Genomic DNA, 560,142 nt, shown 5'->3' with positions numbered 1-560,142 from the left:
TGGCCTGACAGGTGCTGAGCAGAGTGGAATAATGACTTCTTTATCTCTGCTGGTGATGCCCCTGTTGATGCAACCCAGCATCCTGTTGGCTTTCTTTGCCACAGCTGCACACACTTTTGCAGAGGCTCACTGCCTCCCTTCCATGTTCACCCTACTGTAACGGGAACTGCTCCAGCCTTATTACTGCTACTGCCACCAGCTGCTCTAGCTGGGTGGCCCTAACTTCCAGGAACCTGGTGTCTGTAGCTAGGGAAAGCACAGATCTCCTAGCTACAATACTGAAGGCTTTTAGTTGTAGTATAGCTGGCAGGAGTACTTCCTGGTCTGGCTGCTGCAAGATGGGCTGAACATCCTTCTGCCCCTTACAAGACATGGAGACAACTGCAGTGCGCTAGTGCACTGAGCAGCTCACCAGTCAAGGAGTTTTAAAGCTGGGATCTGAGCAGGAGCTGATAGAAGTGGAAGGAAGGAGAGGCTTGCATGATTATTAGAGCCTACCCCTTCTGAATCTACACACATGCCTATGAAAACTTGCCATCTGTACTTTAAGCTCACAGGAGATAAGCAGAGGAAGGAGGGGTTTGTATCACATGTGCTGCAAAGCTTTCATAAGGAATGAAAACAAACTGTGGTGCTGACTTTGTCTATGAAAAACAGTAAGGCCTCAACCATGCTGATGTTTTGTCAAAAAATATTGACTCAATTAGCGACCATAACATTTTCAAATAGCTTTCAAACAGCAAAACAGATTTTGGCATAAATAAAAATTTGCACTCTTTATTGAATCCTTATATAGCACGCTTCAGTGCAGAAGGAATTCTTAGCAGCACGAGTCACCAGGCTGGACCTTTGCATCAGAGGGAAACTTTGATAGCAGATGAGGCACAGAATACAAAATTGTCCCTCCACAGTTCAGGCCTCACTTTAAGGCCAACTGGAGCTGCTAAATGGATGTCAGTGAGACTTCATTTATGCAAAGAGGATGGATGCTTCCACTTAGCACAGTAGCTGTTTAGATCAGGATTTTGTCTCCTGGCCCTCCCAGGTAAGTTTGCAGCAGTCACTTTAATTTGGCTTCAGTCTTCCTTTGTCAGTCAAAACCCATGAAGTGATTCACATGGTGATATAATCCTCTGAGCTGACTTCCAGTCAACTTTCTTCTTAGGAATAGCACTCAATGGTCTCTGCAGTGTTGATTTTCTCTCCAAAAGCATTTTCGGTTTATCAGTGTTGAAGATATCAGTCAAAGCAATAAATATGTAATAGTCAGTCTTCTTTCTTCCATCCTAACACCTATACAGAAGCCAACTTCCTTACTGGTTGTGTTACTCAAGTTGTACAGCTGTGTCCTCTCAAGAAAACAGCCATTGATCTTAAAGTCCAGCTCAGGAACTCTTCAGTCACTCTAAACTTTGCTCTTACTCTGATTAGTGGGTTTCTTATCTCCAACTGTTGCAAGGCTTGCAATCCCAGCTGAGGAAACAGCTCATCTCTAAATTAGCATTAGTTTGACAGTTAAATTCTACAGTGAGTATATTTGAAATGAGGGATTCAGGGGCTCATCAGGGTTTTCCTCAAAATTGCTGTTTTGGTCTGCCGGCTAAAACATCAAATCTGAGATTAAAGGAAATGTTCCTCTTTTATCCACAGGGCTTAATTGTGTCCAGGTGTCACAGGACATAGAATCATAGAAACACAGAATTACAGAATCATTTAGCTTGGAAAAGACCTTTAAGATCAGCAGGTCCAATCATAAACCAAACACTGCCAAGTCCACCATTAAACCACATACCTAAAGTGCCACATCTACATGTGAAAGTAGACTGACTCAAATGTAAAGAAAAGAGAAAAGCACGACTGCATGGAACTAGAAACACCTAGTAGATAAGGGCATATGGGCAAGGTGATCAGGAGCAGAAAGGAGAAAAGGAATGATGATGATGATGATAATAATGATGATGATGATGATGCAGAGATGGGAAGGCAAGAGTTGGAAAATCAGTCAGACAAAATCTCACTCCTGGAGTGATAAACAAGAAAGAAGTACCTGTAACCAAAGATTTCCACAACTCACTATTCCTTTGATGTCAGCAAGAATTCTCAGTCTGCACTGGCTATTGGATGTGATGGAGCTTTGGGGCCTACTGATTTGTTTCCTTCAGGTTTTGTCCTTCTTACTGTTTAAAAAAAAAGCCAAAGACATTCAGAACCTAGGAGCTGCACAGCCAACTGTCAGGGAAGAACACTGAGGTCTGGCTTAGACCACTACTTGCCTGTCTCTGTGTTACTTTCTGTGTGCTCCTAAATCTGCTTTCATGAAGGATATCAGCATTTCCCTGAAGGAACTGGAACAGTGAGCACAACAATGAAAGTTCCAGTAAACAACATTCAGCTGGCTTCCACTGTGCTGGCAACTAAATTTTATATTAAATTGAGGGCAGTTAAAAGATTCTGCTATTTCCTCTACTTTGCATTAGGGGTTCTACACACATATGAGGCCCACAGAATCCAAGATATGCAAACAGATTGTTTCTAATTGTTTTACTGATGTCTAAATCAGTTGCACACTTTGGTTTTACAAAAGTAGTTGTACCCTTCCAAGGGTTTTTACAGAGCAGGCCATATCTATGCTGCCCTAGGAAACTTAATAATGCAATGCCCAATCAATCAAAATGAAAGATGTAGAAACATGAATGGGCTGAGCCACTTCCTTCAGACTTCTCTGTTCCATACTGGTACCATCCAACAATGACAATTGGGATGCTGCTAATTTTGCAACAGAAATAACACATTAAAAAATTAAGAATGCACAGAGTAACCAATTTTAAAATTCCTTAACTTCTCCCTGCCCTAATCTTCACCTGCCTGACACTAACCTTCACCTACACAAAACTCTCTGGTCATTTCTCAAACTAAACTTTGAGCTTCTTGGGTGTTTTCAATATTATGAAGTTCTATAGAGACGACAGCGGCTGAAAAGATCTCATCAAAATCTCAGTTGAATTCCATTGAACCTACTGAATGTATATATAAAAGCTAGACAAGGGTTTAATAACTCCACAGGATAATCAGGACATCAGGATGAAGAAAATACTTCAAAACTATCTGCATGAGCTAGATACTGCACTAGAGTCAAAACTGTTTGTTTGTCTTTACCCCTATTTACTTTGTGATTTGTACACTTTTCAATTTCTTAGAAGTGTTTGTGCGTGCCTCTAACAAAAGAACGTCTTTTCAGTTACATGGAAGCACTGATTTTAATATAGTAAAAAATTTGATTAAAAAATTGTGACAATCAGTATTAGATCAATATGTGACTGCTATTGCCTGCATTGCAGACAAAGTCCCTTCATAATTTTTCTTTAAGCTATGTTTATCCTTCTGTTTTTTGTTCCACAAAGCTCTGGTCTTTCTGATCTGTTCATTTTATGACATCTTTACAGTCAAATCTTGACTTAACCACTTGCTGTGGCAGTCTCCTAGCATACATACTGCCCTGTGCTCACATATGGTAGGCTCAAAACCTTAGATACGTAGATACCTGATCTGTTTTCTAGAAACTTGTTACTTGGACATGATTCTGACAAACTGGAATGTCAGCCCAGGTTTTTTGGCAGTATGCCTCCATTTTCTATTTCCATAAGAGGCATTTACTTTCCCAAGCTCCTTGTCCCACTGGTAGTTTTATAAAAAAGCTCAGCGGGTCCCTGGAAGTTCACAAAGCCTTCTTCATTCATAAACAAGCTGCTTGCAAGCCCCTGAACAGAATGGCTCTATCCGTGACGTCTGATTGACCTTCAAGAACTGCACACATGACAGAAAAAATAATAATAATAAAAAAGAGGGCAGAAAGTTTAAGGAAATAGACAAATGAAGAACAAGGGGCCCATCAGCGTGTTAGTAATGTGGTGAATGCAAGAATTAAAGATATAAATATCATGATGGGCTGTATTTGTATTGCTACAGTCTGGTTAAAAGAAAGAACCCCAGAGCTAGGAACCAACGCCTCTTGCATCCCTAATGGCTTCTATATAAAAATTGTCATTTTCTTTGTATGATTAAAATAAAGAGCATCAGCAAAATAAACTCTCCCTTCCTACATGTTGCATTTAGTGAATCTACTGCTGATAGAAGATGCCAGTTTAACAAGTCTGCAGACAGAGGCCTTCTGTCTGCAGAATAGGTACAAGACAAGCAGTGGCAGGGAGAGGGTCTCTGCCACACACACAGCTCACTCAGACCAGAAAGACCACCCCAAGAGAGAAAGAAGTGTTTGGTCCTTGGCCTCATTACTGACAGCAGCAGCCTGGGTTCCAATCAGTGCTCTTTGCCAGAGCAAGTTTCAGGCAGTCTGGAGTCTGAGCACTTGTCACTGGCTTGAAGTTAACAGTTCATTTAGCTTCATTTTCTACCGAGTGCTTCTGACAACCACTCTTGAGAGAGTAAGGCATGTCATTACTGGTCTTTACCGTATGGGTCATTCAAGCAATTGCCACTTCTAGTTATTCTGTTAGTCACCGTTTCCCGTCCTCTTTCTTCATCTGCCTCCACCAATCACCCCTCCATCCTACTTGGAATCAGGGGGTCTTTCAAAACAATCCCAATGCTGTCTTATCCTCCCCAGCAAGCTCACTTACTCTCTCTCCTTCATACAGGAATCTTTATCCCTTCTTTTCCTTCCTAGTTGGCACTTTGATTATCTTCCAGTGTTGCCATTCCAGTGGAATCCCAACAAGGTAGCAAGTACTTTATTGGCTTTGAGCTGTTAGCAGTTGACCAATATCTCTCTCTTCTTCAGTGAAACGCATGCCCACACATTTCTAACTGTACATTTTGAAACTAGAAAGTTCTGATTCCTTTCCCCACTACACGCTGCCTCCTGACTCTCTGTGGCAACAGCTGTTAACATCACTGTGACCTCCACAGTGCCGAGCCTCTGACAGGAGGCAGAGAGTAAGTGAATAACCTCCCAAGTACCTGCTTTGTGATACTGAGTATAGGAGAAGATACTGTGTTATCCCTTTTCTCCCACTCGAACTAATGATTTGTTACAGTGCCAGAAAGGATGCCATGGACCTTCATTTTATGTCAATTCCAATACTCTGAGGCAACATGATAACTATAAGACTGGCAGTGGAACACAGTTCAGTCCTGATTAAGGGTGATCAGAAGCCAGGATGAGGCTTTGGATGGAGGTGGCCTTCTCTTAGATGAACTTCTGCATCAGATGCCGAGTTTCCAACCGTGAAAAAACATCATCATTTTAGGTAGTATAGTTGATAGTCCTCTATCAAGTGCTTGCCAGTGAATTAGTCATGGAAACTAAATTGGGCTTTATTACTCTAGAAGCTGTCATTCCAGTTCAAGACTAAGTCACACTGGCAAGAGTCTGTAGAGAAAATGCTGGCATTTCCTCCTATACTGGAAGTGCTCTGTGGGTAAACAAGAACTTCCATCTTTAGAAATGTGAATTCAGAATATCTCAGCAGTGTTCTCATCACAAGAAAATTATCTTATAGGCCCTGAAGGACATAGGCAAGGTCAGGTAGCAAGCCAGTGAAAGCTGTTGGTGGGGACCTCACAATGACTCAGACCATGGTCCTCTTTGCTCTTTCAAAAGTGCTTTGCCAGCCTGATCTCTAGAACTGTAAACACAGTTAATTTCCCCAGAAGCATTCAGGTAAACAAGCTATTATTTACTGATATTGAGATTTATTTAAGCCAGTGTGTGCCTTGTCTGAAAGAGCCAATATGTACCTGAGCGTGTTCTCTGGTACTAATGTCAACTAGCATGGAACAGTCCTCTTCCATGCTGTTACTTGCACTTAACTTGTAGCAGGGTGGCCACATAGTAACTCTATCATAAACTGCTAACTCCTGAACCATGCCCGTGGATTGTGTAGGAGATTTCCAGGTAATGGAAGTGAAACTCTGCCAGGAACTTTTCCAACAACCTAATAGCACAGAGAATTGAGTTCCAGTGCTAAGGAATGCTTCCTGGCACTGTTTACTTTACTAGTAGATTAAACCTACAGGGACCATTTTTATTGTTAGCTTTGCTAGGCTCAGGCACCATTAGCAAAAATGGCAATGTGTGAAAGTTTCCCAAATGTAGACATGGCTCCTGAGCACTTGAACATGTTCCCTTTACTGTTAAAAGAGATTTCTAGAAGGCATCATTTCTTCTTCTGATTCTCAAGAATATAATGATTTTCAGGCTAGAGTCAAAAGGAAAAAAAAAAAAAAAAGTCTTTATCCCAATGCTTGTGCCTTTGGTTCAGTACTTAACAGCTTTATGCAGATGCTCATAGGTAACTCCTCTCTGTTTACAGATCCTGATCCTTTATCATTAAAAATTAATTAAGCTCCTCTCAACTGATAATTACAGTACTTAATTTTTCAGCAGACACATTCTTCCCTGAATCTACATGAACATTGACGATGGGATTTCTGAATGCAAGTTGAAGGCAGTAGTCTAGAACAGGAAGCATGAAAATTGGCCTTTAATGAGGCAACAAAAATCCCCTTTCCAGATCAGTTCTGACATTTCACAAATGTTTTTGTATTCTGCACTGGAACAAAATTTAAAATATTCAAAGGTGTACAGCAAATGGAAGAACTAAGCCAGCTGCATAAACAAATAACATTGTCAGAAGTCAGGAAATGGGCAAAGAAAAAACTTGCAAAGGAAACAATAATGGATCATCAGTATCTGTAGATATCAAGCAAGGCTCTCACAGAATAAGACAGCTCCTCCTACAATTGTTTTAATCTTGACCCTTCTCTGAGTATCTAAAATGACACTATACTGCAAGTGCTGGTTCACTCCCCTCTGTTTGCAGATCACATTCTGATCTTCACAGCTAACTACTGTTTTGGGGAGTGCTTCATAATTTTTTTTTTTCTGCAAGCTCAGATGCAGCATTACTTTCTTTGATGAATGAATAAGGAGCTTGAAGACATCCACCAGCTAGGCTGCTGGCTTCTCTGATGTCAACAGAAAAAAAACACCTGGACATCATCTGCTTGGTTTACAAAAGGTGTCTTGACACTAGCTCTCCCCAGAAAGCTCACCACCATGCAATAACTCAGACAGAATCATGAACGCTTACCAAAAATAAAACTACTTTTTCCACCTTATTTCCATTCAATAGAACAATTTTTTCCTGTTTTCAGCATCCAATTACAGCAAACTTCAATTAGTCCTGGTAACTACTCATTGCAGGTACATTTGGTGATATTCTCATGTCTTCCAATCATCCAGTAGAGACAGTAATGCCTTATTATTGCTATACATGAAACTGATTTTCACTAGTATGCCTCCAATGTCACATAGGAGAAAGGCAAATGAGGCTTGGTCAAATCGCCTGACTCCCCAGAGATGGTGATAGCATCTCATCCGCACATAACCTGTAATCCCCAAGAAATCAGCTGCTTCTTTTTATCAGTAGATGACTATTGTGAGCTCCCTGACACACAGAAGAGTCATCGTCTTGGGTATTACAAGATACAAAGTCTTGGAAACAGACCTCTAAAATCTTTTTTGTGTGTGAAAGATCAGAGGATATCACACGCACAGTCTGAAAAGCCATTTAAATTCTGGAGTATCTTGACTGCACATAGAATAAGCTGGTAGGTGAACAGCTACTCATAGTCAGAATACCAATATTTACTCTTTTTCTGCTAATTGTGGTCAGAAAAATTAAATCACTATAATTTCCAGAGTTGGCTTTATACTTGGCTGAAGACTACTTTGTAGCTTCTTATCGTTTTTTACTGAAACAGGAAGTGTGGCTCAGAGTATAATGCAGGTGACAATGCAATAGGCAGTGTTACACGGAGGTGGAGAAGACCACCTACACACCCAGTGTACCAACTTTTATTAACTGGTGCACCACACAAAAAGACTCATCATTTCTTCCAACCTCATTGAAAGCCATCAGAGGTTTTATAGAGTATTCATTCTACCAAGCATCTTTCAGTTGCAGTGATCCATCACCCACTGCCTCAAAGTCACTGAGTTTTATAGTCTTGTCTGCCTTTCCATATGTAATGAAATAAGGCAAAAACTGTGCTTGTATTTTGTAACAGATTTTTACCCTCTCAGTCTGCGGTGATGCACTAAAACTGTTCCCCAAGGCACTGGAAAGAAAGATTCTATCTGATTCAGGAATGTGCCTAAATTGAAATGTTTAAGACTTCAGCAAGCCTGGACAAAATTAACGGGTACTCTGACCTGGTCACAGTTTTCCATTTGTGTATTTGTGGAGCAGGACATGCACATTACTATATTCAAGTCAGAACACAAAGAGAACCAATGAAGAATGCAACTATCTTAATGAGAATTTGAAGACTCACTAAGCCTAGTTCCTGCCAGTTTTTATGAACATCTTAAATAACTGTATTTTGTAAGAACTTCAGTTTTGCCAATTATGAACGGTATTGTTTGGCTTTAAAAATATTTTTTAATGTTTGGGGGTTTTGTTGTTTTTTTAATAACCAAACATGTTTCAAGTCTTTTCTATGGTTCAGTTCTCCTTTTGAAACCCAGACTGATCTTTACCTGGTGGAACTACCTCAGCTGCCTGGGAACAAAGACCAGACACACCTCTGATTTTCCCAGATGTTCAGTGCTAAGAACCCTACAACTTTTAGCTGTTTCAATGAAACATTCACAACTCTCTGATGTTTTCTAGCAGGGGTTATGCACACATCTGCTCTAATGTTAACTTCCTATCTCTCCTTCTCTGCTCCCCCTTCCTCCCTCTCCTGGATAATTAGAAAAAAATACAAAGGTCATGAACCTAACTGCAAGCATCTCTTCCTGCTTCTTGTGTGGTTTTCACCCTGACCTTGATACTCTTTTCTGTTTCCCTAGTGGTACCTCATGCTCACGCCAACCCCTCATGCTTCCTTAAGAACAGGAACAGCAGAAAGAGGCAAAGAAAGTCTGGCAATTAGAAACATACCCCAAGATTTCCTGCTTCTAATGCCTATTGCAAAGGGGCTGTTGTTTCTCAGTTAGCAGAGAGTAAAACAAGAGAAAATTAATGAGCTTAGCAAATTGAGGACAAATTGAATAAAATGGGGCCAAATTCATCCCTGATGTCTTTTCTTTGAGGGCAACAGAGGGATAAATTTATCTTGATATTTTTAACTGGTTTTTAAGGACACAGTGAAGATTGGTGGTTTTGGTTTGGTTTTGGTTTGGGGTTTTTTTAACCATGCAGTTATTTGGTTCTTGCTACCTAAACTACTTCATTAATCTTCTGTAACTAAATATTGTTATTATATTCATGTAACTGATATAATAAAAGAGTGGAAACAACATGATTAAATGGCTGTGGTACTTTCACTAAGGAGTGAACCAGCCACTGAATAGCAGCATGACCTGAGACAAGTGACTTTTTCTCTCTGTACCTTTGGATATCCCTGGCCTAGATCATACCCTTAACACGAGCTCTTCAATACAGATACCATCTCTTCACTATGTTTAAGTAGTTACTGGAGTTTACTGCTTACTGACTTAGTCTAGGTGAATTGTTTATTACAATGACAATTGTTATGGCTGGTTTAACCACAGAACTATCATGAGGACACTTCCACAGTATTCAGGTGCAAAAAATTGCTATGCACTACATTCAGCACTAAGAGGTGTTGACAATACTGTCACCTAGCAGATGTACTTGGCCTTAGGAGAGAAACATTTTTGGCTTGGAATTGTTACAGAGCTTAAATATGCAAATAATTGGAAAGTCCAACAAGAGTTTCCAATGAATAAAATACTAATTTTCATTAATCACACTTGAAACTGTAGATTTATTATTACGTAAGTCACATGTAAATGAAAAGCCTTTAATCAGGTGTGGAACATACTTCTCTAGGCAAACAGTTCTTAGCAGTAAATTCAAATGAAGCAGCAATTGCCCTGTTGTGGCCTAGGTGGAGCATTTGCAATTGCTGCACAAAGAACTGGCTATTCACATGGTTCTGGCACTCCTTCCTGGTTTCCTGCTGCTAAATTACATTAAGAGTCTCTAAACATACTTTCTTAATATCCCTGCCCCCTGCAGGGAATTACTGTGGTTGCCACAAGAAGGTTACTTGATCATTATGGGGCAGGAAAAGGGCTTGGTACAATCCTGAACAAGCGACCTATGTAACCATCTCTGGGGTCCTAGTTCAGCTTGCTGTATCTACTCAGCAAAATACGTGGCCCCTCTGTTTAACTTACATAAGGGTTTAGGTAAGACGGACTGCAGTGAGAGCTAGCACGTTTTTAATTTTCCCAGTGATGTCAGTGGGGTATTGAAGGTTACCACAGGCTGTACAACTGGGGTTATAGACAGTAAGCTCTGCAGAGTATGGACTGTTCCTATAATTTTCTTTTTCTAAAATACTTCTTATCATTAGGGTCTGAGTTTTAACTGTGGCTCCTAGAGTGCTACTGTAATACAGCATTACATCTGCACAGAAATATAGACATATTAACAGATGAAAACAGAAAGCCACAGTATCCCAAAAGTTTGATCACTGCACTGTTCTGATGCCAGCCAGTGAACTGCCACGTAGTTCAAATTAAGTCATTTCCCTGTTCCTGGGTTGCAGCTTACCCTCATCCAGTCTTCAGATTCACCATTCTTAAAATTTGGTGGTTTTTAATTCATGGCAACACATGCGTCAGAATTGACTCAAAGTGCTAGTCAGTGAATTAAAACAGGCTACATCCCTGTTTATGAATTTGTTGACTGTATATATGCACCTGTGAAACGCACACGGCTGAAAGAAAATTCATTGATAATTCTGAGTCAAAAATACTCACATCTCTGTTTGGGTTACGTTTTCTAACTTAAATGCACTTCACAAATTGTGATATTTTACTAAACATAACTCAGCCACTTTAAATCCATAGACTCTTATCACAAGCCAGGCATTTCACTTACTGATGTCTGTGGTAATCCCCAAATTTACAATTCAGCTACACTAGACTGTTAGAAATGGCCTATCTTGATCAGGTGGATCAGGTTTTTCTTTGGATCAATCTTAATCAGAGCCTTACTTGCTGTAAATAAGTCAATAGAAATAGCTCAATTTATGTTTAATGAGGACTTTATCCAGCGAAATGTCATCTTCAGGGACTGCAGGAGTGTCCATGTACGTGTTGGTATAAACATACACATTCCTGAAACAAAATGACAGGAAAGCCTGACATAGGGTAATGACGTTTCTAAAGATTGTCTTCTGGAAACGTTGAGCACCCTCAATCTGTACTACTGCTGCCCATGAGCTTGTAATTGTAGCAATTACAGGTTCTGTCAGTAACAACAGTGCAAGATTACAAATGGCAAAAATGCGAGTTCTTAACCTTTGACCTGTTTGTACTCTCTTGACTTATCTTTGCCCTGGTTTCTTATATTGATCTCAGCTGGTAGAAGCTCCTGAGTGGTTTTGTACATCTCAAAATGGAATTGTGCACAGATAATCCTTCCCACTGAATCTCAAGTCAAATGCAAACAAGGCAAAGCAACTCCATTTGTTTTGCCTATTATCGGAACTGCTCCTTGGAACTTTCCCTACCATGGCTCTTCTGGTTACTAGTTTATAACTATATATATAACTTACAACTATATATATAACTATAAACAGACTGTGCTTTGCACAAATTTCCCTGTATTCTGGGATTGACACTGTCAGATTTGAGCGTGCTTTTCTTGTTCATAGTGTCTTATTTCTTCCATGTCTTTTACCAAGTACTACCTTGACTGACAGAGATGAGGAATAGGATACTCTAACCCTACCCTCCTGACACTGTTATTTTTATCTGATGGAGAGAACAGGCACTTTCCTTTCACAGATGTAGCTAGAGAAAAAAAGGAATTACTCAGAGGCTGGCTCAGAGATTGAGGGAACACCTCTCATATTGCTGGTGTTGGATTCTGGCAAGGCTGTAAAATAGCCAATACCTGCAGCACACTATCACAAATCCCAAGGTCCCTTCTCAGCTCTGATGGTCCTGGTTCTAGGTTTCCAAAGTATTTTCAGGGAACTCAGATCTGCCCATTTGTAAAATATATCTATTAATATTTACTTACACCACAGGAAAGTATGGCATATGCTTAACTTATTAACATTTGGAGAATGTTTGGAGGTCCTTGATTTATAAGTAAATATGATGCTTCTAACTGGGTGCAGCTGGGATCTACCAACCTGTGTTTGGACCAAACTCAAGAGAAACCTGCCTACTAGCTGGTATGACATGCATTTTCTGGTCTCCAGCAAACTCCCTTTGTGTTGGTCAGACTCCTCTATGCTGGGTCTGAGCCTCCTCACTGTTGCTACATTCTCTGCAGTGGGGACCATAGAAATGAGGTGCAGGAGGGTTTGCACTGAGCCCATGCATGATGAGGACTTCCCCACACTGGCTGAAAACAGTAATAAGGACTGTTTTCCTGCTCTATTGCATAAGCAGAACAGAGAAGGAGATGGATGTTAATCCATTTTGAAATTAATTTAAGGCCATTTTTCTTCTGTAATCCTTTATTCAAGCTCTGGTGTTTTCATATGATATCAGAAGAATAAAAACACTTAAAAGCCTTTGCGAATAGACAATGAAATGTAAATTATGCTCAGTTGAAGCTTTTTTTAAAAAAGGCTTCTTTTGGACTTAATTAAAAAGCAAGGTACTCCCATATGAGATTTAGCAACATGTAACTATTGACTTCGCTACTAGCAACACGTTGTCATGTGCCTATGGAACTGAAAGCCAGACGTGCTGTACTGCTGCAGCACACAATTTCTCAATTCTGCTTCATCAAGGTACAGTGTCCTAGAATGTAGGGAACCTGATATACTAAAGGTCACTATTACTGGGACAGAACTAGTAGCTTTATTGAAGGCACCTACTCTGGCTGCACATCTAAGTTCTAATTTACACACACATTGTGGTAAATCATAAGGGCTGGGTACTAAAGATCTAATCTGGTCTTGGTTAGGATGATATATGTTTTACTCAGTTTTACTGTGCAGTGCAAAATTCTCAGGTTTTGAAAATGTGTGTGAGACCAAAAGACACTTACCTCTGACTTGATCTGGTACTCTGATACAGATATATATGTGATTATGCACATAGAAAGCTATGAATGTGTGCATACAAATAGAAATCTTACATGATTATGTATTTATTATTTATCTTCAGTTTAAGCAAGAGTATTCTTACTCCCAATGAAGTTAACAAATGGGAGAAAACACTTTTTGATAGTATTTGTATGTGACTAAAGATTGTTAATTAATGAAAAGAGCCTTTTCATGAAAAAGTCATTCCTGACAAATGAGATATTGCTCTTCTATATGAGAAATTGCACAATTACTTTTGTGTGTCATACCTTGTGGGAGAGATATGTCAGACAAGCTAAAAAAAAACTACTTATCCTTTTGTCTCTAAGCATACATGGTATGTTGCTTCTTGCCATATGAATGAAAAGAAGCTGTATCAGTGTGCAGCCCACTCGCTTCATCATGAATACAGCTGCATCTGGACAGAGACTGCACAACACTTTGTAAGAGAGTGAAAAGTCTAGCTGAAATTCTATGGTTGCTTTATGCATGAAGTTTGGTGAGATAAATGTAATGATCCCTTCTAACTTAAAAAAAATAAATCATGCTGGGAATCAGCACTTCTTCATTTCCAAATTAAGAGATGGCTGCCCAAAGCAGGGAAGTTACTGCTTAGAATCATGCAACAGGCCTGCAGGAAATGGCTAAGTAAAATCTCATTGTCATGATTCCTGTCTGATAAATCTTGTACCTTGTTTCCTTCAAAGAAAAACATGACAGAATTAACACTTTCTCATACAAGAAACAACTGCCTTTACAACAACTGATGCTAAGTCATATCCTTAGCAAGTTTCAGAGACGGCCACCATCATTGCTGATTCAGCATACTTCTATACAACTCCAGTTCAACTTTCTGCGTTAGTTATGACAAGAAAGACTGTATCTTCCTAGGAGTTAACTGCAATTGGAAAGGTGCAATGCCTTTGACTACACCCTTTGCCTTTGGTCTCATCGTGACAATTCCTGCACCATTATACAGTCAAGAGGACAACTAATTATGCTGTACTTCAGCAGGAACTTCTGTGCAAAGATCCAAATCCATTTCAGAGAAACTGATATTCTGATTAGGAATACTGTTCCAGAACAGAGTGATGCTCAGTTTAGTGGCAGAATCATGATCTAAGCCCAGTTGCTTCATAAACTACACAGAGCACAGATTTGATGTAAAGCTCACTGAACTTAATTCCTGTGTTTGAGATAAGGTAGAGGGTCAGCATAAGTGCTGTGCAGCATTTGAGTCCTGCAGGCTCTCTGCTAATCAATGTTTAACCTTTGTAGTGTTGCTCTGCAAATGGTTGAATTTCACTCTGAATCTCACATTAAAGCTAATACAATCAATTATCTTTTGCAAGTGGGATATGAGGGGGGGAGAGGGCGAGGCCCCTGGTAGACGCTGACTCATGGTTAAGCACTGTCAAAATGAAAGAATTGCCTTAATGATTACAAGTGCCTGTTGTTGAACCAAACATCTTGTTCCCATAAGATGCTTTGTATCTATCTATAGACAATAACTATTTGATCACAGCTGAAGTGCAGGTTATTTCCTAATGTGTAAGTACCTTTATCCAGCCAGAGATAATATCATTTTGCTCACCATATATGCTTCTAGAGCTGAAAAACAATCTGAGTCTCCACAGTACATTCCAGAATTGCTGCTTTTTCAGAAGGAATTTTCTTCTTCCACTCCAGCTTCAGCTTGGTACCTATATAACATAGGCATTATGCCCTGCAAATAGAGAACAAAACAAACTTTGAGGTTCCTTTAAACTAACACAACCATTTCATCCTTCCAGCACATGCCTGTGCATAGATTCCCATTCTGCAACTGATATTTATTGATCTAGATTCATATGATCCAAGAAAAGCTTGACCGCATTGCCTTGTGGTAAAATTATAAGGGGGAAAATTGGAATGTGGGGGAGAAGGGAGGAGGAAAGCCAAGCTTTTATAACTCTTTGTAAACGTGGTTTATGTGAGCCTAGCCAACCCAGGGTCTAAATGATCTGTTACGCTTAAGAAGTGGATGTGAAAGGCAGCACTGTTGCTGAGCTGGTGGTGCCCCACAGAATCAAAATATTTCTTCTGAGCTACAATTTAAACAGTCATACTCCAATTATGGGAAGCAGCCCCTGTGAGGAAGTATGCTTTCCTTCTCAAAGCACTTTACCTTCAGCAAGTAAACATTCCTAAGTGTAATATTAAAAGCACTAAAGTTTATGTGCATTTTTATTTTGTGCTAATAGAGCAATTAAAAATGCACACTGTCTCAACTTTGCATTTTTATTCTAAAGAGGTTTCAATGTTTTCCTGTGGATTCATGTCTGATCTGCACTCACTATCTGTCAGGAGAATACAGACTTCTCCTACCTTTGTGTTTTCATTAACATAATAATTAACTATTATGGGTTCTCTTTCATGACTACTTTCTGCCTAAATTATCTGACTGCAATTCCCTGACACTGTGCCTTGCTCTGGTACTACGCTCCAAGGAACCATCTACCAGCTGTGCTCCTCCTGCCTGCCACTTGTTCCTCTGCCTGCTTCTAATGTATATGCTGCACTTGTACTTACCCTTACAGACTGCAGAATCAATCTGAGCAAAATAAGATCTCCTAAAACATGAAACCACATTTAGACCCAGACTCTCCATCTTCTCCCTCCTTCACTCCCGTACAATGAAATGTCTGTACATTTGGCAGATAATAAAACCATCCTGTTAGAAACTATCGCCTTTCTGACAGTGCTGAACGGGAGTGTAAGGAAGCTTGTGCTGGCAATCTGGTAAAGTGTCCAATGAAATGTACATGATGATTGTAAGAAACCTGTATGGTGGTGGGCAGAAAGGGAAAATATTTACTCCTCTCCAGTGAGTCTGTACAAAGAATTGGCAAGCATCACACGAATCAGAGTAGAGCTGTATTTTCCAAAAGACGCACCCACACAAAGCAAGATGTTTCAAGGTCTTCAGGTCCTATTTACCAACCTTTACACACACTCAGTTTCTTGGAAAAACTCAACACAATATTGATTTTGTGTATATACCTACAGAGGTGCCTGGCCCTTGAAAATCTGGCCTCTTTTCTTTATCTGTAAGCCTTACAGTTCTGAGGAGTTCTTTCAGTAATGTGCTCAAAGGCTGAAAATGAATTTGAAATAGCATATGGCTCTCACACAGCTTCTCTGCAAAGAATGTATCCATCATGGGAAAGAAAACAGAAAGAACATCTGGAGGTCTGTTGAAAAAAGGTTAGCAAGAATTAATTCAAGCTTTTTTTTTTGTTTTTTTTTGTTTTTCCTCCCCTCCGAACTTCACATAGATTACAGTCTGAAAAGATCTGGGATGAGGCTCAAAACTAAGGTGATGCTCTCCTCACCAACCTTCTGCTGTGTTTGAAGTAGTAATGTAGAATACAGTAGAGGAAGAAGACAAGACACACTGTGAGGATGGTTAACAACTGGAGCAAACTTATGAGGCCACTAATTGATTTTTCATGTCTTAAGATCTTCACCTTAAGATTTACAGACATGCAGACCGGAAGATATACTTGAACCAAGCAAAAAGCTTCTTGGACTGATTGCTTAAGTAACCAGATGGGATTCTCTAGCCTGTCACACCAGCAGTCAGGCTAGATGATCTAATGGTCCCTCCTGGCCTTAAAATTTGTATAAAACTTATGTAAGGGAGGGGAGAATAGAGGCCAAAGAATTACAAAGAGTATTTATAAGCCTGCTACAGTCATCACTAATGTACGTATAATTGGCAAAGCATTTACATCAGAGGCCAGTTGTAACACATATGTTTATTGAAGGCTTGCACATTTCATTATAACTGAATTACTGAACATATCTAAGCCATTTATAGTGAACTGTGGCAAACTAAAATAAAGTAAACACATGTGCAGGGGTTATTGATGTGGTATGGCTGTTCTGATATTTAAAGGCATTATAAATTATTTGCAAGGCATTTAATAAAAGTGACCCAGATTTATATAGCACCTTTTATCCTGAGGTATCCTAAAAATTCTGTGCAAACTGTTTAGCCCGCCACTGCATTACTCCAGGCTGACACCAGTCTGACTCTTCTGAAGTCAGTTGGGTTGCAGCACCATCATGCTGGAGTTAGAATGTGGCTAGTCCAATCTTGCATATATATATGGTAAAACAAAGGGCAAGTAGCAGTTGTTTCACAGGACCTGAGTCCTTAAGAAGCCATTGGGTCATCTAATCTGACATTTCATATTACCTAGGACATCTCTGGAAAACAGGCAGAGGATCTGGCAACTTTTCTTACATGTCTGAGCACTGTAACTTTCAAACCTCACATACAAGCTTGCCTCCCAATAATCTTTCTTACACATTCTCCTTGGAAATGGGGACACCAGAACTGATCTCATCAATTGCATGTACAAAAGCAAAATGACTTCTCTATCACTCTTCGATATTTCCATTTCATGGCCTTTCTACCCCTTTACAAGATCATATTGTCGCTCTTACTTTCAGTACTGCACTAAAAGCTCTTGCTGGGATGGTTATTTATAACAGCATCTCACTCCTCTGAATTTCCAAGACAGAGTCTCACAGCATGTGGGAATACCTTGCCTTCTTAGTCAGCAGTCTTAAAACTCAGCTTGTTGGAAGAGCATATACCCAGATGATTCCAATCACTCCATGACAGAAACTTTTTCCTTGTTTACTATTTCATTAATCTTTATTACAAAATCATCATTTTAAATGATTTTATTATTTGGTTTATTGAAGAAAATATGAATTTATATTGGAGCAAAAAGCAGTCTGTGGGGATCCCCCCTAGCATCTATTAACAAATAATGAGATTTGTTGATGATACACATTTTAATACCTACTTTTGATTCCAAACAATACCAATCTGTGCAAAAAGACCCTTCAGCTCTGGTCTCCATCTGCATCTTGTGGAAAGAAAGATACATGAGCAAGAAGGGAACCTCCATGCATTTCACTAGGTGCTCTGATCTGATTATCAGAGGATTAGAAGTGGACAGGGCCAGGTGATAGGACATCACAAGAACACCTACTCTGGAATGCAGCCAAAGCCAACCAGTACTAGGTCAAAAGCCTTGGAGAAAGCCATGTATGCTGTATCAGAACACTCATATGAAATAGATCAACAATCCCATCAGAGAGAGGTAATAGCTTGAATTTTAGACATACACTTTTGGAGAAGCAAAAAAGAAATAATTCTTTTGACCAAAGCTACAATGTGGTAAGCCACAGGGGAACTGAAGCAAAAACACAGAACTAACATTCCTGAAACTGGAATTGTGGAATTGTGGCATCTTTAATTGACTCTAAATGGTTGGGATATAATTTTTGGGCTTCTCAAAAAATGTTACCTGTAGCAGTCCAAAGCCCATAAAGCTCTTGACACATCAATATTTTTTCCTAGCACAGGAAGGACCTTTCTAACAAGATCTCAAATCAAGCACTAACACACTTTACACTTACTTTGAGAGACTGTTGTGCAATAACGTAGCTTGACTGCTGGTGTAGAGACCTGATAATGAAATTTTTTCAGTTCTCTGATAGAAATATTACTTATCCCTGCAAACTATGCCTGTTGTATCATTATGTCTTCATCACTATGATCACATTACTAATGTAGTCTGCACTCTGTTGTAGTACTCTGACGGCATACAGATGAACTTTATTGATAATTAATGCATATGCTTACTATATTTTGCAGTTCAAAAAAGTCAAGTGTTGTGGGCAAAATGATGTGCTTGAGCTATAATATATTCACATTCATCTAAAGGTAGCTGTACTCTTAAACTCACTAATATTCTAAAATACTCTGAACTGGCTTAGGTAAGTGATCAAGGTAGGTGACAGTAAAGAACCCTCTACTTGCATATTGTGAAGATCCTTTATTAAGTAGCATTCATAAAGTATTTTCCCCTCTTGTTCTCACCAGGGAAAAATCTAGCACAGCCAACATACCTGGAGTGATATGAGGTTCTTTTATCCCATTTTAGGGAGGAAAGAGCACAGATTTTTCTTTTATTGTTGTGCTTTTATTAAACAGGTAATTTCTTAAACCTCTTTAGATCACAGTTAGAAAAACAATTTCACTGGTATGACCAAAGGGCTGTGATGTCTAGCAGGTGGCAAGAACAAGCAGCTGACGGATGTAGGCAGGCTTGGCAGGGACAGGAACAGGAACCCCTTACACTCAGCTATGAAAGGATTTGTAAAATGGGACTGCAACCTCAGGAACTTGAACTTGCTAAACGCTAATGACAAATCAATGAGAGACTCAGGATGTTCTTAGATAAACACTTTCTCTGGTGCCAAAGCTGACTTAAGAAGTTCCTGCCCTCCCCTGCACCTGCTAACTCTTTTTCTCTCCCTCCAGCATTGCCAATTGCATCACTGAAATGTGTTGGATTAAGATGAAAACTTTAACCCTATTTTAGTTCTGGTTTATATAGTGGCTCCACAAACTGTTGTAAGTGAAGGGTTGGAACACAACAGCATAGAAAGAGACAGAATGAAGGGGGGGCATGGCACCTGAACAACATAATTAAAACAATGGCAAATACACATCTCCTGAGTTTTGGTATACTCAATTGATATTGTTTCCTGGGATACAGGAAATTGGATCCCTGCAATTGATCCAGTGTTTCCTGGGAGTTCATGGATAAATTCTCACTGAGTTCAATGGCCTTTGAATGGGGCCTCAAAAGCAGGTACTGTGCGATAACAATTTTATCCCTTTCTGGCTAAAAGATTTTGTTAAAGAAACAAGACACTATTCAGAAAACATTCAAACTCTCCAGAACGTAGCCCTATCTAACTACTGCTATTTTCATTGTCCCATATTGTGCTATTGCTACCTTTAAAATTCAATTTTTACCTTTACCTCTCAATTTTATACTTTTATCCATAGATTTATTTTATAGATTCATGTAGTTTTACAGCTGCCTCACACAGTCTATGAAATCTCAAACACACTTGTTTAGACTTTGAGCTTGTTTATTCTGGATTATGATGACCCAATACACTCTGAAGCTAATGTGATTAGCTTGGCCAAGCTGATTAGGAAAGAAAAATGTCAGGAATTCCTCTTCCAGATGTAGCCTGCATTGCTCAGAATTTCTCCAGTGTGAGCATGGTTCCCAAACTCCATCTAACTTCACATAGATGGAGAAAATCCCAAGATATAAAATTAAGGAGGCAGGAGGAGTGGGAGGAGGCGGTGATTGCCTTAGACTTGTTCACACTTAACAGAATTAATGTTTACTGATACAATGGAACCTAAAGAGGCAAGCACATCATTTAATGTGTTAGACTTGCAGACCTTTGACTCTTTTATGGTTAATTAGCCTTTAGCTTAAGAAAGCCCCCAGGTCATAGAACTTCCATCAGCTCTGAATTCAAAGCTTTGCCCTCTCTCACCCTGGCAGTTTACAATGTAATGACGATTGATAGCCAGATGAAAGCATTAGCTGGGGCCTGTCTTTTTGCATTGTGCTGAGTGAGAAGTGTAATGATCTATAGCTGCAATGGTTTCAGAAACCATTTTGGTTGATTGTGACCTTAATTACCCACTTAAGTAGGCTTTGGCCAAATTGATTTTATACTGCTTTATTCTACAGCAGGTTAAAAATTAACCCTGCAATCTTAGATGCATTTTACAAGGCTTCTATTCCCTTGTAACCTAAAAAGCCCCTAGTGAATATGATCTCAAGCTGATATTCATGAGGAATGATAACCATTTAACAGTGACAGATCTATATTCTGAGAAGATACTGGGCCAAATACTTAACTGATACCAAAGTTATACTCAAATGACCAAAGACCTTATATTTGGTTAGTGAGCACTATGTGAGCTAGATTCCCACCCCAAAAGCTTGTTTGCTTAGTCCCAGGAATCATAGCCAGTTTTAAAACGCTCCAGACAAGCAGCAACAGATGCTGTTGGGATGAGAAACCTGCACATATACAGGAGCAAAGTGGCTGACTTTATTGGCCTAAGTAGCATAGAAAACAGACCAGCAGAGTATTTGGAGCAGGAAGCACCATAGTTCCACTCAAGAAGTCCAGCCTTCCCTACATCACATAAGGAACATGAAATCTCTCTAGAGAGAAAAAAAGGGAGAAAGGATCATACAGTCACATTATTATTGCAACATTAAAAGAACTCTCCAAAACAAGCCAAGGCACAGGGGAGAGAAAGATGTAACTTTGTCACTCCACATTTTGCATACAGGGTAACACTCAGAACATTGCTAAGATTGCTACAGCAGGACTGAAAATATAGTCAAGCCCAAACTTGTCCTACATCCTCTGTGAGAATAAATATTTTCTGACAGACAGAACTTGGGTCTACACTGTGTCACTGTGCAAGCTCCCACGTGCAGTTGGGAGGAAGCATGGTAACTCCATTCCAGATTTGTTCTTACTGTTCAGCCAGTGTGAGCAGATAATGTGTCACCATATCCTTCCTAAAGGAGTCTTAAAACTTTTTCACAAAAGATCAGTATTTGCGCACAGCCTGTGCTCCATGGGAACACTAGCAAATCCACAGAGCTACAGGCACTCCGTACCTAGATGGTGTGGACTTGGAAGGCTGTTGAGCTCTGGCCTGCACCCTAGCCTAGCTGACTGCAATGTACTGCAGACATAACTTGGCTCCTGGGCAGGAGACAACCAAAACCTTATGTATCACATAAATGCACAGTATTTCTCATTTCTTCACTTTAATGTGATTCATGATTCTTAAGTTTTGGCTATAAACCACACCAAAACCTTCTCTTTTACATTGACGGCATTTTCTAACCAGGATAGTTGGCTCCCCCCGGTTATAGGCTGGGGACCAGACAGCTTGTTCACTCTCAATTGTAACCTGTTCACAGAAAACTATATGAAGGCCTCAAGGAGTGTCATGGTTTAACCCCAGCTAGCAACTAAGCACCACACAGCCACTTGCTCACTACCCTCACATTGGGATGAGGGAGAAAATCAGAAGAGCAAAAGTAAGAAAACTTGTGGGTTGAGATAGAGACGGTTTAAAAGGCAAAGCAAAAGCCACACACACAAGCAAAGCAAAACAAGGAATTCACTCACCACTTCCCACGGGCAGACAGGTGTTCAGCCATCTCCAGGAAAAGAAGGCTCCATCACACATAATGGCTACTTGGGAAGTCAAATGCTATCCCTCTGGGCATCCTCCCCTTCCTTCTTCTTCCCCAGCTTATATACTCAGCATGGCATTCTATGGTATGGAATTTGGCTACTTCAGGTTAGCTGTCCTGGCTGTGTCCCCTTCTGATTTTTTGTGCTCCTCCAGCCTTCTTGCTACAGGGCCTGAAAAACTGACTAGTCCTTGACTTAGAAGAAACATTACTTTACAACAACTAGAACTATCAGTATATTATCAACATCATTCTCACACCAAATCCAAAACACAGCACTGCACCAGCCACAAAGAAAATTAAGTCCATCTCAGTCAAAACCAGGACAAGGAGAAATAATCACATAGATGTTCAGCTTACTGACACACCAAGAACTGCAGGACATTCTCAGAAAATTTGCTAGGACAACTGAGTGTGGAAACAAGGAAGTAAGAATGGAAAGAAGAAACAATTTTGTAGGTATGGCTTTGCAAAAGAGCTGCTGCTCACTGCCAGAGACACGACAGAGATGCCAACCAACCAAACTATTCTATAGCATACTCCAGTCGGTGCAAGTGTCTGTACATGCATTTTCAATAAAGCCTTGATAAGCTGAAATATCTGTTCCACAAAACAAAGTAGGCTTTTGGCTTGTGCTCAGCAAGCTCTGAAAACAGCTTTTGCCACCTGTGTTTTAAGGAAAGCACTTTCTGTTCTGTTTTATTCCACCTGACACTGATCTCCACATGGCCCTGTTCTCTGTGAGACAGAACAGATGTTTGATGTCAGGAAGAGGCCTTCCTCAACTATTATTTGGGTACAGCTGCATGCCAGGCCTTGCAGCTGATACTACTTTTAACTCCCATCTTAGTTTTCCAACTATTCATTTTATTCCCACTGTCTTCTACTGTAGTTTTTGTTTTCTTCTAACTCTGCTTTAGAGACCTCCTTGTTTAAGGACTTGGAGCAGAATTAGTGATTTTGCCTCTCAAATGAAAATTATTCTAGCTATATCTTTCGCAATACTGGTGATGAGGTATGAACCAATAGACACCCATGAGATTACAAATTGACAGTGCTGTTATCTGGGGATTCTTTATTCTACAGTGTGTAGTGCCTTTGAAGTCTAATGTCTTTGTTGATCTATCTTGCAATATTCAAATTGGCTAGAATTTTGCTCAGTTGTGTGTGTAGTTCCTTTTGGTCAAGTATTTATATACATACATATATGTATGTATATATATACCACAAAAATCAACAGCACTTCCCTCTAACTCTTAGTCTGAGGTGTTTATACCTTAAAGAGACAACTTTGTGTCATGGCTGTCTTAAATGAAAGATACTTGCAAAGCTGATCTAAACAATCCACCCAGACCAAGCAAGCTTTCGTTACAATTGCTGAGATAGACACAGAAAGTATTTTGCTGTGGTTCCCTTAGGCTGTCTTAGCCTCCTCAATACAGCAGTCCATCTGGCCTCCAGTGGGAAATGACCCAATTCAATTAAAAGTCCCTTTGCATCTTGTCCATTAGTACAATGCAAGTCTCTCACCCTCTCTGGTGATCAGTCCACATGGAACAGCTCTTGAATACCATTTCCTCAAAGGAAAAAAAGTAGCCCTCACCTAAAGGAATTGATTGTACACATTCTTGTATACTCAGGTCCTCATTTAATTTCCTTGAAATAACTAAGAGTTTCATTTTGGATCTGTCAGAATATACTGACATCATCTTGTTCCTCTGTTTCTAAGTTAGAAGTGACCCACTTAGCACATTTATTTCCTGGAGTCAGTAAGGGACCCCGCAGCAGACACACACAGATTAAACTGCCTTTATATTAGAATTGTTTCTATTTAAAATGCAGTTTTTGGTTAGAGTGTTCTCACATGTGCCATTGCTTCCTCCACATAAAAGAGGGAGCTTTGATACTCCCGTTTGTGAAACACATCACCATGCATTTTAATAATCCCAGCACAAAACTGCTAAAGTTAAACCAGCCCCCTGGCCTCTATATTGTTTGATTATTGACACATGCAGTGATTCCGAAATCTGCTTGTGACTTTATCTGGATGGGATGAAGAACAGATTTGTTTAAATTCTTGGTGACAGAAGTATAAGAAGGATAAAGGAGAAGTTATTTTCCATCACAACTATTACTCGCTAAAAAAAAAAAATCTTTCCCAAAGCAAAGTTATAATGTGATATCTTGGAAGAACACTACTCCATTCTTTTTTCAAACACCCTTTTAACTCCACACCAGCAAGATAGAGTCATATTAGATAGCTAAGGACTCTAAAGATATTGATCAGATCGTTTTATATGTCATAGTGGCTAGAGCTGGGAAAGGTCAAGATGCACTTCTCTGCAAGAAACGCAGAAAAAGTTTGCTGCCAGGGCAGCCAAAAAGCTACCCATAATGTTGATAACGCCTTATTGATTCAAACAGCTACTTTGATGAAGCCACTTCTTTCTTCCCTGCAATCCTTCTGCTGTGGGCTGGAAAGGTTATGCCAAAGGAACACATTTAGCAGTTGGAAAAATATTCCATGAACATAGGAACATTCAGGAGAGAGACAGAGAGAGAGGGAGGGAGAGGGAGAGAGGGAGAGAGAGAAGCGGGTGATTGAAACCAGATGAAGCCAGCTCATGATCACAGCTTCCACTGCTGAATAACTAAGTCCATGTAAAACTGCCAGGCATTCCGTCAGCCATGTCAGAAGCCCCAGGGAAGACCAAGCCTTTGTCATCTTCTGACACATGAAGCAGTGCAGATATTATCAACTAAGAGAAAGTATACAATATCCATCACTCCCTTTGGTTCTGATGAGTATTAGTATGTCTTGCCACTTGCAGACGTGGGCCAATTATCAGGATATCATTAAGCTTAGAAGCCTGTTGATTGCACATCAGTAACTCCCCTGATGCTAATGGTGTCTGCCTACTAGGATTTTCTACTCTTTGGATGTCACAGAGGGGAAATACCCGTGTCAAAAGCTGTAGTATAAATCAAATGCAGTTGGTCTTATGTGTTTATCACTGAAGCATCTGACCCTAGTAGAATTACCAGACAGTATATATGCAGCCTGGTAGGCAGGGCATTCATTATAGAGAAACTCAGCAGTTTGGGTTTTTTTCCCAGACTTGGGAAATAATCTTGGAGATGTCACTTCCCCTCCCGCTGCTACAACTACTGCATTAAGAACTACAAAGATAACAAACTATGTAGCTGAAAGCTAACTCACCTGTGTTCACACAAGCTGCAGCCACAGTTTTGACTACAGACAGGCATACTTATAGGGCATACTCAATGGTTTCAAGCTCTTGGAGTTGAAATCTTTTTGCTCTGTAGAGTTGAAATCTCTTTGTTCTGCACACTGGTTCATGATGGATAGCTTTAAATGCTACTGCAGTAGAAATTGTAATGGTAACAGTGGTCATCTGTCAGCAGTTATTTAGAGAAAACCAAGCAGCTAGTACCCCTCATTGAGACACCTGTGGCCAATAATATGGTCTTGAGGGTCAGATTCAGTGATACTTTCAAACTTCTTCCTACAACTGGACAGCCTAGTGGAAGCTAGAAAATCAGGCATCCAGCTGATTCAGAAAAATACAGGCTGATATCCACAAAAATCACTACTTTAAACATTATTCACTAATGGCATGATTATCTGGGACAGAAGAAGGAGGTTCTCTCAATACTGGCCCCTTAAAATGGCATTAGAAAGAACATGAAAAGGAGACAAAATGTGATCCTTGTCATAGATGTCCAGAAGAGCAATACTTAAGACATTTCCATCAGTGAACAGCACTCCACAAAGATTCAGTACTTCTAGCACTTTGAAAAAGAAAAGCAATAATGGCTGGAATGTTCCTCTGTGTATTCCCCTGCAGGAAAGTCAGCCAAGAACACTCCCAAATCTTGATGACTTACTTCCCACTGCAGCTTTAAAGGTGCAGAGAAGGCATCCTCACAGTTGTCATGCTGATAATTTGGTAATTGACACGTAAGTACAGAAATTCAGAGTTCTAAATGGAATTGGCACCAACCCCTAAAAAGGAAATATTTTACCTCAGTTTTAACCTCAAATGATAGAGTTATGGAAATTATTTCACCTTGTTATGCAATGCTAGTTAGGAGGTGTCACCTAACACAATCCATGAGAGACATATGATCAAGACAGGAACTCCAGGTACAGTGAAACAAGGTCACAGCCCTCTTCATTCCCGCTGTTTCTACCCAGCAACTTTTCAGCTAAAGACAACTTCAATATTCAATATCTCAAAGCAAAACTGCTGATTTAGGTTGTATCAAGGTGCTTCAAAATACCAGCTAAATTATATTCAGACAAGCTGAACAGCCCAAGTGAGTAAATGCAATTCATAATGCAGACCACTCGGAGTATATGAGTGGCAGATTAAAAGGTCAAGATGATAACATATTTGTGAACTACAAACACCACAAAGATGGTTTCTCCTTCTTAGTGTTCCTTTTGGAAACTTAAGGACAGGACACAGAATTTGCCCTGGACTCGAATAACAGGGATATCTTCCAGTAAGCTTACAGAATTTCTGGGAACAAAAAATAGGAATTGCAGACAGGAGAACCTACTGAGTTATCTAACTCACCTCCATACTAACACAGAACTACACAAACCTCTAATATAGTCTCCAAGGTGTGAACTTCCTTGACTAGGATATGTATGGTATTTCTCTATACTTGTATTATTACTATACAATAATTTGAAACAATGTGGACAAAAGGCAGTAAAATCCCTGCTGAGAGTTCTGAGAGCATTTCTGGTTTGGGTCAACACCACTGAATATAAGACACAGGAATTCCAATTTGTATGCACACAAACAGATAGCCCAAAGACCTCTTCCAAAAGACTCCATCTTAGTTTCTCTGAGGCAACCTGTGTAGGCTGTTATATTAACAAACTTCCAGCGGTACTGGTGTATTTGATATGCATGCCCCATTTCTGTGACTGAGGGTGCTACCACCAGGTCAGGTCACAGGTGCCACCCCCTACATTCCTTGTTCTCCTGTGACAACAGATGTTTGTACCTGAGGTACAGTGATGATGGATTCTGCTTTGTTCTATGTCACAGCTAAAACAGGAAAGAGGAAATCCCTGCCCCATCCCTTTTTTCCTCTTACCTCATTTCCCTCTCTCTCTCTTGTTTGGAAAACAGTCTAGCTTGCAAAAGGTCTATAAAACTTAACTTCTTCCTGCTGGTGACAAGCAATGGAATAGTTTCTGCTAGCGTAACACACGGAGCAAGCAGATAGTGAGGACAACAAATTTACTCATTTAGAACCAGGTATTATTGACATCAATGGCAATGATTCTCTTGAAATTCTGTGGCAGCAATGTGGATCTCAGCTGGTGAGGCAAACATCCTGTTTATTCCACTTTACAGACAGTAAGCTCCACAGGAAAGAAAAGCAGCATCTGGCAAAAGTTGGAAGATTAATGAAGAAGGCACAAGAAGAGATTTTTCCAAAAGTGACTTATGTTCCGAAAGAAAGTGATGGATTTCAAGTCAAGAGTAATACTGCAAAGTAGAACTGACTAGAAGTACTCCAACAAAGTTTTTCCTCAGAACTTGCTGATTTAGTCAAATTAAAATATTCTGTATAAACAACTTAACTCTAAATCTCTGAAGGTTTCCTGTTACTTTGGGACAATAGCTTCTGAAGACCCAAAATTATTTCCCAGAACTAGAATTCCATTTCAGAGCCATCTTTTTTGCTGGCAAATCAAGCATGCTAAAAGCATGAGTCAGGAGCTTGTAACCCTAAAACTGAACACTGGCAGTCTTAAAAAATGTGATTAAATGCAAAAATTTTTCTTAATTGATTTGGTTTTCAGCTTTGAGCTATCAAAGTTCAATGGTGTCAAGCTGTGTTATACATACTTTTGCACCCAGAAAAGCAGGATGTTATTTAAAATAACTAGAGATGAAATTTCATATGAGTATGGAAGCTAAAGAAAGACACCTTGACAAACAAGAAAAAAAATAATGAAGCTATTCAATTCCACAGAAATAAGATGCATCCAGAAAGCTGTGCAAGATCAGCCTGTGTAAGCTTTGTTCTACACTTATTAAACAAAAAAGCTATAAAGAACAAAAATAATGCCTCTCAAAAAAAATTTTAAAAAAGCATCCTTTACTTTAAATAGAGCACACATCCATTGTTTTTACTATGGGATTTAAGAAGATTTGACCCATCTGGATGCCTGACTCTCTTAAATGTTGTGGCTAAATTTGCAGCCATGTCAGCACATGGAAAGATCATTTCATTCGTGTAAGATATGGCCTCATCTTGAGTCATTAACACTTTCCCAGAATGACTACTTACTCAAGATTATGAAATAACATTTCAAGTATGGTCTTGTTATTGATCTGTGTCATCCATTGACACAGCAATTAATTGAAGTGACCTCAGAATTAAAGTACAGGGTTCCAACAAGCAGGTAAGCCAGCACACACATCTGGAGGTAATGCGGGCAAAACACAAGGCTGGTTTTAAAAGATACTGATGCTAGACAGTGGCGTGGGAGCCATGTCTGCCATGTGAATCAGTTCAATCACTCTGAAGCAACAGATTCTCACACCTCATAGGGGCCAGAAAGGACCACATCTGGGTGGTACACCCAGAAAGAGACCCAGGGAAAAGCAGCTTTCTCAGACTTCTTGCATTCTGGATGTTGTTCTTCCCACTTCATGTACTACTGCCATCCCATACTTCCTGCTCAAAGGTACTGGTAGTAACATATGGGTGCTACCTGGAACTCCTAAGCAGGCTTGGATTCTACTGTGCTATGCTCTGCACATACAGAGAGCAAGAGAGGGATCCAGCTCTACAGAGATTCCATCTCCAAAGAGGAGATTTGTATAGAGTGAAAAAGGAAGGCAATGCACAAAAAGAACTGGGCTGAAAAGAGGGCTGAAGGAACTACAGAGGTCACAGTATTCTCTGACTTGAACCAGCATTGTATTCAATTCCTTGCCCTAAGCTAGACTTTACAGATGATCACGGATTGCTGCTTGGGGCCTACAACCATTCAGATCCCAAGGCCTCCACTTTCCACTGTGGATCTGGGCCTGACCTGCCAATATGCCGTGGTGGTGGTGGTGCTCAGTCAAAGGACATCACTGCCGATGCTCAGGCCTCACAGCCTGGCTGGCCACAGTCTGAGCAGAGATTGTTGATCTGCCACCTTCCTGTCACTGGTTTGAGATGTTACCTGGAAGGCCAGAACTAGGATTATTCTGGAGACAGAGTTACTCTGGACAGGACAGACTGAGTCCTGTGTATTTCATAAACTAGCACCAAAATCTCCTTAAACTTTTCCATCAAAAGCTGGTTGATTCTTTTTTGCAGCTGAAACCATCTGAACCTCTTCACCATGGGGAGGAGGTGAGTAAGAGGGAGGGAGAAGCCCTCATGACTTGAATCTCAGCTCAAGCACAAACCACAAAAAGTAATCAGACGTTGGGCTTAAAGGCAACATATCCCAATGTAAATATTGATATTTTGCAGTACAAGTAGCTATTGAGGGATGAATCATAAGGGGAACAAATTCAGAGGCCAAGCAAGTTAGCAGACATTGCAGGGGCCCCGATTCAACCCTCCCTTACATTGTTACAAGCTCCCTTAATTTCATAGGACTAATTCCTAATTCATAACAGATACAGCAGAATCAGAACAGTGCTCTAAGCCTGAACTAATATTTGAGATGTCTCACAGCCTGTCTCCTCAGCAGGTGTACACCAGTACAACCCCAGCAAACAATGGGTAACATTTCCAGCTGGTGTAAATCAGCGTAGCAGCACTGACATCACTGCTGATTTACTCTGAAATGAAGGACCTGTATGTACGCATTTCAAATTCCTGATGCTTTCCTTTTGCTAAAATGCACTCTGTTCGGTTGCAGGATCATGGAGGACAGAGATGGAGGAAAGCATTTTAACCTCTCCCTTTTGTTCTGATGTATTGTACAGAAGTGTCTCTATTTTTTTTATTGCTCTCTAAGGACTTTTTTTTTTTCTTTTTTTCTTTTTTTTTCAGAACAGCAGGCAAGTGTTGGGAGAAGGGATATGTAATTACAGTAAAACATTAAAATGTCACATTGCAATTAAAAAATAAAGAGCCGCTGTGCTGTTTGACAGTGTTTTTCCACATATGCAATCCAGGCAATTATTGGCATATCCAAGGCCAGCCTTTGGAAAAATAGAATCCCCCTCATCTCCTATGCTGCCTGCAGCCGTGCTAAAAAAAACTAAAAAAAAATCAAAACAAAATAAAACAATGAACACGCGACCACCTGCATACGTAAGCAGAGACATTGATCATTCCAAATGCAAAGACATGCATCTTTTTGTTGTGAAAAATTTTGGGGGAAGTAAGAAAAATATTTTATTAACTTAGTAATGAGGAGTTTCCACAGCTAAGGTAATACATGATAATATGGACTGAACAGCAGCCCATTGTTTGAGAGCAGAATGGAGCCCTGTAAGGGATCACTGCTGGATTCTGTACACCACAGATGGAAGGGAGGAATTACACCCTGGATTTGCAGGGTGAGGGGCGTATGCATTTCTTTTACAGTTTTATTGGCCTTGCATACAGGTCAGTAAGTCACACGCTCAAACACACGCACACAAACACATGCTCACGCACATACACGCTGCAGCACAGACGATCTGTCAGAGCTGGGAGGCAGCATGTGTAAGTTGAAAGTTTAATGAGTGCCCGACACTAAGCTAACAAGGTTTTCAAACAGTGGCTAACAAAAAACAGGGATCAGGGAGACTGCATTTGGTGCCAAGATATTTGTTTTAATATTAACAAGGGCTGAATTCAGGCAATAAAAGACAAGGAGGAAAATAATATCTTCTGAAAGTGCTGAAAGCCAAGTGGTTCAATATATTTGAAACAACATATGTGTTTAAATGAGAGAGGATTTTTTTAGGATAAGAAAGGAAATCCATGAATATGAAGCAGAAGCAAGTGGTTACCAACACAAAAATTCCAGCAAACATGCACATAGTTAAATGTATTTTCTGTCCTACATAAATTTTAAAAATGACATAATATTAGCAGATACCCCAAGAGAGTCACACTACATTCCTACAAAGGTCAGGATAAGATAGTTTAATAAGAGTCCCCATTTTAATAGCACTGAGGATCTGGATCTCTGCTCTAATCCAGTGCCTAGTTAAGTAAAAAAATGTTAAGTCCTTCACAACAATTCGTAGGCTTTTTTTGAGGATTTTAAAACCCAGGTTTAGAGCTTTAAGGCATGCCAATGGTGGATGACCTACAAAGGGAGAGTACACCAATAACAGGCACAGAGAAGTTGGCAAGGATGGTGAGAGCTATCATGCAACTTCAATGGGAGAAAAGAATAAATAGATTGGGACTCTTCAGGCTGGAAAACTTAAGACTGAGGAGAGATGCTAGAAGTCTGTATAGATATGAATAATGTGGAGAAGGTAAACAGGGGATTCATAGTCTTTTATAGCATAAAAACTAGAGCCCTCCCAATTAAATTATAAGTGTTTTTAGGACTTATCTACGTCTATGTCTAAGGACATATAGTACTACATAGTACACAATTCAGTAGTGAAACATACATGTAGAGGTCAGGAGCACAACTCAGTCTGAAAAAATATGTACACATTAATGGAAGACAGATCACATATCAGGCAATAAACATGTCAGCCTGGGAGCAATCTTTCATGTAGGAGATCCTTAAACTCCTGATGACTGGGAGCAGGAATGATCGAAAAAGGTAATGTTAACCTTATGTTTGCTCTGCTTTTTTAATATTTATAAAAGAAAAACTACTGTCCCTGCACCTCATTGATGCAATGATTAAGAAGAGTAGAAGCAGCTGTTCCTTCCATTACACTCCTATGTATAACCCCTACACATAAATTTGACACCACTATGTAACTCCAGTGAGTTAATTTTGATTAACACCAGAATGGCAAGAGCCATTTCAGGCTTTGCATTTTGCTTTCCCATGAAGTAGGCAAGTACTTCTGACTATTTTTCAAAGCTGAAATATACCAAATGAACTAGAGTTATCAAGCAAAGCATAAAGAATGGCTCACATCGCACCCACAAATGGTAGTAACTTTCAAAAGTACTATTATCAGAACCCAGATGAAAATGCAAGCAATTTTCAGGCAGGCATAGGCAGAAGCACAGAGTAAGCTTCTCATTCTGAGACTTCTCTGTTGTTTTCGTGCATATTACAATATCACAAATTGGGGAACACTGGAGGAGAACTTGGAAGTCACAAAATCAATGTAATATTTCACATTTTATTTTAATTTGGCTGGCTTCTTCAGCAGGCTGAAAAGCATTTCAGACTGAAATTTGAACCAACGTGACTTGTAACCCTAAATTGATCTGAAGTTTGGTATTGTATTCCACATATGTTCAAACTCTATTAATTCCACTTTACCATCTAATCTGCAATACACAGTTTCAGATTCTCAAATGATTCAAATTTTCATAGCTACATGACTTACATTAGTTAAGGATCTGTTCAGCATATAATCAGAGAATGATCTTTATTTCTTCATTCCTTTCCTGCTCCCCCACTCAAAGGTGCATGAACAGATAAGTCTATGGAATCCTGGAAAGGCATCACCAGTCTTCCTCCTGTTTTAATGCTTCACAAAATGTTTCCCTGAAGACATAGTGCCTCATCCCTTATGGTATAAGATTTTTTTCAGATTGCCTAGGCTTACCCATTTAACAGCATAAGTGATCAGTACCGGCCTTGCAACTACTCTAAGAAACAGACATTCAGCACAAGATGCAGACCACTAATATAACATGTTGGCTGTAAACACAGCTAAAAAAATGCTCCGTCATACATCTGGCATGTTTGCTCAAAGATACACAGAGTGTGCCCAGCCTGAAGACATAACTGTCTTACAGCCTTCCGAGCTGTCCTCACAGCACCCTCTTTGGAATAAAAGATGGGTGTATTTGCTCCTGGTAATTTTTGCTCTGAAGGCGTTCAAAGATAATAACAGACCTAGCAGAAGTGATGGCTGCTGCCATCATAACCAATGGCAGGTTCACCATTGCTTGCAAATGCTTGCAAAATGCTTGCAAATGCTTGCAAAAGACCATACCAGTGAAAAGGTATTCATGTGCTGACACTATAATAGGACTTGCAATGTTATCAAAGTCTCACCTATCCAAGCCACATTGAACATGAGACTATACCTAATTTCAGAAGCTAAATGGGATTGAGCGGCTTCATAATGGAAAAGGAGACCTCTACGTGCACCTGGAATCCAAACCATGACTTTTTCCCTCTCATTCTACTTAGTAATATCACTCTACTGCTAGAGATGTTGTGCATCAGAGGAAATAGTAAACTGTAGCCAAAAGTAACTGATGCAGTTTTTAGACAAGAGCCAATAATATATAATTATATATATATACATATAAAATATAATGTTCAATCAAATTTTCAAACATTTGCATATACCTGACATGATCAGCATGCATGTAAGTTTGCTGCAAGCCTAGACAATTTGATCAGCTAATAGGATTAATATATATCCAATTCCATATCCAATGGTACACAAAGAAATTATGTAGCTGACAGTACTCTGTCTTTGAATCATTAGCCTGAATGACCAGATATCAGTTTGCAGTTGGGTAAGAATCTCTACAAAAGCTAGCCAGTTGGTACACTGAAACCATTGCTAAATTATTGACCAGTATCATCTCATTGATTTCCTTTGAGCTTCTGCATTTCTGTACAATGCAGCCAGTCCTCATAATTTTTGGTAATTGCCTTCAGCTCCTTTTCTTTAGCTTTCCTTAAACCAGATAATGGGAGGAATACACGATAGTTCTTGTGACTGTGTAGAAAATCAGGGATCGCTGAGGAATTTTTGACAAATACCATTTTGAAAATACATTCAGCTTTTTGTGGACACACAGCCATTTCAAATAATTTTTTTAGACAAAGACTTCCTGGGTTTTTTAGTGAAGGAAAGAGGGAATGAAGAGGAGAGAGAAAAAGAGATGAGAGTCAGTTAACATGCAGCGGCACTAACACTCAAGCCATTAAATACCTCTGAAAGATTAAAGTCAAAGCTGACAAGGCAGCAACTTCATCCATAATTTAAACAAAATTTCGTTATCCCAAATCTATAATTCAATTACAAAACTATGTAATTTCTACCTTCTTATATGGATGTAACAGATGGAAATTACCAAAAGTGCTGACAGATGTCTAAATGTTTTTGAAAATAAATGCCATAGGAAAGTACCAGGGATTAAATGGAATTAATTTAAATCAAATTCCTAGATCAGTCTCAGTTCAGCAATCTTTTCTTTCTAAAGTTATGCTACAAAGAAAATGGAAATATCTAGGATGTGTTGTAAGCAAAGCCAGAGCATTTGCAACAGCTGACATGCCATTACGCAACTGAAAAAAATATGTAAAAGGAGATGGCTGGAAAAATCACTCCACTGAACAAGTGGAGAAAGATAAAACTTTTGTGATCTACTAATGTGAAGAGCAAACTAGAGAAATGGAAAATAGCTGGGACTTTTTTCTGTTCATCTGATAACATTGTAAGAATCAAATTTATATGGATGATCTATCTGCCCTCAGAAAAAGGAATTCCATATGGAAATTTTTCTGCAGTAGCTACTGAACTTTAAAATACATCTTATTCAGAAATTATCCCATATAGACAAATTTTAAACTCTAAGTTTTAAGAAAGAGATACTGTCCTTTTTTTGTGATTTTACTGCTCTTGGCAGAAGGGAGGCCTGGTCTATGATTGACATATATAGATACTATAACAGTGAATAATCATTAATTCAGCATATCTGCCTTTCCTTTTTTTTTTTTTTTAATGAGCTTAAGCTGTTGTACAGTGTCATTCTGCTGTACTTGATCATAAGTCAGAGGTGGCTTCCAATTTTAGAGAGTTTTGAAAAATAACAACATAAGTTACTGATTTTATCCGTCATTCTTAAAGAAGATCTAGCAGTAAAATACAGAGTTCAAAACAACATCACTATTATGCAGTCTGATTTTGTATTTATAGACCCTGAAGATTCCAAATGTCTAAGAACTAAGTGATAAATGGCAACAGACAATGATGGAGTAACTTAGAGAACACAATAGGCCACAGGGATAAATTCTACTCCTGCAGGGACTTTCAAGAGAAGTCCATGAGCAAGGACTTCCCTCCATCCTTCCTTCTTTCCTTCCCACATGCAAACCTACACAAAGTCCTAGTGGAATGGCTTATCCCATTTTTTCCTAAAGGGGACAAGACTAGCTAAGTTGCGGCAAGTTATGCTATCCAACAGTACTATTGATATGTTAAATGATACATATGGTTGCAGAAATGCACGTACTGTCTCTTCAGTGCCATATACAGAAGCTGATAAAGAGTGAAAAAATCTAGGTCTTTCAGCTCAGCAGGCTCTTAGGATTTTTTAGTACCAAAATCTTGAGATCAGTCACTGGTGCTGAAGAACAACGTAACTCCATTTTGCCTTGGTTTCCAGGCTAGTTTCTACAGCCTTGTCACAGTAATGTCCTTTCCCACCTCTTCTCTTTCTAGCTAAAATGTGGTGGATGCATTAGAGAACTGATCTGTACCACCGAAAATATATAGTATTTCCACCTCGCCCCATGCTACTCATGAACAGATAGACTAAGCTGTAGGAGAATCTCCTTAAAGAACATTTTTCTCCTCTTTTTTTGTCCAAATACAAGAAACAACTATGTATTTTTTTCAGTGCTACTCTATTTTCCTTTATATTAATAGAAGCACTAAGGAAAAACACAGTCTCTAAGAAGACAGCATGTCACCTTTGAAACATACTGTGTTGGCTCCTTGGTCAGTCTTATGAATAAGTCTTATGAACTTATTCATGTGTGGTACCTAGAAAACAAGTAGCAAAAATGTTCCACAGCTCAATGGACAGAGCTTTTTGAGAGCTAAGGGGCGTCTTGCTTTATTATCAAATAGTGCTTTCTTAACAAATGATGCAATTACAATGTTCTGTATCTTCAGCACTTGCGCTGCCCTAAATATTAGTGGTTTGCATTTTGAAACCAATTGCTTCCCAGAAGACTGATCCTCCCTTTTAATCCCAAACATGAAGACAGTTGCTGACACTAAAGGGCAGGAAATTTTAGAAGCATAAATGGAAAGATTTCTGAACAGCATGAAAATGACCTGTTAAAACTCCCGCACCAGAAGGTCACAGTGTGAGATTAACTGTGGCTGGGTACTAATGAAAAGTTTGGATCATTTTATGACTATTCACATCTTTAGCCATGCTAGCCAGAGATAATGATCGCACTAATCAGACCAAGCTTCAGGGCATAAACTGTCTGCCTGTGGGATGTATCTGCCACAGATTACTTGCCAAAACAGGATTCTTTCTCTTTCCCCCTCTCCCACCTCATGAAGCTTTGAACAACTAATTAGCCTTGCACATTAACTGTCAACCAGTTCTTTCTCCAGTGGTGGGCACCAGTCAGTGCCAGAAACACTGGACCCAATTTCTTCAGACTGTGTGGTTTCTGCAGTTGAGACTTTCCAGTGTGACACTAAAACAATGCACCGGCAGGACCTGTGGAGGTTGGAAAACAGCTCAGCCCAGAACACACTTGAATCCTGAATGCTGTTTGCAACACATGTAACCTTTGAAACAAATATATCACAGTCTTGTAAAAGGTTACATTACATTTTCCAGTACAGTGGACTCCAAAATTTTTGTCACTGTCAGCCCTTAGAATTTCTCTCTGCCCCACCCTTCCCATCCAAGTTTTCACTGGAAACACAACAAAGGTGATGTAGTTACAGAAACAAGCTACAGACCCATTTATCATTGTTTTACAGACCACCACTGGTCCATAAACCACAATGTAGGAATTGCTGGCCTAAAGCATCACAAAAAAGCTAGGAAATAGCAACTAAACTATCTGTGGATTTAAACTATGAGAATAATAGTTTTGGCAAATCTCACTCTTCTTTTTTTGTCCATAAATGCTCTACCAACAAATTGTGACTTAGTTCATTTATTATTCACAATTGCTGGGCAAATAGAATCCACATGTCTCTAGACTTTGCTAGCATAAAAATTCTTGATCTCAATTTCTCTGCTAACATCAATTGGAACAGCCACTGTGTCATTTAGAGTAGGTAAAGATCCTATTTAAATCAGAGCTCTGGGCTGCTGGTCAGTCTCTGGCAGTTTTACAGGAAAATCCTCATCAGTAGTTGTTTTCTGTCTTTTACTGTAGGGAAACAGGGGCAAAATGGTTTGATTTGATGACTGCCTACTGAACTGATGAATAATTTGTCCATCAGATGACTTGCCTACTGGAAATCAATGTCAGACATAACATTACTCTATATGAGATCCTCTTGGTTTTCAATTCCATACTTGCACATCTAAGACAATTACCTTGCAATTGTTCATTTTTTTAAATTGGCATTTATGGCCCTAGCCCAGTGTTCCACTGGCAGCTAACTAGGTGTCACACCTGCTCAAAAAGATTGTTCTCTGTTTAAAATAATTGTTGTGATGAAGCTGAAACGTTCCACGATTATCTAGATGGTGCCAAATTACAAGCTGTCATGTTTTTGCCTAATTTTGCTTTAGCAGTCATAATACCCCATATATTATGCCTGCTTTCATTGCAGCTTCTCAGCATATTCTGGGAATATCTTGAATATATACCTGTATTTTCATATTAATGAAAATGTAAATACGTTTTATATGCCAGACTTTTGCACTTCTGCATAGGAGTGTCATAGTGAAATCATTGCCCTGTGTATCTCTGTCACAACTCAGTCCCTTACATAGTGCTCACACTTAATCCTGAGCAAGGAATTGGGAAAAAGGAGAAAAAAGATTCTAGAAACATGGAAGAAATAGTCAGTAATATAGATACTTGTCCTGGTCCACTATTTCTTTCTGGGTGTATAACTGGATACTGCAGTTTTGGCTTGTGTTGCTTTACATTACAATACTGCCTTTCCTCATCCAGTTTTGTACAAGTAAACAGCACAGCAAATGGAACGTAATAGGCTACTTAGTCATAAAAGATATTTAAAACATCCCATAATATGTGACCACATAAAAATTGTTGACCATAGCAGAAAACAGCCATGTAAATGTTCCACAAATTTTCTATGGCTCTGGATGAAAAAAAAAGAAAGTAAGTTTTGATATCAGTGCAGTGATTTTGGTTTGGTGTTTTTTTTTAAATACAACTCTGTAGTTTCCTTTCTGGCAGAGAGCTGAAATATGTGAGCCCAGAAGGTTTTTGATATTTTTTTAAAATGACTGGATTATTATTATAATAAACTCTGGTGATACGGAATAGCAAGCAGATTGTTTTGTTACTTGAATTTTGATTACAGGATAAACATTTTCATGAAATCTTTTAAGTTGTTCTTGGAACTACAACATCACTTTTTGGTTTAAGTTTTATTCTTTAATTTCTTAGCTGAAAGTTAGTGCAACAAAAAGAGCTGGGTATTGGCCCAAGAAGAGCCAATGTCAGGTTGAAATAAAAATGTATGAGTTTTTGGTACTGCCAAATGGTACAACAGCCCAGTAATACCAAGAACTGCACAGACACATAGCAAGAATCCTTATACTGGAGAAGTCTGTGTGAGCTCAGGACGGTGAATAGCAGAGTTAGGAATAGAAGCCTTATCTCCTGACATCCAGTCTGGTGCCCTTCCTCAGGACTATCTCAAATGATGCCTCTCCCATCTCCAAATTTCCTTCTCTGTTTTTTCAAGTGACTGCTGGCACGGACACACTGGAGCAGCCTAGCGGACTAGTAAACCAGCCCAATAGGCTCTCTCTAACAACAGTCAATGTCACATGTTTCCAAGAGACATTTTGGTCCTAAATCTAATAAAAAAATGTTAAAATGTAAGGACTAGACTGTCTTCTGCCACACTTTCTCATGTGCCTTCTTGCTGTCTCATTATTGTTTTCTTCTTTCTCATTTCAGCCCCAAGGTAAGCTGCAGAAATGTGAGCTGCTCTGCTTGATAACTGGCACAAGAAGGCAAGGCAACGCTAGAGTATAATACCCTCTCAACATTCCCTAATGTGTCCATCTCTACTTTCTACCTGCATGCACTGAGTTCCTGCTACCGATGATGGCTGGTACACAAGCTGAGCACTCCCAGTTGTGTGGATGCTGCCATTCCCACACAAAGGGTCAGTTTGGGGAAGATTTTGGACAAAATCAAGCTGCTTCTTTTTGAACTATTTTTCAGCTTCTCTTTGTACCCAAGAAGTTAGAAGAAGTGAGATTTCCACAGGACTGAAAAGTAAAAAACTTGCTGTGAGATTTATGACAACCACAAAAATTGCAATTTGTTTGGTTTGCCTGGTTGCACTAGATCCCATTTGAAAAAAGAGAGAAAGAAAAAATAGACAAAACCAAGCCATCAGCTGATGGTATCAGCTTTCAGATAATTCTAACTTTGAATTGGATTGGTATCAGTAACTTAGTTTAAATATATGTTCACTGCAAACAGGCAAAAAATGGGCTGTTGAGGGTTGATCTCTGCAGCCTCCCTGAGCCCTTCTGAGTCAGACAGTTGCTTGTTCATGCAGCTCTTACTCACCATGGTTATACAGCACACTGTTCCCTTTCAAACTTTGAAATGCTTTCAGCTTGTACATGCATTCTGGTATCAGTACACATGTGTTTAAAGTCATAAAGCATTAATTCCGCTAGAAACAACAATGGGTGATAAATTGTTAGGAAATTCCTTGCTTTCCTGCATGCACAGACATGCATAAGTTTACCTTATGCCTCAGTTTCCCCAGTAATGAAACAGATATCATTGTTCTGTCCTCCAGGGCTGCTGGGCATGAAAGCACAAGAGACTCTATGTCGGTCAGATAATACAGCTACTGGAATCAGCTAGTTCAGAAGAATTTCTTGTTTTAAAAGGGTAACTGAGGTAAAACCATACAGGCCTGGATTTGGAATTGGCCAGGGATCTAAGCCTCATTACAGTTGCAGCGTTAGGGCTGGGCCTGCAGCAGCAGCTGGCCCAGGATCCTGGGTTCCAAGCTTGCTGCAGAGGCTGCACCTCTTTGGTTTTGGTCTAGGTTCATCTCTGCTGGACCCAGACCAATATAAGAAAGCGATGAAAGATACGCAGTTGGCCATGGAAGAACACACACTGTGGCTGCAAGAGCAGAAGATGAAACCTGATTGCTCCAGCTCAAAATTAAGAAAGTTGCCTTTAGTTTATACAGTCTAAAGAGCCTGGACTTGGCATATGGCTAATCTGTACAAGAAGAAGGGCAATGAAATGCACATGCAACTATCAGTTACCTGCTGTTCTGTGTCTACCAGTAAACTCCTGGTCAGGGCATGTATGTTCCACCAGTACTACACAATTAATACACAACTCAATGTGCAGAGTGAAGACCTCTCTGTGTTTTTTCCCTCCCTCCGGGAATTTTGCAAACCCATCCCTGGCTTGTCCGGATGCATCTAAAGCTCTTCCCATTATAAACAAATAACAACGACAAAAAAGCTGCAGTCACAGAACTTTGTTGATTCTTCCTGTGCCATGTTAGGGTGCACATGGTTCCCAGTGGCCTTTGAAAACCTGAGGCATGGATTAGCAACATCAGCACACGAAGCCCTCTACACACAGTGAAAAAAGGAATGAGGTTTTTATTTTGTGTAAGACCTGCACTGTCACTGTCTAGACTTACCAGGCACTCATTCCATTTCAGTGCATCACAACAAATTTAACTTAATGGACCTTAACAAATGAAAGCTCCCTAAACAATATACCATCAACAGGGCATCTAATTTCAGGCTCAGTGCTTCTGGGAGAATGTGATGTTCCCATCAAGCTCATATCCCTAGGCATAGCGCTGTGAAGGACCTCTCATTGCAGCCAAAGTGAAAGTAGAAGGACCATGCTGTGAGTTTTAAAATATTTTGTTAGCTTAAAGGAAAATCTCCCTCCCCGCCCCTACCCCCACAGTCCTTTGCCTCCGGGGGGGTGGGGGTAGGGGGTGAAATTAAAAAATGTGGAAGGACCCTCCCTTTAAATGTTTATTAAAACAAAACAATAACAGAAGACTACAGAATCTAAATTAAATATAAACAGAAACATTAGCTTCTTTCGATTTGGGGGGAAAATACACATAACTGTTTATAGTCAAAATTTCCCAGATGGCATTTCAGAACTTGCTATTCTCCTGGCACTTCCTGTCACAAAGGCAGGAAAAAGAAAATGGATTTTTATAGGCCCTCCAAAAGTAAATGATATGACACATATAGCACCCATGCATGCATATATTTAATCACTTAATTCCCTGAAATACAGCTAAACAAGACCCAATCAGTTCAGTAAAATGGACTCTGAAACCTGTTGATTAGGTAGTTACTCCATAAATTTTATCACCATTAGACTAGGGCCTATATCAGATATTGCTGAACTATTTCTCTAGCAAGAAGTTCTCTAGCAATTTGTCAAAAGGTAGATTCTAATTTCTTGGCTAGTCTGAGACTGGTGGAAATAGCCTTTACCACTGAAGTGTATTTTAAACACAGATCTTTTACTCAGGGACTTGAGAAGGTATGACATGAAAGATATTTTTTCTAAGACCGACAGAAACAGACACACCATTAGGACCTCTACTGAGAGACAGTATTCAGCAAAAAAGAATTTTGTTACCTCTTATTTCATAATATATTTGGATTATGGAAACAGAAACACAAATATAAAGGACCCTCTTTTTGTACAGCTCAGGCTCAGGGATGATCTCTTACAGTGCCCAAATGGCACTTCCCAGCAACTCTGTATAACTTCCACAGCATAAATTGTCCTGTTCCATGAGTCCTCATGCAACCAGCTAAAGAATCTACATTTTACACGGTTTCTCCAAGACTCTGTGAAACCTGTAAGCTAATGCTCCTATTCCTGGAGTCTCTAACAGAAGTGTCTTTTCCACTTCTGATACTAACACCATGGTTTTGACAACCGTTTTTTGCTGGAATTTGATGTCACCCATTACAATAAATTTATACCCAAACCTAAAGCAGGAGTTCTTCTGTTGCTCTTGCACACACAAGCTTGAAAAATAATGCTTTGCCATTCTTTAGGACCTTCTGATCTGGGTGCAAAGACATATTGTTAGAGTTCTGAGACTTCACAGGAATTATTAACCTGTTTTACAAAATGACAGAGGACAAGTTTTACCTGGGGGCTTGTGAAGCACATTTGTTTACTGCTGCTGCAAACTCCATGTGACCTTGGGAAGTCACTTAGGCTTACATTTCCAGAAGTATTAATCCTTCAGCTCTGTGGGAAAGTTATCTTGAAGCACCTAAAATACTCTTTTCAGATGGAAATAAGCATTGATCCTTAGGAAATCAGTTCCTGAACAGATATCTCTAATCAGAACTACTCAGAAGGCAGCCAAAATCCCAGCTACTTTAAAAGAAGTTATTCCTCTCTGTTTCTGCTTCCCAATAACATCTGTAAAATTAAGAAAGATCTAATTCATAGCATGTTTAATTGAAAACACATAAATCAGATACAGACAACTGCAGTCACGTAAGTACTTGAATAGACAACTAAACCACAAGGACATTCAGTCTACACCCAAGTTACACAAAGCTGAGCAGAAATCCAAACTGGCTAGCTATGGTTTGCTCAAGCTCCAATTCTCTGTTTTCATTGTTGAATTATGGCCCCTCTGCCATCTTATGGCAGAAGAATTGTGTTTTCTCCTTTCCTTTCAGCTGTACTGAGTGTTGAGCAGGGATGAGGGTGGGTTTGGCTTCCCTTTATTGAATTCAGTGATAAAAACTGGTGTTAATTATAACAATCATCAGCTATCTTCTCTAAAAGCACCATGAAAAAAAGAATAGTTCCCTCAAAGAAAAGTCTGACTTTTATGAGTACCTTGTATTAAACCGAAAGTGTCTTGGCTCCATTGTGTTTTCAGCTTGAAAGAGCTATTGAGATGTAAAAAGCACAGCTTTTTTAATGCACTTATTAACATTGTAAAGTGTGAAGCAGTGAAATCCCTTCTAGTTCTGTAACAACCTTGCAAAGCCTTTTTTCCAAAACAAATGAAGAAAATATGAAATTAATTTATGTTTCTTTGTGACTTGTAATCTACATTTGGCAATCCTTATTTTTATTGTTATTCCAAGAGACATAAAATAATCACAGTTACATTAACAAGCATACCGTGGCTATTAGCATAATATATAGAACTGACCACTGTAAAGAACATAGGCCTGAGGGCAGTAACACCCAGACCAAAAACCTAACAAGGGAAATCCTTGGGTTAAAAATCAAGACTCCCTTAACTGGAATTCAATGGCTGTTCCCCACTCAATGAATACATTGTATACCCAGACAGTGATCTCTGTGTTTTTATAGAAGTCACTTGGACTGAAGTATTCTGCTAGTCCTGACACTGTACATTGGAGTTACTTATTCTGCTTAAGACTGCAATCATGGAATACTTTAGCATTGTGGCTATGGCTCCCTATAAAAGCATTAGTCCTTCCTGAAAAGAGACAGGTTTTGGCAACTGACAAGACTGAAACTAGACTGCAGCAACAATATGTTCCACGTGATAACAGATTTTCTATTTTGGCATGGTATTTTCCTATGGTTTTATTTTAAAAAGACCTTACCCTTCATAGCTGGATATATGCTCTGAAAAGATACCCTGAAAAGAGGAGTCTGTTTGAGAATTCATAAAAAAACAGCTCAGAGAGATGTGTGAAATCACTCCTTCCTTCATAGTGGAAAGTTAACTATTCCAATAAATTCTGCAGCTGCTTCACTGTCCAGAGTAAAGTCATGATACACTGAATTTATAGAATATCACACATTGACTGTAATGGAAACATAATTTTGCTGTTAATGGTTGAATAGAATGTCAGACAGGCATATTCTAAAACAAATGCAAAATGAGAGATATCAAGACTACAGCACATCTGCACTTTTAGCAGCCTTTGGAAACTCAAAGCAACAGCAGTCATAGCATCTGAAGTAGCATCCTTCTGCAAATAATATGTACTATCTGCTCAAACCCATGTTCTTGTTTCTCTTCAAGCTGTTCAGCATGTATCCTACACACTGGTACAAAAGTTCCTAAGTCGATCTGATTTTAATGCTAGAATCCAAATAATCCAAACTTGGTAAAGCAAGCCATTAGATCTGGCCATCTTACTCTGAAAAAGAGAGTTGAAAAAACACAGTACTCTCTGCTATACAACATTTGGACACTTTCTTTTGCTAGTGCAGTATCTCATTTCTCTCTCCGTTTTTCTGTTTTTGAACACGGACAATTCTCTGTCTTGTGGTTACTTTAATTTCTGCTTTGAATGCTTCCCTCCAAGCTAAACTGGCTGGCTTTTGATTTTGCCTTGTTTTGTTCTTGTTTTAATGGTGGATTGGAAACTTGCAGATGTCAATATTCTAGTAAAATTTTATCTTGGAACCATCCTTCCTAACGTTCGCTTCAAAACCTCAGCATTCTTCCAATACTGACTTACACTGCGGTCCCCTGGCTGGAGAGTATACCACCAGAACAGGACAGCCACATATCAAGCTGACAGTCTGTCCATTGCTATTACTGTCATTTGTCTTTTATAAACAGCAGTTGGCCACAGTGAGGGAGGTCACTGGCCCATGTGGCCCCAGACTCCACATTCAGCTGTGGCTTATGCCAAATGCTTCAGAAGAAGGCAGAAAATTCTTGGTCGTAGGCACTTCTACAAGACTGTACATGACTGGGGATGAGGGAAAGGGAGTTAAACTCCATCTGCCTCTGAAGATCAGCACACCTCTGAGGAGATGTGATAGTCCTAGAAACTCTTTGACTTACCCTAGCTAGTATCACTTGAAATGTTACTGTTCAGATGAAAAGCCAACCCTTCTACCAAGTCTTACTGAGGTCCAGAAGGCAATTACTCTGCCAAAATGCTGTTCAGCCTGACCTTCAGTTATGTTTCTTGATGAGCAGCGATAGGTTCTGAGTTTGTGCTTCAGAGCAGGAATGACAGGTTTCTAGTCCTGCTTCTGATGCCCTGCTTTTCTCAGCTCTGTTCCTCATCACCTATGGTCTTTTTAGACAAGCAATGATTAAATACTGGCACAGATGTTAACTAAGTTTAGCATGAATGGAGACTAAAGCTCTTAACAATGAGCTGAGAGTGTTTATGATGAGCTGAACATTTTTGAAATAAATTTGTCACTAAACATCAGAGAGATCATCACCACCGGTCTAAGATTAGGGTAAGAGCTAGATTTACAATTTCAGACTACATGAGCAAAAACCAAACTTCTTTTGCTCAGATTGCCAAGGAAACAAGGTTGACATCTGTGGAGCAAATTACTTACTTTTATTCCTGAAGTGACTATGAGCTTTTGGGCTATTCTTAAAGACAAGGTTTGGGCTGAGGTAAAATTAGGGTAAAGGACAACAAGGCTTAAGAGCCAGTCACTGGACCTGAAAGGTTAAAAAAGTAAGATGAATACTAGCACTGCCTGGGGAATGATTTTTAATATTTTACATAGCAGCATTCTATCATTTGATTATAGTCTTACTTGGATTAAGAGTGAGGGGTTGGATCAGCAATGATGAAGACATCAATTAATAGATGGGTTTCTCAATATCTAGATAGCTAGGAATAGAGATTTAATGGTCAGGGATTCCTAGTCTATATTTACTTATGTTGAGCTTAGAGCTGTTGATTTGGGATAACAGGGAATGAAGAGGTTTTCTTATCACAGATAAGAAAACTAAGCCCCACATAGAAGTGATCTAGTGCTAGCACAGATGAAAGCCTCAAGATTAAGAAGCAGGAACAAAACATGGAGTTTCTGGCATCTGATATTTTCTTCCTGACTATCAGGACTACAGGCAGAATTCTTTCTTTGGGAAATATATTGGTAGAAATGAAGGTGGACTGAAGAGGCAGAGTGTGCACATGTTAGGAGAAAGAGAGTTCGTCTTCTCTCTGCCTTAAGACAAACAATCTTGACAGAAACATAAGTTTATCTTGTACACAATCCAAATTCATGGGGCACTCCCACAGTATCATGTACTCTACAGATTCCACACCTGAAGACCTGGGTCTGGTTTAAAATATGCTATGAGACTGATCATGATCACAAAGCAGTTTCACATCAGTGGAAAACCATTGTATCAGGTCAGCTGGTGAAAATCAGCGTAACACCATGTTCAATGAAATTAAGACAATGTCCATAAATCAGAGAGATATTCCACTGACTTCATTATCAGGGTCACTAATAAAGTCAATGGATTCTATCTCTGCCTGTAATTAACGATCACACCAGACTGGAGTCAGACCATGCTGTAAATCCTCTTAGCTGAGAATAGATACATTACATATTCCGAAAGAGTAGTGGAGGAGCTCCACAGCATGGCAGAGAACATGACAGAAAAAATGAGTTTCCAAATTTAAAAGGATGTTGAAGAGCTTGCAATATTGCTTCCAACAAAACTTTAGGCACAGCAAAGATGATGGTAAAAACTGGAGAATTTTAAAAATAAGGCAATATTTTATAATATTAGCAGTCTTATTTTGCCTAACAGAAAAGTAACTGAATGCAAATTTTAAAATACAATATAAATGAATTCTGATCAAAGGACTGAAATAATAAAAATGGAACTGACCAGTGGGAAATTGACTGCCAGCTGTCATCCTGAACCACACCATAAATTACTTTGAAACATAATTACAAATAAAATAATAAAATGGCTTTCATGCAGAAATCACAGATTTGTAAAGAATCAATTATAGTGATGAGAAAATAATGTAATGAACTCTGTAAAGACCATTCCCATGCACAAGACGACATGGGACATTCAGGCAGTAAGCTACATAAGCATCCTGTGATTGCTTACGTAATATACGTAACATATTTGTGCATTCTCCCAGAAAGAAAAACATTTTGAAAAAAATAAGTAGGGTCTGAATTTGAAAATGTGCAAATGACAGACCAAATGTTTCTTAATTCATGTTAGTTTTATAGTTTTACCTATGAATTTATCTCAAGCTTCCCGATTTGTCACTTTTAAGAGTCATCCCTGACTTTTACACCGTAATAATGCAAGTAATAACTAGTACCTATTGTAGATAGTGAGCCAGAGCTGTGGAAAGCATGCACCACCAGAACAGTCCAAAATAAATGGTTAGCAGTAAATATGCCATGATAACTTTTGCTCAGGAATCAGCTATTTCCAGCTTGTGCTTTCCTCAAATCTGCAACTTCTGGCAAGGTTACTCTGAATGATTATCTAGAATCCCTGTAAAAACTGGAAATTCTTCAAGGAAAAAAGCTGTTCTTTGGGTTCTTCATTATTTATACTATTTTTATATCACTGTAACTTTACCTATATTAAAGAGATGGGTCTACCTATACTTCTATGGCCTCAATACCTCCATGTTCTGTCATAAGAGATCTCTTACTACTCACTGCACTGTACAGATACTGAAAAGTTTCTGCCCCCTTGGTGTTACTGTCTAAACACATGGCAGACAAAAGAAATCTCATCAGAGAGAAATATGCTCAAATTAAAATTGAAGGGAAGTAATTTGATTACAATTGTGCACTGATTCTACCACACACCTAGGAATACAAAGCCAATCCACAGCCAGGCCTCACCTGTATCCAGAGTAAGGCTTAAAACTGCTCTTTCAAGAGCAGGGATGCAGACTTGTGGGATTTTCTACATAAGGTCAGACTGATCATCAGCATCCTAATTTTAGCTATTTAAAGCCTATGTTTTCACAGAAAGTCAATATTTGATAAAATATTCTGCTGTATGCACCTGCTGCATACAAATCCAAAAGGATTGAGCACTCAGTGGCATCAAGTTACATTACAGTACTGCAGCCAAAACCTCATTCTTAAAACATACTGGGAGTGGATTACTTTGAAAAGCACATGTATGGTGGTGTGATTCCGGGTTTTTACTTCCACTGAACTTCTGAAATGCCAACTGTTCAACAGTATCTTTCTCAGATAGGTTTTTCTTCCTCTTCCCTTGAATCAGAAACTGACTGATAGGGTTTGTGCCTAAGAAGAATGGATCTGAAATTACAATTAAATTCTAGTTTCACTGCGGTCTAATAATTAGGGCTGATTGTCAATGTAATAATATTTTCTTCTCAAATATGAGGCAGCAGGAAGTTTTACACAGTCGTCATCTATGATGTGACATTTCATTAGCTTCCCATCCTTGAGAGTCTGGCTGTTCAGAACTGATTTTTCTCTGCAGGGTTAATGCACGTACCTTTTTTCATTGCCTGCTTACTGAAAAGTATGTATTATGTCCCTGGGTATACTTTTTATTGCAGTCTATTATTCAGGTTTTGCATAATGTAGAAGGCTTGATGGCTTGATGGAAGAAACAAATCATTGCCATGCAAATGACTGTGAGATGAAAATCTCATCATTGTGCTATGCCATCACAACTTTGCCTCAAAAGTAGTCAGTTCCCATTGCAATCAAAGGGAGTTATGTGGTCAAAAGCCCTTTGCAATCCACTGAAATTGCATCCTTTCATGTTTTACAAATGCCTGCATCCGCAATGACTCTTTCTCAGTACTGTTCATACCTTTATCCACCATCCAGTTCTTTCTTTTGCAACTCAAACCAGTGATTACAGAGGCAAAGGACGTACTCTGCAGATTTTCACAGCAGCTAACACTGGTTAGCACTTTACAGGCTTCTCACTTGCAAAATTTAAAATAGTTTGCAAATATGATCAATTCTGCTTTACCAGCTGAGAGATTAAGTGACTTGCCCATGGTTATCTTGTGAACTAAGCACAGAAATTAGGCTCCAGTTGGACTGGGAGCTAATCCAGACATTGGGACATCCTGACACCTTGAATCATTGCACAGTAGACATTCCTTTTGCCATTCCTTGCAAATCCAAGTTAATATCTGAACACTGGTGATGCAGTACGCTTTCCTAGTGCCTTCTGCTTCTAATACAGCTTCCAAACATCTATGATTTTATTCTGTTGCCTTCATGAATTTACCTAAGCCTTTTGCTTCATGTTTGTAGCCAACTGGACTACATACAGCTTTAGAGAGGAATAAAAATGAAGACGGATGCTTTGGAAACCCTCACCATATTGTTACAACACATTGACCTCATTAACACATATACATGATGAAACTATCTCTGTGCTAGTAAACTAATAATGGCTAGCACATAGGCTCAAGCGTACACTAGTATACAATCATTCCTACTGTTGAATTATCAGTATACATCCTGGCGTAATTTTGACTCATGTCAACTGACATTCTCTCGGGCAATGTCTGGGCATAGTATGGAAATTCTTCAAGTCAGGGACTGTTTCTAGCTGACACTTTGAAGCAAGATGCTTTGCTTTGGATGGAAGACAGTAAAGTGGTATGGGCATGAGCTGTGCCATGCCTTTTGATACATGCCCTTTTGTTTATATGAAATAGCCTAAGAGATCAGTATTAGAAAAGATGAAAGGGGAAACAGGTTTTGGCAGAGCATGATTCAAGTGCTTCCCACACCATAAATGTGAGTTTAACTATACGGCTTTCTATTGAGGCTTATTCCTGCTGGTAGCTGCCAATATTTCAGTGATTGTACATGTGTGGTTTTAGCTGTGGAGGTGTACAGTCCAACTCATTACCCACGTTATTTTTAATATTGCTAATGAATGTCATTTTCATAGGTGATGATGACTGCTTTGAGCTTTCATTGACTTCAGGGAGACTGATGGTGTTCTGTGTATCTGTAAAGATCTACTTTAATATATAGTTGGCTTGATTTTCAGTGTCTGGCTGCAAAATCCAGTGCAATGCGGAGATGCATCAGATGGATTTTAAACTAGCTTGAACTCCTGTGCAGCACAGCTTACTAAATTTCCCCTGATGAAAGTATAGCCATATGTACTAAGCCATATAATTTGAAGTTTTTTCCTTGCTCACGTTTTGACAGACACCATTCTAGCAAAAGCCACAAAACCATTATCACTTTACTCAAGTATGGAGCCTCAAGCTAGCAGGTTACAAAAGCTCCCAACACAATATTCTCTTTACCTAGAACTGTGCTCTTGAAAGCAGAGAAAGATTGCTAGTCATTTGATAACCACCAGGTGAAAACAAAACAGAAGATGTTAATTATTATCCCTGAGAGCAATTAGATTGAATTGTTAGGAAATAATAGAATTTGCCATGGGAAACTTCCTCTTCTATGGAAGATTTCTGGCCAGGTCATGTTTTAATGGTAATTCATTTACATGGTAATACAGACTTACTTAAGTTATATTCAGGGTGGTTACAGTTATTAGATACAGATGTGGTGCTTGTTGGCCAGATGTAGGGAAACAGTTTATATTCTGTCCTGAGTACTTACCACATGCAGATCATTTCTGTTTTCACTGTACCCCAGTGTGGCTGAGTGCACAGAATATTTGTAAGTAATGCTGTTTTCTATCCAGTTTGTTAAAGTGCATGTGTTAAGCTCTGCATACATTTATAACTTATCTTCCATACACTAAGATACCGCCTCTGTTTTCTGTAACAGCAAGTTGCCTTGTTCCTATGGCCCCAAGTTTCTATACCAGCTGACAGTTTACGAACTGAAATGCATGGGGTTTTTAATAGCCACTTCAGCTGTATGTTTTGTTAAGTTTTTTGAGGCAATTGTCTTGTATATGTTTGACTGTAATAAGCAATTACTGGCATCACCTGTGCTCCCTTTGGAAATGTGTTTTGTTTAAGCAGCACCCCTGCTAGTAATTTATGATGTTTTCATTTCCTAAGTAAAAATTTGTCCGTCAAGGTCTCATTTTTCCACTAGATTGTTGACTGTTGGCTGCAGGTTTGGGAGCCAACCTCCTTTGTTTACATCATGGATAATAAATCCTCTCCTATTATTATTCTGTACCCAGTTTCACATCAAGAGAAGTGTAGTTTCCTTGTTTTCATCACTTAACTGTAACAGCTGATGAAGAGGAAATTGTAGTGTTTTTGTCAGATAGTACTGATTTCAGACTTTGGCAGGTGTAGTACTCCTGTACTTTCTACCTAACATAAAAGCATTAATTACTGTGTCCACAGTTTCTTGTTTATTTGATTCTTTTATTTGCAAGAAAAGTCTTCTAATAGAAATAACTTTTTTTAAGAAACCTAAGCTTTTTACTTAATGTAGTATAATCCAAAAAGCAGCTGCTTTATGTAAAAAAATACTGCACTTTTGTGGGAAAAAAGTTCCAAATAAAAATAATTAGGCCAAAATACTAGTTATTTGTTTTGGACATGTGGAACGATAGAAATGCCCTAGTGAGGTTGCCTCATTTTGGACAAGTGCCCATCTTCTCTGGATCAAGTCCCTAAATAAGTATTCCTCATCACAACTACTTTCTCACATCCTGAGGGGATACCTTGGTACACCTTGAAAGGTCTAATACAACCTCTGAGAAGTACTCCACAGGGCTAATGAAAAAGGGGAGCCATTACTCAGTTCTGTGGCAGAAAAGTGTATGCATACCTCACATAACCTCCCAGATACACTGACAGACAAAGAGTGAGGAGGATTTGGAGTCAGAGCATTTGGTGGATTTAGCAATCTCGAAAAATTATGCAAGGCAACCTGCTGCTTACAAAGGTTTTGAACTAATTGCAATTCTTTGCCAATACTAGCTGAAACTACTGTGTTTATACTGTGATACTGTGCAATCTACACAGCAATAAAAATGCTGGAAACATGCAGAGGAGTCCTTCCACAAATATTTTCCTCACAGTCAGTGAGCCTGGGTATGCTTTGAGGAGAACTGTTTGGAAGCATGTTCCATAAGAGACATCTCCATTCTCTCAGCAGTGGCTCTGTTAATTTTATAGAGATAAACCACATTTCTTATGCAAATATAATTAAGTTGGAAAGTTTCCCAAGTTCCTTTCTAGCCCACAAAGTTTCAGTTCTTTCATCCTATAAATCACATTACTGTAGTGCCCAAAGAAAAATAGTTAGTAATTGATAATGATGTAAAATAAACATTGAAAGATTCACTTCCTAATTGTTTACTTTTGAATATCTTGATTAAACTCTACATTTTTCAGAAGAGACTACCTGTTCTGTACATCTGTAAAGCAGTAATCACATAAAAATGTGCTTCTTAGAAGCACAAAGGATCACTTATTTAACTATCTGACCCTCTGCATAATACTCCATAGATTCATACCACTGGTTGCTACTTGATGACTGTCATTTCTGGATGAACTAGACTGTACCGTTGAGAACGGCATCTAGTATTCACTTTCATTCCCTACTCCAGAAGACAGAAAATCTTCCAGAACCCCAGTTAAGTATTTATACTTATGAACTAGCTCCACATTTAAAAAATGCATGCCTTAGCTCTCTGTGCCCTGGTTTGGCCTCCTTCGTCTGCTAACTTAAGAAGTCTATTACTATCATAAACACCCTCCTGCTCAGAGCACAGCATCTGGATCTGCTCTTTCCTAACTAATTACTTCGTATATTTTAGCCCCTCACTGTAAGAAATAAGAGTAAAAGAATCATAGATTGGAGACAATGTTTCTTCCCAATATATGTTATGTTGTTAAGTAGGAAATTCATTTGCAGGCTACTTTTTTCCCTAAGAATGGAGGAAAAGATCAAAATTACAGTTATCTTCCCACCTGAGCAAACTGAAATTGAATTTATTGCTTTTAAATATATGACAGGACAAAGGCAAGATATATATATTGAATGCTCTCCTGACAAAGTACTGTCCAGGCAGTGTGTACAGACTACTCATAGACTGACAGGAAGGCTTAAGAAATTGAAAGAAACATAAAAAAGGTTAAGATAAGAAGAACCTTTGCATTAGATGCTACAGAAATAAAACAGTAGAGGTCTCAGGAGCTTATTGCTCAAACCAAGACAAGAAAACTAATTTATTCAAAATTACTCAGTATGTCTTCGGCAGAGCCAGGTAGGAAAACCATTCCTGGAGCCTTGCTTCAGCAACCTGGGCATTCTATCACATTGCTCCTCATTCACATAAGGGCTTTACTATTAGTCATAAGGAGGAAAGTGTTTTAAAGCTGAACTAGGACATCAAAACCTGACTCAAATTCAGGTATGTGTTTGTGGCAATGACTTAAATTGTTCAAATAAGTCATAATGTGCTTTTATGGCTTACTATTACTATTAAAACAGGATACTCAGAAAATGAAAAGGCAATTTCTGTATCACACTCATTAAAAGATACTATAAATTTTAAATTGCATTCCAGCTGTAGACTGATATGTACTACTACATTTCATAATTAGACCTAAGATCCACGTAGCATGTTTCATGAAGCACAACTACTATAGTATAGTAAACCTCACAAAGCACCTGTGACTTAGGTAACTGTATCCATCATTATCCTTATAGAAGCATGACCTTGATATACAGAACGGAGGAAACCGAAGCATAGAAGGTGACATGCAGGCAAGCTAGGAATGTGCTCATTTGCATCTACAACAGTAAATGTAGCAACTTCAAATCCATTTTCAAAACTATTTCCTGGTTTGAAGCATACCAAAAACTGCTAAATGACAATATGGGCCACAGCATGGATGGGAATTGTCCAGATATGTTACTGGTCTTAATTCCTCAGTCCCCACCCCTATTATTCCAGCACTTTAATTGTGAGCTGCTCCGCTGCTCCTTTAGGTAAGATCTATAATTGATCACACCTGCACAGAACCTGTCAAGTAATGTCTCAGGCTCTTTCAAGCATCTTCATGTTCACACACTACTAATATTAAGCAAAAGAAATATTCTGAGAACTCACATGTCTCCGACCATTAGACATCACCATATATCAAGTGATTTTTAATCAGTTTCTGTCTACAACTCTATTCAGCTCAGTAATTTATCCAAGTGCATATGAAAGAAATAAAAGGAAAAAAACCTCAACAAAATCCATTTCACAAGAGAAAATCTGAATCTCTAGCTAACAATAATTTGTTAGACTTTGTTCCTTTGAGTAGTGGCAGTTGGATTCCTTTGCTCACAAAAGTCATTTATTATTTGCCCTCACAGGCATTCATTTCAAAGGAAAAGAAAAACAATAAATTTCACTTCAATTTCAAGCTATCTGTGACAAATACACAGTGACATTTGATTCTCCATGTCTTTTTGGTGACACTTCTAAATAAATATTGATGGCTTGTCATAGTGTGGCTATAGCCAGAAATGTTTTCATGTAAAAATTCAGATTTTTAAACAAAAGGTGATGGGCAATAGAAAAGACGTATTTTCCTAGTGGCTTTAAGTTTTCACAAATGCTTACATCTTTTGAGTCTACAGTTGTTGCAGATGGGACAAGCTGGAGCTAAGGACAGAAGGAAGTAAATGGAAATGATAATGCAAAACATGTATAAAGAGGTTGACTGTGTTCTTATGCTCCAGTAGAAACAAGATCAGATCAGATCTTTTTATAGCCTGAACACATGCTCAAACTCTGGGGAAGTCTGGATCTTTTGACCAAGTCTGAACTTCATGGCTTTCCTGTTAAAGCCTGGATTTTTATAGTAGCCTAAGGCTGAATCCCACTGGTTCAGTACAAACAAACTGAACTAAATTCATTGGCCTTTGTTAGAATGCAAGTCAAATTAGATGGTCCCTTCAAGTCCCAAAATTTCTGAAGCTATGACTTTATGGATCTTTTGACAAAACTTGACTTTATATTGATCCCAGACAATGAAATTCTGAAGAAAAAAAATTATTTAAATTTAAACCTTTCATTTTGCACCAACCTCTGCAGCCTAGAGTCAACTGCTTGTTATGTTTGTCTCTTTAAAATGTAGAGTATACAAAGGGAAGAATCTTAATTATGGGAGATAAGTGTATATATGGAGAGAAATAGGAAACATTTAGCAGAGGAAGTGCTGCTTGACAGTTAAGAATATTAAGTGTTCTAAAGGACCACTTCTATGGATATCCTAAGGGCAGCATAGTAACTTATGCAAGCTAAGTATAACATTTGTCTATCACATAGGTCCTCAAACTTTTTAACCAGGGGGCCGGCGCACGGATGAAGTGGCAGGCAGTCATCTGTGGCTGCTTGGTTTCCCCCCCCAACCCCCAGCGGGGTGTGTGTGTGTGTGTCTGTAAATACCGGGGGCTGGACTGAGGACCCTGGGGGGCCGTATCCGTCCCGCAGGCCATAGTTTGAGGACCCCTGCTCTATCACAATGTGCAGTCACAGTATGGAAACGGATGAGGTCTGAAACTGTAAAATAAGTCAAGATGAAGTTTTATCCAATTAATTTCTAGTTTTCTTCTTTCCTTCATCCTTTTATCTTCTTCTCTTAGATGACATAGGTTGTACAGGTTTCTTGGCAAAACAGGAATGGTCTGCCCTGCCTGCATTTACAGAACAGTCCTTGCCCAACCCCATGCTCTACACTTAGCTACTGAAACTTAACGGAGACCTTCATAACTTTCCACATACAAGATTTTACTGAACTTGCCATATTACTACTTCTTTTTAATACGTGACTCTTCTCGATTCATGCCAAACTATTTCACAGAAACAATGTAAACCACTTATGGGACCCATGATAAATGTCCAGAACATTTAGATCTCTTAGCACCAAATGTGTGCATGCATTCCTGATATTGTTAGCCTCCCTTTTTCCCCATAGTTTGCAATCTATGTTCCTCTTTCTTAGAAGCAACTCTCTACCAGTCTTTATTACAATCTTTTCATAAGAAAACTAGCACAGTCCTAGAAAAGTAGAAAATTAATCCAGTAGTATTAGGAGAAGTTTTCTTCTGTATAACAATTTCAGAGGTATTACTTTTCTGTATTAATTTGTACCCTGAGTGTACGTTACCATAGCTGGTCTAGTAAACAAGAGATTAACTGTCTAACAATATATTATTAATTCCATATATGTGGTGTATTCCCTTTTGCCCAAAACAAGATTTTGATTGTAACACACCAAATAACAGCATGGCACCATCTTGCTGATACATGTAAAGTATGTAAGTAAACCCAGCTTCACATTAGTAGGATTTTGCTGTGACAACTTTCTTGGAAGAATTGTATGTATTGCACATCAACCAAAGCAACAGGTACATTGCACTCACATCTGCATAGCAGGTCTACCTGATGCAGCCTAATAAAGCTTTGTACAGGTAAATTGGGGTTGATGAAGCAACCATCCTTACAGCTAGCGTTCTTCTACAGCACTAGTGCAAAAAACATTGATATCATGTTAGCAACATGGGGCCTTGCAGTTCTTCACTGCAATGCAAACAATTTGCAATTCAACCATCACAAATAAGAGTGATCTCTTCAAGAACACCTTTCATTCACAAGTCAAAGCACTCCTCAGTTAGGAGGTACCTAGAGTTGAAGTTTTCTCTAACATCACCTAAGTGGGAATAGACTGCTGCTCAACTCTGAATAGAAACTGCATGCCCTGCTCTTAAGTGTTTACATGCAGACAGAAGTATCACTATCTAGACATCCTGAGTTCTGTATTTTGTCTGAATCTACATTCTTTCTGGAGTTTAGTCTTATTAATGACTCAAACATAGAAACTTCAGCCTAAGTGAAGGTGTTCCTGATAGGTCTCTGCAGAGAGGTCTTCAAATCACCTCTGATAAAAAAGCAGTTTTTATCCCTTATGTACTGGATTGGCCAGTGATGCTCAAGTTCATCACGATGCAATAACACAGCCATCAGCTCTTCATAGTTTACTTATCCAGGTCCTGAATTCATCTCAATAATTTAGACTTGAAAAACTGTTTAAAACATGTGATGACCTGCCCAGTGCATAAAATCCAGTACAAGTTCTTAGACTTGATCTCCAGAGCAGGAGGCTGAGCAAACACAAGAAAGTATCCACTGGCACATGTGAATGGACACACAAACTTAATGCAGAAAAAGAAATAACATCTTCCAGAAATTCAGATCTATAGAAAAACTAACTTGAAAAATGCTGCTTCTAATGTTCACTAACCACTTAAGCTGAGGTGAAATGAGCAAATTATGTTGATCTAAGTGTGGGCTGCCACTGAGAGGGATGCTTGTGTGGTTGCATGGTAATTTGGGTCAGGGAACTAATCCAACTGAAAAACCAACCCCCTCCTTCTGCAAAAGCTTTCATCCAGTTCCCTGATTCAGCTCCCTGTGCAGCCACATAAACAGAACTGCTTGGTGTTTTACATTTTTTTCTCTCTAATGAATTGTTCCTAGTATTAAACAAGCTGTTTGACACAGGCCACTTGGCTAGTTTCTTCACTCACACAGTTCCTGAGGAAAGAATGGCAGGTATCATGTGCTGGCTGCTATGCAGGGTGAAATAATTTATCTGCAAGAAGGAAAAAAACTCCAAAAGATTCAACTGGGAAAGGTATAAACTCATGAGCTAACAGTTGAGATATGCACTTAGAAAGACAGGCAGCCAGCTGCATTACCTTTAGAAAGGCCTGTTAGCATTAACCATGTAGGAAGTCAGTATTGATGATGTTAAATCATAAGGAAGCTGATGCTTCTATATTCATAATGTGGCAGGAGATTGATGACACATTTCACAAAATATCTTTTTCAATCAAAATATTTGCAGCTGTATAGTTTGATGGAAAAAGAAATTAATTTTCATAAAAATACTTGTGAAAAGGATGTTTTCATCAGACACTATCACCACTTTCTCAGTAGTTATAACAATGAATACCAGCCAGGGACAAGCTGGCTGTAAGAGCAGTCCAGCAATGAGAGGGTTTGTAACATATTATTGATACCCTAAGCCTCCACTCTCCTAGAAGAAAGATTTATTCATTGTCACTCACGGGAATTAACCAGTGTTAGGAATTTATCAGAAAAACATGTGACTGTGTGAGTACGGCACTGAACAGGGAGGCAAAGAACAGATACAATTCTTATCACTTTATCATCAGATTGCAAAACTGCACTGAATTCAATGAGGTCCACACACTGCCCTGGATTATGATCTTCAGCTCTGCAACTGTCTCCCTTATGACAGTGGGTAAATTCCCCCTTTTTATGCCTCTCACCCTCCTAGCTGGCTTGTCTAGCCTGTTGGTATGTGAACTCAAGAGGGCTAAAGCTATTTCTTGTGATAAATTTAGCAGTTTTTGTCATAGGGGGTACTGACTTGAGACGAGTTCTCTAAAAAACACTGCAATATAAATAGAAGTGATCATATATCACTCCTTGATAACAAGTTTTTCTAATTTTTTCCAGTTTCTTGTGTAACTGGAGCTTGCCTACGTGCCCTTCATGTTTTCACCACACACCCTGCTCTTTACATGTGTTTCAGTGTCTTGTTTTTTCTGGAAAAAAAATTTATTGCTGGCATGGACACTAGGTGAATGTTTACGTTGGCAGCAATGGACAGCACTTCCTAAGAAGGTTTTCATTTGAGGTAAATAATTTTTCAAAAGCTTAATCCTCCTACTGTGCTGTCAATTTGCTGCTCCACACACAGTCTCTAGTATGGCACTAGAATGAAAACTTCCAGGATCCGAGAAAAATGGAAACTTTCCAAAAGATTAATGATTCAAAATAAAATTTGTAATCACAATCCTTGAAATACGACATTTCAAAGCAGCTTTCACATTCCATGTTAGACACTGTCTTTATGCTCCTGGAAAACACATTTTTCTAAGTGAGTGCTATTGTGAATTCTGATGAACATCAGAGAAATTTTTTTTCCAAATGCAAAAGAAAATGTATGGGCTCGTGTGTACAGGAGAAGACAGGAGACCAGAACTAAGGTTGGACTAATACTTTATTTGTTGTGGTATTTCTAAAATATCAAGAACAAATCAGTCTCAGGTCAATCAAAAACCAACATTTTCAGTCATTGTAAAGTTGAAAAGAAGGACCACTTCAAGCCAAACAGGAACATCTTTGATCCAAAACAAAATGTTGTAGTTAGATTTGACAAATAATAATTGTTTTCTCCATTTAAAAATAAAACTAAGGGATATTCTAAAGTTTAAAGGAATTGTATTCTGAAAAATGGAAACTTCATTTTAGGGAAATAAAAAAGAAAAATTTATTTTTTTTAAAGCAGGAGTGCAGCTTCACAAATTAGTCAAGAGATGAATCTAAAGCAAGGGTTTTTTAGAACACAAATCTGCTTGATATTCAGCTGAAAAATTCTGGCAAAGTCTGAGACAACCTAAGCATGGGTTGTCACTGAAAGAGCTGACAATACCAAGCTGTGAGGTTCTATATCTGACATGCAAGATTCCACTAGGGAGAGTAAGTCTTAGGGCTTTCACTCTTTTGTGGGTGGCTTTCACACACTTCATGCCAGTAGGAACTCCTGCTTGACGGACACTCTGTGCTGTGCCATAGGTAAGGGGAGCAGGGACAGTGGTAGTGATTTTCTGTGCAATTAGTTTAAAGCCTTTAAAGACTCTGTATGTTTACGTAGCTAGACATAAACTTAACTCTCTCTAGTTTATGTAGCTAGACATAAACTTACCAATATGGGAAAAGAAGGTACTTCCTACTATATCTTTCCTAAGCTACATTTTGTCACAGTTCACAGATGAATTATGTCATCTTTGCCCTCATTTACTCATTTAGTAACATTTTGTTTACTTATTTGTGCCAACTTTCTCAATATATACCTGATATTACAACCTGGACCAGGATAAACTTAACATTTGTGAGAAGCTTTGAGATCCTTAGGTGGCAATACATTCATAAATTTTGGTAATATCTGCCTAAAAACATTACAGTTCATGTCACATAGCAACACCAAAAAGCATCTAATCCATGTCTGCTTTGTATAGGCATGTTAATCTTTGTCTCAGTCTGAAAATGGCAACTAATCTTATGTAGACATGGAAATGAAGACATTGCAAACTTATTTCTTTCTCAAGTTACTCTTAGATTCAGAATGCAGTCTTCCCATGAAATAGCCTTAACTTGGGTGGATTCAATTCTGGACCGATGAATCAGAGTAAAAGCTTTGACACAGGAACAATCAAAAGTTCCTATGGCATTCCTATGGCTACTTTCTGTGAATGCCAAGAAATGCAGGCATTCCAGTTCTGAGCAATTAGAAGTTGTCTAGAAAGTATGATATCTAAACTATGGACACAATTAACACTATCTGAAATCCAAGCTGTGATTGCAGCGTGTTCACTAGAAATGGTGGGAAAATTATCTGGAGTCTAGTCCACCAAGTTTTACCCATAAACTGGACTACTGGCAAACACAATTTACTTCTGTAAGGGAAGCCTTGCAATACAACCCCTTTTACAGTCTGTAAAGTCTATTGAACCAGACACAGCAAGCTGTACAAGAAATGTCCAAGCAAAATGGAAACAGGATCCTCAAGTTAAACCAAAGGTAAGTTAAAAGTCACACAGCTGAACATACTGTCACTGACTGCCCAACTTGGTATTCCTTTGCCAGCAAAATCCAATCATGATCCCATACCAAGGGGCTACACAACATGATTAACATCTGGCACCTCCACTCTTCTTGAAGCAAATGTAATTCTTGCATGATGTTATCTACTGAGACATGTTCTGGTTTTTGGTCACAGAAAATCTCTTTCCTGTATATACCTTAGAACACTGAATAAGAAAACACACTGTTGGACTAGTCTTTTTGATGCCTACTTGGTTTGCCATCATACAATCTCTATACTCTCTTTAAAATTGATCACAAAAATCAATTGGTAAAAAACTTAATCATGGGAATGAAACGCATCCATACATAGTAGTCAGCCATGCAAATTATGAAATACTTGATATGAAATCCTGTTTAAAATCACACGTTGACCCACTTCAATTTTCCTTTGTTTCTGGCTTCACTAACACTAATAGCCCAGTTTTCAACTAGCTTTGGCTAAGCATGTTCCATGTTCATATATGATGTGGCTAAAATGGATCCATTTGTCAACATGGACAAAAATAGATCTATCTTCATGCAACTTGTGTTTTCCTGGGCTTGCACAGATTTGTGTCATAACAGGTGTGTCATTACTGCTTTGCTGTCAAGACAGGTTTCTTTAATTATTCCTGTGTTCCGCAGCATTACTGAATTATGTTTGACAGATGCCCCAGAATATTAAAGATACTGTCTTTGTTCACAACTTCTTGCACCATCCTCTGCTAAGTTCCAGCATCTGGAGGATAAATGACATCACTAGTTATACCATATTAGCTGCAGAACTGAGACTAGCATCCATGTCAACCCCCTGAATCCCCATACCCATGTGCAAAACATGGACAATACCACTTCCAAACTCATTAACAAGAACATAGCTGTGCTGCAGACACATAGTGAATATGTGGAAAGAGTTTTTGTTCCATTATGATCTGGGTTCCAGCTGTGGGGGCACAGATTTAAAATGGTACAATAGTTGTAGGGTTTGTAGCCTGTTTCCAAAAGCTTTATAACATCCCACATCCTGAGTATTGGCATGTGACAAACAGGACAGTAAAATAAAGGCTATGTGGCATGTTTCTAGTGGGGACTGCTGCAGTTTCCTCTGCCCTCCTTAGATCCTCTTTAAAAGAAAAGGCACAATGCAGAGAAGTGTCCTTTTCCTCTATGAAGCTGTCTGACTTGATGCCTTTGTTAGATACTTCTAGGACTGAGATAATTTAAAAAAAACCAACATGAATTTGATCAGTAACTAGAACCAAAGTCATGTGAGTTAGATCATGCAGATATTTTTCTTAGCTCAGACAAACTGGAGGGATAATGTAGCCTACCGCCTGGATACCTAATATTCTTTATGCTTTTGCTAGAGATACATGGTTTTTACAGCTGCAGAAGTTAAAAAGGCTATTACCACTAATTATCAGGTATTAAACAAGATTATGCTTGTAAAATAATACCATCGAACTTGAAGGTGAACAAAGAACTTAGATGTTTTGTCTGCTTGTTTTAAAGGACCCAGGGTAAGTGGGTGGTCCAGCATTGGAAAGACTATATAGAAGGAGTCAATTCAATCATTCACCTTGAAAATTTAAACAGAGGCGGGTGGTCACTGGTCAAGGGACATGACCATATGAGTAAAAATGAACATAGCTGGAGAGGTAAGTCTTTGCAAAACTGAGTAGAATACACTGAGTACAACTGACTTTTCAGAGTTCATAAGAACTACAGGAAGTATGAACAAAGCCAAACTTCATACTACATTAGTCAACTCATATTCTCAGGCTCTCTATAGCCAATGGAAAAATAAAGTTCCCTATAGAGGGAAAGTAATCACATAAGTTGGAGCATCAAATGAAACAGTATCATCCGTTTCAGAAGAGCAGATTACAATTTTATTACTCTGGCACCCAGAAACTCATGATGTATTTGGTGCTAAACAGAAACCACTGCTACTCTCCAGAGTTTGTAATCTCAGCAAGCAAAGAAAAGATGCAGTGCCTGGAGAGCAGAAGGATGAAGAGATTCAATTACTTTCCTGAGGCTGCACGTTAAGTGTATGGCAGAACTCAAATACAGTCTTGTCTAATGTTCTTATCAGGGCTGGATGCAGCATACCATGAACAAGAAAGGGAGTGACCAGCCTTCCCCCTGAAATTGCATTCATTCATATCTTCTTTCCATTATATATTTTTCCTGGGTGTGAGGAAGAAGGATCTGCTCTGAATTAAATCAGATCCTTTTGATTTTTCCAATTCTTTCAAGGAACAGAAGTAATCACTTCAGCTTTAGTTTGTCCCCCAGCATGCACAGACCCACTGCCTCAGGCAATTTAAAAAATGCTGAACTTCACAGATGGAGGCAATCACAAAGCTTTGGTTAATTGTCCTGTATTTCCCATTCACTTGCAGGAAAGGACACAGGAAAATGGAAACTCTGAATATTCACCTGCTTCCCAGAGCTTAGATTTGTTGGTAAAATGGACTGAAATATAAACCTCTGGATAAGCTTTCTCCCTGAGCTTGGCTGTTTTATGTGCTGTCTCGTTAGACTTTCTCACTCAAGTTTCAGTTGCTCATGCCTTGGAGACACTACCTACAGGAATGTGAAGAAGTTGTCTGGATTCTAACAACAGCATGGAATAAACTTTCAGCTGAAATCTCGCTTTTGAAGGGACCAATGATACCTCTCCTGCAAAAAAACCCCAATAGTAAGAAATACACTTCCTCATTTTTTTTTCAGCATGAACACTTTTCAGAGTTAATACTTAGTTCAGAGTACAGAAAACAGCTTTCAGTGCCAGGAATGGGTCTTTATTTCATCCTCAACTGAGTCTCCACCATAACCATCAGCAATCATCTGAGTCTCTGCTATAAAGAGGAGAAGATATAATTCTGGAAAATCCTAGAATTTATGATTCAAGCTCATTCCTTTCTAAACTTTCAAAAAGCTCCAAGCAGGATGCTCAGCCCTTTCTGCCTTTCAAATTCACCATCATCATGGTTACAACAGCATGGAAGTGATATCTGGAATTGAATGGACTGGAACTGATCTGACTTTTGTTAGAAAACAGTCTTGCAGCCTTCTGTCACCATGTGGTACCAGATCAGTATTCTGTCTTTCACACCATTCTCACAAGGAGTGGGAAGGAGGTTCAAGATGAATTGTCGATAACTTAGTTAAAATTCCCCCATACATACTACCAAACTAACGATGCCGGTACTAAGACAGCTATTATTTATACAGCAGCAGTGTGTAAAGGGCCCCAGTGACTTCCCTGTGCTGTATTTCTGTTTCCCCCTCCTGTCTTGCCAACTCCCTATGTCCACTCTGGAAAGACAATGTGAGGCACTGAACTAGCCTCTTCAAATGTCATCTTGCACATTCAGGCCAAGATGTTTGATGGGAGATGACTCCAGCTGGGAAGCAGCCATGTCTGAAAGTCAGAAGCAGAACTGAGCCCAAGATGTTTACTTCCAAAGTAAAACTGGCAACTCTCCTGCTGTCTCCCAGTTCCACTCAGATACAAGTATTTCCAGCATTTTCTGCAGGAGGCAGCTTTGATGACTGATTGGAACTGCCTTTAGCACCTGGCAGGGCAGCTTCAGGGACCTAGAGCCTTTGGGAAATATGCTGCAGGACTTGATCTTTACCTCCTCAACAGCACACAGTTTTGTATGGTAATGTATTACAGCCTCCACTAGCCACCAGTGATACAGCCTCATTCCCATATACTGCACTTCTAGGACATTCTTTAACTTCAGAAATAGAAGCTTATGCCCAAAGGGAGTCTGAAGTCTCCTTCTGCAAAATGGTCTTTATCCACGAGAAAATGTTTTGACTTCAGAGGGACAAACCATGATCCTGGGCTCAGTATATGAAAGTAAAAATCTCTGTGTTAAACAGGATGATAAGGATCCCAGATCACCCTACCCAGCTTGCTTGAAAAACTAATGCATGTAATGAGAAGTTTCTAACCTAAGAACAAAAGCAAATCATTGATAAAGCATACCTAGATCTATGCCTCAACCAGTATACTTTCTTCCAGGCTCAAATACCTTAAAAGTCATGCAGATGTTCTTGACTTAATGTTTAACTTCAGTCCAGCTTTACACATTCTCCCTAAACAGACCGAAATATTATAAAACAATTAAGAGACAAAAATCTTAAGTTCATAGTAATCTGCAAGTTCTCCAGGTATTCCCTGCCTAATGTAGTTACTTTACTGATCAGGTTTCGATCAGCAACAATTTAGAGGATTTTTTTTCCTTTGGGTATTTTATTTACTTTGATGAAAATCCAAGTAGAAAAATATGTGTGTGTGTATATATATATAAATATATATAATATATATACTCATATATATATATATATATGAGTATATATATATATAAATATACAGAAAACTAAATCAGACATACAAGCTTTTCCAGAAAAAAGAAATTTCTGCTGAACAACTATTTTAGGGAATGTTACAGTTTCTGCTTTATGACTCTTCACTTAAATTCTTTTCAAATCAAACTAGCATTTTTTCATTAATATTCTCAACTGGATGTAAAGCCAGTTTTTATTCTGAGAATTTATTAGAAGAATCTTGAGCAGCTATACAGTTTCATTCATGCAGTGTTTTAGGTACATTAATGACAGGCATGAAACGAGCACTGTAGTGATGAAGATACTCTGTCAGGATGTAACGTACTAATGTACAAGTCAGAAGTGAAACTAAAAAATGATGAAGCAAGTTTGCTAGGCAGTGAATTACAGCTTGTTTCTCTAACCAGATGTTGGGTATGTCCAGATGAATAGGTGCAGACAGTTGGGATTTTACTCTACCATACTTCACACAAGCCAGATGGCAGCCAGCTCTATCCAAAAGCCATGTAACCATATGAACATGGCATCAAGCCTGAGCTAATATATCTTGCTTTTCAGCGCTGAATTCAGCTTCTGAATTGGACTTCTCCTATCTGGCGGGCTCAAAACATGGGCAAAGCAAATGCACAACTGCCTTCACTCACTCAGTAAAGCACCTCCTCAGAGGAATCATTCCCATGCAGTTTCCAAATGGGCTGTGATGCACTACAATGAAATATCACTTGAAGGCAAACAATTCAAGACAAAATACATTTCAATACAAAATGCAGTTATGCCAAACAACACTCCACCCCACTAAAGTGCCTCATCCTCTTTATCTTTCTTAAATGCATATATATTGTCCAGATCAACAACCACCTGATATATTTAGTTTTCTGGACTGACACTCATTGATGAGAAAATGTCTCATGGAGAAATTCTGAGTAGTTCTGCATTTAGTCCATGAGGTGAATTCTCATGGTAAAAAAAATGGTATATTGCTGATCTGGAACTTTTTGATGAAACATTTTTTTGATAAAAATACATTAATGTTTTGGAAACAAAACTTACTCTGCTTACCATTTCAACAGAAATGTATCTGTGTTCTTAGAGCTTGTATTGAATTTCTGGCCAAAACCACACTTGTATGGGTGGGTGTCTGGATGGATAGGTGACTTGACCCACTTAAAGCTAGGTCTCATGAGAGAAGAAGCCAAGCATGGCTAAAAGGATTCCCATTATGGTGGTTTGCAACAGTTTCTTATGAGCTGAGAGTGAAGGCAACACAGAATTAAGTTAATGGAAAAACTCATACTACCTTAAATAAGAAAAGATGACTAGATGAACTCCCCATTGATAATTTACCCCTTAGGGAGGAATACATAAACTTAACTTAATCAGATTATTTTAGTTTGGGATTTAGACTTGTAAAGAAAAGTGTTCAGAAAACAATAGTTCAGAACAATAGAGCAAAAATGGCTATTACCTATTCAGAGCAAGTATGAAAATGCTGAAATGAAGAAGGTCAAATCTGCTTTTTCCAATTACTTGGGTTTTTCCAAAGTAAAGATTAGGTGTGTAGATGCCATACAGTAATAGTATGATACTGGGAATTATTTTATTGTATCATAGGAAAAACTATCCTAACAAAATACGAGAGATACGGATATGGATCCAACATGAAAATGGAATTTGACTGCCACAAAATGCTGGTGTCACTCAAATATACCTTGCAACACTGACTCAGAGACAGATTTCAAGAATTCCCTTTGCAATTCAGCCTTCCTCTACTTGATATCTTTCACAAATCTTAAGGAGTTTTATATCTGTTCTTTCTATCCTCCTGCACCCCTAAGAGGTAAAGAATTATTATCATTTTATGCATAGCAGACTTTGACACAAAGAGCATGAATAAGTCACCCAAGATCATACAGCATTTCAGAGAGTCTAGAACACCAGCCAGGAGACCTGGCCGAGCATCCTATTCTCCCTGCTTGACCAAATTTCTTCTTCTTGTAGGAATTGAAAGGATGGAAGCCAATTAGCCACCTGTTTCATTGTTTTGCATTTTCAAGGCATCTGATGTGTGCTAAGCAGAGCAATGTGCTTCACACATACAGGACCTCCTGCTATGCAAGAAGGCTGAAGTTTCACACATGACCAGGACTTTTCACTGTGTAAAACATAAATTGTATGCATTCCAGACTTCGGTTTCTATTAAACAAATGTTTTGACTGGGAGCACTGATTCCATTTCACCTCTGTTGTTTCTGATTTCCTATTGCTGTTTCCTTTCTTTCCACTCCTCTTCCTCTTCCAACACTGGTGCCAACATACTGGCCACACACACACACACGTCATGGTTGCTACTAAGCCAGCTGGCAGGTGGGGGATATTTTTCTTGCAGTATATGTATGTCTGGATGACTGCTCTTGCTGTGTGACTGACTTAGCTGTTGGCACTGCTTTTGGCTGTGCTATACTCTCTGGCATTATTTTAGTTCCAGACGTTTGATGGGTTGACTCTCCGGTTTTGTTCTCCCAGACAGCATTTTTCAGTATTCCCTTTTTTCCAGCCTAAGACCTGGCTGTGTGGGTGTCTTTTAATGATGTTTGCACAGCTCCAGGCCTTTCTGTCACTTTATACAGCTGTGAAGGGAATTGTGGTGTATAGGTATCTATGTGTGTATTCATGCAATGCTGCTCTATGGTTACATGCTTCCCACTTGTTGTATATGCTTCTGTATGTGCACATGTGTATGTGCACATGTGTATGTGCACATTCTTATACCCTCCTGATTTTGTGAGTATGTCTGTGCATATGTGCATGCATTTCCATTGATGTGTTCATTTATACAGTTTGTGTATACCTGCATGTGCATATTTCTCAGTGTGAACAGATAATGTCCTTTGTATATACAGGAAAAAATATTTAAAAAATATTATTAACGTTGCAAAATCAAACAGCAGATACATGAAAATACTATAATTCAGTTTGCTTGCTCATCTTTAATTCTGACTCTGTATGTATATCTGCTGAGATAATCTAAAATCACAGCTATTGATTTCTAATTAATTCAATGCTCAAGGAAGACTTACTCTGGGAAAGCTGCATGGCACAAGTGTCTCCTGCCTCTTTTATTGCAAAAGCTGATTGCTTTTTAGAGAATGAGGCAGATGATTACAAAATGAAGGTCCTCTGGATCTTGATCCAGCATGTCTCATCCTTCCAGACTTCCCTTTGCAGTCTTTCTATATCCTTGGTGAGTCAGTCACCTTGCCTAGTTCTTTATTCTGTTTTCAAATTAATTTTGCAGCCATTTCGAGCTTTCACTAGCTCTCCATCTCTTCTCTTTCCAAACTAGCCACAGTGTCAGCACCAGAACTGTTAATGCAAGTTCCTTCTGCCTTTGGCATCCCTCAGTTATATGCCCACGCTATCTATTCCCTGTTTTTTCCCCAAATACCTAAACAATTTTCAATTCATGTCACTTTTGCCTTCATTGTTAATGTGTAAAATATGCTTACAATGTTCCATGTTTGGCAATCATAACAACAGGCAATTAAGAACAAAAGAATAAAAATAGATTTCTACTATTATTATGAGCAGTTCAAGGTTCCTTTAACACCTGAAGGACAGACCAAACTCTGGTTTAGAAGCTCAAAAGAAGTACAAATGACTCAAAAAAGTATGTGAAAAGCCAATGGCCTAACTATAGGATTGGCATATTCAAACAGTAATGAATGTTTATGAAGTGGTATAAGAAACATAACAGCAAGGTATATTCCTGAACCATTTTGTTACAAAATGAAGTATTATTTTTCAAGCCCTAAATTCTGTAATTTTTGATGGCAATGTATTTTCACTGAATGGTGAAAACGATACACATATAAATATATATGCAGCACTGGTAAAATGGTGACATCAGTCAACAAACAATGCTTGTGGATGCACACTATGTACTACCCGATGAGAGGAAGAAGTTCTGCAACTGCAGCCGAATAGTCACGCAAACATCCTGAAGACACCACTAGAGCTTCACCTCACAAACATAGTGAAAGACAGGAAACCACAATAGGTAAGAGCAAAGTAGCCAACGATTTCTATCTACAGAAGCAAAACCAAATTCCAAAGAAAGAACATATAAATACAGTCCAAAGTTTATCATATATGCATAGCTGCGTGATGACTGCCAAGTGCTGTCAGTGACTGTAAGCACATAGCCCAGCCCCATATGTGTTGAAAATAAAGTAAAATACTCCTGAAGAGTCTTACAGGCATTGAATAAGTTCGGTAACATTTCTTTAATGAATACACTTCCATGGGCTAGTATGACACTTCAAAACTATTACAGTAACTAGAAACTTTTCAAAATCAATGTCAGCTTTGAGTATGCTGGACCTAGAGTTTAGGGCTCTGAGTATACACTTGTAGACACCTGATAACAAGTCTTTTCCAGAAGTCTTCCACTCATCAGTCTCACTGAAGGAACAGGGATGTATGCAATGCATTATAGCTCACAAGCTATATAGCATTTACAGCCAGCCTGTACAGTTACACTGGCAAGAAACTTCCAGTGCTAAGTATGTGGTTCAATGGAGAAAGTGTTATTGGCTAAGCTGCACCAATGACATTTAAAGAAACATTCAGGCTATTCTACTAGGGTTTTTCAAAAGGGAAATTACTTATGTTTACTCTGGAACATTTTTTAGAAACTTTTCCTGCTCATATACTACTATTAAACCATACAAGTTTTCCTACTACTACATAGCCATTTTTCTTTACCCTTGAAAGTATACTGGAAATTGAATTGTTCAGAATGTAATATAATTTTGTTTTCATTACTATTAACAACAGATTTCACTTTCTACTGAAGATCTGTTATTGCAATTCATGCTGCACTAATTACATTCCTTAACATTGTTAAGTTGCTTAAAACCACAGATTTCAGGAATCAGAAATGTGACTGGCCACCTCAATCAGAAATGCTACCCATTCCAAATTAGAAGCTGGATGCATATACAGTAACTTCTTGATTTGTGAATGTTCTTTCCAATAGCTCAATTGCTAGAAATCCTAACAAAAGACAAACACAAAAATACATAGACTATGCCTTAATTAAGTCCCAATTCTAATACCTAAAAACTATTTCTGGATTTTCCACAATTATCTGTTGGCTGTTAGTGTGATGCATATGTGCATTAGAAAGGTTAGTTAATTTGTATTTCTGAAGTAATCTATGATCTTAGTAGTAAAATATTTTTAATATAATTTTATTTTTAAAAAGAAAGCCCTTCTCTTCAGTTTGGTACAGCAATAAAAATTTGAATTATCACCAAATTAAAATGCATTGTGCAGGAAAATTTTAACATATACCCGTATAACTCCCTCCAATTACTTTATTTCAACCAGCTGGCCAAAAATTACATTGATCTATTTTTTTTTTCATGCCTGATTAAAATATCAGTGGAATTTCTTAGAAAACCTATTTTAAAAAAAATTTCTAGCCAACCTAAATTAGATTGATAGAGCTAGAATTTTCAATCCACAAAACAAACCTAACCACATAAATTGCTCTTCTTCAGATCGTCCCAGCACATCAACTGCTGTTTTACAGGCATACCATGTTGCCAACAAGGCCTCAGCGCCTTGAGTCATGAGTTGGGCAGTTAAGCACCCCTTCACTGTACCAGTAACTCTTACTCGACTAGGGCAGAGAATGGCACTGCCTGTGCTGGAACTCCCATGGACTGGCCAAAGCAGGGAAGAAGAACGGAGACAAGCGCTTCTTCACTGGCAGCCCTGGAACACTCCTGCCTGATTGCAGCCTCAGTGGTACACCCAGTGGAATGGTAACAGTGTTCTTGGAATTTTTGAGAAAATTACCAACTCGGGTTGCAGCCAGGTTGCTGATGACCAAAGCCAACCATCTCACAGCCCTATAAACAGCCGTCCTAAAGTGACACCCCTTGAGCTCTCCTGGACCGCAGCAGGCTGTGCCCAGCATCCCCCTCTGAGCGGGACGCCACTCAGAGCTCACAAACCACCAAGTCTGTGACAACAGGGGGACCGGCGTGCAAAGTCGATGATGGGGCCTGGGCTGATACCCCTGCTACTCCAGGCTCAACCCTTCACCCACTGAGGAATGCAAAAGGCACTAGATATATTTCACTGAACTTGAGGGAAACTTTTAACAGGTATGCATTGTTATAATACACATTGCAAGCTTGAAGTAGTTACGTTGTGATTTAAACCAAATTTTACTGATTTCCTTTGCTGCTAAAATCTTATGGGTAATCTTGAATTGTGAATAAACTTTCTCTCTCCCCCCCACCTCTCCCCTGTCTTTAAATCTAATCCATTGTCCAAGTCTGAGACTAGGGACTGATCCAGCCACATCTAAACTCTGTGAGAGTTTAGAAAGCAAGGGGATCTATTCTGAACCTTGTGACTCAGTGGAAGGGACTGCCTTAGTCTTTACACCACTCTCTATATCTTTCCTATTAGATATAAACCATTGACCAAGTCTGAAACTAAGACCAGATTTAGCCACACCTAAACTCTGTGAGTTTAGAAAGCAAGGGGGCTTACCCTAAATCTCATGACTCAATGGGAGGATCTCTTTTACCCACTTACACCTTTATCTTTATAAACTGTTTACAACTCTATTCTGACTTGATTTCAGCTTGATTTATCTTTGTGCGTTTACTCCATGTAGTAAGTAAGAGAGTGAACTTCGCCATTGAATCTTGTGCAGTCGCATTTCCACAAATTCATATCAAATCTATTTCACTCAAACTCTTTCATGGTAATTCCTTAAGCAACCTGACCTAACCACTCCTTTTGCAACACAGTCCCTATCCCAAAGAGTTTGCAGTTGAAATGTAAGATACCACTTCTGATCCATTACACTTTTGTCTGAAATACATCACCACTCTTGAGGCATTGTCTTATTTAGCTTCACTGAGTCAATCCTTCTTTTAGCAGCTCTACCAAAAGATATTCACCTCTATCCTTCCTGACCTATTTCTTAGCTTACTCTGGGGCTACAGAGTCATCTTAGTTACAAAGTGACACACTTTCTCATTAATTTTTCATTCTGAATTATTTTCAAAACAAAAATTATTTTGATGCATAAAACATTTACAAGACTTCAGAAGTTCAATAGAAAACGACTGCAATTATTTCAAAGTAATAGTTTATAAATAAAATTAATTATAGTATCTTTAAATTTAAAACATAGCTCTGTACTAATCTCTATTTGAGTAGCTCTATAAATTAAGCACAAACTAGTAATGTGCCTAACTGAAGCCTTGTGATCTAAAACTAACTGAAATCATCCACAAGCTTCATGCAAATGATGTTGAAATGCATCTTTTTGCACAACAAAACACAGGTAAAGAACAGAAGGATATATGCAGTAGATATTACAAACTACACACATATGCTGAAGATAGAAAAAATAATTTAAAAAAACAACTATAAAACTTATTGCACAGGCTATGATATTTCATATAGAATATTTTTAAAAGAATGGCAGAAGGTTGAAACAACACACTGGATAAAAAGATACTTTGTCCCAAGGGCAAGTACTGTAGCGATCAATCACATCTTGAATTGCAGGAACAAAATTAACTAACTTGATGGAAAGCACCACATTGCAATAAAAGATATTATACACAGATGAACAGGAATTGAGAATGCTATTTATTTGAAACAGCAGGTATAATATACTGTTCCTCTGTACCTCCTGATGGAATATTTCTAAATGGGCTACCCATATTTTGCAACATGACTGCACTTTGATTTATGGAGCCAAAGTAAATGATATTCTACGCCAATGAAAATTCCTTGCAAAGGCAGTTTTTCCCATTTCATTTTAAAGTGAATATGAAAAGAAACACATAAAGAGAACTTTTTTTTTAATAAACGTTGCTATGTAAAATGCATGATACATGTATGAAAATACGTTTGTATATGTGTACAAGGGTATTTTCTGTATAGAAACGGGTTTTGATACAGGAAAGGTGGGAAATCACTTTGCATATATGCAGTAGCACAAATAATACTGCCTGTCTGAGGGGTGGAGATAGTGAAAATAATTCACTGGTTTGTTTTACAAGAGAATGAAATCTCCTCAGTAATTTTGTGTTAGTGTGTTAACAGAGGGCACAACCAGTAAGAAGTATCAATGTGCTAGCTGCCTGGCAAGTCATAGTAGACATGCAGCTGATGGATGTAATGCATGCCAAATCATGCATTACATGTCATGGGAAGATTGCAATACCTGATACAATGATGGTACTTGCATGGCTAGCATGAGTTCATCATGTTTAACTTGATTTCACTTTCAGTGCTACCATTTAGCCAGTGAATAGGGAAGTGGAATGGTCACTAAGTTAACACACTAAGTTTAGGCACCTGTAATTCCCCATCCTTAGGGATATTCAGAGGACCCAATTTCAGTCACCTAACTTAGCTATCTTTGTGGTGGAATCCACCTCACATAACGTTGGATGTGTAAAAGCCAGATGCCTCATCTTTCCAGAGAACTGTAACTTTAACCTGTGGGTGTCATCACCAGCCACATCCAGATTCTGCAGAAATCAATCTTAGAAAATAATTCTTTGGCACGCACAGTATGACAGTTATTGGAATTAATCGTTTCTCACATTACCCTTTGTTGTTAGGCACATGAAGTAAATGCTACCAATCTGACTGGGATAAGAGTAGATTATATTGCATGAACAATTCTACATTAATAATAGGAACAAAAGAAGAAGATGAAAACCTTTCACGCTAAAAATAAACAGAAGCATTATATAGCTCGGTTCAACCAAAAAATCTATGCAAATCTAACAGAAGCCAACAAATCTCCCCACAGATTCTGCTGGGAAAGTTGGACAGAATATTTGGGGAATGAGATCTTAGTGCACCTTGAAATCTCTTTTCACTGTGACAATTCAGACATTTTCAGTGGGACTTGGAAACCTTTCAGAGGATAATTTGAGCAGATGACCCTTCCAAGCTATTCATTCTCCACTTAGATGACTACAGTTTCAACAGGACTACAACATCAGTATCGTAACACTTCTTTTGCTTCACTTGTAGTATACATACTTTCTCCCCCTCTTACTGATAGTTAGATGTAATTACCATACTCATTCTAAGCAGCTTTTCTCCCTGCAATGCACTAAACTCATATTGTATCATCCCCTACATCATTCAATCCCATGGCATTCTCTGCCCCATATCCTCCTACCTCTCCTTATCTCAGCTCCTGTTCTTGGAACACACTTGCACTGACAAATTAACTTTTGACCACATCAGAAAGGGTAACTTCACATTTTTCCTATTTACACCTCAACCCCTGCCACATGAAGACTCCCTGTATAAAAATACATAGTCAAGGCAGAATTACTTTCTACATTTCTTGGTAAATCACAATTCATATTTACAGCAGCTAACAGTACTTATTATTTGGAAGCGGGAAGAAAGAAGACAAAACTGTTCAGAAGCACTGAATAAACAGTGGACAACACTGGAAAAAAGTGGACAACATGATAATGTTTCTGAAAGATTTTTCTTCACCTTCTTGTGATGTCTATTCACTTTTGCAAATTGACCAACATGGATAATTCAGCAGATCATAACTCCTATTAGGGATGGCAAAGTAGTATTGTTAGGCTGGTGTGAAATGTCAGAATCAATCTTTTATTTCCTGTCAAATAAAAGAATAGGCTACTTTCTCCTCCTTCCATCCAGCAGGGACACTTTCCTTTGAGAAACCTGCTGCATAATTAGTCCTTCTCCTTCCTTCCCAAGCTGGAAGCTTTCAAAATCTGCCAGCTGAGATACCTGCCACCTGTGCTTACTTGCCCTCCCACTGAAGGTCAGATACAATTCCAGAACCTTAAAAAGGCCGTATGTCCTGTCACTAGAAGGATTTTCTTCCACGCTTGTCATTGTACTGTTGAACCATTTTTCACTGCAATAAAGCAGGGATTATTTAACAGTGATCTGCAATATGTTTTCAGTGACATTTATTTTAAATCCCTTCTGCTGTAAAAGATCCTGTAACACACAGGTCATGAAGCATCCCTGAACTTATCAGTTCCCTTTGGAATAGTTTGCTAAAGTCCTTATTTCTTTTCTGGGAATAAGGAGAAAAGAATGAGTGAAGTCTCTTTGGCAATGATAAGTAACCCCATGATGAACTTGCGTTCTCCGAGTCATGAGTGCAAATGGTATTAAATGCAGACTATTAGCAAGAAGATGAATGTACTAAAAAACTATCTTTGGGGACTAGGCACCACTGACAAGCACTGGAAGGCCTTTTGGTAAATACATCCCTTCTGAATGCATCATCATCAGTGGGTTTATTCCAGGTCTGGACCATGTTGCCATAACTCTGCAATGGCTTTCAAGAGTTTATAAAACATATGAGCAAATTAAGCAAAGGCAGTAAATAATAATAAAATACTTTACATTTCCAAAGCTCTTTGATTCTGAAACTCACAAGGAATCCAATTATAATAACATTTAGGCATGAAACAATGTCAATTAGCACTTAGTATGATTTTCAAAAATTCCTAATATAGATACCAACCTCCTTCTGAAAATGCCATTAGGACCATATACATCTGCATCTTAAGACATCCAAATACCTTCTTAAAAAAATATATATGTGCATAGGTGCTCTACTACCGTTAAGTTGCCTTATAGGTTTTGGTTTAATGGAAATCTTAAAACTATTCTGCAAAGACACTATTGAAATAGCAAACTAAAATCAAATGCAAGCATTATTCTGTTCATCCATTTCCTGAAGCTGCCTGTTAGACATTTACTTATTTAAATTTAAATTTACTTACATTAAAATTTAAAGCCATCTAAAATTTTACCTATGAGATTTTAACTGAATTATCATACTTTCTAACTTTTCTCTAAATGCAGAAAGAGATGCAAAGAAATGTCCCCACAGAGCACTCTATCTCACATCCACAAGCACCAAAAAGTCTGCTGCCCCTCACCTGCCCTAAGGAATTGCTCCTCACATTCTGCACCATATTTTCCATTGTCCTTGATGTACTTGTTCCTCTGCCTAGGTCCAGTATTGGAGTCCCTGCCAGCTTTGAATACCACAGTGCCCTACCATGTTCTCTGCAACACTGCCATCCTTGGGGGTAGTGTCCATCTCAGTTTAACACTAGTGATTTATAAATCTCATGGGCTGTAGCTAGAGTGAATTCTGAATTGCTGCTACACTAAACTTCCCTTGGACTGCAGCCTGGATCCACCTCTGTGTTCTTGTAACTGAAGATGCCAGCACGACTGTTTAATACACCATTCTCCATGCTGTCAAACTTTCAGTGTTGGCAACTAATCATAGTTGCTCTCTTTACTGTATTCTTTTCTTTACTGCTTCTTTACAGAAACTACTCACCCAATTCTTTAATCCAGCGCTCCTTAGTTTCTATTACAGTCTTTCAAATTATTTTCTATGACAGTCTTTCAAATTTCTTCTAATGACCTCTCTTCTCATCTGCTGTCTTTATACAAACTACCATCATTTTCCTGGAAAAGTCAACCATAGGTGTGAATTCCAGACCAGCCACTACAGTGAGAGCTTTGAAGCTGAATAAAACACACCTCAAATCAAGACTGTTTTTAAATAGAAAGGGACCAAGATTATTAAAGTGGGTAAGGAAGATGTGAAAAGCACCGTATTAAGCCGGCTTTTGTTATTTAGTATTTCCTAGGGACCCACACTGCACATAGCAAGGACTTGCTACTGAGTGCGGAAATGAGCCATGGCAAGTTTTTAATGTGCTTTGTTATGCTTTAATAGTCAAACCCATTAAACTATAAAAACGTAACGATGCTCATAAAAACTTGACACTCCTCACTAAAGACAGGGCCGCTGGAAGCTGCCTCTGCTTCAGCACAACCCTGCTGAGCCACTTTACTAGCTCTCTGACTCCCAGCTCTGGGACATGGCGGCACCACGGCTGCTTTCAGCTCCTATGGAAGGAGGCTGACCCACCAAAAACACAAAGTACAAGCTTAGATCTTTGACTACAAACTTTTACTGCCTGCTGCAGCCCTTTCCAATTTCAGAACACATTGCTTCATTGCTTCACAGCTGTCTCACTGAGCAGAACTACAGAGGCTAGACCTTGGTGGAGCCAGAAGTCTACTACGCAATCTTTGCCCATCTCACTTGGACTACTTTATTAGATCATGTCTATTTCTCTAGTGAAGCTCTGTGAGATACTAAGATGCTGGCAAAAATGGTCTCGAATAACTGTTTTAACTTATGCAGGTTGTACTACAACACTTTAGCATCAGAACACCATCCAATGGTACACTGAGCAACAGAGTTTAGATACGTCTTCTGTTTGTTTTTACAACATTTCCTCAAGAGAAGAAGCATGAATGAAGAAATTAAATTATTTCTCTGGCCATGGAAGTTTATTTTCGTTTGGAGTTTATATATAAAAAAACCCCACCCAATATATGTAGTCTTTTATTTATGTAAAAGAAAGTGCACTGTGCCTTGGAAGTGCATCTTACATTTATAGCAAAAGCTGGTGGGGGTTTCAGTAGCCCTTAGTTACGCAGAGAGTTCTTTCTACTGTTTCAAATAGCCCTGAAGAAAACTCCATCTCCTGAAAACCCCAGAAGGCAATGTGCTGCCAAAGAGATGCAGCTGAATGCTTTATTGAACTGATTTTGAATTAACCAGGCAAGTCAGATATCCATCTGATGTGAAGGTGTGAGGAAGATGTCCATGTCCCTAAGACTATCACTAACAATCAGCAATTACTTATCTAATATTTAAAACAAGGTACTTAATTTACTTCAGAACTGCTAATTAATTTAGCAGTTTCTTTTCATGCAGACTATAAGCAACTTGTTCTGCACTTTGGATCCTTCTAGAGAAGCTCATAACAGATCAAGCCAGATGAAGAACTGAAATCAGATTTAACATTTTATTTGATCTGCACAGCTGCTAAGACACTGATAAGTCTGCAACAGAAGACACAGATCTTACTGAAGATGTAGAGTTTACAAAGCATTTAATGTTGGGCACAATTGCACCATACTTTTAGTGTTTACACTTGCTACTGCTTCAATCTTCTTATATTAATAAATGCTGAAATATGAATTTACATTGCAGATTTACTTCTTTGCACACAGACTTTGTCAAGTTCACTACCCGGACTGGTACATAATTACCCCATGGCTTTATAAATACAAGGTTGGATAAGACTCATTTTTTCCATTTGCAAACAATACACAGAAATAGGGCTGGCAAGAAGGCCACCCATTCCATTCTCCTGTCCCACAGCAGGTTCAATTCCACCTAAACATTCATCACAGTTGTTTGCCTTTCAGGTTCATAAAAAGCTCCAACCTGTAACAATACACATCTCTCCTAGTGATGTTTTTTTCAGTGAAAAGGTTTTGTTAGCCTTCTCAATGACAGGAAATCCAGCAGATTTGACAGCTATTCTACGCTGCTTCTGCAAACGTTATATTAATAAAATTGCACAGGTATTCCATTTGAACATAATAAAACCTGGAATACAGGATCAAAAATATATGAAAACAATGCTGAACATTATTAATGCATACAAGTAGTTTCAACTTCTAAAAACTTCTAAAAACTAGTAATTTCAAGTAAAATAACTTGCTCCCTGCATTTTTTGTTTTCTGACATTAGAGATAAAAATAAATATTTACTGGTTTTATGCCTATATGGTTAGGAATGTAGAGTTTACACCTATCTGAGAGTCAGCATGATAGTTTACTGTACTCTGATCACAAGCTGATTACCCATATTTCTGAATTTTCCTGTCCTACCCATCCCCACCAGGAATGCAGTAGAGCTGGCCCAGGGAATTCACATTAGCTTGCAGAAACTTAAAAGTACTGGTGCATAAAGTGGAAATAGCTATTTGATGTTGAAATCACTAGCATGTAAAAACCCATGAATGTACAATGCCATTATAGGTGCATAAAGGGATTGCCATGCCATTAGATCAGTGGTCCTTTTAATCCAATACTGACTAACCCATCAATTATTGATGGGAGATTTTTTAGAATCTGTTTGTTCCTTCTGTTCCACTGATGAGTTGATAATCTAAAACCTTGTATTAGAACAACTTTTCAGAGCAGAAATTCATTGAACTTACATGCAATTATACCTCTAAGTACTGAAAAAGAAATCTAGTGTTAGCTTCATGATTCTTCTGCTCTAATATATATCTACAAGCTTTTTTCATTAATTTGCTATAAAGCAATTCTGAGTGAGCGTTATGGAATTTCTGGTATTTCTACTTTCTGTGGAAAGAAAACGCTCTGCACAGAGTTTGGGAGAAAGAGCTGAGAAAGTGTTCATATTTTTGTCATTCATTCAGATGATGACTGTTTTTTAACATAACATAAACATGCCAAGAATAGGCCTTAGTTTACTTACATCTATGTACATCTATGATAAATAGGGGGGAATTAAATTTATAACTGAAAATATCAGATAAAAGATGCCACAAGATACCAAGAATTAGTATGATACCTCATTTAGAGTCATGTTCCTATTTTTCTCCACTCAAATACTTCAATCCATTGTTTTAATTGGTATCTTCCTAAGAGCTTGAGAGTTATATGTTAATGAAAAGTTAGTGCAAGATTGAAGAACAAAGCATTTCATTTCAAAGTTTAATTTTTCAATTTACAGGGAATGACTATTCCGGTGGAGTTTCAGCTGATGATTTCTGTGGTTGCTAGTCTGGCACGATCTCTTTCTGAGCAAGCTGAGATCAATCATAGCAAGAATTTAACAACTGACAAGGCCAAATCCATCTTGGGTACAACTCCAAAGTTAACATAGTGACGTTACATTTTGGCCCACAACTTAGTATAACAGAAAAACAGAAAACATTCCCTTCATATTATTTTAAAACAAGCAAAATACCCACGTGGACCCAAACTACACAACAGTGATCTGTGGAGTCAGTTTATACACAGTGTGTGAATTCTGCTTACTACCAGGGATTCTGTTTATGGAAATCATAATAAAAACTCCAAGCTCTGATCACCTTCTGTGTTGGTTGTTGGGTTTTTTTAAGCATATTGAATGTAATATGGGATGATAACCTGAATGACTCTTTCAAATGAGACAGCTGAATGGTGAAATCCTCAGGAAAACAAGTGTTCTGCACTCACCCAGTCAAGCAGATTTCTGCTGAAGGCTGGAGGACCGAATAGGATTTCCTTAGAAACAGGTGAGAGATGTTGGTATCTCACTTCAAAACTGTGAAAATGAGAAAGAGGCATAAGGGTTGAAGAAATATGGAAAAAGGGATATACCTGGAGAAATAATTCTGCGGAGTTGTTGACAAGCCTGAAGAGGAAGGTAAGTGCTTACAAAGAATAAGAAACAAGAGAAGAGGCTTCAGAAGCAAGGCAGATAGAGGCAATAGCTCTCATTAGACCAACAGCTATGGATGGAAAATTCAGAAAAACTTCTAGCCTCCCTATGCTAGTTATCAAATACAAAATATTACCTCTAACATCAAAACTTGTCCTGACTCTCACCATCATTCCCACTATACAATTACCACTGATTCAGACCAAAGTCACAAAAGGTTCCTGTACTCCCAAAGGCATTCTGATCTACTAAAAAAAAGTAAAATATTCCAAAGGGGTATGGAATCACAGTCAAAGTAACATGTACGTGCACTTACTCTTTTACCTGGAACTACACATTCCCTGTAGAAGTTTAATTTAAAAAGAAAAAAAAAAAAAGTGTGCTTGCAAACCTGTTAAAACCTCTCAATCTCTTTGCTTTCATCTATCCTAAAGAAGAAGTCACTTTCGCGTTCAGCACACATGCTCAGGGAAAGAATGCATCTAAAACTATGTGTTTTGCAGTATTTGAAGGGTTGAGGGAAGGATTTCAGCATGGATCCAGACAATTACAATATTAATACCACACACTCTCATGCCTCTGATGGTGAAACAAAGAACATGTTCTCCAGAAAGATGACAAATAGACCTAGGCAACAAAATGCTCCCACATCTCATACAGACTAAGAGAAGCTTAAGATGCCATATCGATTTAGTGTATTCGGGTCAAACACAGATGCTTGGGAAGTTTTCACAGGGGGCAAATGCCCTAGCATGTCTGCCATACTTAGTATTAAATTTTTACTAGTATAAATTATCATCCTTTCCATTAACAGAACTACAGAATTTTTAGGAACTAAAGCTCTCTGGGAGATCATTCTTCACCCTACCTCAGGGCAGGATCAGCTCTGCTTAAGTATCTGCAGCATCATATTAAGTTCTGTGGTACTTAATGCACTCTGAACCTAAACCAACATTCAATTACATCTATGGAAGAGATACCACTGTTCTGAGTCAGGCTTTAGTACATTCATAGTTGCTTTTATTCATTACTTCCATGTTGGCCTTTCTGCAAAGAGCATGAGAACCACTTATACTTGCATAGAAACCATACTGCAGTTCAAAGAAAAAAAAGAGTTATATCTGAACGTACAGGGGAACCCAAACCCAACAAATTTTAAATAAAAATAACATGTAAATCTTAAGTATCAATGAAAATATAATTTCTGATGTGAGTTTTCTATCACTTGCAATTAAGAAAGCATGGATCCTTAATACAGCTGTTATAGCTCAGGGGAGAGCTGTGAGCACCAAGCGTATCTCACTGGGCCAGGTTCTCCCATAAGCACTGTGCAGGAGGTCAGCCAAAGCTATCATAAGGCTTAGAAGGCTATGAATATGCAAGCTGGAAACACTGAGACTACCTGACAGACCTGCTCGCTGAAAAAATGCTACAGGATCACAAGCGATCCCAACTGTCACCCTAAGGACAGGACAGTGTCCCACACACGACAGAGCAACGGGCTAGCCTTGACTTAGGGGCACGCTTGCCACCTGCTGGTCGGCAGCTGCTCATCACGCCTCTAAAACACTTCCCCAGCATTTGTCTAATCTAGTCCACCACGTGCAGAAACCCTCCTGTACTATCAGCACAATACATCCTCCTCTCGTCTGCAGCATTACTCAGACCAAGAAAATCCTGGAGAGGTCCCAACCCAATTTGCAAGAAGATCTTTGCAAAACCAGCTGTGGTCATGGATGGCTTCCAGCTGCTGCTGCCTTTCCCCCACCCTTTCCACAGCCTTCAAGTTCCACTTGTAAACAGGAGTCTGAAGATGCATATTACAGCTGGCCATCTTACCACTGATGCAGGGTATAAGCAGCATGATGCAGTCTCATCAAGCCTATCTAACCCACCTCCCATCCCCACTTGTTCTCTTGAAAAGCACTAGTGTTTACACTGGCAACTGTGGCTCAGCAGGTATGGATCTTGCCTGTTAAGTGCATCAGGCTGAGCTCTGAATTTGTATTGAACACTGACCTCAGTAAGAGTCTTTGCTGCCTAGGAAACAAACTGAGTAAAAGGACAGGAAATTCAAAGCCCTATAGGTTGCTGGCTGAAACTTAAAGACTGGTGCCTAGGGCTGCTTGAAATATTTCTTTAAAATTGCTTCTGAACAGGAAATTGGATTTAAACACCACCACCACCCCTTCCTCCCTAAAGCTGTCTACTTTTGCTTCAGTCACAATCTGTATGGTCTGATTGCCTTGTGCTCTCATTCTCCTGCATGGTCTGTAGCTTCCCTCTCCCATGTATCCCAGGAAAAGCAATGGCCAGGCACTTGTGATGCACCCTCTCACAGTAAGAAGACATCTCTGAAACAATGACAGGAGCTACTGCAGTTCAGGTGAGTTCCAAGACAGCATTATCAACCTGGATGAACCAGGTTTCCAAGAAATAGTTACCACTGGAATTTCCACTAGAAAAATTTGCTTCCCTTTCTTAATGCGAAAAAATATCTAGCCTTTTTTCTTCCTAAATGGCTCTATGTGGTGGTGCACAAGTCAGTGAAAGTTGAAAGTGCCTGCGTAAAAAAAAATAAAATAAAACATGGTCTTCATTTCAGCCCAGTGTCTAGTAACATCACAGAATTACTAGTTCTGCTAATACCAGCTGACACCTTTGCACTTAAGTCACCTATGCATGGAGAAAATCCTTCAATAGAGGCTGACAGCTTCTGGTAGCAACAGAATGGGACATGCTTGTCTGGTAATTGCCTATGCCATCCTCATTACAAGCATAAATGGTGGACCTCAAGGTAGCAACACAAGTCTCTGGCTCCAAATAGACAGACCTGTCATAAATGTATGTTCTGAAAGTCTTCAAATATGGAAGAATAAATCCTGAACTCTCAGTGAGATAAAACTGGAAAAGCAATACATACTCGTGACATTATTGTTACTGATGGGGATAAGGGATTAATATGCCAATACCTGTTACATACCAGCTCTGCAGAGAGAAACTGAAGTTAAATCCAGTCTTGCAAAACACTAATCCTGAGGCTGAATAGTGCATGTGCTATCATATGCCAGTGAAACTAGTGGAAGAGGAAGGTGCTCTCTGGCTCATACAACCACCCTCAGAGTGAAATTCATCTTCTGCACGTCTCAGCTAGCTAGTATAGTCTTTTTTTTATAGCCAGTGAAAAGCAACAGGCACCCCTACAGCACAGATCACATGAACAGTATTGGGCATACACAGTAGGGTGGGACAAATTATACTAGATTGTACTGAGTCTGTGCATCTTGGTTCCTAGCTCTTTACTTTCTGTAATTACGCATCATTGATAGTGTGGTAAGATGTGAATAGACACAATTCCAAAATAAACTTTTGTCACTAAAAATGAAGGATGGGAACCCCAGCAGGGGGAAAGGCTATTCTTGCCACAGACTGGAGCGTGGATCCAGAACGGAAATCCAAGGTGAGAGCTTGTTCTTGAGCTGATGGAATGGACTGGGATAGCAAGTGCTGCTTCTCAAGAGGCAAAGATTTCCCTGTGAACAATTGGCACTATCTGATATGCCCAAACTCTTCCTGCAACATCGAGAGTCTTCCAGGGCTCTGGATCAGCTCTGAGCATTCTGGTTGCTCTAACACCTAAACACCACTATGACTCTTTGTTCTTTTAGGGGTATAAAGATAATTTCACTATGTTCAGAAAATCTGAGCAAAACACAAAAGCTTTTTTTACTGACTGTATATCGTTCTTGTCACACCATGTGATTTTGGATGGAATATGAAAGGGGTTTTTAGAGTTCTGCCATCAGTTTCTATGAGAACCTGCAGCCCACTGCATTTCATTCAGTTAACTTCTAATTAATAAGTTATATACTTAAGGAATGGGTTTGTATGGTCCTAGCTAATTTTGTAGCATTATACATAGCAAGGTATTTTTGTGAGTGAAAAATGAATGAGCTCTCCTACAGTAAGTAGTAACCAGAAATCTGGACTGAAGCCCACATTCAATAATAATTTATTTTTCGTTAACTTCCCTGGAGTTTTAACCTTTATTATCCCTGGTACTGATTTTATTATTAAAGTCAGGCATAATTATTTTAATATAGATAGATCTAACCCTAAAGGGAGTTATGTTATTTTACCATAGAACAAAAAGAATAGATACTACTGGTGCCCTGTATCCCCTCTTATATTTTTCCCTACATTAAGTTCTACAATAAAATACAAACACAGGTCACAATAGCTCCTTTGTATAATTTGTCTAATTCCATAAGAAAATATTATTGGGGGGGAGGGGGGTGTTTACATATAAGATGTTATTAAGGGTGTGTAACACTATTTATATCACAATGATTTTAGCAGGAAGCCTAGATCTGCAGTTCAAAATCTTGAATGCACTGCTCTAACTATGAGGGGACTTTCTCTAAGTCCTGTCTTGCAAAGCTTTGACTTGAGCTATTTAAGAAGAAGGAGAAAAAAAAAGAAAAAAAAAAAAGACTCTACTTGGCAAGAGCTTTAATTAGCAGAAATTTCCACGCTAGGAATATTATTCTGCATGAGCAGAAATTGCATAGCTCTTGCCTCTAGATGCCTTAGAGATGCCATTGATTGCCCATATTCAGAACAGGGGAATTATGTGACCCAGTGCTAATTTGAATTCCTTTACCAAACACATTTTTATTTCATCATCTCAGCTGCATAAAAGAGTCAAAGTACCGGAGCTTTAAAGACTTTGAATTCCTGCTGTTCTGCAATAAAATAAGGCAAGAAATATTAGCCATCCCTGGTTGATTCTTTAATTCTTTCCCAACAATGTCAAAGTATCAGTGTCCTACAGGTTTTAGTGCAGGTTAAAGACTGATACAAAGTGTATGCCTGAATAGGAGTTTGGAGTGAGTTAAGGAGAGAGAGAACATTTTAATGGGACATTGGTCCAAAATAGCCCAGCTTGTTCCTACCTCCTGCTGCCTCTTCCTCCTTTTCACAGGACCCTGATTGTATAGAAACAGTACAGACAAAAACCACAAACAACAAAAGGTTCGCTCACACCCCCAGTGGAGGTCATGAGCATGCTACCATGGAGAAAAAAAAAAAAAAAAAGGCATCAAAGGATGGTTTGGCTTATTTATAAGCAAAGATTAATTAATAGGAGGTTTGATACTTTAGCAACATACATTTGGTCAAATTTGTATTTGCAAATTGTTTGTTTCATACATTCATGGGGCACAGAGCAATGTGGCCTGTTGCTAATTTTAAAAATTATCAAACCTTTCCTTGCCATGATCCAAAAACTACAGACTTGTGGTTCAGAGGCTTTCAATATTATCTTCTCAGATTTGACACTCCAAGGTTAAAAAAAAATAAATCACAAGAGTTGTGTTATACACAGCAACACTGGCTTTTTCCAACAATTTTTTTATTACTGTATTGTATAGTCTCCAAGAAAAGTAACTTGGCTACCAGAGGACAAGCTTTTAAAACAGAGGCTGAATGAACAAATTCCCTTAAAATATACTACTCTCCTTATAGGTTGTCTTTAAAACTGCTATTCGTTATAGCAGCATTTATACCCACCAGGTGACTATAAACTATGATTCAGAACTACCTGTGCCACATGACAAATAAGCACAACATGCATTATTCACTTTCAAATCAACCTCCTCCAACCTAAGCCACGTAAATCCTTCAGAAATTCACACCAGTATTTTCCTCCTTCGGATCACACATAGAAATAGCCCAATGATGGAAGTTTGCCCACGCACTGTCCTTCTAACCCCTACTATTTAAGTATCTGTTCGGAATTATCAGTGACCCTCGTTACACTCTTGGCTAGTTCACACTGGGTCTTCCAGAGTGCGGACCCACCGGGGACTTCTCTTTTCTCCGGGATCCTTGAAACAAACACTATTTACAGAGTTGCTTTCCCAAGACAGCACTGTCAGCTCTGCCGACTAAAACAGAAAAGACCCTTCCACTTCTTTGTGCACGTACGTGCGCACCCTTTCCTTCTCACGTTGTCCCTGCCACCCTCCCGTCCTTTCCCACCGCCTGCCTCCCCTTGTTAGCTATTTGCTTCTATCTTTTGAAATTATTTTCAGGCCCCACCCTCGCTAGCGCAGGCAGCCAAGGTGTCGTCCTGCCGCAGCGCTCGCTGCCACCGCGGCGGCGGTGACATGTGTCTCCAATCAGCGGCTGTACGCTAATTAACGTAGCTCCTACCCCCGCTACGTTTTAAAGAGCGGGGAAGCCCCACGCTAGAGGAATGCAGAGTTCCCCCCATAGCCCCGCTCCGCCGCCCCCGGGCCGCAGCTCCTTACCCCCGGGCCCGGGGATTGGCCCGGCGGAGGCGGCATCAGCGGCGGCGGAGGGGGGGGCCGCCTCCACCCTCCCTCCTCCCTCGCTGGCCCCGCCGCCCCCTCGCCCCGGTGCGGCAGGGACAACCGGGAGACCCGGACGCAGGCAGCGACCAAGCCGCCGCCGCTCCGCGCCCGGCCGCCCTGCAGCATCCCCCCGATGGCCGGCCGCCTGACCTGCTGCCTCCTGCTCTGGGCCCTGGGCCATGGGGGCTGCCGTTCGCCTGCGGGGGCGGGCGCCGGCAGCCAGGCCGCCTGCCCCGTCCAGCCGCCGGCCGCCTGGGACTCGTCCTCCCCGGGCCGCGACCCCCGCGGGGGCTCCCCGCCGCCCGGTGCGCTGAGCGGCATCGCTCAGGACATGGTAGCTGTCCACATGCTTAAGCTCTACGAGAAGTACAACCGGGAAGGCAGCCGGCCCGGCGACGGCAACACGGTCCGCAGCTTCAAAGCCAGGCCGGGTAAGACGGGCCGGGCGCGGGGGGCACCGCTGGAGCCCCCTCGCTCCTTTTTCGCTTTAAAGCGACGGGTTTGCGCCGAGGCTGTCACTGACTGCGGGGGTTGTCACGCTGGGTGAATGCGGGGGGGACCCTTGCTAACTGCACGGGCACGGTGTCTCCCCTCCGCTCTGCGGATGGCTTCCCCCCTCCCCCGGCTCCCTTCCCTTCCCCGGGAGTATCTGCAACAAGGTATCTCCCTCCAGACAGCCTCCGCTGCTGTGGATGCAAACCACCGGCACTGTGTCGAAAGATGTTTTCAGAGATACTTGGAGCGTAAAACTAGTAGCCAGGGCACCCGCTGCGGGACCTCTCCTCCGGCTCTTCTCGCAGGCTCACAAGTTTCTGTTAGGAAGAGTGCCGCCTACGGGACCGCCTAAAACTGCTCGGGATCTTAAGTCCGTTGCACTGTCTAAACCTGAGAAGACAGCTGTCTGAGCTCCCCCTCCTCAGCTTTACTTGGCTTGATTATGACGGTAAAAGAGCATATATACTGTGTCAAAACCATGCTTTCATTATCCCAGTCTTACTTCAAAGTAGTAAAGAGGAGGTTTGTGTAGTTAATACTCTCTTTAAATTAGTCTATCCTTTGTCAAGGAAACACAAAGTATCTTTTCTGGAAAATGTCTTCCTCCTTTGGTTAACTCCCACAGAAAATAACTATGGTCTTGGCTCTTAAAATAAGAACTATACAAGTTTCTGGAATATAATTTGTATGTTGCCAGAAATATTCATCAGATGCCTATAAAAACGAATTCAAAATTTGCTTTTGTGAGTTTCAATCTTTCTCCTACATTTAAGCCTCAGGTATAGAATATAATGCAGCACACAGTGTGTTAGGGAATGGTTACTATAATGCACAATAACTCATTCTCTAGTGTATCCCAACTGAACTTCTATCCTATGCCAAATGTAATATTAAAAGGTAATGATACTCAAGCAGTAGGAGATCCCATGGAAGGGTAAGTGGCTGATGAAAATATCTAGAAATCTGGAAGTTAGGATGTAAAGCAACTGCAGGCATTTGGGAGAGAAACAAATTGCCATGCTCTTGATCATTAGCTAGCAGCTCCTAACTACTAGGGGTTAGGAAGGAACTTCCACTGTGGATGGTTATTCCATGACCTCCTGCTATCACTGTTGTTTTTCTGTGAACTGAGCAGCTGATACGGGCTGCTACCCAAGGAAGGCCCTGGACTGCAACAGTGATTTTGGAAGAATGCATGAATTGCACTATATTATTTTTCTTCATTTTCCAATTACTCTGCTGAAAAAGTTACTTGCATTGAAGTGGTTTAAAACACTAAAATAGCAGCATTTTCTACTCGCACATAAACTACTGACCAATTAAAAAGTGCTATTATTTTGTGCATCTCCCAGATCATGAAACCAGAGACACCTGGAAGTAACCTGTCTTGCCATGCAGTGAAAATAAAGTACACCCATGTCCAAAATTCCTGTCTCCTGTGTACCTTCTCTGCTGGATCCTATTTCTCCCCAGTAACATGGCATGAAAGCAGAAGCTCAGCTGCAGTGTACCTTTGTTATGACAAATTGTAATTCATCAACCTAGCAATGAACAGTCTGAAATGAACCATAGAATGACACAAGGAGGAGAACCTTATCTGACAGTATGTTTTTTCTTTATCTCCTCCAAGAAATTCTAGTGTTTTCTTTTGAAAGAAGAAATTGGCATGTTTTTCTAACAAGATATGTGGAACATCCATTCTTTATAAAATATAATGATAATTCTGATCCTATTAAGATAAGCAAAATGGATTACACATATAATAATTTCTTTTTCATTATCTCAAACAATGGATATCTTCTTTATATGTGCCTTTCAGAAAATCCTTCCATTCCTATGTTGCAGCTTACAGCTGTTTGTTAGGGAGCACTTGAGCATCACTGTTAGCTATGGTTGTCAGGATGAGGGCTCCAGAGGTGCAAAATGTTTGTCTGGACTTGGTTTGCTCCTTTGTCACATGCATTATTGAAGCCTCCTCAACTACAGCAGCTGTATTGCCATCCTACATATCCCCTGCAGGATATAGATGGTGCTGACTGGGTTACTGAATATGTACAATTTCTCCATATTCAGTGTGAGGCACTCACAATATATATATGCATGTACTTGTTTGCACATATTCTAAATACAGCTTCCTCATGTTCCTCTAGCACTTATTGCTTCAGGAACAGTGCTTCACAAACATCTGATCACCTCCCCTGAGCTTTCCTCTACATGTATTCACAACAGTTCATTACTTCTGTGATAAGGAGCTGAAAGACAGCCTATGAACTAATTTCTCAAGTTCTTTTTTTCTTTAGGTGCTTTCCAGTTTTCAGCAAACTGTGTAGCTTTAGAAAACAGCACCAATTGAGTGAAGTTAGTTACACAGTCAAGTCGTTAGTGGTTCATGACCAAATGTGAAATATTAAGTTATTGTCCAACTTCACCTAAATTGCTAAGATTAGGGGGAATTAGTCTTCATGGAAGCAATCTGCTGCCTAAGCCATGAAACTTCCAATAAATCAACTCTTGCAGCTCAGGCTTATTCCCTGAACACTATCCATACTCTGTGCTAAATGAAGCAAAGGCCTTGGTGAATAGTAGAAAATAGCAGCCATCTAATTAAGACTGTATTACAATGTATATGTGCAAGAAAACCAAATCAAGATTGCCCAGGCAACTGTAATTCTGGTCTCTAGAGCCTTGCTTTAATATAATTTTATAGCTTAAAATATTTTGAATTACATTCTCTGCATATTTCTTTCTCACAAATGTGTTATCAGAAATAACATGTGAATCTGTTTTGCTAGTCTTCATTTAGTGCAATGCAACATTCTCCTATGTGGATTATGTAGTAAAGGCTAATATTTTCTTTCCTTGGCCACTTGCTTTTTTTTTTTTCCTTCCAGTCTCTTGGCATGTGTCCTCTACACACCTTGCCTGTATTCCTAACTTGAAGGTGTCTACAGTGAGCAGAGGTAGATACAACAGCTAGTACAGTTCCAACTCAGAGTAGACCTGGAAAACATAACAATGCTTGGTTGACAGGTTGGTAAACGCCTGAGTGATCTGATGCAATGAGATAAACATGAGTATGTTCCATCCAAAACTCAGGTCTCCTCAATTCCTAAAAGGCTGTACTTCCAGCCTTCTGGCTTTACAGTAGCTGCAGATTTTCAGATTCTTACTCTGTTCTACAAAGGATTTTGACTTTTGAAGGGTTTGTTTCACTCCAGCATGCAGAATTAATTTAGCTCAGAGACAGGGAGTTCTAATTAATCTATCATTACAAGTTACCTTCACATCTGAAACCCTGGGATTCTGGTGTTTGAAATGCCTTTATCCCAACGATGCATATGCTTCATAGTCATCTACAGAGCTCATAGTGCTAGAAGCATTCTACTACTTAAAAAAATGTTAAAATTTTCAACTGTACACAGCTCAGGTGGGGAGAGGCAGTGGACAGACTAAAAAATATTCCTTCTGAAATGAAAAAAACAACAGCCTGCTGTTCTAAAGGAAGAACTACGATTATTCTCTTCCTTGGTCTGAAAAATAGGCTATCAGCCTTGTGAAAATTATATGCTTAAAAGACTTGAATAGAATCTAAACTCTTTTTTCATAGTATGATCACCTGTGCATTAGTATTGATTAAAAGTTTACTGATAGGAAAGAAATAGGTTCTCATCACAGAATACTGTTCCTGTTAGCCTCTCTGCCACCTATGAAATCATTATGTGGGCATCAGTATAAACTGTTCCACTTCACCACATCAGGAAAAAAATACAGATGTGCAGATTGAAATTGCATACTTGAACATTGTACTTTCAGACTGCCTATGTGGGCCTGGGATTAATGAATATCCTAACCTGCTATGGTTTAATTTGAATGATGGTTTTATCCAGCATGAACTGGAAGACAGCAAGCACCAGTTTAGTGAGATGTAGCACGATTAATTTCCATCTTTCAAATAAAACTGCTTAAAAGGAGGAACATTCTGGCAGGCAACACTTAACAGTACTGCTTTTCTGTTGCCAAGATTTCTGTGGCTCATCATCCACGGCGCATTGAAAAACAAACTTAAGTGTTTCTGAGAAGACCGGCTGTTGGGTTTGTTGGGTTTTGTTTGTTTGTGAGTTTTTTTCTACCCTGTTGCCAGAGAATTCCAGGTATGTCAAAAAGAGCTGCTAGAGGGTTTGCCCACTTGGCTTAACTAATGATACAAACCTACCCACTGTAGTCTGAGTTTGGGAGAACAGGAATCACTTCTGCCACCACTTTCCTGTATACTCATGAGCTAGTAAAAAAAAAAAAAACACCACCACAACACACCCCACCCAATTTTCACAGTGATAGACTGTTAATGCACGGTCTTTTGATTCTGGGATTACATTTTAACACACTAAGAGAGGTTTCTACTGTTTAAATAAACATGGTGTAAACAGTTATTAGTGTAAAATTGTTCATCTTCCTTGTGAGGAGCATAGAGATGTAACTTGAGCACACATTGTTCCACTAGCAAAAAAGGAACTACATCAAATGGAGTTTTAATTTTATGAGTCATCTCCTACTCAACAGTAGTTGTCACTAACTTCAAGCAGATCAAAACACAAGTCTTTTAGAAACAAAGTAGGTTTCACAGTGCTTTAAACAAAGCTCCTACAAGATGTATACCAGAAAGAAGGACTGCTCATAAAAGTAACGGCCCCCAAAATATGTTGCACTGCTTACTTCCAGCCCCCTTGTGAAATGTCTCTTGTGCACTACTTACGGACAATGAACTTCGTAAGTGTTGCCCACAGAGTTAGCACCCAGAGATCTTTCAGGAATCTTTGTAGTCAGGTGTGGATTAGACCATTTTGAATATTAACTATAAACCTGGTTTTCAGCTGGTATACTGAGTAAGGTACCATTCTGAGCTCTGCTATGGACAAATTTGATAGCTTCTCTGAGCTTGACTTTGTTATAAACGAAATAGAAGCAAGGATTGCTTTTCTTGCCTGCCTGGAATGAAAGGCAGTCTGAAACTGAAAATCTCTGGGAAGAGTTTTATCCCTCATGTATACAAAAATTGCCTAGTGTGTTGGACAGCCCTGATGTTGTTGTAATTTTGCTGTTAAATATTGTTAGGGTTTTTTCCTCCTTTGATTCACTATAGTTTTAAGATGAAGTGACAAGTTCACTACTAACTGATTTGAAATGGCCAAGTGAAAATCAAAATTTGTTAATCCACTTATAAAGGAATAAGGGTTTGACTACTATTTTTGGTCCCAGATATTTATCCATGTTTTCCTTGCTCTCTTGTAGGATTCTTGGCCCAGAAGCCTGTGTACTGCTTCAATCTGACATCCATGCAGGATTCAGAGATGATCCTTGCTGCCACTTTTCACTTCTATGCTGACAAACGATCTCGGCACCGGGAAGTGTTTTGTAAGCGTTCCAAGAACTCCTCCTGCCGACTCCTTCACCTGCCTCCGATCCTGCGGCTCAACCTCATTTTCCAAAGTATTCATCAGAATTCTGCCTATGGGCTAGTAAAAGGGAACATTACTGTCTTTCTTCAAAGGCGAGGGGCTTGGCATGCAAAGGACATTTCACACATCATAAAAGAATCAAAACAGGCTGGAGAGCTCATTCTCTGTGCTGAGCTTGATTCTGGGGAGAAACATCAGGGCTTCCCTGAACAGGCCACCAGCCATTTACCTTATATACTAGTTTATGCCAATGATCTTGCAATCTCAGAGCCTAACAGCGTGGCAGTCACCCTACAGCGTTATGATCCATTCCCTTCCAATGATGGGGACCCAAATCTACCCTCCAATGCTTCTACTGACACCCGAGTGAGGAGGGATACTTACCTCTCTAGTCCTATTCAGAACAATGAGTTGCCAGAAGTAGATTATAACAACAATAAATACAACAAACATGACATATGGGAGAATGCCTACAAATCCCTGAAACCAAAAGCCTCACGCAAAGACCGAAGGAGAAAAGGGCAAGAAAATACAGAAACACTTACAAAGTCTCAGGTGCTAAAATTTGATGAGAAAACTATGAAGAAAGCAAGGCGAAAACAATGGAATGAGCCAAGGATTTGTTCAAGAAGATACATGAAAGTTGACTTTGCTGATATTGGCTGGAATGAATGGATCATATCTCCCAAATCATTTGATGCCTACTACTGTGCAGGGGCATGTGAATTTCCAATGCCCAAGGTAGTATGCCTTTTTGTTGTTGTTAGCCTGCAAACAGCAGAATTACTGTTCTGTCTATCCAACTGCTTCTTTAGTTAGAATTTCCTTCAGATTTCACCCTTTTCACTGTACCCTACTGACTCGTCCAGACTAATTAATTTCAGCAATATTGTTTCCACCAACTTATTAATCACAGAGCAAAAAGATTCCAACTTATCTTTAAAAGTAATCTGAACAATAAGAAAAATGTCTCAGGTTTATCTTACAATTTCTCATCTTATATCTTTAAACCATAATACAAGGACTTATGCAGCTTATTAAAATATGGTTACACACACTAAATCATCAAATTACTCTGTTGTGGTAGCAGAAGTATAAGGTATTATATGCTAATAATAAAACAAGCTGCTGTTTCAGAGTATTTCTGAATTCCACTGAAAATACCTTAGGAGAAAAATGCAGAGTAGTGACCCTGAGGTATTTTTAACTTTAAGAAATTGCTTGTCACTTCGAAAATAAGAATGCTGGTTAAGCTGATACTTGTGTCTCAAAATTCTCTGGTGTTTTTTTATTTTACTAAATTCTTAAAATTAAGATAATCCTGCTGGAACAAAAAAGGTGATTTATCTTATGTGGCTGGAAATGCCACATAGCTGTCCATAACACTCTAAAGCTAGCATACTTAATTCCTCCTATAGCAGCAGTGTGAAATTTGCTAATAGAGGCAAACATGAACACCTGCTCCAATGGAATTTTGATTTGGCCCACTCCCACTCACTCACTCTATGGCAAAAAGTAGAAATTTTGGCAATCCTATGTAGCACAAGAATTATTGGCATTTTACAGGGCCTTGAAGTAATGGGGGAGGGGAGGATTTGAAGCAGTGTGTAACCTGCATGTTTAGAAACTGTAATTATTTTGCAATTCTACCTACAAATGGCCTGATTACTTATTCTCCTGACATTTCTGAATGTGATCACCTGGCACATAAATAATGAATAGTGTTTTACAGCAAAGAATTTCAAAGCTCCGAGACAGAAATCGGCCCTACATTACATACATGGAGACTGATGTATGTTTGTGTTGAAATAAGTAGTATGATTTCAGGAAGAGTAGATATGCAGGCTATTTTGAGTCCAGAAATAGCGGAAATCCAGACATCACAGTAAGCTGTATGAATCTGACCACATGTTCTTGTGTAGCTGGCTAGCGCTGAACTATGTATACATAAATTGATACATGGTCTGGTAAAAATTAAAGCTTACACAAGCTCACATACAACTTCACTTTTTTACCGTAGTAGAAAGAGATCATGCAACACAAGCACCATTTAACTTATCCAAAACAAAAAACAGCCTGGGAGTACAGATCCTCTGCTATAAACCCACAGTCTAATGCACCATTCATACATACCGGGGGGGGGGAGGAGATACATTTAACGCATCTAGCTTCCTGTGAGCAGATTAGCATGACACAAAAGCTGACAGAACAAAAAGAAAGTGGATTTGTTTCTAGCCGGAATAGTTAAATGGGCTTATATTGCTGATTTATTTAATTTCTTATCTAGCAATATTACTTGCTATATAATAAAGATTTCCTTGTAAGTAAAAAACACTTACCTTAGTTCTCATTTTGATACTTGTTTTCTAGATAAATTAACGTGGCTGCACTAGCACCTAGGTGCCAAAAAACCAAAACAAACAAAAAAACCCAAAGAGATTTAAAATTGAATCACAGATACATAGATTTGGGGATTTTTAGTTTGACACACTCTTTGATTGGGTTTGATTTAGAAGAGGTCTACTTTTTGTTAGCTTTGGATTTTGAAGAGGAAAAGAAAATAAAGGCAGATTCACAGAACTTTTTTAAATTACTGTTTCCAAGTGAACAGAGTTAACTAGGACATCAGAATGGATGATGCTTCAGGTCTGAGCATAAGAATTGTTATGGAGAGAGAAACAGCTTTTGTTCTTACGTGTTTACCCTAAGTCAGGAGAGCATGCACATGATCTTGGCACTCCTAAATCAAAGGCCAGATTAATGCTATTCATGTCTACACAGCCAACCTGCAAGGTATTCTTTTTATAACTGCGGAGATAGAATTATATACCTGGCACACTGAAAATCACATTGTATGATATTATTTTTTTTAAAGTATCAGTACATCACTCTGCATATTATGTTAATAACTGCAATTCTTGAAGGTAGAAGGAACTGGGAACATATCCTTTCCCTGGTCCACAGTAATTAGAATTATCTTGACTTCATGTAAGTGCATCAGTTCATAAGTTTAACTCCAAGAGTTGAAATCAAACATGAGAACAAAATTCTCCTGAAGCTAAGATGTATTGCTTATTAAGATGGGGGTGGGGGGGTGTTGAGGGTCAAATTCATGATAAAACAGATTTTTAAAGCGGTATAAGCTAGGCAGAAGGACAGGGTCTAAAGTATTTCAAACCTACTGTACAACTGCTTTCTGGCTACATCACTATCCTTATATTTTCTGGGGCCCAAAACGTTTCTAACCTCTAGGATTGTCCTAGAGGTTAAGTAAGAGCAGAACCTGGCCTGCTGTACACAAATTAGTAGCCAGCATTCAAAGCATTAGCACTTCCTCAGTGCCATCACTACTGGGCATTCAATTTATTATTTCAAGCTTTCCATTTTAGCACATCGGTACAAAGGCTAATGTGAAGCCTAGCCCATAATCACTGAACACTCATGCCAGGTTTCCAGAAGGGCTGGAAAATTCAGAGCCTTGCTGGATGTGGGATAGGTGTGCTGTCTGGCTCTGCTGTGGATGTAGGGCTCAGGCAGCCAGATTTTGTACAGAGTAATACACAATAAGCATTTTTCTCTCTAAGCATTTTTGTGCGTAGTGTGTACACTTGCAGGCATTAGAAATTTTATCAGTGCTGTTGTCTTGGTAGACAGCTGCTCTTGCTAGACTTTACTCAAATCTGTTTATTCCTTGCGGTTATTAGAGACTGCACAGCTGGAGAAGATCCTAGCAGGATCTTCTGCAGGTTTGTACCCAGGAATCCTGTAAGTAAGTAACTGGCACGGAGGGCAATGATGGCTATCCTCTGCATGGGGTCAAGAAATTCAGTTTCAGTAGCACTTCGGGATCTGTAACTGTTTTAAATAACAACATGAAACAATAAAAGGTGCTAGGAACACTTCAGGAAGTTTTTCATAAAGGTTAAAGAACTGGATCCTAGAAGCTCTAGTTCTTTGTATTTCTAAACTCTGCAGCTGCTTAAGCACGTGAAAGCTACTCGTGTCTCTCTTGCTGTCCAGATTTGCTGACACGGCCAATGCAGGCAGAAGCTTATTTCTACTTCACATAGCAGCTGTGAGACAATTTACTGCTGCTTGTCTGCGGACAGCTTTGAAATCTAAAGATGGAGGGGTGGCCTGAGAGAGCAAGCTGTTGCTAATTATGCCAATATGTGCTAATTACAGAAAGTCACTTTCCAGGATCGGTCACTTGTTGGGACTTGGCTATAAGGATGCTGTCTTGAAGCCCCAAAGGATCAGGACGGATTTCACAATTCCTCCTTGTAATGGCCCAAATGAGGTTGCTTTAGTTAAAGAACATCTGAAAGCCTTAAAAGCAATTAAGGTTTGGATCTGATCTGCTGATATTGCATTTAAAGCAAATGTATCAAAACTGAATTAACCTAAAAAATAGCTCCTTTGCTATAGCCATGGACTACATAACTTTTCACGTGGAAATGAAAAATCATGGTTTGCATATACTCAATTTTTATTTGAAAAATAGACAAGATATAGGAGACATTAATTCTTCTCACTTGAAGTGTCTGCTTCCATGTGGAGGTGTGCAAAGTCCCTGTCTGTGTCCCACAGATGTCATTATCCACTTGATACACAGCTACGCACCAACAACAATGAAAGATTTCATGTGCCACATATACCAGATCTGTGAGGAAAACTTGTGAAACTGTAGCAAAAACCTGATATGACCAGTGCAATTTTCCTACTGTTACTGTACTCATTTGCTGGGACAGTATTCAAGTATGACAACAGAGGAAAGCAAACAGACTACAGGTATGAAGTACTTGTTCATCACAAGGTTATGATCAGAAAGGCTGTCGCATTGCCTGACTATTCCAGACTAACTCCCCCATGAACATTACTTCTGGGGCACTCTGCTCTTAAAAGAGTAATTACTCCACGAAAAAGTAACTCATTCCAGGTTAGCGTACATGAGGAGAAATACCACTGGAACATAGGAATACTCCACGAAAAAGTAACTCATTCCAGGTTAGCATACATGAGGAGAAATACCACTGGAACATAGGAACAGTTATTTTGGAAATACTTCCAGTAGCCAATTCTCCAAGTCAGACAAGAGGTTAAGAAAACAAAAGATAACATTTATGACTGAGAAGAGTGCCCCACCCTAGACTTTTTCTCCTGTGTGCCTGTCTCCCAGCATCTAGTAGTGCAGTCAGGGCCATTCTTTCTTCAGGCTACTGACTGCTGGCTGTGCCACCAGTGCCCTCCTCTGGTATTTATGAAGGCAGCATAAGGAATACAAAATATCTGAGAGATACACCCTGCACAAGAAAGCTCCAAGTGTGAGGGACATACTATGCTGCACAGCCCCATGACTCAATCACACATATTCACTTTTTTGACCAACAAAAAACCGTAATTGTTGTCATTTTCCAAGTCCATCTGGGAAAGTGACTGCTCATAAATGAAGTGATAACGATTTCCTTCTCTGTTCCAGATTGTCCGGCCATCCAATCATGCTACAATCCAGAGCATTGTAAAAGCAGTAGGAATCATTCCCGGCATCCCTGAACCCTGCTGCGTTCCTGACAAAATGAGCTCACTCAGTGTCCTGTTCCTAGATGAGAACAAAAATGTTGTTTTAAAGGTATATCCCAATATGTCGGTCGAAAGTTGCGCCTGCCGATAAGTTAATATAAACATATCTTTAACAACACCCATGCATCCTGCCCAACTACACTGGCAAAGCTGTAAATGGGAAATGAATCCACTTCTGTTGATGGATGAATGCAAGCCTACAATTCCTCTACAGAAAGCATGCGGAGAGACTAAAACAATACACATGCTCACCTGGAAGGCTATGTCTTACTGTCATCATTTGTCTTTCATATTCATCTTCCAGGAATTCAATACTTTCACAAATATCTTCCTAACCCCCTTAGCCAAGACACCTGGTGTTTAGTGAGAACTTTAAGTGTAAAGTTTTCCATAATCAAAGGACTAAAATATGTTTTTATATGCTATTTTTCTGACTATTTTATCTCTTCAGTTAACCAAGAAGATGGGAAGTAAACTTGCAAAGGCGGGCTCATTTTAGAATATCACTTTTGTACACAAATCAAAACTTTTTGCCTAAAACACTCATACTCTTAATCCGCATATTTATACCGAAAAATGCTGTAATAAAGGGCTTAAAATGTATATTTTCTTCAGGACGCAAGTATACTGCACTGCATAAGCTTTCATATAAACAGTATGTTAATATAGTCATTTTTGGTTACCCTTCCCTAATACATAATTTGTTCTACAAAAGGCATATGTAATATCCCACACTTTTGTTTGCTGGATAATTTCAGGTTGTTAAACATATTCTCTGAGTAACACATACTATATAGTAATATGTTGAAATACTAAAAATAAAATAACCAAGATTTATATTTTTGTAAATTATACTTTATATCCTCTAGACTGTTACATGCTTTTAACAAAAGCTAATAAATTAAAGGTACAGTAGTATCTAAAAATAGTTGATTTGTCTTTCTGTAAGTGTATTCTGTTCCCTTCTGTTAATTAGATGGAAACATGTAAATACATGTTAAGCTTGTCATAACGTGCCTCAACAGATTAAAGACAGAAGGGAAAAATACTGTGATCATCTAGACTGACCTCCTGCAAGGCACAGATGAAAGAACCTTGCTTAGTAGTTTCTGCACCATGCATTATGGAACTTCTGTTTTGAGCTTGGGAACATCTTTGAAAAACATGCATAAATTTGTTTTTGAAGATTTCATGTGGTAGAATATCCCTACTGGACTACAAGCAGTTGTTCCAAAAGTTAGTGCTCTTTGTTCATATGCAGTGACTTAATCCTAGTCTGAATTTGCTGAGCTTTAGTTTCAATTCACTAGATCTTACTGTAAACTATTTTATTAGATCCCTTTTATCTATTATCCAAAATACTGTCACTAAGTATTTTTAGTAAATAGAGCTCGATCAAATTACATTTTGGCTAATATTTAAATAGATACTTTGCTTTCTTATTCTAAGCCTCAAAAAATTTCTCAAAGCTCTTTTCTGAACTCTTCTCAGAACTTTCATTAACTTTCTTTTCCAACAATGCACATGGAAAAGGGACACAATATTTGGCCGTTGTTCTGTTAGAAGTCTTTATAGAAATAAAGTCTGTGCATCCCTCTAACTCCTGTACAATTCTCTACTGATACATTTATGGTAGCCTTTGTAACTGCAGCACTCCTTTAAGAGCTGACGTTCCATTACTGTGCCTGTCATTCCTCTTCCTCAGTGTCCCCAGTGCCAGGACACACTTGCCACATAATTCCATTTTCACCCACCTGCTATACAACAGCATAGGCAGACCAGGAGCACAACAAACTTCTGAAGTCTGTGAGGTACCACAGAGCACAAGACATTGAGTTTTTCTCCTCGAGAGAGTTTAATTTTCTGCGCTATCTTATCCTACTAAGAGTTGCATTGTTTAGGGGAAGGATACCATACACACTACCTTCTGATGAATGACTAACTGAAAGGCTACCATCCTGGAAGGTGCCAAGTAACTTCTGCCACCAATATTACATACTGATGTAGTACAGATACACACTGCAGAGGTGTGTAAATATGATACTCCCTGCTAATCTACATAAAAGCAAGACTCAGTACATACAGGAGTCTCTGCCAGGTTACTTTCACAGCAGTTCTTGCTAGTTCCTCCTAAACAGCTCTCAATAAGTAATAGTTCTAAGGCACCTTATAGTGACTGCCAGTAACGACTGCCAAGAGATCATGGATCTAGCTAGGCATTTCTAACAAAGTACCTACGGTGATCCACACTGGAACTACTGGGACAAACCTCTGCATACTGTTGCCATTAGAGATCTCCCTTAAAAATGTAGGATCTTATGTTTTTACAAACCATAAGAAACTAAATTGCAGCTGACAAATGCATAAAGAAAAATTTAAAAGTTCTCAGAAATTAATAATTTATTCCTACACAACAGCCATAAGTATAAAACTTTTCAAAGTATCTTAGGTTACTGTCATTTCTGCTCTCTATTAAGATCTACCCTTTTCTGTAGGTCTAGTCTTGCTCCCATTTAGCACTAGCTCTGAACAACATGACCTATTAACCTAGTGAGCTTATGTTCTTATCTACTGCATTTTGCTTTCCTTAAGGAAACATATCTGTATCTTGAATTAGTCTTTGGGTACAAACTTTCATTCCAAGATGTGTTGATGCAAGCAATAAGGAAAGAGATATCATCCTATCATCTGCTATAAGGTCTGTAGGACATAATGAAAAATGCTTCTCCTGTACTCATCAGGACACCTATGGAACCCTGAAAGGTTTAGTCTGCATTTAAAAGTTTTTTGGCAAAGCTCTGTTATTTAGGATAGGCAAAACAAAATTATAGCTCTAAGTAGCATAGCTCTCAAGGCACACCCTTACTACTCAAGCAATACAATTCTCTTACTAGTAAAGTTTATTGCATTCAGTTTAGCTGTACCAGTCAATTCGCTAACGTGAACAAGGTCTTAAGCCACTATCTGTTTAGTGGTTTAAGTTACTACTTTCTGGGTCTTTGGTACCTGGATGTCTAATCTTCCTCTAGAAAAGCAAACTTTGCATTTGAATAGCACAAATGCAGTCAGCTGCTGCTGGAAGACACTGATACCCTTACTCTCTTGGTTCTAACGGATCTTTTGATTTCTACGAACATCCTATAAACCATTCAATTCAATGTTTAAGTTTCTAGACAAAAGTTACTATTGACAAATACTTACAAGAGCACATCAAGATAATTCCACAAACTAATTCTAAAAGAATTGGGGATATACTAACATGGGCTGATTAAAGACAGATAAAACAGGAAAACAGCTAATACTAGCCAGCAAAGTGTTAAGGACATTTTTTTTCTGAAACAAATCCACTTTTATTCTTTGAGGCCACAATTTAATTGCCGTAACAGCAACAGCTAGAATACACCTAGGTTTTTGTGGAGCATTTCAATTCATTTGCACAAGGCTGCATAATTAATAGAAAACACTGGACAATATTAATATATTCATTTATCACATGAATTAACAACTGTGTCACTGCCAAACCTCAAAGAGCAGCTTTCAAAAGGAATTGCCACTGAGTGGAACTGTTCATTATAAAGTTTCTACAAAGCTGACACTTGGCCTGACACTATGTGACATCTTTATGTATGAACTGGAAGTCTGTATATAACAACCCCCACAGCATTTGCAGAAAACAGTGTTTAGGAGAGAGGTATTTATATAGATCACTTATCTAGCTGCACTTTATGTGATTAAAATTCAGTTTAAGGCAGACAGATGCAGAACTTGGTACCTAGGCACAAGGAATGGGGGCTGCTTCTACTGAGTAAAAAGTCTGCACCTTCGAATGCCGTAAATCTTAAAATATTTTTGGTGGATATCATGGATTTATGGCACAGTATGAGCATCCGGGGTGATGGTATGTAGAGAGCTAATAAACACTTTGAAAAGATATACACTGGAGTAGTGAACCACATAAGGAAAGGAAATTTTATTTCTGCATGTAGCATTAGTGGACTGCCACTAGAAAACGGTATAGCTCCAGTGTTCACCTTTTCAAAAAGACATTCACATTCTGACAGAGACATGAAAAGAAACAAAACCAGTTAGAGAAAATGCCTTATAACATGTGACTAAAAAGCACAATCTGTTTATTTTATCAGAAAGCAAACTGAGAAGTAACTTGATTATACCGTACAAGTACTTTGACAGACAGAAAACGCAAGCATTATGGGGCTCCTCAAGCCAGACAGAAAGTTACAAGAACTCCTGTCAAGAAGGTGAAGCCAGGCATAATCAAATAATACATGAAGCACCACGGTTTTGTAACTGTAAGTGATAAACCTTTAGAGAAAGCGCTACAAAAATTGAAGAAATCTTCTATTCTTTGACATCTATAGATAAATTCTGGAGACCTTTAAAGTTATGTTTTAGCCAAACACAAGTAATTGAGCTCTGCATGCAGGTAGGAAACACAAAGGCCTCGAGTAAAACATAACAGTCTTGCTATGCAGGAGACCAGGATTAATGCCAAATAACCCTTTCTGACATCATAGGAACATAATTAGCCAGCATCTTGGACCTCTGTTGTTACTTGAACAGATATTTAAGTGAGTATTTGAGAAGTCTGGGATCACTTTAAACGCTGGGTATGCACTGCTAGAAAACTGGAGAAGAATGGCTGGCAAAGACAAAATCCTGTCCACATCTCTGCAATTAGATTGATTATTTTTTTTAATATAAAAGCTCATAATACTATTCAGATTTTATGGCACATGCACAGTATGTATTGAGTTGTGCTTAGAAAAAATTATGTATTAATAGTACAGATAAACATATGAATCATTAGATTAAAACATAATGCATTCATGAAGATAAATAGCAAGTGATATTTTTGTCTATACATAAACTATGTTTTTTTCTTCTGTATCATGAGAAATTCTGCCATGTCTTTCTATCATCTTGCATGTTTGCCTTGGCCCATTCTTCCCATCTTCACAGATAATTTCCTGTATCTTCACGGAAACCTTTTACTTTCCATGTGGCCTTAGAAGGCCTAGTTATGTCTTCAAAATGAAGTCACTGAAATAATGACTGGTTTTGGACTGGATTGACCATCAAGAATCTAAGAAATATATTACATAAGAGGCTATAAAAACAAGACTAAATTCCCATACACCAAAGGAATCAAACTGAAAATGGACAAGTCTGCAACCAACATGAAGGAAACTTGACGCAAAACAGATATTTCACTGTGTACAAACAATAGCTCTTGGCTGATAAACAGAAAGAAGTTTTAAGGTTGTTTGTATTGTCATGAAATAGCGTCTTGCAAAACCACAGGTCTCCATCAAATGATCGGCGATTTTCTGATGGCATGTGAAGGGCCTGTAATAAAGACTGTCAGATGATGTTTAGTAATAGCTAATAACAGTGAATTTGTTCTAGATCTCTATTTTCCAGTCTCGATGAAATTTTCTGCGTCCCTAAGAAAGCTTCTCTCTGTGTTGGCAAGGAAATGATACAAGAGTATAATTAAGCAATGATGACCCTAAAGCGAGATGTGGATTCTTTACAATATACAATGTCCTTCCCACCAGCCACATGTGTTTGTCAGATGTTTACAGAATCTTCATTAACTAAGAGCTTTGCTAGATAACAGAAGCTGAAGCATGGCATCAATGACTCTGATAAGGGCAAGCGTACAACCAATCTGCTTGACAACTGACAAGAGGCTGGGGTTTGAAGCAGACTGCAAAAAGCACACAAGAAAGTGATTTGCAAAGGACATTCCAGTTGTTTGCCTTCCATCTCCTTTCCTCTGTAATGAAACAAGACTTTTAATCAGCTAAAACACCCTTGTCCTCTTGTCTCTCCACCAGAAAGTAAATACAGAAGAAATGCATTATTTTGGAGTATTAGCTGGACTGTCTGTTTTCAATATCATTGCATGTTTGACAAGAGGCAAGCCTTTGGAAGATTGGGACAAGTTATCAGCTATGGGAAAGTCTGATGCACACTTTCATGATCCTGGAGAAGACGAGACCCATTTCGATTTCAAATCTTTCGTGAAGAATATGAAGACAGATTTACTAAGGAGTCTGAATTTGTCAAGAGTCCCCTCACAAGTGAAGAGCAAAGAAGAACCACCACAGTTCATGATTGATTTATACAACAGATACACTGCAGACAAGTCCTCCATCCCTGCATCCAATATTGTAAGGAGCTTCAGTACTGAAGGTAGGAGAAGTCCTAAATACATGGACTAGAATTTTTACAGTACATGGACAGTAGGTACTCAGATTCTTTTGAAATTCAGAGGGAACTATGTGCCTAACTTCCACAGATACTTTATGAATTAAACAGTTTAAAAGTTAGGATTGTAGTCTTGCTCTGTATTTTCTTTCAATCTTTAAAAAAATATAACAGAAAAAACCTAAAGGTAATTGTATTTTCACTGTACAATATTCTCTTCTCAAATACATCAACTGAGATGACGCACTGGACAACAGGGTTTAAACGAATCATGTTTCTCAAAGCTAGAGAATTGGAACTGAGTTTTAATGTCAGAATGTAAATTTGTGTTCGTCTGTAACTGAGACACTCATGCTAGACAGCTCTTCTTTCAGGTGGGCTCTTCACGTATTTAGAAACCACAGCAGCCAACTGAGAAACATGTCTCCAGATCCAAGCAAGGCACAGCAGTGCTCCCCCAAAATTTGTGTTAGACAGAAAGATTTATAATGAAATGAGTAGTCAAGCTTGTCTCAACTAAAAAAAAATAAAAACCCTGTCTGCATAACATTAAGTAGACTTTTAAAAGCTCCAAAAGAGGCAGTAAAAAAAGTTAGAAGTAAATGCAATCCTTGTGATAAAAATAAGACAGGGAGAATCAAAGCTTCTGGTTATATGAAAAATAGACATACACAGGTAACAGCAGTACAGAGAACTCCAAATTCCCAAATTAGTGCCCCTAGTCCTGAAATGGAAAGAAAACTTAACAGTATGAGCTAGATGATATAGTTTCCATATCTCACTGACTGTTTTAGTGGGTAAACACTGTGAAGAAATGTCAATATTAGCCAATTAAAATTGACCTAAAAGCCAATCATGACTGAGCAGTTATCTTACATTGACCATCAAATAGACATCACTGAGTGATGGCTTTTAAACAGTACCAGTCAGATCTTCCAGACAAATATCTGCACTTCCCAAGGCAGAGTTGCTGGTACTGCACATAGCTTTGCAGGAAAAAAAAAAAAAAAAAACACCAAAAAAAACAAACCAACAAACAAAACCAACAGAGCCAAAAACCCAAAACCCAAACAAGGTCAGTGAGTCCAGCCTGTAACAGACCGGCACCTGGGCATGAAAGGCTGTTTATCACCAAGTCCCAATTTAGACAGACCCTGAAGCTTAAATTCAGAATTTAAAAAACTTTTTTATTTCCCCAAACTCCCAGTAATCCAAGCTGCTTTCAAAGTTATCTGAAGACAACAACAAAAGCCTCAGCACAGCTAGTTCTCAGAGACACTTAAATATGTAGTATACTTTGCTGTATTAGGAGGGCAGTTCATCCCACTGCATGATTATAAGAGTAGAAAATTCATAGGGTTTTTTAAGAATTCTTTGTGTAAAAATCTCTTTAGGAAATTGCTAAATCTTAACACTCCCTGGATGCCTTATTTATGTACTTAATACCAACCAGCATCATCCACAGCTTGTTCTAGGCAGACTCTACGCACCCCTCTAAACAATCTTGGTGAAAATACTACCTGCATTTCAGGAACCTGCATTTCATCTTTTTACTCCCTGACCTTGAAATCTGGCCAGAAGATGGTATTATTTAATTTTATTTTTAATGTTGGGTAGCCATGCTCTTACCTTACCCCCAAAGTACACCTTTAGTCTTTTAAAAGCAAGTCAGAATCACTGTAACCATGTGTTTTAATTTCCTATTGCAGATGTTGTTTCTTTAGCTTCACCAGAAGAAAATCCATTTCACAAACACATCTTGCTCTTCAACATCTCTATTCCACGATACGAGGAAATCACCAGAGCTGAACTGAGAATTTATATCTCCTGTCACAGGGGAGTTGGGTCTCTCTCTAGACTGGAAGGCAACATGGTCATTTATGATGTTCTAGATGGTGACCACTGGGAAAACCCAGAAAGTACCAAATCTTTCCTTGTCTCCCACAATATCCAGGAGTGTGGCTGGGAGATGTTTGAAGTGTCCAGTGCTGTGAAAAGATGGGTCAGGGCAGACAAACTGAAGACTAAAAACAAGCTGGAGGTTGTAATAGAGAGTAAAGCTCTGAGTGGTTTCGCTTGTGGGAAGCTGGATATCAGTGTTACCCCAGACACTAAAAATCTGCCCTTGCTAATAGTGTTCTCCAATGACCGCAGCAACAGGACAAAAGAAACCAAAGTGGAGCTCCGGGAGATGATTGTTCACGAACAAGAAAGTGTGCTAAAGAAACTAGGGAACAACACTTCATCTGAAGAACAAGAACAGGAAAAGACCATCACTGGGCCCCACCGGCATTCCTCCAGAAGCAAGAGAAGCATTGGAGCCAACCACTGTCGGAGAACTTCTCTCCATGTGAACTTTGAAGAGATTGGCTGGGATTCCTGGATCATTGCACCAAAAGATTATGAGGCTTTTGAGTGTAAAGGAGGTTGTTTCTTCCCTCTGACAGATAACGTTACCCCAACAAAACATGCTATTGTCCAGACTCTGGTGCATCTCCAAAACCCAAAGAAAGCTTCCAAGGCCTGTTGTGTTCCAACCAAACTGGATTCAATCTCCATTCTCTATAAGGATGATGCTGGTGTGCCCACTTTGATATATAACTATGAAGGGATGAAAGTGGCAGAATGTGGCTGCAGGTAGCATACAAGGCAGAATCTCAGAATAAGAAAACCCACCCCACCCCCACCCCCCCTTTTTCTGCTCTGTGTAAATCTGTACATTAGTGATGCAAGTGAAAATCCTTGCAAACAAGGTTTGGAGCAGGGTATGGGGCTGATTGTTGTTGCTGCTTGTTTTAAAGGAAAACTGGCATTTAAAGAATGGCAATCATTGTAAATAGTCTGCATTATATATCATGGCAAAGTGAATACTGGATTATTAAAATATTGTGAGATTTAACGAATTATGCATTATTTGGCAACAGTGATGCAATTTGAATACCTAATTTCAACTTTTCTGTTTAGGTCACAAACTAGAGGATTTTCAATGGGGATTTAGGATGTCCTGTAAACATTTAATAGGTATCAAAATCTAATTTTCTCAGCCAACTCTGATATTTTCAACTTCTGTAAAACTCAGTAAATGTAATTTAGTCTTCATGATAGGAATCGAAATCCCACAAACCTTTTATTGTATCAGTAATCTCAGAGGCTTTTACAGGCAAATTATTTACTCCTGTAAATGAAGATCTGCAGTATTCAAAACAGAAGAGACTCAGCCTTATTTCATTCCCAAGTTTCCTTCTGTGGGTAGCAGGTGCCTTGGTTTCAGCTTTCTTATCCTCAGCGTCCCTATTTTTACCCCTTTATGGCACATACTTGACTGATAAAAAGTGCAGCCTTCCGCTTCTAAGACACTGTTTCCTAGGAGGAACAGCAGCCCTTATCTCTGCACAAAGATAAGGAGCCACTTTGACCTACTGCATATTCTTAGTATTTCTTTGCAAGAACACACAGTCAAATGACTTTCAGTCTTGGACACGTATCCTAAGAGCAGTGGGGGTAGGCAGAGCTCAGCACTTCTGAAAAGCCCAGGCTACTTGTTTAGAGATCTAAATATGTACTTTGGAGTCTGCTGCTAGGCTCCGATTTTTTTTTTTTAACTTCTTCTTAGGAGAAACTCTATTTTACATACAAAATTATTTCACCACTTACAAGTCTGGGAAAAAGTGAAAACTTCTCTGTTCTATGAGACTTCTGCTGCTGTATGAAAATATACCATCATACAATAGTTCTCCTGACTTCAGTTGTATTTTCACTAAACAAGGACCTCATCTTTCCTGCAATTAAAGTAAACTTCCTTTGATTCTAATGAAGGTTTGGCCTGTATAAGAGACAAAGTGTATTCTGTTGGTTTTAGATGATAGCTGTAAGTGCTGTACAATGCCACCATAGTCCACCTCACTTCTACTCCTCCACCACCCCACCCCTCCCCCCCCCCAAAAAAAAAATCTATCAGAGAACATTTTAGATCCAAACACACAGCAAACTACACATCCGTTCAAAACGGTGAAGAATATTGATGAGGCAGAAATCTAAACAGTAGCTTAATGTATGGAAGCAACAGGATTTAAATTGATACATACGTTTTAAATTAGGGCAGCCTGTGGGCAAGATGAATTCATTTGACAAGAACAGGCCAGCTTGAAATCTAATACACAGTTTATTTACTATTGTTAACTAAATACAGAGCAAATAGCAGGTGAGTGTGATCAGGGTGGTTGTAATTCCAGTAAGAACTGCTGGTTACATCACAAACCATGAGCACAAAGCACAATTCACCAGAATCCCTGGATTGATTTATAGGCTTTTCCTTTAGAATTAGGCTGCAATCGGATCAGATCTGAGATCTGGGTCCATGCAAACCCCATCCATCCATAGCTGCATGTCATTAACCCTTTAATCTCCCCGTAACAGTCCTCTCATTTTACCACTCCCTACTGGCTTCTGTCATCTTAGTCATTGTTATTTCTTCCTCCTTTCAGAACCCCCTGTTCTTGTTCATGTCTCCTAAGCTCATGACATTTTACACAACTTCTCTTAAGTAAAAGAAACCACCAAACAAACACTTGGTGTAATCACATTACAAAAGTTATTCACCCATATGTCAAGGTAATAGTAGCTGTGTGCCCTTAAGTCACCTAAACACAACGTCCTAGTTATATTTCAACTTCACTGAATAAAAGACTTTGTCCAGAATTAAATGAAAAAGTGAGGAAGGGGAAAGATCAGTTCCCACACCCTCACTGAGAGAAATTCTCAAGAATCTATTCTTTTTTCACATTCTGAAGTCAAACATTGATTTTTTTTTTCACAAGCTTACTTAAAATAAAATAAAAACAAGATCCAAAGCTATTTTTGGCTCAAAAACTCAGATCCTAGCTATGCTACCAGAATTTCAGAGAAGCTCTACAGATTCCATCCCAAAACTGGACTACAGGTCGCTTTCGTATTTCAACCAAAAAAACAATTGCTCTTCCAGTCAACTTTAGCAATCACATTCTGATAGGCTCAACATTTTGATTGGTACAGTAGTAAACCAAAACATTAATCTTTCTATAGGGTGATGATCAGGGTCAAAAAGAAATGAGAACCTAGTAGTGACTACAGATGCTACCTAGAGCATGGCTGAAGCATGTGCCAACTTGATGTTTTGTTTTACATTGTAAATTTAGCAGCTTGATTTATGTAGTTTTGAACATTTAAACAATTATTCGAGTTCCCTTGCATCCCAAAGCAGCTGGAATGTGACAAATCAGTCAGGTGGCCAACATGTGCTAGAAGGTTTACAGGTTGCAAAAAGCAGGCAAAGTACCTTGCCGTCTGCTTTAAGCTGGGCCCCATTAGACACTGAAAAAAAACCCTCTCATCACAGGATTCCAAACATCGGCCAGCAGCTTGCTGCTACTAGGGAGCAGGCTGGGGTTTGTGCACTGTCCAGCAGATGCACAGTTAAAATTAAAACTTATTTAACACAAACACGTGGCTGGAGCACGCCCTCCTTCTCAGGCCCATTAGCTATCTGTGTAACAGCCCTGTAACATCAAAACCACCACCAGCTGACTCCACAGCCAATTTTAAGGCTACCCTATAGCACTTCAGCCTTAGTAGATAAACATGGTAAGCTGGTGGAAGCTGGTCAAGAGATATAGCTGTTGCTATTTTTACATAGCTTCCCACCTTGTGTGTGTGTACCACAGCAGGCACGATGTCCTCTGATCTCATCCACTCCTCTGTGCCATGTCCCCACACAGGTGATGCAACTTATCACCTAACAACACAGCACCAGCAATCACTGGAAGTCAAAAAGATCTGTATTTTCATTATTCTTTTCCACAGGTGAAGAAGCAATGGCCTCATAGGAATCGGGAGGTATTCTGCTGGTAGCTGCTCAGACACCTTTACATTGGAAAGATCCTGACAATATAGAAATGTTAAGCTAGAACTGCCAATTCCCAATATTCAGAATAACAAATTTTAGTCTGTCTCTCAAGGAGGCTTATCATTTCAGACACAACTGTGGTCTAACACAATTAACGCTGCTCACAGACTGCAGCGAATTCTCTCCAGCCTCCTCAGAGTGTGGAGGTTACCGTTAACCACACGGGTAATACATAGGTACACGGCCATGCACCATGTAGATCTACAACAGGCATACACTGTGAGCTCCAGGAAAGGTAAGTACCTTGCCAAGGCCCCTCATAGGCAGTGCCGAGTCAAAGTTTGTTACTGCAAAGCAGAGCTGAAAGATACAGGTGGGAACACACAACAAGCTGGGAAAGCCAACACATAGTAGATGAGGCAAGTCGCTACCAAAACAGCCTAACAACAGTTCCACACCTCTTCTGGCTGCTCTCAACAGCTAACAGGACATCGCATCTGACTACTAACCACGTCCCTAGCCACCAACGTACCATTTGTTGTGTGTTTAGCAGCGACAAAAACAGGCCAGATCACTCAGCAGTCTCTAGAGAGCAAAGGCCCGTCCGCCCACAGGCCGGACGCTCTAACCGCAGGTTCCCGAGGTAAATCTGCTCTGCGCTGCCCCGGGTCTGACTGAGACCTACAAATCGCCACTGAGCCACCGCCTACAAATCACCTCAGAGCAATCTTTGGCCTCTCTTCAGCTTTCCGTGCTTTCACTGAGCCCTCCGTGCTGCCTCGGTTGCCACCGCCGGGCTGCCAGGGGCCTGCTGTCTGCTCCCGCCCCGCCACCGCCGCGCTGCCAGGGGCCTGCTGTCTGCTCCCGCCGCGCCACCGCCGCGCTGTGAGGGGGCTCCGTGCTGCCTCGGCGCCATCTTCAGGCTGCGCGCTGCTCCTGCGCCGGCTCCGTTCGTTTCTCCGGAGACGTCTTCAGGCAAACCTTACTCTCTCGCTCACCTGCGACCTTAAAACCTCTCAGCCCAAAGGTGCTTCCTGCCGTCTCCTTCTGAGCTGCTTACAGATTTTTTTGCCCTCTCCGTGTCTCCAAGCTGCCCCACTGCCATGTCTGCACTGGCTGCTGCCTCCAGGGTGTCTCAGGAAAATGTCGGCCTTCCGAGCTGCTCCTGTTTCATTTTTTTGCCTCTCCCTTAAAGTTTCTGCTGCACCATCAGTCATAATTCGGCTAAAAGCTTCACAGGAGAATGGCTTCAGTGTAGCCCTGGAAAATGGCATGCTCCGAGTCAGTCCCTTCACTGAGGCATATGGTTTGGCTGGAGCCCAGCAGACCCGCCACTAGCGCTCAAAAAAGCCTTGATGCTGGCCCAGCACACCAAAAGACCCGAGCGAGAAACATCCCAGCAGCCTGGGCCTGGGTACCGGGCTGGCAGCCAAAACTTCTGATCCAGCAGCAGGGGAAAAGCCTAGTTCAAACTGCATAGCTTAAGATGCCAACAGCTGATCTGCCAGGATATACTGGGCACTTCCATCCTATGTCAACATGGTGGACAACAGTGTCAGGACATGTCTGACCATCCATCAGCAGTGTCAGGCTCTCAGCAGTTCAGTCTGTGGTGATCACATTGGTTTGGTGGCACTGTCTGCCCACTAAACAAAGGCTACCATGGATGACTGGAGCTCTCACTGTTCTTGATGAAGTATTTAATATTCACTATTTATTATCAGCTAACTCTGGTGCACCATGCTGAACAAACATGTAAATCTATCAGAAATGTAGGACCTAGAGGATAAAGACAGTATCATGGGAACACATACCAACTCTCCAAGTTCTCTCTCAATTTCCCCTTTTTGTTAAAAAAATACTTGCCAAAATTCAAAAATACATTCCTGATTTAGTTCAGGTTGAATAGCTGCAGTGCATTTTCCTCCAGCCTTCCTGAACCTTATGCTTACCTAGATTGTGGCAGGTCATCTGTTCAGCAGAGCTGGTCAGTGAGTTTATCACAGCTGTGTTCTGTGAACTGTGATGACTCTCCACCTGCCCCTGGCTGAAATTAAAGAGGTTTCAAAACAGGAATACACGTTTTCTACCCTCACCCAATCTTTCAATAATACAAATAGTCTTCTCATTCTTTCTTTTTTTCTTTTCTCTTTCTTGGTCACTGTAAAAAGAGGAAAGGGGAGGGAAGGGAAGGGAAGGGAAGGGAAGGGAAGGGAAGGGAAGGGAAGGGAAGGGGAGGGAAGGGAAGGGAAAAGCAGTATTAACAGAGGAAAATAAAAATCCAACACATTTTGGATTTAAGTTTTTCTTATTACAAATTAAATCATTAAAGAACTCACTTGGAGTGCCATTCCCATTTTCATAAGATGGAAAGCCTTCAATATTTAAAAAAAGGCGAAAGAAAACTTCCAACAGCTTTAATTTAAATCTATACAGGTTTGTACAGCGTAAGGACTAAAAAACTTAGGGACAGATACGTAATGTTACTTCTTTTGGCATGGGAATTATAAAGGAATCTAAGGCTGATATTATTCATTATTTGTATTACTAAGGGGCCTACAAAGCATATGCAGGGACAAGGTTTCCTTTGTACCAAACAGTACAAGAACAGAACAGAAAAGACAGTCTTAGACCATACCTATGCAATCCAGTCATGCCCGTCACAGCCAGCCATGAAGTAGCACTGACCCAGACTTGCACATCTATAAAAGGCAGTGAAGGTTTGTCTAGAAATACTTACTGAAGTCCTGGAAGCATTAAATATTTCATTAGCATAGTCCTGTGCTTGAGCTAATAAACCCTGCCTCTCAGTATTTAGGAGCCAAATATCACATTTACATTAATTTTAGTTCATACATCTGATTTAAAATATGGCTTAGTATTAGAAGTACTAGAAGGCTCTACTAAAATGAAAAGTAGTTTATTTCCAAATTTCACCTTTATCCTGCTGGCATTTCTGCTAGTGAAAAAACTGCTTTTGCTGCCAGCTTGAGATGAGCCTCCCGCTATCAGTGACCAAATGGTCTGTATGGGCCTGATGAAGGGAATGGTGAGATCAGCCACAGATGAGAACCAGGGAGTACTGAAGCAAAATACATAGAGCAAAAAATACATAGCAAAACATTTAATCTTGCTTTTGTGGCAGATTTTTAGCATGCAATCTGAGTGATGCAGACCGTGCATGCAGACTAGTCTGGGACAGATAAAAGAAAATACCTCTCCTCATAGTATGTGGGACGTTCATACCCACAGGAAGTCAGAAAATGAAATACTTGTAGACAGTTATTAAAAGATCATAAAGTTTTATGAGTTATAAAAGCTAGAGCTAGGCCTGAACTATTGAGTTCAGCTCAAAACTAAAATCAAAATAGGAATTTGGCTTGAGTTATATAAGAAATTAGAACTGATGACAGAGTTACATTTTGGAGCTAGATACTATGAGGTTCAATGAACAGACTTGCGTTAAAATTTGATGAAAATTTAAGCTATATCTATCAAGAAGTACATAAGAAAATAGTCACACACCAAAGCTTGAAGAATCCACACCACACAAGGAGGGATTCTTACCTTCTAGCATCATATATAAATAATTACCGAAGTAGCAGTGAGTGATACGTGTCATATTGAATTCAGGGCAAAAGACATAGATCACTGAACAGACTCAGTGGGAATAAATCTTTTTTTCCACTGTCCAAGCTTTTTTAATTGTGCATGTTGGGAAAAGCATATATTTTACATTACATTGTGATGCTAGTTTTGTTTCTGTGTGCCAGTGATAAAAAGTGCATGAGGAAGAGTATGTATCTGAACTTGAGGAATAAAAATTGAGCTTTGAAGTGTTGCCATATCTTGGCTTTTACTGGGTAAAACTAATCACAATCCCATATATATTTCTCAAAATCCTAGCTTCATAAAACCCTCAGCTACAGTTTCCAGCTCTTCTGATATAGAAAACTTCAGCACATGATACAATGCACAATAAATGTTAGGAAAACAGAAAAGTTATTTTTCTAATCTTAGGATTTTACAACAATCACAGGCAGGAAAGGGCCATTTCATGATTTTTAACCTCTAAAGAAGGCCTCACTAGAGAAGAATATTGTGAATCTGTGGAAATACTTCCTTAAATGCTAGGAATAAAATTATCATATAATGAGTTTAGCAGTGGATATATAGAAATAATTTGGATATGGAAGATAATTATCTGCCACATAGCCTAGTTAAAAATGCTCAGTTACTGTCTCCTTTATAAGTATCATCTTCATGGCAATTAGTCTATGTCTGTTACATTCAGAGTAAGATGAGGTGGCTCTTAACACCCCATATGTAACAACTGTAACACCCTATAACACCCTTTGCCCAGCAGGTTGAAACTGAGGTAATTTGAATAATGCTTTGTCATTTTAAGTTATATTAATTTTTATTCTAAAAGCAGAAAGTGGCAGAGGAGAATACAGTGAAAAAGAAGGCCCTTATAAAAAATACAAGTTGGGGTTTTTTTTAGATTTGCTGTGATTTGAACAGCAGAATGAAATTACTTTCAAGAAATCCAGAAGATATTAATGTCTCTGATTTTTATGGTAAATAATTTTACCTTATCTCCACCATTATTCTGTACTTGGTAAATAGTTCCATATGAATATAAATGTCCATTAGGTACTATGTACTGAAGGGTTAAAAAAGAAAGCACTTTGTATACACCATAAACGTGCAATGTCATTCTTGTTTCTGGGATAGAAAGCTGCATGCTTAAAGCTATTGTACAGACAGACAGAAACAGAGATCCATCCTGACATGTTCTTAGGGACATGGATTATTGTACTTTTTTTCCCAATTCCTGTCACAATGGATCCATTTTGTAACACTGCTCCTTGGCTTCTGGGCATGCCCTCCTCCAGCACCCAGCAGGAGTAAAAGGAAGAAATAAATAAGAAACAAAAAAGGGGACCCATCGAACAACCCACCTTCCTAGCACAGGAGGCGAAATATCTTACCCTTCCATGTTTACACATTTTTACTTCATTGTCTTAGATTATACCTACGTTTTCTTCATTGTTATGCTTTGTTTCTATCATAACAAGATTAGCTAGTCTATATCTTCCCTTTCAAGTTAATTGAAAGGTGTTGGAACCAAAAAAATTGCAAGTAACATTAAAATGTTAAGCACTCCAAAGTGGGAAATGTCACAATTAAGATTATCTATGAATTATACCCCTCTTGGTTGTATGTATTAATCACACAATCACAGCTCATAATGGTTTTATTTTGGACACCCACTGCCTTAAACAGTGCACAGAGCACATGGTGCTTAAGAATTAAGTTGGGGATTTAGGAAGTACAATGTCTTGTCTATTGAATTGATTGTCTTTGCACACAATAGTGTGTGCAATTATTCCTGTGGTAACAGCCTTTAGATATACAATCAAAGGCTGGAAGTAAAGGTAGGGTATGTGGTAGACATTAACGTAGCAAAAGAGATCCCTTGCCCCAAAAACTTTCCAAACTAGGCAGACAGAAGAGCCTTGGGTTAGAAAAGCAATAGCAATTGAATTGCCCAGGGTCCTGTCCACTGTATTGGCCACAGGAGTAGTTAATGCAGCTCTGTCAATGAATCCTGTAGCTCAAAAGTCAATTTCTGGTGAAAGCGTGGTTATGCTGGAGAGGTTTTATTCCAGCTACCTTTGCACTAGCCTACTGGATTATTCTTTGCAGGAAGAAAGCAAGAAGAGCAATTTAAACTGGTGATAATTTCCTGGAGTTAGGTCTGTGATGGATGTCACACACTGCCACAATATAGAACACACACCCTCCCCCCTGAAATCAAGAAGATAAAACAGATCTGAATCTCACTGCTTCTCTTCCAATGAGGCACACAGAATGTTGCTGTGGCACACCTGGAGTTTAATTACTTATTTATGCATCATCAACAGCAGTTTCAACTACATCCTAGGCCTCTCCTTTGAGAAGGGAAGTGGCAACATTTTTAGACTAGGGCTTTTACAGATGGTAGCACAGCCTGGCTGTCAAGATATACCTGTGATTGTAACATCAAGTTTTACACCTTTTGCCATAGAGCAGTCCTCTCTAATTCAAAATCTAAAAAAAATCTCTAATGGACTTTTGCAACAATTTAATTGTTCCCTTTGGTGGATTTACATTTGTACATTTACATACACACAGATACAAATCAACCATGGGATGAAATAGTGCCTGCTTATATAGACAATGCTATTCCTATACAGACTTTTTAAAGGAAGGAACTTCACAAAATTCCTTTATTACTGCAACTGGATGACCTAGAAAGACTGTAATAAATTTTGCTCATGTGAGTGGCAGGCTTCACTCATGACACTCGCATGACACCAACAGAGTGCACCCAATAAGGGTAGAGAGACCATCTTTAGACTTCCCTACACATGTATTCATATATAGCGTCAAGCGACATTTTGAAAGCAATACCAATATGTGCTCTTTCCAGATTCCCTAGTCTATTCTTGCAGCTACCTCCAGCAAGCAGAATGACTGGGGTAGCCACTCATTTCAGACTTATAGCCAAGAATCTGTTCTTGTATGTCTTTGGCATGTCATTCTGGAGCTCTGAATGTTGACAACTCACATGGGTACAGCCTGCAGCTGCATCCTGTATATTCTGATCCTATTTCAAACTCTTAATACAATAGGGTCTTCCAATGTATTGTAAGCAGAAGAAAACAACCCCCTATGTTCTATTTTGGTATGTTGAGCCTAAAGTCTATTGGCTGGGAGCTGTCATCAGACATGACCATATGTTACTCAATGGTATTACAAGTAAATCCTAATTGAGTGCAAATTATGAAGATTAAAGTCACCTCAGATTTAGCTGTATTATGTTGAGGCAAATGTATTTCCAAGTCTTGTTTAAAATGCTGGCAATTCTCAGCAAGGAAATTAACAGGCTGTCATTACCTTTGATTTTATGAGCTGTTCTAAATGTCTGCGGTTCCTTGTTTGAAGCCCTTAGTCACAGAATGTAAGAATAGTCCTTTGCAGCTCAGACTGAAAAACACCAAAGACAATGTATTGTCAACAACTTTTGAAAAAATATTAAATATTGATACAACTAAGTCATTGAAGAATCTCCTGGTATAAGCTTTTCATAAATAATGGTATGATTGATTGACTGTTCTTCTAACTGTGGTTAAAATCAAAGTTTTGCATTTAAGCAATCCACTGTTAGAATAAGCCAGGATGGGTTTATAACAGGCAATGCGTTACCTTTTGGAAACAATTAACTGCCAGAACAATCTTCCTTGATGATTGAAGTTTATTACTGTTTTGTAAGAGGGCTGTGAAGTGGTAAGGAGCTGAACTTCATCTATTGGTGCACTCGGGATGATGCACTCCATTTTAATGAGATTAAAGGTTTAATGCAGATAAAAGATTTTTATCTGTTCAGTGCATCTGGATTCAACACAGGGATTTCAGAGTGATTCACAAACAGAGTCATCGGAGAGCTGCATTCATCGTGATCAATAAGAGCTTCCAACTTCTTTCCTTCTTTTCTATTCCATACAAAGACAAAATGATCAGAACACATTTCTTCGTGCTTTCAGCACTGATCATGTGCAGCATACCTGCTGAGGAAATCTTTCAGCCAGCTCTAGTGCTGGACATGGCTAAAGTCCTTCTGGATAACTACTGCTATCCTGAAAACCTAGTAGGAATGCAAGAAGCCATTGAACAAGCGATAAAGAGCGGGGAGATCCTGGACATCTCAGATCCAAAAATGCTGGCCAGTGTCTTGACAGCTGGAGTGCAGGGTGCTCTGAATGACCCAAGACTAGTGATCTCGTATGAGCCATCACTGCATGCAGCTCCCAAAGAAGAAGCTGAGGCTTCCCCAACTCGTGAACAACTCCTGAGTCTTATTGAGCATGTGGTCATGTATGACAAGCTGGAGGGCAATGTTGGCTACCTAAGGATCGATTATATCATAGGACAGGAAGTTGTGCAGAAAGTTGGAGCTTTTCTGGTGGACAAGGTGTGGAAGACGCTGACAGAGACATCTGCTCTCGTGATAGATCTTCGTCACAGCACTGGGGGACAGATTTCTGGTCTCCCCTTCATCATCTCATACTTGCATGAAGCAGACAAGGTGCTGCATGTTGAGACTGTATACAATCGACCTTCCAACACCACCACAGAGATATGGACACTGCCAAAGGTGTTGGGAGAGAGGTACAGCAAAGATAAGGATGTCATTGTTTTGATCAGCCGCCACACCACAGGAGTGGCTGAAGATGTGGCTTACATCCTCAAGAACATGAACAGGGCTATCACTGTTGGGGAGAAGACAGCTGGGGGCTCACTGGACATCCAGAAGCTGCGTATTGGCCCTTCCAATTTCTATATGATGGTTCCTGTATCACGATCTGTGAGCCCCTTGAGTGGAGGTGGACAGAGCTGGGAGGTGAATGGGGTGATGCCATGTGTGTCTACTGAGGCAGAGCAAGCCTTGCAGAAATCCCTGGACATCCTGGCAGTGCGCAGAGCAGTGCCTGACACCCTAAGGCACCTCACAAACATATTAAAGGACTATTACAGCTTAGTGGAGAGAGTGCCAGCGCTGCTCCAGCACCTCATCACCTCTGACTTCTCTTCTGTGCGGTCAGCAGAAGACCTGGCCACCAAGCTCAACACTGAGATGCAGACCTTATCTGAAGACCCCCGCCTATTGGTCCAAGTCCTGATGCCAGGTAAAGTTGCTGCCCCCCCTGCTGAGAAGCCAATTGCAGTGGCAGCCAATTTACCTGACAATGAGCAACTGCTGCATGCCTTGGTGGATACTGTCTTCAAGGTGTCAGTGTTGCCAGGCAATGTCGGCTACATGCGCTTCGATGAGTTTGCGGATGCCTCTGTGCTTGCTAAGCTGGGACCTTACATTGTCCACAAAGTGTGGGAGCCTCTCCAAAATACAGAGAACTTGATCATGGACCTGCGTTACAACCCTGGGGGCCCTTCCTCCTCTGCTGTGCCTGTGCTACTCTCCTATTTCCAGGATCCTGCCGCTGGCCCTGTCCATCTCTTCACAACGTATGACAGGCGCACCAACCAAACACAGGAGCACAACAGCCAGGCAGAACTGCTGGGCCAATCCTACGGGGCTCAGCGTGGCATCTACCTGCTCACCAGTCACCACACTGCTACAGCTGCTGAGGAGTTTGCTTACCTCATGCAGTCCCTGGGCCGTGCCACAGTGATCGGTGAGATCACAGCAGGAAGCCTCTTACACAGCCGTACCTACCCTCTTCTGCAGCCTGGGCAGGGAATAACCCATGGCCTAACCATCACAGTTCCTGTTATCACCCTCATTGACAACCATGGGGAAAGCTGGATGGGCGGAGGAGTTGTTCCTGATGCCATAGTGTTGGCTGAGGATGCACTGGAGAAGGCTGAAGAGGTGCTAGCTTTCCACAAAAACATGGGAGTACTTTTGGAGGGTACTGGGCAACTCCTAGAGGCTCACTATGCCATCCCAGAAGTGGCTGGTAAGGCCAGGGCTATGCTCAGCACCAAACGGGCCCATGGAGGTTATCGATCAGCTGTAGACTTTGAGACATTGGCTTCCCAGCTTACCAGTGACTTGCAGGAGGCCTCAGGGGATCATCGGCTTCATGTCTTCCACAGCCATGTGGAACCAACACCAGAAGAACAGTTTCCCAACATGATTCCCAGCCCCAAGGAGCTGAGCTACATTATTGAGGCACTCTTCAAAACTGAGGTATTGCCAGGCAACCTGGGCTACCTTCGCTTTGATATGATGGCTGAGGCAGAAACAGTGAAGGCCATCGGGCCCCAGCTGGTGCAGATGGTATGGAACAAGCTGGTGGACACAGATGCCATGATTATTGACATGAGGTACAACACAGGTGGTTACTCCACTGCCATCCCAATACTTTGTTCCTACTTCTTTGAGCCTGAGCCTCGGCAACACCTCTACACTGTCTTTGATCGTAGCACCTCCCGCAGCACAGAGGCGTGGACTCTCCCCCAAGTCATCGGCAAGAGGTACGGCTCCCTCAAGGATATCTACATCCTAACAAGCCATATGAGTGGCTCAGCAGCTGAAGCTTTCACTCGCTCTATGAAGGATCTACACCGGGCCACAGTTATTGGTGAGCCCACAGTAGGTGGTTCCCTCTCAGCTGGCATTTATCGTGTTGCTAACAGTTCCCTGTATGCCTCCATCCCCAGTCAAGTGGTGCTCAGCCCAGTCACTGGCAAAGTATGGAGTGTGTCTGGGGTGGAACCACACATCACCATCCAGGCCAGTGAAGCCATGGCTGTAGCTCAGCACATTGCTAATCTGCGTGCCCAGGTGCCACAGACACTGCAAACTGTAAGCAAGCTTGTGGCAGATAATTATGCTTTTGTGGATATTGGGACTGTTGTAGCATCTAACCTCACCAAGAGCTTCAACAAAGACAATTATAAAAGGATTAATACAGAAGAGGAGCTAGCCAGGAAGGTGACTGCCAAGTTGCAAGCTCTTTCTGATGACAAGCACCTCAAATTACTCTACATTGCTGAACAGGCCAAGGACAGCATCCCAGGGAACATGCCAAAACAGGTACAGTTCTCTTGTACCCAGCTGCATTGATGCCAGCTAGAGTGAGAGCACTGAGTTAGATATTCTATCGTGTTTCTAGCCCATATCATAAACCCACCAGATTTACCTGTACCAAGAGGAAAAGCCACTGCCTGAGTGGGTTTTGGAGGCTGAGCTCTTTCTGACACTAAGACAAGTCAGGATAGTAGCTTGTGGTAGTACATGGTAGTTCTAGATGTATGCATTTTGGCAACAACTTGCAGACTGTGAATCTCTTTCAGTTGCCCTGTGCCACAAGCAAATATTGTAGGGCTTTGTGATCAGAGGGGAGATGTCTCATTGTCTCTGTGATCCCCTCTCTTTTAGTACTATGGCTTTTCAAGCTGTAATAATATAAGTTAGAAACCTACTGGTTACAAACTGAGTTTGTAATTTAAGAAAGATTTGGTTGTACCAGGGTAAATGTGTACACCCAGAAAACATGCAGCCAAACACTCTGTAATGGATTTTTCTGTATAAAATTGCTGTACCTGATTTCTATTACACCAGAATAACAAGCAACTTCTTTGGGAGCAACAGTGGGAAGTTGTTCTGATTGTGTCTCATGCTCAGCATCAGACAGTTTCCCAGCGACCTAGAAATACTTTGGAAGAAGTATCTGGGTGGAAGTTAGGTGACCCCAGGGAGAAATTGATTTTTAATAATCTACTTTTGCCCTTGCTGTGTGGTTTGCATAACAGTCTGTGCTTTGTTCTGAGCCTGGATATTTATACACTGGTCTGCCTTGGCAATCTTTCTTGTTCATTGTTGTGCTGGAGGGAGCTCCCAGGAGCACTTGTTAAAATTCTATCTTCAAATTAAAGGGAGGGTTAGCATAACCTGATCCCTTTCTTGGATGGAGTTAGCTCCTTTCTGGCTACTGCTCTAACATGGCTATCAGACGTCTTTTCTCCAGGGACTCATAAAATTACTTTTTGAAGAGAATGCATTTGCCTTTGCAATGAACCAGAGTATACTAAGTGTCAGGTAACTATTAAATGTTTCCTGGGGGAGGAAATCTGTGTGCTTCCACCTTCTGAAGTTTTTGGCATGCATGATTTAAAGCGGGCATGGTCTTTGTGGTATTATCTCCAACACTAAGGTCAAGGACAAAGTCCAAGCATTGCCAGGGGATGGCATTTTTTTCAAGTTTGTTAACCAAGAGATATTTGCCCCATTTTTGCCTCTAAGCTGAAATGGAAATAATTAATTAAAGGATTTTTCTATTCCATCAATCTTTCCCTCCTACATTTTTTGGGTGTAGAAAACTTCATTCTGAAGATGTTTTTCACAGAGCTCCCTGCTAAATTATTATCAACATATCAGTAGTGATACATCATAATTTCTCATTCTACAAAGTTGGCCCATCTTGCAAATTAGTCACTATTTTCACTGAAGGCTGTTAACAGATATTGTTGGCTATTTTTACTTGTTCAAACCTTACTTACTTTATTCAGAACTTGAATGTTGAGAACAGTACGTACAGGACAAATATCTTATTTGTGACATGATGTGAAATTCTGATCCTGATAGAGCTAGTGAGGAAATGCCATTACACTAATTAATGCCTCTGTTTACTTCAGTTCTTTGTCAAGCAAAATGCTTGGAAGAGGCTGGGGATACATACATAAGTAAGAAATCCCATCAGTGTGGATGAAAATCAGGACAAATGTGAGACTCTTCAAGAGGAAATAATGTATAAATAACAGAGAAGAAGCATAGGTCCCTATAGGGCTAAAATGGTTTCCAAAGGCATATGCATTCCCCGGTAGTGCTTGAGGAAATTGGGAGGCAAAGAGATAAGAGAGTGGTGGTAAGACATTTTAAGGTGAAAGAGAGTGAGTGAACAAAGACACCGAAGTCACTGAAGTAAAGGCTTCTTCTTGTGATAGAGGTAAAATAAAATTCACGCATTCCACCGAGCACTGGGCAGCAAAAGTACCTTAATTTCCTGCCTTGCTTTTGCAGGGCCAAGAGGGCTGTTTGCTGTAAAATATTTCAGGAATACCGGTATCCCAAAGAACAAATGCCTTAAGATTACAGTGAAGCTTACATGGTGGCACTAATTGCATTTGTAATTTAAAAAAAATTTTTGACAGCCTTATACATGGACATAGTGGCTCTTTTTATCTGTATCCCCTTTATTCCTCAAAAACCTGAAGGCTAGTTTTTCTCTTGTACTACCTTCCAAGCCACCTTTTCCCTTGTCAGTGGGATTATCATTCTGATAATGACCTTGACAGTGAAGCAGATCCATCACAATTAAATGAAAGTGATGATGGATAACTGCAGGAAGGATAGGATGGGACATAGGAGACAGACAAGTGAAATGCATGTAGACCTTTGCATCTGCTACACTAGAATAGCAGCTGAACATAATACAGGATAGTGAGTATGTCTTCTCTATCACAACAGCAAGGTCAATGCTAGCCGGAATTGTCTGCTGCATAAATGCCATTTTGCAAAGTCAGTCTTCCCAGAGGCAAATGTTGTATATATTGTTTGTAACTCAGAAAATAGCATTTTGCTTATAAGGCAGAGCTCTATGAACTTGCTGATGCACAGTTCAGTAGTCCCTACTTCTCATTCTTCTGTTTGCCTCTTTCCCCCTCCAGTCATACTTTCCTTTCCATACTGAAATTCTTTGTTCATAAACACCTCAGTATTGTAGATAACCTATAGAAGAACTGCTGCCTGAATTTGGCAAATGTATTACATCAATTTTAAGTGACAAGAGTCTCCCTGAGTGACTCTTTTGGCTCCTTGGTAATGCCCAAATATTTTTAATGCAGTCTTCACACCTAAGAGAATTTTTGTATTAATGTTTTAGATAAGCAGCTTTAAATGGTGATCAGAGTAAAAGACAACAAGGAATCCTTTATAAATATAAATTATTCCTGCATTTGAAGTCCTCCTTTTCCCAGATAAATAATATGTATCTATAACAGAGTATTGTACTTGCTGAAGGAGGCAATAGTCACAGATGTTTCATGAGGAAAGAGTATAGTTTGCTTATGTCCCTTCATTAATGAGTGAAATCAAAATGCTGAGCCTCCAAGTGTCAAGATACATAATCAAATTGCTACACTAACATTTTAATAATAACATAAATGCTATTACTAACAGATGGGAAAAAATGTTGTGGGCCCATATGATGCTGATTTATATCAACATAACCACAGTAAAGTCAGTGAAACTATTCAAGTTTATGCAAGCCAAAAAAAATCTTCTTTTCAACCCTCATTGAAATTTCACCTTTTGCAACTCATGCTTACTTCTTGTATTTGGCACAGAAAGTAATTGTGACACTTTGTTATTTGCTTTTGTTCTTTTTCTAGTATCTTTCATCTTCTGATCCTGATATTCAAGCTCAATGCAGCTATGTCTGCAGTTGCAATCCCACCAAAGAGATCCATTTGTACTCATTGTTTTCCATTGTCATTAATGTTCCAGTAGATTTGGCCATTAGTTTTAAGGATTTTCAGTGGGTTTTGGATGAAAATCAAAATTTGGCCATGAATCATTGTTTTGAATTTTGCTTTTAAATCTAATCTTCCAGGGCACTGCCTAGAAAATAACTTCTCACTGGCTGGCAATGAGTATGTTACAAGCTGTGTATTGTCAGAGCAGGCTTACACACTGCTGTGCAGTGCCCCCTTTGCAGAGTGAAAGTACAGCTTCTCCCTCTGCCCTGCACTCCCGCATTGGGGCCTGAGAGCCTTAAGTAACTTCTTTTAATCCTTTCCAGAGCACTGTCCCAGAGGATTTCAGCTTTTGCTTGTGGTAACACCCCCATCCTGGCTGTCTTGGTGCAATGGAGGGCAGGATTAGAATTCAAAGCTACAGTTCTGGAAAACTGAGGTTAAATAAGAACACATGCAGGATTCTTACACAGTTTCTACGGTGATAGTAATAGACTGCACAACTCTTGGAAGAAAATAGCTTGTTTAGAGGGAGTCCTGTACAAAAGTATATGCGTTCTTCAGTTTATAAGCTGAACACAAGTCGATAGAGTCAGGTTGTTGCAGTAAAATGTAACAATCATCAAACTGGAATGGATAAGGAGGAATATAATTAGTAAGATATGTGAATTCTTCTGCTACATTCAGCTCTAAAGAAAATTCAGCTAGAGTATACTATGCACATTCTTGGGCAATGCTTTTCTGGAAAGATACGGCTCAAGTGGGGAGACAGCAGAAAAGAGGAGCAGGAATAAAGTGAAGATTGAAGAGTCATCTTGAAAAGGTTTAAAAGATTTGAGTTGTTTATTCCAGAGAGAAGAAAACTGAGGAGACATGAAAACAGTCTTCAGATACGTAAAAGGCTCTTTCAAACACAAAGAGAATAATCTGTTCCCTTGTACATGGTAAACAGGCCAAGAAGTAATGCACTTAAACTGTAGAAAGTAGTGAACTTAGACTGTTTACACTGGATGTTAAAAACATCTTTGTAATAGTAAGGCTAGTGACGTACTAGACTGGATTGCCTGGAAATCACCCAGTGATATGGATGATTTTGAGAGCAAGTGAGAATGGGCTGTCAGGGATATAGCTGATACTGCTCAGTCCTTGAGCCGGGGGACCTACTAGCATGGACAGTTCCATTCCCACCTGTGAGGGTACACAGGGAACCCAAACGATATTCTAAGAAAGAAAGGCACAACCCCGCCACCCAGCCCCCAAGATCTCATGGTTCTTTAACCCGTCTCAGGATTTGCAATGACACAAGGGTATTAGCTGATAATATTTTAACAGTTGGCAGTTGACAGCTTTAGCAGCCTTAACGGAAATCAGGGTTACATTTCAATGGTCAGCACAAAATCAGCTATGAAAATAGTTTCCATCTAAATAGACAAAACAACTTAGGGGAGAGGTAAAAGGGGAGAAAAGAAGGAAAGAGAGGCACAGCTGGAAAAGTAGTTTGCCCATGGTTGGGGTATGTGTCGGTAGCAGAACCAGGAATGAAACTCCATGCATGATCCTAGGGCAGCATTCTAGGTCCTTTAGGATGTGATTTTGTGTCACATCACTTGTTCCAGTTAGACCACTCACCTGTAGAAGAAGACTGCAGAATAGGGCTGGAGACCCTATGTAGCTAATGAAAAACTATTCTTCCTTGGCTTAAGCGGTGTTAGCTTGGAGGTCCTTTAGTTTAGCCACATTACTAAGGCACCTGAGGGTTTATATTTAACATCAAGTTATTTGTATGTAAATAACGCCTGACTGATCTTACTTTCAGCTGCATCCTGTCCCAGCTTGTCCTTGGCCTGCACACAGAACGCTGCTTTTCAAAGTAGAGCACACTGTTGCTTTCTGAAGCTACACTTACTTCCTTAGGTACCAGCAGCACATGGCCCACGTGTCAGTGTCATGCAGCTGCAGTTTTCCAGGATAGTAGCTCTACTGTCAGTCCTAGCCTCCTCCCTTCTTTTGCTTATAAACTAGGAGGCTTCCCACTCCCCACAAAAAAATACCTTCTGAGTGCCTTTCATCTGACTTCTGGTCTTAGAGCCTTTAGAATGGATATGTTTTCATACCTTTTCCTGCAGCCATGAAGATGAAGAGTTTCTTTGAGATCCTTACGTATTCATTTTACCCCATAAGACCTGAGGCTTTAAAAGCAACCTGCCCACCTTGAAATCTATAATGAATTTCCAAAAGTTAGCAACACTGTTAGCAAGTACTGAAGTCCTCAGCGAATGAAGATGTGATGCTGCACAGTAAAAGAACAAGTAGAAAGAAAAATTACCAGATATAGACAGGGAGGTTATTCTGAATCAATATGCTTATGTGTATGCGTCTAGCAATTATTGTTGGAAAAAAGAGCTAAGAAATCTGCGTGTTCAGTTAAAATATCATTAGTAAGTGGCTGAGACTAATACATCAATTTTATTTCTAGATGTTACCAATGAGTGATGACTTTTTTTCTCCTGGGGGGACCAGTACCTCTGAACTAGATACAAGCTCTGTCAGAACAGTGCAATGCATGTTGGATATATTCTTCAAAACTGTGATTTGTTAATCAAACTACAGTGGGCAGATCAAGTAGCATTGCTGTCACTGGGAAGTGGATTGGAAATGACAAACTCAGTAGTGCTGGACTGATACGTTTACAGTCCAGATATGATGGCTATTTTCACAAGGTACAGTGAGAAAGAAGGGTACAGAAAAAGACTCAGCAGGATTGGCTTTTACCATCAGATCAACAACTACTGGCAAACAGGGCTTTTGAATTAATGTTTGAAATTTTGGCAGCTTTGACATACAGAAGGCACTGAATGATAAAGTAACCCAGGGCAGCCAGAAGTGTGATGTGGTGGGAAATTTTCCCCCAGGTAAATGTAAAGTGCTTGAGCTTTGTCAAGTACAGCAACATTCACACACCTTTGGAAACTCTTTCTGCTGTGACAGACCTACTTTTGGCGGGAGCACAACCCCAGACCAGAGCACATGTAGGGCAGGAGGCTGCCTGACTCCTCTACAGTTGCAGAGAGCCCAAATGCCTCCCAAATTCTGTGGCATGTTGCAGGCTGGGAGAGCACCCTTTAGAACATGGTTCACTGCTGATTCCTTGTTCTTTTAGGTGTAAAAGTATGTATTGTCTGGGGCTGAGCTATGGCAGAGGGCAACTGATTAAAAAGCAAATATAATACCATTTTCACAGCAACCCTGAGGAGAAAAAGCCAAACTGCTGAAGGTCACATAAGTCATATACATCCCAAAGCCTTATCTCGTTAAGCTGAAGGAGAGTCTTTTGTTTTCAGGTACATGCATGCAAGACAGAAGTTTGGCAATAAAAGCACATTATGTCTCAATGCACATAGGGGTTACTAGGGTAATTTTATTAGTTGGCTACACGTTGCTATTTAAAAAATGCCTGCTGTTTAATAACAAAAACTAAACAAAATTAAATTAATCACAGCCTAACACGTGAGAGTCCAGGCACATGGTCACCAAATAAGAGATTTAACACATCCACCTCATGAATATCCTAGCACATGTCCAACACATCAGGCTCCTGACTGTCACAGGGACTTGCTCATTAAGAGGGGCTGGGGCAATCCCACCTGTAGCCAGAAGCTCTTTGTCAGCTGAGGCAAATCAAGAGATTATAAATGTCCCAAGTGCCTTATTTAGAAAGAGCTGCTAAAGGAAACAAGTGGGCTGGGTGGCAGGCCTGGGGTAGCTGCCTATGCTGCAGGTTAGTTCTTGTAGCCTTCTCAGCCTCTTTGTTCCAAGGAAATTCCTGTATTTTTCAAAAATAAACAGCCTTGACAAATATGTGCCTGATCTAGGTTCTGGGTGTGCTATTGATGTGCCCTATACTGGGCAAACTGTGCAGCAGCCAATGTTAATCTATGTTTAATATGCAAGAATCTTAATATCATTTATTATGTTCTTCAAACTTGGTCACATTACTCACTTATGTCCCACCTGGACTAAAGTTGACCCAAATATTCTTTTTAAATCTTGTGCCAAGCTATCAGTGCCAGAAAATGATTTGTTTTGTTTTTCCAAACTCTTTCAGATCCCTTCCCCAGAAGTATTTGAAGATCTGATTAAATTTTCATTCCACACAAATGTATTTGGAAACAACATCGGCTATCTGAGATTTGATATGTTTGGAGACTGTGAACTTCTAACCCAGGTGTCTGACCTACTGGTAGAGCATGTTTGGAAGAAAATTGTTCACACAGATGCATTAATCATAGACATGAGGTAAACCTTTGAATGGCAAATAACCAAAGCTCGTTCAAAGCAGTGTTTTATTTGTAACAGTGAATTAGCTTTACATGGGTTACTGTCCTGTTTACAGACTAACATTGCTGGGATAAAATGAGAAAAGGAAAACAGCCAAGGAAAACAATAACAGTCTAGAAGTATATCTCAAGATAAATTGTACCATCACTTCAGATATTTAGAAATAAATAGGCAAATTTAGGGAATATCTTGTAGAACACAATCCTGGATGACACATTTATTTTCTTCCCCTGATTTCTTTCTAATCTAACTGTGCATGTGCCTTGTATTAATTATATATATATGGCTTAATTAAATCTTTTACTGCAGGCAGTGGTCAAGTGATTGAACAGTCAAAAAACAAGACCATGCATAAGCTGTGTTATAACATCTATTTTGCTATATCTACAGCACTAAATTGTCCTGGGCAATCAGCCCTTTACAGAATAACCCTTGTGCACAGAGCACAAAGATGGCTTAAAGATACCATAGCATTCCTAAACCCTGCAGCAACAGGCTACAGCATCATATGCCTGCTCTCAACTTAGGATTCTGTTGTACACTCCAGTGTGTCAACAATGCTCCAAATCTTATGAGTCAGAAGATGGTATCCATTTGTCACCAGCTATCAAAGCAGATGAATATCAAACAATTTTCCCATACAATATTTAGGTAACTCAGTTGTTCCCTTGTCTTGGTCCAGAGCTAATGTTTGTAAGCCCAGAATTACAAATATAAACTAAAGAAAAGAAGGCCTTTGTAAGAACTCGGGTTTAATGCTAGAACCATTTATGTTCATTGCCATCATGGGTGTCTCAATATTTGGTAAATTAATCTTCTTCTAGGATTTAGAGCACGTGCAGGAAAAGTGCATGGTGATGAGAGCAGAGATCTCACTATGTGAGCCCAGAGGGGGCAGGGCAGCAACCAACAAAACACACCTATGACTGAATTAAAATTCAGCAAAGGCACCACCATCCTCCAATAGACTTGAGACAGGACTGGGACTTTCTTCTTTCTTGCCCCGGTTTTCTCCCAACCTATAACTTGTATGTCATGGTTTAACCCCAGCCAGAAGCTAAGTACTACTCACTTACTCCCCTACCACCACACAGAAGGGTGGGGAGGAGAATCAGAAAGAAATGTAAAACTCAAGGGTTGAGACAAGAACAATTTAATATTTAAAGTAAAATAAAATAAGAGGGTAAAACCCCAAAACAATAATAAGAATTATAATGACAACAATTTTAATGAAAATGAGGGAGGAGAGGAATAAAATCCAAAGGGAAGGGAGAAAAAAAAAAGTGATGCACAATAGAATTGTTCACCACCTGCTGACCAACGCCCAGCCAGTCCCCAAGCAGCTATCATCAGGCCACAACCAACTCCCCCCAGTTTATATACAGAGTGTGATGTTCTGTGGTATGGAATACCCCTTTGGCTAGTTTGGTTCAGCTGTCCTGCCTGTGTCCCCTCCCAGTTTCTTGTGCCCCTCCAGCCTTCTCACTGGCAGGGCCTGAGAAACTGAAAAGTCCTTGACATAGTATAAACATTTCCCAGCAACAGCTAAAAACATCTGTTATCAACATTATTCTCGCACCAAATCCAAAACACAGCACTGCACCAGCTACTAAGAAGAAAATTAACTCTCTCCCAGCTGAAACCCAAGACACTTATATCAGGGCCAGGAGCAATAAAACAACAAAGGTGAAGTCATGCCCCAGGTAGCAGCTGGTCTCGGGGTTTTTTCTTGGGTTGCTTTGGTTTGTTTTTATTTAATGTATTTCCAGCCTTTTCAGTGCACACAAAAGACCCAGTCTGTGAAGGCATATAGAAGATAACTCCAAACATTTTAACTTTTGAAATTCTCCCTAAACCAATCTTAAGATTTTAAGGCAAGGCTGATAATTTCAATTTTGCATGGGATTAACTACAATGAATAATGTTTCTCATCTTACAACTTATCCTCCCTGGAACACAGCTGGGTCACTCATACATTTCATATTTTGATAATTTCGATTTTGCATGGAATTAACCATAAGGCATAATGTCTCTCGCCTTTGTGGAACAGCTGTGCCACTCACAAACTTCGTATTTTTAACCTTCACAGCACTGAGAAGAGATTCTTATAAACTAAACAGCCTCCCCAATGTCACACAAGAAGTCTGTGATGAAGGAAGGACTTGCGTCCAAAAGTTAAGATAAAATTCTAACAACTTCTCAGTCATTACTGACCAAAGTTTTCGCAGGTTCACTGTCTGCCAGAGTCCCAGGAAGAGCTCTCCAGCATTGCTTTAGCTGCCTGCTTGCCACTCACTTCAGCCATGATGGCAGCTGCAGGAAACTGGGCTCTGCTGGGTCTAGCTGCCTCCTGGGCTGTGCAGCAGCAGCAGGAGCTCCTGGCAGCACAGCGTTATCTGGGACACACTGAAAAGGCTTATTTCAGTTCTCACCAGTCAAGAGTGTGAATCCAGCATACAGCTCCCAAATGCTGCAGCATAAACAGGTAGCTTCACTCTTTGGCACAGAGACCTCCTGGACTACATACTCCATTTCTGGAAGTAAAAACTTACGGACTGGACTGAGCAAAACTCATTTTCTAGCAGGTTTTTGCTGGAATGTCTGTGCCAGGCATTCCTAACATCAGCTGCAGGAAAGCACTGTATCTATCTCCTACTAGTGAGCAAAGTACAAACATTTCCAGTGCTGTACGTGCTCTAGTATTAGTGAAAAGTGATAGACAAAAAATGATTTGGTATTCCATTGTGTGTATTCATAGCAGGGGTTCTCCAATGATGCTTAGGTTCTTCAGTGAATTTAATCTTCAGAGACTGGTATGAAGTTAAGCTACAAATGATGTTTTTAAACGTGGCTGTCCTAAATGACACAGCTAAAGCAATCTTTAGGCACCAAAAGGAATGAACTGATCTTATAAAGTGCCAAACACCAAGTATTCTCATTGTGTGCAGCAGGAAATAAGAACACAACAACTTTACAAACATCTACATATATATAAGGTTTTAGGTATTTACTTATGCTGCCTATGTCAGTAACAGCATGGGTTATTCAGAGTAGAATAATAACAAGGATCTGATGTTTCTTTTCAGATGAAGAGTCTTTGCTTGCTTGCTGAATTTTTTCCAGATTGAATAAAAAATAGACAATTCAGTTTTATGTTTGCTTTTGAAGTCATTTGTGGGCAATAACAGTCCAAAACTCTTAGACAGGATTTTGTTTCTATGATGAATATGCAAATGCTGATAGAGGAGAATGAATGTAAATGTATCAAAATGTCGCCATAAGTTCTTTCAGTACTGATGTTAAGGAACAATACTTGGAAGGGAGATTTACTGTCTGCCACAAATTTTCAACTGCTTCCTTAATATTTTTTGGTTTTGAAAAGGTACAATATTGGAGGCTCCACCACTTCCATAGCAATTCTATGCTCATACTTCTTTGATGAAGGACGCCAAATTCTCTTGGACAAAGTTTATGACAGGCCCAGTGACTCAGTAAAGGAAATATGGACCCAGCCACAGGTCAAAGGTAATGTGACAATTTCTTTTTAGCATAGCTTTTCATTTCAGATGTCCCTCCTTGTGTATTTTAAAGTGAGCCATTAGACATGATAACTCATTTGCTGAAAGCATCTGCCATGATTAGCTCAAGCTGGGCAGAGAATGTTTAAAAAAAAAGAAAATTAGTTTCAGCCATGTCCCTCAATGCCATTTATAAATAATAGTTTATCGCTCCTAGGAATGGTGTATGTTAAGCATGGCGGTTTGTAAACTGGTCCCCAGAAGTTTAGCTGAATACTGTGTACAACAGTTGTGACTTGTTGCTTTTAAAAGTTGCCAAAATTAAAAATAAATCCTGTGCTGCCTAGACTTCTAGTAATATCTCTTCCAATACTCACACATAGTTTTATATGCAGCTCCTCACTGTCTACCTGTGTAATCCACTATTTCAGTAGATGGAAATACTCACAATGGCCCAGTTTATCCAGATAATGCAAGAGAGAAAGAAAAGCACTGAATTTTGCACATTTGAGTCAGTTTGGAACATCTGGCAATGTATCACACACGCGCACACACACAACCCTGCCCCACTGTTTGTGAAAGTTGAAAGGGTGCTGCAACATGCAGGAACAGAGCTCTCCAGTGCTCATAAAGTGCAGTTAGAGTGCTAAAGAGCTTTAAACATTGGTTTTATTTTTTTTCCCCTTTAAAGCTAAGACAGTACCAAAAAAGGTGTCACAATGCTGTCTGCAATTATTGGCTTGGATCATGCTGAAATGGTTAAACTTTGTCACGGGCTGCAGGGTCCATCTATTTTCCCAGGCATTCAGAGGTGGGAGGTGCTAAGGATATGATTACTATGGACACATTCCAGTTCCCGTCAAAAAGAACAGGCAGACTCATATTAACTTCAAAGCAGCTGGATCTGGTCCTGTATTATATATATATACTGTGAAAAGGGTCTTCTAATGGATATTACATCTATAGTGAAATGAGAAGAGCAAAGATGGTGTGGAAATTAATTACCATGCTATTGGCCCCTCTCTTACAGATTAGTATGAGAATTATATGTCATACTGTAACTTACTTTAAGAATGACATTTTTAGAGCAATTTAGTTTTCAAGTTATCAGGTCTCAGCTATGACACACTGATCAGTTTTTCAAAGGAACTAAGCACTCAAAAAGTATCTAGCGTATTCAGGCATATTGAAAATAAGGTGCAAAAAACCTCTACTCCTGTCAGCTGGTTTATGTAAGAAAATGAGATAACTTGGCTCGATCCTAATAATAAAGGGGTATTTGTTGAAGGGTTTAGGACAAAGGCCCTGCAACAGCTTCCATTTATAGACTATAAAAAGCCTGTGGGAAACCACTATAATTGTAATTTCATAAAACGTTGCCTGCATAGTTTGCAGGCCAAGCTCTATGACACCCATATTCCTAGAGCAGGGATGAGAGTGAAACTGAAGATGATGCTGGCTGAGCTTTGAGTATTCCTGCCGGAGCAGTGGAAAATGTTACTTTCTTCACCTGCCTTTCCCACTTGTCTGAGGGATCTAGAGCTCCTGTAAAAGTCAAAGACACAAAGAGCCAGCAGTAGTAACCATGAGCTGGCCTCCCAGCTGCTGGAGCTTATAACCAGGAATTGATGTCACAAGAGTACCATGTAGAGCGATAGTCTTTCTTACAGTATAGAGGCTGGGCTAGTGTAAAAAGTGCTTTAATACCATCATAGGTACAAAGTATATTTCCAAACTTATTTAATTGTTAATAGCAGGTAGGAAATGAAGTGTGTTGTATCTTGGCCCCTCTTGCTCCATTATGCAAACAAATATCTGAAAATGGATTAATTTCTGACTTTTTTGTGCTATCCCACAGGGGAGAGGTATGGCTCTCAGAAGGGGCTAATAATCCTTACCAGTGCTGTGACAGCTGGAGCTGCTGAGGAGTTTGTATACATAATGAAGAGGCTGGGCAGAGCTCTCATCATTGGAGAACAGACCAGTGGTGGGTGCCATTCCCCGCAGACGTATCAAGTAGATGATACCAACTTCTACATCATCATCCCCACCTCCAGATCAGTTACCCAAGAGAGCACTGCTTGGGAAGGGAAAGGGGTGCCTCCTCACATGGAAACACCAGCTGAAACTGCACTCATCAAAGCAAAGGAGATGCTCAGTGCTCACCTGCACAGCTCTAGATAGCCCAGTGGGGGAACATGCCCCTAGTTCTTAGGGAAAGCAAGCTACCTCCCCAAATGTAAACCCTAGAAAGGAGTGGGAATGTAATTTCAGTCTCTACGGTCAGTGATTTGTTCCTCATGATGACTTTTTTACCCTGTTCTGTGGAACCCAGCTCTTTCTGGACATGGTTGAGATACTTGTATAATTCTGGGGCTTCTGGATTCCTCTTCTGTAAATGTTAGTTGTTGCAGTGTCTATTTTTAAGATTTAGCTCACTTAAATCACAGATTTCCTTCAGTCCCTTAGAAAATCACTTAGAAAAGCTGTCAGTGTTGAAGGCATGGAAGTCACCTCAAAACATTTATGCAAAGATAGAGAAGGCACTTCTGTTCTTTTGGAAATTGTGTACATTCATATTTATACATCTTAAAGAAGAATTAACAGTAGTTGAGAGTGTGTTTTCCAAACTGCAAGAGCTTAATTAAGCCTCGTCCCCATTTCATCATTTAGAAGTACCAAAAATAACCATTCCTAGTCTGTCAGGGCTGACCAGACTCCTGGTATTTCTTAGGTACATGCCTGCTTCTCCCCTAGTATCTGGCAAAGGGAGTGGGAATGAGCAGGAGAAAGGCAGTAGTACATTGACTCTTTCACCCATTGCTTAGATAACAGACTCAGGGAAAAGAATCATATGTTTTTACTTAAGGCTAAAAACAGATTTCTGTGTGTCCTGCCCCAAAGACAAAAAGAAAGCAGAGAAATATCCTTTACACCCTGCTAACAAGCTAAGTATTAAGTAATAGTGTATTCCAGGGCAACTAACAGTTATTGGTGCGAGCTTAATCAATGCACAACATTCCTTTTTTACAGTTCTTATCTAACCGTCTGTCTTTGTCATTATTTAGAAATACATATAACTTTAATCTAGATCTCAAAAATTCTCATCTCTACAAAATGCAGCTGTAAGGTAATTAAGTTAGGAAAATGGTCCCCTGACATTTAGTCTGTAGTAGTTACACATTGCTGTTCGCTTGCTCATTTGTAAGTTACTGCCATTTTGTTTAATGAATCATGTTTAAACACCTGACTGCAGAGAATCTCTTTCAGTATTTACAGGAAAATGATTTTACCAACCAGATAGACTTTCCATCTTTTTTACTATTTGTTTGTCTTACCAACTACACTCAGTGTGATCACTAACTTGGATGCTTCTGAGTCATTTTCATGTTCTGATATTTGTGCATTAACTAGCTGATGAACTTTTCAGTGTTGTGAAAAATATTTAAATTAATTAAACTCAATGAATTAACTCATACGGAATTTTGTGTAAAGTGATATATGTTTGAAGAATATTAAAGATTCTTAATATGGAAAAGACTGGAGTAGTCAATGAATGAGTAAACAACACTAATGTATTTCTTCTAATGTCTTTTAAGCCTCTTTAATATCTAAATGATCCAGATATACTTTGTTTTCCTAAACACAATCAGTTGTGCTGTCATGTACAAAAAATAGTAGTTGTTAAACCCAACATTTAAAAGCTTTAGCCATCCATTCAAGAACCAAAAGATATACCATATGGGCACAAATAGCAAATAATTTCTTCCTGTAGTAATATGGTAAGTAATTATGAATAATAATTATGTCTAGAAATTGGAATCCAGCTGGGAAAACAAACAATGAAGATGCATTTGCTGGTGAGTCCATTTGACATCAGTAGCACTGTTAGTTTACTGAAGTGATCGATTTCACTGGAAAATTAATGTGCAACCTTGACAAACTTTATTAATTGGCAAAGTATTATTTACTATTTCATAGGTCATCTACTGGCTAATTAGCATTGAAACTGTCAGGCATGATACAGGCCAGTGTGTTAAAAAACAACTTTTTCCTGTCTTCACAAACAGCTATATCATATTTATTCCCATCTCCATGAGCTTAGAACTTGGACACAGTGTAGTGTAAATTGTGTTAGACTGTACTTTTTGCTCAGAGTAGGACCACAGGAAACTTCTTGTTTGAAGATACTGAAAAGACCAGCTTTCTTATCTCAGAATGGAGGGATAACAAGCAGGACAGACAAGCTATATCCTATCCTGTCTCACTTGAACACAGTGCAGTTGAAAGGTGGTGAATTCAGAACTGACAGAAAGGAAATACATGTAAAGGCAGAGCCTGTAGGACTTACTGAAGCAAGAGAAGCAAGTGCAATTGTACAGTTTAGAAGTACCAAACACTTCAAGAACATCTAGAATTACGATAGGTAACAGAACTTTCCCTGAAATCTGGACGTGCATTTTCGGAACTAAAGAGATCTCTGTCACTTATGCAGTCAAGAACGTTTTTTCCCACAGCTGCTTTCTGCATGGATCTTCCACCTTCTTCTACAGTGTGAAGGAAGACATAGATCCAGAGTCCTGCTTTGTATGTATGTCCCCCAGGTCTGGCACCACCTGGCATTTTTGATGTGTAAAACAGCTCAAACCAAACCATGACCACAGCACAGTGTGATCAACAGAACTCACAAAAAACCAGACTGTAATTGTATAGAAAATTACACTGCACCGAAAGGTTTGAGCATCAGAAAACTATAAATGTAAATTAGTTATAGAAAATCCATGGTTTGTGGTTTAAACGAGAAAGAAGTTTTGTTAGGGAGGGACAAGCAATTTCAGAAGTGCTCTTCCACAGCATAACAGGAACATGCTGAAACTGCCACCCTTCTCTGTTCTGGTTCCAGAGCTGACACAGATACTCCACAGTTTATAGCACCATTTCCTTAACATCCCACTTAGAAGAACTTCCTAAAGTTTAATCCTAATTGTGTTCCCTTTAAAAGCAGGAAGGAAGGAGTTGGTATATCAGGCCTCCTGACAGTATGATCTTTCTCCTTCAGAGAGTTCTCCTCCAGAGAACTCTAACCAAGAAATGGCAGCCATCTTACTCTTTTTTTTTTTTTTTGCTACAAAATGATGCATTCTTGCTTTCTGGACAGTGCCTTTCATGTAGTCTTCCCTGATCATACCACAAAAGCTGCCTTAATCCAGTGATTTTCAAACTGTGCTCTGTAGACCAATGAGAGCCACAGGCTGCATCAATTAGTGGAAAACTGCCTCAAAAAAACCCCAAATAAATATATATTCTTCAGAAGTGTGTCTGAGTGCCATTTTGATGGAGAAACACATCTACAATGGAAAAAGTTCAGGGATCAATGAGTAAGCAAATATCCTAACATGGCGTTCTCTATCAGTAAACTCACAACCCACTGCAGAAACACAGCCTGAAAAGCTAAGCTCGACAGCTTTGTGTTATGCCCCTTTCCACTGATCCAGAAACAGATGTTGTGACAAACTGGTTTGATCAAGAAGATACAGGCAGTTGCTAGAAAAGACAGGAAACAAACCAGTTCACATTGTTGCATCCTGTTTAAAAAATCAAAATCTTATATTTCTTTTCTTCCAAGCATTTCTACTTGTAGAAAAGATACAGATCCCTGCTGTAAAATCACGGTATTGCACTGGGGCAGAATGCAGCCTTTCATGAATTCCTTAAGTTGCTTTACTTCTTCATGACCCCCTGCTCTACTAGTAGAGTGCCTTTCCTCCAGCAGGATTTCCTCTCATCTGCACCAATTCAAATGTTCAGACTTCTAGACATAAGGGAAAAAAAGCTTCCGGCATGACTCAGTTATAAGAAGTTTGTTTTTCTTTGTCTCGTTAGGTTTCCTTCTGCCTGTGCAATATTTGGTTCACTCAGCTTTAATAAGAAAATTTTTGTTTAAAGACATAAGATCTGCAATAATTTTGGATAAGCTCCCTGGTTTATGTAAGCCAACTTAGGTAAGACACTCAGTTAAACCTGAGACATGTAAGACATTCCCTGTGCCTGCACAAGGGGCTTTACACAAGAGCTCCTTTTACATATAAGGAATCAAGTCCTGGTTCCACTGGCATCTGTGCTGGTTTGCTGTGATGTCAGCACAGGTGCAGCAGGCAACAGAATATCATATTGGTCAGCTGTGTGTGTAAACAAGGCTTAGTTCACAAAGCAGTCAAGTATAAGAAGCAATCTGTTCACTCAATTTTTATGCCAGCAGCCACTGCAAAGTAGCAAGGGCAGTATTGAACACATTTGCCTGCAGTGTGAATTCCATGTTGCAGGAGGGAAAACCCCAGTCACTACATGCTCAGACCAAACTGCGCTGCCCCTGCAGCTGGAGGATGCGAGGATGGTACCAGAAATAAAGCTGATTAAAAACCGCTTCTCTTCATTTTTGCATTTTGAATCAACTTTGCCACTTCTCGGAACTGGTTCTCTTGCTTGTCTGTGCATAGGAGGCATTTATGCATTGCTTGTCAGCACAGTATGTAAGTTGCTGTGGCTGAGGTACGCCCATAAAGAAACTGGGTAAGAGTTCTAACCTTTCTTTTTTTTTTCACAAAGAAAACAACTTCATGACATAAAGGAAAGCTCTCTCTCCCTGTAGCCTTGTTGGTTGCTTAAGCCTCATACCATAAGCAGCACGAAGAACTTTGATCACTGGTGAGACCTCTAAGGATGTAGATCTAACACACCATTGGGAGAGGTTTTGAGATTCAGCAGTTGTTTATCAGTGGCTGACTTTCCACACTTTCTCAAGATCACTTACACCAACAAAAAATCAGAGAAAATCTGTAACCAGTGAGATCTGCTGCTGCTTTATTCTGATCTAAATGATATGCCAGGTGTAGCACCCTGGAAAAAGCAGGCCCTTGGAGCAGAGTAACGCTGAAGCGATGCACCAGCATAACACTGGGGAGCATTACACAGCTGGTCTTGTCTTTTTCCAGAAGAAATCTGAAGCTAGGTTTCTAATAATAAAACTGTTAAGAAAACATGGCATCTCTCAATAAGTACAGAATAGAACATTTTGCGGCAAAGGTACCAAAAAACCTTTAGACTTATTTATATTGGGCCAGACTGATCGTAAAGTAATTGATGTAAATCAGGAGTAGCAACATAGAATTATTCTGGATTTGCACTGGAATAAATGAGATCACAATCTGGCCTAAACTACTAATGGGAACTGTAAACCTAACCACATACGAATGCTGTTACACCATGGAGTCCTTCATTACACTTTATGGACACTGACTTCACAGTAAACTGGCTGGCACCCAGATAAAACTAGATGGAGTGAAATTTGGCCCATTAAACCTTGCCATAAATATACTCCTTACACAGTAAATGTTATTGGACACAAAATAGAGATGGAAAGATTAGAAGGAAACCACATCATCCCCTGCTCAATGCAAGGTTTTTCCCTGTGCTCCATGTTTCAAAGCTTTTGTTCATTTTGCTTTTTAATGACTCCAGTGAAAGAGCTTCCACCACTGACCTTGGAAAGCTGTGTTACAATCCAACCAGACCTCCAGTCTCAATGTATATCTTCTGAACTCAAAGGCATAATATAAACAGTTTAATCACTTTATGTTGGGAAAGTAAAGCTGGGGTGCACAGCCAGTGGCTGGTCTGCAGTAAGTCAAATGTTTATGTTAATAGGAAGCAGCCATGTATTAATGTTCACCAATAATATATTGGGAAGAACACAGTCTCCTGATTTATAGAAATCTTCAAAGAGATGACAATGAGTGTAATATGGCGAACGCAACTGACTCTTGGGCTGGCTTTTATAATTCAGATGTGTTTACTTGCTGGTACTTGCATTATCAGCCTAGGCATCATCACAGGAACTCAGAGAAAACTTCTGTCCACTGTGCAGCAAACATTGAGCTCTGTCATCAGTACGGTGGGAAATAATAAGCAGCATATTGCAATGTCCTTTACTTTTAGCTTGGAAATGAGTGGGGTTTGATCATCCTCTATCTGAAAGGGAATAATAGCAGGTGAGGCTCAGAAACAGGCCACAAAAACATCAGACAACCTGAAAGAATACTATCCAAAAGAGAGGTGAATGCTCACTTGAAGAACACGTCATAAGCTACCAAGAGTAAGCCCCTAACAGATTAAAAAAGTAGGGAAAGGCTAATTAGGTGAGCTGCAGTAACAGTGGACAGGATTGTTGCTACACCCACGCACCCAGAACAGTATAAGCTCATCTGCTTCTGAGACTAAGCAGAGCTCAAACCAAAGTAGGCAATAAAAAAACCTCACAAATGGACAGGCTATAGAGAGGATTTGGCACTTTCTTTTAAAAAAAAGCTGGAATTGGCCCATGTAGAAAACAGAGGAAAGACAAGATGGTCTAATACAATGCAATTCATGTATCCCTGTGTCATTTTGCGAAGGACGTTCCTCTTCTAGGTGTTAGCAGAACAGAGCCTACCATCCACAATTACTGTGCAGATTCTATCTATCAGTGGCTAATAGTAACTCAAATACTCCAGTTGCTTTCTTTAGCATATCCAAAGCCTGCAAACCACAGGCCACACTCTAACACCCATCAGATCTGTATGCCTGCTAAAGTCACACAGATCTTGCAAGCACACATCAGGCCAGAATTTGTGCTCACTGCCTAGACAGTAACATTGACAATAGGTCACATTTTGATACAGATCCAGGTTGATTTGACTTTATAAAAGATATTGCAAAAGTGGCAGAGCATAGGGTAGAACTCAGATATACTGATTTATAAGTCACATCCTTTTTGGCGGTCTATCAGTCAGTTGTTGATGATCACAAAGTTCAGACAGTCTTAACTTCAAAGCCAAGGAGACAGTAAGATAGAAGCATTTTACTCAGACTCACAAATCTGATGAGAGAGCCGATTCAGCTAACATAAAGGAGTAAAAGTCCACCAAAGCTGCTAGAAACAGTAACTTCTTTTCTTTTAGCATACAAGCTCTGATTTTTTTAGTGCTTAAAGATTCCTCATTCAATGAGGTGGTTGTTACTTCTGTATTTACATTGTACTGCACAAACACCAGCAAATCAAATACAAGCAAAGAAAACTGTTTGCAAAACAACAATTTTGTTCCCAAGTCTTTTCAAATCAATACTGTATGTGTATTCATTTCACTCTTTTATTTCTTCAAAAATAGATTGGCAAGGGCTAGGTTGCGTTTTCAAAACTTACAACCAACGCAGACTCTTGTAAAAGTTTTATATTTTTTTGGAAAGCATCTATTATAAATTATTGTAAACAGTGATTTCCTTTAAGAAATTAATGTAAACTCAAAAAGAAATGGATACAAGTGACTTATGTTCCCCTTCTTTATCCAACCTGCCCAGTCACTTGGTGACATCTTTCTGCACAGCTCTAATTATGAGAAGTCATGTGCCGGGATAAATGATGGCGTTCTCGGAAGTACTCATGACAAATGGGGCATGTTAGCTTCTCTTCTCGCCTCCTCTTGCACTGGGATTCAGCTGAGGAGTATTCTTTTTTGTGATGTGACCGCATGTGGAAGACTAAATCAGATGTCATGCGAAAGGACAGGTTGCATTTGGCACACCAGTTCTGGGCAGCCACTCCAAAGGACATGAAGGTGGGAGGAAGAAGAGTCAAGGAAGAGGAGGAGGAGGAGGAGGAAGAAGAAGAAGTAGTGGTGGTTGTGTTTTGTAATTGTCCTCCTGCTTGCTTGGGCCATGGTTCTGAGGTATATGGGAAAACATTGCTCCGAGTGATGCTTGTCTGCAGCATTTGAGCATTACACAAATCACTGACAAAGAACTTGGAATTGAGAAGAGTGCTGCAGCACATAATGTCTGTGGTGGCAATGAAGCCAGACAGCTCCCCCAGGCTCTTTGGTGACTCACTTATGGGATGAGAAGAATTTATCGCAGCTCTTTCTGTTAGACACTTACTGGGTTTGCTGAAAGCACTCTTCTGTTCTCCTCGGGCTCTAGTGGGCCACACAAAGGAGAATGCACTACCAGAGGAGTTCAGCAACACTTCCTTCGATACCTGCTCTTTACCGAGGGGAACCGTGCTATCTTCCTGTTCTGGCTCCTTCAGTCTCTCGTTCCTCACCTTCTCCTTCATCCTCCTGACCTCGGTGAAAGCACTCTGCTTCTGATCTAAAGCATCCCTCCTAACTGACTGCCTTCCTGAACTAAGCTTCCAGAAAGAGCCAGCCAATACATGCTCTCCCCCAGCTTCTTCCTTGCCCCCACAGTTATGTTCTTCACTCAGATTATTGGTTTTCTCCAACAACACAGTCTTCCTGCTCCTGTTGTTCTCAGCCTCCTCAGATTTTGCTCTTCTTTCTCCTGTGAGACCACGGGCATCATCTTTACAAGCTGCCATTTTGACCTCTAGATCCCTTGCCAGGCTGTGGAAATTCGTGGTCTGCTCAGATAAGTTGCTCTTTTCAGTCTTAGGGTTCTGAAAGTTTTTCCATAGCAGGGTGCTCTTCTCTGGGGCACATAGGAAGCGGACATGGGAGAGATAGGTATGCTCACATTTAAAGACTCGGTCACATTCTTGGCATCTCAACTCTGCAGAAACAGACAACAGATGATAAGTTTTGCAAAGGTAGAATCATGTATGGATGCTGATCCTGACCTTGTCATTAACACAAACAAAACACCAGAGACATCCCTTGTGTCATACAAGATTACACGTTAAAGCTAATGCCAGTGCAGAATCAGGTCCCTTGCTGCTGTGGAAAATGGTTCACTCATATTTGCGTCCACGTGCTACTTGCAGAAATGCTTTCATTTAGATTTTCAAGTCAAGTTTGTATTACCTAAAATGGCCAGTACACAACGTTCTAGATAAAACCATATGGATTTTATAATAATTTGAGGTCTGAACCCAGATTTTGGTCTACATTTCCTATGTCAGTCACTGGCTTTAATACAGGCTGAATGTTAAATTCTGTGTACCCAAACAATAATGTCTTTTAGACCTGGACTCAAAGATTTTGACATGAGCCTCTTTTTCTGCATAGGATACTCCAGAAGTTTAATACCTTTCACAAATCATCTGACTATAATGCTTGAAGCCCTTACTCGTGCCCGTTTGGCAAACTGCTGTTGTCTTAAGGCACAGAAAATAATGTTCAAAGTGAAACAGTGGCAGCGGTGGGCAGGAGGAATGGGGAACACCATTTCCTTCTGGCCTTCGGATGTACTGCATCTCTGATTCATCGGAACGATTGATTGCCCATGAATAGATGGTACATAATTCAGGGACCGAGACACATATGGCACATCCTAACCTTTGCAAACAGCATCCACGCTACACTATTTCACAACACACAGGAATTTTTAAATGCACATGATGCCAGACCCCACCTGAGGCCTGGGATATGCAGACAAGTTCATACATTGGCTGTGCAGAACTACAACCCCCTAATTTGTAGGCTCACCACAGCTTAGATCGCTTCCCAGACTACCGAAACTGAACTTCTTACAAGAAAATAAGGCTGCTGATTTGGGTGGAACATTATACCTCCTAGTTTAAAGTCCTGAGTCTAGATACAGTGTTTCTTGTGTAGGTAACACTTTGCCCTGGTAAATTTGAAGGGCTGACAGTGTGTGTCTACACAAAAGCTAACAGAATACACTGAAATCGGTTAGAATTATTTAGTGGGTTCCTGCTATAAATGTGTCTATATTAATTTAATATTAATTTACAGGCAAGTACATTACCATATACATTTACCAACTCATACTCTTACCAATCTACACCTTTACTAACCAACTGTGTTTAAACCAGCCAAAGGGAATGTAGAAAGGGGTTTGTTCCAATCTAACTAGATCAAAGTTAGTGGAGCAAATGACAGCTGGAGTCAACCCTGTCATAGACCTGACAGTGATTTGCTTGGTCTCTCCATAATCTAGGGGGTTTTTTTCAACAATTTCTAAGTCAATTTCTTTTAAATCCATAAATTTCTAGTGACATCTCAGAATTAAAATCATGCCCTTTTTCTCACTCCCACTGTGTCCCACTCTAAATAGGCAGACTGTGCTGTATGCAGTACTGGTTGGGTGGTTAAGTACTAGTGTTTTTTTCATTTACAAGATTAAAGCTGAACACTAGCCTATACCTGATTCCTCAAGGAGCTAAAAAAGGCATGTTTCCAATTGGTATTTGAGGCTTTTAGATTCCAAGGTAGTCAGGTGCATAGACTTTCATTACACAGCTCAAAAATTTCAGCATTAGTCACGGGCGCACCATCCTCTGCTAGAAAGTAGCAATGACAATGGCACTGAGAACTGCAAGTTTGTTCTTGCTCTACGCCACCAGCTCAATCCCCAAAGCAGAAGGTCTTTTCTCTTAGCTGACTGGCTAAGGATTTAGACGGGTTTTATTTCCTGTATTACAAGATTATTGCATACTAAAGAAGTTGCAGAATTGCTTCAGTGCTCACTGACCCCTGCAGTCAGCAGTTAGGTACTTACCATTGTGGGGACTCTGAGCTTTTATTTCATTGAAACCCAGGAGGCAGGAAAGCTCCTCATCATACCAGACAAGGAGTTCCTCGTTTTTGTTGATTTTCCTGGTAGAGCGATAATATAACTGACTGTTTTCTAAGTAAGCTTCCAGGTTCTGCTCCTTGCTATTGGCAGCTGCTTGTACAAGTCTCATCCAAGGCAGTCCTGTGGGACTGTGCACAGACGTAACATCTACCTGTGAGACAGGACACAAAAAAGGGAAGTTTCAGGTCTTGGGATGCAAAATAGATTTCCATCAAATTCTAGACCAAAGCCTGTTTTCTGCCTCACACAGAGCCAGTATGCCAAAGCTGTGAGCCCAATTCATACACCAGGGTCACCATAGTCATCCAAAGTCATCATAGGGAGAAGGCTTCCCTAGTGTGAGCGCTGGAGCTCTGGGAATACAGCTGCATGGGAGAGAGGAGACACCGATGTTTACACTTAACATCTCATGGCAATGCCAGGGCTCGTATGTTTGTCAGTCTCTAGCTCACTCATGGCAAGGATGATGTCCTCTGTCTGATGAAGGTTGTCCCACGGGACTGTATCAGGCGTGGATCACAGAGGTACGTAAGGTGTGCTCCTCTGCAAGCAGGGATCTCAGTCCCACGGGAAAATGGGATATTGAGTCAGGAGAAGTGCAAGCACTATGGTCTGCAGGGCATGAGATGTGCAGACCCCTGGATCAGTGCAGTGTGAGCCTGGAAAGAAACACACACTCTGGGCAGTTGCGTGTGGAGTTTTTCACTGACATGAGAGGGTATGGATCAGGAGGTGCAAGAATAATCTTGGTTATTTGATTCAACACCCCAAGGAGACAACATCTGCATATATAAATGTTTGGATAGATTACATAAAAATTAGATTTTAATAAATACAAATAAGAAGCACTTGCAGGATCTCTTTCCTTTTTCAGAAATAAAATTATACATTCCTATTCCTGCCTTTAATAAATTGATTACATTCATTTCAAGGTATCTAAACAGAAAAAAACTCAGCAGAATACTATTTTTCAATAAATTATTTCTCAGAGTTGGGAGGGGTTGATTTACTTTCAGTATGTGTGCATTCAGAAATACTGAACAAATTAAGTTAAAAAATGTTGTTTTGGTTGCAAGGTCAGGCACTCAGAAGTCAAAAAAATAATATTAAGTCTACTGCTCAAATTAAATTTCCCTTCTGTGTGTATATTACAGCACAATCTTCACTCACATATACTCTTTTCTCCACAGGACTCTTGACTCATTTACTCACAGATTGACCATGCTCCAGAAATAATACAGCTACAAAACATTTGGCTTTGTCTTCCTCATTCAGTGTGTGGCTCTCATCTTACTTTACTGCATTTGCTCTGAACAGGGAATTATTTGGTTTTTTATAGGTTTTTCCTTGGTGTTTACCACAGCAGATCTACGTCCTCTGCAGTATTTGAAAGATGAGGAAGATTTTCATAGGTTGGAGGCTGAAACACAGGGCGATCAAGGGCAACATTTACATGCACAAAAAGCCTCAACTAATTTTTGAAGCACTCAGTCATTGTTTAGAAAGGAAGAAGTTTGGAAATGAAAAATGTCCAGTGACAAGCATGATCTAAATTTCACCCCAAGCAATGTATAGCTCTTTGTTTTTCACTAATTGCAAGGCAGCCACTTGTTCGTGTTTGGTATCAGAAACAGTATTTTGGTTATTTCTTTCTCTGTTTTTAACTCTGTCCGACTATTACCTACCATAAAAAGTATGAGCAGATTAGTAGCTCCATACAAGAATGAAACATTAAGGGACAAATAGGGTAAGAGTTAATAAGAATAAAATAGAAAATAAATCAGCATGCCCTGCAACTAGTTCTCTCTAAACGCCATAGTAATTAACAATGATTGAGAAATACAAAAGTCTGACAGTGACACAAGCACACCCACCCACACACAGTGGTTGTAACTAATAGCTATGACAGAGGCTGTCATTTATTAGTTTCTGTGTTTCAGAAATACCAAGCATCCACCCAATGCCCTAAGCAAAGTCAAAGGGAACACAGCTGCTCCAGGAACCAGAGTGCCAAGGAAAGAGCTGGGAGAGCTTAAAGAAAGTGAAGAGGAGTAAAGGACAGAACATAAGGTCTGGGTGCTGTCAAGTAGAAGCATGCTCCAGCTTCGGTCTTCCCATGTGTTTAAAGACACTACAAACACTGCAAGTCCACTCTCTTCTGGAGATGGCCATCCCTCAGATGAATCCTTTGCAACCATGTATCAGGTAAAAGCTTCACGGCCCAACAAGGTCAATCACAGCTGGACTATGGAGGCTATGTGGCTTCCTTGACTTGAACGAGGCTGGAGGAGAAGGGAGAAAACAAGACTCTTCCTTGGAACCCACCAAATGCAAGGGGCAGAGGACCTCAGTGGGACAGGTAGCTTTGTCAGGGGCCAGTTTCCTTTGCTGAGATAAATGACTGGTCAGAAAGAGCCACCTGTGCCAATGGCGGCCAAGGCATTTTCTTTGCCCAAGCACACAAATTGGCCCAAGGAGCTCAAATCAGGTTTTCCAAGAGGATGAGAGAAGAAACACAGAGCTCCCTTTTGTGCTAAACATGCAAGTTCAAGATGAGGAAACTGTTGTTAAAAATAGTATTCCCAAAGCCTTGCAGGAGTGCTGCCGAACTGTGATGAACATGCACTTCAGCTACAAAGAACCCACTTGCCAAATTACTACTGTGTGTATTGTGTATGTAGCATAGCCAGCATATCAAAACCCATTTCTTGTTTTGCACCTCAGTGCCATGATAACAACGTATTATCATGATTGAATTGTTTAGTTGTCTACACACAGACTTAGGAGCTTAACAATAGTTCCTGATTTCTGGAAGGTTTACTTTTTATGAGTACCTAACAGGATATGGGACCACCGATTGCATCTGAAACAGCTACTTGCACGGAATTTATGTATTTACTGCCAAAAGACAGAGATCTGAGCCAATTCAGGCATCCAATTTCATGGCTGCATAACAATTACTTTGCTCAAATGTAGCAAAACACTAAAGTCATCCCTCTGGGGGGCTCCTCCAATGTAGAAACCCTTTGAGGCTCTTTCTTGAGTCTACAGTCATTCCAAAACTCCCAGGAGGAATACAGAAATATTCCATAAATAAAGCCTCCTTTCAGGAGAGATCTTTCTCCAAAGAGCTTGCAGTTCTCCTGGAGTACTAATAACACTGCACAAGCAAGCAACCTTCTGCTGGAAACTCAAACAAACAGTCAGAAAAACCCTGAAGCCTCTTCTTTTTCTTAATTTGTTTAAAGCAAAGGTGTCAAAACAGGTATCTCGCAACAGCTGCATCTTCCATATTACACATACTCCCTGGGATTTCTGTTCTCCAGAACACAGAAATCTTAGCAGAACCTGGATCTCTCCCAGATCCATCCATGCCACAGTGTGTGAGAAACTTGCTTGCCTTCGTAAAACACTACCTCCCTGTCTTCACCTGGACCAACGGTGACTGAAATGCACTCCAAGACCCAGAAAAGCGAGGTAAGAGGCCAGCATGAGAAATATGCATTGTCCCGATGAAAATGTTATGATAAACAGGGGCTAGGGAACAAAAAAAAATGGGAACTAGAGCTGGAGAATTAACACTCAATCACAGTCTTGGGGTTTCTGACTTTCCCTACAGGACAGTTCCTTTTGTTTCACAGACATCTCTCTGTAGCTTCTCTGCAATGAAAAGTGCAGCTGTAACACAGACAAGCATACCGAAGGTAGCTTTCGGAGGTCCGTGTACTAATAGCTGTAAGTTGTGGCTGCCTGAAGATTGTGAGGACTAGTTGCCTGGCTGATATCTTCTAGAGTTCATCCAGCCTGAGGTCACTGCCATCGTGCTTTATTTTTATGGATAATTGAGGAAACTGGGTTAACGCTTGCTCAGATCTGTCAGTAAGTGCTGTGAATGTACCACCTGCATGAATCGGTACAATGCCACAGTCTTCCCTCTCTGCTTTTACAGGGTGCCACACCTCCTGATAAGCCTCCTGTGTCCTTTGTAAGGACGAAACAAAAGTATGAAGTTTCTAAACTACTTGTCCATCTTTCCTCCTACTCCCGGTCAGTGCTGAAGCAGGCCATCAAATGTCAGCACAGAAGTGGGTCGTATTCTTCCTGCAAAAGAAACAGTTTTCACTGAGATCCCTCCAGTCTACAGCTCATAAACCAGAAAGGCACTGCTTCCCCTTTCGAAGGAGCTGTTAGTTGTGCTGAAAAAAACCCAAAAATCTGCCCCTCAGCAAAGTTACCTTCTCAGGGATGGTGTAACCCTTTTTTATATGATTAACATTAAATGCTGCTTCCTCCTACCTTAAATACATAGTGGATGTTCCTTCTCTCAGAACATTTGAGAGCAATAAAAGCTACAGTGTCCAGCAGGGTGTTCTGGAGCATGCATGGTCCAAAAACAACTTCTTCAGGAATATCTTGTGTGGTATGAACAGTAGCCAATATGTCCGGAAAATGGTGATGCAGAAGTTTGTTGTCACTTGTCCAAAGGAATTTAGGCAAAGATGTAAGTTCCATCATAAACCTGTAAAATAAACAAGAAATCACATTTGGACTAGAGATGGAAGTGGAAGGGGGCATCACTACTTACAATGTAAAGACTTCCAGGAGCTGTAGGTGCATTTTAAGAGCATGCCAGGACATTTTTGCTTACAAAGTTTACAGCTATACTAGCATCCAGTTCAGAAAGCAAAAAATAACTTTGCACTAAACCAAAATCTTAGGTTTGTAAACAAGTGAGTTACTCTTTTCTGGAATAGGCAGGCACTCCAAGAGTTCAACTCCTGCTACACTGCTACTCTCCACAGCCAGGAATAAGAAGTTTTGGGAACAGTAAGCAAAATTTTCAGTGGGTGGAACTCAACTTATTCTTTTTCAGCATATTCTTAGATATCCTTCTTACTTATTTGTAGTAGTTTGTAGAAGTGTGAAGAAAGGTAGAGAAGCAGAACACATACACACACAAAGAACCCCAAGCATTTCTTGAAGTGCATTTTGAAAAAGCTGTGTTTTTTGATTTGAGTGTGCGACATCAGTCTAGTTTCTGGTTAAGCCAGTACAAAACCAGGAATAACCTGAGTCCCAAGTCTATCTAACCTGAATGCACAAAATCTGTGGAGACTGACAAAAATATTAATTTCATCCCATCTCAAAATACATGTGAGATCTTACTTATCTGCTGCTGTTCAGAAAATCTCACCCAACTATGGCTCTTTGCATGGTGATACTCTTTGCATAATGTTAGTAGAGTTTGCTGTCTTTAGAGGACAATTTTTTCTGCCCTGAATATAGAATATTACATTTTTCAGAGCAGAGGTGATTTCTACAATATGAGCCACTATCTGAGAACTCTGCATACAGTGAAGAGGCAAGTTTGAGTTATTTGTCATTCTAAGCTTCTCTACATTTTTAATAAAGATATTGCCACCTCCAGCTCCCAGCTGGAGGTCATGGAAAAACCTTCATTTATGCCATCAAGAGCTGGATCAGGTCCATTAGGCAGAGAAAATTAAAGAGAACAGCAACAAGCCCTGAAGAGGTCTTAGCCTAATAAATACTGAGATAGAAGGGCTGAAGTTCCATTCTAATCTTTCTCACTCTCTGCCAACAGAATTGATTTGTTACTCACTGACTCATGACTTAAACTGAAGTGATATAAAGTGCTCAGGAGAGTTGCACTGATTTAACTAAATCAATTTCTAAATCACTATAGTTAATCCAGTATAATTTCTTCCTGGTCGGCAAGGTCTATGGCCCTACCCTGGAAATATTAAAATACGTGGTTACATATTCAGTAAGTAGTAAACATCTGAAGGATGAAGGGCTAAGTCAGACAACCAAGGCAAAGAGTGGAACATAAAAGGTAAAAAAAAAGGTTGGGAGGCTTGCCAGAGATTAGTTGCTCAAAGAAGGATAAATTTGGTTTCTGCTTTCTGTTAATGGTGAGTTTCATTATCTGGTTTCCCAATAATCTCCTAAAGTTACTGTTGGTATGACAACAGAATGATAGGATCTATGTATACAATTCTACAATATATCAAATCTACCTAAACAAATGCAATGATATTCATGTGTATGTGTGTATTTCCATTTAAACTACATATCATTTTTTAATAAATGTAAACAGTCAATTTATTTCAAATAAAACAAAACCCAAAAACCAATCATAAAATAAATTTGAGGTCTAAAATGCTTAAAACTCTCTCTAAATAAGAAAAAGTTTAGAAATAAATTATAACCTGAGCCAGTTGCTATTCTAAATAATTCACATTCAGGGAACTCTTAATCTTTGTTGACATTATTTTACTTACCCACTTATGAGCCTAGAAGACAACTCCTCTTACTAAGATTTATTTTCCTATGAAATTCACCTGAATTTCTCCATGTAAACTCAGAGAATGCTGTGCCTTGGCACACTGCTGTCATCCAGAGGAAGCAGAAGCCAGGGCCCTCACAGCTGGGGAAGGATGCTGGCTCTGGGCACGCACGCTTCCCCTGGGAAGAGGGTGGGTGCTACCTGTCAGCAATCGGCCTCTTCCTCCAGAAATCTCAGCCCAAGCACAGATGCAAGGGTCTGAAGAAGCTACCTACGCTGCCTGCTACTTTCCTCTATTGCAGCAGCTTTTCAAAGAAGACCATAAACCCAACCCTAACACAAAGCATTTCTCCAAGACTCAGAACGTGCAGATACCCAAGAAAAGCTCCTAAGATCCACGTGTAACAGCACCATCTAGTGATTTCGGCCACAACAGAAAGATTCACCCGGGGCAGGACATGCTTTAGCGCTCTGCAAGGTTGGTCTGCAACCACCAGCTCCCAGAGCACAGGCAGAGCCCACACCTCCAGCCTGGGCAGCTCCTGGGAGCTCCTTGGTGAAGGTGGCAGCAGTTACCAGCCATTTGTGTACCGCTTGCTGTGCTGCCTACTCCCCTGTCCCAAACCCTGCATACAGAAGGGCTTCCACACACCCAAAGGGAAGGGCAAGGACAAATCCCCTGGGCACAGGAGGCACTGCCCGTACACACTGTCCCACTGCTGCAGGCTAAGCCTCCCTGCTGGCGTGCGAGTGGGAAGCCATCACTCCTCATGAGGAGCACTGCCGATGGGGGTGCACTTCTCCCCTGCTCTGGGCTGTTCTACCACCCCGGGAGCTGCCAACAAGGCCTCAGCGCCTTGAGTCATGAGTTGGGCAGTTAAGCACCCCTTCACTGTACCAGTAACTCTTACTCGACTAGGGCAGAGAATGGCACTGCCTGTGCTGGAACTCCCATGGACTGGCCAAAGCAGGGAAGAAGAACGGAGACAAGCGCTTCTTCACTGGCAGCCCTGGAACACTCCTGCCTGATTGCAGCCTCAGTGGTACACCCAGTGGAATGGTAACAGTGTTCTTGGAATTTTTGAGAAAATTACCAACTCGGGTTGCAGCCAGGTTGCTGATGACCAAAGCCAACCATCTCACAGCCCTATAAACAGCCGTCCTAAAGTGACACCCCTTGAGCTCTCCTGGACCGCAGCAGGCTGTGCCCAGCATCCCCCTCTGAGCGGGACGCCACTCAGAGCTCACAAACCACCAAGTCTGTGACAACAGGGGGACCGGCGTGCAAAGTCGATGATGGGGCCTGGGCTGATACCCCTGCTCCTCCAGGCTCAACCCTTCAACCGCTGAGGAATGCAAAAGGCATTTGATGTATTTCACTGAACTTGGAGGCAAATTTTTAACAGGTATACTGTTGTTATAATACGCATTGCAAGCTTGAAGTAGTTAGGTTATTTTTTGTGATTTAAAACAAAAAGTATCTCACTGCTTTGTAGCTAAAATCTTACAGGTAATCTTGAATTGTGAACAAAATCTCTCCTCCCCCTTGCCCTCTGCCTCTTCCCTTTAGATCCAATCCGTTGTCCAAGTCTGAGACTAGGAATAGACCCAGCCGCACCCAAACTCTGTGAGAGTTTAGAAGGGGGAGTCTGCTCCAAACCTCGTGACTCAGCAGGAGGATCTCCTTTACCCTCTTACGGCTTTGATATGACTCACTTTCAACTTGATTTATCTCTGTGCATTTACTCCATGTAGTAAGTAATAGAGTGAGCCTTGCCATCGAATCTTGTGTAGTCACATTTCCACAAATTCATATTAAACTTATTTCACTCAACTCTTTGGTGGTAATTCTTTAAGTGACCTGACCTAACCAATTTTTTTGCTACGCTGCCCTATGGCAAAGGTATCTGGCCATAGGGTAAATAAATATTTATTCTCCAGCAGACAAATCAGTGTATGCATGTCCTCAGTTCCATTTAATTTGCCTAGACTGATGGGAGATAGGAAATGCAGGTTAATAAGGAATATCAGATATTTTCTAACAGATCTTTCTTCTATCCAAACTTGAGCATCCTTCAAATGCAACATGCCATTATGTTTTGCTTGTGACTTGTGACTTGTGACTTAGTCAAAATCTGTAACGTGCAAAAAAATCCCCAGAACCTACAGGTATAAATGTTAAAGTCTCAAAGTGATGCCTTGGCAGCTGTAGTCACATTCAACCCTTGCACAGAAGGGTCAACTTTTTGAAAAGTCGTGAAAAGGATGTACTATGTGTACACAGCAAATGGGCTTGTTAACCGTTAGCCTTGTGCCCAGAGCTTTCAGCATGGGGAGATCAACCTCCTCCAATAATTTGTCGAATGCACCATCTAGTGTAACATCTCAGTATAACACAAAGACTAAGCAGCAGCAGGACATCCCCGAGTCCCTGGTGTCCTTAGCGTGTTGCATGACTGCAGCTTCCGAGTACCTTGTCGGGCATGAGTTGCTTCTCTCCTGTGAGAGAGTCATTCTCTCTGCCACCCTCTGCTGAGACAGGAGGCCAGGTGCCTCCAAAGGCACTGGGGTTTATAGGGTCTGGTCATGGTTACGTCAGGCAGGGAGTGTAATTTAAATTGACATTGTTGTCTTTTTGAAACAGAGAAGGTAGTCTGAAGATGTGCTGCTGGTACTTAGAGTGGAGAGTGGTTACACTCTGCAATGTCTTTAGAAGAAAAAGGGTGAATCTTTTTCCTACCATCTCTTAACAGCATGAGAAAGCTCTTCCCTCTGCATGGACGAGCTTTCAGCTTGTGTAACAGAGGCAAGTTCATCATCTGAGGGGTAACAGCAAGCAAGCATGACTGCACAGCTTTCGAAAATGAGCTACTACCTCTGCAAAGAGATGTGCTGCATCCTGGGGGAGTCCTGACCTGGGCCAGCACTCATTCAGAGGGCTCCATCGGAAGGTGCAGATTCATCCACAGGACAGTACTGGAACAAGTCCTGCCTCCTGCACAGGTGAGGGGTGGTAGGGGCTTGTGTGGTAACTGCAGCCCTTATCTTGGAGAACTGAAACACTGATCTCCTCAGAAGTAAAGACTGAGTCTTGAAACATGACTTGAGAGGAGACAGAGAAATTGAATTGATTTACTTTCTGAACACTCTGGTGGAGCAAAGGAAACACAACAGGTGAGCTGAAGGGAGATAAAAGGACCACAGACGACAGGAGTAAAAGGTGAAGGGAACTAAGTATCTATGAAAGCTTCACAGGCATCGCTGCAATATTGTGGCTGGATTGTGCAACTCAGCAGCTGCAGCATGAAAGAGGGTACACACATGCATGCACACACAGACAACCTAGGCAACGCATTTCTACACTGCAAACTTTTAAAAATCACTTTTTAATCATTGTTGCTGTTAAAAAAACTTACCAGGCTGCATGGCACTTTTTAAGAAAGTTTGCTAACATAGATTTTACCTTTGTCCCATAGATTTGAGGATGGTAGTGTCTGAAAAATGTACATGGAGGTGCCTTTTCAGCAAAGCTCGGGAAAGTTTAGCGGTATCCCAAGCCTAAATCTGCCCGGTGCTCTTCCCCTAGTATGTCCAGTGAAATGCTCATTGATACTTTACAGGAGTAAATCTCAATGGGCTATAGGCATGAGATTGCCCAGGGCCTAATCAGCTCTGCTCTTTTCAGTCCTACCACCACTCGTCGCAAACACAGAGACAGCTGAGAAATGACTGTGTGTAAGGTCAGGTTCGACAGCTGCCAGAGGGGCATCTGCTGGATTCTCCGAGGGGTCAGCAGGCGTCTGAGCTGTGGCAGCATGCAGTGCAGAAGGCTTGCTGCATAACAGGCAATGCAACCTCATAGCTTGAAAGCACCAGCACATAGCTTGGCATTGCTGAAATATAGCAGCACTGCCTGCGACGCTTCAAGCAGATGACAGAAATGAGCTAAAACAAAGTAAGATGATGCGCAAGCAGGCCAGAATATAAATCTGAAATGCCCCTCAGTTTGGAAGGAAGTTTGATTTGGATCTAAACCAACCTCTACATGTTTTTCATGTGGTTATAATCTAAAGACAAAACTCCAGCCACAACCAAGTATTCTTGGGTTTTGCCAAATTTTCCTTAGTTTTCAGGAACGTCAGACTTGAACCTGAATGAGAATTCTACACCAACCCATGAATCCAGTAGTTTAACTCTTGTTTAATTCTAAATCTTGTCTCAATGCAAATCTCACATCTTTGCCAACAGTCTTCACAGTCTAAATCAAGTCATTAAGAACCTACAAATAGAGTCATGATGAGAAACGGAGAAAGCATACTAGAATGCCTGGCATTTTCCTCTGATGGGATGAAGTAGGTGAATTTCTCACATTCTTCACAGTGAGTGAAGGACTGAGAAAATGATCATCACAAGAGAATTCTCCAAGACTTCACATAACTGATTACTCCTGCCTTATGTTAATGATTTCCACATTTTGGCTACCTCCTTTAAGGAGCTATAATTCTGCTGTGCTCCAATTTCTTACAGATTTGCTAGCTGTCATACATCTAACTAATTCACTTTTCTTCTACTAAATAGCAAAGTTTACAGAACTCTGTCACAAGCCTCTTTGTGAAGGTCATATCTTCAGCTCTGTGTCATGCAGGCAATGATATGTTTGCCTCAAACCGCCAGTGCTGGGAGTGCCACTGCCTCCCAGGGACACGATCCCCCTCATGCAACATCATCCTGCTGTTCTCACTCGTGTTCTGCATAAGCAGTTCCTATCCCTCTGGGCTCACCCACACATGCCTCTGAAAGGCTGAAATAAAATTAATATTTATAGTGCTTTAGAAGCACACTAGAGTCACATCACCTGTTGGACAACGGGTACTCTCCATATTCTATCTGTCACAGATGCAGATTCTTCATATGGATGAATTTAGGGACTTGCTGTTTAATGGACTCTTCATCCCCCAGAGAGTATCTGATACACATATACCATGTCCCTGAGTGATGGATTTTGCATCTTGATTTCTGAGAAGTGTGACAGATCTGTCAAACAACAAGTACCTGTGGGCAGGCAACTCCCTATGCATTATGCAATTATGGATGTTCCATCAAAAAGCGCATGAAACAGTGCTCACAGCAACTCTCCCAGCCTGCGCACTCCCAGAAGCAGCACACAAATTGCTAGTCATCTTTTGGTTCTCCGAATGCTCTTCCAAGCTGGACCCCTGCAGAAACTTCCTCTCTCCCTATTTCCTAGCACTTGCATATCATCCCATTAACTAACTAGGGTTGCAGCTTCTGCCTTCCTGAAAAAGTTTTACGTAGCTCCCTCAGCTCATGAGAAAAATGTTCCTAGAGCAGGGAAGCCAGAGAAGGGCATAGTAACAGTTCTGAGCTAATTTTCAGATCCCTGATGTTCTACTATACGGCCTTCAGATGTCACTGCAAGCTCTTCTAAGAAATGTCTGCAAATCCCCAAAAGCTGAAAGACCAGTTTGAGCAAGGACTCCCCTGCCTCCTGTTTTCATAGGAACTGTGGCCTCACTTGGAGTTTCTTGGTGGTCATAAAAGCACTGGTAGCCTTGCATAATACTACGATTGACTTTGCAAGTGTTAAGAAAACAAATCAATCACCTTTGCAAGAGGGGAACCTTTTCAGTCAGAACTTAATTAGTTAGTTCAGCTCTTCACAATCATAAATGGAAGGAGATAATAAAAATTGTTTCTCTTAAAAGAATTTGACTTCTTTTAATGTCAATAGCTTCTTGATTTCACCTTTACATTCCATTTTATCTGTGGATTAATTTGCATACAGTGCTATCACTTTCAAAGCAAGTATCCTAGTTGGAAAAAAAACCCCGCACCGAAGTGACTCATAAAAACTAATGAAAATGTTTGATCCTGGAAAGCATCATTCCACAGCCTCCACAACCATTCTTACATCTACTCCAGACTTTCTCCAGAGCAGGGATTAATGTAAAGCGTATGCCTCTGCATTTGCCATGTCAACAAATCTGAAGGAAAGAAAAAAGAAATAATAAATACTGGAACCATCATTTACTCCACCTTTTAACTTACTCCTCTCTACAAAAAAGCATGACTGCATTTTCCCTGAAGCGCGTAACCTGTGACTTCATGCCAATGCACTCCTGTAGCCGTTGCCAAAACTGCCTTTGATTTCAATAGGAGGTCTGTTGGTCTGAGGAATCCATGATCAGACATGCAGTGTCATGCACAATAAACTACAAATATTAAAGGAATTGAGCTGATGCAGACAGAGTGCTTCTGTCTGCAGCATTTATTATTCTCTGTTGTTATAAGGAACTGAGGATTCTTAACAGATGAAGGGAATTCTAAGGGAATCAGAGATGGAAAAGTGAGAAAATCCACTTCCTGGGTTTTAGACATTTCCTTTCCTTCTGTGCAAAGTTTTATTCTTATTTTCATTCAAGTTGTGAACTGCAAAGAAGAACCAAAACTAAAACTGAAGGAAACTGGCAGGAAATTAAAGAAAGGAATAGAGAATTCTTGTTTTAAAAGATAAAATAAGTAATTCCAGAACCCACAAAATAAATCCTAAAAGAAACTGCAACCTGCTTCCTAAACCTGTTAAATCACAAGCTGAGAAGGTTCTTTTAAAGCATGAAAAGTCTAAACAAGTCATTTCTTTTAGCTCACTGCCACTGCAAGACAGAATTTCTGTGCTTCAGCTTGGGTGCCAGTCTGGGAGCTGCTTCGTTCTGGGCATGAAGGGGTTCCTTCATAGTGCTGAAAATCCCGCATACATGAAGAAAATTGTACAAGTATACATGGAGAGAACAGGCAGATATAGCCATGTGCTGCCCATTCCCAGTCTGTTTGGGATGAACAAAGTGAGCTGTGGGTTTGCTACCCCTCAGACAGCCATTGTATCTGAACCAGTGTATACAAAAGCCTTAGATTACCTTAGAAAGGAAGCAATTGCTGTTGATTAAAAAAAAAAAAAAAAAAAAAAAAAAAAAAAAACCAAACAACAAACAACCATGAGTCATGTCACTTATTTTTGAGCCTCAAGTTTAGCAACTTGTCCATCTTTGAGAAACAGCCCATAGAAAATACTCCTTGAATTTCCAAGCTTTGGGTATGGTCTCTCATCCTCCCTTTTTCACTGGTGGCAAATTTGGATCCCAGTGATTCTGCACAGAAGCAAAGGAGCAGCTGATCCAAAGAGGGCCCTTTCCTGCCAGTGAGCCACTTCCCATCTATGTCTTAAGAAGAGCCCAGTTAGCACTGATAAAATAACTGAGATAATGGTAATAAAACCTGTGGAGGCTGGATTTTTTTTTTACTGTCCAGGGCTTCAACTGGGGCATACTGTGAGTACTTCTCAGTTCCTCATAGCCCTTGATGTACTGCTGCTCTGAACATATGCCCTGTACTCCTGGGACGACTCCGTCCCCGCAGCTTGCCTGAGCTAGGCATCTGGGAAGAAGCAGAAGGAAATACAACTATGCACCAAGGGGGAATTAGCTGACTGCAAAAATGAACTGAATCTAAAGAGTGTGGAATAAAATTGGGACTGAACTAGCCTGACGCATGAAAATGGTTTTCCCTTGGCATACCAGGCATCCCCAGCTTTGACCATACCTTCTTGTACAGCAGCTGCACAACTCTGACCTGACAAACCCCTAAAAAGAGTGGGTAGAAGCAGGGAAACTCGCTGCCTAGCATCCCCTGAAAACAACATGAGGCTGCTCAGGGTGAAGAGCCTGGTGTCTGCTTTGAGATTCCAGGAATTGGCTCCTTCTGGAGGTTTTATTGTGAATCAGAGACCTCCAAGCTTATGGGGTGCTCACAATTTTGTTGTATAATCAAGGAGCAGTTCTCCAATTCATACTATTTTAAGGCTCTATGGTCTTTAGACTGTCTTCCATCACCTGAAATCCCCAGTACATGCAATGTAAACTGACAGCTCTTGATGAGCCATCATTGTATCTTGGCTGGATACCCAGCCTAGTGAATCATGAAGCTGCCAAATCTTTTTATTATGAACAATCTCTCAAACTTCAGTGGGAATAATGAAGAAGACAGAGCTAAAATCCCTGCTTGGAAATAAGTAAATACCTCAAGCTCCACATTTGCCTTAAGCAAGTCTTGTGAAATACAGCAGCCATTTAGAAATGCAGATTAAAAGAACATCTTCCAAGTTTCTTCTTATTTTCACTGAGGAAAGGGAAAGTTGCAGTGGGCTCACTCACGATGCCTGATAGCTCACAGACAAGTAGAGTAGATGCAGATTGAATCACTTCTCCAAGACCACCACAAGGATGCAATTTCCGCTCTTTACCTAAAGCCTAGGAACAAAGTGCCTGAGACTGAGCATCAGATCTAGCCTGATGAAAAAAATAAAAGAGATTTGAACAAGTCCCAGTAGAGTTATGTACTCTAGCCCCACTGACTTGCAAATGGCAGCTTAGCACCAAACTTCCCTATGTTCTTAAGAAATTTCCACACTGAACCCTATTTCTACTGCCACCATCTTCCATGGCAGAAAGAGGAATGGACTATCCCACATGGCAAGAAAACCTGGTTAATACTGATTTGCTGGGATGTGTGACACATCCATGCCTGCATAGCTCCACGTGAAGCCTTCTTTGCTTGGCAGACCTTGTGGTAAACTGGAGGGTTTCAATCTGGTGGAACATGAGTGACAGAGTCGCTGAGGTCTCTGTTCCACACCTCCCAGTGCTTGAATCCAAGAAATGCATGGCAGACACTGGGAGGGCTCTTGATGTTTCCAGCTGGGCAATAAGCAACAGTAACACCATCCTGCTCTAATTAGACAGGATGAAATATGTATATTTTCTGCTCTCCCAGTGGTTCAGACAGACTGGGTCTAGGAGTTTGGCTCCACGATGCATAAAATGTCAATGCCCCCTTCCAGCTGGGCTGGCCCCAGAGGCAGAATTAGTGCTTCTGTCTGGCACTGCGGCTGATCTAATGGACCCTGGTGGATGGTACTGGCTTGCACAAGTCAGCCATAAGTCAGACAATCCACCTGTGGATAGAAAGGAGTTTGTACAGCTCTGTAGTCTGCTGGCTTTCACAGACTAAATTTTTGCATGCAGGGCACTGTACTGAAGGGCTGACTCTTCACTGGGCTACAGCTGTTCTGTCTAATGGAAGCATTACCTTCATCCACCGCTTTGCTCTTGTGGTTTCAAGGCCTAAGACCTAAACAACAGAGCTCCTGTAGGATAATGGGAGCATGTTTTAACTCTTCAGCCAGGCTTGAGGATTCTCAGACCGTAAATGTTATGAATTAACATCATTTCAGCTGCATAGTACATGCAGTACAATGTTTGGATATATTTCAGTTCAGAGCACACAGTATTTCATATTCCACACCTGAACCCTGCTAGTGTTCACCTCGGAGACTTGGTCTGATTTCTGCTCCCGCCACTCCGGCATTCCTCACCGTTCAGCAACAGACACAACACCCCAAAATGTCACAGCAGTTTTGAATTTTATAGGGGACAACCAGGAAGGGAGAGAAAGCAGACATAAAAATGCCTTTACTTTCCTAACACCAAAAAAAGCACAGAATAAACCCGTGTTTTAAAGAAACAAAGTTATTCCATGGGAGGGGGAACAGAGCAGGCAACTAGTCACCTGTCATCATAGTGTAGAACAGTTACTTGTCACACAGATATGTGTCTCCACTTTCAGCAAAATCCACGTTTGATTCACGTAAATAGGAGCATGGCACCAAGGCAAATTGTGCTAACAAATTGCCACCAACCACAGCGCTTGTGCTAACACATTTGTTCTCACACAGATTTGTGCATTTGTTCCTTCAGGCAGGCATCGATGCAGACAAAACCACCATTCCCTACACGGAGCCACAGGAAACAGGAACAACCAGCCAGGCAGCTGAACCACCAACGCAATCCAAACACAGACTGAATGAAAAGGTGTAACTTGATAAAACAGTCACAAATCATTTTTCCTCTCTCTTATAGCTCACATTCATGTCTTCTTTTCACAAATCAAAAGAATTATGTTATCTGATCGACGTTCAATATATATAAGGTACATTCTTGTTTAACAATCCTGCTATTGATTTTTGGTAGCTCTTGATTTAAAAAATGTTATTCTATTCAAATGTTTCTTATGAGACTAATATATTGGTGTGCAAGCATATACATATATATATGTACACATATATATACATGCACATATACATTAACAACTATACATATAGCTATACATACAGCTATATAATCTTCTGTGGTTTTGCATGTTCATCTGTATTTGAAGAGAAACATTTTAGAACTAAGAGCATTCGATTTCATGTGGTTAATACTGGAGATTTCTTCAACAATACTAAGTAACATTAACTTACATTAACCTTATTTACATTAATGCTAAATTTACTACATAATGTCAATCCCAATAACAGCAAGTAACTGAGCTGAGGAACACCATGAAATGTGAAATTGTGAGGAACAACATAAACAACAGATTTGACACTACAGTAAAGCAAAGAAACCTTTTAATGGAAAGTGAATTCTGTAAATTAAAATAGGTCTGACTTTATAAAATAATGTTCCCCCCACAAAATACTTTGACCTGGTGTTTATTAATAGCATTTGCAAGTAACATATGTCTGTGTTGCAGGAAAACCATACTAACTGATTCACATCATGACAGACATGGAAATATCCGCATATAACATACTAGGATCTAGCCAAGTAATTCCCTCTGCAAAATTTTCCATACAATCTCTAATTCTTTACATTGAATTTATTTTTGTACTTTCTGATCTGTTATATTATGTTCAGATAATAGAAGCTAAAGTAGTATTTTGACTTTACACTAATATTTCTATGGTTATAAAGCTGGGTTTTTTCATAAGGTGGTATCTCTACAGAGTTCTACAAGGCAGTCCAACTTTGCTTTGAAATACTGAAATGCTTAAATACTGAACAATTTTGCTTTTTCAAAGAGCAGCTTATGCTTTGGTGTGGTTTCACACATGAAAAGAAATAAATCTTAAATTCAATCTCCCAATCTTCTTATTGCCTAAACAAATCCCTGTCTCTAGTACGATTCAATAATGTTCACCATCAATAATATCACCTAGTTACCATTCAATACATGGTAACAAGAGCTGTCAAACACTATTTTTTTCATTTTTAAAAGCCAAAATAAGAGATAGCTCCTGAGCAACGATTTATTATTAAATTCTGATTTTCATGCATAAGTGCAACTGCTTTTTATTTAAGAGCAACTATATTAAAAATCTAAAATATGTAAAAATAATGTCTTCCATCAAGTTTTCATTAACGTTTCTCCCAACTAGTACTTGTCGGATCACAGAATAAAGTCATTAAAATGCTTCAAACATTTCTATTAGACTGAATTCCTACAGAAACCTTTTCATGGAAGGATTTGCAAATGTAAAGATCAATGTGACATTTTAAAGTGCCAGCAATAACAGCTTGTAACTTACTTAACTAGTAGGAAATTTCTGCCAAGGAACATGGATATCCTTGTATTAGATACAAACAGAGAATAACAATGCGAGCAATTCCAAAGAAAGTTCATCAATTTCTGAAAAGCAATTAGACGCTCAGTAAGTACCTAAAGCCACCACGATGCGATCACCTGCCGAAGCTGGAAGCTGCGGAGAGCTGGAAGCAATAGAGGGGCGAGTGATGCTCGGCGGGTCTGGGCGAGCAAAGCGGAGCCGGGAGGGAAAGGGCCGCTGCCCCCGGGGCTGGGGGGCGCCGCCTGCCCTCCGCCCTCAGCCGCCCCCGCATCGCCCCCCGGCAGCCTAAGGACGGCACCCGCCGCACCGGGGGCTCTCCGCGGGGCCCCTCGCCGCCGCATCGGAGCGGGCTGTGACAAGGTCGGGGTTAAGCACTGGTCACCACGGGGCATCCCCGTGCCCTCGCTGCTCCCCGGCAAATCCCCGCGGGCAGCCCGGCCCCGGTACGGCAGGTCCCGGCGCTGCGGCAGCGCCCGGGCGGGTCGGGGGCCCCCTCGGGCCGCCTATCCGGCCCCGTCGCCCCCTCGGTGCGCACCGGCCGCCGGCACGGCCCGGAACGCCGCGGGCCCCCGCCGCCGCCCTTCCCCGCTCCGGGGGGGCCGCGCAGCCCGGGCGGGAGGCACGGCGCGGCCCCGCACCCACCCGCCGAGCCCCCTCTGCCCCGGCCCCGCTCACCTGGGGGTCCAGCCCCGGGCTGTCCGCGGACAGCGGCTCCCCGGCACCGGAGTCCCCGCCGTGCCCGCTTCGCGGGGCGCAGCCCTCCCCCAGGATCCCGCTACGGCCGAGGCCCCTCGGAGCCCTCACCCCACCGCCGGGGCCGCCCGGCCCCCCAAGAGCTGCGCCGGCAGCCCCCCGCCGCCGCACCGCCCCAGCACGGCGGCATCCTCCTCCCCGCCACGGCTCCCCGCCCAGAGCAGACCCCGGGAAACGCCTACCGCAGCGCCTGCCCCCCGGCCTCCCCCCGGCACCCGGCCCCCCCCCGCCCCCAGGAGCCGCTGCCACCAGCGCCCGCGGGGGGCGCGGAGCCCTTCCCGAAGCAGAAGCCATCGCGGGAGCGGCTGCGGACCGCAGCGGGGGTGGGCGCGGGGCCGGGGGGGCTCAGGAGGTGGACGGGATTCCCCCTTGTACCGGTGCTCCAGAAAGAGTTTATTTTGAAGTTGAGGGGGGAACCAAACCAAACAAAAAGACCTGCAGAGCCTGCTCGCCGCTTGTCCTTTAGAGCCTCTGATGACAGTTTTGCATGTAAGGCTGTTCTGGGAGCTGCAGGTTATTGATGAGAGCGGCTTATAATGAAAATTACCTCTTCATACAAAGTACTCGCAGAATACAAAATTAGGAATTTGTTTGAGGTATGAAACGGTTTGTGGCACAGCTGGTATGTGAAATAAAACCATCAAACGTCTTGTCATAATCAAATATTCCCTAAACCTGGACTAGCGACATTGCTTTTGAAAGATGTCGTTCCATATAAATGCCTTTAACGCCTGGTAGAAAATTTTTATGAACATGTTGACAAATGAAATAACCCGGATTATTTGATTAGTGTCCATGTAATCTGAATATTAGCTTGTATCGGGAGAAGAAACGTCAACCCTTTAATGCTTTTGAAAGGACGGATTTTCGCTGCAATTAAAGAGTAATCTTATCCCAATGGAGAGAGAGTGACCCACGCTCCCCGCGCTCTGTGCTACAGGGATTGACGAGGATGAACTCCGGAGTTTGTTCCGTCTGAGCTCAGGCAGAGCGAGCGCGGCTGCAGCGCACAGCGGGGCGCGGGGCTGCAGGAGCTGAGCCACCGCTGCGGGCAGCCCCGCGCCGGACGCCCCCGGGGGCGCGTTCGTGTGCCGCTGGCATCTCCTCAGGCTTCCTGGGGAACACTCGCTGATTTGGGGTGCGGGTGGCAGGAAACCGAGATGCACAATTCTTATGGCAAGGTTGACACTTCTGCAGCCTTAATGCGGACAGCCACAGAAGGCGCAGGCAGGGATGAGCAGACGTTGTCACCTGCCTGACGGAGCCCGAATCCCTGCGAAACGGTCCGGGCACCGAGGTAACTCGTGTCCCAGGGCGAGATCCGCACCTCGCGGGCAGCGCAGCCGACGGGCCGTTTAGTTTTCCTCCGAACAAAACCCGGGCACCACAGCGCGGGCAGCCGGGCCACCGGCAGTCCCGGGGCTGCGACCCCGGCCCAGTTCCGGCTCCGGCGGCGCCCCTCGCCAGCCCCGCCACCCCGCTCCCCTGCCCTGGACAAGAGCACTAACCGCCCCACACACACACACCCCTCGCTCCGGTTCCGGAGCCGTCAGGCTCGCCCGCCGTGCGTGACAGCCACCGGAGGGGCTGAGGCAGATGGGAAAACCTGTTTTGTTGGAAGTAGGAGGCTGCGGCCCCGGGAGGCGGCTCCGCAGACCAACCCGCAAGCCCCACGCTGCGCCCGGCCCTCCCGGTCCCCGGTGTTTGGTGTGTTCGGCACCAGCCGTGGCCGCCGGTAACGGGCGCGTCGCGGCGCTGCCGCCGCCTCTGCGTGCGCCCGACGAGCCTTCAAACGCGCCGCCCGCGCCGGGACCGCGCACCCTTCGGAGCGGGCAGGGCAGGCAGCCCGCGCTCTGCGGAGGGCAAGGTGGTTTGTTAGCGGTCCGAGGAGGGCAACGCACACGGTCAGAAAATAGTTGCAGCCGGCTTTTTTCTTTGTGGTGCCTTGGAGACTCCCTTGAAGTCTGCAGCGTATTTTACGAAACAGTGTGATATTCACGAAGCACGGAGGGAATCTTTAGCTATCGTCATTTTTATTGCGTTTTGCAAGGGCACGGTGGCTGCGGGGGGAGGACGGCTCCGGGCGGGGGGTAGCGAGGGCGGCCGGGACGCCGTGCCGGGGCTGCGGCCGCTAGTGGGCACCGGCGAGGCCGAAGCCCGGCGGTGCGAGGGGAAGGGGGGGGGTTCCCGCTGCCCAGCAGCCGCTTGCTCATTTTTTGTGAATGTCACCAGGGAGGATGTGGGTTTCTCGTATTTCTCCATGATCTAAATAATCGCTGGGCCTCGACTGGGCAGTGCGCAAAAACCTTTACAGTGGTTAGCTCAAGCAGTGCATTCAGCTTCTAGCTGTGCATAGATAAAACTGGGCGAGCGGCTCAAAACCGATGGACCCTCTAATCTTTTCTTGATAAGTCCCCGACCGCCGCCGCGGTTGGATGCGTCTGAACTTTGTCCAGCACAGAAACAGACAGCTGAAACCGAGACGCTTTCCCCGCAGCGCAAACTTTATTTCAGACTTGCGGGCGGCGGCCACGCCGCACAGAGCAGGCGCGGGGCTGCTGGAGGGGGCACCGGGCGCCGCGCGTCCTTGCGGGGCGCAGGGGGCCAGGGCCGGCCGGGGGCACCGCGCCGCCTCCCGCCGGGGCCGCGCTGCCGTGTGCTGCGGGTAAACACCCCGCAGCCCTCCCGGCGCCTCCCCGCAGGTCAAGGGGCCGAGCCCCGCCCGGGTGGGCCCTGCGCCCCTCGGGTGCCAGCTTTCCCGTGGGCAGGAGGTGTCACTCTGCTGTGGGCACGTAGAGGCGGCTCCTGGCTGGAGCGTTACGGCGTGGCTTCCCGGGTGGAGAGGCCCGCAGCGCAGCGCTGGGTGCTGGGGGGGCTACCGCCCGATTGGGGCAGCGTGCCAGCACCCCGCAGGGGATGGATTCCCTCGACCTTGACTCGCGTTGGGAAGCGCTCGCCCCCCCGCAAAACAGAGAAACGTCTAGTCCCAACTCTGTCATGTAAAGTGACTCTGCTCACATCCCTCCCCGTGGCTCTTTTCATTAATTAGGGGCCGCAAAGGGTGTGGGGGAGGGGGAAGCGGCTGGAAGCCACTAATTATTCGAACTTTGGAGACAGCATCCAGATGAGCTGGGTTAGCTCTTTAGGGCAGTGCTTTGTAACCCGTGTGTATCGGGCTGGGAGCGGTTACGCTACTGTGCAAAGCCCCCATTAAGAGATTTCGTTTCGTCATTACTCATTGCCTGCAGGATGTGTGCGGACTCCAGGTGTAAAATAAGGGGGAGGGGGTTACCTCGGAGGAGAAACAATTCGCTGTGGCCTGAGAGGGTTGTGCAGACCTGCCCTTACCCCCGCCCCCAGGCAATAACGTTTTTAATTGCGCTCATCTCCTGCAATTAAAAGTGCCCTCTGCCGTCATTCTCCCACCTCCGGTCTGTTACAGGTTTTCGGAACGACGCCCAGCTCCTACAGCGGCTTACTCCCCCCTCGGCGGCTCACGCCCCTCGGCCCCCGCCGCCTCAGGACTCCTGCCAGCCCCGGACCCCTGGCACCCCTCCAGGCTGCGGCCGAGCGGGCCGTGCGGAGATGCCCCGGGGCGCAGCGGGCCGTCCCCGCCGCCGGCGGAGCCCCCGTCCCCGCTGCCCAGCCCCGAGGGCAGGCGGCGCGGAGCAGCGCCCGCCGGGGATGAGGGGGGCTCGCTGCCCGCTGCGGCTGCCGGGCGCCCCGGGGCAGCCCGCGGGGGGGGGGGGGGCACACACACCCGCCCTGTGCCCGCGGCGGGCGGTGGCGCTGGGGCGCAGCGGTCCCCAGCCTCGGTCCCCCGCTCGCGGCAGCCTGTCCCACCTCGCTATCCCGGAACAGGAAAGTCCCGGTTCAGCTTGCCCCCATAAGATCCTGTCTCCCTCCCCCCGCTCCCCTTCCTGCCGCTGGCCCTTGCGAGAGGAGCCGCCGCTGTCGGTGCGGGACGGGGCTGAGCCGCGCGGGGCAGCGCCCAGGCGGCGGGGCATGGGGACGGGGCTCCGGGGGGAGTGCAGCCGGGCGCAGCCCCCAGCCCTGAGCCAGCAGCCCGGTGCCCGGCGGGCAGGGCTGCCTTGAGCCCGCAGGGTTAAGCTCAGATCCTGAAGTTGGTGGTTTTTTTCCTCCCGCCCCCCCCCCCCCCCCCCCCCCGCGTTCTTTCGAAAAGCCCGTAAGGTCTGCAGCGAGAAAGACTGGGGGAGGAGGAAGAATTAAGGAAGGGAAAAGATGGCGAGTTGCAGGAGCAACGTAGAGAAAGCAGCGTTTTTGTGCTGCTTCTTGGTGGCGATGTGGAGCCTGACCTCCTGCGCCCGGCCGGAGGAGGAGGAAGAAGGGCAAGAAGAGCAGCGCTCCTGTCACGGTGCCTTTGATCTCTACTTCGTCCTGGATAAGTAAGTGACAGTCGCATTTAAAAACGCTTATTCACCCTTCAGTGCCTCCTTACAGCAGCAGGGACGTTGTTTCCGCCGTCTCCCCGGGTGCCTTCCACCACTTTCCCTGGTGCCAAACATGATGTGTGGGGCAGGGTCCTTATTTTTGCTCCTCAAAACTTGCACGTTTCCCTAGAGAAGCATTTAGGGGAGCACTGTGTTTTATCCTGGGTTAACTGCACATGCAAACCCTGGAAATCAGGTTGCCTTCAGGTTGTAGCGCATGGTGTATGGGCTGTGAACATTGCATTTGAGGGGGTGTTGGTCAGCGACCCCCACGCTCATGGAGTTTGTTGTCAAGGCTTGGGCTGAGCGCTGACATGTCAGCTGTGGGATTTAGCAGTGCCAGGGATGTGCAGAGCTACCTGAAGTTGAGACTAGACAGCTTGCATGCAGTGGCTGTTTTTTTACAGACTCACTGTAAGGTTTATAAAACTTGTTTCTGCTCAGCTACTTTGGAATTGTCTACCTGTGTTTGTGTTACATCTATTAAAATAGGTTGATACGTTTCTTTAATACTGTGTTAGCTCAGTTTAGGTATGACCAGAGTATATGGTTAAGCTCCCACTTAAAGGTGTGTTGTAGCAAGCAGTAGCAAAGTGAGTGGTAAACTGGTGCACCCATAGGTGCCTTTCAGAAGGCACAAATTTCTGTTTATTCTGGTGTACTGCTCTGGCTTGACAGCCAAGGGTTAAACTCGGGGAGTATATTGTTAGTCTCCCACATATACTCAGTGTGATGTATCTAATACATCCTGGGTTACATATGCAACATGGTATTATGAAAGTCTGAGGCCTTTTCTTCATGAGTATTACCCACGAGCCTGGTATGAAGTCTGCATTGTGCTGCTTCCGTGTTGGGAGAACTGTTCAGTCCATCAGGCCTTCTGCACAGCCTGCATGAGGCAAAAAGCCACCATCACTCAGGAGCCAATATATTCCCATACTCAAGAAGAAGAAAAAAGTATCATTAGGTAGTGATTCTGTTTTTAGAGCGAAAGGCTCTGAAGACCAAAGGCATTTTGCCTTTCTAATATATGCGCTAACATGTGTGATGTGATCATTGTTTTGTTTCCTTTCACTAAGAGCTTGTTCCTGAAATAACCTTTGTGTCTACAAAGAGCTCTGTGGGGGGCTAGTGTTAGTTCTCAAAGTCATTCTCACCAGGCTTTCAAGAAGTGACTGGTACGGTTGTTATGCTTGCTTCTCATATTGAATTCCCTGTGACAACAACTGTTGGTGATTGCAATAGGGTTTTCTCTGTGACATGACATCATTTACAAGGTATTGCTTACCCCTAGCAATCACCGTGCTGTGCCCCTATGCTCCTTTTCACCTGTAGATCACAAAGCACTTTACTGGGGTGATCGTTATCACTCATGTTGTATTTGGGGAAATCAAGGCAGAGAAGGGAGTGATTTGCTCAGTTACTGATAAGTCAAGCAATAGGAAGGTGATTGTGTAAGCAAGTAGTTCTCCAGTATTGTGGACATGAAATCATACGTTTTCTTTTAGCATGCTGCAGGTCTTCTGCCGTGGCTCAGGTGCTATCCACTCAGTACAGCTGTCCACTGCAGAAGTGGTGGAAGTAAAAGTCTGGCACTTCAGTTCCAGTGGGAAAATTCTCTTTGGCTTCAGTGGCAAATTGAGTCTTTGTAACCTTCAAGAGTTACACCAAAGAGATCCTTTTTGGTAAAATGCTTCAGTAAATTCACTTGGGCCCCCAGGTGGTTTTAGAATCCATCCCTGCTTCTACCAAGTTTTTCATTACAGAAAAGAAATATTCATTACAATCCATATGGGTAATATTAGTGCCAGATCTTTGGAGCCATAGGTCCCATGCTGGCTGAGGGTGTATTTAGTCCCAGCTGTATTCTGTGACATCTGGCACAACACAAGGACCTTTATGGAGGCAGGGAGGATTGACTGAATGGATAGTCTGGATTTTGGGACAGTTCACCAGGAAGAAACTAGATAATCCATTAGTGTTGAGAAGGGTCAGGGTGCTTCTGGTAGGGAAAAGGCAGGAAGCCAGTCAGAAGGCTGGTCAAATCTGAAAATGCAATGGATGGAGGGGTTTTTTGTTTTTCTTTTTTTTGTTTAGAATTGGTTCTATGCTGATACGTATCTGGGAAGAATTCTGGCTGTCATTTCTAATGGGAGAATTCCCAGAAAAATCCAGCCCTATATACCACAGAGTGTCCCCACATGGCCTGGGGATTGCCTCCCTTCGTTGGTGCCTTGCCCGTCTGAAGTTAGATACATTCAGTTTTAATTAGCTGTCAAACAAGGGGATTGAAGCATTTGCTCTGTGAAAACTCCAGGCTTTAATCCTGTGACCCTGTAGCACATTCTATAGCTGAACGACAGCCCCTGTTCACCAGCATGGGTGAACAAAAATGACTTTAAATCTGCTTTGCTTTGCTTCCCCATAGAAAGATGTAATATCAGATCAATAGGAGGCAAACTGGAAGAAGATGACAAACCTTTCTCCTTATGCATGTAAGCACCGTGTTACTGCAATGACTTTATTGGGGCATGATTTTTCCTTTTCGTTCTGCCAGGCCAAGTCTGTGGGGATTTAATCCTGCAGGCAACAACCATCAGATGGAAAAGATCATCTGCTGGTGAAGTTATTGGTATAATATATATGCTGCCAATTAGAAAAAGCAGCTTGCTGATTTCTTACAGTTTTTCTCTGCCTGAAGTTGATTGCAGCTCTTTATGTTAACTCCATGGGATAGGCAAGATCAGAGCAGTGGAACTAAGCCTCGGATGCCCAAGAAGCTGATGTGATGAAAGGGAAAACCAACATGTGTGGGAGGAAGACCTGCCACCGTCTTCCTTAGGATTGTCTGACTGCCAGAGCCTTGGGACGTTAGGAGTGCCTTGTCTCTGGGGACGCTTAAACGAGCAAGTCTCTTGAAGCTAGGAGTGGACATTTGCTGGCTGCAGTGGCAGCTGCCTAGAGTCTGCAAGCTTGTGCTGTCTGTATGTCATACGTTACAAGTTATGCATGCTTGAGCTTATTTGGACATGTAATGGAAGACTTTAAAGTATCATACTGAAGCAGCAGAATTTTTTCTGTTTGCAGCTAAGTCACTCCCTCTGCATGAGGTAAGGCAGTTGGCATACCCGTCTCTTCTGTGGCGTGTGGTAAAATAAAGTCATGCGTGGTATCAAAGGTCTCATATTTACCTTTAAACAAGCATAGCTCTTGAGCCCAACATAACTGATAGCTGTGTAGTTCTCAGTTAGTTTGGTTGTCCAGGTGCAGGAAGAACTGGTCTCAATCCCATCCCTAACTGCTGAGGACAGGTCCTCTTAGGGATTTGATTGCTTAACTACCAGGTCTTGTAGTGACATCCTTGTGCTTGAGTATGTAAATAACTCCCTTTCATCCCTGCATTGCTGTTAACATCCAGCTGTTGTTTGCAATCATATTGAAATGCACTTGCACAGTGGAAAGGATGTCTGACCTCTAGTGTTTTCCAATTATAACAGTGCCTGGTAGCATCACTATGATTGTTTATTAGTGCAACAAATAGAAACCTTTTTAAAGTAAGGATGTATAACTGCCATAAATATCTGCTGCTGGCGATGCTTGACATGACAGATCTGAGCTGCAGAACTGTCTGTATTTTATATTTACCAAATACGAAGAAATTTCTTTGATTACTTTTTGACTGTAAGACAGGATGGAAAATGGGGGTGGGGTGGGGTGGAGGCAGAATGTGAAGTAGACAAAAGTATCTTCTCATTTTTCCTGCTGGGATGTTTGCTAAGAAATTGTTTGGATTTTGAGGAAAAATGGGCGGCACAGACCATGGCATTACAAATGGCTTGAGTAAAGCCCTGGCTGGTTTTCTTCCAGAGCAGTGGTTGTAACTCTCTTTCTGGGGAGAAGCTGGTCTAACTACCCGTTTTCCACTCCTCAGCTTCTCCCTGATTTTCTGGGGAGTCCCTCTGCATGGTACCCCTGTCTCTTGAGCCCACAACCATATTGTCTTTCACATCAGTTTTGCTTTGTCTCCTGTGCTCCCAAGAGCATCCCTGTCAACAGCAGCTTTGGTAATTATACTGGTACAACGTGGCCAGCCTCTCACTTGGTAAGTCTCACTCCAGAGGTGTCGCTGGCAGGGAGCTGGTGGGGAAGAGCACAACCTCCGATTAGATGGGAAATTAGCTACCCTGCCCCATGCCCTTCCTGGCTTGGGGTTTTGGGTCTGTGCCTCCCTTTGCAATGTCCCCTTGAAAAGCTAGTTTTGTGGGGGAGGGAGGTGTTGGGAGGGAAATGGGTTGATACTTCCTAATTCACCTCAGGCAAGCCAAAAAGCCATCAGAACATTTCAGGGGTTACTGTTCTAGGCCAGGTCAACTTTTACAATTTTTAAGGCAGCTATAGTGAATTGCTGCTTTTGCATACTATGCTTTTTCACACTGTGCTATATTTTAAAGCAAACAGGGTTTGGTAAACACATTTTCTGCTCCCCTCCCTGGACGATTTCCTTGCCAATGATTTGAATGCATTTAGCACTCATGAATTACAAGGACTAGTGAGAGGAAGTATTTTTGGCCCTGGGCTCTCACTGCAGCCCTCTGCCTCTCTTCCTGCGCCCACATGGTCCCAGCCCGAGCACATTAGGACAGAACTGGACCTGTGGGAGCTTCTCTGTCCTTGCTGTCTCTGTCTGATGATGTTCTGGTTTTATGTAGTGTGTGAGGAGGGGAAGAGTGTGACTAACGTTATCGTGGTTGGAAATCAGACTGCTGGCAAGGATGGGTGCCTGAACACATGTTCTAACATGTCACCCAGCTTAATTGCATTTGAAAATCTTACATTGACTTGTTTAAACCACTGCTGAACTCCCTTTTCTGTAAGCAAGGATATGTACTTACTGCAGCCCGACTTCAGTTCATTGAAAAATGTAGGACCTGATGCAGGTCAGCTGCCTATTGAGATTGAGGAGAGTTCTCACTGAACAAAAGTATCAGCTTTGTTCCTTAAATGGCATTGATTACTATGCATGTATATTTAAAAATTGTGGCTGTGTCTGTCTTCCTCCTCTGCTGACTTTCCTGCTTCCCCATTATAATGTAGCCACATCATCTACATGACACCTCTCACACTCTCAAATTCTACGCATAAGCAATATTCTTTATTGTCCAAACATAATCTGTTGGTATTTTGCCTCTGCATCTTTCTTTGTTGTGGTTATATTGCAGCCAGTGCTGTGATTTTCTTACTGTCAGGTATAATTGCTTGGAATGTTCCAAAGCAAATTTTTATTCAGCTTCAGACATACCTATGTTATTGGAACCAGGTTTTATTTGTTTGTATTTTGTCTGATATTATTCTGCCAGCTTTGCCTTTTGGCAGGAAAAATGTTCAGGAAAACCAGTTCTCCTCCCTTCTGCCCCAAGAAAAAAATTCTTTATAAAACACAAGGCAAAGCTAATGGGTAGTGGTTATTTGACATAAAATGTGTACAGTTAATGAGAAGAAAAAGCCATGGCAGCTTGTCATTTGCAGTCTACTTATGCATGTAACTAAATCTGATTTATTTGGGACTTGGGCCAAGGAAGTAAACCGTAAGATTCCTACTTATCTAGGGTTTTTGTCCGTGTGTGCTCAGTGATTGAGAATTTCTTTACTTTTGTCTGAGCTTGCAGGCCAAAGGCTGGTGTGAATCATGAGTTTGCACGAGGTGTAGGACTGAACCTTTTCGTCTAAAATGTGGAGAGGATGAATTGACCCCTGTCAGTTATTCACAGCTCAAGAGTTGTATCTTCCTGCTCCTGCCTATAATTTGCACCTTGTTATGAGTGTTGCAGAGTGGCTGGGACTGAGTGCCCTGCTTTGCTCTTCATGTTGTGCTGAAAAAGACTGGGATGCTGAGAGTGGGTCTTCCAGCCCTGTTGCTGCTCAGAGCAGCTCTGGAGTTTTACAGGAATATCCAAAGTGGTTGGATGCAGGGTGAGAAAGGCTTCTGAATTTCACTTTTGTTGGCTGCGGGTGTAGCAAGACCTATAGCACCAGGTGGACAGGACTTGTGGATTAGACTGCTTACTGCAGGAGCAAAAGGCAATATTTTGAGATTAATTAATAATGACTTAGAGAAGTCTGTAATGTCATTGCAGACTTTGTCAGTAGTTTTATAGGAGAAAAGCTGTCACTAAAATTAATGGGTTTGGTCATGGAGCCTTTTGGTTTCACGTACTTTGGGTCCTGTGCTTGGGTGCTGGTCTAGGACTAGAATCCATTTTCCAGTCACTTCTCTGCATCTTCCCCTGCCCGTTCCAGCCCTTGTCTTGTCCATTAATGTTGCAAGTATTCTGAAGCAAAGGCTGTCTCAGAATGGTTGTCTCCGCCAGTGTTTCTAGTGCCTCTGGAGCAGATAATATAAACTAGTTCTTTGCTTGGATGAATCGCCCAGTCAAGGTCCCTTCCATGCTTGCAAGAAGCATTGTTTGGGAGGGGAGGATTCTTGTCACTTTGAATGCTCTGCGGGCGCAGAAGGGAGCAGAGGCGTGGATGAACACACACATGTACACGTCTGAAACCACAACAAACTAGATGCCCCAGGGTTTGCTTTTATTGCAGAGCTGTTATTAACTATGTGCAAGAATTCTGTTGTCTACAACGTGGTTGCGGCCGCAAAGAGCCCTCCAAATAACAGCAAAGTGCTGCTTCTCTGAGCAGCATCTTGTATACAGGGCCACCATTAGCTCCAGGGGACAGAGACTTGCAGGGACCTGCAAACTGAGAGGGTGTTGTACTCCCCTGATACCATGCTCAGACTGAACCCAGCCTCAGTAATAGGGGTCTATTTCTTGCTCCAGTATTCCTGGAATTGCTGCCTTCAGTGAATCTGTAACAGAGGCAAATGTGCGTGGGTGGTACAACAGGACAAGGAGCAGCTCTGTACCTTCAAGGGATTTTACTGTCTCACTTTAAGCAGGGAGAAAAGGCTTTGGGTCCTGTTGCCTTCTCTCTGCGTACATGTGGTAATAAAAATATTTGCTGTTTGGGTAGTGCTGGGGTTTTAACTTTCACTGCTAAGCTGCCAGTCTGATGTGTGTTGCACTAGGTTGATCTGTGTCAGCTCCTGGCAGCTTGGCACAGCTGACCCTCCTGGGTTGTGCCTGCTGCAGTAACTGAGCCGAGAGCAGCACCCGTGTGCCAGAGTTGTGCTGCTGGATTTCTCTGGGCTCCAGCTTCTACTGCCTCTGGGAGCCCATTAGGAAAGAAGAGGAGATTTCCAGCTCATCTTGCACTTTGTCTTCACAAACAGCAGTGAAATACCTCGGATAGGGGTAGCATTGTGGTTTAACCCCAGCTGGCAACTCAGTACCACCAGCCACTCACTCCCTACCCCCTCTGCCCTGTGGTGGGATGGGGAGGAGGAAAAACATGAAAATCAGGGGTTGAGATAAGAACAATTTAGTAATTGAATTTAAATGAACTATAATAATAATGGTAATGAAAAGGAGAGAGAGGCAAAGAGGAATAAAATCCAAAAGGAGAAGGAAGAAGTAGTGATGCAAATACAACTGCTCACAACCCACTGACCGATGCCCGGCCCATTTATGTTAAGTGTAATGTCCCATGGTATGGAATATCCCTTTGGGCAGTTCAGGCCAGCTGTCCTGGCTGCGTCCCCTCCCCGTTTCCCTTGTCCCTCCAGACTTCTTGCTGGCAGGGCCTGAGAAACTGAGAAGTCCTTCACTTAGTATGAAACTACCTATCACGAACCAAACCCATCAGCGTGTTATCAACATTATTCTCCTGCTAAACCCAAAACACAGTACTGCACCAGCTACTAGGAAGCAAATTAACTCTATCCTGGCTAAAGGCACAACAAGTAGGCATGAGACTGACATGCTTACTGTTTTCATACTGACATAGAGCTCTGCTAAGTTAGGAGGAGTCACTCCAAAGCAAGCAGGAGCAGAACCAAGCCTTGCAATCGCATCACTTCCTTTCACCACCAGAAATACTCACTGACCTCCTCTTTTCCCCTCCCATCAAGCAGTAGCAATGTGAAATTCAGGAAAACAGCAGCAGTAGGAGCTGCAGCAGCAGCAGCTGCTCCTCTGAGTGAGTGCCGATGAGGGAGAACATTCCTTCCTGTGTTGTGGTTTGCTAACTCTTCTCTTTGTCCCATGTGTAAAGGGAGCGCAGCTCACAGACCAGGGAATAGCTGCTTTGGGTATTTTTCCACTTCTCTTGGGCCTAATTCTGATCCTAATTGCATAGGTATGAACGTGGGGAAATTCTGCTACTCCTCTGGATGCGCTCCAGGTTCACCCCAGTGGAACCGGTAGCAGAAGGAGACCCCGAAATACTTTCTGTGGTGCTCTGGCAGCCCGCAGCAGCTGTGTATTGCTTTGCATTTTCCTTCACCATGAGAATTAGGTAATCTCCAGGGGCTGAAACCTCACCGTGAAAGGTGCACGAACAGCTTGTGGCTGTGGGTCACTATCCGCAGAGGTCTTCAGCTTGTGGGCTTGGTACTTTGTGGGGAACATCAGGCTCGCTGGGCTTCTTCAGCAGGGAGAGAGAGGTGCCCAGGGCTTGGCTGGGTGGCAGTGGCCATTTGATTGATGTGAGGAGTTGGACCAGGCAGCTGATGGCTGAAAGCAGGGAAACTCTAAGGTGTGAGCCAGCAAGATGCGTCTGGCTGTAATATAGTCTCCCTCTGCAGACAGGCACAGCACTGGCTTGGTGGATCTACTGGTACAAACCTGCACAGCAGGATACATAGGATTCGCTGGCTGCATCTCTTCCCCGAGGCTTCTCCTACTTGTTGGTGAGGGTGGATGAGCGAGTTGCATGCCCAGTGCTGCTTCTGCACAGCGCTGATCTTTTCCATGCTCTATTTATTCTTTCCTCATTGTTCAGAAGTCTTCACAGTTCCTCTGAAATCTTACAGGAGTGTATCATTTTGTGGCCAGACAGGCCAGGCAAGGAGTCTGTCTGTGGTTGTCTACTGACAGCACTTTGGGACAACACGGAGCTCTGTCTAAGGCTCCTGTCAGCTCAGGTACACCGATTAGCAGGAGTTTGGTTTTAGTTACTGTAAGGTGCTAAGGGAAACAACAAAAGCACCAAAACTGCTGTAAAAATCATGCTGTGTGGACATCCAAGAATGATGTGTGGTGTAGAGCATCACTGAAAGACCCCAGGCTTTCTCTGGGTTCTGTAACTGTGGGGTTAAAAATTAATATGGCTTTCAAGCATTGGCCATGGTCAGAAAGGAGCTTAGAGCCTCCCACTTGCCATGGGAAACCAAGGCAAGAACCTCTTAGTCTGATCCAGCCGTTAAGGGCAGCAAGTTAGTTCATGCTGTCAGTGGTTCTGCAGTGTGAAAAGATCGATCCCAAAGGCAGTGAAATGCTTCTGTATTTTCAGTAGTGGTGGGCAGCTTCTGTTTCAGCGTTGGGAGTAATATTTCACAGCCTTTAGCAACTTGGTACATAGTTTAGCAAACATTTTTATTGTTGTAACTTTTTGTTTAATCTGCCATTAAAACTGCCATTGCTGGTGGTGTGGGTCAGGCCTCTGGGGCAACAGATGAAACTATCAGGACAAACTCCAGAAGCCTCTAAAACATACCTACCTACATTCATATATATATATCAAACAGCAAATAAAAATATTTTACAAACAGGGATTTTTAGAGGCAAACTTGGGTGGGAGGGAGGGGAAATCAGGTTCTTCTATAGCCCAGGCCACCCCTACGGGTTTGCATGAGGGGCTTGACATGACTGGCATTGGTGGCATTTGGGCGTCATTTGCAGTGGGAAATGACACACCTGGGCTTGGAGGAGTGTGGTGGGGGAAGTGATTAGGTGCTGACCACTTCACTGGTACTCTTTAAATGGGATTTTGAAACAGTAATATTTTCTTGCTAGTATTTCTGTCTGGCTTTGACACTTCTTGGCTGATATATCAGGACACTTTAACACTCCTCAGCTGATAAGCGACATGTGGGTGCAGAACTCCTGTTAGGGAAGAAGAACACCCACTGCCATGCTGAAGTACCTCTGCTCAGTGGGATTGTAGCTCGGTGGTGTAGAGCCAGGCACTCTGAGAATGCAGTATGCTTCCTGTGAGGATTAGCTGATGACACAGAGAGACCTCCCTAGTTTTTCAGAGGTGAGCATCTATAGATGCCTACAACCAATTCCTAGTGTCACTGGCAGTAGCTGTTCCAAGAAGGGGTATCTCATTGCAGTCAGAGTGCGTGGAAGTGCACAGTATTAAGTAAGGTTATCTGTGCAGTTTCACTTGAAAAGTCTTCATGTTTTTCAGCCATTAGTGGCTTATGATTTTCTTGAATTTTCGGTGTCTAAAAGGAAGGGTGGGGGGGTAATTAAGAAGGTACTGGAGAGGATGGTTTGTTACTGTTATAAAGAAAATTCACTGCTGCTTTCTTTTCTGGATTGCATCAGTGCCTCTGCAGCTGGCAACAGAAATGTGATGCTGCATCCAGCATAGATCGGTCTTTGCCAAGTAAGTAACTGTGGCTATTTGGTGTAGGGAAGTGGCTCCGCTGGAAGTTGCAGGAATTGGATTTAAGTGGGATGGCAAGCTCAGAATGAAACTGAAAGCATCAACTCTGGCAAGGGGGGGGAAGAATTAAATAAAAATAACATTGGGAACTGTAAATGCATAGATTTGAGGAAAATCTCTTTGAGTTCATCATGTTTGGAGATTTAGTCTGGGACTTCCAGAAAAATCCTGGAGAATACAGGTGTTGAGCTGCCTCAGATTCCTTTTGGAAAAGCAGTTGTTAAAGTACATACTTTGCATCAGTATGAATTATTTTTTAATTACGAGAAAAGGGCTTATTTGCTAATAGTGCCGTCACCTTTCATTGGTTGCTGTTCATGAATATGTAAGTGTATTGTTGCGCAGCACATATAAATCAGTGAGTGCAGAGGTTCTAGAGCCTTGGTTTGAGCAGCCCCCAGTGTGTTTTTGCCCTCCCTCAGTGCCTGGCAATTTCTGCATTCTTTGATCACCAGGTTTTTCTGCAAATGAATCGCCATTTCTCCAGAAGAGCAGCATGAAAACACAGGGTTACATAAGCAAGCTTATTCTAGCTTGTTTACTTCAGGGGTCTCCTTTTGGTTCTTGTTCCTTTATCTTTGCTCTTCTCCTCCACTCCGCCAGCACTGCTGGCAGGGCAGGCAGTGCCATGTTATATTGCATACATGGGCTTCTGTATGCTGATCTGTACCTGACCTACATGGGCACGAGCAACTGACGTAAGGTTGCTTGGAAAGCCTGTAGTAGAACTGAGAATTGTGATACAGGATCATTTTCTCACTTATTTTTTTTATATGTTTACACAGAAAAATGTCTTGGCAGCAGTTAGAAGGAACCTACTGTTTTACTAGTAGTTAAATTTCTGAAATTTTTTAGTTCTCTAAGCCCCTGCAATACTTCTGGATGTGCTGTTGCTTTTTTGGCCCAAGGCGCCCAATGTGTGAGTTTGCCTAGCAAGGAAAGCAATTGAACTGTTCTTTCTTAAACACCACAGTCCTACGCAGGGCTTTTAAAGCCATTGATTTCTCATGCTTCGTAGCCTTTTTAATGGCTTGAGAGTGTATGGCATAGATCCATATGGTAGAAACCACCTGTCATTTACAATTGAGCTGCTGTGTGGAAGGCTCTGAGTCCCACCAGACTGTGGGGGTCCCTGAGGATGTAAGACTAAGCAGAAAAAAGCCAGGGAGTGCCAGTAATGCAGTTTCATACATGGTAAATGGCAGCATGAATGTCTAAGTTTGTGCACGTTACCAAGTTGCTCAAGTTTTCACAAGAAATTTGTAACACAGCCCGGGAGTGACTTCCAGAATGCTAATCCAGCAAATCAGCTACCAGTACTGCCTTTCCCTGCTGAATTACTTGAAAAGCTTTCTCTTTTGAAACAAACAGTAATTCATGGAAACATTCTCCTACGCATTCTGGGAGGAATAGCTCAGTCAAGACTTTCTGCTTTCTGTGTGGCTGCGAGGGCAAAGCTGTGCTCTAGGAAAGTAATCTGCTAGCAGATGGTTTAGTGAATTCAGAATTAACCTAGAAGAAAATATTTCTATTTTATGTTACAAAAGGAACAAAAGCAGATGGAAGAGTTACCAAATTTATTTCCAAATTGTATGGTAAATCATTTCAGACCTATTTCTACTTCCCTTTGAGTCAGTGGGTTTTGTCATGGATGGTTCCTGTTACAGCTTCCAACACAACCGCTGTAGAAGAGCTGGCTGCCCCATTGTCAGAGACCTTTATGTAATTTTTGTTCCTGACCGCCTTTGGAGTAGCCCAGGCATAAAATTCAGAGTGGAACAAGAAATTTCACTGTGAAATAAGTTTAATATAATCAATTATGTTTTGTACACAGGTCTGGAAGTGTCAGAAATCATTGGACTGAAATTTACTCTTTTGTGGAAAGCCTAGCTGAGAAGTTCATAAGGTAAAGCTTTCAATTGCTATATATAAAATTTATATTTTCATTCACTGCTTCTTAGCAAATGAAAATGTGCTGAAGTAATGTGTGTCTATGACGTGGATCTGGTTTTTTCTTCTGTTTCAGTCCAATGTTGCGAATGTCTTTCATCGTTTTTTCTTCACGAGGCACTACAGTCATGAAACTAACAGAAAACAGGCAAGTACTCCCCACAGCTTTCATCCAGAAATATCCTCCATCCCTCCTCTCAAGAAGCAAATGGCCCCAAAGCCAGAATTTGGAGGTCTGTCTCTGTCTTCAGTGGGGCACCAGCTGAAATCCTTTCCACCATTCCCAACTGGAAGAGGGCTTAGAAAGAAGGCCTTTGGGATTCCCATTACCATTATTTTTCCAGCCTTACAAAACAAAGGCTGCACTGGGCTGCCTGTTCTTTATAGCAGTATTTTGGGGAGAAACTGTTTGCTGTCATGGATTCACATCCCCATACTAGCTGTCCCCAGTTACCCACATAAGAGCAGTTTTTGTGTAAGACTTCTCAGACTCTGAGCTGATGAGCAAAAGACTGTATGAAGTCCTATAGTGCCCTTCGAAGTGACCCAGATCCCTGAGCTTTCCGCCAGCCGTGGGCTGTGCCCGCTGCTGGAGTGCTACCTTGCCAGGCTAGCGTACCCCTCTCCTGGGCTGCCTTTGGGCAGCACCTGGCCCGGAGGTCGTTTTCAAAGCCAGGCAACAGTCTTCTTGAGAGAAAGAGAGTCTGACCCTGGAGAAAAATTGTTGTTGCCACCTTCACAACCAAATCCTCTTTTTTTAAAATAAAAAAAAAACAACAAAACCAACAACATCATACAACCCCCACCGCCCCACACCCCAAAAAAAACCCCAAAACCAACCAACCAACCAAAAAAACCCAAGTAATTTTAAATTTAATTTGCCTGATGCACACAAATCCTTGTCTTGAAGGCGTAACTAAGTATTTTCTTTCAGCTTAAAGCCCTTGCTTTTGCTGCTGCTTGTCTGTGTGAGAGGGCCTAGGTAGTACAGTGCGCCACGTAAATAAAGGGGGCTCTGGAGCAAGCTTGGAAAAGAGCAGCAGTCCCTCTGGTTTGTACACCGGGGCCTTGCCCACAGCCAGAAACCTCACCAGGGTCTTGCATTTCTGCTGGCTCCACTGGGTTTTGGCTCAGGTCTCTGCCTTGTACCTTGGCAACAGAGCTCAAACTTGCTCACTTCTCCTGGGTCAGCTTGCTCTTTGCCAGGCAGAAAGTAGCCAGGAACCCTGTGGCGATGTGTTAATTGTGGCATTAGAATGTTCTCTCTCCAAAATTCCTGTTCTGTGCCATCAGGTGTGCCTTTCCAGCTCATTTTGCACTTTGAGAGGGTAAGAATGTGCTTTTGCCCTAAGGACATCGCCAATCCCGGCTCCTGGTTTTACCTTCATCCCACAGACTCCTGTTTCCTCTGTAACTGGGGTTGTGCTGCCTCAAATACCCAGTTGCAAAATGGAGCTTAGAGAGGCTCTTACTATCCTTTTATAGAGAAGGATGTCCCACGGCATCTGGGGCTGATGCTTGCGCTGCCTACATCTCGTCTGTTGAATATTTGTGCCTTGTTTGTGTTTCATTAATATAACAAATACTTTGCCAAGAATCAGGGTCTTCTAGTGATCAGCGATCAGTTAAATTTCCCTGAGCAATCCTCTTGGTTAACAGGTATTGTGCAGTAAGAAGCTATGCAGCAGGGGTCATGGTATAAACGTCCCCCTCTCACCAGGCAGCAATCTGTGACTCAGGAAGGTTGATAAGTCCTTGGTCTAGGGTAGGAAATTCTCATAATTCCCATGCTGTTCTCTTATCTTTTGGCCTCTGTCTTTGTAATGGAAAAGTCCTAATCCCACTGTCCTGATAACTGATAGAATACAGACTTTTAATTTGTCACACTTTCATGACAGGGTCATAAGCTTTTAAACTCTCATTCCATCTGCAGTTTGTCAGAGTTTGATATCTGGCATTTGCTTTAATTCAATCTTATTCCGACTGATGGTATACTGGAATGAGGAAGCACAGACAGAATTGCACCCTTAAAACATGTTAATCCCAACACTGTATCATGTATCTGGTTTTGTGCTCCCATGGGTGTTTGGCTGAAAAATTGGGGTGTTTGAAAAATCTTGGCGTTACCAGTGTTTTAGCTGATGTGTATGTACTCTTGTGTATGCAGAATGTGTTGACAGGGTGCTGTGGTACAGGAATATCTCAACAAAAGAAAAAAAAGAACTTTTATTAAAATTTTCTCTTTTTTTTTTTTTTTTTTTTTAAATAATCCAAAGGGAAGCCATAAGACGAGGGCTCGACATTCTTCAGTATGAAGTGCCTGGAGGAGACACGTTCATGCATGAAGGATTTAAAAGGGTACACATCACAGTACCTCCGTTCTTTGATTTATACATACAAACTTTGCTTTGCTGGCTGCCAGTGTACTTAAGAGCTAACAATGTTCTACACTTCGTTGCAGGCAAATGAACAGATCTACCATGAAACCTATGGAGGTATGTGTTGTATGTCACTTATGTTATATGTCTGCATTGAAAAGACAGATGATAGTTCTTTATATGACCTGCAGTAAACCCACTGAAAGAAGTGTTGGAGAAGAAACTGGTGTTACACAATCGCTACATTCCATTTTGACTACAGCCCTACTTTTAAATGCATGATTCATGATTTATTAAGACCAGAGGAGACCAGTATGATCACGGATCTGACCCAGTGGAGAATACAGACCAAAACATTACAGCCAGAACTGCCTGTCCTGCGCCCAGGGGACAGGAATACCCAGATTTTCCTGCACCCTTCTCTCCTGTTGCACTTGGCCCTGTCTTCCTTGTGTGCCCAAGTCCTTGTTCCCATCAGTATAGGAATGAATGCAGCCAGCTGAGGTTTTTGCATCAGTGTGAATGATTTGGGATCAGATTCTGAGTTCCTAAAATGTAACTTTTCACTAAATTTCAAGAGGGAAATGTATTTGTGGTTTTGGTCAGTGCCAAAAGAAGGCCTAATTAGTTAAACTGAACACTTCTTGCCTGGTTTGTGCCTTGTCTATGAGGTTGTTCTCATTTGTGGGCTGCTGGTCTCTTTGGAAGGTGGAGAAACGACTCAATGCCTTTTTAATAAAATGGGCTGTGAGTGTAGAGTCTTCAACAGCAGCTCAGCATGGCTTCTCAGGCACTTCTGCCAGTGAAGTCAGCAGTCCTGAAGAGTCCAGCTGAGAACTATTTTACCTCATTACAACATATGGCTAAGAACTAATCAAGTATTCTGTAAGTTGATTAGGAAGGAAAAAGGAGTAGATGAGATCTGGATTTAGAAGTTAAAGTATCAGGGAAGAAACAAATGTTCAAAAGAAAACAAAGTAAGATCTCCCATTTTTTAGTCTTTCAAACACGCTGGGAAAAAATAAAAGAGGAATAAGGGAATCCAAGTAATTCCCTCCCCCCCCACCCCCCAAGTTGCAGGTCATTTTTTTTTTTTTAAGATTTATGTCTGTGTCTGACATGACATGGGAAGGCCTGCATGGCATAAGAAACCTGTCAGAACTAATCAGTCTTTAATTTCAGACAGTATGGGGGAAGACACTTGAAATTGTAACAGATTATTTTGAAAAAATAACAATAGTTCCCGGAAAGTAACATGTATGTTTATTACTTTGCTTAGGAACTGGATGCAGAATGGTTGGTTGAGCTGTAGTTCGCATGTTAATTTGGTTTAATTTTGTTAACATGTTGGATTTTTCTAGGTAGTATTGTACTGTGTACCGCATTACATATATAGCTATCCAAAGTCTGTGTGGCCTTTTCACTTAAGGTTAGGTGGGGTATGAAATGTCTTATCACAAGACACGAATTTTCTCCGGTGGACCTGATCTTAAGGTTTTTCACACACTCAATTCCTGTGAATTTCAGCGACAGCTGTTGCTGGAGAAGTGTAGGACTGAACCTCTTACAGAGGCACATCTTGTGCCATGTTCAATGGGGCTGCTCTTTCAAAGTCCACTGCAGGGGACTTCTTTTGCAGGGGGAGGTGGGATGGCAGTAAAGCTCCTTTCGCAGAGGTATCTCTTGCTACAACCGCTTGGCAAGGTTTGTGTAGAGGCAAGTTTGTTAAGAGAAGAGAGGAAACTTCCTCTTCTCTGTAGATCCATTTTGCCACTTCTCCACGTGAAAAGGCCAGGTGTAATCTTGGGATGTGCTATATTTTATGCCGAACAGAAAAGTTTGTGCATAGACCTTGTGAGAGCAGCACTCCCTCTTCAGTGGTGCTTGTGACGCGAAGGTGCGCAAGTTTTGGCTTATGCAGCAAGTTTTTATGCTGGTATACCTGCAATAAAGTCCCTACAAATCAGATGAGAGTCTGGCCTTACAGTTTTGTGATTATTTGTCAGCAAAAAAGGAATGCTTCACTTAAAACTTGCTTTTCGTTGCTGAATCTTGTGTCATATGTATGCAATCTCTTAACTGTCCTCCATGTAGGAGTTCGGACCGCTAGTGTGATTATTGCTCTGACGGATGGAGAATTGCAAGACGTTCAGTTTTATTATGCAGAACAAGAAGTAAGTCACCTTCACGTTTACCCAAACTAGCTTATGTCAAACCTGTAGGCATTTGCTGCTGGCTCACTGATTATATGGCCTTGCACTTAATGGCAATTATTTTTATTTTAGGCCAACAGAGCCAGAAGCTTTGGAGCTATTGTTTATTGTGTTGGAGTAAAAGATTTCAATGAAACTCAGGTAACTTGCTTGCTTTCTTCTTGTTTTTTTCTGTTACACTGCTGCACAAGTAGCAGCGTCAGATAAAAGCATTTATTTAATTACTTGAGACATAAATCATTTCATGTCAGTATGATGTCTTTTAGCAAGTATGAAAGGGCACAGTTTTGTTCACTGTAATTTTGTTTTCCTCATGATTTATGATTGTCTTTCTTTGCAGCTGTCAACAATTGCTGACAGCATCGATCATGTTTTTCCAGTTACGGGAGGCTTTTATGCCCTCAGAGGAACCATTGATTCAGTAAGTTGGGTATTCTGAATCACAGAAGAGGGCACCCTTTCCTGTATTAATAAAGCATAGATAAAAATTATTACCAAAAATGCCATTATCTAAATCTTCTAGATTCTCAAGAAATCTTGCATTGAGATCCTAGCGGCTGAACCATCGAGTGTTTGTGCAGGAGGTAAGTTGCCACGAGAACAGTGTGATAAGGCAAATGAGTGGCACTGATGAAATGTCAGTACCTACCTAAGGTGGTGTCGGAGCTGAAGCCTGTGGGTGTGTTAGCGCATCCCCTCAGGCCATGGCTAAAGCCCTGTGTGTTCCTTCTCAGCTTGAGTAAAAAAAAATGTGCCAGTAAACGTGTAGGTGCAGTGACTGAGTACCAGCTTGGAGAGTTGGCTGAGGTAGTGTTCAGGGAACTGGCGTTACCACTTCTTTTTAAATATCCGAGACAAAGAGATGACAAAAGCGATGTAAAGCCAGATGCCAGGGGTGTTTCAAGGTCTAAAAGTGACTTCTCACAAATTTCTGGAAGACTGCATTCCTGGGATCTGCTAGGGCTCATCAGCAGTTAGAACAAGATTTTGCAAAACATTCACAGAAATTTCAGGTTTACTGACCCAGGTGTAATTGACTGCATAGGCCGAGATAGCTGATGTGTTTTTCCAAAGTACTAGCGTTTTACTTTTTTGCAATGAAAGGACAGTTGGTGTATATGGTAAACGTGAAGAATCCCCAGAGGAGCTGTTGATAATTTCATGCCTTTCATGTCTATTATATTAACATGGATTTGTTCTGGTTTACGTTAGCAATTCACTTGCTGTGTTTTTGTCTGTTTAAGAGGCTATTGCAGCAGAGTAAGAGTGACACCGTAAGTTTGCTGGAAGGTAGAGTTTAAAGCGTGGTTATTTAGATCTGATGTTACTGTCTTGTGTTTGTTTCCCTAGACACTGTAAAAATGAGCACACAAAAATGAAATAGCAATGATGCATGAAAGCTGACCTTGAAAACAGATAAAAATAGGAAACTCAGCAAAAATAAATATCACAGAGAAGAGAAATTGTTCACCCTTCATTTCCACATGTCGATCACAATATGATCTTGCCCTGAGTATTTCAATTTAAGATGAAATATCCTTGTATCTTTTGAACTATTCTTAAATATATAATTGTGAGTGAGACATTTGTGATAAAATCTAGTCTATGGAAAAAATAAAAAAGGAATTATTTTGCTTTTAAAAATCTCATTGTGGAGTTGATCAGAAACAATTTTAAAGCTTTGACATTTCAAAGCTTTTAATTTCATAGTGATAAATTCTTTCTTTTTTTGCTTGTTTATTGTATACCAGGCACACTTTTTTGCAACAGCTTATTGCAAGCTTTCCTGTTCAACAAAAATTGCTTTTAGCTACATGAAAATATGAGTTTCCAATAGGAGGGATTTCAGTAGTATCCTTGTAATTGTCTGGAACAGTGTTTAGAATGTTGAAAGGCTGAATTTGAAATCGTTGTTTTGGTTTAAAAGAATATTTTTAATAAGTATTTGAGAAAATAAATTTTCAAGAAAAATTTGCTTTTCTAAAATGGTATATTTTAGCAAAAAGAGTAAACTTTCTTTCTTCAAAGGGAATCAGTCTTATTCCTGATTCATGAGTTCAAACCACTTTATTTTTTGCCAAGCTTATTAACTAGTTCATCACAGACGTGATTAAAAATACACAAGTGCACTTAAAAATAGTTTGTCCTTCTTAAAAAAATATAAATATATATATGTTGCATTACTTGCATCTGTAGAAGTTTTTCATTGTCTTTGTGGTTTTCAAATAAAACCAATGTAAATCGAGCCGAGCAAGTTTCTGTGCATTGCTGCTGATTCAGCAAAATACCAGCACTTGTTTCACTAAAATTCTGAGGTGTGTTCTGTCCATTCTGTTGACAAAGCCATCCAGCAAAGGTTGGCACACGGCAAAGTGGGGTGGTGATCACCAAGGCATGAAAACATGGATCTGGCATGCATGAAGGTTTGTTTATAGCAGCAGGGAGCTTGAAAATAGGAGGAAGCCAAACCTGCAGATCCAAATGGTGCATGCTGTTGTGTTAAATGGTCTTTACAGGCCTGTGGTAGCTTTTAGTGTGAATGTAGTCCTGCAAGCCTTAGCTGAAGCGAACTTCTGCAAGAGGTTTTACAACATGAGGCTGCAAATATTTACTCTTGTGCTTGGCTTCATTATCCTGTTTTATTCCGCTTCAGTGTAGCCAGCGGCTCATCTTTATAGCTGTGTGCACCACCATCTCCTGGAAGCAATCTCCTGGGATTGAAAAGCTTTTTTCATGGTAGTGTGAATCCAGATCCTGAATCCAGTTCACTGGGCAGGCAGATACGGTTCTACTCTATAAGTACTTTATCTGGACTTTAATGTAAAAAATACCGATGCCTATGAAGTAATCTCAGAATTTTAATGCATTTTAAATGTGGGTAATTACTAATATTGTTTACTGCTAATGTATAAGTGAAATACATACCCGTTGAATCGTGTATGAAAGTTTATATGCATCTGCATTTAGAACTGGCTGAAAATTAGAACGTAGTATTTTCTAGAAATGCAACATTCCTTCCCCTTTTTCGAGGTTAGATTTTTTTTTTAACAAAAAAACCCATACGTAATTGAAATTTGCATTTCAATTTTTTCATTGAAAACAGTAGACCTTTTAGAAGAGTGCTAGACATTATTACATTCTGCAGCAAAGAAGTTGCTTTTTAGTCTTGAAATGTGTCCCTTTCCATGCTTTTTTGTATGAAACTTATCTGAGTGAGGAGTTGATAATCAGTTTGACTTTTATTTAGCATTATTACTAATTTGTAGAATCTGGTATGAGATCATGAGGGCTTTGTGCTGCTCAGTGGAAGCCAGTTGTGATCAGAGCTTAGAGCAGAGTCTGACCCACTCCTTGTAACTGCTCTTGAACCTCATAATCACTGCTGTGTTGGTGCTGGTGATCTTGGCTTCATTTTTGACTTGCCAGAGGTTTAGTAAAATGCTGGTGAAACCATTTCCATGTGGTGACAATTCCAGTTGAGACTGTGGCTCTCTGTGACGAAGCAATCTGGCAAGATCTCATCACGTTGTGACAGCTATCTGATGCTTAATGCTTTTTGACCCTGCAAATTCATCGTCGCCAATGTGGAGCACTGTAGCTGGGTCCTTCCTGTTCCCTCTGATATAAAGTGACCGAGACATGCAGCCTGTAAACAGGCTATCAGTGCAGAATTGGAGGTGCCTCATATCCTGTTTGACAGCATCATTGCTTTGATTATGCTTATGGTACGCAGATGTGATTGAAAGGTTTTGTTGTGTGTGGCATCCTACTGGCCACATCAACTACCAGGTGTGGATGCAAGCCGTCAGCTTTTCATCAGAGTCACAGAAGCGAAGCCGACAGCGCAGCCAGCACACACCAGCTTCAACCTACCATCTCGCTGCCAGCACCGCCCGGTTATTTCAGTGCTGACCTTTTTCCCTTCGCTATCTTGTCAAAAACTACAATCTACAATCTGACAGTAACTAAGGAAGAAAAGGACGCAGCCAGAGCCAGGGCGCAAAATTAAATGGAATTAGCCATTTCAACAGACCATCATCCAGAACACATTAATGCTCCAGAGCATCCGAAGGGGTAGGCTTCTTAACGGCAGATACCGAATCCAGTACCAGCTCTTCACATTTCCATGCAAGTCTGGTATTGAACTACATTGTCAGCTTGTGTTGGTGAGCAGGTTCCTGCCCCGTCAGTCACTCACAACTGGCTGTGCAAAGCGGCAGTGACAGTGAAGAGAAGGGCAGGAGGGGCAAACCGTATTGACAAGACTAAAATTCTAGATTAGCTTTTACCTTTGATGTTTTGTGTTACTGGCTACATCTTTTTAAAGCCACTGAAATAGCTATCAATTAAGCCTTTTTGGTTGCTGCCTTTGAAGACCATTAGTTCAGGAGAGGGGGGGAAAAAATCTACAGGCAATTTTCTTTCAGCAAGCAGCTTTTCTAATATAAAAGTAAGAGAAAAGAATATATTATCACCTTAGCTGGATGTCCAAGTCACACTGGAGTGTGCTGGCTACGAGCAGGTCTGGGGTAATGTGTGGTCCCAGGCAGGTAGCTCTGGTGGGGGGCCTTGCCCCAGAGGCTGGCCATGACTCTTAGCTCTGCTGGCAAAGAAAGGGATGCTCATAAAGAATAAGTCTCAGCATATCAGCTGGGTGAGATGTGGAATGGCTCAAGGCATGAATCAGAGTAACTGCACATTCTTACTGAAGTAAGAAGCAGCTGAATCAGCCCTACGGTACATTTTTGTTTGTTTAAAGTGCCTTCCACCCCCAGTGGGAACCAGGAGGTATCACTCTTCCCTTAAAAAAGAGGTCAAATTCTGATGTTGGCTTTGTGCATTCAGCTCTTGATGTGCTCAGTGAGGTCACACATTTGATCATCTTTCTTTAGCAAAGTGCCAAAGCACGTGTTTCATTTTAGTATGAATTCCAGTAGATATTTTCTTTTCCCCCTCCCAAAATATCTTCTCCGATTCCCATGTTCCTTGCAGCCTGTGTCAGTTCAGAGAGGGAGCTCTAAGGGAAAGTCAACCATGAAGAAAACAGAGTGTGGGTTTCCAGTGCTTGATCATAACTTGTCCGTGCCCTTATCGAATTCACACAGAGTTGCATTAGACATCAATGTAGTAAGAATGTGTTTTTGGCAAGAACAAGCTGTTTGTACGGAAAAGTTACAGCAGTCCACATCCTCATGCTAGCTTGCCTTGCAGGAACTTGGTAGTGAAAAGCAGGAAGACTAAGCTGAATACATATTTCAGCTGCCTTTGGTCCTCACATAGTGTTATCCAACAAGTCCTTCCTCCAAAGCATACAAATAACATGGCAGTGCATCGTATAAAACATTATCAAAAGTCAGACCTCACATCACTGAAAATCAGGTACTTGTCCCCTCAACCCTATCAACATTGTTTTCCTCTAATTTTTAGTATGTTGAGCAAAGTATAATTTATAATGCTTATGGACTTGTTCATGGTTTTACTTGCTGCTAATGGAGAACATCTATGTAGTTTTTTCTTACTATGTGTTGTGCTGGTGTTCCCCTGGTATCAGGCTGGTCTCACATGCTGCTCAGGGGCTGGTGTAAGTGAGCCCTGTGAAGGATTTGGCTAAAGTAGTAGATTTATATGTGAAAGAGCAACTTCTGTGCTTTCCCTTGCTGCATGTCGTGAGTCTCGGCTGTCAGCTGGCTTCTTGCATGTAGCGTCAAGGCAAGTTTCAAAAATGCATTTGAGACAGAACAAATTTGTAACATGTCTCTCCATCTGCCTGCCTGTTTCTCTGTGGTCAGTGTGGTAGCTGTGATGTATTTATTGTCCTAGAGGGAAGTCTCCTGTGCTGCTTCCCCTCCTGGTGCATCTTTGCCTAGCCTAGCAATTCAGATTGGCCCCAAGAGGAAGGAAGACCATGGCCCGGTGTTGGGCTCCACCTGTGCGCAGTATAAGGGAAGGAGGAGCAGCAAACAGTTGTGCTGTTAAGGGCTCCAAGAAGTCTTACCTATATAGGTTACTAAGAAATAATTTTAAAAGCTTGCTATGGAGAAGCTGAGAAAACAAAGTCAGATTTCTTAATACCTTGTTGAGAAAGGAGTGGTTTAGGTCAGGTTGCTTAAAGAATTACCACAAAAGAGTTTGAGCCAAATAGGTTTAATATGAACTTGTGAAAATGTGACTACACAAGATTCGATGGCAAGGTTCACTCTATTACTTACTACATGGAGTAAATGCACAGAGATAAATCAAGTTGAAAGTGAGTCATATCAAAGCCGTAAGAGGGTAAAGGAGATCCTCCTGCTGAGTCACGAGGTTTGGAGCAGACTCCCCCTTCTAAACTCTCACAGAGTTTGGGTGCGGCTGGGTCTATTCCTAGTCTCAGACTTGGACAATGGATTGGATCTAAAGGGAAGAGGCAGAGGGCAAGGGGGAGGAGAGATTTTGTTCACAATTCAAGATTACCTGTAAGATTTTAGCTACAATGAGATACTTTTTGTTTTAAATCACAAAAAATAACCTAACTACTTCAAGCTTGCAATGCGTATTATAACAACAGTATACCTGTTAAAAATTTGCCCCCAAGTTCAGTGAAATATATCTAGTGCCTTTTGCATTCCTCAGCGGTTGAAGGGTTGAGCCTGGAGGAGCAGGGGTATCAGCCCAGGCCCCATCATCGACTTTGCACGCCGGTCCCCCTGTTGTCACAGACTTGGTGGTTTGTGAGCTCTGAGTGGCGTCCCGCTCAGAGGGGGATGCTGGGCACAGCCTGCTGCGGTCCAGGAGAGCTCAAGGGGTGTCACTTTAGGACGGCTGTTTATAGGGCTGTGAGATGGTTGGCTTTGGTCATCAGCAACCTGGCTGCAACCCGAGTTGGTAATTTTCTCAAAAATTCCAAGAACACTGTTACCATTCCACTGGGTGTACCACTGAGGCTGCAATCAGGCAGGAGTGTTCCAGGGCTGCCAGTGAAGAAGCGCTTGTCTCCGTTCTTCTTCCCTGCTTTGGCCAGTCCATGGGAGTTCCAGCACAGGCAGTGCCATTCTCTGCCCTAGTCGAGTAAGAGTTACTGGTACAGTGAAGGGGTGCTTAACTGCCCAACTCATGACTCAAGGCGCTGAGGCTGAGTGCCTAGCCAGCAGCTCCCAGGGTGGTAGAACAGCCCAGAGCAGGGGAGAAGTGCACCCCCACATACCTTCTTCTTCCAATTACCTTGCCTTTCTCTGTTTATTCTAGGTACAGTGACTCCAGCTGCTTTCATGATAGACATAAACTCAGCTGGTACTACCACTATTTGTCTCTATCCCTTCCCTTCTCCACACTTCTATGCCTGGCAGATGCTCAGCTGGGCAGATCACCTTACTGATCTCTCTGGCAACACACAGGGTCCTTTTTCGGGTGTGTGAGCTAGCTCAGTGCACTGCATCGTGATCTGTGGCACCAGTGGTGGAGGACATGTGCAGCTGGGATCTCACTTCCAACAGCACCCTTCCTAGAATGGCTTTACTTAAAGGCAGAACTGCTCTATCAGTAAAAAGACTACTGAAAGTTCACTGAAAAAACTGATGATGCTTCTCCTGCTTGAATGAATAAATCACAGTTGCTTATCATCATAATGACAAAAATCAGAGGTTCCCTCCCTATCAGGACTATCAGGACACAGCAGGTGTCTTGTACCACTGGTGGTTTCTGCTGCTGGAGCAGGGGTGCGCAGGGAGAGCATAGACAAGATGGCAGTGCCTGGGTTCTTAGTTACTACAATGTGCAGCAGGAGCTAGTGGGACTGTGCACAGGCAGAGTTCTTGTATAGGCAGAAGGATTGTGTTTTTCCAGGGATTGTACCAGAGGCAAAGCTTCCCCTCTGATTCACAGGGGATTGGGAGGGAAGTCCTGTTTGTCAGCATCTGCCTGAACACAGCTGCTGCTGAAAGCTGAGTGCCATCTGCCATGGAGATGGGAGGCAGGACTGGTGCTTGTAGTTAGCAAAGATGTCTGTCCCAAAAGACATGGAGGAGCCATGAGATGACATCAGCCAAGTCAGACTTGGAGTATTACTGTGGCATCTTTAATTAAGGCATTGGTGATACATGGTGTGCTTGCAGGAGCAAACTTGAGACAAAAGAGAAGGCTGTGAAGCCCTAATGCCACTATAGCACTCTTGGCTGCTGCTGCTGAACAGTGAGAGTGTTGGTTTGAGTGTTTTATTTTGGGCATAGGGCAGAAAACAACCATTGTCATGTTGTACTTCAGATCACTCTGGACAGAAATGCTGTATTTGAGTTATTTTTCATAACTTTTCTGTATTTTTACTTACAGAATCCTTTCAAGTTGTGGTAAGAGGCAATGGCTTTTATCATGCAAGAAATATCGACCAGGTACTCTGCAGCTTCAAGCTCAACGACAGCCTTACGATCAGTAAGTTTGCAGGCTGGTGGATTCCAGTGCCCCTGTGGCTTTGTCACCTTATCAGGCATAGGCCAGCTCTCATCCATGTTGAGGGGAGTCCATGGCAGTGAATGTCGGGGGAGCTGGGTAGGGATCTACACCTAACAGAAGCTTAAAATTCACCCTTATTCAGTCCTGTGACCTGTGAGCATTGTGTTGTGAGTGCTTACGTGGAGCTGCACAATTATCAGCATCATTGTAATGATGTGAGTGATGCATACAGCCAGTGAGGACCAGGTGTCAAGTCTGAAGAGAGAGAAATAAAATTGCTCCCTATTCCCTTGTTCATCACTACTAAAAAGAAATAATGCTGCCTTCATCCCCTGGTGATGTTTGCAGACTGTTCACTGGTTCAGGAGACACTCACCATGAAGCAGGGCCCCCCGAGCCTGCTCCTTTCCTCCCTGACACCGGTTGTTGGTCTCATCACAGCAAGTGTGTAACACACAAACTCCCTGTCACGGCCATGCTAAACAGGGTCTTCTGTTTGCTGTCTCAGCAGCCAGGCGAAGGATTGAATGGCCAAAAAAGATCGAGTGTCCAGTTTCTCAGCAGTCCTCTCATTCCTGAGGAGCTGTGTATGTCTGGCAGGGTGAAGCACAGCGTGGGGAGAGGAGCTCTGCTCCCTTTCTGTATATGCTCCCCTTGTTGGCTGAGCACAGTAGAGGCTTTCATATCCTTTCGTGGTCAGGCTGGTACCTTCACTAGTGGTGAATTCACTTGCAAGAGGGAGCACATGAATTACTCCTTCATTTCCCATCCTAGTTGCCTACGTGGAGGCTACATTAAATAAACTCTGGTGGTCTCACTCCGATTCCACTTACAGATGCCCTGTGCCAGGGATTTGTTTCTTGTGGTTTACCAGGTAGACAGCCTTCTTGCTTTTTCTTCCTTGTCCCTAATCCACTAGCACCTTGACTGGAATTCACACAGTGAGCACTGATCTGGGCCTGGACGTACAGAGGAGGAAAGCCACCCTGATTTCACATCTCCTTCCTCCCTGTTGTGTTTTTCTTGGGTTACGCCTGCAACAGATGTGATGAGACATTGATCTATGCCTGCTGGCTTTTTGCTCTCAGGCTGGCCCTGAAACATATCACTGTGATTTTCATGGCCTCATCCCTGCCAAAACAGGGAAATGAGTTTTGTCTTCAGGTGTGCTTGGAGTGAGTGAAGCATGAAAGAACAACTGTTATATCTGTTGTTGCGTAATTGTTTTTCCCTAGGTAGAAAGAGTAATCCAGCCTTGAAAATGCAAACAAACTGCCATCTTTTACCTGCCCCCTGTTCACCTGGGTTGGACTCCTGTGGACTAGTCTTTCTTTGGACTAGCACTGTAGCTGCTTTGCTGGCTGTTTAGAGTTGAGCTCTGTGTCGCAGTGGTGACTTGTCTGCTCTTGTGCCTCAGCCTGCACACTTTCAGTAGAGTGTTGTTCCAGGATTGCTGCTGGGCCGCCTCCCTGTGTTCATGGGACTTGGCTTTGTGGATGTGATTTTTGAAAGCAACAGGATGGGCACTGCTGACTCTTGGAGCAGTGGAGTGCAAGGGGGTAGGAAAACACCCATCGCCTTGCTTTTGACTCTGCCTGCACCAAACCCCTATAAACATGGGCTGTTTGCAGATGGTGCTGCCACAGATGGGTGGTGGGGGACAGGAGAAGCAGCAGGTACTGCAGGATAGGTCCTCGTGGTAACCTCAGTCATGGCCCCTCTCTACCTGTCTCCTGTATGTGACCAACCATGGCGTTTTGTTTTCCAGTGTCTGTCTGCTTCAGCTCCACCCCAGCTCTGTCCTTCCTTTCCCCTGGGCTCAAACAGTGCAGCCATGGCTTCTCTTGTCTGTGTGTTTGGAAGCGAGTAGGCAAAAAATAAACCCTAGACTTTTGCCCTCAAGAAACTTGTGGGGTCAGAGTATTCAGTATGAGCAGAGTTTGCGTGCACTTTTCAGATAGATAAGGTGAATATTGCTCAAAGCTGGTTTCCAAAAGGCTGATCGCTGCTGTCAGGACCAAAGGTATGCTTCCATTTCTTAGCTGTGGCATCTCTAGCCTGCTAACTTTATATTGGCATCAACAAGAATGGTCATCCTAGTACTTGGCTTTGTAATCAGTATCACTGGGGAATATTGGTACTTGCCTATATACTGAATTTGTCTGTAGCTGTTATTGGTGTCAACGCTTCTCCAGGGGGTGGCCTGCTTCTTGTTTTTAATCTCTGAAAGTTATATTCATTTCTTTTCAGATGAAAAGCCAACCCTTGTTCATGATACTTACTTACTTTGTCCTGCCCCAGTGATAGAAGATGCTGGACAGTAAGTATTGTTTTCCAGGATGTGTTGAGAGAGTGGACTTCTAGATGAGAATATCACTGCTGAGCCAAGGGCTCGGATTTTGCCCAAAGTATCAAGTAAATAAGCTTTTTTGTGTGTATGGCAGGATTACAGCCATCCCCTTTGTGCCAAATCCTGTCCTAGTGTGAGCCAGCATAGCTGGCTGAGGGGGAATGCCTCCTTCTCCTTTCCTGTCCATGGGTGAGGAAAAGTTGTCTGGTGAAGTTTTGTTGGCTTTTTTGGTTTATTTTTTTTTTCTTTACTCAGACCCTTTCTGTGATATTGTAGAATGGCTAGGGCCAAATTCTTCTTTAATTTCACCGTCATTTCGGTATTTTTATCCTTGACCTCAGTGCAGGTATCCTGGATTTGCTTGGATATAAAAGAAAGCACATTCTGTCTCTTTGAGCTGTAAAAGGGTTTTTTGTTCTTGTTTAAAAAAAAAAAAGCTCTTAAAGATTTTTGTGCTATATAGGGTAGTATTGCAAATATCTAAGACTTCGTTATGACTTGCTGTCCTGGTGCCCTTTTCCCCAGGTGGGATGAAGGTTTTTTTAATAATGAGCATATGCCCCAATTCAATTAAACCAACACAAAAAGGGTAGCTCGTGGGCAAGCAGAGACGCAAATTCAGGTAAGCACCTGAAGCCATGAAAATGCCTTGACTCAGCAGGACATGCTATCCATGCGTGTTCATGAGCCAATGGCTAAAACAGAGCCAGAATAAAGGTAACAATGGGTATAAAGATGACACTAAAAATAAATGTATCTGTTTTGTGCTTTAGGGTGGTTTTCCTACAAGTCAGCATGAACAGCGGGCTAACATTCATCTCCAGCTCTGTCAGCATCACCAGCACACAGTGTGTAAGTCATTGCAATGGGGCTTGACAGAGAAACCATGAGATCCTGGAAAGAGGCAGTGGCTCTTCAGGCAAAGCCGCCTTGAGTGAGCATGAGCTCTCTGCAGCTTCTGCATCACGGTCATTGACTGGATTCCCAGCTGTTCTGTGAAAAATAACCATGGCTAGCTAAGATTTAATTGTTATTGATGATGGGTAGATTATGATAGATTTAGTGAATAAAAAATGACAACAAAAGGCACCCTGGCAATTCCTGTTCCAGGAAAGGGAGTACTTTAAAGCTAGAATCCAACTGCAAGGGAACCTGAGAAAATGAGGGAAGGAGCAGCAGGAAGCAATACTGTTGAGCTTTGGGATCCGTTGTGAGATCTGGGGTGAAAGGTGCAACTGCCAGGACTTGGATCTGGAAGGGCCACAGCATGGAAAGTCCTCTTAAATTTACGTGGTTATTTTTTGGTTGGTGCTTACAGCATTTGTTCTTAAACCACAACAATTTACCTTTATTAGTTCATGACTCGCTGAGGTGGTTTTATAGTTTTAGTGATAGGGGCTGGTTGCTTTTCTTTGGCGTCATGGGAGATGACCAGAAAGAGACAGCAGCTTCAGATCCTGGGATGGGCTTCTTGATAAAGGGCTGCTGCTCAGTCCAGCCAAGGGTGAATGTGCTGCTGTGGGACAGCAATGGCTGTGGTACAAGCATCAGCTGGTCAAAAATACCAGGTAGAGCATAAGGGACCAGCAGCTAGAAGTGATCCTTTATCAAAATCTGATTTTAGAATCAGTCAAAATGAAGAAGCTAATAGTTAAGTAGTCTTTTTCCTTGCCTTGGAGTTAAAATAGGCAACACCCATAGCTGGTGCAAGCAGGTACAGTAGCTAAAGATGTGGCCTTGTACTTGGGACTAAACCAAGCTGGCTGAAGTACCTGGTATCAAAGTTGAGCTTCATTGTTATTAGTGTCAAAAGGACTTTTATAGCCTATGCCAAATGCTGTCATATTGGTTTGTAATCATTGCTGGCCTTTTTGACAGCTGCAGAACAGAAGGGCAGGAATGCAGACAGAGGCAGTGACTGGAACTTACAATCTCATTTTCTGATGTTTTCAGCAATGAAGCTGGGAAGCCTCGTGCCAGGTTGCTGGAACAGTCCAGGGTGCAGGGACTCAGAATTTAGCAGAGATGTATTTGCTGCTTTACCTGATTGCTTTTATTTTTCCAAAACTTTCCTCCAAATTTTCTACATTGAAGACTGGTATTTTCACATTTTATTCCCCTCTTCTACCTTGGGTACAATAAAACCTTTTGTGTCTGTAGGGAAACACGAGTGTTAACTGGTGCATTTAGTTACCCATATGTAACTTGTTGCTGATGAAGAGTGAAGTCTTAGCCCTAGCTGGGGTCCCTACAGGCCAGAGCATGGACGGAGGAAGCTTTCTTCCTGGTAGCTTTCAGATAAAGAGAGGAATCTGATCTCCAGTCCTGTCAATCTGACAATTTTTGACCAGTCTTGCAGACTGAATGTGAAAGAGGCAGGAAGCCTGATTCTCAGCTGGTACAAAAAGACTGTCTCACTCCAGCTACATCCCATAAGTAGGGAGGTTGGCAGTTCAGTTTCCAACTTTGTCTTAATTTCATGCATTTCACTCTTCTCATTTTAGAGACTCCCTCCGTTTCCTTTCCTCTCCCGTTTCCTTTTCTGTGGGTGGCAGTCAGCTGGCCTGCTCAGCTCTCCTCCCCAGCTGGCCCTTCTGTCCTTTCTGTACAGTAAGTATCTTCTCTACTTTACTCCTAAAGCCTCTGTGTGAGCCCTGTGCTTGTATCTGTTCAGCTGCATGAAGTCTGCTATTTCCTTTTCGAAGTCCAGCTTCACTATGATGCTTTGTATATTTAATCGTTAAAAGAAGACTCTTTAGCTTCTTGCTGCCAGCAGCTCCTGAGCTGCGGCTGGCAAATGTCTCAGCAATTTATATGAACTCTTAGCATGGGAAAAGCGAGCTTGGGAACAAAGGCTACAAAACAAGGAGGTAATGTGTATTTGAAGTAACAACAGGAGTGGTATGTGCATCTGTGGCTCCTGCACTGTGTTTCTACTGTGCTTGGATTTGTTTTTAAAGAGTGCAGCAATACCCCGTAAAGTTATGCTTGACTTCTACTCGTCCTTTTCTCAGCAAACTGACTTCACTGGGAATTCATGTCTCTCAAGTGTCTGCTTTCCAGATGCGTTCGTGCTGCAGGGGGCTATAGGAGGGCCTGAGAAGGGGGCTGCAGCACTGAACTGTTTTCTAACAGGACTCCTTTGGGCAGGGGTTTGGCACATGTTGCAGTATGCCACCTTGGCTTTCAGCTAAATGAGGTGAGCTAAATAGCATATCCCAAAACAGGTCACTTTGTGGCATCTATAACAAGAAGCCACAGAGCAGTGGATGGATGGTGATGCTGTGACACAGAGATATGGGATACTAGGCTACCTGCCTAAAAGCATGGAGCAGAAGCTGTGGTTGTGTTAGTCCCATCTTCAACATGTCGGTCCTGATAGCTCTGGGATCTGGCCTGACAACCAACCACCCAGGTTAGCCACTTGGGATCTCACCCAGGCTTTGCAAAGCTCTTGTCAGCTGGTACTTCCTTTTCCATCCTCAGCTTTTTCATTGTGTGAGGGGTAGACAAGCCCACTAGGAACAGTGAAGGGGACTCCTGTTTCTGGTGTCATGTGAATTCAGCAAGTAGTTTCAGATTTAATAAGGTGAACGTCATGGACTTTAATCCTCCATAAATCTTCTTTGGAATTTGCTTTCTTTCCATTTATCCTCCCACCTATTCTCCATAAATTTCTTTCAGCTTCCTCTCTAACCAGCCCCTATTTCCTCAGCCTGATTCACAGACCTCTCTTCAAGCTCTTTTCACATCTTTCTAGTCCCAGGCTCTCCTCTACTTTGCTGCCACATTTTGCCTGTTCTCTTGTACTCCTGTTGCTGGTGAATTTAACCTTTTCTCAAACTCTGATAATGTATCATTGAAGAGGTATCTTCTCCCAGTATGAAAGAAATATTTGAAGCACCAGAGATGCTCATCCCAGACCCCAGTGCAGTCCAAGGAAACAGCATGTCCCAGCATGCCGCTGCCCATTTGCCACAAATCCTTTAATTTCCAAAAAGCCATGTGCTCTGTATGTTCTGCAGGGGCCAAGAAGCATATAAAGACCTGCTTTCCTGTAGTCATCAGAGCATACGCTGAGTTAATATCTCTTCTGAACGCGCTGACATGAAATGGTCTGAAAGCAAAGAATCCCTCAAGATGTACCCAGGAAAATCAAAACTGTGATTATCTTTGGTTGCCTGGCTGCTCTCAAAAGCTAATTTCTAACACTTGAAATTTTTTTGGATTATAGTCACTTTAAAGAAAATTTAACTTTGATTTTTAATGTAAACCCTTAGCTATCCAGCCCAAGAGTCCCACTGTTCTCTGCAGAGAAATAGATGGAATATAAGAATCAGAAATGCTTAAGATCATGATTACAGCATCACATTAAAAATAGTCAAACCAGTCCTAGGAAGCATACCAAGAACCAGCAGCATTAAGTACTAGTTTGCTTAATCATTCCGGCTGGGGTTGTGTGCGCAGTTTGAGGCAAGAGGCCATATGGGCAGGCTGGGGAGCTGGTGCGCCTGGGCGAGTAAGTTGTGCTGTGTTCTGTGTTGTTGGTATGCAGAGTTACCCGTAAGCTCTTAGCTGCAGTATTCCCATTCTTTGAGTATCAGCATTTGCATGTTCTGTATCTCTAGTGATGGAAGGTTACTCTTCACACCCGAGAGTCTGTTGTCATGTAGTTTGCAATGCCCCTTTGACAGTATGAAGGGACCTGACAGCACAGATTTGGGAATGGCTGGTATTCAAGTTCAACACCCTTGAATCTAGTGCACTATAAACATAATACATTTATATATTTTATGTATACACACCACAAACAGGAGGTGCTTCCTGGAGTTGTGACTTCAAATACAGATGTGTCACACCAAGTGCTGATGTGACCCTAATGATAACAGTGAGTGACTGCACAACCTACCTGAGACCTTGTACTAAGGGAAACCTGGCTCACTTTGCCCAGTCTAAATGTGTGATGTCAGGGCTCCTGCCTTGTTCGTGACACGCACAGGTCACTCAGAAGCAATCATCTTGTTTGCAGCTGACTGGAACCATCCTTTTCATTGCTCTCCTGATCCTTTTTCTGTTGCTGGCCCTGGCTCTTCTGTGGTGGTTCTGGCCCCTTTGCTGTACAGTGGTAAGTACAGGGTTTTGTTCTTTTGACTTGGTTTCATCTCTTCTCTGCAGAAGCACGGTTACAGTGTTGGAGCGGGTGGTTAACTTTAAGAAAAATGCTGGCAGGTTTGTAAGGCCCTGATTCAACAAATTGCTGAAGGCATGTGTTGAAGCCGCTCTGGTCTGAGTTTTGGAGTGTTGCAAAGCCTACGTGATTTCAACCCTGAATGAGAAGTTTAGGTGAGCTCATGGACATGGCCCAAATTTCTGTAGGGATCGAGACCTTCTTAGAAAAAGATTTTAAACCTGCTGCGGGAAAAGTGTAGTGGAACTGATTTACGAATGTGTGCATAAGCTGTTAACAGTCTTTTTTAGGGACAAGAGTTAGGCTTTCTCTTTTATTTAGAGGAGCTGCAGATGTGGAGTGAATATTTTGCACTAGCTTGGTGTATGACATTTTTTAGGCAGAGCTACCATCATATGGAGCTGCATTATGAGTTAATAGGGCACTTCTTGACTAATCAGATAGTTCAATGTTAGGGATTTAGCTTCTCGTCCACATTTATTTTATGCCTGCTGAAATGTAATGGGGCTAACAAGGATTGAATGTAGGGGAATGGAGCCCAGCAACCCGTCTGTGGTATCGGCAAGAAAGCAGAAAGGACATAGCACTGAGATGGATGAACCTACCATTATCTCAGATTTCTCCCATTGTTTATATATTGCAGGTGATCAAGGAGCCACCGCCACCGCCACCTCCGGAGCCTGTAAGTGTGCTATTTCTGAGCTGCTGCAGCCACTGTAGTGTGTTGTGCTGCCCAGGAATGTCAGTCCTGTAGGTGTCTTAATGACACCTTGAAGGCTGTGAGAGGAAGGCTCTTGCGTTAGGACAGTTATTTCTGCTTTCTGGCCTCTTTATATACATACAGCAAAATTATTTCCATCCACAGAGAAAAGTCAAATAACTCAAAGTCCACGGACAACAGTTCCTGTGTTGTTCGTTTTTGCTTCTGCTGCACATCAAACAGGTGTGTAAGCAAATCTTTGCTTCTCAAGCTGTGCTGAAACCTGTCCCTCTTCCAGTAAAGCTGCCATTGCTCTCAGCGGTTTAGCCCAGATTATTAGTAAGAAACAAAATCGGGCAGCTGGAGGACAGGACAGCAAAGCCACGTTGTTGTGGTTTTGCTACAGGAGAGGGAGACGAGAGCCTGCCCTGGCTGTGGCTTTGCTGCAGAGTGACCTTTGGAAGGACATTTAGCCTTCATCCATTTAGGTTGTGAGCTGTTTGAGGCAGGGTTGTATTTAGTTCTTTTTGGACAGTAGCCCTGAACTCAGCTTAGTTTCACTGTACTTGTTTAATAAAAATAATAGTAATAAATAAAAGTACCTCCAGAGAAAACTCATGCCTCCCTTTATTTCTTTCCTAGGCATAGGCAGTTAAATGATGGAAAAATACTTGCCTAACCCACAAGAGACACTTACAGTTTGCTGCTGATTTGCTGTAGCTTGGCATGAATATAAGGAGGCAACCACAGCTGCCGTTTTGAGGTTGCCAGAGGCCACCATTACTGTGTATGTGATCCTGTCGCTTGTCCTGGGCAGCAGCACTGTCACAATTTAACTTCAGAATACACACCAAAAATCATGCTGATTTTAAGGTGATTAGTATCGTCATGAAGCATGCAATTGCAGCCATGCTGTGTTAGAAAGAGCTTTCAGAGAGCGTCGCACTCCTGCAGCAGAGTTTCCAGGTGCTTTGCGATTATTCTGATCAGCAGAGATTTTTAAATGGAATCAAAGAGACTGTGAGCTGACGTAAGCCTCCAGGAATAACACTGAACACAGATTTTTGTGTTTACTTGACCTTTACTTGACCTTGTCTTTATCCAGTATGGATTGCTGTTTCATTATGCTTACCACTAGCCTCCCTAGGTGTGGTGACCTGCTCTTTAGCTGATGCAGTCTGGTATTACGTCTATTAAACTGAATATAGTTATCTAAAACTTATTCTAAACCACAAGCGTTAGATTTCCATTGCTTTTCAAAATGTATGTGTAGCTGTTGATGTTGCTTTCTGTGTTTGTTGTAGGGGATATTTGGTATAAAACCTTTACCAGCTGGAAAAGTATCAGCCATCACTATTAACTGTGTCCTGCTACTGCCAGGCTTGCCGGCAATAAGGGTTGTTAGACGTGAACGCTTGAAATCTGTGTTACATTGTATGGAAGAGGCTGGTTATTTTATGTAGCACTCGAGTTCACAATGAAATAAAATATAAATTCGTTAAAACTGCTGTAGTAGTTAACTGGGTTTCAGATGTGGCACAAAATGGGATAAAAATTGTGTATTTGTTAGGCTTTTCAAAACAACCCGCCAGAAAAACCACTAAACCAAAACAACAACAAAACCCAACGCAAACCACAATGCCTTCCTTGTATGTTTATTTCCCTGACAGGATGAAAAAACAACAAAAAAACCCCAGACCCAAACAAACAAAAAATCCCCAAACCCAACCCCCTTAACTAGTTAATGGAAATGTCAGCTCTGGTCTTGCCTGCCCATACTGAAGAAATTTGTTGGAGGGACTGACCCATGAGCCATAGCTGAGAGATCAGATGTTACTGAAATAACTGATGGAAATACCTTTCTCCAGGGTATAATGTAAGAGTTAAATATGAACAAACAAAATTTAAGGCATGTTTTTTAAAAGCAGTTACTGGCTTTGGGACTTTCAATTCCTTTTACGTTCCAGTAGAAACATGTAGGACAATTTTGAGGAAAAGGTCACCTAGAAATCTGACAATAATTTGTGTCCTCCTCCAGTATTTGGATTTCATTTGATTATTTTCTTTTTCAGTAAAAACTAAGCCCAGGCAATGTTTCTAGAAGCATACTTGTACTGTTGAATATTAGTAGAGGGCACTGTGCATGGCCAGTTCAAGAGCAGCATGCACATCTGCCTGTCAGCATGAGGTGTAGTTCTTTCTCCTTATTAAAAAGTGTGAGGAATGAGGATGGTATTGTACGAGGCTTGTTGGGCCCTTTCCTCAATTATGTGTGTACTTGGAGAGTGTCATGATGTGACTTTCAGCTGCCTCCACTCAGTGTGATGATAGGGAGCCTGAGAAACCCCAGGGACTTCTGTTGGCTCACGATGATAGAGCTGGAGATGTGTTTCCAGGGTTGTTGAACCAGAAACACTTGCCAGCTCTCAGTTAGGCAAGAACAGAACAAAGTGCCTGAAGTAAATCCCTTGTTCAGACTCCCCCACATTTGAGAAAAATCATCGGTAGTCTTTATAATTGCAGATCAAAACCTGTGGATCTGAGCTTCCTGACAATTTGGAGATGCTCCGGTCTGAGTCCTGGTTCCAAATTGTACAGCTTGAGCTGTACAGGAATGTAGAGTAACTGGTTACAGCTGCCATGAGTAGAGGGACAGAAAACTCATAGTGATAGCCTTTTTCCCTGTTAGGTGACATCAAGTTCTAAAAGTACAATTAATAATAATTTTTCGGGGCCGATTGCTGCATTTTCTGCATAGAATAGAGGCAAGGCAGTATAATGTACGATTCAGCTAAACTTTGCCTTCCCTTACAAGTCAGTTGTGATTTTGAAGCTCAATGCATATTTGACTAAATAAAAGCTGCCTGGAGTGAGGAATAGGCAATCCTCTTTGGCCTCCCTAGTTAAAATTGCAGCTGCAGAGACAAGAGCCTTCTGTTTTTTTGTCATCAAATAAGTGTAACATACAAAGCTAGATACCCAAGGATTGGACCATAGGATGTTCATTTGTTTTCTGTAGTTTATGCTGTTTGTGAGAACAGCAGTAATATCTTCCTGTCTTTTCCATAGGAATCGGATGATGAAGATGGATTGCCAAAGAAAAAGTGGCCAACTGTGGATGCATCTTATTATGGAGGTCGAGGTGTTGGTGGGATTAAGAGGATGGAGGTATTCGGCTTATTCTTTAGTGTAAAAATCAGCACATTTAATTATAAATTGTAACAATATGTTTTTACATGTTTTTTAAAAAAGCTGCCTTGTTGGACTAGCGACTGAGACTTAATTAGGGCTTGACCACCCGATTGCACCTGATGTCCAAGTAACAGACATCAAGCTGCCATCATTCATGTGAATAATAAACCGAATCTAGAATTATGAGCCACCAAAATTAGCAGGTTAAGAGATGGAATAAGCACTGAAAGAAGTTTTAATTTACTGAATCAAACTCTTCAGTGCAGTCTGGTCCAGTTTTCTTGTCTCAGGCAGAGTTACACTGGTGTTGAATATTTGAGGGTACCATCTACACTGTGCCTGGATGGATGGATGCAGTTGGTTTAGGGAATTTAAAACAGCAATTATGTCCCGTGCCCCCCCCCCCCCCCCCCCCCCCCCCCCCTTTTTCCAAATGCACAAAACCACATCTGTGTTGAAGCTGGCCAATGACGCAAATCCTGCCCTGAGACTCATGCACAAGCCAGTCTTGATGTGTGTGAAAGAAATTTGCCTTTTGCTGTCCTGTGGTATGTACATTCAGGGAGTCAGCCAAGGGCCTGATGATGACTTTTAGGGATGTCACACCAGCAACTCCCACTAGATTTAATTGATAGCTGAGGGAAAGGGGCTAATGTAAGCCAGCTGAGGATTTGGACCAAACTAGGGATAACAGAAGGAAAGCAGTGGTGTCTCAGCAGGTACCTGCAAGTCTTCAGTTGAAGTATTTCATCTTAATAATATCCTTAACCATTTTCCTTGGGAGAATTTTATCCTTGATGCTGAGTAACCTTACGGATCATATATCCTTGAATGCAGAGTCAGATTTCTGTTTGAGGTAAGTCAGACAACAAAATCAGAATTTCAGCTTGAAATAAGTAGGGTATAGTGTGGGAAGATGAAGTTTCTGACCTCTCTTGTGACTATGCAAGGTTGTCTTTGGAAGAGCTGTTTTTAGTAGTAGCTGCACAAGTTTGAGCACTGATGCTCTTACACCATTCACGTACTTCTCTACTGGTGCTTTTTTCACTTTTGAACTGAACAGCAGGAGCTGTTAGGGCTAGCTGTAAAGACTGCCTGCCTTCATCTGGTGCTGCCACCTGCCTTTTGTATGAGACTACGGGATGTGTATTGCACCTGTGTCCTCGCAGAGCTGGGCAGAGTGCCTCACATTTCACTTGAAAATGGGTTAATTTGCCCTGGATGCTGTGAATTCCAGCATCCAAATGTGAATGCTGTGAATAACAACGTCTTAGGTTACTGGAAGGTGCAAAGCCTAGTAGTTCAAGTAGCTTTTGAGTGAGACTATTTGACTCTTAAATGTGTATTTTTGATTAGTGAGAGTTTGGTGCCTTCATCAATTTGGCTTCATATCTCATGGCTTTGGGTCATCTGATGGGAACTAGATTAAAGCCTGTGAAAACCACCTGCTGGTGGGGACTGCTGAACTGCCTCTACTTACAGTGTGCTCTCCTGGCTTCAGGTGCGATGGGGAGACAAGGGGTCAACAGAGGAAGGAGCAAAATTGGAGAAGCCCAAAAATGCTATTATTAAGTTGCCTGAACAGGAGTATGAGCCATGGGAACCCAAGCCAAAAAAGCCCCATGTGAGAAAACCACCATCCCAGCGGAAATGGTACACTCCAATCAAGGTAATGTCTCTACCCCTCCGTTTCACCGGGTCTCGTATGTTGTGCGTGTTACTACATCCCACTTCCTTAGCACCGCCTTTCTTATGGTGGAGCTGGGAGAGCCTGTTTAGAAAAATGGCCAGTAACCCTCAGCTTTGCCCATTCCTTGGAATGTGCATTTCACCTGGCACTGTGTGGCCATAGTTTTTTGAGGAAGAGTGGAGGGTGTTGAGGTCATGAGAATACGAGGTCATGAGGTCATCTTCCCTCTCTCAGCTCACACCGCCTTTTCAGGTCCTTTTGTGCAGCCTGGTTTGGAACAGCAGATACCTCAACTCTTGGGGAGGGCAGCTGCTGGTCCGTGCCATCTGAAGGCAGCACACAGAGAAGATCAGATAAAAGGTGCCGTGTTTGCTTTGACTGCGCTGTGGCTAAGGCCCTGGGTTGGCATTCAGCTCTGTTCCCCTCTAGTTTAGCCACAAGACATAGTGTTTGATTTTGGGCAAGTCGCTCAGTCTCTCCACGCTTGCATCCCCATTTCTCCTATGTCATTATACTATCTGGTGTCTTCCTGTCTTTTAATGTATGTATCCTCACAACATCCTTGAGGCAGGGCAGAGCCCTTCTCTTCGCTTACAGAGAAGGAAGCTGGAGGGCTAGTGCAGGCCAAGTGAGCAGCACACTGCGCTCAACCCAGAAATGTGTGGCCATGTCCCAAACCAGTGCTTTGGGGGATGAGATCATTGTCGTCATCCCCCCCCCCATGCTCCAGCTTGCCTCCCATCGGTACAGTGCTTTTGTTAATGTAACACCTGTCTAATTGTGCCTCTTAGGGGAGTTGTTCACATTAAACTACAGTCATCCTCAGTGAGTTTTGAGCAGGCTGAATTTACCCTTTTGCATATCAGGTACATGTTACCCCGTTGAGGTCTGTCTTCTGGCTGTCCCACTAAACAGTACACAGAACGCAAGGGCACAGGAGCAATGTTTGTGCAGGCCGTTTAATACAGAAAGGCTGGATCTTTCTGGGTCACGTCTTGTTGTTGAGTGGTGAATGTTTTTTTTTTTAATTTGTTTGTTTGGGTTTTTCTTTTAATTCTAGGGCAAACTTGATGCACTGTGGGCTTTGGTTCGACGAGGCTATGATCAAGTCTCTCTTATGAGACCACAGCCAGGGGATAAGGTAAGGTGTCACAAACACACTGGCATGTCACTTCTCTGTTAGGAGCAGCAATGCTCTTCTCTCCCAACCACCTTTTTTTTTCCTCCATCTCTCTTTTTTTAGTATTTTTTTTTTTTTGGGGGGGGGGTTAGCTTGTCTCTTTGCACATTACCTTAAGGCTAAAAATTTGTCGTGAGAACCAGAGATTTCAAAATGAGGTAAACTGTTTGCTGTGGCATCTGTTTAAAAGTATTGCCCCAAGAGGTCAACAGCAATGTCTCCCCTGTGATGACTTGAGCAGGCTGAGGAAGAAGCTGGCCAGCCACAGTAACATATGAGACCATTTGCTGCCATATAAGTTCTTAGCCTTTTTTTAATAGGCACATGTGTTGAAGTTAAAGGATAGGTTCTTTGTGGGTTCTGGGGACTGCTTGTTTTGAATTTACTATGCGGTAGTTGTTCTACAACAGTAATTATCCTTCCTACCCAAATTCATAAAAATGCTTCTCAGACTTACTGATAGTGTTAAGTGATTAGTGAGAGAAATCATGAACTGATGATGAAGAAAAAAATCATAGCAAAGTCGATGAAGAGCAAAGTTTCTGTAGAATTCTGTGCACGGACATATTTCTCAGTCATATCCTATACGTAAGTAGAAAGTATCTCCTGCCTTGTTAAAGTCTATTGGCCAAACATAGGTCAGGAGTAGATTCCTCTGGGGAGGAAGCAGGGGGTCTGTGCCTTTCAGAGCCACAGACATGTCTGTGTGCTGCCCCTTGGCCACTTGTAATGCTTAGTTCAGAGGCCTTTCAATTTGCCCATGAGAGCCTGGCACTGTTATGGTTGTCCCTATCTTGTTTTTCGGGGGGGATAAATCCATAAAGGCAGGCTTTCCCTTGGTCAAGGAGGATCATTTTGAGATCACTTGAGCAAACCTGACACCCACAAATCCATGGGGCCCGATGGGATGCACCCCTGAGTGCTGAGGGAGCCGGCAGGTGTTGTTGCCAAGCCACTCTCCATCATCTTTGAAAGGGCGTGGAGAACAGGAGAGGTACCTGAGGACTGGAGGAAAGCCAGTGTCACTCCAGTCTTCAGAAAGGGCAAGAAGGAGGACCCAGGAAACTACAGGCTGGTCAGCCTCATCTCCATCCCCGGAAAGGTGATGGAACAGCTCATCCTGGAGGTCATCTCTAAGCATATGGAGGGGAAGAAGGTCATCAGGACCAGTCAACATGGATTTACCAAAGAGAAAAGGCCTGACCAACCTGATAACCTTCTAGGATGGAATGACTGGCTGGGTAGATGAGGGGACAGCAGTGGATGTTGTCTATCTTGACCTCAGCAAGGCTTTTGACACTGTCTCCCATAACACCCTCACACGTAAACTGAGGAAGTGTGGGTTAGATGAGGAGACAAGTGAGGTGGACTAAGAACTGGCTGATTGTCACAGCTCAGAGGGTTGTGACCAGCAGCACAGAGCGTAGCTGGAGGCCCGTAGCTGGCGGTGTTCCCCAGGGGTCAGTACTGGGCCCAGTCCTGTTCAACTCACTCATCAGTGACCTGGATGAAGGGACAGAGCTACCCTCAGAGCGTTTGCAGGTGACACAGAGCTGGGAGGAGTGGCTGATACACCAGGAGGCTGCGCTGCCATCCAGTGAGACCGGGACAGGCTGGAGAGCCGGGCAGAGAGGAACCTGATGAAGTCCAGCAAAGGCAAGTGTAGGGTCTGCACCTGGGGAGGGACAACCCCATGCACCGGTACGGGCTGGGGCTGGCCTGCTGGGAGGCAGCTCTGCAGAGAAGGACGTGGGAGTGCTGGTGGACAGCAAGTTGCCCACGAGCCAGCAGTGTGCCCTGGTGGCCAAGGCAGCCAGAAGGACCCTGGGGTGCATTAGGAGGAGCGTGGCCGGCAGGTCGAGGGAGGTGATCCTGCCCCTCTGCTCTGCGCTGGGGTGGCTGCAGCTGGAGTGCTGTGTCCAGCGCTGGGCTCCCCAGTCCAAGAGAGACAGGGAACTGCTGGGGAGGGCCCAGCGCAGGGCTGCAAAGGCAGTGAGGGGACCGGGGCATCTCCCTTGTGACGAAAGGCTGGGAGAGCTGGGCCTGCTCAGCCTGGAGAAGGCTGAGAGGGGACCTGCCAATGTCTACAAATATCTTGAGGGCAGGTGCCAAGAGGACGGGGCCAGGCTCTTTTCAGTGGTGCCCAGCGACAGGACAAGGGGCAGCGGGCACAAACTGCAACACGGGAAGCTCCTTCTGAATATGGGGAAGAACGTCTTCACTTTGAGGGTGACAGAGCCCTGTCACAGGCTGCCCAGAGAGGCTGTGGAGTCTTCTTCCCTGAAGACATTCAAAACCTGCTGAGACTTGGTCCTGTGCAACCTGCTGTAGGTGAACCTGCTTTGGCAGGGGGTTGGCCTAGATGATGTCCAGAGGTCCCTTCCAACCCCAACTGTTCTATCATAAGTATTGAGTGCTGTTACACTTTCAGATTTGGCTTTTGGTTGTGGCTCTTTGAAACATAAGGACTGGGCAGAGATGACAGCAGCTTTCTCGCCACTGTGGCCCTTCTCCAGCCAGAGTCATCACCTTTACTCTCAGGAGAGAGTTATAGAGTTACAGCAGTAGGGGCCATAAAGTGTTTTTGCAGGGTAGGAGCAGTGCAGAGGCCCTTGTGCTGGGCTTGTTTGCTTGGGTGACTTTCACACCTAATAACAGATTTTAAAAGTAGCCCTAACTTGAATCACCTGGGCAAATATGTTGCATCCCTCTGGCTTTTGGCAAAATACCGTTATGCCATTTGTCTAGCTATTAACCAAGCATGCAGCTTCAGTATTTGAAGGTCAGTCTCTTCCAATTTTCTTTTGGTACCTAAGGAAACTAAGAGAACAAACTCAGCTTCCTACGCTACTTTGTAAGGTGGTCTTAACTGTTGCACTAAGCTGCATTTTCGAGGCAGCTGTGCTCAAGACACCTTATTTACTTTTTAAGCACGATCTAGAGCTTCTGAATAGGCTCTTTAGGCCCAGCTGTATTTTGATAGCGCTAACGTTGTATAATACAAATCTATCCTCTGCCTTTCACTCCCTCGGTTGGTACATTTCTATCAGTGCAGAGCACAACAGAGCCTCTGTTAGCCTGCGCAGTCAAGGCACATGCAGGGGGCTGGCTCTGAACAGGGATCCTCAGTTCCTCGCCTTCCAGCGCTGCTGCAGGGAGGGCAAGGGGCTCAAAAGAGGCAATGTAAAAGAGAGTGAGCTGAAGGATTATTGTATCAGGGAGAACATTAGAAAAATCAAATGTACATCTGGGAAATAGGGTGGAAAGAATCCTATTGAGCTAGATTCTGTGGAAGAATAGGATCATCTCTGTTCCCTGGCCTGTGAAATTAACTAAAGCTGAAGAATACTGAAAGTGAAACAAGAAAATGACTAGACATCCTTCTGCTGTTCGGAAAAAAAAAAAAAAAAAAGACATCACAGGCCTGTATTTCATGAAGAAAGCTAGCACAGGAAAGATCAAGGTTATTATTTATTGTTTGGTTGACTTTTCTAGTAGCAGTCTCTCAGTGGAGAATTGGCTCCTTATGAGTTATGCTTTTGGTGGGGGATAAGTGTATAAATATACATGAATGTACACATTAAGTATATAGGAGTATATGCACACGTGCACACACTTACCTTCTGGCTGAAGAATGGGGAAATCATTCATGCAGCCCCAGGAGCAAGCCCCCAGCTCTGCTCCACTCATCCCCAGCAGGGACAAGGACACTTCTGCACAGTCAGTGGGTTTTGGTTTACTGTTGGGTAGGGAGACATGAAAGTACAGCCCAACATGCCTCAGTGCATGGTGTTCTTACAGACTGTGCGAGGCCAGTGACTATGCGGTGATCTTGGAGAGGGATTGCTTTCCTGTGTGGGGTTTTGAGAGATTTGGGGGAGCAGGGGGAAGGGTTCTTTGGGTTTTATAGTTTGCCTTGTATCGTTTGATTGAAGGTAATTTCATAGCTGTCTTGGTTGTTCAGGAAAAGCAAAGGAACACAATTTAACTCTGTTTTGAGAGTGGCATTTAGATTCATAACTCAGAAAATTCCTATCTCTGAATTTCCCAGAATCAGTCAAATTATTATCTTTACATTTTCAGGGATTACAAGAGATAGAGGTTGTTTCCCACTGGAACAAGATAACTCACTGAAGTTACATTTTCCAAATTTCTGTTTCACAGTTTACCTCCATTGAAAGAGAAACCAAACAGTTTTCATTTTCCATTTTTAATGCTTCACTTGGGCATATGTTTGCTTTTCGTAGCCATTGGGAGAAGTTATAGCAAAACACTTTTTTTTCTGCATAATGAAAGTACTAATTATAGAGAAGAGAATATCCACAGTACAGGGAGAAAGTTTTTTTTCACAAAGCTTTGGGATAGGGGGAAGATGACAAAGGAGAATTTTTTGGCATTAAAACATTCTTTAAAACTTCTGAAAATTGTAATTTTGTTCATAATTTGAAAATGAGTACTGTGGTTTTCTGTAGCGAGTACTGAGCTCTCTCTCCCAAAAAATCTGAAAAATACTTGTAGGAAAACTTTATCTGTGATAGTTTTGGTGGAAGACAAAATATGTTAATGGTTTTGGTATGTTCACCAATGTGTCTGGTTATGTCACAAAGAAGCAAAAGTCTGTTAGACTTTTTCAGAGCTGTTCAGCATCTTCCCCCGCAACACAGCCCTCTTCTTTTTGGGTCTGCAAACCATACAGCAAAGGTGGTATTGCTACCCCATGTTTTCAAATCGTGACTTCTCCCCTACTCCCATCATGAAGTAAAGTTAAAAATGGCACTGTTCATATGGTTTTTGTGTCTTCATGTGGTGAGGCCCATTCCAGAGTGAGCCTTGCAGTGCAAATTCAGGCTGAAGCATGTGTGCAAGAATACAGGGCTGATTGATGCAAGGGGATTTCTGTTGCCCTTTGCTCTGGGGGGCAGGGCTGCTGTCCATCCTCCATCTTTATTTCTTCCTTCGTCATGATCCTATTCTCTTTCTCAAACCGCCTGCTCTTTTCCTTACCTGTGCCTCCCTTGGACTCCTGCCCTACACGTTCCCTTCCATTTCCTTCTGTGGTTTCTTCCTCTCCTTGATATCTGTCTCAGTCCTTGTTTCCCTGCACCTCCCCGTGATGAGACAGACTGGTGCCCTGCAGTCCTGCCCTCTGGGAGCAATGGGCTGGTGACCAGCCTCCTTCCCCTGTTCTTCTCACACTCTAGCATGCCCTGAGTTATGGCCTCCCTGCAGAGCTGGCTGAGACTCCTGAGAGCTCCCCTGCCATGGCTAATGCCCTCCACGGACTTCTGTGGATCAAGAAAAGGATCTCGGGATGGATGACCCATCAGTATTAGGCAGGACTGTGTTAATAGGACTGGCTGTGAAAATCACAGGCACTTTTTGGAACAGCCTATTTAAAGAAGACCAGCCAAGCACAAGCCCTGATGCCTTTTTGCCTGGGAGCTGTGCCCATGGTGCTTGGCTTGGATCTGCAGGCAGCTTTTCCCCTTGGTCTCTACTCAAGATCATGTCACAGCACCACCACTGAAATTGGTTGTTAGATTGGCAAATATCTCAGTAAAGTGTCATAGGACCCCACTCACTTGATGTCTGCAGGTCATCTCTAGCAGGAGCTTCTGTTCCACCAGGATGGGACAACAAGGAATAAATACACTTAGCTCTACCCCATCATTAGCCATAGGCTGCTATTTGTAGGGTGGCTTTTTGCTGAGCTCTCATACAGCATCAGCGGAAGAGTGAAGAAATGAAAAAGGGCTAGTGGTTCTGCGGTGGATTGCTGATCTTTCTTCCTTGCAGTAATGCATAAAGGTGAAGCCTTTATAGGTATTTGTGCAACTGCTGCAGTGATGGATCCCTTAGAGCCAGGCTGCTATTCTTTGCTTCTTCCCCCAGAAGTTTGAGGCTTAGAAGACCAGCAGTCACTCTTTTGGCCCAAGACAAGGACTGACAGCTGTGTGGCAGGGACACTACTTGTCCAGCAACAGGGAACATATCAGAGTGGCCACATGGCCTGGTGAGCTATGTATTGCTGAAGAGAGGTTGTCTTGAGGACATCCCCATCACTGTGTTGGTGTTGTTCTGAGCTTGCAGGGGACTGCCATGGAGATTAGAGCTTGGGAAATAATAATGTCTGGTTATCTTGAAGTGTCTCTCAGAAACCACAGCAGCTGGTGGGGCAGGTTGTCAGTAGTCTCTGTGAAATGGAACTTCAAGCTCTTCCCCTTGGCCTCATGGATCAAAAGTGGGGCTGTTACCAATGCCAGCAAGTAAACATTAAAAGCCCCAATATGTGCAGAGAGGAAGGTGAGATGCTTCTTTCAGATGGTCTGCTTAGTTGCTGCTTTCAGCCAATCCATTCCGTTTAGCATTGCCACGCATACTGTCACAGGAAATTCTCAGAGGCTTGGTTTACCAAAAACCTCAACTAAGAAAAAAAAAAAAAAAACTTTTCCCTCAGAGAGAACTGCTCTTGTTTACTTTAAAGCTTTAGAAAGTGATCTCATTCTTGTCACTGAAAATTACCTGCGAAGGAGTGAGAGTGTAGGCTGGATTTTGCTGTCACCATCACCCTTTTGTACTCATGGGACGTTACTTAGAAAAAAGCAATGCTTTAGCAGTACTGCCCTGCGGTTTGCGCATGCAAAGCCCTTTTCTGGGGAAGGGAACTAGAAGCAGACTGTTGTACAAAAAACCGAAAGCCTATTTTTCTTCTTCATTCTACAAAATTGAAAGTAAAAAGGCTGCTGTGCAGCCAAAAATTTCGCAAAATATGAGCTGCTGGTCATTTTGGAAGCCAGGACTTCTGGGTTCTTTCAGGTGCTCACTGCTGATTTACTGCGTGACTTTGAACAAGGCACAGCAGCTGGAATTTTAAACACTAGCCTCCGAAATGAGGACTATTTGGGTTCCTTAGTCTGTGCATCCCTTTCAAGGTAATTACTCTTAAGCTGATAGGTTTGTTAAAGCTCAGGAGGCCTGTTTACCCTCAAATTTTGAGTGATTCCTTGTAATGCTACCATGACTTCTATGTGCCTTCGATTTCTGTGTGAGAACACAGTATTTACATTCCATACAGCTGTGAGGTTTAGTTAAGTCCTGCCAGGCACTTGGGACTCCTCAAATGAATGGAGGGACACCAAACCTATGGATTATTAATTACTAGTAATTACTTTCTGTCTGCTACCTACAGGTGGGCAGCAGTTTGAATGCAGCCCACGAGGATGACAGTCACTCCACACTAGCTGCCCACGTAGCAGTGCTGTTAGAAGCTCATTCTGGTGACTTATTTTCAAGTAATGGTCTTTAATAGGCTTCTCTGCCACTAGCTTGGAGATGTGTTGTAATCGCCCAAGTAGTAATTGGCAGAGCTACAGGGGGTGCTGGAACAGCAGCACTGAGCTCCTTCAGTGGCTGCTGCTGGTTTCTGGGGCTTTTCTCCCTTTGCTTAACCTTTCTGGAGCCAATTGCCTTCATAAGCTGGTGAAAAATCAGAGAGGGGAGCTCTGCCTGCCACAGCAGGTGATCTCCCTTTGTCACTTGCAATGAAAATGTAACACACATAGCTCCTGGTTTACTTCATTTTTTACTTTTTGCAAATGACGCCAGTACCTGTGAGGTTCATTCCTGCTGTAGCAGGCTTATGGCGTGGGGGGGGAAGCTCCCTGGTGTGGGACCCATGTCCTAACGCACAGCTCCCAGGATGTGCCGAGCACTGCAGCTGGAAACATGTAATCAGTGACTAATGAATTTCCTGTTGGGCAAGAAGCCCACGGACTGGCATCACCTCTCACTTGTAACAGGCTCATGTTATTTCTGATGTGGAGGAAGAATTCACAAATAGGGTTTGAGGATAGATGCTGCCTGTCTGCCCCCAGGTAGAACTAGTGATCTGTCCACGACTGGGGGAATAGGTTCGTTATCACAGTTTTCCAGGCAGCACTTCACTGGTGCTCCACAATAGTACTTGGAGTACGGTGTGCCTAAGCCATGCAGGCCTGGCTTGGAGTCAGATGACTATCTTGGGGCTTAGGAGGAAACCCACAAATGAAGGTACATCTTTTTTGAGATGTGCACAAATGCACATGCAGTTGCTTACTTGGACTGCCTATACAGATCCACGATTTGCACATGCAAATGAAACAGATGTGCTGCGGCCAGTACATGTATTTGTTTCTTGGCAGCACCCCGGAATCAGTGCTGAACCCCATATTGCCTTGTTCCAGTTGGGTTGCTGGGAGCTGTGCATCCTGTATTGTCTTCTGCATTGGGTAACGGTCCCGAAACTAATTTACCCTGCCTTCCTTAACTCCCTGCTTATGTATTTCTGGTAACTGTGTAGGAATCCGTTTGCCCAAATGCAGAACGAGTAATGCTGTGGCCTTCCTCTGAAGGTGCTTGAGCTCTAGAAATAAAAAAGTGTAAGATAATGTATTAATGCTATTATTCATACTAAAGTTATTGTACAGAGTGATAACTAAAAATCAAAAGATATTGCATCCTTACTTTCTACAGAGGAGCTGTGGTTCTGGATGCCTTTGTTCTTGTACAAACTACTGTGGTTCATGTTGTGGCACCAGAAGAAAACCCAAATCACTGTGTCTGCCATTGTGTGAGTAACGCAAAGATACTAGGCAGCCTGAAGAGCTTATCAGCTATGTCTGTTAAGTCTTAGTCTTAACTTAATCTCGCTTTGAATATAAACATTAAGTTAATAATAAAATCCTCCAATTCTATATGCCAGTTTTAGTCTTGGATAGGAACTGTTCTTGGAAGAAGACTGCAAACACTTTGCGCTCTTTGCAGCAACAGTGGCAGTTTCTGCAGCGTTTTAAGATGTTTCTGCCTTTTTTTCTTTCTTTCTTTTTTTTTTTTTTTTCTTTCCCCACACATAAACATATTCCTTCTTTTCCCCTCCTTTTGGGGATTCTTCTAGGGAATGCAATTACCCAGGTAGGCACTTCAGTCTTCAGTGGCTGGTAACTTTAAGGAGTGGGGTATACAGAAACTTTGAAGCGAGACCTGCCGAGAGCAGTGTCCCTTCTTGCAGTGCTAAAGGCTGGGTGGGCACTCTGAGTGGAGCAGACTTTTGAAAAATGAGAGGAGGTGTACCTGGGTTTTTTTCTGCTGCTGGGGAACAGGTCACTGTCTCTGGGAAGTTGAAACCTGGGTGTATAACAGAGTTTGTATGAGAGAGGTGGCAATGGGATGCTCATGGAAAAGAGTAACTTCAAAATGCAGAGCTGGTACTTGGTAGACTGGTCAAGCTGCATAGGGGAAACATGGCAGTGAGATATTTGCATAGAGTGTTGGGTCTCGGTAGCATACCTGAAATGGGAAGGAGAGTTCCATGTCAGGATTTTAGTACTTGTTTCCCTGTGTGTTCACTCCTAGAAACAGTAAGGTGCTTGTGTCCTAAGGAGCTCTTCCATCCAACTTAAAATAGGAGCTTTTGGGGGACAAGAGGTTTTCTGTGCGCTGTAAATATGTAAATATGATAACGAACTGTATGAGTCTCATCCCAGGAGAAGAAAATCGTTGTGAGACAAGCCCAGAGCAACCTAGGAACTGGTGGAGGTTTACCATCTACTTGCTCTAGGTAGTAGCAGAGCCATTTAAGGGCCAGGTACCCAGGGATGGGTTGGGGGTACTTGTATCTGTTTCCAGACCCTAAACAAAGAGGCAGCTTGACTGTGTGGTAGGCCAGGATTTTACATTTTTGGCTGTGGCAAGGAAAAATGATAACTGTTCTCACCAGAAATATCTCATGAGTCTCCAGCATTATCTTATACCCTAGGTGGGTAAAGAACATTGTGCTTTTCCTCTGTGCACACCATAATCCCAGCTTGCTCCTGAAGAGACAATCAAATAATTCACCCTGGAAAGCATGATGAGACTTAATTACAGTTTGAGTAAGACCAGTTATGGTCCTTTGTGGTCTAATATGCTCCTCCCAGCAAGCCACCAATACCTCAAGGATGAGTCTGTTGCACCCAGCAAATGTTTGTTGCTCTTGTTGCTATGCTCCAAAGCCCTCCCTATTGTGGATGATGGACAAATGCAATCTCCTTTTCCCTGAAAATGCCAAAGGAAAGAGAAAACTCTTTTGCAAACCAACCACTGTTTTTTTTCTTGAACCACATTCTAGTCTGGTCAGCATTCAAGTGTGGAAATGTGTGGTGCTGTGGTTAAAACAAGGGATGTGAGTCACGAGTCCTGAACTTGTAAATACCATATTTTTTTTCCCCAAAGCTGCTGCATAACCTTGCATAGATGGCATGACCTGACGGTAGCTCTCCTCACTTCCTCTGCTCTGGGAGCTTCATCTATAAAAGCTGTCAGAAAAGAGGAAGGCAGTAAATCATGCATTGTGGGTGCAGGTTTCAGTTAAGATATTTGCTTCAGGTTTGGGTGAGATTTGGTCTGTCATGATTGTACTTTGATATCATTACTGAGTAGAAAGTACGCCTGATAGACCTCAACTTTGATTATGCCCACGGTTATCCTTTTCTGTTCCCTTTGCCACTTTTAGGGCTCAGAATCAACAGGCTTTGTTACAGATCTGCACTGTTTGTGACTTCAGCCACAATCTCAGCAAGGTCCAAGACATGTGATGTTTTGTGCATTCCTGGAAGATATCTTGTGACTCTGGCCATTCTTTCAGGAGGTATCTGCAGCCCATTGCTGCCTTTTCCTTCTAAGGCAGGGCTGGAATCAACATGTAGCTCCCTGCTGAATAGAGTGTGATACAAATTATTTGAATAGCCCTGCCTTCAATACTGGGATGGGTTCTCCATGTCACCTGCTCCATGTCTCCGTATCACTTTCCTTTTGTGCCTAAGCTGGAAAAGTGGTATCAGACACGTGAGAGCTGGGTGGTGGGGATGTGTTCAGCACAAAGTTTATTTTGCTGAAGGGTCCTGGCCCTAGCTTAAAAGGCTGATTACCCTGACTGAGCTATTCCTCCCTCAGATGCCTCATTATTGGCTGGTTTCTGCAGGGGTAAATTGGAAGTAGCCGTCTTCTCTTCAGTGTATTCCTGCACTGGTCTTAAAGCTAACTGAATAGACTGCTCCCAGAGTACCCATCCTTGGTTTCAAGCAGTGCCATGCACAGCTGGGGCTGTGAACTGGGGAGCAGTGTCTGCAGACATGTGTCGTGGGAACCTATCAATACTTGGTTGTATTCAACTCTCAGTATTCTGATTAAATAAGCTACGGTAGTAATACAGTACACAGTAAAGAAGCCTGAGATACTGCAGCTATTAATATTACTGCAAAACAGTTCCTATCTTCATTCCCTAGTAGATTTGGACACCATTCTCGACGTGACTATCTTCATTTTGGCTAAAAGCTGCTTTTTTTAGATGGGCTGTAAATATTTTTCCATGTTAATGGAATTAGCTGAAGTTGAAAAAATACCCTTGAAAAAGTCTCAATATTTTCAAGTTTTGTTTTGAAATATCTTGTCTTTGAGTTTTGGACAGAAAAGGTGTTTCAAATTGAACAACGTATGTGTTTCAAGCCCAAGTGAAACTTACTGTAACATACTTCTTTTACCTGAAAAATGAAGACTTTTGGTTGTTGTTGACTTTTCCCTTGGCCAGCAAGTGAACCAGAAGATAACTTCTATTGCTGTCTTTGTGTGGTGCATGCCATGGGCCTCTTTGTGAGTTTGCCCTGGCCACATGCCTCCCTCAGCCCCTGGGGGATCCCCTGCACACTTGGTGTCAGAAGAGCTCCTGTGCTCACTCCTCCCTTCCCCACTCCATAAATCCTATTTTTTCAGCTATCAGGCTCCCATAGCCAGGGTGTCTGAGGTCATACTGGGCTTCTGAAGGGTCTCTTCTCCCAGCCTCTCTACAAAGCAAGGCTGGTCCCCCTTTGTGAGAGGGGCTCAGGCAGCTTGGCTCTCACCTGGGCTTTCTGGGCAGCAGCATGAACCATGTCTCTGCTAAGCTAACAGGTTTTATTCTGAACGTATCAGTAGCCTGAGGCGTTGCTTGGCTGTGTCTCACTGTCAGTGCGCGCTCTGCTCTCGGCCCTGTGCAGCTGTCTTCTCCTTTGCGACTCGGGCATCAGGGTTTCCGAAGAAGGGATTAACTTCGTGTGCTGTGTCTCCCTGGTGCTGCACCTGTGAGCCAGTGGCTGAGGCTTCTGGGCGGTTTAGTTTGATTGCTAAAAAGTAAAAGGCACAAAATTTGCTTATGAGAGTGTATTTGAGGATTGTGCGAAGGTTCCACATGTGCCTCATCTGCTTTGAAGTATCACTGCCCCTTTCTGGGTCAGGACATGTGTTCTGTTTAAAGTTACGTTACCTCCCACATCTTAAAGCTCAGTCTAATTCCTTTTGCCGTGTGAAGGACACTGAGTGTATCCAGTAAGTTACAGCCCTTGGCAGCCCCGTCTCACTCACACGGTGCGGTAAACAGAGGTTTCTGCTGCTTAGATCATCCTTGGGCATTTGCATTCATAGTTTTGTAATTTTCAATTTGGAATTATCTGATGTACCTAAGGCCATTATAGGGTCTCACTGTTACATTATGAGTGATTCACAGCCCACAATGCAATGATTTCCTTCCCCTCCAATAACCGCATCAAAGGAGGAGGGAACAGAAATGATAAATTTACTTCTAGAGGCCAGATGATACACTGGATAAAGAGTGAGCTGAACTGATTCTCCTTTTTAAAAGGAGCACTAAAGAAAATAATAATTATATTCTCCTTGTTGGACATTGCCACTTCACTGAACCTTACTTCTGAAATACTCCTCTCTTCAGTCAACCCCATTTTCTCTTAATCTCTTCATAGTTTTGTATTACTATCATTTTAGGCATCAGTGCTAAGTGATATAGCCAAATAGATGCCCAAAAAGCTGTTATTGACAAGAAAGGACTTATTAAACTGGAAGGTATTTAAAGAGTCATGTTCTGATGCAAACAAATATTTTATTTTGATTATATTTAATGTTTTGATTTGAGACCTAATAACTTAAAATGGCTACATATAAAAATTAATTGCAGTTAATAAATTAGTTGTTCATGATTAATGCAATAGCCACAGTATAATTAATGGTTATGATTAAAATTTAATTGTTAAATAATATCATTAGAAATTACTTATAAATTACATATTATTGACCTGAAAGTATGATCAACCACCAAACTACTGATATGGGAATCTCTGAAATTTCCAGTACTTTTTCAACACAAAACCAGTACCTGAGTCCCAAATGTAAGAGTAGGATTTAGTAAAAGTTACTTGAATGTGCCTGAAAACTGGGCAGGCTTAGGTTTTACATGACAAACTGTTTCAGTGGCTCACTAATTTCTAGCCTGTATGCTGCACGGTAATCAGTGCAATTCCCAGGAAATCTGTGAAGGTTTTAATGAGCTGTGACATGTTCAGTGCACAGTCAGCATGAAGCAGTGCAGTGTGAGGAAGCTTTTGGCAAAGGCTGACGCACATAGATCCTGGCTCCTGAGGAGTCAGCTCCTAATCCTGACACTTGCCCAGGGAACTCAAGTAGTGGGAACTCTGTACCACCTCTGTAAAATTACTGTATCCATAATCTACCTCATTCATAAATGCATATGCTAAACAAGTTTACCATGCTGTTGCTGTTTCAGGATGCTCAGTGTAGGTGTTTCCGCTAGAACACTTTTGGTCCATATTAGAGGACAGGGATTACCCTGTCCTCTAATTTTTCCAAGTTTCAGCTTTTGAAAAAGTCACTGATCTGAAAATGATCCCATTGGTTTCTGGGTGTGTGTATCAAAACCTTCACTTAGCTAAAGTGATTATGACTTTTTGTAGATGCTTGCTCTCGTGGTTTTGTAGGTAGCCTAAGAACCTGAACCTATTCTTTTGAGTTTGAGAGCTCCGCTTTGACAATGAACTACCCATAGATATTTAGGAAGTGAAGCTACATGCTGACAAACCATGTCCCTAGCAATCTGGCAGAGTCATCCCTGTGACATCCATAAACAAAATTGGGGAGAAAGGTGACTGCTCATTTGAGCCCAAGGAAATTACGTTCATTACAGATTTCAGCATCCTGAATGTACTACTTTTGACTGAGAGCCACTTTATTTTTTTAGTTTGGTGGCCCAGTGTTTTGGATTGCTATGCTCAAACTTTAAACGAATCATTTTATTTTAATCCATTCTGAAAGGTAAAAGCAAGTATCATATTCTTACAAAGTAAAAAAAAAAAATAATTGCAGTAAATATTTAAGTGAAGCCAACTCTTCCCCAGTCAGATACCCGCCTCTGCTGTCAGAGTTGCAGCACTGAGACTTCATAAGCAAAAACAAGAGTGAATGAAAACTCAGAAAAATTTGTAATAGGAAGGCTATCTTTATTTGGGTCAACTAATGCAGCTAAAATTAAGAAACAGACATACCTTGTGTGCACAAACACTCTGGCATGCACAGAGATGAAACTGGATTTGATTTTGTTAAGTAAACACCAATGTATGTATGAAAATGAACAGAGAAAAGTGACGTCTACTGGCAAATGGGGTGGTTTTTAAATTTTTTTTTGCTGAAGTGCTCTTAGTATCATGGGTGAAGAGACTTTTTGAATTGCCTGGATCCTTTTAACAGTTGTTCCTTTCCATTGAAAACTTGCTGAGTAGCAGCTAAAGATCTGGGGGGAACAAGCACTGGGGAGTGATGTACTGAGCACTGTGATGAAAGTAGCCCAGAAATAAGATGGTGGCTTTCAAGAGGTTCCTCCCTTCCTTCCCCGCCTTAAACGACACAAAAAACCACATCCTAGGTGGTCGAGGAGGCATTGCCTGGAAGTACAAAATGCCTAAATTGCACATGTGATTGTTACACTGGGATAAAAGCTGGAGTCAGGACAAGGGCAGATCCCGCTGCTTCAGTATTTGTACTTTTTGAAAAGCCAATTTGGCAAGCAGCATAACAAGAGCCGAACAAGTGGATGGACATATGGGGAGGCAAAATAATTGTGCTTTAGGAAGACTGTGCAGATGTGAGCACAACACAAGGGCGTAACTCCATATGGCACATTGCTGACCTTCAGTTGGTGCCTGAATGACAGTACTCAATGTGGGTCGCACCATCTGAGGGATGCTGCACTGGGAGTGGGGCTGAAAGCAGACAGAACTGGATTTATGTAGATCATCTGCTTCCTAGAAAACAATAAAGCAGCTACCAACAGCTGTTGTGCCTGAGATCATTGTGGTATTACTGCACCTTGCAACTCTGACACCTTCCCTAAAACAGTCAGTGTATACCGTGCTTCTGGAATAAAAATACTGTTACCATTACTAGAGTGGTGGTGGCGCTTGATCCCTGTGAATCCCTCTATGGGGAGCGCGTAGGTGAGTGTGCAGGAAACCTGATTTCTGTCCATGTTCTCTATGGTTTAAAAGCCTTTATGTGTCTTTGGAGAGGAAATTACTTAATCCTTTCAAACACAGAATATTAAAAATCTTGTGGTTAGCATGTATATTTGAGAAACATCATGGGTTTTTTTTATAAACTAACCCCAGAGGGATGTGCATGTTAGGTAGAATAGCTGTGGCACTGATGTTAGGAGAGTGTGGTGAGTGGAGAACTTAATTCTTCAACCTAGAAATCCTTTGGTGAAATACGCTTAATAAGTCTAAACTATGAACTATGATTTATTATCCTTTGTTCTTCCTTTTCCCTTTCAGCTGTTAATCCTAACACTGGCTAAGAGTTCAGCCTCATTTTATCAGTGGCTGCGTGAATTGCTGAGGAGGATTTGCTCCAGTATTCACCAGAAGTCTTTGATATATGAGATTGCAGGCTAACACCGATAATCTTTTGTGAGGAAGTGTCACAATACATACATCGATCATCCAAGCCTCTGTCTGTCAGAGTCTCCCAGCCCAACCGTATTTTTCATGACACAATGCAGCGCATGGCCTTTAAATTACCCATCTGTCTGACAAATCAGCGAGTGTGGCAGAAACTGGCAGCAGTTTGACGTCGCCTATCACTTTAACTGAAGTGAAAGTAATGCAAACAGATTTATGGGATCCCCTTTGATTATAGACTATGAATATATTTGGAATTGATGTTTGGGAGAGAGACACAACAGAGACACAGGAAAGGCTTGTAGGCAAAAGCACTAGTGTTGGGTTTGCAGCTTTGTATTTACAGGGAGACAGTTTTGTTCTTAATTTTTTCCCTCCCCATACAGTGCATCTTATCTGAATACCTCCAACGTTTTATTTTTTTGTGTGTCCTGGGTTATTATTTAGCTGTTCTAAGTTCATAACTTTATAAATATCAAGGCTGAGTTTTCTTAAGTGTATTTGCAGTACAGTTGTTAAATATATCTGTAACATTCATTGCATGACAGTAAATACTGCTCAGTTTCCAAGTGAGCTCTGAATGCAATGGAGCACAGCTGAAGACAGAGCTGACAAGAACGGCTGCCCACTGCAGTGCTGGTGAGGACAAGAGTTCTATGACGGGGCAGAGCAAAGCGTCAACTTGTTTTTTCTGATCCAGTGGTTTATCTTTGTTGCAGAAGTAACCAAGACCTTGACTTTTGCCCTTTGCCTCCATACAAGGGTTCTGGCCCCAGCATAGTATTGCCTTGAGCCTGGTTCATAACCTAAGTCTGCTGTAACAAGCCTATATTTTTAGAAAAGGGATTTTATTCTACTTATTGACACTGATATATAAGTGTAGTGGTGAATTGTGATGGTGAAAGCTGGTGCAGAACTACAGAGTACGTTTCATGTACAGGCACCAACATGCCCATTCAAACAACTCTTAGCTGCAGCTGAAGCCCTGAGCCATCTGATCTAAAGGGGTAGGGTGGGTGCCCTTTGGGAGTTAGTAAGTTTATTGAATAATTTTCTGAGCTCTCGAGCTTATACAAGTTTCTCTTGATTGACTTTCCTCATGCCAGGCAGCGCTGAGCTGGCAGTGATCTGTCACTGCTGTGGGTTCCAGTGTTCCCCTGGTATCACAGCCACTGGTAGCTGTGGGGACCGTGATCTACAGTGGCTGAACTCCGAGATAAACTTTTCTAAATCTGGAGTCCTTCTCCTGCCTTTTGCTTGGGGGATGTTGACGTAATCTTCACCTGAATTTGGTTTGTTGATGCCAGCATGCAACCTAAACCTCTGGCTCTTATCAGCATTGTGGCTCTGTGGATCTTTCAGAACAATGGAGGGAAAATGCCTTCTGGGACAGATATTTTTTAAACAAACTAAACGGGTTTTTTTTTCCTTTTCCCCCCAGACAGTGTTTGCCTTGAAAAGGGAGAAACAGGTAACATTCCCCTCCATGCTAAACCACAGAGGCCATTTTCACTAGGATGATGGCTACATGGAACAAACCAGGCTTGCTGTACAAAAGAAAAGGTGCTGGCTTGCAAATGGAGTTCATCACTGATGGGATGGGTACTTTCCAGCCCACAGTTACTTATTCGGAAACCACATCCCAGCTCCTGTAAATGGGCTGTTGGCAGTGTCCCTCCTGCATTTTCAGGCAGTCTTAATCTCCAGCCTTTGTATGTGATGATAAGAGGTCTTTTTGACTTCCAGGTGCAGGTTTCTGCCAAGCTTGTGGCAGCTGGGCTCTTGCATAAGCATCTCCTCCCACCTCCTGAGGTGAGAAGGTGGAGACAGTGATGCCAAGTGTTGCATCTCCTCACACAAGGTTTGTGTCTGCAGGATTTTGTAAGGCCTCCACAGAAACAGTGGGGCAGTTTGTAACAAAACTGAGAGGTCACGTGGAGGAGCAAGTACAGCAGACAGCAGAGATCTTGGTGTGTGGCTGAGGCTGCTGTGTAAGTTTTGAAGTGCCCAGGAGCCTCTGGCTGCTCCCCACAGGAAAGGCTAGGTGGTCTTTGGGTCTGTCTGTCTCTCTTCCTGTCTGGAACTTGGTTAGTGGGAACCTATGCAAAAGGTTTTGGCTAAAGGAAATCCAGATGTGTTTCCCCTGGTTGGCTAGGACATCCTCAGTGCTTGCTGTTTTTTCAAACCCAAGCTGCTACTTTTCTAAAATCTCCATCCACAGTTCTCTCATCAGGTTCTGCCTGCCTGCATCCCACATCCGTTCTGAAAATACAGTCAGTGGAGAGTCCTCTGTGCAAGTCCCACACCTTGTCGGTGCTTGTGAGGGAGGCCGCATCTACGTTAGAGCACAGAAGGCAGATGTGTTATTGCAGTGTAGTGCTCAAAGCATGGGCACTAGCTAGGCTAGCATCACTGTGAAGAAGAAAGCTACAGGAGGTGTCTTTGCTAAGGGTGTTCCTTTGATATAATCCTGTCTCTGCTATCAGTTTTTTTCAAGCACAGCTTTGTCCGTGAGGGATCTCACCAAGGCAGCCATGACTTTGGTGGAGCTGTGGCTTTAGGCGTATTCTGTGTAGCTCTAGTAGCAGAGCAGGGGGCACATGTGAGCAAAGTTACACTGAGGTCCATTTTGGTTTAAACCAGTCCTAGGCTGTTCTCTGTAGGCAGGATTCTGAAACCCAAGGACAGCATTGGTTTCTAGCACCGACCTTTAGTACAGCACGGTCTGAATATTATTTCTAGGACCCAGTGAACGGTACTGGATGACAATTTCTGAGTGCAGCCTGGCCCCTCTGCTTTTCGTTCCTTTGGCTAGCTGCTGCTGAATCAAAACATCTGCTTGTTATGAGTAATGATTTTTTCTTTCCCTTTAGGGAAGATGCATAAACTTCACTCGGGTGAAATCAGATGGAACCTCTGCCCCTTACAGCCCACCGCTAAAGCTGCCGCAGCGCAATGATGTTCCTCTCAACAATTCTCCAAGGAATCCTTCTCCTCCTGTGTCTCTGCAACCCCCTTCCAGGCAGCCACCTCCTGGACCACCCCCATCCCGAGCGCCTCCTGGACCTCCTCCTTCGCGCCCACCCCCACAGCCCATAGCTTAGAGTGTGGCAAAATCCTGATTGACAAAACATGTCTCTTTGCTGAGCACGGCATATTTATTGAGTATCGGTTTACAGTTAAAGATATCAGAATTTGTTGCTGGTCAGCAAAAAAAAAAAGAAGAAATGAAAAAAGAAATGAAAAATTGCCAAGTGTCAATTTTAGTGTATGAATATATTTATACCACACGTGCTGAGTAAACATTCAGTGGGTAGGATTCAGAGCTATGGGGTATAGAAACAAACCAAAATGTTCATCTAGATACAGTAGCAGCTTTTGTATGTAGACATTTGAAGATCTATTTACATATGACATTTGTCTGACTTGGTATGTCAGATCATTCATTAATAATTTTAGCCGGTACATGCGCATCAGTTGTTTTGATAGCTGCCACCTGCAAGTCGGTTAAACATAGTTCTTTGAGGAATTTGCTTTCTTTTCCCCAACAGTACTGCATCCAGATGTTAATATGGAAGAATTCTTGCAAAGATAACTTTCTGATTTTGGTTCTGCAGTGGAATTTCCATGAAAGTTTATAAGAACGATAATGAAGTAAGATGAGACTATGTGCCAATTATCTAGAGGCAGTAATCTAGCATAGAAAAAGGGTCTATTTTTCTCCTGAGAAAATCAGGTTTGAGCCTGCTATCTCTGCTTATGTTTAGACTGTTTTGCATAGGATAGCCACTGAAGGCCAGATACTGGTTCTAGAAACCCAAACCTTGAATGAGACTGGGTTCAGATTTGCCCAAAGTTCAGGGGAATTTTTAGAAAAAAACGTTTTGGCAAGGTGTATAGTTTTCATTTATAGAAAACATGGGCCAAAATGGAGCAAATATACATGCAATCTGAGCATAAATGCTGTAATATGCAAACAGCATGTGTTACTTCTATCAGCAACATTGAGGGACTGATTTCATTGCATCTTACTGCCAACCAGAACGAGATCCTTTTGTGATTCAGACATGAATTCCTCTCTGAGTATCGCTTTCTTTAGGCAGCCCGGATCCCACCAACACCTGACATTGCAGTCTACCCGTGGCTCAGAGGCATGGCCTGAAGTGTCAGTATGAGCTTTTATCCCTGTTTTATATAGTGTTTCACTAGAGGATTTCCCAAACCTTTTGACTGTGCGCCCATGACCTCAATTCTGTGTGTCACCAGAAAGTGATGTGAGCACCCACACAGATGTGGGAATATATGACGCGGGACTGCGGGCCAGCCCATAAATAGTGTTCGCTAAGCAACACCTGAGTGGGTTGTGCCCAGATCATTCCCTAATGAATCAAAATAACACCTGAGCTTGCTTTTTCACCACCACCACCTATCATATTGGAGAGGGTGGCTGCAAATCCCTGTGCTGGTTCACTTTGGCACTGGCTGTGTTATTAGAGTAGTTGTAGAAATGATGTTTCTGTTGCATTATGACACAGCATATACCTATTTCTCCATCTGTGTGTAGGTGTGGGTGTGTAGCACATCACAATAGTTATTGGCACATAAATCCAAATAAAACACTGACTGTATCATGCAGTTACTCCAGATTTAAGGGCTCTTCATGCGGTTGTTACAGGCATATAAAGTTGCACTGGTACAAATAGAAATCAGGCTTACTATTTCCAGTGGATGTCCCACTTGCAGAACGCCATACCAAGCTGTCATTGGTCTATGCTGATCGCTGTGACATGCCGTGTGTATGCAGAAGAACCACAGAGCCTCCTTCTCTTGCACTGCTCTGCTCTCTTGAGTTATGCTCTTACCTCATGTATATTGGTGCAGGTAGTGGAATCCCAGTTGTGGGTGCCAGCTGGCCTTGGAGCTGTTCCTAATTTAGGTCTGAGCCAGCAAAGTGCTTCTGCATGCATTAAAATCTCCTGCAGGTCAAGAGGAGCATCCTTATGCCCTATTAATTTGCTGACCTATGAATTTATTGAGATCAGAAGGGAGAATTGGGATGCAGTCAACCCTATCCTCATTCTTTTTAGTCACTTGAATAGAGTCTGCATAATTTGGCCCATAAGAATGGATTTCTTTTTGGAGGAGAGAGAAGTGTGTGTGTATGTGTGTGCGTGTGTCTGTGTTTGTATGTGGGAACTGTGTGCGGTCTTGTTTGGTTTCTCTTCCTTTACAAAAATTACTCGGAGAGCAACACTCCTGTGAATGGAAAGGCTTTTGCAGCCAGCGCAACAACACACAGTTGTCACTCACTCACCTCTGTTTCTTTCAGTTGAAAGGTGAAACTAAAACATGTCCAATTTTCCATTGCAATTCCAGTGAAGCTCCACTTTCAATACTAGTGAAAGAAACTGGGTGACTGCAGTGAGGGGGTAGGGACCTGGATGTGGGGGAAGGAGCTTTAGAAACAGAGGTTGGTGGCAGGCATTATTTTGGTTATATGGACGCCTATGTGTAATAAACTTGCTGGGTCTAAGACCATTTGTAATGGGTATGCACAGTTGAACGTACCAGCCTCTCATGTTGGCTGTCTAAGAATAATTAGCCAACAAATGCTAACCAGGAATTGAAATGGCAGAGGATAATAAAACCAATTCCTCTGCCAGGACAAAACATGGCGTTTGAGCTTTAGCTGCTTGAGGGAGTGGGGCAGACCACTTCTCTGTAGATGCCAAGTTTCTGATCAGCAGGTGGTGATGAGATTGAAACAATGGTGCAGCTCACAAATGGTCTAATGATACAAGGAAAAACTTGTGTACAGAATTAGTATCTGCTAATAAAGTCAAATTGATGGATCAGGAGTAAACTTTAGCTAATGCAAAGCCTGGGAACCAGATTTTCTATTGTCTTGCACCTGTACAGATCTTGAGGGGGGTCCGTAGAGTTGTTGCAGATTTGCATTGATGTTAATGTTGGTAGAATTTGACTCACTTCCAGTGGGAATGGAGATGTTGGCTTAGGGGGGCTTCTCACAATCACACATCCAACATGCTTGTTGTTTGCTGTCGAGGGGAATATTATTCTTTGCTGGAACAGCCAGTCTTGCAGAGGTAACAGATACTAACAATTTCTGCATAACTTGCAAGTGCAGTGAGAAGTGGTTTGGGCTTCCAGGTGATCAGAGCCATGTATGATAAAACAAGAACCACCATGAATTGGAAAATTATATTCAGCATAAATGGAGTTCCTAGCATTTTCACTATATAAAATTAAGCGTTTGATGTGTAACACTAGTTTTGGCTGCAGCTTTTGTGATGGGAGCACTGCAGATTGAGTTTACTGATAAAGCGGAAAGAAGAGCAAGTGAACCTGAACTGAACTGCCTTTGCAAAGGTGGGGGCGATGAATATGCTGCACTGGCTACAGAAAGGCCTTTTGGTTGTATAGAAATGTACCTGTTCACAGTGATCTCAGGCACTGTAACAATGCAGTAGAAGAAACTGGTTACTATTTTGTTGTCTGTTGAGCTTGATCCTTACCTGGTATAAATCAAAGTGGGCCAGCTGAAACCAAGGCAGTAATACTGGTGTCTGTCTGCTGAGAGCTGGCTCAAAATAAACGAAGGGACAAAATCCCTATAACTGGCTTGATATTTCAATGTTTTGGTGTGCTTGTATGTCAGCTGGAATTACACTAGTTACACTGCTAAGAAATGTTCTCATGTGGGATGATTCTCCTGGGTTTTCCAGCATATAGCAGGCATCATTTTAAACTTGCAAAAAGTGAGTATCTAATGCTTCCCCAAATCCAAGAGAAAAATGTGGATTTGGAAGACCTTTGGCTCACACTTAGCACAGATGTGAAATGACACAAGGTGCAAAGCAGCGGGTAGGGAAACCCCATGTGTTTAAATATGATACAGAACCATATTGGTCAAAGCATATTTATGGCCACCTTTCAACCTCAGTGCATGTATTGCCATCTGTGGGAGTAGCCTGCAGAGCAGACGGTCCTAAATGGAAAAAAAAAAAAAAAAGGAAGAAAGGAAGGAAAAGAAACAGCTCCTCATCTGAATTAGCAAGAATAACAATGAATGACACTATTTCATGAACTGTACCAGTTCAAATGCATGTGCACCTGCTGCTCCTAATGCTTTTTACTCCTGTTGGTCTTTAGGCAACATGATCAGTAATATGCTTTCTCTCTTTAATTGTTTGCTGGTTTTATTATTGTTATTTTTTTGTTTGTTTTTTACACATTTCACTGAGAAAACAGCCCTACTTCTGTAAATATAGAGTTTAATTTGGAGGAGACAGCACACTTCTGGATGTTACTGCTGGACAGTTATTTATTAAAAGGGGCTTAAGGTGAATAAATAAATACAGGTGGCTCAGGATACATGCATGCAAGTGTGATAATGCAGTATAGCATTTTCAGTTCTCTGTAGTTTTAGAGCAAGGGGAATTTTTGGGTCATCCTAGTTTGTTTAGAGGTTTGTTACTGATCTGATACTTTTGAATAATGCAATAGAGACTCCTAACATATAACAGTGCTTGAACAGATATGTAGATTATGATAGATTTTTCATTTTGGGGGGAGGGAGGGGGTAGTGAAAGAGAAATGTTTTAGTTTTTAAGGGAAAAAATGTACTGTACTAAACTTTTTTTAGAAAAAGATGTGTTTTCATAAACAGTGGGGATGCAGGCTGATTGACAGCCAGGGCATGGAGATGAGGGACAGAGGAAGCAGATGGATTTATAAGGGACAAAGAAGTTTTACATGGGGGTGTGGGTTTGTTACTGGTACATGTGGTACAAATTTCTGTAACTGACATGCCGCTTCCATGTTATAATCATATAACCTTTATGCATTTTATCCGCCTGCTCCATTTTTCTGAGAAAACCTTGCAAATGTAATGCCTGCATGCAAATGTGGGAGATGTAGCCAAAGTTTTATAATCCAACATAATGTAGTCTTAATGGATTCAAAATCAACAATAAAAGTGCTTACTGGTTAAACACTACAGAGAATTTCATTGCAGGGTCATTTTAAGAGGGGATAAACTCGTCTGTACCTGGTTTCTAAGCAGCTCGGCCATCTAATGGTCAGGAGGAAAACACAGGGTTTCGTGTCAGAATTCCCATCCCCGAGTTGCTACTGATACATTATTTGACTAGAGACAAGGGTTTGTTCTGTGCCTCAGTTTCCTCCTTCCAGCCTGAGCATTTCAGTCTTTCTGTAATTCAAAGGTAAGCCATCGTTTGTTGGAAACCCTTTTAGATTTCAGGTAGCAGGGTAGAAATGCTAAGTAAATTCCACTGGAGTCAGCACTCAAACATTGATTAACACAAGGGGCAGGATCTGAAATTACTGCTGCTGCCTTGAAGAGAAGTTGTATAATGCACAGAGACAAAGTAAAAGCTGTGCAAGATGCTAGAGCTCAAGACTTCAGCAAAGAGAAAGTCTGTGGTAAATCCTACACTTATGAAAACACTGGAGTCACTGGGCTTCAAACACAACTACTGATTTTTAGGAGCCTTGCCTGAAGGACACGGGACTCTGTCATAAGACCACTTCTCCCTCACTGTCTCTGAAGCTAGGGGTTTTTTTCCCCTCCCTGCTTCTAATGCTTCCTCTGTATCTCTTTGAGCCCCATTGAGGACTGGGGGTGGGGTGGGGGGTGGGGCGGGGGCTGTTGGAAACATAAGACAGGCAAGAAGGTCAACAGGAGTAGGCCACAAAAATGTCCAACACCAGCAGGCTGCAATTATGGGTAATCAAGGCAGCTGCAAAGCTGCTGAGCTGTGCTACACGCTCAGTCTGCCCAGCATGGCAGCCACAGCCCTGTGTGCAATGGGGAAGGAAGCTGGTCCTTGCACATACACAGCCCCCTGAGCCCATGTGAGCCTCATCTGCAGAAACGGTGGTCACTGATTTTGGGGGGTCCGGTAGCCACATGAAGTTATGGTGGCAGAGCAGGTGGAAGCTGTGTGGTGGCCAAGCTAGGCGTCCCCCTCCTTGGCAGCTCCAACTGGCTGTGATGCTAATGGGAGCCAAAACCCTTCTCCTGGAGCTGTGCTCCTCCCTAGCGGAGTCAGGGGCTCTGACAAAGAGCCCAGCTTGCTCTCACTCTGCTCCCCAAGCTGGCAAGACAATACTCACCCAGAATGGTTTTGTGGCCTTCGCTCTTTTTTGTTCCTCCATCTGCTTCTTATGCAAAAAGCAGGCTCCAGCTCTCAAAAGAGATCAGATAAACAAAAGTGGCCCTGGAGCCAAAGCTCTGAGCATTTTTGTTCTGCATTAACAAAACCTCGACACTGGCTGCAGCTGTGGCTGGTTAGGTTTATGCATGCCTGAGACGACAAAATTCAGATTTGACCTGAACTCCCCCAGAGACTGGGAATGTGCAGATCCAGGGCTTTGGTTACAGACTTGTCTATAAATAGCCTCTAGTGCTGATTTAGCATCTTTCATCAAACATACTTCACGGTCTCAGGAGTGGCATTTACATGTGAACATACACCAGCGTACCCTATTTGGCTACAAGGAAGTAAGCGGCAGGAATTTTACTGGCTTCAGCAATCTAAGCCAGGAACTGAAAAAATGCCCTTTCCCCCTGTCTTCCCATTCCTTAAGAAACCACAGGCAGACCATGTTGCCCATGCTGGAAGTTGTCTGATCTTTACTCTGTGAATGTGCTTAGCCCTTTAGGTTGGGACTCAACTCAAGCCTCATTGGTTTCTGCAGCAAAGTTCCCCCCTTCCCTGCACGCTGAGGACCCTCCTTTTCACTGCAAAGGGGGTTACACTGGGAGTTTCCTAGCCAAGCATTACTCTCATTTCTGACTGCAGCTGAGGAGAACTGCGAGCCCATGAGATGAGATGAGGTAAGATGAGATGAAAGAGTTCCCTGAAAGAAAGGGAACATTCTGCTGAACAAGTTTGCCTGTGACATAGATCAAAAAATGTTTCCTTTTAAGATTTCAGAGGTGCAGGATTGTTGTGCATGGATAAATACTTCACTGAAAGTCCTTAGATGACCCTATCTGTGTGTCTGCCACAGAGTTCACTGAAGTGAGCTCTCCTGCCAGCCTGTCACTGCCATGTAGCACGTGAGTTGCCCTTCATCCGTGCTAGTGTCCTCCTGCATCCTGCTGAGCCTCTGGGCCATGGTTCTTGGGTGTAGACTGTCTGTTCCATCATGACAGAAATAGGGGCCCTCCAGAAATATCCTAGGTCCTGTGGTGCAGAACACCTCACACTGGAGTTGTACACTTTTCCCTCTGATGGCAGAGGGGAATGGATTTAGAGTATGTGTCTTCCCAGAGTGCACAAGGGGACACTGATAGCAGTCAAGACATACCTACATGTAATAAACACACATGTGTTTGACACAGGTTACTTAAATAAAATTACCCTTTCCTTATAGATCATTCCTGATGCACTGTTAGGGTAAAATACCGAGTGCCCTCAAACATTATCTAGTGTCCATTTTTTCAGTACATAGGAAGATGTTTTGAACTGAAAACAGGACTCCCAAGATTCCCCTCCATCATCAAAGGCATATTTGGCCAACCAAAACCAATGGGAAAATATGGCAAGCATATGTGGCAGCTTATCCTCTTCAAAAACACTGTGGCTGCTTTGTGCCCCTCTTTCCTTGTGCAGCAGGAATAACTTACTTAAAAGTGAACATGCTTAGAGGTAGGGATTAGTCCTGATCAGCTTTAGGGCTTTTTTCTATTCTTTTCTGGATTTCTGATCCACCTGTGTAAGGTGTGTTGGGATCTTTGGTGATAAGGGGATGCCAGTGCAGCGGTGAGGCTGTTGGGTCTGCTTCCAACTGGGAAATGCTGCAACATCCTCAGCAGACAGGTGCCTCCAGAAGGTATTTAATAATCCTTACAAGCCATCATCATCATGATGGTAGACTTGGGTCTACCACGTGTCACTAGGAGCCACCTGCTCCAGGAATGCATACAGCCCGTGTCTGAGACACCATAAGTGAGAGCCCGTCCACCAGAACAGTCATGGAGAGCCTGGTGGGTCTGTTTCTTCCCAAGCTAGCAGGCACGACCAGGTACTGCTGGTGCCTCGCAGCATTTGTCCTTCTCCAGGGGACAAAGTGGGCAGGAAGAAACCATAGCTCCCTGCAGGCTCTGGAGTTTCCCAGCCCTCTGACTATTTTTGCCAATGCTAATGGTTTATATCCTTGAAGTGACTCACAGGTCAAAATAGGAAATAGCTCATTTCCCCCCCAGCCACATGCAGGAGTGAAGGAGCAGGTCTGCCTCCGACCCATCCAGCCGGACCCAGTACCGCCCTGGGAAGAGCAAGCAGGATGCTTCCCAGGTGGCCTTAGGCAGCGGCTCTGGAAGGTATATCTGGAAGGTGAGTTTTCTGCATCAGTCATGAATCTTTCTGTTCTGCTTTTCCTGAGGCACACACAGATGGTGGTTGCCTGCTCCCCAGGGGCCTGAGCTGCAGCCTGCTGGTGCCAGGAAGGGCTCCCTGGAGCTGGTGCAGCGCCCCGGGGCGTGGAGGGCGGCAGGGGCCGGGCGGCTGCCGGAGGGCAAGGCTCGACAGCCTATCTCCCACAGCAGAGCAGCCCACCCGCACTTCTCCAGAGCAGAGTGGGAAACTGGCATTGCCTTAAACCAACGACGACCCGGTTTCAGTCTGGTTTTGCTGTGGAAACCCTGCCTAAACCCGCAGTGCCCGCTCCAGCAACAGCCTCGTCTGCTGCCCGCCAAGTGCAGGTGCCGCCCAGGTGCCCTCCGCTCCCCTGCCCTGCCGGGGAGAGCTCCCTGGCTGCACAACCTGCAGGTCACATCGCTCTGGACCACCTCACCTCCACGGCTGGGCCGGCACCCGCCTGAGCCCCCGCAAGCGAGCGGCCCACACGCCCGGCTGGGCTGGCGGAGTGACGGAGCAGGGAGCAGCTGGCTGCTGGAAGTGTGTGCTCGCCCTGGTAGGTCGGATGCTTTTGTAGGTCATGCTGGGCACCTGTAATGTTAGAAGGGAGCTCACGCACGTGTGTGTCTATGTGGTTGAACTGCTTCATGCAGATGCACGCCACGAGCGCGTGCGCTCACATCGGGAGAGATGCCATTTTGGAAATGGAAACTGGAAATTACAATTGTAAAAGTCCCCTGGGATAAACGTTTTCAGTTGTTTCCCAGTTACCATTAGCTTGGGATGCAATGCAGTACTTTTGCTGCTTATATAGGACTGCTCAAGTCTCTGCTGAGATTCCCAAAAGCTCAGAGGACCAGAACCAGACATGCTGATCTAACAAAAGTAATCCCCCAAACATCACACAGCTTCCGCGGCAATGTGATACTTTCCCTAATGCTTGCACTGCAGAAGATGACTGTCTCCTAAGCCTGGTCTTGCACCAAACCAGCTCTCTGCAATTAAAAATGGTCTGATGGCTAATGGTTCCCGCTAAGGTTCAGTTCTTGGACCAGGATGGGTTCAGCATTTCTGGGCCATTCAACAGCAGAACCACAGCGAGATAACTGTAGTCTGGTCTCAGTGCTCTCTCTTTCTCCTGGAGGATGGCCCATGAAGGCAGCGTGGGACAGACCTGGGGAGTGCCACTTTTCCTCCTTTCAGCACTCATAGACCTCTGTCACAACCAGTCCCCCCTCAGCTCCTTCCGTGGTCAGTCTCTCTTGCCGGGCTCTTTCCTTCACCTTCCACAGAGCCACCCCTTCCTTGGCCATGCCCCTGCCTCTTGCAGCCTCCGCGCAGAGTCAAGCTGGTGACGCAGCAGCGCGCATGAGCCCGTGCTGTGTTTTTCTGCACTGCACTTCATACAGGCAACACTCACTGGTGAGCTGTGACCTGGTTGCTACATCCCTATTAAAGAGACACAGATCAACGCTGAGACATGTGCAGAGTAAAATCCTCCAGGCAAACAAGCCCTGACTATCAGTTCCCTTCTGTTCTTGCACCTAACTGAGCTGATTTATGAGCTGATGACGAGTCCTTGTCTGATACGTTCAGCCCTCATTTATCACCTTTGTGACAAAAATTGCTGCTGAAAATAACCCACAGTTTGGGGCACAAGGTAGTCTGTTGAGGCATAAGTGAATGCTTCATGCCATTCTTCAACTGAGACCCTGTGGTACTGCGAGTCTGGCTTTTGGGAAAGCTTGTTTTGATTTCTTTCTCTTACTATGACCCTGAACACATCCCCTCTGGTTTGACCCAGTGGATGCTAATCACCTCAGTTTCACAGAGGGGCTGGTCTTAGGTGTGTGTCCCCCCCCAGCCCCATATCTGGCACAGGTCTCCAAGAAAAAACTTGAACACTTGGAAGATTTTCAACTAACACAGCCAGACCACAGCCCTCAGCTTAAGGATAACTGGCTGTTCATTTTAGCAGAACTATTGCTGGTTTTAGTTCCTTTAATGCAAAAATCTTCTTGTTATAAGATTATTTACCCTGTTTTCTGTTCTTGTTACTACAAAAACAAATAGTGAAATAGTTTGGTTTCTTTTAGAAAGCAGCAGCTGTTGTATAAGCAAACAATAAATACAAACCCAAACAATTCCTCTCGCATATTCCCAGTAGCTGTGAAATCTTCAACAGGTCCTAGAAGCTGGCATCCGGCTGGGTGGGAGGATGTGTAAATGTCCACATTGTCGTGAGATCTGGCTCTGCGACCCATCTGTCCCAGGCAGACCCATTTATCAAAGCCTTGCTCCCGCCTGTGGGTGCAGTGAGTGCTCAGGTAAAGCGTTCCCAATGGTCTGCTTAGGTGATGAAGACTATAGGTACTCGAGTAGAGACTGGATGCCACGTCCTCAATAGAGGAAAGCAATACTTCATGCCTTTTTGCCTCAGTTTTCCTTTGTCAACATTTTGAGACACAAATACCTTTGCTGTGCCCGCCAAACCATCTGAATGTACACAAACAGAGGTCTGAATACCAATTGCCATGTTACCCATGTAACTGGCATAGCTACAATGACTTCAGTAATGTCACTGCAATTCTGCAGCAGTGAGAGGGGAACCAAAGTCAACCAAAAGACCATGGGTCTGGCTCAGCACTCACTGAACTCATTGGGAGACTTTCTGCTGGTTTTACAAGTGACAGGGGAACACAGAGAAATATCTGCATCTGATGGCAAAGTTCTTCCTAGTGTATCAATCCTATACCTGTTTCTTCTGATGACAATGTCATGATAACATTGTGCCCTAATAGTCTGTGAGCTCTTTAAGCCTGTGATTTGTGGCTCTTCACTGTATAATGATACTGGTAGATAGCCTGGCTGATCAAGAAGGCTGGACACCTACCTTGTACACCATGCTAGCAGTGTAACAAACTGCTATTTTTTTACCCTTAGGAAAAGTAATTTATGTCTTTTTTACTACTACTGAGTGTGTAAAAGCTGGAGAAAAGCAAATCTTACCAAGAAAGGCTGTTTGACATGCCAGTCAATGCAATCAGTAACAGGTACGTTGCTGCCTTGCTACGAACAGCTGGACCTCAGACACATCCAGGGACATTTTCTCTTCTTCCTTAGGCTGCTCTGTATAAGTCTGTCTCCATCTCAGGGTCATGTCAAGCAGCAGGACTATCTTTAATTGTGTACAGATACGTGTACTTATTCCATCAAGGACTACATGAAAAACAATCACCGCAGACGCAGGTGGGGACATGCACAAAATATTTCACACACAAGCATCTAAAGGCTTCCTGAACGCTGCCCACCACCCACTGCCCACACGTGAACTCCCAGCATCTGTCATGTCCCCATCAGACGCCAGCGAGCTGCCTTTGCCTTTTGATCCAGAGTGTGCTTTCTTTTTTGGCTTTTGGGGTTAAACAAGAGCAGCAATTGCCTGCTTTGTGTGGGGAAAGGCTGTTAGGGCGGCTGGGAGGAATTCCTTGGCACCAGCACTAGTGCAAGAAAAGAATGAGCAGAAAAATGCTCGGCCATATTCAGAAGCAGGGCAGAGGCAGAGGACACCAAGGGGACATGCTCTGCTCTGTTTGTGTTAGTGCCTCACCCTGGCTCTCCCACCAGGCAGCAGAGGGGCCCTGGGCAGCAGAGGTGCTCTGGAAAGGCAAACACACCCTTCGCAAACCTCTGCAAAGCTCCATGCAGTCAGTCCCCTGCAGAGCTGGCTGCTCCCACTGACCCCCAGCCTCGTCCTCCTGAGCTACAAAGCTGCTGAGGGGAATCAAGCCCTGAGTTTTTAATCTATTGCTACTTCTGTGATTGAACACCCCTCCAACATATAGACGTGAATTTTCTCTTACCATACTTGGCACAAAGCTGCTTGCGGTAATAAAGGAAACCTGGAAAATTGAACTGTGCTAATGATTTTCAGATGAAAGTAATCCTGGTTTGGGGTCATTTTTACTGTGAAGCATGGCTCAAAGGCACAAGAGGAAAGGGCAGGGTGAGCAGTGAGCTGCCAGGTAGGTGTGTACAGTTAGTGACTTTATTTTTGCATTACAGATGCTCCCCTTGCTCAAAACTGCTGCCTTCCCCATCATTTTCCCCAGCTCACACCTCTTTCATAAACATACAATAACTTTTTGTTTGGATTGGCTTCCTGGCAAATTTACACAGCTCTCCCGTATCTCTGAATTCAGGTGATGGTGAGCTGATTAGTAGGTCTAAGGGCATGCAGCTGTTTGTATCCATTTAAGCAGTGAATAGGAGGAAGAAAAGGAAAAAGAAAAAAAAAAAAAAGAAGGGAGCAGTTGTAGAAGCAGAAAGCACCTGGTCTCTGGGCTTGTTTTCATAGTGGCTTAAAATCTGTGGGATGAAACTAGTGTAGTTTGTGCAGTGAGAGTATGCAAGCCTGCCTGCAAACATAGCAGCTGCTGGGGCAAGACACTGGTGTAAGACACTGGTAGGTAGAGCAAAGTGTTGTTAATAGTAGGTGTAGAGCTAAAAGACTTGGAAGTGAGGTGGTAACGTGCAGACCTGGAAAGCATAGTACTTTATGAGTTTGCTGATTTCTTTTAGGCATAGAAAAAAAAATCCTGCAGCTTGCCAAACTGGGTCATCATCAGAGCTACAGTTCTGTGTGGTATTGCTTACAGACTGGGTTGGACAAAGTTATTAATTTTTTAGCCTTGTAGTGGAATACCTCTCTCCTGTTCGGTCTGGGAGGTATACTCTATTTTCCTCAAACTTAAGTAGTTATGCTATACAATTATTAGATTATTGCTTTGCACAAAAGTATCTCTCTGTGTTTGGTCTCGTTTCCACAATGATTCTACTTGATTTCAAAGTTCCTGGCTGAAAAAAAAGCAAACAAATACCAACTTCGGGCTGAAATTCCCAATGGGCTGTGCCATTCTTGCTATGTTTGGAAAAACTTCTATTAGAAGTGAAAGCCATGGAGTAAGAGAAATTGCTGAGCAGTTGAGAACCTGGTTTCCATAAGCTTTCATGTTCCAAAGCAGTCAGCTCCTGGCCTGAAACTTTCCAGGCACAGGGCCAGACTTTAAAACCTACAGATGGGAAAGGGGGCTGCCTCTGTGCCCTAGAAGCTTCAGTCATCCTTAATCCAAATTAGAGCGTCCTTTAGACTGCTCTCATTCAACTTACAACAGAACAGCCAGAGCTTAACGGGTGGTAAAAGATTCTTGAAGGAATGTCAGTAATGCACCTTTCTAAGGCTATTGGCACTGGGTTTCATGCTTTTAATATTTTGGGGGTTTGAAAAAGGTTGAGCGGAATGCTGCTTGTAACTTTCCTTATGCTGGTTGAGTGTGTACGGGGAGCAGCGCCTATGTCACTGATTCAAGCCTGGAAAGTCCCAGAGGCAGAGTCAAGAAAAGCTGAGCACACTGGTAGCTTCTCCATTTTGCCTAGCTGAAAACTGATTTGGACCGAATGGCTTAAAAATGCACAAACCAAATCTGATTATGGTGCATGTTCTTTTGCTGGAGATTTCTGCCCACTCTTGGTGGCTGATGGCTGTGCTGAGCAGGGACTCTGAAAGCCTAGAGACAGCCTGTGGATGAGGCTTGAGAAAGAGTCACTACACAGGCAGTCTATGGGTGTCTGTACCCTCAGCACTATCGACCTGCTGCCCAGGTATTCCTCCTACAGATAGCTGAGAGATGACTATATTTGGAGTGCCACAGTACAAGCAAACCGGATCACTGTCCAAGTCAAATACTAACTACTTCAATGTGATGTTGGGCAGTGTTTCTATTGCCTGTCTTGTCAGTGCATTTGGAGTTCGCTTTCCAGAAAGAAGTATTACCTGAGATGCAAAAATGGCCTCATGGGGGTGAGGTGTGAGACAATGAGGCTTGGGAGAGCACGTGCATCATCTTCTGCCCCTTTTCTGAAGTTCAGCATGTCCTTGAGGGTAATCACTGAGCTGTACATGAGGTTGTGCCTTATATAGCTTACTGCTGCTGTAATAGATGTGTGTGATTCTCTACTATGCAATAGTAAAGTGCATGAACCGCGGATAAGCTCACTCGCATCTACAGCGCGTGATAAGGGAGGGGCAAGAGTGAAGATGAGTCTGATTGTGATTAAAGATTCTCATTTTTGCTTGCACAGATGCTGTTAAAGGAATATTGGGCTGTAGTGTCCGCTTCCTGCTCTGCCGGCCTTTGAGTGCCAGCTGCGGTGGTCTCTATTAAAGCTGCGCAGTGCTGGTCTGAGCCTTGCTGCAGGGTTCAGGTTCTCCAGACCTCTCCTAGCCCATCCATATTGATTTCTTCAAATCCGGCCAGTGTTTCTCTGCATTAAAATCTCCTGGTGTGTCCCTTCACAGCCTTTTCAGTTTATGTTGGCAAGATAGACCACTTGGTCTTTTTTCCTTCTTCTGTCTGGTTTGGTCTTTGCTCCCCTGTGACGAACAGCTGTTTGCTTAACTGTGATTTTTATGTCTAGAAGGACTTCTTTGTCCTTGGAGTCCTCAAGAAAGCTGACCTCCATGACAAGCTGACCCAATCAAATCCCAGCGCAGGGAAAAGGCATACGTAGCCAGCCAGGCACAGCCTTGAGATCCAGTAAAAACAAATCCACCCGGCTTGTGAGTCCATCTTGCCCCCAGAGGAGGAATGAAGGACCACTCGTGGGCTCTCCTTGCTGTGTACCATGGATGAACCTGCCTCTCAAACACTGCTAGAAACCCAGCCGGCGCAGACCCAAGTGGCGTGCTTGCTGTGCCAAGAGCAGCGCCGCCTCCTCCACCACTCGCCCTCGCTGTATGATGGATGTGTTTGAGGCAGGAGCAGCTGGCACAGCTTGTTCTCTTGGGAATAGCCAGGGCAGCTTCCCAGGCCATCGGGGACCCTGCAGGGTGTGGGAAGGAAATGAGAGGCCCATGGTGTGGTGGTTACCCAGCCTCCCGTGCAGGTCTGTAAGTGCGAGAGGGGACAAAGCTCTTATATAGCAAGGGTTAAGATATAGCTGGTGGGAACATTTCCATCAGGGCAGCTTTCCACTTTAAATAAATAAATAAACGCTGGCATGTGTAGATTCTGACAAAAGTCTAGACAGGAAAATATTGCTACAGCCATAAGATATTTCAGCTGATTTCACAGAAACATTTCTCCAAATTAAAGCATTAAAAGCTGTTTCAGCTCTTTTAAAATAAACACAAAAAGGAGAAAAGAAAAAAAAAAACCCAAAACATTTCATATTTTACTCCTAAGCCTTAACATGTCACAGCAGCTAGTGCAAGCCCTGTGACAGTTTTACTGGGGCTGGTGTCACTGAAAGTCCTTAGCCTTCAATGTGCTGGTCCCATGTTAGTCGAGGAACGCTCCTTGACTCGTGCCGTGGGAGTCTGATATGGAAAGGGGGACACCTCCCAAGCCTCTGCACAGGATGCTGCTGTATTGAGTTTTGTTGTAAGGTGTGGGATGTGGCTATGTTTGTGGTGTGTGGGTTTTTTGTTGAGGTTTCGTGGTTTTTCTTTTTTGAGATAAGTTTTTTTGAAGGCAGAGAGGTGGGGGAGGGTTTGCTAAGATTTGAGAGTCCTGTTTTGCTGTGTCCCAGGTTGGTAGAGATAGAGTCGGTAATAACGAGTGGCTTATTCTGTTACAGCAGAACTCACCAAGTCTCGGTGGAGTTTTACGCTGAGATATTACCTGGTTGTAATTTGTATGTTGTGTCTGTGCCAGAGGCCAAAATGTTAGCAGGGAAGGGTGTGTGTGTGGGGAGAAGCAGTGAAAAAATTACAATGAACTTTAGTCAGTGGGGTTGAATGCTTCCCTCACAAGGGAAGCCTTGTGTATTGAGCAACTTGATCTCTCCTTGTGAGATCATATATGAAAAACAGGTTGAGCCATGTCTGAGGGCGTTGCCCCATGGTATTTGTAGGTAAGGATGATTTATACCTGCTTGTTCCCAGCACAGAGAGGCCAGTTACGTTCTGCAGCTTCCAGAGGGAACAAGCCTCCTGAGGAGTACAGTTATTCCAGTTTTCCAGGGGTAAGTTTATTGAAACAAATTTTTGGGTCTTTCTTTTCTCCCTCCACCCCCTTCAAATCTGAGATTCCCTTGACCGTGAGGTGTGATATGTGTGGTTCTCTTCATCAACAGACCCAGGTATCACTGCTGAGACTGCAATGGCGTGGTGGAGGGCCTGGGTAAGTAGAGGAAACATTGAAGTAAGACACCCTGATATTTTTTGGCACCCTAATAAGGTAACTTACAAGTTGCATCAGGCACTATGTGGGAATTAAATGTTTCCCTTTAAAAATCAGCAAGATCTATTTACTGGTTTTCTGGCTACAAAATAGCATTCAGCACTTCAAAAAGCTTGATTAAGGAAGGTGTTAACATGACTGGCTTTAAGGAGAGCAGGGTCTCCCTGGTCAGTTGGTTGAGAGTGCTGCAGGGGAGTGTTTGTGAGCCTCTGTGCATGGGGAGACGGTACTGGGGAACCGCAGAGTTCACAGCTGAAGCCTGCAAGCTGTGGGCTCCTTGTCCGCTCCCTTCCCTTGTGGCACTGAGTTCAGGGCACTGGCCTGTCCCCATTTTCATCCCCAGCTGTGCTGGCAGGCTGTGGTCAGAGGGAGATGTGGTCAAGCCACATTGTTTTTGGTGGGTTTTTAATATTGCAATGACAATGTGAACGTGAACACCCTGTCTGTCTGCTAGAAGCCAGAAATGCTGTGTATGTTCTCTTTCAGACTCTTGTGGCTTTGGGAGGTATGTGGCAGGATGCAGGGGGGGATGCTCATGAGGTGTGTGGGGGCAGCCTGTAGGGTACAGCTGGCGCCAGGCAGCAGGCAGCTCTGGCAACGTGCACAGCTCTGCTGCCATCCATGGCAGTTCTCCCATTAGCTTCTGTGGAAGGCCAGGTTTACCCTCAGGCTTGGACTCCAGATAAACCAAAGCCTACAAGAGACCTACTGGAGACATGTGGTGGAGGAATACTGGTAGAGGAGTCTTCTTTCCCACCCAGCCCCTGCCCAGCACCACTGCCAGTCGTGCATGGGCTTCTCTGGACTGTTTTTGTTGTCATTGTGGAAAGATTTGTCCCAGAGTCCCCTCTCACTCCATGTTGTGAGGAGGCCTTCAGGAGGCTTAGGGTGGACCTTGTTGCTCTCTACAGCTGCCTGAAAGGGGCTGTAGGCAGGTGGGGGTCGGTCTCTTCTTCCAGATAACAAGGAAAGGGACAAGAGGAAACGGCCTCAAGCTGTGCCAGGGGAGGTTTAGATTGGGTATTAGGAAAACTTCCTTCACTGAAAGGGTGGTGAAGCATTGGAACAGGCAGCCCAGGGGTGTGGTGAAATCACCATCCCTGGAAGTATTCAAAAAAAGTGTTGATGTGGTGCTTAGAGGCATGGCTTAGTGGTGGACTTGGCAGTATTGGGTTAACGGTTGGACTTGATGATCTCAAAGGTGTTTTCCAACCTAAATGACTCTGTGATTCATGTTTCAGCAGCCCGTGCAAGGGGTGAGCCTGCATCAAGGCTCCAGTGCTGGCGCTCCTCTGCCAAGCTGGAGCATTGGCAGTCCTGGTGCTGGTGGCTGAGCGAGGCCAGGGCAAGGGGCCTGTGCTGCCAAACACCAGCAAAGGTACCCGGGAAGCGCAGGAGAGCTGTCTTGCAGTGTATTGTATTACCCCCGGTGCAATGTATCATCAAGGAGTGAGAAACCACTTTGCATAGACACGACCATTTTTCAGGTCCTCAGTTATAGTTTTGTAACCGAGGGGTGGGAGCTGGAGAAAAAGAACAAACTAAACCCAAAAAACTTCTGGGGTGGGGAATACCAGACTAAAGCCTACTCCCCTTCAGCAGGCATCAGAATGGAAACTTCCCTATCTCAAAACATATCATAATGATTCCCTGCCCCCCGAAAGATTAAAACTGTAATCTTCTTTTCTGATTATTTCCATCTGCCTCCCCATCTCCTTTTGCAAGTTTAGTATAGTGAAATGGAATTTTTTTCCAAAACTTGGGTAGCTCTTACTTTTAAATTTTCCCTTTCTGCTGATCTGTTCCCCTCTACGCCTCAAGCTGAAAATCATTTGAAAACTTAGAGGGAGAAAAGGAGAAAAGCCCTTGAAAGCTCCAGTGATCTCTTACCTGTCAGTGTTGTAGAGGATGGGGCATGAGAAAAAGATGAGAGGGCAAAGGAAGGGTGGTAAAAAAAATTGTTGTGGTTTTCTAAGCCCTTCATAAAAAATACTGTTCAAAACCAAAAAGAATTTAAAAATGTCAAACTCTTTCAGAAACTTTCTACTGAAAAAACTAGTAACCCCACCTGTCCCCAGCTTTTCAACGAACTAGTGATTAGGTTTGAAAATATTCTGGTAGGAAAACCTTTAATCACCCTCCCCTTCATTTTTTGTAAAACTTTTCACAGCATCAGCTGCAAGGTACTCTGATTCCATTGCTTTGTTGCCAATTATTAGTCTTCACATGGGAGTTATGCAGATGCCTTGAGTAGTTTCAATTAGGTAATTGTAGGATCAATTCATCTAGGGAAACAAGACCAAACCGAACAGGATTTCTCTGAAGACCTGTTGTGATCGTACCTGTGCTGGAACAATTATGTACACAGAGAATGAGGTGTATGAGTGAGTCACAGGTGTGCTACTTGAGCCAAGATAGGCTGGGAATGTTTATTGGAATTAGGATCAAAAAAGACCATTGCTTAATCTCTTTCCACTGTCTCCAAATGAAAGCTCAGCTTTGCACTCCATCTTTCACCGAGTCACCAGTCCAGAGTGTTTCTTTTGCATAGTTCTTGCATGGAGCTAGAGAGGGTCGACAACCTTTTTCAGAGCAGAATCAGATGGATGAGTGTAACCTTTCCAGGGCAGCTGTGATGGTGCTGGCTGACTTCACAGGCAGCCAGAAAAGGAGCACTTGCAAGGGTCCTGCCAGCTCAGCCAAACTCTATTCCAGGCTGGTCATGCACCATGGTGCAATTGGGGGTGGCCATGCTGTAGTCCGTCACTGCTCTTTCTGCAGTGACAACTTCACCACAGCCTTAAACTTGCTGCTCAGTTATCATTGGGATTCAAAGCTTCACCTATGGAGAAGCTTCCTGTCAATACCATCTGCTTTACAGCTGGTCTTTCTGCTGGGAGCAAGGTGTGGTAGCACAGGAGTCTCTCTCTGCACTAGCTGTAAAGCAAACTTCCCCAGATCTTGCTGATCGATGAACGTACTGCATCTCTTGACACTTGTCACTGCCTTTTGGTTGCTTGTCACACAGGCTCCCAGAGCCTGGCTGGCAAAGGGGCCAGCATGCAAATGTGTGCCAGCTGTGTCGACTGGTCAAGCACTCAACAAGGACACCTGAGCTGGTTTGCCCACAGCCAGCCTGAGCGTCTGTGCAGCACAACACAGCCACGCTTCAGCTGCGGCGCTAGGCTGGACCTGGCATTTGTTGACAGACACTCCTGAGCACACAGCCATCAATCTTCCAGCGTCTCATTAAAAAACAGGAATGCAGGTCCTGAAGGGAATTTCCACAACCTTTTCTACCTTGGCAAGGATTGTTTGAAGGCTTTGCCTTCTGGGGAGGCTTTTCTTTTTCTCTGGGAAGGGTTTGGATGAGCTGGAAGGACTCTAGAAGAGGGGTAGAACCCTCTTTCACGCAGGAAACGAGCAGAAGGGATTTGCGTCATAGCAGGAGGCTGCTGGGTGGCACTTGGTGGTCCATGTTAAGCAAGTCAGATGGGATGACCACAGTGATCCCTTCTGGTCTGCAAGCTCTGATTTCAGGGTGGTTTTTATCTGACTGTGAAGCCATGCCCATTGAAAACTCCATCAGATCAGACTGATATCATTAGCTCAATATTAACCCTATCCCTGCAATAAATTTATGAGAATATAGTAGTTTCCTGGGGCAACGTAAACCTCTCTGCTGCTAAGAAAGTGAAAATTGTGTCCGTTACTGGAATAAAGTGATGATGACTCTTTGTGCCTAGCCACTTGTGTACTCCCCTGTTGATAGGACTCCGTTGTTAGGGATGCATCAATACCTTCAAGCCACTCTGTTGAAGTTGTTAAATTAAAGCTCTGAGCCTGGGTTCTGGTTGATGGCCCTACTACCTTGTGGTGACTGGAATAAGCCTCAGCCATGTCTTTCTGCCCTGGGACTCTGGCACTGGAAGCACCTTAGATGTCTGTCTGGAGGGTTCCTGTGTAGTTGGCCCTCGGTTCAGGGAGAACATCAAACCTGCATTCCTCCAGATGGATCTCTTCCTTCAAAGTAGTCTCTTGGCCCAAATCCTTCTAGTAGAAATGCTTCCTTCTTGAATTCAGCTGTGTAGAAGTGCAGCAGCAGCAGAATAAAGCTGTTGCTTAGAAAAATGGTCTGTGAGAGCATGGGTATTCCATGAAATCAAACAACTATGTGTAAAAACTACTCTGCACCAAACCACTGGGAAATGCAGTATGATACAGCAACATACACGTTGTGAAGCATTGTATTTAAGGGGTGAATAGGGAAGTCTAGTCTACCCAGCTTTTTCTGCCAGACTGTCTGACCTAGTGACTGTTGCAGTGGTGTCGGTCATGCTTTGCACTTCACGTTGGCGTCAGGAGCCAAAGGCTGGTACAGGCAGGTGGAGGCAGGAAAACTGTGTTCTCTTTGGAGCTCTGCTGAGAGACCTTGAACCACTCCCTTCGCTTTTCTGTGCATTCCCCATGTGCAGGCAAAAAATAATGTTAACGTACTTCCAAAATACTTTTTCTTCAGCTGGTGAAAAACAGTGATGAAAAGTACTGTATATTTTTTCCCCCCCTTCTTTCAGAATGAAGCAGAGGGCAAGTCCACGATAGGTGCTTTAAACTTTGATCCCGTACCTGATGCCCAGACTCTGTACAAGGCCATGAAAGGGCTTGGTGAGTTGACTCCAACCGCATCTGTAAAGCCTCTGTTCTGCTTAGATCTGCCACGATGAAAGCCATTCCTTAAGAAAATTGCAGTCAAAGCTATCACTTTTTTAATGTGGAAAATGAAAAATTAAAGTTTCCTCAGTGCATACATAAACTTCTACATGAAGAAAATGAAGTAAAGGAGGATGTCTGAATATTCAAATTGGGATTTTGGACCAGTCTCAACTTATTCTGTACACTGTGTTTATGGCTTATTATTGTTCTTCACAGGGACTGATGAACAGGCTATAATTGATGTCCTAACCAAGAGGAGCAATAGGCAGCGTCAGGAGATTGCCAAATCCTTCAAAGGACAGTTTGGAAAGGTTCTTCCAAAACAAAGCCATTTTCAATCATTGTTGCACTATGTGGGATCTAGTCAATGGGTGTACATTTCATCTTGCAAGGATGATGCAAACAATATGCAGGTCTTCTGCAAATAATTAGAGTAATATTTATCTCTAACACCTGGGATGAATGTATGAAATTAATTTTTGGTCAAAGAAACTGGTTTTCCCCCAAAGACTAATTTTTTAAAAAATGCATTTTGACCAGAAATACTTTTTAAAAATCTAATCTAACTTAAAGTGTGATTTCTTCTTGTTTTTCAAGATGTAACAAAAAATGATACCTTTTGAAATGGTATTTTGAGTAAAATACTGGTTTGGAGCCCTTTAAAATGCCAAAGAAAGTTCTATTTAAAGACTTATTTAATTATAGTTGTTTGGCAATTCTGGAAATGACAGCAAACTGTGGTTATTGACAACCGTGTTTTCCTGTGGTTATCTTTCTGTCTCTGGTAAAAATCTTACTTTTATTGGGAAAACTTTTCCACCAACAAACTCTGCCACCACCCCTACTCTGTAGTCTCCAATGACCTTTGCTGGAAAGGAGACTGCTGTGCAAGGGCTTAGAAAGGGAAGCAAATGTGAGGGTGTGGCGAGTATGGGACAGTGAGTAGAGGGCTTCCATCCCACTAAACCAGGGTGTTTCATACCCTAAAACCCCCTGCACTATAGTGAAAGTTTGAAATCTGTCTTCAAACAGACTGGACGCCTGGTTCTGCAGAAGTCCTGGGTGCAGGTTTATATGCAGGCTTTGGGAATTGGCTTGCTCTGAAGCTGTGTCCCTTGCTCAATCCAGCCTTCAGCTGCCTAGTTCTGCTCAGAGTAAAGCAGGGTGGAGGAAGAGCTTAACCTTCCCTGCTCTGCTGCAGAATTAATTAGTACCTGGGGGAAGCTTGCACACTGGGACAACAGGGAATGTGGAAGGCCCTAGACAAATCCCATTTTGGAGTTAGGTGCCTTTTTGAGTCCCAGGACCTTTTCTAATAAACTATCAGCATGATACTGTCATTCAGCTTCATTGCTGTAGGCTGTGGGGATGGAAATGGCACTGGGTACCAAAAAGATCCGGTGAGGCTTTTTGTGTCACTGTGTGATGTGTGTTTAACAGGACCTGATTGAAAGCCTGAAGTCTGAACTGAGTGGCAACTTTGAGAGGCTCATTGTAGCTCTCATGTACACCCCGTTCAAGTATGATGCCAAGGAGCTCTATGATGCCATGAAGGTAAGGGTGCTGCTATTTCAGCCGTAGCGCAGACAGCGCTCGTTTCCTGTAACTGTGCTTATTAATGTAAGTGGTAATAACTGGACTGTTAAGTGATTACATTTGTTATTAGCAGTTGGCTTTAAGAAATAGTTAATTGTACTGTTAATGCATATTCTGAGGGGGGAATGCTGCTTTAATATTTAGGGCTGTAGGAGAGTTTCTGTACATAGGTGTCTCGTAAAGCCTGGGGAATGCAGCAGCAAAACTAAATTCGGCTTTAACATGGAATGAACATTCACATATTACAGTTTTCAGTTAAGTGTCTCCTCGCTGCTTTCTGCAGTGCCTGTGCTGAACCGAGCTCAGTGACACAAAGCTATTGCCCTGATGCGCCGCCTGAGACATGAAACCTTTAATAAAGGCAAGAAGTGGTGGTGTGAGGGCCAGGCTGGGGTTGGCTGGGGTCCTACCTATTCATACAGCATCTTTTCAAGTTTCAGATGCAGAGAGATCTATTAAAATGGTACAAAGATGGACTGACTAGGCAAGCATTGGTGTCCCTGCATCCCTCTAATGCTGTCTGTCATCAAAGATCCAAGTCCGGAAGTGCACTGCAGAAGTGCAGGGTTACATAAAATCATCCTGTGTGAATTAGGCACCTCAGTAAAAGAAACCATGTTCAAACCAAATGTGGTTTGTGTCTCCAGCTTTCATCATGACAGTTTCCCACAGCTCAGCACACAGCCTAACGCGTTGCTGCCACCCAACTCCTCACTTGCATCTTCTTTATATATACTTCTCTAGCAATAAAGTCCACTCCATGATGAGATGCCTTTCTCCACCTTTATTTCTCCATTATGTTTTCTATTACAGGGTGTGGGAACAAGTGAAGATGTTATCATAGAGATCCTGGCATCCCGGACAAAATCTCAGATCAAAGAGATAATCAAGGCCTACAAAGAAGGTAAAGTGCCTGGGGCTCTGATTTGTGTGGTCGGAGCAATGTGTGACTGCCTGATTGCACAGCAGGAATGCTGTAACCAGCTAGCACTGTCAGCAGGAAAATGGGATTTTTAAGAGCAAGAAGGCGCACCTTAAATCTGCTTTCAGCCTGGAAAACAGAACATGGCTATGCTGAAAGAATTTGAAAATCTATTTCTAGGTCTCCATTCAGTTACAGAAAAAGGTCAGCAAATCACAAATTTAGTTCAGCTTGGCCACACAGCTATTGTCAGAACACAAACAGAGCTATAGCTATGCACGTGGCTTTTTCTCCCCATTAAATACACTTTAGATGAGAATTTATCAAATACATATTTGTAAATAGTTGGTATCAATTTGGTCCCTGAAACTACATCTCTAACATTAGCCTTGGACATCAGTGGAGCTAGGGATGACTCAGTTGGATACAAACGCCAACCTGGGTATCGCTGAGGGTGAGAACTGGTCTCAGCCCTGTGTTTTTCCCTAGCAGCCTTCGTGGTTAGTCAGGCTACTGTTTGTCTTTGGATGACTGGTAATATCCTGACTATATGACCCAAATAAATCTTTCCCTTGTCTTTCTCTTTCCCTTGGGTAGAATATGGTTCTGATCTTGAGGAAGACATAAAATCGGAAACAAGTGGTCACTTCGAACAGATCCTGGTTTGCCTTCTTCAGGTAATGCTAGAGAAGAAAAATGAGGTTATAAAGTTCACGTTTTGGAGACATGGAATAGAAGAGGCAATACAGTCATGATCACCACATAAAAGGCAGAGACAAACATGTCACTTGGACTGGATCTGTGTTTCAGCTTCAGTGTGCCTGAAGCAAGGAGCCCTCCCTCCCTTAGCAGCACAGAGAGCTGGGAGCTTACAGTCAGCTCTGCAGCAGGTAGAGATCTCACTTTTACACGTGTGTAAGGCAATTGCACTCTGCAAGGGCCTTAGAAAACAATACTCCTCAACCGTGATTCACCACCCTTCCACAGTCTGTGCCCTCAATGCTGAGTGCATTTGGATGCATTTATCCTGTCACGTTTCCCGAATTTTCTTCCCTAGCAGCAGAATAACTTAGTAATTATTTGACTCTCCTTCATATGACTGATTTCAGTGCCTTTCAGTGAGGGCCTTGGCACTTGTGCTACCTGAATGAGTACTCTGCAGAAATAGATAGCTGAGAAGGACACTTGATCTTTGCCCAGAAGGACACTCGATCTTTGCCCAGAATGTGTACTGTGATCCTTATATATGGAAGAACCTTCATGAGACAAAATGGTTGCCTTTCTCTTTCCTCCCGCAGGGTGAGAGGGACAATGCCACTCTCTATGTGGACACAGCGCTGGCTCTCCAGGATGCAAAGGTACTCTCCAATGCAGTGATCAGTGGTATGCCTGTAGCCCACCTGTCTTGAACTTCAGAGCGCTTCAGTGGGCAGCAGAGTCCTGGAGTCACAATAGTTTGGGGAAGGCTGGTCTTCAAGCAGAAGCAACTTGGGATTCTTCAGTTTTGCCTGCACTGCTAAGCCTTGATGTTCCAAAGAGAAGTGATGAGAGCTGGGCTTGGGCTCAGCTGCTTTTGATGTGTGAAAGTACACGGGTGTGGTGGAGGGGGAGAGCAAAGAATAGGTAAGAAACCGCAGAAATATTCTTGGCTCCTCCAGCTGCTGCAGGAGGGATGGAAAGGGTGGAGACAGTGACTGCTCCAATTTGACTAGAAGACGTGGTCAGGGTTCATAATCAACCATTCTAGAAGAGTCTAGTTCACACAGTGGTTTTGGTCACTTCAAACCCCTTTACCTAGCAAGGCCTTAAGCCAAACTGCTCCTTTACCAGCTGCACATACAGAACATTGCTCTAACAGTTGTGTGTTCGATTACAGACTCTCTATGCTGCTGGGGAGAAGATACGGGGCACTGATGAGATGCAGTTCATCACCATCTTGTGCTCAAGGAGTGCCACTCACTTGCTTAAAGGTATGGAGCGAGCCCAAACGCCCAAGCCTCTGAAATGAGAAATCACTCTAGCAAAAAAGAAGAGACAGGGCTATAGATGGGAGAGATGGCTCCGAAAGAAACACCTGAGAGTGTCTCCTAATCCTTGGTCACTCAGTGACCAAAAAGCTGTCAGCAGCTTCCATGAAAACTTATGAAGACTTAGTGCTGCTGAAAATCAGGTGACTTATCTAGGAGTCCTTATGCAGCGGTGACGGCTGGATGGGATAACAGTTTTTGTAAACCCAAGGGGAGAGGGAGAGAGAATCTCTTTCTAACCAGGTGCGAGCATGGAATGGACAGACCCGTGAGCTCTTGGATGTGGGTTTCTCTGGGGAAAAAAAATCACAGAAAAAGTACCTGATTATTCAATACTGGAGCATCACAAGGTGCACCCTGTGTTCCTGTCCCAAGTTCTGCTGAGGGTGCCAGAGGCTGCCGGGAGGGCAGACACTAACCCAGCTCCGGCTAAGGGAGCCTCAGCTCCCCACTGCCCTGGGCAGCAGAGACCTGGCCTTGTCATCTCTAGACTTTTGAAGCAGTCCAAGGCTCTGACTAAGAGATTTTGTTATGTCAGCTGAATCTAAGCATATCTAGTACTGTGCAAATCAGCTGGATCTAAACTGATAAATGTAGCTGGTGATAAATTAGGTATGCCTGAGCTTTTTTCAAGCTGAGGTCTTCTGAGGCTGTTTTCCAGGCCCTGGAGGCCAGCTCCCCCTTGTGTTTGAAATTTAAGCTCCCAGCATCAGTTAGAAAACGAACCGAAAAAAAGTGGTCTCTAGTCTTTGGCTGTGTCTGCCTTAAAGAGCTGAATTTCATCTAGTTTGTGGTCAGGATGCAAGCCATCTCTGGGACCTACTGTATCACGGGGCAAGTAATTTTCTCTGTGCTATGGCAGCCTGTAATTGTTGCTGCTATTTATTTTTTTGTTTTTAACACGGAGAGTATGCCTGAGTTGAGACTGCTGTATCCATCTGTCTATTCTGTGGTATTGCCTTTCCCCAAAGTATGAGTGTTAATGTTTAAGTATCTGATCTTGAATGCTGAGCAAACTTCATTAAGATGTCCATCACATTGCTTAACAGTTTTCCTTCTCTGTTAGTCTGAAAGCTAGGAATCAAAACTGAGATCTGTAATTCTGAACCCTGGTGCACCCAGAGTGTATAATGTAAACAAAAACTCTGTTGCTGAGCTTTTATGAATGTGGGAGTTCAAATGTCTTCAAATCTGCACCTGTTTTGCTCATTTTTTCTGAGGTGGTTGTTTTTTTAAAAAAAAAATTGTGGTTGAAATAACAAGTTCTCCCAAACTGTTGTCATCATTTAAAGATCCAAGGGCCATGAGCAGCATAGTCCTAGATTTCATTTGGTTCTATTTTGTTATTATTTTGAAGTTAGTGACATCAACAAACACAAGACCAAATGATAGGTTTGTACCTAACCTGATGCAGGCTTCATTTGTGTGGTTAAAGGCAGCAACAAAGGGTCAGGCTTCCAAATGAATACAAGGTAACTGAACTTGCATTTTCAAATGAAGGTAAGGAATTAAGACCCATGAATGGGCTGGGGTTTTGTGAACCACTTTTGCCATCCACTTTTGTAGCTGATTTCTGGGCTTGACTAGAGTCTCCTGAAGTTGGTGCAAATGTGGCCATTGCTGTAGTGGTATCTGTGTTTTCATATCACCACACAAGCAATACCTGTAAATATGGGGCACAAAATGCCTGAGCGGTTGCTTGGTAGAAAAAAAAAAAAGTTCTCTGTGTTTCAAACAGTGTTTGAAGAATACCAGAAACTGGCCGGTAAGAGCATAGAGGACTCTATCCAGAGTGAAACTCATGGCTCGCTTGAGGATGCCATGCTGGCTATTGGTAAGAGCAGCTACGTTTCTCTTCCTTTTGTCTGAGCCTGCTGCCTTTTTCCTGCAGCAGTTGACTGTTATCACAGAATCATAGAACGGTTTGGGTCTCAAGCGACCTTAGAGACCTTCTAGTTCCAACCCTGACACCATGGGCAGGGACACCTTCCACTAGACCAGGTTGCTCAAAACCACATCCAGCCTGGCCTTGAGCACTTCATGGGATTGATCTACCTTTTATAAAGGTATCTGGCAGGAAGCAAAGCGTACCTCTTAGGTAAGATAAACTCAGATCCGAGAGGCACAATGATTTAATAGAAAGCATTCGAATCTGTTACCTGCTGCTCTGGACTGGATTTGATTCTTACTGAGCCTTTTCATGTGTCCAGTGAAATGCACCAGGAACGTCCATTGCTACTTTGCAGAGCGGCTGTACCATGCGTTAAAGGTAAGACTCTTCATTGTAACATACTGGACTTAACCTGTAACCTGGCTTTCACCAATTCAAATTAGAAGAGCCAAGATTTTGGCAAAATCCAGCAAGTTTAGTGCTATTGTTGCAATGCCTTCAAACATCTTGGGTAGAAAAGTACTCTTTAAGCTTGAGCTACCAAAACAGTCTGGTTTTTATGTCTTGGTAGTCTGTAAGGAGCTCAGTCCCGCTTTCTAGAAAATGGACAAAACTGCTGGAAAAGCCTTTTATAGGAGGATGATCATGGTGGAGTTTTGTCCATAATGTTAAATTATTTTCTTTTTAGGAAGTAATTCTCTCAATGGCTGTATAAAATGAAAGAGTTCCAAATGGGGACCTGTAAGGCATCTGCAGATTGTGCCGCTGTAACTCTTAACTGATATGTAAAAGATGTCAGCTCTCCCAGCTTTGTGGAAAGCTGAGATGACTGATTATTTTTGTTATCAACACGATCTTAATTTTCCTGTACATGGTTAAACAATATTGGTTGAAGCCAAGTGTTGCATGGGTGATGCTGCAGAAGGACAATGTATTCACTGCCAATTTCCAAATCTATAGCATGTTTGCTTTTGCATTTGACATGTGCAAAGACTTATAGCACACTTCCATGGTGGGCTTATGGTATTGATGGTGGCCCCTGGGGGGTGGGTGGGTTTCTGGCCCTCCAAAAAGAGAAGCAGATGTGCTGCAGAATATGTACCAAGCAATATTTGAAGGCTGCCATCTCCTGTGTCCTGGACCAGTTTGCAGCAGCTTATCCCTTGAACACCCACTACCATTGCAGACTGATATATCTGTTATTCCAGGGGGCTGGCACCGATGATGGGACCCTTATAAGAGTGATTGTTTCTCGGAGTGAAGTTGACCTAAATCTTATAAAGCCCGAATTCAAGCGTATGGCAGGAAAATCTCTCTCCAGTATGATTCTGGTAAGCAGCATCTTGATAATGATGGTTCTTAGCTGTCAGATCCATTCCTAACGTGCCCAGCACTATGGGGTGCTTTCATGGTTGTTTTCAGTAAAACTCTCATTTCTGCTAAGATCATAGCTCTGCTTCATTAGGCCTATTAATAGTCATCTCCTTGAGAGACATATGCCTAAAAGGTGACTTTGACTGTATGGTCTGTAAGTGACTTGGGCAAAGTCAAACCTGAGGAGAGACTGCTCCAGGTTTTTCATGGACCAGACTCTGTATCCATGCACTTTGTGATCTCCTAAATGAATCTAGATTCACTTAAGCCTCCCTGTTACACCTTTCCCATGCTGCTGTGCCTTTTCCTCCTCTCTCTGCTGTCCTTAACTACCTCAGACCCATGCTGTACAAGTCAAAGTGGTGCTGTGTGTGCTTTTTTGGTTTTCCTTTTGTTGTTGGTTGGGTGGTTTGGGTTGTTGGGTGTTTTTTTGAGGGGTGTGTGTGGCTTTTTTTGTTTGTTTGGGGGGTTTGTTTGTGGGGTGGTTGTTGTTGTTTGGTTTGGTTTTGTTAAGCTGACATCTCAGATGATGGCCTGGTCTGTACCGTGGTAAGATAAGTTTAGAAACTGAACCTTGTCAAAGCTTATTGTAGCTTTTGAGACTTGAGTCTCAGCTCTGGGTGAATGGCCCTCCCCTGTTAGGGCTGAAATGCTGGGTTTTACCATTTGTCCTAAGGACTCTGGGACATTCCTCTCCCCCAGTGCAAATGGCACTTAAGCCCTGTCCTTAGCAGTCCCCATGGGAAGTCTGGCTCTGTAATGAAGGGCCTTTCTTCTAATCAACACTGTCAGTGTCTGTCATGTTGATTAATGATCAGTCTTCAAGGGTCTGTACAGAATATTGATTCTTTCTGAGAAGTGGAACTGGCTTTACACCTGTCATCACAAAACATTCAAAGGGAGCAAATTTTTTATCTAGTGATATTCTCTGTAGTGATTCTCTAGACCAAAATGACCATATTTGTGGCTTTTAAAAACAAATCATGCGTCAGGGCCAACTGTACTGCCCTTTCTGTTCCTGTCAGAGAGGTGCTCTGGAACAAATACCCAGGGGTGCAAAATTTGAACCCAACAGGCTTGGTTGTCTTCATTCATGCTGACTTTGTGCTGCTCTGTGGGATGGAGCCCTGATGAACTGCTCACCTGGATTCCAAAGAAAAGAATTGGGCTTGATAAATGTTATTTCAGGTGGCAGCTACAAGCCTCATTTCTCCCTTCACTTTTGATGCTGTGTCAGCTGGCAGTAACTCTGCTGAAGTCAGGCTTGCTCTTTCCAAAGTCCTTTTCCTGTGTGGGCATGTTCCATGGACTGACAGTGTCAACACTCGGAGCATGCAGAGGAACTTCCACACTCACTTTCTTTTCTTTTTTTTTCCTCCTCAGGATGACACCAGCGGTGATTACAAGACAGCTTTGCTGAATCTCTGTGGCAGTGACTGACAAAATCTAGGAGGAGGATCTGAAACAGATACAGAGAGAAAATCAACAGGGGACAAGGGTCTGAAGGTGTACATGTAGCAAACTCATTGATCCACGTGGGAAGAAAAAGATCAAATTAATGGTCATGACTTCCAAAGCTCTCTGAAGTACATGGGAGCTGTTAGCTTCCCCAACGTTTTTTCAAACACAAGTGGGAATGTTTCTTTTTTGTTTCCATTCTTTTCTGTGTGATTTCCCTTCTCTTTTAGTATGCTGTGATGGGTGGCACTTAGATGTGAAATTAAAGACGCTTTTTCAACCCTCTGTAGGTGTTTTGCAAGTCTGAACAACCCTACAAAGCTTGGGCTGTCCTGAAGCCTTGTTAAGCTCACTAGGGCAAAGCAGTCCAGCACTGACCCTTTGATGCTAGCAGGGCAGGTCTGGAGGGAGCCCCAGATTATTAATGAAGCTTGAGGGCATGGGTCAGCGCGGAGAATTCAGTCCTAGGGGGCTGGTTTAGCAGCCTTATCTGCATAACTTCAGCGCAGGCTCCCCGAGGAGCCGGGAGTGGCAGAGCCAAAGGGGCTGTAAGCATGTGAAAGTTGAAAGCCGTGCCTCTGTTTTAATTCTTGCTTGTGCGAATCTCCGCGGGGGCAGACCGGCAAGCCCAGGGGGGGACATCAGTGCCAGACTGTGGGGAAATCAAAGCTGGGGTGGATGTTTTGGTGAATATAGGATATCCCGCTCTTGGGAGCAGACCTGTTTCTGCTCCTAGTTTCACAGCAACTTTACACAAGTCAGTGGATCCCTTGGAAGTCCACCCCCGTCCCAGCCATGACTGCACCTCCCGCTTGCTGAGTGAGGCTGCAGATTCGGGCAGGGAGAGCAGGGTGGAATGCTTTGAGAAGCTCGGGTCTTGACTCCCCGCACTTAAAGCAAATCAGTGACACGTGTGATTACCAAAAGCCATTGTGCTCAGAGAAGCGGCTTTTCTGATCAGGTGGGTGAATCTTCTGGCAGAGGGGTGGTTCCTCCCTTGCGCTGCCGAAGTGACCAGGAGCCTGGGCAGAAGCCCCACCTGAGCCTGCGGGGAGCCGCTCGTCCCCACGGGCGCCGGTGACCCGCCTGCCCCGGTGGTTGCGGGAGGCGCGCCGGGGTGGGTGGCCGCCGCGGGGAAAGCCGCGCTCACAGCGCCACCTGCTGGGGGCCGCCCGCGTGCGGCCGGGGCGGGACCCCGGCGGGACCCCGGCGGGACCCCGGCGGGACCCCGGCGCCTGGCGGCCGGCGGGGCGGGTGGCTGGGCGCGGCCCAGACCCCCCTCATGGCTCCGGGGCGGCGCGGAGCGCGGAATGCGGGACGCCCCGCTCCTCTTTAAGCAAGGTTTATCCGCTCAGCTCTTTCAAAACCCGTAACGGGGGGGCGCGTTTGCTGGCAGCTGTCCCCCGCGTGGGCCCAGTTTCGGGACTCTCACCCTGCAGCCCCGCAGCTCCGGTGCGGCTGAGAGGCTCTGCGGGAGCATCCTTCTGGGACCAGCCGGGTGGGATGAGGCTTTAGGGATAATGGGCACCGTTCCCCCCGTGTTCGGCCGAACAGGAGTGTGTGACTGCCCAGGCAAGGCGCGGGAGTGATCCGTGCCCTCGTACCCGCGGCATCTGCATCTCCTGGGGCTGGACAGGCAGGGGGTGAGAAGTAATCCCAGCTGTGAGCGCCTTAAAATCTGACCAGAACAGCCTAATGAAAGCTCATTTCTTCACGGATATTTTAGTCCAGAGATGCCCATTGATTTCCCCGAAACTTTTGTGCTTGTATCATCTTGATGCGCCCGTTGTTGTTACCAGGTTATTCAGGTCAGAGCTTGGCTTTTCTCCTTGGCCTGTGCTTGGCGCAGTGGGTTAGGGTTAGAGCTGTTTTGGTGTCATTGTGGTCCCCATTCACTAATGCCAGCTTGGGAGAGGTACAGAGGCAAAGCTAGGAAGGAGGAACAACCGAGGGAAGCTGATTCTATCACCATAATTGCTGGGAAACAAAACAATTGTACAACATCAATAAAGATTTAATTACATATTGATTGCTGCTAAAATGTTCCCTGGGTGAACAGGTGCTTTAATAAAGCAGAATCAATTCCTAAGCTGTTCTAACCAGTCTTTTCCAAATGCAAATATTGACTTAGGGTCTTTCTATTCGTTCACAGTTTAATTAATATGATTTTATTGCACCAAAATCAAGATAAAAGCTCAGCAAGGAAAAAGTAACAGGGACAATGTAAAAAATGCCCGGGACTGGTGTGGGGCCACCTGCTGCCTGTGTGCAAGCCTTTCTCCTCCTTCTGTGGTGTAGGAAGACCTGTGTGTGGGGAGTCTCCAAAGACTGCACTAATGCCACCTTGCTGTCCCTCCCTGGGTGGCTGCTGTGTGTCCTTGGACACGGCGCACACACAGCAGGAGCTGTGCTAACTGGCAGTGTGGTGGGGTGTAGGTACTTCAGCTCTCTGCTCAACTCACACCCAGGTGTACATAGGAATAGTTGACTCCAACTACTAGATCTGTTCCTGACACCTGGAAAACCTAACAAAAATCTATTGCAGATATGATGCTAATGCACGTAAATCATGTTTAATCCCTGAAGGCTCCCATTCCAGAGGAAGCTGACTTTATATAGTGTTCCTTAATTCTCCCAATATCCCAGTGCAGATGTGGCCTGAAACCCAGCATCCCCAGGCAGCAGCCAGCCACAGGCAAGCAAAGGCTCTGCTTGAGTGGTATCTCATCACTGTGACTTCTGGAGAGAAAAAGAAAAGACTGGATGGGTCTGGCTTCACTTGTGTTTCTATTTTGCAGCAATTCAGAGTAATTTTTGGATAAAATATATTTAAGCATTCAAACTGAGGTTAAAAAAAATCTTGTACTCGTCAGGAGGTAGGAGAACAGCAAATAACTTAGTTGGGCAAAGTGAGAGAACTCTTTTCCATCTCCCTATGCTTAGGAATGTTTTTTTAAAGGGGAGGAAATCATCTGAGAAGGATGTTCCATTTTCCTCATTCCCTGTGGTTTCCCCAGCAGTGCACAGAGGCACACCTGGATGGTGTAGGCTGCTGAGCTGGGGCAGGGAAAGACCCTTGCCTGAGCCACCAAAGCTGGCATTGGGGCATCTGTGAGGCAGGCCAGACAGCACCTCTTCTCTTCACAGCAGAGGATGGGTTTGCCAAAACACAGGACAGCACAGCACAGTGTGCTGCCTGGGGGGGGAGGGGAGGGGGGTTGGACTGTCATGAATGGCCCCATTAGTCACTCTGGAGTGGGCTGAAGGGAGGCTGGAGAGGAAAGCATCCTCATTGCTGGGCAGAGGGGAGCCTTTCTGAATGGAAACTGCTGGTTATTTTTTATTCTTAAATTAATCAATTAATGTTAAATTAGTGTTGATTTATTAATGTAATTGCTGCAGTGAGGGAATACTGCCTGCCGCAGACATCTAGATGGGATAATGGAGTCTCCTAGTGTTGTGGTTTATTGCCTGGCTTTCTTGAAGGAGCCCATTTTGCTGGCATGGTGGGCATCAGATGATGAAGTTGTAGACCTTCTTTGGGACCTATTGGATGGGATCTCCCTTGCAGGGAAGATAGTGCCAAACTGTAAGATGCTAAGATGGGACTGTGCCAAAGACATAACAGGCTTTCCTTCAACTTCTGCCCTGAATCCGAATGCCCAAGCTGACTCCAAAGACTCATCATTTCTTTAGTGGTTGGGGTTGATAAGTGCAGCACATCCCCATGGCTGGGACACCACAGCAGCACAGAGAGAGATGTTTTGTTTGATACAGTGCAGTGAGCTTTTCTCCTCAAACCACATGTAAACAAGAAGGTCATTCCAATTCTCCATCGCTGTCATCACTGCAAACAATACTGACCCTGCAAGTAGTTGCTGTTTGGTCTTCTGGTGGCATCCATTTGAACCCAAAGGACTCATCCCTGAGGTTCCAAGAAACTAGCAGCAGAGAATTTGTTGTTTACTAAAGCCCTTATGCTAGGCTGCAGGAAAAAAATCATTCTTCAGGTTTTATATCTGACTGTCCTCCCAGAAGATGATAGAAACAGTCAGCCCTAGGGACCTGGGCTCCTGTCTGTTTGAAGGAAGGTATGATTTTATTCAGGCTGTGCTTCTGTTTTCCTAATATCCCTTCCCGTTCCAAATCTCAATTGGCCCTGGTTGCATCAGCATTATGCCTTGGACTGCTCGTTTCGGCTGGAAGCTTAGGACTGGCATTTCTGACCCAAAGTTGTATGCATGATGCTTAGGGGTGCCACTGGTATGGCAGTTCAGAGCTCCCAGGGGCTTCATCCCATAATGGTTAGTATTTCTTTGAAACAAGAAGAGTGCATATGGTGATATTTTCCTATGGCGTATAAATCATATGGATACATCCAGGTGGTTTTATAGTCCTGAGAAACCTTTCCTGCCTTACTGGCTAGATAAAAATACTTATTACAAAAGAAAAGCAGTTAGCCATAGATTCTGTACATGCAGGGATCTAACATTTGGAGAAATAAATAGCTCTGTACCATGCAGAGGAACCAGTACTGTTTTCTCTGTGGTAATGAAGAACAGGATATGTTGTAGGCACAATATTATTAATAAGTAGTGAGCAATGCAATACAAATCTGTAATTCAATTTAGGATTTCAGCTGAAATTGCTCTTTGGAGCTATAGATTACAGTGAGCTCTGAAACTGAGTTACAATCCAAGCAGGAACTGAGTCATGTGTAGCAATGTTCTAGGGAAGCATAGAATCACAGCCAGTACTGGGCAAAACGTTATTGACAGTAGCGTATTCACTGAAAAATGGCATTTGGTGGACATAAATCAAATTTAACTGAGCTTATAAATAAAGGTCAGGCAGAAAAATGGGGAGAACTGAAAGTCAACATTTCCATGTATTGATTTTTAAATGGCAACTTTATTTTAAAAACTGTTTCAAGCTGAAAAACAATTATTAAAAGATTTCATTAATCTGAAGCTGAAACATGACATTTTGGAGGAGAGAAAACTGAATATTTCAGTTTGCCTTAGAATATTTTTTTTACTTTCCAAAATATTCTAAATTTCTGGTTTAGTTTAAGCCAAGGAACCACATTGTCCCCTTCAGTTCCTCCCTTTACCCACAGACTGAGCTGAAAGATCCCTTGTTATTTTAGCCATAATAAAGGCTTATGTTCTTCAAAAGGGAGGGAAGAGTCATTGCTTTATATGTCATTAACAATCTTCTCCAACAGAAAAGATCATTGTTGGGGGGGCTAAATTCTGAGTTTAAACAGATCCCAAAAGGTCTAGACAAGAAGAAATAGGCAGAGAACAGCTAACATCGACTTCTAGCCTTGCTGGAATTTCCTCTCGTGAACTCATGAACTCATAAATTCAAAGCTTATGAAGCCTATCAGGATCACCCAACAGCTTTGCTACCTTGCTGCGTTAGTCACTTAGCCTTTCCTTTCCACAGTTTCTAGGGTTTCACCTCAACCTTACTTCATTACTTAGCTAGAAGCAATTATGACACATGAATATGAAATATTTTTGTAAGAAAGGCTAAGTCATGGTCAACTTTCTAGTTTGCAGCAGAAAAGCAGCAAAAGGAAGGTGCAGAAAGTTATTCCCACTCTGTGCTGATCAATTCCAAACATAGCTTATTGTTCAGAAGTTTATTAGCTATTTAGAATTCTTTTTCCCAAACGTAAAATACTAGAAGATTCATTCAATACTGCAGTATCCTAGACTCAAAGAGAGATGCCTTACTAAACAAACAGAGCTACTCCTTTCCCTAAGATCATATGAATCATTTGTATTAATTCAAGAAATTCCTGCTTAAATATGATAGGATCTCGTGGCTATCCATGCACAGGCACCATCTCAGCCTTGGCTGTCTCCTTGCCGGCAAGGCAGAACAAGGTCTGAGTCCGTGCCACACACATGGAGTATTAAAGGCCAAATTTAGGGCTGAAAAGAAAATTGTCTTGTAGTCTTTGAAAATCACGATATAAATGAGAAGGCTCCAGGGACAGCTTATTGCAGCCTTTTAATACTTGAAGGGGTCTTATAAGAAAGATGGGGGGAAACTTTTTAGTAGCGTATGTTGCAATAGGACAAGGGGTAATGGTTTTAAACTACAAGAGGGTAGACTTAGACTAGATATAAGGAAGCAACTGTTTATGGTGAGGGTGGGGAAACACTGGAACAGGTTGCCCAGCAATGTGGTAGATGCTCTGCAGACCTGATAGCTCTGGATTTCTAAGCCAGAGCTCTGCTACCATAAGTAATGGGCTAACTGTAAAAGCCAGGCAGAGGTAGATCTTTACTTCCTAGGACTGTCTGTAATGAGGATGAATTGATTAATTTTGGGGAAGTGTTCCGATTCCATGGTAGAAGCTGTTAAATAAATTGGATTTTCAGGCAGTAAAACAGAAGATCGGTTTCTTCTGAAGAACCAGATACTGTCCACGTTTAAACCGGTGATCCTATATGATATACTTTGTAAGTACTACACTAAGTCTGTATGTAGTTCCTTTCTCTTCCTCTTTCATCTAGATCATCCTGTAAGAAGTCCACACCACACTAATTATCTTTTTTCCAGTCAGATATTCTGGAAAGGCTGGTCAGACAAGGACAGGATACTGAAACCCAGGCTGAATTCAAAAAAAAGCTTGGCGTGATCATCTGTCTTCATGTACAGAATAAATTGTCTAACAGCTGGTTCCAAAATAAAACGATACCAGGCAAAACATTGGAATAACTGTTTGTTTTTTTGGTGGAAGCTAGAGAGAGAAGCCTCTTCTGAAACTGGCCAAGTACCCAGTAGGCATTGCTACTTTTTTCTGGTGAACTTTTCACATGGTTTCAATGATAGGTCATAACCACTTTGTTAAATGCTCCAGTGACAGTAAACATAGCAAAAATACTTGTCTAGAATACATTGTGCCTTAAAACTCTCTCACTAGTTCAGGAAAATTGTGGTTAAAAACTGTGGCATTTGGATGACCTTCCTTTTGCTGTTCTTCCAGCTAATACTAACACTCAATTCTAGTATAAATAAAGGCGAACATTAGTGATAATAATCTTTCAAACTCAGTCACTGACTTGTTTATAGCTAGGTTGGTACTTGAGGGATCCAGTGCAATTTAAAAGGCAATAAATTGAAACAAACTCACTCCATTTTGGAGTCTGTTTATGAACTCTTTTAATTTGGTGTCATATTCATTTGGGGAGAATTAGATTATCCTATTCATTAGATGCAGTGGCTAGTGATGAATGGAACAACATTCCACATCAATGGCATTAATTGAATCCTTGCAAGCACAGATAATACCCCTGCAGGAAGCAGGAGAAGATGGAAAAGTTCTCCAAAGTAGGTCTGCAAATATAGTGAGGAGGGAGCACTACTGGATAGCCCAGATTGCTGGCAGCAGTTGAATGCATTCCATTTTTGTGAGACTACTTAAGTAGTGATGATCTCTAGGCACACAATTAAGATTGGATCCCCACGATGCTAGGCATTGCACAAGTGCGCGTTAAGGGGAAACTCCTGCCCCAAGGCTGAGTTTAAACAGAAAAATCACACAATGTACAGGACAGATGATAGATCGAACCAAGGGGGAAAAAGGCGGTTTAGGGTGTGGTTTTATGCTACAGGTGATAATTATGTCGTTATGTTAGCTATGTGCTAGCTACCCACTGCCCTAGCAGACCTGATGTACTTCCTTTTCTCTGGCACTCACCTGACTCGGTGATGAACTGCTGCTGGGGACAAATCAGCAGAGAACTTACACCAGTATTTGTAGCCTGAGGCTGCAATTTGTTTCAAGGGGTTGCCTGAACAGACTGAACAGCTCACTGATGGTGAAAGCAAGCTGTTCCACTCCCCTTTCCCTGCTCCCAACCACGTACTCTTGCCTGTCGCTGCTCCCAGGCTTTGCCTGACCATGTGCCAGCCCCAACAGCAAAAACCTGGCGCAGTGCTTCCTTGCCCGGGAAGGGACTTGCACCAGCTTAGCCTGAGATCACAGCCAAGGCAAGGGAGAAATCCCTTTCAGCGGGCAGAGAGCTCTTAGTTCAGTGCAGTAATAACAAACCTGCCTCCTTCCCTTCCTGCCGGCTCTGAGCCCCGTCCTGGTGGGACCACCAGGCTGCCAGTACCCCTGCCGGGGACAGCGGGGCAGCGAAGGGCCGTGCCAGTCGGCCCACTGGCTGCCTGCCTTGGGCTTTGACGTTGCACCCTCACAGGTGTTTTAAAAACGGGACTCCAGCTCAGCAGGAATAGGAAACATTTTCAATATGTCTTGTCCAGGATCCCCCATGATGTCTGAAGCAGAACCAACGAGAGAGTACAGGTCTCCTGAGCTGCAGGCTGGTGCCATAACGAAATCCTTCATCTCAGGGGAAATTTACTTTGTTTCAGAGGGAAGCCACAATCAAAAAGACTGGCAAAATTGATTTAAATCTCAGATTTGTAACAAGATGCAGATGATTTTCTCCTAACTCTTAAATAGTACATGCTTGGGTCTGTTGAGGGTTTCTCAGAAATGTGTCGTTCTTCCAGGGAGCGTGTCCTATTGATAGAGCCATAAGCCACTGCCAATTAATCAGGGCATAATGAAATATTAAAAAATGAGCATGAGCTTTTCATGCCAGTCCTCTTTGATTCATGCCTCCACTATGATTCATGCCACTCCTCTTTCAGATGAGAAGCTGTTTGTTATGAGCAAACTACTTTATTGTCAGTGAAAGGTGAAAACCAGCCCAGGACATTGATGGGCTTAGGTGCAAAGGGAGCAGGAATCCAAGCGTCATTACATTCTGAGTTGCCTTGTTGCTTCTGTGGAAGAGACTCTGCTCTTACACATCCCAAATGGCACAAAGCAGTGAACAGGGGCAAAGTGGGTTGAAGCAACTGTGCCCTAGCTGTATGGGACCCCCTGAGATCCCTGATGTGACCTATGAAGTCCCTGTTTTCCTGAAAGATCCTTTCTGTCACTGATGTGCTTCCAGTTTGCAGGCAAGGGACAGGTATCCTCAGCAGCGTGTGCACCAGGACAGTTCTCCTGGGGGAATTCAGGGGCAGTAGTTCAAGGGATTCTTCCTGAATGTTTCCAACACATGCTCCAAACCTTCCTGTTGGGTAAATGAGAGGGGCAGGGCAGCACATGTCGGGAAAGATGATGATTACTCAAGCAAAAAGGAGGCGCCAGAACTGGCCGCTGGGAATGCTGATGACTCTGAGCCCTCCCATGGCACGTCCTCTGCCAGGAACAGGAGGGCTGGCAGGCAGTAGTAGCACTGTCCTCATTCTGTTGAGGCAGAAACAGAGGTGAGTGACCGTTTCAGGGTCAGCGGTGGAGCAGGGATTAGGATGCAGTTTGTCAGATCCTCAGACAAATCACCTGCTCCTCTCTCTGCTTGTGCTGGGCTATGTTTCTGTGCACTCTCAATACTGCAGTCCTAAGAAAGTGCTCTCAGCCAGGGTCTCAAATCGGTTAAAGCAGTAATAGCCACAGAGGGAGCAACATGGGCATCTATAAAACTAACCATTTCAGAGCACTAATCTCATCAGCAAGCTAATTGCAAATATTGTATCTAAGAACATTTCCAGCCATCTGCAGGAAGGGAATGTCACAATGCTTGAAAGGCATCATGTATTTATGATAACGTCTTGCTGATTAATAAGCCTGTGCAATGAGTTTTAGATGTCGTGATGATAATCCTGCAGAACAAACATCTTTTGTTGTTACTTTACACAACACCTGTATTGTGGTATCTGTATACTTCCTTGTGTGTGTAAAGTCCTGTTACATTTCACCTCTGTTTTAGAGTGTAGAACTGAGTGGATATGGGGACTGCTGCTACTCCCTACAGTAGGGCTTGACTGTGCCTGCTGTTACAGAAAACCTGTGACTTTGTAGAGTGCAGAAGCCATACACACAAATGAAGCCTGTTTCACTGACTCCAATGATGTTCTGCTGTTTTATAGCAGCCGAAAATCTGGTTTTAATTCAACCAGTTGTCAATTCCCAAAGGCTGAGCAAGTCCTGACTGCCTGGAAATGGATTTTTTAAAATAAAACACTCTTCCAACCTCCCCTGCCAGGGTAGCTGCCACTTCATCTATCATAACCTTTGCCCTGCTTTCAAGATTGTTGTGAGGCTTTATTAATGCTTGCAAAATATTGCCACATGTTTTGCAAAAAGTGTTTTTTTAAGTATGATGCACTTTTACTATCTTTAATGCTGAAAATAAAGTCATAAAATCAGGAAGCACATTGGTTGCAGTTTATTGGGAACACCTGAGTATAAAATAACCACCTGAGGCATCAGGGCATGGAAAGATAAGAAAATCAAGGTTCATCTAATTCCAATCTACAGTAATTGATTGAGGCATGCTAGGGAGGGGCTGAGAAGGCTTGCTCTTCAATTATGCTATTTAAGGGGCTGGACAGGGTTTTTTTTATGTGATTTGCTGGAGAAGGTGGGTCTGAAAAGAGGCAAGGAATTAGTATAGATTTTACTGCTGAAGCCTAGTACATTTCGCTCTAGAGTAATTATTGTTGGAGACCTAATGAAAGGTCTTCTCTGTTATGACTATTTTGGGTTTTTGTCTTGTTCTGAGACACCTGTCACTTACAGAGATGTTCATATGGTGCTATGGAAGGCTAGGAGATACCTCAATGAAAGCCTTCTGGTCTCAAGCCTAAACGTTACCTCATTTGCATGCTAACAGTGCTCCTTTATCTGAACTGTCTTTTCTTTCTCTTGGATTTAATTTGCCTGATGCAGATACAAGTAGCAATTACAGCCTGAATACTGAAGCTCCTTTTAATCGTTTTTGGGCTATAGCTTGGTTGTTTCTTTGATCCTGGTATTCTTACTCTGCAGCTCGTCCTGATTCCTGTAGATCCTTCCTCGATGTGGATCACTGTATCCTGCATGAGGTCCTTGCACAATGATGCTTCTGTCAGGTATTGCAATTATGTCCTCTTCGTGGTTTTGGGTTGCATTTATGCTTCTCATAGCTGCCTTGTGTTGTGAGCTCACTGTGATGCTGGAAGGGCATTGTCATCTAGCAGCACCAGCAACCATTGCCTTCCTCAAAGGATACTATAGTATCTTATAATGGTACCTGAGAAGATGGACTTGGGCATCTGCCTTAATGTTGTGGAGAGCAGTACCTCAATGTACCTTGTGCACCTGCGTTATAAATATTCCTGAGTCTGTGCAGGGACCAGGCTCTGTTCCTCAGGGTTATAATGCATAGTTTAAAGACTCCACAGCCACACAATATTGAACTAACTTTGCATAAACAAATATTGCAATACCTTTACAGCGCTCTAGTGCTCAGGCATGACAATGGCAGGACAAGAAGGAGAGATGCAGAGAGGTGTTATACATACTCCCTGGAATAACGATTTGTGGTGGACTTTACCAGTTTTTCTCTTCAGTGATAATTCACTAGCTTGTGGCTGTTTACCCATGTACTTGCTCAGCTTTTATCAGCTGACACTTCTGACCATTTGAGCTTCATGTTGACTCCTTGGTTCTGGTCTTTTGTCACTGAGGCAAAACAAAAGTGATTTTAATAACTAAATATGTTTGTTTGGATTTGTTGATCAAACTCCCATTACTTACTGGGCGTTACTTAATGTTTTCTCTCAGTGTTGTGTAGGACAAACTAAAAAATGAAGCTGTCATACTCCACTGTGATCCAGAGAGGAACCGAGCCAGCTAAATACAGTCATGCAAGCTGGAACACAAACAACATCCAAAACATACAGTAGGAATTACCTCTAACGCAGTAGCACTCAAAAAAAACCATGCCATACATTTGCAATAAATACAGAGGGTCAGGATCTCAGCTTTATGGCTCGTTGGAGAAAAAGGACTTGCTAATTTATTCTTGTTAGTACTTCTATCAGGCTGTACCTGGCTTCTTGCACTGCACTCTCCCCAGTATTATAAGCTAAGGAAGATCCATGGTGTCAAAGTGGGAATGAGATAGATTTTTTTTCAGAACTTAAAAGCCACAAGTTCAATGTGAGGTGCTTTTCCTCCATTTCGTCTGGGATTTAAACCTTTGTAATAGAAGCTTCTATAAAATGCACTTTTGGGTGCACTTGTGATCATCTGCACCAATTGTAAATACTGCAGTAGTTCTTCTAAGACTAGTCAAAGTATTTCATTCAAAGTACACGTGAAGTACCTTCTGCTTTATCATGACACTGTCTGCATTGTCAGGATGGTGCAAAATTTTTCATTCCCTGCTCCAAAAGGCTGTTGAGTTCTACAGAACGTTGTTAAACTGATGTAACATTTAACCCAAGAGCTGGTTGTGTTTCAGTTCTGGATAAAGTGGTTCCTGTAAATAAGGTTTGCAAAATGCTTTCTGTCTGAACAAAACTATGGGCCAGTTTTTATTACATGCCATTATTATAATTATAGGATCTTCTGCTTAATCAGGATGTGCTTAATTAGGATAGCCATTTAATTGGGACATCTCCCAAGGAACCAATTTACCTTAATGTTATTAGTACTATCTAATCAGGGCAGCTTAGAAAAAAAAAATTCTTTTAAAAACTAAGACCACAGCAGAGGAAAAGATGAGCTGATGTTTTGCTGGTCAGTCCATTCCCTGAAGGTTTGGATTGCAGCACGGCTCAAGCAGCTGTGAAGACTGTCTCCTTAAAGTAACAGAAGACAAGCATGATCCTTCTGTTGTGAAAGTTCCAGACACAACCTTCACTCCCGCTTTGGCTGCCATGTCCTTACACCACAGTACCCTGGCAGACGAGACCAGTGAACTTCATATTGTAGCCAACAGGGAAAAAGTCTCTGACAAATATAATGGAAAAACAGATGTGGTGGGGAATACCATCACATCGTAATCTTAGGATCACAGAACAGTTTGAGTTGGAAGTCACCTTAAGGATCATCTAGGTTCCAACCCTCCTGCCATTGGGGTATCTGCAAGGATATGAAATAGAGCAACAAGTAACAGGTCTCAGAAGGGGACTTGTTCAAACAGATTCCCAATGAAAATGTTTGTCATTGAGCTTTTGTTCATATTTTAGTAAAAAAATCTGTTCTACCTTGGATTTTGAAGTCACTGTCATGGTTATACATTCACTGTTGCCTGAGGAGACAACACCAACAAACAAAAGCTGCTGTTATAAGGAAACAGAGTTATGCAAGTCAGGCCTGAATTTCAATAAGAAGCTCAAAGGCACTACCTCCTGTGATCAAACTCAAGACTCCTTCTTGGTCTGTGAGCTGACACGCTCCCAGATGGGCAACGTGGGCCTGCAGCTGAACTAGGGCTGAATTTGCAATTTCAAATACTAGTGAGAAACTTGGAGTGAACGAAAACAAAGTAGGGGATAGACTTCCGGGGGATGTAAATCAGTGACATCCCATTGCAACTGGTGCAGACAGACTGGTCTTCATGTGATGAAGATTATAGCTTAAGGCAGCAAGATGAGGCAGTGATACATCTGCTTGTGCAAGGTGGCAGCACTGAACAAGGCTGCCCAGAGAGGCTGTGGAGTTTCCATCCATGGAGGTATTCAAAACCCACCTGAATGTGGTCTTGGGCAACTTGTTTGTAGTGATCCCGCTTGAGCTCAGGGGTTAGACCAGGTGACATCAAGAGGTCCCTTCCAGCCTCAGCCACTCCATGATGTTGTGGCCACACTCCCCTTAGTATGAGTAAAGAACCAATCCTGACACCAAGGGTTTAGTTAGGTACAATGTTGACTTTCATGATGCTGGCTTAAGAAATCTCAGCCTCCAACATTCTCCCTCCTCTGCTTTTTTTTTGTGCTGCAAGATCACTGTCTTTACTTGTGGTGATATAACTACTTATAGGGCCACAGCATTAACTGGATCAATATAAGACACAGTTAACAAGTTTTCTTCTTTTAAGAATTCTTTTTTTTAGGGTTATTTTTACATGTGTGTCAGTTCAGCTATGCATCTCCTGGCTTTGCTGGCATTTATCGTCTCAGCACATGGGATGATGAACAAGTGGGTTGGGAGAATGCTGGAAAGACACCAGCATGATGCCTGGATCCAACATACCATATAACTGCATGTTGACTTACACCATCTCTCACTGCAAGCAGAAATATCTGTTATTTGATAATAATTAATTAAAAAATCATGCCTCTGTCTTCAGTTGACTGTACCTCTTGGGTACTCTTCTTATGGGGATAGGCATGCAAAACCAAGTATGCTTTCTTTAGGTGCACTTGAGGAGGTTTAATGGTTAACCAAGTAAGAATTAAAATTGCACAAAAGTATATCCAGCAAGTCCTGCACAGGTACGTGTTCCTCAGGGGCTGGATGGCTCATTAGTACTACAGAGCCTGCAAGAAATAAACTAATTCAAACTAAGTTAATTATAAAATCAAGTGATTCCCCAAGAAGGGGAATTGTTCTAATTGTGTGGCTGCCCATCGTTATTCAGGTCACCTTGTACAGCCCCGTCTCCTTTTCAGTGCTCTTACTCCCTGAGCCTATTCTGGATTGAAGATGCTGGGGCTGCAGTTTTCAGAGGTTCAGGTATGCTAGTGGATTATGGGTTAGTGTGCTGCTGTAGGACTGGGTTCAACACCTGCCCAGGTACCTACTCCCTGCGTGACTTCTGCATGTCACCTTGGAGCTGAATTTACTATTAGATTTAGATGGAGCGTAGGCACTTGTGTTTCAAAATGGGATCCTCAAAGTTCTTCCTAACTGTAGACCTCTGCTTTGTGCCACTTCCCTGGACCACCTAGAAGCCTGCTCTGGCCATGTCCAGAATCCCCTTGGTCTCATCACCACCTATGAGTTGCCACCTTCCCAGTCCCTGCTGCTGCTATCTGCAGAGCAGGTGCTGCCAGCCTGTGTTTTCCAAAGCCTGCTCCATTAGATGTGCATCAGTGGCTTGGGCAGGGCAACACACTTCCCCTGCGTTCACACTGTGACTGCTGAGCAGCTGCTGTGCAGGCAAGACCCTTCTTCACTTCCCTGCACAGCTTCTGCAGTAGCAGAGAGCTGCATTTGTAGTACAGGTAGATAAGCAAAATTATCTATCGTGTCTTCAGGGCTCTGGAAAGAGAAAGGTAAGGTGTTAAACCGATTTAATGTGTTAAGTGTGTTCTGTTCCCAGGAGTTAATTATCTGTACATCATTGTTGTCTCACGTGGCAAAGAGCAGGTGCTCTCCAGCTGCGTGTCTGCAGCCCTGAACGTGTGTGCATATCCATGCATGTGCTTGTGGCATGTAGGAAAACACCCAGTAGTGTCCAAGTCAGTGTCCTCCTGCAGATGGAAATAAAGTTCTCTGTAGCTGCCTACGCTTAATTTTTGTGTACTGTGATGGCTCTGGGAGGCCTGGAACTCGTCGTAGGAGTTGCTGCTGGTATTATTCACAATTAATGCATGTTAAGAGAGGATGCAACACAGATTCTTTCCTAACAGGGCAGTAATTTGTAAACCTCTATTAAAACACTTGACAGTGTTTTCCTGACGAGATATTGTAAATGCTATTTAAAAAGAAGTTTCATAAAGAATCGTTCCTGGAAGCTGGCACTACTTATTGGCCCCATATTTCTTATTCATTTGTACTTAATTATAAAAAGAAACATCAAACATCATTTCCTCTTAATATAAAATGGGAGATTGCCACTGATAAGCATGCTTAAAATAAGCATCGCAGTCGTTACTTTCATACCCTAACTATAATAACAGACCATGGACACAAAAATGAACACAGCCAGTGCAGCTAATGGCTGAATCATAGCAACAGCATAAATTGATTTGTTTCCAGGTCTAAAAAAACTGGTAGAGAATTTATGTAATCTCCTAGATAAAAGAGGATTAAGGTTAATGTCTTAAATCTGGTCCTTATGCTCAAATACAGATGCCTGCTACTACCTTTCATGTGAATTCTATTTGTAAAAAAGTGATACTGAGTTAAGCTGGTTGAAATAAAGTCACATTCCTTCTTTTTATGCTTAAGAGTACCTATTGGCTGCTCTGTACTACACCAAATCATACCATTTACTACAGTCCAGTCACAATAGTGCATTCATGGGTGCTTTACAGTGTTTATCATTACTGTACGGTTTATGTTCTTTCTAGTGAACCTGATGTCTTAACTTAGGAAGTGCTGCATAGTAAGAAGTCTAAAACCAAGCTAGTTCTTTTCCTGACATAGTTTCAAGTAAAAAAAAAAAAAAATAGTGCATTCAACCTGCTTGCTTGCAGAATGAGGGACTGTTTTTCATACTTGTGAGTTATTGCTTGGAAATTGTCAAAATAAAGTGGATTTTCTTAATGATTTTTGAAATGTGTAGTGCACACTTGTTCCATGACCCAGACCCCAAGAAATTATATGGGCTTATGATTTGTCTTTATATATAAGTTTTAATCCTGCAGTGTTTGCATATAGTTACTCTAACAGGCTGAGGTTTGTGAGAAACTGATCAGTGAAAACATTTTGAAGCATAAAGCCTCATATTGTCTTCGCTTAAAGCTCAACCGTTGCAGATCTGGAATGTAATATATTCATTTTGCAGTGCAAAGAGCTGAGCGTGTGCTGGATTAGGGTTTTGTTTGCAAATATTGCTTGTTGCTCTGAGTGCAGGTGGAACACTTCCTTTTATTTTAGCCAAATAATTCTCTGCTTCCTTTCTGCACATAGTAAGATACTCCTTATTTAGGACCGCTCTGCCCTGCCGTCTGTAAGCAACTCAGACACAGAATGCAACTACTCTGCTGTGAAGCTTTCCCTTGCAATGCCTGGGAAATATATTCACCCTATTAAGACCCGTTTTTCATAGACTATTTCTGAGGGAGAAAAACTGTATTAGCAGTTTGTAGATGTAACGGCAGACCTTTTGGTCTGCTAGTGAAGGTTAGCTTGTTTGGTGCAAAGTTGTGGGGGTGCCTGTGTGCGTTGTTGTGTGCCGTGTGGGACTTCTGCGGTGGCTTGTGGAAATGTGGGTGGTTGTGAAAGGTTACTTCACTATTTGTGATGGTATAGCTGTATTTCTGGTGAATGGAGTTGAGTACACGCTGAATTTTAAATGGCCCTGGTGTCATTAGTTGATTTAATCAGCTTAAAAAGTCTAAGCCACAGTGCCAGCCAGATTCTGCTGTCTCTGAATGCCGCGAGCCTTCCCAAAACACAGGCACAGGGGGTACATGTGTATTAGGCTCCTGAAGCAGTCTGTGTATTTGCTGTTAGTTTAAACAAAACTTTCTGCTTGACTGTATTAATTCCTGTGAATATATATAATACCTGGTGAGGAGACCAGAACTTTCTAGTATTTTTCAGCCATCTCTGCTGTGACTGCAGTGTGTTTCAGAAAGGGGTTATGTTGGTCGTTAGGGCATCAGGAATTTCCCTACATTCTGTCTTGAAGAAATACATGGTGTATGTAATTACTTTTAGTCATTAAATCAGCCTATCAACTAGATAAATCAATGCTCATTACCTTACTACAGGCATAGCATGTGATGATTTTGCATGCATGCATGCATTTTACATGCAGTTACCTTGTAACAAAATGGAATCAAGACAAATATTCATGAATGATGAGGCAGTATTTGCCCACTAGCTGCCAATATGGAGATTCTGTATTCCTGTAGTCTGGATAAGGAACACAGTAATTCGTGAGCTAAAATTACAATATTCAAAGGACAGAATTTTTTCTCTGGGACTTTAAGGACAAAATTTACCTGTATTTTTAAGAGTTAAAGTGCAAGTTTTATGTTCTCTATGTCATCATAGCTTTTGACTGACAAAATAAGTCTTTCTACTGCCAGAGGCTGTATTTTGAGCCTAATAAAATGAGGCTGTATTTGCATTTGTGATATTCTACAAAAAATACTTGTTTCACATTATTATGTCACCATGTTTAATATAACCATTTTGCTAATCGGTAGAAAAAATGTGCAGTGCTGTATTTTCTGTGTACCATGACTAAATATTTTTTTTTTTTATGACTGGTAATCTGCTTTATAGTTGCTATTGAACAAAGTATTTTCTGTCATATGGGATGTGTACTATAGCACTATTTAACTGAGCATTTTTTTATAAATGGGTGGTAGAGTCTCATCAACTTAAGTCTAAAAAAATGCAAAAAAACTCTGAAATTCAGTTTCATCCCGGGTTTCCATCATATAATCTCTGTGCTGCTACTGGATTTCATGTTTATTAAGCATTTATTGGAAGGACAACAAACCAATTCTGACTAAGGTCTAATGAGCATTGTCTGACAGAAAAAGGCATACAGAAGTATAAATCTCAGGCTTATTCTACTTATGATTTCTTGTGGTCAAAGAAGTAACTTGGTAAAGCAAACTGAGAAAGTGAGGGAAGGTCATGAAAGCTATGCGGAATGTTGGTGCTTATAGAATGTAAACCTAGATTATCCATGGCACTAAGACACTGCCATTGCACTCTTTCCTTGTGTGTGTAAGTGTAATAACAAACCTGGTTACAGCACAACCTGTGGGCATCTCTAGTGCTTTGGTTTACCTTCAGTCGAGGCAGGTAACCCAGGTCAGAGAAATGTACCAGTTCTTTTAACCCAGTCAAAACTTCTCTGAGGTTCAATAAAATTTTGATAAATGTCCCACATAGGTTTTCATCTCTGCAGTTGTAGTTACTTTCTGGTTGGGGTTCTGGTCATGGTTCAGGATTCTATGTCATGTAGGACCCAGTTTCCTGTGCAATCTGGGAACATGAGCTGAGTCCTGGCATTGGAATATTCAGTGTCCCACGTTGAGTTTTTGATACTTACCCTGTCCTCTCCTCCTTGGCTGGCTGTCCTGCATCATTGTCTGTCCTTAGGAATCATCAAGCTAGTAATCCTTCCTCTATCAATGGCTCTTATCATACAGCATAACTTGCTTTCTCTTGATAAGTACTAGTTGAGAACTAAATCTTTTGTACATTGTTCTATGCATGCCATTTTACAGAGGCAGGCACAGAGAAGTGAAGTAACACAGGCAATATTATTTTATTATTATTAGACTCCCCACAGTGCGCCACTTATATCACAACAGTAAGTTGTTTTCTTCCTCTGAAAATCTTACTATCTTCTTACAACATGTCACAAGAGGCAGGATTATAAACAGCTTTACAAAAAAAAAAAAAAAAAAAAAAAAAGCAGGGTAAGGTCTTAGAATTGTATGGACTCGTGATTTGCACAACTGCACATTTCCCCAGCATTGCTTTTCTAACTCAGTAGCAGAACTTTGTAAAGAGCATACTCAAAAGCATCACCTGTATACAATGAATACAAAATTGCTTGATCCTTCTTGGATGTGAACCTTATTTGTTATTTACACCTGGATAAGATGTAGGCAAGCTATTTTTATTTTGTTACCCTCTGCTGGGACTAAAGAGGCATAACCCCCCTTGGCTGCATTAAGACCTCAAAGTGACAAATGAAATAGCTCTTTTTACCACACAGGCTTAATTGCATCCAGCCTTGTGCCTTTGCCTTCAAAGGGTACAGGGAATAGTTGCTAGAGCAGTTCTTGAAAACTAGCAGCATTATATGTATTACTGAGTTTGCGCTCAGCTGCATAAGCCTTGATGTCCACACAGAATGAAGAAATGGTGATAAAGTCACCTTTCCTGGTATGGCTCTTTGCACCAGCAGGATGCCTAGTGTGTAAATTAACATAGGGCTTACACATGACACAGATATTCAGTCCTTTGGAACTTATATATACACCCATCCACCCCACCCCCAGCAGGTTCACTCGAAAGTTTATTTAGTTACCTAGGGAATTTTGGAGGTTGGAAAATCTCAGTATGGATGGTATGTAAGTAGATGGATAGGCAGCGGCTGGTTGAGAGTTTTTTGGATCTGCATTTTTGCAGTTAGATTTATGAGTGCAGTTTGGTGGGTTTTAGTGTCTAAATTCTTTAGGTTATCCAGTCTGAAGTCTGTTAGCATTAAACAGTACTTGACTCCAAACTTGACACTTCCCTTAATCACCAGAGGAAGATACATCTGTTTGTGTCTGCCTTACTGTAAAGTTGGATCTGCTTGCTTTACTTATTTACTTGTGCTCATGGCTACAAATGGCCACGTGAATTACAGTTAAACAAAGAGTCAAGCCCTGCTGATCTCTCTACCCTTTGCAGGAAGAACTGGGACCTGATGCACAATGTCAGGGCACAGCTCCAGTGGCAGGTCTGACACGCTGCAAGTGCTCTTTCAACAAGTTTTCACTCAGAACTAGTGACAAAGATGCATTAATGGAAGTACACATTCTAAAGGTAATTCCATTTCCATTTAAGACACTGGTGCTTGAAAAGTTGTATACTTAAGATCATAAATCAGATAATCTTCTATGTACATGTTTAACAAAGCATTCTTATGGTAGCTTAACACACATTTAGTTAATTAAATGGTGTAATTATAACAAGTGCAGGAAACAGGCAGAATTGCTCAAGGCTAATTGGATTAAATTGATCCTAAATACAAAAACAAACCCTATGAAGTTTCAGCAGTATTTAAGCTCTCAAACAATACAACACAGTTTTGGTATAAATCAAGCTGATGAGGAGTTACTGTATTTTGTACTACTCAGCGTGGCGCGGTTGTATCAGCTCTGGTTTCGGCTACAGTAGCAAATTTCAAGCTGCATATAAGATAAAATGAGAGTCCTCTTGTTCTGTGTTTCTGGTAGACTCAATGTCCATTCTAGAAATGACATTGCATACAAACAAAGTAATGGCATTTCATACAAACAAATCAAGAGAAACAACTTCTCATCGTACTGCGGCAAGTAACAAAGAGAAAAAGAAAGCAGAAGTCCATTTAAAAGAAGCAAAACCGTCTTGCCAGATAATTGAGGAAGATACAAAAGATAACTGCATGTAAACTCTCTTACTGAGATACACAGGTTTTGCTCAGAATTAGAAGGGGGGCTGCATTGAAACAGCTTCTGCCTTAAGACTCTGCACACAAGAATTCTAGTCCAAATGTGAAGTTTTGGCACCGATTTCTCTGCACCCAGCTCCTGGCAAGGGTTTTACTCCCATTTCTGCCAGCTGAGGATATGGACTCATACCTGTTGATAGCTCTTGCCTACCTTATAGCATAAGGTTTTGCTCATCTTCAAATACTCAGTCCAACATCCATATTGCCTGTCAGACCACAGCATGGGACAATTTTTTTCCTCACCTATTTACCAATTAGTCTCATTTCTAGTTATCTGCATAACTATACATTGCGAGGCTTCAACTCAATGCAAACGCATTGGCTACAATGAATAGTGACTGCTTATCATAGCATAATTCAGGTTGGAAGTTTCCTCAGGTGGTCATCCAGTTCAGTCTTCTGCTAAGGTTAGTTTAACGACTCAGGACAGAATATGCTTCCGCTTTTCTTTAGCATTGACCTGGTTGGCCTCCTTTTTACATTTGCTGCCTTATTTTCTTTTAAGCTATTCCTTAGTAAGGGCTTCTTGGGCATACCTGCTTTTTGGTTTCTCAGTAGTCATTGAACAATATCTCCGGCTCTAGAGGTTAAAATGAGTTTATGGTTTGTAAGTTTTTTGGTCAAAGACTAAAAATACCATAAATGTGAAAAAACGTAACCCTCACTTTAGCATTTGGCAATACTACCTATTTACATGTAGCTTGGCTTGAATTGGACCTAGATTCCACTTGTATATTTTTATTGACCTTGTACTGATTAGTTGGAATTTCAGCTCCATTTCTGTTGCTGATGTCAGCGAGTAGGAACTGACACCTGGTTTTATTTTAATAGGAAACCAAAAGCCTCCATGCATATGCTTATTTCTTTGTGAGCATACCCACTCTGAAAAGATATGGTTTCTACAAACATTTTCATGCCCATTCTGACCTTCTGAATGATATACTTTGCAATTAAAGTACCAAGGAGCTGCTGAAACAAAGTGACATCTTGCCACCGAGACCTGAAACAACTCCAGTAATCCAGCTGTCTTCTGATGATGGCATGCAGTTTTGGCATTGCAGAGCTTTTTGACTGACAGTAGCAGGAATTGCAGTCAGTCAGACTTGTTTCCATGTAGATTTACAACCGTTTTTCTTTTGCTTAAAAATAATGTTCGGCATCACCTCAATGTGTTTTAAGAGTTTAACCCATTGAGTAACGTTTTCATTTGTTGCCATCCCTCAATAAGAAACTGTCGTCTTTACATACCAGGGGTCACTGGTCTGTGATCCTACATGCAGAGGCAACGGCTATTCCCAAGCCTGTGTGACAGAGAGAGGTTTCATAAAAACATCCAGTTGTTTGATGTGAACGAGATCTGCTGAAAGATTACTGTTACCTAATGGGCTGTGAGAGTTGGTAAAGCACAAAATTTTATATATTTACATATTTCTGTTCCACTGATGTGTCAGCCATGCATAAAAAACTTACTAATACTGAAAAACAGAAGGTCTTCTCTAATGCAACTTTTGGCAGCCTGCCGTGCTGAAACTGGAAGTCTGGGTATGCCATGGTAGAGAAGTGAGATGATGAACCTCGTGTCTGTCTATGTGCAGCCACAGTTTAGTTGCTGATCTGTTAGAGCAGCCACATATACATCAGCCCAGACTCCTCAATGTCTGTACCATCTCAATGACATAAACAACTTGTGTACCACAGCAGCTACTCTATACATTAATGACCTTCCTTTGCCTGTTCTTCCAAAAATCAGGCAATAATGGGTTCCTGTTCACATCCCAGCGATGGCATCACCAGTTGCTTTTGATACCTACAGGTAATAATTGGTGTGTAGTGGCAGTACATCCCTCTGAAATGTTTTCTACTAGCTAGATAGAATTATGTCTGCAGTTCGGCATCAGTGAGCCCTTGGAAATTTCAGTCTGCATGGTGGATAAAGGCAAATGATCATAATCTTCCATTGATGCAGTTACTGAATTATGCTGGCAGCTCAGAATCAGTGACTTCACTTCTTTCTTGAAGTTGCTATTTAGGAAACCATAGATAACGGGGTTGACACAGGTGGAAGCCATAGCTACCAGGTGGCACAATGAGAAGATCAGATTGTGGTGGCAAGGAGAAATGATTTTGTAATTCCAGTCCACAATGGTGTTGAAAACATGCAGTGGTAGCCAGCAGACAGCGAAAGCAGCAACCATGGATGCTAACAAAATATTTATCCTTCTCAACTGAACTGCTCGGTTGCTATATTCGCTCTTCTCAAACATGTCCTTTCTCTTCTGTAGATGTAAGTAGATACGCAGGTAGCAAAGTATGATGAAGAACAGCGGGATGCAATATTGCAAGAGCAGCAAAGCTGTGGTGTAGATAAGCCTGTGTTGCTCAGAAGGCCACGAGTCAATGCATATGGCCTTGTCAGTGGAAAAATTCATGATGTGTGAGAGCTGCTCATACAAATCATTAGACAAGATGGATGTGGTCAAAAAGGGCAGGGACATGAGACATGCTAAAGTCCAAATTACTCCAATTCCTAGATAGGCTTGGGAGATACTTGGCCTCCAGCCAGTCGGGTTTATGATGAGCTGGTGTCTTTCCAGAGCAATAACAACAAGGGAAAGAATGGACACTGTCACAGATGCACACTGAGTGAAAGAGGTCATTTTGCACATAACTTCCCCAAATATCCAGTAGTCCATCATGGTGTAAACAACAGTGAAAGGCAGACAGACAAGACACATAAACAAGTCTGAAATTATTAAGTTGGAAATTAGGATGTTGGTGACATTGGCCTTTTCCTTCTGCCTGGCAATGACAGCAATCAGACAGATGTTTCCTACAATGCCTAGGACAGTCTCCAAGCTGTAAGAGGTGGCCAGAAAGACAGTAAGGTCAGTGATATTCCTGCACTGATTAGAAATGTACATGGGGAAGCTTCGGTTTGAGCTCCAGTTCTTACTGTTCAGGAAAGGAAAACCATCATTAACAGCCCTTGTCTTATTCATCTTGAACCCCAAAATATTTATCCAAAAAGGTGGTAGTCAAACAGAATCCAGTTCTTCTGGAACCAACCTAAATAAGGCTTTATCTGGTCTGTTTAATCGTGGAAGTTCTAGGTGTATCTGCAAAGGAAAGGAAAAAAAAGATTGCTTAGTTATGCTACAAGAAATTAGTCAAAAAGGTAGGGGGTAGACAGGGAAGAAAACAGCAGGGTTTCTGTGTATATTCTGCAGCTTCTTTTTATATAATTTATCAGATCATAAAACAGAACCCTTTGCTAAACTGTGGTATGGAAGTCTGTGCAACTTTATTGAATTATGACTGTATTTACCCATTGTAAGGTTGTCCCATGGACTTAAGAACATCTTCATTTAACTCAGTGCATTATCTTGAACTTCACTAATGCAGTAGTGATTCAAGAAAGCTGGATCCAAACACACTTGGGGGTAAAAATTGTGTGTAATTCTGGTTTTGCAGGGTTCTGATCCAAAACAGAGCAGAACACACATTGCGGGGCTGCATTTACCTTCAATTGAGCCAGACATCAATGTCAAAAGTAAGGCATGTTAGATGCATAAAGCCAACACTAAAATATCTTATGTGAGTTGATCTATGAAATGCATTTGTGATTGCAGCCGGAACTGACATTTGCTTGAGATTATCACCTTGCAAAAATTCAGGCTCATATCCTCAGGAGGCATAACATGGGACAATTTTGAAAAAGGTTAAAATAATTCAAAATCATTTCAACATTTTTCAGCTTCTACACAGCTGTGATAGGTCATGGGAACTGCAGTCCAGATTTCCTGCTTTCCCATTCTGGATGAACTCCAGTGCCCATGAAGAACTGATGTCTCCCTCTGGGTGGCTAATGTGGCCACGACAAGGTTTATCAGATATATAGTCCAGTCTCCTCATTTTGGCTTTAAGAGTAGGTGATTTTGATGTCTCTTAATTCCTTGTGAGAGACTTCTTATTGATTCTCTCTCAGCATAAGTTTGCTTTCTTTAACCAAGAGAATTCAAGTGTTGTAATAGTATGTACTGTCTCCTGGGTGCTGTTCCTGCACAGGCAGGGGAGCCTGCTGCCTAACCACTGCTGCAAGCTCCAAGCTAGGATTTTCAATGGGGTGTCAGGGAGCTGGACCCACAGCATTAACTGGGGCTGCACACTTCTGGAAACCTCAGCCCTAGGGCTGCCTGGGCTCTACCAGATGGCTCCTGCAAGGCTGTTGTGATCTGCCGTAACAGCGCCTGCTTAATAATGCTGACCCTGGAGCCCAAATCCTCCATGTCCAGGAATCATAGGAAAAAAATCTGACTCTTCTGGGAGTTCTCTTCAGGCCAGAGGCAGTTTCATGCTGTACAATAGCTTGTAATGTGAAAAGTAAGTAAATACTTGAGGAATGACGCTGTTTACCCATTGCATGACCCTTTCCTCAGCAATAAAATGCCACTCAAGTTTGTGGGGTTGTGAAAAACTTCTCAGCTTCAGAAAAACAAGTGGTCAAGATATGAATACATAAATAAAATGGTATAGTGAGCTTATCACTGTTTCAATAGCATTTTTGCCAGATGTCTGCATGCATAAAGGTAACCTGTACTGCACAGAAAAGCGCCCCCCATCCTACAGTTTTTTGTTTGCCTTGTCTTCTTTCTGAATTGAATTGTCTGCGTCTAAAGATGTTGCCCCTCAGGAACTAATGAAAGCAATAGTGCACGGTAAATAAAAAGATGCTTTGGAATCATTGTTCTGCTTGATCAGCAAAAATTAGTACAGTCAAACCTTTTGTTGCTTTGCTAGACCTGCTGATTTACCTGTCTGTATCTATCCATATTTCTGTCATCTGGCTGTATCCATCTGTCTGAGACAGTCATGTGAATAAAATAGTAACCTTTTCTTCCTCTTGTCCTTTCATTTCCTTAGTAGTTTAAATCTTGATTAGAGGACAAAGGAAACTTTCCAAATTGTGGATGTAGGTATGACTCTTTAGGTCCACTCACTTTTGTGTTGTTATTCAAGCCCTGTAAACTGATTTATTTTCTGGAACTAGAAGAAGAGGCAATGATGAGGTATGGATTGCTCAGTCACATATGGGGAGGGTACGGTGGCCTATTTCAATGTGAAAATTGATATGGAATGAAAAAGCCAGTGCCTTAGCTTTTAATGATCGATGGCCAGTGGAGATGCTAGAAATAAAACAGAGCAAAGGGATCAGCAGCCTGTAATATTATTTGGTACTAAAGGAGCTCAGTCTTGGCATTTGGACAGAACAAACAGACTCTGCTGTAAACAAACACATGAGCTTTTTTACTACAGCCCCGGCCTAGTGTCCTTAGCTACGGTATCCTTGACAACAAACACATGGTTCTCTCTTGCTGCTTGAAAAATGTGTGCTGAGTTATTACAAACATCTGTGCCCCACAGAGTAAGCTCTCTCAAGGGTCCCAGACAGTTTTGGACATGTTGAGGCGCCACTGAGAACTACTAATGGTGAAGCAACAAAAGAAAGTAGCGGAGCCACCTGAAAAGCAGGAGCCAGATCCCACAGCTCTAAGAGGCACACTCCCAAGGAGAACGCCAAAGGCAGAGCATGGCTGTGGCTTATTGCAGATGGCAAACATGGGGATAGAGAGCATCTCTGAAGGCTCTGCAATGCCTTCTGTTGGGTTAGGAGTTTCCTCTCTTTTAACACCTCACATTCCATGGTGTCTCACACAAGGTGACTGCCAAGCACTTCTTGGGCGTTCATTCTCATGGTGCTGCCCAGAGGTAAGTAAGGAACTATCACCCTCTTACCATAGGTGACTCAGAGAAGGAGGCAAGTTGTCCAGTGTCTCAAGGGAACCTGTGGTACACTGTGCAGTACTTAAAACTCTCTGCCAACCTGGTGTCTTGGAAAAGTCAGAGCCTGGATTACCTAGGTCCATAGTTCTCTGGATCTCTTATACTGGCAATCATAATGTAAAAAGAAGTTCTAGAAAAACAGAAAAATAACTGTTGCGGTGACATTATGTATCCTGTCATGGTATCCTTGGGTGGCAGATTCTCAAGGTTAGTCACTGCCAGTGTGTTATCTTAAGGTGTTTAACTGCCATTCAGTTTGGTCTAAGTGTACATTTTCTGTTTAGATAAACAGAATGTGTACATTAAATGTTTAGATATTTGAATCAAATGTTAGCTAATATACTGAATCACCAATGCAGTAGGAACAAGGATGTTAGTCCCTTCACTGTATCGAAGGTTTGTCAATTACCCAGTGAAATACAGCAAAAAACTTTATGGGCTAAAACAACCAGCTTTTGCCTCCAGAGAGCGAAGCAATGCTTACTTGGCTTGTAGGACTGAGAAGCACGTCTCCTAAATCAGTTTGCTGATGGAGTGGGGGAAAAGTCAGATAGTTTTTTTGTTTGCTTTTTTTGTTTTTAAAAAGGAAAGAGTCATTCTGTTCAGAACCCTTAATGAACTTCAGGAAAGCAGTCAGTAACAAAAGCTAACATGCTCAAAAAGTAAGGGGTTTCTTTTCTAATTGATGCAGCATGAGACAGTTTCTCTAAAAACTAAGTGTCAGAAAAGTCTGCAGCAAATGAACAGGATACAGAAGGAAAAAGAGAAGGAGCTTTCAGATTCAATCTTAGTGTAAGTTCTATTCCTCACATCTTTTGCAAGCATTCATCACTCTGCTGCCTGTGTTGGAAGCGAGGATGAAGAACAGGCAAGGTTTGAAGGGTTTGTCTTGGTGAACAACATGGCCTTCTAAACTAACAGATGTCACTGAGGTTGTCTCAAAAAAAGGAAGCCAAGTAGTCAGTTTGAAAGACTTACCTCAGGGGGCTATACATTATTTCCCAGAAAAATTCCTCAAAAGGAAGGGAATTCTGCAGGGATGGGTCAGGGAAGAAAATTAAACTCTCAGTGGATTTCAGGGAGACTGCTAGACGGTAAGTGTGCCCAAGCACTTAATGCATGACTGCCTTTTTGAGACACCTCTGGACCTGAAGACATCCTGTGAGAACCTTTATGAAATCTGTTTTCCTGGAGGCCAGATAAAGCAAGAGAGTCCTACTGATGCCGTGTTCTATGTGCTCACTGGGAAAGGGCGGCTCATTCTTGCAAAGCTAATCATGATCATCCCCTCCCTGAACCAAAACCCTATCTCCATAGTTGTGATGGACAGTGTGGATCGATTTCCACATCAAACATAAGTCAAAGAAAAACAGTATTTGTAGTGTTTGGCTTCTAAGTGGTACTTAGAAGCAATTGCTTATCTAGCTTAGAACTTAACTAGTTGCTCAAGCCATGTTTGCTGCTTTCAGTCCGTAAGAATTCCTGACAGAAGCGATTCCTAAAGACATGAAGTGATTGTATTACTTATTTAAAGAGTTAATGGTGTTTATCTGGAGTAAAGCAGCTATCATCTGCCTCATGTAAACTAGAAACAAAGGAGCAGTGGAAAGGTTTAAGAGAACTCTGAAATTCATACTGCAGATATTAATAGAGGTGGTGGTGACTGACTAACAGCCTGACCAACTCCCCTTTTTGCTGGCAGTGACATTATCACAGTAAAACAGATTTACCCTGCTTAACCTTACATCCTAGAGAAAGGTTAAAAATTATTTGGCTATCATTACAGGTTCCCAGGAAGGGAACACTTAACTAGAAGAAGAAACCTGCCACTAAGTACGCACATACATCCTACAGCAATGTTAAATCCATAAGGGATTTGGCACAAGGAAATTTAATGGTGGAATCTTCATCTTTGTTTAACTCTGTGTTGCAAAAATGTTGGGAGCAACTGTCTCAGGTCATTGAAAAAGCTATATATGTTAAAATTTCTAAAACCTGTATAATTAGGGTATGGAATGGGTTGTGTGTACTAATATGTTACAAGTCTATAACACCGGGGATGGTATAAATACCCAGGAAAGTGAGTATTTTTTCCCCTCTCACGTCTGCATGTTCTCAGAAGGATACCTTCTAAGGGCTATGAACTTATATTACGAGTTAACCTTCTCCAATCCTGCAGAAATCAGGGAGGTTTTGCAAAAGCACCTACTCCAACTTCTGCTTAAATTCATAATAACCTTTCCACCCACTCCACCTTTTATTTTCTGGTGAAATTCATAACAACCTTACCAAAGACACGGAGCCAGCTCACAAAGGTAAAATGTGACTAGCAGGTCAGCAGACTGGAGAACAGTAATTAGTCCCCAATTCCTCCAGAGTAAAGGCCATTGTGACTTGACCTGTACCCAAGAGAAAAAAAAAATATTTTTACAAAGGTACCCTTTACTAAAGGAGATGGTGAATCCATAAATCATTGTAATAGACACGTTAGCAGACAGCCAGTTAGGATATATGGAGAGTGTCATGATGTGTGTGGCCAGAAACTGCAAGGGCTGGGTGAGGAACAAGAAGTCTCAGGGGCTAGGAGGTAAGTGTTTTCCAGTGACCAGTGGTAACCAGGAAGGCTTTTTGTCACACTGCAAGGTGGCAGGGAGCACACTTGAGCCCCAAAGAGCCCCAAGAAGCTGCCACCTCCTTCTTGCACCCTGAAAGGTTGCAAAGCTTTGCTCGTAGGTACAAAGGTTGGGCCTGTCATGACAACTCAGACTGGATCCATTTGTCAAACACAGTTACCTCCTTTTTTTTTTACAATCAGAAGTGATAATTTGAATAAAGAGATCTGAGCTTTTATCAGTCTGAAATAGATAATTTAGAAAATCCTTACCTGTTACTGACTGAGAAGATGTCTGCTGTCACTGCACATTTCTGTCTTGGAAGAAAGAAGGAATGTAGCAGCAAAGTAAGGTTGTCTGTGTCCTAGCAATCCAGCAGAGAAGCTCTCCTCGCTGTTTCTGTAGACAATTTGGATGACATCTCTCTCCCTCTCGCCCTCTCTCCCCCGCCCTCGTTCCTTCCCTCCCTTCAGCTTAGCCAATGAATTCTGCTCTGTGATGATGGTCCGAATTTGAAGTTCTGGCTCCCTCTGGTGTTACATAGAATTTCTAAGGCTGTTTCAGAGGGATAGCAACTCCAGTAAGAAGCTACGAAGCTGTCTGAAGCACCCGTGGTGCAGACGAGTGGAACTGGAGTGGAAGCCCACTGAAGCAAAGGGGCAAAACACAGGAGCAGAGCCTAACCCTGTTCTCCTTCCCTAGGCAAGATTTCTGTAGGGGTCAAAGAGAATTTTGCCTTATAGGTATGAAAAGGTTGCCAGTATCAGTTTTCTCAATTTTTCCATTCCATCACAGGCAGACTGATTCTGAAATTGTATTTTAGAAGGGTCCAGGCTACAAGTCTTTAAATTATGAAAGGGGAAGAGGCACACTGTTACTCAGGCAAAGAACTCAGAAATGTGAGAACAATGGAAATAGAGGAAAAGAAGGATTTGCAGAAGCGCCAATTTTTTTTTTGGTTTTCCCCAGGACTTTCTCATGAAAAACCAAGGCAGAAATCAGAGTTACAAAGTTTTCTTTTGCATTGGGAAAATACACAAGCAGAATATTTCAATATACAGAGTATTTCCAAGGGCTATACCAGAATAACCTAATTTCAGTCTTTACTTAAAGGGGGTTTTAACCCGTGGTCAACTACTTTAGTTCAGTGGCTGATGCTATTCCAGGGCCCTTCTAAAGGTGTGATACATACTTGCAGCGAATGCATGTTTTCATTTGTAGGCATATAGTATGTCAACAGAAATTAAACATTTCAATATCAAAATATATACAAGTTCTTATCAACTAACTGTGAAAATAATTTTTCCTTTGTGCGGTATTCTTTCTTTCATTTTTTTTCTGGTACCAGCTATTACAAATGGGCTCATGTACTTCAAGAGCTTGGCTGACATCTTTCATCATTAAAGAAGTAAACAAAGCAGAAGCAGGATTTTTTTAAGGTCTTCCTAGGGTATTTTGGCATTTCTTATGTCTTACAGTGCTGAAAAGTGTAAAACTGGAATCTGTAATGAGTGATGTAACTGGAGAGCGGTCCTTAGTTATGGATTCTTTCTTCGGGGCATGCTTGAGCTGCTGCTTATTTTGTATTATTTTTCCCATCCCCCTTTTCAGGAGCTTTATTTACCAGCTAGTTTGAACCAGCACTCCATATCCCAGAATTTCCCTTTCACCCTAGGACCTCAGAAGGAGACGACCTTTCTGATCTGGGTAGGGAAGAGGACATGAAGCCTGTCCTTCTGCCAAAAAGGTACCACCCCACATAGATGTTGAGCCTTTTGCCAGGTCCTCAGGAAGTGGAAGTTTCCCATCTTACTGGAGCCAGAAAAGCTGAAATTATTTATTTAGCTGGCCTGTTCTCTTCTGTTTCTTCCTTAATTTATTTATCACATATTTATTTGTTCTGCTGTTCGAAGTATGAAAGTCAGGGGACAAAACCCACTAGGAAACAGACAGTCCTATTACTGAGGGGTATTTTGATTTGTGAAGCTGCTCTTCTTGTCTCCCTCAGCTTGCAGCATTCCTTGGCCAGCCTTATTTCCACACCTTTCAATCACTTAAAGATATGCTGTGCCACTTTCATTCTCTCAATTCAGACATTCAGGCAGAGCCTGCAAGCACCAAATTAGCATCTGCTCTCTTCTTAAAGTCAACAGAGAACAGCTGCAGCACTGTTCCTGAAGGACTGCTGTGCTCTGCTACCCGGGGATCAGGAAATAACCGAAGCACCAATATTCTGCTGTGGCATCTGGAACTTTCTTCTTGACAGATTTTTAGGATGAGCTGCTGTAGCAAGATTCTGGTCATGTTTTGATGAGGTGAATAGGGATGAATTAGAGTCCTACTGCACGAATAGTCTTTCCACATCGTGTCAAACTGCAGGGTGAAAATGCTTACTATTAACAAGCTAATGAGGGAGCAGCACCTGGGTCATTCCAGCCCCACACTAGTTCATGTACCTGGGACCTACACTCACACAGGAGCCACTGAGCGTAAGCCGGGTGATGCTGTGGGGCTGGAACTGCCATGCAGTACTCTCCAGCCTGTAGCACAGAGGCGACAATACTGGAGCTAGCTCAGAGTGAGAACAGCAGCAGCAAGACAGAGGTGCAGATGCCCGTTTCCTCATCCAGGCAAGTCCTGTAGGCTTGGTTCAGCACCCTGCTGGAAAGGATGCTGGTACCCAAGCTGGCTGGTTTGAATGTAGCCATGTTTAATTTCACTATATGATGGGGATAACTGAACATGTACCTGTGGAGGGTCTCTGTGAGGAACCTGACCCGTTAAGGCTTTTACAAAATGCACAAGCAGTACGTGTGTGAGGGTGCATAAGGGTGGAAATTCCTCTATATGCAGGACAATTGCTACTGGGAAGCAGCATGGAAGTACTGTAGTCCCACCTATTGCTAGTCATGTGCTGGTTAGATTGGCCGTTTCTGTTCATATCAGTAGGTTTGCATTGATTCTGGCAACCCATGGACCAACCCCTGTTTGCTGTTGATAGGGAACGGAGTAAAGGAACCGCAGCTGGTATGGCATGGGGCTGCCCTGCTGCGCACAGAGTGATAAGGAGGCCTGCTCCCATTCTCTGTCCACAGCACGTGCTCCTGTTACAGGAGGGCACTGGGGAACCGTCCTGTTTTTTCTGCAGTTTATTTCCTAAGACAGTTGGACTCCACGGAGACAGCATGTTTCAAGGGGGTGCAGATGCACGGGGAAGCAGTCTTCTGCTCTGGCCAAATAACTCCTTCCTGCAAGTGGCGATGGTGACAGCAGGGCCCCTACCAACAAACACTCATTGGGTGCAATTGAGCATTTCCCTGAGAGCACCAGGATTGTCACAGCAGTGGGATTACAGCTGCACTCTGGATGCTTTGAGGGTCTCCTCCAGCGCTTTTGTGTCAGGTCTTTGGCCATGTCAGCCCTCACTGATGGAGCCCTGATGCTCTCTCTTTCTTCCTCTGAGCATGGAAATTCAGAGGCCAATTCTCCTACAGTACATTTAACAAATCTAATTGTGTTCCAGCATCTGGAGTCCTGCTCTCTCTGGCACTGTTAAACAGTGAGCAAACAGCATCCACAAAGAATAGTGCCAGGTATTCAATGACAAAAGCATATGGAGAAAATGCACCGTGGAACAGTACATAGTCCATGTGTTTGTCAAGCTTATTAGGTCTACACAGCATCCTTGCAGGTATTTTGCACAAGTCTGGTTTGGCTTTATTTTGTCAGAATCTCTATCTCTCTCTGAAGCAGAATTGATGTTTTAACCATTTTCAGCCTTCTCCAATTTGTTCATAACCCTCCTTCCTTGGGGAAGCTATGAAACTGCTGTATCTTCCCAGGAGTTTTTCTGAAGTGCTTAAATGATGTTCAGACCTTCAGGAAAGTAGCCCTGTTACTCAGGGCCCCCTAGGAAGGCCCTTGTAAATGCATCTAGCATTTGGGAAGTGGATAGTATGATCCCTTACATCTGTATCTATGTTTATAGCTATATCTGTATCTGTATCTATCTGTGTGTGTGTGTATATATATATATATATATATAAAAAACTGGGTGAATTCCTCTGATCCACCTTCAGCAAGCAGAAAAATGAGAGTCCTTCCAGTATCTGCTACTCACAGGTTGGAAGGGTCGTAACCAGCTGCAGTGATGTTCACTCCGTTACTCCCAGGAAGGCACAGGGAGATATCATCAAAGGGAGCTGCTACTAGCTAGTTCTAACTAATCACAAGGGCCAAAGATTTGAGAAGCTGCCATTATATTTCTCATTTTACTTGCTTCCTGGAATCACCTTAATGACTTCCTGGTAGTGCCTGGAGCCATGGATGGGTTTTCTTCTAACCATTGGTAAGCTGTTTTCCTCAGTATGTGCAGGTTTTCTACTTACATATGCTCAGCACCACACTTGAAAATAGACCATGTGAACGTGGTTTTCCACAACAGAGATTAAAAATAAGCTGTTGTTTCCATCAGCTGAAATATTTCGTTGTACTACACTTCAGCAAGGTAGAGGAAAGACAGATGAAGAAAACACCTATCATGTTAGAGTTGAAAAAACACACTCAAATGATATATCTGGGCCTTTTAATCTGTATAGAGCTCTAGTTATAATTGCTCTTAATATTGTCTAAATATGTTTTATAGGATATTTCTCATATAACACATATTCATGGACTTCGTACCAGGCACAGCATAGTGTCTGAAGTCTACAGAATAAACATGTTCTGTAGTCTGCGTTTTCTGTGCAAACAGCTTTCATGGGTTGTTTGTCAGTGGACTTTGATCCAAACAAGATTACTGCAGGAAATTCTACCCCAGTACAGAAGGCTACAGAGCTATTTATATGGCATTTCTTTGCAGTAGGTTGGACGCTTAGGCATGAGCTTGCCTTTTTTGTAATATACCTGCCATCTCCTGGAGAATATGTTCCCTTGTGCATCTGCACTAATGGATTGACCTACACAAGGCACCGGGGTGGGGATGTGGGGGCAGGTTTTTACAGGACTGTTTTCTGCTTTCTTTCATCCTATTCTTCTAGTGCACGCATCCTTGGGGGAATGTCAATGAGTGTAATAGCATAATGAATCTTTATCTGGCAACAATTAATATAATACCTGTTACTCTAAAAGCTAGATAATTTCAAAATCAATAATTAGATTTACAAACATTTACAGACACCATGAATTCTGTTTTCAACAAGACCATTCAGTTGCTACTTAGAAGGAAAAGCAGTGATTTGATATATGTGAAAATTTATTTAGCTCTGGATCCCAACAGGAAAAAAGTCACAAAATTATCTGTGGCAAAGCTGGGTTACAAATGTGTGTGTTATTAAGACAAACCACCTAGTGTCAGAAATGAGATAGATGAGGCACAATTAGAGATGTAAAAGGCACGAGGTGAACCCGTTCCTCCTGAAACCATGCTGCCTTGCTGCTTTCTTCTAAGCGACAGATCCAGAGCATGTTCAACTTCTAGGGTAGGTGTGGAAGAGGAGAAATACATCACATGGTTTTAATCAGCTCCATTGTAGACTTTGCAGCTTATGTCAGGATTAGTCTTCTTCACCACTCGGATGGAACAGCTTTTCTTGTGGAATAGGCCCACACAGTTCACTCTGTCATAGTTCTTGGGGATTATGACCCTGTCATTGAGAAAGGCAAAGAGAAAATCAACGGCCAAGACGTGGTCTGAAAAGGATGCTTACTGAGCCACAGGCATCCTGGAGCAAGCTACATCATGGATCAGTTTGACTCATTGATAACATTAATAGAATAACACAAAATATTAATAGAAGTGCTATGGATTATCATAGGAGGGATACAGATCCCTGGTCATGGCTGAACAGATGAAGTGATTTCCCAATGTTTGTTCTGGTTTAAATGTGTTTCCCACTGGTCATTCTATTAGAGATTAGTATAAATTCCTGTACAGAGACAAAACAGGGATTAATTCTGTCTTCCCCATTCCAAATAAGACTTTCTTGATAATAACAAACCATTTAAAGAGTGCTGAATCACCCCAAGAAGAATACCTCCCTAATGAGTCTCTTCTCAGCACAAGCCAACTCCCTCCCTTCTACGGCTGAGGACAGCCAGGAATATTTACCACCAAGGGTTCCTTCGTTGCATCCTTCTTCACAGAACCCTTATGGGACTCTCTCCCTCACCTCAAGGAGAATTTTGCCAGCCTTCTTGGCAGATACTCAGTTCACACTACTACATTCAAGGAAGACACAGCTCTCCTTGGGATATCACCTGCCATCCATGAGGCAGGAACAAGTAAGATTTAGAAAGCAAAGTATCAGAGCAGGGCATATGTCCTGTTTTGATGAGCAGGAAGGGTGGGTTCTTGGCAGCACAGGAAAGATGTGGAGCAGCTCTGGCCTCATTAGACATTTGCAGGCAGGCCACTGGTCTGATACAGGGCTGCAGAAACCCACACATATGCGTGTGGTGGTGTGTTTAGGTATCTGGAGACAAACTGCTGAACAGAAAGAGGAAGAAAACAGAGGGCAAAGGGAACCATGGACACAGTTAGTGTCAGAATCAAAAAAAGGACTAGGTGATGAGGAAGAGCTGTGTGCCGGAAAGACCTTAACTGTGTTTCATTTTGTTTCTTCACAAAGAAATCTATGTGATTGCCAGATTATTCTGTTTGGTCACAATGAGAGCTAACTGGGAAACAGGAAGAGGGATTTTGCTCATGCAAGTATGAAATTCCAGTGCGTGCTTTCAGTGAGGATTTTTAAGTCTGAACATTTCAATCAGCTCCTGAATAAGCAAAAAATAAAAAAAGTTTGCGTGAACTTACAAGCTGCAGCAAATCATTGCATTCATCTTACACCTGCATTGGTAACAATCTTCAGTCTTCCACACCGCACCAAAAACATAGAGGTTTCTGTTTGAAAGGCACCCTGCATGTACACACCAGAAAATGATAGTCAGTAGATCAGTATGGACATTTATCAACAGACAGACCACAATCTTATCAAAGCACTGATTTCTGTAGAGTCACACCAGAGAAGAATCTAACCCAGTGTTCTGCAGAAAAGACACCATGCCTTTGTTCCCGAGGAGTGCATGAGTATATTACATGGCATGATAAACTGGTAGCAACCACATACCAGAGAAGCATTATTCTGCTGTTGCAGTGGACATGAGAAATGCCTTAGCTTACGGCTACGGTCAGATCTTTCTGCCCTTTCTCATATTCAACATACAGGTCTAGACTTTAATTTCTCCCTCCTCTCCAATTCTTCATCTTGCTGTACTAAAGTGAATTTAAAGACCAGCTGTGTTGTCTTTGCTTTTATGTTAGTGTCAGGTACCGCCCTCAGGTTAGTCAATGCTGCTTAAAAGTACATGTTTTTTTACCACATGGGCCAGGACTTCAGTTATGCATCAGCCCAGAGGGTAACTACTGAACAGGATAGAGTCTCTCTCTGTGTGCCCAGAGATGCCTCCAGGTGGGTTGATTCTTCAGTATACAGCTGTTTGGATCATTCTTCAGCAAAGAATGTATTATACTCTTCCAACAATTCTAAGAAAAAAAAGGGCTTTGAATCCGAATTAATGCTTTAGGGATGTCTAATGTATTTGCCGTTCTTACCGTATTTGCTGGCTGGTCTGAAGTAACAGCGAGCATCACACAGAGTCCTTGAGAAGAGAAGGATCAAGCAAAAAAGCGGCAAGTATTTCTAGAAAATAAACAAGAATCTTTAAAATTAGATGGCTTTTTCAAAGTTCTAGCAGACTAACACAGAATTAAGGATGAATCCTACTATTCCAAATAAACTCAGATAAAAAATACTTCCAGTGTACATACACACACAAACAATAAGCTGCTAACTTACCATACTTGCATGAGGTGCTCACATTTCATAAAGAGAAGTAGTGTGTATTTATATGCAGTGAGGAAACAATGGTCCATGCAAAGGGAGGTGATGTAAATGTTGAGCACCCTGGGTGCCAATGGACACTCTAACCTGTCCTGATCGTTAATCAGAAGGTGGTACCTCAAAAAGGCTTGCAAAGGCTTGTTTTGTGCACTGACGTACGTTGGCATCTTGATCTCCATTGTTTTGGTGTAAATCTGAAGAAACTCCATCAGACAGGCTAGTTACTCCACATTGACATTGGTGTCAGTGGAAGAGCCTGACCCCCAGAAAGCCATGCCTCCAGAACTGGCAGGCCATCAAGGAACAGCGGGGAAAGGGCACATGCTGAGCAAGGCAGCAGGGCACTATTGTTCAGCTGACCTGTACGAGGAGATCGCCCCCAGGTATGGAACACACCATTCATACAGTGCAGCAGTGTGGAAAGTCCACTGTTCTCAGACTGATTTATTATAATTTCAATTATTTTAGACACATATTATTTTGTCCATATTTAGTGACCTGCAGGGACTAGCTGTAGTGCTGTAGCTCTCAGCTGCTGAAGCAAAGCCAGGTATGGGGAACAGAGGCACATCACCACGACCAGATAGCACCATTTTGGTAGCAGAAGTGAAATGAGCTGTGCGTTGCCTCAGTCCTAAACGAACATAACAGTCAGGATGATTGTCACTTAGAGCTCCCTTCCTGACAGCAATAACTGTGATGCTAAGGACTAAGGGAGGCAAAGAAAGAAAAAGTTCCAGTTCTCTTTCACCATATGCGTGCCCTGCCTCTAACACAGCTGGAATCCATAGTAGTGTTGTTTCTGCCACTAAAATGAGGACATTTCTTTCCATACACATCCTGCTATAGGTGTCCAGGTCTTTGTGCCATTAGACTGTTGCAACACACAGTACGTGAGGCTGCATCTCAAAACCAGTCAGGAAAACCAGCACAGATCCCTGTGGCTGTATCAGAGGCTGCAGGGATTCAATCCTTTACTGAACTGGAGCATAGGCATAACAAGTTTTAAAAGTTACCAGAGGATTCCCAGCATAATGAATTGCATTTTATTTCATTAGCTTGGCTCTTTCAGCACACCTGGATTTCATTAGACACCTTGATTGGTATGGCTGAACTCATTATCTTCCACTGATTGCAAACAACTAGAGGAAGCAAAGCTGCACTGGAAGAGGTTTTGGGATAAAAGGAGCAGTGGCAGAATAAGCATGGTTTCTTGAGGGATCTGTTGTTGCAGAGAAGTTGGTGGCTGTTTGCTGTGTTAGCAGATCTGATTTATGCAAGTTCCTTTTTATTATTTTGTGTGTGTGTACTGAGCAAGAGGCTTTGAGCTTCTGCTGTACTTTGCTTTTAGCTTTGCGGTGCAGTTGTCAAGTTTTGTGTTAACTTTCTGATTTTGGTAGGCTGTGCTCTCTGTGGTTCTGCTGCAGGAAAACAGTTGTGGTACCTAATTAAATGCTTCAAGAAAATACTCTTCTTCTGATAATCCTTAAAATAGTTAATTTCTATTTGAAGGGAATTATTTGCTCAAACTGATTTTGTTAGTAATTGGAGGCAACCAGGTGAAAACACAGTATAGCTCTTACACTACTAAGCCTTTGATATGAATTTGGTTTCACTTCAATTGAAACCATTTGATTAGGGTCTGGTCTAACTAGAGGCCAGACCTGTTTCTGCCCTGTCCCTGCTGTAACTCTTGACAAGTCTCGTGCTGTTTTTTGAGGAGAGGTAAATATTATACTGTGTAATATCTCTAATAAGAATACAGTTGTGAGGAAATGTAACAAGCAACTTCTGACTTGAAGGGCATGGTGGATTCTAAACTATTCTCTTACTTAAGATAATTAGTTTATATAATTATCCTTTCTTCCTTGGAGACAAAAAACTATATTAATAACATTCTTATAATTCTTGCTATTTCTCAGGTAGATAAATGCATGAAATACACATATAAAACAGGAAACTGAAGTGCAGTGTAACCAAAGCTGTTGCTGCCAGAAACGCCTGGTAGCTCTACCTTCTTAACATGAAATGTATATTGTGTGCTGTGTGCTTTGTTTTTTCCTGAAAACAAACAAATAAACAAAAAATAGCAGCAGCTTAAAGCATCTTGGATTGCAAACTTGAGAATGAAGAAAAAAATTCTTGTGAAAGCCTGTAATATTGAGTGACTTGTCTATGGGATCTGTATCAGAGCAGAGGCTCAGCCTGTCTCTGTTTATGTTCCTGCTGAGCTGCTTGGAATTTTCCTCTTGAGACAAGCAAGGTTTTCTATGGCATAATGGGTAACAAAGGACTAGAGAGGATTCTCTGTTGTGCGGACATAAATTTAGTTACCTTCTGGGGCTGCAGTGTTAAGCAAGCGTCCTCTGGGGCTTGTCCTAGTCCAGCTTGCCTGGCTGATGGCTGTGATGGGTGAGAAGGTTGAGTGTCCCTGAGACACGGCCATGAGGGCAGCTTGCTGCTTTCCCTCTGTACCTTCTCCCTTGGGGTCTGTCGTACTGGCTGTGGGAGTATGGCAGTACTTAATGTATGGGTCTCTTTAGCTTGAGTTCCAATGCAATGAAAGGAACATCCAGCACTGCCTTTCCCTGTTTATCTAGTTCCTGGGTCTGTCGGGGAAGTTGGTGGCTTGGCTGAAATAGTGACTTTGTGCCAATCCAAGGAAGCAATTCTGCCCTGGAAAGCTTTTGCCGATTAAAAGGATTCTGAGTTTCCTGAGGAGATGCCTGAGGTTGGAGGGTCTGGGCTGTGGTCCTCCCTTGAACCAGAGGGGTGCCTGAATGGTGGCTTCAGATCACCAGGGTTCTGACGGCTATCAAATCGTAATTTGGTTCAAACTTGCTTATGTTGAAAACACTTCTTCAGTAGCCTTTAGCGGCTTTAGACATGATCTGCTGGATATCTATTTCTTCACCTTGTGTTTCCTGATTCAAAGCTATATCAACATACTGCTTATGACTAAGCAGTATGGTGGGCTTCAAAATTAGATTAAAACATGTGAATAAATCTGACCTGATTTCAAAATGGTTCATGTCAATCTGTTTTAGAGAAGCTAGTAAGGGAAAGTGATGTTCCTTCCGGCTCTGACAACAGGTTGCCTCCATTTTTAGTTGAACTCATGGGGATGAGCTATTGGGCAAGACCCTACCTAATGTGTGTGCAGCTGTTGGAAAATCAAGGACTTCATGAAACTTGATATTTTTCCCAAAAGCACCCAGCCCTTGTCAGTGAGAGTATAGTTTGCTGTTTATCAGGGGTGCAGCGGCACCAGCGTCTGTTGTACAGCGGACTGGAGTGACTTCTGTGTTATACAGCTTAAGGCATGAATACTTTCACTGTCCCCGAGCCATTATAGTTAGCTGTTAAACAAAACCTGCTTGTTTCTGCCTCTCTAGATTTGCTGCACCTTTAGCAGGACAGGGCAGCAATGGGAGAAGCCTCTGGAATTACAGTGGAAAAAATACTGGGATATTTTGAAGGAGGTTATCATCTTATAGTGACAAAGGACTGCAGTTTATCAGTGCTCCTTAATGGAGATCTACTTGAAATATCAACTGTGTAAGAGCACTGAAGCCCTGGAGAAGTGTAAAAAGCATGGGTCTGTGTTTGAGACATGCTGAAATAAATGAAATGTGGAAACACAATTTTGGAGGGTGGGGAGGAGTGTTTAAATAACACAGTCTTGCTGAGTGTTTTAGGTTGGTTGTATGGCTCGCAGGTTCTGGAGTTTCATGTAAATACCTGTTACAAAGCCAGTTCGCCCTAAAATAAAACACAGCTTGGCCCGGGGGAACATGCACACAACAATAGACTGGCACAGAAACTTTCAGGCTTCCAAAAGATGCCAGTGCAAACTTTCCTGCATACCAACAAAAGAATTAACTAAGAGCAAAGGGAACAAGAAAAACTGTCACAAACTGAGTTTATCTAAGTTTTTAAAATTGGCAGAAAGCAGAATGTGAACCACAAGCATCTAGCTTCTTTGGTATGCATAATATAATTGAGTTATACACTTGCCTTGTTTAGAATTGTTTTGGTTGGACTTTATTTTTAAGATCGGGGTAAAAATCTTAATGGAAACAAAACATGAATGGGTACAAAACTGTTAAGTTTTATATGATATACACTGTTTAATAGGAAAACTTCTATCAGATTTATGTGTGTGTTCTGGTGTTTGGTTTAAAAGATTTGGTAGTTAGTAGGCTAAGCACCAGATTTCATTTTTAGGGCAAGAACACCTTTGCAGTACTGAAAAGACTTGCCTTTAAAAGAATTGCTGGAGTGGTGGGCCAGCTATCTGAAACTGCCTCTCTCTCTAGCAGGGCTAGTAGGCAAGCTGTGTGCTGCCAGGTGGAGAGAGGGAAACCAGGGGTAAGAGAGCACAAAAATTCCTCTGCTCTGCCTGAGCTGTGTTGCCTCTAAAGGTTCTGCAGAGCCCCTTAAGCCTTTAACATGTTGAGATAATTGAGGACACTCTTATGTGAATGTTTCCTTTCCACTATGTGGAGCTAGTGGTGTTACAATCTAAAGCTTTGGGAGTGGAGGGGTATATGGGACGGTAGCTGTTTGTGTTGATGTAGTAAAATGCCAAGACAACATCACTTTGTAAAAGTGGGGAGAGCAAAGTAGAGCTTTGTACACTTTGTCTCTGTTTTCTCAGTTGTGAGGGTTTTGTCATCCTCCCACAGCTAGGCTCCTGGCTACAGATGGGAGCCAAATCCCTGCTGTGCTTCTGGTGTTGCAAAACCAGATGCAAGAGCTAATATCATCTGTCTCACTGCCAAAACATGGAGCAGACTGATTGCTGGAGGTTTTTTTGGATTAGACATGAAATTAATCTTTCCTACTTCTGTATGGCAGACAGCGTAGATCCACATAGCATAACAAGTCTTCACAGATGGTGGAGAAATGGGCTTGGGTGGATTTAAAATGCAGTTAAATAGGACTGGATCATGCTGGGAGTACTGGAAGTCTGGCTTTTTCTGGAATTTGGGTGCATATGCCTACTCAGTCTTAAAAAGGAAAGTAAAACTTTGTTCAAGCTTACTTAAGACTTGCATGGTGAAGCTTGGAGAGGCAAAAGCCCAGCAGGAACTCAGGCTGGCCACTGCTGTAAAAGATAACAAAAAATGTTTTTACTAACATGCAATGGAAGCATAGCGCTGGGTTAGACTGGGTAGCTGGTGGTTCCTGCAGTTGGTACGTCGGGCAGGATCCAGGGAGTCATACAGGATAAAATATCACCATATAAGTCACTGTCCTAGAAAAGAGAGTGTTCAGAAAGATGTTGAAGTTGCTTTTCATTTCTTCCCCATGTTTTTTTTGTTATACTTTAGGTTTCCATCCTTAAAGAAGCAAATAAGAATTTCTGATGCTTTGTCCAATTTTGTGTTAGCTTCAAGGTACAGCCGTGCCTAGATCACAGTATATATTCCCTGGCACTGGAGTGTGACTAGAGAAGAATTAAAATTAATAGCTACTGACGACACTTAAAACTGTCTGCTTTAATTTCTGACCTCAAGTAAGGAACAAGTCAGTTCTTTCTTTACAGGCAAGCAGAAGACAGAGAAACCAAGGGAGTCTTTTGTGAGTAGGTATTCAGTTTTATTATGCGTTAGGTTTTATGAGTAGATTTCACTCAGTAGCTGAATTTTTCAGTGTTTTTTAATTTGAGAAATAGAACCTTAACACAAAAAAATATCTCCCAAATCCACAACTCTTCTGTTAAAGTACTCACTGTTGACTGAGCATCTTCTGAGTGATCATCTTTCTCAACTACTTTACCATTGCAGGTCTCCTTGTTGAAAATGCTTACATACTTCCTTTCATCACAGCCAGTTGGTGTCGTAAAGCTGTCATTGGAAAAGACAAAGAGGCTATGAGACCAAGAAGTAAACAGCTTCTGTTTCAGACGGTATCTACACTTTTAATATTAAGAGGCTTTACTGAGGAGGTGTTCAGGAGCAGAAAAGGGAGCTCAGACAAAGCTCCCAGCTCAAATGTCACTTAGCCTGCTGCTTAAGCAGGATGAGGGGAGCGCTGTAGTTTACTCATCTGATTTATACCCAAAGGATGTCTGCTGTGTTTATTTGCTACTCCAATATCATTGCTTTTTCTCTTCAGCCACAGTAGGGAGAAAGAATTGCATGGGTGGTGGATGTCACTATAGGAAGAATTACAAGCAGGCCAGTGTGTCTCAAGCTGCTTCTCAGAGAAAAGAGGGGCAGTGTGTGGTTTTAGGAAAATCTGGGTTAGGAGCAGCAGAAATTTCTTAACTACATGTTCTCTCTTGAATCAGTATCTTGCCTGAAATTTTAGTCCCAAGAAGAATTAAGTCTCCTTTTTTAGTCAAGAATGATTTTTTAAACATGAGCTATATTGGTCAGAGGAACTTCTTGCATGCTTGGTGATGATGGTGTTGGGTTAATGCATGACTTTGTGATATGAGTTGAGTGGGAGAAGGGTCGTGGTCATTCCCCAGGGACCCCTGTGTGAAGGGATGTGGTTTACTCTGTATCAGGGCAGTGGAGAAAAAACCCCACTGCTGCTCTGAACTAAACTTGGAGTAGCAGTCAATTCCATCCCTGGAACAGGAGCAACCACAGCAGTTGTCAGTCCTCCACTGGGAATCATGCAGCTCTCGTTCGAGTCACAGCAGTCTGAAAATGTAGTGTGCAAGCAGCCTTCAGTGTCAGACCTATTGTACTAACAACAGCGTTGCTTGCACAAAATGGGTAGGATCTTTGTTGGCTTTTTACATTAACGTCCCTATCTGGCAAATGTGGAGGCTCCCCAGCAGAGGAGGACTGCTGTTATTCTCACACATGAAGGCGGCTATCCTGGGTCCCTGTTTTCTGTGGTTCTCAGCAGCATCAGGTGTCCTGGAGTAGCTCATCTTTAAGTACAGGAATCAGAGCACCCACCCATGGATAACTTCTGGAAGGATGTGCTAATCATGTTGGTCAAATGTACTAGTTCTTCCCAATCCCATAACTTTAAGGAATACATTAAGCATGAGATCCAAAGCCTGTACTAGATTTCTTGTTTCCCTTCCTCATGCTTTTACTGGTGCTGTCAGCAAGCCAGAAATCTTCTTGCACTGAGAAAGTTGTCTTCATCTGTAAGAAAACCGGTACCTAGATTCTACAGAAGCTCTTGGGACTCTAAGAGGTAATAAGGCTCCGAATTATAAATAAATATATAAATTTCCAAATAAGGTAATAAATAGAATGAAATTCTATTTAATTTAAAAGTAAAATAAGCACTGTAAATCACTTAAAACATGAAGTGTTACTGAGGAACTACTAATACTATGAATATGAATGTGACCTTATGAGATAATTAATCTTCATAAGTTTTAGAAGAAAGAAGTAGTCTTAATTTGTAAGACTCTGGTAGAGAAAAACTTGTTATACTGAAAGAATTCCAGTATCACATAGAGCAGTTCCAATCTACAGCAAACTGGATATTAATCTTGATGCATGCACTTCTCAGTGGCTCAAATTAAAAAATAATCCATGAGGCATCTCTAAGTCATTTTTGTTAGCCATGAAAATGTTTATTTTTAAAACTAGGATTAAAAAAAAAAAAAAAAAAAGATAATGAAGACTGATTTTTCTCCAGGAACTGTGAGCTATTTAGATAGGAAGTCTCTGGATCTCCATGGTCAAAATATTACTTCCCCTAAGAAGCTGCAGCTGTTTGTTCTCTGAGAGGGAACATTCCTTCATGTACCAGTTGAGGCTGTGCTCTGTGTAATCCTGGTATGAGCTGGCAGAAAAGGGGCAAAGTCATTCAGGACAAGTTTTAAAACTGTTCTGCAGGATACAAAAACTCTTTGAGAAAACTTACCTTAGGACCTTAAGCAATGTGAGAACATTCATTTAACACATGCTGCTGTTTAGAGGAATGGCATGATTAAATCAGTGAATGGAAGTCAGATTTTTAAAAGGCATATGCACATTTTTTTGGACTTGCAGGAGTGAATTGTACAGAAACACAGAGTAATTGACTGATATCCAGCCTGCAGTGCAGAGAACTTTAAAAAGTGAAGTACATAATACCAGTGCTTGCAAACGCTTGGGTTTTTTTCCCAAAAGGAATTATATTAAGTGAAGCCATAAGCAAGTTTAAAACAATGTTCATAGGCAAATTACCAAAAACAAAGCCAGAGAAAACATGCCATGTTAAATCCTTCTGATTTTACTGATGGCTCACAGAGCTTGAGACGGGTCATCTCAAGAAGCTAGTACCCCTCTGAATAAATATAGGCTGACAATTGATTTTGGGCCAAGTGAGGATCCCTGCCCTAAGAATGCTGAGCTGTGTGTAACCTTGTACTTTTACAAGACAACAGACTCCCTGTGTTTATGGAGCATCATTAAACAGTCTGCTTGTCCTGGAAGGCTTTTTTCTTTTCAAACCATACAATGGTTAACTGCAGACTGTTGTGGTTTTTTTAATACTCAATTCTGGAGAACAGAGACCATGTAGAAGCAGCGTTTTATAGGGTATTGTTGCCTGGTCTCCTATATGTGGGCAGATGTAGGATATTACCAATTGCCAGGTGGGACATTCTGTTTTCATGCCCATTACTGGCTGGACTTCTCTCCCCAGGGAGTGTGGGGAATTTTTATACTGAAGAATCAGAAGGCGCCTGCTTTTTATTAGTACCTTAAGCTCTGCTGCCATGTTTCCAGGGGGCCGATCTAGATCTTTTTCAGTGTAGGCAAGAACCACTAATGCAGTGTAGTGTGTACAGACTTTGAGGAGCAGGGCTTGGGGGATGACACCTGGCAGCAGGTCAGAGGGGGCAATGGAAAGGAACAGTCACTGCCATTGGGTGATGACATTGCTGAAGAGAAAGAAAAATAAAAGGTGAAAAAGGATGGTGATCTTCCATCCTCACTGTTTTTTCAGAGGTCACAGGTGTTAGCAGCATGTCTTGCCTATACTCCTGCAGCAGTACAGGTGTCCCCTGTGTGCTCTGAGTAGGAGCCATTGTACAGCATGCCCAAAACAGTGCATCCCTTCCAAATAATAATGGATTTTGACATCTGCTGAGCTAAAATGCCTGCTCTGACCATTGGCTAGAACAGAACCTGCAAAGCATGAAAGAGGCTTGTGCCAGGGCAATGGTGCACGGCATGTCAGTGTAGTTGGGCAAATGCATTCCTTTCTCCTAGACCTAGAAGGTGACTTTGCCTCATGTTATTACATAAAAAGAGACAGCACTATAAGCATTTCTGGATGTTTCATCTGGATTTATTGTATTCAAAAAAGCTCAGTGATACCATTGCAAGTAATGACAGAAATGAGACGTTGTATTTCATTATGCATCGTTTATTGTATTAGAACAATTAGGAGATTAGAAGTGAGCTACTGAAGTACTCTCTCTTACCAGGTCTCCCATGTCTTTGAGCTTCTCTGTGATGGCAAAGCATCTGTAGGAAAGGGAGGAATTCGACAGTGCAAAGAGGTTTGGAGCAGGCAGATTGTTAGCCCACACGAGAATAGACAAAACACGCCTTGGAGGGGTCACTCTTCTGCACCACGTCATAGTCACAGCTTTGCTTGTTGAAAACTGCTTTACAATTCTCTTTGTCATAACCAATAGGAGTATGAAAGCTGTCATTGGCAAAGAGAAAGCAAATGTTAGTCTGAGAGCAATAAAATATTCAATGTTTCAGTGATTATAGCTTGAACTAATGCTGAGTGAGGTATCTCTGAAGTTATAGCTAAGACCAGCCTGCCTAGCTTGAGCCACACAGCTACAGCTTCCAGGGCCTCAAATGATGCCTTGCTGCACTGCACTGTGTAATATACCAATATACTCAGAACTAGCATAGGGTTTTCTAGCACAGCACTCTACAGTGTGACACAAGCATGGTCTTGGCATGTTCTACCTCTTTCCATTAATTTTTCATTATTGCCTGTTTAGAATGTGGTAGCCGTTTCCTTATAGAGTGTCACCTGAGCAAAGATGATGGTCATAATCAAGTAATTTCGGCCCTTTGAGAAGGTAGGATAAGAGGAAAGGAGCATGCTGGAGTTAAATACTTCAGAGCAGAGCCTTGTCACTCTAGGGTCAGCATATTCGGTGGAGAAAAACACCTCTGGAAAGGGATTTAGATCATCATAAGCCCTTTAAAGGAGCTTCACTTAAGTCCCTTATGGAACAAATTCCTATCTACCCCCTTGTCCCTGCTAAGGGAAGACCTAACTGCAGTGTAAGAGGGGTTCACAAGTTCCTAAAAATTAAAGGCAAGCACCAACTGGATGTGTCTGGAAGGACCTGTGTCCGCTCCCAGTCAGCAGAAAGTGAGCTAAGGTAAACACAGCCAAGGATCCAAATGATCAAGAGCTAGATGTGGCTTGCCCTCGCTCTGTGATATGGGTGAGGAGAAAGGCTCTCTTGTGCCCTTAGAAACTCACTTATCCCCACCAAATGGAAAGCTGTGGGATTCCTATGGGCAATGATGCCACCAAGAAGTTCAAACTTACAGGGAACAACAATTCATTGATTCTCGGCTGCAGCTGCATCTGAAGCAATTTTCTGTCCTCGCAATCTCTCCAAAGTGGTATAGTATTCCTTCCAGGATACACCCTGCATAAGACAGCAGCAGACCAAAACATGTTCTTTGAAGTTCCACATAAAGGCTGAAAAGTTTAAAAATTATCTCAAGTTTTCTGAAAATGCTTTTCCCAGCAACAGTAAAGAAGGAATTTTGTTCTCCAGGTAGTAACCTGGACTATTTTGAGAACCTGAGCTTGTTTCTTCTTCACTTGTTAAAAATAGTTTCAGTGTGACAGATCTGAGATTAACTGCGCAACCAAACAGCCAGGTCTGCCACCTGGCACCAGACTTTATTCAGAACTACTCTCAACTCCTGCATCAGCTTCATGTGTGTGTTTATATATATATATTCATGGAAGAGCAATAGAAACCTACCACCAACAGCAATAATATTGCTGCAACCATATCCAGTCCAAGGGAAGACTTTGTTTTTCCCTACTTTTGGTAACTTGATGCAGGACCCTCCTATTCATGTCTTTGTGACATCTCCCCCCTCCCTTGTATTTTGAGTCCTTACTGTCAGCTCCGCATAGAGCTGAGCTACCACAGAACAATCAAGTAAGAGGCCCTTCCCTGTTCTTACCTTTGCTGGCCTCCCCTGGCTTGTAGTGTTTAGAAAAGCAGTATGCATCGCCCAGTGTCACTATGATGCCCACTGCAACAAGGAAAGCCAGAAAGCTCTTCTGTAAAAGAGACATGAAGCCCACGGCTTGAGTTTAATTCCACTTTGATTATCTTTGTTTTCAAAAGCTAAGTCAGTAAACCTGAAGTAAAAATTAGAAATAGCCTTATGTGTACATTAAATTTTTCGAAAAGGGCACTCCAGATGTTTCACTGCATTGATGACTTTTTTCCTTTAGGTGGGAAGAGACAAAATGATATGACATAAACGTGTCAGCAGCATCACTCTCTGCAAAAGTCCAATCTTTATAAATCGCAAGAAGCTTCAATAGTATTATACCCTTGAAACCCTGTCAGACTCTTATTAGCACTTTAGTTATTGCCTTTGATCCAGATTTAGCTATTTCTTCAGGAAAATCACTGTCTGTATAGCATCCCGTTCCTTCCTTTTGGGTACAGCAATTTCTCCACAGTTGGCAGTACAGTAGAGATCTCAGACCTCATTATATTCCAGTAAGTTTTTTTAAATAGGTAGCTGGGCAGAGAACAGAGACAGAAATTAGTGTCTTAGGGCAAAATTCCAGTGCTGAACCATTCTGCTTAGCACTGTGTGAGCCATCTTGTTAAACTATGCACACACAGGTCTGGACGTGTTGCAGTACAGCCTTCCTTTTGTATAGTGGTGACAACAGCTTTTGCCTAGTTGCGACAACAGCTAAACATCTGTAAGAGCTCTTCAGAGATATTTGCTGGGACCTGCTTAACAGCCAGGACTCCTGAAAAAGCCTGCGTAACTGCAGTGACAGTTATACTGGGGTAGAGGGACTGCAGAAGCATGAGGGAGCGCAGGGTTATTTTGACTGGTTGCTCAAGCTGGATAACTTAAAGCAGAAGTTTAAGAATGGCCAGAGACTTAGAAGCAATGGAATTCTTTACATTTTCTTGATAGCACGTGTAGATTAACATGAAAGGATCATAAAATTAGTAGATCTTTCCAAGTTACTGTTCTGAACTCCAGAGGATGTTGCTACTTGAAACTGGGGTTTAAAATGGCAGGGACAGGCTTTCTTTTCAGGCAGCTCTGCTGTCTGCTTGGTTACTTGAATCACGAACATCAAAAGACACTGAAAGGTCTTGAACCTTGGGCAGATGGTGACCCAAGGGGAATCTCTTCTGTCTGCTGTGGAAAAAACTTGCTATATTAATCCTTGGTGTGCTGCTTTCTTACAGGGATAAGGACTTTTATAGGGTAATGAAAGAGAGGAGGAGGCTCTGTGAAGTGGTCTGGGAAAGGTGTAACGCTTAATTTCCATAGCGGTTCTGTGATTTGGAGTTCCTGGGGCTTTAGGGTAGAATAAAGCCAGTTGCCATGCTAAGCACTATAGCCAGAATGACAGAAGTTAAAAAGAAAGACTGAAACTCTTGAATTGTGCTATTCTGTGGTGCCTGGCCGAAGGAAAATTGTTTAAGCAACTCCTGTTCTGTGAAGTTGCAGAATGTAACACTGCAGCTGGTCTCTGCTGAGGATCCATGTGCATTTGGCATGGATCTGTGGGGCTATCTGTGCTTTGCAGCTGGTGGGGGCTTTGTGAGCTCAAGGCATTGTGGCTTTCCACAGAGGATCTCAACATGCTTGGGATACTCCTCACTGTGTATTATTCATCCATGTTGAGTTTGGTCGTGGTTTTCCTCCAAATTGTTTCAGGTGTTTGTAACAGCACAGGCCAGTTCTACTACTGCTGTCACTCATGTATTTATAGAAGAGACTAAAATCCTTCTTTTGCTATGCTGGGCTGTCTCCTGTGAATATTTATCCTTTGTTCACTCCAACATTTTACCCTATCTTTCTCTTCCTAGAACTAGCAGTTAAATGAACTTGAGCATGCCCTTCTCCCTAAAGACCAAAGTTCTGGAACTTTCACTGAATCTAAACAGAAACAGAAGGGGTAGTCTGGGAGTCTGTGGTGTCTAATCACTGTCTGGATTAACCAACGCCGTTTGCTGGAGCAACCAAAGATATGTCAGCTAAGCAACAGACAGTCAGCAGTAAAGAGCCCATGCGTAAGTATGCTGAGCACAGAGGGTGTTGAACAGGTAAGAAAGCACTGGTAGAAACAGTATCCTTTACTAGAAACCTTTGTTAGAAATGGGAGAGGTTATTTTATTACAGTCTCAGTGGTGTCAAGGGCTCTTGTCAGAGTTGCGTTGTTCTGGCCAGTCTCTGAGCAAGGCACTTCAAGGAATCTTCCCCCCCCCCCCCCCCCCCCCCCCACTTGTTTGCTCTCTTAAAAAGGGGGTGCCACCAGCCATCCTGCAGAACAGAATCTTCCAAACTGGATTTAATGGCCTTTGAAACTGGGTGAATTATTGTGGAATGAGATACCAGATAATTTTGTTCAACTAAGTCTTGTCTGAGTATAGACAAGCCCTTAGGAAATCTTAGGCAGAGAAAGTAGTAGATGATAATTTCTCCCTTTATTTATGAATCTACATATACTACAGAAACTGCTGCCTCTTCTGTAAAATGTACGTATTTCCTGAGATTCTCATCAAAGGTACTAATTGATGTCTACACCTTTGTGGATTATGTGAGCATAAATTTGAGGAAAACTGGGCCACAGGGCTTCATCTGTCTATTTAGCATTACTTAACTGTTGATTCAGATTCACATTTGGAAGTTTGGGAGAGCTGAAACAGGAAACAACTTGATAGATCAAATAGAAATGTAGACGAAACACATTATTACACCTTTTATTGTAAAGGGACTATATTTCAAACTGTGTTTCACATCTAAAGGTTTTAAAAGCATGGTCCTATATGTTTACAAAATTCTGAATACTTTCACAATTCTGAGAAAAGGATAATGGCAAGTGAAAGACAAGATATATCTACACAGTTTCTTGCAAAGAATTACAAAACAAAGGACAAGATTTGCAGTAATCTTCACAAAGGTCTTACTTTCTTTGCATTTTGCATTTTTAAAATAGAATATATCCATGTTGGAAAATGTGTAATTATTATTCTCTTAAATACCCTTCTTTTTCAGTTTTAAAGCAAATTAGCTATCTGTATCCCCATTTTAAAAGAAATTTAAACCTTTGGCTTACCATTGTGGAATCCTTGGCTTACAGAGAGCTCCAAGCCTCCAGAAGAACTCTGCAAGTGCTTTATGTGGAATCTGAGAGCACGTATTTTATGGTTGAGCAATTCAAGTCTAGGGGAAAAAGCTTACTCAATTCAAATGCAGTTATGTTGACATTTCTGAAAGAAATCACTAAAATTTCACCAGCTGGCAATGAGAAAATGTTTGATTCTGTAGAGCACTGACCTGGGTAAAAGGTTGAACCCAGAACTTTGTATTCCTTGGAAGCATTGTGCTTAGATGAAATGCCTTTCTGACGAAATACAAGTACTGATAGCTAAGCTGTAGGTAATATTGTACAGTTGGGGGATCTTTTTTCAGCTGTGGCAGGAAACGCTTGCTGACCATTTCTGCTTTTAGTGGACTAGAATATGCTTAGACTAGGTAACTAGGTATTAATAACTTAGGGAGCTTTTGCCAGATCTTTGCATACTCATGCTTAATGCCATAGTGTGCTGTAAGATAACTGAAGGTACTTGGCCATTACCGGTATTAAAACCTCTTTAACATTTAGATCTTAGTTAAGGCTGGATCACACTACATTTCTCTTTCTCCTCAAGTAAAATAAGGATTTCCTCTCAAATCAAAAGCCTGCTGTTGCTCCTGTGGGACTGTTCAGGCTTTGACCTGAATAACTGCGATAGAGTATATGATGTTACTGTGAGGGTGGTGAGGCACTGGCACAGGTTGCCCAGAGAAGCTGTGGATGCCCCATCCCTGGAAGTGTTCATGGCCAGGCTGGATGGGGCTCTGAGCAACCTGGTCTAGTGGAGTGGGGTTGGAACTAGATGATCTTTAAGGTCCAGTCTAACTCAAGCCATTCTGTGATTCTATGATCAGTTTTATATGTTCAAAGTACTTTCACAAGCAGTGATAAATTTCAGAGTGCTAATCAAATACTCTGCCTTCTCTTGCTCCTGCAACCTCTTTTTAGAATGAAATAAGAGACTGTGGCCCTACCTATGTTTCAAAAAGACATTGTTACAGATGCTGGCAAGCAAATTTAAATTCATTCCTGAGGGAGATTTATCACCAGCTACAGGAAATTTGGCATATGATTTTAAGATTATATTTAGAAACTTTGGAAAAATAAATGCAATAAAATTTGGCTGTACTACAAGCTAAATTATTTTGGGCTTATTTTGGTTTTAAAGTAAATTAAACACAGAGCTGTAAATACTTTGGAATGGTGGCAAGAAAATTTGCCATTCATTTCTTCCTATGCACTATGTATTACTGAGTACTAATAACAATTAATTCAGGTTTTGGATGTATTCAATCCAAAGAATTCAAGAGAAGCAAAAAAATGTGAAGTATATCGCATGAAGCAATACCATGACTTTCTTGGAGGAAATGCTGAAGTTGAAGCCTGTGCAGGTTTGATAATCCTTTAGTAAGAAATACATAATTAATTAAAAGTTACTAAGCATACAGTTTTACAGACAATACACTTGACTCTTTGTTGTTGTTGTTCTGATATAATCACTGCATGTTTTAAAAATTTCGTTTCATGAAAGTCATGTTTATGTCTTTGAGAAAATTCAATAAATTTCCTTTCTCATGCTTTGCTTCTGGCATACTAGGTAATAGTACTTTATCATCAAAATCTTCCTCTTGTCTGTACTTACAGTGTCAAGTCAGCTTATAACTTCTCTTGGGTGAGTACAATGGTTCTGGTCTCCAGTTGTTCAGCATGGATTTCCTTTCATTCTTGTAACCCATTTCTGAAAAGTCTCCAATTGACAGTATCTCATTTCAAATCTGAGTACAGAACAAGGTATAAAAGCTTCTAAGTGCTGTGGAAATGACCCTAGATACTATGAAGGACATAATGCTTTTTACTGTATATATATCCAGGGATCACACCTGCTGTCTTAAGCACCATATTGTTCGATACAAAACATTTGCACTCTATCCTTAAACTTCTCTCAGGGGCACTCTCAGTTGTTAATGTAGATTTTAAGTTTTACAGAATCTTTAAAAATTCCTATTCCTACAAAAATAAAAAAAAAAATCTCTAAAGCATTAAGTAAGCACCATTTATTTCACCACTTCACCAGACAACCAGACTTAGTCATTATTTGTCATATTAATCATTATTTGCAAAATCTATCAGCAATTATTTCATATTTTCTCCCAGATCACTTGATATAAGGGTTTCATACTAGTATAGAGAAACTACAGACAATGGGCACCAACCTATTGCACCAGTTTCACAGCATTCCCTTTCATTCACCTGCCATGTCCAGGATTTGCTATCCCCAGGTCACTCTGGGCTTGACAGGAAATTTTATGCCAGTCCTTTTGTGCTTTTTGACAGAGAGCTCAACACAAGACTGTTTTTGCTTTCAAAGCACTTGCTAGGCAGAACACCTTATTCTTCTGCCAAGGAGTTCTTGATAAAGATGCTGGTGCCCTGCCAGCTGTGCTGCTGATTGTCTGCTGGTAGGCTGGCATGCCTCTGAATGCCTTTGAACCTTCTGCCTCAGGATATGCAGATCTTGCTGTAAAAGAATTCAATCCCTTCCTAAAGTCTTACATCTGACTACTTCTCCAATGAGTTTTCCAATCAATTCCAAGAATGATTGCTTCCACAGCACTGCAATAATTTGCTTTTTTCACCAGTTGTCATGTAGCATGAGGAGAAACAAAAACTACTGACAAGCCATCCTATGAAAACTTGTGATCCTATGTGATCCTTGTGATCAGCTCAGCTGTTTCTGATAATTTTCAATATTCCCATGAAGCTGATATAGCTGGGTTATGAAAAAACACAGGTTTAAGGTCTCCCTTTTCTGAATGAAAGACTACTAAAAAGCAAGAAACAGATTTAAGGCTTCATTAGCAGGACAGCTGCTAAGGATTTCATACTTAGATCTTTCCTAATTTTCCAGTTGAATGTTGCTAAACATGTCTAGTCTCTTTCAGCCTCTCAGGAAGTTTTCTCTGAAGTGTTGACACCTGAAGAAATCTCTGAAAAGGTTATCCTGACAAGCTATTAAGGTATTATTTTTGTAATGGTTAGAAGTACTTTTACAGAACCTTCTAAAAGGCAGGTTGATTTGGGGTGATGGAAAGGAAGGTGGTGCCATTTAGCCTTGTCCTGTCCCCATAATCCTGCTTCATGATCCACTGGCAACTGACAGCTCAAGGTAGTCTATTGTTACCAGGCCGTTTGTAGAGTATGTTTTTAGAGCTGGAGAGAGAAAGAAAAGCCTCATTCCTCTGATTTCGCTTCCAGGCTATTTAAAAATCTTTTAGTTAAATTGATGTAAAACCTAGTGGGTGCTCTTCCTTTATTTTAAATGTAGTAAATGTTATGTTGATTTACACCTAGCAATAGGTTTAAGTAGTAGTTTGGTAATAGTACTTTATGTAAATTCCCTGTCAGCTAAAGAGAAACTGCTAGAGAGATTAATTTTAAGTGCAATTAAATGTTTTTGCACTGGCTTAAATGAACTAATTTAAATTCATTACTGTTGAGGAACTCTGGAATATAAGCAAGAGTTTAGAATAATGTTCTTGGAGTGAAACATCATAATCTGCTAGACTGGATTTGCCACTGTTGTGGTCAGGAGAGGCCACTTCTGTGTATCAGGATTGATGTATGCTCTGCAGCTGCAGTCTATCAGCAGCAAATGAAGTCATGATCCTTTAATAGCTTTAGATGCAATGTCAGTCTTATGGGAATTAAGTCTCTGAGTATGAATAAGTGTACGCATCACCTAGCAAGAATTCTTTGGAATGCCTCTAGAACTGCTCCACAGCTTTATTCCCTTTGTAGCTGCTTTCAGCTACTCATCTAAGTATGTATAAATCTGATGTATCCAGTTCCACATAAAAAGGAATATGCTTTTCCTTCCTTTTTATATGCAAGGTTCATGTTCAACCACACCAAGCTGTGTGGTGTAGTTGATACTCTAGAGGGAAGGGACACCATCCAGAGGGACCTTCACAAGATAGAGAGGTAGGCCCATGCAAATCTCATTAAGTTCAACAAGGCCAAGTGTGAGGTCCTGCACCTGGGTCAGGGCAGTCCTAAACATGGATACAGGCTGGACGATGAGTGGATTGAGAGAAGTCCTATGGAGAAGGACAAGAGAAACTGAATATGAGCAATGAGCACTAGCAGCCCAGAAAGCCAATCACATCCTGGGCTGCATCAAAAAACAGTGTGGCCAGCAGGCTGAGGGAGGTAATTCTCCTCTGCTCTTGTGAGACTCCACCTGGAGTAGTGTTCAGTTCTGGGCTCCCAGCATAAGAAAGACACAGACCTGCTTGAGCAGGTCCAGGCCATGAAGATGACCAGGGGGCTGGAACATCTCTCCTATGAGGACAGGTTGAGAGAGTTGGGGTTGTTTAGCCTAGAGAAGAGAAGATTCTGGGGACACTTTATAGCAGCTTTCCAATACCTAAAAGGGGCCTACAGGAAAGATGGGGAAGGAGACTATCAGAGATTGTAGCGATAGGACACAGGGTAACAGTTGTAAACTGAGAGAGGGTAGATTTAGGTTAGATATTAAGAAGACATTCCCTACTGTGAGACTGGTGAGGCACTGGCACAGGTTGCCCAGAGTAGCTGTGGATGTCCCATCCCCGGCAGTGTTCAAGGCCAGACTGGACAGGGCTTTGAGCACCCTAGTCTAGTGGAATATGTCCCTGCCCATGTCAGGGGAGTTGGGACTAGATGATCTTTAAAGGTCCCTTCCAACCCAAACCATTCTATGATTCTATGTTCTTACTTTCCATCAAAAAAGCTTTTGCTTTCAGATCCTGCACAGCCAGAGGGCAGATGTCCTCATGGTGGATTAATACTCAATGAGAGACCAAATATTTTGCAAAGCTCGCTGCTTTTTCCATAGAACATCCATGTATCATGCAGATAAATATTTGCTCATGTCACACAGATAACTAAAGCTCACATACATTACAAATATAATTTTCAGTATAAATAGATTCAAAGCCTACTGAGAAAAGTTGCAGAACTCCCATTAACTTCTGCAGCCAGATGAGATCTTAGTGCTTTGCTTGATTCATGCCCTTAAGTTTATCCTCAGCTTTAGCCATGTGGGTAGTTCCATTGTCTCTAGTGGAACCACTCCTTGTTCTCAAGTGCACACCTTGAAAGCCTTTGTTGTATCTAACCTGGAATGTAAGTTCACAGTCATTCTGGCTCTGTGTTGCTTTATCAACTATGACATATCAATTGATATTAAAAGTTTAATTTCTTAACTTGTTTACAAAACTGGGAGGGTAGCACTATTCTACCAGTCCTGTGAGTTTCGTGTTTCAAAGCTTTGCTAAAGACTGAAGTAGAATGCTATGGGACTGTGATTCAGAAGCTTTTTTATTTTTTCATTCCATTACTGACTTGATGCATGGCTTCGGGTTCCTCCCTTAAATGTGTCAGAGATTGAGAAGTGGCTGATTGTCACAGCTCAGAGGGTTGTGACCAGCAGCACAGAGCGTAGCTGGAGGCCCGTAGCTAGCGGTGTTCCCCAGGGGTCAGTACTGGGCCCAGTCCTGTTCAACTCACTCATCAGTGACCTGGATGAAGGGACAGAGCTACCCTCAGAGCGTTTGCAGGTGACACAGAGCTGGGAGGAGTGGCTGATACACCAGGAGGCTGCGCTGCCATCCAGTGAGACCGGGACAGGCTGGAGAGCCGGGCAGAGAGGAACCTGATGAAGTCCAGCAAAGGCAAGTGTAGGGTCTGCACCTGGGGAGGGACAACCCCATGCACCGGTACGGGCTGGGGCTGGCCTGCTGGGAGGCAGCTCTGCAGAGAAGGACGTGGGAGTGCTGGTGGACAGCAAGTTGCCCACGAGCCAGCAGTGTGCCCTGGTGGCCAAGGCAGCCAGAAGGACCCTGGGGTGCATTAGGAGGAGCGTGGCCGGCAGGTCGAGGGAGGTGATCCTGCCCCTCTGCTCTGCGCTGGGGCGGCTGCAGCTGGAGTGCTGTGTCCAGCGCTGGGCTCCCCAGTCCAAGAGAGACAGGGAACTGCTGGGGAGGGCCCAGCGCAGGGCTGCAAAGATGATTAAGGGATGATCCAAGTGGGTTTTGAATATCTCCAGAGAAGGAGGCTCCACAGCCTCTCTGGGCAGCCTGTGACAGGGCTCTGTCACCCTAAAAGAAGGAGCTTCCCGTGTTGCAGTTTGTGCCCGCTGCCCCTTGTCCTGTCGCTGGGCACCACTGAAAAGAGCCTGGCCCCGTCCTCTTGGCACCTGCCCTCAAGATATTTGTAGACATTGACAGGTCCCCTCTCAGCCTTCTCCAGGCTGAGCAGGCCCAGCTCTCCCAGCCTTTCGTCACAAGGGAGATGCCCCGGTCCCCTCACTGCCTTTGCAGCCCTGCGCTGGGCCCTCCCCAGCAGTTCCCTGTCTCTCTTGGACTGGGGAGCCCAGCGCTGGACACAGCACTCCAGCTGCAGCCGCCCCAGCGCAGAGGAGCTAACTGAACTGAACCGAGTCTATCAGCCCGGCTATTTTGTTCCTGCTTACACAGTAACTTATTGCAGTACGTCATTTGACTTAGTACATAGCAGCAAGGTCTTTTAGGTGACGTGGGTTATTATAGTCTGCTTATTGCTGACACACAGGCTACAACTAATTATTTTGAAGGCAAGCTGATTTTGAATTTCCTGAAATGAATAAAAACACTGGTCGGCAAGTGGTGTGTTCTGTCCTTGCATTAATCAGCAATGAATCCCAAGCAGGAGGAGAAGTACCTCTGTGGGCTTCAGGCTCCTGTGCTGCAGACACTCCTTTCTACATGACGCACCAGAGACTGAGGCATCTTCAAGCCCTGACTGCACTTGTCTTCCCCAAGTCCTTTTGCAGCCTGCAGGTAACACAGGTGCTGGGACTTTCTCTTAGAGGCTGGAGAGTTCTGGTAATTGCAGGGCTTGAACAACCATATCTCTCCATGTCTATACCAAGCCATACAACACAACCTGTGCACGAAAATAAGGAGTCGCAGGGAAAATTAAGAACAATGCACAAACTGTGTTGGGGTTCTTTCTTGTGTGCTAAAAAAGCTTCTTTGTTTTAACTGTAACTTGAGTTTTTGTTTGCATCCTGTTCTCAAGTTATAAAAACATATTTACTTTCTGTTAGCTATTGGGAAAGCGGGCTGTGGTATTTTCTTTCATTTTGTACCTTGTAAATATTTGTGAGTTTAACCAAGTGCTGTGTCTGTTTCAGCTTTTGTTAGCACTTCCAGTATAAGGCAACAGAAAGCAGTACTTCTGCCAAAGTTTCTAGCCACAGGGAAAAAAAATTACCTAGGCTAGCTATGTGGCATATTATTACACAGATTATGAAGAAGAATTATATTTAAATTTATATTGAATGTCACACAAGCCTTGAAGTCTTTGTCCACTGTAAACTGTAATTTCTTCACAGACAAGTGCTAATGGGAATTTAGAAGCTACTTCACACAAACTGTTTAAAAAAAATAAGTAGAAGAGAAAGATCAGATCCTCCTAATGATCCTGTATGAATAAAGAATATTTCTTGTTATTTCATAATCTGTGTATGTGTGTTAGAAATCATCCTGTCTTTAATAGAGTTGCATATGCCCAGCAGTGAATAGGTATAGCATACACAATACCTCCCTTAAAGCTGGCCATGTTGTTTATAGAGATATTTTCTGGACAAAACAATCTACTACTTGGTTTGAGAGTAATCAGGATCCACTCCTAATGAAAATGTTTGCTTTCAGCTTTGCGGAAGTTGTGAAGAGACAGTAAGCTGCGATCATACATAACAAGTATGCAATACTGGCCTCCAAATTATTTTCAGGGTTGCATTATCTTGTCTTTAGTCTTCTACAGCCATTCTGCAGCTGCTAAAAATTCTGTGCAGCCCTATATAGGCCTGTGGAAATTATTGTGGGTCCCCACTGGGGACCAGGTCCAGGGGAAGGAATGGGTGTCAGCTTGTCCAAGAATGTAAATACTAGATTTCCTCTGCTTTGCAATTCCTTCTTGTGCTGGTGTTCACAGATGTTTCTTTGTGGACATAAAGAATAAACTTTGAGGCTAATACAATCTATGCTTAAACTGGTGGATTAAGGAGTCCTAGCGTGCTTTTTGGTTTGGATAATTCCAGCTGTTCATACTACCCCTCCCACCACTTTTTGACCCCATTCCATGCCTTGTTTCACAGTAAAGGTTCTTTTTTTGTGTATTAGATAGAAAGAAAGGTTCTTTCTTCCTGGGATCTACACCAGGAGAAAGCCATCCAGATTGCTAAAGCACAGAATCTCTAAGTATGCCAGGATTAGCCCCCACTGCTCAATCCAAACTCTGCTGATTTCATTACTACACTGAGGAGGCAAACTGCAGGCACATATTTACATCTGTATCCTCAACTTCTGGGAAATTCCAGAACCAGCTCTAATTTCTGGCATATCCTCAATGCCAGGTTTGTATGTAAGCAATTTTTCACAGCAGAGCCACAAACTTTCATTACTATTGTCTCCACTTTTAAGTGTTGTCTTATCAGAACTAACCAGCAGGATTTATGATCTGGCAGCAGTCTGGGGTAGTAAATTTTTAGACAGAGCTAACAGTCAATTTATGGATAGGCAGTGGCTTTTTCCACTATGGAGCAACACTGCAGAAAACAGACTGAAGTAGGACCGGGAAGAGATCCATAAAGGTTTGTTTCCTCTTGCACCATGTCTGCACAATTATAGCATCCCATTATGCTGTGCTAGCCCTTCTCCAGAAACTGGAGGGCAAAGGAAAGCAGCAACTGCAGTATGTGCTATGCCTCTCACATCTGTCTCGTGTATATTTTCTTCAGACCCTTTGAGTCCTGTACTCTGGCCCACCTCTGCAATCCACAGGGGCCTTCCAGTAACCTGACTGCCTGAGCCTGCCTTAAACAGTTTTATTGCAGCCTTTCAGAGTCCCACCAAGAGACCTCTGGCTCATTTCGCACTGCTGCAAACACACAAGGCTAAGCAGCTGCATGAGAGTGGCAGATTACAAGGAACACTGCTCTGCTGTAACTTCTGTCCTTGTGGCCGTGCAGGAAAGACTTGTACCCCAAACTGGTTCAGAAGACCTTTGCCCTGCTCTGGAAGGTCCTAAGGAATCTGCACCTAGGGACCTGCACAGGCACAGTTCTCATAGAATCATTAAGGTTGGAAAAGACCTTTAAGATCATAGAGTCCAACTATTAACTGCATCCCTAAATACCTCCAGGGATGGTGACCGAACCTCTTCCCTGGGCAGCCTGTTCAGGTGGCCACATACAAGTAGCAAGTGATGCCACAGAGCTAAGGCATGCTGTAAGCAGGGATATCAGAGAGCTCAGCTCTGTGCAGTCTTACATGTTCTGGTTCTTAATATGCAAATCAGTCCCTGATGGCATACGTGATTTTTGATACCTTTACATTGCATATTAGCTTGGAAAGTTCTGAGGGGAACAGCAACTTATTTTTCTTGTTGCCATCTTCTCTCTAACCTTTAAAAGGAACCTGTCTAAATTCCCCTCTAAAAGGAGTTTTAGGGCTGAAATGCTTTTAGGGACCTTCCCTGTACTGTTTAGGTTGGGACTCCTTGAAAGCAGATTTTTATTGTGCCATTCATAGCGCGCTCTCCACTCAGAGACTGGTGTATGTATCACAAATAAACAATTTCCCCAAAGGGAACATTCAGGTTCTATGTTGCTGTCTTTTTTTTAAAATGGAAACTAATCTGCAAGACCCCCAGACCTCAAGCTGTCTGATAGTAAGACCCAACATTTTTCAGCATCAGTAGACAGAGCATATAGACCTCACATTTGTAATGCACAAAGTTCTGGGCAGTTGAACTTTGTGATAACAACAAAGGAATTTTTGGATTTTATTCCACGTTTTGGTGAATATGGAAAGTAACTAAAGGCAAATTTTTCTAGTTTTTGGAATGTTGCGGAGGAGGGAACTATGGCAAAACACTGAAAGCCTTGGAGAATATTTTCAGATTAATCCCATCTGTGTGGTTTTTAACAACCTTGCTCAAGACATTGTTGTGAAACTAGCCTAGGCTAATACTTGTACTTTGTTAGTTTCTGCTTTATTATCTATATTAAAGTTCTTTATTATCTATATTAAAATTCTTTAAATTCTACCAGGGTTGAAGGTCTGAGCTAGTTCAGTAGTGCTATCTTGTTATAGAATCACAGAAAAATAGAATGAAAATGAATATGATGATACTTTGTTTTTAGAAGTTCTTATGTCCCTAATCTAGCAATATCCTTCAAGTATCTGGATGTAGACATAAAATGTCATAAAAATATGAGAACCTGGAGATCTTGGGCATTTTTTCTTATTTACATTGGGAACGTAAGTAAGAAGTAAATCACCCAGTGCCCTGGTTCCTCGCAAGGTCTTCTGTGGTATCAGTGCAGTCAGGTGCAGTAAGTAAATAAACCACACACGCTAATATCAAGGGCTGATCCAAATTGACCACTTCCAATGAATTCTTTAGTTACCAGCTGGAAGAACAGGTGATTTTATTGTAATTTCCTTTCTGGTTAATTCACTTGTCATAAAGAACATTTTAGAAACAGTTTTATGACAAGTTTTTTCAATCCATTGTAAAAGAATGACTCTGTGAGAAAGTTAAGAGTGGGTGTCTGACCTGCAAAGCCCCAGCACCAACTGGCTGTGAATCCCAGTTTGGCGATTTGCACGGTGCATTTATTTATGTTAGTGTATATAATGTTTCCTTCTAGCAAATCCTGGAATTCTGGTGTGGGTTTATTAAGATTCCTGACTTGTAAGTCTTGCACTTCCTTTCGTCCGAAAAATAGGAGGAAGGAGCGTCTCTCCTTGCAAGGCTTGGCCGGCATCGGCGTGGCTCGTTGCAGTGCTCCAGCAGGGGGCGCTGCTGCGCTGCAGACAGCTTGCCCCGGCCTGCCGGCCCTGCTGCCGCTCCCGCCGGCCCTGACTTTGCTCCCAGCGTAGAGCGGGGACCCCTGTGCCCGTCCCCGTTCCAAGTCACGCGCGGTCCCTCGGTCAAGGGCGCCAGGCCCGCGAAGCAGGTGCAGTGGTCGAAACCACCTCCCGCCCGGCAATTCGCCGCCCCTGCCCGGGCGAGCTGCTCCTCGCCACCGGCAGGAAAAACCGGCGTGAGATCCTTCCCCGGCTGCCAGCCAGCCCAGCCGGCTTGGCTCAGCCACCTCCCGGGAGCTGTTCGCTGCCGTGGTTCATTTAGGACCGGGTGGGGGCCGTGCCGGGCCGGGCCGGGCCGGGGTTAGCCTGTGGCCGCCGCACACCCGTGTGGCACAGCCGGCGCCCCGGTGCCCCGCTCGGCCAGCCGCGGCTCAGGGCTCCCCTCCGGCGGCGGGACGGAGCGGCCCGGCCGCGCGCGCCCCCTACCGCCCTGCCCGCGCGCGGGCCGCGGGGCGGGGCGGGTCACGTGGCAGCGCGCAGCGGGGCGGCGGATGGCGCCGGCGGGCGTGGGGGGAGCACCGCGGCCCGCCGTCACGGTGAGCGTCGCCCGGCCGGAACGGGCCGCGCCGGGACGGGGCGCGGCACCCGCTCCTCGGCTCACTGTCCTTCTCCCGCAGATGAACGGGGCCCCGCGGGACGCGGCGGAGCCGGCGCCGGTGTGGGAGCGGCCCTGGTCGCTGGAGGAGATCCGTAAAGGCAGCCAGAGCTGGTCCTTGGCCTCGGACGCCGGGGTGAGCGGTGCGGACGGTTCCGGGCCTAAGCCGGGGCCTGAGTTCCGGGCCTGAGCCGGCGGCGGGGGCAACGGGCGGCGGCGCCCCCCGCCCAGCACCCCCAGGCCTCGCCGGGCCCGGCCGCCTCGGGAGGGCGCGGGGGGTGCAGCCCCGGTAGGGCCCGGCGGCCGCCAGGCTCCCACACGGCATTAACCCTCCGGGCCGGGCGGGCCGAGGCGGGAGCTGTGCCGGAGGGAAGGGCGGGATGCGGTGTGGGCGGGGGTGGCCCTGGGTGCGCGGGGGGTGCTGTGATGTGGGCGCTGTGTGTGCTGATGCGGGTTTGCAGCGTGCGCTCGGCTCTGCCCGCCTCGTAAACGGGCCGAAAGAAAAAGGAGCTGGATGCTGACTGCCGCTTCCCTCTGCTGTGCACAGCTTCTGCGTTTTCTGCAAGAGTTCTCCCAGCAAACCATTTCCAGGACGCATGAAATCAAAAAGCAGGTAGATGGATTGATTAGCGAAACAAAAGCCACGGACTGTCGCCTTCACAACGTCTTCAATGACTTTCTTATGTTGTCCAATACGCAGTTCATAGAGAATGTGAGTATGTTCTTGTGCTTCAAACATCGATGTTGGCCCTCGCTGTAATGCGGAGAAGTGATTTGACTTTTTGGCAAGTCTGATGTTAATTTAGAGATGAAATGGCTTTTAATCACTTTTTGTTAGAGGGTGTTGTAGTTCCTTTGTGAGTGATGCACTATGCAAAATCGGCAGATTCCTTTTTACCTCTTTTGAGGAACCTTCTTTTCTTGTTTATATGTGATACGGAGATCAGAGCTTTCATTTTAGCACTATGAATGAGTTAGTACTGTCTAAATATGAGGAATGTTGTATGTTGCTGTACGTTTGCCCAGTGATGTTATTTTACGCTAAAAGCGGTTGGTATTAAAGGCGTTGGACTACAGGCAAGTTATCTGTTATGTTTGGTTGTGACGAGCATATTTATTGGTTAACATTCCCCCTTCATGACTATTGCTATTGTAGAAAGGTGAAAACTAGACTTGAAAGCCTGCTGCAACATTATGTTGCTAGGAACGTGTGTATAATTAAGATGTAGAGCTTTAAGTCTTTCAGATTTGTGGAGGGGTTTTTTAGCACTGTGAGTTTTTTTGGGCATTTTGTTTTGATCAGCACTGTTGTCAGGCCACACGTGTCATCTGAAGCCATGATGCTGTTATTGGAAGGTGCTGGCAGAGGACAAGACAATGGAAACCTGGATTTCAGTTGTGGGTTTTTCTGGTGGTAGCGGAGGGGGGTGGTTTCAGAGCTGCAGTGTCTTTTCTGGCCTACCTTTGCTGTTCAGCATAATGATTCTGCTGAGAACAGTTTGTACCAGATGTCTTAAATCTTGGGTGCTTGAAGCTGTTTGTTTCTGAATTTAACTCAATTGAGAACTAGAAATGAGGAGACCTATTTCTCTGTGCACTTAATGTGAAAATCTGTCTCTTCCCAGGGGATAACTGCACCTTTGAGAGATTTGGATTTAGGTTTGCAGGTTCAAGGGAGGCTTTTTATTCCCTTGTGTCTCTTTGTAGCTGATTCTACAAAAGCGTGCTAAAATTGCTGGATGGGAGGGATAAGCAGAACAAACTGAAGACTAAGGGATGATGTGAACCTCTGTAAGTACAGGAAAAGGGTAAACACTAAAGAAGGAAACCTACTAAATTGCAGAAAACAAAAGGAAAATTGACAGACCATAAGTAAACTTAGGTTTGACTTTGAAGGTTTCTAGAATAGCTTTATGTTAAGGGGGGGGGGGGGGGCGCGGTTAAAACTGCTGCTTTTCAACATATTCAGGTCAATCAACAGGGTTAAATGGTCAACTTGTCTTCTACTGCAGTGACATTTGCAGTCTTGAATTACTTCCGTTGGGTTGAGAAGCTGCCTGGTAGTAACTTCAGGATGACTTCAATGCATGGAGGAGGCTATGAAGGGGCTATGGCATCATCCATGGCTGCATTTTGAAAATGTGTAGTGAATTAATGAGTAACTAATTGCACATTAACACTGTATTTTATTTTGTTGGTGGTGCCTGTGGTTTAGCCCCTGCAGCAGCATGTTGTTCTTACTTGAATCCATTTTGCTTGACTTTTTAGAGAGTATATGATGAAGAAGTGGAAGAGCCTATTCCCAAAGCTGATGTTGGAGACAAATCAGAGCAGGTAGTTAACTTAAGCTGCCTTGAGTGCTGGCAGTATTTTTGCAGCTGTTGTCTACTTTCTCGTTTTCAAACTTAATTCGCAGACACGTACAGCTTACAAGCCAAGCTGTTCCCTTTCTCCTTGAAGTCTCTCTGTTGGATAGTATATTTCATTCAAACATAAAGTTGACAGGAACATTGGAGGCTACTAGTGTATGATAATCTGTTAGGGCCTCCCCAAGCTCAATACTATGTCCAGTAGACAAGACTTATGCATTGATTTTTCAAATGGCTCTGCATGTTTTTTCAGCAAGAGAACTGAGGCCTTGGGCGTTCTTACTGAATTCAGAGGTAGTGAATTGGCGAAGCAGAATCTGACTGCAATTTCCAGGGATATAAACTCGGAGAGCTCTATATATACACAGTCTAGGTGTGTTTTACCATCAATATTCCCTTGATGGACTGTAGCACAAATAAGATAGTACTGTGTTGGCATGGATGTTTAGAACATCTGTGTTTCTGGGAGTCATAACGGTTAAGTCAGTCAAGCAAAAAAAGTTTCTGAGGGTCTTTCTGTTACTTACAGTGAAGAAGCTTTCTTTTACTAATTTGAAGTTAAAATTTTGCATGCGTGTTGCAGTGAGATTGAGTCTTGAGTAAAATGCAACGAGAGTGTGTTGTTCCTGTTACTAAAGGAAAAGACACGGGAACAAAAAGAAGCTGATCTGATCCCCAAAATCCAAGAAGCAGTGAATTATGGGTTGCAAGTTCTGGACAGTGCGTTTGAACAGCTAGACATCAAAGCAGGCAACTCTGACTCAGAAGAAGAAGAAAGTAATGAAAGGGTGGAACTGATACTGGAGCCAAAGGTACAGAGACCTGTTCTTGCTGGGGGCCTGGGTTTGTGTTTTGCTCTGCTGGACTTGCTTTTTGCTTCTGTCCACGGTATCACTTCATTGGTAGAAAGTCAATATTCATTACCTGAAATGAGGATTTGATGACTACATCTGAAGAAGTGCTTCTTGCTGAGCCTGTTTGTCTTGCAGTTGGGTTAGCGTTAAGGTATGGCACCCTAAAGGGACTTAGTTTAATGGCAGTGAACTTGGAAGGGGAAGCCTCGGTTCTGGGGGAAGTGGGACCTTAACATTTCACACTTTTTAGGTACAAACCATATCTTCATAGGTGGTATTTACTGTCACAGTGATTAGGAACCCTAGGTGCAGGATTTGGGGTAGGACTGATGCCTGCAAGTCTTCTGTTAGATGATGCTTAGAAAACAAGTTGGAACCAGACAAATAGAAGTAGCCCCCTTCTCTGGCAGTATTAAAAAGTAATAAACCTCATTTGGCCCACCCAGTTGCGTGCTGACTTGGAGCATATGTCTGGTGGGACTCTCTTTAAAGAAGCTCGTATTTTCCTTGAGTTAAAACAAAGGGTGTAAGACTTCTGTGTTCATTGGCAATGAAGCTGTTCCTAGGCGTCAGTAAGACCTGATGCTGTCTCTTTCCAGGATCTCTATATTGACAGGCCTTTACCTTACTTGATCGGCTCTCAGCAGTTTATGGAACAAGATGATGTTGGCCTTGGAGATCTCTCTAGTGAAGGTATGTCCTGGCATGGTCTTTTACTCGTATGCAAGTAACTAGTTCCTAACCTGAGATTTTGGTCTGTTTTAACTCACAGCTTGGGTTATACTGCATAGTGGTTTTGTATGTTTAGATGCACACTGTAATTAGCTGGGGAAAAAAATGTGCATTGTGCTGTAACAACCACTTTTCCAGCATGCAAAGCAGTAACTTCTCAGTAAATTGTGCGCTGTATATTAGAAATGCGAAATGCTAGCAGCCTTTAAAGGTCTTCCAAACCACTCTCTCTTCCACCTGATATTTAGTTCTCTTCACAAAGCCTTTAAAGTTGCTGTCGATAACGTTTGATGACCACATTGCTCTTGTGCACAGGTGTCGTGTCTGATCCTAACTTTTCTGTTTCCATTTAAAATAGAAGGATCGGTAGACAGTGATCGTGGAAGTGTAATTGACAGTGAAGAGAAGGATGAAGAGGTAAGTGACAAGTAACAGAGTACCAGCTACTTTGCACAAGCATTTATGAGTCCTTGGTTGTGTGTGAGGCCATTACCTACCTTGCTTTTTCACATGGGGTCTCAAGATAGTACTGCACAATGTCTGTGCCCTGTGTTGGTTGTGGTAAATGTTTTTGCTGCTATTCTTATACAGTAGTTTCTTCTGCAGCTTTTCAGGGGAGCAGTAAAGTGGTGTTAGCTCTAATTCCCATTATAGTAGAATATTCCAAACTGAAGTGGTTTATTCCAGTCTGATTTCACTTTGTGAAGTGAATCAGATTCTTATCAAGAATTGCATTTATGGGGAACAAATCTGTGGTATATTAGTTACAAAGAAACGGAATGGAGACTAACAGGAGCAAGTTTAAAGGTTAAGTAGGTGTCAGTAATGCATCTCCAGGCTTTGCCTCTTAAATCTTCTGCAGTGGACTTCCAATTTCTGATTTGTTTTGCCTGCCTTGGCTGGGATGTCTCTGCTTTGTAACTGTGCTATGGAAGCACTCCCTTTTTGCTGAGGAGTTTGCTTTTAGCCTCTTTGCTCAATTAAAGTTAAATCCCTTTTGAGTTACTCAAATGCACTGTCAGATGGAGCTTGCTGTCTTTGTTAAATTAATGACTTTCTAGTGAGCTCCATTCATAACAATGGTCAGTGGTAAGGAAACAATTCTTTGGTCAGGTCATGGTGAGGAGATCCAAATATCCAAACCTAAGCAAGTCCAGAGTTTCTGAGCCCTCTCCCTTAACCATTGGATGAAGTAATGTGTGATACTATTTTTTTGGGTCTTTTGTGTTCCAGGAGACAGATGATGAATTTGGAAATCCTAGTGAAGATGAGCAAAAGACGGTATGGTTATACACCCTGGTACATACCTGAAAGACTTTCCAGGTTTCACACACTGAGGATGTAAGGAAGAGGCAGTAAGACAGGGGTCCTCAAAGTACGGCCCGCGGGACGGATATGGCCCCCCAGGGTCCTCAATCCCGCCCCCGGTACTTACAGAACCCCCCGCCCCCCGCTGGGGGTTGGGGGGGAAACCAAGCAGCCGCAGATGACTGCCTGCCACTTCATCCGCGCGCCGGCCCCCTGGTTAAAAGGTTTGAGGACCCCTGCGATAAGAGCTCTAGACAATTAACTATTAAAAACTTTGGTTAAGCCTGATTTGTATAACTTTGGGAAGGTTGTCCTGGCCAGATGGCTCTGTGTTGTGAAATTGAACCTGGGTTGGGCTTAAAGACATGCTTGCAAGCCGTCATTAGATGAAATACATATGTGGGATGGCATTACCTGGTGTGTCTTTTCCTCAGAGATTACTTTGATGCCATGAGAGTTCAAAGAAACTACCCAAAGAAAACTAGGTTCCTGTGGGATTATTTGGTCTATAATTAAAATTCTAAACTTGCTATGCAGGAAGGAAGGAATGGTGCAGTTTGGGTATGACATGAAATCAAAGCTGTGAACAGTATTAAATGTTTGAAAAATATGTCCATTTGGATAACAAATTAAAATGAAAAACTGAAGCCTGACTTTAGTTGGTAGTAGGAGAAAGAATCCTACCCATGTTTAATGTGCCACTGCAAAAGACTTTTACGTGGGGATCCTCAATCCAAAACGATTTACTGCCAAAACCCAAAGTTTCAAAAGGCAACCCTTTTTTAATCTGTGTGTTAATAAACCAATGTTACAGAAGCACTCAGATGTTACACTAACCTTCATAGGGTAATTTTGTATGCCTCGTGTTTTCAGATGAGCAATTATCTTTGGGTTCTTGGTGATCTAGTTCAGTTCTGGGCCCTTGTCCATGCCAGCCCTGAGCTCACCATTCGCTTCATCTTTTTAATCCCCTTACTGACATGACTGAAGCCAAGATGTGGGCATGTGTTGTTTGTCATTCTGCTATCCACCTCGGGAATCACTCAAGACAATACAGTTGTTACCTAGCTAATCACAAGTTCCCAATTTAAGGCTAAATACTAGGTCTTTAGTGGAGAGGAGTTCATAACTAAGGGAAGCAGCACAGCCCAAGTACTTGAGGCTCATGTGTAGTAGCCGTATGTTCCTTGTGAGGAGAGCCTTAGCGTCCTCAGTTGCACCTCTGGTCCAGAAATGTTCAGTGACACAGCACAGAGGTGTACTAGAGAATGCATCAATTGCTTGGAGCTAAAGGGACTCCTTCCTTACCTCTCAAAAGCTGTGAAGTACCCCAAACTGGCTGAATGTTTCCCTCCTTTCAGTAGGTTTGCTTTGAATATGTTACCTAAGCAGATGTAGTTTTGTGCTTGTTTTGTATGCCAACTTCAGGAGAACACAACAGGGTATTATTGTTTTTAGAAGACGGCACAAATGAGTGATGAAGATGATTACGACGGTGGTGATCTTTTTGACTCAGACAAAGAGGATGATGAGGATGGAGGCTTGGATGAAAGCACAAGGCCTGTAAGTAATTGTTGCCTCCCTGGAGAGAGAGATTTGACTTCTCTCATGAAAAATCTGTCCTTAGAAGGATTATAATAGTAGTGCTCAGTTATCTGGCATAAGATCATGTAAAAATCCTGAATGGTCTTTCAACATGGTTGTTCAGGCTTTACCCATTTAAACTAGGGGACTCCTGCACCCTAAGCTGGCATTGAAGCTGTCTTTAAAGGTCATTAAAAAATATACTTGTTGCATTTGTGTGTGGTAAATGCTTCTTGCTTGTCCTGCTCCCAAAATGAGGTGACATTAAAGATTATGTGGTCATAAGGAACTAGAAATGGCTCTTTTTTTCTCTTGATGCATGCATAATCTTTTAATTGCTTTCTTGATAGAAAGGTGTATTGCTGCTTCTGAGGGCTTCAATCAAAGTCTAGACAGGATATTGTACACATGAGGCTGTAGAATACAATATTTATAATTGCAGTTGCTTCAAGTTGGTAACTGGATTTTATATAAGGAATATGCTGCTGTTTGTCCCTACTCAGAAACAGAAGAGACCAACATCATTTGCAGATGAGCTGGCAGCCCGAATCAAAGGAGAACTACTAGTCAAACAGGATGAAGAGCGTTCATGTAAGTTATCTCTTTAGTTCTAGAAAGTGCTGGTGAGATAGTGGGGGGCTTGTGAGAGAGTTGGACAAGAGATTCTGTGTAACAGTATGTGAAGTTACACAGATCTATTATTTGAATATGTATTAGGTGAAAGCCCAACAAGAGGAATTAAAGACACTATTTTGTGTTCTGAGAAACTTTTTGGCCATAATTTATGGTGTTGAATTGGAATTCACTGAGTGTTATAGTGGAAAACACACTGCTTTCAGGTGAGATACGCCACTCCACAAGCACATGTATTATTGGAAAGGTTTTCTCTCCAATATGATTCTTCTTTTACATGCAAAACTGCCTGTTTCATCACATGTACTTCCCCCTTTTTCAACTAAGTATGTGGAAAGTGCTGGTCACTGTAGTCTTTCTGTGAGCTCTAGAGTGGAAAACTCCTCAAGCAGTCGATTGATGTTTTCACGTGGTGTAGTTTTTTTTTGTTTTCCTCTTTTTGGCTTAAATATACTGCATTTTGAGGAACTTTTCCTTGCTGCTGTTTTCTGTGATATTTCAGATTAAGTACTGCATTTACTTTTGTGTCACTTTCAAGAGGGGCGACCTCTCAAGTAGTTATTCTTGCAGCAAAACAGCAGTTGAAAATAGCTGGCTGAAATTAAGTTGGCAAGTGCTTGTGAGTTTTTGACCTGTAATTTTGAGAACATGAATAGACAAGAACAGTGTGTGTGAGCGTTCTTTCACGGTTCAAACAATCAGGCTAGGTCTGTGTATATCAGTATAAAACATACCAGCTTGCCTTGTTTGGTTACAGGAAAGTCTTCTGTTCATTGAAATAGCCTTGTGATGGTAGGGCCAAAGAAAATAAAACTCTAGATTTGCTTTTGGTAGCTGAATCAAGGTATACTATGCCTGGAGCCATTTGAGAGCCATTTGAGGTGGATCTGTACCACCTGGAACGCTGTGTTGGTCTCTGACATCTCAGGTGACGCTAGTCTGTATGTGAGCAAGTATGTTGAACCATAGTTGAACCCATAGTGCCTAACAGAATGATGCTATTGCAATTTTAAGTGATAATTTTAGAACAGGTACTTCGTACAGTTGCTCCAGTGGGCTGATTCATATGAAAATGTACAGGTCAGCTTGGTTAGATTAGTTTTTTAGTTCTTTTTACCATAGATTAATTGCAGACTGCCAGTAAAGTTGCAGTATTTTATTTTTGCTTTGAAATTTTGTTCTTGAAGCCCTGTCATCAGAGGCCAAACCAAGGAAAACCCTGGAAGAGAAGAAGGAAGTTAGAGTTCCATCGGATGGTAGGATATCATCCTTTCTTGCTTTTTGAATTGTGGGCTGGATTGTAAGACACCGCTTAGGAAATTGTGGCGTCTACCCTAGAAACTGGGTGGGATTTTAGTGAGCATCCTTCAAGGTGAGTATGTAAACAAGTCTAGGTTGTGATGTGCATGTAAAACAAGGCTAGAAACAGGCTTAGTGAGACTTCCTTCTTAAATGTGGTCTTGTGGATCAACCACATACAACCCAATTTGTCTACAGCAGGTTCTCTGTGTCATGTTTATAAGTGGGGTTGGAATCAAACCAGTTTTTATTTTGATTGTCTCTTTAATCCCCTTTCCTGAAACTTGGTCAGCCCCACCACAGTTCTTAGCTCTTTTGCTTTCTAGATGAAGATGATGACATTTTCAAGCCTCCTAAGCTGACTGATGAAGACTTCACACCATTTGGTTCTAGGGGTGGCCTCTTCAGTGGTGGAACAGGTCTCTTTGATGATGAAGAGGTGAGAACACTGGAGAGGATAGAAGTTGATAGAAATTGTCCCCCTTTTTAAAACCAAACAGAAGATCCCCACAAATTCCCACTTCTGTAAGGCAGAGAGGGGAAACAGCATTTTGTTTCTTGGTAATATTCAAGTGTACTGGGACAGTATAGCTTTCCAGTGGAGAAACAGAACTACGTGAGTGGGGTACTTAATTCCCCTTGGCACAAAGCTTGCTCTTCTGCAGTGGTGCCGGTGAGAGATGCAAGTATGGTTCTAGCATTACATTAGGCAGGCTCTAATTCCAGCAGAGCTTACTCACCTCCTCACTTTTTTCTGTGAAGGTAATTCAAGTGCCATACAATTTATTTATTTTGAAATAGCAGTTTTCTTATAAAATGCCTGTGAGAGTACTGAATTTTGTCATTTTCTTTTTCTCCCTGGGTGTGGGAGAAGTTTGAGAGGAAAAGAAAGTATGCTGCTCTTCACACTTTTATCTTTCACATACCATATCCAGATAGTGATGCTGTTGGGTTTCTCTGTCTCTGTGCTGTTAAAAGTTCCCTATGCAATTATGCTGTATTCTTTCACCTAGTTATTGTACAATTCCTGGGTTACCTGTGTTGGCAATAGAAGTTCACTTTAACCTTATTCTTCTGCTGTGTATCTAGAGCTGACTTGATAAAAGAATGGCACAAAGTGTTATTTCTGACCTTATTTTAGCCTTGTTTGTGCACGTGAAAGGATATAGAAACTTGGTGTCAGGGGTACTTAAGATTTAAGAATCTGATAGTAACAGTCAAGGTTAGTCCAGAATAGTAGCCAAACTCTTGCCTTTGTGGGATGTTGTGTTCCTCTTTGCAACTAGAACAAACGTCAGGTGTTCCTTGGAGCTGAGGAGGCTCTTAGACTGAAATTTGCAAGGAGGAATCATGTACAGCTGACCTTAAGCTTACCATGCCAATCTACTAGAATATAGCCAAGAAGCACCAAAGAGGGGCATTGTGTGAAGGGAAGAGGACAGTTCTATGCAATGCTTTCCAGTCAAACACAGCTTTATTGAAAAAATACTGACATGCTTTCTTTTTAAATGGCAGCCTAGAGCTTTAAAAAAAATGAAGTAATCTGATAGTGCAAGCCATCCCTGTGTAGATGCAAATGGCAGGACTACTTTCCTCATCCTGTAAACACAGGACAGCCAAGCAGATTTGTCTGTGATTGTTGCCTGCCTGCATACACTTGTTCTTGGTTTTCTGTTTACCTGAAAGTTAATCATCTAGGAAGGGTCGCTGGCCTTGTGCAATGGAGGAGGCCTTACTGTACCAGAAGGCAGCCACAGTAGGTCAACAAGCAAATAGTAACTGACAGATGTGCAATTAATCACTGACATCCCTGCCGCAGCCCTGTGCTCCCCTACCCTTTCCTAAGTATTGCTGCCTTCTTTCCACAAAACTTTATACAAAGTTCATGTGTTTTGAGTCTCCAGGTAGGCAACTTCTAATACCCGAAGTCCTATAAGAGGGAGGCTTTCAAGAAGTTAAATGGCCAGTACTCACAAGATCTGCAGGTCGCCTGGAAATCTAGACTGTGATTCTGAGTGTTGATTGGCACAGGGCAACTGCAACCCAAATACAAGGACTTTTGCGAGAGTGTCCTGAAATGCTTTTGTCCTCAAAATGCTTTTGAGATTGAGATATCTTGTATATCTCTGCATGTTACTGGTATCTTAGCATCTCCTTAGCAACAATATAAATCATTCATCTTAACCCTGTGAAGTTCATGAGTTTTTCTGTGTTGGTCCTGGCCTGAATTCTTCCTTCAAACCTTATTGTATAAGCTCCAATAAGATAGCTTAAAAGGGTGTAATCAGGACCTAAACAGCTGTAGATTAATAGTGTAGACCCTTGAAGATGTGCAAATAACAGGTCATTTCTTCTCTGCAGTAAGCAAACTGATAATCAGGGTAAATTAAACTTTAGAAGACAGAAAGCTACTCTTCTGAATGTATGCACTCAAATTAACACTTGAGTACCTAGGTTTAAGTTTATATGTGTATACGTCCTTTTGAGAAGGGAGTGGTACCTCTTCTGTCTTGGCTTAAAGTGGATATGTGACGTGGAAAAATCAGCAGCTATCTTTTCCTACAAAAAACAAATTCACCACTTCCCCGCCCCTTTGCATTTTTATCTACAGAGTGATCTTTTTGCTGAAGCACCAGAAAGAGAAGAATCAAAAGAGGGAGAGGAGCAAGTCCCAGTAAGTGAAGGTAAGAACCAATTGTTGCCTCTTGTAGTCCTGTTTGTGCTGTGATTTATCACTGCTAGCAGCTAGGCTGATTTGTTTCCAAACCAGAAAGTCCGGAGTAGCAATTGCTGGCAAGTCTCTTCTCCCCAGTCTTGATAGAGAACAGTTGTGTTTTCATTGAATTCTAAATGTGTTTGTTCACTGTGATCTCTTATACACACCTGCTCTCCTGGAGCTGAAAGGATGTCCTTACTGATGATGGCAGAGCTCTCTGCATGCACTGGATTCCTGCTGCTGAAGAGTACTTTGCAGGATCCAGTTCTGGGTTTGAGTGGAATAAAGATTTCTTCTTGCAGATTAATGCATGTCTGAGTTTCCCATTAGCTGCAAATCTAGACCTTTAAGGAGTCTGAGCACACATCCTGTACTGCAGCAGCTTTTACCGAAGCACTGTATTTGATGAATTTTCAGATATGGAATGGGAGACTAAGCCGTTTTATTTAGCGTGATTTGTATTGAATTGGTTTTGAGTGTGTGGATGTAAACTCTTGTAAATAATGCTATGTGTAAATGTATATCTTATTTACAAGTTTCAGTTTAGTAGGGCTGTTTTGTGGAGTTTTAATGGAGGAAAAATAGCTAGACTGTTACATATATCTGCAAAAAAACAGAAGTTCAAGGAGAAGGTCTAAAGAGGTTTGAGCTGTTGAGGGAAAAAACCAGAGCTCAGAAGACTTCTCAGATTCCTGTTTTTGTGGTAGAGTTCTGAAGGCTTGACAGCATAAAACAAGTGCCTCCATTTGTGTTGTACTTCCTATGATTTCAGTGTCCTCTACAAAGTCCTTAAAGAAAGTTCCTGCAGGTGCAGTATCTCTTTTCCCAGGTATGATTCATTCAGTAGCAAATCGCTTCATGCATAAAATGCTCTGTTCTTTAAAACCTGCTGGGGAGGTTTTAAAGAAGAAAACTGTCCAAATACAGCAGCGCTGCGTTGCTTGATCATATGTTTAGTGACAAATACAGATGCTTCTACCATGCTAAGCATAAACTGCAGCATGCTTTATGGATAATCAAGATTCTCTACAACCTCTGGAGGTAGATATAATTGATGGCAGATATTAGCTGACGTAAACTTCCAGTGTTGTGCTATGAACTTTTAAGAAAGTGTGTTAGTTTAGCTGATACTATACAGCTTAAGTCTGCAGTGCATGCAGTCACACCTTCCCTCTGTACTCCAAGAAGGAAATGCACTTTGATCTTTCATATTTGGTCATATTCACTTGGGTTAGCAGAACAGTTTTAAGCATCAAGTTCCTACATTTTTGTGTACAGGTAAATGAGACCAATCTTGGTTTTCTATTTTTGATTAGGAGGATCAGCATACTTGGGGAAGGACCAGATCTCTGAGCTAAATAAAAAAGAATAATAAAAAAGATCTCTGCTCCATTTCAGACTTTAAGCTGCACAATGAAAAGAAACATATGTCACTAGTCTCTTAGAATCAACTGACTTCGATTTCTGTTTGTGTGTAGGGTCTTCACCTGAGTTACCTTAATTTTGCCATTTATTAAGAAAGGCTTATTTTAAGACTGTGGTTTCAGTCTGACTGAGCCCTCAGTCAGCATGATTTTTAGAGTAGGGTGTATACAAATACAGCCTTTTTACTCCAGGATCAAAGATACACATCAGCAGTGGTCATTCTATATAATTGTAAGACTTGGTAGCAAAGTTTAAAACAGCAGATTGAGGCTTTCTTTATCCTTCGTTCTTTCTTGGGGGTACTGTTGCGTAAGCATTGTATTTCTCATCATTGTAACAGTTCTAGTTCATCAGGAATTAAATTACATGCAGCATTTATTCAAAGTCTACGGTTGTTCTCTCTCAGTAACTCGTAGCCAGGCTGAAGTCACCAGAGAAAAACCAAGATTGAGGCTCCTTTGCTCTTCAGAATTGCTTGATGAGCACATTCCCAGTGAACAGTTTGTTTAGGAACTTGAGAATGTTTAGTAATTAATCAAACTTTGTGGCTGTATTCTTGTAAATCCTGTGTCACTTTCTAATGGTGTGATACACTATTTTTAGAACAAACTGCTGCTGTACTGGTCAAAATTTGTGCAGTGTGCTGAATTTTAACCAAAAAGCAGTTCTGTTTTCTGCAAACTTTCACTTAGTCTTCTCCCTCACCCCCATCATTTCCAGGCATCTATACATAAGGAAAAAGACAAGGCTTAGAGCCAGGCTGCCAGTTTTAACCAAAAATGCTAGAAGTGTTTGCAGACAGTCTATCAACATGCATGTAGAAGCTGGACATACACCAGATGTAGAAGAAACAGTTTTTTCCGACTTGCTGTAGTTGATCACTGCCATATCTGAAGAATGCAGGAACCTTGGCACCAAAGACAGCCTCATACTGCAGTACTGCTAGTAGTCTTGCATGACAAGTGCAGCTTCTTGGGAGAATTCAGTCAGCTGTCCTTTCCTCTCCTCAAGCACTTTTATTTGTCCACAATGGTGTGGCTTACTCATTAGTGAAGTAGGATCCTGGTTTGAGAAGTTCGTAGGGGCAACAGTGTGGGACTGGTGGGTCTTCTGGCTTTAACACAGAGCCTGGCTGCTGTTCCTAGGGGAGATGAGCGTGTTTGAGGAAGAAGTGATTGCAGTGAGAGCGAGGGGCCATCTGTCTGTGGCTTGGCTTTATCAGGACGTTTCTAGCTAATCCTCTTGATGCAGCATTGTTGCAGGAGCGCATTAAAAGTTGCTGTGACACAAACTCTGCCTGGCTCTGCTTACTATGGCACAAGTTCAGCGTTTTGGTGACTCTGGCAATGATCTCTGGGTTTGCATTTTATTCTCTCCCCCACCCCCATCTGACCTGCAGGAGGAAGTGATATGTTAATTAGTTCCACTGCAGTTGTGGAAAAAGACAAGAAATCTGCAGCACAGAGCACAGAGAAAACTCCTAAACAGCCTGGGAGAGTTACTCTGTTTGATGATGACGATGATGACTTCTTTGTGGGAGTAACTAAAAAGCCTCCAGATTCAGGTACCTATATACATGTGCAGTGAAAGATTAAACATTAATCAGAATTCAAATTTATAGGAACCAATGAGTTACAAAACTCAAACCTGCATCACTGCAGGGTTATTTTTGTTGTTTTGTTTTTGTTATTTCTTTTCCTCGGTGTGGTGTGGGACTGATTTGTTACATGCTCTCCGCTTTTCCTCTCTTAGGACGCCCCTACTGCTAGGGCAGTATCTAGACTTGAATCAGGGAAATGTTACAGGCTTTATTCACACAGCCTTGAGTCCCTGTGCCCAACAGGTGCCTGACCCAACTCCCTGTTGGCAGGCTCTAGGCATTTAGAGGTGCCAAGCCAATACAAAACACTGCTTGTAGAGGTGCCAACTGAGTCTACCCCAGTGCCTGTTGACTGCGCTCTCGTTAGTGCTCTCAGGTAAGCGGTGTTTCACTTTGAGAGGTTGTCTAGCTTTTTCGTCTTAAGACTCCTGATGTTGGTCATCTCTAAAAAGGAATCATGGTATCTTTTGAGACTGATATCTTCTGTGTTCAGTAGTGGCTGTTGTGTTCTCATCGCTCCCTGTGTGTTTTGTCTCTTGATGCAGTCAAGTCCAGAGCTGACCTATTTGATGATGATGATGAAGGTGACTTATTCAAGGAAAAAGCTGCCATTCCTCCTGTGGTTGCTGGCACAACTAAAGAAACAGAAAGCTCTAGGGAGACAGTCATGGAAAAAAAGGTAATGGCATGTAAATGGAACGTATGGCTAAGGTTTTAGGAAAGAGTTACTAATGCAGCTGAAGTAGTCTTTCCATGTACTATGGAAGTGCCATATTTGTGAAACAGGACTAGGTTCATAGGGGCTTCCATGACCTGAGTGCTTCAGGGGTCCTTAAATGCCTTTTGCCCTTCAATTTTTGGGTTTATTTGAGGTTTTTCTTGTGTGGGCACTGACTGGAAGAATCTTATTAAGGCAGGATTGAAATGGGAGCAAAAAGATTAGCCTCTGATAATAAAGAATGTTTATAAAGGTCATGGCTGAGATGAAACCAGCCTGACTTAAGAACCTTTGATGTCATGGTTCTGTGCTGTGGAGACTGTGTCTCCATTTATGCCAACTGCTGATAGCAACTTAACTGGTAACCCGTTGTTTGTATATACTGTGGGAGAGGGATGTCATGGTTCTACCTAAGCATATACAATACTTGGAGTGTTCAAAGAGCTGTTTTTCAGCTGAAAATTCTTTTAAGTTATAGAAAGCTATAAATGCTGTCCCGAGGACATGTGTACAGAGTTATGAGAGCCTCCTAACGCCCACTCCACTTTCATTTTCAGAGCAGTGTCTTGAGGAAAATAGTAATGCTCTTTGTTTCTATGGCAGGATTGTATATACTCATTTTAACATATTTGCTGTCCAAGGAGTATTTAAATATAATGAGCTACAGGGACTCTTCTCCCTTTTGGACTGAGAACGGTACAGTGCTGGGGTTGTCTAATGGAAATTGCTGTAGGACTTTCTCCATATTGCCTTAGGAGAAGCACCTGACCACAAGGGCCAAAGGCCGCTTCTATTTGTGGTGCGGTGCAAGAGTATCCGTGGTCAGTGGAGCAGGAGTGGTGGTGGGAGGTCATCCAGTGCCATCGTTCTGATCTCATAGCACTTGGCTTTCCTGGAGGAGAGGCTGAGAACTGATTCAGCAGCAGCACTCCCTGCTCTGTCAGGAAGTGAGGGCTGTTTTTATACTTCAGGCTTGCTGACAGTAGTGCTTGTGTCTGGAATCATTCTGAGTTTAATGGCAATATAGCTGGTGGCAGGCTGGTGCTGTGCTGTGCTAATGCAGGAAATGATGGCTGGCACAGCTGCCCTCATCCTTTGCAAAACGCAACTTGTTGAAAGAAACTTTGTTGTTTAACTGATGAGGGAGCCAGGTGTGAGTTGCTGCGTATATTTTTGAGTTGAGAAGGGTCGTGATGGGAGGGGAGGTCTATGGTAAGACCTGCAAGTCACTTGTGCAGAGCTCAGGCTGCATGTCAGGAGCTCACTCAGCACATCAGTTTTGGAGTTCAGCCCATCGGTGACAAGCTTGTGTTCTGTCCCTTCAACTGCTGGGACGCTACCAGTGGCATGCCTCTTAGAAAGGGTCATATGATGTGCCTGCCCTTACTGAATCTAAATGGGTGCTGATACAGTGTCTTTATTTGTCCTAAAGAGTCGACCATCTTCAGGTGAGGACTTCAAGCCTTTATCTGAAACACCTCCAAGAAAACAGAGGGGCCTCTTCTCTGATGAGGAGGATTCTGAAGTGAGTATCTCTTTAATAAATCCCTACGGAAATCCTTGGTATCTGAGTCACGCTGACTTCAGCTCACTCTTTTCTGGGGACTGCTTACTTATCCGTAGGATTGGGAACTCTGACACTCATACATCTGCTTCCAGCCATCCTGAGAGCTCCTTTTTCTCCAAGAGTGAAACCCCTGGGAATGTTTTCCCTGTCCTCAGAAAGTTAAACTTGTGTGATACCCACAGGCATAAATTGAAAGCCCAAAGAGGGCAAAGGTCAGTGAATCAAAAGCAAGAATCCTGAAGGACTGCGGATGTTTTTATCTTGTGTCCTCGGTTCTAGGTAGCGATTAATCTGCAAAGCTGTGCAGTTGCAAGTGAATGGTGCATCTAAGTAAGACATTCTTTCCATACTTCACAGGCACATAAATGCTTTTGTTAAAAGGAAAAACATGAATGTCCCATTTAGAATTCTTAAACATACATCACTGCTTTGCAAATTGACATTTCTTTGGTTTGCGCAGGACTTGTTTTCATCAAGTAAAAATGTGAAGTCCAAAGCTGCATCTCTCCCCACTGGCAAGTCCATGACAAAAGCTCCACTTTCCTTGTTTGATGATGATGAAGAGGTAAGGTACCACTTGCTGGTACTGCCTGTGTGTGGGAATCTTCTTGCACAGTCTTTTGCAAATGCAGCAGGAAATATTCAGAAGTTTATAGCACTAAGCTTGTAAATGGAGCACTAAATTAGAGCATTAAGTCAATCTAGTATTTTGTAGCAATTCTGAATATGTGGACAGCGTTATGGAGGAGAATGGTGGTAGGGACTCTTGTGAGCTCCTGGTCTCTTTGTAGTATTTTGTAGTCAGCGCGTATCATCTCTGGACCTAAGCGTGAAGGATGTTATCCCTCTGATAGGACTAGAGAAAACACTGAGCCAAAGAATGAGTACGAGCTTCAAGAAGTTGTTTTATCCTAGTCTGTGGTACCTAGCCACATGAATGACATCTTGTTTCTCTTGTATCATGCCTGGAGAATTCCTTTTTTCTCACTTTTCAGTGTGTAAGAATTGTGGCTGCTAGTGTAGAAACAGCTCAGAGCACAGTTTGTACAAGAAGCTTTACAAAATTGGATTAGTGTGTGCTTCTCTTCATGTTTTTACCCTCTTCTTCCCACACACACTCCAAAGAGCTTTCAGCTCTGGGCATGCAGCCTTCTTTGTGAGTTAACTTACTCTATAGCCTTAAGCTGAGGCAAACAGGAGGTCTGCTCAGAGCCATAAGATAAGGGACTTCTGCAAACTCAGATAAAAGTTTCCTGTGCAAGAGAGGGCTGCTTCCAGCTCACCCTTCTGAATATGGGCTGTTAAGAAGCAACTGTCAGGATAGTGAAACGTTTTGTAATGTGGTAAGGTATCTAATGTCTGCCATGAAGGTTGTCTTATGGAACTGAAGTTCCAGTTTAGTGGAGAAAAGCATAAATAAGTGTTAGATGGTGAAGTCAATGAAGTCAGCATATGCTTTTGTATATTCTGATGCCTGTATAATAATCTGCATGAGTATCTTCAGGTGAAAAGTTTTGGCGTTTGCCCAGTGGTAGTGGTTCAGCTTGCCTATTGCCTGCCCTCAGAACAGGATTCATTCTCTGTTTCATTATGTAAATGCAGAAACAGTGCCTCATTGTGTTAGCTGCTGTGCAACAGAATTAGGCGTGTTTTGGCTGCTGGTCAAGCCTTATGATGGAGAATCTGTGGACCAAAACCAGGCTGCATGCTTACATGTTTCTGGGTATATTCAATGCCGCGTGCATAGAATTCCTTGTACCAGAATACTGTATTTACAATTGACACTGCCTTCAAAAGGGGTCACAAATCACCATTTCTCTATCCTGCTCAACTGAGAAGTGGATGACAACAGTGTCTTGCATGCCAATGACTTCTCAATGAGCTTTTCATTGTGGTTTTGGCTTTTGATTTTTTCTTTATTTTTTTAAAATCTTTTTTTAAGGATCTCTTTGGTGTGGTACCTGCCAAGAAGCACCAGGAAAAAACCCTGGAAGACAAAGCAAAACAGTCAGAGCCACTCAAGAAAACCTCCAGCTTATTGTTCAGCAGTGATGAGGAGGTACTGAGGAGTAAGATTTGGTTGAAAGGGTTTATTGGGCTTTATGCTGGGCAAAGAGCATAAAACTGTTGAGACGGGAACCACAGTCAAACTCTGCTGCGTCCACATGCCGTGCCTAGCCCAATCCTGTGACTTCTGTGCAGCTGAGGAAGCCGTCTGATTCTTGGCCCAAATTATCTCAGGATCTAGGTTACAGAAGTCATGTGGAAGAGAAGATCATTATTTTCAGTATAATTTATAGAAAAATCAATAGCAATTGGAGGCTGCTGCCAGCAAATCTGACCTGAAAATAATAAAAGGGAAAAATGTTTGTTCTTACTGGTTTAATTTCTGTAAGGAAAGTTTAGCAGTTCTAGGTTGATATGTGATGAGTTTTCCTTTGTTTGGGGTTTTGGGGGTGGAGTTTTTGTTTGCTTAGGTTTTGGTGGTCTTTGTTTGTTGTTGGCTTTGGTTTGTTTGTTTTTTAAATCTAGGGATGGGAAAGTGAAACATAAATAGCTAGGCTTCCCAGAGAGCTGTTCTAGGGATGGATTAGTTGTTGTCCTGCATCTTAAATGAAAGCTGGAGACACTAAGTAAATTAAAAACTTGTCTGGGAAGTCTCTGAATTAACTCACATGAATAGGATCCAGACTCTTCTTAGCCTTCCCACTCTGCAAGATTACTCTTTCATGTAGACTTGATTTTTATCTGTCTTGTAATTGCTCGTTTAGTGGATACTAGTAATATCTTTAATACATTTTTATCTTAATGTAGAATAAACCAAGTTTATATTTCAACACACCTGTGGTCCCTTTCAGAAAGGGGACAAACACAGGGGGAGAATGGGGCAAACAACTTGAAATGCTAGGAATAAGAAAACATACAAGCCAGAAAACTCCCAATCCCAGAAGTGTTTCCTTCTAATGTAGATTTTTGACTTTTTCAGTGGGTAGGCTTGTTTAAATGCTAGCTCGGGGTGGGGTGGGGTGGTGGAAGTACTGTGGCTGAAAGTTGAGGAAGTAAGTACAGCATCATGCACTATAGTAATAAGATGCCTTGAGTGTGGATGTTGTGGTTTTTCTTGGGTTTTTTTGGTTTTTCCCCATACATCAAACCCGCTAATTATTTTAGTAGATCAAATCAGGTTCTGTTGGGTGACCTCACTCCTGTCACAGCAGTTGACACTAACCTCAGTTGTCAACAGCAACTATAATAGTAAAGTGTATATACCCTGTTTTGCTGGGCAAATGCTGTATGGTGAAAGGCGGTGAGGCCCTCAGCAAAGCCTGAACAATGTCAGGTTCCAGTGGCTAACACAAAGGCAGGAAAAAAAGCTAGCAGAGAGATGCAAGGACTGCCGAGATGCTGAAGTATTTCTGCTTATAGAGAAGATGGGAAAGTGGCTTTGACCAAGACAAGAGAAAACTTAAGGGTTCCTTATTTTTAAGGAACACTGGAATGTCTCCAAGCCAGCTAAACTTCCTTCTGAAGATGACCGAAAAGAGGACCCTGCAAAACCAGCTAGCACTGTCAGTCAGGCTAAAGCTGTGAAGAAGACAAGCCTCTTTGAGGAAGAGGATGAGGAGGATTTATTTGCAATCACTAAAGAGAGGTGACAGTCTTGGGAGGGGAAGGGGGGTGGGGCATTTTGTCAGAACAGTCCAGCAGCACCCTCAAAACCAAATGGACCCAGGCATTATCGCAGGTGTTGTCCCTTGCTACTGCTACTGAGGAGGAAGTAGTGGGGTGTGAGTGGAAATGGGCAGGGCTGGACTTTTATTTCCCTTTTGTATCTGTGGTGGATCATTCTCCTTGCCACCACTGAGCTGGGTTCTCAGTTTCTATGCCTGCAATATAAAAACCTTTTGACCTCTTTTTATCTTCACTTCTGCAGAAAGTTGTGCAGACAAGAAGGGAGGGTGGTAGAACTATTGAGACAGCGAGGAAGCAGAGTCCTGTATCTGGGACCACTTGCTGCAGATGGTGGTCCTAAGTGATACTTTTAAACAGATGCAGTGCATGGCCTCTGAAACTTTTGCACTGCATCTTCCACTTTCTCCTCTCTCACTGCAGCCAAAGAAAGCCACAGAAGGTATCATTGCTGTTTGAAGATGATGCTGTTAATGGAGAATCTCTCTTCAGCTCCCAATCAACGTTACTTCCTTCAGCTGCTAAAGCTGCAGTGGTACCTCCCCTTTCTTTTAAAACTAATGTGGAACCCTTAGTCTTTTTATAGTCTGTTTTCCTTTTTAAGTACTGAATATAAGTCTAACTTGTTTTAGAGGATGGAACAGGGCAGAATGAACTGTTAGATTAAAACTTCATACTACCATCAGCCTAATAGAGAGTTCATAATTTTCTCGACCACTAACCCTAAATTTGTTTGGTTTATGCTAAAAGCCCTTTTTGAGGATGTTTTGAGAGCTCTCAACCAGAAAATACTGTTAAAAGGAGCAAACAGCTTACTGCTGACTGTGAAGCTAGGGCTTCACCCTTTTGTGTGACCTCAACCCAAGCCGATTCAGATGTGTGCACAGGCTTTTTACTGGCCCTCTGTTGAGGGTGCTTGTGCTATCCTCTTGTGCTTTGGAATTGAGAGCAGGAGTTGCAAAAGCTTAACACAGCTGTAGTGAAAGTTTCTGTACATGTGTGTGTGCTGCCCCCTCCCCTCTGCCTCCTTGCCTTTCTGCTTACTAGGAAAGTGGTTGTCCATAAAGATATTAGACTTGGGAATAGGAGAAGAAACAGGCAAGCCACTGTCTAGCTCCTGGCAGTCACAGGGAACTGCACCGACAAGGCAAGATTCCCAGGCCATCAGCTCTAAGCTTGCAGCTGCTTCTGGGCACTCCTCAAGCAGACTCGAGAGCCTGTAATACTAGAAATCAAAAGTCACAAACCAGAATGTTGCATGGGAGGAAAGTAGAAATCAAGCATGTTGCCAGCGTCCTAGGTCCCTGCAGCAGGCGAACTGAGACTGCTATCCCACAGCAGTGTATGCTTCTTATATACCCACCAATTCTGTGTCACCAACATGTTCTTAATTTTGCAGGCAAAGGTAAAACCAGCAGAAGCACCACCTTTCTTTAACGAAGGAGAAAAAGAGGAAAAAGATATGCCAGACAGAGCAGCAAAGTCTAACCAGGTAGAAGATACATTGTGGTGTTTAGAAGAGCCTGGAGCAATTCCTGTGCCTAGAGGAAAAGATGTTGCAGGGCGGAAAACAGAGGAAAAAGTGAGAAATTTTCTTACGTTATTCTGAAGTTTGGTAATGTTCAGTTAAAAAATAACACAATCTAACAGTGCTGCTCTGGGACAGAATTCTCTTTCTAAATTGCCTGTTCTGTTGCCAAAGAGAAAATAACTGTCTCCATTTATCAAAATCACTTGTTAGTCAAACAGCAGATTGATTAAATGGCATTTAAAAGTTGTTTCCCAACTGACACTGATGAGAGAATTGTTTGGGTTTTTGTTTGGTGGTTTGTTTCGGGGCTTTTGTGGGCTTGAGGGGGGAGAAGGGGGAATCTTGTTTTTCTTCCAGAGTGGGTTGGGTAATCCTTATTCACATGAACAGAGCTTTCCTTTAAAAGATAGGCTATACTGATATGTAGGCTTTGCTTCAAGCTCAGTAACTTCATTTCAACCTACCGCCTGTTGGAGGCTGTGGCTTTCAGCATTGTGAATTTCTCCTGGGCAGTACTGTTAAGATAACAGTATCGATGTGTATTATTGAGTATATTATTGAAGAAGCTTCAGCAGAACTTAATCTTGGGCATGGTCTTACTGAGTGGTTGTTCAGGAATTACCAGCTGATTAATTTCTAGAGTAGTTATGCTTTGCACTTTCCTGAGTGCTTTCCAGGTTCAGGTAGTGCTGCCCACTCCAAAGAATCCCAAGTTGCATGTACTAGGTACCTTAGAGAGAATGGCAGAGCTGCTTCATGCAGCCATGTGGTGCACATGCAGCCCGACATACAGATGAAGAGGAAACCTTGTGCAGGAAGCTGCTTACCATCAGTGCTACAGCATACAATACGGGAGGAAACTGTTCCCGTTGGAGCCATAAAGTGTGTTCTCTTCTTTGTCTACTGTCTCTTGCTAATCTGCATGTTGCTGTTCTGTCTATTTAGGAAAAAAAGAGTTGAATGTAATTGTCTGCTTGGTAATAAACTGCAGAACTCTGACCACTGCTGGCATTTAACCAAGAAAGCTTTGTGGGTTTTGGGGCAAACCTGAACTAAATAACAGGCTGATGTGTTAATTTTATGTGTGTGTAGCCTTTTGCAGCAACATCCTTAGAGCCAACCAGCAGTTCAGATCTCTTTGCAGCATCACCACCAGCTCTGGAGAAGGATGTCAAGATCCAAGCTAAGAAAGTGTTAAGCTTGTTTGAGGAGGAGGAAGAGGAAAGACTGGAAGATGATGACGGCATTAAAAGCGCACAGAAAGAAATTGGTGTGGTGAGTCTAGGGCAGTCCTTGAACACTAGGAAATAGTATTTCTACCTTTGCTGTTCTAGGGAAGGTTTTGGTTTTACCCTTCTCTCTCTTTGTGTCTTGGAGGCTAATCTTTCTCTGTTTCTAAACTTTCAGATTCTTGGGTGATAAATTATTATTGTTCTTCCCCATGATCCTGAATCCTTCTGTAAAGTTTTCCATCCCACTAACTCAAAAGCATTTTGCTGCATGCTAGTACGAAAAGAAATTCTGTACAGATGTTTTAGTGCAGCTTCTTGGTGTCTGCTGTATAGAACTGATTCCACATTTACCCCTCAGGGTCAGAGGTACTAGGAAGTAGAAGGATGTAGATTCTGAAGCTCTGTGGTTTATCCCTTTATTTTCTTTATATTGTTGAAGTTTGCTCGGTGGATATATGCCTGCAAACTTAGCTTCAGCAAGAGTCATCTTAGTTCAGTATTTACTTTTATTTTTCAAATATGTGCATTCACTTTTTTTAAAAAGCCTCCAGTTGCCGTATACTTGCTGTCTCACTTCCCTGATATAGCATATACCATCAAGAAGTAGACTTCGAATCTTCAGGAGCAATATCCTTGAATTCATGTTAATGTTCTTGTTCCTACTTGATGCAGATGTACCAAATTTTTTTCTTTAAGTTTGAAGTCATGTCAAAAAGTACATACTCTATACTACAGTATACTGCAAAGTTTCGTCATCTTAGTGTGGCCATGTAAAGTAAGTTGTCAGCCCTAAAGGCTATACACACTTTATTCGGAAGTTGCTGGAGCTGAATGAAATAGATGTCTCTTGGAGTAACATCCCTGTTTATAGCTGCTTCTGAGTTGAAATGGATTGTTAGCTTGAGTGCTTATTTACTTGTTGTGAGTATATCCTATGTTTGGGGGTTTTTGGGGGGGCACATTGTGAGATGGTTGCAAGAAGCCACATATGTCTTATCAATTTGGGAAGATACAGATCCTTTCACATCTTTCCTTCAAAGCACTCAGCTGTCAACATATAAGTGTGATTAAGTGTTTTACTGAAATGCATATTCATGCAAAAATTGGAATAGGTAGTTTAGGAACTTAATCTTTTTGATAGGCAAATCTGAAAGGTGCTACTATTTTCCTTGCTTATCTTGGCTTAGCATGAATTTCATGTGTGGATACTTTGAGATGTGTATTAGGCTTTCTTTCCTTATCTGGGCATAAACAGCAGTTACAGTGCTCTAAAAATGTGACCCGACTTTTGATATAAAATTAAAGCTGGTGCACAGAGAGGCTGAGAATGGAGCAGTAATAGAAATCTTAAGACAGGTATGCACCAAAAATAGTGTACTGGAAACTAGAAGGCAGCCCTCTGGGGCTGCTGGAGACTTGGACTGAGAAGAGGAGAATTGAGCTTTATTCTTATGACTATTGCTCCTGCTGCTCAGGAGTTGAGTCTGATGTTATGCTACTGGATGTTCAGTCACGCTCTTCAGAGGCATACTTTCATTTGTGTAGGTCCTGAAGAGACAGCTGGGTGGTGAAACGTAGATACTGGCCTTTACCTAGACATTCAGTGGGGCCCTTTGCCTTTTGAAAATCAGCCTGGGTGCATACAGTGACCGTGATCATAGAAAGACATTGGTTTTGGTGTCCAAGCAACTGATACTGGTTGGTTTGCCAGATAATGGAGGGCTGATAAGTTGATATGTTTGACTGTCAATCTTCCCCACCACCAGCAAATTGGAAAGTACAAGCCTTTGCCAAAGGCAGACAGTATGTTCTGTTCTTCATTGTGGGGGTGCGGTTGCTTTAGTGGGAGGAGAATAGAGAATCTAGCGACAGTAACAGCTTTACAGGCCTTCAGCTTTAGGTTTGGGGTTTTTTTATTATTTTATTCCTCTTTTAAAAAGGTACCTTAGAAAGATAATTAACCAAATTCTTTTCCTCTCACTTCTGTGACCTGCACCCTCAGCTGAAAAATTCAAGGCATTAAAGTCTTACTGAAATATAAACCTTACTACTGAAATATAAACCTTACTGCACACTCATGGTAACATACTGAATTTTTTTTTTCTTCTTTCTAAGGAAGCTTTACAAGTAAATAGTAGCAGCAGGATCTCAGGTCAGCAGACAGATACATTTTGGTTAATGTCTTCTCATGAAATTGAACTGTGAATACAAATACTTACATAGTAAGTTTCACAAATTTGGTCAAAGTAAAATATTTAACTAGCAGTTCAAGTTTTATTTTTGTTACCAGGGTCACAGTGTAGCTTCAGGTGAATTGCAACCTGCATTTTCACTAGGTAAATAAACTCCTTAAGGGGAGGGAGTTTCTCACTCTGTGAACCTTTCTTCTCTTGTTCCAGGCTTCTGAGAAAACTACTTGGCCCAAAAGCACTGGAGTCTTTCAAGATGAAGAGCTCCTTTTCAGTCACAAACTTCAGAAGGACAATGATCCGGATGTCGACCTCTTTGCCAGCCCCAAGAAATCAATAGTGAGTTCAAAGTTCTCCTCTGAACCCGCTATTTAAAAACAGTCTTTGAAGTGTACAGCCTACTGGTGTTCCTTGTTTGAACAGTCACTGCTTTCCAGGGAGGGCCAAGTGCTAACATCAGTTCAGGCATCGTGGGCCGGAGGAGATGTGCTTTTGATCTGACACATCTTTTCTTTATTCTTTGTCTCTTTAGCCTGCAAACCGTATCCTCAAGCCATCATCTGGAGGAGGGCTTTTTGGGGATGACAATGAGGATGATCTCTTCAGTACCACTAAAACAAGTCTTCCGGTATCTGTTCTTCTACTGTAAATGGCTTATATAAAAGACATTGGAAAGTATATGGAAGGAATTCTTCCCATATGTATTCCCACAAGAAGTGAAGTGACATCTCAAGTGTTTTGGGGAGGATAGAAATGGTCATTGTGACCCTGGAGACACAGGGAACAAACAGATGCATTAAGTCTGCCAAATCTGGGATGAGAGGATTGGATTCTTTTTAGTTTTGTGTACCACTTGGACTGGCTTAGGTGTAAGAGAGCACATCTGAGCAGAAATCAGACTAGTATTTTGTACTTTTTAATGGTTTTATTGTTTAACTTGCTAATATTGCTTTCCTGTAGTTCACACCTGACTGATGAGCCTTGCACTATGACTTATTTAATTAAAGTCTCTGCAGGCTGGTTTGATTTAAGGTAATGAATGCAGTATTAGAATACTTGTGAATCATGGGATTCTTTTTAGAGGGCAAGGAGCTGCAGTAATGAACTAGACTGCATTACAGGTGGTCTGAGGTCAAAGTCCTAACACGCATTCTAAGCTGCTGCTCTAAACATCTGGCTTTAAGTGAAGCCAACTCTTACTTTAGTCTATTTTAATGTCTATAGCTGGAAGTTGGGCTGGAAAATGCAATAGTTGCTGGAAACAGTTCCTTTGAGGACTGTGGAAGGGGTGGTCTTAAGTAATTAGTGCTTGGCAGTTATATATGGAGCCTGTTCGCTTGAAAACGTAAAAATAGCAGTGTTTCTTAGCTACTTTGTGCCTTTTATATTCTTTGCTGTCCTGTGCATGAGGAAATCTGTATGCATTTGGAAGTTTGTTGAAACTCCCATTTATCATTAACATAGACAGCAAAAGTTGAGGTAGGAATGAAGGAGTGGAAGGCCCTTGTCACTGCGGAGCCAAAAGGCAATGCCTGCTATGGACTGCAGAGTCAAAAGATGCGGCTAGTTCTCTTCTCAGATGAAGCAAGATTTTTAAAAGCTTTTCTTGTTTTAGGTGGTGTTTTTTTGTTGTTTTTTTTTTAATCTGCAGACCATGCTTTATAGCCAATTCATATTGACTTGTTCTGTTATTACTTTCAGAAAACAGCCGAGAAGAAAACACTTAAGACCAGTACTGGTCCTTCCTTGGAGAGCAGTAACCTTCTAGAAAATGCTTTAAGTACCAAACAAGATGAAGCTCTGAAGGCAGTAACTACAGAGGCAAGTACTTAAATCTTATGCCTTGAACAGCATGCAAAGAGAAAGATGTATCATTTTGTTTTCAGTATGTGTCTTGAAAAGATCAAAACTAATGCCTGGATTCACTGGCTGCAGAGTGGCAGTGCATGGCCAAACTTCTCTCTGGTTATCAGCAGGTACACTGTTACTAGCAAGAAGTCTAAATGCTATTGATACAGTGTTTTATTCATTGCCCACACACTTCAAAGGACAAAGTACAAGGCAGTGAAGAACTGTGCATCAGGTCCAGTTGAACTGAAAATGGGTTGTTGTTTATTCATTTCTGAAGTGCCAGTGTCTGTTAAGAGTGAATGTGCTCTTTAAAGTACAGGTAGGCTTTCTCAGGAAGGAGATCAAGGCATGCAACACAAATCTGTGGCTGTTGAGAATCTTATCTTGGAGACTTTATGGTGAGCAAAATGTCTCCTACTCCTGTCGTTAATCTTTCAGAACCAAGGGTCTCTGGGAGAGGCAGTCTGGATCTGATTTCTGGCTTGTGCCTCACCAGAGCTGCTTGTTGGATTTCCATCTGTAAGAGATTTGCTTTTCATTGCAGAGGGTGGGTGGTGTTTTTTCTCCCCTGGGCTGAGGAACACAAAGCAAATCTGTAGGGCTAGTAATTAGCCTGTCTTCCCTTATGGTGAAGTACTCCTTGAAGTGTAGAACCACACTTATCTTCCCTTTTTTTTGTAGCAATTGACAGCCTGGTCTAAGAATGAGCTCAGCCTGTCAAGTTCAGCTGAATACCACATGATTTAAGTGAAGAATGATCTCCTTGGACACTAGGATTCCTCTGTCATGCTATCAACACGCCAAAACCAGTGTCCAAACCTTTGCAAACCCTCAGTTACTTCAGTGTGGCTGAAGGAGCTCTGACTGCCCAATCATACCAACAGCAGTACAGACTAGCTCACAGAACCATGTAGACTACAAACATGTAAAGAGCAAGCCCTAGGAAGAGCACCTCAGCTGATTATATTCATCCCTGAGTCCTACAATTGACCCATGTCTTCAGACCAAACAGCTGTTCTTGCTCTTTTAGTCTAGTCTTATTTCTGGCACTAATGGCCTGCTTTTTATAGAGGAGCACTCACTTCTCTGAAGCTGTTTTCCTTGCAGGCCGAGAGGTACATTTTTGCAGCCCCCTTGGCATCCCTATGACCCTATCATAGCCAGTCACAAAGAGAAAAGTTAGTTATATCATGATCGGGCAACATGGCTTCAGAGGGTCTTAGGGGGGAGAATAAGCAAGGAGGGAGGGTAGGTGTAACAGTTTGATTTGAGTGGTGTTGTGTGACCTGGAGAAGGTGGAAGTTGGGTTACTATGGCAAAGTATAATAATTGGGTAGAAGGAGGGTGGAATGAAATGTAGTAATGAAGATGGGGCTGTGGCATGTGGGGAACTGAAGCTGAAAACTGAGTGACTGTAGTTCTGGCAGAAGAATGTGATGATAAGATATCTTCAAAAGAAATTGGTAAGCGGTGAGCAGCTTTCTATAGATGTGTTAAAATGCAAACTATAATCTGGTTGATAACAATTTCTCCACTTGTTTAATCCACTGTAATTCTGTGCAGAAATTTGCAGGTCCTGTTCCAATTAAAACCAAAGAGCCCTCATCTCGGATTGGAAAGCTACAAGTAATTAACTTTATTGGCATTTTGACTTTCAAAAAAAACCAGTCTTCCTTGCCTCACTGATGGCTTTCTCTGAAACAAAATCTTCTACTTCCTTACTTTACTCTTGCAATTATTTTTTTTTAGATGGGCTATTTTCTATTACTTTTTCTATATTGCATGTATAATATTATTTCCCCCTCCCATTTCAGAACTGACTCTGAGCAGCACTTTTTACTCTGTGGGGGCAGAGGGTGGGCTCCTCTTTGACCTGCTATTCTCAGCACTATTTTAAGTACGTTCGGAGACTCTTAGGGGTTTGGGCTTTTGGTTATGTCCCTCTCTGACATGAAATGACTAATAACTGTCTATATCACAGCATCACTTTTAATCACAGAATGATCAGGGTTGGAAGGGACCTCTGGACATCATGTAGTCCAACACCCCTGCTAACACAGGTTCACCTACAGCAGGTTGCACAGAATTCCATCCAGGCGGGTTTTGAATGTCCCCAGAGATGGAGCTCCACAGCCTCTCTGGGCAGCCTGTGACAGGGCTCTGTCACCCTCAAACTGAAGATGTTCTTCCCCATATTCAGAAGGAGCTTCCCGTGTTGCAGTTTGTGCCCGCTGCCCCTTGTCCTGTCGCTGGGCACCACTGAAAAGAGCCTGGCCCCGTCCTCTTGGCACCTGCCCTCAGGATATTTGTAGACATTGGCAGGTCCCCTCTCAGCCTTCTCCAGGCTGAGCAGGCCCAGCTCTCCCAGCCTTTCGTCACAAGGGAGATGCCCCGGTCCCCTCACTGCCTTTGCAGCCCTGCGCTGGGCCCTCCCCAGCAGTTCCCTGTCTCTCTTGGACTGGGGAGCCCAGCGCTGGACACAGCACTCCAGCTGCAGCCGCCCCAGCGCAGAGCAGAGGGGCAGGATCACCTCCCTCGACCTGCCGGCCACGCTCCTCCTAATGCACCCCAGGGTCCTTCTGGCTGCCTTGGCCACCAGGGCACACTGCTGGCTCGTGGGCAACTTGCTGTCCACCAGCACTCCCACGTCCTTCTCTGCAGAGCTGCCTCCCAGCAGGCCAGCCCCAGCCCGTACCGGTGCATGGGGTTGTCCCTCCCCAGGTGCAGACCCTACACTTGCCTTTGCTGGACTTCATCAGGTTCCTCTCTGCCCGGCTCTCCAGCCTGTCCCGGTCTCACTGGATGGCAGCGCAGCCTCCTGGTGTATCAGCCACTCCTCCCAGCTCTGTGTCACCTGCAAACGCTCTGAGGGTAGCTCTGTCCCTTCATCCAGGTCACTGATGAGTGAGTTGAACAGGACTGGGCCCAGTACTGACCCCTGGGGAACACCGCCAGCTACGGGCCTCCAGCTACGCTCTGTGCTGCTGGTCACAACCCTCTGAGCTGTGACAATCAGCCAGTTCTTAGTCCACCTCACTTGTCTCCTCATCTAACCCACACTTCCTCAGTTTACGTGTGAGGGTGTTATGGGAGACAGTGTCAAAAGCCTTGCTGAGGTCAAGATAGACAACATCCACTGCTGTCCCCTCATCTACCCAGCCAGTCATTCCATCCTAGAAGGTTATCAGGTTGGTCAGGCCTTTTCTCTTTGGTAAATCCATGTTGACTGGTCCTGATGACCTTCTTCCCCTCCATATGCTTAGAGATGACCTCCAGGATGAGCTGTTCCATCACCTTTCCGGGGATGGAGATGAGGCTGACCAGCCTGTAGTTTCCTGGGTCCTCCTTCTTGCCCTTTCTGAAGACTGGAGTGACACTGGCTTTCCTCCAGTCCTCAGGTACCTCTCCTGTTCTCCACGCCCTTTCAAAGATGATGGAGAGTGGCTTGGCAACAACACCTGCCGGCTCCCTCAGCACTCAGGGGTGCATCCCATCGGGCCCCATGGATTTGTGGGTGTCAGGTTTGCTCAAGTGATCTCAAAATGATCCTCCTTGACCAAGGGAAAGTCTGTCTTTCTCCAGGCTTCTTCTCTTGCTTCCAGGGTCTGGGAAACCAGAGGGCCAGCCTCAGCAGCGAGGACTGAAGCAAAGGCAGCATTCAGTAACTCCACCTCCTCTGTGTCCTTTGTCCCCAGGGCACCCACCTCATTCAGTAGCAGGCCCATGTTTTCCCAAGTCATCATTTTCCTGCTGATGTATTTGAAGAAACCATTCTTGTCGTCCTTGACCTCCCTCACCAGATTTAATTCCAAATGGGCATTCCTAAAAAGTACATGGTCACCCATGACAGCATTCCAGTGATGTGGGCTACCCCACCATGTCCCCATAACTGCAATGAGATCATGGCCCTGCCACCGCACACTGTTCTCTCATTCTTCCTGTGTATTCCCCGTGCTGCGTGCGTGGGTGTACAGGCACTTCAGAGCACACAGGTTTCCCAGGAGGGCTGCAAGAGGATCCACCATGGCCACGCACACCCTTGAGGCGGCTGGCCTTCTGTACTCATCTTGGGAGGCAGCAAGGGAACATGCATCGCTGCTCTGGTTGGCCTGGCTTATTCCCCAGTGGGATGTGATGGTGTGAGCATTGCCACCTTGGACCCCAACCCACATCAAGTCCTTCAGTTTAAAGCCCATCCCACCAAGCTGTCCAGTCTGCTGCCAAAGATTCCCTTGCTTCTTCTAGACAGATGGGTCCCATCCCACCCTAACAGGGTCTAGTCAAAGAATGTCGCATTGTTGCAGAAGCCAAATCCCTCATGACAGCACCAGCTGTGAAGCCATAAGTTGATGTGCAGTATAAATCTATTTCTGGCTGCACCCTTTCCTCTTACTGGTAAAATGTAAGAGAAAATAACTTGGGCACCAAAATGTTTCACCTGTGGCCCCAGGGTTTTATAATCTTCCTTGATTCTGCCCAGGTTCTGGCTTGCAGTGTCATTTGTGCCCATGTGAAAGAGTACGGGAGGATAGCAGGCTGTGCTCTTGACAAGTTGTAGTACCCTCTTGGACCTTGGCCCCTGGAAGGCAGCATACCTCGTGTGACTCCCTGTCAGGCCAGCAGATGGGTATCTCGGTGCCCCCTAACAGGGAGTCGCCCACTACAAGCAGAAGTTTCTATTTACAGGAGTCAGTGTGTACTGCTGGAACAGTGTCTCCACACAGACCTTGCTCGTGGGTGTCTATAGCTGCTAAAGCTTCCTGTCTGTTCCTGGTTGTAATGCGGGAGAGTGGAAACTAAAGCAGAGTCCGACTTTTGTGGGAACCATGTCAGAATGTGGGAATTAATGTCAGAACCATTGTTGTCCTCAGAAAGGATACTGAGCTACATAGGTGTCTAGTTCAACATAACGTAGCCATGCTGTTCCTGAAGCTCTTATACAGAATAAGTGTTGAGCCCTCCACAGGCTTAGTGAGATGGAGGATGTGGGTGATGCAGCAGTGCATAGGTGTAAGAAAGGCCAGGCACTTGTAGAAGTAGAACTTGAATGCCCACATATGCTAGTGCTTGCTCATTCTCTGGGGCCATGCTTGCACTTAAAGAGTTATTAATGTGATCTCTTCTTGTGTGTATGCTTTTGTTTTCTATTGTTTTATAGGCTAATTTAGCTATTAACCCTGCAGCCTTACTACCTGGTGCAATGCCCAAGGTCTCTAATGTGAAGTCCTCCTTACCAGTTCTGGATACTCCTTTACACGAGCCCAAGGATGTACAGAACAGCGAAGCCTTCTCTGCTTCAGGAAACAATGAAGAGCTAGGTGTTAGCTTTGATCAGCCTATGCAAGCGGATACTTTGCACAGTGCCAATAAGGTAACCTTGGTATTTAGGAAAATGGAAAGGGGGATTAAAACCACAGTCTGTCCTCATGCTGGAATTTGTGTTTTGGTATGCATGTTCTGCTAAGCGTGGCCTATCTGAATCTAAATGGAGGTGTGAAAATCTCATCTCCTCTCTCTTCAGTGGACCACTGAAGAGAAAGTCAAGCCTCCTACATTCTTAGCTCTATAAGGACCTTATGCATATGCCTAATTCTGTGCCTTTTTAAGGTACACATGTACGTTCCCCAAATACAGTGTTTTTCTCTATAGGTTAAAGGTACTTTATAGCATAACATCTTGTCCTGATGTCCCAGGAGATGCCAACCTGAAAACCATAAAAAAGGCGTCTCTCTAAACTAAGTACAAAGTATGTTATGGACAATTGCTGTGGCAAGATATCAAGAACGCATTAGTGCTGTAGCTTGACCTTTACCTCCTCAGTGGATAAAAGTGTCATGTTATCCTGAACTTTCAATGTCAATTCTTTTTCAAATAAAAACTGTTTTTAATGAAAAATCCCACAGAAAAGAACAAAAAAAAGTGTTACAGCTTTTGATATGGTAGATCTCTGCCTCCTGAGTCACTTAATTTTTGTTTATACCTTTTACTTTATGGACTGCAAAAGGCATATTCTAATTAAAGATTTAGGGGTTCTTAAAAAAAAAAAATAAAGCAAGCTTGAACCATGTAGTTAAGATTTGGTCTGGTTGCTTTTGATTTTATAAATCTCGGGTTTCCTGACAGCAGCTGTTTGAATAAGATAACTCAGTATCCTAACTTTGATTCTTTCCTTCCTTAATGCTGCTGGGACTGTTAATTACTCGATGAGTAGCAGAGATGACTTGGGAAGGTGCAGCAGCTGTCACCACAATAGCTGACATGACCCCTTAGTGTCAAATGGCTTTAAAGCTTGTACATCAAACTAATGCGTTACCATGTAGGCATAGTTGTTTCTAATACCAGCATGTCCTGCACAACAGAAAAACACCTCTATCGTGATACTTTTAAATAGATAAGCTTGCAGAAGAGTAGATCTCACATAGCTGCATATGGTAAACCTCAAATGTTGACTTTAGCATAGTGATGATGCATGTTTGTTTACAGAATTAATCTGAGAGGTATCTCAGTAACTATACAGTGATTTCTTTTGTGGCTCTGGTTACATGCTTCTGGTATGTGATTCTTCAGCCTTTCAAGTTTGAGTTTAAGCTGTGAATGTATGCAGCCAAATGCATTTTTTTCCAAAGGCTTGAACAAAGCAACCTATCCACCATTCTGGCTATCCTTTCAAACAACAGTGCATGGAGCAGGGGTCAGATTTTTTCAAGTGCATCTCCCATCATAATTTTTGTGGTTTTCAGCCATGCTCTGATTAATACAGCCCCACACTCTGAAGGCAGATGTGATTCTGCAATGATTCTGACAAAAGCACGTGGCTCCTTTAAGCTGTGTTACAGCATATCCATCCAGATTGTCTTTCTACTCCAACACTGCAATTAACAAAAGGGAAGAGGAGGTTGTACTGGTCTGTTTCCCTACCTATGTGAATACTCCTGTCCATATGTGATATGGTAGAGGCTATAATGGAAGCTTGCAGGGGGGCTTCTTTCAAAGCAGCAGAAGAATGAACTGCAGAAGGCTATACATAAAATGAAATTAAATGGAAAACATAATTAGTCATGGCTTGGACAGACTAACTGCGCAGAAGCCCCTGGATTAGCAAGCTGTCTGACTAAGGTATTACCTAAAGCCGAGGGGCTAGAGTGGCTTGCTGACCTGTATTGTGAGACTCTACATGCAAGTACTGTTGCTTTTGTACCACAATTCCACCTGCTGCGGAATGAACAGGGGGCAGCAAATCAAAAGCACTGGGTTATTTTTCTGAACCTTGCTGCAAACTACTCCGAGCTTAAATGTCCCACTTGTCTGTCTTTCCTCTTTCTGAAAAATGGGGAGAATGGATGATGCTAAGCAGCTGATGATGAGTGGTTCCTGCTATTTCTCCTTATGACATAAATCAGTGTTGTCTCAGCATTCCTTGCTGAAGATTCCCAACTGAGCATTTGTTTAAACGTACATGTAGCTGTTTAAGTAACTTAAACCAGAGCTGTGAGCAGAACTTGCACATAATTGAGTTTTAGTGTGATGTGTGTTAGTGAAATGGGTGATGCGTGTTAATTGCAGTGTTGTGAAAGCAAAGTGCTAGGAGGAAACAACAGGAATCCTAACCTGTCTTCTGTGCAGTGTGGATGGTTCTTTTTCCTTCTGTATAACCCTACTCTGCTTTTACTCCTTTCTTGCAGACCAGGATCAAGGTTACAGGAAAACGAAGACCTCCTAGCAGAATGGCCCGCCGTCTAGCTGCCCAAGAGTCTGAAGAGGGTGAGGAGATAGACAGTTCTAAAGAATCACAGTTCTCTCTACCAAAACAGATGTCAGCAGTAGTGAACATAAAGGAGCCTCTTAGTACTGAAGCAGACTCTAAGGAAAATGGCTTTCTCTCTGGCATGTCACTACCAGCTCATGGCAGTGTTTCGTATGCTGGGACAAACAAACTCCTTCCTCCAGAATCCATGGACCAAGGGGATGATCTGTTTGAATCAGAAGACTTTTTTGCAAGAAGCTCAGCATCCAAACCAGCTGCACAATCAAAGTTAAAGGAGGGAATGCCAGACAGCGTAGCTAACAAACTCATCAAGGGCAGGGAAAAAAAGTCTGATCTGTCTGTTCTGGGTAATCAGGACAGCAATGATCTCTTCCAGCCTGTACAGCAAAAATCTTCAACAAAAAGCAGCCCTATACCTTTTCTGGAGGAAGAGGAAGACTCTATCTTCACCTGTCAGAAAACTGGAAAAAAGGATTTGAAATCTGTTGTCCGGCAAGCTGTTGACCCTAGTGCCCAAGATATCTTTGAGGTAATGGTTGAACCTGCCAACTTGGCCTTTTTGATCCCCTGGGCCTTATGCAGACCCCTTTACTTAAACACAAACTTATTGGAGGCTGCTGAATAAGATGGGGTGTGCAGGATAGGTAGGGAAGTAAACTGCCAATCATGCTCTATTACTGGGCAATAGAAACCCCATCTTTGGTTGTTCACCCCCTTAATAGCAAGAGTGGATGAAAAGGTGGAGCCTTAACACGGAGCAAGCATGTCACTTACTGTGCTGTGACAACATACCTATGATTATCAGAGTAATAAAGTATTTGGATATTAGCAGTCTGTTCAGCGGACAGCAGCTCAAATAACTCTCTTAAAAATATTTTTTTTTAAAAAAAGGAATAAAGTTGTCAGTCTGGGCAGCTGATGGAAGCATCTGTGTGCTGTGCTTGACCTGTGCATAATCCCACATTATGGCACTTCTGCCAAGTCCTCCATGAGAAGGGACTCAAACTTCTCAGGTTTGAGAAGTGCAAGGCTGTCAGTTGAATTTAACATCTCAGTTGTTGCGTACAAATCGTGACTATTCTCTTGAAGTGTGTTGTGTATTGATGATCTCTCTGTGCTTTGCTCCAAGGATGATATATTTGCTACTGAGGCAATTAAACCAATGAACAAAGCAAAAGAGAAAATGCCAGAGACTAACCTGTTTGATGATAACATCGATATTTTTGCGGATCTCACCGTAAAACCGAAAGAAAAGAAGACCAAGAAAAAGGTGGAACAAAAATCTATATTTGATGATGATATGGGTGAGTGTCTAATGACTTGCTGCTAATCTCATAATACTGTCCTGAGTTGCATTCATTGGAGATGTTTTAGAACCCTTTGCTTTCTTTGAACTTTTCAACTGCTCTGAAATCCCTGGTCATCTTTGGATTTTAACCTTGGATGTGAATTCTTAGATTTGTAGAACTAGCACAGCATTTACATGGCTTAGTAGAGTGTATTAAATTCTGAGAGAAGAAATAGTTTAATTCCTGTAGGGATTTTCTCACCTGTGGGAATGAGAAAAATTTTTGTCTGGAGTAAAAGATTAATCTCATGTTGTTATGGCTCTGAGATACATTCTGCATTTCAATCTACACAGCTTTTTGTATCGTACCTTTAGGTGAATCATTGATATGAAGAAGTTAGCATCTCTTCCTGCCCCACCTTCACTATCATGTTGACGGCCTTGGAGCCTCTAAGATTTTGTTTACATCCAAGTATACCCAGAACAATTTACAAATACTACACCTGAGACCAAAAGTTTATCTTGTATAATTTGTTGAAAAAGCAGCATATAGCAATTTGAAATGATGCAAAGCATGCTCTTTTCCTGATCTTCATCAGTGGAGGTATTGAAAGTCGTTTGATTTCCACCTGTGTCTGTCTGTTCTCAGGCTCTTCATGTTTATAGCTCTTCTTTGGGATTGCAAGTATTTCTTTTCCTCTAAGACAAAAATTCCCTTCTCTAGCTTTGATTCTTGTCAGTCTTCATTCTTTCCAACCTATTCAAATTGAATCTGACTTATCACTGTTTTGCTTGGACTGCTGTTAAGCATTCCAGCCTGATGGAATGACCTGGTCGAAGTCTATAAATGTGTTAGAAACCTTACCGGGGAATGAACATCTCAAGATTTCAAAACTTTCTCAACTGATATAAAAAAATAAGACTTAAATGTTTGCAGGCAAAGTATTTGAAATAATGTATTGGATGATTAAAATATCTTATTTTAATAATTTAATTTTTTCATGTAGCCTATAGCAAACAAAAGAATTTCCCAAAGAGCTACCCCTTCCAAATATTTCAGCACAAAAATCCAGACCTCATGTTGAATAAAACAGTTGTAGAGTGCCACTTGAAAATATCATTGAAAATTAGCCACAACAGAACCTGTCATTTGCACTTCCACTTTTAACATCTACTCTGGTGCTAGAGCTTGTTGGTTTATGTCACACATCTGATTGTGATACCTACAGCACCCTGTATCTGATAGACTTCATCTATCAGATGTTTTGTTGATTGTTTTGTGGTGCAGTCATAGGTGTGCAGCTTCTTAGTGCCTAAAGCAACGGAGCTCCAGAACAGCAACAGGAGTGTAGGGAAGATGCCTGAAGGTGGAGGATGCCCTGCTGGCAGTAGAGCAGTAGAACTGGCATTTGCCTATGCTTCAGGTTAAGGGTCGCCTTAAGTGATCATAATAGGACTTTATCAGGGCTGTATACTGTTGTCTTAGGACATCCTTTCTGCTGTAAATAAAACAGTAAGTGGGTGCAGTCTTGGGGGAGTGGAGGCTGCAGGCTGCTTTCCCTTGTCCTACCACAGCTTCTAGACACTACTGCATTTGTGTTAGGCATGTGGTGGCAGTATTAGAAAAAAAACTTTAGCTAGGTCTTTATCCTAGCCTCCTCAGTGACCGTACAGCTGATGACACAAACATCTTGGTCACCTCTGCCTGTCTGCAAAATGGTGACTGAGCTTTGACAAATACTGTTCTCCATGGCCAAAACTTTCCTATTCTTTAAGCCTTGTTATAAACTGGGAGTGATACCTCTACTGCTTATGGCATTCACTGTACTGCTCTGCTGAAGATAATCCATGTGGTAGCTTCTTGCTTTGGAGTGATGCCAGTAGGGGATTACTCTGTTTTACTGCCTTTCTAAACTGCTGTTGTGATGAAATGTTGTACTGGATTATTCCTGTGTAATCCCTATGATCAGCACAGTAGCAGACACGTGCTGGAGTGGAAGAAGTAGCGAGAAGAGAAAGGCAAGCATGTTATGATAAGCCACTTCGTGCTTAGCCTCTGCTCAAGGTTAGGATATATGGTGAAGGGTGAAATATTAGTTTTTATACTCAGGACTAGTAAATGGCTATTAACCTCTGTATAAGACCTGTGTTTTCTTAATAGGGATTCAAGACTAGTTATGTGCTACTTATACAGGCCTTGTGAATCACTAATGAGCCATATATTTCAGCCTTGCAAATGTATTCTTTTATTCCTTCATAATCCAACTGCATAATCTGAGTATCCTGAAGTTAAAACCTCAGTGTTCTTCCTGTGAAGAGATACACTGTGTGTGTGCCCAGGAAGCCTCAGGGCAACACTTGAGCACGTGTATGGTAGCAGCTCTTTCTCTTTCCGTGAGCACAGTCCTAAACTAGTTACACTTCACACCAGTTACAGCAAGAAGTGCAGGTCTGTGAGCTCTGCTGCTGGTACAGGGTATCCAGGTTGGAGGGTTTAATTTCTACCTGTTGTTATCCTTCAGGGGAGGGCTCTGTGTTAATAGCAACATGATATTTTTCCACTTCATGGTTCTAGTTATTCATAACAAAAATGCTTGTATTGAGGAAGGTGGTGAGAGATCTTGATTCAGGAGTGTAGACATACTTTTTGAATATTCAGCAGGATGGAGGTTGTAGCTCTCTGCCTCATTGCATCTTAGCTGTGCTCTGTTCTCAAGTGAAGTGATTTATGCTGTGTTCTTCACCGAGCTGTAGATTAAAGACTGATGACTAGTGGATGTTGCATAGCAAGTGCCATCTTTTCCTCTTCAGATTTATTCTTTTTGCAACAGCCCCACAGCCCTTGGATCTTTCAGGTTCCTCAGGTACTAACAATCTAGGTAAGAACGTTATCCGGGTGTTATGAAGGATGTTATCTGGCACTTGCACAATGGAATTTCATAGAATCATAGAGTCATTTAGGAAAACACCTTTGAGATCATCAAGTCTAACCTGTTAACCCAGCATTGCCAAGTCCAGCAGTAAACCATGTCCCTAAGCACTGCATCTATGCATTTTTTAAAAACCTCCAAGGATGGTGATTCCACTACATACCTGGGCAGCCTGTTCCAATGCTTGATCACCCTTTCAGCAAAGAAATTTTTCCTGATATATAATGCAAATGTCCCCAGGGGTAACTTGAGGCCATTTCCTCCTGTCTGTCCCTTGTTATCTGGGAGAAGAGACTGACCCCCACCTGCCTACAGCCCCTTTCAGGTAGCTCGTGGGTGTAACTCCATCTACTATCACTCTTTGGGATCAGCCATTCAACCAGCTTTTTACCCAGCACAGAGCACACCTGTCCAAGCCATGAGCAGGCAGTTTCTCCAGGAGAATGCTGTGGGAGATGGTGTCAAAGGCTTTACTAAGGTCCAGGTAGACAGCATCCACAGCCTTCCCCTCATCCCCTAGGCAGGCCATCATGTTGTAGAAGGAGATCAGGTTCAGCAAGGACCTGCCTTTCACAAACCCATCCTGGCTGGGCCTGATCCCTCAGCTGTCCTGCACGTGCCACGTGATGATGCTCAGAACAATCTGCTCCATCACCTTCCCTAGCACCGAGGTCAGGCTGACAGGCCTGTAGTTCCCCAGATCCTCTTTCCTGCCCTTTCTGTAGATGGGTGTCACATTGGCTAATGTCCAGTCTTCTGGGACCTCCCCAGTTAGCCAGGACTGTTGATAAATGATGGAGAGCGGCTTGGTGAGCTCCTCTGCCAGCTCCCTCAGTGTCCTCGGGCAGATCCCGTCTGGCCCCATACACTTGTGCCCATTTAAGTGGAGCAGCAGGTCACTGACCGTTTCCTCCTGGACTGTGGGGACTTCATTGTGCTCCTCCTCATCCCCATCTTCCAGCTCAGGAGGCTGAGTTCCCAGAGGGAAGCTGGTCTTACTGTTAAAGACTGAGGCACAGAAAGCGTGAAGTACCTCAGCCTTTTCCTCATCTTTTGTGGCAGTGTTCCCCGCTGCATCCAATACAGGGTGCAGATTCTCCTTGGCCCTCCTTTTGATTCTAATGTGTTTGTAAAAATGTTTTTTGTTATCTGTTACGGCAGCAGCCGGCCTGAGCTCTAGCTGGGCTTTCGCCTCTCTGATCTGCGCCCTGCATAACCTCACAACATCCTTAGAGTCCTCCAGAGGGGCCTGCCCCTTCCTCCAAAGGTGGCAGACTCTCCTTTCTCCCTGAGTTCCAGCCAAAGCTCTGTCCAGCCAGGCCAGCCGGCAGTGTCTTTGGGCACATGGGGACAGCCTGCTCCTGCGCCTTTATGACTTCCCTCTTGAAGAATGCCCAGCCTGCCTGGGCCCCTTGGCCCGTCAGAACTATCTCCCAAGGAACTCTGTCAACCAGGCTGTTAAGCAGGCCAAAGCTGGCCCTCTGGAAGGCCAAGGTAGCGGTTCTGCAGATCCCCCTCCTTACTCCTCTGTGAGCTGAAAACTCTTGTAATCTCGTGATCGCTATGCCCGAGATGTCCTCTGACCACTGCACCACCCACCAGTCCTTCCCCGTCTGTTAACAGCAGGTCCAGTGGGGCATCCCCCCTGGCCGGCTCACTGCCCAGCTGTGTCAGGAAGTTATCTTCCACACGCTCCAGGAACCTCCTAGGCTGTTTCCTCTCTGTTGTGTTGTGTTTCCAGCAGACATTTATTGTGGAGGTTTAATTTACTAGTACTTCTCAGATGTCTGTGAGAGCTGAACATGTTATAAAATACAAGGATTATGCTGCTCTACTGAGAAGGAAAAAAATACTTAATTTGACTTACAGCTAACAGCTCCCACGTATGTCCTTACAAATGCATCTAGAATCGCAAGCAGCAGGAAAGCATTTGTTTATCACAGAATGTCCTTGGCAGTCACTGCTGTGTGCTGGAGACTCTTAATGTACAATGTTACTTCTGTTTGGCAGTCACTTCACATTAAAATCTATCTTTTTTTTTTTTTTTTCCTTTAGATGACATCTTTTCTAGCAGCCAGGTCAAGATACCCACTCCCAAAAGCAGATCTTCCCAAGCAGGCTCAGAAGCAAAATCTGAAAGCAAGACACTGAGCACATTTGATGACCCACTGAATGCCTTTGGAGGCCAGTAGCAAAGGGGAGCGTGTTGCAGAGAGGAAGCCTTCCTTTTGCCCTGTCCAGCACTAATGCTGTGGATTCTCTAATCCGTTACAGCTGAAATGAGATGGCTGTGGATATTTAAAAGATTACCCATTTAAAATGGTTAGTATTATCTTGTCTAATTGTGCTAAATGATATATTTTTTAAAAAAGACAGTAACCTCCTGCTATCTTGTTTCCATGGTGCCCAGATGAATATAGCCTGTGCAATACATGCAATGAAGTAACCTGTTATACAAAGTATAGTTTGTTTTATTGAACAGATCTATAGAGAAAATAATTGATAAATAGTAAACGGAGTTTGTTAAACCAGATCTGTCTGTATGTGTTACTTTCCTCTTTAATGCTTGCTAAGTGACACCTGCATCATGACTTGAAAACAGCCAAAACCACTACCATGCCTTGTCTGGGTCAGCTCCAGTCTACAGAGCAATATTAGGATAAGGCTGGGTTCTGTTATCAGGTACAGCTTCTCCTCTTATGTAATCAAGCAGTTAACAAATCTTAGCACAGGGCTTGACACCAAGTAGAGACACAAGGTATTTCATATTGGGAGCTAATGTGGTCTATAAAAATAACAGTAGTTAACACTTCTGTGCCAGAAACAGTGTGCTACAGATGAGCCCTAGCACTCCATGAAAACAACAGAAACCTAACATTGTCTTCTGTTCAAATTGTAAGCCATTAAATGAGGTTTTTCACCTGCCTGGATTTACCAAAGTTTTGCAAATAATGCTTTCCGAGAAGTCTGTCTGTACTGAGCATGCTTGATCACTTCAAGGTTAAGAAGCCTGTATGCATACCTTGGTGCAGAGACTTGCCTGTGCGGAAAGGCTTGCTGTGTGCTTCCCTTTCTTACCCCTAACACACTGTAGGCTGTTTACAGAAGGTTGTTATTCTGTGGTATCCCTTTAAACTGATGCATTTGGCTTAACCTTCTTGCTTCCTGTATTTTATAGATTGCCCTTCTGGAACTGATGCCATTAACCGTACTTGATACCCAATGGTTGACACTTGCTGTCCTGCATGCATATAAGCAGAGCAAATGCATAAATGCAGAAGGATCAAATATTTCTTATTTTACCAGTAACTGCCTGCAATTCTGACTTTATTATAACAGCAGCACATCTGGTTTTATTGATGGACTACTTTATCTTCAACTCTGAAAACTGTTCTGCTCTCTGTGAATTTAAAGTATGTGCTTAGAGAGCTTCTTTGAGAGCAGTTCCTACTTTCACTGAAGCCCTTGTTCTGAGACATCTGTTCCCAGTCTCTTGTTTCTCAAGTTGGATTTACTTCATCAGACACAGTAAATACTATAGCCAAAGCATCTAGCACTAATGGGGGTAAAGCAGAAGGAAAGGTTGGAAGGGATAAAGAAATACCATATATTGGTTTGTACTATAGGTGGGCTTGGCAATGATTCATGTTAAGTCGGGGGGGGGGGGTTAGCTGGGAGTAGCAGCTTGGAAAAGAATGTGGGAGCTATTTGCAAATGGGTGTCTACAGTGAGAGCACTTGCGCTTTATTTATAGGCATTACATCTGCTGCATATGCTTCATACATGATTTGGACTGCTTCTTTACTCCTGTGCTTAGGAGGGCTTCAAAGACATACTGGGAGAAAGAGGGAAAAATAGTGAATTCTATTTCTTTTCTGCATCCTCTTTTCTTCTTGGCCCTTCACGTTAATAACTTGTATTTAGCATTGCAAAGAGTGCTGTTCACAAGGTGAGAACCCTGGGGGCCAAAATCTTTTGAAGAAGAAAAAGGTCCTGCCTTGAACTGTTTCTTAAACTTTAATGTGAAAGCTAGGTAGAGAATAGCTCTTGACAATAACTTGCACCGTGATGTGGATCAAAGCATTACACACACACACCCACCCCACCCCCGGCCAAGTCTTTCTGAGCTGGCACAGGGAGTGTCTCTTCCTCCTATTAAAATGTGTGGTCCTCAGAGGCCTGGGGACAGACCATGAATCCTGATCTTTTGGGGAGGGCTTGGTCTGAGTGGTAACTTCTTTAACTGAGTTTTGGGTTGTCTTCCTGCAAATTTAATAAACCACGGCTGTATTTCTGAGAAGGGGGCAGCTAGAGGCCCAGTGTTACAGCGCCCCGGCCTCACTTACCGCTCTGTCAGAGCACTCCTTTCCTGCTGTGTGCATGTGGAAAACCACGGCATTTGTCCTGAGCCTTCTGACTGGGCCTGAAACCTAACAGCTAGAGTCAGGGTAGGTCTTGCATAATTTAAAACCTAAATGGAAAGTAAAGCGGTTAATGTAATTAGCTAAGCTTGTTTTCTCTACTATTTTGCTGGAAAGCTGCGATGGCCTGAGGGAAACACTGCTCCCGGAGCCCGGCCTGGCCGCCTGACGCAGGGCCGGGCGCTGACCTTGAGGAGAGGCGCCCGAGAGCAGCGATCCCCGCCCCCGGCCTGTCACCCGCCCGAGGGCACCGGCGCGGCCCGCCTCGCACTACGCCGGTGGGCGCCAGCACTCCCCAGCTGCCCCCTGGGCTGAGTTCGGGGGGTGAATGCTGGCTTCGCACGCCCTCCCTGAGGAGAAGCGAGCGGGAGCGCCGCCGCCCCCTCGGCCGCGGCGGGAGACCCCGGGCGCGCTCGGCCCCGGCCCGTGGGACTGCGTGTCCCAGGGGCCCCCGCGGGCGCGGCGGCGCGGGCCGGGGCCGTTGCATCCGGGTCCTTGCCCGCGCACGCGCTGCCGCTTGCGTCTTAATCACAACAAATGAGCGCGGCGCGGCCCGGGGGATGCCCGCCCCTGACGGCGCCGGGAGCAACGCCCCGTGCGGGAGCTGATTGGGAGAGCTGCCGGAGAACGGGCCCGGAGGAGGGCGCCTGGCGGGGCTGTTATAAAGGCTAGGTAGGCGCGGAGGCTGCTGGGGAGCGAGCGGCGGTGCGGGCGGCTCCCGGCTTCGGCCCCCCCCCGGCCGCCGGCGGCTCCCCTCCCGTTCCATGAGGCCCGCTGGGGCCGGCGAGCCCCGGTGGGGTGCGGTGGGCGGCGCTGCACGGGGGGAAAGGAGCCGCGTCTCCCCATGAGCGGGCCTGGGCGGCGGCAGGTGAGGTGAGACCCTGCCCGCCCTCCTCCCGTCGCTCGGCGGTGCCCGGGCCCTTGGCAGCGCGGCTCCCTCGCGGCCCCTGCGGCCGGGGGACGGGGGCAGTGCCCTGGCTCCTGCTCTCCGCCGGCCTGAAGCGCGTCCCTGGAGGGAAGGGGGTGGTTCCCCCTGCCCCGGGGCGGGCTGGGGGCACGGCGGACACGGGCGGCGAGGCCCCGCGTCCTACCCGGGATGTGCGGCCGCCCCGGGGCGCGGTGGCGGCGAGGGGGTGGGCGGCTGCGCTCGCTCCTTTGTTTGCGGGCGCTCCGCTCCGCTGGCCTGGGTCCGGCCCGCCGCCGGCGCGGGGGGCGAAGCTGCCGTCTCCTGTGCCTTCCCCGAGCCCCGGCGAGTCCCTATTTTTGTGTCGTTCTGGAGGTTTTTCCCACCTCTGACCCTCTCGAGAGCTCAGGGCTGTCAGGAGGCTTTGGGCATTAATATCGCGGGTCGGATCGTCATGTTGCTCGTGAAAACAAAATAAAGGTCGTAGGTAGGATCTGGAATGCTGACTGAAACTAGAGTCCCAAAACGATGATATTCCTAATACTGTTTGTGGTTATCTGTTGCACGATCTAGATAGTAATTTACTGCTTCTGAAGAGCTATTTTATTGTTAATCAAGAATAAATTGAAATTCTCTTTAACAGCTACGTTTACATGTCGTTAGAACTCTTGCTTGTTTGCTTTATAGGTGAAAAATCCCAAACATGAATAGCAATGCACCACACCTGTCCTCGGAGCTGACTTGGCTAGAAGTGGAATGTAGTTTCCTGACAGATCTTCTTACAAGGAAGTTCTAAATCCTTTGTAATGGCCAACAAGAAAGAGCCTCCTTTTTTCAATGAAGATAATATGGGACCGTTTCACTACAAGCTTCCTTTTTATGAAACTATGGAGCTCTTCATTGAAACCCTCACAGGAACATGCTTTGAGCTGCGAGTTTCCCCCTTTGAAACAGTTATTTCTGTGAAAGCTAAGATACAAAGACTGGAAGGTACTGTTCTCTCCTATTTCAGCATCATCTTTATCACTTTAGAAAGAGTCTTGTTTTTCAAGTTATAATTGCTAAAATCAAAACAGATAATTTGAATGATTTGTTCAGTAATACGTTGATGAGCTAGGTGGTCAGTTTATGGCTTAGGTTTAATTGAAAGGTTTTCTGTTCTTTTTTTTTTTTTTGTAAGTTCACGGCTCAGGCTTCACTGGAATTGGTATATTGTTGCTCTTCTTTTCTTTTCCTGTGTTTTCTTTTTTGGTATGTTGTTTTTAATATAAATCTTAAAACGTATGTTAAATCATTAATTGTTTTGATACTATATGGTATATAGCATTTTTGGCATTGAAAGGGTTCTCAGACATAAGTTGTTTGTTAACTAGCAGGGTTATAAACTGAACCTTGTAGTATGTCTATATTGCAACTGTCTGAGCATACTTTAGGTGCTGTGGTTGTTGCTTCTTAGGTTAGTCTATGTTTATGATACTGCAGTCACAAGAGCAACTGCAGTGCAGGCAAATCCCAAAGGCAGCTTCAAGTTACTGATTTGAATTTTGTTTAGGTGAGTGATCTTTTTCTGGTAGAGGTCTGGCTGAGCGGTGCTTTGTCTTAAAGTGATGAACTTGGCACGTCTTGCAAAGTGAAAGCTTTCTTTAAGCTATGAGGCCAGTCCAGGTACTAATGCATGGAGAAAAGATGCAGGTTAGTCCCCTCTCATCCCCTTTCCCTCTACAATGAGAATGATCCTGCATGAAAGAATGTGATTTGAAATATGTCTTCTTTTCACTTGAAAGGAGTTAAAGAATGGTGTGGCTACAGAAGTTGAGAGTACCAGAGTTGCTAATTTTAAGAAAAGGGATTCCTCTCTTTGCCCACTACACCTGTACATGTTTTTCGTGCTTCTGTCTGTGTGGAACCCACCCTCTGGGAAATGTGATATGCATTAGACTTGGATGTTAATACTCTTCTCTTATGGAAATCTGCACTAATGGACAAGGGGATAAAAAGTAGTTGGTACAAGTTTTAAACACCGGAGGATTGCAGCAATCAGGGTGACTTTTTGCTATTAAGATCACATAATAGAAGCTCTACCATGCAGATAAGTAGAGTTTACATCAGTGTAGCCACATTAGTGCAGCTATGTGGATATGCTTTTGTTTCCTGTGGATAGGGCTTTAAGTCACAAGTCAGAAAATGTGTTGAGATGGTTCTAGAGGCTAGAGGTGAAATAAGCAAAGGAAAGGGGTTTTCTTCTCCATGGTTGAATATTGGCGTAGGAGAGATGCAAGCAGATAGGTGATAAATGCCGAGAGTGAATTAAAAGGGAGCACAGGCAACAGAGTACCGGAAAAGGCAGGTTATCTGGACAGTATAGATGAAGTGAGCTTTAAAGGATGCTTGAAATGACCAGTAGGCGGATGTGAGGAAGAGGAATTCAAATTTCTTGTAGTCCAAGCTGGGAGATTGTGAATAGACATATTGAGTTATACCTACACTTTATTATTGTAGGCTGGGTGTACCTAGCTTACAAAATTATAATAATTTATTAGAACAAAAGCTCAATAATAAAGTTATAATACTGTTCTGAATTTTGTTCACATCTTGCTGTTCATAGGATGGTAAGATAATTAATAGCTTAGGTGCCTGCTGTATAGACATAATTATTAAGTAAATTCCATTAAAATATGGAAAATAAGGGTTCAATGGTGTTATCATTGAATTGCTAGAAGTCAGTTGAAGTACCTTCATACTCCAGAACAGAGTTAAAATATCAGTAATTTCCTGATTAATGATTTGTGGGAGACAGATTGCAAACACATTGATTATGTGTGGAGAGGACAGATACACAATGACAAATCAGTTTTATGTTGCATTTGGGGTTACTATTGCATGTGAAAAAATAACTTTTCAGTGACAAAGTTCCTGTTATAGAGCACAAGTTCAAATAATGAATCACCCAGGTGGAAGGAAAATCTTAATTTTGCTGTGATTTAGCATGGGAAGCTATTCCTGTTTCTGCTGCTACTTTTCACTTACTGTATCATGTCAACTTTCACAGGGTGTGAACCTCTGTCATTTAAGTTGCATGTAGTATTGGAGAATGCTTCCTGCAGTGCTGGGAGACTGTATAGGGTCCCCGGTATGGGTATTGTCTCTGTGGTCTTAGTTGGGTATTGAGGATGATGGTATGTAAGCATACAAAAAGACAGGCTCTGGGACATTATCTGAGACCTGAGATCTCCCAGAAAAAAATAGAGGACCATATCAGGAATTAACAAATCTGTTCAAATGTCACCAATGCCTTTAACTGTAAGAGGCTAATAATAAGGCTGAATCAAGACAACCTGACCTTTGCCAACAACTGGAGTTATCAATAGCTGTAGACTGTTAGCGGTGTAATAGGAAAGGTTAATATGGATGGCATGTTAGGAATTTTGTATACTTCTGATACTGTTCGTCGTTCTTGGTGCCTGTTTAATGATCTGATACAGAAAGGGTTTGTTTAGACAGCTGTAGTAGACATTGGTACCTTACTAAGAAAGAGCTCCACATCTCCAGCTTTCTTTTTCCAGTTGGTTTTAGTCAGTAAAGAATATGGGTAAAAAATTTATTAATGGATTCCAACGCATCTGAAATCTCAGTGCAAGTCTCCTTGTAAATTGAAGTTAAAGCAGATATGATGTCTATTTGGATCAGATCCAGGCATTTGTCCTCAAATATTTTCCATGCAAAGCAGGCACGTGGTATCCAAAAATTTAGATTTGTTATGATGTTGACTTTGGAGCCACCGAGGGTAAATCCTTCTGGTCTGAGATTCATTGAGTGAGCCTTCTAAAATGGTACACAGGAGAAGAAATAGCTCTCTTTGTATGCTAGCTTTTGTGCCACCAGTAGAGACACACTGCCAGCGGTGTAGCTTAGTGTCGCCAGCAGTGCTACCTACTCCATTGGTTTTACTTGTTGATTATTTGTAGTTGAAAGCAGGATCATGTGTTGATCGATGTGGATAGGATGGTATCAGAGTTGCAAGGTGATGTGAAAGACTGAGGTTTAACATGTGAATGGTACTTTAAAATAGCAGGATTTCATTGAAAGAGGAAGTAGCTTTTTCTTTTTTACCTGAAAAAAAATCTATTCTTGCTTCCTCCGTTGCATGAATCTTTGTAGCTGCTAGGCCAGACAAAGTTTAGTATTCCTCATTTGGAAACACCAAGAAGGAACGTTCAGATAGTGTGCTTCTGGTAGTGGTTAAATGCTTTCATGTTAAAGCACCATAGATAATACCTGTAAACATGTGTCTTCATTAAGATGGGATTGAGTCTGAAGGGAGGAGGTGGGGTTTGGGATTTGGTGTGTCATTAATATCATGATTGTTATTATAATAATCATAGTTATCATTATTACTTATCTTGTGGGAATAAATTTGCATTCAACAGTATGGAGTGTTAAAGCCTTCATCTACATAGCTAGCTTTAAAATAAAAGTCATGGTTTGTTCAGTGACTGCTTGAAATTGAATTTTATAATCTGGGTATTTGAAAACACTATCTTTTTGTATGAATATTTAGGTTCTTTTGTTCTTGTATTATTGTGACATAGAAAAACAACTAGCTTTCAGAGTACCTCTTAATTTGAAATGCTTGTGTTCAGTGGGGAATGACAGATGCAACAATTTTGTTTTACATGTATGCACTCTCAATTCATCATGAGAGTTGTTATTTTTCTTTGGTCTTTTTGCTGTCATTGTTTTCCTGCCCATGTATAGCAGCTTCACCTTAAGCGAAAGGAACTGATTGAATATCAAGCACACTTCTGGTGTTGTAATTTCTTCCAATACTCTATGAATTCAGTGTGTCATAATGATCTTCATTACTACTTGCGTTAGAGAAAGTAGCTATACTTCTGTCAGGATTGGAGTAACTAGATTGCACAAGTCTAGCAAGTTTTTAACAGAACCAATCTTGCTTTTCTTCTGTCTACTAATTTCCCTCTGTCTCCTGGTTGCTTTGTCATTTGCCTGTTTACTGTGCTGATAGAGACTAGAAGTTCATGAAGCTTCTTTTTTTTTTTTTTTTAAGCTTATGCCTTGTCTGAATTGGGAAAACATTCCTGCAAATGCATGACTGTGCCCAGATCAGATGGTTAGAGCAGCATCTGGTAGGTGTAAATAAGGTCACCTTTGTCAGGAGATTTTGCAGATCTGCATTCAGTTACTGGTGACTTGCTGTTGTTACAGTCTTCTCTTTGTCAGTCCCTAGGGTAAAGAGTAGGTCAGTACTGACCACCGTTTACACTAATGTAGCTTACTGTCATGCAGATGAAAGCTGAGGAGTCCAACAGTTATGAAAGCGATCCTGCTGCTGTCATTTGTGAACCTTTGCACCTCCTACCTAGTGTGGCTGGTTGGTGGTTGGTTGTGGTTTTTGGGGTTTTTGTTGGGTTTTTTTTTTTTTTGGAGGAGGAGGGCGGGGCGGGCAGAAAAGGCTGTCAGTGCAGCCTCTCTGTAAGCAGGAGCAAATAAGAAACTCCAGCAATTTCAACATTGGATGGAAGATAAGTATACTGTTTGGCTTTGAAATGTTTGTGGTGGTTTTAAATGTAATAACCTTCTACCTACAACATAAATCAAGTTTGTTCTGAAATCTATGGTTGGGGTTTTTTTTCTGGGTCATACTCGACCACATCAGTTTCTCTGGTGAGCTTACTTAGCATGCCAGAAAGAAGAGTAAAGGAGTGAAGCTTAAGAGTGTATCTGATACTCTATCCTGTCTCTGGAATCGGTGTACCTGCTTCTTTCCTTTCCTCCCCCCATTTTAGTAGGTCGGATTCTCAGTCCTTCTGCAGCCATTGCAGTAGACAGTGCAGACTCTTCTATCCTCCTGTAGCATCACCTGCCTAGCCGACTTCAATTTGAGCATTGAAATGTAGCTTATTACCCCACTTACCTCTCTTCTCAGTACTGATCTAGAGCAGACATGTGATACAGTCACTTGCTGGTAAGGGAGAGGGGATAGTGGATTGGTGTCTCACAGTTCTCATTATTGTTGCCAAATTTACATGCTGCTCCCATGTGCAAATGTCTCCTCAAGAAAACCTTACTATAATCCAGAAAAGGGACAGCTGATGCATGTTCTCCTGAACCTGTAAAGCACATACTATTTCCTCAGTGTATAAATACAGAATTCTTAGAAAGTAGCATAAAAGGGAGTTAGTAATAAAGATTTGTCTGTTTCCCATTACAAAAGAGAATAGTCTTTTCATCAAAAATGTTGTCATGGTTAAATGAAGAAAAACATGTTTCACTGCAATACTACCGGTTAAAAGCCAGCCTTTTTAACAAATGCTCTCTCAGTTTATCAGAGTAATTGGAAATTGGTCCTTGGGGGCTGCTGAAACCATAACAAATGCAGACAGTAATGACTGTTTGTAATCAGAAGACTGCAAAACAACTCGGAGGAGAACTTCACTGTAGACTTGCTGGCTGTTGCCAGCTTGTTCTTGTTTTGCTTACACTGCAGATGTGAAACATAACCAATAGTCACTTATTAAATAGCTTGCAGTGTAGTAGTGATTATGTTAGTCTACTGTATGACCATATTCCCCTCATAAATGTCTTGTGAACTTCAGAGGATACAAGATTCGCGTTAAATGCTATCCAAGTGAAGTAGAATTGTGTTGGTCATTCATAAAAGAGATCTAGATGTGACCTGTGGTGGGAAAAGGAAATTGTCATCTTCTCTAAAGCTTAATAACAGTGACAGCTCCTCCGAAGTGCACTCTCCTTCATGGGCATGTCCACTCAGTGCACCTCCTACTTGTCACTTGAATCTGCTTGGACTTTTACCAGACCCTGGTCCCTTTTTCTTCCTTGCTGGTGATGGGTGCTGGTAGCTTTGTGCCCTTCCTACAGCTAGGAAGGGGCTTAACCAACCTTTTGCCACAGCTTACTAAGCAGTCTTGCAAGCCTTAGAAAGACTGATCTTTGTTTTCCCCTCTTGCCAGATGTATTTTGGGAAGTCTTACTGTTTAGCATTGCTACATGCATCTCCTTTTAAGTATCTGAGCATGCAATGAATAAAAATGTTAAGTTTATTTCAATGTAACCTTTTAGAAACTGTATTTATAGCTTTTGCTGCTTAGTCTGAGGAGTGGTGTTTAGACCTTTTTGAAAAGTAGTTCTTGGCCTCTATAGATCTTCATTTTAATCAGTTTGTCAGGAATGCACAGTGAGATCTTAACTGCCTGGATTTCACTACTTACAAACTGAAAATCAGCACCTCTTTTTGATGCTGAAGGGAAGATACTTTTTTTTTTACCTCAGCTATTCATCTTCCTATTAGCCTTGATGTTTTTTAACCTTTTTTTTTTTATGATGATCAGAGATGTCACATCTTTTATAATTGCCCTGGTTTGTATTCTTTCCAAAATTTGGAAAATGGCAGCATTCTAGTAAAAATGTGTGAAGACCACAGGTTGTACCACCTTATGCTCTTTAATGTGTGTTACATTTGTATCTAAAAGAGTGGACTATGCAGGCAGAAAGAAACAAAGTTAATAGTTATGTAGAATATGGATTTTTAATATGGAACAAATACTCAGTATGCTTACTTATAACAAAAAATAGCCAAATCTGAAGCTGAACTTGAGTTGAAAGTTAGTATTACTAGATATAATTAATAAAACATCCTGGTGGCCTAAAAGAACACCCACAACAAAATAGAAGTGTTTGTAGCATGAAGTTTGACTAATTGCTATGGTGCTATACTGTACATGTGAACTTTCACGTTCCAAACCAAGCAATAATAAAATAACATTTACAGTTGTCACCACTGTAATAGAGCTGCTACCAGTTACGTTAATGTGATCTTGTCTTTAACGCAGAATATCAGCCTGTGATTAAATTATTCGGCAGTTCTGTAGTTGGAAGTCTTTATCCTGATTTTCCTGTCACTAGACATAAAGCTCTGAGGTACAGGTAACAAGAGAAAAACCTCCCTCATCTGATGACTAGAAAAGAACAAGTATTCAATAAACTTCAAGCAAGTGAATACTTCTGCAGACCCCTTGTTGAGCCAAAAGATCAAACTTTGTGTGTTGAGCCCAAGCCTGCTGAAAATGTTATGTTTGTTCTTAACTATTTGGGAGGTTAGATATCATGACTGAAGGTTGCTCAAGTGCCAGTCCTTGTCTTCCTTCTTCTGTTCTTTCCCTTGTGAATCCACTTCATTGCCTCTCCTCCATTAGCCCCACATTCTTCAAAAAGCAAAACTCCTCAAAAGCCCTCCCACCAACTCCAATTTTAATAGTTGTTTTTTTGTTTCTTTGTCTTGCTTAGGTATTCCTGTCTCTCAGCAGCATTTAATTTGGAATAATACAGAACTGAAGGATGACTATTGTTTGAATGATTATAAGTAAGTATAGAACAAAATTGCAATTAATGTTTCTAAATGATTGTTCGGTTAAGCAATAGAAAATGCTACAAAAGTGTATTTGTTGTTATTTACAGCATTTCAGAAGGGTGCACTCTGAAGTTAGTTCTGGCGATGCGAGGCGGACCTATTAACACTAGAAGAGGTAAGTGTTAACTGAGTTAAAAATAGTGGGTTTCATGCAACATCTTACAACTGAGAACAGCTTCTCTTAACTAAGTATTTTAGATGAGCAGACTTCAATTCCAAATTAATTGGAAAAATACTTAACAAAAGCGCAGGGATTTTTTTCCATCTTCTTTTCCTTAGCATACCAATACACCATCTTCTTAATTTTGTTTAGCCTTAGTTTAACAAGTATGTTTGTATGTATGGAATCATCAAGTCTTAAAATCGGCAATTCTTCACCTGCAGTAAAAATGATACTGTAATGTCATTATACAAATAGTTTTTCAAATCTGGTTAGTAAGAATCAGGTGTTGGTTCAGTCTGATGATAAACTTGGCTATGTGGATCATCTATAGAGGCATGAAAATGGGAAATTCCCTTGATAATTTCCAATTGGAAAAACCTCAGCATATCTTCTAGGTTGGAAGTTCCCATTGTAAACTGAGCTGAACTCTCAAAGGTGATCAAAACAATAATAATAATTTGGTTTTACTTATTTTTCTCTTTGTAAAAACACAAGTTCCTGTGGAAGACCCGATCAGGGAAATGGCTGAATACATGGAACCCACTAGAGATGAGATATGGGAGAAAGGGCCATCCAACAAACAAGTTACCTTTTTAGTGTATCGAGAAGGAGATCAGTTGAATTTCTTCCGTGTGGTAGACCGGGGAGATGGCACTTTAACACCATTATCTGAATCTTTGAGGTAAAGTTGGTTTTAACCTTTATATTATTCTTCAAAAGGGGGATGTTTACAATTTTCAGCTTAACTTGTTGACTTTATCAAAAGAATATCTGGGATAGACCTGGAATATTGCAAGAATTTTCTCTAAGGGCTACTAAAATGCTGTAACTACATGGCCGAACAGCCCAGTAATACTTAATGGCCAGTGCTCATGCTGATGGTCATCTACTGCCATGTGTGTCAATAGAGTGAGATAAAGCTGACCATGTGCTTAAAGCAATTCTCAGCATTCCAGCCCTTTCTAAAAGGGAATGTTTCACAGGAGAGACAATTTGGCAATAAAGGTATCAAAAACTTTTGAGTACTTTCTCTTCCATTTTAAGGCATTTCTTTAGTTTTATAAAATATTTCTCTGCTCACCGCATACGCTTTCTTTTTTGTATGGGTATGACTTGACCAAATGGTTAGTGAGGAAGATAGTAGGTTGGCAGTGCAAAATCCTGGGAGGGTTTGTCTGAAGTTTCAGAGAAACTGCCGGGGGGGGGGGGGGGTGGGGGGGTGGCGGGGCGGGGTTAGGGTTGTTTTGTTTCTTTTATTTTGGTGTTGGTTTCAGTTGTTTTTTTTTTTCTTTGAGGGGGGTGGTGGTGGCGTGTGTGACACTTTTGGGTTTTTTATATATATATACTGAAATAATTACCAATAGAGCTAGCCTTTGGGCATAATTAAGCCTCAAATTGGCTACTGTTGAGTTAACCAAACTTGTCTCAATCACTATCACAGAATCAAAGTACTGTTATGATCAGAAAGGCACATATGTCACTTAGTAAACAGATTAGTAGTCTTTTTCCTAAAGCTATCAGAATTTATGTCTAATAAAATTACTAGGTTTTGCAGCTTTTGGGTAGGTTTTTTTCATCTCGTGAAGAACTCGGTCTTCGTACAACAGTAAGGAAGGTAGTCCCTGTTCTGGGGACTGTCTGCATTTTCCTCCAAGGCTAAGACCTGCGCTGTTGTTAAGTAATTATTCTTGTTACTGTTTGCAAAGTGAAAGCAAGAGCTTTGTACTGGGTTTATATTTGGTGTGTTTATATTCAGAATATTACTCTTAGAAACTTTTATAGGAGATCTTAGAAACTACAGGCTGAATGAAATGTGAAGGTTGAATTCCCACATTGTTACACAGAGTAGAAAGAGCTAGTGTTTGATGTACAATTACTAGAGGGAAAGAAGAGGAAAGATACAAATATTTCAGAACTGTGATCTTCTCTTTCAGCCCGTGCACTCTTTTTCAGTAAATAGCCACATATGGTATTGTGTAGATTTGAAATGGGTAAAAACCACTGTCACCAGAACTGTGAACCTTGCTGCTGCATTGGGCTACATACACTTGTGGAAAGAGAAGCATACAGGTGTAATTCCTGTTTTCACTGATAACCTGCTTGCCTGTTACCAAGTTGTTCTCTTCTACGTTTTGACTCCAAAGAACATCCAAACCAATCGAAAGAGCTAGGGCTGTGGATGCTATACTGTGAGTTGGCACAAGGAGTTGTCAGAAGGAGCTTGAACTTTCATTTTTCAGTGTTAAGGGTCTCTCCGGTATCTGCCTGCATGTTCAAATTCTTGTATGCTTGTGATGATTTTTTTTTTTTTTCCCCTCCCATTTAAAACTAGTATGGACAATTGTCTGAAATTCTTAGTACTTCTTGATTAGGTAATCCTAGTGTATAGACTAAATAATAATTTACTTGAGATTGGCTAAATGTAGCAAATCAGAAGAGTAAACTATTCTTCTGGTTCTTGCAAGACATCTTGGTAAGCCTTTCAAAGCACAACAGCATGTATAAAAGTCAAACACATTATGCTTAAGAAATATGCTGTCACTGGTCAAATGATCCAGTTAGGTTGAAAGCCACCTGAATTGAAAACATCCAGCTTGCATTGTTTCTCTTCCCCTGTGCTTTCTATGGGAGTTCATTTATTAGCTTTTCTACTAAGGCAGACGGTAATTTGGGCAAGGGGTCCTAATTTTTTGATTTGTTGTTATGGCAAGGTCAGACTTCGTGGGAAATGGAAAAAGTAGCAAAGGGAGGAGAGAATAGAACCAAATCAGACCATTTTATCTTTGCAAAGGAAGATTGTGAATCACTCTGAATACTAGTGTTTTCCACGCTGACACTTAGATGTGTTTGTATGTGTGGGTATACTGGTGACTGAGCATTTTGAGGCAGTTGTTTATCAGCTTTTCTCACATTGCTTATGTGTGGAGCAGACTTTAGTGACTGCAGTTTAGAAAGGAGACACTGGTTTGCATTTGTTTTGTAGTTCTCCAGATAATTTTATTTATCTGTGGTTAAGTTAATGGTTAAAGCTTGACAAGGTATAAATACATACAATGTTTATTGTCTCTGGATTAAAAGAAACTTGTGCTAGAGGACTGGCAGGCACCGAAGTCAAAAAAGCCAGCTACTGATCATTGTTGAGACATGCATTTACCAGCAAGATCTCGGGAATCTGACAGCTATGGACAAAGTCAGTTTGGAATTTATGCATTGGAAAATGGGCTAAAAGTACCACCAAGAACAAAGCTTCTTATCTAACTTTGATATTTTTTTAATTTATAATAATATATATTTATATTTATGCACATACATTTAGAATTTATTTTTAAATAATAATAAAAACAAACTTTTGTTACTACTTAGTTTTTTTGGCTTCTATTTAGCCAGAAAATGCAGGAGAAAGGGTAATAATTATTTTTACGTAAAAAAAAAAAAAAAAACAACCAACTTAAAAAAAAAACCCAAAACCACTAACGAAGCATGTGAGACACATCTCTATCCTTGAAGGAAGGGAAGTTCAAAGAGTTGTTTTGAGTTGGTGACTTAAGTCTTTGCAGAGTTAAAATTCTGAAATTATTCTCTAGTGTTGAGTCCTCACTAGGAGAGGTATGTAATATATATGCGAACTGTCCCCATATGTAGTTGTTCAGTTTTTCGTAAGAAATGAGTCGACTGTTTTGCTGACTCTTGCTTTGACTTTGCTGATATCTTGCTCTTACAAGATATGTCTCCCAGCTGTGCTGCCTTTGGAATTTTGCTACATTTTAGGAAATAATTTGGAGGGTCAGTGCAAACATACTGGCTCTTGACTAAGAGCAGCAGAATATTTCCAAGAATCAGGTAAGATGGCAGCTCTAATTCATCAATTTTTATTATTTTTTTTGGTGCTGACTTCCTCATGACCTTTAGTTCTTCCTTGGCCTCTTTTCGAGAGTAGGAGCTTTAGTCAGATCTACCAAGACATTTGTACAAACACACGGAAACTGCATGATTGTCAATTTCTAGATGCTGCCAGTCTAATGGAAGAATTAAAACACTCTTTAAAATGTACTATATACAGTGTTGAAAATGCATGAGTTTGTAATGAATTAAATACTCCTAATGGTTCTTTATTTCTCTTTCACATGTTGGATATGTGTTAGTGATTAATACTTCATTGCTTCATAGGAAAAACAAGTCAGATGCTGACTTCAAAACATTGAGGTTCAGTTTCTGTTAGAATACAGAATGGAAAAATGCAACGTGATGCTATGAATTTCCAGTGACTACCGAGCTAAAATATTTTGTCTTGGGACTAGCAATTCTAATCTGTTTTATTTTTTTCCACATGTGAGACTCTTTGGAAACTTAAACTGATCTTTTTTTTTTTTTTTTTTTTTTATTATTTTGAAAAGGAGAAATAGAATATCATATCCACATGGGTGACCCCTCCATTTCCATTTATGGTGAGAACACCCCTCAGGATGGATAGAAATTTGGACTTCCCTTCCATGCCACTGTCTGGTTAATTGGAAAACTGCTCAGCTTGTTGTCTGAGTCACACAGTTAACAGCTTTGGCCATACCTTCAGGAGACATTTGTGGAACTGGATAACCCCTCAGTGGGGAAAATATATAGTGAGTGTGAACCAATGTATATGGTATAACAACTTCCCAGAAGTGTGGCTGTGTTCTGATTTCACCATCGTCACTCTGCGTAAGCATCTTGTAAGGAATGCTTATGTACTAAAATAAATGTATTTGAAATGTCTGCATACAGTTTTACATAACGCTTTGTCAACAGATAACTACGGATATGACTTTCTAGTTGTGAGAATAGTCTACATTGAAAACAATTAAATTACTTGATTAGAGGGTGAACACAAACTTTTTTTATTTTCAGTGGTGGTTCAGTTTATAATTTATATGCTGATGATGAAGATGAGACAGAGGCATCACCTTCTGGCCAACAGATTATAGAGAATTCAATTACTATGAATAAAATGAAACTGCTCAAAGCAAAGATGGAGAACATGAATCTGAGTAAAAAGGTGAATTTGTAATTTCAGTTTTCCTATCATAATGCAGCTTGCATTTTCTTAGTGCTGACTTTTCTAAAAATCAGGTCAGATACTTTGCTGTTTTGGGAAGTGAAGTGATCAAGTGTAGATGATTTCTTATCTGTTGATCAAGTAAATGCTACTGTATAAATGTTTTGCTGTGGGGCACTGGCTTTACTTGGATCTACCTGTCCACATTCAAAGAATTCACTGATGGTCCTGGATTTATTTGGGTGGAGGTTTTGGGGTTTCTTTTTTCTCCCAATACTTTAAGTAGCATTGTTCCACAGTACTGCTGTGGTAAAAATCAGTGTTTCTCTTAAATGAAACTTCATTAGAAATACTGTAACTGAAGAGCCTATGAAGTTAAATATGAAAATGAGATTACCTAGAAGATAAAATGTTACATTGGTGTTTATGTCTGTCTAGGTTACCTAGATGTAAAATGGAGAAGATAGGCTTTCTTTCATTGTTTGTCTTTTTTGAGACCCTAAGCTTTTCTCAGTAACTTTGGCATTCTGACTTCTCTTTTTTATTCCTCTGACGTGGCCCATTTACTAAAAAGCCTTTTCTGATTATACTACTTGATTTGGTTACTCAGATGTTGGGGTGAAGTCTTGGCGGCTAGTAAAAGATGAGGCATTAGAAAGAGTGATTTGGTCAGTTCTGGCCTTTTGCTATTTGAGTTCCTAGGAATATGATCTTGGTCAGGTCTTTGAATGCAACTGTACTTCAAATACTAACTGTTGTTGTACGTGGGTTTTGTTTTTTTTAATAGCCTAAGAAAACTGTCAAGGTGAAACCTCGTCCTCCGATGACTCCTCGACCATCTAGTGGCTCAGTGGCTGCTGCTCGTCACCGGTTTTTAAGAGTGCTCCCCCATATTGGACAGTCCTGCCTACCTCCTCCTGGGAATTCATATCACTCAGAGTCCTCCCAAAATGCACTTTCAGCACTGGCTACTTTGGCCACTGCTGGTAGAACAATGCCATCTACAACTAATGACTTTCTTAAGGAAGACGACACTTGGCAGAGCAACTCTTGGTCTCAGTCAGTTAGTAGCATCAGATTACCACCGAAGATATCTCGTGTTGAACTAGAAAATGCAAAGCTACCTACAAATAATATTCTGACTCCTGTTTCATCTCTGCCTGCAAATTCAGAAAAAGCATCTGAAAATGTGACCCCAGCAAGTGAGGAGGATGCTGTTTTGTTTCCAAATATAACCAATGTAGAACTATATGGAGCAGAAGAAAAACTTCTACCTGAAACAGATGCTTTTGCTTTGTTAACAGAAGCAAGTACCACTGAGCAGTGTAGTGAGATATATGATATAGGGAAGGTGAACCCAGAACTTGAACTGTCTGATGGAGATGAAGAATCTAAGGTTGTAGAGCAGCATGGAAAACCTATTGGCAAAGTGCTGAGCACTGCTGCAATGGGGGCTGGTCTTCTCAGTACTCGTGAATTAAGTCCTCAGAAAAATCTGCTTTTGTCACCTCTTCGGTATTCAGCGCAAGTGGCGCGTCACAGTTCTCTGAAACCACAGGCGCAATCCAAATGCTTTGAGGCTGGCAACTTGAGATCTACAGCCTCCCCAAACATGCTTCGGTCATTGGAAGTCCATAGTATAGCAGACTCCTCTTTTTCTAGGACTACTAGATTTTGTAGTGTGAAAGTAGAGTCACTTGGCAAAAGACCTGATGTAATTTCAAAAGCAGATGCTAGGGACATCACAGATGTGGCTAACAAGGCATCCAAAGAACCTGTGAGTTCTGTAAGTAACCTAGGATTTCTGGCTTCGCTGGCCCGAAGTGCAAATAGGGAAAGTTTACAGAGTTCCTGTGGGACAGGCAGGTTTCGGACTTCTGGTGTTGCACTACCTACAAACCTGCAGCATTTTCAGGAAGAAAGCTTTAGGAAAACAGCTCCTCCAAATGAAGCTGCTGAATATATTCTAGTGAGTACTAATGCTTCCAAAGAAATTGTAGTTTTCCTGTCTTTTCTGGTACTGACATTGAAAACTGTACTTTCATGCGTGTGTCCATGTGTCTTTTCAGGGAAGACACATGGGGAGGGGGAGGTGTACTTAAATTCCTGTTAGTCTTGAACTGTTTCCTGAATTCCTGTTGGTATCTTAACTGTCTGTTTATCTGGATGGGTCCTAGAAGTAATTTTTCATAAAAATTGAAGTGGTTGTTTGTTCACAGCTAAAATTATTAGTTATTATAATGATAGAATTATGTGTGTCTGTGCTTGAAGGGTCATCTGACTTCTGCTGCTGCTCACTAGTTTCATTTATTCCAAAGTTTGCCTTGTGATGGCACCATATGTGCCTAGCTTCAGGTCTCTAATGTAGTTAGTTGTTTCAGTACATTGTGAAGTATGGAGAAACTATTAAATAGTCATTTTGAATAAGGCTTTATATTGCAGAATTACAAATTTGTGTACAGAAGTCATCCTGGGCTCTTTGTAGGTATGCTGATCGATTTCAAATAAGCTGATACCAGACTGCCTAACTTTCTCATTTAACTTCATCTGCTAGTAATTTCCTTGTGGAAATTTTTTTTTTTTTTTAGTCTGCGCATGGGCTTGGAATGAATGGAAGTATTGCAGCTGTAGGGAAAAGAGCAGGTAAGTAATGGACTTAAATAATAATTGAAGATGACTTTTTAATCTTTCTGATATATCACATATGTGGAGGACAAGAATCATTTATCTTTGTAAGGCATATGGCTTTCAAAGTTCTTGCTGTATTACACTTCTGTAACAGGATATAAATTTTAAAGCAATTCTTTAACTTACAGATCTCATCCAGATCTTGGGTAGACACAACTGTGACTTTCTTAGCTTTTTTTAATACTTAATGAATCCTGCATGTCATCTGTAGACATAAACATGATGTTCTGCTCTGAAGTTTTCAAAAGGTCGGTTCTGTGAATAGTTCTGAGTCTGCTAAAATCAGCTGAATTTATTGGTAGCATAGTCTTTAGAACTACAGCCTGAGTCAGAGGGATTTAGCAAAAGAAAAATGGGGAGGAAGCAGCAAGGGCATGGATGCTGAAGATTACTGATATAGTGCAGATTTTTCTCTTTTGTGGTGGGCGTCATTCTTTCTATCCTAGTCTTGGTCACTGTGGAGTGCTTAATCACGGAATTGTAGTATAGAATTACAGAATTGTTTAGGCTGGAAAAGATCTTTATAATCACCAGGTCCAACTGTTAAGCCAGCACTGCCAAGTCCACCACTAAACCACGTCCCTAAGCACCACATCTACACGTCCTTTACCTCCAGGGATGGTGACTCAGCCGTCTTCCTGGGCAGCCTGCTCCAATGCTTGACAACTTTTTCAGTGAAGAAGTTTTTCCTAGTATCAGACCTAATCCTCCCCTACCACAGCTTAAGGCCATTTCCTCTTGTCCTATCGCTTGTTACTTGGGAGAAGAGACCAACACCTGCCTCGCTACAACCTCTTTTCAGGTAGCTGTAGAGAGCAATAAGGTCTCCCCGAGCCTCCTTTTCTCCAAACTAAACAATCCCTGTTCCCTCGGCCACTTCTCATAAGACTCGTTCTCTAGACCCTTCGCCAGCTTCATTGCTCTTTGGGCACACTGCAGCGCCTCTGTCCCTCTTGAAGTGAGCGGCCCAAAACTGAACACAGTGTTCGAGGTACAGCTTCGCCAGTGCTGACATCTTAATGCTTGACGTCTACTGAAAATGGATGTGTTGTGCCTTAATATTAATTTCTTATGTGATTAATTCTCTTGGGGGAAATGTAATTGTCTAGTACTTTTAAAACTCCTAAGACAGTGAGCTAAAGATTTTCAGCACAATTAACTGTTCTTCTTCACATCTTTGACTTGCAGCTTGCATGCTTTCTTTTCTTTCTATATGACCTTAGGAAAATAGAGTAAGGCATGTATTCCAGGATTCTAAGACCTATGCATAGAGAATGAGCAAGAAGATCTGCAAATAGCAGTTGCAACAGGAAGACTGATGTGATGATGTGGGAGCAAAAGCTGCTAAAATAGTGGATTGTGCCTTTGTTTCACAGCTGGGGGTGCAGCTGTTAATTGGCAGTCAGTTAATAAACAGGTCTGTCCCTACCTACTCCGTGGTAAGAGGTGATACCCTAATAGTCATGTCTGCATGATGGGTAAGCCTGCTAACATCTGCGTCATTTTGGATAGAACCGTGAAGAAGACACTCCTCTGGTATTTTCAAAAAGGTTCTAGACAGGAGAAAGGCAAAGTTGGTGTTGTCATATCATGCAGGCTCTTGAGAAGAGAAGTGGCTGGTAATGATCTGTTGTATAACTGGCCAAAGGACAGATTCATGTAATTGCTGTAGAGGCTGTGAGTGTGGTGACAGAACTATTGTTTTTTCTGGTTAAGTATGGTCTGTGGGTGGGGGGGCTGTCTTCAAGCTCAGTCTGTTTCACCAGCTGGGCTGACTGATGCTTCTGAGATAGCATGCTTTTAAATGATGGAATTGGTAGCATAGACAAGTAAACATCTGGAAGTTTTGATGCTAGATAGCAGTGGGATAGCTGGTTGGTAGCGATGACTGCAATGTGTGGTGACTGCCTGGTGTTCCTATTGAATGTAGCCTGCTGTATCTCAGTTGCGAAACGAGTGTTGGGATTAAAGGTGCGCTCGACAAAAAGTACTTCTGAACTCATGAGGTCTCTTTTTGGGATCATCCTGACACTAGCGACAGAAACACTGAAAGAATGTTTGAGAGGATGCGTTGCATGCTTTCATTGTCCTAGGTATGGTAAACGTGAATAAGCAAGTTGGGAACTAAGAGGTTGCTTCTACAGAGGGAAGGTGCCTTTTCTTTACATGCTTTTCAGTTAATAAAGCAACAATCAAGAATTATAGGGCAAGTGGTTAAAGTACATTTTTAAGTACAGAAATTTTACAAACATCTGCAAAGTGCCTTATGAAACCATACAGCTAAATAGAGGCCTGTAGTCTTAGTAATGTACTTTTGGTGATATACCATAATTATAAGAAGATTTTAAGATGTTGCAGTATTTATTTGGCAAACTTGAGTTACATGCTAGGTACTTGAATGCCCAGTTGATTCTTTGGAAAGCTACTGTGTGCAGTGATTTCCTAATCACATTGTGTTTCCACTTTGCATTTGGGAAGACAGTTAGATGTGTTCCTTGATTTCTTCTGTAAGTTCTTGCTTATGTGAACTTTCAACAGGTGTTAAAAATAATGGGTCTAAGTCCCACATTGTGCTGCCTCTTCTAGAGGTGTTCATAGGCTTGAGGTGTTTTCTGGTTTGGCTTTTGGGTTTTTTTCCTCCCTGTTTAGGCTTTGGGGTTCCCACCTGAAGTATCCCAAGAAATGCAAATGAAGCTGGGTTTCAAAAGATAACATTGAACTAGTTTGTGATCAGGAATAAATAAAAATAAAATTTCTTTGCTGTCTTTCTACCTCTGAAAGCAGGTGAAGCAACCCATCTTCCACCTGTGAATGGCTCAGTTCAAGCAAAAAAGAAAATTGCAAAGCATTGCTTTCTTTGTGGCAAGAAAACTGGATTGGCAACCAGCTATGAGTGCAGGTAGGCCGACCGTATAACCAGCTGTTGTTTAAAACTGATAGCTGGGTTAACCAAAAGATTTTTCTATGGTACATGGTATTGCTTAACCACAGCAAATCAAAAGTCAACCCTTACAAAAGTTGCAGTTCTCAATTCAGCAAAGTTCTAGAAATTAAAATTCAGGAATGTAGTACCTGTTCTGCTGTTGAGGTGTATGTTCTTCCAGGAAAATCAAGAAATGCAAGGTATCAGAATGCAAAATATCAGGAAATATTACCAAAAAAATTATATTTTATACTTGTGTGGGGAGAACTTGCTACAGATTCATGTTCTGCAAAGTTTCTTGACGATAATTACATCATTAACAACTCGAGGAAAAACTGGTTTTGTTAGTTTTCAGAGTATCTCCCTTAGATTTGGTTCTATGACAAGACATCAGCACAGTTTGTGAATTTGTATGAATTTATATTTGACAACTTTTTGATTTTTCTGTGTTCTGTTTGTGAGACTTCGGTCACCTTTGATCATCTAGAGCATCTCAAAAGCAAAATACCAGAGTGGTGTCCCCCAAATCATGTCTTGCAGACAGCACAGTGACACCTGGTATTTAGTAGTGATCACTGGAAACTTAAAAACAAAAACAAGAAAAAAAAAACCCAACAACAACAAAAAAAACCTGCTTTCTCTGTTTATCTTGGTTCTTGAAGTAGTTTCCCACAAGATACTCTTTTTCTCAGTATCATTTCCCATGAGCCAGCCAAGGTTGGGAACTGCTGCGCTTTGAGTGCTACATTTGAAGCTGATCTTGGTTTATGCCAATCACAGCAAAAAGAATAAGACTTCTGCCATTGGGAAATTGTGTTGGAGAGTTTCAGGATGAGGAACTGCCTTCTTACTGACTCTTCAGTCACTGATTTTGAAACAGTTTTGGACCCTGAACACTTTCTGGCTAAGCAAATAGCTGCAAGCTCTTCTAGAAGTAACTAAGCAGCTTGCTTAAGGTTGAAAGTGAAGCACAGAAAAAGGGGGTAAATCGCACATCTCCAAGAATAGCATTCCTTCTAGCTGTAAAGGGAGGAATCATATGACCTTTTACTAGAATGGAATATAAACCAAATAGAGAATACAGTTGTAGGAAGGAACTGGTGATTACAGGAACAAGAACGAAAAAAAAATTATTACCAGGCACGAAAAGCCTCAGGAACAGCTGCAGAGTTTGTTCCAAACCCAGATAGATACATAAATGGAGCATTATAGTCTAATGGTGAGACAGTAAGTTGGATGAGTAATGCTTAATCCATTTCAGGAGAATTCTAATTTTGAATGTTGTCGTCGTTTTACTGTCAAGAAGCAACTTTATCAAATAATCAGTCAACAGGACACTAGTAGCAGTCTCCATCTAAAGCACTTGTCCAGATCAGATACAATATCCAGAGTATGCTTCTCTCCTGTTATGAGTCTCAGCTGCTGAGCTGTCAAGTTTGAACGCAAAAATCATAACCTTAACTCATGAAAATTGCAACTGATACATGCAAGATGCGCCCTTCTCCAGTCACATAGAAAGTAGTTTTCCCTATAGTTAGTCTGTCTGATGTCTTTACAGCTGACTAAATCTGCATTTATTAATCTCAGATGACTAATTTGAGCTTATGCCAGGTAGTCTGTGCTGAACGATTTCATCATCTGTTTTGATGGTCTGAATGATGTGGTGGTTTTGAATTGAAATGCATTATGTGGATTTTGCCCAATGCCATTATTTTAGTTCCATGGTTTTGTCCTCTGAATTCTATCAGCTGATGTTGTGTGAGATCTTTAAAGAGAAATAAAATAAATCAAAGACCAGTAATTCTTAATTTATAAGATCCTGTGTGATCCTTGCTAGCTGGTTCCAGGAGTACTATCTTGCTTAATTTCCCAGCTGAAGAGACTGTTGGGTCAAAGCTGCAACATTCAGTTACAAAAATGTCAATTTGATTACTTCACCAGTTAATGTTATCAGTCAAGGATGGTTAGAATCCAGGCAGTTATGTCAAATAAACAAGACGTGATTAAGCCAAAGGGCTCCCAGCATGTCAGAGAGTTAAAAGCTTCTAAAAGCTTGTAACTTCTAATATTCTTGATTCTTCAGATGTGGAAACAACTTCTGTGCAACGCACCGCTATGCAGAGACTCACACCTGCACCTACGACTATAAGAGTGCAGGGCGAAGGTATTTGCAGGAGACCAATCCCGTCGTTAGTGCACCAAAGCTTCCCAAAATCTAACATGGTTGTGCTGCATGTGGCTGTTCTGCCATTGAAGAATTGTATCACATTGAGAGAAGCACTTGCTTAAACTGCATAATTTTGCCATGCTCTATATTTAAAGATTTGCCAAGTAACAAAAGCACATGAGGATGCATCCTATCGAAGAATGATGTGAACACTACTGCAGTTAAAGCTTTTCTTCTTTAGTGAATGAAAAGTTAAAGATTAGTTTTTAAAAACTTACGTTATTGATTTAACTGTTACTGCACGTCTTGTGTTGTGTTTTATATTTGGAAAAGCTATTTCACTAGACAAGTCTTTAAAAGATGCACTTTACTAACTTTATTTACTGTATAACCAGACTTGAGGGGGTGTCGTAATGAGGGTGTCATGTAATGTCTTCTGTACTCTTGCGTTTTTTGTCCATTGCGTGGTATGTTCTAAGTTATTTCACTAGAAAGATCCTTCTCCCTGTCCTTTCTTCAAACAGCCTATTTTGAGATTAAGGGGGTAGTGTGTTCCACACCTCTGTTCCATTCAGATTGGTATTCATACACTGTGTACCCATTCTGAAAATTACATATTGTGTTAATCACATTTTCTTAAAATAATACTGTTTATATGACAAGTTTGTTTTTAAATAGAAAATTCCCCCTTTGTTGCCATTAAATATAAGGAACAACTTATTTTAACTTTTCTTGAAATCCTAGATTTTTTTAAGACTTCACAACTTGGTTTGTTAAGATGTTGAATGCTGTTACTGGAAGAAATTCTAATAAATATTAAATTTTATTCTGGTTTATGCTCTTGTAAATGCACAAAATCTCTTCATATTTTGCAGCATGCTCTTAAATTAAAACTGGGGCATTGTTATTGGGGGGTGGCTTGTTGGTGGTTTTTGTTTTTAAGAAGCACTGATTCATACCTGTTCCTCCTGAAATTGGTGGGAAAACTCCTACCAGCTTCATTAGGAGCAGTGTGACCAACGCTGTGTGCTTTAAATAAGCCTTCTGAGGTCTTACAGATGTACTAGCAAAGGCAGATGGGTGTTCAATGAATGGCATATATTAACCTGCAGCCTTTCTCCCCTCCAGCTCGTACTGTACGAAGGCAGTTCAGTAATTTTGAGACTCCTCTAATGAGTGTGCAGCTACTGCAGAAAGTGATGTTGGAGGAATACACCTAATGAAGGCCTTTGTTTTTTCATTCACTTGGTGTGTCTGAAATCTGTTTATAGGCTTATGTTGCTTGAGGTGTTCTAGTATAAACAGATTAATAAAATCCTACATCAGACCACCAAAACAGCAAAAAAACCAAACCCTCCACGCTGGATCTAGACAGTGGAATGTAGTCATCCCTTTCTTGCCAAGTCTTCAGCTACTTAGTTGGTTGTGGTATTAAAATGTTCTATGCTGCATTCCAGACGAACGGTAGCAGCTGATGAACAAGGCAATCAAAAGTTGGGCCAGGAGAGAAGAAAAAAAAAAAAAAAAAAGAGGATCACTGAAAGGGAGAGAAGTAACCTGAAGAATTCTCATCCTTGGAGGAAATCCATTTCATGTAGTCCGCCTGCAGTTTCTTGAACCTTCTGGAATTTTCAGAGTGATCTCAGAAAAAAAATTTCCAAAATCATTCTTCTGGGCAGTGATAAGGTAAAAAAGTAGTTTTGTGTGTGTGTGACCTCTGGGTTTATTCTTGGTGGACAAAGTTGCACCTAGTATGAAGAACATGTTGTTACTGAGCAGTGCTAGGTACTGTGAACATGCCTGTAGTTCTTATTTCACCTCCAGCATAGGATAATATTTGATGCCAAAGGAAAAGAATAAGGAACAGGGCAAATGTACTACTGTTTTCCCTACAATTGTTTGCAGCACAGCAACTTTTAAGACAGAGGTATTGGTCTTTGTAGGTACAGTAGAGGTTTGGAAAGAAGTGGAATTAAAATAATATTGGCTGTCACCACTTAATCTAATTTTTCTAATTATGATTGTCAGGAAATTATTTTGCAGTGCGTTAGAATGGCTGACTCAAATTTTAGTAAGACTGGATAACTGAAATGTGTGGCAGGAAGTCTCTTGAGTCAGATCTCAGTTGTGACTTTCCCCTTCTGCATATGCATAATGAAGTGCACAATGCTGTTCAGAAAATGCAGTGTAGTAATAATTCATTTCCATGTGTATAGCTTCTCATAATTTTTATTATACCTCATTTTGATTACACTTAATACAGACATTTTTTGTGCAGAACTCTGATTTTGTTCTTATCTCCCATACTATGTTACAGGCACTCTTATTTTCAACCAGTAGTACAGCCCTAAGAGCACTTAAATTTGAAATTAACTCTTGTAGTTGCTAATTTGTATGCTATTGGGTTTTACCAAATCCTGTGTTAGACTGTGCTGTGGATTAATTACTGTTTACTGTGTAAACTTATCTGAATGGTTTGGTTTTCTGAGTATTAGTGCACTGTGGTGCTATGCATCTGCTGTAGAAAAATGTTTAGCTTTTGTTTATTTGTTCATGTAATTAGATTGTATCGTAAATCATTTGCATAACAGAAGTTTAACAGTTACTTCGGTGTGTGCTTCTCTGCCTTCCTGTCAAGCATTTTTTGCATGCTTCATTTATGCTTGAGGACCTGTGAGGCATAACCAGGCTGGTCTTGTGTCATTGGTAAGCATCACTGAGGCATCAGAAGTGGGTTTGGATCTTGAACAAATATCCTTTCTCTGAAAGATGATAAAAATCTGTCTGCTTGCAATTCCCATCTCTATATTCAGTTTGAAGTCCCCTGCAATGTTAATTGCACTGGTGCCTTGTGTTAACAGTCTTCAGCTGTAGATGAGGCTAGAATTGTTAATGCTTTATGTTACAGAAATTAAGTATTTCTAGCTTTTTTTTACATGTTGTGAATTGGACACTTCTGTTTCTTTTCAAGTGCTTCCAGATTTTGTAATGGGGCACCGTCTTCTGGATGTAAATTGTGGGTTTGGAGTTGCTTGTGTCTGTAAGGAGTTGCTTTGACCTGTGGCTTTTGTGTTGGGTCACAACATTTTTCCAATTTTTATGTAAATTGGTTATCTGTGTTAGCACTGAGCCACAGTTGCTCATGTGAGGACAACTAAGAAAGCCATGTGAAGCTATGGGACAGTTGTGTGAGCCTGTGCTGCTTCTGATTATTGTAGTTCTTACCCTGATTTTAGTTTGGGGCAGTTTTTTAGTGGTTGGAGTGCTGAGTGGAAAACAATGAAAAAAGGTGATTTCCTTTCTGTAGTTCTTGTCCTGTTTAAAGATTACTGTCTAAAAATATCAGAAGTTGTGCTTAATGGAAAGATGAACTTTGTTTCTTGTGAGGCAGGTCTGTTTAGAGCCATTGGGATGTTGTGGGCAGTAGTTCTTTGCTTTTAATATGTAGAACTGTAATTACTCACTTTCTCAGCAGAAGCTTGCTAAAGTGGTCTGTTCTCTTTAGCTGGTTTCAATTCCTAGTTTAAGTTTTATGTTTCTAAGTTTACTTATATGTACCATTGAATGTTACAAGCATATCTGTGCACAGGTGAAGGGACGTTTCTTTTCACAATGTTAGTTTTTATTCTCCTTTTCCCTACACATACTGAGCAAATACACAAATCAAAGGTTTTGCAAGCAAAAATTTTAACTAATCACAAATCTTTTTCTACACTTTTTGCCAGAAAAGAGCAATTGCTTAAAAAGATGAGGGTTGCACTTCAAATATGAGTGTTACATGAAGGCCATGAGATGTCAGTGGCGACCCCAGTCTGAGAGCACATTTGGGAGAAACCAGTCAAACATAAAAACTGGTAACAGAACTGTGGTTTTCTAATGATACTTAAGCTGTTGCTGGGTTTGACCTATTTTACATTCCTAACCTGTCTTTATTTCCTGATTAGTGAAACGTGTATTCCTTTAATCAGGTAGCCTTCTTGAGCGAAGTATTTCAGCAAGCTGGTCTTTTTTCTTCCCCCATTGGCTTTGTTTACAGTAGGATGGATGTTTGCATTATTTTTCCTCTTGAGGTAAATCCACCACTCCTTTTTGATTAGAATTTACAGCCATAGCTTTAAAGAGAGGGGTCCTCTACTTTAGCTCTTGGGACCTCCTGAGATCCTATAGGATTTTTCCTGATGAATCCTTCTATCTGGTAAGAGTTTCACTAAGACAGTTGTGTGGTTAAAGAATGATGTGCCAGATTTTCTTTATGTTTCTCTCTCAAAAGATGAAACCACATCATCCAAACCATGTGGACTGACTCCTTGAGCCAAGTTCTTTCCTGCAGCTAATTCCATGAATAAATACCCAATTGTAACCACTTTCTATTGGGACCACTAGCTACGTCTTAGAAAGACTGAAAAGCACCTGTGTCAAATGCATTGAAAGGAATATACTGTTTAATGCAGAATCCAATGTGCATCTTGTTTTACAGATTTGTGAATCTCTGTAGCTTAGTTTCTGCTGATTCTAGCCATTCCTTCTCCCTACAACTGTCTCTGGCTGGGAGACTGCATTTTCAGCTCTTTTTGTGTGTCAGTCTTGGTCTCCATCTTTTTTATCAGTGAGTCCATGAATGAGCTGGTATGTTTGGGCTTCCTGTCAATGCAATCATGTAATTTTTTGCTCTATGTTCTTTTATGGCCATTATGCGCCTTTTTCTTGGAAAGTATTTTAGCTCAGGTCATTGGTTTGCCTTTCCCATTAACAGTTCTTTAGAAAAAAGGGAAAAGAAATAAAATCCTTGCATATAAGCAGCAATTTAATAGCATACCTACAGAAGTTTGCATAAAAGAGGAAGACAGCTATTTCCTTGCTTACTGTAAGTCTTCAGTACAGTTTGTTGGTACTTTGGCTAATGTGAAGCAGTTTCTGCTGGCGATGTTCAATGTAAGAGGTTTAGTTTGTTGTTAAGTATCTTACTGGAATTAGGCTTGCCTAGTAATTTGATCTTTTGGGGAAAGTATTATAAACATCAGTCTGCAGAAGAGCTGCATCTGGAAGTGTGGTCCACTGGTTTGTGCCTTAGCTTTTTTGCGGCAGAGGGCTTGTTGAGGCGTTAGCTTTCCGTGTGAAGCTGCAGAGAAGAGACACCAGGGGGCAGCGGAGGCGTTTCGGAACGGGGAAGTTTTGGGTTTGCCCAATAACAATATTTAGCAAGAAAACCATGGATAAGGAAAACTGATTATTTCTTTATGACCTTTATTCAGCCGGCTCTGAACAGATCAGAGGAGGTCAGCAGCAGGGTACGATCCATACCTTTTCCTAATTCCAAAGGTTTTTTTGAGAAACTTTGAAAAGAATGGAAGAGTGCCTCAAAAATGTGCAATTCCATGCTGGTTTTTATGATGTAAGCTGAGGTAATCTGAATGAATTTCAGAACAGAAAGCCCTCCTCTGTGGATCCCCACTAACCCTGCAAGTACGAATTTCAGAGATGTCTGCTAGCTAAGTTATGCTGGATTCTACATATGCAGTAAAAATATTACCTGCCCCCATGATTTCATACTGGAGAATGACAAATACTGTGTTTTTTTCTTACAAGTACAGGGTGAGGGTATGAAAAAATAAACTCAGTGATGTGTGAGGAGTGTACACCAGTAACTCCTCAAACAAATTGACCATTCCTTACTACTTGTAATTTCTGGCCTTGCAATTCAAGAAGCTTTACAGGTCTTCAGCAACAGAAATTTATTCCGAAACCACACATTAAGGCTGCTTTCAGTCCTTTCTAATCCAGTCTTCAGTAGGACTGATTACTATATTTCATATATGTATGTAGTGTGTGTATGTGTGTGTGTATGTAGTTATGTAAGGGTTATGTATTCTAATCACATCTGGATGGTGAATTATTGCTGAAATTAGGTGTTATGTCTAGCATCAGAAATTCAAAACAATACCTAATAACGAAAATTATTTACATGGTATGTAAGAGGGTTAATGAGTTGGAAGTAAAAACACTAAAGTTTTCTAAAAGGAAAAATCAGGAATTTTGAAACACCCTCTCCTCTTTCTTTCTGTGGTGTGGGGGTTTTTTTAATAAATTAACATATTTTTTTCAAAATACGAACATTTACATTTTTTCTCTCCCTTCTATCCATAAACTTAATGTGCAGACAGTCTTTTTATTTCACATGAACTGATGTTTTAACAGTAGGCTTGGATTTATTTTGCATTAATCTAATTTGTCCTTAATACCAGGTGCTGGAACTGTTGCCCCGTAAATGGGCCGTATTTGGGGTATGGTAGTGGTTTGCTAAAAACCTGCACTGGCTGGTGCAAAGTTACAACACAAAGGATGTATAATGAAATATCTTTGGGTTTAAACATGGTCTTGAGACTGAGAGTTGAGTGACAAGATTTCTTCTTATTGTTCTCTGTCTTGCCAGTAATTATAGGTAGTTTGCTTTAGGGGTCATCAAAGTAGATTTAATTATCCTGAGGTCCATCCAGTCCAGCATGTGTCTCTGAGAAGAGGGAGGTAACAGACAGTTCAGAAGAAGATGCAAGAATTCCTCTGTAGCGGAATGTGCAGGAACCTGTTTTCAACACTGGATCGTACCTCCTGTGCTAATGACTGGTCTGAAGAAGAGCTTCCTGTCTCAGTGTAGAGTATTAATTTGGAGGTCCATAAAGGTCTGAGACTATTTTTGAGTCTTGATAAAAGTCACAGTCTCGCTTATTTCTATTTATGTGTAATGTGAAAAGCATTTTCTTTCACTGTAGTTTTGAATTTCCTACCATTTTGTCATTGAAATTAATTTGGTCTAGAGAAAGGGCTGATAGCGTCTTCTGAGTATTCAGTATGTTCTGTGTTTATATCACTTCTCCTCTCACTCATCTTTTTTTATGGTAGCGATTCACTGTCTTTGCTATTCCAGAGCCTTAATTATGCTTGCTGTCCTCTGAATGTCCTCTAATTGTGCAGTATACTTTCAGAGATCCTCCTGTCTGCTTCAATCCCCTGGTTCCCATTTTCCTGTCTTGTATATTTAGCTTTAAGCTGCTAAGGTATTGTTAAAATGCAAGCTTCTAAAATATCTCGTAAAATCTGTCCAGGGCTCTTCCAAGGGAGGTCCCATAGAAATGCTTAGTATTATTAATCTGTCTGTACTCTGGGCAGGATATAAATAGTTAAGAGTACGAGGAGAAAATGTAGGAAAGCTCTGTAAGGGGAACATCTAGCAGAGTTCAGCACAATAGCTATGTTTATGAGAAAGATGACATCTGGGTATTGCTACACTGAAATAGGCTGCCTATTTTTACACCTTTACCACTTCTGTGTGTTGCATGCATGCACATATTTATTGCAGTGGGGGCAGCCAAAGCTGAAATACCGGCTGCTAAGAGATGAGCTCAAAAAATGTCCTCCTTCCTCTGCATATATGGGTTTCAGGGGAGTAAGTTAATACAATTTTCTGTACACTCCTCAGTGGTCTAAGTAACAAACCTGGAAGTACAGCACACCAGTGAAGTCCTTTTTCCAAGCTCTGATCAGCAGAGGAGGAAACTGTTTTGCAAAGTAGGAGGAGAAAATGGTGAGCTGTAGTTCCAGCTGCAGTACCACCTGACCTCTGTAGATGTATCGCTTGTTGCCGAGCTTCACTTTTTTCTAGAAGTGCATATCCTGTCTTGAATGAACGCATAAATTTACTGGGCTACAAAGAAGGGACTAAGGTGTAGGCTTCTCCTTTATCTGGATACTAAATGACTTGCGGTGCTGTAAGCCTTGATCCAGTGTGACACCTTAACGTTGTTGATTGGATTTCCCTAGAGCTATTTCACCCATACCTAGACAACTAGTTTTATCTAGAGAAATTATCCTAAAACATCAATTTGTTGCATTTGCTAACCTCTTCCTTAGTTTTGAGGCTCAGTAATGAGAAAATCCCTATTAACACTTCTGCAGGGGATAGCATTTATGAGGCCTGAGTTAGGCTTTATGACTCTAAAGGCTTATCTGCTCTGAGACAGATTCAAAGCTGTATCCGATCTTGTCAGTCTTCAAAGGCACCCTCACATGCCTGTGAAGAGTTCCTGAAGTCTGCTGGGGTGGGCAGTCATATGCCTGTTTGTCACACGCCATGCCAGATTAAAACTGCTGCATGTAGGGCAGTCATTGTCTCCTAAATCTACAATACGCAAGGATCTTACATCACTGTATGGGGAGAAAGGTTACAATTGTGTTTGCAGGCAGGAATGCTTTTTTTTCTCTAGTTGCTTTCCAAGTGAGAGACTAATGGCTGATGCCACTCTGTCTCAGAGATGGGGTTCAAATGATCTCATTCTAGTGATTTTCGAAGGCCAAGTTTTAGTAAAATGTATTTACTGCACTGCTAATTTATATCCTGTGTCTGAGACTGAAGCAAGGTCAATAAATTTGAGACACTTCAGAAATACACTTGTTAAGATGTTTGCAAAACACCTACTTGGAGCTCTGGTGGTGTTTCCATTAAAGGTGATACAAGCTGTGAAATCTGATGCTTTTCTGGTAAAAGCTCTTCCTTAGACTTTGAACAGTGCATTCTGCTGGGTCACAAAAATTATCTGAGAAAGAAAAATGGCTTATTTTACAGTGACTGCAGCTCTTTAGATATGTTGCATGTATATATTTGAAGGTTAGCCTCACTGCAGACTTACTTCTTTCTCCTAATCACAAAGAATCAATGCTTTAACACTATACGGTGCTTGTTCAGTGTTACAACATCTTTCAGGTGCCTGCCTTGCAATTCTCATGCATCATTTAATTTCTTCTTTCACTCAGTTCTTGGCTGTTGCCATTTACTGTAGCGTAATACAGTTTTCAGACAGTGAGCATCTTTCAGTCATCACACCTAAGCATTGCTGGTTATAACATCGATGTTCTGAGCTGGGGAAGAAAGGGAGTGGTAGTTGCTCCTTTCCTGTTCCTGAGGGAATCAGGAAAGCGCTTAACTTTCTGTATTCTTGATACAACCTCAGCAAATAATTTGCCTCCTAAAACTGGCACCAAAAAATGCAGCTGGTTCCCTTGATGTTTTAAGGGAGAGAATGGCAAAAAATGTTCCCACCTGTCCCGTGGAGCAGACTTAAAAATGGTGCTGTGTAAAGCACATTGGTAACAGGTTTTAAGGAATTCCAAATCATACAGAGGTAAGTTGTTTTCTTTCCTTTTCCTTTCAGAACCTGAAATCATCTTTGTATGAATGAAAAAGAGTCAGGAAGGACATAAACTTTATTTGTATTTCCTTCCATCTTTCTACTTGAATTCACATCAGTTCCTTTCACCTTCCCCTAACTCTTGTCTTTTCTTGCTCTTACCAGAATCTATTTTATTCACCTAGCACAGACAGAAAATAGCAGAGCAAAAGTGAACCCTGGGCTCACCCCCAGTAAAACTAGGGGTCATCAGAGAACTTTTGGAGAAATTCCCCTCATCTCTTCCAGTAGTGTTGCATAGAAGAGAGTGAACAAATGGGGCAACACACAACGCAGGATATGCAGCTGGAAGGAAGTAAAGGAATTGAGCTGACCTGGAAAAAAACTAGCAAAGAAAAAGCCTTAGGAGCACATCCTGTCCTGTCTGTATTCATGTCATGTTTGCACGTGTGAGCACGTATGCGTATGTCTGGATTTAAAGCTTCCTAGTCATCAGGCTTAGTAGTTGTTCTAGTAGTTGTTACCAGTCTAATAGATGTGTTTCTCTACAATTTAAATTAATAGCCACAGATTGACATATATGCATGTGAAATGAGTGAGCGTATATATACTTCAGTGAATGAAGGTGTGTACACCTGCCTGCTCTTTGCAAGGGGTCTTTTGGGGATGTGGATTTTTGGGATTTACAGTTCTCCATCAGCCCTTCCCATAAGTGTGATCCCCTGCAAGACCTCTGGGGATGCTTCCAGCCATAAGTCCATAATAGCTGTTCTGGTTAGAGTGATACATAATACTGCATGGTTTTGTGCAAAAAGCTGCAAGGAAGTGTTGCAGTTTCTGAAGATGGTAACATAGGAGACTGGTATAGATCATTAAATATATGGTAGTAGTAGTGTTTGGAAACAGATTTTTCCCCCAAAAAAATATCTAAATTAACTTTAGAGACCCAAACCACAGTGGAATTCTAAAGTAATCCCCTGAAGTATTGTGGAGTTGCTATGGAAACATGCAGGTGCTCAGACTGTTACTGTAGAATAAAAAGATCATTTATAATTATCTGGGGGGAAAATTAATTATTCTTTTCCACATAGCTACTGTATATATTGTTGTAATTAAAGACAAAAAAAGAGGGCACAGTTGTACAGCAGTTTTTACTGTTCAGGGTTTCTGCCCCACAGTGCTGTTCAAGTCTTCCTGCTAAAAGGAATAAAAGTATTTCTGAAAAAATCATAGTCTTAATAACCGTATGCTAGATCTGTGCTGCTTTTAGAGAGATTTGGAGTCTCCTGGGCACAGAAGTACTTCTATCGTGACTTTAAACAAATTGAATTTGTTGATGACAAGTATTTTCAAAAGCCATAGGTATGCTCACAGTCCAGATCCTGTGTGCAAGGCATTGGGGCAGCTCTTCTGCAGACCTATCAGTATCTTCAGCTAAGCATGATATGCATTTCTAGGCACATATTCCCCAACTACAGTTTTCTTTTAACTTTGAGCCAGAGGTATCCAGTTAGTAAAGTGGAGATGTTCTGTTCCCATAATTTCTTTAAAACCTCTCATCTCCTACTCGGATTGTGAAAAGCAACACTAGCTAGAAGAATTTTAAGATTTCCATTTGACTAATTGCCTTCAGCTTAAGTTTATTCTTCCTTCCCTACTTTTTAAACTAGCTGTAAATTTGGTGGTGGGAACATTTGCAAAGGCTTAGGTTTGCATTTTCTACTGGTGGGCCGTGAGGCATGCAGGGAGGATGTTCCACGGTAGTGCTTGCTCTAGAGCATTGAGGCTTTAGTCCTAGCTCTGCAGTCTTGCGTTCAGGAGGTTGTTGCTGAGACTTCTCAGGAAAGAACAGCAACACGTGTTAACATACTAGACCAGCTTTCTGGGGAAATGTAGACACTAGGGAGTATAAATTGCAAAACACAGGGAAGACTTTGATCTGCAAAGGAGTTCAGGCACTTTGCTCCCCTTGAGAATCAAGGGTGTTGTACTGGAAGCTTATTGTGGCTGCCTTCATTTGAGGCCTAATCATTAGTTACTCTAGTTTCCCTGGAAAATCTGCCCTCTGTGTGACTGTATTTCTGTGTAATTTCTACTTCTGTTCCAGTTGCATCTACAGATCCCTTTTCTAGTCTGGCATACAGTACCGGGTGGTGAGCTACACTGTTCTCAGAGTGGGATACAATTCTAGCCTGAAAAATAATTTTAAAAAGTCACCACAAAATGGACTGCGAGTATGAAGGAAGAAAACAGCCTCAGCTCTGAGACATCCCCGTGGCCTCTAGGTAAGCCAGCAGTGCAGCTTAGGATGGAAACTGGTTGTTTTTACAAGCCAGCATTATGATACACTGTGTCTCAAGAAGACATGATTCTCATCACATATGCATGTTACCATACCCTATCTTGTGAAAGGGTATGATCTAAGTATCAGGTTTTTTAACTGCAGTCTACATAGGAGTGAAGAGGAGCTGCAGACACACCCTCCTCTTCCCAGGAAGACACACTGTGGTTGGTGGTCACTCACTTTCGCTACATGGGTGTGCTGGGTCCTAACTCTGAAATGCAACGACAGGTTTTCAGCCCAGCCTCTCTGTGCTCTGAAATCTATTGCAATGTGTCATTTTTCTGTAGTGTGTGGTTGTACTCTGCATTAAGAGGGGTTACCTTAATGATTGTATGCTTTTCTCACTGTTCTCTAAGGGTATATGTAATCTTTCTGGAGTCCTGTAAATTATTGACATGAAAAGTACAGGCACAGGAGTTGAAAAACTTTGACTAGGTTTAGTGAATGAACTTGCATGTCAAGTCAGGAGCTTGCCTTGTTTTCTGTTTTTCCTCTTAATGTTGTCTGCTTTCTTGTCTGCACTGCACTGACGGAAACAGTTCAGCAAGGCTGCATGTCTTCCTGTTCTTTTTTACTTATTCCCAAGTGGGATAGGTACCATGTCTGGAGAGAGGAGATATCTCCCTTGGCACCTTCTCATAAAACTGTCACTTTGCTTTTTTCCCTGTATAATTCACCTTGATAGTATAGTTCACCTAGTCCAGCATATCTACTTGCAAAATGAAGTGTAAAATAGTAACAGAGATTATGGCACGCAGATATAGCTATGGGCAAACTTCATTAGCGTCCTTCTAGTACTCAGACCTTTTTGTTTACATCATACTGACTCCACTAAGCCAGTGATGTTCAGAAATATCAGTTCTGATGTAACGGCGGTCATGAGAAGGGCCCAGAGAACATGTTAGAGCAGTGTCTTTGCCAAGGAAATCAGAAGCTGTTCCAGCATAAAGGTACTCGTATGCCATGGCTGAAGCAAATGGCTGCTGAGGATCGAAAGGGCATTTCAACCTGCTAGACTCCCAAGTTTTGACCATACTCCCAGAATACAGTTTCATCTCTGAGTTCCAAGTTCAGTGCATCCACGGAGAGGGTGCAATGCTCCTGTGCCACAGACATAAGCAGGGGGTTGGTTATAGGGCTGAGGAACCCTGAAAAAAGTGGTACATTATGGGTATCTTTCCCAGCTAATTTGCATAATCCTACCTTTTCTTTTGCTGCAGGCCAGTAAATCTTTTTTAGGTTTTTGTTTACATCAACCAAGTTGAGAAGGAAGGTGTGGTCTTTGGCCCCGATTTGGCCAGCGCCTCTCCTCATCTAGCAGCAGTGTTCAAAAATCAAGCCCCTCTGTTGAGCCTAGCAATGGGATGTAGCTGTTCTAAAGGAGCAGGTCTTTATAGGGAAGCTTAAGTCTTGGGATATTTTGTTTTGACATTCCAGTGACTGGAAGTAACAGCACTGCTGAAGTTAACAGGCTGCACACATGGTACCTAGGAAGATCTCATTCTGGTCTCCTCTGTATCTGTAGCTATCACGAGATTACAAGAGTTTTCAGCTCACAGAGGAGTAAGGAGGGGGATCTGCAGAACCGCTACCTTGGCCTTCCAGAGGGCCAGCTTTGGCCTGCTTAACAGCCTGGTTGACAGAGTTCCTTGGGAGATAGTTCTGACGGGCCAAGGGGCCCAGGCAGGCTGGGCATTCTTCAAGAGGGAAGTCATAAAGGCGCAGGAGCAGGCTGTCCCCATGTGCCCAAAGACACTGCCGGCTGGCCTGGCTGGACAGAGCTTTGGCTGGAACTCAGGGAGAAAGGAGAGTCTGCCACCTTTGGAGGAAGGGGCAGGCCCCTCTGGAGGACTCTAAGGATGTTGTGAGGTTATGCAGGGCGCAGATCAGAGAGGCGAAAGCCCAGCTAGAGCTCAGGCCGGCTGCTGCCGTAACAGATAACAAAAAACATTTTTACAAACACATTAGAATCAAAAGGAGGGCCAAGGAGAATCTGCACCCTGTATTGGATGCGGCAGGGAACACTGCCACAAAAGACGAGGAAAAGGCTGAGGTACTTCACGCTTTCTGTGCCTCAGTCTTTAACAGTAAGACCAGCTTCCCTCTGGGAACTCAGCCTCCTGAGCTGGAAGATGGGGATGAGGAGGAGCACAATGAAGTCCCCACAGTCCAGGAGGAAACGGTCAGTGACCTGCTGCTCCACTTAAATGGGCACAAGTGTATGGGGCCAGACGGGATCTGCCCGAGGACACTGAGGGAGCTGGCAGAGGAGCTCACCAAGCCGCTCTCCATCATTTATCAACAGTCCTGGCTAACTGGGGAGGTCCCAGAAGACTGGACATTAGCCAATGTGACACCCATCTACAGAAAGGGCAGGAAAGAGGATCTGGGGAACTACAGGCCTGTCAGCCTGACCTCGGTGCTAGGGAAGGTGATGGAGCAGATTGTTCTGAGCATCATCACGTGGCACGTGCAGGACAGCTGAGGGATCAGGCCCAGCCAGGATGGGTTTGTGAAAGGCAGGTCCTTGCTGAACCTGATCTCCTTCTACAACATGATGGCCTGCCTAGGGGATGAGGGGAAGGCTGTGGATGCTGTCTACCTGGACCTTAGTAAAGCCTTTGACACCATCTCCCACAGCATTCTCCTGGAGAAACTGCCTGCTCATGGCTTGGACAGGTGTGCTCTGTGCTGGGTAAAAAGCTGGTTGAATGGCTGATCCCAAAGAGTGATAGTAGATGGAGTTATATCCAGCTAGTGATCAGTCACTACTGGTGTTCCCCAGGGCTCAGTACTGGGGCCAGTTCTGTTTAATATCTTTATCAATGATCTGGATGAGGAGATTGAGTGTCCCCTGAGTAAGTTTGCAGATGACACCAAGCTGGACAGGAGTGTTGACGTGCTGGAGGGCAGGCAGGCGCTGCAGAGGGATCTGGACAGGCTGGACCCATGGGCCGAGGCCGATTGTATGAGGTTCAACCAGGCTCAGTGCCGGGTCCTGCCCGTGGGTCACAGCAGCCCCACACAGCCCCACAGGCTGGGGCAGAGCGGCTGGGAAGCTGCCTGGCGGGGAAGGCCCTGGGGGTGCTGGCTGACGGCCGGCTGGGCATGGGCCAGCACTGTGCCCAGGTGGCCAAGGAGGCCAACAGCATCCTGGCTGGTGTCCGAAACAGCGTGGCCAGCAGGACCAGGGCAGGGACTGTCCCCCTGTACCCGGCACTGGTGAGGCCGCACCTCGAATACTGTGCTCAGGTTTGGGCCCCTCACTGCAAAGAGGGCTGTTGAGGTGCTGGAGCATGTCCAGAGAAGGGCAACAAAGCTGGGGAAGGGTCTGGAGCACAAGTCTGATGAGGAGCAGCTGAGGGAGCTGGGGGTGAAGAGGAAGAGACTCAGGGGGCGTCTTGTTGCTCTCTACAGCTGCCTGAAAGGGGCTGTAGGCAGGTGGGGGTCGGTCTCTTGTCTGATAACAAGGGACAGACAGGAGGAAACGGCCTCAAGTTCTGCCAGGGGAGGTTTAGGTTGTGTATTAGGAAAACTTTCTTCACTGAAAGGGTGGTGAAGCATTGGACCAGGCTGCCCAGGGATGTGGTGGAATCACCATCCTTGGAGGTGTTTAAAGAATGGGTAGGTGCAGTGGTTAGGGACATGGCTTAGTGATGGCCTTGGCAGTCCTGGGTGAACAGTTAGACTTGATGGTCTTGGAAGCCTTTTTCCATCCTAATTGATTCTATGATTCTGTGGTCTTCTGCTGATAAACCAATACAGGCAGGTGAATCACTAATAAAAAACACTTCATGAGAGTGGCTGTGAGCCATCTTCAGGCTTACAGCATACATACATTTTAAGAAAGTTAAATGGCACCTTATGAAGTTAGTTTAGCCATTTTCTTCTAATTCTTGTAAAGGGCAAGCCGTTTTCCCCTCGGAAATGGCATTAGCGTCACTGTTCACGGCAGGACTGTAAGGTGTGTATGGGCGAGAGCAGAACTCGGGACAGCTGGAGGGCACCCGCTTCGCTGGGGGTTTTCTCCTTGCGGCTCCCGGTAAGCGGCCGGCCCTGCCTGCCCCGCCTGCATCGTGCCGCGTCCCCGCGCTTCGGGGGGAAGGTGCCGGGCGGAGGGGCGGCTGCGGCTGCGCGCCCGCCCGCCGGCCAAGCTGGGCCGGGAGGGGGCCGGGCCGGGCCCTGGCCACCGGAGCACTCCCCGCCGGAGGGAGCCGCGTCCCCGGCGCCGCGCCTCGCTTCCCCGTCCTCCTCCGGGCCATGGCGGCGGGGGCGGGCCGGGGCGGGGCGGCGCGCTGACAGGCAGCCCGGCCGGCCGGGGAGCCGAGGTAAACAGGAGCCGGGCGAGAGAGCCGGCGGTGTCCCGGCGTGGCAGGAGCTTTCCGGTCCCCGGCGCCACGGCGCGTCGCCTCCCGGCCCCGGGCATGGGCAGCAGCAGCCGCCGCAGCCGGAGGAGGAGCCGCCGGCCCGGGCCCTGCGCGGGGCACCAAGGTAGGGTGGGCCGCCGCCGCTTCCTCCGGCGAGGGGAGGCCGGGGCCGCCGCCGCGGGGAGCGAGGCCGTGCGGCGGAGGTGGCCCGGGCGGGGTGCCCGCGGTGCCGCTCGGTGCCTGCGGTCGCCGCTTGTCCCGCCCCCGCGACACCACCTGGCTCCGGGAGTCTGGCGGCGGGCCCGCCCGCCCGCAGGTGAGGCGCCGCCGGGAGCCGCGCCGGCAGCAACAGGCGGCTGCGCGGGGGCGGCCCGGCCCGGCCCGTGGCTGCCCCGTGGGACCGGCTGCAGCGGCGTGACGCGTCGGCCGGGGCCGGAGGGAGCGCGGTCGCCGGCCCGCGGGGCGGGGGCGGCCGGGGCGGAGCCGCTGCTCGGAGAGCCGGGGAAACGGCACCTAGTGCGCTGTAAGCGGCTTTCCCACCTCCGCCGGCTTTGTCTGCTCAGCCTCAGCCCGTCCGTGTGCGCCTGGCGCCGGGAGCGGGCCGGCTGCGGGGGAGGCGCGGGGCTGCGCGGGGTCTCCGCTGTGGAGGAGCACCCGTATTTGCGTTCGCTTTGCGATGTGGAGTGGAGACACGCCAGGGATAAAACTGCTAACCAGAGTGTGCTGGTCGCAGCGTGTTCATAAGAAATTGTGAAGTTTAACGGCAGACTGGAAAATAGTCGGAATCCCTTTGTGCTTCCTGGAGCTAGTTGGCAGTGTAATGCTCGAGTTGTCCTGAGGTGTAATGCTTTTTTTCCTATTTTAGTATGCTGGAAGTGCGAACAAAGTTAGGATTTTAATATGCCAACGCAAAATCAGTTTGTTTCAGACTGCAGTGCAAGGGGACACACGGCTCAGGTGCTGCAGCTGGCAGAGGGCTTGGATGCAGGGCACAGCAGAGTTGTGAAATAACCCAGCAGCATAAGCATGGAAGGGACCATTTAGGTAGGGCTTGAGTGAAGGTGGAAGGAGATTTTGGAAGGAAGATGGGTGTGTAAGAGGATTGCTGGTCTGACAGTAACACTAGCTGAAGCAGCGGCACTCTGTGAACTTTTGCTGCTGAAATAACTTACTTCCTCTGAAAACTTGTTGATTAGGGCTATCCCTGGATCAACTTCAGCATCATCTGACACTACTCCGGAAGTATTCTTGGAAAAATGCTTATATATCAAACCTAAGTTGTTTTCTTTGAAACCTATCAATGCTGATGATTTCCACTCATGCAAAGTTCTGCTAAGTCTGCCTCTGGAGATGGAAACATCGAGGGTCCTGGCTCAAGGGTATGGCCCAGCACCCAGGATAATACCTGCTGAGGGGTGTTGACAGCTTCTCAACTGTGGCCCAAACGGTTTGGTACCAGACTGCCCTGAGCAAGGCCCTAGCTGCTCAGAGAAAGTGAGACATTCCCCAGAACTTGATTCTGCTACGGTTGGTGAAACCGATAGGACTTCAGTAGTCTGATCAACTGCTCCTGTGCTGGGGACTTCGCGTGACTTGGGTTACAGTCTGATGTGAAGTTAGAAAATTCACAATTCACTGAATATTTGTAGTTACGGTATTGGGTTTTTTTTGTTGTTTTTTTAACATGGCTTTCACCTAGCCCTAGTCAGCAGTTTTGCTTGTAGAGGTAAAATTAGTTGAAAAGCAGCTTTCTGGCCTGGGGTGTAGTATTGGAAGAGAGGCGGCAAGCCGTTTCATGACTCAGTGTAGGGATATGGGGCCAGAACTGGTGGAGTGTCCAGATGAGCCAGTTATGATTCCAGCGCTAGAAAATCCACCTGTTTCCTTGCTGCTTTTGCCCATTTTTAAGTGTTAACAAGGATAGATTAATTTAGCATGCCAGGTGAACTATGTGTTTTCACAATGAGATTTAAAAAAAAAAACAACACATAAAACTTCTGTTGTTTTAGGTCTAACCTTTTGGACCAGCAACTCTTCTATGTTCAAGGGTGAAAGGACTCAGTCTTCCCTGCTCCTGAGGCTGTCACACATACTTTGGATAACATACTGAAGTCTCTTCTCTGCCAGCCTAATTTCCTTATTGGTCTTCCAAACGCTGGTGTTAGTGAGGCAGGCAGATCATTGCAGGAGTGTGGCAGCTCGCAGTAGTAATGCCACTCAGGGAAGGAGCGGTAGGTAGATGGTTCTTGCAAGTCCTGAATTGATTCTGATGCCTAAGAAAAACGAGTCTCCTGTTATGGGTCTTTCGTGCCATACATCTAGGAAGCAGTCAGCCCTAATGTGACTCATAGCCAACTTCAGAAATGGTGAAGACTGGAGTGAGCATGGCCGTTTGCCAGGAAAAATGAAAACAGGAATGGAGTGTCTCTTTTCTGTTGTTTGGGGGTGGGGGTTATTTGATTTTAGTTTGCTCTGGTCCTGACCTTCCTTCTTCCCCCAAAAATGAGGGGACTCTTGATCCTGTAGAAGTATCTAACTAGTGTTCTGTAAGAGGCTGTAGCTGGGCTGCTTTAAAAAATGAACAGACTTTGGAGGAAGGAGCTTGCAGGAGCCCTGGACATTGTTGTGCTTGGACTGTGTGTGCATGTGGCAGACAGCGAATACCAAAGCTGCAGAGGGCTATATGGAATGGAAAACTTCAAGTCTGGAAAAAACTTCTCTTTTAGGGCATAAGGTATTAGAGGGGAAATCTTCCTGGGGAACAAGCTGTCCAGTGCTTGCTCCATTTCTTCTTCTGGTGCATCTAGTGCTAGCTGCTGCAGGAGCTGAGTGAGCCACGTAAACTGTATTAGTTCCCATAGTGAGGCAGAACCCGTGCAGGACTTAATGTGACTTCTATTTTGCTGACTTGTGCATTGACTGCAAAGATTTGGTGAAAGCTTGCTGTGACATAGCAGAGTTGGTATTAAACTTGCTGGGTGGACTTTGTTGTGAAGCTTCACAGCTCCAGGTCCTCAAAACCCTCTTCGCAAAGTTAGGGCCATTTTTACCAGTTCTGTTATCTGGCTTTTACTGAAAACAGCACTTGTCCAAAGAACTCATCATTTCCAAAACAGAACCTTCCTCACTGCTTCCCACACTATTTTTGGGGGTCTTTTATCAAAGTAACTAATTCATGTGAAGCACTAAAACCCCAAATAGCAGATTATATTGTGCTTATTGATTCTGGGGTAGGTAAATGGACAAGAGCCCTTGAAAGCACAGTCTTTTCGCAATTAAAGATGTGCTTTAAGAGCTGCGTTATTCTTAAATGTAAATCATTGCCAGCCAGCCAGTTCACAAACAGCAAAGGTTACCTCAACCATTAGCAGTTTCTAGTGCTTGCAACTTCTTTCCCCAGGGACTAGGGGGAAGGCTGGCCTTTATTATGTGCACAGCTGGTTATCAGTTATGGGCCATTTTAGATCAAAGATACATGTAAATAACTGTTACTTCTCTATTTTTAAAAATTAAAACCTCTTTGGAGTTCACCTTTGATACCTGCCAGCAAGTAGGGGAGCTTGGTAGCACGGCTTTAGTTTAACCAGAGACCTGGCAGGATGTCATGGTTGATTGACCTTGACTGAAAACAGTGTTGGAAATTTTGATGCCAGGTATACATTGGATAAGTGGAAAATACTAAAAGATTCTAGAAATTGTGGCTGAAATTTTCCATAGTTTGATGAAATCAAGTCAACCAGTAGATGAGCACTTTATCACTGGAGACTCATTTAAGGATCCCAGTTGTAAACCTTGCAGAATATGTGGCCAGAATCAATATAGAATATAAATGTTGTATTCTTTGAGGGTAGGTAATTCCTATTTATCAGTTAGGTATGCCTTGATATCTGCCCCTTAAAGTTTCTTTGTGTCCTTCGAAAGGCATCAGGAGGACAGAATACATGTCACCAGTCCAATCTGCAGGTGAGGCTGGTCATGAACAACTGTGCCAGAGTTTCTCCGTGGAAAACCAGGTATTGGATTTAGAAATGTCATTTAACCAGTGACTGAAAACCAGTGAGGGCGAGTTTGCCCCCCAGTTTGGCCATGGCTTCAGTAAGATCATGTGTTTACACACCATCAAGGATAAGACATTCATTGCAAGGAATAAAATATTCCCCGCTGCTGTTCTTCCTTGAGCAGGTAGCTCAATTTCTGTTATGTCCTGGACATAGGACAATAAACATTCCTCTTTGAATCAAGAGGTCATTTGGATAAGCCAGAGGAGAAGGAAAGAAAGATAGAAGGATCTAGGTTGACAAAAAACAAGAAAAAAAGAAAGAAAAGGGTTCAAGGTTACACACAAAGTTGCTAATTTTCAAAACAAGCCTACAAATCCTTTGTCCCTCCCTTCCTCTCAAATGTACTTTATTTTTAAAAGGCCTTTCAGTTCCTCTTTATTGTGTGTACTGAGCCTGCAAGGAAGAGTATCTGCAGAAAAAAACACCACTTGTTAATAAACAGGTAGGCTTCCCCTGGGTCTGATCTGCTGATTCTAATAACCAGAATAATTTGTCACTCAGACTTACTGCTAATGACTCTTCACCATTGGTGACACTTGAGGAGGGGGGACGTGCTTCTGCTCCTGTCGCCAGAGTTGGGGTTTGAGTTCCGCTTTCTTATTACACAAGAATCTGTGTGGTGACAGCAGTGGGGGTCCGTGTATTGCCATGACTCCTAGCGCCAAAGGTTTCTGACTTCTAGACATGGCTTTTGCGTGAATTTTGCCTGTAGAGGATCATTTGAGTAGTATTAACTACCCAACTAAGCAACCGACTCACTCCGTACAGCCTGCCCTATAGCACTAATTAAATATCTGACTGAATACTTCCTCAATCTTGCCTCCATCAGTGCTTCTCTTTGCAGTGGGGCTGAGCCCGGCCTTTAACTTTCTGGAAGAGGGAAGGCGGTGTCACAGGAATTATTAATGAAAGCTCCTCCTCTCCCACTTACTGCAGGGCTTATAAAAAGGATGCCTTTGCTTAATTTCATTCATAACAACCTCTTAAGGTATCTGTTGGTGGGTAAGCCTCCTTCAAAACCAAAGGGAACTGCAGAAAGACAGAGCCCCTTCTCTGCCTATTTATATTTGCTTTCACTGTCACTGGCTCCTCATGTCATCCAGGACAGAGAGGATTAATCTCTCTGATCCCTCTATTTCTAGTTGTAAAAGTGTAGTGTGTAGTGTGCTGTTGAGGGTGATTCACTACTAGTCCAGTCCTTGTTGCAATCTCTTGTAACTATGAGCATACAATCAGAAGAGGAAGGCTAATGGAAAATGTGGCATATTTCGGTGTGTGCATATATATTTCTTTTTCTGTGTGTGTATATATATATTTATGGGAAGATTGATGGATTGAAATACAGGGAGTGATGCAATATGGGGCTCTGCCATGCTTTCATAACATGGGCCACATTATAGCAAGAGCTTTTGCAAATGCTGCCTCTTGCCCTGTTTGAGTGTGGGTTTTGTCCCCTTCTCACCGGTTTCCCCTGGTCTCCTTCAGCAAACCACTCTTAAGGGACTTGGCACTTAACAGCATAATGAACTCTGCTACAATAGATAGAAAGTGAAAGTTGGCCGTGGCTTTTTGGTTCTTAATAAGCCTGGTGAAGTCTGACATACCAGAGCAATGTGAAGAGCACTAGGTAATAGTTTACCATAGGTGATGACAGAGAGGAAAATACACACGGGAGCAATCTGCTCTTTCTGAAGTTAACAGTAGGGTTTGGTTTTTCCTTGTTTCCGGTAAATGAAGTGAGTTTCCCTGGTAGTTCTGCATCCAAAACATCTGTTAAAACGTGATTATTGTCACCATAGCTTTCAGTGTCGTTTTCACATAGAGCTTGCCTGCCAAATCTGAACTGTAAGTGCCAGGACAAGAAAGGACAGTTGTCAGTGTTTTTTCTGAAGCACAATCTGAGACCGATCGTTTACATTGAAGCTGCTTGTATAAAATGTGTGTGTGTGCGTATTTGCATACAAAACAGAAAAAAACAAGTAGACTGAAGGCTTGCAGAGGAGCTGCTGCTCTTTGGCATTGCAAATGATCTCTAGATGAGAGGGTTTGCCTATACCAAACAGCATAAACGCTTACTGCACTAAGTCCTTGCTGCAAAGAGAAAAAGAAGCAAGCTGCTTAGCTCTGAAGAGAAGAGGAAGTTCGGTGGCAGCTGAAGGTTTGTTGTGAGAGACGGGAAATCTGAGTCTTGTTCGTGCTTCTGGCCTCTGTTTTTTGGTTTAAGCTACCTCACCTATGCACCTTAGTTTCCTGCAACTCAGTTGTTGTCTGTATCACGTTTTTTGCAAGGTTCTTGGATTTAAAAAAAAAATACAATTTTTTTGCTCAACTTTCCAAGGGGAAGTGGGCTTATGCAATCACGCTGCAAGTAACTTCTGAACCTGTTGGCTAAATGTCAAATATTTAGACGTCACAGGAAGAAGGGACTGTAAATTGCAGTGTCATGGCCTGGAGCTGCAGCCTCGCTCCGCGCCCAAGCCCGTGGAGAAAGCACTTTTTTAAACCCAGGATGGTTCATGTGGGTAGTGGCCCTTACAAAGCCTGCTATCACAGGACGCCAAACTGTAGGAAATCAGTCTGTGCTAATCAGTCTGCCCATGAGATGGCCTTCTTCCATTGCCAGGCCTTCTGAGAGCTGAAGGGAAAAGGTTAAATATTGCTACTAAATTAGAGCTGGCACAGTGCAGCAGGCTCTTCACAAAATTAATGTTTGATAACATAAGGGGGTGGAGGGAGGAGAGATTCCCTTGTAAAATTACAGGAGTATTGTCAGGTTGGCTTGATCTTGGGAGCTAACAAAAAAAAAATAGCGTGTTTGATTAAAGATGGAAGGGCATTTTAACTTTGCTCTTGGCATAACAAAGCAGAAGCTAATAAAAACAAGATCAAATTTCAGCCTTCTAAATGCATCAGTGTTCTTATGCAGTGTGTTAACACTGTAGCCTTGAAATACCTCGTTGATTTTGGCATGATAACTTTATATGTTGCCTTTTAGCAGTTCCTTTGCATGAGCTGGGTATTTGTTTCTGTGATTGCTGTGACAGCATGTTCAGCTGTTTTGTACCCTTCCTCCTAAGGGTTATCCAGGGAGGATAACTTCTGACTGAGACTGCTAGAGTTAACGCTTTCAGATGTTGCAGAAATATTCACCAAGTTTCTTTCATCACAAAATTGCAGGGCTTGAAAAGTCTCCACGTTCTGTACAAGCTGCTACATGCTTTGGCAGGTGTATGAGGAGTCCTGCTCTGGTACACCTGTGGAGCTCTGCAGCTCCCAAGGACTGAGATGAGATTCTTTTTATGAGCCTTCTTGGGAGTGCAGGAAAACTGCTGTGTGATGTTTTGCAGGCAAATCATTGAGAAACTGGGGTTTGCAACGCTGTTTTATTTTCCAAATGGCAAGAGGTTCAAAATTCTTCTTTGACCTTACTTGATCCATCTGATTACTGTCTTAAACAAAATGTGTGGCTTTGTTTCTAGCAAAGCAAGTCTTCCCTACTGGTGTGTGACAGATTACAGGTGATTGCAAGTGATAGATTAGAAATGCAGCTTCAAAGCTGTGCATTCAGAGCAGCGCTACATGGCTCTGCCAGAGCCCTGTGCCTTGTACCAGGGGTTGCCTAAGTGCTCCTTGCTTTTTTACCCCTGCTCAGAAAGCTGTATCAGAGATGCATGTAGTGGAGTATCTCCTCTACCTACATACATACCAAATGCAGTGGGATAAGTCAGATACACGCTTTGTAGTCATTTGGTGATTTTCTTTTTCCCAGGATCAGAGTCTCCCATGGTCAGCATTTGGTGTTCTGCGGACCCTGAGGTGCTTCTCTCTGCACCAGACCTAGGCTTTTATTCGCTAGTGATGTTGGTATCAGTTTCTCCAACCACAAGGCAAGGATCCCAGCTCAGTTGCTGTTGAACACGTTTGATTCAAGATTAGATTTCTCACTCATTTTCCTTTGTTAGTGATACCCTGACAATAAGCAAGCATAGCATTGCGTGGTCCGGCCGCCTGAGAGCAAGGAAGCTGAGTCAGGGTCAGTTCTTTATATGGAAAGGGAATTAGGTACATCATGCATTTTATTCTTGGCTGTGATCTTCCGTTGTGTCTGTTAGACGTTTGTTACGGTTGTTTGCTTTCTCTGTGTACTTGAGCTCTACTTGTCAGCTGGGACACTTGTTCAGTCTTTCTTTTCCATCTTTGAATGCCTACTGGGAAGTTTCTCAGTCAACATGTTCTCACTGCTGTGCTGCAGGTGCTTTGCGCCGACTTGGTAGGGCTGTGGTGCCCTGCAGGCATCCTGTTGGTTAAGATGCTGCTTGACTGCTTGCCAGCTGCCTTTTCGGGTTTTCCGTAGCTGTTGTATTTAGGCTCTTCAGTTTAAGACCTGCATGGGTTTGGCTTAGCCTGTCTTTCCTGGCCATGCCAGGTACAGGGGTTGTGGGAGGAAGCTGCAGGGATGGTTCTGCACCAGGGTGGATGCTCTGCTCCGGGAAGGTACATTTGCCAGTTGCATCTTGGTGCTGTGGTATTACCTCCCTTCCACATGACCCCACAAAGCATATATTTATCCCTTGTCACACAGTCTGAATTGCTGCTTCTGTGAATTAAGGGAGGAGAAACTCAAGACAGCTGATGATCCAATCTCTGACTGGCCTCCTTTGAGCTGTATCCTGTGTGGCTCATGGACAGGTCTTTGTGGTTGATGTAATCTAACTAATGCATATGAGAGACACCTGAGCCAGGAATGGGGAATTTACTAAGATGAGGAAACTGTTGGGTTTCACATCTGAAAGTAATTCTTGTCAGTAGGGGATGGGAGTAGAAAGCAGCTTGACTGTACACTGCATGTTGCACCGAGGCCAGTAACACGGACATACAACAGCACAGACCTGCTTCTCTGAGATGCTCTTTATCCTCAGTCTCCAGCAACCCCTGTGAGTTGAGGAGAGTTGGCAAGTGTCTGAGATGAGCCTTTCTTCCGTGAACCCTTTCTTCTTCCTTTATTGGAATGTGCCAAGAAAAGAAAATCACTGGCAGGCTGTCATGCTTTAACCTGATGAGCAACAAACCAGCACAGTATGCTGTCACTGCACCTTCTCTGACTCCTTCTATAAGAGATGCCACTCCAACATGACAGCTGTCAAAGGGATAGGTTACTCAAGCTTGTGTCTTCACCACTGGTGTGTGAAGGCAGCTGTACCTTTACAGACCTCTTCATCTCCCTTGCCATTCTTTCTAGACTTTGAGAAACTGAAGAACTTAAGAAGTCTATTCTCAGCTGTATGATAGCTGGTTCCTCTTTCTTCATTGCAAAGATGACTGATAGATTACAGCTTTTGAAGAGATACTGAATGTTGCATTGGAAGTTGGTGTGTAAAATGTAGTCATAGAAAAAGCAGCGAGTAATTTACAACTGACTGCAGCTCCGGCTCAATCAGATGATTGCTAAAAATAATCCACCCTCTAATTCCACAGTTAATCTCTAATTAGAGAAGTGTTCATAACTAATATTCATAACTAATTCATAACCTGCAGATAGGGCAAGATCAGAGACTGTAGTGCTATCTCTGTTTTGCCATTCAGGAAAGACTGGGCAGAATCAACGTTTTGGAAGGGAATTTTGGGGGGAGACTAGGTGCTGTAAGGGTGATGGTACTGACTCTGCACTGGATTTATGCTGAGTCTTTGCCCCAGCTAAATGCTGTAGGGTGCAGTTTTGCCAGTAGTGTGGTGTTGTTTTTTGTTGGGTTTTTTTTGGCAGAGAAGATGCCCACCCTCCTTGGTGGGCATCTTCCTAGAGAAATTTTTGGTTTCTTTAAAAAAAAACAACAAAAAAAACCCAACACACAGCCCAAAAAAAACCCAATCCATGAGCACAGAAACAAACATTGACAGGTGTTATGTTGTTGTTTCCTGCTTGAAGCTGTCAGGTAACATTGGTTGAGCATCGTAAGACGACTGTCTGGCTTTGCTGCAGAAGCAGCCCAACAAGGAAGAGGGAGGCTTTTCAGCTGAGATATTTAACGTTTCCAAAGATTGGGGTCTGAATACTTTTTTACACTCTTTCTAGTTTCATGTCTAAGTCAGATGGCTACTGCTGTCTGTGATGGGGCAGTAAGAGATCAGCTGGCCTTGCTGAGCTGTGAAACTTGTGTTAACTCTGCAGGAAATATAGGTGATGTCAGGTTGTACCAAATGACTTCTTCAACAGAGGATGGTAATGGGAGCCTTTGCCATCACCAGGTAATACCGTTCCCTGAATAGCACATGTCCCTGTAAAACAAGAAGTGTAACTTGCTCCAAGACCAAGGCTTTACGCCTGTTCAGAGAGAGCATGGCTGATGGAGAAGGGTGGTGTCAGGCACTTGTGACACAGAGGAGACCATGCCTGTTCCTAAGTACAGTGCTGCTTCTTCCTCTAACACCCAGAGACTGAAGGGACTGATTTGGTCCTCCAAGGAGAAAGCAGCAGTGTTTTGGTCACTTATGGATTCCTGTCACTTCAAAAATAGCTGAATTCATATCCTTCATCTTTAAATACTTTATGACCATCTTGATGCTGCTGTACAGCCCGTGTGTGGGAGCCTGTGCCAAAGATGGGACTGTCTCTGGAGTGGAACATGCCAACTGTTTTAAGCAAGCAGAAAACAGGAGATTTTATCTTGGATTTTCTAGCATCTGTTGCATTTGGAATAGGAAGTAGTTTTCTTTTTTCAATCAAAAAAAATATTGCATTTGCCATTTTAAAATGGTTAATAAAGAAATATGTCCTTATCTCTCCATTAGCCTAATTCAGCAGACATTCAAATTATTTGTCTGTAGTAGTAGTAATTTTTTTATCTGCTCTGTGGAAGAGCAAATGTCCCTGAATGTTACTGTAATTGTAACTACTTAGAGAAGGAAACCACATGATCAGCAGATGTGGGTCCTGGAAAATGTAAAGGAGAACAGGGTGGGGTCAGGTGGGTTTATCTCACTGCAGCTCTGAATGCAGTTGATGCAAAATTCTGATGTGGCCTCGACAGGTTCGATGCTCCCCCTCTTTCCAGGAGTATGTTTTCCTCCAGGACTGATGAGATTTTAGCTTCTAAAATTTTTTTTTCTTCTTGCCTTTAATTTCAGCAGGTACCTGATAGAAACTGCTGTTCCTTCCAAATTTTGCCTTCATTAATGTTTCAGATTTTACAATACCAGGATTACATGGGCCTTGTTTAGCACACTTGGCTCATCTCTCTGGCTCCTGTCTAAACTAATTTAAAGCAAAGAGCATCTGTTAGGGGAGAAGACAGAAAAGCCACTAATAAATGTGATTGGGTTGAAAAATGTGACATGTCAATTGGTATCAGTGACGTGGCCATGATCCTGAATTTTATTTTAAGCCTTTCTTTGTTTGGACAAGTTCCCCTACCAACTTCTTTTCCTTGCCCTGTGGATATATGACAGCATCCTGGAATCCATTCCACCGTATTGCCCCAGCTATCACCAGGCTCCTTCTAAGCCATCTTTTGTCTTCACAGCATGTTGCTCTCTAATGGCATGGGCTTCTCCTCACCCTTATCAGATACTCAAAGATCGCTTGAAGCATCTGCTGGAGGAAAAACTAGAAGTTATTGAAGAGCAGGGCAGCAGAGCACTGCAAGCCTCTCGTTCCAGCAGCAACAGACGTATGCAATTCATGGGGTTTCTCATGAACAGGCACAATTTCTGTGTACCTGGGTGTTTCACTCTGTCTTAGCAGCTTCCTGTAGCTGGCTGTGGGTGACTGGCAATGGGCAGCTAGAGGCTGACAGACAGACAGACTTCAGAAATGCTGCAGTTCTGGTGATAGAATGCTGTGATGGATTTGATTTAATCGGATCGTATATAGATCTTGCAAGTGCATAGGAATGGATTGGTGGAGTTTTGTGCTGTTTCTCTAAACTTCTCATAAAATCTTTAAACTTCCAAATATTTGTAGAAACAAAAGGACTAATACTGGATGGGACAGAAAGGGTCAACACTTAATTACTGAACTGAGAACAAGGACAATGAGTAAGGATGTAACCACTGGACACTGGTTTCTTGTCCATGTAAGAAGGCAGCAGTTTAAAGGAATCCACAGTTGTGTATTCATCTCACAATCGCATCCAGTGGCTATTTTAGGTATGGTAGAAATGAATGGCCTTTTACAGACCATAGTAAGGAGTGCCTTGTCTGTGGGGTTCAGTAATGCCAGTCCCTTCTTTTCGGGTGGCACGGAGTACTGTTGTGGGGGGAGGACAGGCAGAACAGCGTACACGTGCCAGCATCCTCGGATGAAATAACTCCCTAATGAAGGGAAACTATGCTGATGCTTCTCTGCTGCCAGTGCTTGTTGGTGTCAGCAGTGGCGTGGGGAGCTGGGATGAGGGCAGCCCAGCAGTTTGTCAGCCCTGTGAAATGGGTTGCCTGGCCTTTAAAGTACACCAGGGACAGTTGCGATAAGAAGAGCACATGCAGCCATTGTAACTGTGCAACGTGTCCCATGATACCAAGTTGCAGCTGGAAGAGGCTGTCTTGTTCTGGCACTAGAGGGGAATTAATTCTGTTCACAGACCTGGGCTCTGTCTGTAGGCTTTATGCAGCTGTACTTTGTAATGATAATGCTGTGACACATAGGTTCTTAAGCTCTTCTAGCATAATTTCCATGTTGAAATTGATAAGAAATACCATGTTTGTCTGGCTAGCAACTGTCGCCAGTCAGGGTCTGGTTTTGGTGAGGATGCAGGTTGAAGCTGAAGGAGTGACTCAGATGTTTACTGCTCTGATTGCTTGTCTTACTGTATCACTTCAGCCTGTGCTCTTGGTTGTACCAGGTACCGTACATTGCCATGGTAAGGAACAGTACTATCCCCCACAGAAGCTATCTGTACAGCCCAAACAGCCTGGAGTGGGGAAGTGGAAGTACTGTTATCCTTCCATTGCACAGAGGTAACTAAACTGAAGAACTTAAATTATTTGCCTTCCTGAACTGCAGCCAGCGAGCACACCTCTGTATTGGTGATATTTGAAATAAAATAAAAAATGAGCATTTATGTCTAGGGGGCTGTGGACACCCCCAGCTGGTTATTCTGCCTGGAGCACAAGCTCTTGTGCAGTTGGCGCTACTGGTCCTTCCCACTTCGCCCTCTAGGGAGAGGGTTCTTGTTGGACATTGGCAAATATATAGAGAAGGTATCGGCATGGAAAAAGATGGAAACAAAAAACCCCCCATAAAGTAGGCATGCTATGCCTGAACATACTTCCTGATAAAGAGGTGTCACCAAAATGTATTTTACTTCAATGACTACAGTATTCGCCTGTATTTAAAATTTGAACTTTTAAATTTTATGGGGATAGCAAATTACTTCATAGCTAGCTTTGCAGCCAAGGTTCAGTTTGCTTTAAAATGTGGGAAATTACGGTTGGAAACATAATTAACTCATGTCATGCAAGTTTGTGAAAGCATCAGGTATAGGATGCTTGGCACATTGCCCCTTTTACTCTATACTTGAACTTCTGAAGACACTGGATTTGGGTGCTCCAATTTCATCGTCCTAATGAATGTGGCTTGTAGCAATTTCCTCAGAAAGAGTTTAAACATTTGTCATAATGATTCAGAAGTCAAGAGTTTATTAAGACTTCCAGAGCAAAGATACGCTGTAACTTAAACCGGTAAATAAAGAGTTACTTGGCATTTAACTCGTAAATCATTCAAAAGAAATATATTCTTACATGCACCACTTTGGAAATTTCTTATTCACCCACAGGCAAAGAAGAAATGATTTCATACTTCTTCAAAACACAGAATCATACAGTCAATAGTATATTCTTTTTACTCTGGCTTAAGAGGAGTGTTTTGCCTGGTAGCAGTTAAACAAAAGTGAAGAATGTTGCGTAGGTGCCTGTTGTACATAAATGGCCTTTACAACTGTTAGGCTCTGATGTAATGGAAAATAAGTGATGTACCACAGGATTTTCCTAAAAATGCATCATTATCTGTGTACAATACAGAATGTAAGCAATGTCCTTGCTAAACAATGACAAGATTGTTTTGTTTCATCACTATCTTGCATTGTAAATATTTATACTGTTTGAGAAACACAGGCTTTCATTGTCTTCAATGTAAATTTATGCATTTGCTTTTAATAGTTTTGTTAATTTTGAAGATAAAAATACAGAGCAGTTTTTTGCTGGATTTCATGAACCTCAAAAAGAGTATAGTAGAGAATGGAAAGTAATCATAAATTACTCATACATGTTACATTATATCGTGTGGACTTGTGTACTGGGCTAGAAATTTGCCTGCATGTTAATGCAGATTTCTTTCACTGGTCTATACATGTATTAGCATGTCCATCTTTCCATTTGATTATAATCTTCACTAACATTTTATTTTATTTTAAAGACCATCAATTGTCATATGGAGTGCTTTGCCAAGTCATAATGATCACGTGGGCATTTTTCCCAATAGATCTGCTGTTATTCTGGAGATCTGGGGTGTTGCCTTGTCCTTGATATCACTTGATGTCTTTCCTGGTTTGGCTTTTGCTTATGAGTAGGAGGGAGGGGAGTGGTTTTTTTATATCCAGTGGGTGTACTGTGGACCCTTCTGCACTGGTTGCAGGGTGATCTGTAATTGCAGGGGACCAACTGTGGCAATCTTAGTGTGCCATTCCCAAACCTGTGTTCACAGTAATCTGACCTTTTTTTGGTTTTCCTTTACAAATTTCAAATTGTATGAAACCTTACCTACTTCTCTCTCTAACCATTTCTGTGAGTTACCAAAGAAAAGGTGTATGACCATTGCATCACCAGTGTGCAGACTGTGATGGAATCCATGTAGGCTACTGCTATGCAATGCTTTTGAACAAGTAATGAAGAAGGAAAACCAGCTTTTCTGAAAAACTGTAGCAATAGGGATGGTACTGTGGCATGTTGTTATCTGATGAGTATTATGAAGAAGCAAGTCATCATCCCTATCTTTAAGGAAAATGTAATTTGAGCGATGTTATTAAGACAGCCTTTTGCTCTGCAGGGTGGCTTCAGTGCCAAGTTGGAGGGAAGAATGCCTCTTCTGGAGGGAGGCATTAATTTCTCAGGAAGTCAGTCTCTGCTTGTTATGAGACTTGATGTGATCGTAGCTAGGAGTGATAGCAAGGCAAGTCCCATACATGCTGTGACACAGCATCTTGCCTGCAGCATGGCTGTGAAGGCTCACAGCTTGCAGTGTGATTCATGGGCTAGACCTGGTCTGCTTGGAGGCTCCTCGGGGCAGGAGGATATGTTTAATGTGAAGGGATGAAGTGAAATGGTGATTATGTAGGCGAAAGTACAAGTGGTACCCTCTTTACAAATGGCTTTGAAAATGCAGTGGAGGAGGTAGAGCAATTTGCTGGCTGAGAAAACGGCAGCCCTGGCTGTTGACCTCTTCCAGGCCCCCACCATTAGGGCTTCCCAGTGCAGAGACTGAAACTTCTGCATTACCTGTTTATTTTTTTGCTTGTTACAGTTAGAGACTGTTCCAGGGACTATTGCTGATGTTATTACAGACTTTCATCAACAAATATACAAGGAGAGTACTTAAAAATGTGTGTTACCTAGCAGACCGCTGATGTAGTTGAAGTTTTGCCTCTGTAGCAGAAGCTTTCTGCCTCTGTGTGTGGAGTCCACCTGGTGCTTTATTCTTTCCACAGGACATCAGGAATGATTGCTGATGCTTCTGATGCAGCTAAGTTGCTATTAGTAGCATAAGCAGGCAAAAATAATTTTTTTTTTTTGGATGGGACTCTAATGATTGTATTATTTTGTTATCAGAACAGAGGAAGTGACACCCTTATTCTTCTGAATGCTACTGAGCTAGTTGGTAATTGCACTTAGCAGCTGATTTGATTTGAAGGGGACAGATTTTAAGGTATCAGTTTTTCAGAGGTGCAGATCCTGCTCAGCTTCCAGTGAAATCAGGGGAGCGGGTTGTTAAGAGCTCTGGGACCACTATTTATTGATGCTGTAGCGTAACAACTTGCTTGTCGAGTTGTATGATGTTTGTAAAAACAATCATATTCTTATTTTGAAAGGAGTCAGCCAGAGCTGGTACACACCTCTGTTTCTCTATGCACTGTGTGTAGACTACAGCTATATATTCCTGTACATTGAGGAGCTTTCAAAGGGAACATGAGTAACATGCAGAAGGATCTCTTGTTCCCTTTCTAAGCTTTTCTTTTGATTTCAACTTCATAATAACTTTTTTTTTTTAATTAAATTAGAAGAAAAATGTTTTTAAGTCTGGAAGCAGATTATTTTTAGGACACTAGCAGGTGGAGGAAAGGAGGAACTGAGATAATGAAGAGAGAAGTTGCAGCTGAGCTACTAAACAATGCATGATATATGGGCAGTGGCATAGCTATAAATAGCAATAATCCAGAATTATATCTGCCTGGTCTTAGAACAACGGTTCTTTTCACTTACAGCATTGTACTAACCCTGAAATGTGAAAGTTACTGTAGGGAAAGAAGTGCTAGTTTCTCTCCCTTAAGCTTCCTTGATTAGATGTGTTTGTCAAGTTAACAAATGCATGTGAAGTGCATGAGGGTTGATAACATCTCCTAAATAATGCTGTTAACAAAGTACTGATTAAGCTACAGTAAAAGAAAACGAAACGCAGATGCAGGATCCTCTTTTTGAAAATGCACATCTGTCATCTCTAGAAAAGAATTATGTAAGCTACATTAGTAGGGCAGGAGTCCGGACAAGCTCAAAATAAAACAAATAAAAGCTTCAAACTGGAGCCAACACAAGTTAATAGGATTGGAAATATTTGCAAATATGGGAAATGTAGCGTACAGGAAGTAGGCATAAGCTATATGCAACTGAAATGTCAGGGTAGGCAAGAAAAGTTAAGATGCACACAGGTACTATTGAGGTCACTGGATGAAGGCTTCTGTTACCTTCAGAACAACAAACACCAAAAAACCCAAAACCAAATTACTTTTTTTTAGGGGTTTTTGAGATTTCACATCAAGACCTCCAGAAGAAAAACAGAGTCCAAATCTGCATTAATAGATTATTTCAAGTCTCACTAGGAGAAGGTAAGCCAGCTGATGAAGATGTTACACCATCTAGCAGCAGTCAGAGGTTTCTTCAGCAGGTTTCTGTTCTTGTTTGGGTTGGTCAGGCTTCATGATGCACAGAGGGGAAGTTTCAGAAGACCAGAGTTCACCACAACAATCCACAAAGCCTTAAGGCAGCACTTCCCAGCCTGCAGCTATAGGACTCCCGAAGTCCACAGGCTGCATCCATTCCATGGCAGGATGTCACGGCAGCGCACAGCGCTGCAGTGTCTGGATTATCTGGGCAGCAACAATCTGTTGTTATTTTTAACCTGCTCACCCTGCAACTGATTATCAGACCATTGACCTATGAGTGCAGCTCACTCTCATTAAAGGGGGCTAGGGGTGTTGAAGAAAAGTGTAAGAAGCCTTGGGGCAGACCAGAATGACTCAGAGGTGAAATTCCTTCCAGTTCCTTTCTGTTAGCAGCTATCATCCTGCCGCTGCCTCAGGTTCCAGGGTTTATCCTTCATGCATGTAAAGACAGATTCTTTTATAATCCAGAGTACTTATAGTACTTTAAATAGGAAAACAACTGACATGTTTGACTGCTACCTTTTTTTCCCCCTGCTGTGAGTAATGCAGAGCATGTGTACACACCTACATACATCCTCAGGATGCTTTTCTTTTGGAAAGGCCTGCGTACATCTGCAGCCAGTGCCACTACAGCTCCAGAGCTTCTGCTGAAGTTCTCCAGCATATGCCATGTAGCAAGGGAATACGGTGGACTTTCTGAAGTGTAAATGACCTAGTAAAATCTGCAGTTCATACTGCATGATTTTAGATTCTGGTAGATACCAAACCATAGACATGAAACCATGATTTGTGCTAACTTGCCCTTGTCTAGCTGAGAATTTTTGTCAAAGAGCACTTCAGCCTTTATTTTGGAATACCTAATGGGCAGAGAAGCTGCAGTGGGTGGCAGGTGAGGGATGACAGAACAGCTTCCTCCACCTGCATCCTTCCAGTGGCACTTCTCACTTAACAATCTGGCGATTTACAGACTGTTAGGTTTGTTTCACGGCTGAGTTACGTTCATGTTTTGTCACTTGGGAAACTGAGGTCCTGATGGGGTGGATTATGGAAGTGGGGTTTCAAGTGGTCGCCCACCTGCTTCTGTTATAGTGAGGTTACCTGCTGTTGCTAGTTGTCCCTTTTCATGTACTTAATGCTGATAACCCAGGGGAACCTAATTATCTGCTTCTGTTGCTGTCAGGAGATCCACTGCTCAGGGGAATGCCCCAGCCACCAGGCCCAAGTCATGTGCATGCTTTTTCTTCCGTTTTCAGTTCTTGTTGGCTGCCTTCGGAGCCTCTGTCTTGTTTCCTTTGAATCTGACTGTTCTTGCTGCAGCTTCATGGTTACAGCAATGTAATGAGGACCCAGCTGATGTGGTTCCAGCTGCCTGCTGGCATTTTTAGTTACTGTTTTGCCTGCCATGAGAAAGCAAAACTGGACTAGTTGGGTGGATGAGATCTTAGATCCACTGAACTAAGATCTCCTGTGGGTTCTGAGGACAGGATTTTGACTTCTATTGTCTTTTGAAATGGTGTTGGTTTCTGAAGACTCTCCATAATGGCAGTATGGCTAGAATCCATTTTGCAGGAACCAATGTGGCTATAAATAAGGGGAACAGTAGAGCTTCAGGTTGTCCATTGTATGGTATTCCCATGCTCCCCAGCCAGGTTTGCAGAAAACCTCCCTGGAAAAGAGCAGTAGTCTGTGGCTTATTGGCTGTTGGCAGCATCAGTAAAGAAATCTCTAAATAGTCCAGCTATGAAAACAAGCTTAACTTTTATTATAGTTTGCTGAATGCCCAAACTCCTAAGAGAGGTTTTGTTTAAGTATTTTTCTCTAGTGAATAGTATGTGAACAGCCATAGGGGTGGGAGGAGAATAGGGTCCCTCCTTCAGAGGCAGATGACTGCCTTGCCTATGGGACCTGGCTGGTGCACATACCCTCTCTCTCCTATTCTGCCATCCCATGATTGCTTCAGTTTTCCAGGCAAAAAGGAGCTGGAAAGTCCTTCTTCTGTGAACAGAACAGCATCTGCACTGGCGATCCTCGGACTTGCCTTGCCTGTGTGGTTTATAAACGACACACAAGGGAGGAGGAAGCTGAGCCCTTATCTGCCACCTCCTGGGCAGGTGTGCTCAGCTGTTCGGTGGAGGTGCTATAGTCATGAGGAACCCTCACTTTGTGTGAGGGACGGCCTGAACATCTCACTGGAATCCTGAAGAGAAGGGAATGTCTAGGAGCAGTTCCTTTGCCTTAGCATTTATTCCCTGAGCGCTTTTTTAGCAGGCCCCTACCTCTATGTGCTTGAAGCTGGGATCCCTCTACACAGGTGCCCAGCTCCTCACCCCTGGATTGAGGAGCACGTGGTGCTAATTTAGGTGTGGAAAACGTCCGGTGGAGCTTGTCATAACTTGCTTTATGTTGAGTGGCATTGCTTTCTGGCATCCTTGTCTGTCTGTACTTGGTATTGCAGGTGGTCCGTTGAGCCGTGTAATTTTTATCCTTTAATTAGCGCTGTGGAGTTAATGTGCTTCAAGTTGATACGGACAGGCTTGGAGTGTGTGCGTTGTTACGGACCTTCCAGATTGGGGATGCTGTAGAGTGGCATCTGGGTTAAGTTTAGAGCTTTTTTTAAGCCACCCTTGAACAAAGGCAGGCTTTATTAGAGCATCTGCCAGGCTCCTTTACCAGAGGAGGGCTGTTTCACATCATCTTTGAATTGGGTATCTGCTGCTTGAGCTCTTTCAAAGAACTTTTAACACATGCTATCCTCAAAGTGCCAGTAGAAAAACTGGTTTGACTTGTTTGTCATCATGAGAGGTGTTTAACTGTGTTTTCTAATAATTTTCCTTGTTCTCTTTATGGTAGTAACATGTCCTTGCCTGCAAGCCCAGAACCATTTTTGAGGGGGATACAGACCAGGGTACGTCTTCTTCTCCTTGGCTCAGCTATTGCTGACAGTAGCACAGAACATGTTACTTTGCATATTTTCCTTGGAGCTTGATGTTTTCTGGACTTCATTTCCTTATATTTTCTTGGGAAAATACCTTCCTTTTCTGCCTTGTTTATTGTGTTTTGATATTCCTGTCTCAGCCCACATTGATCTCTCCTCTAGCCTGACTCCTTTAGAGATGCAGCTGAACAGGTGTGTGGAGAACCCAGGGAGGTTCTGTGTTTTCTCTTTATGCTGAGATTCAATAGTGCTGGTAAGTCCCATATTTCCCTCTGTCCTCCATTAAGGAAGTGTCCTTGTTGTTGCTTGTTTATGCATATAAATGTAGTTTATTTTTAAAATACGGTACCTAGAAGTTTTGCAGGCATTGCCTTCAAAGCTTTCATGCATGCTTTATGATGTGCCATCTTAACACCTATGGAAGTAATATAAATCCTGACCACGTGTCCTGGTTTCAGCTGGGATAATTTTCTTCTTACTAGCTGGTGCAGTGCTGTTTTGGATTTGCTGTGAGCGGTGTGAATAGCGCAGGGATGGGTTTGGTTGTTGCTGGGTAACGTTTGTACCAAGTCAAGGACTTTTCCGTTTCTCAGGCCCTGCCAGCGAGAAGGCTGGAGGGGCACAAGGAATGGGGAGGGGACACAGCCAGGACAGCTGACCTGAACTGGCCAAAGGGATATTCCATACCATGGGACATCACGCTCGGCATATAAAGCTGGGGGAAGAAGGAAGAGGGGGACGTTCAGCATTCCAGCATTTGTCTTCCCAAGTAACTGTTACGCGTGATGGAGCCCGGCTTTCCTGGGGATGGCTGAACACCCGCCTGCCCATGGGAAGTGCTGGATGAATTCCTTGTTTTGCTTTATTGTGCACACAGCTTTTGCTTTACCTATTAAAGTGTCTCTGTCTCGACTCATGAGTTTTCTCACTTTTAGTCTTCTGATTCTCTCTTCCATCCCACTGTGGGAGGAGTGAGTGAGCCGCTCCATGGTACTTAGTTACTGGCTGGGGATAACGTGCGACAGTCATTTTTGGTGCCCAACGTGGGGCTCGAAGGGTTCAAGGTAACAGCAGATTTGATTGGAATGTGCTAGATCAAATGTATAGCTGTTATTGCTGTTAAGCTACTAAAGGGCAGTATCTGTGCTTGCCATGGGGCTTGCTTACCTTACTGTTTGTTAGAGTCTAGTGGTCATTAGTGGCTGCTTTTTGCTTTTGCTGCTTACTCTACTGCTTATCATCTTGCTCTGCTGTGCCTGGGAACATTTTGATAACAGGAATGGTGATGCGCCTGGGCTGGCAGATGGCCAGGGCACTGCTGCTGTTCCTGTGCTGCTGTACTGGACAGGCTGGAACTCCAGTGTGAACTTGAGTCGAAGGGACTGTGACCTGTGGATGAGTCCATGTGAGAGCAGGACACCTTGAGGCATCTGTGGCTGTAAATAAGTCCACATCAGAGCAGGTATATCTCCAAGTGTCTCTGTCTGTGATTGTGTCCATGCCACAGCAGGTATGCTCTGAAGGGATTGTGGCCCAAGGATAAGGCCATGCTGCAGCAAGTACAGTTTGAAGCATTAGTGGCTGTGCATGGGGTCATGTTGGAGTATCTCAAAGTGCGTGGCCATGGATAAGCCCATGACAGAGCAGGTACACCCCCAGAGGGACTGCAGCCATGGATAAGGCCATGCTGAAGCAGATGTAATTCTGAAGGGACTGTGGCTGTGGGTAAGGCCATGCTGGAGCAGGTCTATGGTCATGGCCCATGGTTAAGGCCACTTTGGAACCGGTCCACCTCGAAGCAGCTGTGGCAGTAGATAAGTCTGTGCCGCAGCAGACATACCCATGGAGACACTGTGGTTCATAGATAAAGCTCCACTTGGAGCAGATACAAACTGTGGTCTGTGGCTAAGTCCAAGCCAGAGCAGGGGCAAAAGGAGAAGTTCACTGCAATGTTAAACCCTGTGGACTGATCCAAAGGGACCAGGGGTGGAGATTGTAATGGATATACCTTTAAATTGTTGTAACCCATTAATTGAGTTGCACGTTATAGGAATGGCTATAGTAGGAACCACCTGAACCAATGGAGGATGAGCATTACAAGAAGCAATGCAAATGCAGCAGCAACACAGTCTGAGCTGGCTTTCGTGCCCCGTAACCCCATGCAACACACCACCTCTCCTCTCCTGAGTGACAACCATAACAGTTGGAGCGCAAAGTCTGGACTAAACAAGTGCAGTGGACATTTTATGGACATTCTACACACATGTTTACAGGGTTGGTCCACGGACTAGGAGAATGATGTCTGTGTATCATATCAAAGGATGAGAAGGGTGATGATGGTTAATGAGGTTTTGTTGGAAAGTGTGACATGATGTAAGTAGTATGGAATAAGGTATGGATACTGTCCCAGTTTCAGCTGGGAGAGAGTTAATTTTCTTCTTGGTAGCTGGTGCAGTGCTGTGTTTTGGATTTGGTGTGAGTGGTGTTGATGGCACACAGATGGGTTTGGTTGTTGCTGGGTAATGTTTGTACCAAGTCAAGGACTTTTCCGTTTCTCAGGCCCTGCCAGCGAGAAGGCTGGAGGGGCACAAGGAATGGGGAGGGGACACAGCCAGGACAGCTGGCCTGAACTGGCCAAAGGGATATTCCATACCATGGGACATCACGCTCGGCATATAAAGCTGGGGGGGGAAGAAGGAAGAGGGGGACGTTCAGCGTTCCAGCATTTGTCTTCCCAAGTAACTGTTACACGTGATGGAGCCCGGCTTTCCTGGGGATGGCTGAACACCCGCCTGCCCATGGGAAATGCTGGATGAATTCCTTGTTTTGCTTTATTGTGCACACAGCTTTTGCTTTACCTATTAAAGTGTCTCTGTCTCGACTCATGAGTTTTCTCACTTTTAGTCTTCTGATTTTCTTCCCCGTCCCACTGTGGAGGGAGTGATGGCTGGTGGTGCTTAGTTACTGGCTGGGGTTAAACCACAACACCATGTGTCAGTAAGGCTTTTGAATCTGGCTGAGCACTCTTAACGAGCAGATAGCATCATCCAGCAAATGGAGTGTGTGAATGGGAGGCTGGAGGTGGTGTGTGCACTTTGGGTTTGGTCATCACTTGCTTTATGACCTCTGATAACTCTTTCCCTCTCAGTGCAAAGAGAATACTGAACTGTCATTCCCTGTATAAAGTCCCTTGGGATATGTAATTAATGCTTTTCTCTTTTTTTTTTGTTTAATCAAAAGCAGTCAAAAGATATGATCCTATTTTCATTTTGCACAGCTGCAGTACTCCTATGAAGTCTAATAGAAATAGAACCAGACTGGCATCTTTTGCAGAATCAAAAAACCTGGGAAGCTTGGCCTATCTTTAAAACTTCCAATTAATTAAATATTCAATAAAAAATATGTACAATACAAATTATGCACAAAGTGCTAGGCTATACTACTTGCACATTGTTAAGCAACATGATATGTAGGGCATCTGTCTATTCTCTGTTTTCTGCTTTCAAAGATTCAGAAACAAACATACAGAAAGTTGGTATGTCAAGGAAACTACAGCGCATCATCCAGTTGCCCTATTTATTATAGTTCCCACTGTGTTAATTCGCCTCTAATCCTTTCTTTAAACACAATTGATTGTGTATCATTTGTGGTAGGTTACATTCCAAATAAACACTCCCTGATGCTACATGTTTCAAAAAGCTTTTTCTTTAATGTAACTTTGCTAATCTAATAAAAGGTATGGCTAATTATGCCTGCCTTTCAGATTAGCATTGCCAATTGTGGTTAATTTATGTCTATCACTGTCTCTCCTATGTGTAATGTTTCCCTGTTGTATTAGTAAAAGAAGGATAAAGTGTGTGTAGTCCAGTGGATTCTTGATACCTAGTCAGGGATTTTGATTATATTATTCTCTAATTAACCTTAAGAAAGGAACAGCTCATGTGCTGTGTCTTCCTATTGCCAACTGGTACATGTTTGCATGAATGAGAGGAGCCAAATGCAGGCCACTGACTGTTTTTAACCAAAGCTACGGCATTCGGCCCAATTGATTCAGGATGATGCCTGAGGCAGGTTGATCCTGTGTGGGGCTGGCAGTTTAGGAAGCTACCTGCATGAGCTATGTTCTCCGCACCTCCAGGTAGCACACTCCCACAGAGCAGCTCTCCAAGCTAAGCATCCTGCTCCTTCCTATCCACGCAGACTCGTGTGATCGCTGCCCTCTGGCTCTGCTCTTGGACCACTTTCAGAACTGGTTGATAGTTTATTTATTCAGTCATTTGCATAAATTATGCTCTAACCTGTCTAGTTCTAGCTCTCCTGTGTCTTTTTTCACCCAGCCGGTGCACGAAACTCTCCTGTTGAGAATCCAGAGAGAAAATAAGAAGTGCATGTTGGTCCAGTTGATGGCTTAGCTTTGGTTTAGAAATAATTGCATTTCAAGCTCCTTTAACATCATCTAATCTTTTTATTTTTTAGGTGCAAGGCCTGACAATGGCACTGAATGAGCACTGCCTTCAAGCCTCCTTCCTGTAAATGATAGGACCAAACAAGGCGGTGTGATGAACATGCCACTGCATCAAATCTCTGTCATTCCAGCTCCGGATGTTACCTCTTCCAGAGTCACCAGGAGCAAGACCAAAGAAAAAGAGGAACAGGTACTGTCAGATATGCTTGCTTTTCACAGGAAGTTATCCAAGTATAAAATTATAGAAGTTATCAAATCAGGCCTGATTCTGTTCCAAAGCCCCAACTCCTTGCACAATTGCTGCTTTTAGTGAAGATGAATGTTACCAGATTAGCCCTTTATTCTCATATTTGCTAGTTTAAAGCAGCTGACTACAAAATTCTAGACATTGTTGTTCACTAACTTCTGCAAAATGCAAGCTATGACCTATTTTGCATGAGAATTCAAGGCAGATAGGGGTTTTGGATAATGACTCCAGCGTTGTTGTCACAAGAAGCTGTTATAGGTGTATTTTACCTTTCTAAAAGAAAAATAGTACGGGGTGTGAACTATATGCAGCCATGCATCCTGTTTTCCTTTGCTCTTGACAGCTTCTAGTAGCCATGTTGTGGTTCATATTGACTGGAATATCACAAGGAAGGAAATGTACACCCGCACCTATACGTGGCTGTTTTCTAGAGATATGATTTGTATTCTTAACTTGGGAGCGTGTGTGTGAATGGAATGCAAAAACATCTGAAGTATTTAATGATTAGAAGTCTAATAGTATCTAATAGGCTGCTTAACAATTTTTAATCGCACACCATGTTTACTCTTTGTGTGCCAACCTTACTTAGCCCTGGAGTACATCTCCAATTCAGCCCGAAGACCTTAGTGGGCATCATGTTCTAGCATATACTGTACTGCATTGAATTTTACATTATCTGTCAGTTCCACAGAAACTTCTTTATGTTTTTTTGCTTTACTTTAACATAAAATCAGGTCAAGAGAATATTCATATTATGGTACAACTGCAGGGCTTGTTTTGTGGTCTGCTCAGCAGTGGTTAATTCTGAGAAGATCTAGGGTGATACTGATTATAGATAGGGCATAGCTTAAGTATAAGGGACAAGAAAGGCACTGTCATGTTACAGAAAAGCATTCACTAAGACTAACTTTGGGTAGGATAAAAGAAGTTCTTCTGATGTGTTAGGATCATCTGCCATGACTATCCTTCTCACCTACCAGCTGTCCAGATTGCACCTACCAAAGTCACTGGTGAGTCAGTAAAAATAAATAGTCCCATTGCTGTTTTTTTGGAGTCTTCTCCTTAGTAACACCTTAAAATGGATTTTAGCCCTTCAGATTCTTAAACCAGTAATTAATTAGGCTGGAACGCTGCTGCTTTGGGTTGCCAGGCAAGAAGTCACCATCACAGATGAGGTGCTTTAAATCCATAAAGCACCTTGTCTCCAGAGTCTGCTGGAATCTCTTGCTTTCCACCCATTGCACACATCCATCGTCTGGGCAGCTCTCTAGATAAGAGGACTCTGCTGTTTCTTCCCTTGGGTCCCCTCCCTTATTGAAATTGTGTGTGCTGTGAGAGAGTGAAGCCCCACTGCCAAATGTGGGCAGTCCTGGGAATTAACGACCCTCTGCTGGGATGATGGGGATTAGGAGGCCAGTCAGATCAGAACAACTTCTGCTAACTCTGACCAGGCAGTGAGCCCAGGAGTGGGAGTCCCAAGTTGTCGTCTTCATTTCATTCTTCATTTCTGACACAGCGGCTTCAGTGTTAACGAGTCTCCCTGATGTTTCCTTCATGATAACTACTTGAAATGTTGATTATTGTTTCCCATACCAAGTGGCTATTGTACTGTCATGCCTTGGGATATTTGAAACAGAACAGAATATTTATTTAAATACGTGCAATATTGCAGAGGAAATAATGGGGACTGGGACTGTGTAGGCAATAGGTCAGACTAACCTGGAAACACTTGATGTTTCCCAGGTCTTGCCCTTCCTGTCTCTGTCAGCATACTCATTCATCCCCCAAGTGTCCTGCATAGCGTAGTGACACTGTAGCTGCTCTTGTGCATGGAAGCCACTGCCTAGCCCTTGTACGCTCTTCCCCACTCCTGTGAACTGCATTGCTTCTGGTGTTAACATTCAGTGCTGGGTCTAACAAATGAGCTGGAGTTGTTAATGTGCTGACTTTGACCAATCCAGTTAAAATTTTGTGTTGCATCAGTCAGGACATGCAAGGCTACTTGCTAGTCGGAGTCCCTGACAACTCTTAGGTGCAGTCAGGACCCACTGGCTGTGACTCTGAGTTTTGCTTATATTTGAACTATACAGTAAAGGAGAGATACGGTGCAAGAGAAAGAAATTGTAGATTATTGCTGCTATATATTTAATCACTTCAGACTGCCTGTTTTCTGTTTGAGACAGGAGCTACTGCAAGGTAAAGAGCAGCACGCAAAGTGATCATGATCCTGTGTTGAGCAAATCTGCTGAGTAGTTGATGTTTTTTGTGCCCTAGGTAACATTTGCTGTAGAAGAGAAGGACACTAGGTAAAACTGAGAAAGAAGGTATTTGCACTTCAGTTTTGTAACTTCAGTACAAAGTCAGTGTAACTTCAATACTTTCATATTTCAGTTGCATAACTGCCCATGATGCAGCACAGCTCGTAGTTATTTCCTTGTGTTGTGCATGGCCTAGACACAGTTCTCATGGATTTCTGCAAAAATATGTAATAGTTTTTCAGGAGCAGGTGCAACATTTCACAGTTTTATTCAAGTGTCATGGTTTTCTTACCTTACCTTTACTATGTAATAGAAACACTCCTTACCTTTTGTGTGTAGGAACAACAGTAAGCACCTCAAAGAATTGTGTACGCTGTGGTCTTGAAGTGTTTTGAGTTGTACAAAGCCACTTGCCAATCTGAATGAAATCAAACAAACACCAAACCACAATCAAAACCAGTATTACTACTTCAGATATAAATATGTAGGTTTGCTTTGTAATACCAGCCTATGTTCTTAGACCAAGTGTATTGCCAGGTGTGTGCTTTGTAGATTGAGCAGAATCACGTACATAATCTCCCCTGTTTATTACCAAGCTCTGGCTAATGCCAAAGTGAATAAAGGTAGAGTGTCAACTATTAGATGAAATTTTGCCTTGCTTTTGTCCTTGCTATTTCAGACTGGACCTTTGACTTCTCTCCCCTTGCATCCTGCATTGTAAGAAATCCTTCAGAGGAAGGGTTCAAGAAGCACAGCAGCAGAAAATGAAGTACCAATGTACCTAGAGAGAGAACTTGGCCAGTCTGTGAAAAATCAAGCGTTTGTCCTATTTTCCAGAAGGAGGATGCTTTATATCCTATTCTTTTATCTTTTGTGATTATAGATGTGTTTAATTATCCATATTTGCAGTAGAGGTGCAGAGGAAAAATTCTCAAGCTGAACAGTGCAGATCTGTTTCTTCTCTTTCACGGTTCTGGTCAAGATGTAGCTCTTGTATTTCCAGTTAAGGCCTGACCAGGTTTAGAAATAGTTTTCCTTGCTGCAACAGCAAGTTTTCTGGGCTACTAATTTGTGACTAACAGTGAAGAATAGCAAGAAATCCTTACCACCTTTATCATTACAGTCCAGTTGTGGGTGATCTATAGTCCCTAGGCGTACCTCATGGCAGATTAACATGTAGATTCAATACCTGTGGAAGTCTGTAGCAAAAATCTTACTGAATTTGAAGAGGTGGTAAAAAGCAGAGTTCCTGCTTACCATTTCTGGCTGGAGTCCTCAGTGATATATATAAATAGCAGAGCCTGCTAGATTCTGATTCAGGTTAGTGTAATTTTCAAATTTAAAATAGTTGAAAACTGTGGTTAATGGCAGTCTTTCATTTTGTCCATTCCCCCACTAAAAATGGGGAAAGTCATAAAGGGATTATTACTCTTGCATTTAACTCAGATGAACTGTTAGCTTTAAGGGCTATTAATAACCATCGTTAGCTTCTTACTTATCCTTCACTAGGAATAGCTTCGTACTTACCTGGTTTAAGGGAGAGTCACTCTGTTGTTTGTGAGATGCTACAGCATCCCACCCCTTGCCCCTGTTTGGTGGGTAGCACACTAGCAGTCATGTTTCCTGACATATCCAAAAGCTAACAGCTGTCAGGATTTGGATTGGAAATGAGGAACCAATGCTGGCACGTGGTTGCGGTGTTGCTCTGGTTTTGTTGTGTTACAGCACTCCCTATTTGAGGGCTTTGTGTCTCCCTTGCTGAAGCAGGCTGATGTGTACCACAAGTTCTTAGTGTGCATTACTGCAGCGAGTGAAGCTCCCTGAGCAATAGCTTCTACACTGCTCTTCTAAGAGTGTGCGAGTAACTTCCCAGTCGTGGCCTCCTGTGCTGTGATCTCTGCAGATCTTGTAAGCAGGTCAGGATGGACGGGATCAGTGTTTGAATGAGATATCATGAGGTGTTGGTGCAAGTCGTGTTGGGTGCGCAGTGCTCTTGCTTCCCAGGTCTACACCACTGAGAAGAAAAACAGTTGTCATCAAAGATCACATAGAATTTATCACAGAAGCAGATGAATGTGCTAGTCAAATTTAAACTAGCAAGTTTCCAGTTGATAACCAAAACTTCCTTCTGTCCTCTGCTCTAGAGAAACTGTCTTTTTGTCTTCTAAGTGCTGTGTAGTACTGGCTGCTGCGTGCTCAGCAGAGGTGCTGTGATGATCTCAATCATCTCCAGGTGCTTCTCAAAGATGTCACTGTGGAGATACTATGACTACCAGGAGATAGCAGACTACCTATCCTATGGCTGGATGAAATTATGGTGAGGGAAATATTCATCATGTTGCATCTTGCTAAATTTCTTCTGCCTTCTTAATGATCTCTTGCATCGTATAACAGGAAAGGCACTATGGCCTATTGGTTCAAATAAGCCACATCTTACTGGAAAAGCAGGACTGACTTGAAGAAGAAAAGAAACAGCAATAGAGGCATTTGTAAGAATTGTTAGTCATAGATCAGTAGTGCAATATAAAGGAGCATGCTTTACGTGGTTGAATCCAGCGTGATGCTTTAAGAGCTGGTACACTGTTTCTAAGGTACAGAAGCACTGTGTGAACTTTTCCATTCGCCTTATGGACTTTGACCTGGGAATGTGGGCTCTGGCTGAATTTGATTCAAATACTCAGGCATTTGTAAAGGGTGTGTGTGTGCGTGTGTGTGTTTGGTTTTCCTTGCCCATTGACCCAAATCATCCATTAAGCAGCCAGGCTGCAAATCCTTTGAGAATTTTACCCCTTATTATTTTTATACCGAGATTTATGTGTAGCTATGTCATGTATTAACATTGAGCCTGGCATTTTTCCTTTATTAAATTTGCTTTCTTTAGAAACTGGTTAACTATGAAAGAAATTTTGTCCGAGTATCCTTTCAGTCTTCCATGGAAAGCAGAATGTATCTCCTGCTGTGCTGTTTCTGGGCTTAGCCTCAAAGTGGGAATTGCAAAGTCCTTTCATGACAATTCAGACCTTGGCTTTTACTTAGCCTGTTCTATGGATCATAAAGCATTTCTCAGAAAAAGCTGATGTCACACTTCCCACGTTTTAAAAAGTAGAAATTAGACAAATTTTTGACAGAGCAGGCAACCTGTGACGGAAGCACCTGTGAAGAGCTGCAGTGAAAATGCTTTTGTTTCTGCAGTCTGGGAGCAGGTAGGAATATTTCCCAGACCTCATCATTTGAGAATATGCCAGGTGACTGAGATGGTTGTAACACCCTTTCAAATTGTACCGTTGCTGTTGTGCTGAGAGGGTGGTATTTCCATGGCAGATTTCTATGCTAAAACAGATTTTTTTGGAACATGTCAGTGTAGGAACAGGTGCCCAAACATACTTCCACTCTGATTACCTTTAGCAGGTTAAGTCTAATGAGGAGCACCAAGTAAACAGGAAAATTGTTTGAGAAACTGCTTCACACCAAACACCTCTCTCTTCATGGGTGCATTTTGTACACACTTAAACACCACGCTGCTTGTGATCTTTCCTTTGGGTTATTAGGAGAGTTGTTCTTGTGCTTGTTAAGACACCTGAACTGTTACTTGCATAAAACCCTGCCTGGGCATAGCACTTGGCAGTTGCTGTCAGGTGGCCTAGCAAATGTGCTCTCATGGGGCGTTGCCTGTTTCTTTACTCCTATAAATATCCTGGCCTTTGGCACTGGTGTGACTGCCCGAGGTGCTCTTTCTGCGCTTGCATGCCTGCCTTCTCCCTGTCCCATTCTTGCCCCTTGCTGACTTCAGGGCTTGCTTCTTCTCTCCCACATGACCCTGGCAAGAGCACCACTAACCTCCCCTTCTGTGTGGTACCTGGAAAACTGGCAAGAAGCAGACAGAGTGCAGCCAGGCCTGCATTAAAACAGTGGTCTGGAGCATGGGATTTGTTTGCCTTCTACTGCCGTGCTAGAAGGTGCTGGGCAAGTCCCTTGGGTGCCTGTGCTATCCTTCCTCCCCTGTCTGAAAGAGGGCTAGCACTGCTGGCTAGCCTTTTAAAGGGCTTGAGGTGTATAGCTACAAGCTGAGTAGCTGAAAGCATTTGTTAGTAGATCCTATAGAGCGACTGCTTTGCCAGAGTCCCACTCTGCAGCTGATGCTGCTGAGCCAGCCCTGCAGCAGAACGTGATGGGCATGGGGTGCGTGGAGAGCAGAGGGGTCTTCCCCCTGCATGTAGGCATCGCTTCATCTCGATCACAGTAAATGTGCAAAATGCTGTGACCTTCCCGAATCCATTTGCTCTCTTTGTGCTTGAGTGCAGGATGGGAAGCTGGTCCTCTTGAGCCCCACTCTTGGACACTAAAGCATGCTGCTTCCTAGCAAACCCCAGCGAAGGGGGAAGAGAGGAGGCAGGAGGGATGGGAGGGAAGGGAGCTGCTCCCGCTTAAGCAGTTCTGACAAAAAAAAAAAGTCAGATTGCGCTATTTGATTCTGCATTGTGTTTGTCTTGGAGTGTGTACAGCATGTGTGTGTGAGGAAAGGAGCAGATGTCTTCTGAGTGGAGATGAACTACAAAAGGCAAACTGTGGGAAGTGGTTTCTGAAAGGGATTTGAATAAGAGGAGAAAACCCTCTTTTTCTGAGAATTCAGTAAACATTATAAAATCTAACAGAAGTTGATACAGCAGCAGAGTTTTATGTAGCGATGCTTCAGAGCAGAAACTTGGAAGTTTCAGATTTTGCTGTTTGCTTGTAATCAGACTCATTCACATACAGTCTCTGTTATGATTTTGTCTGCTTATTGCCTGTGAGCTTCTTGCTTTGGTGTCTGAAGACTGGAAATTTAGAGTTAATTATTGTGATCTGTAGCTGTTGCATTAACCTGAATTTTTAAACCACCTCTCTGATATTAACACAATCTCTGTCTACCTTTCATTACCAGTTCACTTGAATAAGCTGAGTCTTGTTCTTCGGTTTTCTAAGAGAAGGGCTGGTGCTGTTTAATTATGTGATAGCCGAGTGTGTTTTGGTGGTGATGTTTTGCAGGTCTGGGGCTACTTCTGGTGTATGTTAATGTGTAACAGCTTTACATATAGGCAGCCCTGGCTCTGAGCTCATGATTTTAGAGTTTATAATTATTTCTTCCCTGGCAAAAGAGTTGTGACCAGCAGCACAGAGCGTAGCTGGAGGCCCGTAGCTAGCGGTGTTCCCCAGGGGTCAGTACTGGGCCCAGTCCTGTTCAACTCACTCATCAGTGACCTGGATGAAGGGACAGAGCTACCCTCAGAGCGTTTGCAGGTGACACAGAGCTGGGAGGAGTGGCTGATACACCAGGAGGCTGCGCTGCCATCCAGTGAGACCGGGACAGGCTGGAGAGCCGGGCAGAGAGGAACCTGATGAAGTCCAGCAAAGGCAAGTGTAGGGTCTGCACCTGGGGAGGGACAACCCCATGCACCGGTACGGGCTGGGGCTGGCCTGCTGGGAGGCAGCTCTGCAGAGAAGGACGTGGGAGTGCTGGTGGACAGCAAGTTGCCCACGAGCCAGCAGTGTGCCCTGGTGGCCAAGGCAGCCAGAAGGACCCTGGGGTGCATTAGGAGGAGCGTGGCCGGCAGGTCGAGGGAGGTGATCCTGCCCCTCTGCTCTGCGCTGGGGCGGCTGCAGCTGGAGTGCTGTGTCCAGCGCTGGGCTCCCCAGTCCAAGAGAGACAGGGAACTGCTGGGGAGGGCCCAGCGCAGGGCTGCAAAGGCAGTGAGGGGACCGGGGCATCTCCCTTGTGACGAAAGGCTGGGAGAGCTGGGCCTGCTCAGCCTGGAGAAGGCTGAGAGGGGACCTGCCAATGTCTACAAATATCCTGAGGGCAGGTACCAAGAGGACGGGGCCAGGCTCTTTTCAGTGGTGCCCAGCGACAGGACAAGGGGCAGCGGGCACAAACTGCAACACGGGAAGCTCCTTCTGAATATGGGGAAGAACGTCTTCACTTTGAGGGTGACAGAGCCCTGTCACAGGCTGCCCAGAGAGGCTGTGGAGCTCCTTCTCTGGGTGCATTCAAAACCCACCCAGACACGATTCTGTGCAACCTGCTCTGGATGAACCTGCTTTAGAGGGGGTTTGGACTAGACAATCTCCAGAGGTCCCTTCCAACCCTGACCGTTCTGTGAAAAGCATGCTTCCTTGTTTGCTTTCTAAGAAGTGTGTCAGCCATTATCCCACAGCAAGCTGTATGTGCGTGTAATTATCTGTGTCAGTGCAGAGTGCCACTGAAATCATCGCAGCTCCACAAAGGCATGACACAAGGCCCTGATCATACTTTGCAGTGATTTTCATCATCCAGTGGGTATACTGTTTCGTTAAAGTGATGCTGTTAGGTTTCTGCAAAGTGATTTTTAAAGTTCTTTGTTTATTAAAGGTAATTTCTGTAAATGAAATGAGAGACACCAGAAGTACAGAGGATTTTTTTCCTCCTGTAGGATGTTTTGCCTCACTCGTTGATGCATAGTGAGTTACTTGGTTGGTTTGCTCTTTCAGACAGGTGTGTTTCTTTACCTGGTGAAATGGTTGAAGTAGGTTGGGGGGTTGCATTCTTTTGGGCTTTTTTTGGTTTTGTTCAGGGTTTTTTTTCAGAGTAGAACGAAGACTTAACAGTTCTGCCAGGGAGGCATGCTGTGGTGTGGTACCCCTAAAGTACTTAACTTCAGAGTTTTTAAAACTTTGTCTACCTTTCAAATTGCTGATTTCCCTTTAAACCATGAACCCAAGCGGTTTAAAGGTTTAACTTCTGAGAAGCTATATATAGGTTTAGATTTGCACCCCTGGATTTAGGTAATTCTGCTTGGCCTTTATGCCATTTATGAAGAATTCTTCATGGGGGCGGGGGGGAAGTTATTCTTCAGAAATTGCTCTTCCATGCATTGCTGAAATCTAATCTCCTAGGAGTACAGTCTTCCGAGTCAGTAGTCCTCAGACTTAGAAACAAAGTCCACCTTTGGGATCCATTCAGCTTTTCTTGGTCCCAGAAGAGATGTTCTGTCATCTGCTACTAAACATGTTTCCCATTGGTAGCAGACATTGCTCCTGTTTTAGGAAGCTGCTTATGGAGATTTTTCATGAGAGCTACAAGTCTGCATGCTTTTGTAACTGAGCAAGCCCAAATGTGTGTTCTGTGAGGTCAGTGGCTGCAATTCATAATTTCATTTTCTAGGAGTCAAGAACTGAATTTTTGACATCTTTAAAGACAAAGGGAAGAATGGGATCTCCTATTTGTGGAGGTTTAAGTTTATTTACAACCTAGTTCTCTCTTCCTGTAAATGAGCACTACTTTGATGTTGATGCAAATGAGTAAAAGTGGCTAGTTTATATTTTTTCATATGCTTGAATGCAGGCTGCATCCAGTTCCTTGTGGACTTAACAACAGGTGGCTGTCTGGGTCAGGGAGAGAACTGTTCTCACATCTCCAGCATTTGGCTTCATCCCTCTGCTGAGTGGATGCTGTGTGTTTCCATCACGTTCTTTAAGGGTGTAGTGCTGGAGGCAAGAGTCTGGGACCATGTCACTTAATGCTTTGCATGCATGTTACGCATCTGTTGATGTAACTGCAAGTGTGCGTGTTTAGCACAGTTATTCATACACTCAGATTCTATGAATGTAGAAACAGGTTTTAGTATAGTTTTAACATTAGAACATTTGCAGTAAAAAGTTTGTATCTTATGCCTAGGTTTTTCAAAGATCTTATAGTAAACAAATGGGTTGTAAATCTAAAATTTTTTGTGTAACCTACTTGTGTCTGTATCAAAGCTGGATTTGGAGACAGTTTTCCAGTGTGCCTTACTGCCTTGAAGGATAATTTAATTACCTGCTTTTAAGTACTTATACCTTGGAAAATCACTACTCTGGATCTCATAGACACAGAAGGATTTATGGATATTTATGTTTAAAGTCAATCAGATTTTTTTTTTAACTCTTAAGTTCACTCTGTGTTAACTGGAACTAGTGTGTGGTTGTGTTCATTTAGTTAAGTACACTGTACTTAATATCTCAATGAACCTGTGGGGATTTTGGAAGAATTTTTGGCTCCATTTTTATTTTTAAAGTACACTGTAAATTGCTTTAGGTGTGAAAAATTACTTGCTTCCGGATGTTCTTGAATTACCTTATAAACAGACATTTGTAGTTGTCACCTGTTCTTGACTCATGCACTTCCAATGTGAGATGAAAACTGGATCTACAATATCTTCATATAAAAGCCAAAAGACTGTTTTGCCTTTGCTTTCACCTTCAAGCCCATTCTTCAAGGAAAAAAGAAAAAAAAATTATATATGTTCTGTTCTTTATTTAATGGCTCTTTAGTACATAGGTTGTGCAAAGTGTGTTTCCTTTAGATGATATGCTGTAATGTTGGAGAGTATATCATCCAGTTGACAGAGCATAGGTCCAAGAGCTTTCTTTAAGTTGTGATTCTGTTGTGGTTTTGTAACCCCTCGGATTCACGTGCTTATTGTAAAGCACGCAGAGAGATCTTGTCAATGGGGAGGAAAGTATCAGAAACAAGTGTTTCTTACTAGTCTTTCAGTTCATTCATTCTTCTGATTGCAGGTTTAACTTCTACTGCAGAGGTGATATTCTAGGTTTATATATAAATAGCAGCTGTCTTCATGCAGGATTGTCTGTGCAAGATATCCACAGCTTTAATAGGCATTTTGATCTTTCCACAAAGGAAACAGGTTTATGTGGCATGTCAGCTAATTTCAGTCACCTTTAGTATATTTATGTAGGGTTGTTTGTAACAGTACTGTGTTTACCCTTTGTCCCAACCTCCTTGGACAAGCTTCAGTATGCCCATGAAGTGGGATAACAGTATATAACCACATAATTAAACACTGTTACCCACACATACACAATCTGTCAAGAGATTGTCTGCCGCTTCAGGACATACCAAATTTGTTTCCCAACCTAGAGGTTAACTCCTCCAGTAGAAGTCTGAAGTGAAGAGGCACATGACGCCTCCCTGTGAGCTGGGATTATCCCATTACGGTGTAAGGTAGTACTTCCCAGCACCCTTAGTATAAACACTGAGTGGTAGCCCCTCCTGAGAACCCCTGCCTTCCTCCAACACCAGCGTCTGGCCACTTGTGTGCCACTCAACACCTTCCAGCCCGGCCTGTCCCACTTGCATGCTGGCAGTCACCGCTGTAACAGCTTTGTGCTTCTGTTCCTTTGTCTACGTGGGTGTATCAGGATCTTCACATTAGCAAATACATGTAGCAGATTTGAGATTCACAGGCAAAAATACAAAGAACAGTGTGTGACCTTAGTAGATAGGAAACTTGCAGAGCAGATGAGGTTGAAGAAGTCCTTGAGGTGCTAATCTTAATTCAGGTGCACTTTTAAATGTATCATATCACAGTTGGAGCGTGAGCTAGTAGATGTTGAGGGCTGAGTTGAGAATGCTGCACAGCCATGGTGGCAGATCAGAGGAGAGGTGACCTCAGCTCGCAAGGCCAGGCTAGGAGCCATTCCAGCAACAGATGCAGGAGGCCTGAGCGTACAGGGAAGTGAGAACCCAGAATACATATTGGAAACACCCCAGCACATCTGAGATCGTGGCTGCTGAGGATGCTGGTTAGTTGGTTGTAATTCTATAAGCGTGATTAAAGTGGGCCTGATTCACAAGGCAGGTGAAGAAGAAATGAGCGCAGAAAGGAGAGGTGGTGAGCAGTAGAAACATATACACTGATGATCAGGCGTGGACTTCTGTCCTTGAACTTTTGTTAGTCATGGAAATCTTTTGCAACAAAGTAGTTGATCTTTCTTCTGCTAGTTGAGTTTTGTATTAGCCATTTAATTAATTGATTAGTTTCTACAGAGCTGTCAAAAATGGACATTAAAAGCTTGCCCACATTATACTGCAAATCTGTGCGGAGGCATGTTATTTGAGCAAGGATTTTCTGAGCCAGTATACTGTTCTTTCTTCTGTACTTTGTCACTAGGAAAACAAGAAATGAGTTAGAAGAATGGCATCCCATACTGTCCTTTCTCATTTTCATGCTATTTCAGGACAGCTGCTCAGTCACTACCAGGGTTCGTTTCAAAAGTGTCTATCGAGTTTGAGCTATTGTGAAGCATCTCCCATGCTAGATTGGTGCTTCCCTGTGTGGGGGAAGTTAACCTCTCTTGAACAGAGGAAAAAAGATGCTTGGTAGGAGCAAGAAGCAGATCTCTGTGTATCTTCTAGTGTTTGGGGAATGGTTGTACAACAAAAAGTTGGAGTTTCATAGTTGAGTACTGTCTTTCCAGGGCAGATAGAAACAGAAGCAGGCATGTCTAAGTCCTCTGAGGCCCTTTGGGGATTGATGGCACACAAGAGAAGTTGTGCCCTATAACCTCTGCAGTGTATGTTGATGCCAGACTTTACCATACAGCCCATGGGAGTGACTAGTGTATGATACTTTTTTTTTTTTTCTTCTTTAGCTTCTTCGTATACTATATTTTAAATCCTACGATCACATGTTGATAAGAATTACAGATTGGCATCAAATTCTTAAAAGAAGCATGAGATTAACCTTTTCCTAGGATTTAGAGAGAGGAGCCAAAATAAGGTGGTGTCAAAGGTGTAGGGGCTGCTTCTGGCTTTTTTGAATACTAACTACCCAACTGATTTTTATGTTTCCCTTTAAAGTGGTCAAAGAGCAGCCTTGTAACACACATTGGTAGCTTTTCCTGAATGGAAAGTTTCAGAACAGGGAATGTTTTAGTCAGCTCTGGCTGGATGCACAAACCCCATGTCAGTTGCGCAGTTTTTTCTGGAAGTCATCTGCCTGCCTATTTCTAGCAACTATTCCCAAGCAGTAGATGTCAGAGGAGGTGGTTTCTGGATTGTTCAGTTTCAAACATCACTGTTTCCTTAAGCAAGTGTATTACATGATCTTTTTTGGCTTTAGTTTTTAAGCATAACAACAGTGAAAACATTTGATTGATCCCAGACAATAGGAAAGTGTTGCTGTTTGAGGGTTTTTTTCCCCCTCAGTCCTCCTAGTTATGTTTACTGTAATACAGATGGTTGAAAGCACATTACTAGGGTAAAGATTGCAAAGCAGGCTCATATGCAACCAAGTGAAACATTCACTGATTTTTGCATCTTAATTTCTCTGAGCTGGTTAATGTAACAGCAGTTAAACAGCTTCATTCCGCATGAAATGCTGCAGTGTGACTTCCCCTTTGGCTGCTGATAAGCATCAGGTACTCCAGAGACACTGGAGTTACTGAAACATTGCAGGCAGAAATGTGGAACTGACCCCTAAATAGGATGTTTCTGTTTTCACACAGCGCGGTTGGGACGTTTGGGAAGAGGGAAACACAGCTACTGCTTACCTGTAAACTTTAAACCATAGCTATTTGGAGTTCAGCTCTTAAAAGGGAATCGCTGGGGTACTTAATGGAAACATTTGTAAATTAGGGCCACTGGGCACTGCCAGTGTTAATTTGTGCTTAAAGTAATGAAAGATACCCTCTCCCCTTACAGCTGGGAACTGAACTGGTTTTCTTGTGTGAGTAATCTGAAAACCTTGACTATTGGGCTTACATTCAAATTGCCAAGTAAAAAATATGTATCATCATACAATCATGAAGTTCATGTGGAAGAGGGAAAGGCATGTTGGAGTGTAGATTAAATTTTAAAAAACAACAGCTATTTTGTATGTAATTTTTTAATATGCAAAGCAGAACATAGCTATCTAAAATATATATATATATTCATGTATCTGTAGGCACTAGTAATAAAGGACTGATTGCCCTGCTTCCTAACTGAAATCAGCAGCATAAAAGCAGCACCTTCCACCACCAAACTGTTTCCCATCGGTCTGGTTGAAAATGGCGTGTTTTATTTTAATGAGTCCTTTGAAGTTTGTGACGTTGAAGGCCAGCAGGGTTGGCCAGATCTGACTTGTGGTGACCTGTGTTACAGGGGTAACTAGATGCGACGTACATTGAACCCATAACTCATGGTATTTGGAAGAGGCACTTCAGCTTCCAGCCTTGACTTGAAGATGAAGGGTAAATCTTCTATCTTACTCAGTTCGTTTCCATGCCAACCACCATCGCAGTTTACGGAAACCACACACAACTTTCATTTTTTAATTCTGAGTTTTTCCGGCTTCAGCTCTCAGATGCTGGTTGTTGGTGGCTCTTTCTCCATTAACTGAAACAGGCTCTTAAATTGTGCTTTTGGACCTATCAGTGTGTTTTACAAATAAGTTAGGTCATCAACTTTTTAAATAAACTTACAGGTAACATCTTTGTTCTTTCCCAGTAGGGTGTTTCCTACAGCCTTGAAAATGTGTGGGCGGAGTGAGGGATGGAAGTAGATCTTTTTCAGCCCCCTCTCCTTCTACTGGAAGGGAAAGATTGGGACACTGAAGGTGCAAGTGTCTTGATTACAAGGCAAGCTGTGCTGCTCTTGCTTTTAGGGTTTTAGTGGTATTCTCCCTCAGTTCTCCAGCACCTACCTTGGCAGTGCTGGACTTCAGAGGGGAAAACTGATCTCTGCTTGCTATAATGCAGTGGCAAGCGGCACTGATCCTGACCTCAAACCCATTCAGGTTTTATCTCCAGTTGTCACTTCACTGCAGCTTCCTAAACCCTTTACTGTGCTCCTGCTTTATAGGCTGAAGCCTGTATAACTTGCAGTTACAGCCTGTGTCACTTTGATTTGGTGAAAATATAACGCAGTTTGAGTACAGGGGTTTTTTTCCCCCAAATCAATTTCAGATGCTCAGTGTCTGTAAAGTGGCTGTAAACCTCATCATTTTTAGCACCCTGCTAAGCTTTGTGTCACTGGTAAATGTAACTGGCAGTGACTTTCCTATGTTGTTCTTTTCATAAATTCATTTCCAGATGAGTACTGAAAATATTGCCTAATGCCTGGCTTAGCACTGATCTTGTGGAACCAGCAGGAACATCTTCATTTGATTCTGCCTTGACAAGGCCAACTTCAGATCTGTCTGGAGTCACGTCTTCACCATTTAACATGTTTTTTATCATTATAATTTGTTCCATTTTAGATGGAAACATTTGGGAAAAGAAATAAAACTAAATGCTCCACCATATCAGACATAGTGAAGGTGGGAGTTCTGGTGAGCTAAAACAGACTCTAGGGAAGTGTTAACAGGAGATAATAGGCTGGCAAAAACCCCCAACAAAATAGATAGGGTAAGCATGTCTGCGGCAGGACAGCGCTTTATCCCAATTGCATCCTGAGCTCAGCTGGTGTGAGGGATGTTTCGTCTGCAAGAGTTAGCAGAGAGAATTTTGGGAGTGGGTAATGCACCCAGGTATTAAGGCCTTGTTTTACACCCTTTGTTCTGTGTATTTTGGAGCTTGAGTAAATAATGCCGTTTTGAAAGATGCTTCCTAATGGTTACTCGCATGAACTGACTGGAGTATAGGAGTTTGCAGTTTCCATGGGAAACTGGGCCTTTCCCATGGATGCAGCTAGGGAGAAAGAGAGAGGATCTCCGTGGCTGGGCAGCATTGTTCCCCTTGGAGCTTCAGTTCCTGCTGTATCGTGTCCACACCATGCTGTTTTGTTCTATTTTTTCCCCCTTTATCATCTATAAACCTCTGTTTCTTTTTGAATGTGGATACAGCAGAGAGCACAGCACTGCTGTTGCTCCTAGGTTTATGAGCATTTTGAACTCCCCCAGTCCACCTGGTCTCACGCCGAGCAGGACTGGTAGCAGCTGCTTATCTCCTGAAAGCGTTCCCAGTTTTAGTCTCTGCCTGGCCCTGCTGCTCTGCCTCCAGTCTGCCAGGAATGCTCCCACTGCCCCATGAGAGTTCAAAAATATGTACTGAACGTGCTGCTAAGCATCATCTCCAGATCCAGATATTTTCTTTCACAAATTCTGATACCTGGATCTAAATACTTTAGCAGCTTTGTTGGTTTCAGTCTGACCTTTCCAAAAGAAGCCCACCTGTAAAGCCTGTAGCAGGTAGCTAATCATTACAAGAGCCCTGCAGTTCCTTAAAGACTTCTCTTTGACATCTCCCCACCTCTGGTGCTACAGCTACTCATTTAAAGGAACTACTTTGAAAGTGCCATTTGCAGGTGTCTCATCCAGCAAAACCCAGGTATCTATCCTCTGGCCCCCTCTGCAATGCACTCTGATGATTTATCCTCTTCCAGAAAGTGTCCACCACGGTCCCTTGACTCGCACATCCACCACCAACAGTTTGGCAGCAGGCTCTGATGCCTCCTGCACTGTCTGTCCCCACAGATGCTGTGGGGTAACCAACAGGAACACAAGAAGTAGATCGTTGAAGTCCTCCTTTAAGACTGGCTTCTGTCTGGCTACCTGCAGTAAACCCAGCCAAGGCACACACAAGTCTTGGTGGATTACAGAGTGAGGGAAGGCAGATGAGATCAGCCTATTTTTATGGCCCTGCTGTTTTTCAGTTCAGTCATTAGGACAGAAATAACTGTGAAGCCTGAGGTTCTAGTTTATAACCAGAATTTTTGGGAGTGTTTAATGCAGAGCCATGACCAACATGTCTGTTACATCCTTTCTGGTGAATTCTCCTTGTGCAATATTTAGGTGGGTTTTAGCTGTCATGAGTTTTGAATCTGATGGGGGGGTTGGGTTTGGTTTTTTTTAAAGAACTTCTGAGGAAGCTCTTACAGTTCCTTTTTATAGCAAAGTTCTGTTTTTTACTTTTTTTCTTAGATATCTCAAATGTTTGTGAAAGTCTTGTTAACTAGTTCCTGCAAGTGTGGTTTTGGTGGGGAAAACTTGTGTGTAATCCACTATTCTGAACTCAGTTATATTTTCTAAGGCCAAAAAGCAGAAGAAGGAGCCCAAACTGTAGATGTGAGGGGAAGTAAAACCATTTAGGAAGCTCAATACGCCACTTAGTTTCTTGGGTTTTTTATTTCATGTTCAATCACCCAGTTTCCTCTAGTGTGAAGTTGTGAAGTCCTTTTTGAGGATTTGGTGTGTTGTTGGTTTCGGTTTTTTTCTGGAATCAATCTTTTAATGCTTTTTGGAAAAATTCTACAGGCCGTATTGTTACACCCCACTCTTGTAGGTGCATTAGTGACACCCACAGTACTCGGGGTAAGCACTATTACATTGCGTTGCAGCGTTGTGAATGTGCTGCTGCGGTGGCAAGTATTTGAACTAGGCACAGGCAGCAGCAAAAAGGCAGCTCCTGCCTAGAGGTACTGCTGTCTTTCTGCCTGTTCCACAGCAGCATGGGATGTTCTGTGGTATTTGTTAATGCCTGGTATGGAGCTCAGATGCTGGTGCTAATTTCATTTAAAATACATACAAAATCCTCATCTTTTTCCGCTGTTAAATTCACATAAGCTCAGAGAAACATCTGCTGGATCCAAGTCTGTTAGCTCCTTCATTGTGTTTCTGATTGCTGAAACTCCCTCTGGCCTTGTTTGTTTGGAAAAAGTCTGGTGTAACATTGGGTCTGCACAGCCTGCAGCATTGCATAAACCAGAGAGGAGCACTGCAGCACTTGCACAAGTGTGGTTATGCGAGTTCATGGACAGGAAACACTGCTTGGTATTTAACATCTCCTCATCCCACCTTTTTGCCATTGTGCTTTTGCCATCCAAATTGGTTCTTCCTTCCCTCCACCCTCCTTTGGGGTCAGACCTGGGAAACATCCATCAGCTGTTCCCAGGCAGTACCAACTGAGATGGTCACAAACAAGGTGCTCGGGCACACAGAAACTTAGGAGAGAATAAATGAGCTAAAAATGCAAGATAAATTGTCCCTAGATCATGACCATCCTTTCCTAACCTGTGGCCAGGGAGGACCATAAGCGCTCATCCCACTGAAGGTGTACCTGCTGCTTGAGATGCGCTGCAGAGAAATGGCCCATTTTGCAATTGTTATTTTACTGGTCAGGGGATAACTAATCTTTTTGTGCTGCCCCTTTCAGTTCAGAATAGTTGAGTTGGTTTTTTTTAACCAGACATCAAAGAAGTTCTGATTGGCAGCTTGGAAATTTGCGTAAGGTCTGAAAGGAGGATTTATAGGAAACGAGCAGATGGTCTACTAGAGAATTTCCCCAGGAGGCTGCAGTTATTTAAAAATGGGAGAAACTAAATAGACTGTACAAGATTTGACTGTAAAATTAACTGGCCAGCCAGTAGCTAAATACTTAACAAAAATTATGCAGCTTGGCCCCTAGCATAAGCACGTAATGAAGTGATGTGTCTGTGAGCTGAAGCCATACATATTATTTCAAGTCTCACCTAATAAGTGCGCATGAATGAAAGATGATTTTGCTAGCACTGTTCTTGCTTTGGTCAGCCCTCCCCTATGTCCTTTACTTTCATGGTGGCAACATGATTGTTCAGGCATGCAGGAGAATGCTACAAAATGTAGTTAATTTTAAATAAATACAAAGCTGTTCATCAGAATGCCATTAATTTTTAAACTGCTCTTCTTAGCCTCATAAATGTAAGAATTATTTCTTATATATTCTTAAAATTTATTCTTAAAATAAATTCCAATATTTTATTACATAGTAGAATGTTTAATATTTGATGGGGGGAAAAAAAAAACCAAATTGCTTTGTTTTGGGGATGCAAGACTCAACAGTATGTTAACCCTAAGTAGTCAGGTATCACCTCATTAACTCATGTCACTTTGGAGTTGTTTGCCATGTGGCTTTAGACTGTCAATATCCATGTTTCCTTTTTTTTTTTTTTTTTTTGGACACTGTGATACATAGAAATTGGGAAAATTGTGTATGGATGGGTGTTTTTAAATGGACAATCAGATTTTTAGTGTAAATTCCATCGTTTTCAGACATTAGGTTTTTAGAAACACAAACTTTTTATGCTACATTAAATAAATGGGTGGATTCAGAAAACATTTGAGCTCATTATTCTTTAAAAAGTTAGGAAGCACTATTTTTTTGTTTAAATCCTAATGAAGGACGCTTTTTAGAAGGCAGATAAGCTTTAATTTTCTCATATGTTTTAATTTGAGTACCCAAAGGAGAGAATGTTCTGAAATAATAAAAAGTGTTTAATTACTGTCATGCTCATCTGTGTTCTGGTTTGCTTCTCCTGGAAACTTACTCATAACACCTGGTGTCATGGGAGTAGTCCTATGTGCCACATGTAGGTGTAGTTCTGCTGAGAGTCCATTGGTGAAATGCTGGTGCAGAATGTAATTAAACTGGATTTCTTTTCCAGCCTGCTACGTTCCTATAATTCTTTGTAATGGTAATATACCTGTTGAATTTGGAAACAAACCCTCATAACCTTTGAACTAACCTGAAGTACTAAGAGGAAGAGGGTAAGTATCCAAAGGACTCTATAAAATTATTAATTGAGCCTAAATACGTACTTCCCTGTACATAAAGCTTCACAAATACGTGTTTATGGCAGTTATCATGTGTGTCATCGCCCATCCTCCCCCAGCAATCCATTTCCATTAGCCTCAGAGTTACAGCCCTTGGGGAAAAAAAACCACCTCAGAGTTCAACATTATCTTTTAGATATTAAAGATAACATCTGGAGAGTGAATTCATGGCGGTGCAGTTGCCTAGGTTGAACTAAGGCAGAAATTTTGTTTACAAAGTGCTTTTTGCACAAGTCTTGTGTGAGCCAAAACCAGGCACCACTGTGAGGCTGCAGGAGAGTCTGCAAGGCAGGCGTGGAGAGGGAAGAGCATTCTGTTGTTTAGCAGAAGCTCATCTGGTATGAAAATAGGGGGATGAGTTTTGAACCCAGCCATTGACAGAGCTAATCTTGCAGCTTATTATTTACTATTTGCTGCGGTTTCTGAAATTGAGTCAGTTGTATAGACATGAATGTAACATACCCTGTTTAAAAACTATTAAGTTTAAAAGTAAGATTGCACTCTAAATGATTCACTTCAGCTGTTTTATCTGCTGTTTGTTTATAGTGTAGAATCTGAGTTATGCCATGTGATTATGTTACCTCTAACAAGGTGTAGCCCTTTTGGCATCCTTTGCAGAAATGGAAGATCTCTCCATGAAGCAGCCCTCCTGCATCTGTCATGTTCAGCCCAATCGCATTCCTTGAATTTGTGGTGTACAAGGCTGGGTTAATGCAGAGCCTCCACCTTCTCACTTCAGGCAGTCCTGCTAATTCTCTGGAAGCTTCTTGGTTCCCATTTTTAAAATTATGGTGGAGGAGCTGAAGGAGGACATTAGGGCCTTGTGTTTAAATACTAGGAAGCTTTGCCTCCTTGAGGTTTATCCATAGCGTATTGGTAAGTGAAGTATTTTCCCAGCCTTTGTTTATGGCTCTGATAATGTTTGTGTGGATTTGATCTTGTATTGTGCTTTTCCTTTTTGAAAAGAAATATTTGGTCTGGGGGGAGGAAGAAACAGCAAATTCTGCAGAGTGATGAGGATATGGGACCAGCGGTGGTGGATGAGACAAAAGGTCCGTCTAGCTCAGGGTGTTGTCCTTGAGTATGAGAAACAAAGTTACGTACAGAGTGGCCCTGGCCACAAGGTTTGTACCGTGTGATTTTGTGTAAAATTGAATTTTGAATATGGTGCTGTCATTTGAAAACCTCAGTTTAAAAGTGGATGGGGCAGGGAACTGCTGAGGGTGAGAATATGGAGTTGGTCTGGAAAAAAGTGCAGTTGAAGGGATGGGAAATCCCCTCCTCTGCCTTGTGGTGTGTATAGCATTCCCAGGGTCAGAGGTATCCCAGGGAAAGTGTGACCATAAATGCTACTGCCTGGATAGTGTCATCTGGAGAATCCTAAGTTTAGCTTTGATCCTTAGCAGAGGTGAAAGAGGAGTACTTTTGAAAATAACCACCAGTCATGGCTGAGCACTAGGTCACTACAATGTGTTGAGTATCTCTCTCTCTTTGGCCTTTCTCAGTTGTCTTCACCTTTTCGCTGTCTTTTTTTGCGTAAGTCACCTGAGGCGGGGGTAGAAAGCAGGGACTGTCGCTGAGCTGTGATGTGACCTGAAAAATGCAGCCTCAGAGATGTCTAGAGTTAAGTTATGCCCAAACTGAAAAGCTGTGGTTCAGGGTTTAGGAAGCTGCACACACTCTCTCACTGCAAATGGTAACATTAAAGCCACGTTTCCTTTACAGGCAGCTAACGGTTTGTAAGAGCCTTGTTGGTTGTGTTAAGACAGCAATGTCACTTGGATTGCAGCAGGTAACTGATAAAGAGATGCCAAATAATTCATTGTGTATCTAACAGCGAAATCAAAGCAAAACAATTCTGAGAAATAGGACTGAAACCACAAGTGGCATGTATTGACATTTTCCTATTGCAGTAATTGCACTTGCAAATTAGTCCTGTGTTTGTTCACTCTTTGGAAGAATATCTGAAAGTAAGTGATTTTTGTAGTTAGCTTGCAAAGTTGTACTGACATAGCGGAATTTATTGCTCGAGAAAAGCAGCATGTGAATTTATCCCCCATATTCTTCCGCCCACCAAGTTCTCCTAAGCAGTATCTTTTCTCTGTAAACAGTCAACTGAACTTGCCAGCTACAGCAGGCATTTTTTTTTCCACCTTCTTTGTGCTGTATTATTTTCTGGTCTGTCACATTCTTTCTCAGTTTTTGCTGTTCATCTTTTTATACAGCCTCTCTTGCATCACAGCCCTTAAGAATAAGAAAAATTAATTACTAAGCAACTGAATTGACTAGGATTGTGTAGTCCAGACATATGGCTCTGTGCTTATCATGTTTTCTTTGGCTTCTAGCTGCGCAGATTTTTATCTTAAAAAAAAAAATAAATCACCAGATCTATTAGTTTGGCTAACAAGTGGAGGAAAGAAAATGGATCTGGGAGGGGCATCCTCCCTGCTCTGGACATTGGGAGAATTTTTATGCTTCATAGAACAAAAAAATTGCTAGGGATTGCTTTCAGGAAAAGGGGAGAGGTGGGCATGAGCTGCTGCAAGGAATGGAGTGTGTTCATAGGAGTTCTCATGCATTATTCATCACAAGCTCTTTTCACTGGGATCAGCTGGAGGAAGTAGTTAGTCTAGTTTGAGCTACACTAGTATTATATTTAGGGGGCTTAAACAAGCCCAGGCAAGTACAGCACCAACTCTTTCTCTTCATCTGCAGGCAAATGTAGGGCAGTCAGCAGCTCTGCTTACACAGCTCCGTCTCTTTAGTCTGAACAACAGGAGTCATGCAACCAGAGGAAGCTACACTGAGGATACACATATGCATTCATGCTGGAAAATGAAGCTTCAGGTAGGAGAATGCCTTGTCAGCTTAGTATCTTGGCAGTATCTTACAGTTCATTGTAGGGATGCTGTTAAGCCCTGCAAAACAAATATGTACGTCGGGGCAGCCTGTCAAGAGAGGCTGCTGTAGAGGCTCCTCGTTAGAGTGCTACGTGAACGATCCCTTTCAGTGTGATACTTGGTTCAGTTTTAATTGTGAAGCTGCCTTTTTTGGTGTTTAAGCACCTTTCCTTCATTCACGCTAACATTCTTCTGAAGGTGCTGAGGATTGAAAAGCAAACATGTAACTCGCTGGTCTTTGGACATTTTTTGGGTGCTTTTTATTGAAGCTGGTGTTTTAATGGTATTGGTATTAGCACTTTCATTTGGGGGGAGGTAACCGTAAGAGAGTCTGTTAAAACACAGCTGGATGTGGTAAGCCTTAAGCTCCAATTGTGTCCTTTCAGAGTGTCTGCACTTGAATGGCTGCAGTATTTACTACTTCCCCCCCCGAATAAAGATGCTTGTAAATTGAGGCTTCTGTTCACAAAAGCTTGTCTGTATTTTCTAATGTTGTCATTCTAAAAGAAATCTATATTACTTCTATGTACAAGGTTTGTATATTTAGATCATCAGGGCTCGAGCAACATTATTAGTTCAGTTTTAGACAAAGAAGGGGATTTTGCAAAACCTTACGGAACAATAACAAAGGGGCTTTGTTCTGTTCTGTGAGCATTATTTGCTGTGTAATGTGTGTTTCTGCATGTGTGAGAGAAGGAGATATACAAACACATAATCTCATTTGGCAAGAATATTCAAATGTTATTTGCTTTGTGTGTCTAAGCATGTATGCTGCCTCTGGCTGCTAACCGCACCGTGCTTGTGAGCATCCTGCCTGCCTGCCTTTCCTGGTTGGGGGGTTTGCTTTGGTTTGGGGAGGATTTAACTTATTTATTTAGATGGGCTGCTAAAAAACCCAAACTTGAAAGTGCAAAAAATCAAAGACTCCCTGCTAGACAACTGGGATGAAACATTGCTTTTCTGTGGAGGCAAGTTGTTTTCTTTTCAAAACGATAGCTTGAAGTCCAGTCAGGGTTTAATAAATAAGCATTACTGGTGGGAGCAGAAATTGTCAGCTTTATGTAAAATCCTCCAGGAGAAGATTAATGATCATGTGCTTTTGGGGAAGCTTAAATGTATGCTGCCTGCCAGTATGTTGTCTTCCAAGATGACTTGATCATCTAAATAGATTTTGCATGTACACAAGAATACGATATTTAGCGACATTTCGTTCTTCCTTTAGTTAACAGCTGGGAATGACTCCGTCGCACACACTATCAGCCTGGAGCTTTGGGCAGGGGGGAAATCAGTACTAATTTAGGAGTCCTAAATAACTTGAAATGCTAACTTAAAAACTGAAGCTCCTTTTGACTTCACATGTTAAAAGTTCTTGAACTTTGTATGCTGTACATACAGTGAGAGTTGGTCTGCTGCTTAAAGTTTGCAGATGCTTCAATATTTGTCATGAGATAGAGAGGTGACAGATCTAACACTCTTCTACAACAGATCGTATGACCTTTCAACGTATAAGATCCTTGTTTCATGGAAGCTTGCTATCAGGATTTTATTAGACTTGTGAGGTCCCATGCATTCAGTTACTTGATTGAAATCAGTGGAATTAAGAGATGGATTTGGGATTATGTGATTTAAACTTTTAAGATTTCTTTTTTTTTTTTCGTTTAGCATTAAAGTGTATTTTACTGCTTTAGTACTCTTACACCTGGAGTCCAGAACTGTGTTGTCTAGTCATGAGGGTATAGGGAAGGAAGAGTTATTTCCACACTTGCATGTTTAATATACTGAGTGGATGTGTTGATAGTTTAAAATGAAGTTTTCTAAAAGCATCTCTGTGGTGTTCTCTTTCAACTACCCACATTCAGATCTTGTCTGTACTCAGCTGCCCTGCCACTCACCCAGGCAGATTTTATTTATTTATTTATTTATTAATCAAATAAAATTTGATACTATCACTGTAGCACAAAACAGCAATTACAACCTTATTGGCACAGAGAGGACTCAAGCATGTTCTCCTGCAGCTTAAACCACTTTGGGCCCAGATAAGAGTGTTTGATGTGCCATCTGAAAGTGCTCAGGTTTATGCCTGTGCTTCAGAAATTCCTCAAAATTCTCATGCAGCTGAAGCATGAAGGACCCAGATGGACTATGACGCTGTAGATCATAAAATCTCACTCTTGGGGACAGAAGTTTTATTCTGCTGCTTACAATTTTTTTAAATTCAGACATTATTATTTAATAGTAAAAATATTATTAAATAAGGAACTTTCACATGTCTGGGAAATGTTCTGGTTCAAAATATCAACAAATGTTGCCAAATATTCACTCTGTCACCAAAGAGTGAGGAAAATAATTTAGACAGAGCAGAGCACTTCAGGCATCACGTGCAGGTCCAGGAAGGTGAGAGTTTGCCTTGAACAAAAAAAACTCAGCCTATGAATAAGGGAAAAAAGGGCACAGGTCCAATTTTGTGGTTATTTTTGTGTGGGTCACTGAAGAGGTGGAATCAAACCAGAACAGGAAAGATGATACTCTGTGTTCAAACGGTGGCAGGGACCAGGACTGAGACTGACTTGATAAAACTCCTTCCCAGTTTTATCTCCTATCTCAGTGTCTCTTTGTAATGAAATAGCAAGGTTCCCAATGGCAGAGTCAAAAATGCAATTAAAATATTCAGTATTTGGCAGCAGCAAGAAATGACACAAACTGAAATGAAGAGTATGCTTATGTTGGTATTAAAAAGGGAATGGAAGAGGAGTTATTAGCTAGTTCTGTGATAGAAAGGCAGTTTTGTATTGTAACAACATTTAAATGAAATGATTGCATCTGTGATGTCCTTGGGAAAAGTAGTAAAAAAGAGGGAAGGTTAACCATGGCGGCCTCTCTTTTTAGGACCTATTGAGCAGTGCAGAAACTTCAGGATTCTTTATTTCTTAGCTGACAAGGAATTTTAAAGGTAGGTCTGTGGTGAGAACAGACGTAAGTTTGTGTTTGTTTGGTTTGTTTTTTTTTTTAAATAATTTAAGAATAAATTTAGATTGAAAAATCAGATAAGTAGTGTAAAATGAACCTATTTTCAGTCCATGGCCTTCTGCCACTAGGCTGTCTCCCAGAAACCTTAATGGTGGGCAGTGTTCCGGTGCCATGGTGGGGCTGCAATCAAATTGCTTGTCATGACAAATGGTGTAAAATTGAGTTGGAGCATATGTTACCGTTCATTCATGGTGTCAGTTTTGTACCCTGCCCTGTGCCATCCAGCCTTTTCTCAATGTCAGCCAGTTTCCCTATGGTTTTGCTGCTGTCTCTTCCCCCAGAGTGGGGTGGCCCTCTGCCTCCATCCTTTGCCGGCAGTGGGGAGGAATGGTGTCTGGCTTCCTCCCATGGATGTGGCTGGGAGGGAAACAGCAGCAGGGCTTCAGGAGGCAGGACCCTCTGCACTCCTTGAGGAAGTACAGCATGCCAGGCTGGAGATCTCTGTACCTTGATCTGGTGGAAGGAGGGCAAAGGGCTGCCATCATCTCCTTGTGCTTCAACACTGTGATGGATTTGGCCACTTCATCATGGCCATGTCTTGGCCACTGGTGACAAGGCAGTAAAAGGAGGGACAGAGACTGTTTCCCCCCAGCAACACCTCCCCAAACCTCTGCATGCCATTCTCCAAAAGGCACTGAACGCGCTGATACCTGAACAGAAACAACAAACGGTGTTGTCCATCCTTTCCTCCAGCCTGGGAATGACTGCAGAGCAGGCAGAAATACGGAGCTTCCAGTGGGGGTGGTGTGACCCTGTGTAAGATTTGGCAGAGACAGAGGGATGTCGGGCAGCCACGTGCATCTCCATGGGTTGACTGCAAGTCAAGTCAGGTCTTGCTGATACAGACGAGCCCAATCCAAAAGCTGTGTGAGCATGTTAGCGTGGGGATAATGCCAACCCGTATGCTACCTCTCTCTGAGCAAGTCTTGGGCACAGGGCTGAGCAACATGCTGTCTTGGCCATACAGCTCTGGTTTGGTCTGATTTAGTTGTGTATTCATGTTAAAGTAACAGCAAATGACCAGGTTGGAGGTAAAGTAGTGTTCTGCTGTTTAGCAAGGTTTTGTGCACAATAAATGGTAGTGTGTCATTGCAGCTGTGCCTCGGAGCTCCCCAGTCATGTATTTGCCTCTTGGTGATGTTTAGAGAAGGACACTGAAGTGAGGTGACTAGACACATGCAACATCCCAGCCTAAAGCTAACAGAAAGACATTTCAACACACTTTGTAAATATTGACGTACAGATGCTCCTGACCTTTGCCAAGCTTAGATACAAAATCATGAATACAGATAGGCCAGTTAGACCTCTCAGAGTCAGACCACCTGTGTGTTGAACTCTGCAGAGAGCTTTAGCCAATGTTGCTTTTCTGTGCTGCTGGAGGAGCTGGTGTGAAGCTGGTGAAGGCTAGCAGCTTGAAAGCACTGAGAAAATGGAGGTTAGGAAGGAACTGACAGCAGCTTCTGCAGTCTGGGATTTTGGAAATCAATTTTTCTTTTGTCATATTGCAGAGGGGAGCACAGTCCTTTTCCTAGGGTCATCCTAGTGTAACTCCCATCGGACTGCATCCCTGCTTTACAGGTATTTGAGGTGCTGATGGCATCTTTTTTTTGTTTCCCCCCTGCTCCTTTCCTGTCATGCATTATTGTTTTTCTGATTTGTCTATTTTTTATTAAGGTCTAAATTCAATTTCTGAAAAGAATTGTCTCCTATATAGGAGTATGAAATAATGTTTTCTTGAACCCTTCAGCGTTAGAGGCATGTCTTATGAGTGATGATTGTTCCAGAGAACTGACTCCAAGACCCGAACAGTCCCTTATGCTCACAGTAACAGGAATGCTAAAATTGTCAGCAAAGTCAAGATCATAGCTAGAATTGAGAACATAAGAACTGCTGTACCAGGTTAGACCAAAGTACTTTGTGGCAGTGTGCAACAGGGGATGCTTAGGGACTAGTGTAAAATCAGGCATGTAATTATGTAATCTGTCTAAAAGTAGGCATATCATCAACCATATAATGATGCCTCCCCAGAAAGCTCTCCCAGTCTTCACTGATTTATAGCTCAGGGTCTCTTCTGTGTTTGTATTTAATATTCTCAATAGATTCCTGTTCCACTAATCTCTCCAGTAGCTTTTTCTGAACCAAAATAAAACTCTGCCTCAGACAGTTTTTGATGCTCAGAGTGCCGCTGTATGGATTGTGCAAGAAATAGTGTCTTTTTTATTCTGAAATGCTCATTTCATTGGATGTTCTGCGTGTGTTTTACTGGAGAGACAGGAGATGGTTTTGTAATTATTTTTTCTGTGGCTGCTGTGATTCTGTTATCTCTTTTCCATGTTGAAGAGCGCCAGTCTTATTTAGTCATTTTTTGCATGGAAACCACTCATACATTCAGTCACCCCATTACTCTTTCTGTATTGTTTTCGTATGTCTTGCTAACACTTGTTTGATTTTTGCGGGGTGAGAACTGCACACAGTATTTAAAATGGCTTTTCTAGGTTTGTAGAAGATCGTGGTTTCCTGGTTTCTTTTCTGTCCTTGATGATTACAAACACTTGGGAGTTTTTATTCTGCTGTCAAGCACTGAGCTGATGTTTCTGTAGAATTACTTTTATAACCTGAAGATTGTATTCCTAAGTACCCTGGATCCCATCCTTGAATATGTAAAATTCAGACTGTCACTTGACATTTATCCAGGCTGCATGTCATCTGTTTTACTACCTGGTGCAGTTAGGTGGTTCTGCACCTTGCCTTGGCTGATGGAGGAGGCTGTGCAGGAAGTAAGCTTTGCCACCTCGCTAGTAACCTGGCTTTTCAGGCAGTTTTGTATTAACTCTCCTGGTGACACTCCACTGGTGGTGACTTCCTTCTGCTGTGAAAACTTCCTATTTAAAAAAACAAACAAAACCCAAACAAACCTGTCCAAACCTTTAGTTAGATATGTACCATGTGTTAGCCTTTCCTTCTGTCTGTGGTAGCTTAGAAAACACAGAGCTAGTCAGCCTATACTACCTGGTGTACAGAAAGAATTTGACAAAATCCTATCCCCAAATATCTTGTAGTCGATGCATTTATTAATGCTTTCAGGGGAAGAAGGGATAAAATGCCAAACTATTTAATTTTTTAAATACCTTTCCTTTAAAAAAGCTGCAATATATAAGATTTATTCACGAATCTACTAGTGAATGATTCACTAAACTTGCCCGGTTTGGCCTTCTTGCTGTGTAGTTCCTGAATATTTCCTGGCATCATTGCTAGAAACTGTGGTTGCACTACTCACCTTCCAGACCCCTGTTACTAAAGCAGTTTTAAGCAAGAGGTGCTGCTCCATGGTGACCAACTGAACTGTATTCCATAAGCCCTTAGCTGTGGGACCAGGCTAATTTTAGAATGTAATAGAATTTAGGAATCCAGACCCAGATACTATTGATTTTAGAAATAACTTCTTAACCAGACATCCGTTTGCAGATAGATATAACAATCAAGTAATCACTTAAAGCTAAAGTGATATGTCTGGGAATTATTCTAAACTTAGTTCACTTGTCTTCAAAAAAGAGAACAGAAAATCTCCCAGCTTATTTACCCATTATGACTGTGCTAAGTTTTTGATAACTTCCTTTGGGGAAAATCTTAAGTTTTTTCTTTTGGATTTTTTTGTTTGTTTGTTTTCCTAGACTACTAGCCTTTCTTAGACCTGGTTCAAAGATGAGTTTAAGTAATAAGAGTGTTGAAGTTTTCTTGTTTATTCTCTCATGCTGAAGATGGAAGATTTCACAGGAAAATGAGCATAGCCAGTGTGGCAGTTCTCAAAAAAGACTTATTTATATTTAGTACATTTTTTAGAAAATTCCATTTGAAATTTATTTCCTCCTTGGAATGTCTTTAGTAAATGTTCTGATCTGTAGTCACAAAATGTTTGGTGTCTGATTTGGAATATAAATTCAATCAATTAGTAATACTGGTTTGTTGTTTAGGTTCTTTTGTTCATTTTTCTATGGGGATGCAGATAGAAGTACAGTTTTGGTCTGTCAAAAGGCTGTGAAAATAATATGGCCTGGGCTTTGTATATAAAAATCAAAAGAGAAAATTCAACTTCTAATTGAAAGTGGTTTCTCAACTTTGTTGCCCCAAAAACTTCAGCCTGACAAACCATCTTAGCAGCAGGGTAACAGTCTTCAAGTACCTCAGAGTGAGAGGTTAATAGCATTTTTTTCTCCCGCTGGTTAGAAGAGTCATGTTTGGCCATTACAATCTCTTTCCAATAAAACGAGGAGTCAGGAATGCCGGCTTCAGAGAGATTCTGACTGAGCTCAAAACCTGTCTTCTGTGCATGAGTGCCTTTCCTTCTCAGACTGAGTTTGGTTACCTCGGGGTGTCAATGTCGAGCTGCCTGACAGTGTGCTGCTTTTGAAAGGTTAAACCTTGGCATCAGTCATGGCGAGATAATTCTTACTGCTGTTGATTTGTCTAGAAATACTTCTTACCCTGTACGTTTTAAACTTTTACAGATACTCCTTTGGACTTCTGGCAGCCATGCTTAGCTCTTAGCGTGGTCCTTGCCTGCTCCACTTCCAATTTCTGGTGACTAATTTAGAGTTTCTGTGGGGTTTATACACAGCTTCGCCTAAAGGCAGTTTTGACAATGGGTACTTTTGCTCTTCAAGCATTATTTTTTGGTGTCATTGTGTAACAGTGGCACTGAAGACTCCTTACGTTATGTCCTGTTTTACTAGGTAGTAGGTATCGTAGATCTGTAGAAAAAGGACATCTTTGGTCTCTCAAAACTTTCTGCCTAAGAAAGTGAGCTCACGTGGCAAGAAAAAGGTTTGTTTGCTCCATTTTACCCCTGAAGAACTGAAGTATAAATTGAAGTGGCTTGCCCGAGGAGTGTGTAAAAACAACAATGAAACCATGAACACACACCTCCCTGACTCCAAAATCAGTGATTTGAGCACTTCCCTCACTAGAACTGGTGTTGGACTGTTCCCTTCTGAGGGGAAATTCTCTTTCAGCAGAGGTACCTGGAAACACAGGGAAGGGGCTTGTCTCCAGGTTTGCCCTTAGCTCTTGTTTAAGCTTCCTGTTAAATAATCAGATGTGATTACTGTCATCCTCAAAGCTCTGATGTGTTGATTTCTGAGTGGTGGCTATGGATTTTTATCTGCACTGCTAAAGGCAGCAGTGGCCCTGACTAGCACTGGTGATTCTGATCAGCACAATTTGCCATCTCTTCATGAAAATTACTCAACTGTACTGTTGTCTGGCTACATTTTTCTTCCTTCAAGAGGTAAATGTGCCCCCATGGCTTTCAGTAAGGATGTCTGGTAGTAAACTGTTTAGAAGTTGATGCCAGTTGCTAAAACTTTTGCAATGAGTGGTTTGACAGAGAATTGTCTCTGTGTCCTATGCAGCATGGCCACCAGTTTATAGCTACCAAGCCATACCTTCTGTATTTGTTAATAATGCTTCACATGCCACATAGACTTCTTCATTCTGAGCCATGTCAAAGGACCACAAAGGTTTTGGAAGAGCAGGAGTCCTGTCAGCTACGATAGAAATGAGTCAGCCTCAATGGGGAAACCTTACCACTGCATTGACAATGTGAGAAGGACAAAATGACAGTTCAGTCAGAGCAATACAGCAGAGCTAAACTTCGCAAGATCTGTTACACTGAGTTGCTGAGGAAAACAAGACACCCCCCACGCCACCTCAAAAAAAAAAGACAGCAAAAAGAGAAACCTTTTCTATCCAGATCTTTAATGATCTGTAAAGAACAGAGAGAATTTCAGATTATGCTGTTCTTCCCACATCTTCTCCTTTTTGATGCCTTTTTGTAGCTTGTTCTCCTTCCCTTTCATGTCTCTTCTTGATGCATTTTTGACACTGGAATTTAATTTTTGTTAAGCATCACTTCTTCTGGGTATGTAGTTTTCATTTACAGATTCTTTTCACTTGTTGCTAAAGCTATGCATTTCTTTCTTACGGTTGCATTCGCTAAAAATACTTTTCTAATGTATCTTGGAATCCATACATTTCTTCGTTAGCAACATCTCTTTCTCATCTGTCTGCTATACATGGATGAAAGACAAAGACAATGATTAGGGCCGTTCCTGGCACTACTTTATTACTTTGACTTCAAGCTCACCAAATAACTAGGGCTGCTACATGTATTTGCTTGGCGGCTGTCACAGGTGTGTGGGAACCTTCCATGGCTTAAGCAGAGATGATCAAGAACAGCCAAGCAATCAGTGCCTTTAACAGTCACCTCAGAAATTAGGCTGTAATGAGTCAGATTGGCTGAAGAAAAGTAGGTCTCTGAAGACCTATGTTGTAAAGTTCATCTGCTTCTCCTAGGCGTAAAACTTGTGAGATTCGTGTCACCTTTTACTCTAGCTGAAGTGATTTAGCTTCTCACGAGAGCAGTTCCACAGTGGGTTTGAAGGAGGTAGCAGTTGTCTCTCCCAGTGTGGCTTCCAGGCTCTGTAAAGTCTGATTGAGAGCTGAATTAGTTAAATTAATGAAATTATTTAAAATAACCTTGCCCTGAACTTTGTCTCCTGCTTGGTAGTGAATAATTTTTCATTTATTTGGATTAAATAAAATAAATTAATGTGCTTTCTTTATGAGGCTAGCCATGAGGAAATCAGAAGGACCCAGCACAAGCCTTTCATCATATGGCTGGACAGAGCATACCCACAGATGTTGTTTCTTCCAAATTCTCTTATTTTGTGGTTATCTGCAAATACCAGAAGGGTACTATAAAGCTGTCCAGAAATGCCTAAAGACATGCGGTGTGCTTCAAAGAGCTCATTGTCTCAGGGAAGGTGAGGTAATATGGAAGAGTATTGTAAGAGGGTGATATTTCCATTTCTCTGGTTAAGCAGTTCAGGGCTGAAAGACTACACAGATTATTCCTGCCCCGCCACCCCTTGTCTCATCCCTTGTTTGTCCATTTTGCCTTGTGGCAAGGGATGGAATGACTTCAGGCTATTGGCTAGGTGATAACCTCAGACAGCCTTGCCTCTGAACAGCAGCCTCTTTTGGGGGAAAAAAACCCACCCTGAATTTCCATCCTAGTAAAAAAAAAAACCTAACCAAACAAAAAAAAACAATCGCCATCCCCACCCCCCAGGCAAAAGAGACAAGAACATACTGTTGGTTCTTCCTGAGATGGAACACTTTCAAAAGCAAAATCTAAACAGTGGTGCTGAAGTAATGAGATGATTATGTTAAAAGAAATGGTAATTTTGTGATCTTTGGATTGAGCTATGGAAGCACCGTACCCATGCATCTGCCCTGCATGTAACTGAAAGAAAGGTTATGAAGAGAAAGGTTTCTTTTGTGTTTTGGTTTTTTTAAATCTTACTCAGTTTTATTCTTTCTTAACTAATGCTTGAAACGTATTTTCTAAGATTTTCTTCTTGTCACTTGCAGTTACCAGGCAGTGTTGCTGACTAATTTTTGTCATCTGTATTTTGGTGTACTCAGCCTCTGTGATTGTGGATGTGTGCACATGTTTTCTGAATTTTAAGTTAATTTCATGATTTTGAAACTTGAGTCACGTTTTCTGTATGTATCAGAGGTTGATGAAACTGAATTTTAGTTGTTTAAAAAGTGGTGAGCAGTTTGGATTCTGAGTACTAGAGCCAGTAGTGCTTCAGTGGCAATTTGGCGACTTGACTTTTTTCTTTTTTCCCCGCCTTTTTTTTTTTTTTAAAGTGGAAGTGAATCTGAAGCTCATCAGTGATAGAAATTGGCACTTCAAAAGAGAAGGCGACACTGAGGTAGCAAGAGAGTGATGGAAAGAGGAAGAAATGTCTTCAGAATGTTTTTCCAGGGCCTGGTTTCTGCACATTCTGATGGGCAGCGAGGCTGCTGTCAACATGGGTGTTTGTGTTTCTCTTGTTCAGGGATATTTTTTTCCCCCTTTCTTTCTAATTTAACATCAAGTTCCCAGATTAGCCTAGCGTAACAGAAAGCGATCTCAAAACCACCCAATTTAAGCTCCCTTATGTTGACCTTGATGCTCGGTTTGTCTCCATGTTGAGACATTTGTGGCTATTACACAGTTATTTCTTTCTCTTGATATTAAGTTAATAGTTTTCTTTGAACAGTTTTTGCCATTCCATCTGGTTTCTCTTAACAGCTAATTTTGTTGTTGTTTCTTGTCATCAGTTTCTCTCTTGCTGTCTAATGGAAAATTAGTGTTTTATGACTCATTGGGGTGCTTGTTGAATCTCGATTGACAGTCAGTGGTTAACATTAGGACTTTGAAATGTAACAACGCTCTTCCCCAAGGAAGTATTTGTCTGTCTCAAAGGGGTCAGATTGGTTTGAAGAATCAGATGTAACACCTTAGGCTATTTGAGGCATCAGCTCTGCTTTCAAATCCAGGCTGGGCCACCATGGTTAGAGTAATAATCCCTGTGTTTTCTCTGTCTGCTTTATTCAGAAACTATGCTTCTGCTAATTTAAATATTTTTTTTTAATACTTCCTTCTCCCATAATTGTAGCCCACTCACTCTGGTCTTCATGGGAGCACTGACTCTGCGTTGTCCTCCCTAAAAATATCCCTTGTTTCAAGTCAAATTAGTCTCCTGACTTCTGTTGGCTTCTCACTTCCCTGCTTACAATCAAGGGTTAAAGGAGGAGTTGACTTAATGATTGTCTGTCCTGTAGTCTGTTGTAGTTATTACAGCTGGACATAGCTCTTAATTTAAGAAACGATGAGCCTAGCTGCTGTCAGTGTCCCTCAGATGGCTTTGTGTATGAGAAAGCTTGGGAGCTGCTGGTTTCAAAGGAACGACGGTTTTTTAACTGTCCCTGTTGTTTTCCATCAACCTTAAGGTAATGAGCGTTGGTGACAAGTTATTGTTACTATACACCATCATTGCCACATCAGCATTTCAGCTGAACGGCTTGCCCCCACTTGACCAGCTGTTTCAGGCTGCCTGTGTATTTCAGCTGGAAGCATTTTCACAATGAAAAGACTTTTCATCCATTTTTTCTTACGGCTGTAAGGGTAAGAGAACTAAAAACCTGAGCTGTGCTTTGAAGGCTTAGATGTACCACAATACCTATAGTCTAATGGCAGACATATTGTAGACAGGCAAAAGAAAACATAAAAAAGATCTCTCTGTCCATAAAGCTTATTTTGATTGGAAAACTAACGCTGGCTGTACAAGGCAGGAGTTTTGTGTGCGTATAAGTTGCTTTTGCACCATGTTTTTTCATGGCATATGTGTGACATCTAAAAAAATTACAACCCTATCCAGGCTGTTCATTATGCATTGGGCATTTTCTGTTCTGCCAAAATACGCTGTGTCAAATGTAAAGGGGAATTGAAAAGTGGTGCCAGGATTAAGCCAATTCCTAAGTGAGGTAGCCTTAACCTACACAGTGTGGTTTAAAAATAAGAGAACATCAGTCCTCCTAATAAACTGTAAGCACCGTTGTTACCGATAATGAGAATTCTAGCTCATTACAAGCTGAGTAAACCATTTCTAGAAAGCATGCTTTTCCTTCTCTGTGTCGCTCAGCTATACTGGCGCAAAGCCCTTTGATAGGTAGGACTGAGACCATCTTCAGGTTGTCTAGCATCCAGTGTCACTAGCTGTCCTGAGTGCAGAGGGGCAGGCGTAAAGCAGTGTATGTGAATTCAAGAAATAAACCAAAGGTAGCCTTTTTTAAAAAGAAATAGACAGAGCCAAATTCATATAATGCCATAGAAGGATCAAGCTAGGTAAATGCAGTGATAATCTGACCCAAAGGCAGATTTTTGTCTCTTCATTTTTTAAAAGATATCTTGATGTCTTTGAATCAAGAAACTGCATATTCTGCAAACTCACTGTAATATTATGGTAGATTACAACTGGAAGTGACTCAGTGGTGGGCACCTGAGGTTCTTCTGTCAAAGGATTTCTGAGATGCAGTGGCTGTAGAATGGATGTTAACAGTCTCATTCCTGCAGCCCGTTATCTTGAAAGTCGGCAAGGACATTCCTTGGGTAGGACAGTTGGAAAGGGAATTCCTCATTCTCCTTTGCCATTAGATATTGTTCCCTAGCCCATGAAGAAGCATGTGAAGCAGGCCTTTCAGTCCACTTTTTCTTGATGCTTCAAGCCATTAATGGTTTCTGCACATTTTCTCTCATCAGAAGACCTACATTTCTCATCCCAAATTCAACAAAGAAATCTTGCCATTAGAAAAATAAAACAAATAATTAGGGGGAGAGGAGGATTGTTTCTTTTGTTTTTCTCTTCCTCAGTTGTATTGCAGATTATATTGTTTATTACTTGCTCTGTCCTCCTTTCCCCTTTTTACTCTTCTGCTTTTTATTTAGAAGAGTTCCCACTTCTGCCATGCCATGCCATGTAGCAGCTGCTTTTGATTTGTGGAAGTACAAGTAGAAGCCTTCTCATGTGTCTGACTCCAGGGAAGATGTTAACATGCTTTTCACTGAAAGGGAAAGAAAGGTGAACACAGATACATTTGAAATGAAAAGAGAGCATCTGCAATATCAAGAAGCGTGAATTTAACGAGGAGGAAACAAGAGCTCCTGAGCAGCAGTGGGAAGAAAATTTAAGTATGCACATTGTAATGCCAGCATGTTTGCAAGTTGTCCTCTTCTTTACCATTTATAGATATGAACCAGTTTTACCTGTCAGCGCTTTTCAGAGGTGATCTCTGACTTTCTGTCCCATTCTTTTCAGCTGAGCTTTGGGAAGGTTTAATATCCAAGGCCATGAAGGTCTGACCACAGAAAGCACACCGCCTGGTTCCCCAGCCCTGGCTCAGTGGCCATCCTAACCTTTGCTTGTCCTCGTTGATGCTGCCTGTGATACAAAGAAAATCGACTACTCTGTCATTAAAATTCAGATGACACTTGCAGGACTTCTTTTTCGAGAGAGTTTCTTCGTCTTGATTTACTGTAGCCTGTGGCATTTAGTCCTGTCTAGTGCAGATCCTTTCCATTAAATGAAACCAAAATGTAGTTTGTAGGGTTTATCTATTTACGTGTGTGTGTATTTTAATGCATTTAACATAAATATGCTTGTCAGCTTTTACTCAATACACCAGTATCCATCCCTCTGTATGTTGTCAGGCTGCTGTAGTCGCCTTTACATTTTCTTGTGTTGGATTATGAACCTTCTGAAGCAATTTGCAGCCTTTTGCCGTGTGTTACAGTGCTTAGCACCACACAGCCCTGCTCCTGAATTTTCTTCCTTCCTGAAAGCATTAGTTGAATTTGGCACTTCTCTCCAATTTCTAAATTACATCCAAATAGGATGTTCTAGTCATACTGGGCCCTCCAGCATTTGTAGCTCTTGTTAGTGAGTTTAACTCCCTATCTTTCAGGGAATAAAACCGCCATTTCTGTATTTGTTAGAAAGACATATTGGACTGAAAGCCCAATCTAATGCTCTACTTCTGAGGAGGGTTAGCTAGCAGAAAACTAAAATCCTCCTGGATTTAAAAAAGATTGCAGTCCTTTTTCTCTAAAGCTTACAAGAGTTCTGCTTTATAAGATTAGATCTTATGAAGAGAGCTTTATTTCTATCCATTCTAGTTTCTTGATACGGAAGTCACCCTCCTTTTTATGTAGCATCCCAACATCCTTTTCTTGCATAGAGTTAAAAAGTATTTCCAAATTGTTTTACAGTGGTGATAGGGCATGATACCGAGAAAGACAGTATGGATAATAACAGAAAGGCAGGAGAAGAGGGCTCATTTGTGTGGGAAGAGCAGCAGCTAGAAAGAGCCAAGAGTGATTAAAGGCAAGAGACAGAAAATGGAGGTGTGACGTGAGTTAAAAAGGTGGTGGGGACAGTGGAGGGGGCTGAAGATGCTGTTGATGTGGTCACTGGTTCATTTGCCGTCCTGCTTGCCATATCTCTGCTGCTGAAGGCAATGAAAACAACGCTTACTTGCAGGCGATGTTTACGTGTGGGCTTTGCTGGTTTTCACCCTGTCACCCTGGGAAACAGCTCCTATCTTTTAATCCCCTTAAGCCTCTAGTCTTGCACCAAAACATGTCCCTCCTGAAATGTAATCCTCTTACTTCAGTTCCACTGCTATGCTCCAGTTATGCCGTGTGCTCGAGCACAGGGTTTCTGCACCTGCCAAAGGTTGGAAAAATTTAAATATCAAAGTACCTACATGAGGAGTCCCCGCACAACTATTGTCCAAAGTAGATTTTCTTTGTCTTGAAACCCAAAATCCCAACATCTTCCAAGATCCCAAATCCCAGCTTTTTTTGGAAAAGCCTGTAGATTCCTTACACTGTGATGCCTCACCTGTAAAAACAACAACAACAAAAAATAATTAGGCATCTTTTAACATTAATTTATTGTTTCTGTTGCCCTCAGTTTGCTTTGCTCAGCGCACAGAAGTGAGGAAGTCATGGAGCACCTTCTGCATTCTTATGGGCCACCATACTTAGGGATCCAAAGGCCATTGTACAGCCAGGGAAGTTCCAGGAGAATTTGGGATCACATTCGTAAGCAGTGGGGTTTCAGGGGCAAAGGTTGGTGGGGTAAGTGGAGACTGTTCTGACTGAGAGGAAGCACACAGTAAGGACCGGTCAGGGCTTTGCCAGGTGGTGGGTTCCAGGAGGCAGCTCTTCAGGGAAATGCCAGTCTGATAATCCATGTGAAAATTAACACCCTGACAAGACCCGCCTTGAAAATTTCCATTCTGCGACTGAGAAGAATGGAAGGCAGTGATCTCAATCCTGTTCTCCTTCCTTTGGCACGACTTCGCTGTACACGAGACTCCTGCTGTCAAACCACATGCAGTATTCAGCTGAGTGCTGACGGGGCATGGCTGCTGTCAGTGACACTGAGCAACACCGCCTGGAAGAGCAGGGCAAGTAGGGGTGAATCTCACTCAGGGCAGCATAATTTCCCTGTGCCTCAGGTTTGTCCTCTGCCAGGTGACCACCACATTTACCTGCTTCAGGGTGCTGATGTCAGACTCCAGGAGTGTATTTTGCAAGAGGCTATAAATTGCAAACTGGCTTCATTGTGTCCCTCTTACAGTTTGTCTTAGATACCGTCTTGTTCAGCTCTTACTTTGAGCTGTTCTCTAGCACTGTTCGGCGCTGAACCACCACAGTGATCCCTTTGGAGAGGGAATACTGTTTTGAAGGAAAGGTGCTATACAAGAAGCACATTCATCGTGTGCTGAAGTTTCAACCCTGTAGTACAGCATGCCCAAATGCATGTTTGGATTAAGAGAGGTTCTTCTAATTTCACATCCTCTTTTTAATGTCATCCATTCTATCTTTCAGGATGCTAGCAGCAGAAGGTACTATGGAACCTTGCAAGAAGAGTGTTAGTTTTTTCTGAGTGTGTTCGTAGAGAATTGGCCACTTGTCCCTTTAAACCCTTGCTTCTGTAATTTACCTGTCTGCTGTGCTACTTTGTTCTTAGCTGCAGGATGAGACTGCCTATTTCACTGCTTTGAGTTTTTAAGTGACTGGAAGGGGTTTGTCCAGCTGCTTTTCACTAGAGGGAAGATGTTTTCTTCCTTTTCATGTGTTGAACAAGAGTTTGCAAGGGAAGCTTACTTAGAGCCTACAGGGAGCGTGTCCAAGGAGCAACAGTTTCTTTCCAGACCTGATATTTAAATATCCCCATCTCACTGCTTTGAAGATTATTAAAAATTAATCTGTAATATTAATAGGTAGCTGTCATAACTACAGGGTGAACTGTATCTTTTGATCAGTTTTTAAGTGGTTACCCTTTCCAAGCGCTGGTCCTTCCTGCATCTTTCTCTGGGTTGGTTCCCATTGTTCGTGATGCTCATTTTGTTGCAGGAATCCCTCCCTGTTCCCCAGTGTCAAGTCTTGCCTGACCTAACAAATTATTTAATCCCATAGATGAATTTTGTCCTGGATGCCTGTGAGAACACAGTGACGTTTGTATATTCCTGAAAGCAAAACGTTTATGAATGGCACGGTGACAGAGAAGCAAAGGGTTAAAATGCAAAAGATGTGGTGTAAACTGTATCTAACCCTTACCTTTTCCTTGCAGATTTACACCGGTCTTGCTCACCTTTGGTAAATATTTCTATTGAAACACAAAATTGTAAATCTCCAGTATGGGGGAGTCTGAACGTGGACCAGGATGTTCTGGTTCGAGTCTTCGTGCTTTGAAGTCTCTGTTTCAGAGAACAATCCAGCTGTTCTTGCAGGTTGCGTCCTTATCCCATGCTGCTGTTTCATCAGTCCCACTGGCTGCACTGCAAGATGCAGCTCAGCAGCATCTAATCCTTCTTCCCTCTGCCCTCCCACCTTTCCCCAGAGTGCTTGTCTGGCCAAATCATCTATTTCACCTTTTGGAGAATGCCTGCACATTATCTGATATTTCTTTTTTTCACTGGATGCCTTCTGAAAGGCCACTTTAAAACTAAAATCTCAGGGGGAATTTTGAGATTTTCTCCTGTCCAGATAGGCAATATTGCTTGCCTGGAGTTTGCCCTGTAAGAAAATAGGTTTCCAAAGCAGCAGTTACTTATTCTTTAATCTCCTAGAAAACACTTCAGTGATCATTACAAACTAGAAGGATAGTGCTTACATTTAGGGATAATTTTAACTTTTATATTTTCAAAACTAAGAGGAATCAGAAGTACGTTTGAGGGAGTAAATGTGTGGACTGGAAAGCAACAGTTCTGGATCAGAGCCTTGTTGGCATCAGCAGACATTGTCAATGTGATACCCCAGGCATAAAAGCTTGCAAACCGAGGATCCTGCCCGCTAAGTGAATCCTCCCTGCTCGCTTCTAGAGCCCAAGGTGAAGCCCCACTTTAATTGCGTCAGCTTCTTACTCAATTTTAAGTACAGAGTCTAAGAGAAAACAGCCTCCCCAGAGGTCTGACTATGTGTATTTTCAGAAGGTGTACAGAAATGCTTTTCATCATTAAGTGGTTCTTCACAGCTTTTTAAAAGTTACTTTTAAAAAAATACAAAATGTATTTTAATAAAATATTATCTTCTAAAACAGCTGCAGATTTCATAGATGTAGAGCAGTGAGCACAGAGAAGACAAACTGAGCTTTTAAAATCTAGCTGTGGTGGAGGTCAATTTAGAGGCAGTTTGACAAAAGCAAATTGTATAATCTAATAGACTTTTTCTGAAAACTTTGATGCAACTTCCTGTGACAAAAAACCACCCTTGCTCAAAGCTCTAGGGAATGAAGGGCAGGAGATTTACTCTATGAGACTTATTTACAACCCTTTCCCCTTGGGAAATAAACTTTAGAAAATGCTATGTCAGCGCATGTGCAGGAATGCAGTGCAGTCCCCAGTAGGTCATCCAGCACTCTTGACAGCCGCAGTTCATTTTCTATTTCATAGGAATAAACGTGAGAGGCAGAGGAACTCAGTGAAGGGAATTGTTTAATACTGCTCGCATCATATCGAGAGCTGATGTGTGTGTGTGTGTTACCATAAAAAGCTCCAAAACCAAGCAGGATTTTACTGGAACTGGAGCATGAGAATTGCGGGAAGAGAATGAGTAAATGTCTTCGGTTAAGTGGAAAAGCTTCTATTCCAATAGGCTAATGGCCCAGAGATTTTATTTTAGTGGAAAACGCAGGCATTCCTGGGACTACAGTGGTAAATTTAGTTCTTAGGCAGCTGCTGGCGTTCAGCTCATTCAGGCACACACTCAACCCTCCTTGTTAGATGGTGACTGTGAGGAGCAGAGCTCTTAAAAAGTCTGTTTCTCTCCACCTGGTAGGTTCTGTTAGTTACCCATCTGATTGCTTCTGCTGTAGTCAGATGATTTTAGGATTACAGTGATGGGAAATGAGGCTGCTTACACAGAGCATCCCTTTGTTAGCTAATACCTGCCCTGACCAGGAGTGGTGGCTAGGGCTGCTCCCAGGCACCATACTCTTGTGTTCTGCACCACCTGCTCAAAAAACTGGTTTGGTTTTGGTTTTTTTGGCTTTTACTGTTTGTTGGCCCTCAGGGTGACTGTCCTACTGTGCTGGGTCACTGTGCTCATCTCTGCTGTATTTCACCAGCACAGCTCCATTGGCTTTGGTGTTGCTCAGTGTTGGCACTGCACAGTGGTCCCTTCCGGCACAGGGGTTGTTTTGGAAGGGCTCCTGCTTTTTCTGTTGCACATGAAGTAAATGTAGATTGCCATGTGCAGACACATTTTTCTAGCTGTCTTTTATTGCAGTTTCTTCCTCTCTGCTTTGCATTAAGGCAAATCAGTATTTCTAAAACTACTTTAGCTCCTGATCTGCTATGTGGGCCTGTTAGCAGCTGCAGTTACTGAAATAGTTTTTTTCAGATCAGGATGTTGATAGTGCCGCAGTCTGAGTCTTCCTGAGACCACATGCGCTTCTTGTTGGTTGTGGTGGGACCACTGCGTCCGCATGGAGTGCTGGTTTATTGCTTCCTCCAGGAAATAATTCATCCAAGTGTATGTGTCTTAGCCTGCAATAACTGGCTTGAGTTACCTGCTTCCTGGTGTTCTTCTGACAGCGTGGACACCACTGTCAAGTCTCATAACTTAGCTACATGTCTTTTCTTCACCTTGTTTTTTTACTTTCTCTTTTAATAATTTATTGTTTCAGCTGTCATCTTATAAAGGCTTGTGTTCTTGTTGATCACCCCAGCTGACTGTTGCCAAACTCTTTGCATTTCTGCAGCATCTCTTACAAACAGAGGCCGAACTCCTGACCTGATTGACGTTAGTGGTGGAATTCCCCCTGCCATCTGTAAAGCCAGGATTTAACCTCTAGTGACCATACGCAAAAGCTGTTGATCTGCTATTGGTTTTTTTTCTGTTTCTATATTCATTCCACCCATTCCTTCTCCATGTTGGCATTTTGTTCGGTTTCTTGGATGCTGCTACATTTTGAAGAGAGAAAGAGATCTGTTAACAGTCACCTTTTCAAGAAGCATTGCTGCTGGATACAGAACTAGAAAAGATGACCCTGGTAAAATGGGACTCACTGTTTCGCTTTCATTGCCATTCTGGAAGACTTTCCCCATATTCTGTATGGCCATGCTATCTTTTTTTTTTTTTTTTTCAATAACTTCTTTAAATAAAAAGGTTGAAACTACCTTCCTAAACAAACATAAATCTCCTGTAGGAATTTTTGTTCGGTTTTTTGGCCTCCTGTGTTGTGCTTACCTTCTCTGAGAGTAGGGAAAGTATCAAAAATGTAGAGAATCTAAATCTTCTGACCACTTGTCTTCCACCAAGAAGATTGTGTATACCAGTGATCAGTATCGGTAAACTGGATAGTGTCAGCTGTTAGAGATGGATTTAAGTAGTGTTAACTGACCTGCAGATAGATGCTGAATTCTTACCCTGCTCCTATACCAGGGACCCACTTAATGAGTGATACATAGGAAAGACTGATGGAGCACTTTAAAATTCTGCTTCTGTCCTTTACTTTCCCAGCATTTTCATTTTTCGTCCATTGATATCTGTGATGTGTGGTGCTGTACTTTCCCTGCTCCCATTATATGGTTTGAAGGTAACCATAATCAGCAGGATTTTCTTCTGTGAGTAACAGGTCCTAAACATCCTCTGAGTGAGAGTGTGCCAGAGTGTTCGCTTGTGACTGAATGCAGTATTTCTCAGCACAGCCCTTGTTTGCTGGGAACCTGCACCCTCAGTTCCTTTAATGTTACTAAATGTGTTGACATTTCAAGTGCAGAACACCAAATGTAGAAGTGAAGTTAATGACTGTGGATTTTTATGCTAAAAAAGGAGTACATTTAGAATGTGTTAAACCCCCAGTGTTTAAGAGAAGAGGATTTTACAGCTTGGAGCACTGTGCAAATCATAAATTGCTTTGTCAGTGAGAAATGCTCATCTTGAGTCACTGTTGTTCACACAGGACTGTGAGCAGAGGTCATGGCCCTGAAAGACAGACCTGTGAAAGCAAGAGACACGTGTTGGCTTCTTCAGGTCTGAATTTTGCAGAAAACCCTGAAATACGCGATGGCAAAAAAATCTGCTGGCTGGGCAGCATGGTGGGAGGGGTAGTTAGCAAGCTGGGGTGTAGCCAGGTATTTCAAAGCACTGCCTTACCAGGTTCTTGCCGTACCATGGTACTCTGATAGTATAATGACTTTAAATGTTCATAGCATCACACAGCGCAGAACACTGACAGCACCAGTAGGTGCTCATGAATGGTATTTTACACACTGCCAGTCTTCTGCCTGGTCCCACGTAGCCTTCTTTGGACACCCACAGGCTGGCTGCATCCCAAAGCACCAGGTGAGGCCCCATGTGAGACCAGCTGTGCTTCCCTGACAAAATTATACAAAAAGCTCATGGTTATACTGGTTGGAGTGGCCAGCTACATCTAGAGGTTTTTGCCCTTGTCGCTGGTATCAGGGGGTGTATTTTGGGGGAAGAGAGGGTAGTTGGATGTGTGTGCTTATTTTTTATTAAAAAACTTAATGTACGTAAAGTGTGTGCATTCACATATACATGTTCTTTAAATGACTTTTGGGGTAAATAGTCAGTAGTTACCTGAATTTCCTGCATAATTAGCCAGGAACTCTAAACGGTCACTTAATATAATTTTTCATTAGCAGATTTATGCTTCAAAAGATTCTTGTTCTGCGGTTGAAATGCACTGCCCTTTGAATGAAGTACCTTTTCTCTTAGCTGTGAATCATCTTTCCTCAGAGAGTGGTTATTTCCTTAAGTAGTTTTGGTTTATGTGTTGTTTTTCTTTGATATTATTCTTTATCTGTTCTCTGAGCTTACAAATGGTTGTAAGAAATGTGAAGTGCTTAAAGGTCTTCAGAAATCACAGGTTAGATTTTTACAAGGATCTCATTCTAACCAGTGTTTGGCTAAGGAACTTCAGCGGGATCTGTAGAGCCCAGTTCATCATTTACCTAAATTTGTGTGACTGTTTAATGGTAAGTGAGATGGAAATGCTGTGGGTTAGTATCTTGCAAACAGCACTGGTAAAAACAGGAAGATGAAATTTCAAGCAAAACCAAGCTGGTCTGTACTGAGTGGGTACTACTGAACAGGTCTGATACCTACAAATGCACTTTCAAGAGCTCTTTTGTCATGTGCTTTTGACCATATTGTGTTAAATTTTACAAAAAATACCCTGAATGCTCTCCCAGCATGATTTGGTGAGTCCTCTAATAGCTGCAGGGAATATTGTTTGCCCTTATGGGTCCACACAATCAGAGGTACGTTAGTAATCAATCTTTATATCTTAAGATGAAAAGGGAGGAGAAGAAGTTAAAATTCTTGAGCAAGGAGAAGCAACTTGAAGTTTCAAGTTTGCTTTGGGAAGTACCCAGTCTTCTAGTATTGTTCTGAATGTGTTTTTAGATTCAGGAGGCCTTTGTAATCTTGGCTAAGATGTGATTCTGTGATGCACTGTTGCAACAGTATACTTTGATGGTATGACCTGGAAATCGAGAGAGGCTTTGGTGGGCTTTCCTAGCTGAGCAGAGGCAGCGATCCAGGCACGTGTGTCACGTCCAGTTTGCACACGATGTGCAAACCACACAGCCGTCTGCCGTGCCACGTAGCACACAGCCTGCTCCTGCAGCGAATGACTGAGCCTGCAAAGTCCTGTAGACACTGAGACAGGGTGGCTCTTTGGAGAGTTCATCGAGGCTGCAGGCTTCCTGTGTCTGTTAGCAGCATGAGAAATTCCAAATTGCCAGTCACCTAGAGGGGGTTTTAATCTGCCTACGTTTAAAACAGTCAATTGCTTTGGCATATTGACATGTGTAGTGTACCATGAGAATTCCAGCAGCTGTATTAAATGGAATTACTTCACAGAAGATAGAAGAAGGGGGGGGAGGTTAATCTGTTTGTAATTGCTGGCTTCCTCTATGTTTGTATCTCTCTGCTGTTAAAAACGTGGAATTGTTTGAAGCGGCATTTTTGCTATCACACAGGTAAAGGTAAGCTTAATGCATACTGCTTCCATTATCGAAAAAGGTGTATATTTTCAGATCATGTCTTTTGTAGTTCATATAGCTTGTTCCCTGAGGGAAGGATTCATTTTTATGTGCGGTATCACGTAAAGGCATGCATCCATTTTAGGCAGGTTTTCTGGCAACAGCAAGATAAGAACATCCATAAAACACTGGGTGCCAAACTTCGCAGTCTGTTTTCTTTGTTAGAAGGTGGGCACGTGGCATGTAAACATAATAAGTGTGCAAATGAATGTAGTTTTAGTGAAATGTACCAGACTGATGGTCTTGTGCAGAAATTAAGATTTGCTCTTCCAGGTGAGACACCTTCAGCTCAGCAATAGGAAGACTTTTGTGTCATGGAGACCAGATCTCTATTTTGAAATAGCAGCTGGAGATGCAGGTTATCCATAATCAGATGCACTTTGTGCAGCCTTTGGAAATAAAGCAAAGCAATGCAAAAACCAGAAATGTGGTATGTTGAAAAAAGTCTGGAGAACAAAGCCATGGAGAAAATGACCTTTTAGAAGAGAATGCTCTTCTCACCTTATCCAGTGTCTGGTTGGACTCAAGAATGGTTCCAAGCACTGTATCCCACGTACTCCAAAGACCAGACTGGCAAGGCTGAGCACCCAGCAGTACGCAATGAATAAGGACTTATACATAGGTGGACCACATCTGGAACATGTAGGGACCTGTGTGCCCGTCAGGTTTAGTATCAGGCACATCCATGCAATCGCTAAGAGCAGACTGGAGATGAAGCAGATAGTGCTTCTGACCACGCTGTGGTGCAGACGTAGGCAAAATATTCTTATTTTTCAACATTTCTGCTGTGTCTGCCTTGTTCTTTGAATTTCCTTTCATTTTTATTTCTTGTTTATGATCTCTTAGCCTCCTTGACTCCTCTCCACAAACCCCCAAGGGCACTGTTCCTTGAACTCTGACATTAAAGCCATTTGCTGTGTTGTCGTTTCCTTTTCTTGGTCTTTCTTTTCTGTTAAAGCAGTATGATCTTGTGATTTTACTTCTGTTGCTGATGTTTTCAGGCACAGCTGTAAGTTCAGCACCTGGAATAAAACTTGTTAATTCTCCTGTTTTACTTCCAGCCTCAGTTTTTTGCCTTCAGGTTGTTTTTCCAATTTTGTCTCCCGCTATGTGAAATGGCTTGATGTGAATGTGAATGAGCAAGTTAGTAAGATGAGTAAATCCACAGTGAACTTGCTATAGTTTTTTCACTGTGATGAAAGATCTGAAATCTTACATCAAGTTTCTGCACTCATTTGTGGATTGCTGGTCCCAGACAATCAAGTGGGATCATCCAAGAACAGAAGACACTGGACTAGATGGACGGGGCAGATTGGATTCTTTTTTCAGTATTTATACTGGGTTTTCAGGAAGGCGAAAAAGAAAAAAAGGTGGTGTGATTTCCATCACCTTCCTTGGTTTCCAGCATCCAGGGATAAACACTGCACAAGAGCAGAGAGGCAAGGCATAGATGCCATTACTGTTCTTTGATTAGATGCCATTATTCTTCCATTCATTACTCTTCTAGCTGCATGCATAAATCATTGACAAACCTTGATGATATTTCGTCATATCTTATGAACAGAAATTTGAAATTAGCAAGGTTTAAGAAGTTTGCCAAAAACTGGCTTTATAAACTTAGCAAGTTTATTGCTCTTCCATGATGACCTGGTGACTGCCGAACAAATAAAAGCCATATTCAGTTGATAAAATATCATTTGCTACTGAAATAATTGTGTTGGATTCTGTCAGTCACAAGATCTAGTGCTGACATAGCTTTTTTAATTTAACAATCCATTGTTTTTGACAGGTAAAGTAATTCAAAGCCTTCTCCTTTTTCTTTCCTCTCATTCTATCCATTTCAGACAGTTAAGTGCACGTTCCAATGTTGTCGACAATAACAACAACCCCTCTCCCCAGACTAAAGCGTATGTTTCTTTTTAATTTCTGTTGTTCAGGTACAGGGTTGCAGTCCAAGATTTACAGAAATTCTGGGAAGAGTTTCTTAGGAAATCTGCCATAGTTATGAAACCTGAAACAAAACCTGGGTGTGCACGGCTGCGTGTTTGTAGAACAACTGTGCATTCATGCTGCGGTCATGGGACTTGGTGGAAGAACTGCTTCACTCCTGACGCTGTTTTGCCATGCAAGGGTCATTCAGCTACTCAGTACTGCAGCACCTCACCATTTCAAGCAGTGCCATTCTTTGTCCCATTCTATAATTCTCATAAGATCTAAGAATGGGAATTGCTGTATGAATGGGAGCAATTACTACTTACTCATTCTCTTCTGCAAAGTTTTTTTTTTTAAGGAAAGCAACTATTTACCCAGAAGACTTTGTTGGCCTGTGCCACTTATTGATAACAGTAAATTTTTCACCAGATACCGACTTTGTGCTTAATCTGTCCTTGTAAAACGCCATTGTAGTGCACAAAATGAGGTTAAAATGGCTTTCAGATTCCACGTAGAAAACCACAAATAGGCAGAGCCCTAGCCAGTTTGTCCTGGTTGGTTTAACCATGTCTGTTGGGCTGAGACATCAGTTCTTGCCTTGCAGGGGTGTGTGGCTGGGGCACTGCAGTAACAACATCACCAAAACAAAGGGCTCTGCTCTTCATCACTGAGATTTTAGTTGGAGAACTTTTGTCATTAGATGAGGATCTTAACCCATTTTATGTAATGTTACATAAAAATTGTATTGGAAAATGGGGAATATAGTGCCCTGTCAGGTTGCTGGTGTGTCAGAGAATTAAGGCTTCAGGAAGCAGGCATGTGCTATGTTCACACGTAGCTGGCAGTGGCTTGATGAGGACCCTCCTCTAGTGACCTTTGTCCAGCTTTCCCAGGGGGAAAGGGAATGCAAATCACCTTGCAAAACCACCGAGGTGTGGCTTGCAGTTTCTTCTCCAGTTCTATAAGCAAGAGATGAAGATGGGTTTAGTATTGGCCGTACTTAGGACTGAATGTAGGTACGGTTGTCAGAAGAAGGCTACACAAGCTATGAGACTGCTTCCTCTGTTATCTTCTATTTACTTGCCTTAATGACTGAAAGCTAAAATGTTGGAAACACAAAATCCAAACCATTTTACTGTGATATTTTTCCCTTTCCATCCTGGCAAGGACATCCAAGTTGTATTTCTTTATAGTGCCCGCTTGCTGAGGCTGCGTGCAGTCTACCACCGAGTTTGGAGGAAGGTCACCGTGGGTACACTGGTGTGCTGTGAGTGCACAAGAGCAGCTCTGGCTGCCTGAATTGTCATCGGTGAGTGGGGACCCTCCTTCTGGCCCAGGTGATAGTAACCAGTGTTTTGGGGTGCACAAAACTGGTGAGTTTGGCTGTGTAAGTTACATAGTTGTCATGCTTAGTGGAAAATGGACGTGTTGTGGTAGGGAAGCAAGGGTAAAATAACTTGAATTGCTGAATATGGGAGACCGAGCTAAAAGGGAAGATGGGATAAAGGTGTCAGCTTCTAGATTGCTGAACTGAGGAGGGAGAGGTGTCGTGCAAGAGTAACCAAGGAATGGTGGCAGAAGGGAAAATGAGCCAGCACGGTGGAGATGGCAAGATGAAGAGCCCTGCAGGAAAGCAGATGTAAGCTCACAGTTGGGATCAAATTCAAGTGAAGGTAGAAAAAGAGAGAAAAGTTGGGAGGGGGATTCAGGCAATTGCAAGCAAGTGCATCCAGAGTTTAGAGAAACGTGTCACTGTAGGAATGGGTAGCAGTTTTTCTGTTTTTCAGTTATTTCCTTGCTTTTGCCTTCCTCTTTGTTTTCCTAGAGCCAGTCTCTGATGGGGACCTCAGAGCAGCAGCTGGCAGTGAGTGGCTCAGGAGAAGTTGCACTTGTAATTTTTTCCTATCTAGATGGGGGTATTTTAAGTGCCTGCCAGGTGGTTCTGGTTGAGTAGGGTGATTTTGAAAGGCAGGGTTCCCATTATCCCATCCAGAAAGACTGATCTGCTAAAGTAGAGTGACGCTTGCTTTAGCTGGTGATAATTGTATGGTCGGTGCTGGCAGATGTTGCATTTGTCTTGACCTTTCATTCAAGTGCAGAGATTAATGCTTTTGCAAAAGGGAAGGAGAGCTTGTTTGGAGCCGTAATTACCAGACTAGAATGTCTTATTGTGCAATGGGAACATACGAGTAAAAAGCCTCTGAAGATTATTTGTTGGGCAGTGATAGTACCATAATAGAAGCTTGGCCTTGCCATTCCTGTGTCAGTGTTAATTTGTGAATAATTGGTAAACGATCCCAGGATGAGTGTACCAGTGGTGATGGATATAGTGTGAAAAGTAAGGTTTTGTTTGTTTGCCTTTAAAATAATTTTTATCTGTTTAATATTTCTGTTCCTCACTTCGTAGTTGTGCCTGCCATTAAAATATACGTATTCCAGGAGTTTATTCCAGGAACTCTTCCCATGGCTTTACAGCTCTTTTCTGTCTTAATGACTGGAAAACATGTGGCATCCTTAATGTATCACAGTATGGGAAACTGGCTCTATTTAATGGCTTCCACAGTGCTTTTTCCTGATAGATAGATATTTATTATTTTATTTGTAAAAGAGAATTAAACAGCACAGCTAGACTTCATGAACTGTATTAGTTGCTTCTTGTTTCTGAGGTGTTTCTGTTGTTGGTTAATCATGTAAAAAAAAAAGTAATTTTCTTGGTCCTTTGCAGAAGTGGGCAAGAAAGTGCCGTATGTTCCTTCAGCAGGGGTGCTACCTGAGTGGTCATAGTGAACTGGAAATTGCTGTTTCACATTGAAACTTGGTTTTTATCTCTCTTCAGCCCAATACATTTTAAAGGCTATGTGTATGTAAGCTGTGAGACTTGGAGCAGCTGTTTCAAAAAACGTCCCTGATTAGTAGGCAGGGTAAGGCGGGGTCAGTTGGTGTCTGAGGACTGAAGTGATTTTATCTGGGTGGTGGGGCTGCTTGGTAGCAGACTGGAAAATATGTGTGTTATTTTCAAGTCTGTGTTGGATCTGGTACTGGCTGTTGGGTCAGTTGTCACTCCTTGAAAAATATGGCTGAGTTGGTGCTTTTCCTCCTTGTCAGTGTACATAGCTCTAGAGCACCGATTTTGGCCAGCCTGGGCTAAGGCTGTGGTGAATTTCCTGTTGACTTTATGGGTGTACCAGCTTTGTGTCGTAAAGAAACCGAGATGTGAAAGAGCGCTTAGGTGGCTAGGAGTCCTTTAGAAGTATCACCAATACCTAAACATCTGTGTGCGTGCACTCCGTAACCCTTAAGGGAGTATTTTTCAAGACCGCTTTTTTGTTTAAAAATGATTGCTCTTGCAATAATGAAACCAACTCTTTGCAGTTGTCCACTGACTGAAACCTCTGCTAGGTATGTTTCCAACAGTAGATCAATAAAGATAATATGCGCATCTGGCTCTTTAGAGGCTCCTGGCATCCATCAGATAAGATCAGTTCTGGGAGCTGAGGCAGAAAGACTGGTTTCTGTAGCAGGGCTAAGAGGTTGTTTGCTCTGCATCATTTACACTGTTGTGCAAATATATGTCTTGTCCTCCAGCGGGTTTGTACTCACTGAATTTTAGCACATCCTTTTCAACACGGGTGCCCCTGTGAGTTCAGTCGTGCCCCCTTGCAGGCATCTTCAGCTAGACAGCAGTATTTAGGAAGCACTGAGTCAACATGAAGAAACCTCTGCTCTGTTTAATTTCATCTTCAGGAATTTCACCAAGAGAAGTCTTTGACACCTACAGCTGGATTTGAGACTGTCACCTCTGTGGAGCTCTGTGTGTTGCTCCAGGCATACTTCTTGGCCACAGGTCACGCTCCTCACTATTGTTTTCCCTTGTCCCACTTGTCCCACATAACCTTGCTCTGTGTGCCTCCCACACATCCCTGGAAGGCCAAGCATGCACCAGCCTGCTTCTCCCCACACCTCACACACAGGCAATGACAAGTCCCTTGTGCTTGCCGGCTTATGTTGGTCTCTTTTCATCATAGCTTAAGAACATGTCCCTGCTCCTTTTTTTCTTCCTCCCATCTTCTGCGGCTTCAGTGAACTTTTTTTGTTGTTGCTATAGTTACGCTGCCTTTGAAATCAGCTAGGTCCTTCCCTAAAGGCTGGAGTCCATCCTTAGCCATACTGGCTCCGGCAGTAGTCCTGTCCAATGTTAGTGTACGCATTCTGGGGGGTCTTTACGTGTTTGTTTCTGTTCCAGCAATACTGTTACCTGTTACAAAAGCTCACAGTGATCCTGAAAACCAAACTCAGTCTTGCAGTATACAAGTGTGGCATTCAAGTCAGTGGTAATTCGGGCCACAGCTACTCCAGATCTTAAACTATAATCCTTCCTGGGTTTTAGTTTGGCTGTCAGTCCAAACTGGTGGAGGTTTCCCTGGTCACTTCTCTGTTCTTCTGAAACATTATTTTACTGTCTTCTGGGTACTCAAACTCCTATATACAGAGGATTTCAGAACACTGAATTTGCTTCCTCACATTCTTAAGGGAGGAAGAGCAGTTCCTATCTGCCATCTGAGGCAGTGCCCAGGACTGTGTTGAGGGGCAACTGGTGTTGTAAGGAAGAGAGAGCCTGCTTTTGTAAGCATATGCTGAAATTTTTTGCCTTGCCTTCTTTTTTCTCAACACAAAGCTTTGAAGTCGCTCTGGGGATGTGCTGTAGGAAGAAGTGTCCAGGAGTGCAGGGATCTCCAAGTGTGGGTGTAGCATCTGGGTGCCTGGCCGGTTGGGCTGATGTGATACGGGCTTTAGTCATTGAAGGTGGCTTGAATTGTAACAAACGATAGGCAGGTGGTCTGCAGCAATGGTGCTGTGTCCGAACTGATCTAGGAATATAACAGCAGTTGACTCTTTTGGGCAGCAGGGAGCGGGTTCTGTCCCCATTTGTTGTATATGCAGGACTTTGCACCTCAAGCTCTGTCTGATCGGTCAGCACCAATGAGAACTGGAAGAGGGTGCTGTCAGAGTGTCTCTGCTAGGTTAAATTATTTTCAAGAACAAAGGTGAAAGAGTTTGGTTCCTAAAATCCTAGTTGAGAAGATGTGCTTCTAGAAACTCCTACCCAGCATAGAGCCCACAGGAGATAGTAATAAATTTACCCTTTTTTCAGAGGGTTTAAATCAAGAGCCCACAGGAGATAGTAATAAATTTACCCTTTTTTTCAGAGGGTTTAAATCTCAAACCAGTTTGTGTCCCAGCTTCACAGATTTGGATGAACATCGATACTGATTTGTAACCACATGTTATTTATGACTTGCCCTGTTCGTAATATTTGTTTATAAAAAAAATATTTCTTGTTGGATTTTACTCAGAAAAGTTTTTGCAGAGCGATTTCTAGGCTCTTCCCAGTGGAGTAACTGTGTCTGGTTACACATAGGGTAAACACATTCAGAAACCAGGAACCCTTAAAGGATAAAATACCTTGGTGAAACCTATAGTTTATTTTGGTAGAAGGTAAGATTGTCATGCTTATCAGTCAGAGTCTGCACACTGAAAAGTGACGGGTACAGTCATCACTGATTTCATTTTTGAGAATTGTACTTTCTGCATTTTCATCTTGTATGATATTTCCAGTTTAATTCAGAGTTCTGTGGGAAGTGGGAAGTTCCTCAGTAATTCTGCTTTCTCTCCTGAAATGACATGCATGTGGTTATTCATGCTTTTTTCCAGATATCACTGCAATACTTTTTTCTTTAAGGAAGAGCTTTCAGTTTTAGTGTTGGATGTTTGCCTTTAGGTGTAGATGAAGCAGCACCAAGAAATACCCTTTTCTAAATAGATGGTATCTGGGAAAAGGGCTTTGCAGTATTCACAGAGAGAAGACAGCACTGTTCCGCTATTTCTCAGTTTGTATTTGTCTTGCCTATGTGATTTTCTGTAAGGTATTATCTTGTTAAGCAAATAAAGCAATTTAGTGATGATTGTAAATCAGGCTGATGTCAATAGAAGCAGCATCCTTAAAAGCCACAGCTGTACGACTTTCTCCATGGAGTCTGGTTTCTAATACCAGCTTTAAAATATCCTCATAACTGTGATTTGTTGCTGCAATGATCTTATTCTTCCTCTTTCAGAATGAGAAGGCTTTGGGGCATTCAGTGAGCCGCTCTAGCAACATCTCAAAGGTATGTTCCTCGATATAACTCAGTCTTTGATAAACTTGAGGATACTGGGTTTCCTTTCCTTCCAAATCTGGGGTGATATATGTGACAATATAACCAGCAGAAAATGCTGCCTGTCTGTCATTGATAGTCACGCCAGAAACATTACAGCTCTCTGGTGTTTTGCAGACTGGCTTTACAGGTCAAATGAAGTGGAAGCTACTGTAGGTTTTCTCTTTCACACTGTCAGCCTCCTTAGCCTGGTAGGAGCAAGACAGATGACAGATGCCTGAGAACTTACCTTGGGGGGAAAATTAGCTCCAAAACCATCACTCAAGTATGCTCTTTTATACCATAAGCTATCTGATTGAATGTTCTCTGTAAGATATGTATAGCCATGCATCCTCTAATATATATTCAGTATGTGGTTAAACATTATTTTATTGTCACTTCAGCACTGAATTATTGTTAGTGCCGTGATATGCATTGTTGTCAGGGCATGACTATGGCAGTATTTTAAAATGTTTGCTATTACAAGCCTTGATCTGTAAGGGAAGCATGATGCTCTACCCATTCTAGTCACACTTCAGTATAGCCAATGGACATGTCAAAAGCACAATTGCTTTGTTACACTGTTAGGGGAAAAAGTCCAAGATAACTTATTACAATACATACCCTGCTTCTACTTCTGCATTACAAATGAAGAAGATTTTTAATTAGCCAGAAGCCTGACACCTTTTTGCTTACATAGGTACAGTAGCTTAAAGCCTTCATGCAAGGCAGGCTGTGCTGGTTGACCAGTATTTTTCACGGGGTGCATAAGCCTCAGTCCTTTGTTGCCACAGTTGATGTTGCTGGTAATAGTGACTTCTAATGAGAGACTGAGTCAGTATGGCTGTGACGAGCTTGAGTCCCTTTTTTCTGTTCTGGGTACTTGAGGATATAGGAAGCTATTCATGCCTATCTCCAGCAGAGGAAACAGTGGCTGCACTTAATTTATGGTTTATACAGGCACAGACAGCTTTCACTTTAGAGCAGAAAGACAATATTACTGTGTGTCTTAAATCACGAGCAGGGCAACTGTCAGTGCACAAGGAATTGACCAAGCTGAAAGTGGTGTTGTCACGGAGTGATGTGGGATTATGTTTTGCATTCAGAAAATGTGCATTTACAGAAAGGGTTTTGAAAGAAATATGCTAGTATAACTTCTTATCTGTGCTTTTCTAAAATGGGACTGCACCTGTTCTTTCTTACCCTGGCTCTTCTCTTCTTAAGGATCCTTAACTGGATTTACAGGTGTTGAGCAGAGGTGGTAGTTTTATCATTCAGTTTCATCATACTTTTCCAAGAGTGCCTGAAGTTCAGCACAACAAGACTTTCAGCAGCAGCAATTTGGTACCCCTATGAAGCTGCACGGTTCATTCTTAGTTCATTGAGAACTGGTAGTGTGGCAATGCAGTGGAAAGAACCTTGCACACTTGGCAAAGCTTTCCCTGGGAGTACTGGCAAGTGAGACATTCAATATTTGCATTCATCTTGAAACACTGAAACATTCAACATGGTTGCTGTGTGTTGCAAAATCTGAAGTTCTCAGGGGGAGTATAGTCAGCTTTGCCAGTTCAATGGGTGAGGCTTGTTGGTGGCAAGCATGAGCTTCCCAGAGGTATTGGTGTTCTTACTGCTCCTCTGTTGCCTCTGTGTCTGATCCATTCCATGTACCTAATCCACTCTGAAGACAGCTTCTAACAAGGGCAAGAGGTAGAATTCCCATCAGTCCTCTGATTTGCCTCATACATCCCAACGTTGCCTTGCACATCGAGGCAGTTCAGTGCTAGGCTGCAACTATTTATTTTGCAGTCTACAGGGGGGGTTGGCTGTTGCAAGCGACCTGTAGGACAAAAGAGAAAAGATCATAGTAATGGGATGCTGTGTGGAAGCTTAAGTATGTGGAAAAAATTTCATTACTTCTGAGGTTTAATAGGAAACTGTCTTTTATTTTTGTTCAGAATAGTATAACAACCTGGCCAATTAGGCAGACCGAATACATGTAGGGGAAAAAGTAAGGAAATGCTTGGCTGCCTGTTTAGCCTTTTCTAAAATCCACAGAGCTTGTTGATGCTACATCATTTTAAGAGGAGCTATTTAACCAAAATTGAGTTTAATCAATTATATGCTGCATTTCCAGGTATGTTGGGGAGGGGAGATGTGTACAGAAGAAATAATGATCACGCTTCCTGCAAATGACTGTTTCAGCTATTATTTTTTCCACTCAAGTCTAGCTTACAGCATAGCAATATAGCAAATCTGCTGCACATGCTTGGCACTGACACTCGATTCAAAGCTTTTCTAGTGCTGATATGTCATTATGAACCTGCTGGGTTTATTACTGTGTATCTTTCTGCTGCTCTCAGTTGCACAGTGGCATATAAGTAGAAAGGATTGAGTCAGAACTCAGCCTCTAGCCAAGAGGATGCTGTGTTACTTGGTGTGACCAAGGAAAGCAATGCCCTAGGGCTAAAAGTGGTCAAGGAGGGAGGCAGACAGATGGTGCCACTGAAAATGAGATCAGCTGGTAGAGGTAGCAGGACCTCTCTGAACATAGACCCCAAGTGTTGTGGACAGGTGGAGCTGGGAGAAAAAGGGCAGTTCTCCAAGAGGCAGATGCTAAGAGAGGCTGAAGAGATGCCTAGTACATGTGGCCAGACCAAGAAAAAACAATCACCTAAATACTTGGCTAGGGATGGAAGCTGGAAGCCAAAGAAGAAGGAGTAGGGAATAAGATGTAGAGGGATCTTCACAGGGTGCCATTAAGTTTTGTGCAGTCTGTTGCACGGTAGGGGATGTGGCATTCCTTCAGGCCCTTCTTTGCTTTTTTGGTGTGTTTATTTCAAACGCTCCTTTTAAATCTGCTTCACATGAAACGTTTGAATTTCTGGACTATTTTCTATGGGGTTTTTGGAAATAAAAAAAAATAATGTTGAAGGCAGGTTGAATTGATTTAGTCATGGGACTTGGTCGTGGCCCAAATCCCAACTTGCCCTGTTCAAGAGAAGTGATGCTGATTGAAACACCCCCAGCTGGCAGAGGGGTGGGTGTACAGCCCAGATCCACATCTCAGCTGTTTGCCCTGACTAAGCCAGCATTTTTGCCAAGAAGTCACTGTTCGCTGCTAAGTGCCTTCATCATACAAGCCACACAGAGAAATAATTAAGCTTTATAGAAGCTTCACCCTCTAAATATAGATGAAATTGACACTAAAACACAGCTACTCACTGAGAACAGCTAAACCAGAATTTTCACAGTGGTGGTAATTCATGCCCTCTGCACTTAGATAAAGGAATTGTGCTTACAAGCAGATTAAACAAGGTCACTAACAAAGCTGTTCTGTAAACAGTTATCCTCAAATTAATGATATTGTTTATCTTTGAAATATCTGATATATCCTGGAACTGATGATGTGGTGTATGGAAATATCTTTAGGTCATCTGTGTGCTGTTCCTGTCATCTGATTGCTCTTGGAGGGCTGATTTTAGCTTAGTGGGGAAGCATTTTGTAGTCTTATTTTTGTGGTCCTCTAAGGGGTAAACTTTGAAAATGCTGATATTGAGATCACAGCAAAGAAATCAGAAGTGCACTCCTTAAAAAATGTAAATGCTTTGTCTTTTCTGAAGGCTTGTACAGTTTTATCTTGTGAGCAGAAGCACACTGTAAAGTATTAAATTATTCTTGGGCTGAATGGCAGCCAGTGCAGACACAAAGTGGTAGCCTAAGCTTGCTATGAAATTTGAAATCCATTTAGGGTGTTCATCGGCTTGGAACAGATTTAGAAAAGCATATGAATACACACGTCCACTGTTGCCTGAAGCTTTGATGGATTCAGTGAGCGTTCATCCGTAGAAAAGCAGTCCAGGTTTTTTAGTGGCAAAGCTTAGCTATGCTGTGGTTCATCAGAGGGCCGAGGCTTACTGTAAAGAACTGCTGCTCAGAGGTTCTGTTTAGGTACGTGAGCCTGGGGGTAGGGAAAGAGAAATGGCTTAAAACAAAATAAAAATATTTCTGCTGAGCTATATGGGAAAAGGAAAAGACAGGAAAAAATGTGTAGTGTGAAGACTGAGGTATACTTTTCCCCACCCGCAAGAGCAAGTTATCTCATGCTGGGGCATGGTGCGGTTGTGTCCGTAAGGAGTGCGATAGCCTCCCTGTGAAAGGGGAATGTGCAGGAGTTCCCTTTCCTCTTGTATCCTCAGTCCAGCCAAGATATTTTGAGGAAGATTTTAAAGTCAAAGAGCTGCTACTTCTTTTTTTTTTTTTTTTTCTTCTCCCTGCAGAATCTATGCAGTTGTTACTGGGTTTAGTCAACATTAATCCTGTGCTACAGGCAGGTTGAATTATACTTGGGGAGATGGTGAAAGGATAGATAGCCTTCTTTCTCTGCTGCCTTTGGCTCTGGTATCTCTAGAGAAAGTTCCTGCCAGAATCCTTCTTTATTTTTCTTCAGGAAGAATGAGGGGAACCTGACTTCAGCTTCACTCATAGTTTCTAGACATAATTTTGATTTTAGTCATACATTGACAAAGTATGGAACAAAGTTCTTCCAGCAGTGGACTGCTGGTTCCTATTGAATTGTTGCCAAAATTGTATGGTGATGTTGATCATTCTGGAAATTTCAGACGCTTCTTTGCCATATCTTCTTTTTTTCTTTCCCAGTTTTTTTAACCACTCTCCGTTCAATAATGCATCTTACCCCAGCTAAAGACACTTGATTTTAATATGCACCAGAGGTCAAAATGGCACAAGTCTGGTAAGGAGAATTTAATGGAGAAGACTAGAAGTTACTGATGTTTGATCCTGTCGTGTTGGTATTTAGGAAAAGCTTTAAAAAACAGCCTGTCAGCAGGCTGCTGCCCTTCACAGCATCCAGCCCGTCCATAGGTGGCCAGTTCTGGCTGTCTCGTGTCAATTAGCACACTTGGCACGGCTGGGTGGTCTCATTGAACGGCTTGCTGCCTGGGTGTGCTAGTTCAGCTGGAGGCCTGCTTTGGCATGCATGCAGTGAAACAGCAACATCTGTCCCACAGATGAGCTTTGGAGACTTTACAGCTGCAGTGCAGTTTAACAAGAGCTATCAGTCAGCGTGTACGTGGAATACAGCACTTGCTGAAAGCATCAGAACACAAATCTGTTGCATCCTGGTGAATGGCTGGAGCCAAGAAATTGTGTGTGTTCTGCAGTGGCAGAAAGAAATGATGGATGTGTCTCTGGGGTTTAATGGAGACCTCCCTGCCTGCCTTCAGCCCAGGCTCAGGAATTCTCAGCACAGCAGGCAGAACTGAATTTTGCCCCTGTGGGTGGGAGGGGCTGGGGCTGCCCCATCAAAGGGAAGGGAAGGGAATGGGGCAGGGGTGGCACAGAGTCAGGTTCCCTGGGTCTCTTCCTGGATGCCTTTTCCCTGTCTGAAGACTGGCCAGGTTAGCTATGTAGCACCTTGCAGCGGCACTTGGTGGCTTTTTTGGCAGGGCGCCCATCACTGTTGTTTTCTTTCCTAGGTCACTGTCTATACCTAGATCGTTCCAAAGGAACAGTATGGGGTGGCTGGTCTTGTTTTCTGTAGTGTAAACTAAGGGAGGAGCAGAGCCTGGAGCTTTCGCTGCCTCAGAAGATGTACCGTGCAAGATAAGTGCCTGCCATGTCCATGTCTAGCATCAGCCTTGCTGCCTTCGTACGCATTTAGTGTATGAGAGAGAGAGAAAAAAGCTCTTTGGCAATGAGTTCTTCTGAAACAGAGGGTGTGATAACTGTCCCTCTGATACTGTCTTTCCTGTGTGCTGCTGCCACGTTTGTCATTGTGGTGTGTTACAAATAGATAATTGGAAAAGGCTGAGGTTTTTCACCAACAAATCACTGTTTGTGGAGTGGGGGCAGAATGAGAACAACCAGCTATGGCAGCACACGGAGAGATGTAGAGCGACAGAGAGACACGTATGCACACACACACATAGATACATAGATACATGCATACATACATACAAATATCTTCCTGATGGCAACCCTCCAGAGAGCTGTAGGCTTCCAGGGATTGCTACCTCCAGTGTCGCTGTGATTATCTAAACGCCAGTGCAGAAGGCTGACCTCGCTAAATTGCATTAGATGGGAATGTCAATATACACAATTAACTAACTATTGACCTTTAGTCCAGAGCTATTTTAGGCAACCAGTTGGGCTGTATGGGATAACTCACCAGCACATAGCTCCAAGGCTTGTCATTAGAGGTGATATTCCTCCATGCAAAGAGCATGAAAGTCCACAGGGATGCAGCAAGTGAATCTGGGGTTAAAAGGATCCAGTTCAGGCTGTCAAAGCATGGGCTGCCCATCACATAATGAGCATGGCAGAAACCTCCTATGACAAGGAGTGCTTTGAAACCTACTCCTACTGCCACCATCGTAAGTAGCCAGTTCAGCCAAAGATGCTGCTGCTTGAGAGGCTGCTGCTGGTGCATTAAGGATGGTGTGTGTGCCAGGAGCTGGAGTTGTGAAGGCTTTGACAGCGTATTTGTTTAGCCTTGGGTGGGAGTAACTTCAGAGCTCCAAGCTAGCTGAATCCGCCTCTCTGTTGAATTTACCCATCCCATTGCCTCTTCTTTGCCCTGTTCTGGCCCAAGGCTGTTAGTTGTTTCCTCTTTTCTGTGGCACCTCTCTGCCTGATAGCTGCTGTAACTGAGTCAGGAAACACAGACAAGCTGTGTGGACTGGCCAGCATCAGCTGCAGGCACCACTACTAAAACTGGCAGAACTTACTTCTTGGGCTCTTGGCTCAGCTTTTTTAGTGTGTTCTTCTCAGTGACCTGTGCCTCGTCATTAGAGGCTCGTTGCTCTGAACTGACTGATGTTCCCTCTGGCAGCTGAAGCTAGGGAAGTGACTAGCGTTAAACAAGCTCAGGAAAAGAAGTGGTTAGTTTTACCTCACCTTGCTGTTCTAATCGGATTCGCAGTGCAGCTGTGTGAATAGTTTCATGAGCAAAAAGAATGGGAGGAAAGGAGGATGGACTGAGAGACTGGGGGGTCATCAAGCATGGCTTTTTGGTGGTAGCCACAGCTTATGTTGGCTTAAACCAAGGGCGGGGAGTAACTTCCTCCCATGTTTTGTTGTTCCACTTTGTGCATTTCCATGTTAACTTCTGCTCATATTTTGGTTGTGTTTTCATGATGTATGAAGATGGAGCAAACACCCTCCTGTTGTGAAGCAGGAAGATGGGAGGAAAAGGAAACATGCCTCAGATGTGGGGGTTTTGCAAGCTGTCCTGAACAGTGCTGGTATTTAGAAATGGCATAGTAAGCTTGAAATGCATATGAAATTCCATCATTTTTTGTTTGTCCCAGCCTTTTGATTTCCCAAGTGGCAAGACTTGACACTGTCTTGGTGCCAGGCAATTGGGTCAGGAAACCAGTAACATGGTTTTGGAAGGGAAATTTTGAATCATTGGATCTAGTCATCTGCTATTAGACTGTCACATCATATGTCACATCACTGTCATTTTTTTGGAAAGCTTCATTGCTAAAGTGAAGGAGTAGAGAGATTGAATTCATTCTAAGCAGGTTAACTTCTGTGATTTGCTCATAACATAAAACCTGAGACAGATTTATTAACTGATCTGTGACTTCAGTTCAACAATATGTGCCTCTGTTTCCATGGCAGAATGCAACATGGTGTTTTACTTGTTCAGTATTTTGTTTTGAGAAGATTGCTAAGTAAGACTTAAATAATGAATTATTTTAAAAGACATATTAATTTTCATTTGCATAATTATAGCAGCACATTACAGTGTCAGGCCTTTCACTAACTTGTCAGTGTTTAAAAAAAAGTAATTACTGCACAAACTCTTTTTTTAAAAAAGGTAGGATTTGAAGTCAGAGATGTACCAGCTTTTAGGAGAGGTTAAGCATCAAATAGAGAGCAAATTTCCAAGTAATACCTGAATTCACCTCACTATATGATCACCATCCTGTATCATTCACACATGCAACTGGTGTAAAATGCACAGAACCGTAGTTTCCAGAAGAAAGCAAATAAATGATGTTCCAAGTCTTTTATTTGTTTTGTCACAGTTTGCTTTCTGGCACAAGGTTTATCTCTTGGGTTTTATACTGTACATGTGCCTAGCTGGGTAGGATGGGAAATAAGTTACAGTGTCTTGCTAAGGATGAAGGAGTGCGTTTGAGTCTTGCCCTTGGTGCTTGCAGACGGAGCTGTAAGGGTATACCTGTGTTTCCAGGCTCAGTGCACCTGAGGCATCCCAACGTGAGGCCAGATACATTGCTCTCTCTAGTACTGTTGGAAGATGATGGTTGTATCTGTATTTATGAAGTAGCACATGTATCCTAGTGTATCCGTGAGAGTGTAATAGCCTGCAGTGGCCTTGTTTAGATATCCCATAGGGGCTTTTAATAAGTATAGTTGGGTGAGTCCTGAGGCTGATAGAATGTGTGTGTGTGTTGCAGCGTGACCCGAGATCATGGAAGCAGTGATGACTGAGCTAGCTGTGGCATCCCCAGCTGAAGCACAGGGCTGGGCACAGCATGCTTCTGTGGCAGCACACCTTTGATGACCTGAGGTCTCTCCTAGTCTGGCTTTGTGCACTTGCCCAGTCCAGGTCTGTGCTGGCTGTGCTGGTTTTTGTGCAGACCAGCATGGTGCTGACGCTTCTGTTGTTGTGCTGATTGCATGGCTTCTTCCTGGGTTTCAGACTTTGCAGATCAAAAGAGCTGTAAACCTGTGTTTGAATTTTGAAATGCAGTTGGTGTTTTGCGGCAGTGGCTGAGCAGCACAGCCTGTCCAGCAGCTGTGGAACGTTGGAGAACCGGGTTTAAAGATTCTCTATTACGAGGTTATCAACGCAGGTCTCTTCCTCGCCAAAACCTCTAGGAAGAGTCAAGAAGTTTCTGTTAGTGACCCACAGAATATAGCAGCAGCAAAGGCCTATAATAATAACCCGTCGAGTCCCAACTTGAGATGCTGATTGTTCTTACCATATTGATTTTAGAGGTTTTTCTATCAAGTGTTAAATATGCCACAAGCTTAGCTTTTTTTTTGCGGGGTTTGGTTTTTTTTTTTTGGAGTTAGTTCAGCTGAGTTCTGAATTCTTCAGTTACTCAATTTCTCTTTGTGCTTTTGCTGGATGAGCAACATGTGATTGCTGCTGCACCTCTCCTGCAGGTAGGTGGAAGACCCTGTCAGAGGAAGAGCAGATGAAGGGCCTCGCAAAGTACGAAGAGTACTTCAGGGAATGCTCTGGTTTGGCAGATGGTGCTCATGTGCATATGCTAGTATGGAAAATAGGTCCCCAAATAGTGTTTGAGTTACTGAATTACTGACAGTTCTGTCTTGTGGGAAAAAAAAAAATGCCAAGCCTCTAATCTCTTGTCATCATTATAAGAGGAAGGATTAGCTGTTATGTGGTAGCTAAATTGGGACCAGTCCATACACACACCTCCATCTAATTATTCTAATTACTGTAGCTTTGCTCATTTCCTGAGCTATTGTTCTGTGCAGTGTTTGACAGCTGGCAGGTTCCGCTCCAGAGATGGCTGCATTTGACCTTGGGGGAAAACGTTTCTGTTCTGATTCCTACTTTTCCAAGGAGTAAGCTTCTTTCTTAGCGTGTGTCAGTAAAGCCACTTTCTTGCAACTAGCCCTTGAATATCGGATGTAGAGTGATACCTGACTGTATGCTGTGTTCAGTCCTGAAGGTGACTGCTGCGCATACCAAACTTTTCCGACTTGTGACTTGCTTTTTTTTGTTTGTTTTGACTTCTTCACTGCAGGCTGGAAGTCCAACCTCTGTCTCTGCCCCTCACAGCTTCTCTCGGACTTCTGTTACGCCATCCAACCAGGACATCTGCAGGTAAAGCGTGTTGTTTGCGTGGCTGCAATGAGGTTTGTGCAAGGTTCAAGTTAAGGAAAAACAAAACCGAAAAAGCACGTGTATGGGGAATAAGCAATGTGGGGTTCCCCTATGAAGCATCCCATTTGTTTGACTCGACTGCTGTCTAACACTGCTTTGTTGAATCCCACTGACTGTTTGGCCCTGCTACGTTTGCCATTCCCACACTAGCAATAATTCTCATTTCTGCACTTTTAATTATCTGTGTTCTCTTTTGTAATTGTTTTTTACTTTCTGTGCTTTTATTCCACTGTTCTGCATGCAGTTCCAGTGCAGTGTTTTCTGAGTGTTGTCATCACAGTCCAGTGCAGTCTGCTGTTGTCTTGAAAAATCCTCACTGCCAGAGCCCTCTGACACAAGGGGTCACAGTGACAGTAATCTGTCAGGACACGTTACATGCAGCAAAGAGAAACTCCCGTGGGCAGGATCGGGGCCAGGCACTCAGGTCTTCTAAGAATGTAAAGCCCACCCGCACCCTGAAATTCTCCAAGTCCCTCAATGACGTGGACCAGAAGGCGCAGAGCACCAGTGAGTGCTTTGACTATGTGGAGCGAACGCGCTCAGAAGGCAAATTGACCCCGACTCAAGAGCAGTGTGTAAGGATTAACAAATTTCATCTCAAAGAGAGGAAACCGCTGCACCTCAGACCTCTTTCTTTTAGCAATTCTAAGCACTCCTATATCCCTTCCCTTTCCAACTACTCGAGTGCGTCAGGAGGAGCAGAGGACCACAAAGCCGTACATATTCCCTTGCTGGAGGACAAAGTGGAACATGACACCTCAAGGAGCAAAAAACTGTTGCGTTACCTTTTTTCCTTCTCCCACACTTCCAGCACCAGCAGCCTGCATAAGTTCCACGAACTGGAGAGCTATTCCAGTCACTTCCAAGCTGAGAAATCCTCCAGCATGCTGGTGGAAAGCACAGACTTCTGCTCTGATGATATGGGAGATGATGACGTCTTTGAGGACAGCACCTCAGTGAAACTGAAATCAAAAGAGCAGCGGGCGCCGCTCTGCTCAGTTGAGAAGGACAGTGACCTTGACTGCCCCTCCCCTCTGTCAGAAAAATTCCCCCCTCTCTCCCCTGTGTCCACATCGGGGGATACATGCAGGTTGGTTTACCAGAGAACCACCTACCTTCAAGCCCTCCAATGTGCAGTGGTGACCCTTCTGCTTTCTCTTGCCTTTGTGCTGTTTCTATCTTCCCTTTCACCCTGTCACCTTGCTTTAATATGTGCAATTTGAAGCATGCAGCCTTCTCTGCTGGCCTGCAGCCCTCTGATGCACTTACCAAGGCTACTAAGCAAAAGAATTTCCTTTGGAGTCAAATAAATTCTCCTGCAATTTGTTTCAGGTTTGGAGTTCTGAGACTGTATTTTTCTCTTATTAGTGTCCAAACTGGGAGTATCATGAGAGAATCGGCTACACATATTAAAGGTCAAGCTGAACACATCTTAGCTTTTAATGAGCACTGTGTTGTCCTGACAGCCACTGCTGGTTTGGTCAGAGGGTGGGGAGCCAGGAGGAGAACAGGCTATTGAAAATTGCTTTTGAGGTCAGCTCAATATAGATCAAGATTTTTTTTTTTCCTCAGTTTGTATCCCACCGCACTCTTTTTATTTATAAAGGGCTTTGTGGATGCCTTAGTTGAAAGGGAGATCTGTGCCCTTTTAGTGGTGGGCCACTGTGATGTCTGTATGTGAAGTCCAAAAAAGATGGGTGTCCTTGTTTCAGCTATGGAGGAATAGTTGTGTGTGCACAGGTGGTGGGAACGGCCAGCTCTGGACTGTCTTTGTGGTGACTTGTCTGCAAGTCTGCCCCATCCCAGCTCCAAAATGTTGCTGAGGCGCAGGGGTCACCAAGTACAGGAGCAAATGTCCCATCTGTCTGCCTGTTTTACTACCCTAATCTTTCTCCTCCCTGACAGCACATTCTGAAGCTGGCTCTGTTAGTACTTGCCAATATTATTTGATTTTCCCCCTCATTACCAGCAAAATCTAGTTCTGTACTGGCTTGTCATCAACAAGATGCTGTTGTAATCCACCCACTCCTTCATTTCCACTTGCCAGCTACCAGCAAGGTCGCAAGAGGCAAGATGCTACACATCAGTAAGAGATTTCAGTAACAGACAGGGATGTCAGCATGCCAGGATGTACTTCACATATGCTTAGTAACTTACATTAATTCCCTGAGCTCCTTACCATCCCGCTTTCAATTCGTGACCTCTTCCACATGGTAAGGACTTAGTGATGTTTGGTGCAATGCAAAGGTGGTGTATAAATTGAAGCTGGAAATCAAAATGTCAGCACCTGGTAGTAACGCTATATCGGGTGTCCTTGCTGGCTGCACAGCTAGACTGTGAGGGAAGTGGGGGATTTTGCAGAGCTGATGCTTCCTTAGCAGCTCTTGCAAAGTTAGAATTGGAGAGTGAAACTATTAGTCCATTCAGAGTGTATTCTGGGGAGATTCAGTGCTGTAGCTTTGCGGTGTTGATCTGTCTCCTAGCAATTGGTGCTAGAAATAATGACTTCTCTTGTGTAAAATCCAGGCTGTCTAAATTAACTCTTCGTGATACTGGAGTGGGCCGTTAGCCCATTGGTTTGGGCATTTTGTTTTATCTTCTGTTTCAGATTGTAATCTATGAGTAGCTGTACCTCTCTGTGCCTATTTTGTCTTGGGAGGTGCTGCCTGATCTGTTTAAATGCTATTTTCAGTTAAGTACTGTTGTTCTAGATGAAGTGTTGCCATTTCTTACCCTGTTTCTTTTGAATACTGCATTTCTGTCAGGCTCTGTGTGTCTGCCTCTTGTTAGAAAGCAGCTGTCTAGTTAGTAGTGTCTGCTCAATTACTTTGTGCCTGTGTATGTGCTTGTGCAGCAGTGGAGTTCATTAGTTTTAGCTCCTTTATGGAACATATTCCTTTGATACGTATCTCGAGATCTTCAATGGACAGCCATGTGTGATCACAGGCATTACATGCCTCTTCCCCATGCTTTCTGCTTCCTCTTCTCCTAATGAGTAGCTTTGCTTCTGATTCAGGATATGTCACTGTGAAGGAGACGATGAGAGCCCTTTGATTACCCCCTGTCACTGCACGGGAAGTCTTCATTTTGTGCACCAAGCCTGCCTGCAGCAATGGATCAAGAGCTCGGATACGAGATGCTGTGAACTGTGCAAGTATGAGTTCATCATGGAGACAAAACTGAAGCCTTTGAGAAAGGTAGGCACAAGACCTGCTTCCCCAAGGAAATGCTTCATTAAACACAGATCTACTCTGAAAAGAGGCTGTCCTTGCCCACGAGCCCACAGCACGCCCTGTGTATTTATCATGTTTCTGTGGTTCCTCAGTACGTCTGGTCGGTTTTGATAGGTGCCAAGGGATTTAAATTAACACTCAGCCTGGCAAATCCAGCATCGGTGGAATCCAGCTCTGAGAGTTCGCCGTTGTAACCTTGCAACTCTGTGTGCAAATGTATATGCATACATGCATGTGCATGCAGTAGCCTGATTTTTTTCTTTGCAGTTACATTTTACAGCTGATGCAAAGAAGTATTTGCTCTGCAGTTATCCACATTCTTTTTAAATAGGGAGTTTTGTATTACCATTACCTGCTTTAGTTCGCTATTCCAAGACCCACATTGCTTTGAAGTTCTCTTGAAAATATGTGGATTTCAGGTTACACTTTAAATCACTTTCTGAGTGTACTTTGGTTAAAATGTATAGCTTTTTTTCTTTTTAAAGGAGCAAACTTATTTTAGTGAAAATATGACAGTGTAAGTAGAAGAAGGTTCACCAATAAATGTGGTTTTTACCTTTTCTTAGATTGCGAATGACTAGGTTTGCACACTTCACATTGCTAGAACCTGTTTTTTTGTTCTGTAGAAAAGTACGTTTCATAAGTCTGGTAGCTTTAAAGTATAGATACCTAAATGCTGTTTGCATTGTAAGGCCAGTTTTGCTCTTGTGTCCTTTCTGTTATCCCACGTCCTCTGGGCTTCCAATTTCAATTGGTCTTTACCATGAGGATTTTGAGATGGAAGTCACTGGTATTCTCAGCACAGACAAATCTTGCCATGTCTACAAAAGTAGAAGAGGTTAATAACAATAACCTCACTCTGGAACTAGAATAAATGAGAAACATTGCATTCAATTATGATGAGTCTAAATCACATATGGTGGGAAGTCTGGACTGCAGCCATCTGAAAGCTGTTATGAGAACTTGTCCAATTCCTAAAAGTGACTCCTAGCAGAAAATAGAGCAGATTTCAAACACCTCCTGTTTTTTTGCAGAGATCTACAGTCTGCAAAGTATATAGCTTAGCATGTCCAGTTGATAGGATGACCTCTGCTTATGACTGCGGTGCATCGGTGCCTTCTAAAAACTGCAGATTTGTCTTTGCGGCACAGAGCATCGTACCTCTGAGTTGCAATATTGTCCCTCATAGGCTCTGTTACCTGCACAGACAATACTTTGCACAGCCCAGCCATAGACCATTAAGGAAGTTGCTCTAGAGAATCCCAAGTAAAAAAAGTTGCTGTAGTTGGCAGTTGGCTGCTGTTTTTCCTGTGCTTTCTCTGCCTGGAGTGGGTGGGAAACATTTTCTGAATATTTGTGCCCTGTGAGAACTTCAGAAATGAGTTGCTCAGCATCATTAGTTATATCTGAACAGGTCATCTGTGGGAAAGAGACCAGATGCCAAAAGGTAGGGACAGAGCTATAAACAGAAAGAGAAGAAGGAATTTACCTCTTAAATATATTTATAATTTAGAGGTTCAGCTGCAGCCGGAAGATAAGCTGCCTCAGTATCTTCAGCTCAGCTTTTATGGTATCCTGTCAGTCAGGAGAAAACAGTGTGGAACTCGTGATTATGAACAGGATGGGACAAATAATAGGGTTTGTGCTTGTCTGTAGAGCAGAAATGGATTTAAACTTCCTCAGCATCTTAAGGTTGTATTGCAGCATTGGGCTGTTCAAACACCAAGTTACCAAGGGAAGAGGATGAGAAACAAAACGTGTCACGGCTCCAGTGAAGATGAGGGGAGACGAGAGGGATGCTCTATTTTAAAATTTCAGTGGAAAAAAAAGACATTAAATCTAAGTTTTCTGCTGATTTTTTTTGGTTTAACAACACTTTAAAACCCCAGAACTGCTGACTGGGAAATGCCACGTGCTGTATCATCGGCATAATGCAGCAGGTACCTACAGATTCTAGTTTCCTCTCTGGGACAGCGCATAGTTTGCAGAATACTTCTTTGCTGTGCAGTCATATCTTGAAGAGATGAGTTGGTGCGGGTTGGTTTGGTGGCTGTGGAGCCAGCAGTTCACAGGAGGTATTGTCCAGTGGAGGAGCTCAAGCTATGGAACAGAAGAGAGGAGTATAAATTAGTCAAAATGCAAGTCCTCGTGGCTCTGTAAAAGCATTCACAAATAGATTTAACATGCTTACATTTTGACAAAATAATTTAACTAATTTATACTCTGTCAAAAGTATTGTTTAATAAAACCTTTGTTTAGATGCAAAAGCAATTTGGTGTTTAAAATGCAATATCCGAAGGGAACATTTTGTCCAATCTTTTTCTAAAAAGATTGAAAAAATATGCTTTCTAGCATAACATCTAGCGTGTCATTGCTGGAAGTCTTCAATTCTTGTGCCACAATGAGATTTGGGTGCCTACAGAACTGGACATGTGGCTTGGACTGGCCAAAGAGATTGATTGTTGGCAAGACAGAGGGGATCACAAAGTCTGTGGTCCACGTTTCAACCATTCTTTTATTTGTAGCAGTGGAAACAGTAATTCAACATAATCAATCCTACCAGTCAGGTCATCCTCAGTCTCTTCCATGTTATTCCTTCCCTTCAAAGTCCTCTTTTTCTACAAATTAGTCTAGGAGATATCAAATGCACCTCTGTAGAAACAAATAGGTATGTATGAGAAGCTTATGTGCCCCAGCATATATTTTGTGAAAGTCTAGGAAAAGCCCGTCTTAAACTCTCTGTTCCAAACAAATACACTGAGGGATGTGTAACCCTACCTGCAAAAACTTTCATCATATATGTTGGGGAAATTGCCAAAAAAATAATTTAACAAAAGCTTCAGGGTATCTCAGGTAAAAAAAATAGAAGCTGTCTTTGAACAATTCCCTGTATAGTAGAAGCATCTATAATTGTCTAGTTTCTTTCGAACTTTCCTAAATTATGTTGACCTGACTTTGTGGTTTCCATTTGGGCTGTATAGGCATTATTGATAGATGCAGATCTGGGGATTTAATTTTCTGCATCCTCTCACTTAAAAAGCTGTCATTCCAGTTCTACTGTATATTCTTGGGGCGTATGCATTGAAGTGCACTTGAAACACTGAAAATAAAATACGGGTGTCACTGCTGTAAGTAGTGTTAAATATACGTGAAGATTGAATGAAACCCCCAGACGCAGGAGGGGAGAACTAAACAGCCTTGAGCTGAGAGGTGAACAGCCTTGACTGTGCACTGGGGGGTTCTTAACAGAGTTCAGCGTGCGATGTCTCACCCGCGCTGGTCAGCTGCATCATGTGCCACTTTTGCTGCAGTGTGTTACTGAATGCCTGAGCAAAGGTACCCTCTGCCACTGCGGTGCGTGGCTGTGGGTGCCCGCTGTGAGTGGGGAACAGGGGAAGGAGCAGCCTTGCTTGCACTGCCAGGCCTGGCACTAGGGTCCCTCTGTGCTGGAGCTGCCCCTGCGTGCAGAAGCAGGATGTGATGACATTGTGCTGAGGCTCCGGGTGGGAGCTGAGCGCGGGAGGTCCCCTCTGGCACCAGGATGGCTCCTGTCACAGCAGGGTGAGCTGCCAGCCATCATGCACATGTCAGAGCAGTAACGCCATCTGACTTTTAAAATCCTTTTTTAAAATAGGAGGAAGGTACTCATCTGCCTGGTTTTTGTTCTTACTGTTATTTTTTTATACTCACTAGTAACTACAGCAGACACCTAATCCCTTGCTTTGCTTCTGGGTTTCTTGCCAGTGGGAGAAGCTGCAGATGACAGCCAGCGAGAGGAGGAAGATCATGTGCTCTGTAACATTCCATATCATCGCCATCACCTGTGTTGTGTGGTCTCTCTATGTCCTGATAGACAGGACCGCTGAAGAGATTAAACAGGGACAGACTACTGGTATGTTACTTGCTTTTCTTCCCACTTATTCTCTTGGAATAATTATTTATCCTGAATGCAGAGAGGATGCAGAGCATGAGTGTGCAGGTGATGTTTATAGACTAGTCAGCTTTAGCCTGAGGTTGGGTTGGTTTAAAAGAACATATCTAAAATGATTTAGCTAAGTGAGTGTAAATTAATCTGTGGGTGCTCTTTAAGTCTATTTCAAGTCAATTTAGTTTGCACTTATAAAATGCAGAGATATCAGAGCTAATCCACTGTAGCCAGGCACAAAATTGCACTGCCTTAGCTAATTTAGTTTTGAATTGGAACACTTACTGAGCAGATAAGGACATAGGCATATTTTTTTTGCTGCTATGGCTACATTTTAACTGGGCAAAAGCAGGACAGTTTTTTAAAAGAGAAGAAGTAAGAGGAAATTAAATCCAAACCTTTGAGGTAAATCAACAGGGTTTTCTTCCCATTTGGTCATCTGTGAGGTGGGTTAGCACAAGTTTCCTGTGAGAGCCACGTTAGACTGGAAAAAAATATGTTATGACTGGTTGTTCCTGAAGCACAAGGAACTTGGGCTGATTCTTAGGGCTCCAGTTCACGTAACTGAGATGAGGTGTACTGCAACTGATGTAGTGGTTGCCACCCCACTGTATGGATGTCTCAGCTTCTTGAATAGTAGGTTTTCTTCAGCGTGCCACTGTAAACTTACCAAATGGAAATCTGTTTTGGGTGTGCTGGGCTGCATATTTGCAGCTGTCACAGGGCTGTTTCTCAGGCAGTTGAGCGGTCCCCGAAGGTGGGGATAGAAAGGACGAGGTATCTACCAAGGCTGGGAGCCATTAGAAGGCAAACTGTCCTTGCTCACAGAGCACTGCACGCCAGCTAGACACGCAGGTGGAAAATGTTATGCTGCTGATTCCAGAGCGTCATCTGGGGAGGCGGCTCTGAGCATCAATAAACCTGCAAATCCACAGAGCTGTTCCAGTCTCTTCAGAGCAGAATCACACTTTAAACTGAACAGTTTTGCTGTCATTTCTTATTTGGGCTGTAGTTTGAATGTTCATGACTTCAGTCAGGAAGCTGCTTTGAATGGAATATTTTAGTTTCTGTTCCATCCAACCCCATCTCTTCCATGAAAATTACTGACCTTTCAGTGTATGGTTTCTGTATGATAATGAAAAGCATATGCTTTCAAAGATTTATCATCTCCAGGTAATTGTAGCCAATAAGTACATTAGATGAACAAGAATAGGGGGAATAGTGTGAATATTTAGTACGTGTTATAGTGCCACCTTTGCTTCCTTCATTTGGATTCTAAATCTAGGGGTTGCTGTAGTGAGCTGAGGAGTGTGTGTGGCTATACGCTCATGCCTGCACCGGGGCAAGCACATCCTACCCCTGCATACAGATGGCATCAGACAGCCCGTCTGTGAATCAGTAGTCACACTGCAGTGCCCTTTGTATTTTGGGACTAAAATATTTTCATTCCTCCCATGCTACCATGTGTTTCCAAAAGAACAATAGCCTGTGTCTTGGTAGACACTTTGAAGACTTGGAAGGCCATGATTTTATTCTCTGAGAAACCTGGTAGTGGATGATTCAGCATGGTTTCATGTCCGTCTTGTGATGCCGTTTATCTTCAAAGAGGAGAGAGGCTGGGTGGGTACGGGACCTGTGTAAGCAGAAGATGTATAAAACGAATACTCTTTCATTTAAAAGGAGTTGATAGAGATGTAACGGGATCCAATGTCTAAAAGTTCAAGCTAGACAAATTCAGGAAAAGTAATATGGTAATTTTTAATGACAGAGGGTAAGCGTGCCAGAATGCTTCAGCATCTCCAGCACTTGCGGTTTTGCATCAGAAGAGATGCTGTAGTTCAACTACAAGTTACTAGGTCTGGTGCAGATAAAATTGACTGGTCTTTATCACTGAACATGTCAAGCTAGATGGTAGCAGTCATTCCCTTCTAGTTTGAAGACTGTGACTCCATGTACTGTGTGATCACAGAGTGGAGCAGACTTCTTGGGTCACTGAGTTGCATCTCCTGCTATAAAGAGGAAACCATGCCATAGAATGCCTTTCATAATCTGATCCAATTTTTGTTTAAAAGCAGGCGTAAAATGACCTAAACATATTACTGGCTGTTACCTTGACTGTGTTTATGATTGTGCTGCACAAGGGCTCAAGCACAGAGGATCAACTGTTTTGTTTTTCCTCTGGTGGGTGAGAATAAATGTGATACATGAAGTAGAAGTCTGCATGTGTTAGACTTGAAGGGAGGAGGGGAAAAAAGGCCAAACAAGAAAAATGGCAAAATAAGAACAGTTTGCATAACCTAAACTCTGTGACAGTTTCCTTACTGTTTTCCTTACTGATGTTTTTGAGAGATCCAACATAGTCCAGCCAGTACTGACCATGTCCTTTTTCTTTCCTCTTTTGTTTTTTATTTTCTTTCTTCCAGGGATTCTAGAGTGGCCATTTTGGACTAAGCTGGTGGTTGTGGCTATTGGTTTCACTGGAGGACTTCTGTTCATGTACGTACAATGCAAAGTGTACGTACAGCTGTGGAAAAGACTTAAAGCTTATAACCGAGTAATATATGTCCAAAACTGTCCAGAAACTAGCAAAAAGAATATTTTTGAAAAACCTGCACTAATGGAGCCAAACTTTGAAAGTAAAGAAATGCTTGGGGTTCACCATTCAGACACAAACTCTTCACATTACACAGAGCCAGAAGACTATGCTGCAGAAATCCTTCACGTCTGATTGCTGTTTGGGGGGGCTGTTTCTGTATCTCCTTGAAGATTTAAAATATCATTGTTTACTGCAAACTGCTCTACCTTTTTAAAATTGGCTAACAGCTGAGAGCTGGCAGATCAATTTTTTTTACTCTTGATTTTTGTTGGAATTTTTTTAAATCCCTTTGGCATATCTGTCACTGTCATGGTTGCAAACCTCTCAACGTTTTGTCTCTCGTACTGGCTGATCAAAGAGCCACAGGATACTGGGTAGACTGAGCTTGGGTTTGGTATCAAGCAAGCCGCTAGTGAACAGTCATCAACATCATGGGGTCTCTTACTTCAGAAGATGACTCTAAATGATTCTGGAATATGTGTATGTGGGGTTTGTTTGTTTATTCTTGAAGCATGATGAAGGAGGTTGTCCCAGACATTGAGGGAAATGGGAGAGCTAGAATCTAATCTATCACTAACACTGCCACTAACATTTTGTCTTAGGCAGCAGGTGTAAAATATTGCTTTACATATTGTGATGAGACTTACAAAGCATATAGCACTTTTAAAAAATCTTTATTTTGTAATACGTTATGTCAAATGAGAATGAAACTTGAAAGAATGTGTCATTTTCAAAACATTTCTTCATTCTTTACCCCATCTGTTCTTCTGGAACGTAAACCTCTTGCCTTATAAAAAAAAAAATGAAAAAACCCTCCAACCTGTGATTTCCAACACACGCCCACATGATCTCACTGAACATAACACTAAAAACTCTGCCTCTTTGGGTTTCCTTTGAGGAGTGATTTTTTTTCAAAGGACATTGCACTTGTGACTTGTGTATGGGGAGTAGTTGATGTGTACGGTGTTGGTTTCCAATGCGTAATGGTTTCTGTTTTCGGGATTGGTTTTGCTTTTTTTTTTTTTTTTTTTTTTTTTTTACTAGGTCAGACCATCAACACACCTGCACATATATACCTGATGTAACTTTCATTCCAAACCACTGGTAAAGGGTTTGTTGCTATATTGGTAAAAATGTGAGCTGTTATGGAAAAAAGATACTTAGTCAATACAGCTGAAATTGGTTTTCCTTCTTTAGTGCTGTGTCATGTGTGAATTACCCAAGAATTTGCTGTTGTCAGAGGAGGTGGTGAGATCAAAGTCTCGGAAGTAAACATTGCATTAAGGGGATGAGTTTAAAAATACCTGCCTGGTTTTAGTCCTGATGTGATGCATTACATGGTCAAAGAATAGTTTTGTTCGTGCTTTTCAATATGGGACTGGCTTTTTAATCAGCCAGCCTTAATGAAAAGAGAGGGACAGCTTTAAAATCTGCAGGGCTTTAGGCAGTTTCCCAAAGCCTGGGGTGTCTGCTGTTAATTCACTTGACCAATCTGCTTCACTGAAACACTTTCCAGCTTCAAGCCCTCGTTTAACCGAAGTCTCAGTGTGGCTGGAGCAGAAACAAAGCCCCATGAAAAGTCAGCACACGAGGCCTCTGCATGTGAAGGCTGACTTGTCCTACCTAAGCCCTATCTAAATCTCTGTAAAGTCAATGATAATCCTCTGGCTGGTCTTAGTAGGAGTTGCCTGGACTTCTCAGTTGGGTAAAAGCATCTGTTTACTTGTTCAGATACTGAACTAAAGCCCCAGCTCTGGTTCAGGTTTTACTTAGTCTTTTTTGAGTACAACTGTCATCGGGCAAGTCCTTTTCATAATAAAAGTAGTTGCTTTAAGACTTGCCAAAGAGTAACAGTAAGAGATCGGTGATTTTTTTTCCTTAAAATGTAGTATTAATTTATTTCTAAATTGATATTTTAAAAGAAGGCAGAGAAGGGACTATGGTAAGAGAGCACCCACCAGTGGTTTCTAAGAACTGTTAGAGGAAAAGTGTGTGTGTGCGTGCATACCTCTGCATGATCTCGTGCTTGAAGTTTACTGGCTGTGATACTCACGAGCATCATGCTTCTGGAGGTGGTTTAAAATACTGAGGCCTCTAGACAGTCCTAGCAAAGCTGCACCGGCAGGGGTTTGTGTACTGTGCTAGGTGTCAGGATGTCCCATGCTTATATGATACAGGCAGACAAACCCTGCATGCCCTCCTGGTAGCAGGGCAGCAGTCTTCATGACCGTACACATGTAGACTTTGTTGCCTATGCCTGCCATAATTGAAGTGCAATTACTTGGGCCCTTTCCTGAACTCTTCTGTGGGTGATCCTCTTCTATTATGAGAACCTGGATAATACACTGTTTTGTTTTGTTTTGTATTTTGTTCTGTGAAAAGATTTACTAGATAATCTCAGGTGGGTTAAATATCAGGTCTTGTACAACTTCATCATGTTCTTCTGAAATGCCCAAGTGCGCAAGACTTACGTGTCTGCGAGATGCTTGCGTTACAGCTGTAAGATGCACAGAATCAGCTGTCAGCGTGCTGTGCACATTCTCATCCGATCTGTGGCCAGCAGGTGAAATGAAAATGCACAAGTTCTGGTATGAAACCTGCTTGTTCTCCAGCTCACACCTGAGAGGCACCAGTGTCTGACTGATGTTCTGACAAGTGCTGATATGGTATATTGTAACATGCTGGTCCTGTTCCAATCGCTGTCGTATGTGATTCTTGGTGAAACATTGTGAAATCTCATTTGGTGTTTCGGAAGCTCCATAGTGAAGGGTTTTGCTGTGCCCCTGTGTATCTTAACTTGGGAAGAAAAATCATCTCCAGCAAAATCAGCTGGGGAAAAATACCTGCAGATGAAACAGTCTTAGCCCGTGCGGCTGCTAACTATTCCCTCTCCCAGCCGGTCTTTTCTGAATGAAAATTAAGGCCGCATACTTAAACTCTTTATACTGCTTAGGAGTGCTCATACCAGGAAGGGCTGCAGAAGAGCTCCATCTGTCAAGGGTTTTCATTTACACTGGTCACAATTCTCATGTTGATTCTTGCTTGGTGTTAACAGTGGGCATCTGGAGCTACAGTTCTCTGCTTCTGCGTGGTGCCATCAAATGCTGTGAGGTTGATTGGTGCTTTTTCCTTCTTTCTCCTCAAGGAGATACTGTTGACTTGTTTCCAGCTTCCAGCTGTGAGGCACTGATGCTAGCTCAAGTGAGCTCTGTCCTTCCAGCCCAGATGTCAGTGAGGGGAACCACCAGCCCCTGTCAGGTCAGGTTTTCCACCACTTCCTTCTGGCAGCTTTTGAAATTACTGAAAGAGAAATCAGAAATTTTTTTGGTCCGTGTTCCTCGGCCAAAGTTAGTTCAGGTTACCTGGGACTTTTTTGAGGCCACAATTTAAGTAGGAGGGAATATGGACTTCATACCATCCACCACAATCCCTTTCCTAGCTTGCCAGAGCCTTTGCTGGTATGTCCCAAGCCCTAGACATCTGACCAGACTCCCATTCCATTGACTTAAATCCTGTCCAAAAAAGTGCCGGCTGTGCCAGGGACATTTCCCCACCACGTCATATCTGGCGTATCTGCTAGGTCACGAACATGCATTATGTTAGAAAGACAGGTGTGTGCTGCAGAATGTAGATCCCATTTAAGAGATCGTGAGGTGTCCAATTCCTATGAATTCTCAGGACTTTATTCAACTGTAACCCTGTATTTTGGGAGCGGGTCTGGTGTTTAAAATGTTGTCCTGTGTTCCGAGGAGATGGCCAGAACTGGGGACAGCTTCTTCTGGTTGAATGTCATCGAGCTTGGCTTCGCTTCAGCAGGAGGGATTCAGTGAAGGTTACACTGAGCCTGCAAGGGGTTGGAGAAGTGCTGGGTCTCCGCTGTAGCTTGGAAGCCCAGGGAAGCAATAGTAACTCCCTGCCCAAGCCCGCTTCTGCCCGTCCTGTCCCTGTACTGATCAGAGCATCAGTCCCACTTGTGGTGCTGCAGGGAAGGGGTCTGCTTGGCGTGCTGCTCTGCAGCCACTTTTGAAGTGGCAGGTGGATATGGCCACACATGGGAGCTGGTGACCTCCGCCCAGTGCCTGGCTGGGTAGGTATCTATTGCAAACTGGGACCTGGGTCCACATTGCTCCTAAAGCTGAAGTGTGTTAAGAGGCAGATTTCTGCTGTGGTCTGCTATGGAGGTTGTGGCCACAGGGAGGTGGGTGACTCTGGGTCGGGTCCCTCTCAGATATGGGTGAAATGGGAAATAGCCAGCAATACCCTTGCTTTTGTGGATTTTCACAGTGTTACATTAGATATGCAAAGAAAACTTACGAGCAGGACCTTTTATTTTGTGATTCTTCTTTTTTTTTTTTTTTTTTTTTTTTAGTTTTGAGATATTGCAGTGTCTGTATATTCCAATGAAGTACTGAAAGCACTTGTCTTTGTATAGAAGATAACTGTTTAAAAAATTGCAGCTGATCTTGTATTTAGGTAAAACATTTGTAGATAGGTAATTGTATAACGTTAAAAACTTTACACTGGCATGTGTTGTATAGTTTATACAAGACACTTCACTCTTCTGCGGAATTTTTTAGTTAGTAATTTTTTAGTAACTTAAATGTGTACTTTTGTATCCTTTCATGTATGTTCCTTTTCTCAGTATTACCACTTGCAGAATTATTTTTAGTTTCTTAAATTGTAATTGGTTATTTGTGTGTGATACACAGGGTTATTGACTGCAGCAATAAAGTGTTTCTATAAAAAAAACAAACAAACAAACAACAGAACAAACCAAAACCATTATAGTATCCATTTTGTTTGAAAAACTATTAGAGGCCCATGCAAGAGAAAAATTGAGCTCTCCAGTAGTAAGATGATGATCAAAGTGAGTTACTTTCACTGAAATAAACATGGAACTTGATGGCTCTTTGGTGTAGCAGACCAACACAGAGTAGCATCCCACAACAATTTGATGTTAAAATGATTCATAATGATAAAGGGATAGTTAACCATCAGGATGAGTGAGTGACTCCTTCAGTGCAGTGTGAATATATGACTGTGCACATGCTTTGAGCTCAGATGCAGGAATCGTGGGGAGAATTTTCTGGCTTGTGCTGTGCAGGAGGTAGGGAGAGAGGATACCTGTGGACCTTAAAATCTGGAGCTTCTGGAATCAACACCAAGTTTTGCTACAAGTGCTTCACGTCTGAAGTCAGCATTCTGGCACACACTGGTTTCTATGCAGAGGTGCAGAGCAGAAGATGCTCGTTACTATGATTCTCCTCTAAAAAGAAAAAAATTCTCACTTAACAATTCTGTGTTAAGTGAGGAGTGGTGGATGAATGCATTTATCCTTCACTGCTGATGGCATGAGCTGATTGCAGTGCTATGTGTGTTTTCATGCCCGGACCAAGCTTCCGAACAGGAAGGCTTCGGCAGTTTCTCTTGAATAGGTTTCTAGCACCAGTAAGTCAAAGAAATCAGCTAACTGCGCTGCTGTGAGAAAGCTGGTAATGGAAGCATCAATGCAAAAAAGCAAATGAGATCTGGAAAGTTGTGTCTATAACAGACACAAAGGGGCTCAAAGGAAATAATTTCATTTATATTTCTTTTAAGGAGTGATTAGTTTTTCATTTTCTCTTAGGTGAGAAAGGGGAAGAAATCTTAATACTGCAACACTGGAGAGGTGCCCCCCCATGCAAAACAAAAGGCTCTGCCCTGTATTCCCTTAGCAAAGCAAGTCTGGTTGTAGTAAATGAAGCTACTTATATAAAGTTTGCATACCCACTAGCAAGACCTCTGTACAAAAATACCCTGCGGGAGAGATGATAATTCCCAGGGCCTACTGTTTGACTGACAGTCTCTGGGATGAAAAGCTGATAGACGGTTTAAGGAACAGAGCCTGCTGAGCCATCTGGCTGCTGGTTAAAAAGTACTCCTCGTCTTGGGTTCAGGCACCTCAAGTTAATTATTTAGTAACATTCTTCCCTCTTGTAAACCTCATTTTCATCTGAAAGAGTATTACTGTCACTGTGAAGCGTGTCCATATCTGAGGTGGAGCAAAGCAGTGGCTCGGCAGCACATGGCACAGCTGTGACTCCAGGAGCAGGATTTTTCAGCTGGTCCCTGGGAACTGGAGCTTTCTGGTGAGTAGTTACTGGTACCTGGCTGGCAGGACCAGTATGACTTGCCTCTCAGAGCAGGACAGAGGGAGGCTGGAGGGCAGCAGCAGGGGTTGGCAAGGTCCATCTGAGTGCCCACTGGAGGCTACCGCGGTATCAAATGGTGTGACTCTAGCTGCTGACTCTCAAAACCATGTCCAAGAGTTGTGAAGAACCGGGCTTGTGCCTGCACATCTGCCCAGCCCATCCTGCAGGGACTGTATATCCTCCCCCAGTCCCCCTCTTCCCACAGCCGCCCTGTGGACCGCTCTCCTGTCACCCAGTACCTCCATTTCAGACTTCCCTATCCCCAGCCTGTTCACCCAATTTGTGATGCGTTTGCCCCTTTCCATTTATTCTACTTGTGCAACCCAAATTTCCTTCCTTTCCACCCTGTCCCACCACCCCCCCTTTGATCACTGTCATCATTTCTCAGTCCCTCAGCTTGCCTCCGGGCAAGGCTGGGCAGGGAGGTTTGTGCTAGGAGGAACCAAATTATAATCATGTGATTCATAGGAATGACTGTGGAAGTACTCAGAAGTGACGCTGCGAATAAAGCTAAATGTCCACCTCTGATCCCAGTTTTTCCTGTAAATCCACTAGGCTTCAGTCTCTGATGTGTAGGATGCTCTCTTGACATTTTGGGGTTGTATTGTGTTACCGCAATACAGACAGAAGAGGATGCTTTTTTCACAGTCGTGGCATGGATGGATAGATGACATCAGAAATTTCGTCAAGAATATCTTATTACAGAACAAGAACCAAACGGAGGAAGAATCCATTCATCTTGGCTAAACACAGAGAGAGGAGAATATAATTCAGAAGGGAGGCAGGGGAATTTTTTTTTAAAACAAAAAAACCCTAAGAGCACTGGCTAAAGGAAACGGGAAGCAAGTTGGGCAGCAAGTTCAGTGCATTACACAGGGTAGAGTAATTGGAAATGTAATATTGCTTAGACAGAGTCAAGTGATGGCAGACTTTAAGAATACTCCTAAAGTGTGTTCTAGAGAAAAGGCAAGGTTGGTGGCAGAGGAACTGAAAGCTGAGAACAGAGAAGCGACCTTGCTTGAAAGTATTGAGACGAATGAAGTTGTCTCAAAGGCTTTAACATTAGAGGAGGGTTTGAAATAACTGAATAAAACACCAGAAGACTGCACAGAGCAGAGGGAGGAGATCACTGCTCAGGGTGTGCTTGTTACATCCCAAAGCTTCAAGAAATCAGGCTGACAATTCCTAACATTTTAAGACTTGACAAAAATGAACCTCCCTGTCATTTTTGCTGGGAGCCCGTTGCTGCGCTGCTTTGCTCCAATAGTCTCTGTCTCAGAGGGCACCTGCCCACAAGGCAGGCCAAGCAGTCCTGGGAGAATTCATCACGTTAAGAGTTGTAGGGTCCAGTGCTGGGACAGCAGGTGGCTTTGTCAAGGGAAACAGTTATCCTTGTGGTTGGGAGACAATAGGAAATATCTCAGGCTGGTGACTTGATCCCAGCTAAGAAAGTGCAGCTGTCTTAGAAGGTGTATGTAGTACTTCCTATCTGCTTTACCCCTGAGCATCCCAAATTAACTCACAGTGTACCATTGTTCCTTTCCTGCAGGTAGGCTGAGGTCTCTCTGGAGTCTGGCTTGCCACTTGTCTGGCTCTCCTGTTTAACTTCCTGCTTTTGAAAGTGCTGTGTTAAAAGAGAACTGATTCTGATCATGCGATTAGCTAAACCAGTTGCTTTGCCTGCCAGCAAGATGATGGTTTGTTTTATCCCAAAACTGTGCTTTCAGGACCACGCTACATTCGTGGTCACACCTAAGCAGTTGGTGTACACCAGAGAAATGAGTCAGAAAATAAATCAAACCAATTAAATCATTGAGCAGTTTTCTTGCAGCCCTAGACCAAACTAAACGGCGGTAGAAGTTAAAGGATGAATTTGGGTGTCAGCTCAGACTGGGGTTGATATTCCACAAGCCTCTATCAGGACCCTACCTTTGCTGTGCTGGGGCTTAGGACTTAGACTTAGGACAGTCTTCAGTCTCCCACTGCTATTCCAGTTTTGCAGTTCTCAAACATGTGCAGCACCAAATGATACCAAGAGAGTAGCTACTAATGCAGCTGTACGCCCTGTGCTTGCCTCGCCCATGGCTTTCCTGTCTCATGCCTCTGCTCTCCCATCCCCTTTAGCAGTGTTACCTGCGCAGCCTCCCAACACTGATTTGGGGAGGGGAAGCCTGAAAGCAGGCTGCCTCCTCTGTCTCCCTCCTCTCCTCTTCTTGCAAAGTGCCAGTAGCACAGCTGCATCCACAGAGGCAGTGAGAGGATCTGCAGATTTACAGGGAAGTGCTGAGGTCAGGCAGTCCCAGATCCCAGGTCCTCAGGGCTGAGGAACGTATCCTAACATCACGCTAAATGGGATGGAGAATCCAAGGAAGCCCACCTCAAAAAGGGGGTGGGTGCTTCACAGGGAGAGACAGACTCACCGCCCCTTGCGATCTGGATGATCCCCTGCAGTAAAGGTATAAAGATATTGTAATAAGTGTTGATACAGCACCCCCGATGTGTGTGGGGGGGGGGGGCGGGCGGTGGGGGAGAGATTCAGCTGGTGTCACAATTGCCACTGCCTGGGTGGCAGAGCTCTGCATCTCTGGCACATGCTCTGTGCTGAGCTCTGCAATCCTAGAGTTAATTTCTGGACCCTCTGAGCTAGGACAGAGGCAGGTGACGAACAAGCAGATTTTTGTTCCCATTCTGGTGGAGCAATACAAAATTAGCACCCATGTTTTCAGCTGTTCAGCCCATGCCCCTTAGATTATTTAGCTTGGAAATTTCTGTAGGCTCTACTGCTCTCCTCCGTCATTTATTAATTACCATGTTGTGTTGTTCCTCCCCACTCCCAGTCTTTATTAGCATATTTCAAGAGAGCCATCTGCCCACCCAAATTGCCTGTAGCCTCAGGAGAGCTGTAAGATATGTGACATCTACACAGAACAGCCTTGTCACCGGCACTGCACGGAGATGAAGGACAGCAGCGGACTTCCACCGTGAATTTCCATGTGGTGGATCTGAGCGATGCTTAGGCGAATGGGAGCTGCGAATAACAAGCAGCAAAATCCATGGCTGGGTGGATGTGCCCTGGCCGGGGGCTGCCTCAGCCCCCCACTAACACACAGCCAGCTCACTGGCAGCTTTTATCAGCCCGGTTTCCCAGCTCCCCGCCTGTGGGTGCCTGGATCCCACCTCTGCTGTGTGAAAGCACCTTCCAGCGAGGAGCAAGGTGGGTGAGAAGTACGGGGGCTCAGGCTCAAGTGCAGGGGGTGATGTAGGGGCAGTTACTGCCTCCCCGGGAAAGTGGCTGGGGGGGATAAGCCGGGGCTCACTCACCTGCGCTGGGGCAGGGGCGGGGTGGGACCAGCCGGGGGTGCAAGCAGGTGCCAGAAACCAGGGCTGGGCCTCACTGCTGTGTGCACAAGCACTGCATGGTGCAAAGGCAGTTACTGGTGGTGGTTAGAGGTCGATGACTCTGACACCTTTTGCGTTTTTCAGGCTGGCAAAGGAGGTAACATTGCACTCCGCCTAACAGGGGCCCCATATTAAAATAGAAAAAAAAAAATGTTCTGTTTTTATCCTATTTTTCACGGTGGCAAAGGAGGTAACGTTGCACTCTGCTTACAACAGCATCCCGTGCTGCCCGCAGGGCTGCGCAGCCCCGGCCCCCCGTGCCGCTCCCGGCAGGGCCCAGCAGGGGGCGCCGTTGCCCAGCGCGGCGGGGACGCGGCTCCACCCGCGGTCCGGCGGCAGCCGGCAGGGCGGGGCAGGGCGGGGCGGGGCAGGGCAGGGCAGGGCACCCCCTTGCTGGCCCAGAGCCCTCAGGGCTGGGCACGGCAGCGGCGCCCTGGGTGCCCGCGGCGGGGGCACGGCTCGCACCACCCCCCCCGGCAGCCGCTGGCCCCAGAGCCCCTCGCAGGCTGCGGGTCCCCGCGCCCCCGTGCCGCCTCGCCGAGGGGCTGGGCGGTCCGCCTTGAAATGCGGCGGCCAGGGGGGCAGCGGCGGCGGGGAGGTCGGTGGTGCCAGAAGGGAAGCTGGAGACCCGGGATCGGGGTCTTCCTGGGCCTGGGCACGTCCCAGCCTCCCGCTCCATCCTCGGGAGATGTGCCACGTGCAGGGTGCAGCGGGACCTTCCCCTCGCCGCTCACCCCAAGAGTCCAAGGGGGTGTTGGGGGAGCAGGGGAAACCCTGCAATACAGGTCTGTGCCTCAGCCCGCAGCCTAACCTTTAGGACACCCACCTGGGACCCAGCCATGAGATCCAGCTGCAGTTTCCAGGAGTGGCTTCCTAGTTAACATCCAGCAGCCACCAGGTACGAGGCAGGAGAATCTGCTGGGGTCTCACACAGCGTGGCTCTCCGGGGGTGAAATAGTGTAGTCTCTTGACAGAAGGGTCGGGTTTGTTTTTTCCGTGCCCCACCATTTTGTTTGGCAGGAGTTTGATGAAGCATTCTACCAACAGTAAACATTATGAATAAACCTTTGAAGGTGGAAATGACAATAAAAATGAGAGGTGCTAAAGGAACAGACTACAAATAGACATTGCTGTGAAGGGGCTGCCGAGAGGTAACAAACGTATTCCTATAAATACCATGTACAGGACTGAGCTTATCTAGTATTTTCTTTAAGGAGTTGATGAGAGGAGTTGTAATGTTGTAGGGAGACTTCCCAGTCACACCTCTGCACAGAGGAGACCCAAACAGTCTGAAAGCAGAACTGGTGACCCAGGGGGACCGGACAGGGTTCAAATGGTGTATCAGAGCTGAGACACAAGGGAACATGGAAACCCACCAATGAAGGTTTGAACACAACTTTGCTGAATGTTTACAGGGAAAATGAGGGTGCCCAGGGGGTGGCCTTGTGTCTGACAAAAGCTGGTTTTAAAGCACTTGACATATTACAAAGGTTTCAGATACATCTTTCAAGAAGGCTGTGAACCTAAGTTTAGAAACTTTAAGACTGAGAGCACTCATACAAAAATGAAACTAATGTATGATTTCTTTGAAATCTTACGTAAAGGAAAGAAGAAACCAGGGAAGAACTTAAGAGTTTATGGTGCACTTCTGTGGAGTAACTTTGTCCATGGAAGGAGGGATTGCAGTGCAGCAGGAAGGATCCCTTGCTGGTTAAAACTCAGGAGGAGAATTCAGATCTCTGGGATGATTTTGCAGGTACCTCAGGTGCGCCATGCAACAGCTGGCCATCTCGCACTTCTGGGTGTTATTTTAAAAGTAGCAGCAGACTAGACATTCACGCTGAGCAAGCAATTCAGTAGAGCCAAGACAGGCACAGTGAATATTTTTTATGCTTGTATGTAAATGCATACCCTGAATGTGGGAGAGCCTTGAAATATAAGTCACAATGTAGCAAATGGTTGAGTTTCTACTAGTACAGAAAAGATGCAGGAGACGACCTCTGACTTGCCTGGGTGAGCGTAGCCCAGTGTCATCACACTTCTATGGAAGAATAACAGGAAATTTTCAGGTTATTACAGGTTGTCCCTGTTGCTCTGTGGCCACAGTGCATAAGACAGGCCACAACACACTTTGGGTAGTTGCAATTTTAGAACCTGAAGCAGAGAATCTGTAAGCATGTCTTGCAGTGTCACCCAACAGCCCAAGATGCAGCAGCCATGCCAGACTGAGGCACAAGGCACTTTGCAGCTGGGCTTGCGAGAATAGAAGAGGACGGAGCCAGCAATAACCTCCAGCTGTTGACTTTAATTGCTCTCTTCATCTGCGTTTGAAGGTTGGTGGCTGATAATGCCTACCCAGCCCCACCTGTGTGCAGGAGAGTGCCTCAGACTGAACGTTCTACCGAAGTATGATTAGATTAGTTACTGTTGTACGCTAACTGCGCCAGCACAGCACCTGCGGTGCAAGTGTACCACGAGTAAAGCACTTTTGAGATGGATTTAATTTAGCTTGCTCTCCATATTGTAACACTAGGAATTCCCAAGAGCCCAGAGACCAGCTAGGAGAACTGCCCAACAGCAAGGAAATGAGGAGCTCTGTCTGATCACAGAGCAACGGTGGAAGGACACCAGGATCTGCAAAAGCCCCAGCCGGGCTTTTTTCAGCACAGTATCATGCAGCTGCTGTTGGCAGCAGCATGAAGGAAGATTATCAGTGAGGTATCAAGAGTGGCAGCATGTGGTATTTGATTGCCTGATGAAAATGCAAGAGAAGAGCGTTAGTGGCTTTGGTGCCCAAGTGTGCAGTGTCACTGCTATGGAGTTATTTTTTCTGGGGTAGGCTGGACTCTGGAAGAAGCACAGAGTGCTCTTCTGTTGTCTTAATGATAGCATCTTAATGATAGCAGGCGTTTGGTGCACTCAGGGTGGGGACTGTGAAATTGTGGGGTTTTTAGAGCGCTTTGTGGAAATGGGGAGTTGGTTGTGTACGTACATATGCTGGCAGTTAGTGTTGCACACGGTTGTGCAGACAACAGAGTGTTTGAGAAACTTAGGGGAATGCAGGGAATAAAGCGTTCCAGCGATAGTGCATTTGGGGGTCTAGACCTGAGAAAAGGGTGAGCGGTATATAGGTTTGCAGATCCGGTGTGTATAATGAGGGTGCACTATGGTGTTGGTGCAGAGTGAGTAACGTTGGATGATGAAGAGAATGGGATACGTGCAGTGTACATATGGGGGTAGATTGTGGTAGTGCGTTGAATCAGTGTAGTACATGCATAAGGTGTGGGCATGGAAGAGAGTGTATCTCTTCCCAGGGCAAACTGGGGTGATGAGGTGAGGTTGCAGAACGCAGAGCGTTTTGAGGCTGTGTGGATGAGATCCTGCAAGGATACATGCGGTGAGGTGCTGCGAGCTATGCCCGCTGCCTGGCAGAAGCAGGATTGCCCCGCAGAGCAGCGCGCCGTGTGCCGAGAGCTCCGGGAGCTGTGTCGGAGTGTGCAACCGTGGAAAGACACCCAGAGCCAAGTGCTGTGCGGCAGCTTGTGTGAAGCGTGCTGGCGCGGAGCTGGTGCTAAGGGAGGGCAGGTGCGAGGCGAGGGCTGCGTGCAGGCTGCGGGCGGGGGCGCGGCGCAGGGTGCCGGGGGCGCTGTGCGGGCCGTGCCGGGCGCTGGGGAAGGGGCGGGCGGTGGCCGAGCCGCGGTGGCGGAGGAGGCGGTGCCGGGAGGGTCGGGGCCGGGGTGGGATCGCGGCGCAGCAGCGGCCGGTCGGGTCGGTGGGGCCGCGCTAAGCCGAGTCGCGGCGGTGGGGCCATGCCGTCCTACACGGTCACGGTGGCCACGGGCAGCCAGTGGTTCGCGGGCACGGACGACTACGTGTACCTGAGCCTGGAGGGCACGGCGGGCTGCAGCGAGAGGCACCTCCTGGACAAACCCTTCTACAACGACTTCGAGCGCGGCGCGGTGAGTGCGGCCCTGGCGGCGGCCCCGGGGCCCCGTTCGCCGCCTCCGAGCCGCCGCGCGTCTCCCTTGGCGGTGCCCGGGGCCGGAGCCGCAGGACGCCCCCTCCCCGCGCCCCGCTTGGGCTGCCGCTGCCGCCCCGCCTGCCGCACGGGACGGGACCGAGGGGCCGCTGCCACCCCGGCCGGCCGTCACGGGCGCCCCGGCCCGGGGGGTTAGCCCTGGCAGCGGCCCCGCGGCCGTGGGGGAGGATGGGGCCCTTCGGCTTACAGTGGGCTTCCAGCTTCCTTCGTCCTTTACCCACAAATACTAAAAATATTTGTCTGCCTCCTGTGATGTTTGGGGTCGGTGTAGTAGTCGGAGCCCTGGTATCCCCAAGGAATTAAACACAGAGGTGAGAACTTCCAGTGGGAATCACTGTGTCTGCCAAGGGAAACGTGTAGGGCAGCTTCAATGAGAACTGGAAAACGGCACGGACGTGCAGGTGTGGGGATGAAGCCGGGACCGGGCTGTCAGCTGTGCTGTTCGTTCTAACCTTGATTTCTGCTGCGTGTTGTGCCCTGTCCTCTCCGTGATCTGCTCACAGTACCAAGGCTATCCATCTGTAATCGCTTATACTCTGAGCAGTGGTTTATTTGTTTTTATTTATGTATTTGCTTGTTGTCTACTGTGGAAATAATAGACTCGGGTAATTCTTTTCCCCCCTCCCAAAATGTGTATTTTATCTGGGAACCTAACTCACTGTTTCCAAAAGGTCTGATGAGATCTAAGCAACTTTGAAAGTTTTAACCGCGTGTTTGTAAGTCACTTTGGAAATGAGACCTACTGCTGCATATACAGGTGAGACTTCACTGTCATGGTGCTGCTTTGCCCTTAGGTGTGTTTTTTTAATTCATAGCTTAGGTATCTGGTCTCTTCTGCATTAGACATCGCAGATATGGTTAACAGAAGTCGGTATTTTGAGTAAGTGCTGATGGCATGTGTAGACATGGTCCACAGATATTTATAGTCGATGTTCCGAGGAGATGCTCTAGCAGATTCAGGTGTGGGGACTTAACAGCTGCTGCTGTTGGGATTACTTGCTTCGACAATTAACATTCATTAGCTTAGAACCTTGCTGGCTGAATCTCCCAAATGGACATCTAGTCATTCTCTCTCTCCCCAGGGAACAGTTACACATCTTAAGCAAAGCTTAACAGCATTAACGAGAGAGGATGAAGAAGACCTCAGACTGTCCAGCAGACTCAGAGTTAGGGTGCTTTCCCAGGACAGCTGAGCCCTGCCAGCTGAGGAGATAAGCACTAGGGTCTCCAGCGACCAGACAGTTTGCTCTTATTCCTGGGCTACAAAAAGAGTGTGTGAATGTCTTCTAGAGATTACTGTGATGGAGAGCCTGGTAGTATTCTGAACATCTCATTGGATTGGGTTGGATTCTGTCAGAGGGAGAAAACGCCATGGTGTGAGCATTAAGTATAAGCTCAGCAGCAACCCTTGATCTGCTGTGGGACCAGGTTCAGCTGGAGCAGAGGTGCCTGTGAATGCTGGACCCCTCTGGGTGAGGTAGCAATGAACAGAGGTTTGTGGATGTTAGTAGCACTACAGCAGAAGGATGTGTGCACCTAAAAGGAGTACCTATATCTCCTCGGGAAGGTAGCTTTTAGGCACATTTGAAAATATTCACCTGGGTCCTAGCATTTTATATAAAACGTGTTGTTAGCTAAATAAGCCTTCTGAGGCAGGGACTGTCTCTGCTTTTTGTCAAACTTGTTTCCAAGTGCCAAGGTTCTTGACTAAATCCAGAATTCTCCTATCCAAATTCATGATTTCTGTTATTGCTATGTGATTGATATTAAAAATATGCAGTCAGGTTTTTCGGCATGTATTTAGAGAATAACATTGTTCCATAAAGTGTATGGCTCATGACACACCTGCAGTACAATGTGCTAAGTTCTGTTGTTGAGGATGTTTTATTCTGGAGGGCAGCATATTTCTCCAGGCACCTGTTCAGGTAACATTGTGCCCAAAACACTGAGGGTCTTACTAATGTGTTGTACAAAGAAAAAAGGAAAGAAAAGAAAAATACCAAATCGGAACCAAAAAAAATAAAACTGAAGCAAGCCAAAAGACTTTCAGGTTGGTTGATTTGTAAAATGTAGCAACTGGTTTCACAGCTCTGCCTTTAGTGTTTCTTTCAATAGCATCGCTATAATTTTCTTTTTCTGCAAAACAATTCAATTGTTAACACATTTGCAAAAAAAGGCACTGTTTTAGTGGATGACCAGAATTTTACAGTATTACCTTGTAAAGCTTTGTCTGTTATCCAATTTCTTTTCTAAATATTGGGCCAGGTTCAGTATCCTGGTAATGTCTTCATTTGAATTAATGCAAATTGTGCATATTACTAGATATGATGAAGAAGGCGTGGGCCAGTTCTGAGGAGGAGATTTGCATGCCAAATGTGGATTGAGGGAAAGGGACTTGGAAAAAACTGAAGGGATTTGCACAATGGTAGCTTAGTTGTAGGTTTTGTCTGACTTACTCAAAGCATTGGACACAGGCTATGTAGAAAGCCATAGCTGCTTTTCTTCACTCATTGTCTTTTGAGTAAGTTCCTCTTGGTGCCAAGTGTTTTCAAAGCAAGGATTAGGGTGCCACTCAGTTCTCTGTTTTCTTCCTGTTACCCTGTCACCTGCTTCTTGCTTTTGTTGAAAGAAATGTATTCACAAGTATTTCCAGAAGGGAAATACAGTTCTTTCCACTTAGAGCTTTGTGCTTATAGAAAGTGGGGTTGTCTGTGTTGTCCTTTTTGCAACATTAGGCTAGTTGGTAGGAGTCTCTCCTCAGAAAGAAAGATTTTAGGTTTTGTGTGAGATTAAATTGCTTGAACAGGATGCTACAGGAGTTTGGACAGTCCAATAGTCTTCGTTAATTCTGTTGTTTCACTCTGAACTCAGACTGTGTAAAAAGTCCTAGCATCTCTGGCTCAGTGTGCAGTCAGCAGGGATGCCATGTGTTTACCAGGAGACCTTGTACCACAAACGCCTTAGAAACCTTGAGCAACCAACTGTCAGTTCTGACCTGGACCCTGTACCATCTTTGTAACCTGTCACACCTTTACTGCATTAGCGAAATTTTCATCTTGGGTGAGCCCATTGTGTCGCTGGCTTGGAGGCAGTGAAAGCTGGGTGAGACGTCAGGAGGGAACCTTCACTTCAGAAGTGCCATTAAAATTGGCACTGTGATGGTCATAAAAAGATTTAAAACCTTCAGAAACATTTAGGCTAATTGAATGTCCTTTTTGCGTTATATCAACAGTGACGTGCAACTATTTTAGGGCTTTTGTAATATTAGCAAAGAGGTTGTTACCAGAGGAATGAGTTTCTTCTAAAGACTGGCTGTCAATGTGACATTTCTATCAGTTGTTTGGATCTGATTCATATTGCTCTTTAATTTAAATCTTTTATGTATACAGATGTGTATGTGCATAGGTGTGACATTATGAGAACTATAGAAATACATATGTGTAAATGAGGATTTACTAAAAATGAAATTGTTAGCTGAACCTTTAAAGGATATGAATTTTAAAAAGGATAGTAAGGTATCTTAGGCAAAAAGGACGTGGTAAGACTAATTTCAGGCTTTCTGTGCCATACTAATCACTTGACAGCAATGGGTTTTGCATGAGGACTTGAGCTAAAAATAATGCAGTGCATTTCCCCTATCCAGGCAGTGTCTTGGGTCACCTTATTCTTCCTCTGTACATGACCTGGAAGCGGGTGAGAAGATGGAGCATAAAAATCCCGAGTAGCTGAATACAAAGCAAATATGATCCAGATGCAGTTTATCATTTGTCTCTGTAGGTTATTGCATTAGTCATTACATGTTTAAATTTCCTTTGTAGTGATGAACACAAATGGGTAATAATTCAGATATGTTTGTGGATTCGTTTGGACTGTGTCTCTGCATGGTGGCTACTTCCAGCTCCTGACTGCCAAATGCATCAAGATCATGGTAAAATTGAAATAATACATTTTGTGTCATAATTGCATTAAAAGATGCACAAGCAGGAAGTGGCTGAGTTTGAGATACGTGGTATGACAGCCTGTGACGAGGGACTCTTCCGCAAAGTGCCATCTGGTCCTGGAAAGAGATGTACAAAATTGCAGAAGTACTGACTCAGTGCGAAACCTAAGTCTGGTAAAGAGTTTATTGACACTGTTTTTATTGAGAAAACCAGGAATTGAAAGGAAATGGATATGAAATAGAAATTGTTCAAGTGCTGTCTATTTCTGGAAAGATTTAAGAATGGGAAAAATTCTGAGAATGTTACCTGCATTTTGTAGCCATCATCCAGAATTATTTATGCCAATTGACAAGAATGAAGCTGAGAATATTGGATGTGGGGTGATAGGCAAAGATGAGGGTGGTGTTTGAAACCAGCATTGTGGGAAGGAAGAATCTCCATTCTCTGAGCAAGGAGCACAGGGGTATGTTCTGCAGCCACTGACTGTCGTAGCTGTGGCTCAAGGCGCTATAATTGTGATTTCTGAGAAAAGCCATTGAATGTTTTTCAATCCCTACAGCTTGTTCAAAATCATGAATCACCAAGGGAATTAATTTACCTTTACACATTATCCTTTTAGCTGTTCTGGGATAGTTGGGGGAGGAGGTGGTGGTGATGTTGAAGAATCAGCAACATAAAACTTTCAAAAAATGTTTAAATTAGTATATTTCTTGGATGTACAGAAAGAACTATTTCTTTCCTGCTATGGAGATGCAAGGAAAAGTGACAAGCATCATTCTAACATGTTGGTAGAAATCTCAGCTCTGTGATTTTCATCTCCCAGCTCACATCCTAGCAGACAGATGCTGTCATCCCAAGCTTGTCGAGGACTACCATGCTATTTGTGAAGCAGTTTATTACCACCTGGTGTGTATGGGTGTGCTATTGACATAAACATTGCAAATTTTTATTTAAGACATGACGGGCTTCCTTTTTAAAAACAGTTCAATGGCTTTTGCTTTAATAGGCATGAGGAGAATACAGCTCAGACTAAGACTAGTCTGTTAAGTCTCAGCAAATCAAAATAAGCACCGTCCATGCCCATTTTAAGTATTTGAGCCTAAAATTAAATTAGACTACATATTAGAAGAAATTCCAGTATCCTTGTTAGCCTCATATGAGTTGCAGTATAGCAGTCATGGCCTGATGGTTTCAGAGTTGATTGAATAACATCTTTGGGGAAAGACAGGCAAGGACAATGTTTCATTGTCTGTAGGATGGACTTCAAAGCCTATAGGGCTTTTTATTTTTCTCTGGCTCCTATGACTCAATTAGATGTGATGAAGTTTACAAAAGCTGGTATTTTTACGTAATGGGTTATAAGAGAGCTGAGGTCAGTCATCCCAAATTTGGTGGACAGACAGGTGTCTTCATCCCAAAACAATCATTGCAGCTGGTGATTCATGGATAGCTCGTAGAAAAGCATATTTTGCATCAATAATGTGGGAAACTTGGGGTAAAATGGGAGAGAAGGGATGCCAAGGGATCCTTCTTAGGTGTGTTCTTCCAGTAATGGGGGTGCAAGTTGCCATGAATCTTTCTTTTGTAACAGTTGAGATATTAAGTGCCATCTGAAGACACTTAAGTAGTGGGTTGTTTTTTTCCTTTCTCCTGCCTGGAATTTAATCTTTCTTCACTTTTCAGTTTTGGTCTTTATGTGAATTAGCCTTTCTCTAGCCACTAAGACAGTAACAATGGGCATAGGTCAAATGTCTGGGGTAGGCTAAGAAAGTGCTCCTGAAAAGAACAAGCAGAGTGTGGTGTCTAGGTCAGGAGCCGAATGACAAAGCTCACATAGGCTGGTGAGTCTTTTACAGGCGCTGCAGCGTGTCAGTGCAGTACCTCTTCCTTTTGATATCAGCACCTAGTTGGTTTCTAAAACTTTTGGCTGTGTTGAGAAAAACCACAAAAGAGTTAAGTCCCTACTTGTAACCACAAGAAGCTTAGCAGGATCATCTGAGCAGAGTAGGCTTTGGCTGCTGCTCCCATGGTTGCCATAGCCCATTCGGCTTTGTTGCGATGAGCACTCGGCTGCTCCTGTTTGCCCTGGGCTGCTTCTGCTCTTGGAAAGTGAGAGTCAGTTCCTGTTCTGCTGACTCACTTAGCACCACAAGGTGTCTTACAGTCATGTTTGAAATGATTACTTATTTCTTGCTATGCTGGTATTGCCCAATAGTGCAAGGGCCACCAGAACGGTCGTTTGCTGGGCGCTGCCCCCGCAGGTGGTAAGGAACCGAATGTACCCCCGAGGAGTTACCCCCATGAGGGGACCGAAGTACCCACATACAGGGACGAGTGCCCACTGTCCTACACCTGCTAGGCAACTTGGCAAGGCACTTAAGTCAGCTTCCATGACAGCCGTTGTGCTTAGCATGGGCGAGAGGGGCTGAGGGGAGCACCATGTCCACGGCCGTCCTCCTCCCAGGCCTGGCCGTGTAGCTGCGGCGCTGAGAGCGGTGTTGTGGGAGAGGCGATTTACGGAGTGAACCAGTGACCAAAGTCATCTTGTTGTGTCTAGGTGACTAGTTCTTTGTGGCCTTCAGTAGCTGGAGCATGTAGCAGCTAAGGTCTGTACGTGTGCTCACAGGTGCACTCATCCTGGTGGGCCAGGTGGCTCCACGTCCATTTCAAGCCACCTGATGGTGAAGCCCTGAGATGCCATATTGTATATGTGGGCTGAGAACAGGCTTACCACATGGAAGAAATGCTGAGCTTGGTAGTCGAAGCCATTGTGTTTTAAACAGAAGAAGAAAATGTTCATTGCTACTTCTCTTGTAGCCCTGCCGGAGCAGTCATCAAGCAAGGGAGAGCATGGTGCCCAGTCACTGCCTCAGCCTGGCCAGGTTCAGAGCTGCAGCCTGGTGTAGGGGCAGCTCCAGGAATGGTCTGCTCCTCACCCAGATCGTGTCATGGCCACTACCTCAGGGTCTCAGGGCCCCTGTCCCTTTAGGCCACCAGTGAGGGCACTCCTGCAGGAGCAGATGTGCATAGTCCCTAGCCTTCAGTACCAGCTCAGTGCAAAGACCCTGCGACCAGACCCTTAGCATGGGAAAGGACTAAACAGAGCAGCTACTGTGCAGGTCTGCGCTGAGGTCCCTCCACGTAGCAGGAGTCAGGCCTTTGAGTTAACTCCAAACTGAGGAAGGAACTAAACCATGTCTCCATGTGCTGGCTTGTTTCCTGTGAAAGAACGAAGGGCCTCCAGAGCCAGATGGGATTCTTGTGAACCTTGCGTTCAGTTAGCTACTTAAATTGCTTTGTACATCTGAGCTTTACAAACATAAAGTATATCCCTGTCCAAATCTGAGCTGTACAAACGTAAAATGCACAATTGTCCTAATTTTAAAAATGGAGAACTGAAGAAGACCAGCCACAAGAAGTACAAGACAAAGGGGATGTAGGTGATCTGAATGCTATCCTTATTCTGAAGCACATCTGGCTAATACACACAGGTGTTTAGATTCTGAGTCCAATGTGTTAATCACACGATCATCTTTCCATTCCAGCTGCATGGGCAGATGTGCCCTAGCAATACCTCTTTCAGCTGTTGCTGGGAGAACTATAAATGGTTTCATGGTCTGCATGTTTTTCTTGGACTTGCAAACGTTTCAAGGAGTAACAGAATTTTAGGTTGCATACTAAAATGTTTCTCTGTTTCTGGAGCGTTTTACATGTTCTTGTTTGTTCTTTTATTCATCTTTTTTGTTGCGTTGCAGTCCAATAATAGGTCTTCCTTTTCTCACCCACAAGAAGCTGGCAAGTTCTGTTGTACCCATGCCATATCAGGTATGCTTGTGTAGTGCTGGTTGTGCTTCCCGCACATGCGGTGGGTCATTGACTGTATTCTGCTCTGCAGGTTGACTCCTATGATGTGACTGTGGAAGAAGACCTTGGAGAAATTCAGCTAATAAAAATTGAGAAACGAAAATATTGGTACCAGGATGACTGGTACCTTAAGTATGTCACTGTAAAAACGCCAATGGGTGACTATTTGGAGTTCCCATGTTACCGTTGGATTACAGATGAGAAAGAGATTGTCCTTCGAGATGGAAGAGGTGAGAGCCATAAGAAACCTGATTTTCTGCAGAACATCCAGAATTCTTCCGCTTCTCCTTCCCCTTTCCCCATGTACCTCCCAATCTTCTTTCTCCCATGGAGACCCACTGCCAGCCCCCTTCTGCATCCTGGGGAATGGGCTTTCCCTGATGACTGGGACTGTTTCTGAGCAGTTTGTCGGGCTGGGTGCTGGCCGTTCATTTGGATATTTTGGGAAGCACATGCAAGGAAAAGTCCTTACACTGGCTTGTTACACCAGTCTTGAATTTGAAGGCTGACCCTAATGCCAGATTTTTGTCTGCTCCGCATCTCCATTGCTGGAAACCCTTTTGATCTAATTTGAATTACTGTCCCATCTTTGTTTCATACTGAGCCCCTATGTGGCCCATGATCAATTGCCTGTAAATTGTTTTGTTTTCTTGAGAGTGAAACAAAATCCCAAGGCAGGCTGCTCAGCAGGTGCAAGGACTGACTTGAAACAGCAGCTTCGCTTTTCACCCCTCCTCTCTGCGTCCTGGCAAGTCCAGAAAGCAGGGTGAGATGGGTATGGTCACCACCAAGCTGTGGTGACCAACTGAGAAAAGTGCTGCAGCACTTCTGTGCTCTTCTGAGAGTGGCCTGTTGGACTTGTGTTTTAGCTGTCTCTGACTACCTGCTTCCTGCGGTCAGGGTTGAGGCAGATGTGTGTCGGTGATGTGTGCTGGTTCCCCTCTGTGCTTCCTAGGGTAGGCTGGCTGCTGTGGTGGTCTGCAGCACCAGTGCCTGACACAGCTGAAACAAGGTATGAGGTGGTAGGAAATAAGTGTTTATCTTCCCACTAAGTTTTTGGATACTCCTGGCTGAGGAATTCTGCATCTGAAGCCTTTTGCCATATAATCAGAACTATGTGTCAGTTTATATTTGGTCTCCAGATGGACCATTGTTCATAACTTGATTTATAACAACTGTAACACTTCATGGAAAGCAGCTTTGCATGGCTTTCGGAGTATGGTGAGGTAAAGCAAAAGCAAGTGAAGCCTTATCGGTAACTTGAACACAACCAGATGGAAACTCGTATAGCCATCATGTTATCATTCTACTACCTCTGACATTTCCAACTCCAAACAGCTATTTCCATGAAGCTCCCGCTGGCTTTATCTGCCTTCCCATTTGCGTATGTAAAGTGAGTCACGGACCTTGCCCCTTCTCTGATCACTAAGGAAGTCTCTGTGTTATTTAATGGTATAGTGAACACATGTGTGGTCAGAAGAGCAAGCTGCCTGGAAATGAAGCCTCTCTGGTTTTTTTCTTTCTGTTCTTATGTTAAGAAGATATGATTATTGCCCCAAGCTGCCAGGGGAGAAGCACAGCTCAAGGAGAGAGGATAGGAAGTGCTTCCTGTAGATGTCTTTTTAGCAGAGAGATTAGCTGGAACAATGTTGTGATTTCTCTTATTGATGAAAATTCCCTTAGATACTGAAATGTAAAATTAATTACCATGACCCTATTTAGACCATTTAACACTGGATATGTACAGCAAGTGTCTACACTAGGAACCCAGGTTTTATATACAGTTGAGAGAGCTCCTAGCCTGAGCTAATTAACCCTTGGAGGCAACAAGGTAGGAGTTTCTTTCCTTCCAGATTCTCTAGGGACCTGTGCTTCTATTCAAGGTACTAAATTGGACTGTCTAAGCCTTTCCCAGCAAAACTTTGTGAAGGTATAGATCAGAAGTTTAAAGATTTGGAAACTTTGCTTTCTTTCTGAAGACCTGGGCAGTGGTAGGTAGAGGAACCTCATAACCCTGTCTCTTTTCCCTGTTTCCCAGCAAAGCTCTCACGGGATGACAAGACTCATATTCTCAAGCAGCACAGACGCAAAGAGCTCGAGACCCGTCAAAAAATGTACCGGTGAGTTTCCCATAGTTCCCTAGAAGGTCCAGAACCTGCTCTCATCGGGTCAGAGGTTGACAGAGTATGTTCAGATTATCATATTGCTCTGATTTCTGGACTTCTGAATAAGAGAAAGCTTAAGTTACCCTGTTGGCCATATATGTTCCTTACTTAGATGGAATTCACTGTAAGTGAAATTACGATCATCCTGGTGCAAGTGGCATTATGAGATAGTTGAATCCTAGATAAGCCCATCTGGAAGGTTTAAGTGGGAATTCAGTGGTACCGTCTCTGTGTGGGCCCTCTGGCATGCAGTTGTGCTTTCAAGGAAGATTTGAAGGCAGATTTAATTTGCCTTTTATGAGCACTATTCCAGTTTTGGAACATGATTTGAACATCTCAGCTCTTACCAGAGCATTTTGGCTGCTGCAGCAAGCTAGTTTTTTCCTGAACCAGTGTGCAGTGGAAGATCTGGCCCTATCTGAGTGGACTGGAATGTGTTATCAGAACACAGTTGTGATACCCACTTTTATACCGTCATAGGCATTTTTTCCTAATCAAGGTCACAATGGGAAAATGCTGTCTTTTATCACTGGGTAGTTCCAGAAGGCATTAGACATTTCCTTTTGCTAGAGACACACTCTGTTAAAATAACATAAATTTCTTTCACTTGTATCTCATTATCATGGGAGTAAGGATCGGAAGGACAGAGTGTACATTCAGAATTGATGGCTTGAGGCTTGGTGTATGAGTTGTTGATATTTCACTAAGAAAGGATCTTGCTTACAAATTATGGGAAATAGAGCAGAGGAAGATATAGTTTAAAAAGAGGTGTGGCACAAAATTTTATTTACTTATGCAAAAAGGAAGGCAAAACCATTTGTAATTCCAGGGAAACAGCTATTTACAATTCAGATGCATAACTGATAACACACAATGCAATCTCTGTGTGGCAGGCAATTTGGAAATAGCATTGAAATAGTACTCTTTACGCATCACCTTTTGTTTTGAAGTAAAGTTGGGACGTGGTGTCAGAACATACATGGCAGAGAATGTGTGCCATGACCTTTAGGGGGTAAAGCTCTTCTGAAGAGCTGAATCAAGACTATCTGCATCTCTCAGGGAGTTGCCTTTTGGAGGAACTTAAATACATGTCTGAGTACTTTTAGCTGCTGTATCTCAGTTCTGCAAAAAACGTAGCCCCAAGAATGATGTGCATTGGGCACCTTCTGTCTGTCCATCCCCTCCCCTCCCAATACATTTGAAGCTACTGCCAATTTCAACCAAACTCGACAAGAGTATGGAAATACCACAGATACTAAGTTACTTCAAGTTTTGTGAAAGTAGGTGGCCAAGTAGGCACCCTTCATTGTACTTCAGAACCTCAGGATTCTGTAGGGTACTGGCAGGTATTGATGTGGTATAAGTCACTATTTTTGGCCCAGATGAGTCTGCCACAAACTTACTTTATAGAGGTGAGTCAGAGAAGCAGTGTAGGTGGAGGAATGATACAGCTCCTGTGCTGATAAGTTTATATGGTTAATCCAACCTCTCTTGTTTTCTCAGTTGGAAGGAGTGGCACCCAGGCTTTCCCCTGAGCATTGATGCCCATTCCCACAGTGATCTGCCTCGTGACATCCAGTTTGACAATGAGAAGGGAATTGACTTCATTCTGAACTATTCTAAAGCGTAAGTGTTTGTGGAACTTTAGGAGGTTTGTAAATCTCTTTCAGGCAAGGGTAAGACTCTTATCACCTTTGAGATTTCATTGAAATCCAAAATGGGATTCTTTTCTCCCAGCTGGATCTGGAGCTAATCAAAGTAGGAAAGAATCTAAGGGATTTCTTTGAAATTTAAAATAAATAAATAAATTCAATATTTTAAGCTTTTCACCCTGGGAACTGACTGAGCCTCCACATTCTCATTAGACACTGTTTTGGCTGTAGATGGGTGGAGGAGGCACTGGTGAAAAACGTAGGAAGAGCTATTGGCACCTCATACCTTAGACTTTTGAGTTAATTCTGAGTTGCCCCCTGGAGATACTTCTCTCCCCTGGCTGTCTGCGATAATGAAGCCTTTCAGTCACACACCAAAGGAAGATGCTACCAACGCACCCTGGAGACCCTATTGAAGAAAAGCTGTTCTGAGCAGCTCATTAGTTAACCACATCTGAATGTAATCTTCCTGGGGAAACAAAGTCACTGTCCATCCATTTGCATGTGTGATGTCATTTAAAAAAATGGAATCCTGGCCATTGGATGAGCCTGAATAATCAATCCTGCAGAGCTCTTTGAAATAGTACGGGGTTAATGAGGCAAATAGGACCTCTCTGTCCTGTAAGTCCATACTAGCAGATGGTGGGATAGTCTGAGATGAGACAAGACCGGTCCAAAATCACCCACAATTTCTACATCTGTCATTCCGTTAATATGCTGGTCTCTTCATATTTTGGGAAGGTGTGTGTCCGTCCCCGTCCCCCCCCCCCCCCGCCGTTGGGTGATCAGACAGAGATTATGTCATCAAGCATAAGATGATAAGAACTAGGCAGTTTAACAGCCATCCTGAGAAACTTGCACCTTCTAATAAATGTGAATACTTGCTTATCTGAGTCCATCTGGGGAGCTGACCGTGACTGAAACCTTACATGTCGGACCATTCTTGGTGTTACATTTATGCAGCTGAATTTCCCTACCACCACGGAGTCGAATCCCTTGGCTTGTTCTGAGAGAATCCATCTGGTTGTTTTCTAATTGGGAAAACTGGAAGCTTCAAACAGCACCTGTTTTTGCTGGCCGTATTAGCTCTGCTGTAGATTTCTCCCTCCCTCCTCTCTCCCCCACTCCAGGATCTATTTTTCACAATGGAATGATACTTTGTAAGATCAACAAATCTTTTTATCCTTTTGGGTTTTTTTAGCAGAATAAACCTCCAGCAGGTGTGAACAAGGTGATGGGTGTGTTTCTGTGGCACATACGGCCAGGTGGAGCTAGATCTTTCAGAGATATTTGGAATAAAGGTGGCTGAATAGCTTTGAAGACTCTGGCTTTGTCTCATGCAGACAAGGATGTTAGGAGAATGATGGAACAGGCCATGGAGTGCTTGCTTTTGTACCTTTTTAATGCGATACTAGTTGTTACACTGGAGAAGTGGCTGTGGAGTCACACAAAGGGTTAGTTCAGGGGTCCTCAAACTTTTTAAACAGAGGGCCGGCGCGCGGGTGAAGTGGCAGGCAGCCATCTGCGGCTGCTTGGTTTCCCCCCCAGCCCTCGGCGGGGGGTGGGGGTGGGGAGGTTCTGTAAATACCGGGGGCCATATTGAGGACCCTGGGGGGCTGTATGCGGCCCGCGGGCCGTAGTTTGAGGACCCCTGGGTTAGATTAATAGTACAAAGAACTGACAGTTGCCTCCTGCTCCCCAAGCTTACCCAAAGGCACAGGTATTGCCTCAACTTTGTGATCTGCTTTCAGACTCCCAAAGAACCAATCTCTCATCTTTAATATGAGCCAGAAGTTGAGGTCCCTTCTTATGAAAGACCTTATTCCTCAAGAAATCCTTGAGTATTCAGTAGATCCTTAAAGTTTAAGAAGCTTTAAAGATTCTGGAGCCTTGACCGTAGATCCTTAGAAAACTGCAGACTTTGATGTTCCTCTTCCACAGACAAGTATTGGAACGCAGCCCTGCAGGGGCCTTTTAGTTAGCAGATGATGAACTTGAACATGACCATCAAAAATAGTTCTTGGGGGGGGGGGGGCAGGCGGGGAATGCAAGACAACCCAAGAAAACTGTGGAACTTTACATAGCGTTGTTTAAAAGGCTAGTCATTTTGTTTTTGTAAGGCCAGAAGAGAACATTCTTTATCTGTAGTCAGGACTTTAATACAATGCAGGCCAGATTACCACAGCCAGTCTCTAATTCTTAGTTTATTTTCCCTCTGTGTACAAACTGATAACGTTAAATTATCAACGTGAATTTATCAAGTTATTGAATTTTATAATTTCACTTCCTTTACCTCCCAGAAAGTGCTGGGAGGAGACTCCATGCATGTCTGTGAAGTACTCTGAGATTCAGTCAGGTGGGACAGCAGTCCATGTTCACTGTGGAACAGAGCCAGGGGTGAGGCCATTCTGAAAAACAGAAAAATCCATCATAGTTGTCGTGTTGTGCTGTTGTGAATAAGCCTGCGGCAAAACCAAGTTGTTCCAGGCAAGGGAAGAAAGCAAACACTGCGGCTTTTCTTTTGGCCCAGCCTCAGGAGACAGTCTAGCTCAGAAAAGGCAAGGAACAGCTCCTTTAAGGGAAGAGGAGAGGCATGAAAATATACAAACCCCCTGCAAGGTCATTGGGATCTTCTGTTGTTAACCTAGCAATGGTGTGGTATTCCAAACTTTCACACATCCTGTGTTTTCCAAGAGCTGTTGCTTCTAGCTAACATGGTGTTAGCTTGTGTAAAACAGCTCTTCCCCAGCTGCTTTAGGGGATCTGGGTGATGCAGGAGCAAGAGCATCTGAAAGCCAGAGGTGACCCGTTTGCTGTTAGTAGACATAACCAGTTTGCAGGCTACGTTCCCCTTCTAGCAATCCCATCCTACCAGTCTGTGGCATATTGTCAAAGATCCTTAGTCACAGCCAAGTGAAACTTGCAAACAATTCAACAGATTGCAGGGACATCTATTTTTGTCATTGGCTGTAAGGGGCACCTCCCCATGAAGTAGGAACCTGAAACTTTATTGCAGATAGTCAGCCATTCGGGAGAACTGGAATGACCAAAAGAGGTTTTTCTAAAGAGCAACAATACTTCTTGCCTGGCACATTTGGCTGAAAATCTAGACCTCACCTATGCTTTTGGCTGGGTGAACTGTGAAAAGCATTGGCGAATCTGTTTGATAGCCCTTTTCTAGCTACCCTGTTGTGCTTTGTGAGCTTGGGACAACTATTTGTGTGAATGGAGTGGCAGTAGGTGGGGAAAGTCATGGGTAAGGAAGGAAAACAGGGAGGTTTGGAAATCTGAGGGCAGGTGCAGAGTTGCACGGTGCAGCAGTGGGCAGGAAGCATGTTGAAGGAAAAACGTGAAAGCTGTGAGAGTTATATGAGACTTAGGGAATGGTGGAAGAGGGGAGGGGAAAGCCATTTCCCTTGGGACATGCAAAACAACTTAGAGATGTGCCTTAGAGATCCCTTCTGTTGTTGCAAGGTTGGGTCTTTAGATACTGTTGGCAGTGGATAATTCTGTACGTTTATGGGATTAATTATGTTTAGGTGTGGGTAATCCTGAAGGTTTCCCATGCTGATGTGACCTACGCTATTTAGCAAATGAAAACCCTCACCCTGGATTCTGTGCCAGACACACAGACTTGCATAGCTATTTTGGACCAGTGTCACATTTGGGTAGATTTAGTTCTACAAGCAACTCTGCCATTTTTTCCTTGCTCTGGTTTCTAGTATGTGCCAGAGACATCTGAGAAGTACTTGACTTACTGGGGAAAACAGTTTTCTGTTTGGACAGAAACAGTCCATTCTACATGCGCTCTGCCTGGGCTTAGTGCAGGAGCTGCTCCTTTGCCTGGGTTATGGTGATGCTGGTCTAGAGCCCTCCTCCAGATTACCACTTGCTTCTTTTCCAGGCTTTTGGTCCTCTTCAGCCACTTCTAATCCAGTTCTTTTTAAGTTGCCTCGGTCAAATTTACTGATTATAAATCCACCCTCTTTGGATTCTTCCTCCCTCAAATTCTGTTTGAGAGGATTTTCTGGAACAGTGTGACCCCTCTTTACTCCGTTACCTACTCTGCTTATCTTTGTGTGATGTGTGTGCTTTTCTTTGATCATTTAAAGTGTTAGTGGGAAAGCCAACTTTCTTTTCCAAATTCATTATTTGTTTTCTAGTGAAAATAAATTATTTATATTTCATAACAATGTAGGACTTATACAAAGTGAACATGCTTGAATCTATTGTAGACAGAAAACTTTGATGAATTAGCACTTTAAATTGGATGTTTCTGGCTCCCAAGTTGCCATGTTCATGTGATGTCTGCAACTAAGTGACTTAATTCCCGAGGTTAGAGATGAGCATCAAGCTTAACAGCAGCTCTAGTAGATAGAAAGCTCTCAAAAACTCAGGCTCATGCTGTAGGGGTCCAGTCTGGCCTTGGTGACACAGATACAGGAGCTGTTCTCTGTTTAGGAATACTGGCTGAACTGATCCTGGGTTGTGTGTGTTGTGAGTTCGTGCAAATCACTCAGTCTGTATGTGTCACCATACTCCTTTCTGAACCAGTGCTAATAATGACCTTAACACTCTCAGCTCTTGCTAACTACTGACAGTGTGTGAAGCACTAGCTTTTCTGACTATAGCTTTTATATGACATAGGTCCTAAAGCACTGCCATTGTAGGCTGCCAAGAACAGCTCTAGAATGGAGTTCAGGAAGTGCAATAGCAGGGACTGGGCACTTGAGATGCCTTTCAGGCTGTGTGTAAAGGTACAGCCAACAAATTTCTCAACAAATAGGAGACAACCAGTCTCTCATTCCACCACTGAAAATGTGTTGTATGTAGGGGTATAAAAGCATGGAAAAGAATGGGGAAGGGTATTGAGGAAGCTGGAGTTGATTTTTTTCAGAGATGTTTTGTTTTATTTTTAGGATGGAGAATCTTTATGTCAACCGTTTCATGCACATGTTCCAGTCCTCCTGGAGTGATTTTGCAGATTTTGAGAGGATCTTTGTCAGAATCAGCAACACAATCTCTGGTGGGTTTACCAGCATTTGCTCATGTTTGCACTGTAGAATGACTACTTAGTTGTCTTGTACGTATCTGATTAGGATGGAAGTGGCTTACTCAGACTTCTGCTCTCCCATGTTTTTTCATAAATAATCTGTAATCTTAGACTGCTGATGACACCAGCAGCCCACAAGACCAAAAAGAGAAGCGATGATCTCACACAAACTAAAATTCATGGGTGATTGCTCAGTAACCTACTCTGTCCTGAGCTATACTGGAGGTCAGGCCAGCTGGGCATCATAGTCACTTTTGGCTTTTAGAAATGTATTTTCAGATATATTCAAGTCCCATAGAATGAATTTCCATAAGTATTTCACATCCAAACCTAGGGACGGATTAGTGTGAGTGCTTTACAGAGCATATTAGCTGTTGAGGCATTATTGGAAGCTTGATCGTCTGTGTCCCACTTCAGCCATCTAAATACATGGAAAATCTCCAAAGAGGCGAGTCTGGAAATGTCCTCTGATAAAGTCAAGTATGAGGGTGACCCCTCTTTCCTCTTACACAGACCAGCTCAAAGGCAGTTGCCTAACTTGCAGCCATGTGCTCTGTCCTGGTTGCACTGCTGCTAACAGTTCCAACTTCTTGACCCTGTTCCAACATGGGGAGGGTACCACTGTTTCATAGTTTAAGCCCAGCTGGCAACTAAATAGCACGTAGCCGCTCACTCACCCCTGCCCCCAGTGGGATGGTGAGGAGAACTGGAAAGAAGGTAAAACCCACAGGTTGCGATAAAAACAGTTTAATAATTGAAATAAAATATGACAATAATTATATAATTGTAATTAAAAGGGAGACCATAAAAAGAGAGAGAGAAATAAAACCCCCAAAAAACAAGTGATGCACAATACGATTGCTCGCTGCCCGCTGACTGACGCCCAGCCAGTCCCTGAGCTGCAATCGGCCCCCCCAGCAAGCTCCCCCCAGTTTATACACTGAGCATGACATTCTGTGGTATGGGATATCCCTTTGGCCAGTTTAAGTCAACTGTCCTGGCTGTGTCCCCTCCTGGCTTCTTGTGCCCCTCCCTGCTGGCAGAGCATGGGAAGCTGAAAAGTCCCCGACTTGAAGTAAGTACTACTTAGCCACACCTAAAAAAATCAGTGTATTATCAACATAATTCTCATACTAAATCCAAAAACACAGCAATGTACCGGTTACTAGGAGGAAAATTAACTCTATCCCAGTCGAAACCAGGACACACTGCCTCAGTTCTGCTGTTGTGACCTCCCCTGTATCTCCTCCCGGTCAGTTCTCATGTGTCAATGACATGGGCAGCTCAGTATTCCTCAGTGGTAAGTTTTTCCCAACAGGGGTCATTTTGACAGAACTTGTTTCAGGCCTGAAAGCCCGTGTAGTTAGGCCATCGGATCTGGGGATGCAAAGAGCTGGGAATGACCTGGGAGCTGCAACTTCTTCACTTGGTCCTGCTGCAGCCAGCATGGGCCCCAAGAACACAACCTGACGAACTGTGGTTCTTATTGGAAACAAGCGCAAGCTAGGCCTGAAAAGGCATGTGGCATTTATCTGAAGTGTAATCTCTTTTAAAAAAATATGTCAGAATTAGTTGTGCATACTGCACTAAGTGTCCCACTGTGCTTGCCATTTCATACGTGCATCCTCCTACCAGAAGACAGAAATCCCTCTCTAGGAGTGTGAGTTTCACTTCTGTCTTCAGGGCCATTCAGTTTCTACAGTATCTTTCATACTGTTAAAAATCACATTGATGTAGTGTTAACATATCAAAGACAAAATCCTACCTCTATTTAACTCTTTTCAATATGGAAATCTTAGCAGTTATTTGAAAACCCAGCAAGAAGAACTGCAGACAGACACGGGGTTTGAAGTTCATGGAGTTGTTTCTGTAAAGCAGGGCTGGGAAACATTTGATTTGTGAGCCAGACCCAACCTACTATCACCCACGGTTACATTATTTTACTGTATTATTAGATATAATTGATACACAGATACTATAAATTGATTAGCATGTGGCTCCTCAAATGTGTGTGAACAGCCTGTTCAGACTCTGCAAAGGAAAATACTTTTCCCTCCTGCTCTGAAGTTTTGCTCCTCTTCAGGCTGCCCAAGGACTCCTTAACAGGAATAAGAGTAACTTCTGCAGACTTGAGTGTAAAATGAAGCACACAAAGCAGCCAGAGCTATTAAAAACTAATTATGGCAATTTGTTACATTTAATAAGATTGCTTCCTAAAGTAATTTTAAAACGAGAATTAATATGATCTACAATTAGTTACATCGATAACATTTCTGTATTGATAAGGAAGGCTCCAATTCCTTGAGTTTTAAATGTTAAACATTGGTCTCAGTTACGTTAATGCAACTCTGAATCTGCTTATTTGCAGGCCTTGGCAGAAAAGGGCTAATGGAAAAGGTGGTTCAAGGCATTTTTCATTCATGCAGTTTCTGTCCAAGGTGTTGAGTCATTTATTGCTTGGTATAGACTTCAGGTACAGCTCCAGACTCATTATGCAATTGACAGAGATGATGTAAATGTGAACTTTACATAAACTTAACTTTTTTCCACTCTTAGAAAGCATTGTGATTTTTGAGACTTTTTTTTAAAAAAAAAAAATCACTGCATTCCTTCAGGTCTATCTTTTTCACCCTTTGTAGGAAAATAAATTGCTTTCATAAAAAGTTCTGCCTTGTCTGAAAATAGGCAATAGTGGAAAACTTTACTTGCTTCATTTTCCACCTGAAGATACCAATGGGATTTTTCATGTTAATCATGTTTTTTCTGATGCTGAACTTGTAGGCTGAAGTGGGGACATGACATTATGAAACAGAACACAGTGTAATTATGGAAAACATCCTGTAGTATTACATATGTAATAGTAAAGAGATGGAGTACCCCAAGCCAGCATTTTATTAAGCAGATATGTTAATCTGGGTTTATATTAGCAATTGAAAAATAAGCAGAGGGAAAAAAGGTGTTAAACAAGCAAAACAATGAATGAGGAGTTTTACTGAGACAAAGCCAAAACCCTTCCCCAGGTGTCCCTCGCCCAGCTCCAGCCAAGAGAACTTCTCCAGCCACTGTTACTCTTCCCCTACCCACGTTGCTCTGTATTTCCCTTCTCCTGCCTGTGCCATCTTTTTTTTGGACTAATCCCTCTGTACTGCATACCCTGAGAATTTAAAGAGTGAGATTTAGAAATATCTTGGAAGACTTGAGAAGGTGGTCTGCAGATGGAGACAGTATTTTTCATAGGAGTGGGGTATTTTACGCCTCATTGCTTCTGTGCATGGAGAAACAGATTATCAGTTTAATTCTTCTCAAAGTGAAAAGCAAAGATTATGTTGTCCATTTATCTTAAGTGTTTTTTCTTAACAATCGATGGCAACTTTTGAACAACTTTCTTGCTGCTTGCTTTAGTTGGAAGTTGCAGTGCAGTATAGCAAACAGTGGGGAGTAAAGGAGGAATCCTACAGTGCACTAGGATAACGGTGCGGTGCAGATATTGATGCTGCAGGCTTGTTTTTCCTGTAGAATATGTGATGCAGCACTGGAAGGAAGATTTTATGTTTGGCTACCAGTTCCTGAATGGATGCAATCCTGTACTGATCCGGAGATGTACAGAGATACCCAAGAAGTTTCCTGTGACTATGGATATGGTGGAATGCAGTCTGGAGAGGAACCTGACCCTGGAGGAGGAAGTAAAGGTATGGCTCTGAGTCAGGTTGGACTTCATCTGTTCCTTCTCGTATCATCTAACCTCCAAACCCTGTTCTAACTGCCTTCAGTCACATCTCCTCTCTTCAGGCTGTGTGGTTTGTTACGGCAAAGCTGCTTGTCTTTGCAGACTAGCGACACTTCTGTTGACTGTTTTCTGCCGCTGTCCTGGAGCTGCGGGCCATGCCTTTCTCCAGGTTCAATTAAAGAGATGTCACCACGAGGTGAAGGGTCCTTTTTCAGTGGTTTCCTCTGAAAGATTAGGGACTGCCTGCCTGCCTCAGCAAGGAAAAGTGCATCTTCCTTTCCTGGTAGGGTCTTACCCTGCTGTCGCCTGCAGGGTTGAGCTAACATGCTGAAGAAGGGTTAGCCAGGGTGGTGCCTTGCTTTTGTTTGTATGATGAGCATGGGGGTCTCTTCAGTTGGCAATGTGAAACTTGTTTGCATTTTACTGTCATTGCATGAATGCCAAATACATGGTCTCTCTTTGCTGAAAGGCTTACTGCCAGAGTCAGCAGACACAAGTCAGTTTGTGTAAGCTGCTTGCTGTCTCAGTGGCATCATCCCTGAGACACCACAAGCAAGGGCGGGCCAGTGGCCACTCCTAACCACAGGGCACAAGCCCACCACTGACCAAGACTTCCCAGTCTTTATTCCTAGCCTTGCTGCTTACACTCCATTAAAACACACCATGCTTTTTTCCCCTGCCCTGCAGCAAGGAAACATTTTCATTGTGGACTACGAGCTGCTGGATGGTGTGGATGCCAATAAAACAGACCCATGCACAATACAGTACCTGGCTGCACCCATCTGTCTGCTGTATAAGAATCTGGAGAATAAAATTGTACCCATTGCAATCCAGGTGGGCTTACTGTCAGGGTCTTTAAAGGGGCACGTGGCTTGTTGTCTCATCTTAAACATGAATGACTTGGGGTTTCATATTCTTCTTAAATCTTTCAGCTTGGTCAAAAGCCTGGGCCAGACAATCCCATATTCCTTCCTTCAGATGCCACATATGACTGGCTGCTAGCTAAAATTTGGGTTCGTTCATCTGATTTCCACATCCACCAGACAGTGACCCATCTCTTACGGACCCACTTAGTCTCAGAGGTGTTCAGCATAGCGATGTTCCGGCAGCTACCTGCTGTACATCCCCTCTTCAAGGTTGGTTCTTGCATGAAGGGATGCTATGGATGATGGGTCAGGGTGGTTATTACGAAAGGATGAAGTGGGTCAGGGTGGTTATCGTGTTAATTTGACAAACCAAAAGAAGGCCTGGTGACAGCTCAGCTGAGATAGTTTGGCTGGCTTCCCTGCAAGGCAACTTACAGCTAAGCCACCAGGACTTCCAGGACTTCAAACTTTACACCTCCTTGCTGTTGAGTTCAGTCAGAGAAATGTGCCGCCTTTCATTGTTTTTCCTGTTTCACAGCTCTTGGTGCCACACATGCGGTTCACAATAGCCATTAATACCAAAGCCAGAGAACAGCTTATCTGTGAATGTGGCCTTTTTGACAAGGTAAGTAATCCCCTTTGTAAATCTTCATTATCCTTCATGGTTCCTTATGTGTTTCTGTCCTTTAACCATCACATATTGCCTTGTTTCTTGACCCTTCTAATAAAGGGCAAACATAACTAATACCATCTGAGAAACTGGCATGCAGAACTGATGCCTCGTTGTGCTAAAGATGTTACCTTTTACCACTAAGTAGCCAATTCAGAACTGGCCAATGTCAGTAGTGAGTCAGTATCTCACTTACTCATACCTGATGTGGCTTTGTGGTATGAGTATAGGAGTGTAGGAGTTAAGTCCCCTGTTTCCTTTAAGTACTCAGTTATTCATCTTGGGGCAGAGTGGGGAGCAGAAGAATTTGCGATTGCAAAAGGAAGTTTGCATCAGAGAAAGACATGTAGATAAAATAGCTTTCTAAGCCCACAAGTAGTGGGTGTAGATTCCAGCCTGTCTCCTTGAATTGCTGTAAACAACAGACCAACAGAACTGCTAGGTTTAAAACTCAGCTTTGTCTGAGTCCGTGAAACATAGCCATATATCATTGACTGTGATCAGCTCTTAGGTCAAATCTGAACACCTAAATCTGACTGCACTGGTGTTTAACGTGTACACAGCTTTTCCTCCCTTGGCTCCCCCAGAAATGGCATGCTGCAGGAACCACAACAGGTTAGCATGCAGCCGTGTCTGTGACAACATGCTATCAGCAATTGGGAAGTTTGGGGAGGTTTCAGAGGCCCTTCTGAAGAGGGAGGCTGTGTTTTAGGACAACTCTGTCCCCCTTACACCTCTGGCACCAGACCAAAAACAGCTTCCATGCTCCAGAGTGTTTCACCCAAGAAGAAAAGAGAGGTTAAATCCAGGCACCTTCCTTGTCTTCTATACTCCTCTGCTGACCGTGGAGACCCAGCAGGTGCTCCCATCCCTTTGAACAGAACCATAATGTGGGTACCCTGTGCGTGTGGGATGAGTGTGTGGCTAAGACCTGCCAGCGGGGATCCTGGAGTTCCAGAATTTGTTGGTTCCAGTGTAGATGAACAACCAGCCACGGGACAGGAAGTGTAAGCTGACTACTGCTACAACACTAGCATCATGCTAGAAAAGCAACATTTGGGAACTTCTGTGCAACGATTATCTAAAGAGTTTTGCAGTGCAGTTTGTTGTGGACACACTGTTTCCACATGTAACATATACTGAAACCCCAGCCAGTCCTCATCGGTAGCCACCCAGCAGGACTGATCTTCTGGCTTAAATTCCAGGGTGGCTAATGGTAGCCTGCATCCCTAAATGCTTTCTCTGAAACCACTCTGTAGCAGCAGTGGATGGTTTAGCAAAAGCCCTTTTTTAACACGCTCCTGGCTGCCTTCCTTCACACACATGCCAGTTCTGGAGCGTAGTGCTGACAGAGTGCTTTGGGTTCGATGCTTCCATGTTCCTTTACTTTATTACCGTATTCCATTATAAGTAGGTGCTTATAATAGGAATGTGAAAGAAGTGTGAAGTCTTCAAAATCAAAATGCACAGTTGCAGTAGACCTCTGCAGTTTGGTACTTGTTTGTGTAGAGATGTTGTTTTCTCTTGAAAAAGAGATTCACCACCATTTTGAATACGCTACCTCCTGCAAATCAGGAAAGCCAATCTCAGCACAAAGTGAACATAGTCTCCCACTCTTCCAGTCTTGCCATTCTTCCTGCAGGCAAATGCTACAGGTGGAGGAGGACATGTACAAATGGTGCAGAAAGCAATGAAGGATCTGACTTATGGCTCCCTCTGCTTCCCTGAGGAGATCAAAGCTAAAGGGATGGAGAGCAAAGAGGATATCCCCTACTACTATTACCGGGATGATGGCATTAAAGTCTGGGAGGCTATAAAGAGGTAAGAGACCGTAGTTCTAGAAATGTCTAATAAAGTCACTGTCACAGAGACACGACTTTGTTTTCTCCCCGCTCACTGCACTCTTCATCACAAGCTTGTGAAGAGCACGTGGGCTGTTCAGTCATGTGGTGGCTTTTCCATCCATTGTATTTCATCTGAGGAAAAATACATAGCCAAGTACACACCCTGGAAAGACTGTTAATTCCTGCTTTTTCCAGCCCTGCTTTCTTTCATGCTGTATTTCAGAGGAACCTTTATAAGTATGTGCTCTTCTGTAGGTTTTCATAGAGTTTAGTGAGTTGGAATTCAGCCTTGCAAAGGGAATTTAATTAGCCTTCCTTTTTAGCTATGCACAAACGAAGAGAGAACCCAACTCTCTGGGCCAGCCACATGAGCTTGTCAAGGTTCTTGTGGAGTGGAAATATAAGCTTGGCTTGCATGAGAGCTGTGTTCTCAAACTCAGTTTGAGCAAAACCTTTCTTGAAATGCCTCAGAATGGCAAGGCCCAAGTTTTGTCAAGAAGGGCAGCAATTCTGAGTCAGAAGTACTGCAAGGCTGCTCGACCACAGCAACATGACTGCTTTTCAATTATGAAACACTGCCTCAGAATGGAATGATTCATATGTTGCATTTCACAAACAATGTATTTTTTGCGTGGCATAAGTTGCTTGCTAAATATGCAGCTGGTTTTGGTGACATGGCTTTTGAAAAGCATGTTCATTAAAAATCAGCCTTTTGTGTACACAAAGTGGGACGTTTATAATGCAAGCATAATGTTTGAAGTGTTGGGTACGTCTTTGTCTCCTGTGTTTTCTCTGTGTTTTGGCAAGGGGTTATCTTGCAGTGTTTCCTGCAATTGTTAGTGCCCATTTGAGGGTAAAGGAAGTTACAACTTTTCTGCGGTTGTTTTCTTGATATAGTCTGGTTTTTGACCATGTTCTCTTTCCTGTGTTTTCTTTGCTGATCGAGATACATCTTTTCAAATACCAGATAGTACTTACTCAACTCAATTTAGTTTGACTGTTTGTGGGTGTTAACCTAGCTGGAGGAAGATGTTACATTGGCTCAAACTTGGCTGAGAGGTTCTTCGTAAGTGAATAATTTGGTTTATAAATGTCATGGGCAGTACCCTTTTGAGTGTGATATCCTGACCCACGAACGCACAGTCGTGCATGTGTCTAGTCACCATGAATCTCCTGCACTCTGCAGGGGTGTCAGTCTCCACTCTTTTGATGAAATAACTTCTATCCCCAGCATTGCCTTACATGTGGTAGATGGCCTATACTTAAGAAAGCTGGTAAGATTGTCCCTTTACAAACAGTGAGGCTCACGCAGCGACTTTTTAAACCCCTTTGTAATGCTCAGCTCCTTATTTCTGATCTAACTGCAGATAGATATTCCAACCCAAAGATATTCCAATCCAAAAGACCTCATATACTAATTTATATTTGCATGGAAGGGGGTCTAAAATACTGCCGTAGTGTAAGAGAAGGATTACCCTCTGTGTGTATTTGGCCCAGATGCCAGGCGGTGGAGGCAGAGCTCATGCAGAGCAGCTTTATCTCTGCATCATGCAGAATTTTTCTTTTCTTCTGGATTTCTCTGGAAGTCAAAATTACTGAAACCCTTGGTGTATATGCAGCTGTTTGCCTCAATAGCAACTCTTGACTTAGTTGGCTAATAGAAACCACGTTGACAGATTTCTAAAGGTCTCCAAATTGAAAAAAAAAAAAAAAAAAAAAAAAAGAGTATAGCTTTTTAGGGGGGAAATCTGTATTGGATAACACTTCTTAATCCCATCAGTCAGCTTCTGTAGTCAAATGTTTCACCCTATTGGTTATTGTCAAAATACTTAGCAAGAGATTATAGGTACCTGCAGAGCTAACAGAATATCTCAGCGTAGCTCAGTTAACCAGTCATGCAGTCGTGAAATACAAATCTTCAGGAAATCAGGCTTACCTATTTTTATTGCTTTCAGAACTATTTCTGTTATCTTAGTGGTTTTAGAGCCTTTATTTCTGAAGTGAGTTAGCCTGGGAAGCTTTTATAGAAAGAGGGATTTTGAGAAGAGGAACTGAACAGGGAGGGGATGCCTGCTGTATGCAGTGGGTGTAGGAAAAAGCTCTAAACCTCTTCTTCTGAAGAGGAGTTTCCAGGGCCACCCCTGGTTTGGAGTGTGCCAGTTGGGTTTTGTGAAAAGGATGTGCGATAGAAGGGCATCAACTCTTTGAATGGTATTCAGGAGCAGCTTTGGAGTATCCCAATGTGGGATACAGGGGATGGTGCCAGTGTCACAGTTGGGAACTTCTGTTCCCATTGTGAAAGCCATGTGGATATGCCAGACAGAGTCTGTATTAAGTGAAGAAATATACGTAGATGTGATGACAGAGGTCTGCACAGGAGCAAAGCCTCAAATAAGAGAATAAAGCACACAGGACTCTTCAGAGGATGTAGTGTGGCTCAGCATCTTTTTGTTGGGGGAGGAAGTGACATTGCAGTCAGAAATGAATCAAAGTTGCTTCTGTGCATTCCCACTGCTTGTGGAAAGGAGGTAGGAGGGTGTTGAAACTCTTGCCCTTTCCGTATGCAGCATCTGCCTGGTCAGTAGAAGGTCTTCAGCGAATGACAGGCTTGCTTTCTCCTTTTTGGTTTGTCTTCTTCATTTGTTCGTGTGTCTGCAGTTTTGCAGAGGATGTGATTCACATCTACTACGAGAGTGACGACGTGGTGTGTGAGGATGTGGAGCTCCAGGCTTTCGTCAAAGACATTTACGTCTATGGGATGAGGGGTGTGAAGGCCTCAGGTAAGATATGATAGCCCAGACCGGTCTGCGGCTTGCTGAGCCCCTGCTGACAGCAGTGCTGCATGCACAGTATGCCTTGTACTGGTGGAGACCCTCTCCCTTCTTGGCCCAGAGATGTTTATTTTTATGGACCGGATGCTGGATCAGGCCCTCTCTCCCTCAGGAGACAGCTCCTTCATTTGCCAGATTCTCACCACGAGCTTGGGCAACTTGTGCTGGGCAATTCTCTGTACACTGGGGATCGGTCCTTTGATCTTGCCAGCTCATGCTTTAAGCGTTAGGGAAGGGGCTGTCTGTATGTGCAGTTGGAACCACCAGCCAGACTGATAAAAGTCACAAGGAGCAGCGAGATCCTCTTGAATCCTCTCCTCCAAACCTTGCACCAAAAAAGAGCCAGTAAGAACCTCTGCAGCAGTAGCTTGCATTTGTTCAGTATGTGTGTCATTGTTGAGCTGTTCTGTTCTCTCCAAGAGAAGATACATGTATTTCTTTCCAAGGAATACTTTCCTGTGCTCGGTCTCCTCTTGCTGTCTCTCATTTGTTGCAAACCATTACTTGGCTATGGTAGCTCTCACCCATAATATGGCTCTATTCTCCCCCCGGAGTTAACACTCCTGCCTTTCCTTAAACATGTTTTTGCTTCCACTCAACTTTGTCCAGGCAGGTTTTCAGGAATTTATACAGGTGGGTGGGATCCTTCATACTGTCCTGACTGATTTACATCTGGAAACACCTGTTGGCCAGTGATCTGGGGCAGATGACATTGGCATTGCATGCACACGTGTTTGTGTGTGAGACCTCCAGGCAAAACGGTCATGTTTCCACTCATTACCAGTATGTGTTGGTGTACAACAGTCTCCTGGGGTCTGCCTGCCTGGACAAGCAAAGGATTGGGGGACACCTAGTTGCTGTCATTTTTGTTTGTCTAGTTTTCTCTTAGGAAAAGCTTAGAAATGGCATCCTAGTAGGAAGTTCATGCTTGACCTGAGCATCTTGATATGGGACAAGTACTGAGCCCTTCTGGTGCTACAGCTGGGGTGGAAACTACAAGCACCACTGGTGGTGGGACTGCCACTAGAGATGGGAAACCTGCCAGGCCTGCAGCATCACTGTCTGCACCGCTGCCACACCAGGGGCTGTGGCATAGAGCAGGGGGACTTGGCTGGGTCTGTATGGAACTGAAGGAGGATAACTGGGGGAGGCAGTTGCACCCAGGGCTCCCCCTTCAGTCTCCATTCCTGCTCTGACTGGGAGCCTGCCAAACTGCTTTAAAGATGAGCGCAGTGTGCGTAAGATAGCAGGATACAGAAGGGGATGGTGCATCACCTCTTCTTTGAGCTTGGTGGCTGGCCAGAGCTACCATGTGCCTCTTCCCTCTCAGGCTGAGTTCACATCTGCGTCAGGTTGGTGGTGGAGGTGTGAAGCAGCTGGCACGGGCAGCCTGAGCAAGGGCAGCTCACCCCAGGGTGCTAACAGGTCTCTGGGTATCCTGGGACCTGAGATCACATTAGGCTGGGACAGCGAGTACAGCACATGGCTGTGAGGTAGTGGGGGTAGGAGAGATACAGGCTTGGGGGTGCTTTGGTAGCAGAGTATTTCCCTAGTGCCTAACTATTCCCTTCTTCCTTTATATAACTCTGTTTGGTTATTCCCCTCCAAAGACAGCTTGATGCAACTATTTCTGTTCCTCATTCCATTGTCTCTCTTTCAGAAGTTCTCACTTCCTCACTTCCCGTTTCAGCAAATAAGCTCTCCCTGCACTCCTTCTCACAGTGCACTTGATCGCTGAGCCTCGAACCTTTATAAATACAAGCACGTGGTCGTTTGCTCCTTGGCCTGAACCTTTCCTGCTTGCACTGCAGACTGAAGAGAAAGGGAGCATCTGAGACCCCTGCCCTGTGGACTCTCTGGGTTCCTTGCTGCAGGGTAGGTAGGGTGAGAGGACAGGGATACTGTATTTTTTAAAGGTGTAATTATACTTTGCCTTTCCCTTAAGGAGCACTCCATACTTTGCAAACAGCGGTGATCCCTCACAAACCTGTATGAGGTAGGGCAGGATCTCTCTGTTTTTACAGCTGGACAGCCAAGACACAGAGGGGTTGAGTAGCTCCTGTTAGACCACACAGCAAGATTCAGAAAGAGAATGCCCTGCTCTTCAGTGACTGCTGCACAGTTCTCTAACTCATGCCTTTTGAGTGGCTGATTACTACCAGGTAACTGGGTTACTTCATAGCTGGGTTACTTAAGCTTTTCTTCTCCCTTGTTTAGGGTTTCCTAAGGCGATCAGGACACGAGAGAAGCTAGCAGAATATCTCACAGTGATAATATTCACCACATCAGCCCAGCATGCAGCTGTGAATTTTGGTCAGGTAGGAATTTCTGGGAAGACTGTTCTTCTTTCTGAACCGGGAGGTTCATCTACCAGGGCAAGGTCTGGGAAATGTTTCTGTGGAAAGGGAAGTATTTTGGAAGCTGAGAAAGGCATTTTGAGTCCCAAATACGTACAAAGCTCAAGTTTAGGGGTTGTAACTTGTATATTATAGTTTTTATGATGGGAAACAATATTTTTAAAGCATTAAATGGTTGCTAAGACCCTTTTCAGAAATGCTTAAGGATTCAGGTGCACAGTCTAGCTACCATACTCTGCAGACATCACCTGAACTGCCTGGTTATGATATGTGCTGGTCGTCTGTGGCACGTTCTGTGATGAAATGCAGTAAGTTATGCTAAGTGACTTGACTTTATATTTGCTGTAAGTGTATGCACAGGTGACTGCCGTGGGTTGCTGTTGTAAGTTGTGTTAATTTGGCAGTGTGCCTGGGCCAAAGCAACATACATCCCATTTTCAGATGTGGCTTAGGGAACGTGTAGCGCAGCTCAGTGCTGTGACTGCAGTTCATGCATACACCATCTGTCTTTGGGTTGGTGCAGCTGGCTACCTCCAACAGCTCAGTCCCAGCAGTACCGTGACCTAGCTGGCCTAATGGAGCGTTTACCAAGGCTTCTGAGTTAACAAGTTGAAAGCTGCCTTGCATGTCTGCAGGACCTCCACTTCTACTTTCTGCGGCAAGAGACAAGCCTCTACAAGGTAAAGTCTCACTGAAGTCAGTGATATCTAGACACTTAACTCCCACTGACATACATGGAAAGTTGAAGCAAAACATCTGTGAAGATCTAGGTTTTGGTCAGGTATGTCAAGTTTTCAAAAGCACCAATGTGTGTAATATTCCCAGTGCATGGAAAGGGCATCACTGCTCATTTCCTGAGTTTGTGAGCCAACTGGCAACTTTGAGCTTCCCCTGTGATGTTTAATATGTCACCTACTGAAAATCTATGTTATCACTGCCTGCCTTTACTGACATATGTCTACCCTGAAACTACAGAAACAGCCTGCCTTTCAAATGCTGTTTCTTCCAACATCAAGGCATTTTGGAAACCAGGCTTCACAGCCAGAAGCACATCTCTTTGTCAGTCTGTATCACACAGGGCTTCTTCACTGAGTGGGTGGTCAGTCACTGAAATAGGTTCCCCAGGGAACTGGTCACGGTGCCAAGCCTGTCAGAGTTCAAGGAGCATGGACAATGCTCTTAGTCATATGGTTTAGTTTTAGGTAGTCCTTTGAGGAGCAGGGAGTTGGACTTGATGGTCCTTATGGGTCACTTCCAATCTGAGATATTCTATGAGCTTTTTTTTTGGCATGTTCTGGCTTCAGTCATGGATGACCTGATTAGCAGGGGGACTATCTTTCCTATGGTGATTATTCCCAAACACATCCCACATTGTTCTCCATGCTGACCCTCCTGCCCACCCCAGCAGTTCAGGACCCCTGGAGCAGGTGTAGAGCCAAGTGTCGAGTGAACCCATGCTATTTCTGTGTTACATCGATGACCAGAGACCTCTGCAACTGTTCACTTCTGACCTGTCATTACAAGTGACTGAGACATCTCCCAGCCACCCTGTCAGGAAGTCCTGTCTGTTCCAAGTACCACTAAGAAACCATCTCTTAATATTGCCCAGGTTATTAGGGTTTAGCAGAGAGCCTTCAGAGAATGAGAGGGGGAATTTGGTGTGCAGAGGATGTTCAGTTCATTAGCAAAAAGGGTCTTCAGCCACGGGGAAAAAACGGCAGAGAGAGAGGCCTGAGGGTAGGAGGAGGTGGCTGTGCATTGGAGAGAACAGACTGAGCAGTGTAAGCACAGCACGCAGCTGAAATGGGACTTCCACTCAGGCAGGGCAGGGGATATGTATCAAGGTAATGAAAAAGTGCCTGGAAAAGAGTTATGCTAAGCGCAACATCTCAGATGGCAGCAAAACTCCAGGTCATGTCTGAGGCAAAATGAGACATCACCATCCCACAACACTGAAGCAGGCCAGAAGTGATTCTGAGTTCCCAGTCTGGCACTCACTGTGGCCACATCCACATGCCATGTTCCATGATGCACCAGCATCCTTTGCCTCTTTTACTACCTGACCACAGTACTGTGTGCACGTTCTTAGAGCATAATTTTGCAGAAAAAAGCAACTGGAGAAAAGGAGATTCTATCGTTTATGGGTTTTTAACGAGAGGTCATCTCAGATTATCAGAAGAGATCTTTGTTTAAGAAAACAGTTAAGTCCTTAGCCTGGCTGGTGAATCTGGGTTTTGTGGCACATGTGGTCAGCAGGATTTAGACAACCCAACTCTCTTCCTTGTGAGAACCTGAGAAAGACAGCAAGGACTTTCTTGTCTCCTTCAGTCCTTCTCTAGAGCATCTCTCTGTCCTGCAGTTAGTATCTTCTCTTTCTGAGAGGCTCGTATTACAGAAGCAAAACCCCTGGTGTCAGGACTCCTGATTTCCTTCACAGTGTTCCTAAATACCAGCTACTGTAGCTTTTCACTGTGCTCTTTTTCATTGTTGTGCAGTATGACTGGTGTTCCTGGATTCCCAATGCCCCACCAACAATGCGCCAGCCTCCTCCAACAGAAAAGGGAACAGTCACCATCGAGCAAATTGTGGAGAGTCTGCCAGACAGGGGACGTTCTTGTTGGCATCTTGGAGCTGTCTGGGCCTTGAGCCAATTCCAGGACAATGAAGTAAGTCAACCTCCCATCTCTAGGTGGTGGAGTTGTAGGTGAGACCAAGAAAGCCATGGCAAGGCCACGTGGACTCACAAGATTGTAGTGCTGCTCTGTTCTTGACTTGACCATGTTTGCTGTTCCATGGAGATGTATCAGTGGTGTGGGTTTGCCCTTGTTCTGCCAGTGGCAAACCAGCTCTGAGCAAGCAGTCCTATTTTTGCTCTGAGGCTGTGTTTCAGCCAAAACAAAATTTTCTAAACTCAAGCATGGTGTTGCTGAGTAAGGATGCTCGTGCAGGAGGAAGAGTGCTGCAGAGACACAAGGGTTTTCTCCACTCCTTGCCCCAATAGTGCTGGTGGAGAAGGTACAGCACCGCTGTGTTCCCATGTCCTGTCCCTTTGGAAAATGTGCCCCACTGCCATACGCACTACAACTGTGGCTTGTGCCTGGTGTGGAGTGCAAACAAAACAATCCCACAGGAGTCTTTGCAAGCATGGTCTATAGCCATTTCCCTCATGTAAAATGAGATTGTAGGTGCTTGGTGGTCTCACCCAAGGGCTCTGTCTGGAGGATGTGTTTTGAAATCCTTAAATGGAAGATGCATTGGAAAAGGCTGCCCAGGGAAGTGGTTGAGTCACCATCCCTAGAGAGATTTAAAAGACATGTAGATGTGGCAGTTATGGACATGGTTTAGTGATGGATTTGGGAGTGCTAGGTTGAGGGTTGGACTCAATGATCTTAAAGGGCTTATCCAACCTAAATGATTTTATGATGGACAGAGGGTACTTCAAATGAAGTTTTTCTTTAAGAAGAAAGGGATTTCAGCTGAGAAACTAGTAGTATGGGTGCTGTCATGGGAAGTGGTTACCTAAAGCAGGTAATACGCCAGTATGCATATTTGCACATTGGCAATGAAGTATTCAGGGCACCTTTAGAGTCCAAGCAGACAAAAGCAACTGTCAGGCTGAACTTTGAAGGACAGTTTTAAGTCAACAGAAACTTCTGCTGTCACTGAGAGCATCAGTCATCTTCCTTTTTCATCCCTGGCTATTCATTCCCCTCCCATGCTGTCCTTTTCTTTGGCAGCATAAATGTTTGAGTGGCTACGCAGAGATCTGGCTTAGAAAGCTGATCTGACTGACCACTAGCCTGAATAAAAATGCTTATTTTTAAGTGAACCAGCACTATTTTACACTTACTTTGTAGTGAACCAGCACTACAAAAAGGTGCAGGTATGGAAAGAAACAGCTGGCGGTGGAGTAAGGATGTCAAAGCATCTTTCATTGGCAGTTCCAAGGCTAGCTTATATATTGATAGCACTATTTTAATAGTAACATTTGTGAGGATCTGAGTGTTGTTCTGCTGGGTGGCATAATGTTGAAACAGAAGAGCCTTTGCTTTCTCAGAGCATGATGTCTTGTTGTTTTTCAATTAGCTGTTTCTGGGCATGTACCCAGATGAACACTTTGTGGAGAAGCCAGTGAAGGAGGCTATGGCAAAATTCCGCAAGAATCTGGATGAGATTGTCAACACCATCACTGAGCGCAACAAGAACAAGAAGCTTCCTTACTACTACCTTTCCCCAGATCGCATCCCCAACAGCGTTGCTGTTTGAGCAGATGCCCAGGAGGGTTTGGAGGCTTATAAAGCTGATGATGCTTTCCTGTTACATATGCTTCTTTTCAGTGAACTTTCAGAAATGGATAAATTAAGAACATCCCCCTGATCAGAGCTGACCCATAGTCTGTTTGGACTTTCAAACAAATTTGATTATGACTGATCTTGCAAGACAAAGGCTAGTTGACAGCTCTCTAGGTCAAATTTGTTACAAGTTCATTTTTCCAAGATTTTTTAAATTAACCTTAGAATCAATATCCATGTTTCTGATAGCTTTCCCTCTCCTGGTCAAGACAATATAATCACAGAATCTCTTACTCAATGAAAATAGCATCACGAGCAATAAGCAAGTCACATTTTTAAAATCCTTCCGAATTTTAATAGGTAACACTGGTAACACATAAAAATAGATCTTTAAAGTTTATGCATTGTTTTTAATCTGATTAAAACAAATGTTAAATATTGTCACTATAACTGCATGATTTACCTAATCAGGATGAAGGTAGAAGCAGGATACTTTCTTAACATAGCTGATGGGTTTTTATCACTTTCTTACCAAGTTGTTGTGATTTAACCGAGACCAGGACACCAGTTCATGTGAAATGAGATAGCCTGATTCATAGGAGATGAAAATTTTGTACCTACATAAACCTATATATTTTCTACATAAAACTAGGAAAGTTTGGTTTTGCCTCTGCCAGCAGAATTTGATGACATTCATATGTATGGACAAATGTTTTGCTTAGCACAACGGCAAGAAGTACAGACCTAGCAGTGCTTATGCTTGATTTCTGTTTCATTGCTGAGGCTGCTGGGTTTTGTGGATAGTTTCTTCTGTTTTGGGGGGGATGAAGAGGCTACTTTGTATAATGATAGAAGTTGTGGAGAAGGGTTAATTGACAGCTTCTAAGAAGAATCTTTAGATTTGACCAATTCAAAATTGGCATGTTCCACCTTAGAAACAACTGAGTTTTGTCTGTTTTGTTTAGAGGTGATTAGGTTCAAGTACTTGGGCTTTGGTTAAAGTTGAGAGAGTCACTGAGATAATGAAAGCAAAACCAGAGTTTGGGAAATTTAAGAGTCATAGTTTTGTTAATAAAACTTTTGGTTTATTTTTCCCCACAATTTGTGCCTTATACTAGCTTCACCAGCCTGCAGTGTGTTTTCTCAATAGATAAGAAAGCTTCTTGTGCTAATAAAACAAAACTGAACAAGAACATCTAGCTTTTATTTCTTAACCCACTATCTAATGCTGTATGTCTTGAAAAGCTTGTAGGAATAAGTACAACATGCTGTGTAGAGAAACGAAGCTCTGGAGTTTGAGAAATATAGTTATTTCTATCTTCATGTATGATTTGGAAAAGGGTACTACTAAAATATGTCCTATTTCATGTAAAACACAGGTGTGGAAACTGATTTTAGACCCTTTAGAGCAGACTGATCCCCTTTTTCTCCCCCTCCAGCTAAAGAGTTTCAGCAAAAAATGTGGAAGGTAAGACCGCTTCCTGTCATTCAGGCAGTACCTGTAAGGCTTGCGCATCTTCCTTTTACTGCATCCTGTGAGAAGTGATGGCTGTGGGAGGCAAGGCATGCAGTTGTGGAATAGGACCAGGGGATCAAGAGACATGAACACGTGAACAACACACATACAAAAAAACACAAAGGGGTGGGGCTGGGGAGAACCAAGGGGGGAGGAAATGAGAAAGAAGAAATGCGCAATTTAAATGAAAAAGGCAAAAAATGCACCAAGCTGGTGTTATATATTCAACATGCTAGCTCTAACTCCTCTCCTTCCTCTGTGAACAGTGAATGGCCTCTTGCTTCTGCTCTCATATGATAATGGTCTGCACAGCCAAGTATCTGTCTAGAAAACAAAACAGGGAAAGAGAGGCTGATGACTCTTCTCTTGCTCTATTCTGTTCCCTCTGCTCTAGCCTGTGGACCTGGGGTACAAATAGGGTAGATGGGAGGGTTGGGGAATTGACTGTGCAGCTTTGAAGGCCAGTATTAGCAGTCTGATTCAATTGCAGGAGAAGCTGTGGAAAGAAATGAGGAGGTTAAAAGTAACACTGGCACCAGAAAGGAAGCAAATACATGCAAACTACTAGTAAAGTGCTTATTCTTCCAGAAGGTCTGGGTACACAGTTGCTGTCCCACTCCCTGCTCCCTTTGCAGCTAGTCACCATCCACCAAGAAAGTCATCTTCCTGTGCATGGGCTGTGGATTCCTCCCCTACATCTTTAGCCAGGACTTGCACAGAGGTATCTCCAAAGTCATGGTACTAAGGTACAGCATCCAATCACAGGATCACTCCTAGGTGGAAATGAAAGGATCAGCTGTCTGTGAAGAGGGTCATGCACTCAGCTTTGCGATAGCTATTAGTGTTTGATGTGCATCACCCCATGTCTAATGGGGTTTGACAGCTGATAGCATTTGTCTTGGCTGGATGGCTGTTGCTGCTGGCCAGTCCAAGGGAATTTAGTCAGTCTCTTCAACTCAAGCTTCCTTACTCTCTTTTCCAATTGCAGTGATCCTCAATTGTCTGGAATATTGAGCTGGGGACATCCCCTTCAGGAAGTCCTAGCAGTAACTTGGGAGGGTCTGGCATCTCAGCCCTTCCTTTTGGTGTTTGGTCACAGAAGAGGATACTCCAGCTGTCATTAGTACTAGTGAGAAATGGACTGAGAAGGGTTGTCCTAAAGGACTGCCACAAATAGAAGAGAAAGCCTAATGTTTTATCCGCAAGCAGATTCAAAAAATCTCACCTTAAGGAGAAAAGAAGGCCTTGAGATGGAGACAGGCCATCAGCAAGGGAACAGTGCAAGCATTTCCCTGCTGAAGTCACTCACTTTTTGGGTTTATCAGTGACAGTGAGGATTTAGCCCTCTGCAGCCAGCCCAGCTCTCATCACTGACCTCCCATGCTTTTCTCTTTTTGCAGGGTGTTTACCCCTGTGAACTCCTTTTAGGACATTCCCTTTCCCAATCCTGAAACACTGTTTGCAAGAATCGCATGATTCTCACTGCCCCTGGAAACAAAGCGCAGATACTTCAGTCCTCTCATATGAAATATGCTACCTATTTTTTTTGTGGTCAATACCCATTTTACAGGTGAGGAAATGGAACAAGAGCAATGAAATCCAGCAGATCAGCTCTGATTTGAGGTGCCTCTTTTACAGAAAGATTATGAGAAAGTTGTTTACTTGCAGCATGCTAATTTTAGCCTTCTAGAGAGCAGACAGCATGTTCAGACGCGGCCATTCAGAATTACTGGCTCTGTTGCATGCAGGGCAGAACACCGAATAGACCCTAGAGGACCCATTTATACCTAGCAAGTTTTAATTGGCAACTGGCCTTTCTTGCCACAGTAGTAGCTACATGGTATCTAGGAAGTAATTGCACATACTGAGACAGTAGCCCGAAGTGCTTACTTGGCTTTATTCGTACTATAAACAGGAATAAATATTGCATAACTAGACATGGCTGGTAAGTTTGGAGGTTAAGCTGAGTCATGGGTTTTTACGGCCAGAAGATGTGGCTATGGTAGCTTAGACTGATCTCGGTATAACACAGGTCTTTGGATTTCCATGAAGCATTTCCCTTTTCAGTACAGGGGTGCTTGATCTATGAAATTATCTTCTGTGAAGACATCCACTCATGATTTACTGAAATACATGGTTCACTGTGGTGCTTGTCTGACTGGTGAATCCCTCTTGCTGTGAAAGTTGCGTGCTGTGTTCCTAGTTCTGCATGCAGTTTTGCTTCTTGCAATAGACAGCTTCTTGCAGTAGCTTTGGGTGACTGAAGATCCTTCAGTGACTAGTTCCCTGCTACATCCTTCCTCTTTCTTTTGGTAAATGGAATAGATTAATTTCCTGGGGCCTTGTGCTGTAAGACTTTCTTTAAACCTCTTAATCATTACCACTGTGTGGACAGCATGTGGGCAGTTGACAACCACCATGCTTCAGTGGCTATTTCAGTCATTACTCCTTCATGCACTGCATTTCCTCCTGCTTGCAGCTATGTCTGTAGTCTGTCCATAGATTTAGGTCTCTGACATGTAAAATCAAAACAGGTTGTTTGCTTGCAACCAGCAGCTCAAGAGATCCAGACTGGATGCAGATCTCAGCGGCCTAGCCTTGCTGGTTCCTGTTACTGGAGGACACTGGTGTGTTTCTGTGGTTTATCAGCAGCCTCTTCATTGCACCGGCTTTGGCATTCAAATTCAGCTGCTGTTGCCTCTCCAAGTCTGTGAACTCTGCTGAACAGATGGGTGGTAGGAACCAAGTGTGAACGTCGCATCTGACACAAGCGGTGGCCTCAGCGAAGGGCATGGTGAAGCAGGGTGGCACGCAGGGAAGCCTCACCTGCAGGACCCTGCCAGGGCAGACACGCGCACTCACAAAGGTGCTGCCATCACTGGTGCAGCCAGCACACAGGGAAGGGAGGGACTGGCTGCTCACTGGCTTGTCTTAACTCACACGCAGGTACGTGCATACAGGGATATAAATATATCATAAGGACACAGGCAGGTGATGTGACTGGAGGTGCTTAAGGCCAGGTTGGATGGGGCTTTGACCACCCTGGTCTAGCAGAAGGTGTCCCTGCCCATGGCAGGGGGATTGGAACTAGATGATCTTTAAGGTCCCTTCTGACTCAAACCATTCTGTGATTCTATGAAAGGCAGAGTAGTGTGGTAAACTGACATGGACACAGGACGAGCTTCAGCTGGCCACAAATTCATCACCTGTATTTGGGTTTTGGCTGGAGAGCAGAGTCTAAAAGGCTTAATAGAAGGTCAGCCAAACCTTTTCACAGCTGCGAGAAATGACTGCCATCTCAAAAGGAGGTGTTTACTGTGCTAGTAGACATCACGGAATAGATGTCAACTATAGAGACAGGGGAAAATGTAATCTATAGAGATTTGTCCGTAACCACTCAGAAAAGTAGAGACAAAACTCAGAAAAGCAGAGGCAAAACTCAGAAAAACAAGGCTGTCAGTTCTGTGATCTGACCACAAGGCCTGAGTTTCCTTCCCTTACTGCTAGAGTTCCATTGCAAAGCAAAAGCTGATGTTGCAGTTGTCCAGATAAATGGAGAAAATAATGCATAAGATGCTGATTGTCTTCAGCCGTGGCAGGAGAGAAAAGCTTTCATTCTTAAACAAGAATTAAATTCCAGCCTGAATATACCTTTAAACTAACTGGCAAACACTGGGAAGGTTAATTGCCCAGTACAGTGAGATGGGGATGCTGGAGAAGGTGTTACTGCTACTGACAGACCTCCCCAGAGAGTGCAGATATACAGTTTTAGTTTTTGTGAGGTGAATTTTAACACAATTTTTCATTGAATGGATACACAATAAATTGCAGAGGGGAAAGGGAGCTGAAGTAGTTATTTTCAGCTGCTTCTCACAGACCTGTGCTATCACTTTTAAAATCAGAAGCAACAGAGTGGTTTAAGTGTTTGTTCATTTGGTTGGGGTTTTTTTAGACAGATGTGAGTAGAGATTATTTTGCATGTAGTTTATTTTAATGAGCTTTCTTTAGCCACAAAACAGGCGCAGCAAAAACAAGAGGTATGTGGAGCATATTTTGGACATCATGAGGGATGTTCTGGCTGCTGACCTGAAGTTATCATTGAGGTCAGAAGATGATTTAATATCTATAATATATTAGAGTGTCCCTGTATGTCGTGGTTTAACCCCAGCTGGTAACTAAGTACCATGCAGCCACTTGCCCACTCTGCCCTCACCCAAGGGGATGGGTGGGAGAATCGGAAAGGAATGTAATGCTAGAGGGTTGAGATAAGAACAATTTAATAACTGAAATAAAATGAAAGAACAATAATAATAATAACAACAATAACAGTTATAACGAAAAGGAGGGAGAGGGGAAGAGGAATGAAATCCAAGTGGAAGAGAGGAAAGAAAACAACTGATGCACAGTACAACTGCTCACCACCCACAGAGTGATGCCCAGCCAGTCCCCCAGCAGTGATCAGCAGGCCCCAATCAAGCGCCCCCCAGTTTATATACTGAGTGTAATGTCCCATGGTATGGAATATCCCTTTGGCCAGTTCAGGCCAGCTGTCCTGGCTGTGTCCCCTCCCCATTCCTTGTGCCCCTCCAGCCTTCTCGCTGGCAGGGCCTGAGAAACTGTAAAGTCTTTGACTTAGTACAAACATTGCCCAGCAACAACTAAAAACATCAGTGTGTTATCAACATTGTTCTCACACCAAACCCAAAACAGAGCACTGCACCACCTACCAAGAAGAAAATTAACTCCATCCAAGCCAAAACCAGGACACTGAACCATCTGTCAGTTTTAGTGTCAAGAGCAGTTTTAGGTGGTGTGGATTATTAGCTGTTGCCACCTTACCTTCAGCAACTACCAGTGTTTTGATAAAAGCCTTTGCCTCAGGATGCAGTAAAAGGAAGGTAAAGGATCTATTTGTTGATACTGGAAACATAAATGGGGAAGATTCTAGGGGGGCTCTAAACTGATATAGCTAATTTGAAATAATTAATGGCTATATGGATTTATACCCAGTCAGAGCTGTCTTTAATTTTTGCTTTTATAGATATCACTGATTATTTTGATCCTTTCCTGTCCATTCCTGGAAATGGCATGCTTCCCTTACGTAACATCTGTTTATGGCTAAATCGTGGGCAGACTCTTTTCCAAAGCACTAGAGGGCAGCAATATTCAAATAAATCTCTTTCCAGCCTTGGACAATACGAGTATGAGCAAGATGAGCCTTGTTTTCTCTTGCTAGGTCCCTTCTCCAACAGAGCTGATGGTCTTGTTCAGTCACAATTCTGATTGCTAGTGCCAACACCGTATCACTGATCTTTTAGATTTTATTTTTCTAATAGGTCATCATTCGTCCTTTGCTGTGTTAATGCAGGCTTCAAACATCTGAAGTCTGCCACTTGGGTATGGTGTGCTGGCTTGTACTCGGTACTTCTGCCTTTGCATTAGACCACCTGTTGGTTTAAATACATGCTTAGGTGGAAGGGCGTGAAGAAGCTCCCTCTCTGCACAAGCTGCTGCTCAGGAGATCTGCTTGTCTGAGGCTTTCTCACTTCCTGCTGGCCATCCCCTGGCACATGGGCTCTCCTAGCAGCACTTTAGAGGACAGCCCTTACTAATACTGAGAAAGAACGTCATAACTGGCCTGTTGCCATCTATTTGGCAATATCAGGCATGGCTGTTGCCTTGATATACTCAGTACTTGCAGTTTTGCATGCTGGGTTCACTTCTGCTTGAGGCAGGAGGGTGGTTTGAACAGGGTGTTCACCCACCAGCTCTTGGTCTGGAGGGGATATCGTCTTATCCAATGCTTTTCCTGCTCTTGAGATTTCCCAGGAGAACAGATGCTTTTCAGGTTATCTGGCATTACCCTCTGGAAAGCAGACCTTTGAGAGCTTCAGCTTTTTCCATTTCACATAAACCAAAGACAGATGTCTTTGAGGCAGACAAGGCCAAAACAGTAAGAGTTCAGCATTTTAGGTGACAGAGAAAAGTGTATGAGTTCCTAAACACTGCATGGGTCTGAGGGTAATTGCAGCAGGCTTCATAAAGCTTGCACGTACATGAAAGTCAGTGAAAGCAGGAAAAATCAAGTTGGATTAAGTCCTTTTGGTTTCAACAGATGACTCAACACCTCTACCATTGTAACTGGCAACAAACAGCCTTTGGTTCAGTGGGTCAGGGTCCAAACCCTCACTTTTTTTCGTTTAAGGGAGGTATGTTTTCTTGGCTTGCACTGAGTAGTACAGCTAGATAATGTCAAGGCAACAGGCTGGTTAAGATTAACTGAATTTAAGTGAATAACAAGGCAGAAACATGGATGAAGCCATGAGATCTGAACTGTCATAGGCTTTAACTAATTCTGCCTCTAAATCCAGAAAGAGTCAGTTTTACGAGCTCAAGTCCATCTTCAGCTGTCTGCTTCACTGATGTCTGAGTTTCAGGGCATGAGATAGTCACTGCCCAGGTCAGAGGGAATCGTCAATTGGTAGGACAGCAATGGCTCATGGGTTTGTAGGGCCTCCTTTGGAGCTGTCCTCTACTCATCACCTCGGGGATTGCATCCTCTGCTAGAAAGAGCTGGTTTTGCTTCACAATCTGCACAGCAATTGTCTGTGTTACCGAACAAATTTCTTGTTTGTACGTATGGAAGTGGTGAACAACACCTGAATACCTTCAACACAGTGAGAGAAATATTAAGTGAGGTGCTGTTCAAGTACTTCTTTGTAAGAGTTAAGTTGGAACCTAATATCCTAGTTTTAATATCTGGACTTGGTAGGTCTCTACCCAACTTCAAATTCAGCTTCTCTGGTGAGCACAACTAAAGCTGTACATGCTTTTAACTTTAGTTAGCAACCTTTTAACTGTAGCATTACAGTGTTTAAAATCCAATACTTGGTGATTAGGCTCACTCTGTAATTACATAGCTGAGTTAGGACCCCATTAAAAAAAACAAGAAAAGGTTATGTGGAAAGTCAGTAAACTCAATTGTTCATAGGCTTCCTTCTTAAAAGAGCTCTACCAAAAACCAAAGGAGCACCACCAGATAGTCAGTGGGCCCACCGTGATTTGTTTACCTATTGTGGGAAGAAACAAGGCACTGAGCTTCTTCACGTCTGAGTGTAAAGTTCATACTTCCACCTCTTCCAATAATTAGCTGGACTGATGCCAAGACTGGATGAAAAAGCTTGAAATATGAGCAAAGCTATGCCCCTGAAGACAGATATGCCCTCAATACTTTACCACACATCCCAGGGTCTAAGCCTCTGGTGGATTCGCTAGCAGACACCTGCATTTTCCACTGCTTTCCTAAGGCAGCTGCTGACGTAAGAGGGATTAAGCTTTGCACAAGGAAGAAGGAAAGAAAAGGAACTGGCATTGGGAGAAACCAGAAAGGATGCTTTTTTCTGTCTATAAAACCCAACTATATTCAAGACGTAAGAAAGGGAAGGAGCAGACATCCTGCTGGGACTTGCAAGTACCATGTGGTAAGTAATGTCACTTTTATTTCATGTGGAGGCAGTAAGATACGTATCTCTATCCTAACCACTGAATTCCTCAGTGATCTTACAGAAAAGATTAATTTGTCTCTGGTTTTGCTGTTCCCAAGCCAGACACAAGTGCTTGGGAAGAATGTTAACAGGCAAAACTCCTTGGCAGGTTCAGCCAGAAATCCCATTGTAATTAGACAGGTACTTGTTGCTATAGGCTATGTTTTTCTTTCTTTTTAAACCTCCTAGCTGCAGATGGATTATTAGTTACTGCTAGTAGTATATTCACCTCCTCAGACTTATCTACTGCTAGATCTATTTCACAGGTGCTGCTCCTGAAGTCTCTTCTCTTTTCCATAAATGGCAGACCTGGTGCCTGCAGATTTCTTCTTTCCTTTTTGATTACTTGTCTGGAAACAACACTCAAAAAAGAAAACCATGACAAAAAGCAGTTAGTGCTCTTTCCTGTTACCTGTATTTCCAGGCCAATAATGAAATCAAGTTGTCTAGGAGAAAGTGAGAAGAGGGATTCAATGTGGTAAGAGATGCTCTGGAACTCCTGGGGTCTTCTTCATGCTCTCAGGGTCTCCACCGCTACCAATATTTTCTCATCCCAGACTGGGCTCAGTGAGACAACGCACAGGAAACCACCATGGTTTGGGTTTGAAGTCTCTGTTCTCAGAAATGATGTGTGTAACTGCTGTCACAGACCGTGGTTATCTTTCAAATACGCCTAAACAAGCACACTTGTAGAAAGTAGTATGTCATCTATAATGTTCTTGATTTCTTGTGGCAGAATAAGATCTCTGCCTGACCTTGTTACATTGCCAAGTCAAAGCAGCTGCATGAGGACTTGAACTAAGGATTGACTGCTTAGGTCAGGGGTATATGTGGTGGCTAGGTCCAGAACCTGGCTCTGATGGGATATTCTCCAAAACTCAGTGATGTCTGGATACGTATTATTGCTCAGCAATTTGTGTGGAGTACAAGGATGCAACACATTGTTCACATTCAAAAACTGCACTACAAAATGTAACTTTTTAGTAAACACAACTTTTTACCACTACAAAGACACTAATTCTCCATTCATTCCTTTAAAGTCACTTGGGGTTCACTAAGGCTATTGAAGGAAGAGCTTGGCTCTTCATTGCCTGAACAGGTAAGATTCAAATTCTGGCCTTATCTCCATAAAGACAGTGGCATCTTGCTGCTACTGGTGGTTGATTTTCAGGCTCTCTTACAGGACAACTGCTTGTGTGAGTTGGTGTCATTCAGAATAAACCATGTGATCAACAAGAAATAACCATATGATCAACAGCCCTTCATGCACTACAGTACAAGAACACACTGCCTGTAGAAGAAACTACTACTTCCCCATGACCACCATGCCAGTGAGTGCAGCAGGAATGATTTGCTAGAGCTTTGCCAGGGCTCTGTGTCACCAAGTGTAGGAGACTATATCTTGACTGTCTCAAAGCTTGTTTGCATTCCTGCTGAGCTTGCTGCAAGACTTGTGGAGGCTTAACAGAGCTCAGCAGTTGTGAGCGGGTAAGGAACCAACAGCTACCCAAACCCAGTTTTTGGCCAGGGTCAAAGAAGGGTGGAAAGTGTGCACAGGAACACAGTGTGTGCTGCCATCCAGGGAACGACCTGCCTCAACACCCTATAAAAGACTGTGCCAGCAAACAGCAGGCACAATCCAGGGACTCTCACCACCCAAGTACACGGAGACTACGGACCAACAGGACACCACTGGATCCACAGTGGTGGCTCTCTCTTGCAACTCTATCCTGACTGCTTGTAGATTTTATTCTTTTCTATCTTTTCCCCCCTTTCCTATCGCTGCTTTCTTACCACAGCACATAAATACTTTGCTTATATAAGTGCTCAGTAAATTTCCTTGATTAGAGGCATTTGACCTCATTTGTGTCTTAATCTCATACCGGGTATAAAAATGAATCTTTCCTGCTCGGGTCTTCCTGGGGCAGAACACCGAGTGAGCAATGTCTGTGGCCTGATTTCCTATGCACAGAGTGCCAGTGGGGGACAGCTGTGTGTTCAGACCTGCAGGGGAGATAAGAGAGGGCAGATGTGATGCAGCTTTAGGAAGGTTTTCACTTTTGAGCCTCTGGATATAAGTCATTGAAGAAAACCAGAAAGAAATACCTGATAGAAGTATGACGTGAATTCTGATATGAATTAGGTTTTTAATACTGTGGGTCTTCCATGGGTTGTCACTACTATTCTCTTGCATTCTGGAAACCCAGCTTGTTCCAGGTGGAAGGTGGTTTGATTTGGAAGTAGCCTGTGACTGTTTAGAGTCCACTGTGCTCTGGGAGATCACTGGGAGGGCTAAGAAAAAGAAACTCTTGCTTCATAGCAAAATGATGAGATCAGAGTTTTCTAAAGTGTCTTACAGTGGATTTATGAAGTGAGAGCCACAGTGGCCATAACCTCTCCCGTCCCAGGTGTGGGTCATTGTGGAGCATGGGAAGGAATGGTGGAAGCCTGGAGTGGGGGCTGTGGGACAGGCACATCTCTGGGGAGGTCCCACAGGCTGTGGGGCAGGCAGGGGGATGTTCCTGTGATAGGGCTCCTTCCACCTGGGGCAGGGGCACCTGAAGCAAAGAGGGGAGGGTGCCAAGGGGGCTCAGAGCACAAGCTGCGAGGGTGGGAATGGCCACGGTGTGGGCAAGGATCACAGAGGGAGGAGTTGGGTAAATATCCTGAGGGAAGAGTGGAACTGAAGCAGGACCCAAAGCTGAGCAGCTGGAGAAAGGAAGCGGCCTAGCAGAGATGCAAAGGGGAGTCTTGGAGAACTGCTGGAGCCTCCAAAGGACCTTGCAGGGTGGAGGGGACTGCCCCAGCCCGGATTACTGTGCACTCTGCAGATGTTGTTGTGACTGGTGCCCTCTGCTGCCACTAGATCATGTTAATGATCTCAATAATTTTTTAGAAACATGTGCTGTCCTTTGCAACATTGTAAATCTTTACCATCCGATAAAGGAAATGTTCTGGCATCTCACTACAGTATTTCTAAGACAGCATGTGAAAGCACGTGGATAGGATTTTCCTCTTTTGGTAGAGTTTTACTGCTGACAGCACTGACAACTCCCTTCTTTACATCTCAGCAAGTCGTAGACTTGTCCCAAGCGATTCCTGCTGCTCTGATTTCCCTTGGAATAAGCTCTGCGCTCAGGTTCAGTTCCCAGGATCTTAAGTTCTCGCCTAGACACGTCTGATATCCCCCTGTACAGTGATTTTCCTAGCTGCAATCACACCGATGTGACTTTACATGACCAACTACTACTGACTTCATCTCTCACTCAGTCGTTACCAGCATTAAAAAAAAAAAAAAAAAAAAAAAAAAAAAAAAAAGAGCAATTTTGTGTAGACAGCACTCCCATACCTTAGGTGGGTACAGCATTTATTTTTCTTGATGAAACCATCCTCGTTACCCGAGACCATAAAATACGTTGGTGACACAGGCTGGCCGGGCACAGCTCAGCATCAGGGGTCGGGGGGAACCTCCCCCGAACGTGACATATGGCGACGGCGAGTGGCCCCGCGCAGGCGCCAGGCAGTGCCCTCAGCTC

General features: G+C 42.6%; 11 protein-coding genes across 39 annotated transcripts; 9 read left to right on the top strand and 2 right to left on the bottom strand.

The window, feature by feature from the left end:
- Positions 1-86,865: 86,865 nt before the first annotated feature.
- GDF10 (growth differentiation factor 10) lies at positions 86,866-104,346 on the top strand. Its single transcript, XM_080401757.1, has 3 exons — positions 86,866-87,377; positions 92,731-93,638; positions 98,377-104,346. The coding sequence occupies exons 1-3, from the start codon at positions 87,080-87,082 to the stop codon at positions 98,566-98,568; spliced, it is 1,398 nt and encodes a 465-aa protein (XP_080257883.1). The 5' UTR covers positions 86,866-87,079; the 3' UTR covers positions 98,569-104,346.
- Positions 104,347-104,354: 8 nt separating this feature from the next.
- On the top strand, positions 104,355-111,436 carry GDF2 (growth differentiation factor 2). Its single transcript, XM_080401818.1, has 2 exons — positions 104,355-104,696; positions 106,421-111,436. The coding sequence occupies exons 1-2, from the start codon at positions 104,357-104,359 to the stop codon at positions 107,350-107,352; spliced, it is 1,272 nt and encodes a 423-aa protein (XP_080257944.1). The 5' UTR covers positions 104,355-104,356; the 3' UTR covers positions 107,353-111,436.
- RBP3 (retinol binding protein 3) lies at positions 111,430-141,877 on the top strand. 2 transcript variants are annotated; one of them, XM_080401564.1, is made up of 5 exons: positions 111,430-112,755; positions 112,806-121,201; positions 128,747-128,937; positions 132,362-132,504; positions 134,356-141,877. In XM_080401564.1, exons 2-5 carry the CDS (start codon positions 118,154-118,156, stop codon positions 134,679-134,681), a joined length of 3,708 nt encoding a protein of 1,235 aa, XP_080257690.1. In that variant the 5' UTR covers positions 111,430-112,755; positions 112,806-118,153; the 3' UTR covers positions 134,682-141,877. The 2 variants fall into 2 exon arrangements, with proteins under 2 accessions (XP_080257690.1, XP_080257689.1); XM_080401563.1 differs by having other exon boundaries at positions 111,430-121,201.
- A 25-nt stretch (positions 141,878-141,902) lies between these two features.
- ZNF488 (zinc finger protein 488) lies at positions 141,903-163,702 on the bottom strand. Of its 4 annotated transcripts, none has more exons than XM_080401649.1 (4): positions 163,598-163,702; positions 149,385-149,607; positions 145,011-145,239; positions 141,903-143,099 (listed from the first exon to the last, which is right to left on the bottom strand). In XM_080401649.1, the coding sequence occupies exons 2-4, from the start codon at positions 149,601-149,603 to the stop codon at positions 141,919-141,921; spliced, it is 1,629 nt and encodes a 542-aa protein (XP_080257775.1). In that variant the 5' UTR covers positions 149,604-149,607; positions 163,598-163,702; the 3' UTR covers positions 141,903-141,918. The 4 variants fall into 4 exon arrangements, with proteins under 4 accessions (XP_080257775.1, XP_080257774.1, XP_080257776.1 ...); XM_080401648.1 differs by having other exon boundaries at positions 149,385-162,984; positions 163,598-163,688; XM_080401650.1 differs by lacking the exon at positions 163,598-163,702 and adding an exon at positions 163,015-163,218.
- Positions 163,703-167,672: 3,970 nt separating this feature from the next.
- Positions 167,673-226,925, top strand: ANTXRL (ANTXR like). Its single transcript, XM_080401652.1, has 18 exons — positions 167,673-168,081; positions 180,533-180,604; positions 180,725-180,796; positions 182,925-183,006; positions 183,110-183,143; positions 185,121-185,200; positions 185,312-185,380; positions 185,580-185,660; positions 185,763-185,823; positions 193,544-193,642; positions 195,914-195,983; positions 196,787-196,865; positions 201,043-201,138; positions 201,845-201,883; positions 204,971-205,069; positions 206,595-206,762; positions 207,844-207,924; positions 226,646-226,925. Exons 1-18 carry the CDS (start codon positions 167,918-167,920, stop codon positions 226,874-226,876), a joined length of 1,677 nt encoding a protein of 558 aa, XP_080257778.1. The 5' UTR covers positions 167,673-167,917; the 3' UTR covers positions 226,877-226,925.
- A 10,529-nt stretch (positions 226,926-237,454) lies between these two features.
- LOC308069430 (annexin A8-like) lies at positions 237,455-258,947 on the top strand. The gene is made up of 13 exons (XM_080401758.1): positions 237,455-243,208; positions 243,320-243,366; positions 248,001-248,091; positions 248,356-248,450; positions 249,580-249,693; positions 250,549-250,639; positions 251,255-251,334; positions 251,956-252,015; positions 252,534-252,627; positions 254,423-254,518; positions 254,895-254,953; positions 255,784-255,906; positions 257,333-258,947. Exons 2-13 carry the CDS (start codon positions 243,346-243,348, stop codon positions 257,387-257,389), a joined length of 981 nt encoding a protein of 326 aa, XP_080257884.1. The 5' UTR covers positions 237,455-243,208; positions 243,320-243,345; the 3' UTR covers positions 257,390-258,947.
- Positions 258,948-276,381: 17,434 nt separating this feature from the next.
- On the bottom strand, positions 276,382-320,343 carry NPY4R2 (neuropeptide Y receptor Y4-2). Of its 5 annotated transcripts, XM_080401732.1 has the most exons (5): positions 309,226-320,343; positions 305,860-305,959; positions 305,204-305,306; positions 287,072-304,327; positions 284,486-286,586 (listed from the first exon to the last, which is right to left on the bottom strand). In XM_080401732.1, exons 1-4 carry the CDS (start codon positions 309,385-309,387, stop codon positions 304,198-304,200), a joined length of 495 nt encoding a protein of 164 aa, XP_080257858.1. In that variant the 5' UTR covers positions 309,388-320,343; the 3' UTR covers positions 284,486-286,586; positions 287,072-304,197. The 5 variants fall into 5 exon arrangements, with proteins under 5 accessions (XP_080257855.1, XP_080257856.1, XP_080257854.1 ...); XM_080401729.1 differs by lacking the exons at positions 305,204-305,306; positions 305,860-305,959; positions 309,226-320,343 and adding an exon at positions 276,382-281,462 and having other exon boundaries at positions 286,477-286,586; positions 287,072-292,444; positions 293,614-304,195; XM_080401730.1 differs by lacking the exons at positions 305,204-305,306; positions 305,860-305,959; positions 309,226-320,343 and adding an exon at positions 276,382-281,462 and having other exon boundaries at positions 286,477-286,586; positions 287,072-299,810; positions 300,438-304,195.
- An 85-nt stretch (positions 320,344-320,428) lies between these two features.
- On the top strand, positions 320,429-362,393 carry WASHC2C (WASH complex subunit 2C). Of its 4 annotated transcripts, none has more exons than XM_080401560.1 (31): positions 320,429-320,522; positions 320,604-320,717; positions 321,129-321,293; positions 322,850-322,915; positions 323,589-323,762; positions 324,404-324,497; positions 324,895-324,953; positions 325,770-325,817; positions 327,306-327,407; positions 327,932-328,019; positions 329,249-329,317; positions 329,687-329,799; positions 331,972-332,044; positions 332,849-332,905; positions 334,901-335,065; positions 335,647-335,780; positions 337,252-337,344; positions 337,847-337,951; positions 339,329-339,445; positions 340,875-341,038; positions 341,500-341,611; positions 342,476-342,658; positions 343,700-343,882; positions 346,239-346,367; positions 346,561-346,656; positions 347,730-347,849; positions 349,443-349,505; positions 353,038-353,250; positions 355,562-356,173; positions 356,774-356,948; positions 361,918-362,393. In XM_080401560.1, the coding sequence occupies exons 1-31, from the start codon at positions 320,478-320,480 to the stop codon at positions 362,052-362,054; spliced, it is 4,068 nt and encodes a 1,355-aa protein (XP_080257686.1). In that variant the 5' UTR covers positions 320,429-320,477; the 3' UTR covers positions 362,055-362,393. The 4 variants fall into 4 exon arrangements, with proteins under 4 accessions (XP_080257686.1, XP_080257685.1, XP_080257687.1 ...); XM_080401559.1 differs by having other exon boundaries at positions 327,303-327,407; XM_080401561.1 differs by lacking the exon at positions 332,849-332,905 and having other exon boundaries at positions 327,303-327,407.
- Positions 362,394-362,541: 148 nt separating this feature from the next.
- Positions 362,542-387,432, top strand: ZFAND4 (zinc finger AN1-type containing 4). 5 transcript variants are annotated; one of them, XM_080401600.1, is made up of 10 exons: positions 362,542-364,955; positions 365,875-366,177; positions 373,513-373,588; positions 373,684-373,751; positions 374,295-374,481; positions 378,681-378,828; positions 379,616-380,797; positions 381,417-381,471; positions 384,298-384,415; positions 386,523-387,432. In XM_080401600.1, the coding sequence occupies exons 2-10, from the start codon at positions 365,994-365,996 to the stop codon at positions 386,656-386,658; spliced, it is 2,154 nt and encodes a 717-aa protein (XP_080257726.1). In that variant the 5' UTR covers positions 362,542-364,955; positions 365,875-365,993; the 3' UTR covers positions 386,659-387,432. The 5 variants fall into 5 exon arrangements, with proteins under 5 accessions (XP_080257726.1, XP_080257725.1, XP_080257727.1 ...); XM_080401599.1 differs by lacking the exon at positions 362,542-364,955 and adding an exon at positions 364,963-365,151; XM_080401601.1 differs by lacking the exon at positions 362,542-364,955 and adding an exon at positions 364,963-365,156 and having other exon boundaries at positions 384,301-384,415.
- Positions 387,433-402,302: 14,870 nt separating this feature from the next.
- MARCHF8 (membrane associated ring-CH-type finger 8) lies at positions 402,303-501,851 on the top strand. 13 transcript variants are annotated; one of them, XM_080401625.1, is made up of 10 exons: positions 418,360-424,096; positions 424,685-425,007; positions 427,111-427,289; positions 449,680-449,811; positions 480,914-480,964; positions 490,762-490,841; positions 491,146-491,991; positions 493,918-494,098; positions 497,879-498,026; positions 500,483-501,851. In XM_080401625.1, the coding sequence occupies exons 3-10, from the start codon at positions 427,194-427,196 to the stop codon at positions 500,785-500,787; spliced, it is 1,839 nt and encodes a 612-aa protein (XP_080257751.1). In that variant the 5' UTR covers positions 418,360-424,096; positions 424,685-425,007; positions 427,111-427,193; the 3' UTR covers positions 500,788-501,851. The 13 variants fall into 13 exon arrangements, with proteins under 13 accessions (XP_080257752.1, XP_080257749.1, XP_080257744.1 ...); XM_080401617.1 differs by lacking the exons at positions 418,360-424,096; positions 424,685-425,007; positions 427,111-427,289 and adding exons at positions 446,796-446,898; positions 447,583-447,840; positions 447,931-448,088; XM_080401626.1 differs by lacking the exons at positions 418,360-424,096; positions 424,685-425,007 and adding an exon at positions 402,303-402,457.
- Positions 501,852-513,518: 11,667 nt separating this feature from the next.
- On the top strand, positions 513,519-548,739 carry ALOX5 (arachidonate 5-lipoxygenase). 2 transcript variants are annotated; one of them, XM_080401596.1, is made up of 14 exons: positions 513,519-513,830; positions 522,121-522,319; positions 524,128-524,209; positions 525,758-525,880; positions 530,826-530,932; positions 534,476-534,648; positions 535,374-535,520; positions 535,619-535,822; positions 536,091-536,177; positions 537,865-538,043; positions 540,725-540,846; positions 543,115-543,215; positions 545,750-545,920; positions 547,341-548,739. In XM_080401596.1, exons 1-14 carry the CDS (start codon positions 513,534-513,536, stop codon positions 547,518-547,520), a joined length of 2,172 nt encoding a protein of 723 aa, XP_080257722.1. In that variant the 5' UTR covers positions 513,519-513,533; the 3' UTR covers positions 547,521-548,739. The 2 variants fall into 2 exon arrangements, with proteins under 2 accessions (XP_080257722.1, XP_080257723.1); XM_080401597.1 differs by lacking the exon at positions 513,519-513,830 and adding an exon at positions 513,975-514,204.
- Positions 548,740-560,142: the final 11,403 nt, after the last annotated feature.

Source organism: Falco punctatus (genome assembly GCF_963210335.1).
Source record: "Falco punctatus genome assembly, chromosome: 9".
NCBI classification, from domain to species: domain Eukaryota; kingdom Metazoa; phylum Chordata; class Aves; order Falconiformes; family Falconidae; genus Falco; species Falco punctatus.
The sequence above is the reverse complement of the archived record's forward strand: the minus strand, read 5'-3'. Positions and strand labels throughout refer to the sequence as shown.

What these genes read in the sequence shown, in the direction of transcription:
- LOC308069430 (XM_080401758.1), top strand. Translation starts at nt 243,346, where the DNA reads ATGGCGTGGTGGAGGGCCTGG. An exon ending in CAAGGCCATGAAAGGGCTTG is followed by an intron (nt 248,092 to 248,355) that starts GTGAGTTGACTC and finishes TGTTCTTCACAG; the next exon opens with GGACTGATGAACAGGCTATA. An exon ending in TCCTGGTTTGCCTTCTTCAG is followed by an intron (nt 251,335 to 251,955) that starts GTAATGCTAGAG and finishes TTCCTCCCGCAG; the next exon opens with GGTGAGAGGGACAATGCCAC.
- RBP3 (XM_080401564.1), top strand. Translation starts at nt 118,154, where the DNA reads ATGATCAGAACACATTTCTTCGTGCTTTCAGCACTGATCATGTGCAGC. An exon ending in GCATTAATCATAGACATGAG is followed by an intron (nt 128,938 to 132,361) that starts GTAAACCTTTGA and finishes GGTTTTGAAAAG; the next exon opens with GTACAATATTGGAGGCTCCA. An exon ending in GACCCAGCCACAGGTCAAAG is followed by an intron (nt 132,505 to 134,355) that starts GTAATGTGACAA and finishes GCTATCCCACAG; the next exon opens with GGGAGAGGTATGGCTCTCAG.
- ANTXRL (XM_080401652.1), top strand. Translation starts at nt 167,918, where the DNA reads ATGGCGAGTTGCAGGAGCAACGTAGAGAAAGCAGCGTTTTTGTGCTGC. An exon ending in TTTATTATGCAGAACAAGAA is followed by an intron (nt 185,201 to 185,311) that starts GTAAGTCACCTT and finishes TTTTTATTTTAG; the next exon opens with GCCAACAGAGCCAGAAGCTT. An exon ending in TCAGAGGAACCATTGATTCA is followed by an intron (nt 185,661 to 185,762) that starts GTAAGTTGGGTA and finishes TAAATCTTCTAG; the next exon opens with ATTCTCAAGAAATCTTGCAT.
- GDF10 (XM_080401757.1), top strand. Translation starts at nt 87,080, where the DNA reads ATGGCCGGCCGCCTGACCTGCTGCCTCCTGCTCTGGGCCCTGGGCCAT. An exon ending in CAGCTTCAAAGCCAGGCCGG is followed by an intron (nt 87,378 to 92,730) that starts GTAAGACGGGCC and finishes GCTCTCTTGTAG; the next exon opens with GATTCTTGGCCCAGAAGCCT. An exon ending in GTGAATTTCCAATGCCCAAG is followed by an intron (nt 93,639 to 98,376) that starts GTAGTATGCCTT and finishes TCTCTGTTCCAG; the next exon opens with ATTGTCCGGCCATCCAATCA.
- GDF2 (XM_080401818.1), top strand. Translation starts at nt 104,357, where the DNA reads ATGCATTATTTTGGAGTATTAGCTGGACTGTCTGTTTTCAATATCATT. An exon ending in AAGGAGCTTCAGTACTGAAG is followed by an intron (nt 104,697 to 106,420) that starts GTAGGAGAAGTC and finishes TTCCTATTGCAG; the next exon opens with ATGTTGTTTCTTTAGCTTCA.
- ZFAND4 (XM_080401600.1), top strand. Translation starts at nt 365,994, where the DNA reads ATGGCCAACAAGAAAGAGCCTCCTTTTTTCAATGAAGATAATATGGGA. An exon ending in TAAGATACAAAGACTGGAAG is followed by an intron (nt 366,178 to 373,512) that starts GTACTGTTCTCT and finishes TGTCTTGCTTAG; the next exon opens with GTATTCCTGTCTCTCAGCAG. An exon ending in GCAACCAGCTATGAGTGCAG is followed by an intron (nt 384,416 to 386,522) that starts GTAGGCCGACCG and finishes TTGATTCTTCAG; the next exon opens with ATGTGGAAACAACTTCTGTG.
- MARCHF8 (XM_080401617.1), top strand. Translation starts at nt 447,978, where the DNA reads ATGAGGATATGGGACCAGCGGTGGTGGATGAGACAAAAGGTCCGTCTA. An exon ending in GCTGGAAAATGAAGCTTCAG is followed by an intron (nt 449,812 to 480,913) that starts GTAGGAGAATGC and finishes TTCCTCTTTCAG; the next exon opens with AATGAGAAGGCTTTGGGGCA. An exon ending in TAAACAGGGACAGACTACTG is followed by an intron (nt 498,027 to 500,482) that starts GTATGTTACTTG and finishes TCTTTCTTCCAG; the next exon opens with GGATTCTAGAGTGGCCATTT.
- NPY4R2 (XM_080401728.1), bottom strand. Translation starts at nt 281,345, where the DNA reads ATGAATAAGACAAGGGCTGTTAATGATGGTTTTCCTTTCCTGAACAGT.
- WASHC2C (XM_080401559.1), top strand. Translation starts at nt 320,478, where the DNA reads ATGGCGCCGGCGGGCGTGGGGGGAGCACCGCGGCCCGCCGTCACG. An exon ending in TGTTTGATGATGATGAAGAG is followed by an intron (nt 337,952 to 339,328) that starts GTAAGGTACCAC and finishes TCTTTTTTTAAG; the next exon opens with GATCTCTTTGGTGTGGTACC. An exon ending in CTTTGCACAGTGCCAATAAG is followed by an intron (nt 353,251 to 355,561) that starts GTAACCTTGGTA and finishes CCTTTCTTGCAG; the next exon opens with ACCAGGATCAAGGTTACAGG.
- ZNF488 (XM_080401648.1), bottom strand. Translation starts at nt 149,663, where the DNA reads ATGCCCCCTTCCACTTCCATCTCTAGTCCAAATGTGATTTCTTGTTTA. An exon ending in ACATCCACTATGTATTTAAG is followed by an intron (nt 145,240 to 149,384) that starts GTAGGAGGAAGC and finishes CCTGTCTCACAG; the next exon opens with GTAGATGTTACGTCTGTGCA. An exon ending in AGCTCAGAGTCCCCACAATG is followed by an intron (nt 143,100 to 145,010) that starts GTAAGTACCTAA and finishes CTGTTTCTGCAG; the next exon opens with AGTTGAGATGCCAAGAATGT.
- ALOX5 (XM_080401596.1), top strand. Translation starts at nt 513,534, where the DNA reads ATGGAAGAGAGTGTATCTCTTCCCAGGGCAAACTGGGGTGATGAGGTG. An exon ending in CTGGTGCTAAGGGAGGGCAG is followed by an intron (nt 513,831 to 522,120) that starts GTGCGAGGCGAG and finishes TCTGCTCTGCAG; the next exon opens with GTTGACTCCTATGATGTGAC. An exon ending in TGTCCTTCGAGATGGAAGAG is followed by an intron (nt 522,320 to 524,127) that starts GTGAGAGCCATA and finishes CCTGTTTCCCAG; the next exon opens with CAAAGCTCTCACGGGATGAC.